This window comes from Rhinatrema bivittatum, chromosome 15 (assembly GCF_901001135.1).
Source record: "Rhinatrema bivittatum chromosome 15, aRhiBiv1.1, whole genome shotgun sequence".
Classification (NCBI taxonomy): Eukaryota; Metazoa; Chordata; class Amphibia; order Gymnophiona; family Rhinatrematidae; genus Rhinatrema; species Rhinatrema bivittatum.
This window is the reverse complement of record NC_042629.1, coordinates 55,653,283-56,229,998: the sequence shown is the minus strand read 5'-3', so window position 1 is coordinate 56,229,998 and position 576,716 is coordinate 55,653,283. Positions and strand designations below refer to the sequence as shown.

The following is a 576,716-nucleotide window of genomic DNA, read 5'->3' as shown; positions in this document are numbered from 1 at the left end:
ATTCCAGCAACAGAGAGAAGTACTATACAAAATCAGACATTAGATGATTCTTATTGTGTTTGTCCAAGACTCAAAACAGTGCCCACATAATTGAAAAGTTGAATTCATCTCCCTACTGTACATAATGCAGTCAAATACTCCATACAGTAAACATTCCTCCTTTTTCCAACAAAATGCAATTTCCCATGTAGCTGCAGTCAGCAGTTGAATTAACAACTTATTTAATTGGTCCATCAAATATTGGTAAATAGAAGACAGCTAGAATTATTTCTAATTTGGAACCAAAAATATCTATCACCACCCACAACTATTTGAGCCCTTGTCCAATAAAATGGAATCCCCTGGGGAATGCCCCCATGTATGGCTCATAGTGCCAAACCCTCCCCCATCAATACATGCATTTCCGCCACCACAAATCACTAACTTGGGGGGTAGGTTTTAAACAATCTGAGGGACTGAACGGCAAAATAGTGGGTGGAATGACTTTGCCAAAAACTCTCCCTGAATCCGTCAGACTCTTTTTCTAAAATATTAAGAGTCCATGCCTTTTCCCATGACAATCCATGTTTTACTTTCCCCTCCCTCAGGGGTAGCAAGGAGTTTATACATCTTTGAAATAAGCCCCATAGAAGGTTGCTTTTTATTTATTTATTTTTTTCAAAGCTACTCATCCCATTAAGCAAATTAAGCTTGTTTTTTGCTTTTGGTTTAAAAAAAAAACAACCAAACAAAACAAAGTCAAATCTGCAGCTAGCCATTCCCATAAGAGGGCAGCAGCTGGTATTTTGCACACAAATTGCTGAAAGGGAAATATCCTTCTCCCCTTGAAAGAGCAAGCCTAGTCTACACAGTCCCAACCTCTGAAACAGATGGGAGTCAGAGGAGAACAAATTGTACCAACTCCTAATTTTACTCTGTAAGCATCCCATATCTTCATAAACATACTCGTAAAAGGATTTAGCAGACACCCAAGTTCCCTAGCCGTGCAGCGGATCCCCATCCACGAATTCTTGTTCGAATCTTAGACACTGCTCACATGTAGAGGTCCCATGCTGCTCTACCAAACTTTCCAATTGAGTAGCCACAAAATAGTTTTTAAAAGCCACCTTCATCTTTAGGCTGGTAAAGTATGATGTTTGCTACCCTAGGTGGCCTCTCTTCACCAAATATAGTGAAATATCTTCCTTTGTACTTGTTTAAGCATCACATCAAGCATTATTGCTGGTAATGTTTGGAAAGGATAAAAACAAGGCAAGCCATTCATTCATGAAAGATTTAATTTAGCCCAGTTCCCTAAGTCACTGGACAAAGAATTTACTAGGGGGGTGCATAATTAGCCTGCAATAACTTATGTGTATCTGGCATTACTTTCACACCCAAATACTGTAGACTTTCCTTGGTCCCCTTAGTAAGTGGAAATTCCACAGCCCCTTTCTCACACACAAGACTCTCATTCATACCCCCTCTCTCTCGCACACATACACAGACAAGCTCTGTTTTATATACATATCCTCTCTCTTCCTCACTCAGAGGCTTCTGGCTCTCATATACATACAGGCGCTCTGGCTATCATATGTATACACACAAGCACATGCTCTCTGGCTCTCATCTACCCATCCACAGTAGTCTTGCTTAGCCCCTAGCAGTCTTGTTCCCTAGCCCTTGCTCCATTCCTAGAACCCCACTGGGTCCACCGATTCCTGATCAGTTCCTCTCATAGGATGTTTATATCCAATTCCTCCAAAGCGTAGGATATCGGGGGACTCTGCTCCTCCTTGTGGAACAGTCACACCATCTTTTGATCATCCCCCTTCATGGCCGGGGCCTTCCTCCGCATTTCTTCTGGATCCTGATCCACCATAGCCAGATCTGCCTCCTGCGGGTCCTGCGCTCGCGGATCCTCACCTGAACCCTCCGAGGAGCTACCCACGGCGTTCGTCGGTGCAGGTGCCCCTACAACTCTCCGAATCCTCGTAGCCACCGCAGCCCAAGAAGGCCTAACCCTCCTGGCCGGCTGCAGATGCACCAACTACCCCTGCTCAGCACTGTGCCGCCCCACAGCCTTTCTGGCCATCAGCAGGACAAAATCAGAAGAAAAATTAGATGAGTCATCCAACTCCTCCAGGAGGTCCTCCTCACTTCCTGACTGATCCCCCTTAGACTCCTGACCTCCCCCAGAGGAACTAACAGCTGGGGATAGAGGAGGGAAATCCCCCTCCCCCTCTGCGGCCTGCGCTTGTCGGGAAGGGGTTGTCCACAGTCTGCAATGCCAGTGAGGGCCTCCCAGGCTCGCACCGCCTGCCCGATGTGTTATGCCCGTCGGTCGCAGACTGCTGCAACCGCTGTTGCTCACCTCTTGCCTCACGGCTCTGACGCCACTAGGAAGACTCGCGGCATCCGCCAGCTATTGCCGGCCTCCCTGGATAGCGTGGATGCTGCCGACCGCCATCTTGCCCTTTGAGCACCTTAGGCGCACGCGCTTCCGAGCCAGTCTTATTCACGTCAGGGCGGGAACCGCAGAGGCGTCCCCCCCCCGATGATGTCATTCATCGTGGAGTCTTAAACCAGCTGGCCCTGCCTGCCTATGACTTGGCAACGAGTTCCCTCATTGCTGAATCTGCTTCGCTCACTACAGACTTCCATTCCAGCTCTTGCTTTCTCTGCATGATACATCCTGGGGGCTCCTTCCTTGTCCCTGGCTGTCTGCTCCTTGAAGGGCCTTTCACCTAGAACCGCTGCCCGTCCTGCTCCCCGGTGCTTTCTCTGGAACCATTTCTACTTCCACTGTGAGTACTTCGCTTGCGGACCTTTACCATAATCTCTGCTGAGGAACCCTCTTCGGTGTACCCCGCTCTGTGGGCCACTACCGTATCATCTCTACAGAGGGATCCTTCTTCTTGGGTATATTCCACTCCACAGACCCTGTGCCACCTCTGTGTCTGTGTGACTTTCTTGCCTGCACTTCCTGCTCTATGGGTAGTGCCTCTCTCTCTACTCTCTCCAGTACCTGCTGTCCTGTACACCTAGCAGCTGAGACTTCGCCTCCAGACGGTGAGGCTCACAGGGCTCCTCCTGGTGGGCGGTATCATCTCTCACCTCGGCCCAGGGCCCACAAACTCACAAATCCTAACACGATGTTCTTGTGACCATCGACGTACTCTCTCCACTAGAGAGGCACTGTGAGCATAGGCTCTTGAGGGAGAGACGGGAGCGCGACCCCACATACCTCACAGCTCAACCCATGTAGCATTGCACCGGGACGCCTGGCTGCGACAAACAGCTGCCGGAGGAATGGGAGAAAAATGGAAGAGCTGCCTGCACTTCTCTAAAGAGGATCCAGAAAAACCTTACAGTCAACAGTGATTCACTTTAGCGGCTTCTTTTCTTTTTTTTAAACTTTAATTAGATTGAAAACATAATGAAGGAAAAGTAAAGACCACTTCCCTGTGAAATAGAAGCTTGGCTGTAGGCTTTGCCTGTCCTCCGGAGGGCGAGGGAACTGGCACCATCGGCTTGCTGCCCCTATTGAGAATGAAGGATCAAGCAATAAACGGTCCCTAACCCCCTGCTTGTCCGCCTCAAAGACCAGGGGCGATGGCTCCACTAGCAACTCCCTGGGAGGCAATCTACAATAATAATCTTAATTTTTTTTTTAAGTAGCCTGACACTGCAAGTTTTGCACCTCTACCATCTGCTGGAGACAGAGAAATACTGAGGGACTGAAGGTAGCACCTTGAGTTATGTGGCAGTATCCAGGAAACTTTCTCTGTCTCCATCTATCTATCTATTTATTTACCGGTGTTCGATTTTACATATCACATCGGTTTACATTTAAACAAAATTTGCAGGAACTTATGCGTTACCTTTGTCAAATACATTAAACATTTAAATATGGGGATTGTTAACAAGGGATATGTAAAGGGATATGTTTTATGTAAATCCTGTTGCTAATATTAATGTTTACTGTAAACCGAGGTGATGTATATCTATACATACCACGGTATATAAGAATCTCTAAATAAATAAATAAATATAAAAGAACATGAGGAATGGCTAACACTACGGGATGCACAAAGGGGAGTGCCCCTTCAGTGCGCGACGCCTGGTGTTCTGGCGCCGTTTAACGTCTGTCACAGTCCTCAGTCATCTACTGAAAGGGAGGCAAAACCCAGGAGTCTGGACTGATCTGAGTACATATAGGGAAGGAACCCTTCTACCTCAAGCTTATCCTTTTGGTGCAGATAAAAGGGTTGGGGTTCTTCAAGATGAGATTTGGTTGCAATTCCTACATAATTCACAGGAATACAATTCCCCAATCACTCTAATGCAACTGCTGCTTTTGAGCATTCAGTAATTCTGGTAATCAGTAACAGGTTCAGATCACATACATATGTCCTGATGTAATAAAGCAAACCTCAGTATAAAAGTTAGACAAACATAAAAAAGTAGTAATAATTTCCACACCATATAAATTTAAAAAATAACTATTTTAATTGAGTACCTTAGATTTTTGCAACCCAAGGGCCTGATTCATCAAGGCTTTTTCGCATTGACACTGAATGGGAGAAATGCCTTAGTGAATCAGGTATTTAAAAAGCTGTCAATGGTGAATTTCATCAAGTGTAAGCATAATGCTTTAGATCTGGTTGCATGCAAGTATCTAGTAAGATCTGCCCCATACTTGAGCGTGTACAGAATCTGTTGTCTGTGAAATGTCATCATGTCTCCTTGACAATGTATTGTGAAGATCGTAGTGTTGCAAAATAAACATAGCAATTGGACCTTAGCCACGTTTATTTACTCCTGTGCATGGAGAAAGCCAACCCAACTTAGGGAACCGCGGCTGGAAAACTCCTCACCCCCGGTTTACGGGACGTTCTATATGCGTTTAAAGTGAGAGTCTGAAAACATGCGCTACAAAAAAAAAAAATCTCCACCGGCCAGGAATTTCCTTGGCCACGTGACGTACCAACAACGTTACGTCTTCGAACTTCGGCCGCCGCCTCTCGCGCTGGAACGTGGGAGGTCACGCCTGAAGGACACTTCCGCTTCCGTTGTGTCTACCGGAAGACAGCGAGCTGTGCTGCCTTCCGATTTTGTTTGAATTCTGCATTGGGAAGCGCTGCGCGTAGTGTAGTTTTGCCGAAATGAAGTAAGTAAATGTCCCTTGTCACAACAAAGCGGCCCAGACTAGTGCTTGTGGGAGGAGTCAAAAGTGTGACTGGGAGGGAACAGATAAAGGGGGAAAGAGCAAGCGCAGTGTTGGGGCAGGTGAAGATGTGCTGGGCAAAAGGCATATTTCTAGGCAGGCGGGGGGGGGGGGTTTGAAGCCGTGGTCAAGTGTTAAAGGAGTACTGTAAGGTCTCCTGATTAAAAGGGATTTTTAAAATACTGTATATTCTGTTTTCCTTTCAGCCCCCTAACGAAAGTAAAATTAATAAATGAGCTAAATAAAAGGGAAGCTGAATTGGGAATACAAGACAAAGTTTCCTGGCATGCTGAGTATCGAGACAGTGCTTGGATTTTTCTTGGTGAGTTTTCGTTTCAATTGTTAGTTATTTCAGAAGTGGTAAAGAAAAAAAGACTTTTATTGGTGTTGCCTTACTTGAAAGAAGCGCAAATACTTGGGGGTTTGATCAGATTAAATGTTTAGCTTTGTTTTGTTGTAGTTTTTTAAATAATTGAGTTGCAGCTTCTAGGCAGTTCTTCAGCAATCTGCCCCTGACCAGACCCAGAAGGAAAACCCCAATCTCATTACTGCTGCAGGTTGTCTTTGACCTCTGGTCTGTGAGAGAAGCTTGAAATTATGAATGCCGTCTCTCTCTCACTGGAAAACACAAACTGTTTGTCTTGGCACTTTGCTGAGCCCGGAGAGGATTTGCCTGCTTCCATGAGGGAAACAAAGCAAGTTCAGCTTTTGGCTACAAGGTATCATGGAAGGAGACTTTTCTTATGTGCCATGCTCTCCAGCGATAATGGATCTCATCTGTCAGCCAGAATGCAGGGAGGGACTGGGAGCCGTGTACTTAGTTTTATGGTGAGAGAAATCTTGGGGGCTGAGCCCCATTTACTCTTTCTCCCTGCTGTTTTTTTTTTTTAAATCATTTATTTAATATTTTCAATAACCTGTAACAGTAACAAACAGTAGCAAAGAGTCTACTCCCTGCTGTTTTAAGGACTTTGATATACATTATACAGTGAGCTAATGCATAATAAAGAAATGCTTTCCTGCTTCAGACAGCTTGGTGCCTCTTTCCCCCTCCCTGAACGGTCACTTGTCGAGCAGTGTGACATTGAGCAGATCTGGGTGTGATGACATCTTGACTGATAAATCCCCTGCTGCTGATTTGGGTGGCTTGGTTGCCATCTGTAAACTTAAGCACTTTTGCAGGCTTCAGAGGGGCTATTTAACACACACACACACACACACACATTTATATATACAGCTTGCATCGTCCTCTGTTTCTCTGTGTTTATGGAGAAAAGTGTTTATTTTACAGGAGGCCCCTGTCATAGGAGGCCCCTGTCATAGGAGGCCCCTGTCATAGGAGGCCCCTGTCATAGGAGTCCCGCAAGGTTCTTCATTATCTCCGACTCTTTTCAATATTTACCTTCTTCCTCTCTGCCAACTTCTCACCGACCTCAATCTAAAGTATTTCCTATACGCAGATGATATTCAAATCATCATCCCCATCAAAGACACATACTCTAAAACTCTTGACTTCTGGGAATCATGCCACCTGAAAATCAAACAACTACTCAACAGCCTTCACCTCATCTTAAACTCCTCCAAGACAGAAATCCTACTCATCTCTCCTGAGAACAATAGCTCTAACTCTTCTCTTCCTACCAACCTACCTACCTCACAAGTTAGAGACTTAGGAGTGATAATAGACAACCGGCTAAACTTCAAAGCACATATCAACAAAACAACCAAAGACTGTTTCTATAAACTCCATGTCCTGAAAAGGATAAGACCTCTCTTCCATGCTCAAGACTTCAGAACGATCATCCAAGCAGTCATCTTCTCAAAATTAGACTATTGCAATTCCCTATTGCTAGGTCTGCCCTCATCCTATTCCAAACCATTACAGATGGTTCAAAATTCAGCAGCCCGACTACTAACAGGCGCAAAAAAGAGAGACCACATAACTCCCATCCTGAAAGAGCTACATTGACTACCCGTATACTTCCGTATCATGTATAAAGCCATGTGTGTCATCTTCAAAACTATACATCAACGCATCTCCCTCGATCTTCAAATCCCCCTCCAAGCATACAATTCGACAAGACCTACCAGAGAAGTTTACAGAGGCGCCCTCCAAGTTCCTCCCACGAAAACGACCAGACACATTACCCTCAGAGATCGGGCCACCTCCACAGCTGGCCCTTCTCTATGGAATTCCATTCCTACAGATCTCAGACTAGAACCATGCCTCCTAACTTTTAGGAAAGGACTTAAGACTTGGTTATTCAAGCAAGCTTTCCCAGACACAATCTAATGACACAATCCAAGGACTCCCCAAAACATTCAACCATTAACAATACCATTTGTACATAGTATTTAATTAATTTAATTTGTATTTTGTCTAACCAGTTATTCTTTCCTATCTCTTCCTTCTTCTCCAAGTTCTGTGACCCTTGTTAATTGTAACTGTTTCCTTCGATCACCACAGTTTTAGTTTGATGTATTTAATGCACCCCGTTTCATGTAAACCAGCAAGATATGTCCTCATGATTGCCAGTATATAAAAACCTTAAATAAATAAATAAATAAATAAACAATGTGTCCTTCAGAGCAGATAAGCCAATCACATACACTGCCTTGTCAGAAAAGTTCATCATCCTTGCATCTGAAGGCCAAGTTTCCATTTTCTGATGTCAGAGAATCCAGTAGTTAAAATTCAAGGTTCACCCCTACAGGCCTGTAATTGGGAGGTGGCAATCTACTGCTCAGGAAAAGCCATATGATGTACAGCATAGCATTTGTAAAGATACACTTAGGGCACACATGTAGGGGAGAGTTTTCCCCAAAACGCCACTCCTATAGTAAAGCATGGTTGTGGTGTTAGCATTATGTTGTAGGATGTGAAGGCTTATGCAATCAAGACTTTGTGTTTTTTATTAATTATTTTTGGAATATTTCAATTGTTCTTTCATGCATTTCATGCATTTTGATTTTGTGGTTTCTAGACAGAATGGGAAAAATGTACAGCCGTGTACATTTACAAGGCACTGTATATAACATACTCATTTAATTCCAGGCTCCACTGCTAAGGCCATATCTTATCTGGCAGTCATGGACTGCTTGTACAATAATGCGCCTTATTCAGCTCATTCTATTTTTATTTTGTCTTCTTTGGTTCTCTAACTTATGGGTAAATGGACAGAAGGACCCCCTGGTGGATCTGGCCAAAAGAATAATATTTGCCAGTCTGGCTGGGACATAAAACATTTCTCTGGTGGCTTTGGTATTAGGGAGAACCACAGTAGCATAGCTTGATAGGGAGATGTTCAGTGGTAATGCTCTAGACACTATGGAAGCTTTACACTATCTGTGATCTACGCCCCAGTCTGCCTACAACCTGCTAATGACAACCATTTCACTATGTCAAAAATGCACAATTTTACAGAAATGTCTCATTACTTTTATCCTTATGTTTGCTGCTACTTTTGGATTAAGGTGTGTTGCCTTCATTTTGGGGCTTTACTGGCATCTTTGAATGCTGCCTTCTGTTTTCTCTCTTTATCTATTCAGATCTTCAGCCTGTCTTATGTACAGTATACCAGTATTGCCTAGGGATATGGAAGAGTTTACTTATATTTATTTTCTAATATTTCTTAGTTTCCCAATGGCAGAACATTCAGGGCAGGGTACAGTACTCCAGTAAAATACCTAAAAGTCAAAGGTAATAAAAATATTAAATAGCAGAAAATATCATAGCAAAGCCATAAGAAAAACAATAGGCATACTTTCTTAGCACATGCAGGTAACGGACATTTTACCTGACTTTCACCATGGTTCAGGTTAATTCTTACAGGGTCACAATGTACAAGAGTAAATTTTGTTCTTGATTATCCAAGATGCTTATGCATCCAGTAATTCAGGCAGAGATCTATATAGTATTGGATCATCTTTAACTTTAAAATGGGAGGGTGTAAGTCTTCATGTTTGATTTGGTAACTCTACTTTTCTGGAGAATCCAGTTTTGGCAGATCATGTTAGGGCAACTGTGAAATACTTTAACAATTCATATGAAATTTTGCCTGCTATTACATGGGATACTTTTAAAGTAACTCTTAAAGGAGTAATAATAAACTTTAATGCTGGAAAGAATAGGTTAGGGAAGCAGGAACAGCATACTTTGGGATGTGACATCACACTTATAAAGAACTAATTCATCAACAGGAAAGAACACCTTGTTGCAACTTGAGAAGCTGAAATACTTTTGAAATATAGAATGTGCATTGTTTAAGATGTTAACCCTCAAATTAAGCAGTCATGAAAAAGTTAAACTACACGGTGAATCACTGTTTTTTATTTACTCAGCAGTTTCCTCCTGCTTCCTTGGGCTTCCAGCTCAATCAGAACCAGGGATATTTTTCCCCTATTTCATATCCCTTCATCTTACTTTAATTCCAGTTGTTGTAACAACAATCTTTGATCTACAGCCATGCATCAGGACTCCATCTGGGAGCTGTGTACTCACGGCACCTAAATCTGACCACTGGGTGTCACTGATGAATAGTGATTATAATTTCCTTCCCCAAGGGCTGGGAACACTGCCTCTGCAGCATCCCCAGCCCTGGTTTATCTAGGGAAATCAAACCCATATCTCTCTGCATGGCCGTGCACAGCACTGCCACTGAGTCACCAGGCTAGTCTTGGGCAGTCAGTTTCTTTAGAGTCCTTATTCCACAGATAATTCCAGGGTATTTTGTAGTATCTAAGCACAGAATTACAAAAGATGAAGGTTTTTTGGCTGCGCTGATTTCATTAGATGCTGAAGAGACTTTAGAGTGGAGTGGGAATATTTATTTCAGATTTTAGTTTTTGGAAAATCCTTTGTGCAAATGATATGCACTACATTGGGCCTTGAGAGCAATATTTTTTGTGACTGTTCTTTCAGATTCTTTAATTCTGTGTAAAAGTACTAGATAGTTATGTCCTTAATATTTGTTTAATCTAGCCCTAGAACCTTTAGCAGTTGCTATTTCTCTCTCTTTCTCCCCCCACCCCCCTCTCCTTTCCATGGAGTGTTGCTTGCCTAGCACTTCCCCTCCAGAATACAGGCAAATATGGAGCAAGTAATACAGGTCTTGGCTACCGGGTAGCAACAGTTGCAAATGCTTTGCAGGTCCAGATCGACCAGCAGCACCCGCTATGGGATCAAGTGTCTCAGCAGAACACCATACTGACTCAAGTAGCACTGGCAGTGCAAACAGCGGTGACTAAAACCACCTTCCTTGGCTACGGCCTTACTGACGATGACTCCCAGAGAGGACTGTTAAGCTGCTTTCCAGACCACGAACCCCAATGGCACAGCCAAGGTACCTGGAAGTTAAAACCACCATTCTTTAGTGATCTGGGCTCACCCCAAGACCTATCAACAAAGCTTCTGGTCCAGCTTCTTTGCAGCCTGGGGAGAATCCAAGAAACATTTTCCATCGACTTTGATGTCGCCCGAAAGTGGCTCCACCCAGAGGGGAAAACTGGTGAGGAGGTCACCTAGACAATTCTCTTGCAGCAATTCCTAGGTGGCCTCAGAAGACCCATGAGGCAGTGGGTCTACCAACAACTGAATCTGACACTGGAAAAGGCCTTAGAAGTGACAGAGGCCTACTACCAGCCTCACTCTATGCCAGAAACAACCGGGAAGGGCCTAGAGGCCAGCAAGATCCTAAGACTCAAGAGGCTTCAGCTGCCAGAAGAGCCAGTCCAAACGCAAATTGTAATACCAGTGCCTAACTCGGGGAGTCATTCCCTCCCCCCCCCCCCCCAATGTTCCACTGGTGGAGAAAGCAGCCATTTTGCCCAGGACTGCCCACAACATGAAGAAGCTATGGAGATTAATGCAGTTACACCACACTATTGTCATTTTGCGGACATTCCCTAGCAAGAGACCAGCACTTTTCTTATTTCTGTAGAAATAGATGGCACTTCAATACAGGCCCTGAGAGATTCAGGAAGCATGAGGACCTTCAATTGACGTGAGTTAGTGAAACAGGTCCAAATTAATTATGAGCATGTGGTACTCTTGACAACCACAGGCAATATCCAGCTTGCCAAATGGAGTTAGACACCCGGAGGCCAAGATAAACTAGAAGTAGGAGTTCTGTCATGGATCCCCTATCCTAATTAGACAGACTGTCTGAACTTTAACAGACTCTGGACCCTGCTCACGATGGAGACACCCAACATCAATGATTAGCATTCCTCGAACTCTTCCCCATAGAGAGATGGACTTGTTTTCTAAAGTCCCAAAAATGCCAAAGTCCCGGAGACAATAGAGACAGGACAAGTATAGTTTTTGCAACTGAATAAGAGACCGAGGAGGCAGCTACTTCAGAGTCATAGGAAGGTTTGCCAGCCAGCTCAAATCTCATGCCTGACCCTTTAACTGGGTAACTGTGGGTAAACCAGGCCCAGAGGGAAGATGAGTCTTTTAAGTGGGCTAGGGAGCACCTATAGTCGGTAAGATGGTTCCAGGAGCTCCAGATACTGTGCCGGATTCTCTGTATTTCATAATGAAAAGAGACTTGCTATGGAGGGAGAACTGATAGAACGACTCTTAGTCCCCAAGGCCTGTTGCTGGAAATCCATGCAGTTAGTGCATAGTCACCTACTAAGGGGGTTATCTGGGCGAGGAAAAACACCAAGAGAATTTTGGCCCAATTCTGTTGGCCAGGGATATATAAACATGGTCAGTGGTATTGCCAGTGCTGCACCTCTCATTCTCATGCCCATAATTGAAACCCCTTTAGAAAGGGTGGGCTATGGACCTTGTGGGGCCATTAATAAGAACCACTAGAGGAAATGATTCTGGATTAGGTCTCGAGATACTCTGAGGCCCTAGCATTGAAAAATTGGCAACTGCCTTCATGGAAATTTTCTCTCGGGTAGGGCTACCCAAAGAGATCCTGACTAACCAAGGAACCCCGATTTTTGTCTCGTAAGTAATGAAGCAATTCTGCAGCCTGCTTAAGGAGAAACTTTAAGCACGTCCGTGTACAATCCACAGACTGATAGCCTGGTGGAACATTTCAATAGAACAATTAAGCAAATGTTGTGGACGTTCATAGATGAAGATGGCAAAAATGGGGACTTGCTACTACTCTGTGAATCTTTGTAGTTAATTTATAAAATGTATCTTCTGATATTAAGCATTGTTGTTCAAAGAACCATGACTAACCTAATTCGATTGAGATTGTTGTTGATCATAATCACTTTATAAGCATTACAACTTTTTTTTTTTTAGGAGGGTTACCATATGAATTAACAGAAGGAGATATTATTTGTGTGTTTTCACAGTAAGTTAAACATTATTATTGAATTTAATATACCATCTGTAAAGCAATGTATTCAAGCTACTTACAACAAATAAGAACATATAATCAGTCAAAATATGTAAAGATAAAATATTAATATACAATGGTGAAAGTGTCATGAGACACAAGGTCTGCCACAAAACTTGTTAGCACTCATAGATCTGAGTATACAGCTATGTTTTTACTTTTCTGAACTTCATAACATTCAGTTCTGTATATCGAAAGGTAAGGCGTTGCAGAGGAGTGGAGCTAGATATCTAGTGACATCTAGCCTGACTTTAAGGTAATTAACTGTAGTTGTTAAAACTCCAGTGTGTTTATTTTGTGTTAAGTTTACCTGCTCACAGGATGCCGCAATCATGCTGATGCTGGGCTTCCTCTAGGCACATGTCTAGCTTTAAAGGCTCCATGGCGAGAGCCTCTTCAGCCAGTGCCGGGAGATAACGTCGCACAGCTGGGTATTTAAACCCCAGCCTTGCAACAGACTGATGCCTTGGCAGCTGATCACCTGCAATCCCTGCAGAGTGAGTTACTGCTTCCTACATTCCTGATCCAGCCTGCATCTTCTCTCCTAGCCCAGCCTGCCTCATCCTTCCTGCCCTGTGGTCTTCATTCTTCCCAGTGTTTTCCACACCTGCCCTTGAACTGACTACCAGATTCAACCATAGCCTGAACTTTGACTATCCTTGCCAACTGCCTGCCATTGACCTTGGCCTGGACCTTGACCACCCATCAGCCTTTGGCCCTAGCCATGATAGGGACCTATGCTATTACCAACTCCCACGAGACTCACGCCTAAGTCCTGCTGGCCCCTGAAATCCGAGGGCTCAACCCAAGGGAAAAGGGGCTGCTATAGGTGAAGCTCCAGATCAGTCTCTGCCCAGCCTAGACCTGACAGCTGTCAGGGAGGACCTACAGGGCCTTCCCTGTAGGTTGAGCAAACCTCCTCATAGAAACAAGGGTCCACAAACCTTACACTTTATACACTGATTCCCAGCAGAAGTGTTTGACATTACTCTAATCTTCTCACCTAGGCACCTGTAGAATAAGCACCGCTCAAAGGACAGGCACACAAAAAATGCTTAACTTGGACGCACAAGGAAGTGTGAGCCTGGACGCACAGCTAGACGCACACGCCGAACCGACAGTCCTGTAAAGGGCAGCCTAAGAAGCGTGTGAAAAGCTGTTGAGGCCTACCTCCCCGTGGGGTTAAGAGAGAGCATGTGTGTGTGTGCAAGAGAGCTGGGTGTGATTAAGAGCAAGTGTGTAAGAGGAGAAAGTTTGCAAATACAATGTATCCTCCTCTCTGCCTGCTAATTCCTGACAATCTCAGGGCTCTTGAAAATCAAAAGTTGCAGGTAGGGAGAACAGAGGACTTATTAATCTTTATTAATTTAATGATTGGGTCTTTTTGTCTATTTTTGTTCTTAATTATTGGATGTTCTATACATCAGCTGTTTTGATGCAATTTGTTTTTATTTGTATGGCTTTACTACTATTGATCTTTTATTTATTTATTTTATTTATTTAATGAGTTTTATATACCGTCATTCGGAAACGTCAAAATAACACCATCATAATGGTTTACAGAATAAGGTTACAGGGATAAGGGGGGGTTAAACAAGGGTTGCAAAGTACAAACTGTTAAGCATAGGGGATAACGTGTGTAAGGAAATGCTTTTGTTTTTCTATTGTTGCACTGCATACAGAGTCTGGCTTTTTGCAGTTTCCGGTTCAGTTTTTGTGTGGCCGTGCTATTTATGGTCTCTCTATTCTGTGTTAGGTGAGGGTTTGTTATATTCTGCACATGTGACTAAGATGTAGGTTCTGTGTAGGGATTTTTAGCAGCCAGTCTTGTTCTGTTTTCCTAATAGGAGGTGTATTGGTGTGTTAGGGACTGATGTAATATTTGCAGTGTTGCATTTTCACAAGGGGGGTTGTTAACTGAGTGCTGGTGGTTAGTGCTTTTCTGGTATGGGAGATTAACTGCTTATGTAATTCCTGTTCAGAGAGAGTACTCATCTTTTGTATCACTCTTAATAAAATACCTAGGCTTTTTTTTTTTTCTTTGTAGCATGTGTGTTGCCTGTCAGCTGTCGTGCTAGGAAAAAGGTTGAGAACTACTATCTTAGAGAAATAACCATGAACTCTCCCTTTTGAAGGCTGCCTCCGCATCCCCAGCCAACCCAAGAAGCAGAAGACCCAGCTTTGAGATCAAACTGGGGACTTTCCTCCCGGCAGTGCATAGCACTGCCACTGAGCACTGGACTGGCTCAGCATAGCACTTACTGTCTTAAATGAATTTTGCAATTAGAAAAGTGGCTTGGAAATGCTGACTGAGTAGTCAGGAGAGTAAAGGTTTTGCATTTTGGGGCCCTAGAACTTGTTCACAAATTTCAAACCCTATGATTACAAAAGATGCTCAAGTTATAACTTCCTGATTTTTATAGAATTGCTTATGTTTATAATCTAATCTTTTGGTAATAGGTATGGAGAAATTGTGAACATTAACCTGGTGCGAGATAAGAAGTCAGGAAAATCCAAGGGATTCTGCTTTCTTTGTTATGAAGATCAGAGAAGCACTATTCTAGCTGTGGACAATTTCAATGGGATCAAGGTTGGTACCTATAAAAATAACTTTCCAGCTCTAGGCCTAAGACCCCTCAGAATATATCAAGCATTTGTTCTAACTATAGAAAAGTGTGTAAAATGTGTATCTGCCAAAGTCCACGAAAGAGTCCCGGAAGTGGAACCATATGTTAGTTCACCCTAATAATGGGAAAAAGTATTGCCTAAATAAATGGCCATCATATTTAAAATATTCATAGAATGTGCGATTCAGGGCACCTGAATCGCATGTTCAATTGATACAGGGCTAGAGAACCTTTCATTTTGACCAGCTTTATGTGGACCATTACACGCCGTCTCCTCTAGGCCACCAACTTGACCCTCACTTGCAGACTTCTCATTTTCTTCACAAGTCTCCCATGTGGAGAAATCCTGTGTGAAATCCAAGAAGATTGCATCAAGCATTCTTCCTCAATCCAATTCTCTAGTCACCCAATCAAAACAATCAGTCAGATTTGTCTGACAGGACTTTCCTCTGGTGAATCCATGCTGCCTTGGATCCAGCAAGCCACCTGATAATAGATGGGTCACTGTCCTTTCCTTCAGCAGCGTCTCCATTACTTTTCCCACCACTGAGGTGAGGCTAACAGGCCTGTAGTTTCCAGCCTCCTCTCCGCTACCATCCTTCTGAAGAGGGACCACACCTGCACGTCTCCAATTTCATGGCCCCGATCCCATTTCCAGGATCCTGGGGGCCAGTACTGAGGAATAAACTTCCAAAAGGCATTAGGAAGGAAAATGTATTAAAAACCTCTGGAAAGAAATTGAAGACCACCTTATTTAAGGAGGTTTTCAAAATGCTATTGTGATTGCAAATGATGGATTTTTATACCGTTTGATGGAGAAACTGCAATGATTTAAATGGAGCAGCCTTGGAGGGAATGGGGAAAGCCATCGGGGCTCCCCTAGGGCTAGGTGTGCACCCCCTTGCGCGCGCCGACCCTGGATTTAATAACATGCGCGCGGCAGTGCGCCGGGTAGCGCGCACAAATGTACCCCGTGCACGCTCGTTTAAAAATCTGCCCCATTATGTTCTCATGCTGATTTATTTCAATAATGAAGATCTATTTGCTATAAGGGTGATTTACCACCTGCTTGTTTTTATGCAGATAAAGGGAAGAACAATTCGTGTGGATCATGTAGCCAATTATCGGCCCCCTAAGGACTCTGAAGATATTGATGACATAACAAGGAGCTTACATGAAAGAGGCTGTGGTGTTAAAAGTCCCCCACCCTCTTCATCCGAATCCTCCGACGAAGAGAAGCTTGAGACACCAAGAAAGAAGCATAAGAAAGGTGATTGTGTCACTTGCATCTTGTATCCCACAGTAGAGCTAGGGCTCCAGTCTTTCTTTTAATTGGCTCTGAATTTGGTATAGTTTGTATTTGATTTCCTGGTTGCAGTAGCTTCTCAGGTACTGTAAAACAGTGGTTCTCAACCTTTTTTCTGTCAGGACACACCTGGGAGATGATGCTTACATGCGTGACACACTGAACATGTGACCATCATGAGACTTAATGTAAGCACATGCTCTGCATGCACAGGAGTCCCCCGCTCCCTAACAGTGGGTGCAGAGCAGAACTCAGACATTTCCCTGTACAACTCGCCATACAAAAAAAGATATTCTGATGTCCTCTCAATAACAGCATCACAAACTCCCTCTATAACCAGGTACACTGTAAAATAATACAAACCAACCCCACTCTGTACATGTCTATCAAACCCGCCAGATCTCAGCAGCACTAACTCCAAGAAATGGAACAGCAATAGCCCTCCCCATGAAAAGGCAGCAGTTCAGCACCAGTGCAATATCATATTGAGAAAATACACCAAACAAGGCTGATACAAACCTCTAGTAAAGTAGCTCATCTCAGTCACATACACACAGCACGGACGGACCTGCCTTCACCTAATATAGAATAAAAGACCACAAACTACAAATGTGGAATCAAAACTTGGAATGGAAACCCCAAGACCTCCTTCTGCATGCAGTGCAAAACTGGAGACTAGAAACAAAATTATATTTCCTCCTATACTAAACAAAGTTCAAAGAGAGAACTACTGCATATTCTCAAAACTGACATAGTATGGCCCTTGTATCCAGTCACTCCCCTCCATGCCCCCCATCACCCCTCATTTCTCCCAACTACTCAATCATCCCTTCACATGCTCATATCCCTGTCCAACATTCCCGACACCCCCACCCCACATCCTCTTCCCCGTGCTCCCTCTCTCCCCTGCTCAACTCTTTCTGCCTCTCTCCTTCCCTACCCAAAATACCTCTGGCCACCTCTTTCCTACCCCTTCCTGCTAAGCATCCCCCGCTCCCCTCTCCCTCAACCCAGCCACCCCACACCTCCATCTCTCTTCCCTGCCCAGCAGCCCCCAACCTCCTTTCCCCCTCCTCCTGGCTCCGAGCCTGCAGAAAAGACTTGTCCAATCCAGAGCTGTCTCCTTTATCAGCAGCAGATGAGGGCAAGAAGCATTGAGGAGAGGAAGATGAGGCAGCAGCAGCAGCTTTCACATCCAGGCCCCATGGGCATCAGCAGCCTCACTGCCAGGCCAGGCAGGGGAAGATCAAGTTGGTGTCCTGCCGGGCCCACATGAACAGGAGTTGGTGATATCGCACTCTAATCTGGGGGAAGGAGGAAGGGAACAGCCTCCCACTGGCCAGGAAGAGGAGAAGGAAGAAGGAAGCAAGAGCAGCTTCCTGTCCTATCCAATAAAAGAGAAATCAGCCAGCTCTTGCTCAGTCTTCTGCTGGCTCTGGGACTCATCTGTTGAGAATCATTGCTGTAAAACATAACAGGGGCTCCTTAACATGGTACTTTGATCCTCATTTTATTGCTCTTTTTGGCTAATTATTTGATGCTATATCTTTAATACCAAATCATTCTAATCTTTCCAACAGCACATGGTCCACCACATTGAGGGGCGGATTTTAAGAGCCCTGCTCGCCGGTGAGCCTATTTTACATAGGCCTACCGGCGCGCGCAGAGCCCCAGGACTTGCGTAAGTCCCGGGGTTTTCTGAGGGGGTGTGTCGGGGGCGGGCCCGAACTGCGGGGCGTGTTGGGAGCGTTCTGGGGGCGGGCACGGGGGCGTGGCTATGGTCCGGGGGCGTGGCCGCGCCCTCCGGACCCGCCCCCAGGTTGCGTCCCGGCGCGCTAGCGGCCCGCTGGCGCGCGGGGATTTACGTCTCCCTCCGGGAGGCGTAAATCCCCCGACAAAGGTAAGGGGGGGGGGTTTAGACAGGGCCGGGCGGGGGGGTTAGGTAGGGGAAGCGAGGGCAAAAGAAAGTTCCCTCCGAGGCCGTTCCGATTTCGGAGCGGCCTCGGAGGGAACGGGGGTAGGCTGCGTGGCTCGGCACGCGCCGGCTATACGGAATTGATAGCCTTGCACGCGCCGATCCAGGATTTTAGTAGATACGCGCGGCTACGCGCGTATCTACTAAAATCCCGCGTACTTTTGCTGGCGCCTGATGCAATCAATCAGAGCTCCCAATCCGTTTCTGACCCCTGCCATGCCCACCCTTCCCACCTTGGATATTTGCACTCAAGATGCACGAGACTGCACTTTTTTTGCACTGAACCTTAACTGTCAAGCGCTCAACTACCCCTTCCTAGATCACGTCTCATTCTGTCTTCTTCCTTAAGGGCATCCGGTGTGTTGCAGACTTGTTGTTGTCAGCAAACTTTGCAAAATGTTCTTTCTAATATATTACTACTTAATATTGCTTTCGAAAATATTGAACAGAACCTGCATTAGGACAGATCCCTGAGGCAAGCAACTGAAAACCTTTGTTCCCAGTAAATTTCATTTCTCACCATTCCTTGGTTATCACGCAACTAGTTTTTAATCTAACTCTCTGCTTTGGGGCCCACACTGAAGCTGCTCAGATCATTATTTATGAGCCTGCTATGTGTGAGTATCGACAGCTTTACTGAAATCAAAGTTAACCACTTCTAGCACGTATTGTTGATCAGGGCTGGTTTTACATCTGCAGCAGACTGACTCCTATAAAAGAGCTCATCTGAGCAATTGAAATTGTATTATTTTTCTCTATATAAAAGTATGGACACTGCCACTTTTCATTGGGTCTTAACTCTCCAAATCTGACATTTTTTTTTAGACTTTATGAAAGATTTTGATTTTGAAAGCATTTATCCCAAATCTTCATTTTTGGTTTTTTTTTAATTTGTGAATTTTTGCACCTATATATTTTTTCTTAAAGAAATCATTCAGATAGAGCAGAGTAAAATGAAATTTGGAAATAAGAACAGTAGAAGGATAATGAAGCATATTTACTCATAGGGAAATTCTGTTGCCAAAATATTTAAAATTCTGCGTATTTTGTATCTGAATAACTCAGTTATCTATTACTGTTTTTCAATACTGAAAATTTGAAATATAGTACGGAAAAAGTTATTCCGGCACACAGTATCCTTCGGAAATACAGCAGTGCTTCATAATAAGGTAGTGGAGCCCACACAAAGTTGCTGCCTCCCTCCCTGCATGGCCCAAAGCCATCTCCCACACAGACTGCTGCTGCTTCCTCAACCCACTGTCCTTGGGTTGTAACTCCAGCTTGGCAGTTGGCCCAATTCTACCTAGAAGGGGGCGTTCTGGGTCAAGCCTGCATTGTGCAGAATTCCCTTAGGAGTAGTATTTTAGGTTATATGTGTTTTGGTGTGCAGCGACAGTCATAAAAGCAAATGGGATGGTGGGTAGGAGGGAGGGGTTGATAATTCTGAGAAATTTGTGAATTTTTTTACAATTTCGGGACTTTTGAAACTTGCACATTAAGGTCAGCTACGTTTAGCTGTTTACTTGTCAAGGCACATGTTGCTCTTGTCCGTACACGGTTGTATCTCTTTTTCTACATTCACAATAAAATGTTATTTATAAAAAAAAAAAAGCAAATAGGATATTAGGAATTATTAGGATAGAAATGGAAAATAAAAACAGAAAATATCCTAATGCCTTTCTATTGGTTGATGGTGCGACAGCATCTTGAGTAATCTGTGCAGTTCTGGTCGCCTCATCCCAAACAAGATAGAGCAGATCTAGAAAAACGTACAGAGAAGTGCGACCAAAATCATAGAGGATGGCTTCCCTGTGAGGAAAGACTAGGGTAGGGTAGGGCTCTTCAGCTTGGAGAGGAGATTATGATAGAGGTCTATAAAATCATGAGTGGAGTGAAATGGTAAATGGGGAACAGTTGCCTGAGGGGATGGCCCATGAGGCTAATAATTAGGTCATTTAAAACAAATTGGAGAAAATGTTTTCACTTGGCACACAAACTCTGGGATTTGTTGCCAGAGAAGGTGGTGAAAGCTGTTAGTGTAACTGGGTTTAAAATGAGTTTAGACAAGTGCCTGGAGGAAAAGTCCTTAAACTATTAGCCACGTAGACGTGGGAAAGCCGCGGTTTATGAACAGGAAGGATCCTACAGGTTACTTGTGATCTAGAAGGGCCACTGTCTGAAACAAAATGGTGGCTTGATGGACCTTTTAGTCTGACCCAGGATGGAATTTGTTCTTAAGTAATGGGGATTGAATTTATATATTTTTAGCCTGCCTTTTCAAATAATGTGCAAGCATTATTGATTCAGATACAATAAATCTGTCCCAAAAATCTTACTATCTACGTGAGTACCTGCAGCAATGGGAGCTAAGGTGACTTGCTCAAGGTCAGTGTCAGTGGGAGGAGTAGGATTTGAATCCTGGATCTTAACACGTTTCGGTAATATAACACTGAACGTAAATAAATGTGGCATAACTATCATACAGACATCACAATAACAAACATGTCACAGTACAATTTATTTGTATTTTTATTAACAATCTTATATTTTTTGTGTGTGTGTGTATATGTATATGTATATATACACACACACGACCCAATTAAAATAAAGATTATTAAAAAAATCCAAAAACCACTGGAAGTAAACTGTTTGTTGTGGTGTCTTAAGACATTTGTCCAATCACAAGGGTGGAAAAGCAGGTTATAGGAGTGATGGAGCATCGCTGACTAACTAGTATCTTAACAGTCTAATTCAGGTACATAGATTGTTACTGGTACTGTCGCATGAATATATGGAATGTTATGGCATTGGCCAATAAGATTGGAAGATGCAATCCAGGAGTGTACTGCAATTGTAAGCTTCATTGAGCTGGGTCCTGTTTAGTATTTCAAATGTGCTCATGTTTTGTTTCAGATAAAAAGGAGAGAAAGAAGAAAAAGAAAGAAAAGAGAAAACTGAAACATGAGAAGCTGGCGCCTGCGGATCAGCTAATTTCAGATTCACAAGGGTGTGACTTAACACACAAGCCTAGGATTAAAGAGGAAAAAGATGATGGTGGTTACGATAAGTACGCCACGAGAAGTCAAGAGGCCCCGAGTGTGCCCAGCAACTTGCAGAAGGCAGGAGGAAACTGGAATGGAAATAAACACTCAGAAAGGAAAGATGTTCGAAGCTCTCATAGAGGAGACAGTACTGAAAGAGGATCCAGGAAAGAAAGTGAGAGAGACCTTCAGAGGGATGATAGGTGGAAGGACCAAAGAGAGCATCAAAAATACGACAGGTGGAAGGATCAGAGACATGACCAAGGGCCATCTGATGGCTGGATAGAGGAAGACCGAAAGAACATCAGCAGCGGCTACAGAGAGGATGAGAGGAGCAGAAAGTTGCAAAAAATCAAGGAGTCGCAGAGGGAGAAATATGAAAAATCCAATACACACTCTAGTAGACAAGGGGAACATTCCTTCTCATCAAAGAATCAGAGTTCCATTAATAATAGAGATAAATCTGAGCTAGATCGTAAAGATCGCCACTACTGAGACCATCATCGGTGAGGTTCTGAGTACATACGCTGCTACATGGGGAATTGTACAGTTCCTATGTAATAATGGTATGGTAGTGTTACAGTAACATGGCCATGGATAATCCCACATCTGTGCATGTACACAGTAGTCATAGGCCTGTGGATACTCCTATGCATTCTTACATATAAGAGCTAGACCACATGCAGATTTCTGTCAACAATAACACACGTGTGAGTACTGCTTGTACTAAATACTCCCAAAGTGTGTGGTGTGTTTGTTTTGCCTTTTTGAGAAGGATATTCAAATTATATAGAGTTGCTTTCTTTTCATTTTTTGCTGATTACTGAGCTTTTTACTTTTTTTCTGGTTTTTATTTTTTTTATTTAAGATTGTATTGTGGTTTTTCAAAAGCATTGAAATACATAAGTAAAATAACCTGGTACATACTGTCAACCTCCATGGTATCATTTTAATCCAATTATAAATGCAATAATAATAGTTACAATTACAAGGCTCTATGTCCCCCCCCCCCCCCCCCCATGGGGAGATGAGTTGATAACTTAATATAAGCGTGGAAGTACTTACAACACCTGAATAAGTGAGCATATTATTGCATAATAGAGCTTCCCACCAGCCCTTTATTCACATACCTAATAATGGTACCATCTAGAGCATAGTTCGTCCATTATATAATCCAAATAACCTCATTACGATGCTAGGGGTTTCCACATCCTGTGAAAGGAAGCCACCCGGTTATATTTGACCGCAGTGAGAGATTCTAATCTGCGATAACCCTTCAGGCGAGCCTCTACCTCAGGCAGTATGGGGATTGTGTCTGATTTCCAGCGCTGTGCTACCGCTGATCTAGAGGCGGAAAAGACATATCTACAGGGTTTCTGCTGAAAACGATCCAGCTCTTTCATGGGGACGTTCAGCAGGACAACTTGGATGTCCATGGGCACAGGGATATTCAAACATTTGCTCAGGCAATCTAATATCGACTGCCAGAAAGGAGTTATCTTTGGACACTGCCACCATATATGTATCTACGAGCCCACTTGCTGACACTCCTGCCAACACATGGGGGAGATTGATCGGTATATTTTGTGCAGCTTCTCGGGAGCTCGATGCCATCTGTGAATCATCTTAAAGCTATTTTCCTGCAGTCTGGCCGAGATGGAGCTTTGACTAGTGGCCCTATATATCTTCTCCCACACTTTTGGGGAAAGGGAGCATCCCAAGTCCTCTTCCCATTTGGTAACATGACTAGCAGGAAATGGCCCCGGTGAGTTAAGCAAATTGTATAGTTTAGTTCCCTGTACGTACCCGGATCAGTCTAGACCCTGGGTTATGCCTCCCTTCCAGCAGATGGAGACAGAGAAAAACTTGAAAGGCACCCTGCATAACCTGGTGTGCCACCTTTATCCCTTCAGTATTTCTCTGTCTCCAGCAGATGGAGGTGGTGCAAACCCTGCAGTCTTGCCCTGTTTCTGGGGTTGGGCTATCCCTTAAAATTTAACTAAAAGCGAGATAGCTTAGAGTTTGAATCAAGCAACTTAAAAAAAACAAACTGAAGAGGCTCTGCTACAGAAGGCAGTGTACTCCCCTATCCTCCCAGAGGGTTGTTAGATCCTGCGGGGTCATCTTCTCTGGTAGCAGGTGATAGGAGCTGGGGTTGGTGAGCCTGCGGCGCTCCTGCAAGGTGATCAAAATGATAAAGGGAATGGAAATGCTACAGATGTTAGCACTCTTCAACTTGCAGAAAAGTTGGATAAGAGAAGATAGAAGAGAAGTCTATTAAATCATAAGTGGAACAGAATGGGTAAAACCAAATGTGTTTACTCTCAAAAACTGCAAAGAGTAGGGGACACTTCATGAAGTTACTAAATAGCACCTTTAAAACATACTGAAGAAATATTTTTTCACTTAAGGCACAATTAAGCTCTGGAATTAATTGCTGGTAAAGGCAGTTAGTGTAGCTGGGTTTGAAAAATGTTTTGACATGTTCCTGGTGGCAAAGTCCATAAACTGTTATTAACCAGAGAGAATTTGAGTAAAATCACTGCTTATCCTGGTTCTTAAAATTCACCTTTATGCAGTAGAAACAGGATTTACGCACACAAAGCAGGGGATTTTAAAAAGAGTGCACATCCTCCGCCAGTGCCAGTTTATCCATTAGTTCACGGGCATATCTCTAGGCAATGCCCATGTCCCGCCCAGCCCATGTACACCACCCCTTTTTTGAAACCATTTGAGCCGTCCAGGTGCACACACCTGGACGGCTTTTAAAATGCGATCAGCGGCCCGGCATGCCTTGGGCGTGTGTCTCCCGCTTTTGGGGCACGACAGGCTTTTAACATCTACCACTTCATGCACTTCTTCTATGGTGCATGAAGTCTTGCCTGTGGCTTCTCATTCTTAACGCCTACAGTTCCAATCTCCCACTATATGTTCAAGCAAGCGTATATAGGCCACCCTGTATCGTGGGTCTGCCATTAGCAGTCACTTTAAAAAGTGTCACTCTCTCGCTAACCCTGCCATCTCTTACCACCACTCGCATCCCTTCCATCATGTTACCGGGTCCCAGCTCCCGATGCAGGCCTGAAGCCTGCATCGGGAGCAGTAGCGCTACGGGGGATGCTTTTTCCCGCATCACCCTTCAGCCCCTGTTTCCCTCTGGAACGCTAACGGTGCGACACTCTATTCTCCAGCAGGCGTCTATGGTTCCGGGAGCGCGCTCTGGGCAGCGTGGGCCCCCGTGGCTCCGGCAGCGCACGCCCTTTGTCCTCCCGTCCCCCCACAGCGGCGATGAGCTCAGGTGTGGCCTCTGCGCGGACACTGCAGCTTATTGCAGTGGCACGGCGGGGGCAGTCCGGTAGTATAATGCGGGGGGAGGATGGATACTGTCTCGCGCCCTCTTATCTTAGGTCCTTCCAGTTAAACTGGGGGATGCTGTCAGCAGCTCATGGCTGTTCAGCGTCTCCCCATTCGTAGTCTCTGCGCGGGGATTCCTTTGCTCCTTGCTGAAGGTTTGACGTCCTTGGAGACGAGTACCTTGTTCTTGCAGGAGATCAGCAGTCTTTGCTCTTTCGCTGCTTTCTGTGGTGCTCATGGGCTGCACCTTTTCAACCGGGGACGAGGAAATGTGTTGCCACAGATGGTGTAGTCTGCAAGTGTTTGGGGAAATTAAGTAAGGGGGTGACTCTTATGGCGCTGCAGCTGCTACTCTAAGCTTGCTGGGCAGACTGGATGGTCCGTTTGGTCCTTTTCTGCTGTTATTTTCCATGCTTCTGTGTCTTCTATTCATACTGGTAGTTACTCATTTACCTGCTGTAGCTTCAGAATCAGACACTTTTGTCTTGCTATGTTTTAGTTTTGTTTTTATGTAGAGCCTCGCAGTAACTTTTCTGTGGGGAAGCCACTCAGGGGAACAGTAATGGGGAGTTGGGATGAAAGGGCAAAATATAAATGAATCCACGAAGCGGTAATTATGTAAAATAAAATCAGCAAAGGAAGACCAGGAACCAGATAAGTGAATGTGTGCTTATCTGCCCACCGGATGAGCGCATGTGCGCTGTATAATGGTGGAGGCGCGGTTACAGAGGGATTAGTGAGTGGGTGTTGTCATGAGAAACGGGAAGTGGCCTGCAGCTTTCATCTAATCCCTGACCTGCGGGGCACCCTGTGACAGGTCCTAAATCTAATTCACAACCTTATGGAATGATTTGTCCCCAGAGAACTTGTGTCTGTGCTGGTTGGGTGCATCCTCTTCCTCTATCCCTCTGCTAGCTCGTGCTGCTTCTTGGGCGGGTCTTTTATACCTTCAGCCACGATCATGGTATTGCAGGAAATAAATGCACATGAAATGAACAGAACTGATGGATCCTGCTGAGCTCTAATGTAGTAAAACGTTATCAGCCGTACTGGTTGGGTACAGGAGCATCTGTCGGGGTTTGAAGGAGAGAATGCTTTCCACTTGTATAAGGGGAAATCATAAGCTCTCAGCACCCCCACTATAAAAATTGTTCAAGCCCCCCTTGTTACTGTGCGTCTCTTCCAGGAGCTAACCCTCTCAGATTTAGAGCCTCCGGTAGTGTGGTTGCTGTGTTTATTTCTGTGCATCCACGTGAACTAAGTCACCATCTGAATTGTAGGCGAGACCTTTTTATTCAACTAGCAATAGATTTGTGACCAGCTTTCCAAAGTTATGCTTTGACCTGATGAAGGGAGCACAGCTTTGGAAAGCTGGTCACAAATGTATTAAGTTCAGTAACAAATAAGTTTCACCAACATCTTAACGGCTGACCTTTACTTCTGTATAAATATAGAGCAAAAACTTAATAGAGCCTGCAAGAGCTGAAAAATACAAAGAATCACTAAAATAATATAAGCAAATATCAAGAGGAGGACCTTATGAGACTGGGGAACTGGGCATCTGAAAGGCAGCTTAAAATTTAATGTGGATAAGTGCAAAGTGATGCACGTAGGGAGGAATAATCCCAACTACAGGTACACAATGCTGGGTTCTTATTGGGAAAAGGACCTTGGAGCTGCTGTGGGCAATGCTCAGGGTGAAGCTGTCAAAGAAAACAGAATGGGAAGAAGTTGGAAAAGAATAAAATGGAAGGTGACATAATGCCTATGGTGCTACCATACCTTGAGTTTTGTATGCAGTTCTGGTCATCATATCTAAAGAAAGATGTAGAAGAAAAAAAAAAACAGGAAAGGGAATGGAGAAAGACCAAACAGCTTAGGGCTTTTCAGTTCGGAGAGTTATGTGGACTGGCCACTGTGGAAGGCAGAATGCTGGGCTCAGTGGACCTTAGGTCTGATCCAGCTTATGTTCCACAGAAACCAAAGATTCTTTCCTTAAAAATATTTTGTGTTGCACAAATCCATTCGCTGGAGTGACACCAATGTGTAAAAAAAAAAATAAAAAATTCCAAAACCTTAACTATATAAGAAACTTTAGAAAGTATTTATTCCCCCTGCAGCACAGTTTGGAAGACCTTTTTCAAAGTCGGTGGAAAGGGGTGCTCACAGGACTCTCATATCCTACACGATTAGAAATGTCAAAATTCAAATAGTCAGATTGCTTTGGCTGTGCACTGTAGTGTTGAACCCTTCCCTCTTCCGCACATCTGGCTGGGGAGTGGTTTGATTAATTCAAGCCCCCAGCAGAGCCATGCAGTGGTAGCAGCCATTCCCAAATCCAAAATGAAAGGCAGCGGACAGGCCAGAGTACTGCCCCTTCATTCACGCTTGCTATTATGCACAGGACTTTCCTTCAGCTGACTCCATTTTTCATGGAAGCAGCTGATCTGCTCTGTTCCAGGCCCTGGAGCTTGCTTCTGCACTTACTGCGGTAAACAAGCCCACGGAACAAGTTTGTTTGAAGACCTTGATTATTCTTCCAAGGGACATGAAAAATACTAAGATGGAGCTGGGCCACCAGGCAGTATTTTTTGCCCTCGTGCATCTTTCTTCAAAGAAATAAATAGGAGCAGTTTGCTATAATGGGCCAACCCCCAGGCATGGGCCTGGTGGTTAAAGCAGCAGGGAAACCAGAGTTCAAATCCCACTACTGCTCCTTGTGACCGTGGACAAGGCACGTCACCCTCCATTACCTCGGGTACAAAATACTGTGCTGAAGCACAACCCTATGTGGGGCAGAAAAGCAGGAATAAGCTGAAGAAACCCCCCCCCCCCCCCACTAGTTCTCGAGTCAGACACCAGGGGGCATATTTCAGTCCATGGCTTTACACCAGGAGGGAGGCTAACGGCCCCCCTCTGGACAAAAAAAAAAACCCCATGAAAAATTCCCATGCGGCTCCTGCATCCCGCTGGAGACGCAAAAAAGAAGACCGAACCTAAAGTCACAGATGGTGCTGTGACTGGTTGTCTGAAGGTGTTTGGGCTCACGAGCTCTGAGCATATGGGGGGGGGAAGGGAGTTACTCCTGGGACCACTCCGAAGAGGGGGCAGCCGACTTCAAGGCCTGGGAGGAGGGGATGGGGCTGTAACCCAGGCAGGGGGGCCGTGGGGTTGCTCCCAGCTGCCCACCTGGGACCCCAAGGCTCGTGACTGACTAAGGGCGGGAGCGCCTCACACTTCCCGTACACGCGCTCCTAAGGAGGGCGTTCGCCACTGCCCAAAAGAAATAAAACCCCTATATGACCTAGAGATGCAACTCCAGGGAAGGCTGAAGGCCAGGGGTTACAGTACCCAGTCTGTTGCCTATTGCCCATTTCCAAGTGAACTCCTCAGTGCTGTCTCTGGCCACTGCGTGTTCAAACTCTGCTGTAATTCGTGACCGCACAATGCTGCAAAACAAGAGCCCGCAATCCTCCGGGGTTACCGCCTTCCGTTGCCGCAATCCTGGCCCTGTGGATGACGTGTTTTGCAGTAGCAAGGATGAAATGGTGCGGTGCGGCCAAAAATAAGCAGATGTGGGCTAAAGTGCACCCAGAATTTCAGGAGGGAGGGTCTTCAATCTGCAAGGGAAGGCGTCATTCTTGGACAAGGCAGGAAGATGTGAGCTAGTGTGTTCCCCTCATCCCCCGCAGAATTCGCACCCATCGGGCACCAGGGGGTGCTAGAGAGGGCTAGAAGAACTACAACTCCCAAGCTCTTAGAGGCTCAGTTTGACCCCTGGGTAGGGGAAGAAACAAAAGCAAGCAGCTGAGCATAATGAGGAGGAATTAGACACCCGGGAACCCGATGGTAATCGAAGAGGAGGGGGGGTGCCAGAGTGGTGGAGCTGGCCTAATAAGCCTGGCTCTTCCGAGCAAGAGGAGAGTGACATGGACCTAGACAGCCTAAGAGAGAGGGGTCCTCTTTATCCAGCATGGAGATAGGGTAAGTGCGCTGGTTGGGGGGGGGATGGGATATTCCCAGCCTGATAAAGGAATGTTTTGTTGTATTAAGTTATTGAAACCTGTTTGATGGAACATGATTTTTGGTTTGGGAGGACCGCTGACTGAACCACAAGATTGGGGGAGGTGAGAGTTGTGCAATCCTCTAGCAGGGCGGCAGCGGCTGGCTAAAGGAGAGAAGCCCGAGCATTATGTTGGTGTTCTGAAGAGCAGGGGCTATTTTACAAGGCCCAGGTGCTGGACTGGGAGAAAGGCAGCAAAGGGGGAAAAAAAAAAAAAGACTTTTTTCTGGAACAATATAAAAGTGTTTTATATAACTTATGTTTGCATGTCATTTAGGGGGAAGCTTGGCTAACTTGGTTCATTAGCCCAGCTGAAGGAGTGGCCCTAGCCAGGCTAAGGCAGCGCAGGCCTAATTTGAAGCCCGGGACTTGGAAAAGGGCTGCAGAAGGGTGCACAAGGAGCTCAGAGGCCAGAGACAGAGGTGGCCTGGACCTGAAGGAGTGGTGGACAATGCTTACTGTGAGAGCCCTCTGGGGACAGGGAAATGTCCACAGCGCCTGCATGTAATCCGCTTTGAAGTGCTTGAAAAGCAGAATATAAATAACTAAGCCTTGCACGCTGCTTTGAAGGGTTCTGAGCACATTGATACAAAGTAAGTATGGAATATGTGATAATTCAGTGACACAACCTTCCTTTTCCTGCTTGTGCTCCATCTCAGTAATGGCCCATTCTGGTCCTCCAGATCCACAAACAGCTGCTGCTTTGAGGATTGCGAAGGTTTAGAAATGAAGCCAGTTCTTGAATTAAATCCATGCAATTATAGAACGCCAGACCTGTTTGCAGCTCTGTGTCATTCTCCCTTCAGGCTCTGCAGGGAACTTTCTCTGCTCCTGCCCTGCACAGGGTGCCTGGAGGTTTGTGGAGAAGGCAGCCGGCTGCCTGTCCTGGTTCTCGTGCTGCTCTCTGACCGGCTGCTGCCCTCGTTCCCCTCTCAGGATGTGCTGCTCGGAGGCTTTACCACAGCAGCGCTAGCATAATGTGATTGAGTAGGCAGGAAAAAGGACCAGCGCTTTATATTTATATTTCAGGGTACATTAAAATAAATTATAGTATAACAAAATAGGAAAAAACCAGTACAGCGTTCTGCCATAATGAACGGAGAAGATTACGGTTCAGAGTAAGCAAGATAGTGGTTTTCATCTCTGAGGGGGGTGGGACCCCTCAATTTATCATTGGACTTTGGGGGGCCGGGGAAGTCACCGCGCGTCTACGTGACTGGCTCAACCTCCTGCTGTGGCCGTGAGATTATAATTTTTTTCGGCTCTTTAAATATGAGGCAGGAGCCTCAGGGACCCGTATTAGGGTCCTGGGCCTCCCACCTCATTATCTAATTTTTGCCTTCCACTCTTTGGCACTTCAAAGTGGATTACGTTCAGGTACTGGAGTGGCTCACAATCTAAGTTTGTAGCTGAGGCAATGGAGGGTAAAGTGACTTGCCCAAGGTCACAAGGAGCAGCAGGGGCATTTGAACCCTGGTCTCCCTGGGTCATAGCCCGCTGCTCTAACCACTAGGTTTCACCTCCTACTTAACACTTTTGAAATAGGTGGTGTTTTATCGTGGCTGACCACCTTCTTGGTTGGGCCCTGATAAAATATTTACATAGGATTGTCTATGCATGATCTCTGTTGCATGTATTTGCATTATTCATTCACGCAAATCACATGCAAAGAAGGCCATTGTAATAGGGGAGGGTAAAAGGGCAGGGAGATGCACAATATTGCATGTATTGTGCGATATCATCACGATATTGCTCTACTGCATGATATACAGCCTATGCACCATGATGCAATGTAGTGCGCTCAGCTTTACAGACGTGCGTCCAAAACCCCTCGTGCAATAAGGGGATTAGTGCATCCAAAACACACATCCAAGCTAATCGCGCTCATCGCATGTAAATTCATGTTGATGAGGCTGTTAGTTATTACCCCAGTGTGCACGTTTTTACTCTCAAAAATTTAACACTTTCCCCGGAGCAGGCGTTAATTCTTGAGGAGCCCTAAAAGTTTACAGAAAAGCAGAAAATACTGCTTTTCTGTAGTTCCACCTGCTTAATACTGTGGCAATATTGAGTCAGAGGAACCCAAAAAAAAAAAATGTCACCGGGGGTCAAGTTCGGAAAATGGAACCTCAATTAACAAGCATCTATTTTCCTAACCCCTGGCTGTGCATTGTCCGTTTTCCTAACCCGCTGACGGCCACCTCTCCTGGGTGCCTGATGCCGAGGAGGCACTAGTGATGCAAATTTTTTCCTTGTGCCTCCTTTTTTTACTGTGGCAGCCCATTTAAATATTAAATCCGGCACCCGGGAGAGGTGGATCAACGTTGCTTTTAGGAGAGTGGGCACTCGATCATGAGCTCCCATTTAATGCGTGCCAATATTGCATTGGCCTGATATAGTGCAATATACACTGTCTTCAGCGCACGCTAGAGCAAGTTTGTTTTGAAGACCTTGGTTATTTTTTCAAGGGCCATGAAAAATATTGTGATGGTGCTAGGGACACCAAGCAGTACTTTTGCCCTGGTGCGTCTTTCTTCAAAGAAATAAATAGGAGCTGTCTGTCACTGTGAGGAACCCCCAGGAGTGGCCTGAAGGCTGAAGCAGCAGGCTACATACCTGGAAATTGTGCTGCCACTCCTTGTGACCTTGGACAAGTCACTTCACCCTCCATTGCCTCAGGTAAAAAAAACCAAACTTACTGTGAGCCCTCTGAGGATAGAGCAGTATTTGCATGTAACCACTTTGAAGTGCTTGAAAAGCAGAATATAAATAAATCAATCATACACACTGCTTTGAAGGACTCTTGGGTACTCAGTCTGAGAGCACTTCAAAGTGGATTACATGCAGGTACTGTAGGTATTTCTCTGTCCTCAGAGGGCCCACAGTAAGTTAACATTGTAATAATAATAATAATAGCACGACTTGATGTATCTCCCAGTTTATCTGGCATAATTTAAGGCAAAATTGTCATCTGTCGGTTTAACTGATTCCTTATTCACCAACACTTTAATGCAGAGCTCCCCACGCCAGACTGGTCTGTGGCCCTTAAGGAATGAATTTGGGGACCCATGCCTAGGTGACATCAGAACAAATTAAAGAGATGCTGCAGAGGCAGTGTCCATGAGGGTAGAAGGAGTCTCTGTCATCAAACAGTGGTGACACCTAGTGGCTCGATTTGGGATGTGTTGCCTTTAGGTTCCAAAGGGAGTCTCACTTTGTTGCCTGTGGCCAAGGGCTGTTGCTGTGATGTTTGGGTCACATTGGAGGGGCTTTATACTTTTATTTATTTTATTTATTTAAACGTGTTTTTATACTGCTTTTACAAATATAATATAATCAAAACGGTTTACAATAATTAATAAATCATAAAATAAAATAGAAAATTAAAATTACAAAAAACCATAGTAACATACAAAGTTAATAACAGTAAAAGTTTAATACATTAAAAATAATCAAATCAAGTGCTTTAGTTACTGCAAAGTATGTAACTGCAAGGGATGGTGGGGAAAAGGAACGGGATGTAATGTGGAGGGGAAGCGGGGAGGAATGGAAATGGGAATGAGGTTATAGCTGTTCTGTTGGAATTTTATATGCAATTTGGAATAAATGAGTTTTTAAGGTTTTCTTAAAGTGTGACAGATTGGATAATTGCTGGAGAAAATTTGGTAATGAGTTCCAGAGAAAGGGACCTGCAACTGAGAAAGCTCTCTTTCTAGTGATATCCAATCTTGCTAAATGAATTGATGGAATATCCAAAAGGTTTTATGTCCTAGATCTTAGATGTCTGGTGGGATTGTAAATGCGAAGAATAGTACAGAGCCAGGTTGAGGAGGAGTTATATATGAGTGAATGAATAATGGTCAGGATTTTATATTGAACTCTAAATTTTATCGGGAGCCAGTGAAGTGATTGGAGTTATGTGATTTCTGAAGGACACAGCAGACAGGATACGTGCTGCAGCATTCTGTACAAGTTGTAATGGATGAATAGTGGTGTCAGGCAAACCTAGATAGAAAGCGTTACAGTATTCAAGACCAGAAAACAGAAGAGTTTGAAGAGTACGAAAGTCATGATGAAAAAGTAAAAGACGAAGGCGTTTTAGAAGGTGCAATTTGTAAAAAGATCTTTTTGTGACTGCTGAGATTTGTTGCTTCATTGACAAATCGGAATTGATTATTATTCCTAGGTTAGTTGCGTGGTTTAAAATTTGGATTGATACTCCATTCGTAACAAAATGTGATGGGGGACCAATTGATGAACTTGAAATGGATGTGAGATGTACAATTTCTGGATTTAGTTTTAAACGGTTATGTGAAAGCCAGGTATTAATAGTGTTTAGATATATTGAGACCATAGAGTAGAAGACCAGGAAGTATTGTAAGGAACATCAGCGTATATTTTGAATTGAAGATTTAATGAAGAGAGAATGCAGGTAAATATTGAAGAGAATAGGAGATAGGGAGGAACCTTGATGAACACCAGAGGGAATTATGTATGGATCAGATGAATGATCTATATTAATTTGTTGTGTACGACCAGAGAGAAAGGAAGAAAACCATTGTAAAACTGTATCAGAAATACCTATGGATTCTAAACCGGAGATGAGTATCTGATGATCTACAGTATCGAATGCTGCGGCGATGTCTATATTAGAGTCGAACTCTCTGAGTAATGTATCAAAAGAGGCGAACAAATGTTTCTGTAGAATGTCCTTTATGGAATCCATGTTGATCCGCATGAAGAATGTCATGTTCTGATAAAAAAAAAAATCTGAAAGTTGATGTAACACCACTGATTCGAGTTTTCCTCCTCCTCGTCGTCGTGAAGTACATGTATTACAGAATAGTGATTAGGATTTAAAAGCAACCTCGAAAGGTTGAGTTTTTGGACATGGCCAGAGCCCAAACATGACGCATTGACTCAGGAAGCGTATTCAGGCACATGACACAGTGAGAGGAATCGGCAGTGGAGGAGAAGAGCACAGATAAGAGCGATGGCGATCAGGAGGGAGAATGAAGAGCTGCAGAAAGAAAGCATTGGTAGGCGAGTAAGAAAAGCTTGAACTGCATGCAGAGGCGGACAGGGAGCTGATGCAGTGCCTTGAGAAAGAGGTTACATGACCACATTTTGAATAGATTGTATTGAAGGAGAGGTGGGGCTGTTTTTTGATGGAAGTCCAAACAAGCAGAGAGAAACTGCCAGGCCACAAAAAAAAAAAAAATGTATGTTAACTAAGCCAGGAATGTGGGGAAAATATGCAACAAGATAAAAAAAAAAAGAGGAATAAGATCAAAAGAAGACAGCAGAACCAGAAAACCTTTAGGCGGTCTGCACGCCCTGGCTTGTGCGTGGAGTTAGTGCCCTGGTCTGTGCGATTGTGTTAGAAAGCTTGTAAACCAGGTATAAATGGATCAGCTGTGACTTTAGGCTGTTGGATTGTACCTGTGCAGGGTGATCTTGACTTTGGATGTGTAAAGTAAATGTATGCATCGATCATAGATAGAGGTCTGAACAGAGCCAATATCTGCAAGGTGTGAGGGTGTCGGGTCTTAGATCAATGGCTCCTGAACTTTCTTCTCAGGAACAGGCAGCTCCGGCTGCTGGGCACTAGATCCGGGGAGGAGGAAGAATTGTGCCAGCAATTAAGCGATACAGGCTGTGATGTCAGACATTATGGGGAACAGACAGAGATTAACCTGTATACGCTGAAGCAGTAGGAAATTGGAAGTGATTTAAATTAGTGAAAAGAAATTATTGTTGTCGCTGTGTTCTGCCACTTGAATATGTTGAAATAAGGGATCAACGAACACGTTGTAAGATAGACATATGAGAGCAGAAAAAGACCTTATGGACTCCAGTCTGCTCAGCTCTGCAGACCCTACCGCTTGCTTCAGAGATCCCCTGTGCTTGCTCTGTTTTCTTGGCTTCAGATATTGTCCTTGTCCCCATCACCTCCACCGGGTGGCTGTTCCATGCGTCAACCACCCTTTCTGGAAAGAAATATTTCCTAAGATTATGCCTCAGTCCACCCACTTTTACCCTCATCCCAGGACCCCCTCATTCCAGAGCCTTCTGTAAATTGATATCTTAGAAGTATTGAAATGTCTGTATCATATCTCACCTTTCCTCTACGGTGTACATGCTTTGATCTTTAAGCTATCCCCGTATGCTTTAGTATCACCTCCTTTCTTCTGCTGACCATTCCTCTCTCTCTCTACCCCCAAGCATCTTTCTGGCTTTTGCCATCTCCTTCTATGCCTGTTTCATCACCTTGAGATCACCAGATACAGTCGCACCCAGGTCCCGCTCTTGTTTTGTACTGTACTGCTCCGCATGGGCCACTCAGCCTGCCCGCGCCTAGGGTTGTAACTGCTGCTTCATTCAGGTTACCCCCCCTGTGATGTAGTGCCCCTGTTTTTCCCCCTCTTTTTGCCCGTTCGGGACCGGGTTAGACTCCTGGTCCACCTTAAATCCCACTGAGGGAGGGAGTCCTGATGGCGGGACCAGCTGGGGCAGGATAAGTTTGTGAGCCCAGCTGGGATGAGGAGGCCCTGACCCTCTCTGAGAGGGTATCTCCTGCCTTGATATTGTTGGCTGTGATAATAAATAAAAGTTTTAAGTTTGCATTTGAAAAAGCTGGGGTCAGTGGGGCTTTGTGCCTCCAGCCTGGGAAACGCTGCTCGGTCTCCCGCCTCCCCCTGCAGAAATGTTATACCTAAAGTTACCCCAGGTCACCCCATCCTCCGCCACTAGGCGCGCACTCTGTTTATCCATGCCCTTCTCAACTCCATTACCATTCCTGTCTTCACGACCTCTTCCAACAGGGCATTCCATGCATCCAGCACCCTTTTTGTGAACTAAAACTTCCTGTGTTGCTCCTGAGTCTACGCCCTTGGAGTTTCATATCACGATACCTCGTTCTACAGCTTTTTTTCCCCCATCGGAAGAGGTTAGGGTTCTGTGCTTTATTAATATCCTTCAGGTATTTAAGAGTATGTATCATATCTCCCCTTTCCTGCCTCTCCTCTAGGGTATGCATATTTCGGCCCACCAGTTTCATCTCATAAGTCATTCAATGCAGACCTCACAGCATTAGGGTTGCCTTTCTCTGGACCGCTTCTGCCGTCTCTATTCTTTTTGAGATACGGTTTCCAGGCCTCACCAATGATTTGTTCAGGGGCATTATTACTTCCTTTTTCCTGTTGGTTATGCCTCCCTCGATGCAGCCCAGCATCCACCTGGCCTTACTCACTGCCTTGTCACATTGCTTCACTACCTTTCGATCATGAGACACTATCATTCTCAGGTCTCGCTCCTGATCCGTGCACATTAGTCCTTCTCCCACCTACCTACCTACCTACACAGACACACCCCTTTTGGATTACTGCCTTTCGAATGCCTGATTCTGCATTTCTTCATATTTAATCCCAGCTGCCAAACCTTTGAGGACACCTCATCATTCTTAGATCACTTCTCATTCTTTCTATTCTTTCAAGTGTGCCCACTCTGTTGCAGATTTTGTCATCTGCAAAGAGATAAACCTTTCCTTCTAACCCTTCCACAATATTGCTGACAAAGATAGCGATCAGAACCAGCCCCAGAACTGTTCCTTGAGGCACTTCACTTATCGCCTTCTTTCCTTAGAATAAGTTCCATTTAACACAACTTAAGAACATAACATGCCATACTGGGTCAGACCAAGGGTCCATCAAGCCCAGCATCCTGTTTCCAGGCTATAAGTACCTGGCAAGTACCCAAAAACCAAGTCTATCCCATGCTACTGATGCCAGTAATAGCAGTGGCTATTCCCTAAGTCAACTTGAATAATAGCAGGTAATGGACTTCTCCTCCAAGAACATATCCAAACCTTTTTTGAACCCAGCTACACTAACTGCACTAACCACATCCTCTGGTAACAAATTCCAGAGCTTAATTGTGCACTGAGTGAAAAAGAATTTTCTCTGATTAGTCTTAAATGTGCTACTTGCTAACTTCATGGAATGCCCCCTAGTCCTTCTATTATTCGAAAGTGTAAATAACTGATTCACATCTACTCGTTCAAGACCTCTCATGATCTTAAAGACCTCTATCATATCCCCCCCTCAGCCGTCTCTTCTCCAAGCTGAACAGCCCTAACCTCTTTAGTCTTTGCTCATAGTGGAGCTGTTCCATCCCCATTATCATTTTGGTTGCAACTGACAGCTTGTCAGTCAACTAATTTGTGATCCATTCCATCAACTTGGGACCCCCTCCCAGGCTTCTCATTTTATTCATGAGCCTCCTGTGTGGGACCTGCCCTATGGAACAAGCTTCCACCCTTCCATTAGGATAATGCCCGAGCTTTGGTGGAGCCAAATTTAGATTGTTTAGGTGAGGGGATGAGTAGTGTTGCTCTGTGTTGCTGTCTTGTAGGTCTGTTAGTGTTGTGAAAAGCAAGGTGATCTGTGAACCAGTGCATGTTTTGGTTGTGGAGTGCTTTGTGGTTGAGAGTGACAGGTAACCAATGAAGGTGTTTTAGGACAGGTGTAATGTGGTTGCTTTTGTGTGTGTTAGTGAGGATCCGTGCAGTAGCATTTTGGAGTAATTGTAGTGGTTGCAACGTACTTTTGGGTAAACCTAGGAGCAGGGCGTTGCAGTAGTCCATTTTGGTTAAAATGAATGCTTGTAAGATGGTGCGAAAGTCGCTGAGGTGTAGTAGGGGTTTGAGTTTTTTGAGGGAGTGAAGTTTGAAGTAACTGGCTTTGAGAGTGTTGTTGATGAATTTTTTGAAGGTAAGATGGTTATCAATGGTGATGCCAAGACTGCGAACACGTTGGTCAATGAAAATGTTGGCCTGTAGTTTCCAGGCCTCCTCTCTGCTACCAGTTTGTGAAGCGAAATTACGGTCGCCCTTCTCCAGTCTTGCAGCACCGCTCCCCTTTCCAAAGATCCATCCGGTAGAGCCACCAGCACCTCTCGGAGCCCCCTTGGTATCCTGGGATCTCATCAGGCTCCGTGGCCTTGATAAGTTTCAGTTTTCCGAGTTCCACCCAAATGCTCTCGTCTACAAACGGGGGGTGGTATTTACCCCCTCCCCCCCCATATGTGTATTACAATACCACAGCCTCCTGAGTCCACCCCTCGTGGAACTCACACCGTGACCCTCGGGTTCTAGCACACTTTCCTTTGAAAAAGACGAGCTTTTTGTTCCTGACATACCTTTGAAGTATCTGAGTATCCCTTATCATAGCTGACAAAGTGGTCTCTGCCATGCAGAAGGGAAAGAAAAAAAAAAAGATACCAGTGATGCAAATACAGATGATTGCGGCGTGTTTTCGGAAAAGGGACTAACCATCTTTTCATGTGGACCAGAACATCTGGTTACTTTGCTGACCCAGATGAGCTGGTGGTCAGTAACCTTTTTCTCCATTGCTACTACCTATTAATTTTAATGTTTCTGCATGTTTTGTATACCCTGGAATTTCCCAGTGCCTGCACACATCCGTGTCCCCGAGTCGCCCTGCCGTTGGTGAGGAGAGGTCAATGTACACGAAAGCCAGTGTGGGAAACCAGATTAGAGCAGCATCCAGAGTCCGCAGCCTGAGAACCGTGCTGGCGTGCACAGGATGTCGTCTCTAAAAGCGGACCCACGGGCTGACTCATGAAAGTGAGAGCAGGCCGCAATTGAGAAACGGGATCAGAAGTTCACAGCTGCAGTTTTGGAAATTACGTGATGTCTTAGCACAAAAGATTTGAATTAGTTTAAAGAAAAGCAGCAGAATGGCGATTGCAGATGATGCTTTTGAAGATGGAAGGTTTCAGGACTGGTAGTGCATCATCCTTGAGGGGGTAGGGGGGAATATATAGCCTTTTGGGGTATCGCAAGCAAGTGAATAGTCTGAATCTTTTTTTGTGTGTAAATGTTTATTAATTTGCCATCACATAACAAACATACAAATACGAAATGGTTTGTATAGAAAATACAAAACAGTATTTTAACACAGCAATTGCCAAATTTTCAATAAGTAATCCCCAACCTCACCAAATTCCCCCCCCCCCCCCTAAATGTATGGTAATATTAATGTTCAGTTTGTCTCTGTCTAATTTAAAAAACATAATAAAATGGATGCAAAATCGCCTGGGCCTATTCAAGTCTTGGAATATTGGTTCGCAGTATCCAGCATGATGGCGTCTCGAGGATCTTTCGGTAGGGTCTCTGCATACAATTTCCACACATCATTGAAATACTTGGGTTGGAGCTGTTCTTTAACCCACGTTCTACAGTCCATCATCATGATTTCTATCATCTGGAATGTCCATTGTTCTAATGTTGGTACTGTCAGCTTCAGCCAGTGGGTCAAAATACATTTTTTTGCAATTGCTAAGGCATTGTAAAGAAAACAAGTATCATTAATATCCAATGGTATATTAGAATTGAACAATCCAAAAAGACAAAGCTGCACATCTTTAGATGGAAAGGTTATCGGGATCTTACTAATCGCATGCCACACTTTGTCCCAAAAAGACTGAATAATACTACATTCCCAAAAATGATGAAGGATGATAGCACGCGATTGGGAGCATTTCAAACATTGATGTGATTCAGTGATTCCCATTTTATTAGCTTGGGCCAGAGAGATAGTCAATCTATGGGGCTATACGTAAGCATTGATCTCTGAGATCCGCTGAGAACAAGATTTTATATTTATCTGCAAAGCTCTTTAGCAAATCAGTTAGCGATGATACGCTACTCCTCCTCCCTCCCATTTGCGACAGTATCCAGCAGTAGCTTAGAGTGCATTGTACTTTGCAAAAATGTATACATTGTATACATCAGAAGGGTTGAACTCTAAATATTAAGAACATAAGAAATTGCCATGCTGGGTCAGACCAAGGGTCCATCAAGCCCAGCATCCTGTTTCCAATAGAGGCCAAACCAGGCCACAAGAACCTGGCAAGTACCCAAACACTAAGAAGATCCCATGCTACTGATGCAATTAATAGCAGTGGCTATTCCCTAAGTATAATTGATTAATAGCCGTTAATGGACTTCTCCTCCAAGAACCTAGCCAAACATTTTTGAACCCAGCTACACTAACTGCACTAACCACATCCTCTGGCAACAAATTCCAGAGCTTTATTGTACGTTGAGTGAAAAAGAATTTTCTCTGATTAGTCCTAAATGTGCTACGTGCTAACTTGTTGGCAATGAGCTATGTGATACATTTATTTTAGATTTATATTCCTCCTGATACATGCACTTCGTCTGAGGGTTAGCAAAAAAATTGGATAGTATCCAACTTACTCTCTGCTAATTCCTGGATAATTAGGCTCCTTTGTTTTCAGTGTAAACTGATTTTTCACCCAAAGATGACAATCGATTTAAACCGATATTCACCCTAATTTTAGAATTATTATAAACATTGCTTCAGAGCTGCAGATGCAGTGATTCAAGGCCTCCAGCTACCGCCGGAAACCAGTGTGGTCCACAGCGCAGGCTGTATGTCACGTCCCACCCCCTACCGGTGAAAGTGCTCCCCCTCCAGTGCTGCCCCTGCTGTGTTTCAAGTCCCACCTCCTCACCCCCCCCCCCTCCCCAAAGCAGACAAAGCGCCTGCAGTCTGGTGCCAGGAACACGTTGGAGGCAAGCCCTGTCCAGCAGAGTCCCGTGCTCCTCGGCCCTGCACAAAAGCAGAAGTGCAGTGCTGCAGAGCACGAGAGGCTGGGGCCAGCACTGACGGGGTGTGTGGGGGCGGGGAGGGAGCTGGATATCCTAGGCAGGGGATGGGGGTAGAGAGAGGGGGGATGCTACTGAGTGGGCGGGTGGAAAAATATTTTATTGTCCTGGCTTCTGTCCACCAAAATAAACTCTGATATTTACCCAGAAAAATGAGACTTTTTTTTTTTCCCCCAACTGATTTTCTTCTGTTTTTGTTCTTGTCATAATAAACCCTGATACATTCTCAGGAAAAATAAAGAACAATAAAAAACAAACATGAAGGTCCCTATGGATAATTGAGAAGTCTGGATACTGTGGGGCTTGAAGGGGGTTGGCTTGGTTTGGATGCCTTGGCCATTCGATTCACTTGAAAAGCCCAAAGCCCCCGGGGAAATAGCTTTGATTGTCTGTCTTATTTTTTATTTATTTTACAAGTGATTATCTGCCTTTTGTCAAAAACATCAAGGCAGGCTACAAGCATAACGAAAGAAATCCATGAAACAATGAATATAATAAATGCATCAATAATACATTCAAAAGTACTAGATTGATAAATGTGGACACGGCCAGAGGGAGGAAGCAAAAGTGAGTTTGAAGAAATGTCTGAAGACGAGTTGAGAAGGGGAATTTTGGGTTTCTAAAGGGAGAGTATATGCCTTGCAGATGTTAAGCTTTTAAGCTGAAAGGCAAACCTGCTTGCCGTCAAATGTACAAGTTCAGGAAAGTAAAATCTTCTTTGTAAAGCTAGACTTCTTTTTCTTATTTTAAATTGGCAGATAACTTACTTATCACAGTTTTTTTTGGCTGAAACCACCACTGCGCTGACAAAAGTGTTAAACAGAAGACGCGCCAAGTAACGCCAGACGGGAACGGAAAGAAGGGAGACATGGAATCCGAACAAGGGACTCGGTGAAAGCCACCAAAGCCAAATATTTTCTCCCTCATGAGGGTGCTGGAATATTACTTAAGGTTAGTCAAAAGGACGTCCACACTGGTGAGTGGGCATGGGCGACAGCCTGTTTCTTTAACAAAATACATTTTGGAAAGTCATGGTCGGGTTGTCTCGATCCGTTCACATCACTGTGCTTGCAGCAGATTAGGGAGCGGCAAAATTTCAGAGAAGGTCTCCTCTTAGGGACTGATTTTCAAAACCATTTACACGTTTAAAGCTGTGTGTTACACGTGTAAGTGGGCTTTTGAAAATTGCTACAATATGTGCCTTTGAATTGTCAGTAGATTTTAAGGCGTTAAGTGCTCAAGGCGGGTAAATGGCTTCTGAAAATTGCTACATGCATAACTCCTCTGAAAATTCACATGGGTGTGTGTTAAGTGTTCTGAAAGGGGAAAAAAATGAAATTGTAAAAGATCTTGTCCCAGAAATGCATTTGGCGATTACGGGAGAGGAAGTAAATGTAAATATGAAACTGGATAGACCACACAGGCGTCTCTCTAAGGGGAGTTTACGTGAGCATTACACTAACTCCCAAGATATTCTGCGAATACAGATCGAGCATCTATTACGAAAGAAAGACTCACTGAACATGGGTGTTCTGTAGGGGTTATTCTACAGGTCTTTAACTTTGGGGTTTTTTTTTTTCCCTCAGTTTTCCTGTTCAGATTTGATATGCAGAATAAACATTCCTTTGGTTTATCAAAGTGTAATGTAATTGAAGTTTTTAACACTTGAATATAATTGGTTAAATATTACATATGTAGCGGGTGCTTTTGGTAATTCCAGACAGTTTTATGTGCAGTTATTTCATAGTTCTTCAGAGGCATAACTACTTTTTGGGATCTGCTGGGTACCTGTGACCTGGACTGGCCGCTGTCGGAGACAGGATCCCTGGGCTCGATGGACCTTGGCCTGATCTAGCAGGGCGCTTCTTATGTTGTCAAGAAGGTCTGCGTATTAACCCTAATTAATCTCCGTGTTAGCCTGCAGTGTCTGTCAGTTAATGAGCTGATCTTTCTTATTACTCGCTGCCACAGGCAATGCCGCCGTTCCCTAGCCTACCTGGCTGATAATGTGTTATGGATTTTTCCTCCAGGAACTTGTCCAAGCCTCTTTTTTTTTTTTTTTTTTTTTTTTTAAAACCCCGCTGTGCCAGTCGCCTTGACCTCATCCTCTGCCAAGATTTCACAGCTTGATTGTGAGCCGAGTGAAAAATTACTTTCTAGGATCTGTTTTTAATGTGCTGGTTTTGTCGGTTTCACGGTGTGTCCCCTTGCTTTAGTATTATGTGTGAGGGTAAATAACCGGCCTTTGTTTACCCGCTCCACCCCACTCGTGATTTTATAGCCGTCTATCATGCCACTTCTCAGCCGTCTCTCTTTCAAGCTGAAGAGCCCCGGCCTGCATGGCCTCTCATCGTGGGAGAGATGCTCCATCCCCGTCATGATTTTTGTCGTCCTCCTCTGCCCCCTTTTCTAGTTCCGCTACGTCTTCCTTGAGATGGGGCAGCCAGAACTGCACACACACACTGGCTCGATACAGAGGCAATGGGCTGCTTTCTGTTTTATTCTCCGTTCCACTTTTGGATCATTCCCAACATTCTATTTGTATTTTTAACCAGCGCCGCACACTGAGCCGAGCGGGGCCGATGGAAGCTTAGGCGGCTGCCTGGAGCATCATAGTTTTGGGACAGGTGTGGGCCCATGTGGGCAGGAAAGGGGGAAAAGACCGTGCCTTCCGCCGTCAGAAGGAGCAGCAGCAGTGTGGCCCCCCCGCCGCAGGAAGAAGTAGCGTGGGCCCTGCGCAGGCGGAGCAGTGTGGCCAGGGACTGGGCAGCCTTCAGGAGTGGGAAGAGGAGGAGCAGTATGAGCCACAGGCTGTCGGGCACAGAACTTAGATCGTGAGCCCACTAGGGGCGAGGAAATACCTGCAGTTACCAAAAAGCGGAATACAAGTAAATAAAGAAGCAGGAGGCAGAGCGGCATTCGTTCCTGTGGCTGGAAGAATGAGGAAGAGTTCCCATAAACCTTGGGGGAGGGGGGGGGGAGTGTGTGTGTGTGCGAGAGAGAGGAGAAGGGTTGTGAGCAACAACCACTTTGGCTCCTCTTGTTAATCCTTTATGACTTGACTGCTCTGGAGGGATATAAGTTTGCTGACTGGCAGTTTATCTCATTTACTACTCTGGTCACTATAATTTTGCCTTGTTTTCCTCAAATTATATTTTGCCTGCTTTTTGGTTCCAGAGCTCAAGAGAGCAATCTTGTGCGTGGCTTTCTTTTAGAGGCCCGATGTAATAAGATATGTTAGGTTTATGCACTCGTTAGTGCGTGGTTCTGAGCATATTTTTGTACGTAGAACTTTGCTCTTGATGTAGCAAGGAGTTTTTTTTGCACACAAAAATATGTGCGCTCTTCCCTGTACATCCCATGTTAATCAAGGCACGAGCTTAATGCTCCCGAGCGCAAGGAGGTGCGTGGGCTTAACGCCTGTCTTCATAACGCTGTAAATTTAGCTCCCAGTCAGAAGTGGGTCAAAGTTTCTGGGGCTGTGCCAGGGTCGGGTGCATTGGATATGATTTATGCGGCTTTTGTGTGCACAGTGTCTGAGCACAGATTTTATGCTCTTAACTCACGTTATGTGTGCGCACAACTCAAGGACTGGAGTTGATTACTCTTGCTCTATCCACTAGGGCCACTTCTCCATGGAAATCCTTGGAAATCACAAAAAAAAACAAACAAACCCCATACCCCAGCAAATGAATTCACATTTTGTTGAAAACATATTATTAAACGTATTATAAAAAAATGTTAGATGAAAATAAAATTATTCTTCACAGAGTTCTTGTGGCCAGTGTCCACCCCAGTGTTGGCGGGCATTGCTGGCAGATTGGCTCCCATCTTCATACGTGGTGGACTTGTCTTGAGGTGCACAGGTCTTGGGGAGAGATCAAAAGTAATATCTCACTGGCTGCTCCTGATCTTGTGCTCTCTGGGCTAGGGTAAGGATGTTAACATTTCCTCCAGGGACCAAAGGCTTGGGAACCAGTATATACCTGCCGTCAGCTTTGGAAAGAGACTTCTAGAATTGCACGTTACGGGAACAGCTCTGCGATACTGGATTCACTTACACACCCGCGGTAGCGAAGAAAGATGAGAATGATAAATGCTGGAGGAATACAAGCTGTAATCAATCAATGAATGCAGTTTATTCCCTGCATGACTGAATGTATTAGAATACCATGGTGTCTGTTGAGTTAAATAGTTAAAAAATTAACAGAATAAAAAGTAAATAGTGTGAAAAGGACCATCTGAGAGAATTAATCGTTAGAACTAGTAGAATTATTCCAGCAGAATGATAGGAATTCCTGTAGAACCTTACAGCTACATTTTCAAAGGAGTTTAGCTTATCCGGCTGAATGGCGCTGAACGCGCCTCGAATATCGGGCCCACAGCGTCTAAGAAGGTCTTGCTAGGTGAAACACTTTAAATGCATCTTTAGTTTGCACAGCATAGGGCCTTTTTCCAAACGTTTGCCCTCTGACCTTTCTTTGAAGTGTTCTCTCCATACTGGAACGCTGGCTGTCACCTTTTGGTCCTGCACCGTAGCTCCAAGGTGTTTTCTTTATGCGGAGGGGATGGTTTGTGAGCTTTAATGTTCTTCGCACCTCCTACACTGGCTCTGGTGGTTGATTTTTATTTTTCCCTCTCCTTTTCCTGGGAGTAAATATCTCCAGCTCTGGTTAAGGAAAGGACTTTTACTGTCTATTCTCCACTTTCGCATGTCCTCCCAATCCTTGGATGTTGCGTCTTGGAGGAATGCGCTTGGATTCTGAAGTGAAGAGGGCCTCTCCTAAGCAGAAATCCAGATTGTTGGTGTATTTGGTCCCCTTATTTGAACTCCCTGCCCCACGGGGCTAGAAATCAACGCTTGAGTGACTTGGGCTGATTACTTCTTTTTATGTATTTTTTGGTTTTCTCTTCTTTGTAAGGAGTGGTAAGGAATTGTACCTTGTTCAGATTGCTGATTATGGGTGGGCGGGGTGGGAGCTTTCACTGTCTCTGTTACTGAAAATTATATATCTTTAGGCTGACAGGGAATGTTCAGTAACATTTCTTGGTTTTGTCTTGCAATTCCGTAAAATATATTCAGACATTAAGATACACTTTTTTGCTATAGCCATTAAGTGAAAGTATTGAAAATGCTTTTGTTTTGCCCTGTGTGATTGATTTAAAAATATGTATGTGAGCTGCAAAGGAGCTTCCGAATGAGGTCGTCAACATAAACAGACCGATCCAGTCCTGCTTTTACTCTATTGCATGCATGGATTTGTAGCTCTGATTTTTCCTATTAAAAAAAAAAAAATAGGACGACATTTCCATGTATGCACCAGGTTTGGATCATCCCTGTTTTGGAGGGTGTCCTGAGTGAAAGGAGATCTCAAGAGCTGTGGCCCCCACGTTTCAATGTCGTTTTATATCTCTCTTATAAATTACAAGCCGTTAACCCTGTTAAAACGGGCTACATTAAATTTTTTTTTCAGTCCATTTTCGAACACAGCACCCTTCTACACTTTTTCTCACTCACCCCCTTCCCTCCACTCAGTCTTACTCACCCTCTGTCTCCCACTGCCTCCCTCCCCTCACACTCTCCTCCCTCCCCTTCCCTCAGTCACTCCCTACCCTCTCACCTCCCCCTCATTCTCCCTCTCCCCTCACTCCTCCCCACCTCTCCCACCCCCTACCTCCCTCCCATCCACTCTCTCCTTCCTCGCTACTGGCCGCCGCTCCTCGTCGCCGCCGCTACCGCTCGATGCTGCCCGACGCCGCCATGTTGATATCCAGCTGACGCGCTCTGAGAGCGACGTGCTTGCCCGCACATGCGCAGTAGAGCTGCTCTCTACTGTGCATTTGCAGCACGTCGGTCAAGCTTCGTTTATTAGGTTGATTGCTGTCTACTTTTACTCCAAGTTATATTGTTACATATGTTACGAAGTTTCAATGTAAAATAAGACACCTAATTTCTTACAGAATCCTCTGTTACTCTGTAAACCAGTGTGATATGTCTAATTGAACCTCGGTATAGAAAAATAAATAAATAAAATACACCTTTTGACCGACAGAAGGGCTGATGTTCCTGCTGAATCACTCACATCTATTAAGGTGTTTTATTCCAGTACTGAAAAATCGAACAAGGCATTTGTATTAATTACCAAAGATTTGCCATTAGCAGCCTGCCAGGTCTCTCTCTCTCCATCTTCCTTCCTCTCTGACTCATACTTCATTTGACCAGGGATAAGATCTGTAACTGACGGGTAGTGACTGGAGGCAGGAGAGAGCCTCTGGGGATCATCAGTATAGAAAATGTAATATCTGTATGAGGCACCAGCTACAGCGCAGTCACTAACGAGGGAAAAGTACGCACTCCTATACCGACACGATAACACACAGAGAAATGGTTGAATTAGTGCCAATTTGAAAACAGCACCGATTGTCAAGGCTTCAGCACCAGATCGCATGGGAGGGTAACCTGCACGGAACAGCAATTACTACCATAAGCAAAATTGTTGGATGAACCATTTGGTCTTTATCTGCTGTCATTTCTGTGTTACTGTGTTTGCAGCTGCTGTCCATTTGTGCAGCTTTCGTAAACATTTTTCATTCAGCTCCTTCCTTTGTTCATTTACCAGACTCCACGGAGAGGACGCATCTGTTGCCCCTGATCCTGTTAGACTTTGTGGTACGGTCTGATTCTTTCCGTATTTTTATGTTCCAGTCTCTCTCTCCAAGGCAGCCTCCTACCTATTGGAAAACAGGTGGTCTGCCCCCATATCCTCCCTTCCATCCCTTAGCATTATCACCTCAGTTCACTCTGGATATTCAGCCTCTCCCCTCCCCCGGTGCAGAATAAACAAGCGACAGCATCTCCTGAACTCTGTACTGGCCCCAGGGCCTGTTGCACTCCTGCGCTGAGTGGATACAGGAGCTTATCAGTACACCAAGGGGTTGAATTAGCACAAGGTAGACGCTTGTGAGCAGTAGAGCATTCAGTCATCTCAGGTAAGCATTCAAAGTTCAAATGTCTTACAAATAAATATCAAAAATAATTTGTCATTAAATCAACCCAAGCATGGGCTGAGGGAACAAGAAGGCTGGGCAAGCTGACTGAGTTTGTTTGGTTTTTAATTTAAATTTTATATATTTATTCAAATATATCCAAAATGAATGATTTGAAAAGTAAATTTATATGATAACCCCATTATCTTCTATCTTCTCTTATCTATTCTCTCTATATGTAAAAGGCTTGCATCAAATGGTTGATCAGTCACACTGTCGCGTCTGCCTGTAGCCACAAGGTAGCACCCAGAATAGAGGAAAGTACCCAGTACAAAGGCAATATGCTTTCTATGCAAATCCTTGGGGCACACGACAGGCAGAAACATACGTGCTCTTCCAAAATACACACATTCTCTACTTCTATAACACACACAGGCACATATACACAAAGGCTGTTATTGACCAGACAACCCAAACAATGCCTGTTAATGTTTGCTAATATGCTCTGTCTGCGAAGCCCTGTCTCTTACGCTCCCACACACAGGAACAGGCAATCGCACAAGCATGCATGAGCTCACATGAGTGCATAGAAGCATGCACAAGTGCACACAGGCGTACGTGTCCATACTCCTCAGAGATACATGTGCACACACAAGCACAGGCACCCACAGGTTCCCCAAATGTGCATGCACAGGCACACACACAGACCAGATCACCTGAGCATTGCTGAGAACTTTTCACTAGTGAAAAATATATAGGATAAAAAAAAAGAAAAAAACATTTCATACAAATGCTGTATAGTCCACAACTTGAGAAGAAGGGGCAAGATGGAAAAGATATTTCAACAGAGTTTGTTACAACAGGAACTCAATCCATCTTCCTCCCTTTACAACCCACCAGTAAGTTAACCCGCCTAAGACATCTTACCCCAAGAAACTCTTAGAAATAAACACGATCAGTAAAAATAAAGCAATTAGAAAGTGCCCCAGGGAGGAGGTAACATACCTGCAGAGATTAGGTGCTGCGGAAGTGGACCCTTGGGCTGAGGTGGAGTTGGTACAGTCCTCGGGAAGGAGCCCTGCAGGTCCCCACTGTCGGCAGGCGGCGCTGGCTGGAGCAAAGGCCCAGTTGGAGCTTCACCAATCCCAGCCCTCATTCCCCTTAGGCTGAGCGCTCAGCTGCCGGGGCCGGCTGGACCTAGGCGTGGGCCTCTTTGGAGATGAAGGTCAGTCTGGATAGCTTTTTGCTAGTAATAGACCCCCAAACCTCACTCCTGTAGAGCAGAATTGGTTGAATGATAAAATGTTAATAGTATTTTCTTTAGAGCTTTTACTTTTATCAACTTTATAGCTAACTTAAAGATCCCAGATGTCAGACCAAGGTATTCATACTCTAGGGTGTTCTGTACTGGGTTTTTAGGTAAAATCTGAATTTGTGTTGGTAAATTTCTCTCTTGAGGTAGTGTCTCCAATGGGTTAGGTTTGCACATACCATGACAGGCGCGAACCTCACTCAGTAAAGCAAGGTATGTGGTTTAGGATCTCAGTCTCGGATCTTTGCTGCTAATGTCCTTAATACTTGCGTTGTGCCAAAGAGACCCTTCCCTCTGGAGTTCATAGGCTGTAGTGAGAGGTCTCTGGGGCTCTGTGTGCAGGGATCCTATATCTGTAGCTACTCTCTTCCCTACGGCTTAGCAGTCATTTTCTTGCTGGATGTGATTTGCTGTGTGAACGTAAAAAAAAATGACTTAACTCTTCTGTATCTATGGAAAGAAATTGTTTTGAATAAAGCTCAGTTTCCTGCAAACACATTCTCCTGCTTTTAATTTCCGCCGGGGGATCTGACAACTTTGAAAGATGAGATGCGGTCATGAGCTCTACTGTGTCCAGTTTGGTGGCATTGTGATTTCTCTGCATTGCTAAAAGAAAATCCATATATAAAAGGTTATAAATTGGGCAGTTGGGTTTGCAGATGTCATGGAGAATGGGTGCCCCCCTGCTGGCACCCAAGAGCACTCCAGGGAGCTGCCTCGGGGGGGAGGGGAGCAGGCCACATCCAGGCTGATTCAGTAAAGTGCGCGGGAGAGCCTGCGCTCCGAGGCGAGCGCCCGCTCTCCCGACGCGCGCCCAGGCACCTTTCCTGGGCGCGCGATTCAGTATTCAAATGAGGGCCCGCGCTAATAAGGAGGCGCTAGGGACACTAGCGCGTCCCTAGCACCTCCTTATTGGCAGAAGCGGCGGCTGTCAGCGGGTTTGACAGCTGACGCTCAATTTTACCGGCGTCTGTTGTCGAACCCGCTGACAGCCACAGGTTCGGAAAATGGATGCCGGCAAAATTGAGCGTCCGTTTTCCATCCCGCGGGCAGATTTTTAATTTTTTTTTTTTTTTTTACTTTTGGGGCCCCCGACTTAATATCGCTATGATATTAAGTCGGAGGGTGTACAGAAAAGCAGTTTTTTCTGCTTTTCTGTACACTGGCCTGGTGCTGTCTGAAATTGACTGCCTTTGACAGGAGTTAATTTATCGAGGACTTAATGTATCGAGCGTGACTAACTAATAGGCTCATCAACAAGCATTTGCATGTGATGCGTGCTATTAGTTTCGGGGAGGGTTGGACACGCGTTTTCCACACGCTATTACCCCTTACTGTATAAGGTAATAATAGCGCGTCAAACGAGCGTCCAAACAGGGGCTAACGATGCGCTCAGTTCTGTATCGGCCTGATAGGAAATTAGGCTCATTCTGCAGATGCATCCCAGAAGCAAAATGTGAAATAACTGCACGTCTGCAAGGCTGATTTACACACAGTCACACACACTCACACAAACCCCCCCCCCCCCCCAGAGATTAGCAATCACATTACTAAGTGTTAAGTGTTTCCGATCTACTTGGTAAGAACTGTGCCAAAGTGTTCCCAGAACGCAAACCTCTGACAGAGAACTTGCAAAAGGTTATTGAAATCAGCTCGTGTGATGTTCCTAAAGGTGCAGGGCGAAATCAACACACACCAAAGAAATTTGGCGTCCGTGAGTGATGTCGTCAGACCAGCATGAATATTTCATAACCGGACATTCATAAAAAGGCTCGCAGATACACGGTGCCCACCTGTAGCGAAATAATCATAAAGCAGGTAAGGTGGCCAAAAACAACAGCCATTAAATGCAGGCGGCCCCCGCGATGGCTGCAGGAGGCTGAAGGCTGTACCTCCTGTCCTGTCAGTGACTCATGACCAGGGCATGTGCTGTCCACCATTCTGCAATACAAGCCACGAGTTAGCAGGTTATTAGGTAATTCAGCTGTTAAAGGAAACACATTAAGGTCCTCTTTTTGTGATCTGATATTAGCTTTCTTTTTTTTTTTTTTTTGTGGCAGGGCAGGCCTTGGTCCAGTAACTTTCCCCTGCTCAGCTGGATTCAAGGCTGGGATCCGGTGTCACGGGGATTTTTTCCTCCGCTTATTTTATACCCCTTTCAGACTTGCTTAGCCCAGGGCAGGAGCTTCCATTAGGCAAGCTGCGCCGTCTCCTAGAGTGCCAAAATTTTGGGGGGGGGGGGGGGGGCAAAATCCAGCCAGCAAGGTACCCAGAGCAGTGCTGTGCCAGAGCAAATCCTGCTAAGGGAAGAGTGACCTGTGCTGTGGCCACTGCCTCCAGTAGGAGGGAACACTGTGTTGGAGCAGCCACCAGTAGGTAAGCCCAGGAGGGGGATCCCCCAGTAGCTGCAGGCCTCCTGCATATGGGCCGTCGGGCGGGATGGGATCCCTCGGCAGCCTCGGGCCTCCTTCAGTTGGGCCGTCGGGCGGGATGGGATCCCTCGGCAGCCTCGGGCCTCCTCCAGTTGGGCCGTCGGGCGAGATGGGATCCCTCGGCAGCCTCGGGCCTCCTCCAGTTGGGCCGTCGGGCGAGATGGGATCCCTCGGCAGCCTCGGGCCTCCTCCAGTTGGGCCGTCGGGCGGGATGGGATCCCTCGGCAGCCTCGGGCCTCCTCCAGTTGGGCCGTCGGGCGGGATGGGATCCCTCGGCAGCCTCGGGCCTCCTCCAGTTGGGCCGTCGGGCGGGATGGGATCCCTCGGCAGCCTCGGGCCTCCTCCAGTTGGGCCGTCGGGCGGGATGGGATCCCTCGGCAGCCTCGGGCCTCCTCCAGTTGGGCCGTCGGGCGGGATGGGATCCCTCGGCAGCCTCGGGCCTCCTCCAGTTGGGCCGTCGGGCGGGATGGGATCCCTCGGCAGCCTCGGGCCTCCTTCAGTTGGGCCGTCGGGCGGGATGGGATCCCTCGGCAGCCTCGGGCCTCCTCCAGTTGGGCCGTCGGGCGGGATGGGATCCCTCGGCAGCCTCGGGCCTCCTCCAGTTGGGCCGGCGGGATGGGATCCCTCGGCAGCCTCGGGCCTCCTCCAGTTGGGCCGTCGGGCGGGATGGGATCCCTCGGCAGCCTCGGGCCTCCTCCAGTTGGGCCGTCGGGCGGGATGGGATCCCCCGGCAGCCTCGGGCCTCCTCCAGTTGGGCCGTCGGGCGGGATGGGATCCCCCGGCAGCCTCGGGCCTCCTCCAGTTGGGCCGTCGGGCGGGATGGGATCCCTCGGCAGCCTCGGGCCTCCTCCAGTTGGGCCGTCGGGCGGGATGGGATCCCTCGGCAGCCTCGGGCCTCCTCCAGTTGGGCGGGCGGGATGGGATCCCTCGGCAGCCTCGGGCCTCCTGCATATGGGCCGTCGGGCGGGATGGGATCCCTCGGCAGCCTCGGGCCTCCTCCCGTTGGGCGGGCGGGATGGGATCCCTCGGCAGCCTCGGGCCTCCTGCATATGGGCCGTCGGGCGGGATGGGATCCCTCGGCAGCCTCGGGCCTCCTCCAGTTGGGCGGGCGGGATGGGATCCCTCGGCAGCCTCGGGCCTCCTCCAGTTGGGCGGGCGGGATGGGATCCCTCGGCAGCCTCGGGCCTCCTTCAGTTGGGCCGTCGGGCGGGATGGGATCCCTCGGCAGCCTCGGGCCTCCTTCAGTTGGGCCGTCGGGCGGGATGGGATCCCTCGGCAGCCTCGGGCCTCCTCCAGTTGGGCGGGCGGGATGGGATCCCTCGCCAGCCTCGGGCCTCCTCCAGTTGGGCCGTCGGGCGGGATGGGATCCCTCGGCAGCCTCGGGCCTCCTTCAGTTGGGCCGTCGGGCGGGATGGGATCCCTCGGCAGCCTCGGGCCTCCTTCAGTTGGGCCGTCGGGCGGGATGGGATCCCTCGGCAGCCTCGGGCCTCCTCCAGTTGGGCCGTCGGGCGGGATGGGATCCCTCGGCAGCCTCGGGCCTCCTCCAGTTGGGCCGTCGGGCGAGATGGGATCCCTCGGCAGCCTCGGGCCTCCTCCAGTTGGGCCGTCGGGCGGGATGGGATCCCTCGGCAGCCTCGGGCCTCCTTCAGTTGGGCCGTCGGGCGGGATGGGATCCCTCGCCAGCCTCGGGCCTCCTTCAGTTGGGCCGTCGGGCGGGATGGGATCCCTCGGCAGCCTCGGGCCTCCTCCAGTTGGGCCGTCGGGCGGGATGGGATCCCTCGGCAGCCTCGGGCCTCCTCCAGTTGGGCCGTCGGGCGGGATGGGATCCCTCGGCAGCCTCGGGCCTCCTTCAGTTGGGCCGTCGGGCGGGATGGGATCCCTCGGCAGCCTCGGGCCTCCTCCAGTTGGGCCGTCGGGCGGGATGGGATCCCCCGGCAGCCTCGGCCCTCCTCCAGTTGGGCCGTCGGGCGGGATGGGATCCCCCGGCAGCCTCGGCCCTCCTCCAGTTGGGCCGTCGGGCGGGATGGGATCCCCCGGCAGCCTCGGCCCTCCTCCAGTTGGGCCGTCGGGCGGGATGGGATCCCCCGGCAGCCTCTGGCCTCCTCCAGTTGGGCGGGCGGGATGGGATCCCTCGGCAGCCTCTGGCCTCCTCCAGTTGGGCGGGCGGGATGGGATCCCTCGGCAGCCTCGGGCCTCCTCCAGTTGGGCCGTCGGGCGGGATGGGATCCCTCGGCAGCCTCGGGTCTCCTCCAGTTGGGCGGGCGGGATGGGATCCACCGGCAGCCTCGGGCCTCCTCCAGTTGGGCCGTCGGGCGGGATGGGATCCCCCGGCAGCCATGGGTTCTCTTGGATTGATTCCCTTCTGGTGTAATGGGGCTCAGGTAGTGGTCCCCAGGCTACCGCCCTGTGCAAGCACACAGCGTGCACAAGTGGGCCAGGCCAGGCCTGCCGTTATGCGGTGACTGGAATTGCCTCCCACCCAGGCGCTGTGAATGCTGTCTCTGCATCATTACCTGACCCAGGAACCCAATCCTAGTACTGGCCTCTTATGTTCCTTCATGATTAGTGGAGCTAGACCAGTAAATTGTAATTTGTAGAATCTTAATAATATGATTTACAAAGACAAAGTTCTCAGTGTAATTGAAGACACCATTTTCCCTTGGATTTTATAGACTTTTAGTAATCCAGCGTACAGTCGTGATCCCCTGAGCTGCTCCTGCTGGCAAACGCTGCACTGGATTAGTGCAAGCCGAATTTGAGATAACACATCATGATTTTTCAGCCCTTCTCTAATTTACATACAGGTGAATACAGTATGGTGGGCTAGGCCAAGCGCACCGTTAAGTCCCTGTTTGGCCGCGTGTTTTTGACGCACTATTATTACCCCTTATATAGTAAGGGGTAGTAGGGCGTGGAAAACGTGCGGCCAACCCCCCCCCCCCCCCCCCCCCGAAACTAATAGCGCTCATCACATGCAAATGCATGTTGATGAGCCTATTAACTATTCACCCGCAATACAGAAAGCAAAATATGCGGCTAAGCCGCACATTTTACTTTCAGAAATTAACTTCTGCCAAAGGCTGGAGTTAATTTTAGACAGCACTGGGCACGTGTACAGAAAAAACTGCTTTTCTGTATGCGCTCCGACTTAATATCAGGGCGATATTAAGTCCGAGGGCCCCCCCCAAAAAAAAAAATCTGCCCGTGGGTTGGAAAATGGACGCTTAATTTTGCCGGCGTCCGTTTTCTGAACCCATGGCTGTCGGCAGGTTGGACAACCAACGCCGGTAAAATTAAGCATCGGCTGTCAAACCCGCTGACGGCCGCCGCTTCTGCCACTAAGGAGGTGCCAGGGACCCTACTGCCTCCTTATTAGTGCGGACCCCAATTTGAATACAGAGTCGCGTACGTTCGCCTGGGAGTGCCGGGTCTCCTGTGCACTTTACTACTGTATGGGCCTGACCCTGCAGTGGCTTCCAAGCCTTTTCATTCAGGACTTGTTGGAGAGAGACATTAGAAGCAAGGGCGTTGACATGGTAAATAAATGTGTTTACTCTGGGTGCTGCAGAGGGAAAAGAACATCTATTTGCCTGGGACAGAAAGGGAGATTTGATTTTAAGAACGAGAAGGTTTTCTTCTCTAATGAAAGAGTTACTGAACTCAGCACTTTGGGAGGTTGTAGAAGGGCCTCTGGTTGCTATCTTGAAGAGAAAAGCCAGTCATTTTGTGACACTTTGCAAATGTGAACAGCTCGTTAATATACAGCAGCAGGGAGCAAGATCAGAAGTCCTTTTAGGATGCCAAAAGCAATCTGTTCAACCCTTCTAATGCCCTCTGAGTGTCCATTCCCTATTAAAAAAAAAAAAAAGTCCTCAGTTTTTAATCACATTTGAATAAAACAAAAGTGCGCTAAGGTTCGGTGCATGTGTTCCTTACTCCTGCACTAAAAAATTAGTTAACGCCAGATGCAGTAACCTAATGGCATGCTAATGCATCCAGAGTAAAAAAAAAAAAAAAAAGGCACACTAACAAAAATGCATTGTACAAAAATAAGCTTAGCGCACTCAGAACACGTTGTGTGAACATCTGCCTTAAGAGCATGGACCATGTTTCCATGGTTAAATCTCCAATGCTAAGAAACGATGAGACCCTAAAAGGGCATCCATGGCTTTCCTTCTATGAGATAAAAGGAAAGTCTTAAGGCTCGATCGGGTTTCTTTTCTCAGCTATGCTTCGGCTGTTTATCAGCATTGCCAACTCTTTAGATGGCTGCGTGAAGGGGTGACAGTGAATTGTAGGACGTGGGGGTTTAAAAAATGTTTGCAAATCCTGCTTGAGCCTAAATGGGAGTTTGTATTCACAACTGAGTCATCTATTGTCAGATTGTTTTGTTTAGTGTTATGGTAATCGTTTTCTTGGCTCAAAGCTAAAGATTTTTTAGAAAAAAAAAAAAGAAAAGATGAGTTAAGCTTACGCGCCTTACTACACTTGGGAACAACAGATAATGTTTGATTAATATGAGGTTTGCATGGAGCTGCACTAATTTGTACACAGTTTTTGGGGGTTTTTTTTGTACTAGTTAAATCCTAGGTAAAGTTAGTGGCAGAAGTGAACACTCAGCCGAATACACATCTGTTTGCATGGAAGTCTGGCAGCTGAGGGGCTGCTGATCCTTCCTCCCCTGCCCCCGATATCCATCCTCATTACTTATCCATGCCACCCCCCACTCTCTCCCTAAAATGTTTCCACCCTACTGGAGCCTCTCCACCTCATTGTCCTCCCTCGGCTGCTGCTCTTCCCATCCTCCAACCCCCAGTGAACCTCCTCAACCAGCTGATCGCCTCCTCCGTGTGCACACCCCCCCCCCCCCTCGGCAAGCTGCTTCCCCTTCCGCTGCCACCGCATTTTACTGCAGCTTTGCCACAGCGCATCCTTCGGCACGGGCCAGGAGGACCCGCGGTAAACAGAGGCAATCGGAGCAGAAGTGGGGGCAGCTGCTCCCTGCGCAGGCCCGGCGACCGGAAAGGGGCGGGCAGGCGCCTGGCGCTCCGTGCCGGGCGGGGTGCGGAGCATCTTCCCGTGCAGGAGCGGGGAGAGCTCGCCTAGCTGCAGCCGAGAGGCGCCATGCACTGGGACCAGAAAGGTGAGAGAGGGGGGGAGCCCGCGCGGCCGCCGGGGAACGGGCAGAACGCTCTGCGCCTGGGCAATCCGAGGGGGCGCGCGCCCGCCTGGCAGACGCCCTCGCGGGGAATGGGATTTCCGCCTTGCAGGCAAATGAGCCCCGGGGTGGGTGTGCGTGGAGAATTTGATTTTTGAAGAGGCGGCGGACTGGAGCAGTTAATGCAGGAAATAACGGGGCTGGTGGCCTTTCCTTACCAGGGGAGGGGGAGCTCCCAGACCGGTCAGTGCATTTCCCAAGGAATATGCAGAGGACACATTTTGCATGTACCGATTCGCCCATGGATCTCCTGCATATTCCTTGTGGAGATCGTGGAAACCTGACTGGGAAGCCCTGCCATGGAGACTAGGGATGTGGGACTTTTTTTTTTGGGGGGGGGGGGGGTTCTTGTCTTGTTCTGGATATTAGTGCATGCTATTTCCTGATATTTAAAACGATAGAAAAGGAAAAAAAAGTGATTAAAAAATGATATTATTATTGCTGGGGAAATAGCAGCCTTGAGGGGTGGGACAGGGGTCTCCGGAGATCCCCAGTTGGCACAGTTTGTCTGGGTTACCAGTGCACACTATTCGCAGATTGTGAGGGGAGAGGGACTGCTGGGGAACTATGAGGATCACTTGTTTAACACCAGCGCTAGTCAAATGTATTAATGTCTAGAGGTAGGTAACCTCCAGTTCTTGTAGACTTCAGTCTGCTTGGGTTTTCAGGCTGGTGAAGAGCTGATGGCAGATTTTATGATGTGCACCAACCATGAGACAGAGCTTGGAGCACTAGCATTAGATCTCAAAATAATAGAAAGATGTGATAAGGAGGTGGCCAGATACAGAGGGTTGCTGGGGTCATAGGGTGAGGCTTAATCCGTCTTCCAAGCCTCTTCTAGAGGCACACCTAGCCAATCGGATTTTCAGGATATCCACAATATGTATGTATGAAAGAGATTTGTATACCCTGGCTCTCTAATGCATGCAAATCTATCTCATGCATATTCATTGTGGAAATCCTGAAAACCCGACTGACTAGGTGTGCCTCCAGGAAAGGGTTGGAAAACACTGGCATAATCAATAGAGAGGCATTATTTATTTCCTCTAAGTTTTTTGTTGGCGAGGCCTCCTCTATACTGGGTTGAGTGCTGAAGGATGGGGAGAATTAACTGGCTGTTTGCTTCTGTTTTACCTTTGTGGTATAGTATTACAGACTTTTTTATATTTGATTCTGTACATCCTTTTGGATAATTTTTTTTAATTGAGAAAAGTCTAGAAGAATTTTAATAACAAAGACCCAACAAACTTGCATTATAGAACTGAACTGTGTGGTTTATACTGTTTTGAGCTCTGAGTAGTGCTGACCTTGCTTGGTGTCTGTGGGACTTCCCAGAGCTGCTTGCTGCACTGCTGGACTCCGGAGCCCGAGTCGGGGGTCCCGGGTGCCTGTGACTGTACTGCTGGACTCCGGAGCCCGAGTCAGGGGTCCCTGGGGCGCTGTGACTGTACTGCTGGACTCTGGAGCCCGAGTTGGGGGTCCCGGGGCGCTGTGACTGTACTGCTGGACTCCGGAGCCCGAGTCGGGGGTCCCGGGTGCCTGTGACTGTACTGCTGGACTCCGGAGCCCGAGTCGGGGGTCCCTGGGGCGCTGTGACTGTACTGCTGGACTCCGGAGCCCGAGTCGGGGGTCCCTGGGGCGCTGTGACTGTACTGCTGGACTCCGGAGCCCGAGTCGGGGGTCCCTGGGGCGCTGTGACTGTACTGCTGGACTCCGGAGCCCGAGTCGGGGGTCCCTGGGGCGCTGTGACTGTACTGCTGGGCTCCGGAGCCCGAGTCGGGGGTCCCTGGGGCGCTGTGACTGTACTGCTGGGCTCCGGAGCCCGAGTCGGGGGGTCCCGGGTGCCTGTGACTGTACTGCTGGACTCCGGAGCCCGAGTCGGGGGTCCCTGGGGCGCTGTGACTGTACTGCTGGACTCCGGAGCCCGAGTCGGGGGTCCCGGGTGCCTGTGACTGTACTGCTGGGCTCCGGAGCCCGAGTCGGGGGGTCCCGGGTGCCTGTGACTGTACTGCTGGACTCCGGAGCCCGAGTCGGGGGTCCCTGGGGCGCTGTGACTGTACTGCTGGGCTCCGGAGCCCGAGTCGGGGGGTCCCGGGGCGCTGTGACTGTACTGCTGGGCTCCGGAGCCCGAGTCGGGGGGTCCCGGGGCGCTGTGACTGTACTGCTGGACTCCGGAGCCCGAGTCGGGGGTCCCGGGTGCCTGTGACTGTACTGCTGGACTCCGGAGCCCGAGTCGGGGGTCCCGGGGCGCTGTGACTGCACTGCTGGACTCCGGAGCCCGAGTCGGGGGTCCCTGGGGCGCTGTGACTGTACTGCTGGACTCCGGAGCCCGAGTCGGGGGGGCCCCGGGGCGCTGTGACTGTACTGCTGGACTCCGGAGCCCGAGTCGGGGGGTCCCGGGTGCCTGTGACTGTACTGCTGGACTCCGGAGCCCGAGTCGGGGGGTCCCGGGTGCCTGTGACTGTACTGCTGGACTCCGGAGCCCGAGTCTGGGGTATGGGGCGCTGTGACTGTACTGCTGGACTCCGGAGCCTGAGTCGGGGGTCCCTGGGGCGCTGTGACTGTACTGCTGGACTCCGGAGCCCGAGTCGGGGGTCCCGGGGCGCTGTGACTGCACTGCTGGACTCCGGAGCCCGAGTCGGGGGTCCCTGGGGCGCTGTGACTGTACTGCTGGACTCCGGAGCCCGAGTCGGGGGGTCCCGGGGCGCTGTGACTGTACTGCTGGACTCCGGAGCCCGAGTCGGGGGGTCCCGGGTGCCTGTGACTGTACTGCTGGACTCCGGAGCCCGAGTCGGGGGGTCCCGGGTGCCTGTGACTGTACTGCTGGACTCCGGAGCCCGAGTCTGGGGTATGGGGCGCTGTGACTGTACTGCTGGACTCCGGAGCCTGAGTCGGGGGTCCCTGGGGCGCTGTGACTGTACTGCTGGACTCCGGAGCCCGAGTCGGGGGTCCCGGGTGCCTGTGACTGTACTGCTGGACTCTGGACTCCGGAGCCCGAGTCGGGGGTCCCGGGTGCCTGTGACTGTACTGCTGGGCTCCGGAGCCCGAGTCGGGGGTCCCGGGTGCCTGTGACTGTACTGCTGGACTCCGGAGCCCGAGTCGGGGGTCCCGGGTGCCTGTGACTGTACTGCTGGACTCCGGAGCCCGAGTCGGGGGTCCCGGGTGCCTGTGACTGTACTGCTGGAAGAAAAGAACAAAAGCCAGTTCCCTCGCTGATCTGTGCAAATAAAACGCCCAGTGATGTAATTCATGAGAGGAGAGGAATGGATGGTTTTAGAAGACTGGATAGTTAAAATGCACAGGAATATTTCAAAGCCTTTTGCTTGAGTCTTTTATTCACCCTGTTTAGGAGTGACTGGAAATCTTCCTTCTCTTAACTGTCTTTTGGTGGCCATCGCAGACCAGTTTCCAGTTGCGTGACCAACAATATTGCCTGTTCTGGCACTTAAACTCCACCCGGGGCCATCCTCAGATTTCCACAAAGTTTGGTTTGGATGGTTTTGGTTTTTCTTCTTGGGCTGTCCGGTCCGCTGAGGGACTGGAGATGCAGAGCTGGGGCTGATTCAGTCTGGAGCCGCTGGGATGATGCCTAATCTCATAATCTGTGCAGTAATGCATGTGTGCAGCAAAAAATGGGATTTAACCAGCGCACTGAGCCCACACAGTCCTCAAGTCAGAGCAGCAGCATACCAGGGGTCCGTTCTTGAAATGAGAATTTGTCCCTGGTGCTTGAGTAGAATCAGTGGTATCTGTGCGCCTCTGCTATCAGCTGGCTGGTTTTATTCACACCAGAGGGCTGGGTTATTAATGGAAATAAAAGGTGATCAAAAACACATGAAATGTAATGTCTCTTTTTTTTCTTGGCCTCGAGCATTATTAAAACCGGGCCCAGTGCTCAGATTCTCCACATCTTTGGCTGTTGCCGGAGTAGAAGAGGCTCTGCGGGGCTGGCCATGTTACCCCCTGTAGCCAGCGGTGTTTCTCAGGTAGCCTCCGGGACAGCCCGTTGAGTGTTAAAGAGAAGGGTGGGTGCCTGTGGGAAAGTGAGCATGTGTTAGAGAGAAGATAAGTGTGCGCGCTGCCCCTCTCCAAACCGACCAACTCAGGATAACTGGAAATGTAATGTTCCCAGGTACGGAGAGTGAGGGATTTTAATTTTTATTTATTTATTTAAAATCTTTTATATACCGTCGTTAAGATATTTACCATCACAACGGTTTACAGGAAGGCACTGCTTGTGTCTGCTACTTTATTAGTGTTTTGGTAAATTTTAAACTTTTATGTGTGTGTGTGTGTAATTCTGTTTATCAACTGATTTCAAATATTTAATTTTATTGGTATGGTTCAGTGGTGTAGCCAGAATTGATTTTTTGGGTGGGCTGTAGGCATGCAGGTCTGAGACCTACTAGGTGTTTTCTTATTGATAAATATTGCCAAATACTGCACCCTAGAATGGCTTTCTAAGTCATTTGCAACAGCCATTATGCATCATGTGTGAAACTTTAAAACATTTTACCTCAATTATTTCAAGCACTTACGAGCATTAAAAATTCCTTATTAATCAGAATTTATTTTATATTTATTGCAGTTTATAAATGCACAAGTATAGAAATCAGATCCAATCATGTAATAAAACAAAAATTAGTGTATTCTTTCATGAACCATCTTTGCTGAAAACCAGAAATCTTCATAAATACAATAAAATATAATTTATCATCAGAACAGGTGCAGCACAGAGCTAGGGCAATTCACATTACAACTAACATGAAAAAAAAATTTCAAATTCTGGTGTCACCTCAGCAAAAAATAACCCTTCACTGCTATTTTGTGAAGTAACACAAACTCTTGCAAAGAAAGAGGCATCTAGAACCTTTCCATACAGTCACAGCACTGACTCTCAGGATTCAAATAACAGCAACCTTATGAAAAAGCAGCAATGCAACTGCCACACCAGGCCCTAGAACATTAATACATCACTTATGGGAATAACAGAACAAGCTGGATTAATACTACAGAGAAACTACACACTAGCAGAAATACTGCATTTCAGTCACACACACACACAGGCAAAACAGAGACAGATCGTTACCTAACATACAAATAAGAGACCACAAATTAGAAACAAACATGCCGATAAAACCAAAATAGCCCGAGAAACTAAAGTTTCTGAACAGTGGAATACTGAAAGAGCAAAATACAAAAATATAAGAAATGCACATTCCCAATACATTTTTTTTTTTTTTTTACCTTTATTGTCTGATCTTTGTATTTTTCTAATCAGTTGGTCCTGGTCTCTTTTTCCTATTTTCCCCTTGTCGCTCATTTCCTAATTCCTTTTCAGTGTCTTTCTTTTACTATTGTCTTCTTCCCTTACGCACACACACACATCCAGGCACCCATTCTCACCCACACACTTAAACTCAGACTCCCATTCTTACCCACTCATACACACATTCAAGCTCCCATTCTCACCCACACATACACACATTCAAGCTCCCATTCTCACCCACACACAAACCCAGGCTTCTCTTCTCACCCACACATACACATTCAAGCCCGTGCACAGCTTCTGCTTCCTCCCCCTCCCAAGCAGGAAGATCAGTTGGCCTCTCCTGCTGCCACCAGCCTCCTGCTATCTCTGGGCTGTACTGCCCACCGATCTTCCTGCTTGGGGGGGAGGGGGCGGAAGCGGAAGCTGTGTGCAGCACTTCTGCTCCCTCCCCCCCCCCCCCCCCCAAATAGGAAGATCGGTGGGCCATACGGCCGCAGGATCATTTCCCCATGTGTGCTGTGCAAATGCATGAAATGGCGTGCCAGCCCTAGGTCCTCTTCTTCGCCACACAGAGATGGGATCCCGCGACAGCCTTGCAGGTCCGGTGCTCCACTTCTGGTTCCAGTTGGGTGGGCAAGAGCCCACCCGTGGCTACGCCACTGGTATGGTTGCTTTATATTTCTTGACTAAGATTGATTAACGAGGAACGGTGGTGATTGGTTTTTCCATTGTTGCACTGCATACAGAGTTTGGCTTGTTGCAGTTTCCATTTCAGTTTTTGTCTGTATGTTTCTGTTTCCACCTTCTGGTCTCTTCATTCTGTATTTCAGTGTCTTGTCTGTATTATGTATGTGTGACAGGTGCTGGAGTAGGGATTTACAGCAGCCTGACTTGTTCTGTTCTCCCAATAAGAGGTGTATTGGGTATGTTATGGCCCGGTGTAATATTTACAGTGTTGCCTTTTCGTAGATAGGGCTGTTGCTGTTTGAAACTGGCAGTCAGTGTGTTTATGGTATGATGGGTTTTGTATAGGTTCTGAGTACATTTTTCTTTTTTCAGGGTTTTGAATTGCACAAGATTACCGAGGTGTGCCAATGAATTGCTGTTACAGTGAGGTGTCAGCAGAATCTGAATAATTTCTCTGGTGAGTGGTAGAAAGTGTCCTAGCTCTGCACCCTTTGAGAGAACTTCTGTGAACGCAGGGTTTCTAGAACTTCACTCCCAAGAGAAGAACCTGATTTGATCTTTGCTCTTGTAAAACTATTGCTAAAATTATTCTAGATGGTTGAAACTGTCCAGGGGTTTCTTTGTGGCATGGAGGGGCCTTCTGTCTAGAGAGGCAACTGACGTGCATGCCCAGCACGTCTGAGGCAATGGGGCAAAATGTTCGTAGTGGTGCCTCCTGCTTTGAGCAAGGATTTCCTGTCTCTGCATGGAGAATTTTTTTTTTTTCTGGTAAGGGGTGGGACCTCTGCTGGGATTGAACTGGGTGGTTTTCCCTATCACAGGTCGGAGGATGACTCCCTGATGACTGCTGCCTGGGAACGGAGAATAGAGAATTTTATATTTTAATAGCGTGAATTCCAGTTGTGTGTGTGTTTACAGGATGGTTCTGGCTGGGGAAAGCTATTGGTCATGATTGAGCTGATTATCAAAATCTCTGGGGACAGGAAGGAGGCAGCTTATGGACCTGTGGCCTGATCTTTTAGGTACCCAGCAAACACCTCTGATTGGACTAATTTTATAATGTTTCTTGACTAGCTTTTGGGATCCTATTTTATTTATTTGTTAGCTTTTATATACCGACATTCGTGGGTACATCCACGCTTCCATTCCTCAGAATAGAATGAGCAGAAGATGACACAAGCAGAGCTTTAAGTGACTTGTAGAAGTGAAGGGGGGGGGGGTGATGGGTAACGGGAAGGGGACAGGCAGTATAATATTGTGGCTCATTGTGTGATGAGAAATCCAGGTCTTCCGTGTCCTTTCTTCTCCGTTCCGAAGCATTTTACTAGTTGTGGGTTGTTAATGTCAGATGAGTAAAAGTAAAGGGTTTGGTTCGTATTGGTTTCACCTTGGTGCCTATGGCTGCGTTCTGTTCCTCACGGAGACCACACGTGATGCAAGACTGGAAAGTAAAAATGTAATGTTCATTCAGGATACCTGCAAACCAGGCCTGTCTGCCTTGAAGCCACCGCTGGAGTCAATTTATTTATATTTGGTGGTGGTTTTTGTTTGTTATCCTGTCCCATGGGAAAATATTTTTCTTTACGTTTTTATAACATGCGCGCGCAGCCGCGTGCATGTTATAAAATCCGGGGTCGGCGCGCGCAAGGGGGTGCACACTTGTGCACTTTGCGTGCGCCGAGCCCTAGGGGAGCCCCAATGGCTTTCCTTGTTCCCTCTGAGGCCGCTCTCCTTCCGCCCCCCAGCCCTACCCTAAAACCTCCCCATACCTTTATTTTTCAAGTTGCGCCTGCCTCCGGGCAGGCGTAGGTTGCACGTGCCGGTGCGCGATCCCCCGGCCTAGAGGCCCTACGGAGGCCTCTGGCCACGCCCCGCCCCTTTTTTTCAATCCCCGGGACATATGCGCGTCCTGGGGCTTGCGCTCGTGTCGCTGGGCCTATGCAAAATAGGCTCTGCGTGTGTAAATCTTTTAAATCTGCCCCAAATGTTTTTAGTAGAACTGTTCTAAGGCTCCTCGGTGATTCTCGTTGTCTGGTATTTATGTAGGTTAAGCCTGTGTCAAGTTTCACCAAAAAAAAAAAAAAGTTACCTGTGTGACCGCCCTAACTAATGAAAATTTCTGACCTGTGTGGTGGATTGAGTTGCACATTTGTCCTTTGGTAAACAGGAACAGAACATTTGTGGTGAGAAGAAATACAATAGTGAAAAGTCGTCTGTCAGTGACTCACCTAAAAAATTTACTGATTGCTTCAAAGGAACATTAAGAGCCTGACTATTCGTGGTATTGCGTTTGCACATGTAAGTGGACGGCGAAGGTTTATCCCACTGTTTTATGAACTGTACGGCAGGAGCTGCTCCGTTTATAAAATACCATGCGGTTCTACTCTGAAAGTACACGCGTAGGTTTCAGTATGTGTGACTCTTCCGTTGCGATGAAAGCGCTTCATTTTCTCTACCTATTTTATAAACCTACGCACGTATTTTGGTTGTGAAAAAAGTGTACATATAACCATAAATTATGCGTCGAAGCAAGTATTTTATAAAGCAATGCGCGTATGCTTTTTTTTTTTTTTTAAATACTTATTTTGTGTGCATACATGAAACTGCCTGTTTGAGGATAACTCCATCAGTTCACCCAGTGCCTCCAGTTCTAGACCCTTCACTCAAGAACTGCAACCTGCTCAGCAGGCATAAAACTGTACAAATGAGTGATAGTTTTATATGTGCAAGTCTCTTATAAAATAGCCACTTCTGTACGTATTTCTTAACCCTACACCGGAGCGCCCTAGAACCGTCCCTTCTATGCACCAAAAAAAATGTACACTCAAAACCAAAAATAAGCACGCACTTCCGAAATGTATAAAATAGGATACATGCAAATGCCTGTGAAAGCATGGATAGGCTATTTTACTGTGCAGAACATATTTGAAAATGTACTCATAAGATTGAAATATAAAACAATTTTTATGCTAGTAGTACAGTTTTTATATCTTTGCTATGTAAGTAGTGCGAGTGCCTTGTTAGTCCACTTGGATATGTGGAAAATTAAGGTCAAAGACATGTTGTGATAGTAAGTGCATCTGTGATGAGGTTGGGTCCATCAGGCGGGTATAGAACGAGCTAAGGACGATCTTTGCTTTTATTTAAGAGATTTGGAAGGTGAAAGTGAAGACTGCTTTTGGTGGCCCCCAGGGCAGCCCGAATGTATAGGCTGGATTACAGTAGGGGTGTGGTGGTGGTGGCGGCTTTCAAAACTGTAAACAGAGGGCGCATTTTCTGATAGCCCATGCAGTTGCTAAGTGCACGGCCATTGTTAATGCCTGCACTTCAGGCGGATTGTCAAAGAGAAACGTACCTGAGTTTTGAAAGTGAGTACACGGTGTGCATGTTAAAGGCATCTGTGTGCTTTGTAGCTGCTACTGGAGCAGGAGGCAGGGGAAAAACCTCACGCAGAGGCTGTGGGGACTTCCTCCGGCCAGTCTGGGGCCCACCCATGCCAGGTGCCCCGAAACTCTGCAGTCCTGGGTGATGCTGGGATCCAGGCAGTCGCCCTGCTTGTTGTCTCACCCCTGCCCCCAGCACTGCTTCTCTTTAACCCTGTAAAGCCCGCCTGTACCTTTTTAGCTGTATTTCTGGAGGGCAGTTTGCAAGCAGACTGAGTAAACAGCTTTTTGAAAACTGCTCTCCTTTTTATAAAAAGTGAAAGGATGGTGATGTGGAGGAAGACTCTTCATATCTTTGGAAACAGGCTACCACTGACTAGGATTTCCAGTTGTTGATCTTGCATTTTCCAGAATGCGTACACGTAAGGTTAGCCTTAAAGACAGGGATAGTCGCTTCCAGCCCCGGAGGGCAGTCAGCCGGTCCACAATAAGTATTCCTAAAATATATTTGCGCAGATGAGCATTGGATTAACTTTTTTCATATATTGGGGTAGCCTGGAAAGCAGACCTGGTTATGTCCCCTTGTGGTAGATTCAGATGCAGTTCCTTGGCCTGCGAGCCTGGGTGGAAGGGCTGGACAGCATGCAGGGAGTGCCCGTGCAAAAGCCCGCTCCGCCGTGCTCGGGTGAGACGCGCACCAGAGGTGCCAGCATCGCCCGCCTCTGGGGCTGTCCTTACCTTATTGATGGCGGCCACTGGATGCGGCTCTGATCTTTCGTCCTCTTGTAACTGAAACCGGAATGGCAATGTTCTGCTCTCGGCTCTTTTTCAGGACTTTCTGACTATCTTTGGACAGTGGTTTTTTTTTATTTTATTTTATTTTTAAATGAAATTAAAATTTCAAAAGTAGTAATGCAATTCTTCCAAAACGCACCCGTCTTCTTGAAATGACCAGACTCTCTTTTACCAGTAACACTGTCTTTTTGAACTTGCCGAAATCGGCCCCCACAAAAAGCTGCTGTGGTACGAGGATCAACCTAAAATATAAACGTGAGAAGGGCAGGTAGGAAAGATAAAGCCTTTTTTTTTTTTTTTTAAAGATTTGCTTGTTAGGTTAGTGGGTGTGGTTAGCCCGTGTGGAATGCAACTGGTAGTACAGGCTTCGGAGGTTGAGCGTCGCCCAGTGCCGCCTGTCCCTCTGTGCGGCTCCCATGCTTCACCGGGCACTTGGACACCTTGACTGAACCGGCGCGAGCCTCCTGGGGAAAGGCAAGTGGCATTGTGCGTCAGACAGGTGTAGGTGTGTGTGTGTGTCGGGGGGGGGGTGACGGGTTTGTTTCTGGGCTGCTGGCAAGTGGCATTGTGTGTCAGACAGGTGTGTGTGTGTGTCGGGGGGGGGGGGGGGGGGGGGGGTGATGGGTTTATTTCTGGGCTGCTGTCGCCTTCTTGCAAAGCAGTCCTGGACAGGGACTGGACAGGACATGGGTTAGAATAACCTGCCTCTGTTCCCCTTTCTTTGGGCTTGTTTACTTCCTTCTTGAAATCATCAGCAGAGGGGAGAAGCTGCTGGCACCTCTCGTGCTCCGGCCAGCGGGTGTTTCCGTGAAGAGGCCTCCCTCTGGGCTTTCGGGGAAGCCGGCTTGAAATGTTGGGCTACTGTTGACCCCTTTTCTTTTGCTTCCATCCGCTGGATTGTGCACCTGGGGTGTGATGCGGGGTTTGGCTTTCTGTGCTCTGTGAAAGGAGCTGGATAATCCTGAGTCTGGGTGCGCAGTGAATGAGTTACCTGCCTCTGCAGTTTCTCAGCAGCGTTACCAGGAACTGGCGGGTGATTTTTTTTTTTTCCTGCCAGAGCACTTTTAACCAGGATGGGGAAATGAATTGTGGTCACGACTGTCAGCTGTCAGCAAACATTACACTTCAAGTGAAAGAATAAAATTATGATCCCCAGTTACATGCAGCATTTAATCTTCTTCTTTTTTTTTTTTCTTTTTGGCCCAATAGATCTGTGGCTCAATTCTTCCCCTGCTTTAATAGACCCTCCCTCCCTTCCACTGTCCCTAATCGGGTCCTGAGACCGGCTCCTTCCAAAACCCTGGATCATGAGCTCTAAAACCAGCCACCAGATGTAACCTTTGATGACCCGTTGTCTCCCTCTTCTGCGCCCCCACCCTCCTCCCAGGAGCTGTGAGCGCTGCCTCTGCAGCAGCCCCAGCTGGCCCCAGGGACTCTCCACGTAGCACTGGCGCCACCAGTCTGGCTCTTCCTGGCATTTTTAGCACAGCTTCCACCTTGGTTTTTGGAATATTACTGCTGGCAGTCACTTCTGCAAATGGCCCTCCACTGCTCATCCATGATGTCCGCCCACTCCCCCCCCCCCCCCCAGATCTTGTGTCCACTGAATTCTCCATATTTTTTTCGGAGCACTCATGTTGAGGTAGCCATATTTACTTTGTCCTGCCAAGCTGAGCCGGTCCTGGTTTTCATCTGTAGGAATGTGGTAGGCATAGGTGCATGACTGGCTCATCCTGTCCCTCATGAAACGTAGCTCGTCACTAACCCTGGCACACGCTGACATGGATGGAGCTAGCGTGTCCTTGCTCCAAGGTCCCTGTCTTCAGTGTGCAAAGCCAAAAAACAGCCGTGCTACGGTGAACCTTCAGACTAACCTGTAGCGTTCCACTTTCAGCATATCTCCTTAGGATGGAAATACATTCCAAATGATATGGTTTGCTTTAACTACCATTTTGATTAGCTCTTTTTTTTTGTGATTCAGTTATTTCTACTGCTTTAAAATAGAAATCCACTGTAATATATTTTTTTTTAATCTGAGAATTGGAGTGGAGGAATCGTGCTGTACCTGTTATGCAGAGACATTCCTGTACAGCTTTTGGCACTGGGATAGCCAGAGGGCTGTTCACACAAAGAAAATGGCCTTGACCTTCCTTTTAGCACCTGTAGTATATTCTAGTGATGCTGAAATCTTGGGTGCTGCCTCTGGCATGCAGTTGAACAAACTGTTTTAAAATAAAGACAACACGAATATTTCCATCAGATCACCTAAAACGAGACTATATGCAATCCATACGTAAAATCGGAGCCTGTGGCCACGGCCATAGGCGCCGCCACCAAAAGGCGCCAAGGAGAGCTGTGCGGCCGGCGTGTCCTCTGCAGAAGAAAACGCAGCGCAGGCCCCGCTGAAATCGGCACTGTCAGCGCAGCCTTAGTAAATGGGGGAAAAGCAGTGTGGGCCCCGCTGGCAACGCTCCTGATTCTGGCGGGGCCACGCTGCTGCTTCAGAGGAGGAGCGTGTACTGCCGCAAGTAGTCCAGTGCCCCATGGCCGGAAGTTGTTCCCTTAGCCTCGGGGGCTGAAGGAGACTGCTGCTGCCTGCTAAGTCAAGGAAAGTGAGTGAGAGAGTGCCTGTGTGTGCACCGGTGCCCCAGTTGCTCCCTGCCTGCTAATCCATGACAATTTCAGGGAATCTGGAAGTCAAAAGTTCCAAGGTATGGATAACGGGGAATTTTTTAAAAATCCTTGTTTTAATTGTTGGGTGGTGTTTGATGTGTGTTTGTTTTGAAATATTTTATTGTTGTTTGGAAGATTTTTATATGAGTTTTTCATTATCGAATGTTATCCTAGTCATTAAGAGGGTAACTTTAAAATCCGCATGCAGGCGTCCGTGTGCACTTGGTTGCCGGTGCGCACACATGGATGCGGTGATTTTATATCGGCGTGCGCGTAATGGGGAATTTTATAGTATGCACACGGCCCTAATCCCAGTTCCCTCCCAGTCTGCTCCCTGTAATGGAAATTGATAGTGAACTTCAGGCAAGAGTCCAGTGAGTTGAGCCAATTATGGAACTCTAACAGGGTAGATACAGATGATAAAAATGTCTATATAACGCTTCCAACATATCAAATATCGGGTATAAATACTGTGTTAGATATATAACCATTCAAACTCTGCTACAAAAATGTTGGCCACATCTGGTGCCATGGCTACCCCCCATGGCGGTACCACAAATCTGCAAGAAATACTTGCCTTCATAGGAAAAATAATGTTTACTTATGTATTTATTTATTTGTTGAGTTTTATATACCGTCATTCGGTAAAGCCATCATAACGGTTTACAAAGTTCAAATTGCAAGACTTTTAACAATTGAGCAAAAGGTATAACAAGAAGCATATTAAACAAAAGAGAGACATCTAATTGCAAATATATTAAATGGAACTTGCACTAAGGGGTGCACAAAGAGGAGGGCCCCTTTGTTGCACCCCTTCAGCGCATGACGCATGGCGCGCGGCACCTGGTGGCAAGGCGCCGTTCAATAGTCAGTGCTGCCCTTGATGACATCAGGGGGACGGGGCTCCCGATCGGGTCTCTCTCTCATTGCTGTTTCTTTTTCTTTTCTTGATGGTTTTTCTCTTTTTTTCTCATGGCGGTGGAGATGTACTGCAGGGTGCCCAGAGATGATGGGCAAGCCAAAGATAATAATTGAATTATATACTCTGTGGGGCATCTGTTGAGAATGTGTGCATTAGTGATGGCATTCACTGCTCGATCTTGAGGGATAACAGTGTACAAAGATTCAATGTCCATTGTGACTAATACGCAATCTGGATGGACAGTCACTGCATTCAAAATTTCCAGCATACCTGAAGTGTCTTTAATAAAAGACGGAGCTGATGGTACTAATGGTTGCAAGAGTTTGTCCAAAAAGATAGAAATTGGTTCTAAGACACTATAGTCCTGGCAGCAGATGTGGCCACCATTTTTTGTAGCAGAGTTTGAATCGCGTGGAAAAGAGTAAAGTGATATACATACCAGGGAAAAACAATCTCAGCTACAAATACACAGTGCTGGATTCTGTATCCAGGAAAGAGACCTTGGAGTACTGATGGAGAATGCATTTTGAAATCCACGGCTCGGTGTGGTGGCAATCGGGGGGAAAAGCAGCTAGAATGCCAGGAATCATCCTAAAGGAGTGGAGACTAAAACGGAAAATGAATATTGTGTGCCGTTCCGGTTGCCCCCAAGTCAAGACAGACGGCAGAACTAGAAAAGGTGCAGAAAGGAGGGAGCCTGGAGAGGCCGTGCAGGCAGCAGGCTAGGGCTCTTTAGCTTGGAAAAGACTGAGAAGGGGACATGAGAGAAGTTTATAAAATCCTGAGTGGGGTGGAACAGGTTATTTACCCTTTCAAATACCACTCAGGCAAGGCAAGGAGACATTACATGACACTTAGCAACCAGCAGACTTAACAGAAATAGTACTTTTCTCACTTGGCACACTATTGAACTATTGTAGAATATGTTGCCAGAGGCCATGGACAAGGGAGCAGTAAGGCAGGGGTTAAAAGAGGTTTGGACAAGCTCCTAACACATTATTAGCCAGGTAGACTTAAGGGAGTGAGTTATTGCAATACCTGGGAGTGAGGTGTTGTGTGTGTGTGTGTTGGGTGTTTTTTTTAATTAATTAATAGCATTTATCAAAGCGATGCACAGTTATAAAATAAAATATATAGTGCAACATAAAACAAACTACATGTCTGTATCAACTGCTGATGCCCACTTTCTCCAACTTGTGATGGTTATTTCTACCAATTCACTTCAATGCCATTTACAAAAATCGCACTTCAAACAGCTGCTAGAGTCTCCAGCAGCCCTTTATAGTTGCTCGTTACAAGAGCCATTAAATATTAAGGACATAAACCGTGTTTTCAGTTTCCTCCAGAATAGTTTCATATCAGTTCTGCTATTTTATATCAGACAGACTGTGCCGCAGAAGCTGAAAAAGATCTGTTATAAACAGTCTCAAAAGACAGAGAGCGTTTTTAGATGGTACCAGTTACACTAGGCCTTTCCCTACCAAATGCAAATTTCTTCTGCCTCATACCAGTTCAAACAGTTTTTCAAAGGTGGTTACAGGAGATGGGATCTGGCAGGCATTTATGAGCTGGACAGGCCGCGGTCTCGCTGGATCATGGTCTGACCCAGCATGGCGTTGATGCAAGCAGGGCTGTACAGATGAACAAGAGGAGTCACGGTAATCTGAAAGGCGGACAGACTCTGGAATGATAAATATTTCTTCACGGAAAAGGGTGGTGGATACATGGAACGACCTTTTCATGGAGATGTTGGAAGCAAAAACAGTAAAAAGAATTCAAAGTGTGGAACAAGAGCAGAAGATCCTTGGATGGCAGGGTAAAGCTGGAAACGGGGACTGTAGTATAACAGAAAGGGGAAAATGGGCTGACTAGATTGGCCTTATAGTCTTTATCCGTCGTCGGTTTTTTTTTTTTTTTTTGTGTATCTCGTGTATTTGTTTTGGTGCTTAAGATATTTTGTCCAAGGTGACTCTGCGGCAGTGCCACGTGGAAGGTCCCTGGTTGGATCCCCAGGTTGACTGCTTTGGAGGCAGGAGGGGAATTGTCTCTCAATGGTGACACCTACTGGCCAGATTCAGGATGCAGGATTGTAGGATTCTGGAAAGAGACCCTGGTACAAGGCCACTTGCCCTGGACTGTTGCAATCACCGAAGTATATTTTGGTGGGGGGTGGTGATCTCTGGGTAGTGGTGAATGAAGGCTCATGGTGCCATACCCCAGCCCTGGTTCTGATTGGAGCCGGAGAGCCCAAGGATCTGTAAATCTGTTTAGTCTGCCATTGTAGTAATGTCCTGAAATGGACCCCTCTGGGAAGGATTTAGTACATTGATCACTGTGGCATACCCTTTCCCTGCGGCTCACTTCAGAGATCAGGTTCTCTTTAGAGGTTATTCAAACATCAACTCGTCAGCACATACCACAACTAAGATCCAACCCCTCTCGCTCACTAGGGTTGCTATCTCCCCCAGGCCCACCTGCAGAGGCAGATCCAGTCCTGGTTTTGCCCCGTTGTGTGCTTGTAGATGTCTTAACCAAGGACATCAGAACTACAAGTATATGTGTGTGTGTGTGTGCTGGGGCAAAAGCACGAACGGATCGGTCGTTGATTTGAGCTGTCTCTCTCTCTCACCAGTGACATACACTTAACGGTGCATTCTGGAGATGGAAGGATGCAGAAGCAATCCTGTGTTCCAGAAATGCGGAGAGAACGCAGTGTGATCTCAGGGCAGAACTTAATTGGCAGTAAATCCATGTCATTAGGATCATCTTCTATTCCATGGCTCATTTCCTGTGGTACACTCTGTGAGTGTGTGGGGTTTTTTTTTTTTTTAAAGCCTCTACAAAGTGAATATTGTGTGTGAAATCCTTCTAAATAGTAAACAGAGAATAGATTTAGGAATCTGACCAGGACAGGAAGCCAGAGAGCTGAAAAATAAGCAAAGTGATATGCAGAAGAATCTAGCTACAGGCATTACTAGTTTGGAGCCAGGCACAGGGTTAATATGACAATAAATAAATACCCACTCAGATTAGTTTTTTCGAATGTGGGAGGAGTACTGGTGTTGAATTAAAGGTAAGCAGGTGGTGTGATAGAATCCATTGATACCTCACTAGAAGAGCAGTAATCTGACTCTAAAGGAGCTTTACTTATTCAGGGCACTTACAAGAACGCAGCACCCTCTGCGTGTGGTCCAGGATCTCAGTAATGACATGACAGGTAGTAAGACCCATCCTCCATTTTCAGTAGGGCGTCTGTGTGGTATGTGTTTGCTCGTCAGCCCACAGCAACCCAGCTGATCTTTCAAAACAGGCCACCTGTGTATTTTCTTTGACGATTTAGCTTGTCACGCGACTAAAGAGTGCATACTGCTTACGTGGTGGTAAAAGGATGTGTGTAATGTGCAGCCACACCTGAGTGATGCAGCTTAGAAGTGCATGCATATGATTTATATATTTCCCATGCTAGTGAGGCATGTGAACCCTGCTGCACACAAGACGTGAGTACTGTGTGTGTTGTATGGCACAGGGTGAAGGGCTGCAGTCCAGCCCTTCCATGAGCAATACTTCAGGAAGGGTAATGGGGTCTCTCATACCAAGGATAACTTTCTTTCTTTCTTTTTTTTTTTCTGTTGTGACATTTGATTTAATTCCTGGGGAGATCCTGGTGCCTAAATCTTTTATAAAGTTGTTCTGAATTGGCCTCCTTCTGCTGTTACCATTCCGACTGCTTTTTGGTCACAATCACAAAGCGAGGAGTAGCTGGCTTGTTACGGCGGTTACTACCCCAAACCAAATGTGCCTGATACTTCACTTCACTTTCAATGCATATCCAGCATGGCTCTCTGCTTCAACGACAGGGGAGAATAAAACTGATACTCCACGCATATCCAGCATAGCTCCCTGCTTCAACGGCAGGGGAGAAGAAAAAAAACAACCAACAAGGGCTGTACAACATAGTCTAGGTAAAACAAATAAGCATGGGTGTAGCTTGCTTATCGCGGCGGTTACTGACCCTACTACCCGTAACTAATCAAGCTTGATATTTCACTTGGATGCAGCTCCATCACTGCTCTCTACATTAATGGTGGGGGTGGAAAGGGAATAGAACAAAGAGCTAAGAGAAACAGATAAGTATGAGAGAAAAAATGTGTGAGGCTTGCTGGGCAGACTGGATGGGCCATTCGGTCTTCTTCTGCCGTCGTTTCTATGTTTCTATATGTTTCTATTTTCAATAGTCTGTGGCGCTTCTAGTTTCAGCAGACCCCCCTTCTGCCATTGTCTGGCAAGCCCTCTGTGCCTGGCATCGAATGAGTTTACTGCCGGGTAACCCCAAGGAGCAGTGCATGCCTGCATCGCACAATACCCTTTTGTCTGGGCATTGCCTACCAGATGTCCTGTCCTGACATTTGCGAGTGTGGCTGTGCTTGACTGGGCATGTCACTGTGATACGCCGATGTGACACTTCAGGTCTGGCTTCTGCAGCAGTGGTAACTGAGACGGACTGGTGAGCCGGCAGCCAGGAGGATGCTAACTTGTGTTTCCCAGTAGTTGGACCCCAGCAGGCTTTATTTATTTATGCAAACAGCTGGTGAACAAAACCGCACTGCCCTTCTGTCTGTGGCAGTCCCATCCAATGCAAACATCCCAGCCTTCTCTTGTTCTGCTTCCTTCTCTGGCTGCAAAACTGCTTTAAAACTGCTCCCCGTGCCCTTCCTGCTTAGATCTTCTGCCTGCTGCAGCAGGTGGACCCCGAGTAGGGCCATGCACCCAGAATAAATGCCCGTGATCCCTGTATAAAGTTCTGCATATTTCTTCTCCAGTTGTGCTGCTGCTGCTGGTCTCGGATACTGAAGAGACAGTTTGGATTGTGACTGGATGTTGGAGGTTGAACTTTTCTCCTTGTGAAAACTGGATCTGTTTTCTTGCAGTGAAACGCGAGGGTGCAGTTTGTGGACACACAAAGGGGCTGGAGTAGCACAAGTCTGAAAGGTTAGTAGTGCCAGTCAGGACTTCAGGCCCAGCTACTGAGCAGATAGAAAGATCAACCGTAGACCCCTTTTATTCTGTCACCTTCTGTTTGGATCTACAAGAAAAACTGGGGCTATAGGTTCTGGGCATCCTGAGGGCTCCTATGAGAAGATGTTTGCAGGAGGAAGTGACTGGAGGTCAGGGAGACAAGAGGAGAAATGTTACCCTCCCCCACACACACAAAATTGGGGAAACTGCCCTGGGGATTAAAGTTAACTCCACAAACATGGAGGAGCTGCCTTGCTCCTGGTTCTGCTTTATTATTTATCTGCTTTATTAACTGCTTTTCATACCCTTGCTTTTAATCAAGAGACTTAAGGACTCTGACCTGTACAGCGTAGTTCTTAGGTGGCTGGGAAAGTGCAGAGAAGGGCGACCAAAATGATAAAGGGGATGGAATGGCTTTCCCTATGAGGAAAGAAGATGGGGCTGTTCAGTTTGGAGAAGAGATGACTGATGGGGGGGATATGTTAGAGGTTTACAGAATCATGAAAGGACTTAAACAGGTTAATGTAAATCAGTTATTTACTCTCTTCAGACAATACAAGTACTAGGGGGACTCCAAGAAGTTAGCAAGTAGCTCATTTAAAACAAATTGAAGAAAATTATTTTTCACTCAGCGCATAGTTAAGCTCTGGAATTCATTGCCAGAGGATGTGGTTACAGCAGTTAGTGTAACTGGGTTTAAAAAAGGTTTGGATCAGTTCCTAGAGGAAAAATCCATAAACTGCTATTAATTAATAAGCAATAGTAGCTTGAGATTTATTTAATGTTTGGGTACTTGCCAGGATTGGCCACTGTTAGAAACAGGAATTCTGGGCTTGATAGACCCTTGGTTTGACTCATTTATTTTAAAATATCTTATGTTCATATGTAATGATTATCCTGATTTGTAGATCTGTTATGCTGGCTAGCGCAGGGGGGATCTGCGCTGTCTCCCCTTCTTTTCAGTATTTATCTTGGTCCTTGACTGAAGGTTTATATATATATTTTTTTTATATAATACAGAAATATTTTCTTTATGCTGACGACATTAAGCTGTGTGCTCCTGTGTGAGGGTCGCTCGGCTAAAGTAACAACCTGGCTCGCTTCGTTATAAGCTTAAATTTTAAAACTTACTCTGGATTGCCAGAGAGCAGGGATGTCGCACAGTTTCGTCCTTCCCTCCTGGATCTAGAATTAGAGCCTAAAGAACTAAAGTCAGTCCTGGGGAGGTTTGTGGGATGCCTCCCTTTGGAAGCGTAGATTTCCGAGATGAGTGGGATTTATGCGCCCGTGTCGACTTGGATAAATAAGGCCACTTTGAGATTAAACAAAAAAAAAAAAAATCTTGCCATGCCTTGATGACACAAGCCAAGTAGATTACCGGGATGCCCTAACATTATGGGGTGGTTACAGCTCACTTACCTACTAAAAAAATCTTCCTGCTGCTTTAGAGCTAGAGATCCTATTACATCAGGCTTGGGTGGAACTGTATTGGCTTCCAGCTGGTGGGAGAATAAAACTTAAAGCAGTGCAAAAGGAGATGCGCTTTTCTTAACCTTACAAAAGTCCAGACCAAGGTTTAGAGTCAGATTTTTCCAAAGGTATTTATTAAAGTGTATGTGGCTCCCTTGGTCCAGACTATGAATTGCCCCTATGCTTGGGATGGGGAGAACCACATGAGAAATTATATTTGCTAATATGATTTATCTTCGGGTTCGTAGCCTGAGTGGGGGATGAGGCAGGGTCCTGGTCATCCCGGTACCACAATTCTGTGCCCCTCCCAAATAACCTCTCACAATCAAGAAAATGAAGAAGTCCCTCTTGATGGTGGAGCTGGCTCGATGATAAAAACAGATAGATGAGCACTGCAGTATGTGAAATCTCTCTCTCTCTTCTCCCCCCTCCTCTCTCTCTCTCTCTCTCTCTGCTTCCCCAAATGGTTTACTTGGTACTAATCAGAAAGTGGGTTTGGTTTCAGTCTCTTACAGAAAGACCATGGTCCAAAAGCTTCTCTATCCCAGTCCTATCTTGTGTCTGTACCTGCCGGCAAGGGTTTATACTTGACTGCAGCTGAAAGGGTGAAACAGTTAAGATGTGATACTGAAATTATAGAAACATAGAAATGACGGCAGAAAAAGACCAAATGGCCCATCCAGTCCTCCCAGCAAGCTTTCACACTTATTTTTCTCATACTTATCAGTTACTCTGACTGCTGAGGTCAGGTCCCTTGTTGGTAACTTTTTGGTTCTAATTTCCTTCCACCCCCGCCATTGATGTAGAGAGCAGTGCTGGAGCTGCATCTAAGTGAAGGCAAAGGAATAAACCTTCTCCCTCGTCTTCTAAAATATTCTCTGCTCAACTTAGACTCTTAGGAGGGTGATCCATCCATGTAATCCTGGGCCTGGATAGGAAGTCTTTCAGTCTCTCAGTTCCTGGCTCCTCTGTCTCTTGTTGGGATTTTACAAGTAGTTCTCTGTTTTCTTAGAATGCAGATTTCTCCTCTTCTTGATGATTAGCTCTTCAGGAGAAGAACTGATTGCAGGGCTGCCAAATGCACTCCTTTCTTCCTGGCTCCAACTCCTGGCCATCCCTGCCCCTCACACACAGACATAACCAGCCAAATTGTGCTTTTTCTACCTTAAATGGTCTCCCAGCATTCCTTTGGCTTCCTCCTCTGCTGGCTAGGTAGTTCTGTTCTCTGGGTAGACTAAACAGTACAGCCCTTTTCCCACCTTATCACTGTGAGTGCTGGATGCTGGTTCTTGCAGAACATTTGTCATTCACAAAGAGCACACAGGGGTTTTGACATTTTTATATTCCTTCACCTTGGCTGCGGGGGCTTGCAGTCTCTGCAGGGCTGAAAACCCCTTTTTGACAGATCCAAAACACATTACCCAGGCCCAGATGCAGCTCGGCCCATACTGTAAGACTCCAACACATCAGCTCATGGGGGCATGAACCTAGTTTATAGTAGCTTGCTTGCATGTAATTTGAGAGCGCTGTTCACAGATAATAAATTTCAATCAAATCCTGGTCCCCCGACATGGAACAGCTTTTCTCAAAACAACGGCATCTGAGGACTTTACTATTACAGGAAATCTGGGCATAGAATCAAAAGTCAGCAGAAATAAAGGCAGCTTACTCTTAGCATAGCGGTTCAAAAAAAACAGAACAGGCTTTAAACAGCTGAGCACTGGTAAACAGACAAATAACTTCAAACTGCAAGCAGGTCAATCCAGGGAGAGAGACTCGATGAAACCACAAACCTGAACGGTAAGGCTAAGAGAACTAATACCATCTGAGGCAAAGACAATTGTGAGTAGAGAGGCATTAAGCAGTGAGATACCCCCTCTCCCCCAAGCAGGAACCTTTTAAAAGAGAGAGCTCAGACGTCAAAGTAAATAAAAACAAAGAAGAAACAGAATAGAAACATTTAAAAACCAGAAAAGAGGTGCATCAAAAGGAGAAACGGAAAAGTTATTACACAAAATCCAGGCAAGAACTAGAGAGGGCTTCTCCTTATCAGCGCCAAGCGCCTTTGCGTTGGCGCCAAAAAATAAAGGTCACATGACGGACAAGAGCCAGTCGGGAAGAACCGAGGCATCAAAAGATCTTTCTAAGCGGAACTGTCAAAGATACGTCAGAGACGAAGTGACAGTAACCATCAGGCAAGAGAGTTGCCAAACCGGGCGGCCCATAAGAACATAAGAAAATTGCCATACTGTGTCAGACCAAGGGTCCATCAAGCCCAGCATCCTGTTTCCAACAGTGGCCAATCCAGGCCATAAGAACCTGGCAGGTACCCAAAAACTAAGCCATATTTCAGTAGGCTCCAAAGATGCTAAAAATATTAGGTAGTGTATCGCAGAACCTGTCGGGAGATGATAAATGAGAAGAAACGCTGACAGAGAGAGAAAATCACACTGAGAACAAATCGCGTGTGTAAACGGGAAGGCTCAGATAAAGGTGGCGCAGAGAATAAAACGAGGAAATCAATAATTCACCTAAACTGGACTGAAAAAATGACCAGGAAGAGAAGAAAAAAACCCAGGTGTAAACAGTTAAACCAGGACTTTCCTCCTTTTTTCGGGCTACGCTGGTGTCCTCACTCACTAGACTTTTTGTCTAGAATAAAGTTTAAAGCCAGGGCTATGACTAGTTTGCTTTTAATGAAGTTTTCATGACTTGGGGCCCACTGTTTTTTTTTGTTTTTTTTTTACAATTGCGTTCTTAACTAGGCTTTTTGATTAGGCCAATGCTAAAAGGAAAAAAAAATGGGAAGGGTTGTGGATACTAAGGGAGAGGTTTTCAATTTCATTGACTCGACATTTTCAGCAAGATTCTGTTAGATATCAGAACCAAGTAACATTTTCTAGCTTTGGGTAGGCGCTAATTTTACTTTCTGTATCTTGCGGGAATAACTAATAGTGCCCGCAACATGCATTTGCATGTTGCGGGCGCTATTAGTTTCGGGGGTGGATTGGATGCGCGTTTTCAATGCGCTATTACCCCTTACTGAATAAGGGGTAAAGCTAGCGCATTGAAAACGCGCATCCAAAAGTGGGTTAAAGAGTAACTAAAGAAATGTCATTCCCCCCCCCACCACCCCCCGGTACCTCTTCAGTGTCCAGCCATCTGTCCAAAACATTTATAGAATTCAAAACTGCAACACTACCCCCATGGCCAAACTGAAAATAAAATGCTTTCTTGCTCTTTATCTGCAGATGGCTTCTTTTGCCTTGGTTTCCTCTTTCTCCCCCTTCTTCTCCTAACTTCTTTTCCAGGCTCTCCTTTCCATCTTAATGTTCCTCTCTCCCCTTCCCGGCCACATTTTTCATGTAATTTTCCGCCAAGTTTTTCCCCCTCTCTGCCTCGACATCTCTCCTTTACGTCACGATGGCTTCACTCTTTATCTTCTCGCACCTGGATGTCATCCCGCCTAGTCATCTCTCACCCTCCAGTTTTCCCTCCCCCATTCTCTCCTCGCTGGCCTGATCCCTGTCTCTGGCTCCCTTCTCCCTCAGCAGATACTTTTTCTCTGTCCCCCCCCTCCCCACAGGTTTCTCACCACCTCTGAAACGTGTCATTTCACTCCCCCTGCCCTTCACCTCATCCCCTGTAAGCATTACCTCCCTTGCCATCAATCACTTTCAGCTCCTCCCGGGTCATTCTGGTGGATGGCTCCTCTCTCTCCTCAGATAAGTCGGGAGTCTTTATTTATTTTTTATTTATTTAAAATCTTTTCTATACTGTCGTTAAGAGGGTGCCATCACATTGCCCAATCACATTTAAAAAGAGTCTCAAAACTTGGCTATTCGAACAAGCTTTTAATCTATACCAATAATCGCCGCCTTATCTATCCAATCAGGTGCTCCATGTACCGTGACTATTGAATCCAATTAGCACCTAGATATTTAGCCAGGTTAGTCTTATCTCCGCAGAAGAACTCGCGCTACATTATTTATTATTTGTAATTTATTCCCCAGTTCCTTGTTCCAAGTTTATTTCCCTGTTGGATGTAACCGCATTCTTACATGCATGTTAATGTTATAATGCAAACCGAAATGATATGTAACATTGCTACAAGAATTTCGGTATATAAAAATGTTAAATAAATCACAACAGTTCACAATAGGGCACAAAAACTATGTTGTATAAAGTGTCTGAAATTCTAACTCTTAAGCAGGTGCCATCAATATACTGTAACATAATTTCACAATAAATATTATTTGGTGGATGTTATGTCATGTCCAGTTTTTTCTTACTCCACTATAAGATATAGTGCTACTTAACTCTAGTTCTTTGTTGTTTAAAAATAAAAAGGAAGAATTTAGAATATAAAAAATGAGAAATACACGCTTTAAAAAAAAAAAAAAAAAAAGGTGTGTGTGTGTGGGAGTTTGACTGACTGACCGCTACCAACATTTCCCCGGGTTCTCCTCTCAATTCTCTTTGTGGTATGCTTGCTTAAATAGCCATGTTTTTAAACTTTTTCTGAAGGTTTTGATGTTTCTTTGCAGTCTGATTTCTAAAGGTTATTGTTCCATATTGGGGGTCCTGCTAGGGATAGGGCCCTATCCCTTACTTGGGTTGATCTGGCCGTCTTGACTGAGGGAATAGTTAGCAGTGCTTTGTTTGCTGATCTTGGGTTTCTGTGGGGGGTATGTACGCGGAGGGCTGTGTTCAGCCACTCTGCTTTTTCGTCGTGCATAAAGTCTTGTATTGTATTCTTTGTTCAATGGGTATCCAGTGTAATTCTATTAAGTTTTCGGTGATATGGTCTCTCTCTTACTTTTCCCAGTTAAAATTCTTGCAGCTGTGTTTTGTAGTATCTGTAGTGGTCTTATTGTGGTGTATGGTAGGCCCAGTAGGAGGGCATTACAGTAGTCAGTACTGGAAAAAATTAGGGCTTGTAAGACTGAGCGGAAGTTGGTGGGCGTTAGTAGTGGTTTTAGTCTTCTAAGAGTCATAAGTTTGGCGTATCCTTCTCTTACTTTTTGAGATATGTGTTGTTTCATATTTAGTTTTGAATCCATTATCACTCCCAGGTTTCGTACTTTCTCAGCTAGTTGTATTTTTTGGTTGTTGTTGAGTGTAATTGGGTTCTGAATGATTGCTATGTTTTTTCGTTGGCGTTGTAAGGGGATCACAGGCTGTGGCTGTGTCTGATCCAGCCTCTTTCTTCCTATTGAAACAAGAAGACAGGGGGAGGGGAAAATGAGACTAGAATGGACAAAACAAACCAAAAAACAAATTGCTCTCTTCCTGTTTCTACCCACGAATGGCCTGCACTGTCTGCTCCTGTCTCACCCCCTTCCCCCACCTGCCGCCATTTGACAAATGCAGAGGGGGAAGACTAGAGCAGAGACCCTACAGAGAAGTGAACAATTGCTCTGTTCCCTTTTCCAGCCCTTCCCTCCCTTCCTTCTTCCTGGTGCGGAGGGAGATGGAGATTAGGGTAAGAGCCTTGTATGCCCATAGCCTGGGAATCAAGCCAGCTCCTCCACATGGTAGTGCACAGCGCTGCCACTGGGCCGGCCTTGCTTTACCCCTGTTAGTGGTTGTGCATATAATGAGGTTTATCTCCTTGGGACTGGCCAAGCACTCTCTCCAATACTTGATGCTTTCCAGTTGCGGTTTTGTCTACAGACATAGGAGTTGGATCAGTTTCTTGGATTGTTCCGTCTCCCCTTCATGTGAATTGCATTTACATCCAAGTTCCATTTATAATTATGGGTTCTTGGATTGCACGGTTCTGTACAAAGTTTTACTTTTGTGTCCATTTAAAAATGCATAAATAAGAGTGTCAATTGAATAGTGCCAAACAGGCCGATGCAATACCATGCACTCAGGCTAGTGCACAACTTAACCCAGCGTTTTGGACACCCGTCCATAACCCCTAATGCAATAAGGGGATCAGCGCGTCCAAACCAGCGGGTAGCTAATAGCGCTCATCCCATGTAAATGCCACGTTGATGAGGCTATCCGCTAGTATCCCCGTTGCAAACAAAATAACCTTGTGCCTGACGCGCACATTTTAACCCTCAAAACTTTACGCCAGCTCCGGAGCTGGCATTAAGTCTCGAGGAGCCCCAAAACTTTAACAGAAAAGTAAAAAATATGGCTTTTCTGTGGTTCCTCTGACATAGTATCATGGCGATAGTAAGTCAGAGGAACCATAGAAAGCAGCAACATGAGAAACAAATTTAAGAAAAAAGGTGTTGATGGTGGTCAGCTTAGGAAAATGGATACTCTATTTACAAGCGTCCGTTTTTCCTAAACCCACTTCTCCTGGGCAGAGAGAATTTGTTTTTTAGCACTCAGTCAGGGAAAAGTTGGATCCCACGGTGTCAAGCATGCGTTGTGCGTTTTGTAGTCTCACTTTTCTCTGGGGGTTGTTGATCCATTGTTTGCGAAGGGCTTTCAGTGTACTAAGACCTGCATTTTCTGTTTCTGGCCTTGCTTATTTAAGAGTTCGCCACTTAGGGATGCCCCTTGAAGCATCAGATTGAGGTTGTTGGGATTATAGTAAAGAAAAGAAAGTTGTTTTAAAAAAAAAAAACCAAACAAAAAAAATGAGATTTGTGGACTTGATTTCTCCATTTTTCTCATAGAATGAAAGAGGATTAATCATAAATCTCTCTCTGTGTCTGCCTCTCAACATCCCCTTAGCTACTGGGCTGGTTTTGTGTTCACTTTGGCATTAGGTACGAAGGTGAAACGTTGCTCTGCATGATCGATAGGCGTGCCACACTAGCTGGTGTGCGTAATACTGATCCTTCCCCCAGGCACAGACCTACGTCTGCTGTTTCTGTGGACTACTTCCTGACTCTCTCCATTAGCTAAGGCCTCTGACTTGCAGGCTGATAACTCGCATTGTTATAATTGTTAGATTGCTGCTACTGCTTCCTGTATATATTACAAGAGCCTTAAAATGAATGTGGAAGAGACCGGACATCACATAGAGGTCCTGAGCTGGAAATGGAGGAGGTGTCTGTTTCGTGAATGTGAGGATAGAATAGAATGAGCTGTTACAGTGAGTTCTTTTGGGTTGAGAGAGCATTCTTAACCTCAGGTATGCTGTGACACAACTTCTCAAAGCTCAGCCTCTCCTAGATGTGCTAACAGGTGAGCAATTCGGGATAAAACAGTGTGTGTTTGGGTAAATTGGTAATTCCTGTGCCTTCTAATCTTTAAAAATGTAGGTAGTGTGGCTGGGGAATAAATACAAGCATATTCTTTGGATTTATAGACTCATCCTAATTAATAGGATAAGAGGGACTTTTTTTTTTATAGGTGTGAATTAGGGATTTATGTAAAACAAGGGCGCAACCTTACCCTAATAGATTAGTGTCCCCTTGCTTGTCACTGACAAAGTAATATATAATATACCAAATCAATTAAAGGGGCTTTACTTTTAGTATTTAATGTTGCTAAAAAGAATAGGATTGCCAACAGAACGTTACGATGCAGCGAGATGGGAGCTATCCAGTGGTTTGCACTGCGTGTTATGCGTATGATATGATCTACCAGTTGGCGAGATGTTCGGTGTGCATCTGGTGCAAAGAGCTCCTCTTGGTTGTCAGCAGCCTGATCTCTGGAGGCTTGAGTGACAGACTCGGAAGAGCTGGGGAAGGGTTAGGATGGCAGTTGTGATTGACGATGCAATCATTAGGAATCTGGGTGGCTGGTGGGCATGAGGATTGCTTGGTAACTTGCCTGCCTGTTGTGAAGTTGGAATACCTAGCACATCACCTAGATAAAGATTTTGCACTGTGCTGGTGCAGAGCCGGCTGTCATGGTAGACGTGGGCCCTAACAGGAGGGGGAGGGTCTGGAAGCCAAATTCCAGTTTTTAGGTAGAAAGCTGAAACCCAGAACCTCCAGGGAAGGATTCTCAGCTCCCTGTTCCATGCGCAGGATCCCGGAGACAGAGCTCAGTAGTCTCAACGCGTGGATGAGGCAATGGTTCGGGGAAGAGGACTCTAGATTTGTTAGGAGGCTGGCAACATTTCGGGGAAGGGACAGCCTATTCTTTCAGAATGGGCTCAACTTTAATCAGGCTGGATCCTGGCTGCTGGCATTTAACAATTTAAAAGGGGGAGAGAGCAGCTTTTAAGCAAGATCATAGGGGAAATCCTACAGTTGCTGAGAAGTTAGAACATCCCAGTTGGGATGGAAACAGAAGTAGCCCAGGTGCATTCAGAGCTAAATCAAATAAAGATAAACCAGGAAAATGTAACAAATTACTGGGACCAAACGGTATCCCCCCAGAGGTCGGAAAGAACTTAAAAACGAAATGGCAGATTCATTACTAGTAATCTGACCTCTCATTCAAATCTGCTACGGTACCTGAGGATTGGAGGCTGGCCTGTCAAAAGGACTCTTGATGTGATCTGGGAAAAATGACCCTTTGGCCTGCTATTCTGAAGTAATATGGGTAGACTAACGTGGATTTAACAAAGGGAAAGCCCATCTTGGAAATCTGGATTTTTTTTTTCAAGGGGTTAATAAATTGTGAAGAAGGGAGTATCTGTATTTTCAGAAGATGTTTGATTCCTATCACATGATTTCCTGATGAGCCTGTCATGAGGTACTTGGCCACTGTCCCATTGTGGATTGGGAATTGGTTAGAGGATGGGAGAAGGAGTAGGGTAGAACAGTCACTTTTCTCAGTGGAGAAAGCTTAAGTAGTGGTGTGCCCCCAGCAATCTGTACTGGGATTGGGGTTCTTTAATATACCTTTATAAAGGATCTGGAAAAGAATGACGAGTGAAGTGATAATGGCGCAGATGACATAAACTGAGATCGCTAGCAGATTAGTGAGACTGGAGGATTATGCATCTAAATGGCAGATGAAACTTTTAATGTACACAAGTGCAAAGTGATTCACAAAGGGAAGAAAAATCCAAGCTATAGGTACAAGATGCTGGGGTTCATTTTGGGAGCATCACCCAGGGTCTTGGAATTGTTGTGAGCGATACTTTAAAACATCCTCTGCCTACTACACAATGGCAGTGGTGAGGTATAAATAGATGATAATAGTACGTCTGCTTTGGAGTCTCGAAATGTTACCTGAAGGAATCCAAGAACTCTCTTGGCATGAGAACTGTTTACTTGTATTGCCAAGGTAGTAAAGTGATATAAAAGGAAAATCAAGAGAGAATATTAAATAGACCAGCTCAGGGCTCCAGTAATGCTTTCTTTAAAACTAATCGGAGAAAGCCCTTCTTCATCAACGCACAATTAAGCTCTGGAATTTATTAGCTCTGGAATTTGTTGCCAGAGGATGTGGTTAGTGCAGTTAGTGTAGCTGGGTTTAAAAAAGGATTGGAGAAGTCCATTACCTGCTATTAATTAAGTTGACTTAGAAAATAGCCACTGATATTATTAGCAGCAGTAACATGGGATTGACTTCGTTTTTGGGTACTTGCCAGGTTCTTATGGCCTGGATTGGCCACTGTTGGAAACAGGATGCTGGGCTTGACGGACCCTTGGACTGACCCAGTATGGCATGCTCTTATGTTCTCTCTAGTCCTATAGGTCAGATGTACTGAAGGGGTTTTATGAGGGAAAACCTGAGTTGTCTTAGAGGCAACATTTGGCCCCTCTATTAATACAATTCATAATGTGCTATATTGTCCTCCAGTAGAACCAAAAATCCACTTCCTTCGTCTCCTATCCAGTAATTTCCCTTTGAATCTGGGTAACATCTCTTTCCTTTCTTCCGGTCTCCAGTAAGAGCTTTTAGATGTTGGCAGGCTTACTGTGTTTGCTGTTGTACAGAAGTGGTGATAAAACCCTAATTACGTGGCACTTCTCTGTTAAGTACTTTACTGACCCCAGGCAAAACTACTGTTTCTCAGTGTATTTGCCTTGCAAGGGGCAGGGGTGGAATTGAGCCTGAAAGTTATGTGAAGGGGGCCCTACAGCTGCTGCATCTCCCCGGGTGTGGATTTCCTCATTACGTGAAGAACTCTGGCATTGCTTAATGGTGCAGAAAGCAGAAAAGTGGCCAATGGAGGGCTTTTCCCTATGTGCATCACTTTGCAGTTGTCCACATTAAATTTCATCTGCCATCTAAATGCCCTTGTGAGACGAGGAGACTGGGCATCTGTATAGCAGATAAAGTGACTATGGATAAGTGCTGGGTTCTGCATTAGGAGTCGCCACTCAGGAAAAGGACCTTGGAAACGTCAGTGTGCCACGACTGTCATCAAAAAAGCAAGCCATGTTAGGAATGCAGCAAGAAGCAATGGAGAATATCACGTTTGGGCACAAAAGGATAGAGAAGGAATAGAGTATTTTGTGTGCGCTTCTGGTTGCCATATTTCAGAAAAGACAGAGGAACTAGAAATGGTGCAGGGAAGGCCAACAAAAATAAGTGGTGAAACACTCCCTTAGGGTGAGAGGCTACGGGTCTGGGTAGAGATGGCTGAAAGGAGACGTGAGGTGGAGCAGATAAATAAAGAATGGTTATTTACTCTTGCGAAATGCTAAAATAAGGGGACATGCCATTAAATGACCAACCAGGGGATTTAGAACAAATCTTAAAAAATAATTTTTCCACTCTGTGCGCAATCAAGCTGTGGAATCTGTTGCCAGAGGGCATGGTCAAGGTGCCTAGTATAGCAGGATTTGAAAGGTTTGACCAAGTTCCTAGAGGAAAAGTCTGTAAAATGTAAACCAGGTACTAGGGAAAAGTCATTGCTATCCCTGGGAATGAGTAACAGGAAATGGATTGACTTTTTGTGACCTGGACTGTGTTCTGGGTCAATGAACCTTGGTCTGGCTCAACATGGCATATCTTATATCCTTATTTTTGTGTTTTATACTGCTTTCCTAGTCAAAAAGATCATCCAAAGTGGCATGCAAAGAATGCCAAAATGCAACACAAAACAACAAAAAACCACACATAACAGTAAGATAATATGAAAAGTGCCCATTGGTGCAACAAAATAGAACCAGTGAACAGGCAGCTAATACCCACTCAATATGTAAGTTAGGGACGCTGCGTTGCTGATATAAGTAAAGCATAAATCGACCATCTTTTTTTTTTCCCCTTTGAAATTTTCTTGCAAGGATCAGGTAATAAGGGCAGCAATGAAGGCAGTTGGAGGCAGTTTTCAGTCTGTTCGGTATCAAATCTGCCAGCGTGGTTTTTCCATCCTTGCCCGGGTGGGAGAGAGCAAGCATGCATACAATGTTTAATTTATTGCCCCAGGTCATTCGGATAAGTAAAATGAAATATTGATCTGCTTGCTCTTCTGCTTGTGTTTAACAGATAGCAGCAAACTGCTGCAGAACCTGCAGCCCGAGTACGGGACATACCGCCTGGCAGCCGCTACATCCTGCATGGTGAGTACCTGTAACCCGAGCACACTAAATCCTGCCCGACATGGTAAGCACGGAACCACATGCTAAGTTCCCATATATTAAGTGCTCGGGCCATACAAGTGAACTCCAGCACGTTGAGAGCTATCTGAAGGGAGAAACTGTTTGGGAAGGAGTGGCAAACGATAGTTGAGTTGGCAGAGATGTAAAACCTGTGAGCAGTTTTGCCATGTTCCCCTTTGCTCTTCTCACTTGCCCAGTACATGTGCATCTCTTAATCTGCCAGCAGGGTTTCCTCGTCTCGGAGGAGGTGAAGGGCCGTGAGTTCTCTCCCTGCAAGACTTGCAGAAATTCTTTGGTGATTTTTTTTCCCGCCAGTTGGTAAAGAGGTGTCCCTGAAAGCTGCATTAAAATCGGGGCTTTGATGGCCCTTGAGAAGAGGAAGCTACCGATGTGAGTGGCATGTTCTTGAGTGCTGTGCAGAGGGCATTAGGGATATTCTGTTCCACTTCCGTGCTCATGGCGTGTAACTGAGACCAGCAGATGCGAAGCTGCGCGCTCCTACCTACCTACCCCCTCCTGCACCTCTCCTGCCTGTCAGATGAGGAAGGCCCGGCACAGGTCCCATGGAGATCTGCCTCTGGGGTCCAAAGAGGCAACGAAGCAGTACGGCAGCAGCCTCGAAAGGCTGACTGGGCTGGTGCCTTGGTCAGACTGCTGACGTGCCCAGTGGGAAAGAGCATCCTAGCCATTTTGGAGCCAAGATTTGCAAAGTAAGGACTCCTAACGCCCGTGAATCTGTTTTTAAGATGGCAGGGCTGTGCCTTTTTAAAAAGTGAAATCCTTTTAAGGTTGAATATTTTTAAGGGGGAGACCCAGCAGCATTATACGCCTGCTCCTTTTGGGCTTCCGGCTCAGGTGGAACCAGGGTGGGGATGCAGCACCATATGCCTACATTCACCACGCTCGCTCCAGCTGGTCCAGCCTAGTCCTTGACCAGAGGCCATGCAGCTTCTGGAACCCTGCAATCGTCTGCCCTAATTCTGGCTCCAGGATGACCGGAGCTCGCTCCCTCCCAGGGGCTATGGACGTTACCTTCACAGCTTCCCGACTCCTGGAAGATAGAAGACCTGATCAGGAATTAAACCCAGGTGGTCCTCATGGCAGCACATGCCACTGTGCCACCAGGCTGGCCCTGAAAAATGGTTTTAGAAGTAACATGTTTTTTCTTAACAAAAGAAACCTTTATTTCTTGTTTTATCTTTTGCACCTTAAGCTATGCCTTTGACCAGGTTTATCCATGAGGTCTGTTCCATTGAACCTGGTCTGCTAAATAAAATGTTTTTTAAAATACCCAAAAGATTGAATGATCTGCACAAATGGACCAAGTTCTACGTTCTGGGCTGAGGGTGAGATGGCATGCAGAATAAATCTATTAAATATAAATATTTTGCCGCCCTGTTTTATTTTTCAGTCTGCCCTAGAAGAGGACTTTTTTTTTTTCCCCCAAAGACACCTGCTCAGGTGGCTGAATAGTTACCCGGATAAATTCACCAGGCTGAAAACTGCTGTCTTCTCAGCAGCTAAAAGCACATGGGGAAGGTATTTCACAGTGCGCCATGGGGAAAAGGAGACGTGGGTGGGGTTAGGCAAAGTACTCACAGATTTCCTTATGAAAAGTCTGCAGATACTATTTTTACCCATTTAATCTTGACAGGCCCATGGTTTCAAAGGAGAAACTCTGCAAGGAGTTTCCCTTGTAATATTAGCTGGGCCTCAAGCTCCCCGTAGTGTGTGAAGATTCCCTGCTAAGGTATTCTTGGAATAGCATGGCCTTAGCTCCATCTTTATATTTGCGAAAGAGTCTTCCAGGAATGATAGCAGATCAAGACCAGTTGGCTCAATGTGGCTGGCTAAGGATGGGAGCAGGATGGTTTTGCTGAATCTTCGCAATTATTTTTGGGTGGCTAGGCTGGTGTGCATCTGGGAATAGTTGGGTGAAAATTTCATCCTCCTCTACTTTATTCCAGCCTGTCAAATATCTCCATGTTTCTATCATGTTCTCCTATCCCTTCTCTCCCTCCACTGAATACATTTTCAATATCTTTGGCCTTTGTAGCATTTGTGTTGCTGGATAACCTTGGGGTGTGCTGTCTGCAGTTCTTACTGGCCATTTCTCAAGCCCTGCAAGTGAAGCGTTAATGTTAAGCCATATGCCTAAAGATCCCATGTCCCTTGACCTGTTGATCTGCTAAGTTAGCCCTTAATGGAGTTTTGATGTGGTTTTCCTCAACTTTGTCATTTCATTTTCATATTTAAATCGTCTCTAGACTATTCCTTTGATGGTGTCTTGTGCAAGTCTTAGGGTAAAACACAGTGCTGTGCTGAATTGCAGGGAATTTTGTACTGAATGTGAAGTTGGTGGCTTTGAAATGCTTTTGTGAAGGAATTGGATGGTAAAAGTAGAAGATATTTAATACGGGAATGATCCTTTATTCTGAACTTTCTATGTAAGATCATGTAAAGATCGTAGTTAGGTCTTTCTTTAAGCTCCAGATGCTATGTAGGCTAAAGACAGTTATTGCCAGCTGAACATTTTAGTTCTGTGCTGCAAGCATTCATTTTAACGGGCCTGAATTATTGCAGTGCACTGTTAACTGGTTTACCAAACCTCTACTGATAGTGTAGAATTCAGCGGCTAACATTTTGACCGGGACTTGCAATCAAGAGAAAATGATATATCCAGGCCAGTCAAAACTCTAGCCGCTGAACCAAGGCATTGCATTGGCTGCCTCTAACAATGCGTATTAGGTATAACATTTTAATGAGAGTTTTTAAATGAATGAATAATCAGATAACTCCTTGGGCCAATTCAGTGTTACAATTTTACATTCCAACGAGATTGTTGCAGTTGTCTAATGCTGGCCTCTAAGAATGTGCCTTTGTTGACCATTCTTTTGTGGTATGTGTGTATGTGTTTTCCATTGTATAAGCACAGACCCGCGTGCACTATGAAACAAATCACCGATGAATGCATATCCCTACCGGCCTCCTTGATATTAACATCTTTTTCAAGTAGTTAATTTATGTGGATCTCAGGATCTAGCCTTATCGGTGGCTGGGCCTGAACTGTCCTCTTCTGCATTCCATTAGGGACTGTCTTGTGCCACCCGGTTCAGGAAGGCAATAAAACCTATTTATTTTGCCAGGCATTTGGAGGAGAGCTAAGTCGTCATTTTCCATGACTATCAGTCTATTCGGTTCTTGATGTTTAAGGATTGTTCTGTATGTCTCAGGACACGATTCAGTCCTAGAGTATCACACTGCTGATGAATTGTTTTGACTCAGCTATGATGTCTCATTCATAGGCTTCTTGTTCAGGTTATAGTTGTATATTTGTTGGTATTTTTAGTTTTTGTGTTTAATAGTTTGTGTTTTATGTTGTTTTAGTCAACTATGTATTTATATACTGCTATTAATGGTTTATTAATTTTTATTTATTGCATTTAATAAAAATTCTAAGAGTAATCTTGTACAAAAATAGGAAAATGGAAATGTGTAACTTCTGATTTACGATGCTTAAGGAAAATGTTAACTCTTAACCCACAAAATGGGGGGGGGGGGGGGGGAGTACAGAATTACAGTGGGGAAAATGACCGAAATTAGCATGGCTCAGCAATTTAAACAAACTAGCTGAACTTATGGAGGAGACATCAAAGGGGGAGAGAACATTGGCAGAAGGGTTGATGTTTGCCTTTGAACTATGTTGGTTAGCTGTTGAGGGTCAAAAAAAACATATTTGACTACTTGCAGTTTAACCACACATATATTGCTATTAATGTTTTTATTATAATCACGCCTGGAACATTTAGACATGAGTGGGCTATAGATTTTAGAAACATAGCTAAGGACCTTCATTTTTATTATTTTTTCCCTGGATTATTATTTTTTCTATTTTCTTTCTTGTAAATCCAAATAATAAACAGTTCAACTCAAATATAACACCAACTCTGACCTACAGTATTTCCCATCCACCCCAGCCCTTTCCACTCGAATCCAGCACAGTGAGGTACAAAAATATATTCAAAACAAAAGTTATGAGTGAAAGGAAAAAAAGGGCAACCTTTCTCAAAGGAATCCATCCGCCCTGTAAGTCACGGCACTGTCTTGTACAGGAGGCAAACATTTTCAGTTCTTGACATACCATTACCCTTAAGCACAGTCAGCTTCTCAGAATAGTAACGAGTCCTCAAACTTTGATCTACAACAGGAAGAGTCTTCCATCAAACTGCCAGTGCACACCTAGCTGCAAGTATAATTGGTGTTACCTATATTTGTAAATTCCTAGGAACATTAACAGCCGAGAACTATCTTGGGGTCCTTGGGGGGCAACAGCATAACCAATATCCTGTATCCACTTAAAGATCAAATCCCAATACTTCTGATAGGCCTGCCAAATATGAAATAAGGTCCCCATAACTTTTCCCTGGAATTGGCAACGAGCAAAAATTATTTTTACCTAGAAAAATCAGTTCTTTCCACTTTTCTCCATTAAGGAGGAGGTGTGCAGTTTTCAAACTGATCATTTTGGGGCAAAGAGCACGGGAACTTTTTTTTACCTCCAGCCTAGCCCCAATTTTCAGAAGGAAGTTTGTGTGTGTGCTTTGAAAATTGCCATAGTTCCTGGACTTTTGTGCCTGCTTTTTGTGTGGTTAGAATTTCAATGAAACATAATCTGCATTGCTTTGAAAACAGTTTATACGTGTTTCCAATCCTGCCCAAAATGTCTCCTTCCAAATCGGCTAAAAGTACTTGTGCGTGTGAGAACGCCATGCATACTTTTAGCAGACTGAGGGGAAATAATTTTCAGACAAGCCAATTTACCGTTGCAAATCGCTATTTACCTGCATGAATGGCTTAAAAAATCCCTTTCAAAGGGAGTTAGTTTAATAAACCCAGTGCTAAAGGTCTGCGCTAATTTGTTTTTAGCATACATATTAAGTACTATGCCAAATTGTAATTTCTTATGTAATAAGTTGGCATGCAACAGTTAAAAAACAAAATACACAAAATACACCACCTCTTAACTATTGAAGTTTAAAACGATAGTAAAGTTTTTTAACTTGCATCTCTAACATTAAAGTTAAAATAAGAGATTTTATGGTCTAGAGCCCAGAGTTCAGATTCAAGGACCATGAGCCATTGTCCTCTGCACCAGAGCCTCAGGTTAGGGGCCCACAGACCTAAGATCTGTACCAAGTTCAGGAGCTCCAGACCAGAGACTTCTGTATCAAGGGCTCCTAGCCAAGAGCCTTGGCCCTCAGTCTAAAAGTTTAGGTGGTACGTTCGTGGGCTGAGTCAATCTAGGTGACCCTCCCCACTGAGCCCCCATCCCATTACCTTGCTGCTCTTCTCTGGCCATTTAAAAAAATGACCTTGAGCCAGCAGAGGTCACTGACCTCAGCATAAGGTATGAGCTACAACTGGCTTAAATAAACACAGTTGTTGCTCAGTTACTTAAATAATTGTATTAACTTGGGAGCAGCTGATTTATTTTTTTTCAAGTCTCAGACTAGACTAAACACAGCTGATACTGAAGGAATTAAAAAAAAAATGGCCCTCCAGATGGTGTATAGGGCCCCGCTGTTGGAAATACTATACAGCCTGGCAAGGTTGCCGAATATTGTATTTTTGTGTTCAGTTTTGTTTATGCTTGGTGCTTTATGACTTCCTTCTTACATCTTTGTCTTGTGCAACGTTTCTTGTCCAGAAATCAGCTGTATTAGTTTATGTACATTGACTCATTGGTATGTGACTGGTTAAGTAAAATAAATAAATAGCGAGTAAGAGGCTGGAGTAGGAGGTGTCTTCCTGGGTGGTGGGGGGACGTTAGTGGGAGGTTAGAGTGGAAGGTATGTTGGTAGGGGTGGGTGATGACTGGCTCTCTGGCCTGGGGTTTCTTAGTCAGAGGCTCTCTGGCCCGAGGGTGTTATTTCTACTTCTCCCAGACCCGGGAACCCTGTAACCCATGTTCCCAGGACCAGGGATCCCTAACTTATACTCTGGGGTCCCCAAGTTGGGACTCTTGCAGAACGTGTAAAACACGCACTGCGTGAAAGACTTCTGCCAACACAGAACTCGGATAACCAAACTGCAAGGTCATCCTTGGGGAGGGAAGGATTTTGTGCGTAAAGCAAGGTAGAAAAGAGAATTTGGATAGAGGCGTCCCAAGCATCATTCAGATGTACCCAGCAGTCCAGTCACTCGTGGATGGCAATACTGCGATCACGTGCACTCCATCCCCAGTCCTGGCTGCCATTTGCCTTCTGCTTTGACAGAGAATCGATGAACTGCCTTTAGTACTCCATTCCCCCTGCTTTTTAAGGTTCGTTCTTTAAGGTTCGTTCTGTAACGGAGCTTTCTTTCTCTGTCCTGGCACAGATGTTCAGGCTTGTTTTTGTAGCTAAGTGGAAGTGCCCTGGCGAGACTGCATCTTTGCGTTGTACATGAAAGCACTCTCCTCTCTCTAACCTAGATCTGCCTTTTTCACTCCAGATTTGGGTTCTTTGTTATAAAATTTATGTTTTTTTTGCTTGTTTGTTTTGCAGGAGGTTAGTGGTTACCGGAATGTAACATGGCGGATAGTCCTCTGCCACATGGGTGCAGTCCTGACGGCAGGAATTTTGCTGCTGATCTTTCACTGGAAGCCCCGGCTCGAGATTCTGGCCAAATGCAGTCCTTGTCCCCTGGCACAGGCGGACTGGGTGATCATCAGAGTGAGTGACGGGGAGGACGCAGGGACGCTGGGCAATGGGCTTTAGCTTAGGCACTGGATATATGCGCTTAGTTTAGATTTATCACTTAATATACCACAATTCCCTTCAGGTATCAAAATGCTGTTCATTAAAATAATAAAAGCAAACGTACGTATTTATTGGAGTGACTTACTGTGTATATTTCTCTGAGCCTGGGCATTCCCAGGGGCAAGAGAATATAACAGCCAGCACAGTTTTGATTCTTCAAAACTGTGTCTCTTTTTTTTTTTTTTTGTTTTCAGGCAAAAATAATTACCTGCAGAGAGAGGAGCTGCAAATCTATACAGGAAATGTTTTTGAGGGGGCAATAATCAAAGCAAAAGAGTTACAGTGGTAGTTTTGCTTTGATTAGTGCAAACTCCATGGGTTATTGTGTATCTGCGCATCCTTCCTCGAGTTTTTTTTCATTAGGAAAACCTTGCTGGCTCTTTAGATGCTCAGTAGAAATCGAAAGCTGATCAGTCTTGTCCAGCTCTTGTTTTGGTCAAGGCTGAATGTGGATGAGAACATAAACGCTCAGGCTGGGCCAGACCAAGGTCCATCCAGCATCCTGTCTCAGACTGTGGCCAGCCTGGGTCGCAATGCCTGGCAGATCCCATAACGCAGATCTAATTCCTGTTACTCACTCCCAGGGATAGCAAGAGCTTCCTTTATTTACCTGGCTAATAATGTGGTGTGGACTCTTCCTCCAGGAATTTGTCCGAACATCTTTTTTTTTTTTTTAAACCCTGCTATGCTCGTCGCCTTGACCACGTCCTCAGTAAAGATGAATTTGATTGTTCTTTTCCTCTTGCAATTGGTGTCTGAAGCAGTAAAACGTCGAATATGATGGCAGTTAAAGACCGCGATGGTAACTATAGAACATCCGCGTGGGCGTAAGTGAATGCGCTTATGCCGGCTCGCACCCGTGGGCGCAGCCGTTTTTATAACCTGTGCGTGTATATGCGCGCATCATATAAAATCGCCTGGACGCGCGTAAATGTGCGCGCCATTTTATATGGATGCGCGCGTATGCCGCTTCTACCCTGTAAGTGTGTGGGGGATTTTAATGTACACGCGTGCCGACGCAGTTACCAGTTAAACCAGTTCGTTCCCACTTTGCCCAGTTACAGGATAGGACTTGCTAACCTCCCCAACTAAGTAACCTCTCTCTTACCCTACCTGCCCCGACCCTTAAAACCCCACTGACCCGCCTAGTTTTGTTTTATAACTTACACGCCATCTATAGCAGAAGTAAAGTTTCACGATAGGGGACTCTGGCGAGCGCTTATCCAGCATAAATACTTACTTAGGGGCTGGTTTCTATTTAAATTCCTGGAATGCCCATGCCCCGCCCGTTTTTTGGACTTTCGTTTTTCTGTGCATGTACCAGGAGATATGCGCGTCCATGGACGCTTCTTAAAATGCGCGTGCTGCGCGCTGGCCCGAGAGAGATGCACACAGCTCCCCGATTTGGCGAGCGTAGGGCTTTTAAAATCTACCCCCATAAGTTTTATCTGGTCTTCTGGTGCAGTGCCGTAGACCCCAGCTGATCTCTGGCTTTTCCTTCTCCTCTTTGCAGCGTTGGGATCCTCTGTGCTTTTCTTGAATTTCATTACTACTTATCCCTCCACCATCTCAACTGGGGAGGCTCTTCCGTGTGTTGCCAGTTTTAGCAGAGTTAGAAGTAAGAAAGGTAACCATGGCAAAAAATAATTAGGAAACTAGGCAGTCACGTTAGACTAATATTTTATGATCTTACTGCTCACCGCAATTACAAATGATAGTGCCTCCTGCTTAGTACAGAGGATAGATTTAGGTAGTTGTTAGCTTTCACTTGAGATCTCCAAAAGTTACGTGTAACAGCGTGACTTGTAATATTGCTGGCAAAATGCTTAGAACCTGCTCTCCTAGAACCTTGTGGTTGGCAAACTGGGTTCCGTGAAGAGGCAGAGGATGGCTGGGCAGGGAGTTCTTACATAGATCTTCACCAACAAATTCTTGCAGGATGTTGCCACAGTTCGTTCCTGTCATTTTCAGCTTGTAAGTCTGTCAACCACAGATGACGTATATGCATGCTGGACTTCTCTGAAACTTTCCGCTCGGGATTGCCTTCACCAGCAAATGCGCCTCCAGTTGTTTAAGGAGACCAAGAGATTAATGAGAGGGGCTTTGTGAGCCCACTAGTAGTCTCACAGAGGTTGCTGATCTTTACTCTCTTTGACAAAGTCAGCACTTTGTAATCTCCTTTCCTTGTTTACAGTAGCAGTTAGAATGACTGCCCTTGCCTTTGGCTTGCATGTGCACTGGAGCCTTGGCCTAAGCATTGAGTGCAGTACATAATACAGGATAAACCAAACTCCTCACCAGGCCCGTGTCCACCATCCTCTCTGCAGGGTGCTCAGTGAATGAACTGCACCCCTGGACGCAGCACGTCTGGTCTGGTCAGGTCATGGCTGTTGAGGGTAAGGTGAGTGGACACAATGAGGCAGCTGTGAGTCGCATTCAGTAAATATTGTTGACTTTATTTCCCTAGGACCTTTGACTTCATTGTCTGTGATTATTAGAAGAACATAAGACCAAATATTCAAAACAATGGAAGGTGTGTGTGTATATGTATATGTGTGTGTATATATATATATATATATATATATACTCACGCCTCAGATTATTCTGAGCACTGGTGGGCAAAAGAAACATAAAAATCAAAGCAGTTTAAAATTGGCATACTCCCCTTTGTAGAAGAAGCCTGAGTCAGCATAAACAGGAGCTTCTAGTAGAAAGTCTTGTTCAGCTCTCGGGCTCCAACTGGTAGTGTTTCTCAACCGCTGCCCCATGGGCCAGCAGCGATTTTCCCCCCAGTAGGGTTTCTACCAGTGTGCAGCATGACCGGTGACTGCAGGCCGAGGAGGAGGAAGCTGCACATGCTGTACTGCCAGCAGAGACTTTTCCTAACCCTGCCCCTCCCCATCTTCATCTCTGGCAGGGGAGCAGCTAGAGCCAGCGTGAGACTTGGGAGTCTGCTCCTGCTCCGCTCTCAGACCCTACAGCAGCCCCATCCCCTCCTGGGGCCTGGGAGTGGAGCAGATGTTGACTCATGCCAGCTGCTTCCTTCCCAGAGAGCGGGCCTCTGGTCCCGGCTTGACCTGGTGGGGGAGGGGGAGGGATGGGGGGAGTCCATATAAAGGGATGGATTTCTTCCATCTCTGAGCTGGTAGCTGATTTGAGGTGAGGAGAACAATTTCCCCCTTTCCCTTTCTTTTTTAAATAACCAGCTTGAGGGTGGTTGGAAAGAGGGAGGGTATAGGAATAAGTATATCCTCTACCCCTGACCCGGACAGCTGCTAGAGAACAAGTCGCTGCTCATTGATTTTTTTTTTTTTTTTTTACGAGAGAGGGTAAGGTAACAGATTTCCAGGCCTGGTGTTCGAGGTACCTTGTTCCGGGTTTTAGGACCGGAGCGGCTGAACGTACGAAGCCTTGTGCATGGTTAAAGCCAGTGGACGGGAGGGTCAAAGCGGGCAGTAGGAGAGCTGAAATTGGGAAGGAGATTCAGGGTCCAGTTGATTCACAACTGGAGAAAGAGAACATTTTTGGAGAAAAGAAAAAGGCACTTTAACGTGTTCAAACAAATGCCATACATCAAAGCTTTTAAATATATAAAAACTATTTATTTATTTCAAATATAGTAAAACAATGTATTTCTTTCCAATTTGAATTGTCATAAAAACATTTATGTTCAATATTCCCCTCTAGAAATATTGTACTTATTCCCTCACTATAACTCATACACATGCATCAAATAAACATGTAAACCTGCATACAGCATTATTCATAACCCTTACCACTATTCATAACCCTTACCACTTACTAAACTCTGCTACTGCTAAACTCAATCTTACCCTCAGTTATAATACATTTTCTGTTTAAACATATAATATTAATCACTGTTGGTCACTAATGACAAAGGACACTAAACAGAGTACAAATTTCTTTTTACATTCATCCACATGGCAGTACTGTTATTAACATTTAACAATTCTTATTTGATATTTAAACCATTCTTTACAATCTGTACTGTAACATGTGGGTATTTAAGATGTAACATATTATAAATCCCTCATCTGTAGTGTTCCCGATTTATATTGTTTTCTTTCCCCGCCTTTCCGGCTTCTTCAGGGGAATAACTCAAAAGGATAAATCATCCCCACCTCTCGATTTGGCAAAACCACTCTGCAGCTGTTTCAACTTGCCACGGGGAGATTCCTGTTATCATAAAGATTTTTCCCCAAAGGCACGGACCTCACTTAGACATTCATTATAGAGGTTACCTCAATCTTAGGTAGAACACCTTCAAATAATTGATAAGTAATGGGGCTTAATGTTTGCAACTGACGCTATCTCCATCAGCCGTCCCAGTCAACTCAAGGTTAGCGTTTTGACACACACTCCGTTCCAAAGTGATCCTGGTTGACCATTGCCGTTCTTATTCCTCTATATATACCCTATATACCGTATATATATATAATTATATTTAATAGCAATTGCTGCCTAACTTCGCCTCCACTGAATGTGTATTCTAGAACATTGTGCATAGTTTTACCGATAGGTGGAAACTTCTTCAAATACCCATCTTACCCATGTAGATAAATGGCTTTGAAAATTGCCCTCAGGACTTGCCCTGCCTCAGCCCTGTTAGGCAGCTTGATCTGCTTGTGGCCTCGCCTGATTCCGAACCCTTGCCCAGTCGTTGTTCCCAGTCTGGCATCTCGGGAGAGCCGGTTCCTGAACTGCACTCTTGCCCCAGGACCTTTATTACTGCCCATGTTGCCCCATCATGTCTTTGCTAGCATTTCTCTCCTGAGAAAAAACCCCTTTGCTATTGGTCAGACTGTACTGAGGTAATTAGAGGATCATATGACTGATTCAGGGGAAAACGAAATATAAATAGACAGTAGCCTAATGTTTCATTCACCTTTCTGGTCTCATAAAGCATTTGAGCCACCACATCCTAGATGTAATGGATGAGTGTGGTAAGACAAAGTCAAATACCTTCCAGGCATAATAAATGTTGCATTTTCTCGTGGATGAAACTATTTAATGTGAGCCAGTGGGAGATAATTATAAATCAGGCTGAAAAAAATTTGAAAACTGAGCCAAAAAATCATAGAAGCTATAGACATTTTATTTTAGCAAGTATGGATTTTTTTTTTTTTGGTTTGCTTTCTTCTCTCCTTCCTTTTCCACTCTTCTCCCTTCACCCCCCCCCCTTTCCAGGTTCTTTCCCTTGGTCTATCCTCAGGACCTGCTATACCTTCTCTGGCCCACTAAGTGCCAGTCTCGAATTCTAGGTGACCTGATACTTTGGCTTTCACCAACCCTGAGTGTAAACATCCTCATTGTTTTAGGTAAGTTAACAAAAATGTTCTAGTCTAGCTACATTAATTGCCTTAACCACACCCTCTGGCAATGAATTCCAGAAGTTAATTGTGCGTAGAGTATGAAAATTTTATCTGATTTTGTTTTAAATGTGCTACTTGCTATCTTCATGGAGTGCCCTCTATTCCTTGTATTATCTGAAAGAGTGAATAAGATTTACATTTATCCATTCAAGTCCTTTCATGATCTTAAAGACCTCTATCATATCCCCCCTCAGCCATCTCTTCTCCAATCTGAACAGCCCTAACCTCTTTGGCCTTTCCTCATAGGAAAAGAGCTTTCTCGTGATTTCTGATAATTTTTACTTTTAGAGCAACCACCTTTCTGATCAAAGCTGTTTCTGAGTAAGGAATGAGAATTGCGGCCCTGGTGATGGTTTTTCTTTTGAGAGAAGCTGTGAAGGCAGTTCAAAAGACACTGCACTTTATTTTTTTAAAGAATGTGATTGATTGTAAATGGCACTGCAACAGGAAGTAAATTGGACAGGCTAGATGAGCCTTCGTATTCTATTTCTAAATGAAATATCTTTTTTTTTTTTCTTTTACCTGTTCATTCTGCTTTCATATGAGGGAGGGGAGTCTAGAAATGTATGAAGTCATTCCAGTAAAAAGGTATCGCCATATCTTTTCTTGTCCTCCATGGTGCGACTGCATCTAGAGCAGGGTTTCCTTAACCCTCTCCTGGAGGTACATCTAAGAGGTCGGGTTTTCAGGACATCTGTAACGAATATGGATGGAGAGAGGTTTGCATCCATTGGACACCCAGGGCATGCAAATCTATCTCATGCATATTCATTGGGGAAATCCAGAAATCCTGGCTGGCTAAGTTTGCCTTCGGGAGAGGGTTGGGCAGCACTGATCTAGAGGACTATGTGCAATTCTGATTGCCACAGCTCAAAGGTTCTGAGAAGGCTGAACTGTAAAAGGAATGGAATGGTTCCCCTGTGAAGAAAGGCTAACGAGGGTAAGGCTCTTCAGCTTGTAAAAGAAGTCTGAGGAGAGATATGATAGAGATGCATAAAACTGAGGGGCGTGAATCAGTTTACTTTTTCAAAACATAGACTAGGGGACATTTTCGAAGTTACTAAGTAGCACACTTAAAACAAATTGGAGAAAATATTTTTTCACTCAATGCACAAATTAAGGTCTGGAATTTGCCAGAGGATGTGGTAAAGGCAGTTAATCTAGCTATGCTTTTTTTTCTGGAGGAAAAGTCCATAAGCAGTTATTAAACAGGTAGACTTGAGGAAAGCCACCGCTTCTCCCTGGGCATAAGCAGCATGGATTGTATCTATTGTTTGGGATCCTGCCAGGTATTTGTGACCTGGATTAGCCGCTACTGGAAATGGGTTACTGGGCTTCATGGAACATTGGTCTGAACCAGTATGCAAGTTCTTATGTTCTTTATTTCCATACAAAGAGAACCTGTAGTCACTTACTATAGGTGGGGAGTTTAAAAAGTGTCTTTAAAAAGAAGTCCTGTCTTTTGTATTTTTATGTGGTGGTTGTAATCGCAATCATACTGCGAGAGAACTGGGTTTGTCGCTGAAGGAGCATGGGCTACATATGTGAGACGGCAAAGATGAGGTGGAAATTTCCTGCGGGCAGTAACACTGAACGATAATTTTTCATGATTGCAGTAGTACATAAAAAAAAAGAATTTAAAGGACCGCATGTTTTAAAAAATGACATGGGTTTCCAAAATCTCCGTTCCCTGTGGTGAGTGATCGCAGGATTCATTCATGGTTGTTTTCTTTAAAAGTTCTGCAGTATTATACTGTTGAAGTGATGTTTTCTGTTTGCATTATAATGAAAAACTTAATAAAGAAATGATAAAAAAAAAAAAAAGGTTCTGCAGTACTTGTCATGTGACTCATCCGTGTCTCTCTATGGAGGCTTGGGCTAAAAACGTATCAATTGATCCTATAAACGTGGAGATTATGGGCAGGAGGTCTGAATGCAGCGTGTGCAACTCCATGATGCATTTTTTTAAAAGAAGTTTTTTATTTTTTTTTATTTTCATGTTGCAGGACCAGTTTGGACAGCATTTCCCGGCTCGAGTTCAGACGGAACAAGTCAGTGAAAGCAGGTATGAGAGGTTTTAAATTCCAGGTTTAGCATAGGCTAAAAAGAAAGTGTGGTAGGATCCTGGGTCCTATACCGAGGGAGGGCGCAGTCACTCTGGATTAGAAGGTGATGTGGTATTAAATCACAGGTAAGCGTGTGTGCTGAACAAAGGAAAGTCACTTAGGGAAGAGAGAGAGAGAGGCCAGGGACAGGTCGAGTGGCTTTTATTGTAAAAGCTTTCAACCATGATTTAGATGTTGTACAAAAGCTGACATTGGGCACCTGCTGCCACTGTTGCCCACACAGTAATCCCTGTTTGAACTTGTAAAGCATCCAGAACACAGGTGTCAGGAAAAGAGTGGGCCTCAAGGGCCATGCCTCTTCCAAAATCTAGCCCAGCAGTGCCCTGATACTTCCGACTATCACCATGGGCACCAGTGGTCTGGAAGTGGTGGAGGGAGCTAGGCCGATGCCTCCACTCGCCTGTTGATGTCTCCTTCTGTTTATTTTATTTATTTATTTAAGACTTTTTTTTTTTTATACTGACATTCATGTGCATATCACATCGGTTAACTTAGGAAAAGGAATTAGAAAATGACATGAAGCAGGGAGAACTGAAACTTGGTTGTATAAGGAGCAGAAGCAAAAGACTAAAGACAGAACCAGTGTATTTACAACTGAAGTATAAACTTAAGGAATAAATAAGCTAGAGGATAATGGAACCAGAGGGTTAGGGGAGTGAAGAAGGGGAGTGTGCGGGAAGATTATGGGGATGACCATAATAAAGTGGCTTCGTTAGTTGGATGGGAGAAGGATAAGTGCCACGGCGAAAGCATGGGACACCCCCCCGGGGTGCGCTCGTGGTGACTGCTCAAGCAGTGCCATGACCCGGTTTCCACTTCGGAGACGGGGTCTGACCTACCCTAACTTTCTTATTAGGGAGTCACTGTGGTTAAAAAAAAAAAAAAAAAGCCAGGTAGCGCACTGTTCTCAGTATGTGGTATAGTCCTGTGAAGGGCCAGGTGATGCCTTATGTTGTCCACATTGATGATGTGTTTTATATTTACTGTGTGTGTTCTGTCTGTCTGATTATTATTTTGTGAACCGCTTTGATTAAAGCGGTATAGAAGCAATGTTGAAATAAAATCAAACTGAGGGAGGCTATATTGCATGAAATGAATAGTTTAACCTGGATTATTCAGTACGTGTGTGAGACATTAACGCCTCTCCTCCCATCGTCTCCAAGTCCAGTGTGTTCTGCAGCTGGGTGCCCCTAGGCACAAAAGAGAGAAACCATGGACCTTTGGAAATGCAAACGCAGAATCTGCTGTGGAATGGTTTTGCGTTTGTCTCTACACCCCCTGTGTGCATGGTGCATAGTAAAGGGAGGGCTATGAGTGGAAGAGAAGGCTTAATAAAGAAGTGAACTCAGAATTAGCTTCCAAATCTTTTCTTCCGCAAGCTTCAGGATACTCTGTTCCCTCTTTTTTTCTGATGCTTTAACCAAGGAGCATATATTAATAACAAGTCAGATATCAGGAAGACTTTCTCTGTTTTCCTATGGTTTGCTCAGTCTTATTTATTGTCATTTTGAAAGCCCACTTGAATACTATAGGCCTTATAGGGGAAACCAATACATTTTTTTTTAAATCTAATATTCGGAAAAATACACATACTTAAAGCAGTCTGTAAACATGCAGACTAACTTCAAAATTCAACTAACAAATTTATTTAAAAAACCACCCGTTGAATCTTATTCCCTTTTACCTCATCCATTCTCTATAAACCCACCTAACAAAAGTAACTCTAATCTCCAGCCACAAAGATCAGATATTGATTTCCCTCTGAGTCTGATCTGGCTCCAAAATGCAACAGTTTTAATTGAATTTTTGCGCCAAGAGCCATGCTGTCAGCTCGTCTAAATCCAAGGTAGGTTCGTCCTATCCTGAGATCGTGTGAAACCACGTTCCACATTTCTAGGGTGTGACAAGTGAAAGCGTGAATGCCTTGCACACGTTAAGTCTAACCACTTTCAGAAGTTGTGGCATTAAGCAGCAATTGCTGTGATGAAAGCAATGCCCCAGCTGGCTCATATCACCTGCAACGTATTTTGGTCTAGACTGGGTGGCATTCATAGACCACGTTGAAAACCTTAAAATGTGATTCTACTAGCACAAGGAAGCCAGTGAGAACACCTGAAGGATCCGGCTGATATGGTCCATTCTGATTTTGCCAGTCAATAACCCGGCTGCTGCAGTATTTTGCAAGAGCTGGGAGACGTTTAACCCATTAGGTCACAGTGTCCTATTTAGTGGACAGCCTCGTGAAAAATAAATAAATAAATAAAATTGGGACATAATAAGTTAAGACTAGAACAAGGAAGCATTTGATCTGAGTTACAATCTGTTTAACACATGGGGTGTCTGTTCCCTTTTTTAACCCTCCATAAAAGATCTAGGTTGTCTAAGGAACAAAAATAATCTCTGGTACTACAGATATCCGAGCTGACACAAACATCTGGCTCTTCAGCTTTACTCCCAAGCTAGGAAGGTAGCCAGGTCTTTTAAAGGGAAATCTTATTTTTCAATGTGCATATAGATGGCAATTCATGCCATACCTTTTGCAAACATGAGCTCAAGGTGAGTTAGTCCCAGGGGGCTCACAATCTTAGTTAGCACCTGAAGCAGTGGAGGGTGATGTGACTTTGGGCAAGCCACAGGGGCATGGTTGGCAGAAGCAGGCTTTAAAACCCTGGCCTCCCTGGTTCTTATTAAGCTATTCCACTCCAGTACCATGGATTCATGTATCCAGTAGGACTGTGCAGCTGGGAAAATATATATTTTTTTGTATTGTTTTTTTTCTCCCCCTCCCCTTAAGATTTTTCATTTTTGGGAAACTTTTGTTTCAATTTAATGCATGCTAAAAACAAAAAAAGTGTGCCAAAATCCAGGAACAAATCTACCGTGTCTCTAGTGTCCATGGTTTGGCTTTTTTTTTTTTTTTTTTTTTTTAATATTCACGCACATCTTGAACTTTGCATTCCACTTCACTGTGCAGTTACTCAGTTTATGTTACTGCTGCTTTTTAAAGAGTAAGCTGGCAGCCCAGAGGCCATTTATCAGAAGATGCTCTCTCCTTGTAGTGGCACAGAGCTGGGCACAGGGACCAGAGTCACGGATGGCAGTGTTGGTGCGGTGATCGCAGTGACGGAAGAGGAAGACTGGAGGGACACCATCCAGCTGCATAGGAAAGAGGAGGTAAACACACCCAATACGTTCTCCAGGAACCCTGACCGAAAGCTATGGATCAGAAAAAAAGTTTAGTGTTAAACTAGATCAGAAGGCTTGAAAAACACAGCTGCTTATGTAACGAGTGGGGTTCCTTAGTTGGCTCATCCTTGTCTTTTTTTTTTTTTGTTGGTTTTACAAAACCACTGCACGTGTCCATGTTTCGCAGCCTCCACTTTCTGTTGGAGGGGGGCCAGGGAATGTGTGGAGTAGTAGGGGATGCTGCAGGGCAGGAGAGAGGTGCAGTGTGACAGAGCTGGGCGTGGGGGGTTTCGTGGCTGGAATAGCAGAGGGTAATACAGCCACGTGTGGCATAGTTTGTACATTCCTGGCCCTTTGCTTGCAAACGTTCACTTTCATAAGCACTGGAAATTGCTGTAAATAGAAAATATAGAAATGTGAAGAATTTTTTTTTTTCTGTTTTCATTTTAAAATTTAAAAAACAAACAAACCACAATTGCTTTTGACACTCCTGCCTTGGTGCTCTAAGATCCTTTTTAGAGATGTAAGAACAGGACACACAATAGTTTTTTAGTCAAGTTTCAGATAGATAAAATGAAAGCATTTTCCATTAAGTGGGATGATGCTCACAAAGGAGTCATGTGAATGATCCAGCAGTGCCTTGACATTAAAAGGACATTTTTAGCAATCAGCCATGTAATTGGATTCCTCCGTGTTTTTTTTTTGTGCTGGTGGTTTTCTGCCTTTCTGATTGATTTTTTTTTTTTATAGTCTTTGTAGCATTTGCTACATCTCTAGTAACATAGCTTGGGCTCTGGCTGCTAAGAATTTTTGTGACCGGCGGCCAGGCTTGAATTAAAAAAGGAAAAAAAAAAAAATCAGAAAATACATGGAAATGCAAAGATGAAGCTAGCGGTGACGGCTGTTTTAACTGGCGGTCTGTTAGCTGGAAACCCGTTGAGCTGTGCGCATCGTGTACAGCACAACATGCAGGATGCTTGTCGGCGGGTTCTCGATCCGGAGAACCGGTGAATCTGCTGCACACGTTTGGTTTTTTTTTTTGCATCCAAAACCCCATCCGTAATCTGTGTGTTTAATTTTGGCTGGGGTTAAGGGGATTGCATAGGAGAGCAGCCTTATAAAACACGGCTAAACATTGCAGCGGTATTTTGTTTTGCTGTTGGCTTAGTTGGGGTTTCCTGCCCTTCCTTACTCTTGTCTGTTCTATGGACCGGCTCTTGACGCTGTTACACCTGGGTTTTTGTCCCCCCCCCCCCCCCCACTTAGAAAAACCTTCTCCGGTACTATGTCTTCGAGGGCGTGCGCCACATTTGGACCGAGGCACATCAGGATTTCCGCAAAGTCAGGTAGGAGTGCTCTGGCAAGGTTTTGTATGGCTGATCCTTCTCTGATGCCTGCCTGCTGACTCTGCTGGGGTGACAGAGCACAGCTTCCCAGCGATGGAGTAAGCTTGGATCTGCCCATGGTGTCAAGAATAAAATGTCCGCTTTCCTCTTACATTTTCCTGCCTCGCTTGGTGTGAGTTGGACCGAATGGTTCAAAGAGGATCTAGTTGGTCCGTTAACCTTCAAGACCACACAGGCCCTTAGGGACATCTTCCCTGACCTAATAAGCCATCTGCAGAAGGTCCCTGTGAAGTCCTGAAGGCCGGGGGTACAGCCTCACTTTGTGGCTGTTTCCACTGAACCTGCCTTCTTAACTAGAGGCACAGGCTGTACAAGAAACCTATTTCAAGGCTCCATCCCCTGCTGGATGTCCCTAATAAGAGAGAGAAAATTAATATCATGGGCAGGCAGGACACAATACAGGCCTTGTAAGTTATCTTCTCTCTGAAGCTGCTGAGGAGGTGAGCACTTTTATTTTTCTTTTTAAAATGAGCTATTTTATACTTGAAGTGGTAGATCAGCTGCACATGCACAACACCAGGGCCTTGTGAAGCAAAGGGGCGTCTTTTTTTTTTTTTTCTGTAGAAATTGTGTGCTCACTGGTGTTAAAAGAATGAGGGCCATTGCTGTGGACAGTCCTATCGGTGTCATCAGCAGTCATTGGTCACATGACAAGTGTTGAGCACTGCTGATTCATTTTGGATAACTGACTTGCTGGTAAATGAAACATTTTTGTCAGGACTCTGCCGCCGACACCTTAGCGCAGCGATTGACACGTGGGTTTTTTGGACGCTTAAGTGTTCTTTGGTTTGCGTGCAGCACGTTTGATGAAGGATGGACCTGTGCGGATCTCCATCGATACCGACTGGGGCTTAGCCAGCAAGACCAAAACGCCAAGTAAGTACCTCCTTACAGGTCGGGAGCCGAGGGTGCAGATCTCTGCCGGGGGCACCCGGAGGTCCCATGTCACAGAGAGAGGCACAGCCTCCGTGTGTCCGGGAGGCCTGCTGATCTGCAGGGGATTTCAAAGCTCAGGGGGATATCCCAATTGACCTCACTCTGCCCCAGCTAAGCGTGATGTGTGCGTGCACGCTGCCTCCACTGTGTGCAAACCTCTCTTGCATAATCCTTGCAGGCCCTTGAGGATCGGGGTTGCCCACGTCTGATCCTAAATTATTATCCAGATCTGGAGACTGAGTCTCCCGAGGGATGCAGGTGGAGTAGTGGTAGTTCAGAGGAGATCTACCAAAAGGGTGCCGAGCCTGGCCCTCAAAGCTTCTGAAGTGATATTTATGGACTTAAACTTGTACCCTGGAGAACAGGAGAGAAAAGGGAAGATGATGGTTCTGTTGCGGTAGATAAAATGGGCAGACGGGGTGGGCCTGGAGAACTTTGTGCTCAGAGCCGTGTTTAGGGTGGGGTCTGGTGTGAGACTGAAAGGTAAGAGCCCCCCCTCACTTCGTTTACTGTTTCTCTCACCCTCCCCCCCATTCTTGCTCATTATCTCTCCTCACCGCTCTCTCCTGCCTCTTCTTGCTTTCACCACTTTTTCCCTCCTCTGTCACCTCCTTCCAGCCCCCACTCGCATTAATCTCTAAGTGTCCCATCTTATTCCTCTCTCACCGGCCCACCCCTTGCTCTCGCCATTCTCTAACGGCTAAAGCGCGTATTTTTGAGCTGCTGCTGCTTTCCTGTCTCCCACTACTGATCCGCTTATCAGAAGAAATCCAGCCAGGGTAGTTCTGGAAGCATCAGAAGCCCAGCGGGGCTGCAGTCCTGCTGCCCCTGAGGGGCTCACGTTTCAGGATCCGCTTGCTGGCCCTGCATGGGTTTGGGCTCTCCCCCCCCCCCCCCCCCCGTCCCGTGTACTGTCCAGCTCTTGTCCACCCCCCTCTCCTCCTTTTTCTTATCTGGTTCTGACCCTTCTGCCAGTGTTGCAGCTGCTACTACCACCCTGGCCCATCTCTAGCCCCGTGCGATACCGTTTGCACGAGCCCAAAGCCAGTCCTTTATTTGCCTTGAGAGTCTCCAGGTTTGTGAACAAAAATGTCATTTACCCAAAGAGTCTGAGTGGCCTTGAGGGAAGATTTTTGTAAAAGCAGGGAATAGCCATAATAACACTAAAAAGATACTGACAAATATACGTGAAACTGAGAAATTATTTTATTTACATTTGTATATCGCCTCTATCCAGAATAGCATAAAGCAATTTACAAATATATCAAATACATCTGTATACAATTAAAAAACAAAACAAAAAAAACCCCTCACCTTAATTAAAATACGTGGGCATAATCGGAAAAGGAAAGCTAGGAACTAGGAAGAGCAGAGGAAGAACAGCGTAAGCAAGCTGTGATGCCATCCGCATTCGTGTTTTATATTACTGGCAAAAATATTTATCACTGGGGACAGGGGGAGTGTCGGAGAACCAGCAGCCAGGGCTGATCTCTCGGGGTAGTCCGAAGGCTCTTTTGGACCGCAGGTATGCGTGAGCCCCTGTGCCACAATGCAACTGACTCAACCCCAGGGCTGGCCGTGGTCCGCGTGGCTGGCAGGTCAGCGTATCCAGACACAGTCTAGGTGATGACAAGGATCCTCTGAAGACCAGAACTCAGATTGCAGCCACACCAAGCTGGAACTGAAGACTGAAATAGAGCCGAGCTGGAGATGCGGGACCAGGATCAAGGCTGAAGACCGTAGCAAGCTGAAAACAGAGGTTCAGGAGACGTCGAGGAACCAGAACAGGCGATGGCTGAAGACAAGCATCCAGGCAAGGATGGAGGAACCAGGCAAAGACTGAAGACAGGGATCTGGACAAGGAGCCAGGCGAAGACCGAAAACAAGGACCAGGTGGATGAAGAAGACCAGGATGGACCACAGGCTGGAGCAAGCTCTCTCTCTGAAGACCAGGAACAAGGAACACTAACTCGGAGCAAGACTCTAAAACCAGGAGGATTCCAAAGACTTGATCCAGCAAAGACAGACGCAGGACAGACAAGACCACAGAAGACTACAGGATACTAGGAACTGATGACCACAGAAGACCAGGACAAGAGACCAAGGAAAGACCTTGTGAAGGCTCCGATGCAGAGATTGTCTAGGACAACAGGAGATGACTTCATCCAAGGGCTCCGTGGGCTTTTCCTGCCACGGGCCCTTTAAATGTTGAAGAAACATGCACACGCCTAGTGGGAGGCCAGCAGCGATCACACCGCGATGAGACAGAGTCGGCAGTGCTCCCAGGCCGCAGGAGGGTGAGGTGGCAATGGCAGCGTCTCAGCACCACATGGAGTAATCAGCGTCGGCGTCTCTCCAGCCGCAGGATGCAGCAACCAAGCAAAGGTGGCATTGGGGAGGTCAGCGGTGCTCCAGGTCGCGTCGGAGAGCAGTGGGTGAACGAAGCTGCTCTCGGGACCCACACCTAAGCGGCAACCTAACAGGGAGAAGGCAATTTTCAAAACATGCTAGCCGTGTTAAAACAGTTTGTGGCTAGTTTTTGAGCCTGAAAATGATCCTCTTGTAACATGCCGTCGACCAAGGTGTATTGGTGTTCTAGGGCCTGGTGTAATATTTGCAGTGTTGCCTTTTCATAGATAAGGTTGCTGCTGTTTGACTGCTTGTAGTTGGGATTGTTTTGGTATGGGAGGTTTACTATTATTGTAATGGTGTTTACGATTATTCATGGCTTTCTGAGGTGCCATTATAAATTCCATAGGAGTTGCAAGTGTCTTTTTTTTTTTGCAGTTTTCTGGTTGGCACTACAGCAGTGCAGGTATATATATGTTGTAGGTGATATTTGAAATTCAAATTGGGAATATTGATTACTATGTTACTCTCTGCCTTACACACATTGTTAATTGTAAACCAGGTTGATGTGATTACCTCCGAAGGCGCTACTTGTGAATGTTCTTTTTCATGTAAAGTTTGTTATTTTGTGTGGCTATAGAGGGTGTGGGAGTGTGGGGGAGGGTGTGTGTGTGTGCAAGGCTGTAAGGTTTCCCTAGGGTACGTAATACCCTTCCCTTGAGCAGGGGTTCTGTGGAGGAGTGGCTGGGTGTCTGTTTTTACAAATACAGATTTCTGGAGGGAGCTGGGCTTTATTTGACCGGCCTGGGACAGAGACCGGGTGAATCGTGAGGGTGGGGGGCAGCCCAGTAATTGTTCACACAGGGCAGCAACAAAGCTAGCACTGGCCCTGGGTGGCAGTTGAGCTACAGGGAAGCCGTGTGGCGGGCAGTGTGCAAGTCTGTTGGAAATAGTTTCCATCTGCTGTCATCTCGTGAATGGCAGCGTTTCTTCTCACGGAGGCCTTGAGACTGCAAACGCATCAGTCTCGCACGCTGCCATGCTCCCCAGCTTTGCACACTAGCTGTCACAAACGGTGGAGAATAGTGCATCAGCTGCCTGGAGTTACCCACAATTAGTTTTCCCTGATAACATTAGTTGCTTTTATTTTATTTTTATTTTTTTGTAATTGTAGAACTTACTGCGTTCTGTTACTTCGGAAGGTGATAGACTAGGGTGAGTGTTCTTACGAGGGACTGCAAACGCGTCCCGTTTTCAGAATGTGCACAATTTAATATTCATCGGGTCTTGTCTGTCCTGGGTCTGTCTTTGCTGGATTAAGTCTTCGGAGTCGTCCTGGTTTTAGTCTACAAACGAGGATAAATTGTGTAGCCTGAGCAACAGTACTATTTGCAGTCCTCCTTGAGCTAACATCAATGGTGAGAGCTGTAACGCAGTATGGGCTTTTTTTTCCCAAGCTTTTCGTACACTTCTGTCAACGCCTCCTTTCTGCCGTTGGCCAACCTTGCTGCTCCAGTGCTGAGATCTCCCGCGCAGCTTTGCCAGCGTGCTTCTGTCATGCCCGGCGCCAGTCCCTGTTCCATCTAAGCGTGCCTTGCCTGGGGTTATAGGCTTTTCTATCCCTTTTGCTGTCTGTCCCTGTGTCTCACTGCATGGGCTGCACCGTGACAAGCTCGGCATCACCGCCTCGCCTCCTGGTCGTGTCTCTCCTCACCGGACTTCTCTGCTTCTCCTCAAGTCTGACTTAAACCTTTGGGGAGGACCTTGGCAGGGAACGTAACGTGTTTTAGGTAATAAGGAATGGGAAGTTTGGGGAACAGGAAACGTTTTGCTTCGGTACTGAGTGTCCTCTTGATTGCTTCCTTTTCTCCTCAGAAGGAAGATATATGGGCCAAACCTGATTGATGTGCCGGTGAAATCCTACTTGCGGTTGCTGGTGGATGAGGTGAGACTGCTCTCTGGGTCCTGAGTCAATGAGAAACCCGTCCTACCCAGAACTTGAGATGGCTCAAAGTAATTCCAGGTCAAGGTTCTGTCAGGAATCTTATTCTTTCTAAACTTTAATCAGTCCATCAACTGTTGCCCAGTGGTGAGTGCCCAGATGAAGGGCAGGGGAACGGAGGTGGTTGGATCACAGTTTCTCCTCTCTGTTAATTGGTATTGACCCTGTCTGACCTCTCCTGTGAAACACACTCAAGATGGCACCCAAAAACCGTAAATGCCCTCTCAAGGAGCAGCTTCTTATTTCCTGGCTAAGGTGCAAGATGTGTTTCGGCCTCTGCCTCCCACATGTGCAGTTAATGTAGCGCGGTTTCACTTCCCGCTCTTTGCCGTGGGCTCGCTTTCGCTACAGCTCTGTCTGCAGCAGGTAAAGTGGTGCCAAAAGTAGAGAAGGGGAAACGTTTTTTTAAATTTATGGCTTCTTCGTGGTTAACACTCTGCACCTCCTGGGAGTTTGTGTGGTGCCCTAGAAACACAGAAGGCAATTTTCAAAACAACCTGGGTCCTTGAACCTGTGGACATTGCGCCCGTTCTTGAAGAGAGAGTGCGTGTGCGCATCCCCTTTGAAAACTGCAGAGATGTGCAGTGGCTGCCTCTGCAAATACCCCCCCCCCCCCCTTTGGAACAGTGCGAGTAGTTTTTTTGAAAATGCAAGACCACACACGTTGTGGCATTTCCAGCCCTGGGAACGGCTCTGCTCGATGTGCCTTGCGGAACGGCGCGAGTACCTCTGCCTGCAGGGAGGCTGGATAGTTTGCTGTGTGTTTTGTGTGTCTGCATCTGAAATTCTGGATAGCCCTAGAGAGAGCTGTTACGCCACCGGAGGAAGGCTGGACTCAATAGATCACTCGGTCTAACCCACTATGACTGTCTAGCTGCGTGTGGATGTGATTTATTGGGGTTTTTGTTTTTTTTTCTAATTTTTAACATGCATATATATTTTTTTTTCCCCCTCTCCCTAGGTGTTGAATCCTTTCTACATTTTCCAGGTTTTCAGCATTGTGCTCTGGATGTGTGATGGATACTACTACTATGCTGGCTGCATCTTTCTTATTTCAGCGATATCCATAGGATTGTCTCTCTATGAGACTAGAAAGGTGAGCATGAGCAGAATGAGTGCTGATCCCACGGACTGTTTTTCCATAATAGGAACAGCAGAATTGAACACGTGCAATATATATTTCTGTTTGAGCTCCCATAAACCATCGAGGCTCCTGTCTCACAAGCTTGAGCCCATGTTCTGCTGAGCACTGGAGTTTGCAACTAAGAGGCCCACAGGGTTATCAGCTGTTGGGTGTACACAAAGTATGAAACAGTAATTTTTCCCATTTGCTTAGCATTAGCTGTTAGAAGCTTGGCAGCATTTCTGGCTATAGTGACTCAAGTGCTCTATCGCCTTGCCTTAAATCAGAAATGGAATGAGGGATATGGGGAGGGTTGGCGGTGGTGGTCTGTCTGCCTCTGTCCCATGCGTTGCCTACCCTGCACCTCGTGAGCAGAGTGAAGACGCCGGCCGCGTTACATCCAAGGCTCCCAGTTTGCCCTGGTTGCTTTTGGCAGAAAATGCCTCTGGCGGCAGAATTCCTAGCAAGCTTGCGTGTTCCCCTCCTCGGTGCCCCATGTCACGGGGGCCCTCCTCAGACTGCTGCCCTGGGGGAGGCTAAAGGAGAGCGCAGGGAATTTGGCAGATTTGCCACAGAATTGACCCTTGGACTGGCGCGGGGAAACCAGTCCATGGTTATAATTACTCTTTATCATTTTAAGGCCCTACCAGCACTGCTGTCTTCTAGCGTGTCCTAATGTTTGCATTTATTCCGGGTAAAATAAAAGGGAAGGGGAAAACAGGGGGGGGGGGGGGAAGAGAATCCATGAAATAGGGAGTGGTAGAAGGGGAGAAGCCTTGGCGGTTGATGGGGGAGGTACTGCAGGAAGTTGCTGCTGATCAGATGCGACGCCTGCGTGGAAATGTAAATCTGTGCTCCAGGCAGTGAAATAACGTCCTGGCTTACCTTCCTGCCGTGCAGTTGCTGATGCATGTGGAGTCTCTTTAGGATGTGAGGCCCTTTTTAAGGGGCAAGGGGGGGGGGGGGGGCACAAACAGCCACCGGCAGACAGTGCAGGCGCGAGCAGCGCAAAAACGTCCTAAGCCAGGGCAGGTTCCCAAGCAAAGAGTCTCGCGTCCTTCCGCTTTAAAAAGCCAGCACAAAGCCCGCAGGTGACAGAGAGTACGCATGGGCTTTGTCCCCTGAAGGATCAGGGCTGCTGAAAATGAAGTTGCAAGCCGTTTGTCCGGCTGAAAGTGATGCACAGGCTGTCGCAGGGGGAGGTGCTCCCGGGGAGGGGGGGGGGAGCGTTGAGATCAGGGGAGAATAAAATCCATAGGATTTTGATTTTTGAATGCCCGCAGGCTATTTTTGCTCCTGCTCGGCTTCCCACATACGTAAACAGTGGGGCACTAAGCATGTGGGCGATTTCCCCCGCCCATCTTTGCAGCTGCTAATTTTGAAAGGGAAATAGACTGAAAATGACTTGGAAAACTAGCCAGGTTATCTAGGCCTAAAGTGCCTGCGGACATTGCAAGCAATGTAGGCTATTCCAGACTGCCCCGGGTCGTTTTGCAGGTAAAAGTGTTTGTATTTTTTTTTTAACCCGCATAAATGGTTGTGTTTTTTGATAAAACTGTCCACCTGATTCGCAGGTAAACTTGCGTACAAGTCCTGTTTTTCCAGACAGAGTGGAGGTGCTTCTGATGCCGGGTTGAACTGAGGCACACATTTTTTGGATTTTGCAAAAGTATGCGCACAATTTTTTTTTCCCCGCCAGAATTTTCTGCACACGTAATCAGGGGTGAAATCGTGTGCGGGGATAAATGTTGGCAGGACTATATATTTGAAGCAAGCTTGCGTGCCTAAGTCTTCTTTTGAAAATTGATATAACTTGGGCACATTTTTTTTTTTTTTTGTTGCCTAATTTAGGGCAAGCTATTTGGAAATTGCCCCCCTAAATATACCGAGTTAAGAAGAGCGATACCCCAGGGCGCAGATATGGACAGGATGGTCTGATGGGCTTAGCCTGCACTGCTTTGAGCTGGGGTTCTTGCTTTCTTGCAGCAAAGCGTGACGCTACGAAACATGGTGAAGATGACGGTCAGCGTGAAAGTCCGCAGGGTCACGGGAGGTGAGTAGCAGGAATTGGGGGTCCCGGACGCTGGAAGTCACACGTATGCGAGCGCATGAGTGCGCACAGGGAAAAGTAAAGTGAATGGCGCTTCAGAGAACACCGTGCACGAGTTTTGTACACTGCATTGCACATGAAAACTTCTGTGCGGGCGCAGCCCACAAAAATTAGAGGGAATATTGGTCACAGCGTGTGGTGAAAAGAAGGGCCTGGGGACTAGAAATGGGATGGGGGTGGGGGAAGGGATTGAGTGCCATCCTTTCTCCAGCCACTTGGAAGCACTCTGCGTCCTGGCTCGCTGTGACCAACTGCACTTCACAGGCCAGTTTCTGCATGGGATCCGTTTTATGTACAGGCCTCTTCCCAGAAGGACTTCTCGCTGTTATGAACATCAGAAGAAAGAAAACCTTTAAAAAATAATAAATGAATTTGCATCAATGGTTAGAGGCTGTTCTAGTGATTTCCGTAGTAAGTGGTAATTTCCACTATAGCAGGCTGAAAATCTATCACAGAAAAACAGGTGCACATGGTCGGGTGTGTGAGCTTTGTACCCACAGCAAGTTGTTTAGCGGTGAGTCTGTCCTCCAGCATTTGCTGTTCCAGCTCAGGAGCCCTGCTGATTCCGGGAATCCCCGTGGAATTACGCTGTTCCTTCACTGACCTGCTGAAGGCAGGGAGCACAGCTGTCCACAGCTGGTCACAGATTCTGTTCAGCTAGTCCAAAGGAAGCGTGACTTTGTACCATGGCAGGTGACCTGTGCGGCAAACACGGGCATACGTTACACCAATTTTAAAAGGGAACTCGCACACACAAATTCATGGTTTGTTTTTTTTTTTAATTATCCCATCAGATCTATCTGTCCAAGTTTATGCCTACTAAAAGGAAAAAAAAAAGTTCACGCTCCTGTCTTCAAATTTATATTCGTGCTTTTGAAAATGAAAAAGTATGCATGCAAGTCCAAACCCCTCCCCACCCTGGAAATGCCTCCACACAATCCTAATAAACTCGTGCATGGACACGACCTCCGCCCGTAAGCTTAACAAGTTTATAACTATCCAAGGAGCTGTCTCTGGGGGGTCGCGTCCTCAACGTCAGAGCTTTCCTGCACTCCCTGCGGTTTGGGATTGAAGCAGAACCTGTTTGTCCTCCTCCTCCTCGACTCTCTGCCTCACTCTGTTCCTTTCACACACTGCTTATTGTTTGATTTATATGCCGTGTGCTCTCCTTTGAACGTGCATTATCTCTGCCTTATGCTGGTTTTGGAAATGTATAAACTGTGTTTAGCTAGAAAGTCAAAGAGCATCCCAGGTGCACAGAGCGCTGAAGCTCCCCCCCCCCCCCTCGGGCAGCTTTTTGAAGCTGACACCCAAGAATCTTCTCTACGCTTTGTCTTATGAGGCTTACGTGGGCTGAAAACCTAATATTAGTCTTCAGAATTTTTTTTTTTTGTTTGTTTTTAACTCGCGCCTTTTCATTGTTAGCTGAAGGCTGGTTACATTCGGGTACCGTATATATTTCCCTTTACAACCTAAGGGCCTATTTACTAAGCATTTTTCCCATAGACGCAGAATGGGAGAAAAGCCTTAGGCCCTAAGTTTGAGGCAATGGAGGCTGACGTGACTTGCCTAAGGTCACAGGGAGTGGCGGCGGGATTTGAATCGCGGCTTCCTTGGTTCTCAGCCTGCTGCTTTAACCACCGGGCTGCTACTCCGCTCCAATTAAACAAGTGGACCCGTTAGCCGTGTAAAATGTGTAGCCAGGCAGACGGAGCACTCCTGTTGCAAGATAAGCCATCGTTGGCTGGAAGGACCAGAGGTATGGGCAGGACACAGTGCTGCAGAGTCTCTTCCGTTCTGTACACCTCGCCTGGGCCAGTTCTTTCTGAGAAAACTACACAGACTTGACGCTTAAACAGCTTGTCTGAGCCTGGCACAATTCATGTCTTTGCATTACTTCACTGTCGGGCTGATACAGTAAAATCACACTCTCCTGTGCGCGCGATACAGTAAGTTAATTTATTTAAATTAGGCCTGGCGGTAAAAATAGGCGCTAGGGACACTAGCGCGTCCCTAGCGCCTCTTTTTTTTTTGACAGGAGCGGCGGTTGTCAGCAGGGTTTGACAGCCAATGCTCAATTTTGCCGGCGTCTGTTCTCGAGCTCGCTGACAGCCACGGGCTCTGAAACCGGACGCCGGCAAAATTGAGCGTCCGGTTTTCGATCCGCCAGCCACGGGCTCATTTTAAATTTTTTTTTTTTTACTTTTTTAAACTTTTGGGACCTCCGACTTAATATTGCTATGATATTAAGTCGGAGGCTGCACAGAAACGCAGTTTTTACTGCTTTTCTGTGCACTTTCCTGGTGCCCGGAAAAATTAGCGCCTAACTTTGGGTAGGCGCTAATTTCTGAAAGTAAAATGTGCGGCTTGGCTGCACATTTTGCTTTCTGAATCGCGCGGGAATACCCAGTAGGGCCATCAACATGCATTTGCATGTTGCAGGCGCTGTTAGGTTCGGGGGGGTTGGACGCGCGTTTTGGACTCGCTAGCTTTACCCCTTATTCAGTAAGGGGTAATAGCGTGTCCAAAACGCGCGTCCAGATGCCGGCTAACAGTGCGCTCCGTTGGAGCGCACTGTACTGTATCGGCCTGTGTACTGTATATCTAAGGTGGTGATTAGATGGCCTGGCAAGTCTCACCTGGACAGTTGCTGAGTAAATTTAATCTCTTACGCTCTGATCTATGAGCAAAGACCAGCTTGGTTCTTGAAAGGAAGAAAGGCAGTTTTGTCAAATTAAACTGTAAACTAACTTTTACCGATAGTTTGGAATCTTTTTTTTTTCCTTACTTCACTTCAACCTCTTCTCATTTTCCCCCTCTTCCCATGTTTACTTTTAGCCAGGCAGAGGGCGATTTCAGATCAGCCACTTCACTTGAGCAGATGACTTTGAAAATGACCCTCTTCCTGCTTTTGCAAAGATTAGTGGAATGCAGAGAGGAGGATCCTAATTCAGTGTCGATCCTGTGTGAGGCTGTGTTTAATACATGGATGCCTCGGGTGCAAACTCAGAGGTTCGTTTACTAAGCTGCGATCAGCAGTTACTGCGTGAAAAATGGCATTTATCATGCATCAAACGCTGTTTAGCATGTGATATTTTAACCTAAAACCTGCCCGCTGTTGACACTAACTGCTGTACGTACATAAAATGTACTAATGCATGCAAAGCAGCTAATGCATAGATAAACTAAGGGGAGCTGCATTTGTATCTCTTTATCTCTTTCTCAGGAGTTGTAGATATTTTTCTGTGGGAGTGTGGGGATACTAATGCAGGTCCCAATGTTCTCCTGCTGATATTTAAAGGACCCTGAGGCCTGAATCCCCCACCTTGGGGTCTGGGCAGACCCCTGCCTGTGTACCCACAGCCTTTGAGGCAGCCCATAATAATAAAACTTTAAAAATTGTTCAGTGTCGCCACACACATTAGAACTACCTAGTGTCTAGTGCCCCCCATTCCTGAACCCCCCCCTCTTAGGATAAAAGAAATCCCTGGTGTCTAGTGGGGTCCAGAGCGGCCCCTAGGCTCCAGGCAGGTTGACGCCATTTTCCTAAATTGGCACCAGCCAGCCTGTGCCCTTTCATATGTTTTTCTGGCCAAAACATTTTTGGAAATTCAAAACCATATACTGTGCTTGAAGACTGGAGAGTGGCCAATGTAACCCATATCTTTAAAAAACAAACAAACAAAAAACTGTGGAAACTATGATGTTGATCTTTAGAACAGAGCAATATGGAAAGACCTGGTTTAATGGGACGCAGCCAGCGTGGATTTACCCAAGGGAAGTCTTGCCTCACAAATCTACTACATCTTTTAAAGGAGTTAATAAACATGTGGAGCCGGTGTATGTGATGAATTTGGATTTTCAGAAGGTCTTTTGACAAAGTGCCCCGTGAGAGACTCCTGTGTATATTAAAAAATCATGGGCTAGGAGGTAGTCTCCTATCGTGGATTGCAAACTGATTTAAAAGATAGGAAGCAGAGAACAGGAAAGATCAATTTTCTCAATGGGGAAGGGTAAACACTGGAGTGCCCTCAAGCATCTGTACTAGGACCAGTGCTTTTTATTATATTTAGAAATGATCTGGGAAAGGGAACACTGAGTGAAGTGATCAGATTTGCAGACAAAACAAAATTATTCCAAGCTGTTAAATCACAAATGGATTGTGAAAATTGCAGGAGTTCAAAAAAAGCAAACAATGTTAGGAAGTGTTAGGAAAGGAATGGTGAATAAAACAGAAAATGTCTTACTGCCTCTGTATTGCTCCATGGTGAGGCCACACCTGGACTACTGTGTGCAGTTCTAGTCACTGCCTCTCAAAAGATATATAGTTGCATTGGAAAGAGAAGGGTGACCAAAATGATAAAGGGGATGCAATGGCTCCCCTTACGAGGAAAGGCTAAAGAGGTTGGATCTGTTCAGCTTTGAGATCTGACGAGATATGATAGAGGTCTATAGAATGGACAAATGTAAATCTGTATTTTTTAAAGAGTAAAATTGTCTAGTTGAAGTTGATCTACAGCACATTCAAAACAAATTGGAGAAAAGTCTTTTTCACTCAAAGCACAATTAAACTCTGGAATTCATTACCAGAGGATTTGGTTAAGTCAATTAGTGTAGCTGGGTTTAAAAAAAACATTTGGACAAGTTCTTGGAGGAAAAGTCCATAAAACTGTTATTAACCAAGTAGACTTAGAGAATAGCCACTACTTATCATTGCGCAAAATCCACAGGTAAAAAGTATGCATGGACTTTGTCCCAGAGCAGATATTTTGGGAAATTGGCCCCTAATAGTGAAGCAAAGGCCAGAAACGGTAAAATGCCTGCAAGATTTGCCCTGTGCGGTACTTGGGTGGGACAGAGCAGAGGCCCTGACCTTGCATGGCAACATAATACAGGTGCCCCCACGCCGTGTTGTGTTTTGTGCCTTCCCAGGCCAGGTTTAGCCATTTCAGCTTGAGGGCAGGGCCACTTAAGAAATCCCACCTGAGCAGGTGCGAAGCCCCGGGGAATATTGCTGCAGGTAAAGAACAGCCCGATTTTAGGATGCAATGGCCCGAACTGAGTTGCAGTGGGAGGAATAAGCTTCCCTGAACATCAGTAATGCAGCAAGGGGGATGGACCCTTTATGGTACGAGTTCTGGCATCCTCAACCAGGAAGTGAGAATTCTGCCATGGGATGCGTTGGAAATGGGGGGGAATGAAATGGAGAACGGGACAGCCTTGACGGCAGGGCTGCACTGCGCCTTCAGGCTCGGTGACTCCTGCACCTCCTGATGTCACCGAAGCCTGTTAGTGTTGCTACAGCCTTGTATTTCACTGCATGTGACGACACACGTCTGATTCTTTTGTATACATTTTATTTCATTTTTGATCGCGAGAGGATTATTGCTTTTTAAGAAGTGTATCATTAGCTATTAGAACTGTTTTCCTGCTTTTGTGCCCGCTGATTTCTAAACAGTTTTGAATGGCAGTCTGAATCTTTGCTTTATAGAATGCATTTAAAGCTGGACTGAAACTGGTGTTAAGTATTTAAATAATGATTCCCCCCCCCCCCCAATGTATATGTGAATAGGATAATATATTTCAGTATGATTGGAAACAGATCCTTATTGCCAATAAGGCAGCCCGTCTGTACCTCCTGGTCACCTTTTATAGGCCTTTCCACCCCCTCAGATTCTCGGTCTTGTCCTGTGCTTTCTCCAATTTTGATACTGTGCTCATCTCTACTTCCAGTGGGAAGCTGTTCCAGGCCCTTTCTGGAAAGAATTTATTTCCTTAGATTTACCCCTGAGTCTACCCCCTTTCATCCTCTTCCCATGTCCGCTCATTCTAGAGCCTCCTTTCCATCAAAAACCATGCTGCTTATGCATTTATTCCTTGAAGGTATCGAAATATGTCTCTCATCTCCCCCTTTCAGTTTTTAAGTCTGTCCCCAAATGCCTTATGATGAAGACACTTAAATCGTTTTAGTAAATGCCTTCAGCACCTGCAGGAACCCACAAAGAAACTGCATTTTTACCTTTCACATCCTACCTATTGCTTCTCCCAGCAATTCAGATGCACCGGTCAGCACCCTTCTGGTCATGGTTATTAAATCACTAAAAAGCCTGTCCTGAGGAGCAGTAATTTTCCCATTGGTATGTATAATGTTTGTCGTAACAGATACTGAGAAATATTATCCCCCCTTTTTAAAATAAATATTCTGGAGCAGAAAAACTAAATCAGTAACTGAATGGTGCTCTTCAAGCCAGCGAGTGTCCATCTTGTTATTAATACAGCTTCCATGTCCCATAGTTCTCATCCTCATCTGTCTTTTAGTGTAACCAATATAACTTTTTTGAGACAGACAAATGAGGATATATATTTACTTGTGCAGTATTGCAGTCAAAATAGTCCATAAACTGAAAATGCAGTGAAGGATGGTAAAAAAAAAAAAAAAAGACGTTGACAGGACAGGTTGAATGGGCAGCTTTCTATCCAGAATCTGAAATGTGCATGTGAGGGACTAGGCCCATTATGTATTAGTGTTACATAAAATATCTTTAGTTTTGATTATGTGGTTCTGCTGCTCTTGCCTGCTGCACAGTCTGACTTGTGGACAGTCTGCCTGGAAGTGGACATCACAGGGGCTGAATCCTGTAGGGCTTTGCGAGCTGACGTAACGGAGCCGTTTCCCTTCTTATTTGTTGCTGCGTTATGTTGGCCGTACGCCCGTACCTTCTTTTTGTACAATACACGAGTGAAAGGCTAGGGCGGTGCATGAGATGACATTCTCCGTGTTTCCACCTTTCAGAGGAGGACATGGTGAACTCTGTGGATCTGGTGCCTGGTGACTGCATCGTCCTGCCCCCGGATGGCTTTCTACTCGCCTGCGACGCAGCGCTGCTGACCGGAGAGTGTATGGTCAACGAAAGCATGTTAACCGGTGAGTAGACTCTGCGCCATCTTGAAGCCCGGAGGAGGGAGAAAGAAGGGCCAGATTCAAGGACGGGTCTGGAAAAACCCCTCAAGTCCGGGTGATTGCACAGTTCTAGAAGTGCACATCCCCTGCCTAAGGCTTTTCTTCTGAAAGGGAGAAAAACATTTTCCAGTGAGAACCAAGTACCTAAAGCACCATGGGACTTCTGTACTCAGTTTAAGAACCGGGACAATTCCACAGGGTATTTTGCATAAGATTAGGTTAGTGCAGTTAGTGTAGCTGGGTTCAAAAAAGGTTTGGATAAGTTCTTGGAGGAGAAGTCCATTAAATGCTAAAAATCAAGCTGACTTAAGGAATAGCCACTGCTATTAATTGCAGCAGTAGCATGGGATCTTCTTAGTGTTTGGGTACTTGCCAGGTTCTTGTCGGCTGGTTTGGCCTCTGTTGGAAACAGGATGCTGGGCTTGATGGACCCTTGGTCTGACCCAGTATGGCAAGTTCTTATGTTCTTATTTTTCCCGGTTTGAATTTTGTTTTCTGTGAAACGTTTTGATCCTAAAGCTCACACATCTAAATCCTAGTTCATAAGATGCCATGTTTCAAAACTGCACAAACTAACTAGCAGAATGTGGGCACTTTCTTTTTTTTTTTAAGCCTGCTTTTGCTAAGAACTGAACTCTGGTCTTTAGAGTCCTAAAGAGGGCGAGATCCTGTTTTCACTGAAACGAAAGAGAAGCTTAGCGGGGAAACTGGTCTGGTGCAACACTGGCTGTTGTCTGTAACCAGAACCGAACCCGCTTCAGTGACGCAGTCACGTCAAACTTCCATCGTGCTGCTCAGATCTGCGGGGAAAGGTGTTTATCTGACATGGCAGGAGAAAACCCTGGTCTGTTATCCATCATTTACTGGTCCGTATTATTTCTAACCCTGTGGCCTTGATTCTGCAGTGATTTACTGCCCTCACGCTATTCCTCCGTATTGCAGAGTTCCCAGTGGTAGGCAGGGGAAAGGGAACCTTAAGTTGTTGTCTGTCCTCTTGCCCTGCTGCTCTCCCCTTCACAAGCCAAATACTGCAAGGACCCAGCAAGACCAGGAGGGAGGGATGAAATGCCGTCAAAATTATCCCCAGACCACCCAGCAAGGGAGAAATGCTGGTCCCTTTCCTCTTGCGAGGGAAAATAGACTCCGTGCTTGCTAACATTTCAGAAGTTGCCCCTTCATCTCTCTGCTCTTACTGTACCAATGTGTGACCCCTTCGATTGAAGCAATGCCAGATTAAAAAAAAAAAAAATTGTCTTATTTTCTAGGAGAGAGTGTCCCTGAAATGAAGACACCTTTACCGGATGGGCCTCAGGCTGCCAGCACAGTTTACTCACCTGAGGAGCACAAGCGACACACCCTCTTCTGTGGCACACAGGTTATCCAGGCAAAGTCCTACATGGGAGGTGACGTTCATGCTGTGGTGACCCGCACAGGTAAACATCCCATAGCAGAAAGATTCTCTGTACCCGCAAATCCTTTCTTTATGGAGTATTTTTCTTAGATGCAAATACAAAAACCACAAACCTCGCTATTCTGCCCTACACAAGAGATGAAACATTGGGATCCAGATGGCTGGCTCCTATTTTGAGCCCTGAATTCCCTTTCGCCTTCCTCTGTTTCCGGCAGTTTTGTCTGCTTTATTAGACGCTCTATAGCCACATTCTCACTTCTTCTTATCCTTTTGGAAAGGGGAGAAAACGCTACTTCAGTTGCTTGCTATAGTCCATTCTCCGATTACCCATTCGCATTCTAGAGCAGTGCGGCAGGCTCCATGGCTTGGCAGTGAAGTTGCTCCTAAGGATACTTGGCTTTTAGTCTCCTGTCTAAGATCAGCAGTATCGGGGCACCAATGAGCAGGGCTGACCTTAGGGTGCAGGGCCCAGAGCAAATCAGCTGCAGTGGGTCCTGAAACGCTGAAGTGCGTAGGAAATCATAGTGGGGTTCCTGTGATGTGCAGAGTCCCCCCTTCCCCAGGAAAGCCCCGCGAAGGAGGAGGACTGCACTGCAGCAGACACCCCTTCTGGTAGAAAGGGGACACCCAAGGGTCCTGTCCTTGTCAGCCATTGACCAGGTGGTGGACTTGGGTTCATGTGGGAGTGGTGAAGGGTTAGTGAATGAAAGAAAAGTGTAATAATTCTGTATCCGCTTGCATTTTATGAGGGGTGCATAAGAGCCTGCCAGAAAACCCGTGGATGTAAAATGTAATCTGATTTAATGAATGATCTTCACCTGCAGGACACTTGAATGGTGACCTGCAGTTTAAAAGCTTCCGAAACGTAAACGGTTTGCTGGTTTTCACTCTCTAATTCTTTGGCAGGTTTTTGCACGGCTAAGGGCGACTTGATCAGTTCCATCCTTTACCCCAAGCCTGTGGGCTTCAAATTCTACAGGGACGCCTTAACCTTTGTCCTCTTCCTTGGTGTTCTCGGTAAGGCTATGGGATGTGTGCTGTTAGTTGATAGAGATAAAACAAAAAAAAAGTTTTCTGAGGCAGTGAGAAGGGTAGAATGTTAGAGCTTGGTTACGCAGCCTTGCAGGGGTGGTGCCTTGATTGGCTTAGGTTGGTTAACATAAAAGTGACTTTGGAGGGTTTTTCCTAGTATCCCTCCTCCATTTTGCTGCTCTGGTCGTTGCCTTCAAGCATGCTTGACGTGATTTGACTCCTTGCCGGGTAGCTCTCTTGTTGCCCTCAAGGTATTGAAGGTGACTGTAAGGCTATGACCTCAGTGGGTCTTGAACCAGGCTCTGTGCAGGGATACAGGTTGTTTAATTCATTTCCTATAGGCCAGAAAGATCCAACCAGAGAGATGTACACTTTGGGTAACATTGTCTATATCCAGTACGCCATACAAGTGACAGTATTAATGGTACAAAACAAGAGAGACAAACAAAACTACTTTAGATGGAATTCTAGCTAAAATGAAAACAAAAAGAAACCAAAAATGCCATGCAGTCTGTTTACTTGCTTATAGCAACCTTGATTTGTTTTCCTGCCTTATTATAACTAGTTGAGGCAGATTACAAATAAAAACAGCAAAAAGAAATATTTTGCTTGTAGATGCGTTGGATGTATTACGAAGAACCTCCATCTCCATAGCCCCGTCTTCCTCACTAACCGTTTTCTCTACCTGAACTCGTCTAGCGTAGTAAAGGGAACCCTTAAGGGCTTGTGCATGATGCACTTACAGGAGTGAATTTTCAAAGGGGTTTGGTGTGTAAAAATAGTGCATGTGTGCACCAGTAGCTTGCATGCACGTATATGCTATTTTATAAACCTTCGAGTGTACGTGCGGACTTGCAGCATGGTGTGAACTCTTTACCTCAGGGGGAAAAGGGGGCAGTCTAGAGGCATTGTGGGACGGAGTTCAGAAGTACACGTGTAAGGTGGTGTTTTTGCACGCATTGCTGAGCATTTTAACCCCTGCTGATGGTCTTGTGCAATGGCAATCAGACTTGCCTTTTGACTGCAGTTTTTGGTTGGGGGTCTGGGTGAACTGGTACAGGGTCAGGGCAAAGTACTAGAGGGTCTAGGTGACCCGGAGAAGGACTGTGTGAACTGGTGGAGGTATCGGCAAACTGGTGGGTCCAAGTATATGCACAAGTGTCTTCCAAATGGTATACGCACACAACTTTATAAAATTCCTGCCTGCATGTTTAAATCTGGCATAATTCCCACCAATAACGGGGCCTCTCCATACCGAGACACCTGAATACAATTTGTAGCATTTTTAAACTTGATCCTCCATTTACTTGGGAGCCAGAGCAGCTTCTCCAGCATAGGGGAGATGATCCAGTCCGGATCCTGGCGGCAGTACTCCTGAAGGAGCTGCAAGCGTGTTTATCAAAACCCAGTGACAACCCCTGATAAAGAGGTTTGCAAAAATCCAATCCACTGATCTCCAATGCATGGACCATTGCGACTGTATCCCTCTGTCACACTGTTGCCCCATTGTTACGCAGGCACCCAAATGTTGTTCTATGTGCATAAAAAGCTTAGCCTTCAGAAGGACACCCCAGACTACAGATTCTCTTTCTGCCTGAGCTCTGTGTCCTCAATAAGGGAATAAAAGTAAGAGATCCATTTTCAGAAAAGTGACAAGTGGACAACTTATGTGACTAAAGTTAGCTTGGTGGGGGGGAGAGGTGAGAGTTCAGACAGGGAGATGACTTGAAGACAGTCTTAATCCTTGTTTTTGCTTTATTTTTTTTTTTCCCCAGCTCTTGCCGGGGACATGTACAGCATTATAGTTTTGGTTAGAAACAAGGTAAGACATAGACGGTGCTGTCCTCTTGCCATCTTCTTGTGATTGTTTCTAGTTTCTCCGGATGATTTGTGCTTTACATTCGGAGATCGATTCCCTTATTTACTTAACATGTGAAAAAAGTTTATGCAACGTCTGCAAGTTACGTGGGGTAAAAAAAAAAAAAATCTCCGCGATGGCTGCTGTGGGATTTTCAAAGGGAAATTGTATGGGAAGTTTCCCTTTTTTTGAAAATCCACTAGCCCCGCGGGGTTTGAAATTCTACCCTCCCCCTCTCTCTATGCCAGAAGCACTAACCCTCCAGGGGACCACAGGCAAGTTAGTTGGAAGCCACTTTTCAGCCTTCCCCGCAGAGCTCGCAGGTAACTTTTTTTTAATCCCCAGGTCTGCAAGCTGAGTTTCCCTTTTGAAAACTGCACCCCCAGCAGGACCTTTGGGGTACATTTGTGCTGGCCTGGTGGGTAACTCGCTGGTCCTGCTCTACCCTGGCCTTCTCTGCTGGTAGGGGGATCTTTGGGAGGCAGTCTTCAGAGGTCTTTGCTGCGCGTAAAACCCCCACTGTTTACTCGTGGAGAAGTCTTTTGAAAATTGCCTTTATCGTCCTAGGCCCCCATTTACCCAAATGTAACTGGGGTGGGAATGGTAATGGCCTCCTTCCTCCTTTTCTCCTCTTTGGAAGTTGTCCTGCAGTCTGCTGCCGGGTCGCCCGTCCCAGATGCTGCTTCAGTGCACGGGTCTGGGCTCAGTCGTACAGCTTGATTGGGATCTTGTTTGGACGGCCAGTACCGCGTACGCATCCTGAAAGAGGAAACCTTGGATTTTTAATGGACTCTTTTTTTTTTTTCCTCTCTCTCTCTCTCTCTCCTTTCTTGGGCTCTGTGCTGTGCGCCGCTAGGTTCCTGTGCCACAGATAGTGATCCGAGCCCTGGATCTGATCACAATCATCGTCCCCCCTGCGCTCCCGGCCGCCATGACCGTGGGCACCATCTACGCCCAGAGCCGGCTGAAGAAGCACGGCGTCTTCTGCATCAGCCCCCCCCGCATCAACGTCGGCGGCAAGATCAAGCTGGTGTGCTTCGACAAGGTGAGCGCTGGAAGCGCAGCCGCGCAGAGGAGGAAGCGATGGGAGGTGGCATCTAGCACCCACCGCATGAAAGGGGGAAGAGAGGAGAGGGAAAGACAGTGAAGGGGCCCCATCACTAACCAAGGCAGGTCAGCAGCACCAGCAGCTATTAAACCCTCTCCTGTCTGGGGTTTTTTTTTTTTTTTTTTTAGCTTTACCTGGCTAACCCTGGAAGCTGCCCCCCCGCTGACCGGCCAAATTCATCCACCCACATTCACAAATGTAACCAGTCAAAAAAAAAAAAAATAGGGGGTATTGGGTTCAGGCAGCCATTCTGGATTTTCAGCACTAACCAGCTAAGCTTAGCCAAGCGGCTCCGGTCGCACAAGCAGCTGGCCTAAATCTGGCCAGACAAATTTTGTGCAGCTAGATTTAGGTGAATATTCAGCTGCAAATCTAGCGGGTTAGGTGCGGCTGACAATTCAGCCAGAGATCAGATAGCCAGGTGACATTTCCTGGTGGTTCTGGCCGCTCAGCACTTTTTGAAATTGGTCCCTATTTTGCTGGATGTCCCACTACAAAACTCCTTCTTGGTTTCCAGAGGTGCAGCTGCTGTAAACTTGGCTTGTGCCGTCTGAGCATACAGTGACATTTAATTAAAAGTGTTGGCAAGTAGACCGTGCCACTAAACTGAGCAAGGAGACAGAGGGAGACTTGTTTACCCATTTAGTTAATATTTTTGAAAGCCTAATCGGCAATAAATCTCGACAGAGATAGATCTTGCTGTTCAAGTTTAGGGAGGTGCAACTACATTTCCCAGCTCACTCATGGCCCTTGGATCCATCACCCATGATATAGCACTCGTATGCAAGAGAAATGAGTGTATAAATGAAGTTTAAGGATTCATTTATGTAAATGTTTTTCTATACAGAAGTTTTAATTTGTATATTTATATACATATATGTTATATACATATATATGTTAGATTGTGTATCTTTTTATTTGTAACCCACAATGGACAGCATAATTGGATTTAGGGGGATATAAGACACTTTTTTAAATAAATAAATAAAGTAAAGCAGAGGTCTCCAAAGTCAGTCCTTGAGGGCCACAGCCTAGTCAAGGTTTCAGGATTGTCACCATGAATATGCATGAGATCTATTTGCATGCACTGCCACTAATGCATGCAAGTAGAGCTCATGCAGATTCATTTTGGAAATCCTGAAAACCAGATGGTTGTGGCCCTCGAGCCCCCAGTTTGGGGATACCTTGCTTTTAAGCGCTGCCATGTATAAGGAGCTTCAGAATCTGTTTTACAGAATTAGCAAAATATTGTAAATACTTTAAATGGAAATCCTGCATGGAGATATTAGGAAGGCAAGAAGCATCCAGAAATTCAGCGAACATGGAAGCCGACTTCTAACATGGGGAAGGACATAGTTGCCAGCTCCATGATTAGCTTGGCTTGGTGGGGTGGCATGAGAAATACCTGCTTTTGTCATGCATTCTGATAAACGAGCAGTATTGAAAGCACTTTTATAGAGCTGCAGTGCCGAGCCTTCGCAGAACGCGGTCGGCGTTTGAGGTACAGGTCCCCTGGAGGGGCACTGGAAGCAGAGGTGAATAGAAACATAACGCGGTGGCAGGTAATGATCACAGGGCCCATCTCCCTTCCCGCTAATCTCTGGTTTCAGCATCATGTCCGCAACACTAAGGATCCTCCTGTGCTTATCCCTTGCTTTCTTGAATTTAAATATTGTTTTTGCCCCTCTGCATCCCTGTGGGAGGTGATAGCGAATGAATAGAGCGATCGTAACGGCTTTTACCGTCTGCTGTCTCCTCTCGTTTTAGACTGGAACCCTGACTGAAGAAGGGCTGGACGTCTGGGGTGTGGTTCCCCTGGATAAAAACTATTTTCTGCCTATAGTCCACGAGGCTCGCTACCTGCCCGACGGCCCCCTGCTGTACTCCTTGGCCACCTGTCATTCCGTGTCTCTGCTGAAGCAGCAGCTCATCGGAGACCCTATGGACTTGAAAATGATGGAATCCACGGGCTGGGTAAGAGGAGGAAGAAACAGAGAGAGAGAGAACGCTTGATCCCAGTGTAACCCGGGCGGTGAGGATTGTAAGGGGATGAACTGATCTGGCCCGGATGGGGGAGCTAGCGGGTCAGGCCATGTAAGATTGACATTTATTCCCTGCAGAAAACATACATTTTCTACAGTACAGGAGCGATTTTGAATAGCCCGCCTAAGTGCAGTGTATGTGGGGACTTTCGCATGCGTGCACCTTTTGTAACTAATTTTCAAAGGAAAAAGTGCCGAATAGATTCGCCCTGGATGAATGTTGTCTCTCTCATGGCGGATGCAAACACCCGAAGAGTTTCCCTTTTTTAAAAATCAGCTACAAGGAAACGGGTGAGCAAAAGTCCCACATACGCCTTCCCCTTGCTATTTGTGCAGGTGGCCGATCAGTCCGAGAATGAGGCGTGTACGTCTAACCCCACACCCCCGCCAGTTCTCATTTCCTGCCCCATCCCTCCTCTCTCCTGCACACTTCCCTCACCCACATCCTCTTCTTCCCATCCCCCCTCCCCCCTCCCCTGCACTGCCATGGTGCCACCCATCAGTCTCGCCCACCTAGCCACCACCTAATAAATTGTGGCCTTGCAAGGCCTGGGGGTCTCTTCTGCTCTGCAGTTGGGGGGCGCCTGATGACGACAGGCACAGACAGTGCAGTGCAGGAAGAGGGGCCAAGGCGTTTCCATACCAGCGCTTAGTGAGTGACTGGGATGGGGACAGAGCTAACAGCAGCAATGGCAGTGGCCGCCAGGGGAGGGAGGGTAGCACTGGGCCAAAGCCTTGATTATTGCTGTACCTATTGCCATGGCCTCTCGGGGGCCCCCTGCATTTCCACCTTTGTAAAAATCTGGGTCTTTGGGGGTGAAAACTGGTTTAAAACGAAAATGATTTGTAGACCTTCAATTTTATCAAAAGCCGAGTAGACATATTGGTCACCTTGTCTTTTTTTTTTTTGAACTGATTAAACCTTAAGCATTCTTGGGACAAAGCGAATCAAAGAATTGATTATGAGAAGTGTATGTAAGGATAATCCCTGACGCAGCCTTTTGGGCGAAACGCTGGCTGCCATCATTGAGTTACACATTCAGCTTCACTCTATTGACAGTCTTCAGCGTTTCATACAAGTTAGGTTTTCACTATGATTAATTGTCATGTATTTTAAAGACACAGGTGGTCATAAGAGTTGGAGGTTTATTGACTGATGATTAAGCAACCCCCAACCATAGCAGTAAGTTCCCTGTACTTACCCAGATCAGTCCAGACAGTGGGTTGAGCCTCCTTTCCAGCAGGTGGAGACAGAGAAAAACTCAAAGGGGTATCCTGTATCAGGACAGTGCTCCCCCTGCGTCCCTTCAGTATTTCTCTGTCTCCAGCAGATGAAGGTGTCAGAACCTGCGGTTCCCAGTTTTTTAGGCAGTTTCATTCTTTGAGAAAGTTCTTTCCTTCCCTCATCCTATATTCCTTACGGGTTTCTGAAGTCTTTTTTTTTTCCTCCACAAAACAAAAAATGTAAGTATGGATGCCAAATTAAAACGTACAGATATTTCACTAGCATGCACCTTGCGGGGTTTACATTTGTAAAGTGCGGGCGGGTACTCACTCTCTCACTATTTCTGCTACATCTTCAAAGAACCATATTGGTCTCTTCTTCCTCTGCACCCTCATTACTTGCCTTACACTGAGGTTTCTTGCCTTCCTCGACATCCTTGCTCCCTGATAGGGCTTCCTGTGTGTGTAATCACTCAACAGCCCTTTCCCTATTATGGCTCTGCTTGAATCCGCGCCGTACAATGATCACTAGACCCTAACTTGACTCCTACCATGATGCTGGTGATTCTATTTCCATTTCTCTCTCCCAAACGTAGTGTCTATTCTTCAGATCGTCGATGAGAGACTGCCCCTTGTAGGATCTACGGAATTTCTCTTCTCTGATATAGCACCCCTTGAGCTGTGGGGAGGAATTTACCTGGGAAAATACAATATTTACCTACAGAAAGTATTTTTGACCATTGCGCGCACACAAATACTGAAAGCAAAAATACATATGTACTTCTGCTTTTATTATTCCAGCAAACCCTGCAGATTAAAATTTCCCATGGGGTTTGCAAACACCCATGGGTTGTCTGATTAATAAACCCCAGTATAACTGGATACACAGTCCCCTTGTGCCATAGCCAGGTACAGCACACCCTTGTGCAGAGGCCTTGTACTGTAATTGTAACTTTCTGTTTCAGACTCTGGACGATAATGCAACAGATGTGCAAGCTGCAGAGCAAATTGGGATGAAAGTTATAGCAGTCATGAAGCCCCCTCCCTTGGATGAGCAGCCTCATGGGACAGTGAGTGGATTTTAAGATCCTGCTTATTGGTTTCCTGGTCTCAGTGCGTGCGCTGTTTTCAGGCTGGTAACCTTGGATGGAGAGGAAGAGGGGCTGTGGATCCTAGGATTAGGTAATGGGGATTGTGAAAGTCAGACAGAGGCCAGTAATTCCAACCTCTCTTCATGTCATGGCACGCCATCACCTTCCCCCCCACTACCACTCTGCTGACATCCTCGCCTTCCATTTGCCCCCATCCTCCTAGTGGCATCACATTCTCTCTCCTCTCATCACTTCCCTGCCCTTTGCTCTGTAACTCATCATCCCTTTCCCATTCATCCCATCCCCCACCACTTTGGCATTAAGAATTCCCTGCCCCCCACCCCCTTTTTGGGATTGCTTCTGGCAAGCAGGGTGTCTTACCTGCTACCTTTTCCTCAGATGCAGCTTCCCTGCTAAGTCAGAACTGTGCAGGGCCCCCTCCCCCCCCTCCATAGTCTGAGACCCTCTGTGGTTCAGGCTTCAGAAGAAAGGAGGAGGCAGCGGGTAAGACACGGGAGGGATATAGTGCAGGGAGAGGAGAGGGGAGACAGCAGCAGTGTTCCTCTGCCTTGCTCCTCAGCTGGGCGGCTTAAGTTTCACGGAGAACCAGAGGTTGCCACGTGGCGCGCTGGTGGGGGACCTCGGCATTAGACACCGATTCAGGAGCAGTGCCGTGACCTGGGGCGATCATTTTCCTCTATTTCTAGTCATCCTCAAGAGTAGGAGCTTAGCGCCACTGCTTTTCATTTCTATAGTGCTTCTGGGCCAGCCTTTACAGATACTGCGCTCTCCGCTCCCCTCCCACCACTAACCTCACTCTGTTTCTGGGAGGCACTGGTCTGAGGCTCTCCAACCCCCAGTACTAATGTCTCCTGTAAACGGACAACCAAAAGCTGCAGGGTGGGAGGCATTTTGCGCTACCATTTCAAAGCTTATGAAGCCGTCCCAGCTTTTACTTGGCGCTAATCGGGCCTATCTGTGGTTTCTTCCGTCAGCATTGGTAAAGCAGAGGGCTCATCTGTTGACCTGTGGCTAATTTAAATGGTAAAAGCAAGAGAGGTTCCGGTTGTGGGATCCTTCTTCCCTGCAGCCATGTGAATGCAGAGACGGGTCTGCAGCTGGACGTGATAGGTTTCTCTTTCTCCCCCCCCCCCCCCCCCCCCCCCCACTCGCAGAAGCACCAGACGCCAGTTGGGATCCTGCTCCGGTTTCCCTTCTCCTCGTCCCTGCAGAGAATGAGCGTCGTCGCAAAGCCGGCCGGTGACGCGCTGCCAGAGGTGTACATGAAAGGGGCCCCGGAGATGGTAGCCAGCCTCTGTAAACCGGAAACAGGTAAAGCAGGGATGGGAAGATGCTGCTTTTTTTTTTTTTTTAAATCTATATTTGTAAACCGTTTTGACAAAACTCTATTTGAAAAGCGGTATATAAATACTTTTAAATAAATAAATAAAATAGTAAAGTACAGGCACTGGACGCTCGGTAAGGTGGATTCTGAGTGCTGCGCAGCATTTTATTGTTCTGGTTTTGAGGTGTTTGAGTGGATTCTTGGGTACTGTGGAAGATGACGACGCCCACGGGGAGGAGCCCCGTGGGGAGCCACAGAACTGGGCTAGGCTCAGGACGCGCAAACGCTGAATTGTCTTTTATTATACAGCAGAAGTTAAGCCATCAGAGGTGGCAGTAGTGAGCAGGTTCTGAAGTAGCAGTCCAGGGACCCTCGGCAGAGGGGACCCGTCTCACCAAGTTGATATAGGGAGGTTCCGGTGTAGAGTTCCCAGCACGGCAAAGCTGTAGATGAGAGAAACTGAGAATTAGGTTACTCACTAGATGGTAGCTGTAATGTAGAAGGTTTCCACCAGGCAGAAGTAGATGGCCCAGGCACCGAGGCAGGGAGAGCAGGCCCTCGAGGAGAGAGTACCTGATCCCAGTAAGGCACCTGAAAGAAGAGGAAGGGCCCCCGAGGAGCGGGTACCCAGGTTAGTAGTTACCCCGAAGGGCAGAGTAAAAGCTTCCAGCGGCAGCACGGAAGCGGCAGAGCAGCGTAGACTGAACGAATCCAATCCTTTGCTAACTCGACGAGCTAGCAAACCAGCGAAGGCTAAATACCCGGATGTTGTGTCGTCACTCGAGGGGGACGCCCCCCGAGGTTCGCACCATAGCTGGAATAAAGACGCGGGTAGTGCGGGCGCACCCTAGGGGAGGCCCTTTGAGGAACATGGCAGTAGGCAACGCCATAGCCGTTCCGGGGATGCCGGAGAGAGCGGCTTGCAGACGCGGCGGAGGCCATCTTTCCAAGGCTAGCGGGGAGAGCAGAGTAAAAGGTGAGGCCCAAGGGTCGAAGCCGTCTGAGACCGACCGATGCAACGTTTTATAAGGAGAGGAATTTTAAAGGCTTGCAGTGTGGGAGCTGGAGGAAGCACCAGGAGAGCAGTACTCCTGATTTGATGAGATGATTGCCCTCTGTGAAAAGGAAGGCGTGCACTTAGCCCAAGGTTCCTGCAGTCCTGCCCCCTGCCTGACCCTATAGATTCCTTTCTCCTCAAGCGGAAAGCAGAGGCTTTTAGTGGAGGGGGATTGGTGGGACTGTCGGGCTCCCTGGACACTGAACAATCTTTGTCACCGGAGCAGCGTGATCCTTCCCAGCAGTGAGGTAGCCAACGACTGAAGATGACGGCTGGACTGGCGCGGGCTGATAGTGCTGGGGAGGTGCTCGCGAGCTCTTGATTACAGGGAACAAACGAGGCAAGAGGGGAGGACTAGAGCAGGAAGCAGCTGGAGGTATGGAAGAGCCCATTCAGAGTTGTAGAGTCTGCAGGCAAAAAGGAACCTGCAGATGGCATTTCTGTGGACAGTTTGAAAAACTCTCTCTAAACACTGTTGGAAATATGCCCCCCAAATCAAGGTTTTACTGTAGGATCCATGGTGCTGGGAATAAAGGCACATTAGCTTTCTTGCCTGGCCTTGTGAGTGTTTGGGGTGGGGGTGGGAGAGAGATTAGGTCTTCCCCCCCCCCCCCCCCCCCCCCATCAGGTGCATCAGCGATGACGTAGGAAACGCTTTTTTTTTTTGTGCTCTTTCATGCAGTGCCTACCTGGGTGCGCGCCCTGATCCCGCAACGGGCGCGCTCTGCTTCTGCCGGAAGCTTCCACGCTGTGTGTGTGTCGGGACAGAGGGGCGTGCAGGCTGCGTGCTGCTTCCTTATCCTGCTTATCACCACTGCTGCTCCTCTTCCTGGCACAGAGTGGAGGCTCCCAACAACGGAGAGCTTTTCTAGATGAGGAACCTCGGCTTGTCTGAAACTCCTCTTCTGTTTAGGAGGACAGACACACAGCAGTAAATATCTCAACCTTGCTGGGTTTTTTTTGTTTTTGTTTTTGTTTTTTTTACACAGTTCCTGCCGATTTCTCTGAAATGTTGCGATTCTACACCACTGATGGATACAGAGTCCTGGGGTTTGCGTTTAAAACATTGAACGCTATCGGGAGCTTTGAGGATGCCCAGCAGCTAACCAGGTACTGTATGTGAGCCCAGCCCTCTTATGGTCTTCCTGCACACTTGGTACCAGAGCTGGGATCTCTTGCCATTAGTCTTCATTTGCAGGTCCCCAGGGGGATTTCCCACCTATCTTTATATCCCTTCCCGACTCGCCTAACTCAGTCATCGCCATGACATTGGCCCTGCGTGTCCCCTGGTTTGCTGCGATATGCCCCCCTGTCTGTTCTATCAAAGCCAGTGGCCTCTCTAGACTCGCAGATATCTCCAGCTCTCGCATTCCTCCTGTTTAAAACCAGTAATCGCAGCTGGGTGTTACAGGAAGGAAGAGGATATAAAATCTGTGCGCACGGCAGGCACTACTACTGTAGAAAAGCATCCATTCTCGCCCCCTTGACCGTGAGCTGCGTGCGCACAGGGCTAACAGCCAGCCCCAGAAGCAGGGACCTGGGCTGGGGGTTTGCCTCTATCAGGAAAGCATCAAGCAATGCCTCTTGCGCTCGCTGCTTGGCATGAATTTACAGGGGCAGGTAGCAGGCCTAAAAAGTACCTGTGGCTTTTCTCTTGTTCAGAGATTCTGCAGAAAGTGGGATGACCTTTCTGGGATTCCTGGTGATGAGGAACGTTCTGAAGCTGGAGACCACACCAGTCATCCACCTCTTGCGCAATGCCAACATCCGAACCGTCATGGTGACAGGTAACGGAGGGGAGAGGGAGAAGGATTTGTGAGTGTGAAATTCATCCAAAGTTGTTTTCAGCATAGTAGAATAGCAGCATATAAACAGAGGTCATTGCAGCTTCTCCACAAGAAAGGTGTATTAAAAACTTAGAATAGCAGCAAAATTCATGGTACAACTTGACAATAAAAAGGTGCACCTTAGGACTAAATTTAAATAGATCAACACTGACTAAGCTTTACCAGCAACTCAGCAGAGATGCTGGTGACTTAACTCATAACATCGTAACCAAGCATTAGTTTGTAGCAGCACATTTAAGGTATTTCAGATAATGATGGTAGATTCTTGTAGTTAGTTTAGCATCTTAAAAGTTCTGGGTTGGGCTTGGCAGAAGAGCCAGGCTTTTAATTGCTTCCTGAAATGGAAGGCTTCGTGTGTTGAGCTCTTCCGGGAGGGAGTTCAGATGCAATGGATCCGTTGCAGGTGTTTGTTCTTTTGAAGATGGAGTTTTGTTCAGTGTGGTGTAGATAATCGGCACTTATGTAGGACGGGGGGGGGGGGGGGGTGTGTGTGTGTGATATGTCTGTGCCATTTGCATCCATCTGTCTGTTATGCAGTGGAGTTTTATATTACCTGAAGTTTGTGGAGGGCCTTAATTGTTAGACCCTTGTATAGTATTGCTGTGGTTTAGGTGCATGGTTAAAGTCTGTCTTCTCAGTGAGTGGGTGCAGTCTTTGTAAGTGGAACGTAGCGGCTCTTTACCGCTCCTTGAACTTACTGGAGCATGGTGAGTTATTTAGCGGCCAAGCTCCATAGCATGGCACTGCATCCAGGTAAATATGGGAGACGCAACTCTTGAGTTCTCAAGTCATCGAGCACAGCTTGCGTGGACAAGACCCAGTCTGTTATGGTTTGCGGTCTTGCCTGTTTTCTCTCTTGGCTTCCAGAGGCTTTGCAATCATGATGGTGCCTTAAGAGGAAGAGAGTGGTGGGAGAGCCACAGCCTACCAAGAGAGCATCTTTGTTGGGTGTTTTTGTGATCTGGAAACACACAGAAAACACTTTTCTTTTTGACTAGATCTAACTTCTAGGAAGTAGCAGGCACAAATTCCATGTCCTCCAAATTGAATCAATCTAAGATCAATAGGAAGAGCCAGGAATGGGAATCACAGCAGTGCCTGATTCTGTATCTTTGACATGTCATTGTCTCATGTGGCTACTAGCCACATGGGCTGCTCAGAGATGAATGGGAGGCGCTTTTAGAGAACGGTGCTATAATGTCCCCTTGATTCACATCTCACATTTGGACCATTTGCCTGGCCTCCTAGTCTTGCAGCTGGTTCTTTTTTATGTTTAAAAAAAAAAAAATTTTTTTTCAGTGAGCGTCAGCAAAAATGTGATAATTTTTCCCCTTTTCTTTTAAGGAGACAATATGCTGACAGCGGTCAACGTCGCCAGAGGTTGTCGGATGGTGGAGCAGAGCGAGCGTGTCATCTTTGTCAGTGCCTCTCCGCCAATGTACAACAAGCCCGCTACACTGAAATTCATACTGTCTGAGCCCACCCTGGGGCAGGGCAGAATAGGAGAGGTGAGGCCTGACTGTTCTGCAGAGATGAGAGCAAATTCAGTACTATTACTATTTGCACAGATCTAATTTTAATCTATATTAGTCTGTAACTCCAGGACTTGTCTTAAAATTATGCAAACAGGCCTAGGAAGTTGCCTTTAAGTTCCACATTTAGGAGCCACCATTCATGAAAAGGATCGAGGTGTCATAGTTGAAAATACGTTGAAATCTTCTGCTCAGTGTGCACAGCAGCCAAGAAAGTAAATCGAATGCTCGGGATTATTAGGAAAGGAATGGAGAACAAACCAGAGAGCCTCTGTATCGCTCCATGGGGCAACCTCATCTTGAGTATTGTGTGCAGTTCTGGTCATTACATCTTATGACAGATATAGCAAAATCAGAAAAGGTACAAAGAAGGGCAACCAAAATGATAAAGTGGGTGGAATGATTCCCCTATGAGGAAAGGCTTAAATTGTTATGACTGTTCAGTGTGGAGAAGAGTCGGTTGAGGGGATATGATACAGGTCTATATAATATTGAGTGGACTGGAACAAGTAAACAATCAGTTTACTCTTTTTCAAAAAGTACAAAGACTACGGGACACAAAACAAAATTACTAGGCGATATATTTAAACTAATAAGCTGTGGAATTCGTTGCTAGAGTATGTGGTGAAAGATGTTAGTATAGTTGCGCTTGGACAAGTTACTGGAAGAAAAGTCCATAAACCATTATTAAGGTGCAGTTGCAGAAATCCACTGCTTATTCCTGGGATAAGCAGCTTGGAATCTCTCTACCCCTTGGGATCCTGCCAGGTACTTGTGACTTGGATTGGCCACTGTTGGAAACAGAATGCTGGGCTTGATGGACCCTTGGCCTGACCCAGTATGGCAAGCCTTATGTTCTTATATGAGGCAAACTTGTGGATAATATATACTTGACTTTGTCGGTTTATGCAGCAGGCTAGTCTTTTGCTCACAGGCGTAGAGAATGGAGAGCCTCGGGTGGTGGTGGCATAAGCCCATGGGTTGCACTGTGGACACTGCATCTCAGACCCAGAAGACACAGTGAATGAGTCTCACTGAGACTCTGGAGTATCGCAGCGAGACACCCTCGTTTGGAGGGAGCTGCAGCATCTCCAGTGGGGTGGGGGGGTGGGGGGGCACGGTGTTGTCTTACCACTTTCAGTAGCCATACCAGCAATAGCACAAGTTAATGTTCAATCATGCCTCAACCCAGGGACCTTGACCCATGGCAGGGACAGCCTTCTGCTGACGTGTATGGTAGACCAGGCCTGCCTCTCCCTTCACTTCAAAATTAAAGTAGAAACTATCTGTGACTAGCAGAGACCACCAAAAAATGAGGGAGGATGACTTTCTCATGTGCAGCCTATCGTGACTACCCTATGTCCCCACCTACAACCCAGATCAGAGCCTCCAGATACCTGGATATCTTTGGATACTGAGCCTTGTAGGTTTTTGTATCTTCCTAGAAGTCCATAAGTGAATAGGTGGTTTTATAAATATGAAAAACAAGGAACTAGGTGCCTATCTCAAAGGTGTAAATAGTCTAAGCAAATCCATCCCAAGGTGTAACCAGCAAAACGGTTGAAAACTCTGACTGCTGCATCCCTTCACTGACGTTGAGAAGTCCACAACAGGCTTGACCAGTGTAAGTCCACAGCTGGAATAGATGGGTACCCCAAAATTCAGTTTAACTCTGACATGGCCCTGGTGTTTTGCTGAAAACAGCTCCATCAGGGAGAAAGTGGAAACCTTATAACAAGCCATCCATCAACTAAACATGTAGCTGCAAACACACAGAGGAAAATCGCCCATTAAAAAGATTTCAAAAACAGAATGTCCAAAAATACATTCAAGTTTCCACTAGAGAGAAACTGTGTTATCTAAATAAACTTTTGATTTCATAAATATATCAACCTTGCTGTGATCTTCAAAAAATAATTGTACTAAACGGTTTCTTTGGCTGATGAGACGAACGCATCATTGAAGGATACTTTCATTTTACGAGCCACCATCGGGATCAGCTTAAAAGAAAAATGCTCATCATGTCCCAGTGTGTGATCTAAGTGCTGCATATTCGCATACAAGAGAATGTGCAATGACCGTAACCCCTTATTGAAGAAGAAAAGTTTACAAACAGGGACTGGGAAGGGAGAAAGAACAAGAGCCAATCAAATGAAATGAATCATTTGTAATCAAAGGTCAGCTTATCCAAAGATGAAAATTATAAGAACTTTCACGAGTATGTATCAGAAAAATATTAGTCCTCTGGTTGATCCCCTCAGGAAACGTATTTTTAGAAATAAAACTCCCAGATCGTTCTGTCTTCCGTATAAGATAGAAACAGCCCCTCCCCTTTCTTAAGGCTGAATCTTCTCTGACGTGAAATGGCTGCTCTCCCAACTGCTACGATTTCTCCATCCAAAGATTTACAAAAGGGGCTTCCAAAACAATAAGCAGGAGTGCAGATTGCCATGTCTTGATCACGCATCCTGTTTTGCAAACCCTGAAAGGAAGTTGTTGGCTGTGCTTCTTCTGTAGGGATTGTACCAGCAGGAGGGTCGGCTCTCTGATCCAGGCCTCTACCATTTTGCACTGAATGGGAAATCCTTTGCTGTCGTCTACGATTATTTTCCCGACTTGATGCCAAAGGTGAGCTCGCCTCGGTATGCCCGCGCGCCTCTCTGATTCCGTGCTGTTTTCCCCCTTCCTTTCCACAGTAGGTATTTGGGGGTGGGATAGAATGGTCTTGATGGGGGGACTCCCAAACTGAGGGCCCAGAATAATATGCATCTATGTCTGCCGTCTGCTCACTCAAAACAGAAGTGCAAATCCGGGGACGGTGAAATGACTCTTCTTAAAGTAGTTTAAAAATGCAAACCTTGCAGCTGTGAAAAGCACCACCCCTGGACATGGAGTTCAGTCGCTGTGGCTGATCACAGCTCAGACGTGGGTCCTAGATGGGAAAGATTCTGGGAGCAGTTGCACTGAGGTAACCTTTGTGGCCTGACATTCTGGTTGTGTTGAAAGCGAACCTCGTCGCCTTCAGTCGTGTCTGAGGTGTACCAAGGTTACTGCACTGCCAAACAGATCCATGTAAGAGTTCTGGTGAGCTGTCATGGTTCAGTGGTAACCCCGCGCACCCTTCTTTTCCCATCCTCATCCACCACAGTGTGCTGTGCGTTTTGGGGCATCTCCATCTTGTGTTTTGACCAGTGAACTCATGCTTGATTTCTGAGGACAATGATAACCATGTTTCTTGCACAAAAAAAAAACCCTATGGCTTTTTGCAGGTGCTGGTGCGGGGGACGATCTTCGCCCGCATGTCTCCTGACCAAAAAACGCAGCTGGTGCACAGTCTGCAGGACCTGAAGTAAGTTTTGGAAAAGTGCACGCCATTGCCTCGGGTACGAACTTAAGCTTGTGAGCCCTCTGGGGACAGAGAAATAATTACAGTATCCAAACGTAATCCGCTTTGATATGACGAAAAGCGGAATATAAAGATTAGATGGAAAATACAAAAGAAGCACGTTTCATAGTCCTCTTGCGTTTCACGTTTTTTGTTGATTCTCCAGTAGGATCAGACAGTACTGGGGCAGATTTTTAAGCAGGTTGGCCTGCTAATTTCAGATGTTAGCCAGTTGATCCCGACAATCATGTTTCTCCCATGCCAAGCGTCTAACATCGATCTGCTGTCAGAAAGTTATGTGAATGGGAAGTCTGCACTTGTGATGTTATATGGTTTGATGGATTATCTTTAAACTAATCTTTCACAAATTGTAAAACGTTCCTGTGTGACTTGGGATTTTTATTTTCCCCTGGCTGTCTTCGCAGAGGTTTTGAACTGCAAGATAACATGATAAAATATGACTTTTAGATAGGATCAGCCCAAAGGTGTAGTGACCAGTATGTGGTTGATCACTGCTTTGTTTCTGCTTGTGTTGTGGTTTGGATAGTTGTGTTGAGTGCAGGAAGCCGAGCATGGCGGTGAGATCCAAAGTCCTCTCCTTCCGCAGCTGGAGTGCGTCTCTGTACTCCGTCGTTAAGCACTGAGCCCAGGTAACTTAAAAAAAAAAAAAAAAAAAGAGAGAGAGAGAGATTTACCTCCCGATTCAGAGGCATTTGGAGGGGTTTCGAAGACTTCCTCCTATCTCCTTGCTCGGCGCCTACCAACATTGCTTCTGTTGGGGTAAGGGGAAGTGGGCTTCAGAGTGGATTGAGCAGCTGCTAGGCCCCACTTTAGGCTTGGTCGGCACACCGCGATGTAGGCTGCGCCATCTTGCGTGCGTCTTTGCGCATGCCGAGTTACCATCCATAGAAAGTTGATACGTGCTGTGCGTCTGCTCTGCGCATGTGCTGTGCACATAACGTCCCACGCATACATACACACACAACCCACTAAGCGCAGAGTACAGGTAAAGCCGGGCGCACGGGCTGTTTGTGCAACTCTCCGCGTCCCTCCAAGGCACCCGAAATCTGTGTGCATAGAATTTTAAGCGCGAGCCACAGAACACACAGTTACCGCCGCTAATGGCTTTGGCATATTAGGGTTGTACAGTCTGACCGGGATTCTTGCTTATGTCAGCACTGTGAGGAAGCTCAGGGAGAAATGGCCTCCCCGGACTTTGCTAAGCCCGGCTCCTTCCATCCAGAGGATAGGTTAGCCACAGACTTAACTGGAAGTATGCCGTATCCGAGTACCCCCGGAACTGGGTCATCCATGAGAGAGGGAAATTCAGCCTCCTGGGCTAGGCATGGACCCAGCTGCCTTCTCTTGGGTGGAATTTTTTCAGGGCTTTCAAGCCTTCGTACAGGCGCAGTCTGCTACCTCACTTGCCCCTGTCCAGACGGAGGCTCAGCCAGTAAGTCCTCTCTCTTCCAGTCCCATCGGCAGACCTTGAGGCATGCGTCACCTCACCAAGGGTACCCCTGGCAGGGACCCGGACGGCACAGACGAAGGGGAGGATACAGATTCCTTGGAAAATGGGGAAATTCCCCCTGGTTTAGAACTGTATTGGACCATATTTTGGTTTTTCCGTAGAGACTTTCCTTTATTGCATTGTTGTGACACCACAATGAAAAAGCTCTGATTGAGAGGTTAAGACATTAACATTTAACTCTAATTAGCTATTCCCACCACGAAAGAGCTTCTACAAATTTAGGGGCCGCTGCAATATAGTGCGCTCAGCCCAGTACACAGCCTGATGCGCATTTTGGATACGCTAGAATAACTCCCGATGCAGTAATGGGATTAGCACATCCAAACCACTATGTAGTTGATAGCGCTCATCGCAGGCTATTAGCCCTGATGCAAAAAAATCACCGCCAACCTGGCGTGCACGTTTTAACATACAAAAATTAATGCCAGCCCCTGAGCTGGTGTTAAGTATTGAAGTACCCCAAAGCGCCACAGAAAAGCAAAAAATACTGCTTTTCTAAGGTTCCTCCTACTTAATCTCGTTACGATACTAAGTAGGAGGAACCACAGGAAGCCCGCGAATAGCTACATCTCCTGGGTGTCCGATGCCATGGATGCTCTAGGGACACACAATTTATCCCTAGCGCGTTCCTTTTAGCGCAGCAGCTCATTTGCATATTGCACTGGGCGCCCAGGAGAGGGGGATGTGCAAGCATTGAAAAAAAACGTGCGACCAGTTTGGATTCATGTTTTTACGTGCTGGATTTTGCATCGGGCCCTTAATGGGGGACAAGATAAGGGCCTTTTTTTCAGCCCTATTAATTTTCTGTGCTCTCTGGACTCTTCTTGCTTTATGCCAAAATGTGCATACTGTTAGCCCCTGTAAGAGGAGGTGTTCCCAAGGGCTTGTTTAGGTCGGGGGAGGGGAGGAGGGAAACAGTGCATGTAGACCATGTTTACATATCCTTGCACAGAACTTTGCCCCTCCCCCAAAAAACAGGAAAAGCAGGTGTAAGTTACTGTGCAAATATTAAATCAACAGCAGAGACTCACTGGAGGATCACGGGAAGGAAAAAGCTTTCTAGGGAAAACGTATGTTCCAGTGCAAAATTTGCTGCAATGTTTGGTGACATTATGCCGGTATTTGCGGTGGGGGTTAAAAAAACACCAGGGGTAAAACTGGTGCACTTCTTCTGCGGGAGCAAAACTTCTGACAACTTTGCCCTGTCGCCTTGCATCCTGGGACACGCGCGGTCGTTGAGCTGCTGTTCTTTGCTCTGGCCGGTTGCAGGTATTGCGTTGGAATGTGCGGAGATGGTGCCAACGACTGTGGGGCGCTGAAAGCTGCCGACGTGGGGATTTCCCTCTCTGAGGCTGAAGCCTCCGTAGCCTCGCCGTTCACCTCCAAAACGGATAACATCGAGTGTGTTCCCCTGGTTATCCGGTGAGTTGCAGCCCACCTTTTTCTTTCCTGCGTTCTCCGCAGCAGACTGGGAGGGATGGAGAGGTGAGGCCGCTGCGGAACTCCTGGGGTGGTTCTCCAAGCTCCACGGCTGAGCGCAGCTTCCCAGCCGCGTGCGCAGCATCTGGGCAACCCGAAAAGCCACTTTGCATGGGTGTTAGTCTTTGGCACTGTAGAACAGTGCCAAAGACTTTTTTTTTTTTTTTTTTTTACTAGTTCTAAGATTAGATGTCCATTCTGCAGATTCCCGTTGAATAATGGGAATTGCCTCGATTGTGTAAGGAAGATGAATCCTATAGTGGACTATGAGAGACAATTGGTTAACAGAGATTCTGCTGTGCTGTTAATTGTATTTGCAGGGGAAGGTATGTGGTAATTTAAGTTTATTCCATGCAGACTGTATGAAACATTCGAGATCCAGATGTTGTGACTCCTGGTGGTGGTAAAGGGGTAGTTTTCGCTAATGTGTGTTTTTTCTTCCCCCGCTCCCCACCCCGGGTTCCATGATGGAGTTTAAATACAGTCCAAACCTTGTACGCAGGGATAAATAACTGCTGCTGTCCAAGTTCACACTGTGAGGGGCAGTTTGGTCCCCAGAGAATATAATGAGCAGCCCCAGCAGCAGGGCTGCAGCGTCTCTGCCCGGCTCCCTCTAATCGCTGCTTCTCTCTCCTCTTTCTGCAGTGAAGGTCGATGCTCTCTGATCACGTCATTTGGGGTTTTCAAATACATGGCGCTGTACAGCTTCACCCAGTTTGTGTCTGTGCTGATCCTCTATACTGTAAGTGTTTGCCGCGTGCAGGAACGGGCTGCACACTGAAATGTGTATTCTGGCTCTGCTTTCCCCCCTCGGTATTTTATAATACTTTTTGTGCTGGCAACAAGATAGGATTTGCCTACGCATATCTCATGTGTATTCACTGGGACAATCCTGAAAGCTCGGCTGTTCTGTGCTGATGGTCAAATAGAATCTACCTAGGTGGTTTGGCTTCTAAAACTCTTCAGCCTGAAGTGCATACTTGTACTTGCTATTTGTGTGAATAACCGAGCAGGGACAAAATTAGTTCTAACCCTGCCTCACCGTAATTCCTCCTTTCATTGTGGCTAAAAGTGTGCACGCTGCAGAAACCCTGGTGCACTTCCAGCTGCTCTGAGGAGGAGGGGCGGCTTTCAGCCAGAGCAGTTGAGCTGTATAAATAACTTTGGAAATTGACGCCTTTTGTGGTGCATTAACCTCTTGCTCTGCAAAATCTCGCATTAGCCTTTCAGTGTAACTTCCAGAAAGCCTCTTTTTTTTTTAAATTTATTTTTTGTTCTAGCTGGCAGTAAAGCGAGATTCCCTTTTCCTGAGCATGTGGGGTGTGTTTCTCTAGTTGGTCATAGTCTCCGGTGGGTGTAGATTTTAAATTTGGACAGGTTCTGGAATATAACATGTCAAACAGAACCAGCTGCTTTGTGCGCAGCCATTACAGCCCATACAACCTAGGCACCTGGTTTATAAAAGGATTTCTCTGAAAAACAGAGGCAAAATCTCTTCTAATTCAGGCCTTTTAAAATGCTGGAAATGGTTCTTGTCCTTGTATGTATTTCTTAAAAAAAAAACCAAAAAAAACCAACCTACATTTCCATGTATTGCAATTATTGATAAATAAAATATATGGTGTCACTGACTGACGTACATAATTGGGTAATTAACAGTTCCCTCACTGGGCGCAGTGCGAGACGGTGTGTGCATTGGTTCTGCCTATCTGTTCACCAGGGAGTCTCCCCTGTCATCTGCCTGGGACCTCATCGGTGTAGTGCGTTTCCTTGTCCGCCCTTTGCCTTACAGCACTGCTCTCGTCCTTTTCGCAGGTGAATACGAACCTCAGCGACTTTCAGTTTCTCTTCTTTGACCTGATCATCACCACCACGGTGGCCGTGTTGATGGGCAAGACGGGGCCAGCGAAGGAGCTGGGCCCGCAGCGGCCCCAGGGCACTCTGATCAGCATAGCTGTGCTGGGCAGTCTCCTCCTCCAGACGCTCCTGCTGGTCATCATACAAGTGCTGTCTTACTTCATCACCGTCTCGCAGACCTGGTGAGTGCGGGCTTGCTTCGTAGCTGGTGAGCTTGAGGGGCCGGCCCGGTGGCGGGGCCTGCATGTTGCTGCAGGAGACCTAGATTGGATTTCCAAATCCAGCTGTTGCTTCTCGGGGGGGCTACAGAGGCCGTGTTCAGCGCCGCGGAGGGGGGGTGTAGTCTCGGCCGTCGCGCAGCAGTGACCCCTAGTGATCAGACTCTTGTGCGCATGCATGCCAGGCTTCAGAAGGCACCCCCCCCGGGCCGGGAACTGCCGCTGGTACGGCTGCCTGGATTAAGGAGGGGAGCTGGTTTATAAAATGCGGCGCTGAACCCAGATAGTTAGGAATGAAGGCTCATGGAGCTGCACCCCGGTGGAGCAGGAGGAAACTGCAGGGGCCTAAAATGAGACCTGATGAGTACTAACTTTAATTTCTTTGTCTGTAACAATGAGCCTGGCTGCCCTTCTTTCTTTCTTCTGCCGGACCTGTGTGAGACATGCCGCATGATGAGTGGGATCTGAGACGAAGTTGCTCTGTAAAAGAATCCTGTGCAGTCGCCACCCCCCCCCCAAAAAAAAATTGCCCTGTCCCCCCGGAGGGGGGGAGAGAGACTAAGGGAGAGTTAGAGGCTAGAAGTTGGGGGGAGGTGAAAGGATAAGAAAAAGGTGATGAGGGTGGGAGTGATTTTGTGAAACAGGCCGGGGGATGGGGGCGATCGTGTGTGAAACAGCGAGTGGGGATAAGAGGGGGGATGGGATAAGTGAATCAGGGACAAGCTGGGGGGGGGGGGGAAATGGGGTTGTTATAGATTGGAAGGGTTATGGGAAAAGAGCTAGGGGAGATGGAGGGTATGTGTCCTAGTAAATCAGGGTTTGTGTGTGTGTGTTATCTCAATAAAAGATGGGGGCAGTGTAAATTTTAGAGGTGGCGAGAGAGAGATTATTGTCTGGTCTTCCATGTATCAGGTAGTGCGCTAGAATAGGGCATCAGAAACCTGTCCAGATGGACCCCCACAGCCGGTAGGCTTTTCTGGATCTCCCCAATAATAACTACACATGAGAAATTTGCAAGTACTGGGTCTCCAGTGCCTGCTCGTTGTGGAGATCCTGAAATCCCTGCTGGCTGCAGGGTCACCAGGACAGGTTTTGGAAGCCCTGGACTTAGAAGTAAAGCATGCAATGAAACCCAATGGTGAGTGGAGGATAATCCTGAGGTAATCACTCCCTTCCCTGTTCTCTTCTGTCTCAGGTTCATACCTTTAAATGATACTGTGATAGCGCCTCTGAATCTGCCAAATTATGAGAATACGGTCATCTTCTCCGTGTCGGGTTACCAGTATTTAATCCTTGCTGTCGTCATGTCCAAAGGATACCCCTTCCGGAAACCACTGTACACCAATGGTAAGGGTCCCTTCGGGTTTAGACCTGCAAGGGTTAAAAGCCATATGGAATCCTCACTCATTCATTAGCCAGCCATCCTGCAGATATTCAGGGTGCATTAGTGAGGCCTCAGTCCAACCAGCTGGACACACATTGACATTTGAGTAAAATCTGGCACATGAAAAACCCTTTGAAGACTATCCAGTGCTGTCTTTCAGGTGGTACAAGAGAAGAACTTCAGCAAGATCACAGTTTGGAAACTGGATAACCAGTGTAGCTGTTGTCTACAGACTTTTGGCTTTACGCACACTGGCATCTAGTTGTTGGTCTGAATCCTTCAGTGGTCTTGTGTGTTTAGTACATGTTGGGAAAATCTAATTTGTGTACTACTACTATTCCTGCTGCTTATTTCTGTAGCACTACCAGGCATACATAGCTCTGTGCAAATGCACATAAGATACAATCCATCAAAACAAGTCTGCTTACTTGCTTGGGAATGAGCACTTCATTCATAAATAAATAAATAAAAGGAACACATAATTAGCCTGCTCTAGTGGGGAGAGGAAAAGGGGGAAAAAACCAGATAATTTTCTGCTCTGTTTCATTGTCCAGTAAGAGCTGCTCTGCTTTTGCTCATCAATAATGCTGCTGTCTCTGGACCAGTGTTTCCCAAATCCTGTTTTCAAGAATCCCCAATAGATCTGGTTTGTAGGATATATGCAAATCAACTTGTTTGGATCAAATATAAGCAAACCTGAATGTTCTTTGGGGATATCCTGAAAATGGGGAGGAAAATAAGTCTTCCCACAGAGCTTCCAAATTTGTGTATACAAGCTGCAAACTCATTTTCTAAGGGAAACACCCAATGGAGTTTCCCTTTGAAAATGGGGCCAACGTGCACAACACAAGTAAGAACATAAGATATGCCATGCGGGATCAAACCAAGGTCTGTTGAGCCCAGAATCCTGTCTGTCAGTGTTTAGTTAGGGTCACATGAACCTGGCAGACCCCAAAAAGTAGATCTGTTTCATGTGGTTTACTCCCAAGGATAAGCAGTGATTTTTCCAAGTTCACTAAGCTAATGATCATATATGGACTTTTCTGTAGGAACTTGTGCAAATCTTTATTAAACCCTACTATGCTAGCCCTCTTGACTATATCCTCTGGCAACAGGTTCCACAGCTTGACACTTTATCTGGGCTTCCACAGATTGTCCACGCCTCATGCAAACTTTAAAACCCTAGCAACTGTTTTAGGGTTTTTTTCTAACTTTCCCTTTTTTAAAATTAAATGCTGCTACAGTAGTTTTACTTAATATCCGCCTACCAGTGGATTTATTTGTATTATGATTCCGCCAACTTTACCACTTGTACCTGTGTTCCCTTGAGAATTGGATCTAAATTAGTTCTCCCCCCCCCCCCCCCCCCCCACCTTGGCTTCATGAGCAGCTGGTGCATGACACAGTCATTTATGGCATCTTGGAACTTTTACCTCTCCACCATGCCTTGATGTGACATTTGCCCAATCAATACTGGGGTAATATTGCCTGTTTTTGTGTGACCAGCTTTATTAGCCCATTTTCTGTTAATATTTTACAATCTGTTTCCTTATCCTGACCAGGTAAGAAGTAGTGTACCCCCCACTACTATACACTTTTCCCATCACACTTGGAATTTCAATCCATTTAGATTCCAGACTATTTCTTTCCAGCAGAACTCTTGTCTTAGTTTGCTATGGTTAACACATAGTGCCACCTCCCCACCAATTTGATCTGCCCTGTCTTGATATAATTTGTAGTCTGATATCAGTGGCCCATTAATTATCCTCCTTCCTCTAGGTCTCTTGACATGTCTATTATGTTTTTATCTTTATTGCCATATATTATAATTCTCCAGTCTTATTTTTCAGACTTCTGGCATTTTACACAGGCATTTTAAAGTGTGTATTTGTATGCAGAACCTGCTTATCAGTAGATGATAAAGGCAGTTGTGAATCATTCATATCTGTATGTTCTTTATTTAAATTCATCTCTACTGTTTCACCCTCTACTACAGCCTCTCTGCTGCAATATTTTAACTTTGTCATCTGGATTGGCCACTCTTCGAAACAGGATACTGAGCTTGATGGACCCTTGGCATGATCCAGTATGGCAGTTCTGTTTTTTGTTTTTTTTTCTTAATGTCCACGCTATCCCAGTATCTTTTGAAGATCCCTCCCTCTGAACCACGTGCTTGTGTATGACTGTCCGTATTCCCCCATGATCTAGTTTAAAAGCTGCTCTCTTCTCTCCTTCTCTAATGCCAGCAGCCAAATTAAATCCTAATTAGGCTGCAGCTCCCAATTCTCCAGAATGTTCTCCAGTTCCTATTAATTCTAAAGACGCTTGTCCACGCATTGAGACTCGAGCTTAGCCTGCATGGGGAGCAGGTGCCAAGCATATGCCAGAAAGTACACCCAAAGAATTTAAAAAATATTGTGTCTGCACATACTTTCACACCCCTGACCTGACCCCACCCCCTTTTTCATAAAAGTACACACAGATATTTCCACTGGCATTGAGGAGGAGAAATATTTTTTTTTACATAGGTTTATCCAAGTACAAATGTTTGATTATTGCACTCCCTTAGGATGACAATTCCCATTGCTTTGCCCATGTAAACTGGCAGTCTGAAAATGATACTCCCTTATTTAGATTGTGGGAGGAAAAGTGTGCATATGGATGGCTTTTCTAATCTACATGTGTACTTCTGCAGCAAAACTCTACTCACAGATAAAGCAGTTGCAATAAACTGTCCATACTGGGTACCCATAGCAAGTTTGAAAACAAAAGAACACACACACTTTTTGTTTTTAAAAATGGAGTCAAGTCCACGGTTAAAAATGCAGTTAGAAAATTGCTCCCTAGATCTGATGGGTATATGTGGAAGCCATTGCTGTACTCTAGACCAACAGCTATTGGTTCCAGTCCTGGCTGAGGCCTGTAGCCTCACAGCTCCCAAGAACATTTTTATTGGTTCTGGCAGTAGCTAATTTATTTCTCATAGGGGACCATGTGTTTGGATTTCTCAGACCTTATTCATCAGGGAATCATTGCATCAGGCCCCACGAGTCTGTGTGCATGTAAAGTGTCACTGGATCTAAATGAATGGGCTATCCACCCAATGTGATGTTACCGTGACTTGTTTTAATTTTGACTTTCTCTTGTCCCTTCCTCTGCAGTCCTCTTCCTCCTTGTCCTCATCATCCTCTTTGCCCTGATGATCTGGCTGACCCTGTACCCTTTGTGGTTCATGAGGTTCCTCCTGATGCTGAAAGAGATCAACGACATGAACTTCAAGCTGATGCTGCTTGGATTTGCTGTGCTCAATTTCTTCACCGCTTTTCTGCTAGAGGTGGGAACAGAAGACTTAATGCGAGTTTTTTCGCTCTGTGGTCTCCCGTCTGCCCCTTTCCTCCTCTTACCCCCTTCCCTGGAAATTCCCTGCTTTGTTGGAAAGTATAGACCCAGCCCCCATCCTCATTTCTTGAGCTCTTGCTCTGTTTAGGTGCCATCTGGGGGAGGATGGTCTTCCTGGTACCGAAGCCGAGCAGTCAGGAACCTTAACTCAGCTCGCTGGAGCTGGGCACTGTTGTGGGAGGGCGCATATCCGTGTCCAAGCATGGTCGTTGGTACCTGTGCTTTTCTGGCAGCTCTGCCTTTGAAGTCTCTTGCTGACACTGGATGTTTTTCAAGGGAGCTCCCATTACTGACACAGCAAACTAGTTGCTCGAGCTGTGAACTTTTTTTTTTAAAATAGACATTTTATTTTTTTGTACTGGAAATATACAGACAGTAAATTTGAATCAAGATTTGTGCATTGCTTGTGATTCAGCTTGTATTCAGGAGAGAAACCATGCATTGTTTTTGTTTCCTCTTCTAGACTGCATTGGACCATGGAGTGTTAAATTGTTTACGTTACTTGCGTAGGAAGCGGGAAAGCAAAAAACTCTACAAGAGACTAGAGAAGGAGCTGTGCGCGCAGCCCTCATGGCCGCCTTTGAATGAGATCATCTTTGCCAGTCCAAAAATGTCAATGAATTTCAGATAGCAACAACTGGATGGCTTCTATTCCATAGATGCCCGGGCTGGAACCACCGGAGGTTCCTGGCTTCTCAAGGAGTAACACATGTTGGGATCACTCATGACATTTACGATTAAAGCCCAAGAACCTGAGCACTCCAGATGTGTGCTGGACTGAAAGTTTGCAGAATCATGTTGTGCAGCTGGGATCTTCCTTGATGAGAATATCCAGTGCTCTACACGGTTAACCTCCAAGAAAGCTCAGTGCTTGGGAAAACAAAGACGTAAATACCATGCCTGTACTTGAATTCTCCTGGTGTAAAGTTGATTTTTCATACAGATATAGCAGCATCTCACGTCCAGTCGTTGAAGAGACTCCTCCAGAAGACATGATGGAGGAAAGGAGACGCCTTAATTAGATCTGGAGCCATCCGCTGCTTTTCCTTTCCCGGAGTACACATCTGAATTTTTTTTATTTTTTTTTTAACTTCCCATGGACGGTAGCTTTACAGCCACATAGCAGGTCCCTTCCCCCTTCACTTGGATCTTCTGTGGTAAGATACCAGTCCTGGGAGCACAACCCAACCAGTGATGCTGAGACACTGAAATTTGTCCAGTATTTGAATTTAGTGCAATTTCCCACTCAGAAGGCAATATCTGCCTGATAGTGTTTCATGTTCTTGTCTCCTTTTAATACCGAGAGAGTAGCAGACAGGATCTGTAGCATACTCAGGAAAAATAAGTGTATCATTTTACTGGAGCCCTTTCTGACTTCTTTTCTAGCAGAGAGATGTGTGTGCAATAGAAGCTTTCTGAAATTAGTTGCCTCTCCCTCCGAGTCCTTCAGTGAGATCAAAGCTTGCTGTGGTCCTGGGGTCCAATCTTTAAAGATAATTAGATCCTGACAGCAAAGAGCCCTGGGAACGCTTGCTATCCAGCATTATGGTTTCAGCTCATTGTGCCTTTGATTCTCACAAGGTCTCATTCTCCCTCCCGACCCCTATAGAACTTCCATGTCCTTCCATTATCCTTACCTGAGTGCTGCTTTAACCTCAAGACCCAGCGCAGAGCAGCACATGTTATCTTAACCGCAAGTTTTAAATTTCTGAGCTTTTCCCAATCTGGTGGTATCTGTGGCATAGTTTTTAGTATCATGGAAATAAAATTTGTGATGTGTCAAAAGTTGCAGCACCACTTATGGAATCCAAAACTAAATGCTGCCGTCTTTGTAGATGCAAGAAGAGAATTTGGGTTTGTTTTTCACAGGGAACAAGTTATTGCTGAGGGTGATTGGGTTATATAATATTTGATGCAGTGAGGTTGTGTATGCATGGCAATACTTAATGAAGAAAGAACCTTATAGCGTGAAAAAAACTCTGAGACTGAACATCTATTCACTCTTAATTATGTTTGGATTGAATGCTTTAGTCAGTTGTAAAAATAGCCATCATACAGATGGTCATTACCTGTATCATAGACAATGGTTACTCTGTTCCAGTGTCTGATGTAGTATAATCATTGGTCATGTGCTGGGTTTTTTTATATATGCAAATAAAATCGAAAGCACTTATCCCTCTGTTTCTTTTGTGCTCTTGATCACGAGCACAAAAGAAACTCAACCGAGATAAGTGCTTTTGACATTTTTTATTTGCATATATATTTAAAAATCCGGTACATGACCATCAGACGCTGGATCAGGGAGTAACCATTCCTTGTGATACAGGAAGCATCCATCTGTATGACGGTCATGTTTAGCTTGAATGTTTTATTCAGACGTAAACCTAATTGAGATTGAATAGATGTTCAGTCTCTGAGGTTGTGTACGCAAGTTTGGAAGGGAAAAAATGATCTTTAAAGATATAAATGTGGGATATAAATCAATGTGGCTGTGTGGCATGGCACTGAGCAGGCTATGTTCAGAAGATGGAAGTCTTTCCCTCCATTCATTCAGGGTATAGCCCTGCTGACACTGCATTTTCATGACAAGAATCCAGCTCCAGTATTGAAAACGTCCTTCAGCTGCCCCTGTTGATGCTGTCCGTGTATTTGTGTGACCTCTGATCATTTCAGCAGCCTGCTGATTTTCCTCAGTCAGTAGGAAGAGCTTTCGGAAACATTTAACGCCTGTGTTCAGGAATGAAAAGCTTCCCAATAAAAAGGGGGGGGACCTTGACGGATGATTTTGTTTAACTTCCACCTGTGTGCTCTAAAATAAATATTTTAAGGGATATTGATGACCAGACTTCCTGGAGGGCTCTTGTGCCATATCTCACAGTGAAACTCCTGGTCTCTCTGTTGTCCCTTCCCTAGGCTTTTTCTGCTGCATGCATGGTGTACTGCCTTCTTAGTGCATTAACTTAATTGAACCTAAGTACTCTTATCTCGCACAGAAAATATCCATGAAGCTCCTGTTATCACCCGGCCTGTGCACGCGTACATGTGTGCATGAACCTGCTACAGTGTTTCATGGAAGGGGCAATAAGCAAACTGGTTTTTTTTATGCCAGTAAAACACATTTTGATTATTCCCTCCTTATGGTACAGGGGGGGGGAGGGGGGATGTGCTTTTACCTGCTTAAAATAAGTGCAGGGACAGACTGGGGGCGGTGTAAAGGAATGGGTAGCTATTGCATTTTCAGATCAACGCATGCACTTTTCTGGCACGCACACTAGTCCCGCTTCAGTGGGGGTGAAATTACTTTGTCCTCATGTTGTGTGCCTTGGCGGAAGTATCATTATTGGCCTCCCCGACTTGCCTAGCTGCTTTTGTTTTACATAATTTTAATGTTAATTTTGAAAATAGAGTAAGCCATGGTAAAAAGACATTTTCCATGGACAAGCAGGACAATAAAAAGCCACACAAGCGTGACATCTGAGGGTGCCCAGAGGGAAAAGCTCGCTGAGCTCAGAGACGCTGAAGGCTTTTCCGAGCATGCATGGGGGTGTCCTGCACAGTCTCCCCCGCTTGGGTTTCTTCAGCCTTTCGCTCATGCGAAAAGATGTTTTGGCTCTCCTTAGCTCATTCTTTTCATTTTTCTCTCTTCGTTTGTCGAAGTATGCTTTCATTTTTTCTTTTGCAAGTATCAAAAAAAGTAAACTTTATTAGGTTTCTCGGAGAGAGAGTGTCTTACCTCTAGTTCTCTTCATGAGAGATTGCAAGCTCGACATCAAAAGATGTCCTCGCTGGTCCTACAAGATATCTTTAGTGGATCAGCATGATTGCTGCGTTCACTGCTTAGGACGAACCATCCCATGATCTTAACTGCATTGCTTGTGCTCGAATATCTTCATGAGTGACATTGCAGAGGGGTTAGGAGGAAAGGTTTGCCTTTTTACAGATGATACTGAGGTCTGCAACAAAGCGGACACGCCTGAAGGACTAGAGAGAATGAAAAGTGTTTTAAGAACTCTTTAAGTGTGATCAAAGGTTTGGCAGCTGTGATTCAGTGCCAAGAAGTGCACAGCCATGCACCTGGGGTGCGTTAATCCAAAAGAGCAGTATGTGATTGGGGGGGGCGTAAAATTAATGTGCATGCACCAGGAGAGGCACCTTAGGGAAATGTCTGGTAATCTGAGGGGCAGCAAAGCAATGTGATAAGATGGTAACTAAAGCCAAAAGAATGCTAGGCGGCATAGAGAGAAGAAGAACCAGCAGGAAAAAGGAGATCATGCCCTCGTGGAGGAGTGTTGTTTTTTTTAAGGCCTCACCTGGCGTACTGTGTTTACTTCTGGAGGCCATATCCCAAAAGGATAAAGACAGGATGAAACAGAAGGTGACCAAAATGGAGTGGGGATCTGTTTCAGAAGAACTGTGAGGAAAAGCTGAAGGATCTAAATATGCATATCCGGAAAAGAGAGAGTGCAGGAGAGATTTGATATAGACCTTAAGATACTTGACAGGTATCAAAGATGCACAGATTTCAAACCTTTTCTGCTGGAAAGGAAATTGTAGAACTCTAGGGGTCATGATATGAAGCTCCAAGGGGAACGACTCGGAACCAATAGCAGGAAATACTACTTCACAGAGAGGATGGAGAGGTGCCTGGCATTCCTTCCCAGAAGCGCTGGTGAAGGTGAGAACAGTAAACGAATTCAAAAGGGCATGGGACAAATACTGAGGATCCCTAAAGGCTTGAAGTTGAAAACAAAGAAAGGGGTGGAGTAACATTTCTGCATGAGGGGTAACCTGCACACAGCAGCATTTCCTACCCTTAACAGAAAGTATGGATGTAAGCTGCACGGAGCGGTAATTACTACCCTTACATGGAGGTGGCACAGCAGTTACTCCCATAAGCAAATTGCTGGGCAGACTGGATGGACCATTTGGTAAGATGGCCTGGGGTAATACTCCAGAAGCCTGGACTTTGGGGGTTCAATATGATAAATTAACCTTTCAACCTCCTATTTCTTTAATGAGGATTTTCTTAAAATGAAGGCAACTAAGACAGATAAGGGGAAGAATGCATTTTGGTGTATTTAGATCAATTGTACAGGCATTGGTAATGCCAATTTTTGATTACTGCAGTGAGGCTCTGTTGGGGGTAACTATGAAGAACATACATTGTCTCAAGGAGATGCAGAATATTGCGGCCAGGCTGGTGTTTGGCTGCCCAAGAAGATCTAGTGCACTGGTTGCCTGTTAAGGAAAGGATTACATTTAAGATCATGACCCTGATGTTCAAGGTCAATCAGGCTAAGGGTTCAAGTTATTTAATAAGCAAAGTCCAGAGGCGTATCAAAGTGAATATTGCATTCATCAGAAGCTGCGTTGTTTATGGTTCCTGGAGTAAGAAAGGTGAAAAAGGTGGGTTCAAGGAAAAGGATGTTTTCGGTGTTTGGGCCCAGAGTATTGAAACTCAGTGCAGGAGTTAAATTATTTAACTTTTAGAAAGAATGTCAAGGCATTTCCATACCTTGCTTAGTTTTATATATTATATTTTTATATACTTACTGTATTTTATATTTGATTATTGTAAACCACCTTGATCAGCTTGCTGTTTGTGCGGTATAAAAGATTTGAAAAATATAAATAAATAGATTTGATATACTAAAATGTATTCAAGCCCCAAAACAAACTGTGGCTGTTCAGCTCACAGAGTACTACATGAACTCTAAGCCAGAATGTGGCAAATGCCTTTGTCTACATGACCAGGAGCTAGAAGGCTGGAGGAAAGGTATAAATAGTGCAATACAGCTAGGAGTCTCGAGCAGGTTGTGCCTTTGGGTGAAGCAAAAAGCTGTTTAAAAGAGCAAGGTTTTCACCAGTTTCCTGAAGGATTTGAGATCTGGGACCAGTTTGATGGGAGGTTCCAAAAAGTGAAACCGTCTTAGAGATACTACTGAAGTTATGCTGTGAAAGGCAGCACATTAAGGACATCAGAAATAATCCCTTGATGCAGGAAATAGCTTCCAAAATGTGGACCGTGTTGGGATAGATCAAGATCGGAAAATTTGAAAGATTGGAACTCTCATGGCAGTTTTTTCATTGGAGCTAAGTATTTTATATAAGCTCACCTTTTTCACGACTCGCATAAAATTTTTTTTACAAAATGGTGATACGGGACAGATAAAAGTTTTTTTAGCAGTGAAATTCTTAAAAAAAAAAAAAAATAAAAAAAAAAAATTAGAAACAAGTGAATTGAATATCTGTCGCTTCTATGCCGCTGTGTTGAAGGTCCTCACATTTCTAAGATATTGAATTATTGTGGTGGGTTCTGTTTGGCTTTTGGGAAGTATTGCATTAAGATAATGTTTAAATTTTTTGAGCAAGATATTTACTTTGATATTTTTAATTAATACATCACCTAGCCCCTTCGTAGAAGGTGATTCATAAATCAACAATAAGGATGGACAGGGGACAATCTGGTGTCAAAGCAAAAGAAACAGATCTTATTAAAGATCACTGCTCCAGTCTGCTTAACTTGTAAGCAGCTACCACTAAGCAGCCATCTACAGGTCAGTCTTGATACTGCAGAAGGCAGCACTACTATTCAAGAAGCTACCAAGCCTGGTCTATTCAACGACCTTGCCTGCAACAGGGCAGGCTGTAATGGAAGAGCAGAGTATTTGTTTTCCCATATTTGGACAACTGACTCAGAGTTTTGTGGATCAGCGGAATATAAATTGTTTAAATAAATGTCTAGCCATGCCTTTAAGAAGCTCATTCTTCTACACTTTGTATAATTTCATACTCTCCAAAGCCTAGGATTCATCCATTTCCCCCAAATTCAATTTAGAACCTACTTACGTAAGACTTCATAGGAGCCCGCTTGGACACTATGCAATTTCTGGCATGGTGGCTTGAATCTTCAAATCTCCTGAGAGGTCAATCTTTTCACCAACCTCTGTTTCAAATCGCAATAATCAGATGCCTCCAATCGAGGATAGGGAGCTCATGTGAACAACCTCAAGAAGCTTTGGCCTCAACAAGGTCTATGCCGTACGAATCACCTAAAGCCGAGTGCAATCTTCAGTGCTTTGAAAGTATTAATTATTTGGCTGAAGGGGAAAGTAATGGTGATCCAAACCGACAACCAGGTAGCAATGCAATTCTACATCAACAAGCAAGGAGGAACAGGCTCTTTCAAGCTGTGTTAAGAGGTATGCAAGACATGGAAATGTGCAGTTTCCCAAAGAATGTACCAAATAGCTGTCTGTTTCCTGGAAGGCAACACCAGACATACTAAGTTGTCAGTTGTAACCGCATGAATGACCATTGGACCATCCGGTAGCATGAGAGCTGTTTCGGCGATTGGGGCAATCCACAGATACTCCGCTTTGCAACACCATTCAACAGATTTCCTACCTGTTGCTCCTAAAGACCAGCAAAGGGCAGTCTAGCAACAGAGGCTTTTTCAAGCACATGGAATCATGGTTTTTGTCTTCTCCTGCCCTCTTGCAGTTCCATTTATAGCCAAAACAATTCAAAAAGATGAGAGAGGTCTGATTTTTTTTTTTTTTTTTTTTTTTTAAAGCCATGATTTGGCCATATCAACTTGGTTTCTGTGGCTTCATTACCTCGCTCTTCAACAGCTATTACAATTGAGGCTATTCCTAACCCTGATCACTCAATGCAACAAGAATCTGCTCCATCCCAATCCTCAGTTTTTGGCTTTGACTGCATGGATGTTGTCACCTAGGCTTTTCTAAGTAATTGCTTACTAAATTGAGTAAAGTAATTCTAGCATCTAGAAAACTAGGAGATCTAACAACTTTATGTGGGAAATTTTCTACCTGGTGTTTAAGAATCATTGGGTCCCTTTTTAAATTCCCTGCTTCTCTTTTACTTCAATACATCTTAAGCCTGTTTGACTCAGGTTTAAAAATTAAGTCAAAGTGCATCGTAGCACTATAGCAGCAGACCACAAAAAAACAATGGAGGAATCCCTACCTCCTAGTAACCCACAGTTCCATGAAAAGCCTAACTTTTATATAAAACTCCCTATTAAAGATCCTTCAACTCATTGAGAGCTAAACATAGTTCTCCCTTGGTTTATGAAATACCCTTTTGAGCTTTTAGCAAAAGCAGATTTAAAATTCCTTTCTTAGAAGGTTTTGTTTTTGATAGCTGTAATTTCTGCCCAAAAAGTAAACAAATTGGAAGCATTCCTCTCAATTATTCTCCTGTTTTGTTTTGTTTTATTTAAAGCAAAAATGGTCTCTCGGTCTCATTTAAATCACTATATAACATTGCTGATTTTTTTCACAAGACCACACACAGGCTCTTTATATGCTGGTTTGCAAAAGCGCCTTAAAGGTAGATGTGGCTATTTTATAACATGCGCACGTCTGTGCGTGCATGTTATAAAATAAGATTCCCGTGCGGGCGGGTGGCCCGTGTGTGTATGGGGGGGGGGGTTTTTAAAGAATCGTGTGGCAACGGGATTGAGCTTTTCCCAATTCCCTAAACCTGTCCTTCCTCTTCCCCTCTCCTCCCCAACCCCTAAATCTACCCTAACTAGCGTGTTGGGTTTTTTTTTGTTTGTTGAAGAACTTACCCGCTCCTCTGAAAAGCTTGCTGGGCAGACTGGACAGACCATTTGATCCTTTTCTGCTGTCATCACTAGGTTACTAAGGGTTTCCACTTAGATTTCTGATTGCATCTCTTATTGCTATACTCAATTGGACAACATCAGTGAGATGAAAGTGCATCAAGTCAAGCTAAGGTGGCTGTGGTAGCTCTTTCTTTGCTCTGCTTCCTTAGAAGATATTTGCAAGGCTACCACCTGCTCTTCTGCTCATTACTGCCTAGAAAATACTTAGTTTGCTTAAGCGATTCTCAAGTCTATTCCTTCAACATTCTCTTCATCATACAGGTTGCATGGCTTTTTCACTATGGATGTGAAAGCATAACGGAAATTTTCGTGTAACCCTCAAATTAGGAGTCTGGGTATTGTCCTGCTTTTCCACAAAGAAATCAGTTGCTTACTTGTACCAGGTATTGTTCATTAAACAGCAGGACAAACCAGCCACATAATCCCATCAACATTCCCTTTGAGCTGAAGGTTAGCGACCTACAACGACTGAGAGAGCTTTTTTGTCTTGGCTCTGTTTGGTTGATGTCACCCCCACTTGTGGGGATGATTTTCTTTTGTTCTGCTGTCTGTGGAGAACACCTGTTACAAGTAAGTACTTTTGCTATCCGGGTACGTGCTTTTAAGTTTTTCACATCCATAGTGATTTTATAACTTCCTGAGCAGGAGACATATTTTTACACATTCCCCCCTTCCCCCTTCTAAAATGGACCACCATCCTGTCCAACAGTTGGCTTGTTGGGGGACCTGCTCACAATACATTGGAAGGGAAGAAAGAGGGCTTCAAACTTCTTTCTGTGCATTCTGGGCCTCTCGTCTGACTTCAAAAAGGTGCTGAGATTAAATGTTAATCTTTCCCGGCGAAAGAGGGTAAATAATGGTGTCCCACAAGGGATGGTGAATCAATTAATAATCTAGAAAAGGGAGCAAGCAAGTGAGGTGGCCAAGTTTTCAGATGATAAACTTATTCTGGATAACAACTTAAAATCAAAATGTAGAGTGACATGTTCTTAAAGAAATCTCTCATTGTTGAGTGAATGAGCAATAGTTTTGCAGATGAGTGTTTAATGCTGACAAATATAAAGTAATGCAGCTGAGGGGGAAAAATAGCCAACGTACACAATAGTTTGGCCATTACTGCTCAGGAAATTAATCGAGTTAGTGGGAGATAGTTCGCTAAAATCATTGAAAACATTGAGTAGTGGCCGAAAAGACTATACGAATGATAGAAATTTAGAAAAAAAAATTTCAAAACAAAATGTATTTTATGCCATTATAAAAAAAAAAAAAAAAGGAATTCCCCACCCCCACCCACCTCCCATAGTTTTGGGCATCCTGTCTTAAAAAGATTATAGCACACCTTGAAGAGGTAAGGCAAAAGATGCTTAGAAGTAGAGAACAGCTTCCATACAAAGAGAAACTCTAAGATCCAGCTTGGAAAAGGGGTGACTGAGGGAAGAAGCTGCGATAGGGGTATAAAACCCCAAGAGATGCATGGAAAATAAAGAAGGAGCGTTTGGCACACTGGGACGCATAGTAAAACACTAGGGGTACCTGACAAAATTATCAAGGTGGCAGACTTAAAACCAAGAAGAGGAAATTACCTATTGGCTCAGCACAGAGTGTCTGGGTGAAACTTGCTGCTGCAGGGATAGTGTGGAGGCAAATGGTACCACTGGGCTCAAGAAGGGACAGAGGAAGGTATGGAAGAGAAGTCATAAGAGTCCGGGGATGGTGCCTTGGGTTCAATGCACCCCTGATCCATGACTGCTGGGAACAGACAGGGTGTGACGGGATGAACACTTCTACACATGCTCTCTTGTATGTACGCTCCCCTAATGCTTTCCCCTTGCTATGGTGGGGAGGCAAGACATTGGATGAGGTAGACCTGAGGTCCGGACCCAAGGTGTAATAGAGGGTCTCTTAAAGTTAAAAGTACCCAGCTGGAATGATTACTGTCCAAGGATTGCTCTGGCTTCTTTTAAATCTTAACCCCAGATTCTCCTGCTCAGCTTTATTGATTTTAAACATTTTCTTATCCTTTGCCCAGGATACTTTGATTATCTAGTAAGCTGTAAAGAGCACAGACTTTCTCTTATGTGTGTTTTGTACAGCACTGTGTAGGTCAAGGCGTGCTACAGAAGGGACGCGCGGCAGTAATGTGGGGAGGCAGAGAGTGCAGGGCCGGATTTCTGCCTGTTACAAACTGGGACCACTTTCCCTGACCTCCCCCTGTGTTTGTACAGCATTTTAATCCGGCGATGCTTCATACATTTTACACACAGGGGCGCATAATGCCCAACAAATACTTGATGATTTTTTTTTCTTTCAGATTTTTAAAAATGTATTAATGGTATAAGACACTCAAAGTTTTAAGAGCGGTCCCATGGTTTTAGGGTGACTGGAACATTCAGATGACCACCTTCTCTTGCACTAAATTAAAAAAAAAAAAAAAAAAGTGAAGTTGTGTCTTTATCACCTAAGTATCAGAAATTTGCTTGGTAAAGCCCTGTCCACCTTACAAGCCCGGCTTAGCTTGAAAATGTTTCTTCTCCTACAGGGCTCTATTTATTTATTTATTTAGATTTGTATATTCTGCTTTTCTGCACTCCAAAGCGGATTATATTCAGGTACTATAGGTATTTCCCTATCCCCACAGGGCTTACAATCTAAGTTTGTTCCTGAGGCAACGGAGGGTAAAGCGATTTGCCCAAGATCACAAGGAGCGACAGTGGGATTTGAACCCTGTTCTCCTGGTTTGTAGCTATTAGGCTACTCCTCCACTTTCTATTTGCACTTTAGAAAAACACAAGGGGACGGTAATAAAGGGGGAAAGAGTTCTATGTTTTTCTTTTTATAATTGATCCCTGGTACTAGCTGACCAAGGGGTTAGTGGTAGTAAAAAAGTTGAGTTTTACTGTGTACCCAAAATTATTACGCATTTAAAAACAAACAAATCAAGTGCTAGGAATATGTGTAAATAATCATTTGAGTATCTCTAGGAATTGGTTCCATTATTGAATAAATTGTAAGGTGTTGGAATGGGATGATAGAGGCCAGGGCCCAACCAAAATCTGGCCCTGTAGAATTGCTGCAGGAGATCCAGAGCCAGTTGATGCATCAACCGTGACCTCAGTCTCTGCAGCTCTGGGCTCGACTGCTTTGGACTGCCCCAGACCCTGTACAGCGCAGCCATGCAGTTCAAGTTGGGCCAAATGGCAGAGGAGAATGAAGTGGCCCCTCTGCTGCTCCATTCCTGCTGTTGATCAGCATGGGGGGGACCATAGAAAAAAGGGCAGGTAGAGAGAGATGCTGGGGAGTGGAGGGGCTAGGGCTTGGCTGGTTGACTCCTGGACTGTATCCTTAGCAGTGTAGACCAGAATAACAGGGCATACTGGATGGTCTTTATCTGTATCCTCCCTTGTGTTACACTTAAAATATGGAAGTTTTTTTATTTTCTGCTTCATGTCATGACTGTTTCCTAGTGAAACACTTACACTCATAAGTGTGCCTCATGCACAGAAGGCAAACAGTGACCTGAAAGGCAGATGGATTCTGTTGAATTTATAAAGGACTTCTCAGTGCCTGCAATATTAAAAATACATATTTTTGAAACAGCCTGACCAAAATTATGTGATACCCATAATGTGATTTTTTTTGTTTTTACAAGATTTTAGGGGGTTCCATTTTTTTTCTTTTAAAACGTTATTTGTGAACCTGTAGCTGAAACACTGTTGTAATTTATACTCTTGCCAGCCAAATGTCTGATTGTATGCCACAAGCACCATGCTTATGTGTAACGTGAAAAAGATTTTTGATATTGTAATTTAAACGAGATCTAGATGGAAAGGTTTATTTTATTCTTTAAAATTTATATAAATGTAATGCAGTTTGTGAAGTATATTTTGCGCGCAGCGTCTTCTTGCATCTCTTTGATTTATCATCCAGCAGGGCTATTCCTAGGTAATTCAAAGACCTGGGACACAGGCCCATGGGCAGACTGGCAAACTTTTCATGAATTAGTAACAGGACACCCCACCAAAAGCATTGCTAGGTTCTTAAGACTTCCCACCCTGAGGTTTTGATAATTAAGACTCCCCTCCCCTAAAGGATCATATTTAAACCCCCCCCCCCCCCATATACACACATATAAACCACAGACAGAGTGGGACGGAGTTCCTGCTGGCCTTATAATATTTGTGCATCAACCACACTGCAAGCACCAAGGGTTTCACCATTCTGCTTGACTCTCAGGAAGGTGTTCCAAGTTTCGAGTCGAGGGACTCTCACTAGCTCCATTCCAGTTGGTGGCATTGGCCTTTCTTCATTTTTGCTAAATTATTTAACTCTCCACCATCTCTCTCCAGATAAAACAAATTTTACGTAGAACATAACTTAATACTAAAAATTACATTCCAGTCATGGGATTCTAAAAACTTTTACTGATTGAGCTTAAGAATTACCTATCTGAGGAGCGGATAGCCAGAGACGAGGAGGGGGCCCTGAGGAGCGGGTACCTGGGACGTCTCGTACCGAGGCAGCAAGAGCTGGAACAGAAGTCCGTAGTGAGCGAAGCAGATTCAGCAATGAGGGAACTCTTTGCCAAGTCGTAGGCAGGCAGAGCCAGCCGGCTTAAGAGTCCACGATGAATGACATCATCTGGGGGGGACGCCCCCGATGTTCCCGCCATGACGTGGATAAGACTGGCCTAGAAGCGAGCACGTGCCTAAGGTGCTCAGAGGCAAGATGGCGGTCGGCAGCGTCCAGGGAGGCCCAGGAACGGGAGGAGAGGCCGGTGATAGCTGGCGAATGCTGCGAGTCTTCCAAGCAGAGTCAGAGCCGTGAGGCAAGAGGTGAGCAACAGCGGTCGCAGCCATCTGCAACCGGGTGTAACACATTGGGCAGACTATAGACAACCCTTTCCTGACAAGCGTGGGAATGGCAGCCATTTTGTCCACATTCATGGCTGCTTCGCAGGCTGCAGAGGGGGAGGGGAATTTCCCTCCTCTATCCCCAGCTGTTAGTACCTCTGGTGGAGGGCAGGAGGCTGTTGCGACTGTCGCTGCCCGACGTCTTCACTCCGCCCTCTTTCCCTCTGTGGTGACTCCCTCCAGGTCTGAAGGATGGCTGGCTGCTGGGAGAGCGGATGAACGCCCGCTCTCCCAGCGCGCGCACCGGCCCTTCGCCGATGCACGCGATTCTGTATTTAAATTAGGTGACGCGGTAAAAACGGGGAAAAGGAGGCGCTAGGGACACTAGCGCGTCCCTAGCGCCTCCTTTTGACAGGAGTGGCGGCTGTCAGCGGGTTTGACAGCCAACGCTCAATTTTGCCTGCGTCTGTTCTTGAGCCTGCTGACAGCCACGGGCTCAGAAACTGGATGCAGGCAAAATGGAGCATCCGGTTTTCGGCCCGACAGCCGTGGGCTGAATTCAAATTTTTTTTTTTTTTCTACTTTTGTTATTTTTCGGGACCTCCGACTTAATATCGCTATGATATTAAGTTGGAGGGTGCACAGAAAAGCAGTTTTTACTGCTTTTCTGTGCACTTTCCCGACGCCGGAAGAAATTAGCGCCGACCTTTGGGTTGGCGCTAATTTCTGAAAGTAAAATGTGCGGCTGGGCTGCACCTTTTACTTTCTGTATCCCACGTGCATACCTAATAGGTCATCAATATGCATTTGCATGTTGAGGGCGCTATTAGGTGCCGCGGGTTGGATGTGCGTTTTCCTCCCCTTAATGAAGAAGGGGTAAGGGAAAACGCGCGTCCAAGAGCAGGCTAACAGTGTGCTCCATCGGCCTGACAGTGAGTTACCATCGCTCTCTCAGAGCTTTCCCTGGAATCAGGTACTCTCTCCTAGAGGGCCTATCCCTTCCAGCTCCTGTGCTCCCTGAGATCAATATGTGAGTGTTGTCATCTAGTTCTGTTCATGAACTTTGTCTACTCTGCCTACTCATTGTCTACAGTTTCTCAACAGCTCAGCCTTCCAGGGATCGCTGTTACAGTATCTGAGGGACTTCAGCTCTACCGGGCACTCCAGCTCACTACTGCCACCGGTGGTGTCTTCAAGACCTGTTTAATAAAATAATAAGTGTGTGGCTGTCTCCATACTCTAAGCCTAGCTGGTGGTTCCTCTTGTGATCTTCCCCCTGGGGCTATGGTCATCTGCCACCGGCCCAAGGATCCACTTACTACTATCTCCGGCAGTCTATATAACAACAGCTTGCTAAGTCCGCCTATGCAATATATCAGATTGACACTCCTATCTGATTGCTCCTCCTCTTAACATAGCAGATCATGATGGAGGTAAGGGGGATCAGTCAGGAACTGAGGAGGACCTCCTGGAGGAGTTGGATGACTCATCTAATTTTTCTTCTGATTTTGTCCTGCTAATGCACAGGCCTTACATGGCCAGAAAAGCTGTGGGATGGCGCAGGGGTAGTCTATGCATCCACAGCCGGCCCAGAGAGTTAGGCCGCCTTGGGCTGCGATGGCTATGAGGATTCGGAGAGTCCCAGGGGCACCTTAACCGACGAACGCCGTGGGTAGCTCCGCTGAGGGTTCAGAAGGTGAGGATCTGTGAGCGCAGGCCCGGCCGGAGGCAGATATGGCTATGGTGGATCAGGATCCAGAAGAAACGCGGAGGAAGGCCCTGGCGGTGGAGGGGGGATGATCAAAGATGGTGCGACTGTTCCACAAGAAGGCGCAGAGTGTGAGAGAGAGGGGGGTTATGAATGAGAGTCTTGTGTGTGAGAAAGGGACTGTAGAATTTCCACTTACTAAGGCCCTGCTGACCATGCTGTTGATTTTGGCTATGCTGCTTTGGAGGAGGATGAGATGTGTGCCTGCCCTGCCTTGCCCGAAGGAGCCCAAAGTCAGAGCTAGATTGGCCCCCGTGGTTGGAAGTGTGCGAAATGAAACTTAAATGTTGCTATTACATAGAACATGACAGATATAAGTTGTTCTAAATTGCTTTATATGTTTGATATTGAAAAGGCCTACTCTATGCTACTATTAAGTCAGAATGCTGCTAGGGATAAAGTGGAAGAACTGACCCTAGGTATATCTTTGTAGCGTTGCTAGACACAGTAGCTAGAGCTAAAGAGCTTATTTAAATTGTAGCTTTTGCTTAAAGTGAAGAGAGAGAGAATAATCCTTGCTTTTAGAAATCATTTATCAAGTCTGACCCCACTTCTGCATAAAGGAGGAAACTGACAAGATGTGCAGATCTATGCTGGCTAACCCAGAAGCCCTCATCCTACCAGAAACCAAAGCCAGAAAACCTTTCCCTAAAACCATTCTTAGAAACACAAAACCTGAATAAATCCCTCCAGATCATAAAGGCCATACTATGGGCCTGTGTGCCAAACAGACCTCTGCATAAGCTACAGCACCAAAAAGTTACATATTTGCTTGCACAGTTCTTGTGACCTCACCTCCTTCTGCAGAGACAGTTAGTCATATTAAGCAACTCCCCTTAAGTTTCTAGTGAAGAGAAGCAATGATGAGAGCAGCCCCTCTGTACAGCCCCCCCCCCCCCCACACACACCTTTTTCCTTGTTCCAAGGAAACAGCTGGAGATCTGTCAACATCCCTATGTTCAGGCAGAAGATAGGTGAATACAGAGAAGGCAGCCATAAACCCCCTTTGCCCACACATACCCCTTTACACAAGCTTCTAGCAGAAACAGAAAAGCCAGCCCTACCACAGGTGGTAAGAGAAGATAAGTTAGGCATGCTAACCGCAATGCTGAAAAAGATGAACTAAGGGGGTATAAAAGGTCCTGACTGTCCACAGAAAAATGTGCTTGCTTGTTTGCTTACATTTGCTGTCAGCTCAGCCAGCATCCATTTGCAAATGATAAAGAATTGTTTTGCTGTAGTCTTTCTGTTCACAGTCATCATTCCCGATAGCGAATAGCATTTTTATTTCCCGCAGAAGTTGTCCCTTGGCAGTGGGAGCTGAAGAAGGAAAAGGATTCCTGCTGCTTCAGTGGAGAGTGAGAGAGAAAGCATGTGTGTGAGAGTGAGAGAGAGCATCTGTGTATGTGGAGAGAGAGACCATGTGTGTGGAAGACAGCATGTGCATATGTGTGGGAGACAGAGGGGATGTGTGTGGGAGAGGGCATGTATATAGGTGTGTGAATGAGAGCATGAGTGTGGGAGAATGAGAGAGAGTGTATGTGTGTGAGAGACAGAACATGAGGGCATTTGTGTGTGTGATACTGAGCGAGACCATGTGTGTGGGAGACTGACCCCTAGCACCTCCTTTTTACCACAGCAGCCTATTTAAATATAACATCTGGCAGCCCAGCGAGGTGCATGGTCGCGCAGCAGCTCAATCATGGGTGCTCATTTTCCACGTGCCGATATTGCATCAGCCTAAGTGTGCGCTAAAACTACTTGCATACCTTGTACTTGCTGTTTTTATGGGCAGCTGGGGCGAGGGGGAGCAAAAGAGTATGTATACAGTCCAAAATCACAGGAAAGCGCCTTCCAATGAATTCTTGCTAAACCCGCTCTCTTTTCCAATCCCAATATGGCGGCCACTCTCGGGCGCTGGAAACGACTGATGACGCAATTCCCCCTAAAACGTCACTTCCTAGAGCAGCCGCAGTTGTGCGGCCTACGAACGGAGGAAGATGGCGTCGAGCGGGGGGAGCAGCGAACCGGGCTGGGAAGTGGCAGTACGGCCGCTGCTTTCCGCGTCCTATTCGGCCTTCGAGATGAAGGAGCTGCCTCAGCTGGTGTCCTCGGTTATTGAGAGGTGAGAGGGTGCCGGCAGACAGCTCCGGGGCCCCGCTTTGGTTTATGCTGCATCACTGCAGGCCGTCCAGGGCTCCCGTGATGCCGGTTTGGCCTCTGCTTATCGGGGAAAGGCATGGACGACTGCTGCTGGCTGGCACTGTCATTCTCCTTGCCGTACGATGACCACGCATAGAGGATACGAGCTCCTTTACCGGGGAGAATTCTGTCTCGCTCCGGAAGCCTGAAGCTGCCCCATTGTGGGACATGCTCTTGTCTCCTGCAGCTTTAAATGGGTGTCTGTTGGATTTCACTAACAAGGAAGCGATTTAAGAGAATAATGGAGGAAGGCTTTGCGACTGCATCAGACGTGATAATGAGATGAATTCTGCACGGTGCTAGTTCATTTTTGTTCTGGGATCTTGGTGGAGTAGAAATTATTATAGAGACAGCTGTCAGTGAAAAACGAAACACATTTGTGTGCTGCGGTATCCACAAGTTGAGTAAATTTACAAATATGTTTGCTGGAATGCACAGAGTTGGCATTTGCCTCATGAGAAATTTATAATAATGGCTCCAGTTGGAGTGAGCTTTGAGCAAGTGCTCACATTTTAAAATATTCCGTATTTGAAGGATCTAATTTGTGATTGGGATTCTAGAATAACTGAAACCATGCTAGAGTTTTTTTTTTCTTTTTTCTGTAGTTTGATGCCCCAGTTATGTAAGTTAACAGGTGTAGTACTGACATGTTTTCAGAGGCTTATATTGTGCTAATTATTTTTTAAAAAGAAACAAGAGAAAAGAATGCAGAAAGTAAAATAGTAATGTTTAAATGACAAATATATTTTTCAGATTATTTAGCCACATACAGTACTTTGTAGAAGTCTTCACATCTCCATTTTTAACATTCTGCTGTCTAAAAAATGCAAATCAAAATGTATTAAAATTGTATTATTTCTCTTTCTTCGTGAAAGCCTAGCATATGTTATGTAGAACAATTGTAGAAATATTTAGAAAGTAAGAGAATAATAGGTCTTGATTGCATAGGTCTTCACACCCCTGTCTTAGTACTTGGGGGAAGCACCTTTTCAGCAATAACCTAAATGATTCATGGCTATTAAGTGTCTGTCAACTTTACACAGTGGGATGATGTGTTTTGCCCATTCTTCATGGCAGAAGACCTAAAGCTCTTTCAAGTTGGTTGGGGATCATTTGTGGACTGCAGTCTTTAACTTTTGCTTCATATTTTTTGTTGGATTTGGGCCTAGGCTTTGACTGGGCCATTTGAGGGCATTTACTTCCTGAGTCACTCCATTATTGCTTTTGCTTTATGAGTAGAATAACTGTCTTGCTGAAAGGTGAATCTTCTCCCCAGTTCCAGTCTGTGGCAGACTGGAACAAGCTTTCCTCCAGGATCTGACTGTATTTGTACCATCCATCTTTTCCTTGATCTTCACAAATCTCTCTATTGCCATAGTTGCAAAGCATACCCACAAGATACTGTTGCCACTACCATGCTTTACTGTAGAGATGGTGTTAGCAGAATGATGTATGTGTGATGTAAAACAAACACAGCACTGTGTGTATGTAAGAATGAAAATGGAGCAGGATCTCCAATATTGCTGTAGGAAGGGAGAATGGGAAGATTAAATGGGCTTGCGGCTTTTATCTGCCATTATATTGACCTTCAAAAGAATATAAACAGGATGATCTCTGTCCAGAGGGTGACTGCTAAAATGGTCAGTGGTCTTTGTGCTAAAGCATATGGGAATGGGCTTAATCTAAACGTATACCCTAGAGGAAAGATGAGATGGGGAGATATAGTACTGACATACAAGTATCTCAAAGGTTTCCATGTACAGGATGTGAGCCTTTTTCAATGGAAGGGAGGTTCTAGAACGAGTGCAATGAGGTTGAAGGGAGTAGACTCAGGAGTAATCCTAGGAAATATGTATTTACAGAGAGGGTGGTGGATGCTTGGAGGTGGTGGATGCTTGGAAGTGGTGGATACAAAAACAGTATCTAAATTAAAGAAAGTATGGGATAATTACTGGTGATATCTAAGGAAGTGATGAAAATTATAATGCTTAATTGGACGTACGGGCAGACTAGATGGGCTATACGGTCTTTCTGCTGTTATGAGCTGCTGTATGCTGTTATCAGCTATGAGGAAGTAGTGCTTGAGGAAGTTTTTAAAGAGAGAATTTGAAGAGATTGAAGATATCACAAGGAAGCACAGTGTGTGTATTGAGACGGACTTGTATGATTAATTTCCCTTATGAAGCCCCAGATTGCGGGGTGAAACGAGGCTCTTGTCGGGAGTGCAGGCAGTCGAGTATACAGAAAATACAAATAAGTGCAGATAATTATTATTAAGCACATAATGATTTTTCAACATATTTGGGAATAAGATTTTAATATAATCGGGGGATGTTTTTTATGAAGGTGTGGTGTGGATGGTATGTGTGACATAAGATATGTATAGTATGAATGGGAGGGTAAGGTATGAATGCATATGAAGGTTTAAAGCAACATGTATGCATGGTTTCGGGAACAATGTTAAAAGTATGTAGATAATGTACACAGATTGTTAGTGGTCCGCTTGTTAAAAAAATACCTTTTTAAGAAGTTGTTTTGTATAATAAAGTATGTTGTTTACAGTATGCTTATTTTGGATCTCTGATTGTATTGATGCCATAAGAGATTTTCAGAGGCACTGCATGGTGTATTTGCCTGATTAGGTTATCAGGAGCTAGCCATTTGGATCATATTCATGGCCTAACACTATGGAACTCCTTCCTGAGTAACATACGGTTAAACTTTTTAAGCAAAAAACATACTTTGAAATATCTGTATGCCAGAAGTCTAAGAAGTATTTACAAAGTCCATACTTTCAACAACACAACATAAAACATTACAGAGAAACAGGCCAAATGTAAAAAATGTAATGTATGGAACAGAAGCATTTTTTTTGTTTTATAGTCCATGCAGGTCACTTTATCTCCTGTTGCTGCTGGTATCCATTTGATTTGTAAGCTGTTTGGAGGGTAGGGCTTTATTGTACCTGAATTCTAAGAATGCTGTTAAGTTGCCTTGAGCATTATTTGGAAAGGTAGACTCAAAATCCAAAACTAATTAAAAAAAAAAAAAAAGTGTTGTAGAATAGGCAATATTTTGAAATGCAAGAGCCAGACTAGATGTTTAGGCCACATGTTACACATTCACAGCTGAGAACATCTACTCTGCTGTTTGTTGCAATTCTTAGTTAGACTGCTGAAAATGTTTTGCCATGTGTGTTGGTGTTTCAAGTGCGCATTGGAACTCCATTTTGTATACATTTTTTTTTTTTAATTAATTGTTTGGTGGTTTGACTGTAATTTTCTTTTTTTTTTTTCTGTGAAAGAAGTAAAATATTTTTTGCTTTAATAATCCAGGATCCTGTTGAATGTAATCTTGGAAGGCACCAGATCAGTTTTGTGTTTTCTTCTTCTTCTGCAGTGAGTCAGAGATTCTGCACCATGATAAACAGTATGAACCCTTCTACTCATCGTTTGTTGCGCTTTCTACGCATTACATCAGCACAGTATGTGGACAAAGTAAGTGTGGTGTATTTGTATTCTGTTTCTTGGACACATTTCTTGTTATAGAGCCTCCCAAGTTTTATAATCCGGCAAAAAGTCTGTATCCTATGCAGATCACATGAGAGAACCACCGGTCACAACCTCTAGATTTCATTTTAGGGTTTTGAAGGCAAAGCTTTGCACCTGTGAGCTTGCTTCTAAAGTACCTCAAAATTAGGTACTAGAAAGAAAAAATAGGAAAATAGGGCAGAGAGAATCTCAAATATTCTTCAAATTTAGGTTCAAAGGAGATTTATATTATAGTCCAGATGTATCAATAGATATTCCAAATTCAGAAAGGGTTACTACACGGTCCCCAGACAAGAATGTAGAACCAACAAACTCCCAGGGTTCAATCTATGCAAATTGGTTGAAGTGATATATCATTCTTGACTGGATGCCTTAAAGCTTTGTTCATTGCCTCATGAGACAGAGTGAATACACCCTGTGCAGAGGTTTATGAATGCCCCAAGGAGAATTTAGCCTCTCGTTATGCTAAGGCCAGCCTGCATATAAATGTTTCTAGGATTCATTCAATGCCTGTCCTGGGCCCAGCTCCGTCCTGCAACCTATATTTTTAAAATCTGACACACGCCGCCCCCCCCCACCAACCCCAGAACCCTTGGATAGAGAAGGGTATTAGGTACCTTAGGCAAACCTTACAGCCTTGCACACAAGCCACCCCATGCACCCCCACATCCTTCACAGACACACAATTAAATTATTCATTTATAAAAAATTTTACATGAAAAAACATTCAAGTATAGTCTGCTGAGGCAAAAACACAACATGCATAATATATTTACATGCACTGCTGTGATGCCAACCAGAAATCTCTGCAAAAATGTCACTGTGAACTCCTGTAGAATTAGACTTTTGTAATGCATATTGGGTGTGATCTTGGCTCTCAGAAAGGCCCTCTCCCAGTTGAGAAATCCTGAGGCGATTTCCGAGATCTCTCAGAGATGTGCTTCGGGTTGATAGATGGTTCCCGGCGTGGCCTTTGCTGCCGAAGCAGCTGAAAGGCAGCAGGTGCAGGAAGCTGAGCATGGAGGTGACAGCCTAAGCCCTCTCCCCCCACAGCCGGAGACTGTCTCTCTACTCAGCCGGTAAGTGCTGAGCCCAGGTAAGAAGAGAAGAACTCCTCCGATTCAGAGATGTGGAAGGGCTTCGGTAAGTCTTTTCTCCGGTCTCCTTGCTCGGCGCGCCTTACCAACGATGTTCCCAATCCTGTAAAGGAAAGGGATTTCTGAGTGGGTTGAGCGGCCCTCCCCCGATGGGCTAGGCCCCGCTTCAGGCTCGGTGAGCATTCCATGTGGCAGGCCGTGGCAGTGCCATCTTATGCACGGTTTGGTGTGGCGCCATTTTCCCCCTTTGACCATCAGTACGCGTGGTGTGGGCTGGCCCTTTGTGTGCCTAACGGGTGCATAACTGCGCGCGTACTCACGAGGGCGCTTATGTGTACACGCATTGAGGCAGATCTATGTGCACTCGAATCCAAGCGCTAGCTGGCTGAAGGCACAAGACAGCTATGACTAAAGAAGCGACAGTCTTTGTGCTGTCTGCCATATTAGGGCTGCATAGTCTGACCTAAAATCCTTCCTGTGTCGGTACTGTGAGGAAACCCAGGGAGGGCTAGACCCTTAGAACTTCTCCTAGCCTGGCTTCTCCCAGTTGGAGGATGGGTCAGCATGACCCTTATCCGTATCGACGACATTCCTGCTCCCACAGAGAGGGTAAGGGGAATTGAACCTCCCAGAGGGTGGAGCAGCCCTCTGTGGGTTATGCCCTGCATTAAGCACATTACATGGTCGCGTCTCTGTATGTGTCGTATGGCCCTGTGCAGAACGCCGATACGCGCAGTATTTCGACTGTGCGCGTAACGTCAGTGTGTACTTATACACACAATTCTGGGAGCACTTGCGCTGAGCGCGTGACAATATGTACTTACGCGCACAACCGCGCCCCATCTAGGCGCTCTAAATTTGTGTGCAGATAACTTTTTAATCGCAAGCTGATTGGAATGTACAGCTACCACTGCCAATGGCGCCGGCAACCAAGAATCTTAAGCGCCTTGCTTTTGGTGCTGCTTGTGGTATTAAGACTCCTCAGCCTGACCTAAATTTCAACCTGTGTCAGCACTATGTGGAAGTCCAAGGAGAGTTGGCTTCCTCAGACTTTAAGCCCGGCTCTTCTCATTCAGAGGAGGGGTTAGCCACAACCTTAGCTGGAAGCACCCATGACTGAGCCATCTGTGGGAGAGGGAAATTCAGCGGCACCTACTCCAGTACTCCTGGGCAAGGCAGGGGCACTGCCATCTTCTCTAGGATGGAATTATTTCTCCAGGGCCATGAAAACCATCATACAAGTGCAACCTGCTTCCTCACTGGCCCTGCCTGGATGGGACCTCTACCAGTTTAACAAACAAACAAAAAACCCTCTCCCACCGCTGTCGACAGACCTTGAGGCATGCCTCTCCTCGCCAACGGTATCCTTGGCAGGGACTCAGATGACACTGAGGAGGTGCTAGATTCCTTCATCCAGTCTGATCTCCCTATGGAAAGCCTCTTGCTACTTTCCAGTACTGGAGCAGACTATCCCTCTTCTATTGGCGGTGGGTCAAGATCACATCTGACAAATGGGTAGTGGACATAATACGAGAAGGATTCGCTCTACAATTTCACAGCATCCCTCGGGACATGTTCATGATGTCACTCTTGCACTCCCAGCACAAGAAACTGGCAGTGGAATCTACATTAAGGCTCCTCATTCTGAGGGCTATAACTCCGGTACTGATGTCCCCCAGGAAAATACAGGGTGTTGTTCCATCTATTTCATTGTACCCAGGAAGGAGGGTTGTTTCGCCCCATCCTGGATCTCAAAAGCATCAGTCGTTATCTGGATATTCCACTTTCGCATGGAAACGCTCCACTCTGTCATAATGACCGTACAACCAGGAGAGTTCCTGACCTCTCGGAGGCCAACCTTCAAATTACTGGCAACCTCCCCAGAATATTCTCCAAAGTTGTGGTTGTGGTGGCGGCGGCACTGAGGAAAGAAGGGATCCTGGTGCACCCTTACTTAGATATGATGGGTGATCCGGGTGAAGTCACTGGAAGAGAGCCTCCAGGCGACCAGCAGGGTCAGGTCCCTGCTTCAGGAAATTGGTTAGGCTGTGAACGTGGACAAGAGCTGCCTCAAGCCCTCCCAGTCCTTAAGAGTACCTGGGAGTCCAGTTCAACACTAAGCAGGACAAAGTCCTGCTCCCTTCTTCAAGGATAAAAAAGCTGATGGGCCAAGTGCATTGGTTGATGAGCACAGTGCACTCCAGGGTATGAAGCTGTCTTCAGGTCCTTGGGCTGATGGCGTCAACCCTGGAGGGAGGTAGTACCATGGGCGAGCGCTCATATGCGGCCACTCCAACGCTTCCTTCTGTCACTGTCTCAAAGCTACTCGATTCGCTTCCACCTTCCATTAGAAGTAGGTTCTCTGCTCCAGTGGTGGCCACAGGAATTTCACCTAAGCAAGGGTGTAAGCCTGTCCTCACCAAACTGGCTACTACTCACGACGGATGCCAGCCTCCAAAGGTGGGGAGCTCACTGTCAGGAACTGACAACCCATTGGGGGATGGACCAAGGAAGAAACGAGCTGGTGCATAAACCGCCTGGAAGCTCGGGCTGTCAGATTAGCATGCCTACAATTCAGCCACAGACTCCAGGGCCAGGTTGTATGTGTGATGCAGGATAACTCAACGGTAGCCTACATCAATTGCTAGGGAAGAACCAAAAGACACCGTGTCTCTGGGAGTAGACCTCTTTATGGAATGGGCAGAGTTAAATCTACAAGGGATCTCGGCCTCCCACATTGTGGGAAAAGACAATGTCAATGCAGACCTTCTCATTAGGGACAGTCTGAGTCCAGGAGAATGGGTGTTGTCAACCAGAGCCTTCCAGTTCTTGGTAGATTGCTGGGGCCTCCCATCCATCGACCTACTGGCCACATCTCACATTGCTAAGGTCCCCCGATTCTTCAGTTGCAGAAGAGATCAGCAATTCCAAGGGATCGACACTTTTGTCTAGGCCTGGTCAGAGGAGGATTGACTGTACACCTCCCTCTGTGGCCTCTGATGGGCAAGGTCATTCACAAGATCGAATACCACAGAGGATTAGTCCTTCTGGTGGCCCCGGATTGGTATGCAGACATGTGAAGGCTTCTGGTGGAGAGCCCCCTATGCTTCCCTCTGCATAGGGACCTTCTCCAACAAGGTCCGATCCTTCACAAGGACCCAACTCAGTTTTGCCTTATGGTCTGGCCCTTGAGAGGGCTCACCTAACGAAGCGTGTATATTCGACAGCAATAATTGCTATCTTGCTCTGCATGCGGAAGTTCTTGACGTCCTTGGCGTATGTGTGGATCTGGAGAATATTTGAGGCCTGATGCGAGGAGCACAGGGTACCCTCTCACACAACCAAAGATCCCCATGATTCTGGAATTTTTACAGGATGACCTGATCAAACAGTTGCCCCTTAACTCCTTGAAATCCAGGTGATGCCTCTCTACTGTTTCAAAGGTGAATGGAGCCCGCCTGTTGACACATCTGGACTTGGCCCATTTCCAAAAAGGGATTAAACAACTCCGACCACCGTTAGTGACCGGTCCCACCTATGGAACCTCAATCTAGTATTGGACCCTTTAGCAGGGCATTCTTCTCAGCCGCTGAGCAAACTGTTTCTACACCTGTTAGCAATGAAGACTGTATTCTTGGTGGCGATATACTCAGCTCGTCGCATCTCTGAAATACAGGCGCTGTCATGTCTGGAACTGTTCCTTTGGTTGAATCCAGGAACGTTACAGCTTCGCACCGTTCCTTCCTTCCTTGCCAAAGGTAGTCTCTGAGTTTCACCTGAACCAGTCCATCTCCTTACTGTCCCTAGATAGACGCAAAAACACAGAAGACTACTGCCTCCTACGCCACTTAAACGTCAGTAGGCTTTAGTACAGTATCTAGAACGTTCAGAACTGGTGCGCAAGATGGACCGCTTGATTGTTCTTCTCGGTGGAAAGAAACAAGGCAAAGCAGCTTAGATCAAGGAAATGATCACGGGAGCTTATGTAGAGGCAGGGAAGCCTTTAACCCTTCAGGTTAAAGCTCATTCCACTAGGGCCCAGGCAGTATCCTGGGCAGAAGCTAAGCCACTGTCACCCATTGACATCTGCTGAGCAGCGACTGGGTCCTCCTTACACACCTTCTCCAGGTTCTATTGCCTGGACGTACAGGCTCGAGAGGACGCAGCCTTTGTGAGGGTGGTGCTATCCGGACCGCGTGCAGCCTCCCACCTCGCTCGGGAGTAGTTTTTATACATCCCATTGGTCCTGAGTCCATCTGACTACACGCTAGGAAATGGAGAAATTACTTATCTGATAAATTTCATTTTCCTTAGTGTAGACAGATGGACTCAGCATCCCGCCCATGGCTGCCCATGGATGATGTCAAGGAATCGCCCATGAGGTGAATCGTGATTCAAAGAGGTTACGGCTAAGCCATTGCCCTATCCCTAGATCAGGGCATCCATAATTTAGCTGGGATTCAGCACTTATGGTTGGTTGAGTACACTTATGGTTACCAGTTTTTAATCAAGTTAAGTGGTATTCAAGTTTTTCAATTCTATGTCCACAAGGGCTTTTGAAGAGAATACTGAATGGCTGAGGTCACTGCAGGAGTATATCTAAGGTGACATCAGCTTTGAAACCTGACTTCGTCCATCTGCTAGCAGGGGAGCACATAACCCATTGGTCCTGAGTCTATCTGTCTACACTAAGGAAAATGAAATTATCAGGTAAGTAATTTCTCCATTTTGAGTTTCTTCAGAATCCTGGGGTGCATACCATCTGGTCCAGGTGATTTGTTACTCTTTAGTTTGTCAATCTGCCTACTACATCTTCTAGTGATTTGGTTCAGTTCATCTGAATCATCACACTTGAAAACCATCTCCAGAATCGGTATCTCACCAACATTGTAATTAGTAAACACAGAAGCAAAGAATTCATTTAGTCTTTCTGCAATGGCCTTATCTTCCCCAAGTGCCCCTTTATCCCCTCTGTCATCTAACAGTCTTTCAGATATATTTTAAAAAGTTTTTATTATGAGATTTTGCCTCTATGGCTAACTTCATTTCAAATTCTCTTCTTAGTCTGCCTGATCAGTGTTCTATGCTTAATCTGACAATGCTTTTGCTTTTTCCTAATTTCCTATGCCTCAGTATTATAACTTTTAGAACCCTAAAACGTGCTACATCTATAGTGAGCACATTTTTACTACTTGTTTTCTTTTTATCTCCTTTAACATAAACACATTTAGTTGCAGCAAAACTTTGCAGATTCTGCTACATAAATTCTGAGTAAGCGAATAACTGCTAGCTTCCTATACGGCATTTTTTTTTTTTTTTTTTTTGCTGACTTTATATTACTAAATTTAAAAACATTTTAAATTCTCAGCTTTCTGAACACTTGGTGCATAATTCAGATGGAACTCATTATATGGAAGTTTATCATTAATCCACTTTCCAGACTGACTATTGTAGCAGGTCTAAATTCATTGTGAATTCAACTTTTAATTTTATATTCTGCTTTTTGTGACTGGTCATCCACGAAGTGGATTACATTCAGGTACCGTTGGTATTCCCCTGTCTCCCGAGGACTTGAAATCTGTTCGTACCCAAGGCAAAGGAGGGTGATGTCTTGGAAAGCGTTCCCTGGGCAGATATTGGCACTGCTGCTGTAGAACTCTCTTGAAAGTGGCTGACAATAAACTTCATCTTTTGGCTCAGCAATAAATGATTTTCTTAAATCATTCTAGACATTTGAAAAGATGCTCGAGAGTGAGTTTATTCATTTTTCTGCATGAATAGAGTGACTCTTATGTGTGTGTTCTTCCTCCAGTTCCTAGGAACCAGTTACAGTCCGTGGCAGCTGCCTGCAAGGTCCTGATTGAGTTCTCACTGCTGCGACTTGAGAATCCAGATGAGGCGTGCGCGGTTTCTCAGGTGAGACAGGATAGCTCTTTGCACTGGTGCTGACGTTTACTTTAAAGTGACTGTTTGCCTTCGGTAGGAATCATTTCACAAAGGTTGCGACGGAAGGAAATGGTAATGACTTCTTACCCCCTGGGAGTATCTGTTGCTGGGATGATACCTCAGTTGAGCATGTTAATGAGATTTTGTTGATTTCTTTCTATATTTGTTTGAAGTGGCTCTTCCTAAAATAACATAGTAGATGTTGCCAGATACAGACCATTTGGCCGCACTTGCATTTCTTGTTCAAGCTCCGAGTATCCGAACTGCCAGTCCTACAAACTTGACTGCCTTCCTTATTCTAGCTGTAGCCATTCTATCTCAGCTCGCTGGGCTAAAGATCTTTCCCAGCTGTTAGCTCTACCCAGTGGACCCATTCTGCTTCCTAGATATTAAAGGTGCTTTTCCCCAATCTCCCATCCTTTTTCCCCATCCTCTCCCTGGACTACTAGCTCTCCCTTCAAACTCCCTTTTTACTTCTGGTTCTTGAATTTCCTCGTGTAGCCCATAAAACAACCAGAACTAGCATTCCCCAATCTTGTATTAGGCCTAGCACGGTGAGTGAATGAAAGATTTATTTATTTTTTTGTGATAACTCTATTGAGTTTTATTGTATAGACAATTTGTCATATAATAAAATACCACGATAAACTTAACTGCGAGGAATGAACATATTTATCAAAAAAGAGCAGAATAGTAGAATGCCACCTAGAACATAACAGTTCAGTTGAACTCTGTGGTTTGTAAGCACTTATGAGAGATTATTTATAATAGATTTCTAGAATATTTGTATCTTACAGCATTTCTTTATATGTTCAAATGTTTCTTGTTGAGTTTTACATCAGTTGCGTAAGCCTTTGGATAATTGTAATGGAGCATTTTAGAGACCCCAGTGGCTATTGATTAAGTTGGGTACTACATTCCCAAGGATGCGGAAAAGAGCAAACCAATAAAGTTGGCAGGAATTTAAAAAAACAGAAAAAGTCAAAATTCCAGAAGCAGAGTAGAAACTTAGTATTTTATCTTCTTTCTTTTAGAAGCACCTTATCCTGTTAATTAAGGGCCTATGTACAGGCTGCAGCTGCTTGGACAGAACTGAAATTATCACTTTTACAGCTATGATGAAGTCTGCCAAACTTCCACAAACTGTCAAAACTCTCTCTGATGGTGAGTTCCAAATGTTCATGTAAAAGAAACTTACTGCGATGCACTATAAGCTTCTTTGCTTGGACATGTATTGAGGCCTATGACTTCTCATGTCCTTTGTATAATACTATGCCCCCCCTCCCCCAACTGTTTTTTTTTTTGCCTTTATAGTGGAAGATCAGAAGGAATTGACTTCTCCAGTGAGCCCAGAGCTCCGACAAAAGGAAGTGCAGATGAACTTTCTGAACCAGTTGACATCTGTCTTTAATCCTAGAGTTGCAACATCCCCTGTCCTTCCTCCTCAGCCAGAGGTGAGTAGGCGTTGGACAGATGGCTTTGCTCTATAAAGTGCTTTAGTGAAAAGCAAAGGAATTGTAAAGGAAATAATTAGAATCAGTATATACAATACGTTTTACCAATCTGCTCCAGAGCTGGAGGATGATTTAATTTGTTGTAGCAGATTATGGAATTGTGGAGAAAGTGAACCATTATAATAGAAATAGCGTTACGTAGAATGCCTTTTGTAAAGAGATGCCATTGTATGTATCTGTTCACCTTGGTAAATGGTGGTTAAAAAAAAGGGAGAAGGGAAGGAAAAAGTAAATATGGTGGCTGTACCAGGATGGGGAGTTCATTCCATGTTTGATTTCTTTGTGAGGATTAAGAATATGGAAAGTCATCTGAAGTTTAGGTGCTTAGAAAATGAGGTATGATTTTATGGTTAGATGTCATACCTCCAACAATCAGATGGGTTGTGCAATTGCTTTTTTTTTTTTTGCATATATTCAATGCATGATACTGTGTTATCAGGTGGAAGCAGAAGGTGACGAACAAAATTCTGCAGATCAAGCATCAGCTGCTAAGACAAAGTGTGTCTTCATTGCTCAGAATGTGGCCAGTTTGCAGGAGCTAGGTAGGAGGCTTTTCTTAATTGAGCAGCAAAATGTCAAAACGTAAACAATTTTAGTGTGCTGGAAAATGATTTTCTTTTTTTTTTTTTTAACTCCTCCAGGAGGCTCTGAAAAGCTGCTTCGAGTTTGCTTGAACCTTCCATACTTCCTACGCTATATAAATCGGTTTCAGGACGCTGTGATAGCCAACTCTTCTTTATTATGCCAGCTACAGTGGCAGATGCTACTGCTGTTCGGAATGGGTATGCTTCCTGTTGCCTTCTGCAATTTGTAAAATGTTTTACCTTCAGATGTGTTAATGTTCTCACTCCTGTCTTTCTGCTGTAATCTTGTGTTATACTCTGTCTGATGCTCCACATGCCCATCGAGTTGCCTTTCAATTTTGTGCTTTTTCTTTTCCTACCCGGCTTCTTGCTTCTGAATTGGTGTTCACAGATGCTTCTATGTTTCTTCCCTGCCTTCTTCCTTTCTCCCCCGGGGCTCAAACAGTGGCAGATGCCAGTTTGGAGTGATTTCCCATGGGAGTTAAATAAAAATATCAGGGCAGCATTTTCATTCCTAAAGACACCAGGGTCCTCCATCTGATCAAGGGTATGCAAGTCCTGCAACTCTGAGCCACCAGCCCCAAGAGAAACTGTTCCCAGCATGAGAGTGAGAAGAGAAATTTATTTTCTGCAAATTTATATTTTCCTATTGTGTAGCCAAATGGACTCTGGACTAATAGGTTATGCTCCCCTGCCAGCAGATGGAAACAGAGTCAGATTTCAAAGCTGACATCATCCTATATACACCCTTCAGTGATCTCAGCCCTTCAGGATCTCTTTGTCTCCAGCAGAAGTGGACATGCTTTCCCTATGGGGATCGCTGTACCTTTTGGAAGAAAAAATTCTACTTTTAAATTGGAGAAAAGATTGAGCTCCACTCTCTTGCGGTGATACCTAAAGGTCCCTCCCCCAGTGGAGAATTCTTGAGGTGATTTCCAAGATCCCTCAGAGGTGTGCCATGGTCCGGTAGCCTGTTCCCAGTGTGGTCTTTGCTGTTGAAGCAGCTGAAAAGCAGTGGGTACAGGAAACCTCATCTGGGCAGGGGAGACAGATGCGAGCCTCCAGGGCTGGGGAGCTCACTGTCAGGAACTGACTGCCCAGGGGCATTGGACCAAGGAAGAGGTTCTCTGGAACATAAACGGCCTGGAAGCCCACCGGGCAGTCATATTGGCGTGTCTACAATTCAGCCACATACTGTAGGGTCAGGTGGTCTGCATAATGTCTGACAATGCAACAACAGTAGGCTACATCAGTCGCCAGGGTGGAACTAAGAGCCAGCAAGTATCACAGGAGATGTATTTCTGCCCATTCTATAAGGAGATCTATATACAGATGATCTCGGCCTCCCACGTCGCAGGAAAAGACATCGTCGGAACAGACTTTCTAAGCAGGGAGAGTCTGGATCCTGGAAAGTGGGCGTTGTTGGCCAAAGAGTTTCAGCTGGCAGTAGATAGATGGAGTCTCCTGTCCATCGACCTACTGGCCGCATCTCACAATGCGAAGGTTCCCAGATTCTTCAGTTGCAGAAGAGACCCTGGGGATCAATGCTCTCGTTCAGACCTGGCCGGAAGAGGAGCTGCTATATGCCTTGAAATCTGCTGGGCAGGGTCATTCTCAGAATCGAGGGCCACAGGGGATTAGTTCTACCAGCATTCACCATTACACCATGTTAAGCGCCACGCCATTTTTTATGATGCTTATGACCAGGGATATAAGAACACTTAGATTTTGGTAGAAATCATAATTTTTTTATTGAACAATATAAGTATTGTTGGGAGATGCTGATGCCATGTCTCTGACACACTGACTACCAGCATCTCATCGTATACAGGAAGTGATCCTCCTTTTATCGATAACATTCAAGATTGAACACAAGTAGAAGGTTCTAGAGATTTGCGTGACTGCCCAAAGGATCAATTACATAGTCTCATGTATGAGACTATGTAATTGCCCTGATTACTTACCCCCAGGTGTGGCTCATTTGTTCTGTTAAAATCTTACTGGTCAAGGTAATTACATCTGTGGCTGTGTTTATAAAAACTCCTGAGAATAGTGCCTGAAGCTCCTGCCCTTGGTTTCTTCTTTGTGACCCTATGAATAGGCCTCACCTTTCTTGTGCCAGCTTGCCTGTCCAGCTGAATTCTGCAAGTCATTCTCAGCAAGTCCCTTAGAGTTCATTCATCCAAAGCAGGCTAAGAAAACCCGAGGATTCTGGGGGTTTTCGTTTCTCCATGTTGGTTTTCTGTTCAGGCTTATATCAACCATGAACTAGGATAGTTTACAAATTTAAATGAAAACAGTTCTCCTGATGTCGATGTCAAAGTTCCTTGGACTCATTTACATACAAACCAAAAGAACTGCTTAAGTGCTTTCTTTCTTCCTCGTCAGTGAGAGTACATCTTGGAGTCATTAAGGTAGACTAATCTCCACTCCACTCGTACTCTGGTTCATGAAAGGCTTATGGCATACCAAACCTCCAGTTCTCAAGACCCCTCTGTTCCATGGGACCTGAATGAGGTTATAACACAACTTATGAAGCTACCCTTTAAGCCACTAGAGTCTGCTTCTCTCAAATTTCTCACAAGAAAATTATTTCTTGTTGCAATTGCATCAGCCGAAGAGTCAGTGAGCTCCAAGCTTTAGTTCATTACTTTCCTTATATGCAGTTCTTCCATAATAATAATGGTGTTTGGTACTTGACAGAGTTTCACCTTTCCATATTAATCAAGTCGTCATGTATGTTATTTCTGAAGCCACATGCACATGAAGACTTGGACTGTAAAAGAGCCTTGGGTTACTGCAGGAAAATAACAAACAGGCCGATACAGTACAGTGTGCTCCGGTGGAGCACACTGTTAACCCGCATTTTGGACGCGCGTTTTTGCCGCTAAGTTTACCCCTTATTCAGTAAGGGGGGGTAATAGTGAGTCAAATGCGCGTCCAACCCCCCCCCCCCTGAAACTAATAGCACCCGCAACATGCAAATGCATGTTGATGGCCCTATTAGTTATTCCCGCGCAATACAGAAAGTAAAATGTGCAGCCAAGCACAAAGGTAGGCGTTAATTTCTGCCTGCACCGGGAAAGTGCACAGAGGTAGGCGTTAATTTCTGCCTGCACTGGGAAAGTGCACAGAAAAGCAGTCACTGCTTTTCTGTACACCTTCCGACTTAATATCATGGCGATATTAAGTCGAAGGTCACAAAAGTTAAAAATAATAAAAAAAATTTTAAATCGGCCCGCAGTTTGAAAACCGGATGCTCAATTTTGCCGGCGTCTAATTTCCAAACCCGTGGCTGTCAGCGGGTTTGAGAACTGGTGTAGGCTGCCGCTCCTGTCAAAAAAGAGGCACTAGGGATGCGCTAGTGTCCGTAGCACCTCTTTTTACCGCAGGCCCTAATTTGAATATTTATTTATTTATTTTTTTACTGAATCGCGCGCACAGGAGAGCGAATTTTATTGTATCTGCCTATTAGTTATACTGTCAGGCCTTGCAACTATTTGTCTCTTACAATCCTAACCGACTGGGCATAGCAGTTGCTAAATAAACATTATTGAGTTGGCTTGCAGACTGTACCTTATATTGTTATGCAGCTTAGAGATTATAGATTCAATAAAGGCTCATCAAGTTAAATCCATGGCTGCGTCCGTGGCTCATCTGTGAGCTGAACCTCTTGAAGAAATTTGTAAAGCCGCAACTTGGTTGTCCGTGCACACCTTTATGTCCCATTACTGTCTGGATAATTTTTCAAAGAGTGACAATAAATTGACCAGCTGTTTTGAGTAGCATGTTTTGCTCTCCATGGTGGGGTCTAGGTTGCTCATTTAGTAAATGCTCCACTGCAGCCCTCAGCTTGGGCCTCCCTGTGTGCTATGGCTAATTCAACCCTTATTGCTTACTGTAAACTGTTATCCATAAACAGGATGAATAAGCTATGCTAAATACCCATTCGCCTCCCTGGAGAGTCAGCTGCCTAGCTAGACTTAGCTGTATAATCAACTGAGAGGGCTCATGAGGTGCAGGAATTGCCACATATGCTCAGTAGAGCAAAAACCTTTTGAGCTTAGAGAGAAGGGTCTGTTTGGCGCCATCTGATAACATCACCCACGTGTGATGGCTAGTTCATCATGCTGTCTACAGACATTTTTTATGGTAAGCAGACTTGCTATATCTATGCTTTTATATTTCTGCTCTGTGCTTTTAAAGCTGTATTTCCCTGTACGTACCTGGATCAGTCCAGACAGTGGGTTATGTCCCCAATCCAGCAGATGGAGTCAGCACAAGCTTTGAGGGGGCGTATCCATATATACTACTACCCCCCTCTGCAGGAGTTCAGTATCTTCTGACTCCAGCAGATGCGAGTAGGGGAATCAGGCTTCCCCTCCTTTTCCTTTTTCTTCACTTTCTAGCTTGATTATGGCTTGTTGTTGTCTTTTTCTGTGGATCAAGTTTGTATCAAGCTTGTATTAAGTTTAAAAAAAAAAAAAAGGCAGAGTTTCTTTCAACTTCTGGGGAGTGGCTTATCTTCCTTGTCTCTTCTCTGCGGCCTTGCTGTTTATTTCTCGTTGCAGCCAGGGGTAAGTTTGTTTTTTCCTTTGTAGTTTTTTCCTTCACAGCTCAGCCCCCGGTGCCCGCGAAAGCCGGTGGAGCCGGCCTCTTCGCTCTTTACCTCCCTCACCCGCGGCCATTTTACAGCTCCTCATGGGCTGCTGAGCCATTTAGGGAAAGATGTCTGGGGCGGGTCGTGTGGCCGGGAAGGCCCCCCCCGCGGCACCCTCCTCTATTTTCGGACAGCGGGCAGTGCGGGCCGACCAGGCCCCCCCCGCAGCGGCGCTTTTCTGCGCGTGGCCCCCCCCCCGTGGCTTTTTCTTTTCTCCTACAGCGATCCCGATGCCGCGGCCGTCCCGCTGTGCGGCCTGCCGGAGACCCGGGGTCCCGGATTTCCCGGGAGGGCATCTGTGCACGATGCCTCCCCGGGGGGGAAGGTACCTCACAGTCCCTGACTGATTTCTCTTTTTTGCCCGGGCGGTGCGGGCCGGCCACTCCGCCATTTTTGGCGGGAACGGCGGCCATTTTACATTCTGAGCGCCCTGAGGCGCAGGCCACGAGGGGGAACGGATCCCTGGAGGCCACGAGGGAGAACGGATCCCTGGAGGACTCTACCAGCGGGGGTGTTCCCCCGATTTTGGTGCAGGAACCAAGCACCCAGAGCCAGGGAGCAGGAACCACGCCGCCCCCGAAGCGCACCCGAGCAGGCCGGGGTTCTCTCCGGAGTTTATCCTGCTCATGCATACCGCTTATCTGCAGGGGCTGGAAGCACCTGTGGGACCCCTCCCTCCTAAGATCCCTCGGATGTCGCCCTCGACGCCGGCCCCCCCCCAACCCTCCGGGAGTGGGGGCCTCCCGCCTTCCTACCCGGGTCCGATCCACGCCCGCGGCAGTGGGGGCGGTGCCAGACCCAGCGGGACATGGACTTGACCTCTCGGACGAGGGACAAGGGGACGGCACGCAGGAGGGGGATGATCCGCGTACCCTACGCCTCTTCCAGAGGGAAGAGCTGGACGACCTCATCCCGCAGATCATCCAAGAATTAGATTTGGACCCCGCCACCAGACCCGCCTGCCCCAGTAGCTCCCGCTGTCGTCACTTCTTCAAGGAAGGGAGATCCTGTCCTGGCGGCCACTCCGGCTGAGGGCTCGGGCTTTTCCCATTCATGACTCGTTTTTACAACTTCTCACCAGGGAATGGGACACCCCGGAGGCCTCCCTGAAGAGCAGCCGGGCTATGGAAAAGCCGTACCCGCTCCCCGAAGATTTTCTGGACCTCATCAAGGTCCCAAAGGTGGACTCCGCAGTGTCGGCGGTCCACGAAGAGGACGACTATCCCAGTGACGGGAGGTGCGGTGTTGCGGACACACAGGATCGTAAGTTGGAAGTTTTCCTTAAGCGGGTTTTCGAGGTCTCCGCTCTGGGTATGCGGGCGGTGATGTGCAGTTCGCTTGCCCAGCGGGCTAGTCTCCTTGGGTGCAACAACTCCTCACGTCTCAGAACCTGCCGTCCGATGAGGCTGCCCAGGCAGATCGGCTAGAAGCCGCAGTGACGTATGGGGCGGACGCCTCGTACGACCTTTTTCGGGTCCTCGCAAGATCCATGGTTTCGGTAGTGGCAGCACGACGACTACTGTGGCTACGCAATTCGGCGGCTGATACGTCCTCTAAGTCGAGTCTGGGCTCTCTTCCCTTCAGGGCAAGTTCCTCTTCGGGGAGGATTTGGACCAGATCATCAAGTCCCTGGGGGAGAACGCTGTTCATCGGCTGCCGGAGGATAGGTTCGACCATCCAGAGCATTTTCTTCTTCTCAGAACCAGAGCCAGAGCGCAACGGCGCTACAGGGGATACAGACAGGCGGGCTCCCGGTCATCCACCCCCAGGTCTCAGCCCTGGTCGCGCTCCTTTCGCGGGCGTCTGCCCGCACGCACTACTCCCGGAACCGGGAACCCCTATACCAAGTCTTCACAATGATGCCAGTCTCGCCCACTCCCCTGTCCCAAGATTGGGGGACCCGACTAACGTATTTCTACGCGGAGTGGGCACGGATCACCTCGGACCAGTGGGTCCTGGATACAATAGAACACGGCTACGCATTGGAATTTGTCCGCCCCCCGCAGGGAGGTTCATCTTTCCCCCTGTTGGCTTGGACCTCAAGAGAGGAGCAGTGCAGCTGACTCTGGACAGACTCCGGGAGATAGGCGCTATTGCGCTCGTGCCTTCGGAGAGGTGGGCTCGGGCCACTATTCCATCTATTTCGTCGTTCCAAAGAAGGACGGTTCCTTTCCGGCCTATCCTAGACTTCAAGGAAGTCAACAAATCCCTTCGAGTCGTTCGGTTCCGCATGGAAACGCTCCGGTCAGTGATTGCGGTGGTGCATCGGGGGGAGTTCCTCGCCTCCCTGGACTTAACAGAGGCCTACCTGCACATTCCCATCCGCCCGGACCACCACCGTTTCCTTCGTTTCAAAATTCTGGACCAGCATTTCAGTCACGGCTCTCCCGTTCGGATTGGCGACGGCGCCGCGCACCTCACCAAGATCATGGTAGTCGTGGCAGCAGCTCTCCGGAAGGAGGGCATCCTGGTTCATCCTTATCTGGACGATTGGCTCCTCCGGGCGAAGTCATTCGATCATGGACGCTCAGCGGTGACTCGAGTAGTACGGTTTCTACATTCCCTGGGATGGGTAGTGAACTTCTCCAAGGAGCTCCCTCATGCCCTCGCAACGCTTGGGTTTTTTTGGGGGGCGACCTTCGACACCCTACTGGCAAAGTTTTTCTGCGCCAGAACAAAGCTCAATCCTTGCGGGATCACACACGACGGTTCTCTGCGTTACCAGAGCCCACCTCCTGGGACTACCTGCAACTCCTGGGAGTGATGGGGTCCCACCATCGACCTTGTACCTTGGGCTTTCGCGCACCTCAGGACCTTACAGTGGGCGCTCCTCTCCCGTTGGAAACCAGTATCGCAGGACTACCAGATGATTCTCCCACTCCCGCAGAATGCCAGGGACAGTCTGGGCTGGTGGTTGGATCCGCCGAACCTGGCCCGTGGCGTGTCCCTCGATCTGCCAAATTGGGTGGTGGTGACCACCGATGCCAGTCTAGCAGGCTTGGGTGCAGTCTGCGATCGAAGCGCCACGCAGGGGACGTGGTCCACGGTGGAGGCGAAGTGGGTCAATCAACCGTCTGGAAACCAGAGCGGTCCGGCTAGCTCTGCGACATTTCCTCCCGCTTCTTCGGAACCGGGAAGTCAGAATCCTATCGGACAACGCTACCACCGTGGCCTACATCAACCGATAAGGAGGCATGCGCAGCCCGCGCTCGAGGCGGCGCTGCTGATGCAAATGGGCGGAGCGTCATCTCGTCCGGCTAGCGGCCCTCGCACATCGCCGGTGTGGACAACGTCCAGGCGGACTTCCTCAGTCGTCAACTGCTGGACCCCGGAGAGTGGTCTCTCTCCGACAAAGCGATGCAACTTCTCGTCCATCGGTGGGGGGGCCCCCCACTTGGATCTGATGGCGTCCGCTCTCAACGCCAAGGCTCACGCTTCTTCAGTCGCCGGAGAGAGCGCAGCGCGGAGGGAGTGGATGCCCTGGTCCTCCCGTGACCGCCACATCTTCTGCTCTACGCTTTTCCACCATGGCCCCTGGTGGGCAGGATGCTCCGCAGAATAGAAAGCCATCAGGGGACCGTGGTTTTCATCGCCCCAGAATGGCCCAGGCGACCCAGGTTTGCGGACCTGCTACAGCTGGTGATCGACGGGCCAATCAGGCTGGGGCACCTCCCCCAGCTCCTACATCAGGGCCCGGTAGTTTTCGAGCAGGCAGAACTCTTCTGTCTTGCAGCCTGGCTTTTGAGAGGCGCCGCCTCCGGCGTCGGGGCTACCCGGAGGCCAAGTAGTATCCACGCTATTGCGGGCACGAAAGACATCGACATCGGCGGCCTATGTTCGAGTCTGGAAGGTGTTCGAGCTGTGGTGTACTAGCCAGGCCACGAGACCCCGCTAAGGCTTCTGTACCTCAGATCCTTCAGTTTTCTACAGGCGGGGTGGAAAAAGGGCTCGCCTATAATTCACTACGGGTTCAGGTGGCCGCCCTTGGTTCGCTGTTGAGCGATGGGGGCTCTCTTCTACAGTATCCTGACATTGCTCGTTTTCTCAAGGGTGGCAAGCATATGCGTCCTCCGTTACGGAACCCTTGTCCCTCCTGGAGTCTTAACCTTGTGCTTCGCTCCCTGTCGGGACCACCGTTTGAGCCGCTGCGCAGCGCAAACGATAAAGGATCTCACTCTCAAGACTGTATTTCTTGTGGCCATCTGTTCCGCTCGACGCATCTCGGAGCTGCAGGCTCTGTCGTGTAGAGAGGCCCTATCTCCGTTTCTCCGACTCTGGAGTTTCGCTTCGCCACCGTTCCCTCCTTCCTTCCGAAGGTGGTTTCTGCATTCCATGTGAACCAGACGGTGGAGTTGCCATCCTTCTCTTCCTCAGAGCCGAAGTCTCTCCGTCTCTTGAATGTCAGCGCACTCTGCGCCTCTATCTGGAGGCTACAAATGAGTTCCGGACCTCTGACCATCTCTTCGTACTCTGGGGCCGGTCCTAAGAAGGGGTCTCAGGCCTCGAAGACTACCATTGCCAGATGGCTGAAGGCCGGCATTGCTGCTTCCTACATTGGGGCGGGTCGGACTCCCCCACCCGGAATCGTAGCGCATTCTACACGTTCTCAGGCGGCACCTCGCCTCTTCAGTCTCTGAACACTTTGGCGAGCAGGTTCTCCGAGCAGGCCTCGCAGGACCCCACCCCGATTTAGGGAAGCTTGGGTACATCCCACTGTCTGGACTGATCCAGGTACGTACAGGGAAAAGAAAATTATTACTTACCTGCTAATTTTCGTTCCTGTAGTACCATGGATCAGTCCAGACGCCCACCGCGTTTGGGTTCTTGATCCTGCTCAGCTCTGCGCTACTTCTTGCTCGCAGTGTTCTGTGTCTTCACAGTCGTTTCTTTTCGCTGTTTTTCACAGCTCCCTACAGTTGGTAGGATGTTTGCAGTTACTTGTTGCGGTTACAATTGTTTCATTATCTGTTTCCACAAACTTGATCCTTCGGGGGTTTCTACTCTGGCTTTGATATACTCGATACTGAACTCCTGCAGAGGGGGTAGTAGTATATATGGATACGCCCCCTCAAAGCTTGTGCTGACTCCATCTGCTGGATTGGGGACATAACCCACTGTCTGGACTGATCCATGGTACTACAGGAACGAAAATTAGCAGGTAAAGTAATAATTTTCTTTTATTCCTGGACTACTTGAGTGTTGCCAGCTTGCGTTTTTGCGACCCTCTGGTATCTGTCATATTGTGTGGCTTTGTGTTACTTGATATTGTGCTGTATCAAATTTATTATATGCTTCACTTAGGGCCCCCGTCATAGTAATATTTTAGAATCACTATCGGAATCTCTTCTCCAAAACATTTTTACTTTTTGCAGTTTTCATTCACTGGTGATTGATGTGACTATGGCACTGGACACCTCCTCTCTCCCTGTTCTTGAACCTCTGACAACCATCTCGGCTACAGGATGGGACTGTTCTTGCTCTCAGCTGCTTGTATGCAGGTTAGTGGTTACTTGGTCTTGATCATGATTCCCCCCACCAGAATAGTTTTGGGTGAGGAATACATATTTTGTTATTCTTGGGATCTGATTTTAAAGGGCTTTTCAGATAAGGCTGGAAAATGCTAATGGGCAGGTTAAATTGGCTCATCTGTTTATGAGACATGATGATTTTTTTGCTGGTAGACAAATAAGGCTGCAATTTGAATGGAACGTGGACCCATGTCCCTGGGAAATATAACCCGATCAGATGTCATTTTCACTAGGGTCAACATTGAAAAACGCTTCAAATCCATGCATATGTATGGTTTATCATTAAGGTTCTGCATGGAGCTGCTTGTTTCTGACCTGAAAGATTGAATTGATTGACAACAGGAATCCTAAATGGTCGGTCTTAGCTATATGTATATTTTACCAAATTTTTTTTGTATTTTTTCGTGCTGATTTATGCAGATCCTTTCCTTCATAAACTGTTTTTCTATTGAAGCCAGAATTGCCAACTTGAGGGCATTTCCTGACAGTTGTTAACTGATTGGATGGAAACTGAAGGGATGAATTATAATGTAGGGCAGGGTTTCCAAAACCTAGCTTGGGGGCCCAATAGCCAGTCTGGTTTTCAGGATTTCCACAATGAATATGCATGGAAATGCATGCATGTAAACTTCTCTTGCATATTCATTGTAGGTATTCCGAAAACCCAGCTGGCTGTGGGATCCCAGGACAGGTTTGTGGGGAGTCAGTAGGACGGAATTGCTCGTGGGAAGAATTCATGAAGAAATTCATTGAAAAAAACTTTTGTTTTCCTTAAAGGATGGGTCAGAACAATCCATTTCTATCAAGAAATCCATTTATACATAATTCTGAGAACAGTTATATTGTGATCATTAAAAATGCAAGATGGTTATCCCAGCTGCTATTTGTGTTAAGTGTTTCTGAAAATGTTTTAAAGTAGATTTAGAAAATTGTATGAAGGAGATATGGTAAAATGAGTGCTTGTGACAGAATACAAATTTTTTTCCATAGATAAGCAGGCCGAATTAGCCATGCTTTATGGGGTGTCCTTCCGGGCAGTCCAGTGTAGAAACCTCTCAACGAACACAGAGCTGTGTCTCTGTGTGCCTGTGTGTGTTCGCGCAATTCCCCCCCCCCCCCAAGTTCAGTTTCTGTTTTTCCACGGTAGCTCTGTTGTGCTCCTCTCACACATGCCTAAAATCTTTTTCCCTGTACGTACCTGGATCAGTCCAGACAGTGGGTTATGTCCCCAATCCAGCAGATGGAGTCAGCATAAACTTTGAGGGGGCGTTACCATATATACTACTACCCCCTCTGCAGGAGTTCAGTATCTTCTGACTCCAGCAGATGCGAGTAGGAATCAGGGTTTCTCCCAGTTCTGCTAGGATACTCTCTTTACCTTTGCTTACTGTTTTTCTGGGTCTCCTGGCAATTCTTTTGCTTGTGGATCAAGTTTGTCTATTTTAACAAAAAAAAAAAAAGTTCCAATTTTTGGGGAGGCGTGGCTTCCCTCCTGTGTTCTCTCTCTCTCTGTGCTGTGTCCTTCTGCCTTGCGACGGGGTAAGTTGTATTTTTCTTTGTATTTTTCGTTTCACAGCTTTCCTCCTCTGGTGCCTCGCGGATGCCGGTGGCGCCGGCCTCTCCGCGCGTTTTCACTTCTCAGCGGCCATTTTTGCAGCTCCTCAGGGGCTGCTAGGGCACACAGCACAGGATTTCTCGGCAGGTTGTGAGGCCAGGAGGGCCCCCCCGCGGCGCTTTCTCTCGGCGGGCAGTGCAGGCCGTCCGGGCCCCCCCGCAGTGGCGATCTCTCTCACGCCCCCTCCCGAGGCTTATTTTCGTCATTTTTTGCCGGTTTTTTACGTTTTTTGCGCCGATCCCCATGCCGCGGCCGTCGAGGTGTTTGGCCTGCGGCGAACCGGGGTCTAGGATTTCCCGCGAGGGCATCTGCGCTCGGTGCCTTCCCGGGGGGGAAGGCACCTCGCAGTCCCTCGCCGAATTTTCCTTCCTGCCTAGTATGCCCGGGAGGCGCGGGCCGGCCCCTCCCCCATTCCTGGCGGGAACGGCGGCCATTTTCAATTCCCAGCGCCCGGAGGGGACTCAGGCAGCGCTGGATGACAGGGAGACTGAGGCTGTCTCTCCACCGATTCTGCTGGCGGAACACGGCCCGCAGGTGCAGGGGCCTCCAGGGGCTCCTCCCCCCCCCCGCCCAGTCCGGGGTTTTCCCCGGAATTTATTCTTCTAATGCACACAGCGTACTTGCAGGGGTTAGACGTGCCTACGGGTCCTCCTCCTGCTAAGGTACCGCGGACAGCTTCTGCTCCTTCATCTGCGCAGGCCCCCCCCGCCTCGGCGGCAGCCGGGGCGCCTCTCCCTCACCCTCCAGCTCGGGCCCGCATCTCGTCCGGGGCTGTGGGAGCGGTGTCTGGCTCAGCGGATACTGGACCGGATCTTACGGACTTGGGCCAAGGGGACCCCACGCCGGAGGGAGACGACCCGCGCACGCTCCGCCTCTTCCAGAGGGACGAGCTGGATGACCTTATCCCGCTCATAATTCAGGAATTGGATCTGGACCCGCCGCCGGATCCGCCCGCGCCAGTAGCGCCTGCAGTCGTCACATCTTCGAAGAAGGGGGATCCGGTCTTGGCAGCCCTGCGGCCGAGAGCTCGTGCTTTTCCCATTCACGATTCATTCCTGCAGCTCCTCACTAGGGAATGGGATGCCCCGGAGGCTTCCCTGAAGGTCAGCCGTGCTATGGAAAAGCTATATCCACTACCGGAGGATTTCCTGGACCTCATCAAAGTTCCAAAGGTGGACTCCGCGGTGTCGGCGGTCACGAAGAGGACGACGATACCGGTGACGGGAGGAGCGGCCTTACGGGATACGCAAGATCGCAAGTTGGAAGTTTTCCTTAAGAGGGTCTTCGAGGTCTCCGCGCTGGGTATGCGGGCAGTGATGTGCAGTTCGCTTGCCCAGAGGGCAAGCCTTCTCTGGGTGCAACAACTCCTCACGTCTCAGGATCTGCCTGCCTCCGAAGCCGCCCAGGCGGATAGGCTCGAAGCCGCGGTGGCGTACGGTGCGGATGCCTCGTACGACCTGTTTCGGGTCCTGGCAAGATCCATGGTATCGGCAGTAGCTGCACGGCGTCTGCTGTGGCTCCGCAACTGGGCGGCGGATACATCTTCTAAGTCGAGTCTGGGCTCCCTGCCCTTCAGGGGTAAGTTCCTCTTCGGGGAAGACCTGGATCAAATCATCAAGTCGCTGGGGGAGAATGCTGTTCATCGTCTCCCGGAGGATAGATATCGTCCTTCCAGAGCGTATTCATCCTCCCGGACCAGATCCAGGGCGCAATGGAGCTACAGGCCGTCGGGCTCCAGGCCCGCCGCTACCAGGTCACAGCCCTGGTCGCGTCCCTTTCGCGGGCGCAGACCCGCGCGCACCGCCCCCGGAGCAGGTAATCCCTCTCCCAAGGCCTCACAATGATGTCAGGCTCGCCCACTCCGCCGTCCCCAGGATTGGGGGTCGGCTGGCACTTTTCTACAAGGAGTGGGCGCAGATCACTTCGGACAGATGGGTCCTGGACACCATAGAACACGGCTACGCATTGGAATTTGTCAGTCCAAAGGACAGGTTCATTTTCTCCCCCTGTGGCTCCGCCAAGAGAGGAGCGGTGCAGCTGACGCTAGACAGGCTTCGGGACATCGGAGCTATAGTGCCCGTGCCCTTCGGAGAGGTGGGCTTGGGCCATTATTCCATCTACTTCGTAATGCCAAAGAAAGACGGATCCTTCCGCCCCATCTTGGATCTGAAAGAAATCAACAGGTCTCTCCGGGTTGTCCGGTTTCGCATGGAAACGCTGCGTTCTGTGATCGCGGCGGTGCATTGGGGGGAATTTCTCGCCTCTCTGGATCTTACAGAGGCCTATCTGCACATCCCCATCCGCCCGGATCATCACCGTCTCCTCCGGTTCACTTCCAGTTCATCGCTCTCCCGTTTGGATTGGCGACGGCGCCGCGCACCTTCACCAAGATCATGGTAGTAGTAGCGGCCGCCCTCTGGAAGGAGGGGGTTCTGGTCCATCCTTACCTGGACGATTGGCTCATCCGAGCGAAGTCTTTTTCCCACGGTCAGGCAGCGACCTTCGACACCCGGCTGGGCAAGGTTTTCTTGCGTCAGGACAAGGCGCACGCCTTGCGGGCTCACATACTGCGATTCTCTGCGTTGCCAGATCCCACCTCCTGGGACTACCTACAGCTCCTGGGCGTGATGGGTTCCACCATCGACATGGTTCCTTGGGCGTTTGCGCATCTCCGGCCCCTGCAGAGGGCGCTCCTCTCCCGTTGGAAACCGATTTCACAGGACTACCAGGTGATCCTCCCGCTCCCGCAGAATGCCAGGGACAGTCTGGGCTGGTGGTTGGATCCGGCGAACTTGGCCCACGGCGTGTCCCTCGATCTGCCAAGTTGGGTGGTGGTAACCACCGACGCCAGTCTAGTGGGCTGGGGGGCAGTCTGCGATCGAAGCACCACGCAAGGGACATGGTCCGCGGTGGAGGCGAAGTGGTCAATCAATCGTCTGGAAACCCGAGCGGTGAGGCTGGCTCTGCGGCATTTCCTGCCGCTCCTTCGGAACCAGGCGGTCAGGATCCTATCGGACAACGCTACCACCGTAGCTTACATCAACCGACAAGGAGGTACGCGCAGCCCACAGGTCGTGCTCGAGGCGGCGCTACTAATGCAATGGGCGGAGCGCCATCTCGCCCGACTAGCGGCTTCACACATCGCCGGGGTGGACAACGTGCAGGCGGACTTCCTCAGCCGTCAACTGCTGGACCCCGGAGAGTGGTCACTCGCCGACGAAGCGATGCAGATTCTCGTACATCGGTGGGGAGTCCCCCACTTGGATCGGATGGCGTCCGCTCGCAATGCCAAGGCTCCACGCTTCTTCAGTCGTCGGAGAGAGCGCGGCGCGGAGGGAGTGGATGCTCTGGTCCTTCCGTGGCCGCCGCATCTTCTACTCTACGCTTTCCCACCGTGGCCCCTAGTGGGCAGGATGATCCGAAGAATAGAAGACCATCAGGGGTCCGTGATCTTCGTCGCCCCGGAATGGCCCAGGCGACCATGGTTCGCGGATCTGCAACAGCTGGTGATCGACGGCCCAGTCAGACTAGGACACCTCCCCCGTCTCTTGCATCAGGGCCCGGTATTTTTCGATCAGGCAGAACTCTTCTGTCTTGCGGCCTGGCTTTTGAGAGGCACCGTCTCCGGCGCAGAGGCTACCCGGAGGCGGTAGTATCCACGCTGCTGCGGTCGCGAAAGACGTCGACGTCGGTGGCCTATGTTCGAGTCTGGAAGGTGTTCGAGTTGTGGTGTTCCAGCAGGACACGAGACCTACACTGGCTTCCGTCCCTCAGATCCTCCAGTTTCTACAGGCGGGAGTGGACAAGGGTCTCGCCTATCATTCACTGCGGGTTCAGGTGGCCGCCCTTGTTGCGTTAGTGCGCGATGGGGGCTCGCTCCTACAACACCCGGACATTGCTCGTTTCCTCAAGGGGGTCAAGCATTTGCGGCCTCCGTTGCGGGACCCTTGTCCCTCCTGGAGTCTCAACCTTGTACTTCGCTCCCTGTCGGGACCTCCCTTCGAGCCGCTACGCAGTGCAACGCTCAAGGATCTCACCCTCAAGACTGTCTTCCTGGTGGCCATTTGTTCAGCTCGCCGCATTTCGGAGCTGCAGGCACTGTCGTGCAGGGAGCCTTATCTCCGTTTCTCCGACTCCGGAGTCTCGCTCCGCACCGTTCCCTCCTTTCTTCCGAAGGTAGTGTCCGCATTCCATGTGAATCAAACGGTGGATTTGCCGTCCTTTGCGGCCTCGGAGCCGAGGTCTCTCCGACTCTTGGATGTCAAGCGTACTCTGCGCCTCTATCTGGAGGCTACCAATGAATGGCGGACTTCGGACCACCTGTTTGTTCTTTGGTCCGGGCCCAAGAAGGGCTCTCAGGCCTCGAAGGCGACCATTGCCAGATGGCTGAAGGCCGGCATTGCCGCCTCCTACATTGGGGCGGGGCGAATTCCCCCGCCCGGCATCATTGCGCATTCTACGCGGGCTCAGGCGGCTTCCTGGGCGGAGGCTCGCTCGGTCTCCTCTCAAGAGATCTGCAGAGCAGCTACCTGGAAGTCGCTACACACGTTCTCGAGGCACTATCGCCTACACCTCGCCTCTCCCGTTGAGGGACACTTTGGCGAGCAGGTTCTCCGAGCAGGCCTCGCAGGACCCCACCCGGTTTAGGGACGCTTGGGTACATCCCACTGTCTGGACTGATCCAGGTACGTACAGGGAAAAGAAAATTATTCCTTACCTGCTAATTTTCGTTCCTGTAGTACCATGGATCAGTCCAGACGCCCTCCGCGTTTTACCTGCTCGGCCACTTCGGTCCTGTTGTGTTTTACTCCTTTCCAGAGTTCTCAGTTTTCACTGTTTTTCACAGCTCCCTACACTTTGGCATGCTGTTTTCGCGGCTTCCTCCCGTTGGTAGGAAGTTCTGCAGTTTGTTACTTGACTTTCTAGGCTTATTGCCGATTCCTTAAACTTGATCCACTGAGGGGTTTTGGTTTTTCCCATTGGGCTTTGATATACTCGATACTGAACTCCTGCAGAGGGGGTAGTAATATATATGGATACGCCCCCTCAAAGTTTATGCTGACTCCATCTGCTGGATTGGGGACATAACCCACTGTCTGGACTGATCCATGGTACTACAGGAACGAAAATTAGCAGGTAAGGAATAATTTTCTTATTTTGAACAACTTTCCACACTGTGTGTACCCAAAAAAAGTACTTTTAAGTGCTTAATATGCCTCAGAGACAACCAGGGTTCAAATTCTGCCAATGTGGCAAAATTATGTCAGTCACAGGCAGACATAATTATTGCTACATTTGCTTAGGCCCTGATCATGATCAGACATCCTGCTGCGATTGTGGCAGGATGTCACCACGGGCCCAAAGGCAGAGAGTAGAGAAAATGAAGCAGTTAAGAAGTGATCTATCTGGATCATATGCCCCGACCCACTGTTCAACGCAGTTGCTACTGACATAAAAAAGAAAAGACTTAGGCCGACTAAAAGATCCTCTTCGCTGGAGCCTAGACCAAAAAGTAAGTGGTTCGGTGAATCGATGAAAGAATTGAAGGATTCGGGTGATAAAAGCCCAAAAATGCAAGACATCTCCATAAAACCCTCAAAAATAGAGTTGGAGACAGCGACTCAGGACAAAGACTACAAGCGCACGACTCTAGAGTCGATCAACGCATCATACTTGCCCGATGCATGAAGTATATAATTGGTTTAAGCAGCCCAGTACTATGTCGCACGACTCATCTTTCCACTTGGTGCATGACAAGTCAATTCGGCTGACACAAGAATCTTCGCTTTCGACGCATATAGTGTCGCCTCGGTCCACGCACGAAAAAGACAAGAATCGCACGACACGAGCATAGTCCCTCAAATAGAGATGAAGTGCATCGCATGACGCACCATCAAGAAAGGGATCCTCTTTGCATTCGAAGCACCGAATTCCAAGACCAGATCCATCAATTGTGCTTACTCAAGTTTCAAGGCAATTCTGACATAGACTCACTAACAGTTGTTCCTCATCGAGAGGAACAGTACACACTAGCCTCTCACAAGTTTCAAAACATAATAAACAACCACAGTTGCAAGAACCTCTTGCAAAAAGGTACAAATCCCACCGAGAACCCAAGGGCTGATAGGAACCGCAAAGAGAACTGGATTTAGCCATCCTGCAGGCGGCCATCCTGAGAAGGGTTACACCTAAGAGAACGTCTACAGCTTCACAAGCAACCAGTTCAGAGGCAGGCTCCAACTGACCTGGTTCGTTCCCTCTTTAGTATACTCCTCTGATTTGACTGATCAACTTTTGCCATCTTTTGCTCTTTTTCAGGACATATACAAGAAGAATCACTGGTATTTATTTTAAAACATTTATTACCTGTCCTTCCTACATTCAAGGCGGGGTACAATAAAACATACATATTTAATACATAAAGCATGAAGTAAAGTTCACTAAATTCATTCCTTAGCCAATATGCCAGTTACAGATTCTGAAGAGCCCTGGCACGAGTTACACCATCAGAAATTTCCATCTGAAGGGGAGTAATCCACTGGTATCCTTTCAGATCCCCTTGCCTGCCCAAGCAAAGAGCACCTCTACTCCAAAGGACCTCACCTACCCTAAGTTTGTCCAATAGAACCCAAGAGGACTTCTTTGGGCTTCTAAAGTTCATTGATGCTCCAAATGAAATTGTGGCAGTCCATAGATTGCTGCAGGATTTGCTGACCAGAATATGGCAGATACCTCTTTCTGTGTTTCCAGTGGCAAGAAAATTGGACATTAAATACAGGATGTAAAAAGTTCCTGGCTTATTGCACCAGAATTAAAGAAAGCTAAATGCTCTAAGAAACTTTTCAATGCACTGCCTGGAAAAGACTTCACAGGGAAGAAGGTCTTTCCGAGTGCAGTGTTAAGCTCTCATATTTCTGGCCACCACTTATATTTGCAAAATATGCATACCTATCTGCAGAAAATGCATCTGTTCTCCGATTTCCTTCTGTAGGAGACTAAAGATCAGTTCCTATTGCATATGCATCAAGTTGAAAAGTATGATAAGTCTAATAAGATCAGCCTGTGATGCTTTATTTTTTTTTTATTATTTTTCATCAATGTTTACACATCATGAAACAGGAAAAATAAATGATATCATACAATAAATAAAAGGGAAATACAACTCCACTTTGTCACATAAAGGAAATATATTTATTTTATTTATTTATTTATTTAAATGCTTTTAAAATATACCGACATTCATAGGACATATCATGCCGGTTCACAATCAACATTGTAAAGGAGGAAGAGGAAATTACAAATAACAGGGAGGGGGGAGGTGGAGCAGTGAAGGAAAAAGGAGAGGATGGGGGTCAGGTGACAGTAAGCGCAGAAGTTGCGGGAAGGAGAAAGGTAGTGAAGTGCTAGGGGAGAGAGAAATTGATAGGAACTGTGTTAAAAAAAAAACTGAGAATAAAAATTAACAAATTTACAAACTATATACTACTATTACAAACTATTACAAACTATTACCAAACAAATTTACAAACTATATACTACTATTCATTTATTTGTATGTCTCTTTATAACCCATAAAGGGGGGGAGAACACTAGAAACATAAAGAATTATCCAGATATTAACATTCTGAATATAATATAGGAGGAGGAGTTATTATCTTTTAGGCTTCAGTCTCTGATCTTGATACTTGATTTTTATCTAAAAGAAAAGTTTCTAACTGTAAAGGATCTATAAAACCAAATTTTTTTCTCTTGGTAATTAATCAAACAGAGACATGGAAACTTCAAGAAAAAAGTTGCACCCAATGCTAAAACTTTACTTTTCAGGGACAAAAAGCTTCTCCTCCTGACCTGAGTGGACCTAGCCACATCAGGGAAGATTTGTACTTTATGTCCACAAAATAGCAGGTCTTTAACTGCAAAAAATTTCTTAAATAATTTCTCTTTATCCTGTTCTGAAATACCAGAAATAATTAAAGTTGCTCTATTATTAATCTGGTCCATCGAATCTTCTAAGAAGGTCGATATATCCAGGAGAGGAAGAATTTCCTGAGCATTTAGATTACCAACAGTTCTAGAAGATTTTCTAGGTAGATAATATAACTTAGAAAGGTTAGGTATATCTTCCTCTTCATATGATAAATTTTCTTTCAAAAATTTCTTAAATAACTCCCAGGATGAGAGAAGTCGAGTTTGAGGAAAATTTATAATTCTCAAATTCTTTGCCCTAAATAAATTCTCAAGATATTCCATATCTTTATGTGTGCCCAAACTATCTCGAATAAATGCATTTTGTGAATTTTGTACTAATTGTACTCTATTAGTCACGGCAATTAAATCTTTTTCGCATTTTTCTATTTTTTTTCCTTGCTCTTCAATCATATTTCTATTTGACTTAATAACTGTTAACAGTGATTCATTCATTTTTAATATATTGCTATCAAGTTTCAAAATCATTTTCCCAAGATCACTTAAGGTGAAGTCAGATTGTATTACTACAGAACTGCATACACCTTTGTCCCCTGGTGGTTGTATATCCTCCAAAATTGAAATATAAGATTTCCCAGTCCATTGAGATTCAGTCTGTTTTTGCAGATCTAAGTCTCCATGGACTTCTCCTACCAGGTTCCTTGCCGCATCTGGCGTTTGTAAATCCAGTCGGCTGTTGGGGAGGCTTCGGGCCATTGCCAGGACTGATGGAGGCAAAGATGTAGCCCCCAGATTGTCCTCCTTTGGCTCTTCCATCACTCTTATCACGTGATGGTCCATCGGTCCTTGTTGTTGTTGCGAGGGTGATGATGTATATATCCTCGCCTTCCTTTTCTGCCCATAGGAAACTTTACCAATACAAAACTCAAAATTTCCTGCCGGCCAACGGCCTAACCGGTCTAAGCCAGTCCAAGCCGTGCACCCCTTCGGCGTGCACGGCTTAGGCGTGGCGCCGGCGGCCAGCGGGGCGCCACCCCACCGCGGTTTTTATAGTCAGTGGGGAGGGGTGTCCGGTGACGTCACAGCTCTGCGACAGAGCTACTCACGAGTCCCAGGTGTTCCTCGAGCCGGCAAGCAGCGAAACGGCAGGGTGAGTGAACCTCCTCCTCTCTCCTTCCTCACTCCCCGTTCTGCTTCAGTCCCACCGCGGTTTTTATAGTCAGTGGGGAGGGGTGTCGGTGACGTCACAGCTCTGCGACAGAGCTACTCACGAGTCCCAGGTGTTCCTCGAGCCGGCAAGCAGCGAAACGGCAGGGTGAGTGAACCTCCTCCTCTCTCCTTCCTCACTCCCCGTTCTGCTTCAGTCCCACCGCGGTTTTTATAGGTCAGTGGGGGAGGGGTGTCGGTGACGTCACAGCTCTGCGACAGAGCTACTCACAAGTCCCAGGTGTTCCTCGAGCCGGCAAGCAGCGAAACGGCAGGGTGAGGTGAACCTCCTCCTCTCTCCTTCCTCACTCCCCGTTCTGCTTCAGTCCCACCGCGGTTTTTATAGTCAGTGGGGGAGGGGTGTCGGTGACGTCACAGCTCTGCGACAGAGGCTACTCACGAGTCCCAGGTTGTTCCTCGAGCCGGCAAGCAGCGAAACGCAGGGTGAGTGACCTCCTCCTCTCTCCTTCCTCACTCCCCCAGCCTGTGATGCTTTTGACACATCATAAGAACATGCCAAAGTGGGTCAGACCAAGGGTCCATCAAGCCCAGCATCCTGTCTGCAACAGTGGCCAATCCAGGATATAAGAACCTGGCAAGTACCCAAAACTAAGACTATTCACGTTACTGTTGCTAGTAATAGCAGTGGCTATTTTCCAAGTCAACTTAATTAATAGCAGGTAATGGACTTCTCCTCCAAGAACTTATCCAATCCTTTTTTAAACCCAGCTACACTAACTGCACTAACCACATCCTCTGGCAAACAAATTCCAGAGTTTAATTGTGCGTTGAGTGAAAAAGAACTTCTTCTCCGATTTAGTTTTAAATGCCACATAGTGCCCCCTAGTCTTTCTACTATCCGAAAGAGTAAATAACCGATTCAACATCTACCCATTCTAGACCTCTCATGATTTTAAACACCTCTATCATATCCCCCCTCAGCCATCTCTTCTCCAAGCTGAAAAGATAGATGGTATTTTAAAATTGTGGTTTAACAGAGTAGATCACTCTTGTTACAATAGTCTGAAAATATATCTCAAGTTTAGCCCATAGTTAAGTTGCATAACTCAAGCACTTTGCCAATTGACTCAACCTAGATAGTAGTAATTTGGTCAATTGATCTTTCGCTGATCAAGAGTGCATGAAGGATATATCACGGCAGTCACTTTGCTCTCTGCTGCAATTGGCTCGTCTTTCTGGAGAATCGGAGTCCCTGTCAGCATGGAGGGAAACCAGTTGGACCACCTGTGGGCAAATGACAGGTTAACACTTTCATCTTAGGGCAGCAGACACGAAACCTCTGTAAATTACATAGGCAGGGGACAGAAGTGTGAAGATAGGCTTGATCTGCAAAGGCCAAGTACTCCAAAGTTAATAGAACAGGGAATGTGCTGAGCAGTCCTCAGTCCTGAAGCTTAGGCTTCAGCTTTATTAAAAGTGCTGTGTGAAGTGTGTGGAGGTAGAGACCGAATCTATAAGTCCAATGTCTTTTTTCTTCATCAGGACTTTATGGTATAGGATGCAAAAATCGATATTGCTTGGTGATTTCCACAGTCTGCTAGCATAGGATTGGTGGGCTTCCGATATAACTTCTTAGCTGGTACACATATGCATATTTTTTCATGGGGTTTGATGGCATGATGTTAGAAGACATCTGGCAAACAATACTGGGCCTCATAACTAGATTATGAAGTTTTTGTCAATGCCACAAGCTTCCTAACTAGCTGCTCCCCGGTGGAGAGGGAAACAGATGCTAACACTTGCAACTGCCCAGCCCAGCATCTGGAACCACAAGTATTGTGTGAGTCGGACCCGAGGTGTGTTAGGGAAGACCAGAGAAGCAACAAAACAGTGATGATGGTGAGCAGGAAAGCTGCTGTCAACTTGATCAGCTGTTTGCTGTTCGAGGAGAAGACCCTTTGCACCACGGAGGAGTGGCAGTTGGGGGGGGCGGACCCCCATGGGAAATAGCAGCACCAACATGGAGGACCATCATCTTCCCTTCTAGCTGGCATGCACTGCCTCTATTGTATGCAAATCTATCTCATGCATAGTCATTGTGGATATCCTGAAAACTAGGCCTGTTTGTGGCCCTCAAGCGTGGCGATTGCCCGTTTCGAGGGGACCTGCTCCAGTGTCGGAAGTGAAGGTGAGCACGGTGGGTACAGGCTCTGGTTTTAGAGCCAGATGGTTGCAAGTTCAAATCTCAAGTTCCCCAGCTGTAAATATAGGCTCCAGTACAGTGATTGATGGAAGTGTTTAAAACTTATATCTGTTACTGTAGCTTTTTCCTGTTACTTTTTTTTCAGGTGTGAGTGTAGCATCATGTATGGCAATCCTGCATATTTGGCAGTATTCAGCAGGTTCGATCAGGATCCACTAGCTCTAAGGAGGGAAGATTATGAAAATGATGCTGCTACTATTGTACAGAAATGTGTAAGTAATAGAATGGGTTACATTAAAATGGGGGCTTAACACAATTTTTATATCCCTGCTATAAGAAATATTCTCCTGAGGTTTGAGGAAGAAGTGTATATTTAGTTACCCGCATACCTTTTTCTTATCCCATGTAATCTTCATATCATTCATGTACCTATGGGACTGTATAGAAAACTGGCACAAAAAATGCTGACTTACCCCTGATCTTGCGTATCTGTCTCCTTTCCTAGAAATGCAAATATTCCTCCTTGCAGATGTTGCCACTTACTCTCAACTGGGGAGCTAAATTTGTATTTTGGGCCTGATGTTGAAAGTGACCCATGCCCAGAAACTCAGTTCTGTGTTCTTAAGTGATGCTTTGGTAAATTCAGCCAGGGCCCAGTTGTATGTAAACTATGCACGTAACCTGGTTTTGCACACATCTTTTGTGTTTTATATATAATGATTTTTCCTTGTAACTTTTTTTGGGAAAATTATAATAAGAGATGCATTGAATGAGAATATTTTTTTTGTCTTCTGAAATAGGAATTTTTGTCTTTTCTTACAGTTAGAAATCTATGAAAATGATTGGACAGGCAATCAGCAGTTCCCGCAGAGCAGGAGGAGAGGTAAAAATCCATGAAAGCATACTTATTTATTTATTTATTTAACAGTTTATATACCGAAATTCTTGTAAGGGTTTACAAATCAGTTCGGTTTACATTGAACAGAAAACAGTGCTTCGGTAAATGAAAGCAATTACACAGAACATTAACAGAGCTTCAAATGTGAACAATTACAAAGAACTAATAATAAATATCTTATTAACCAACAAACAAGCAGAACAACATTTAACATTTGTACAGAAAACAGTGTCCCAGAGAGAGTAAATATAATACATCCGTGGTCGCAGAGGCTTAGGCTTAGGTCTTGAACTAAGAACAGAAAACTAGGGGTTGACGCTAAGGTATTGCACCAAATTGAAATCATGGAACAGAGGGGCATATAAGGTGTGTCACTGTACAATATAATAAACGGCTAGTGGGGTGAGGAATAGGTATGTGAACCGTAGTGAAGGCAACAGGAGCTAAGTAGAGGGGCAAAATCTGGACATGAAATTTTTTTGACTAAGGAGATATAAATGAATAGGAAGGGTGTAATACTGCTGGGGAACGGGAGGAATTTAATTCAGAGGATTATCTGAATGGGAAAAGGCCTGATTGAACAACCAGGTTTTGAGTCTTCTACTTCCCCATTTCAAAAAAAAAAAAAAAAAGTGAAGGCCGACATAAATTTGATGTTTGCTATGCTGACCAAACTCTTGCTGTACCTTATGCATGCAGAATATTTGGGGTGCTGATCCTAGAAACATATTCCTGCTGCTGAGGGATAGCTAGGCCTGGGGAGGATGTGTGCAATTCCCATGGATAATATATGTTGATGCTGAGGCTGTGTTACCACAGGCTGTTTGCTTGGGAGGCTGTTTATACAGGATACTAGAAGTTCATCTGAAATGCTGGTTAACATGTAATCTTTCTTGTTATGACAAAGTTAATGTGAATGCTTCAGTTTTACTTATTTCTCCTTTCCTCTTTTGAACTTCATAGCACTATCAGAATTTCCAGCTCCTAGGGGCTTGGTGTTTTGCTGAACAGTCTTTTCCTCATCTTGAACCTGAGCCCTACTGCGCTGTCTGACAAAGGGAAGGAAAAGGACCCATTGGCAGCTCTTAGAGTACGAGACATCATTGCACGTACAAAGGAGGGTGTGGGCTCTCCCAAACTTGGACCTGGAAAAGGGTATGTGGCGATATTCTAAAATCTGTTCTGAAAACTGTAGATGTGTAGGAAATCCCACAGTTCCCTGTACATACCCAGATCAGTCCAGACAGCTGGATTTTGCCTCCCCTCCAGCAGATGGAGACAGAGACGTCTTGACTGACTACCCTATACCTTGAGTTGCCACCTGCAGTCATATGCAGATAGGATAGTATTCCATTTGTTTACTAATCCCTTGACATCTAATCCGGACCAAACTTCACCAGATGATTCTTTTCTCCATTGACTGTGCAAATCTTCATTCTCTATCAGTGGATGAATAAGTTTCTTTATAGATTTTATATATTCTTTAGGCCTAATTTCAATACCTAAGTCTCACATTATTAAACTATGGTCAGACCACCAAGTTTGCAGTACATGAAGATTGGTCACTACACTAACCCATTCTTCTAGGCAGAACAATAGGTCAAGAATGTGTGCTCGATGAGTTGGAGACTTCACCAATTGGATACGATTTACTGCCTTCATCACTGATAAACACCTCTATATGTGGAGAAGCACTATCCTCAGCGTGAATATTAAAGTCCCCAGTAAAGAAGGTCTTAGAGCATATAAAGCACTCGGAAATTAGGTAGTCAGACATTTGATTCATTTGGCTAATGTGTTTCCTGGTGGGGGCGATACAAAACACACATCACCCAGTCAATCTTAAAAATGACTTATTTGGAGATGGCGATCTACAACAAATCCTTGTGTATATAAAATCGATATACCAGCCCCCTTTCCTGTTGGTCAAGCATATTGCACATATTTAAAAATCTCAAGGACACTACTTGGTTCAAAAAGAAAGTATATGCTCTTTAAGCCAAAATTCTGTAATTACATCAAGATGAAGTTGATCAACTATATTCAATATGTAACACTTCCTTTGTATAGACCTAGCATTAATATATCAAGCTTTAACTCCCTATCCTCCACTTTCCTATGGACTTTGAACTTCCCTCCAGGACCTTTACAACTTTAAAGATCTAGGTTGTACTTCAGCTGTATATTGGTTTTGGACTTTAGAATTAATTACCATTCCAAACCCATGCTGAAGGTGCATTAACAATACAGTGACAGTAGCTATGTCCCTGTTCAAGAGGGCTTATAATCTCAAACAGGCCGATGACAGTAGTGCACAGTTTAGCACGTGATTGGCCACGCAATTCTTGCCGCGGGCAACCCCCCCCCACCCCCCCCCCCCCCCCCCCCCCCCCCCCCCCGAAAATTAATAACGCTCATCACATGCAAATGCATGTTGATGAGCTAATTAGACAGTTCCCCGGGATACTGAAAGTAAAATATTTGGCCAAGCTGCACATTTTACTCTCAGAAATTAGTCTGAGGAACCAGAAATTAAAAAAAAAATAAAATAAATCTGCCTGCTGGTCCAGCAGGTTAGAAAAACAGATGCTCTATTTTACTGGCGTCAGCGGGTTTGAAAACAGACGCTACTAAAATAGAGCGTTGGTTGGCGGGGACCCCACTGACAGCCACTTCTATTCGAATAAGGAGGCACTAGGGACTTACTATTGTCTCTAGCGCCTCCTTATTAGCGCGACCCCTCATTTACATCAGAATCATGCACCCAGGAGAGGTGGGTGGGCACGTGTTGGGAGAGTAGGTGCTTAACACGGAGCGCCCTCTCTCCTGCGATTTTTACTGTATCGGACTGAAAGTTTGTAGATGAGGCAGTGGAGGGTGGAATGGCTTGGCTAAGGCACAAAGGTGAGTGTCAGTGGGAGAACTGTGGGATTTGAGAACTGACTTCCTTGGTCTTGAGCCTGTTGCTCTATCCACTAAGCTACTCATCCGGTCTAACCACGAAGCTGCTTGTCCCACTTCAGTGCTTCAGAAAGTAGAAAAAGTGTTAACTTGTCAATAACATTTTGTTATAAGAAAACTTACAAAGCTTGGAAGGAGGATATTTCATAAAACCAGATGCAAGTTTTTAAGAACTGGTAAAGTTTCTTTCTTAAAATCTGTTTAAGTGACTTGCCTGAAATAGAAAGTAAGATTTTTTCTCTAAAAGAGCATGAGTAGCTTTCACTTAGCTGTAGCATTTTGGTATACTAAAGACCTAATTTATTAATTAAAAAAAATGTAAATCTAAAATGTTTTTTCTAAAACAAATGGTTTTTCTGTTGGGATAGTCTTTTTCTGACTAGAATCCCCTCATAACAGCTGTGGAGAACAATAGTAATACAAACTGGTATTCCATGTAATTCATAATAAGTGTTTGTTTTATAAAATTAGAAACAAATCTTTAATATTGCTACAGTGGTGTTGGTCATTTCTCTTGCCAGTCACGTTTTCCTTTTTTTTCCCATGATGATCTAGCATAATGGAAAGTGGTACTGTGGCAGTTTGCCCAGTACGGGCCCATGTACTAGTTTGCTATGTGCAGGACAACCATTAGCAGTGTTTGAGTGGTAGGATGTCTGCAGAGAGGGTAATAACACTGTTAAATGATAATCTTCAACCTGTCAAAATTTTTTGGAGCGTGTTGCCAGATTCCCAGACGTTCTGTGATTTAATTTGCTGTTTCTGTTTAGACATCAGGGATTTGGAGTCCTCTCGGTGGTTTTAGCAAATCATGCCATCAAACTGCTCACCTCTCTCTTTCAAGACTACAGGTGGAGGCCCTCCACAAGGTGAGTGGCTGCAGTGAGTGGTCTTATCTTAAAGTGACTTTTTTTTTCTCTTGTTCCAAATGGTTGGACTTTTACAATTCTGTTTCTGAAATACTGTTGTGTAGGGCTGGGAGACAGATGGGCCTCCAGCTGAGTTGAGTATTATGGCTCAGAGCACATCCATACAGAGAATTCAGCGACTTATTGACTCGGTTCCGCTCACAAATCTCCTTTTGACTTTGCTTTCCACTTCATACAGAAAGGTAAGGCTGCCTGTGGCCAGTAGTTCCGAGTTCAAACCTTCTCGTCACTTTTCTCCTCAGTAATGAGAATTCAGTGTATGTTTGGTATATAGCAGAGGTGGGATTTTGTTGCATTATCTGCCGAATTAAATAAAACCAAATAAAAAAAAAAAGGCCAATCCAGAAAAACTTATAGTACTTCAGATTGCTTTATTTATTGATTATTTCTAGAAGTCCACTGACCCAATATACGTATGTATGCATTCAAGGATGAGGCACAAAGGGACCATTAGAATTAAACAGGAGTCATTGGTGCCATGAAGATTTATTCATGTAGAAAATACACTTGTCATTACTGAAGCATTTAGCATACAGTTGACCACAGATGAGTAGAGTACAAAAAATGTAAAAACAGTGGATAAACAGGTTTCTCAATTACAAAGCCTTTTGAGCTCAAAATGGCTGCAGATTCAGTGCCATCAGAACAAGGGCCTAATAGAAGGGTATTTACATCAATATAAACTTTCAAAAGTGAAAACTGGCGCTGCATAAATTTATTGATTTTTTATATTCTGCTTTTTTGCTCTTTTTTTCAACACTTCAAAGTGGATTACATTCAGGTACTGTAGGTATTTCCCTATCCCCAGAGGGCTCACAATGTAAATTTTGTACCTGCGGCAACGGAGTGTAAAGTGACTTGCCCAAGGTCACAAGGAGTGACAACGGGACTCGAACTCTGGTCTCCCTGCTCTCTCGCTGCTCTGACCACCAGTCCACATGACTCCTGATCAGCGAATAATGTTAGAAATAACAAAGTACCCGTGGGGTGCTATGATGGTCTCGTTATAGAATGTTTTACATTTATTTGTGAGGAAATTGAATGGGAAAGATGCCAATGTCATAAAGACTGTGTAATTGAGGAGAAATTAATTTATCAGATGTTTTTACATATTTTGCCCTTAATATAACCCGTAGGAAATAGACCTGTAACTTGTCATTCTACCTTCCTGTCAGTGCAGCGGATGGCAGTTGCCAGGTCGTGGGTCAAGTTTACATACTTGATATCTCACACAGGACCTTGTGGAAGCAATTTTTGGCAGCTTATGGCAGTTGTTGAGACAGCCGGGCAGAAAGAAAGAAGGCTATGATGTGTACAGGAATGACAACTCAGAGAAAATGGAAGAGGTGGCCCTTCAGGAGCTTGCAGAAAGGGTGGTAATTTCTAACAGAGAGAGGTAGAATGTTTGCTCATTTGACAACACAAGTTATTTTCATAGGCACAGGACATTGTGGTTAATGGTTCTTTTTCATTGGCAAAGCAAACTACACTGAACAGCAACTGTACATGTTGGTACATAAACTCCACTGCTTCTGCTTTACATACTAATAATATACTGAGGTGATTGCTTTGCTGTTTCAGTAGAACACTATTCATTCTCCATGGAAAAGCAAGATGCACAGTCCCACCTATGGGTGATCTCGTCGCATGGCATTATATACAGAGAGTGACAGCTTATTAGCTAGAAGAGCAAAGAGTGTTCTGAATGCATGCAGTAGGCATTGCACCAGGCAGTCCTCAACAAAATTGCCTCAGCCCTTTTTCGTTTGCAATGTAGCTGGAATTGAACAGCAGCACTTCCTTACTTCAGAGTAAGTCCCCTCAAGTTTCTTGTTCCTTATGTGTCTTCATCTCATTTTTTTCTAATCCTAGTTCTCACTAGTTTATTTCCAAAGAAAAAGGATTCTAAATTTCTTTGATCTAGTAAGTCTTTTTTCCAGCCATGGCTGAAAAGAGGGTTTCTGGATTTGAGGGGCTCACAGTGTAATTCTAAAATGCCACTGATGGACAGTTTTGCGCTAAGTGCATCCACTATCTGAGAGTGAGCCATGATGTGATAAGTTGTACAGTTCATGGATGCTCCTGAGGACAGCTGAGCTATGCAGAGTTGCCTGAGAACAGTGCCTGCTGCACATGCGCAAAATATTCTAGGCTATTCTAGCTAATAAGCTGCCACTCTCCGTATATAGTGCCATGTGGGACAATGGAGAACACCAGTTGCAAGTGAGCAGCTTTGTTTAGCCCTTGCTCTGCTTTTGTTGGACAGGGAACTCTGCACAGTAATTACCGAGTTACTCCTCTTTTTTGTTGCCAGGCTTGTGTCTTACAGCGTCAGAGAAAGGGTTCCATGAGCAGTGATGCCAGTGCCTCTACTGACTCCAATACATACTATGAAGATGACTTCAGCAGTACTGAGGAAGACAGCAGCCAAGGTAAGGCTCCTCTTCTGTCACTCGAGCAATGGGTGGGCTGTGCAGAACTTAATGCACTAGATCTGAGTGTATGCCTAGTAGAATAACTCCAGGGCAAGCCCAGTGGAACGATGCAGAAATCAGTCTTACAGTAGGACTCTATCCCTGGAATTTTAATTTTGTAGAGCTGTTTTTAGTTCACTTAAGCTTATCCTGAGTCCAGATAATTTTCTAGATCTCATATAGGGAGATGTAAAATTTCAGAAGTTTTTGAAGTTATGGAAAACCTCTTTTGGAATTCCTTCCCCTCCATCCCTTTGAATTTTTGAAAATAAAATCTCTGCAATACATCTTTATCCCTTCCCCCTCCCCCATATTTTTCTGCCTTTTCCCCCCCTTAATGCTTGCAGATTTCCCAGATTACATCTTTGAGAAGATTCCTGTCTTAATTTTTCTACATTTCTTGCAGATGATGATAGTGAACCAATCCTTGGGCAATGGGTTTGAAGAGACTATATCTCCAAGTAAAGAAAAGTTACATCTCCACCACCACCACCTCCGCCTCCTCTAGAGAGTTCCCCAAGAATGAAGAGCCCCAGCAAACAAAACGCAGGGGAGAATGGGAACATACTTGCCAGCCGCAAAGACCCAGAGCTGGTATGAAATCATTTGCATCTTACTAGAGGAGGTTTATGATGCATGGGATCGATTTAGACTCCTCCCCAGAGCAAGTCTGATTTCACAGAATCCAGTCTCACTAGAGTGGGGAGGAAAAGTGAAGGAGTACTGGCAAAGTTTCTGGAGTTATTTTATCTGGAACAATTACTCGATGTATTGCCCATTACTATAGCAATTGCATTTTGAATGGCAGCACCTTCTGATTAGAATGAAGGGAATGTCAGATTCTAGGTGCAGTCAGGATTTTGTTTTGGGGAACTGGATCCCTAAGTCTTGTTTAACTTAGAATGAGCAAATGGAATGATTAAGCACTCATGTTTTTAATGTGGAGCTAAGGAATCTCTAGTGGAATGTCTCATGAAAGTGCTTGTCCAGTTCATTTTCACTCTCCTGGTTTTCCTTACTGCATTCTTCCTGATCCCTTTCCCCTCTCATTATTTCTCCTCCATCTTACCTCTTCCCTGTTTGCTTCCTCTCCCTCAGTTTTTCACTGCTACTCCCTCTTTATCTTCATTCCTCATGTCTTACTCTCCAGCTGTCTTTCACCTATTCAAATGCTTCCATTTGTTCTTTGTGGTACATAGCTCCTTTTTCTTTCATGGACCCTTTTGCAGTTCACTGGAAGGTAGAAGGCATGAGGAAGTAGAAATATGAGACACAGGAGAAATTCTTCTGTTCAAATGCCACAAGGACACATTAAGTTATCAGACCATACCTCTGGTGATAAACTCTGCCTCCCAGAGAGATCCTGCCATGCTGGTGTTTAGAGGTCCAGTTTAGGGATCTTTGAGATGAGGGTTTAAAGGCTATGGAAGATATCCATTTCCCTATGATGACAACCCCAGGGCAGTCAAAAACATGTTTTGATATGGAATTGGGTAAGAGAGTTGCTAATGTTCCAGAATAGTGTTCCTTAGGGAACTGTTTCCACTGGCCTGCTGCTGTGAAAATCCTGTCTGCCCAGGCAAGGAATGTTTTCACATGAAGATTTTGTCAAGAGGATGGCTAAGGATGTCCTGTTAAATTTTCAGGAGGCAGGTGCATCCAGGACACCTCTTCTTGGCCTTCTCAAATCACTGTATGCCCCTAAAGAGTTGCGTCAATCCACTCTGTTTTCTAGAATTACACAAGAAGATGTGGGAGATTCCAGGTGGAAAGGAAGTATCCAGGCAGCTAAGGGATTTAACAAGCTCCAGTTTTGACACCATAGTGTGGTTGTTGATACTTCTCTGAAAAGGACTAGAGTCCTTGCTACCTGTTAGACATAAATCCTAAATGATGAACTTTTTGGGAAGAAGCATTCTCTGAATGCTGTGCTTGAGTTCTTCACAGCTTATTACCAGATTTCTAGCATGCATTCCCTGTACGTTCCCAGATTAGTCCAGACTCCTGGTTTTTGCCTCACTGCCAGCAGACATACTTGGAATATAATCCTCATATGGGTCATGGACTTTGCTGACTTTTTCCTTTAACCTTTAATTTATAAGATTTTCCAATATAAACATCAGAACAGCAAAGAAAAGTAGTACATAGAAATACAATTCAGTTAAGAGCATGGCTCAATCCTCTTTCGTTCACAGTATGGGTGTAGAATCACCACATATCAAAGAAATAAACCAAAGGATATTAAGGAATGACAAACTCTTTGTAGCTTTTGATTCCTAACATGCAGATCACGCTAAGGAGGAGTCAACCTCAGATGAAAATGTTATTTCATCTCTGGGTAAAGCTTGTCTGTCACTAATAAGCTGAGTCAAATGAGTAGGACCATAAAACGTATTTTATTCCAGCCAGCTTAACAATACATTTGCAAGGATAATTTAACCAGAAAAAAATCCGGTAATTGCTGAAATCCAGACCTAAGTTGCGACAACTTGGCAGCATCAGGAAACATGGCCACCTTCAAATTAAAAAAAAAACAAACAAAATTTATCTTAAGAAAATATAACGTCAACAAGTAGTCCCTATCCGCGTCATCAATAAATTTACTATCAATATAGAGGGAATGATTTCTTTGTCACCGGATATATCTAATAGCAGTCAAATTAAAAAATAATAAAGGACTTTTAAACAGTGGCATATAATAAATGCTGGAGACAGGAAGAATTACTTCTTAGGAACTTTCAAAACCTCAAGGAGATATTTCTTGAGTATTTTCATAGGTGTCCTGCTAAGAGCTAACATCAAGCATCAAGGACTAGGACTGAGAAATAAAATGAATGGACACCCCAGAAGCAAGATTAAAAGGGGGATGAACACTAGAGGCTCTACCCGCTGGATCCAGTGGTGAGAGAGCATTTGCGTTTCCCCTAAAGTGGATACACTAGACTGTGCCGTCTCTAAGTGAACAACTATTCCAATGGAGGGAGGAGCAGTTTGAAAGGATGCACACTATAGATGGAGTCCATCATTAAACAAGCCTTTGACACAGTAGCAATGGCCTTACAGATTGCTTCTTCTTATGCCCTGGTAGCTCGTTCATGCCTACTTCTCTTGCAGGCGGTGGATGATGCTGATGTGAATCCCAGAGCTGCTGTGGAACCTGCCACCGCCTTTTTTAGCAGACACTGGCTCTGATTTAGTCCATACTTCAACCAGAGGAGTGGTCTCAGTGGTAGCAGCCAACTTTGGAGGTTACAGAATTGGTCAGCTAACGCAACCTCCAAGGGCCAGCCTTACAAAGTTACCCTTTAAAGGATGACTCCTATTTGGAAATGAATTGGAAAAGCTAGGCAGTAAATGGGGCGAGCCTCCCGGCTACCGGAAGATAAGAGGAAGCAGCTGCACTGCCCCGCGTCTGAGGGGTCGGTCCAGGGGCTCCCAACGTTTCCACCTCTGCAGAAACTCAACATTTCAGAGGTCTCGGCCCTTTGGGAGAACTCAGTCCTTTCGTAGTTCACAATCCAAAAGTGTCAGGTTTGGGTTCAGGGTCATCCTGAATTTTCCAGTGAAAGTTGGCCAACCCATCTTCAGAACGAGGCGATAGGGGTTGACTGTCTCTCTTACTAAAGGTGGGTCGTGATCATTTCAGACAAATGGGTACTGGAAGTCATATGAGAAGGATATGCGCTGGAATTTCACAGCACTCCTTGGGACCTATTCATGTTGTCTTCTTGCCACTCCCAGCACAAAAAGTAGGCAGTGGAGATTACTCTTCTAAGTCTCCTCAGGATGAGGGCTGTAATCCCAGTACATACGCCCCAAGAAAATATGGGGTGTTGTTCCATCTATTTCATTGTACCCAAGAAAGAAGGTTCTTTTCACTCCATCCTGGACCTCAAGAATGTCAACAGTCACCTATGAGTGAGTCCTTTCTGCATGGAAACCTTTCGCGATTCAACCGCAGAGTTCCTAACCTCTCTGGATCTATCTGAGGACTACCTATGTATTCCAATCTGTCAAAAACACAAATGCTTCCTACACTTTGCAGTACTGGGGCGTCGTTATCACTTAGCCACCGCCCCCAGAACATTTTCCAAGATTACAGTGGTCGTAGTGGCAGCATTAAGAAGAAAAAAAAAAAAATCCTGGAATACCCGTATTTGGACATCTGGTTGATCCGGGCAAATTCCATGGAAGAGTGTCTCCGGGTGACCAACAAGGTGACCCTCCTTGCTTCAGGAACTCGGTTGCTTCGTAAACCTTGACAAAAACAGTCTCAAACCCTCCCAGTCCTTGGAATATCTGGGAATCCGGTTCAAACACCAAGCAGGGCAAGGTCTTCCTCATCCAGATATGGCCTGTTTTCTGAAAGGGGTGAAACACCATCCAGCCCTCCTACGGTAGCTGGTTCCCTTGTGGAATCTTAATCTAGTATTGGAGGTTTTGGTAGGGCCCTCCTTTCAGCCACTGCGCAGTCTTTCCTTGCGTTTATTACCCCTGAAAAATGTTGTTCCTGGTGGCTATATGCTCGGCACCGGCACCCGCATCTCTGAACTACAGGCCTTGTGTCGAACTGTTCCTCTGGATAACTCCAGGAACGTTACAGCTTTGTACCGTTCCATCCGTCTTGCCAAGGTAGTCTCCGTGTTTCCTATTGAATCGGTCCATTTCATTGCCATCCCTAGATAAGCAGAAGGAAATGGAAGAATACTCCCCTCAGTCATTTGATTGCCAGTAGGCTTTTGGTGCTGTATCTGGAAGATTCAGAACTGGTCTGAAAGATGGACTGACTGTCCTTCACGGTGGAAGGAAGAAGGACGAACCAGCTTCGCAGGTTACCATAGCTCAGGGATTAAGGAGGTGGTCACAGGAGCCTATGTGGAGACAGGAAAGCCATTACCCCTTCAGGTTAAAGCTCATTCCACTAGGGCTCAGGCAGTCTCATGGGAAGAAGCTAGACTGCTGTCTCCCGTTGACATCTGCTGAGCGACGACGTGGTGGTCCTTGCACACCTTCTCCAAGTTCTATCGGCTGGACGATCACGCCCGGGAGGATGCGGTCTTTGCAAGGGCAGTGATAACCAGACCGTGGGCAGTCTCCCTCCCTGATCGGGATTAGCTTTTGTACATCCCATTGGTCTGGAGTCCATCTGACCTCATGCAAGGAAATGGAGAAATTACTTACCTGATAATTTTGTTTTCCTTAGTGTAGACAAATGGACTTTCATCCCACCCACGGCTGCCCAAGAACTGTGCCAAGGATTTGCCCGTGGAGTGGATATTGATTCCAAGAGTTTACGGGTAAGCCGTTATCCAATCCTAAAATCAGGGCATTTATAATCTTCCTGGGGTTCAGTGTTTGAGTACAGTTACGATTATCTGTTTTTAATCAAGTTTTTTCGATGGTAGGTCCACAATGGCTTTTAAAGAGAATACTGGAGGGCTGAGGTCCCTGAGGGGGGGGGGGGGGGGTGTATGTAGGGTGGAGTCAGGTAGCTTTGAAACCTGACTCCGTCTCTATCTGCTGGCAGAGAAGCATAAACCCATTGATTCTGAGTCCATCTGTCTATACTAAGGAAAACGAAATTATCAGGTAAATAATTTTGCCATTTTCAATATTGACCCTTTAAGGTCTGATAATTGAAAACACCTAATTTTCCCCATGCATAATGGTAAGGTCTTAACTCAGCCAGGTTTTTGGGTATGAACTATTTGCTTATACGATGCCAGATGTTCTAAAACTGTTAAATATTGGAAATTAACTATAGCTATGTTAGTCTTGGGAAATTTCCTGATTTTTTTTGGCCTTCAGTTTCCTCTCTTTCTGCTTTTTCTTCCAGCTTGATTAGAACCAGTGATGAATTTCATTCACAAATACATGGGGTTGTTTCTCCTACTTTAAGAGGCCATTCCACTTTTCTAGTCTAGTCATTGAAGTAACAGTCCTGTGGCATGGAGCCATGCACCAGAGCTTCTTCCAGAATGCTGCATCATGGACTCTAAATCCGGCCACCAGGTGTTAACCTTATTGATGACAGCTCTTCTCTGCCCCCTGAGGATGTGGACACTGTCTCTGCCACCCTCATTGGCCGACACAGGGTGCGGAAGACCCTATCTTTGAACTAAATCAGGGGCCTTGTGCATGGAAGTGCAGAGCACCTTGCTACAGGGCTGGCCCTAAGCTTCTTTCTGGTTATTATGGGTGTGTTGTCATAGCAAGTGAAGGTTTGCAAGCGAGGCTAATCTGTAAAAATATTCCTGTACATTCAAGCAATGACGGGGTTCAAGCTTGTGTAAACTATGATATGAGAACATTTAAAAGCATTTTTTTCTAATATCTCTCCAGTTTTTAGGTCTTGCTTCTAGTATTCTGAATTTCATCACTTCATCTATGCTGAATGCAAGAAATAACTTCATCCGCACTACCTGAGTGTGTCCCTGACGGAACAGCACATGGCCACACTGGCTAGCATCATCAAAGATGTGGATAAAGATGGATTAAAGGGTCAGTATTGAGGGTCATTTACACTGGAAGATGGAGTGGAAGAATGTAACAGAAATGAGAATTTTGTAATAAATTTTGTTGGCCATCTTTTTTATAATAATACAATTTTTATGAGCCATCCTACACAGAGAAGGAAAGAGTACAATATACCAAAGCTATATGGTGCTTATTTTTCATACAGTATCAACCCCATCCCATCCCTCTCCCACCACCTCCACCCCCTCTAACTTATAAAATTCAGTGACATGAATTTACTTAGTGGATATTTAAATAAGTGCCATTTCAAGAGCTTCTGTTGGCCGTCTGATTAGAAACAGATACAGTGAGTTTTGCAGAGGAGTTAATAAACATGTAGATAAAGGTGAACCGATAGATTAGTGTATTTGGCTTTTCAGAAGGTGTTTGACAAGTTCCTCATGAGAGGCTTCTAGGAAAAGTAAAAGTCATGGGATAGGTGGCGATGTCCTTTCGTGATTCAAACTGGCTAAAAGACAGGAAACAGAGTAGGATTAGATGGAACAATTTTCTCAGTGGAAGGGAGTGGGCAGGTGGAGTGCATCAGGGATCTGTATTGGACCTGTATTTTTCAATATATTTATAAATGATTTCAAAAGAAATACGATGAGTGAGGTAATCAAATTTGCAGATGATACAAAATTATTCAGAGTAGTTAAATCACAAGCAGATTGTGATAAATTGCAGGAAGACCTTGTGAGACTGGAAAATTGGGCATCCAAATGGCAGATGAAATTTAATGTGGACAAGTGCAAGGCGTTGCATATAGGGAAAAATAACCCATGCTATAGTTACAACAATGTTAGGTTCCATATTAGGTTGTTAATCACCCAAGAAAGAGATCTAGGCGTCATAGTGGATAACACATTGAAATCGTCTGTTCATTGTGGGCTGCGGCAGTCAAAAAAGCAACAATGTGGGGAATTATTAAAAAGGGAATGGTGAATAAAACGGAAAATGCTATAATGCCTCTGTATCTCTCCATGGTGAGACCCCCACCTTGAATACTGTGTACAATTCTGGTTGCCACATCTCAAAAAAGATATAGTTGCGATGGAGATGGTACAGAGAAGGGCGACCAAAATGATAAAGGGGATGAAACAGCTCCCCTATGAGGAAAGACTAAAGAGTTTAGGACTTTTCAGCTTGGAGAAGAGACAGCTGAGGGGGGGATATGATAGAGGTGTTTATTATGAGAGGACCAGAACAGGTAAATGTGAATCTGTTATTTATTCTTTCAGATAATAGAAGGACTAGGGGGCATGCCATGAAAATAGCAAGTAGCACATTTAAAACAAATCGGAGAGAAATTTTTTTTTTTACTCAATGCACAATTAAGCTCGGAATTTGTTGCTGGAGAATGTATTTAGGGGTGGCCATTTGTGTAGCTGGTTTTAAAAAGGTTTGGATAGTTCTTGAAGGAGAAGTCCATTAACTGCTATTAATCAGGCTGACTTAGGGAATAGCTACTTCTATTACTGGCATTAGTAACATGGGATCTATTTAATGTTGTGTACTTGCCAGGTTCTTGTAACCTGGATTGGTCAGTGTTGGAAACAGGATGCTGGACTTGATGGACCCTGGGTCTGACCCAGTAAATGCAATGTGTTATGTTCTATTTGGTCATCTTTTCACACCTTCATGCCCTACTGCATGTCTCAAGGAGACAGTAACTTGGAAAAGCATTTCTGCATAGCCTATTCATCTAATAGTCCACTCGTTATATCCATTAGTCCACTCTCCACTTGGTGGGATATGGGGTGTCTGTCGGTAGTTGTTCCATAATGCACCCCTCAGATTGAGACTTCCCACGTGTTATCTATAAATAAGGGTTTCATAGACAACAGGGGAAATCAGTGACACAGAATATTCGCCCTCCTTCTTGGAGAGTTGACTTACTTCATTGAAAACTCTGGAGGAGAACAGAGGGCTCACAAAGGAGCGCCTGCATGCACTAACTCCCATGCAATGCTTAGGCTTTCTGAGAGCTGGGTCCATGTTGGAGCCGTCAGATGATGTCACGCTTGCGTTATGGCTGACTCATCCTGCTGTCCTGTGGAGAACCCCTGTCTACAGGAAAGTAAATGATTTCCCAGTCTTTCTGTCCATCTCTGGGGTTTGACCTGACTTACAGCTTCATGGTGAATGGTATTGCCATCTTGCATTTACAGCTTTTTTAAAATGGTCAATTTCATTATATTCTGAAATTTTACTTCAGTCTCATGTAATGCTTGTGGTACTCATCTTTTGTTTCCTTTCTTAAAATGCAGGTTCTTCAGATGAAGATTTTGCCGCTGCTCTGTACCATTTTAATCATTCTTTGGTGACTTCAGACCTTCAGTCTCCTACGTTACAGGTTAGTCTGTTGGATTATGACATGTTCAGAGTATCGGGGCTGCCGATACACCACCTGACACTGAATAATAGATGGTTGAAACTTGCTGTGAATATGAATTTGTCATGCAAAAAAATGATGGCAGTTTAACTTTCTTACTTGATTTTTAACACAGAATTTTATTTGTATTTCTTTTGCTGAGTAGCAGCAGGATGGCAGACTTTATACATGGGTGACATCATCTGATGGAGCCCGTCATGGACCTTTGATCTCACAGATTCTAGAGCTTTCAGTGTGCTCTCCTGAGCATGTGCAGCTGTAGTTGTTTCCCTGTCCTCTAGGCAGAGCCATGTGGTCGCAGTATTCAGTTTTGGTTTCTGCCTCACAGCTACTTCTATGATTTTTTTTCTCGAGCTGCAGCTGTTTTTTCTAAGAGAGCCTTTTTCATTCCCTTATCTTATGGTATTTTTTGTTTTTTTTGTTTTTCTTTTTTTCCCTCTTATTTAAGCTTCTACCAGCTGCATGGCAGGCTTTATGCTATGCAGCCTGGAAGAGTCTGCTTTCTTTTCTTAATAAATAATGCTGCATCTGCAGCATATATTTCTGTGTCCTCTCCTTAATCTGTTTGTGCCTTTGTCAGGTGCTGGTGGGACTGGCACTGGCACTATGCAGTTCGTGTGTGGATCATGTAGGCCTCTGGGCTTGAGGACTCACTTGAGTTCTCATCCAGGCAGGAGCTCCATGTTATGTCATCCAACCGCTGAGCACTGACTGAGATCCAGGCAGTGAAAGAATCAAGGAGTGGATTGTTCCTGTGGGGAGGAGAGCTCATCCTTCCAACACTCCTAGGAACTAGTCTCAAAGGGCCTCTGGTGCCCTAGACTACATAGACGACTCTCCTGCTTGTCAGCTTTGGCAATGCAGTCCCCTTGAGAAAGAGGGTGAACATGAGTCCAGGCCATCAGTATTGCTGCTGCACCATCAGTACCATGCCTGAGATCAGTTGCCCGTGCATGTCCCATACCTGAACACGGATGGTCTGACACATTGGTGTAGGGGATGAATCGAGCACCATGGCAGTCCTTGATGCCATTGGGACTGCCCTCGATGACAGACGTGATGGACACCATGAACGTACATGATACTGTCTGGCACCATGGATGCCACAGAGTGCCATGGCTGCCATCGATGTGGTCGAGGCATTTTCAGAGCCATGGAGCGCCTTGGGCATAGCTGGGCGGCTATGGATTTCAAGCGCCACAGATGTCTTTAGTGATGGATGCCATTGAGCACCAGGGCCCTTGAGTGTCGGGAATGAGTATTCTGGGTGCACCATGAGCAGCAGCATGCGCCAAGAACACTTGTCTGGGCGGCACCTTTGGTGTAGGTAACAAGTGCCATCACAGTGCCCAGATGTGCATTGTGTGCACCATTGATGCTGTGGAGCGCCATGGATGTCAAAGCAGTCAAGCACCATGTGGGAGCCAAAGCTGTTGAATGTCTTGTGTGCCATCGTGATCTGTGGGCATCATTGACACTGCAATGCGCCATCGACGCCTTCAAGAACCATAGGTACCGTCAAGCACCGGGGGCACTGTTGAGGCCATCGATCTCCATGGTGCCATTGACACTATGGGCATCAACAAGGAATCCTAAACTCTTGAGTGCTCCGGGCCCTGCTGAATGCTTCGATGCCTTCAGAACCGTGGGTGCCATCGATGCCTTGGTACCAATGTTGCCTTCATGTGAGGTGGAGAAATGGGTGCCATTAGTTGTCTGCCATCAAGGCCTTTAAGCTCTGTGGTGCCATTGAGCGCTATGGGTGCTATTGAGTGTCTTCAGTGCTGTTGCATACCGTTGATGCCCTGGACATGACATTGTTCAGTGCCATAGGTGCAGTTGGTCACTGGCGACTATGGGTGCTGTCAAAGCTGTGGGCACTGGCAGGCATGGTTGGATACCGCAGGGTGCTGTCAGTGCCACAGCTTACCATGGATACTGTTGGGAACCATGGGTTTCCTTGACACCATAGAGTTCCTGGGGGGGAGGGGTGCCATTGATCACAGATGCCACGATTACGAACATAAGAACATAAGAAAATGCCATACTGGGTCAGACCAAGGGTCCATCAAGCCCAGCATCCTGTTTCCAAAAGTGGCCAATCCAGGCCATAAGAACCTGGCAAGTACCCAAAAACTAAGTCTATTCCATGTAACCATTACTAATGGCAGTGGCTATTCTCTAAGTGAACTTAATAGCAGGTAATGGACTTCTCCTCCAAGAACTTATCCAATCCTTTTTTAAACGAAGCGATGCTGTTAAGCGCTGCGCAGCAACAGACGTCACAACAGGTCCCACAGAATCGATGTGCAAGATCATCTATGTGTTGGTTACTAAAATCATCTCAATGGGAGTTTATCAGAGCTTTGCTAGACAGGACTATATCCATAACCTTCCTTCCACAATAGAGGGCTATCAACTTTATATCTGCAGTGGATAGGAATCAGAAGAGCCAGCAGACATCAGCATAGGCATGTTCAGGATGCTGGGTCTTATGGTGTCCACCGTATATGTCACTTCCTTGGCATGTCTCCACATGAGCAGAGCCCAATGAACCCTCAGATCTCAGGGGCTGCAGGCTAGGAAGGATCTACTGGATTGCATCCATGTCACACAACCACATAGGGACTCTCTCAGCCTTGGTGGCAGGACGATTCCTGTTTGGTCAGGTGTCTATCTTTCCAGAATTCTCACCATGGATGCATTCTACCTAGGATGGGGAGCTTATGTAGAGGAGTTCTGCACCTAGGGTCTTTTGGTCTCCTCAGGAAAAGCATCATCAGATAAACTTTCTGGAGCTAATCCAGTACATGCTAAAAGCTTTCAGAGATTGGTTGGCCAACAAATTAGTTCTAGTTTAAACAGACAACCAGATTGTGATATAGTAAATCTACAAGCAGGGGAGGTATGGGATCATACCTCCTGTGTCAGGAGAATGTCCAGCTGTGGGACTGGGCCATATCTCAGGGGATGGCTTTCAGGACCACATATCTGGCAGTTATGGAGAATATCCTGGCAGACAGATTGAGTCAGAATTTAGTTTGGTTCCCTGATGGACATCTTTCCGAGAAGTGGTAACCAATCAGGCTGGGGTGTTCCTCAAACCTCATTCAGGATCAGGGCAGATTGCCCTATCCCAGCCTCAGGTCTCTGACTCTCATTGCCTGCATGTTGGAGGTTTGACCTTGCAACTCCTTAATCTGTCTGACAGTTATCTTGGATTCTGTTAACTACACGAAAGGATTCTTCCAGAAAGTCTGATGGACTTAAATGTGGTGTGAGTGGAAGGCTCTAGATCTTTTCTCTCTACACCTAAATTGCTTGTGTACCTTCTATATTTGTCCAAGTCTGGTGTCAGGACCACCTTAGTAATTATTCATCTTAGTGTAATTGGTCTTATCCTCTATGCAGTGCAAAATGCCGCACAGTTTCGCAGGCTGAGTAACAGTAAATGTCGGCAGAAAAAGACCCAATTCTGCAAGGTGTGTAGTTTTTGTTTTTTTTTTTTTTAAATTACATTTTTTGGGGGGTAATAACTGCTACTCCATGCAGGTTACCACAACGTCTTCTGCCAACCCATGCAGGTTCTTAAAGGAAATAAAAATAATAATAATTCCCAATATTGTATTAAAAATATTAGTGGCTGCTAGGAGCAATTTAAAAAAAAATAAATTTGATTCCAAATGAGTGTTAGCTGTGTTTGTGTGTTAAATATTGCAGCATGAATAGTGAATACAATTTATTTTTCACGTTGTTAATGCTACACTGTCTTGTGGTGGAGTTAAAAAAAAAAATAAATAAAAAAATCCACAAAATTAAATTCCAAACCTGGAATAGCGCACCAGGGACAGTGGTTTTAATTATGGGTGTGAAGTACTTCTGTGGCAATCTGGATGAGAAAGAAAAGTAAGATGCACACTGTCATACAGTGTTGCTAACTCTGGGTGCCTTAAATGGCTACTGGTCTCATGCACAATACATGTATAGTTAAGGGTGCTTAATGTGGAAATAAAGGTAATGAATATCCACTGTATCTCTTCCCTGGGGTAGGCATGCCATCTTATTTCAGAGCAATGTACAGCATTTAGAGCAGTCAGAATTTAATTGACTGAATATCTACTAACCCCTGTACAATACTTGTACTCTGTTTACTGAGGAGCAGTTTGAAACTGGCAGATGCACTTTGGCCTCAGCCAAAGGCAAACCCAGGCATTCAACAATAAAATGCAGAATCCCATTCTGTATCATTTCTACCTTCTCCCTGCCTTATATATACATACTACACTGCTACCCCCTTCCCTCGCATATATTTCCACCCTACCCCATACATACACATAGGTTGTATAATTTTGTACTACCAAGTTCTCTTTTCTTCAGGCCACCCAGCAGTCTGATCGTTTTTTTCATGTTTGATTCTAATGATATGCTGATGCTCTTTTCTAACAGAACACCTTGCTACAGCAGCTTGGAGTAGCGCCTTTCTCTGAAGGGCCGTGGCCTCTATACATTTATCCCCAGAGCCTTTCTGTTCTTTCCCGACTTCTCCTCATCTGGCAGCACAAAGCTAGCTCACAGGGAGAACCTGATGTCCCAGAGTGCCTTAAAATCTGGGAAAGGTAAGGAAAAGAGCAATGATCGCGGCCATATTTTGTTTTTCTAATGATTGTCCCTCTTGGATGGGAGTGAAGGCTATAATGCGAATGGGGTATGTGAAATTGTTGGGAGTAGTGGAGATTTAAGTAAAGTTGAAGAGAATAGACTGGTTTGGTAAATCAGGACCCAGCTGAGATTGGGGAGAGGAAACTGGTTTGGGTGGAATCAGGGTCTATCTGTAAACAGGAAATTGAGGTCTTGATACTTGTCATTTGTTTTATCAGTGAAGTATAAGGAGATTAAAACATTTTTCTTGGTCACTTGTAAGCTCATTAATCATAGACATCCTTGTTAATCTGCTTAATATTTATCCTGTACTTGATAGGTTTTTGGGGACACTGAAGCAGAACGCCCTGCAGGGATTGCTCCCGAGTGACACAGAAGATCTAAATGTTGACCACCTGCAACTGCTTTTGCTTATTTTCCATAATTTCTCTGAGAAAGGACGCAAATCCATCTTGATCCTCTGCATTCAGACTCTTCTGGAGCTAGCAGCCAATATGGAGTCTCAGCTGCAGGCTGTACCACTCATCCTGGCTCGTCTGCTCCTCATATTTGATTATCTTTTACATCAGTACACCAAGGTTCCAGTGTATCTTTTTGAGCAGGTAAGAACAGCAATTGTGTGCTATAACACTTAAAATACTAATTATGCAGATAGCAAAACCAATTCTTTGTTTATATTTTGTTGACCACATCTTCCAACACACTTGCCATCATATATTTATGTTCCTGACTCAAGTATTCTGCCTTCAACTAGTCTGTTTTACATATGTTTCATTCCTGTTCATCCAGTCAGATCAGACCAATGGGTTATGCACATGGAGAGCAGATGGAGACAGAGATAAACAGACTTGCTGATGTTACTCCTTATATATTTGTGCTAACCTCAGCATGCCTGTATTCTTTCTCCAGCACATGGTAGGCAAGCAGGCCTGGTAGGCTGAACATGAAGTGAAAGGCTAGTTCTCACTCCCACAGTTGAGTGGGGTCCCTAGATACTCCAGAGGTGAAAGCCTTACACCCTATCCCTCTGAGCAGTCAGAGGCAGGGGGCTTCCATTGGGTTTTTGGAGTAATCCCTCCACTCCTATTCTCCCCTCCCCTCCTTGCTGCTGCTTTTCTTATTGACTATTCTGACAGAAGGGGCTGTTTCTTTAAAGATTTTTTCCCAGCTTCTATAACCGGTTTAGTAAAGCAATGTGTCTTAGCGTCTAGACAGTTGAATCCAGAACCAGTAGGTTATGCACCTTTACCAGCAGATGGAGATGGAGCAAAGCTAACGTCACAGGATATATATACGCCTGCGGTGACATCAGCCCACCAGTGATCTCCGATTCTAGCAGATGGTGGATGTGCATCTCCCTACTGAGGTGGCTATTAAAACAGTCTGGTCTTCATTCTAAAGCACGTGGGGATAGACTTAGATGTAAACATGTATACTCTAGAGCAGTGGTTCTCAACCGGTGTGTCGCGACACACCAGTGTGTCGCCAAGCACCGGCAGGTGTGTCGCGGCTCCTGGTGTTCCACTGCCCCGCTTGTGCTTCCCTTCTCCCCAGGCGCGGGGCTGAAGAATGGAGAGACGCTGCACGCCACCGCTGGAGGCCAGGCCGGCGGGGCTGAAGAAAGAAGAGACGCTGCGCACCGCTGCGCGCCGCTGCGCGCCGCTGCTGGCGGCTGAAGAGCGGAGAGACGTGTGCCCCAAAGCCAGCGGGGCCGAAAAATGAAGAGACCTGCGCGCCACCGGCAGCGGCTGAAGAGCGGAGAGACCTGCGCGTTGACAACAGTGGGGCCGAAGAATGAAGAGACCTGCGCGCCGCCGGCGGTGGCTGAAGAGCGGAGAGACCTGCGCGCTGATGCCAGCGGGGCCGAAGAATGAAGGGACCTGCGCGCCGCTGGTGGCTGAAGAGTGGAGAGACCTGCGCGCCGACGCCAGCGGGGCCGAAGAACGTAGAGACGCTGTGCGCCGCTGCCGACAGCTGAAGAGCTGAGAGACCCTGCGCACCACAGGAGGTGGCTGGAGAGACGTTGTGCATGCGGGAAGTCAAGCCAGAGGCAGCTGAGAAGTGGAGGCCAGGCTTATTGGGCCAAACAATGAGAAGACGCTCCATGTGAGCTTGTGTGCCTGTGGTAGAATGGGTGCATGAGTGAGAGCTTGTGTGTCTGTGGTAGAATGGGTGCTTGGGTGCATGAGTGAGAGCTTGTGTGTGTGTGTGTGTGGTGGAATGGGTGCGTGAGTGAGAGCTTGTGTGCCTATGGTAGAATGGGTGCCTGGGTGCATGAGTGAGAGCTTGTGTGCCTGTGGTAGAATGGGTGCCTGGGTGCATGAGTGAGAGCTTGTGTGTGTGTGGTGGAATGGGTGCGTAAGTGAGAGCTTGTGTGCCTGTGGTAGAATGGGTGCCTGGGTGCATGAGTGAGAGCTTGTGTGTGTGTGGTGGAATGGGTGCGTGAGTGAGAGCTTGTGTGCCTGTGGTAGAATGGGTGCCTGGGTGCATGAGTGAGAGCTTGTGTGTGTGTGGTGGAATGGGTGCGTGAGTGAGAGCTTGTGTGCCTGTGGTAGAATGAGTGCGTGAGTGAGAGCTTGTGTGCCTGTGGTAGAATGAGTGCGTGAGTGAGAGCTGGTGTGTGTGTGTGGTAGAATGGGTGTCTGGGTGCGTGAGTGGGAGCTTTGTGTGTGTGTGCGTGTGTTAGAATGGGTGCCTGGGTGCATGAGTGAGAGCTTGTGTGTGTGGTACAATGGGTGCATGAGTGGCAGTGTGTGTGGTTGTAAGTGACAGAGTATGTGTGAGATTGTATGTAAGTGAGAGAGCATGTGTGTGATTGAGAGAGACTGGTCAGGGAGGTGACTGGTGTGTGTATGTGTGTGTGTGTGTGTGTGTGAGAGAGAGAGACTGGTCAGGGAGGTGACTGGTGTGTGTGTGTGTGTGTGAGGAAGAGATACTAGTCTGTATGAGACAGAGGCTGGTTGTGGGCCTTAAGGAAGAGGACTGTGAGGACATAGCTTTAGCAGCCACTGCTGCTTCTGGTGAGTGCTATTGGTCTGCAAGGGAAAGGAGTAGGAGAGTTGCTGGAGAGGGTAAGTAAAGGCAGCTTTTTAAGTTTATTTTTCTTGATTGACTGCCATTTTAATTATTGGGTATTATGTGATGTGTCTGCTGTTTTGAAATATTTTGATATTTAGTCAATTTTTATTAATTTTTATAAGTTTTTAATTGTTGGATGTTATTCTGTTCATCAGCTGTTTTGTAACATTTATTAGTATAGTTTTACAATTATTTCTAAGTGGGTATCTATAAAAGCTTGGCTTGCTCTGTTTTCCCATTAGGAGGTGTATTAGTGTTTAGGGCCTGGTTAAATATTTGTAGTGGTAAATTACTGTCTTTTCATAAGGAGGGGTATTGTGCCTGCCAGTATAAAGAGTTTGTTTTGCTTTTACTGAGATGTCATCAGATCCAGAATATCTTTTTTTGTATGGTGAGCTGCACGGATAATGCCCTAGTTCTGCTCTGTACCCATTTTTGGGGGTCGACGTGGTTCCTGAGGATGCAGAATGTATATTTACATTTTGTCCCGTGATGGTCACATGTTCAGTGTGTCACGCACTTGAGAACCATCTGTCAGGTGTGTCCCGGCCGAAAAAAGGTTGAGAACCACTGCTCTAGAGTAAAGGCAAGATAGGGGAGATATGATAGACACATTCAAATATCTCAAAGGTTTCCATGCATAGGAGGTGAGCCTTATTTAATGGAAAGGAGGGTCTAGAATAAGGGGTCATGCGATGAGGTTGAAAGGTGGTAGATTCAGGAGTAATCTTTGGAAATATTTATTTATAGCGGGGATGGTAGATGCATTGAACAGCCTCCCAGTGGAAGTGGTGAGGAAAAAACTGTATCTGAATTCAAGAAAGCATGGGATAAATAAAGGGGATCTTTAAGTAAGTGATGAAAATTATAATTCAAAATTAATTAGATGGATGGGCATGTTTCTATATATGTCTTAGGTCATTAGACAGGGCTAATATTTTTTAGTCTCATAGACCAGTCTGAAACTGGACTGGAAGGGATCATAATGGCCATCCTCTTACATGAAATCAAGGAATTGAATATTTGTGACTTTTCATGCAGCTTACCTAGAAAAGAATTATTGCCGATTTGGTGTATAGTTCAATTTATCTGATTTAAGGCTGGTTTCTTTCAATAAAGGTTGCAATGGAATCATACCCTCTGCCAAAGAACTATTGACCAGTTTGGTTGCAACTCTGTTCCACTGGTTTTTGGCAGCCTCTTCTAAAATGGAAGGGTAGGGATTAACAATACTAGTAGTAAGTGTCTTTAGCTTCCTTCTGGCTCAGCTGATGAAATTGATCCACTTCTGGGAAGCTGAGATAAGGGTTAGAACAAGATGAAATAGTGTCTAACACACTACTCTCCATATTGAGATTTGAGAACACTGCATAAAAAAAATTAGCCTTAGAGTCTGAGTTAAATAATACTTTTCTAACGTGTTGACAGACTCAGGACCAGTGGGTTATGCACCCCTGCCAGCAGATGGAGATAGAGGAAACTGACATCACAGTATATATATTCCTGCAGTGACATCAGCCTGCCAGTATTCTCCGTCTCCAGTAGTTGGTGGACATGTATCTCCTTACTGAGAATTACTTCAAATTTTAGGAGTATTTTATTAAGCAAAGAAGGAAAGCCCCACTCTCCTGCAGTGATACCAAATGGTCACTCCCCCAGCTGAGAATTCCTGAGGAGATTTCAATGGTCCCTCAGATGTGTGAGAGAGCATCTGCATTTTCCGAAAATGGATGCAGCTTGTCTGTGCCGTCTCTTAAGTGGACGACTATCCCCTAGGAGGGAAGAGATGTCTTGAAGGACGTCCATGATAGGAGGATTGAGGCCATCAATGTAAGTTATCAGATTCTTTCAGAAATTCCACTGTCATTAATAACAAAATCAGAATTTTCTAAGAATCCTGTTACATCAAAAGATTAATCATTCTGAACTCCCTCTTTTGATTTAGAGGGAGAAAACAAAAAGCTTTAATAATGGAAGGAAAAGATTGTTTGGAGAGACCAAGGAGTTCCTGAAAGAATCTCCCTAGCATCTCTGTAAGAAGTTTAATAGAACACCTGGGAAAATTCAAAAATCTCAAATTACATCATCTAAGAAAATTACCTAAATTTTCCAATCTTCTAAGTAAAATAAGATTATCACTCATTATATTGCTCAGCAAACCCATGTGGGTAAGGCTCCTAATTTTTGGTGGGTCAGGTCCATTGGGACTAAGGGAGGTCAACACCTCCGAAGGAACGGAACCATTGGGTCCAAGTTCATTGGCTGAAACATCCTGAGGGAGAGGGTCCTAACAGAACCTTTCCTCGTCTTACCCATTAGTGGAAGAAATCAATGAAAAACTTGCGTTGGAGATCAAACTGTAAAAGCGAGATAAAGAGTGCGCCCCCTTTGGCGCATGGCTTCGGCGTGCCTCTGCGCGCCTTGTTTCAAGTCCTAGGGAGATGTTGTCATGAAGGGGAATGCCCTCTCTTGGCAACTTGATGGTAATTGACGTGAAGGAGGAGCCAGGTGAACACAGGCGCTTGCTCTTGTGGTGCGCCGCTGCGTTCCTTGCTTTAAGTCCCATGGAGATGAGGTCACAAAGGAGAACTCCCTCTCCCTGTGACTTGATGGTAATTGAAGCAAAGGAGGCTCCAGATGAAAGGACGCCTCACAGGTGAACACAGACACTTTCTCCTGCCCAGTTCAAGATATTTTAAAGTTGCAGCTGGGAAGTTTATCCATTTTACAAAGCATTTCAGAATTGACAAGCAGGTGTCATCAAAAGCAGCTTTTGGAAACTAGAATAATGCAGGCAGTGGTTAATTTCAATATTGGTGAAATGAAGGTGGCATAACTTTTGAAAGCTTGTCCCAAGTATGTCGGGCTGAATCAAAAGGCATTGCCTATAACTTGCCTGACCTTTACTTCTAGTAAACTCCTATTGTCAAGGCAAGTCCTTTTTTGATAAGTTCACACATTAAAGTGTGATCTTTGTTTTATCTTGCACAGGTGCAGTATAACCTGTTAACTCCTCCTATGGTTGGTATGAGTGGGGCTCAAGAAAATGGAAGGCGAACCTCAGCACCTCTGTATGACGGCTTTAAGGAGGTGGAAGAGAATTGGACAAAACACTCTTCAGCAGGTGAGTGGGGGAAACATGATTTGGGAGAGATACAATTGTGTTTAGGGGACAAGCTGGCAGTACTGTTCTGGTCTAGAGTAGGGGGAAAGAGAATGGCTGCAGGAGTGTATTTATGCAGGGGTCTTGATAGTTGACGCTACTCATCTCAGTCTTGTAGCTCAGAGGCTTGCTGTCTTGTCATCTTACTTAGGAGCTTCCTACCTCTTGCCCCCACCTCTGCATACACTTTTCAGTTGGCCTGTTATGTACCCCTTTTCCACCATCTTTTGCATGTCCCTCTTGGCTACCTGCTACTATTTAGTTAGGCCTTATAGATTCCAAGGGCAATGGGGGGTAGAAGTGTAGTGTTGGCTCTTAGACCTTGAATCTGCCTTCTATTTTCAGCATGGATGACGACGAAGTAATTTGAGTTGGGGAAGGAAAGGGAGTGGTGGTAGAGGAGGTGATGTTTTGCTCTTGTGCAGCCTGTATTTTTTTTTTTACATCTGAAGATCCTGGAGGATTAATATACAAGAATTTTGAACATGTGCAGAAATAATGGACATGTGAATTTGTATTTATTTATAAGGACAAATGTTTGAGTAATAAGTATATTTTCACTGTATAAAACAGGCGAGAACAAACTTATTTATTTTTTTTGCGCAAGGCCACATTAATGGCTCTTGCTTGCACCTTTGCCTGGCATGGATGCCATTGCCTGGCATGGATGTCCCTTTTACAGAGCTGTGGTTGAGTAGTGAAAAGAGGTCCTCTTGTTGGGGCAAGGGTTGGAGACCAAAGCGAGTCTTCTGGAAAAAGAGAACCAAAAGAAACACTAAATACACAACTGCTTCCTCATCCAGTCAGACCAATCCACACCAACGCGTTATGCATGCCAGCCAGTAGATGGAAACAGATCAACAGGCTTGTTGATGTCACTTCTTATATACTACAAAAACAGAATCTCTAAGAAAATTACATGCCAGGTGGTAGTCAATCGATACACAACCTACTACCATGTAACTATCACACCTCAAAGTTCACAAAAGTGATATTTAAATAGTGATAACCTCATACTGGGCGTGATCGTAAGTGCTGTCGCATATTTAACTCAGTCATTCTTTATAATCACTGGTCATTCGTTTCTTTTTTTTCTTTTTCTTGTGTGTGCAATTCATACTAATAAAACGTAATTTTTGTGTGCAAAAACCTTTATGCTGCCATTTCTCTAGAGCAATGTTTATCAATTTCGAGAGAAAACCTTCAAAGTGATTCTCAAACATTAATAAAGTTCATGAACTTACTTTCACGACATTTGTAAGTTATTGAAAATCCACTTAGCTGTATTGTAAGATCGAAAAATAATTCATTCCCTGCGTGTTCTTTCAAAGGAAAGTGCAAATGTAGTCTATCGCCCAGATTCCATCGAAGCTTCATGAACTGAATGCCCGACATGGTCCGTGTTTCAGATAAATACTTTCTTCATGGGGCAAGTCAATTATTAATACATGTCTGTTTGGCTCTTTTCTTCTGTTTTCCGGTTACATACTGCCATGTTGACACCAGCCTGCCAGGATTCTATGTCTAAGCAGATGGTGGACACCTATTCTGTGCTGTGGACTCAGGTCTGACAGGAAAAGATTATTGGAGCTTCTGAGGTGACAGACTAGATCTTCCCTCTCTTAGTTGAACAAGGTCCTTGGGCTTTCCAAATGTAATTGCCAATGCAACTCCAGAGATGACAGCCCGTTGCTCACTCCCTCTATTGTCTTGGATCAGGAGGATTTGGTCCAAGTTCTCTCCTCCCCACCTCCCTGACTTCTCCTCCCAACCCCTCATGAAGCTACTCTGGCTGCCACCTCCTCTCTACTTCCTTATACTGCAGCTGTGCCTTTAATTTTCCTGCTGTGTCTGGAACAATTACTTTTTTTTTTTTTTCAGTTAAGCCACAGGAGTTGTTTCAGGGGATGCCCTGCTTCAGTGGTGGCTGACCACAGCAGGGTGGGGGACTGTTTTTATGGATTTCAAGGAAGCTGGTTGGATGTCTTTCGGGCGGTCCGTCTCCAGATTTGGGAATCTTTGGGGTGGGGGACCGTATTTGCAGCATCGTAGGTAGCAAAGACAAAATGTTGCCACCTGGAGAATGCAGATGCCTGCCATATAAGGAGAGTACAGGCCAGAGGTGCTTTAAAGATTCACCAGGAATGTTCAGTGGCCCACAGGGATATGAAGACTTGTGATTTTTTTGGTAGCAGGGGTTCCGGCTCAGCTAGTCCTGTGGACATAGGTGGAAGCAATTCCTTGGTGTCCCTGGAGGCATTGTCGGCCATGTCGCTGTCACATGGCATGGAGCAGGAGGATGGGCCTCTTCTGTCCTGAGTACCTGCAGAGTTTTGCACCTTTGCCCCACAGTTGAATGCAGCAGCTCCTATCTCCTCGTCGATGGACATGGCCTCCTTGCCCTGGATATTTTTTTTTTTTTTTTTAAGGGCCTGTAGGTGTTTCGCATGAGTCAGGCAGGACACATTGGACTAGTTCTTCCTCTTCTTTTCACATCTTCAGGGAGGAAGCATGCCAAGGATTCCTTGGATGGATTTAAGGACTTTCCTCCAGGAAATGGTGAGGACTTAGAAGAAGTTGAAATTCCTCCTGAGAGTGAGGGCCGTATATCTGTTCTGTGTTTTCCATAGGGATGAGTTACCGTTCCTCATTTCCTAGTCCCCATGCCCAACATTCATGGTCCCCCATGGTAGAAAGATTGTCTCCCTTCCCAGGCAACTATGTGCAATGGTGGTATGACTCAAGTCCTCCTAGATTGGATTCAGCATCCTTCGGAGGCAGCCATGGTTCTCACAGGACAAGCAGGATGGTAGTCCTCACAAATGGGTGACATCGAGGATGGAGCCCTGTACGGAAAACTTTTCTGTCAAAGTTTCAACAAGCTTTGACTGACACTGGCACACTGGGTGCACTGAGCATGCCCAGCCTGCAATTATCCCTGTGAGCCACAGGTGTCTCCCTCAGTCTTCTTTTTTCCGCTCTGCAGTCAGCATAGCGGTTGGAGCTCTGTGAGGATTTTTTAACTAATTACCTCATGGAAACACTTAACTTTTCACTTCAAAAAACACTTTTCCCTGCACAGGTCTCCCTCCGCGTACGTTTTTACGACGCTCGGTGAGTACTAATTCTTATTTTTCGGTCGGTTCCTGTCACTATCTTAAGGCTGTTAACTGACTGAAGCCTTCCCTTCCCCCATTTTTCAGTTAGCTTTAAACAGCTTGCGAGTATCTCTGTGACACTCTGCTTGCTTATGCTAGTGGGGTAGGGATTTTTTCCTTAACTTAGGACCTCTGTAGCTTCAAGTCCTTCGTTCCCTGGTACCCTCACGCAGTCGATACCCTATCGCTACACCGGGACCCGCCTAAACCGCCCTGGGCTTTTATATGTCATCAGCGCCCCTCCCCCCACGGTGCCCTGATGCCTTTATCCATGTTTTTTGCTTTTCAGTGCTACCAGGCTTTTTCCTCCTACGCACTGTTTTTTTCCTTGGGCTTCCTCGGTGCCGTCCCTACCCGGATGCATGCCATTGACGCACACGCTGTTAGTCACTGCCATGCATACTCGGGTCGCCGCCACCGCTGCCCGAGACACTTTTTAACGATCCCAGGGTCACTTCATCGATGCCACCCCCCCCTTTTGGGGATGCCATCGATGCCCCATCCTCCCCACCGATGTCCAGCCCTTTCCATCGGGGGGCATCGGTGCCACATCGATTCGTCGGTGGGCATCGATGCCGGATGGTCCCCATCGGTGGACATCGGTGCCGGATGGTCCCCATCGATGGACATCGGTGCCGGATGGCTTGTCCGTCGATGGCATTGGTGCCGGATGGCCGTCCGTCGATGGCATCGGTGCCGGGTCCTTTTGCATCGATGGACACCGATGCCCAGGTGTTTCATCCATGGGCATCTATGTTAGAATGCATCCATCGAGGGCAGTCGATGCCAGGCTGCTCCCATCGGTGAAATTCGATGCCCAGGTGGATCCCATCGGTGGATATCCATGCCGGCTCGATTCCGTGGATGGGCGTTGATGCCAATGCCAGCCTTATGGCTGGCATCGATGCCCATGCCGATTCCAGGACTGGCGTTGATGCCGGGATGGAATTCATCGACTGGGAGATCCATGCCATCGATTCCATACGTGTCCATATCGATGCCACCGACACACGTGTCTGGGGCACCGATGCCATGTACACTTGGAAATCTGAGTCTGTCCAAATCGATACCGTCAACGTCTGTGGCCCTATAGTTGATGCCCGTGGCCATGCCACAAACGGCATAAATGCCCGCCTCCATGCATCGATGCCCTCGACACCTCCGTTTTCCTTCGGTGTCCTTGACGCCCTATTGATTCGACTCAGTCGATGCCGGTATCTTTTTCAATAACGGCAATGTTTTTCGATTATTCGATTCCACATCGTTTCAAAGATACCTATGCCACTGCTGTCAGTGCCCGTCACTGTCATCATTCTCCTGGCCAGTCATCGACGATTTTTCATACCCATTTTGATGATATCCTCGAAGCCCCTTAGGTTGCCTTCAATATCGTCAATACCGACATAGCACCGCCACATAATACCCTCGCCTCCTCACATTGCTCCACGCTTTGGGTTCTTTTTTAAGCCCCGTATTAGCTTAAGACACTCCATTGTGTCAGGAGCAGAGCAGGCGTGCTGACAGTTCGTCATCGATCGCCTTCCAGGACAACGAGGGCTTCCATCTCGGCGCTGGGGAAAGACCGGGCCAAGCACCGTGGCACCCATCATCGCCGACATCGTGATCGTCCGCCGCTGACGCCATCCAGCACATCGGTGCCATCCTTCTCCAGGCTGGACAACGCTCGGGCAGAGCGACATCACCACTGCCATCAGCACTGTTCCTACAGTTTTGGCAGTCCTTGGTGATCCAGAACTTCCGGATCCAGGTCCGACAGCTTCTGCATTGGCGTCACGACACATCGAGCCGCTGTGACGAGGGAGGGAACATGAGTTCCGTTAGGGCTCCTCTGTTCCTGGCGTGCCCCACCGTCAAGTGGTGTGGGACTATGGCCATCTGTTACACTTAGCAGTCTAAACGCCACTCACGCCTGGCCTGTCTCCTCTGTACCTGTGTCACCATACCGGGTTTCAGAGCGAGATGGACGTTTACGTCCCCGGCCTTACCCTCGAGGACTCCGGAGACCGTCGGGGTCAACAATCTTCACCGGCTCGTCTTGCGGCGATCCACGTCGGATGGTAAGTACCCGCTGCGGCGGCATTCCCATAGAGTTGTGTTCTCCCATTCGGACCGTGGTTCGAAAAGTTCTGGGTCATGTGCCTTTTAGAACTGTATTAGTGTCACATATCACTATGTTAGCTATGTTAGCCACAATATCAGGAGAACCCCTCTATCTTCTTGGGATTGCAGCAGGGCTTCTTCTCTTGTCAGTAACAAGTCCCTGTGCCGACCAATGCTCTGACTCTTGGTTCCCTCCCAACCAAGGTCCAGCTGCATTGGCTGATCTGCTAAACATGAGATTCAGCAACCATTGCCCCATGTACAAGTCCACCTTGAGGCCTGGCCACAGGTCTCAGTGTCTCCTTGTACAGCATACAGAAATGCGGGTACCACTTACCGCTCACACACCTGCAGGAGCCTACATGATATCCTCCATTGGGACACCTCCTGGTCTCCCATCTGGTCAGATATCAGAGCGGCCACCCCACCTTGTACCAAAGTCCCGGTACACTCCCCCAGGCGCTACGAAGTGCAGAGGGGAGAAGGGAGGGGGGTTGGGGAGTTTTAATTGCACTATTCTTTCTTTTAACAGAAAATAGTTACTCTCCGCACATCCTGGACCTAAGAAAATCCAACTTTCTTTAGACGTCACAGGTACAATGGTATCTTTGGTTACCATCACTCCATACTGCAGTAAGTACATTATTTTAATGTTTCTATGTGCTTTATGGTGAGTCAACATTACAACCCCAAGCTCTGCCGCCGGCACCAGCTTCGGTAAGTGAACTGTCTCTTGCATCACTGTTGGTGAATGCTGTTTTCTCTGCGGAGTGTAACATCATTCACTTTCCTTTCAGTACATGCAAAGAGCTCTCACTTTTTTCAGGACTCACTATACATTTACTAACTGGGATTACTGTCACTGCCATAAATCCCTTCTGTAACACTTCTGGACACCACAGTCTTAAGACCCTCTTGTCCAGCATGCGCACAGACATTCTGATACATTGTTATATGTCCCTGCGCATATTTTCCATAACCTCAGCCTTTCAACTTTTCATGGTTGGGCTATGGGGTTTCTTCCCACTATGCATTTTTTCTCATAATTCAAAACTGCTATGGGTTATATTCAGTGACATTCTATACTCAATGGACCTAAGTGGTTTCATTGCTTTCGTCCCTGATTCTTATCCCAGTTCGAACTAGGACCTAGTCTCCTTCGACTCATGCTCGCAATTCCTTAGGGTTATAAAGTTTCTCCTGAAAGCTGTCAACCCATTATGCATCTATTGCACTCCAGCATAGTTTCTCATAAACTTCCTGGACGTTGCACCCATGAGTTATGCCCTTATGCCTTCCAATACTGCTTTTGCAACAATTCTTTGTGCATACAGACAGACAGCATAGGGACAATGTGCTTTCCAACTCATAAGCACGCACAACCTCTTAGCTGCTCTGCTAGACAGCTGCGCAGCTCTACCCTTGGCCCTTGTTCACTTCATGCGTCTTTGGGCCACATATCTAAGAGATTTAATGAACGCTCTATCTGACCTTCTCCACGTAGGTTCTATCCTCTCGAATGGTCTCAATTACATGTGTACAGGGCAAATCTTTTAACGCTGAGTTTAACTAAACTTTCCTCTGCGTCTGCATCATTCCATACGATGCACAGGTTCTGCTCCCTACACATGTTTCCTATGCGTTCCCTTAGATGCCTTTTCTTCCATCAAAGGCCTCTTCAATATATCTCTTCTGCTGCCTCTCGTAGCCAGCATTCTTCTAATGTTGAACTGGGATGGGGTTCAGTATTCTTTTCCCCACTCCCTGACTGAGATCAGTATGCTTCCCATACTTCTCAATCCATCATATCAGTAACCTTTTATTCCCTCACCAGTCAGTCCCAAATCATAGACTTACTGATGTTCTTAGGTTCTGGTAGCGTCACAAAACCTTCTAAACATAAATCTTGCCGTTTAATATGGCAGGCTTTACCTCCTGACGCTAAAAAAAAAAAAAAAAAAAAAAAAAAAAAGAGGTATTACCCCTTTTACTTTTCCACCATTTTTTCTTACTCCCTCGGATTCTGTTCTCCAGACATCCTCCACATAGATACACCTTTCTCTTAGGAGGTGTATCGTTTTGGGAGTTGGGTTCCCGTTTTCGGTAATCCTCTCTGAGTCGGCTTACCATGGATTATCCACTGATCAAGCCGCCTCTATTTCTCTAATCACGGAATGAACATATATATTCTCCTTATAAGTCTCATACATTCTACGTTTGAGCCTTTCCATTCCTCTCTTCCACAGTTTGGCAAGGGAACTTCTTTCCCTCTTAATGTCATTCCTGCCAGCAGGGTCCGTGAGTTATGCACTCTTTCCATACTCACCTGACTCCGTTCCTCTGCCACTGAGTAGTTCTACGCATTCAACTTTCTATCCTTTTCAGGTAGATGTTGTATCTCCGTTCCTCAGGAAATACTCTATTAATTTTTCCTAACCTCTCTCTCTCGCCCTAGGGAGAGACTGGGTTTTCCACATTCATGGACAGTAATGCTGCGCTTACATTCTATCTACATTGCACTGCATTCCATGTGAATTCCACTTGACTCTTTCCTTCATGCAAGGGTCAAGCTGCTACTTCCAGTGGCCACACAGACCTAATCCTTCTGATTAAGTGGTCTATATTTCCTTTCCTACCAACAAGCAGACATTTCACTACAACACTGTGGGTATCCACATACTGTTGTGTCCGTCTTAGCCTTAACAGCTTCCCTTTGGTTACTGCTGCTTGTACTTTTTTATCAGGTTGCAGCCTGGAGTCCTCTCCATACCTTCGCAGCCTATTATTGCTTACATTTGACTAGCCGGCATGCTCCATGTTTGGCCAGTCCGCCTACTCTTACTTTTTTCAATTCACTACCCAACATCCTTCCACGAACCCATTATGGTGTTGCGGATGCCCTCCGTTCCCATTTCCACCTCAGTTGTTACGCCTTTGCGCATCTGCGGTGTATCTGGTGCATTCCCGGGCATCCTCAGCTCGGTACTCACCCATTTGTGAGGACTACCATCCTGCTTGTCCTGTGAGAAAGCAAATGTTGCTTACCTGATGTAACAGGTGTTCTCACAGGACAGCAGGATGTTAGTCCTCACGAAACCCGCCCGCCACCCCGCGGAGTTGGGTCTGTATACTTTTATTTTAGTTTCGCTTGCGCTTTTTAGCTATAAGACGAGACTGAGGGAGACACCTGTGGCTCACAGGGATAATTGCAGGCTGGGCATGCTCAGTGCACCCAGTGTGCCAGTGTCAGTCAAAGCTTGTTGAAACTTTGACAGAAAAGTTTTCCGTACAGGGCTCCATCCTCGATGTCACCCATTTGTGAGGACTAACATCCTGCTGTCCTGTGAGAACACCTGTTACATCAGGTAAGCAACATTTGCTTTATCTTCCCCATGGGTAACAGTGTTCTGAGGGGGGAGATCTTCAATCTATAGCTCCTAGATAAATTCACAGATGGTGAGTCTCACATGGGTGGAAGCTTAAGCTACTGTCTCCCACCGACATCTGTTGAGCAGTGACGCGGTCCTCCTTGCACATCACCTCCAGGTTCCACCACCTGGATGTCCAGGCCTGAGAGGATGCAGCTTTTGCGAGGGTGGTGCTAACCGGACCGCGGGCAGCTTCTGTCCCATTTGGGAGTAGCTTTTGTACATCCCATTGGTCCTGAGTCTAGCTGGCTACACGCCAGGAAATGGAGAAATTACTTGCCTGATAATTTTGTTTTTCTTAGTGTAGACGGATGAACTCAGCATCTCGCCCACGGTTGCCCAGGAGAGGCGCCAAGCAATCTCCTATGAGGTGGACCTTGATTCCATGTGATTACGGGTAAGCTGTTGCCCTACCCCTAGTTCAGGGTATCTATAGTATTACTTGGATTCAGTGCTTATGATGTTTGGGTACAGTTACAGTCTCCATTTTTTAATCAAGTTGTATCCAGATTCTTATCAAGTTCTCCAATAATATGTCTTCAGTCTCTTTTTGAAGAGAATACTGAATGGCTGAGGTCACTGCAGGGGCTTATCTAAGGTGACGTCAGCTTTGAAACCTGACTCCGTCTCCATCTGCTAGCAGGGGAACACAACCCATTTGGTCCTGAGTCCATCCGTCTACACTAAGGAAAAGAAAATTATCAGGTAAGTAATTTCTCCAATTTTCTCAGTGGAAAAGGGTAAACGGTGGAGTGCCTCAGGGATCTGTACTTGTACCGGTGCTTTTCGATATATTTATAAATGATCTGGAAAGGAATATGACAAGTGAGGTGATATAAAATTATTCAGTAGTTAAATCACAAGCAGATTGTGATAAATTGCAGGAGACCCCTGTGAGACTGGAAGATTGGGCATCCAAATGGCAGACAAGTGTAAAGTGATGCATATAGGGAAAAATAATCCATGCTGTAGTTGTTAAACAATGTTAGATTCCATATTAGGAACTACCATCCAGGAAAAAGATCTAGGCGTCATAGTGGATAACACATTGAAATCGTTGGCTCAGTGTGCTGCAGCAGTCAAAAAAGCAAACAATGTTAGGAATTATTAGGAAGGAAATTTTGAATAGTGGAAAATGTCATAATGCCTCTGTATCGCTCCACGGTAAGACCACACCTTGAATACTGTGTACAATTCTGGTCGTTGCATCTCAAAAAAGATATAGTTGCGATCGAGAAGGTACAGAGAAGGGAGACCAAAATGATAAAGGGGATGGAACAGCTCCCCTATGAGGAAAGGCTAAAGAGGTTAGGGCTGTTCAGCTTGGAGAAGAGATGGCTAAGGGTGGGATATGGTAGAGGTCTAGAAAATTGGATAATAGAAAGACTTGGAGGGACTCTGTGAAGTTAGCAAGTAGCACTTCGAATTTTTTTTTTTCACTGAATGCACAATAAAGCTCTGGAATTTGTTGTTAGAGGATGTGGTTGGTGCAGTTAGGGTAGCTGGGTTCAAAAAGGTTTGGATAAGTTCATGGAGGAGAAGTTCGTTAACTGCTATTAATCAAGTTGTCTTAGAGAATAGCCACTGCTATTACTGGCATTAGTAGCATGGGATCCACTTAGTGTTTGGGTACTTGGCAGGTTTTTATGGCCTGGATTGGACATTGTTGGAAACAGGATGCTGGGCTTGATGGACCCATGGTCTGACCCAGTATGGCAACTTCTTATGTTCTTATACTTGGCATGCTGCGTCACAGCAAATCTTGGAATCGTTTTCTCTGGGTGGTTGAACACCACTCAGGAAGACTTCCCTGTTGCCCTCAGTATGGGCTTTGGGGATAATAGTATTGTTGTTTCGATGAGCCACAAGTTTTGAGGCTCTGTCTCTCCCTTGAAAAAAGGTTAGAAGCATAATGCTATTTATTTTAGGTCTTCCAGAAAGGGCTGTGAGTTTTCCTATTCTTCAGGTCTTTGTGTAAAATGGCAGATTTCTATAGCATTCTCCAGGGATTAGTATCAGATATTTCTCACATATGTTATCTTGGATCCATTTCTGATAGGTACCTGCTTTTCAAGGAGTAGGAAAGGCCACCTTAGCCAGGGATGCACTCTGGTTCCTTTGTAGTCAGACGATGGACTACTTAAGGCGAATCTGAGCAGGAAAGCCATTCAGCCACAGCTAGTATTGTGAAGTTTTGGATCTCCCAGGGGCTGAATGCTGATTATTCTGAATAGTAATTAATCCTTTTTGGTCTCTGGTGTATGTTGAAGCTCTCTGGTATCCAAAGAAGAAAGTGGACTTATGTCTTTGAACTTCAAGGAATGAAGGCCTTATTCTCAGTTTCCAGACTTCTGTTTCCATGTCCACCTTCTGCAGGTCCTAGGCAAGGGATCTAATTGTATACCTTGGGCGTAGACCCACGTGCATCTTTTCAGTTCATACTCCTGAAGGATATCCAGTAGTCCCTGTGGCTGCAAGGCTACTTTTGATCTCTTGAAAGGTTAGAAGGAGCCTAAATAGGTAGCTTTTTATCGTTGTCTCCTGCCAGGAATGGATTTGCAGTCTTCATGTTTCACATGATAGGCATAAGCTTTATAGGTTAGGAGGGAGTTATAATCTGAGGCAGCTAAAGCGGGGACAGGAGTCCTAGTGGAAAGCCAACAGATCCAGATCTCGTGGAAGGCTAGAGACAGTCTAGTGCTGCAGAAATCTGGCCTCTAACTCAGGGAAAAAGACAGCTTGGGTGTTGGTGATCAAGGTAATGCCATTAGCTGAATTGAACAAACAGAAGGAGTCTAGTAGCCTTCAGGTACCCTGGTAAGTGGTTCACATTTGGTGTGGGATGGAGTTCCTCTCTTGTACCTGTAGCAACTCATACGGCCAACACCATCGTCATACAGAAAAATATTTTGAGCCGAAACTCTTGAGAGCCTGAAGTGTAAGGACTGACAGAACTGGCCTCTGCCCTGCTAGCTGTCAGGTGGGACACTAGAGCGATTGGATTTCAGCTCAGCCCAGCAAAGCTCCAGTCTCCTGCATGTGTTCCCACCAAAAGCCTGGATTTTCCCTAGACTGAGTTCTGAAAGTGAAAGCAGGTGTGTTCCTTCACCCATCACCAGAGAGTTCTTCCCTAGATGATCCCATCCATTCTCTTTTACAACTTTGGCTGTTGACAGGACCAGGTTACATAGTGAGGATACTTAGTGTCAGGGGTTAAAGTTGTGTGAAAGATGCCAGTTTAGGGTGGAGAGACAGTATTTCCCTTTGAGGAATCCATTCCATCAATCTTGCCTTTCTGTCGAAGATGTAATTCCAAGTCTCATAGAAGATAGACAGGCTGTGGCTTTCTGCAAGGGAAACAATTCAAGAAACTTTCTGCTCTCTCAAATGGGATTCTTGCTTCAAAGAAGATCTATTTGAATTGGAATCTGAACTTAATTTTGAAGGGATCTAGCCTCACTTCCTCTCAAGCCCCATAGGGCATGTTTGCATCTTGTTGAAGTTAGTCTGTAATTTTAAAGGAAAGGGTATCTCTGTGCCCAATACTCTCTCACTTCTGTCGGCGTTGGGCGTTTCTCACTTATGACTGTGAGAAAATTCAGTGATGTAGGCCAGAACAGGGACTGCCTTTCTCAATCTGTTTTTTCGTGGATCAAAGAAATCAAGGAAATAAGTGCTTTGGCCTTCAAGCAAGAGTTTGCAGGGGTGTGAAGCCCATTCAACAAGGATGTAGGACTCCTAGTAAGCAAATTCAGAACCTGTCTTTCTAGACAATATTGGCAGGGCAGTGCCCTCATTTTCATGGTATCTCTGCTGTAAGCACCTCATGGGTGTGCAGGCCAGGAAAGGCTGTGTCTTTGCAGGAGTCCTTAGAGCCATTGTGGCTTCCTCCTGCCTGGTCTGGATGGAGCTTGGGTATGTCCCACTTATTTGGATTGTTTGGCATAGACAATAAGGAAGGTGATGTTTTAAACTTACCTATTAAATTCATTTTCCTTTAGATCTGCCAGATCAGTCCAGATGCCACCCAGAGAAACTGCACCAATCAAGGACTCTAAGCCTGATAGGTTCAGAAAACTTAGTGAGTTTACTGTTGCCCTCTCTGAAGGTAATTGGCCTAATCATGTCTGGACTGGTCTGGCAGAACTAAAGCAAATTAACAGGTAAATATAAATTTCACTTTTGAGCATAAATGCAGGCTACAGGACCCTCCTCTCTGCATCACGAACTCCAGCTTCGTGATGCAGAGATGAACATTGGTCAATAGGACCAATAGATGAACATTGGTCAATAGGAGCTTCGTCATCTCTGACTAGGAGTCGATTTTGGGTTAAGCATAACTTGGGATTTGCATGGAATAGTGCTAATGTGTATGCATGTATTTTGTGCACAAAATAATTGAGAATAAAGTTCTGCACAAAAAATGTTTGCACAACAGCTCTCATGTTGTGCATACAGCCCAGTGCACCTTTACTATTTTGGAGCTCAAAAGAAGCATAGCTCTCAAAAACTAGTCTTATGTATTAAGTTAGTTCAGTTAAAAGGTATCATTTACCTCAGGTCAAAAGCGTTTAGCCAGCTAAGTTGGGGGCATTCCAGGGTCATTACTGGGAGGATTTGAGTTAGCTGGCTAAGCTGTCCGGCTAACTCCCGTATTCAAAGTTAGCTGATTAAGTTAACCAGCTAAGGGGGTTGTTTTCTAACCCTATCGCACACGAAAAGGGACTTTTCGCACTCGATAGCTAGATCGGGGTGGAGTCAGGGCGGCGTTGGCACCGGAAGAGGAGGAGTATGGGCGTCGTCGGGGCAGACGCTGCAGAAACTTCGCTGCCAGCAATAAGGTAAGACTCCTTATCGCTGCCAGTAGCGCGCCCAATAGCACCACCTTTCATGATGGCGCTATTGGGTGCGAAAGCCGGCAGTGATAACACCACGGTGGTGCGATCGCTGCCGGCTTTCGCAGGCCTGCCCCCCAGTTCGCCCCCCCCTCCCCCGTTACCGTGCGATTCACAAAGTCCTGCGATTTTTAGAAAATCCAGGCCTAAGTTTGGTCGGGCCAAAGAACTACCCTAAAGTTATCCAGCAGTGTTCAGTAGTGCAGTACATATTCAAGTGTTCGAACATGACAATCACAAAAATTTACTTATAGTTCATGTAATTCAGCATCTCAAAATACAGAAACTCTTGTGTTTATTATTTGAAAAAATTAAGAAAAAAATCAATACACATACCTTAAATTCTCTTGATTCTATTTCCAGAACTCTTTATTTCTGCATATGTTGCAATATTGCATGTAGCTCTCTGTACCAGAGAGCTTTACAACAAATTATACGTACAGCAACGCTCTGTCTCAAAAAGCTTACATTTCTGTGGGTACCTGTGGTAATGGGAAATAAAGTGGCTTGCTTAAGGTTACATAGAATGTCTGTGAGAGAACCAGGAATTGAACCCAGGTCCAACCTAATCACTAGCGCTGTCCTCACTCTCTAAAAGTGTATTCATATTGATAACCGTTGCCAAGCATGAAAATATGATCACATCTATTCTGTATGTTTATACTAATTTTAATGCTTGTGTCACAGACAGTGTGCTGCAGCCACGCTTCTATAGCATCTTATCCCTAGAAGCATCTGAAGACGATATGAACCGCCTGGACAACACGGTACCTTCTATGTTTATTTATTTGTTTAAAAATGTTTGTATACTGCTTTTACAATTGGAAATTAATCAAAACGGTTAACAAAATTAAAAACATACATAATCTAATTTTAAGACAAATTATAATAGCTAAAAAACTTATAAAACAAATGCAAAGGCTCAAACAATCAAAATACAAACATCATGCCTTCAAAAAAATGCAAAATGAAGAGATATTGAGAGAAGATATAAATGAGTAAGCATAGAGGAGCTAAAGAATGATGGTTTAAGATTGCTTTCTGGAACAGGTAGGTTTTTAACGTTTTCTTGAATTGTGTTGATGATATGAGACATAAGGAGTCAGGCAATGAATTCCACAAAATGGGGCCTGCTACCGAGAAAGCTCTTTTTCGAGTTAGTTCTAATCTAGCAAGTTTGACCGTGGGTATTTCTAGATAGTTTTTAGAGAAGGATCTTAGTTGTCTAGTTGGTTTGTTGTATATACGAAGAGTTTATATATGAATTTCATTCTCCTTTGTATATTGAATTTTGTTGCAAATTACTGAAGTTTCTGAGAATTGTGTTAAATGCTGATATCACTGGTTAGTCTGAATAATAACGCATGACATTTTTAAGAAAATTAATATTTCCTAGCATGTAGACAGATGGACTGAAGACCATTGGGAATGCTCCCCTGCCAGCAGATGGAGGCGGAGTCAGATTTCAAAGCTGACGACACCCTAGATCAGTGATGGCGAACTCCAGTCCTTGAGTGCCACAAACAGGCCAGCTTTTCAGGATATCCACAATGAATATGCATGTTATAGATTTGCATACAACGGAAGCAGTGCGCGCAAATTTTTCTCATTCATATTCATTGTAGAAAACCTGAAAACCTGGCCTGTTTGTGGCACTATGTCCCTCCACTCCTCAACAGAAGACCACATACTGGGTAAATTATTCTGTTAAAGGTTCAGCTTCTGCATGCATTTGTGCAAATACTACACAATGTACAGCTGATGAACCGCAACCAGAGTGCTAAGCATGGGTCCCTGGAAGACCTTTTATCCAAATATATCTAACACTTTAGGGTCCTTCCCAGCAGGCATGTTAGAGTGATCATGAGTGCGCTTTACATGCTTCACCACAGATTCCACCAAGCGGTGCATTAGCTGAACAACCCTAATCCCTGGGAAGGCCTGCACCCTCCACTATATGTGAAGCTTTCGTATCACCAAAAGGAATATCAGCATCTGCCACTTCATCTCTAAATCCTTGAGAAATCTATATACCGGAAAGGATGTAAAGTCTGCTGAGGGGTTGAAGAAACTGAAAATGCCCAAAGATGTGTGCACTCAGATCTTCCTCCATCCTGATATCAATGGACAGAATATCACAAGGTTTTCCAGAATGGAAGTATTATGGGGTAATTCTAGTAAGGGGTCTGAGTGGATCCCTGCTTTATCTTCTTCCTCCCAACCATAGGGCACGCTGAACCGTTACTGTAAACCATTGTGATCTTCTTTTGGAATGATGGTATATAAAACATCAAAATAAAATAAAAAATAAGACAAGGCCATCGCGGAAAGATTAAACGATTTCTTTGCTCTGGTGTTTACTGAAGAGGATGTTGGCGAGATACCTGTTCCAGAGAAGGTTTTCATGGGTGATGATTCAGATCAATTGTACCAAATCACGATGAACCTGGAAGATGTGGTAGGCCTGATTGACAAACTGAAGAGTAGTAAATCACCTGGACCAGATAGTACAAACCCCATGGTTCTGAAAGAACTAAAAAATGAAATTTGAGACCTGTTTCAATTAATTTGTAACCTATCATTAAAATCATCTGATGTACCTGAAGATTGGAAGATGGCCAATGGTAACCCCTTATATTTAAAAAGGGATCCAGGGGTGATCCGGGAAACTATAGACCGGTGAGCCTGACTTCGGTGCTGGGAAAATCGTGGAAACTGTTATAAAGAATAAAATCGCAAAACATTCAGATAGACATGGTTTGATGGGACATAGCCAACATAGATTACCCAAGGAAAGTCTTGCCTCAGAAATCTCCTATATTTTTTTGAAGGGGTGAATAAACATGGACAAAGGTGAATCAGTAGATGTTGTATATTTGGATTGGTGGGGTCTAAATTGCCTGTTTCAGTAGTTGCTCTTCGATGCAGCTTTCAGCTTGGGACTCCACATGCTTTATGGCTAATTCATCCTTGCTTGTTGACAGAGAAGGCATGTTTTCTTATATGCAAATTGTTCTCCATAGACCGCAGGATACATTAGCCATACTTAATACCTTCCTGCCTCCTGGAGAGTCCATTACCTTGAAAAAGTTTAAACTCTGGAAGAGTATTGGCTTGCAAGACTTTAACTGAGCTCTGAGAGCTGGGTCCAGGTCAACCCTGTCAGATGGTCACCCATGTGTTATGGCTATTTTATCCTACTGTTTTTGGAGAATCCTGTTTACAAGTAATCAAATTTGCTCTCCATGCAGGTTACCTTATTACTGCCTTAGAAACACAATGCAGTCACACTAGTATTGTTTTGGGCTAAAACTGTTGCTCTGTTTGTTACTCCAGTGCTTTATTACTATGCTCCTGCCACTAGGGATTGTCCATGTTAATTGAATATTTTTTCCTACTTAGGTTTGTGAAGTTCTTTTCTCAAGGGCTGTGAAGTATGATGACCTTTATGCTGCTCTGACTTCTCTCCTCTCTGCTGGATCTCAGTTTGATGCACTCAGAAGAAAGGAAAACAAAAGCATCACACCACTGGTAATTCTGAATGCTGTTTGCATCTATTGGCAATGATTTTCCTCTTCCTCCAACTAGACCAGTTCAGACGTATGGGTTCTTCTAGGACAAGCAGGATGATAGTCCTCACACATGGGTTTACATAATCGGATGGAGCCCGGCATGGAACTTTGATCTCACAGATTCTAGAGCTTTCAGCCTGCCCTTCTGAGCATGTGCAGCTGTAGTGATAACCCTGCTCCTTAGGCAGAGTCCCTTAGTGCATGATACAGCTAATTCACCAGGGGAGGCGGGAAGGTTTCGTGAAGACTAACATCAAGTGTCATACAGAGGAGTATATCATATATAACAAAATCATAATATGCAAATTCAGGGTTGTTTTTACTTAAACCAATTAATATACAGTTCCCATTTTATTACATTTCTCCAGCCTATCCATGTCTCAAAGCTATAAGGTGACCGAAAAAATAAATATCATGCAATCTCTTACTGACTACCTCCAGGGATAGACAAAAAATTTTCCTTCAGTAAGTTGCCAAGGATAACCTATCTGCTAGCACGATTTGAAGTAGTAAACCTTGACTCAATCCTGGTAATTCAAGAACTGGAATACTCAGTAAAATGTATCTGGGATATTTGGGAATGTCTTGATAAGATTCATTAAGAGAATAACTAATTATATTTTCCCCAAAATTTGTCACTTTAGAACATTCCCACCAAATATGAAACGTTGACCCCAAGGCACCACATGGCCTCCAACAATCTGGGGCAACAGTATACATTTTGTGAAGTCTTTCTGGAGTCAAATACCAGCAGGTCAAAACTTTTTATCCATTTTGTAGAAGAAGCGATGAAATGGAATTTTTACCTACTGAAATAAAGCAAAGATCCCAGATTTTCTTTTCCATTGTTATTCCAAGATCAGCTTCCCAAGAAATTGTGCTTAGGTTAGTTAGGTTTTGTTTTAAGCATTATCCCCTTAATTTTTCCATTACTATCGCACAACCCTTCCATAAAAGATTTACCTTTAGAAAGCCCGGAACAAACTTGCTTAGATTTCATATAATGACATACCTGCATGTAAGGATATAGATTTTTATGAATAAGATTATATTTGTCTCTAAGCACTGCAAAATCAACAGATGAATTGTTAACCTAGAGATGCTCCAAGGACCTTAAACCTAAATTTTCCCATGTTAGTAAATTGATGGAGTTAAGTCCATGCGGGAGTCTCTATTAAAAGTACAAAGGGGGTCTTAATGAAAGCTTCTCTTTGCCTCACCATAGACTCTTTCCATCTATCCTAAATCTTAATTGTAAGTTGAGTGTATGGAGAAATATGTGCTGGTAATTCTCTGGATTTCCTGGGCAACCAAAATTGTGATTTAATTGGAGCATTCCCCACAATAGCCTGCTCCACATCCAACCAGGGTTTAGAGTTACTTCTCAAAATGCTAGTCTACAGTGACCCTCATTTGAGCCGCCACATATTTTGAAATTGGGCACCTCTAGGATCCTTACAAATTTAGACAAATATAGGTCCTTTTAAGCCATTCTCAGAGGTCGTCTTTTCCAGATAAAGCTAAAGACCCATTTCTGCAATTTTTTAAGAAAAGCGTTGGAGATAAAAACAGGTAATGTTTGGAAGAGATAGGATAGCCTAGGAAGAACATTCATTTTAATGTTAGCTATCCTTCCAAGCCAAGAAAGATTATATTGTTCCCATATATAGAGATCTTGGAAAATATTGGCGACCACTGAAGGATAATTCAGCAGAAACAAATTCTCCGGATCAGAGCAAAGTTGTACTCCCAAATATTTCAAGTTCTCGTGCCCATTTAAATGAGATGTTTCCTAGTGTGTAGACAGGAGGACTCAGGACCAGTGGGTTTATGCTCACCTGCCAGCAAGCTGATGTGACGCTTTGCCGGTGTTGGGGCGCCATTATGAGTTCGGGTGCTGCATTTTTGGTCTAGCCACCACTCCCAGAACATTCTCCAAGATTATGGAGGTCATAGCGGCAGCCTTGTGAAAAGAAGGAATCTTGGTGCACCAGTATTCGGACGACTGGCTGATGTGAGTCAGGTCTTGGGAAGAGAGCTGCCTGGTGACACGAGGTGATCTCCTTAATGCAAGACTCGAATGGGTGGTGAACCTCATCAAACCATCCCAGTCATTGGAGTATCTGGGGGTCCGGTTTGACACAGGACAGGACAGAGTTTTCCTACCGGAAGTTTGGATCCATGTCTCACGTGCGTCTGTTGATGAACACCATTCGCCCGATGGTATGGTCCTACCTACACGTTCTCGGCTTGATGGCAGCTTCCTTGGAAGTGGTGCCATGGGCCAAGGGCACATATGCATCCTCTTCAGCACTCTCCTCTATCTCGTTGGAACCCGCAGTCTCAGGATTATGCGGTTCGGCTCTACTTGCTAATGGAAATCTGCTCCCACCGCCAGTGGTGGTTGCAGGAGAATCATCTGAGAAAAGGGAGTTCCCTTGTCCTCTCCGGCCTGGTTGGTACTCACGACAGATGCGAGTGTCCATGGTTGGAGTGCTCACTGGAGTTAACGGCCTAGGGGTGCTGGAATGCCGAAGAGTCCCGCTGGAACATCAATCGTCTGGAGTCCCGAGCGGAATGGCTGGCATGCTTGCAGTTCAGTCGCTGGCTGCAGAATCAAGCAGTTTGCGTGATGTCAGACAATGCGACGACGGTGGCCTATATCAATCGCCAGGGAGGAACCAAGAGCCAGCAAGGGTCGCAGGAAATAGACCAGCTGAAGGAATGGGAGGAGGGGTTATCTGCAGATGATCTCGGCCTCTCGCATTGCAGGAAAAGACAACAGCTGACTTTTCTCAGCAGGAAGAGTCTGGACCCCAGGAGAGTGTGTGGTGTCAGCCGAGTCATTTCTGTGGATCGCTAGGGCCTTCCGTTCCTAGACCTGCTGGCGACTTCTCGAAATGTGAAGGTTCCTTGATTCTACAGTTGCAGGAGAGATCCGTGGTCCCTGGGAATAGATGTTCTCGTACAGGTCTGGCCGGAAGACAGATTGCTTTATGCCTTTACTCCATGGCCCTTGCTGGGCAGGATAATTCGCAAGATCGAAGGGCATAGGGGGCTAGTTCTCTTGGTGGCGCCGGACCGGCCCAGGTGTCTGTGGTATGTGGATTTGTGACATTTTCCATCGCATATGGATCTGCTACAGCAGGGACTGGTTCTTCACAAGGTCAGACTCTGTTCTGTCTTACGGTTTGGCCCTTGAGAGGGCTCACCTGGTAAAGCGTGTTTGTTTCTCTGTGGTGATTGCCACTTTACTCTGTGCTCGCAAGTTCTCCACTTCTTGGCTTATGTGTGGGTTTGGAGAGTTTTTGAGGCCTGGTGTGAGGAGCCAGGATGGTCTTCCTTGTTCAGTTAAGATCCTCTCATTCTGGATTTTTTACAGGATGGATTGAATAAGGGCTTGGCCTTCAATTCATTGAAGGTGCAGATCGCGGCTCTTGCCTGTATCAGAGGCTTGGTGAATGGTGTTTCTTTGTCTCATCCTGATGTGGCCCATTTTTTTTGAAAGGAGTGAAGCACTGATTGTTCCCTCCTGGTTAAGATTTGCTTGGGCATATCCCATGTGAACCGACTGGTGGGGTAAGGAAGGAAAAATGTGGTTCTTACCTGTTAATTTTCTTTCCTCGAGTCCAGCCATGCCAGGGACCCACTTAGAATTATATTTAGCCTTTTCATTGGAAGAATTGTTTTTGTTTTTGTTCCCTATAACTTTTGGGGATTTAATAGTGGTTATTTGACTCTTAGTTGAGAGGGTCCATCGTCAGTCGGTGACAATTCTGAAATTGATCCCCCTACTCACAGGGGAAAGATGTTTTTGCGTTGTTACAGAACTACCTGAGAATTGCAATCTGCCTGGCATCCTATATAAGACAGGTCAGCAATCTAGTTCTGTCAGTTTCCTAGAAGTGAATTTTCCCTTTTTTACTTTGCTGTAAGCTGCTTTTGGTTCATATTTTATGAAGAAGAGAGGTCTAAGTGTAAGTATAATGTTAAAGTGAACTAACACAGCAGCCACGGTACTTTGTTTGTTTGATAAGGAGAAATTGACATCTATGTCTTGTGTGTAAGTATTGATCTTTGTTTTGTTTTTTTTTCTTCAGGAAGCCTGTGCTCTTCAATACTACTTCTTAATACTCTGGAGGATTTTGGGCATTTTGCCTCCATCCAAGAATTACATGAATCAGCTGGAAATGAATACACCTGATATGAATGAGTGTGAAATCCTGCATACTCTGCGCTGGTCTTCTCGCTTACGAATTAACTCCTATGTCCAGTGGATAAAGGTATGAGCTAAGAAGGAGGTTGATGTCCTAGCTTATTAATTTAATGTAAAATAGATGATTTCTTAAAGTAGGCAACACCTTTTATAAGAGAAATAAATTGACATGTCACATAAGTAAGGCTAGGATATTGATATCTGAGGAGTGTACAGTTCTGTCTTTGAGGGCCACAAAGTGTCAGTTTTCAGGATACCCTAATAAATGTTTGTTTGCATTTCTATACAATGGAGACAGCGCATACAAATAACAGCTGCATATTTAGTAGGGCTATCCTGAAAATCAGATTGCTTCCCTTGAGGTCTGGAGCCGGACACTGCAGTGATATAGTCCTCTCTGAATGCATTGAAATCCATAGGAAAGGCAAGAAAAATGTTGCTTATTGAAGGTACTCCAAGGAATTAAGGTTATTTGTACTATAAATACATTGCTTTTTGTATTGCAATCATTGAAAGAAATGGATTAATGTTCTGGGGATTAAATTTCCTGTGGATCAGTACTGGGCATTTTTTTTTTCCTTCCTTCCTTATGCGAAAGGAGCAGCAACTTGTTTGATTTCCCATCTTTTGAACTATAAGTTCCCTGTACGTAGCAGGATCAGTCCAGACCGCTGGGTTGTGTCTCCCTTCCAGCAGATGGAGTCAGAGAAAAAAGCTGAAAGGCACCCCTCTTACACTGGTATGCCACCTGCGTTCCTTCAGTATTTCTCTGACTCCAGTGGAGCATCAACTTGTTTGATTTCCCATCTTGTGAACTATAAGATTTGTTGAACAATCTCCTTAATCCTTTCTGAATGCTTACTCTCCCCCCCCCCCCAGTCTATTTAATTCACTGGTTTACAGTTTTGCCCATGCAGTGAGTCAGATTCATAGTGAGCTGGACCTCTGAGAACCACATTTGAGTATTTTCTTGTAATACTCATCTAAATATTTTTACTTTGTTTTTAATGCATTCTTGCATGAAATATAGCAAGAACACCTTATGGGGAAATTGTGTCCCTCTGTCTGGAATTTGAGAGTGGAATGGTAATTGCAGTGATCAGGTTTTGTTTTTGTTTTTGGTTTTTTTTTTTGCTGATTAGGCAGACGCTGCCAGGTCTATAAGAATGTCACTGCCACACGTGAATGCTCTTAGTAGGAGTATACTTTTTATGCTTGTAAAATAAAAATTTCCTGGCTTAAAAGAAACCCTGAAGAGGAATATATTTATTATATCTATTTTTATCTATATCTGTATATTTTTATCTATCTCTCTCTATATATATAATTTTTTTTTTCTAGACCGCTTATCAGCAGTTTTAAGTGTCTTACAAAGACTTGAGCTGAATAACTTTAATTACTGACTTTGTCTGTTGCAGGAGCACCTTGTGAAGCAAGGATTGAAGTCTGAGCATGCAAATTCCCTTGCTGAGCTTGCTTCCTCTAAGTGCAGATCGGTCAAGTATGATGTGGAAATAGCAGAGGAGTACATTGCCAGACAGGTAATATTGGCAATATACAAATCTTTTTAGGTGGGTAAGCATGTTGGGGGTTTTTTTTTTTTTAAATGTAAAGCATGGCTTGAAAATTGCCACCCCTCCCTCTTACTGTGCATACTTCTGCCTGCGTTGAAAAACATCATGGGGTTAGGTCAGGGGAGGGATTTAGTTTTGAAATCCCCTGCACGTTCTTTAATGTGTATACTATGCACTTACAAAAGTATCCACATTCCCTTGCTGGCCTTCTTTTATAAAGGGCATTTCTAGTAGGAGTTTCCCTTTGCAAATCGGTTTGAAAGCCTGCAGATACAGTGTCTGAAAAGCACCCTTAATATTTTCTTGTTTGCTTCTGCAGTATTCCTAACAATGTTGGGTTTTGTTTTTTTTGGCAGATTTCTTCTTTCTGTGGAATTGATTTCTACACCTTTCTGCAGCTGCACCAAGTACCTAACTTGAAGTCTATTTATACACTGGATGCTGTGATCTCCAAAGTTCAGGTGTCACTGGATGAGCACTTTTCTAAACTGGCTGCAGAGACAGATCCACACGTGTCATCAGAGATCACCAAAAACCTGCTGCCGGCAGCTCTGCAGCTTATTGATAGCTATGCTGCGTTCACCAGGTACGGTGAGAAGTTCCTCTGCCAGTTATTACATACAGGTAGAGTGCTTGGCTGGGTTGTGAAGGCCAATTTCCAAGCACCGAGCTTGGAATGTTTGGCGTTCCATGGGATATGCATGCCATGCTGGATGTGATTTCACTTTCTGGAAGCCTCAAAATGAAGAGGTGCTATTCTTAGAATTACAGGTAGTATTTCCTTTGGATCTTTTAAATTTGCAGTGGTGTGAAGTGTGACTTTGCTTTTCTGTGTCTCCCTCCTTTTTTTTTTTTTTTTTTTGTCTCTGCTTGAGAGTTGCTAGTTAAAAAAAACAAACAACCCAGTTTATATATAATACTATCTTTTTGCCCACAGATCTTACTTGTTGCAAAACCTTTCTGAAGAGGGGTCCACTGAGAACAGACCACCAGAACAGAAACTGCAAGGATATGCTGCTGTGCTCGCCATTGGATCCAGCCGCTGCAAGGCAAACTCATTAGGTAAGAAGGGTAACATGGGGGTAAACTGCACTGAGCAGCAGGTACAACCCTAAACAGAAGGCAGGAGGGTAATCTGCACAGAGCGGCAAGTTTAACCTTAAACACCTTGCTGGGCAGACTGGATTACACCTGGAGGAAATCTGTACTATTCCCGGCGCAGAGTTTCCATTTTTTGCCCAGAATATGGAGCAGGCCCAGCATGCCGCGAGCAGAGCCCATCCTGCTCATGGGGAAGATGGTGCAGGCCCCAGCAGCCACAAGCAGAGCTCATGAGAGAGAGCTTGAGCCTGTGTGGATGTGTGTGCCGGAGAGGGAGCCTGTGTGAAGGGGGTGTGTGCATGAGAGAGAGGGGAGCGTGTGGGAGGGGCAGTATTGAGAGAGGGGTCAAACTCTGGAAGTGGAGATAGAGTAGAAGCGGTTGAGCCTAGAGAGGGTGGAGGTGTTGGGGCCTGAGAGGGCAAAGTGAAAGGGGTCGGCCAGGGGAGTAGGGAGAGAGGGTGTAAGGGGCACTCTTACAGTGTATTTCCAGGGAAATTCTGCTTAAATTATTTTAAAATCTGCATTAAGTAATAACATTTTTCTGTATTACATTTTAACTTAAATTACTCAGACTGTGATGTATATTGTATTATTTTGACCAGAATAAATATGCAGAATTTGAAGAATTTTAAATTTGGGTGTAGAGAATTCCCCCCAGGAGTACTGGATAGACCATTTTGTTCTTTATCTGCCTTCATTTACTATGTTAATGTCTCTTTAAAGCTGCAAAATCATGAATTCACGTCATTGGTATATTTATTTAGATCTTTCTTCCAGAATGTTGTTGGCACAATTCTTGTATTTGAAGCACAGGCTCATAACATAGGTTGTTAATAAATAAATAAATATTGGTGGCATTAATAAAGAACTGAATGGCTTACAGTACTGCATTTCTATCAAGGTAATTATATGAAATTGTAAGATGGTGAACACAGTGTGCAAGTATGTAAGTATGTAAGCTTAAACTATGAAGGGGAAGGGGGGTGTAGGGTAATCTTAGTTAGTACCAAGTGGGAATAGCACCGCCACCTGGAGGTAGCGACCAGCAACCTTTGTGAGCTCCTGAATTTTTCTCCCTTACCTAGTGATGTCACTTTTCTTTCCCTTAAAATGACTTTTAAGTTCCTATGGTTCAGCATACTATATGAAGAAATGGGAAGAAATAGTTTAGTACCATTTAATTATTGCTCTGTAAGTCATCTTACATCATTCTGGTCTGACCTGGCCACTTTAATATGGAAATATAAAAGTGGACAGGTGTGGGGGGGTTTTTTTTTTTATTTAGATGTACATAACTTTGAGAGGTTTCCTGTAATCTGTAAGGCAATTCATAAATATTCTTAAATAACTAGTGGCAAAAAGCTGCTTCTGGAAGTTTGAGGGAAATAAAATTTTCTTCCTCTATAAGAAGTTGCATGTGGTACTACTGTCATTCCTTATCTAGTGAGTGTAGAAAAGCTAAGTGGTCCATTATGATGTGACCGTAATTTATAAATAGTTAATTATTTTGTTGCTTACTTATTAAAGTGTCACTTTAATCATTTGATTTCACAACTGTATTCTTTCTGTGGGGCATGTTTTCTTAATGGAAATCTCCCATCAAAATGCCACTCTGTGCCTTTTCCTAGTGAAACATATATTCTGTATCAGTGAGGCACCTCTACATACTCTGTCATGGTGTTGGGGCTATCAGGCGCATCCCGACACACCTGAAAAGGCTAGGCCCGAGTTGTGATGGTGGAGTCCGGGGGCTGGACAGAAGCCAGGAAAGAGGCATAGAGCAGGGACCTTAGAACAGGGTCAGGATCAGAGGCCAAATGAACAGAGTTTCTGCAGGGCAATTGCTGAGAATTTTGTTGGACCAACAACTGAGTGCCTTGTATGTTCTCAGTTTAGGGCATACCAGGTGCTGGTCCAATAGAAATGCTACAGAGGTGTGGGGAGCACATTTTAGTATACTGGGTAAACATGCTAAGATTTCCCTGGAGATCAGCTGCAGGTTCTTAGTCTGCAAATCCCAGTGCTCTGGGTTCAAACCCTATCGACCTTGACACATTGTAGAGATGTATGTTCTGATCTGGGAAGGTACTCTGCTCTATCATAATGAAAATATGTTCTCTTATTACAGTCATCATTATTCTTTGCCCCCTCGGTGTAAACATGGTTTTCAGATTCTTTAGTATTTTATTTACAGGTCCAACCCTAGTGCAAAATTTGCCATCGACATTGCAGACCTTGTGTGAATCATGGAACAATATCCACACCAATGAGTTCCCCAACATTGGATCCTGGGTACGTCTCTATGCAATCCTTTTATCCTCAATATCTCTTATAGCCATTTAATCAGAACTTGGTTATCATTACTTTATGCCGGTATGATTTGCATTTTAATGTAAGAATGTCGGTATATAAAAATTATAAATAAATAAATAAAATAAATTACTGCTGCTTTCTGGAAGGGTGGATACATTTCCACAGCCTTACAACTTAGGAGGCAAGAAAGGGTTAAGAAGTGAAAGAACTGATAATATTTACTCTTTAGTTGCTGCTAACATAGAAAGAACGGCAGAATGGGACCACTGGTCCATCCAGTCTGCCCAGCAAGCTTATCTGCTGTGCAGGCTACCCCCATGCTTATCAGTTTCCCAGACTGTAAAAGTCAGGGTCCTTGTTGGTTGCTGTTCAAATCCAATTACCCTTTTCCTTCTGCTTTTTAGTTTTCATCAGAGCTCTGTTGAATGGATTTGCAGTGTGTACTCTGTGAGAATGGGTCTATTTAAATTGTTTTGCTCTGTACTGTAGAAGGCAGAGTATTAGTCAGCTCTGGGACTGGGAAGAAGAATACTTTGTAATTTAATTTATTTCCTGGGAAGGTTAAATGAAGCCAAGTGCCTGTTTTTCATCTGAATCCCAAAGGCATAGTGCAATGAAGGGACTTGCCCAAGGTTAGAGAGCAAGTCTTTGTCAGAGGGAAGACGTTTTAAATTCATATCCCAGAGCTACTTCTGTGTCTTTGTACTACTAAGTCACTCTTTCTCTTTTTAAGAAACAGGTAAAAACATGGTTGTCTGAGCAGGTTTTTATTAACACAGATTAACATCTATAGTGACTCCCCCCTGGGAATTTTATAGCTCTAGTTTAGGAATATTTAGTTTTTTATTTTGAGAGATTATTATCAGGTAGGGTTTTATTTGTTGTTTATTATTTTGTAATGTTTTTTAGTCAAGATTTTCTAGTCTAGATTAAGAGCTATATATTTATTGGATAAATGGGGTTTATTTTAATTGTTTCATTTTTAATCTCATTTTATTATGAGTTTTTGGGATAAAGTGTTAATGACTTATCTAACTTTTATGTAAACCGACGTGAAGTGCATATGATATGTTCGGTATATAAAATGCCTAAATAATTTGGATTGCTGTTGTAAGAAAATCTATGTATTATTCTGTGAGCTCCATTTTCTTGTAGGTGATAAATCTTTATGCTGAAATGTTGTTTTAATTTTAATTTTTTATTTAGCGCAACGCCTTTGCCAATGACACCATCCCTTCAGAAAGCTACATCAGTGCAGTGCAGGCAGCTCACTTGGGCACCTTGTGTAGTCAGAATCTCCCTCTTGCTGCTTCTCTGAAACACATTCTTCTCTCACTGGTCCGACTCACAGGGGATCTCATTGTGTAAGTATACCGGCCTTTCCACAAGGTTTGCAGATCTAGCTAGGTATGTCTTGCAGTTGCTCCTTGTTGGCCACGGATCAGTCCAGACAACTGTTTGTCTCCCCTTCCAGGATTTTTCTCCCCTACTAGCAGATGGAAACAGAGAAGGAAAGGGTTGCTGTACTGTTGTACTTAAGGCAGTGTGCCACCTCTAGTCGCTCAATATTCTCTATCTCAGCAGGTGGTAGAGGGGCAGAACCTGCAGTTGGCTTTGAAAATCCAAATTGCTCCCCAGGGATGTTAGGTCCTGGAGTGGGACCAAACTTGTGGTAGAGTAGGGGCGAGCAAAGGGTGTTGGTGACGCTTGGATTCCTGTAACCTGGTTCTAGAAAGGGACTTGAAAGCGGTCTGGATCCCTCTTTCCCTTCACTCTCCTCTCTCCCTCTGGTGGCACTCTGCTCTTGCCGTAGGAATGTACTTGTCATTTCTGTTTTGGGGGGAACTTTCATAGAGGACCACAGGCTCCTTTAATTGTAAAACTGAAAAGAAAAAAGGAGCAGGACTGCAGCGCGGTCAGTGATGGTGGGGTCTGTTTCAGGATCATTGAGTTGTTCTAGGGTGGACTCCTGAATGGAAGACCTGGGCCACTGGGGCGAATTTAAGAGAGAATGCTTGTTGGCACAGATTCAGTGGGAGGTACCTCCCTGTCAATACTGTTCTCCAGAACTGTTTTTTGGCACACAGGCAGATGTCATGGTGGCCTCTGCTGAGCACGAGAAATGCTGCCCTGCATGTAAAGGGATCGGGCTGACATTGAGGCTGTATTCTGGGTGTGTGACCAACAGTGAAGGAGGCTCAGGAGCATCAAGTTCAGCCACAGATGGGAGATAGATGGCCCAAAGAAAAAAGTTAGTTTGCAGCACAGAGGCAGACAGGGTCGGGGAGATACTAGGTGTGGGAACTGGCACCATTTTGCCTGCTGATCTGGCAGAGCAGGCCAATATGGCTGACTCATGAGATGTTCCTGGAGATGGAGAAAACAGAAGCGCTCGGGTTGATATGAGGGGTTCAGAGCCCTTAAGCAGATTAGGAGGAGTCATTTTCCACAGAGTTTGTTTTATTGCTGCATAAAGCCTATTTGGCTAAAAGAGTGCTGGGCTTAAACATCCACCCTCAAGGATCTGGGAAACAGGGTATTTCCTCTATCACAGTTCCCCGAGAGGGATCTTATGTACAGTAGGCCCGCCTACCAAGAGGAGATGTGGGCAGATGGAGCCAGATTTGTATCTGGAATCTGGTAAATCAGGCTGGTATGGGAGAGTATCCCTTGCGGGATCTGTCTGGGATCATGGATGAGGAACTGGACCCCTTGGAGGAAGGGGGGAGATACCCATTAGTGAAGGGGATGATCTGAAGGTAATCTGACTTTTTCACAGAGAGGAGTTGCCCAAGTGATCTTCTCAGGTCCTTAAGGAGCTTAGGGATCAAGGAATCTGTGATTCAGACACAGCAGGAAAGTAGAGGATCCTATATTAGAGGGGCTTGGGGACCCTGCAAAGATCTGGTGCTTGTGGAGTGGGGAACTCCAGAATCTGGTGTGTGGATTTTATGTGCAGAATTCAAATACCTCACCTACTTAATTAGTAGATTGACTTCTGAAATATTTCCTTTGCAGCACGTTTGTTTTCTAAAAATCTCAAATCTCTAGATATTTGAAGGTTTCTCTTTTTGGTTTGTTAGCGTCTTGTTTCACCAATATCCTGAAAAAATATGCTAAAAATCTCCTGTGATCAGATTGAAAAGCAAGGAGAAATTTCTTTAGTCTCTGTTTTTTGTCCATTTCTTATGAAAGTTACAATTCCATTTGGTTGTGATCTGTTTATATGTTTTGAGCAGTCTTTCCTTGTGATTTATCTCTGAGGGCCCTTATTCTACAGTGCAGAAGCTAATGTTGTCCTTTCTTCTAGGTGGTGTCCTGATGAGCTGAATCCGCCCCAAATAATCCGTTCCCTTATGCCTCTCCTTTTGGAAACCAGCACTGAAAGTGTGGCTGAGATTAGTAGCACATCCTTGGAAAGAATCCTTGGTCCTGCGGAGTCGGATGAGTTCTTGTCCCATGTCTATGAAAAGCTCATCACAGGATGTTACAACATACTGTCTAATCATTCTGACCCCAACAGGTAATGTAGTCCATGGAAGGCATGGATTCAACCGTCAAATATGTCCTAGTATGTAGCCAAATGGACTCAGGAGCAATGGGTTTATGCTCCCCTGCCAGCAGATGGAGATGGAGTCAGGTTTCAAAGCTGACATCACCCTAGATGGTGTAACCTGCAGTGACCTCAGCCCTTCAGTATTTCTCAGTTTCCAGCAGATGCAGACATGCTTTCCCTATGGGGGATCGCTAGGCCTTTTGGAAGAACATATTCTAGCACACTGAGTAGTGCACTGTTACATGCTGGCTTAGATTACAGACCATGTCAAGGCCCTTACAATGAGAGCCATGGAGCCATCTGCAGAGCTGCTACTTTGTCATTGTTTCACACCACATCCCACTATTGTCTGGACAACATGCCTCGAGGTGGCAGTAACTTTGGGCAAGCAGTTTTGCATAACTTGTTCTCCCTGTAGTCCACTCTCCATTTGGTGAGGCCTGTCTAAGGGACCAGCAGTTGGAATAGACCTTGGCACCACATATTCCTGTGTGGGTGTATTTCAACATGGCAAAGTTGAAATAATTGCTAATGACCAAGGTAACAGGACCACACCGAGTTATGTTGCTTTTACGGACACAGAAAGATTGATTGGTGATGCTGCTAAAAACCAGGTTGCAATGAACCCAACAAACACAGTATTTGATGCAAAACGCTTGATTGGTCGTAGGTTTGATGATAACGTTGAACAGTCTGATTATGAAACATTGGCCTTTCACTGTTGTGAATGATGGAGGAAGACCAAAAGACCAAGTAGACTACAAAGGAGACCGTAAAAGCTTTTATCCAGAGGAGATATCTTCCATGGTTTTAACAAAAATGAAAGAAATTGCAGAAGCATAGTTGTCTTTAAGTGCTTCTGCTATGCAATCCTCAGTTTGGCACGTCCATGGCTAATTTATGCTTGTTTGACAGAAAAAGCAAGCTTGCTTACCTGTAGACAGGATGAATTAGTTGCAGACTTTCTCACCTATTTCCCCGAAGAGTTAACACCTCACTAAAGCTTAAGCTCTGGTAGAGTCTTAGGGGTTGATGAATCAGAAAGTGCAGGAACTTGCACACGAGCTTAGTAAAGTTTTACTGCGATCTGAGAGCGTGGATACATGTCAGCACCATCAGATGACATTTCCCATGCTAATTCATGGCTAATTAATCCTGCTATATATGGAGAACCCTGTTCAAAGGTTAGCAAACTTGCTTTCTCTGTTAACAGCAGAATAATCAACACAGATCCATCTGCCTTTCTTCTTGAAGTTGGCTTCTCTAAGCTTTTATACAAGATTGAGTGAGCCTGTTTGGCGGTGGCGTTATGGGACATCCTGCATTAGTCTAGAAGAGTTTCTAGACTTTTTGAGCTTTGCAGGAAATGTTCTGCATTGGCACTGTCGGAAGTCGTCACCTTGTGGCTGATAACCTTGCCAGGTAAGCAATTTAGTTAAACCAGGAACTGCATCTTTGTATATGTAAGTGTCTTCTGTACTTTATTTTCTTTTTAGTGGACTTGATGAGTTTATCCTGGAGGAATGTTTACAATATTTGGAGAAACAACTGGAAAGCAGTCAGGCTCGTAAGGCTATGGAATTATTCTCGGACAGGTAAGTTGGGATTCAAATAATATAAAGATGGTGACACTTTATTTTTATTTATTTTTATTTTTTTAAGATATAACCAGAGAACTATGGACGTTAGTGATACTTTATGGGAGTTCTTTGGTTTTGAGTTGTTACTTTAGATACATTGGCACTTAATGTTCTTTCTTGCACCTTCTCTGGTTGTGCTTATAAAGACCCACCTCTGACCTTGACTCCTCCTAATCCTAACCCTCTCATGTTAAATGTTTTCTCTGAGGACAAGCAGGTGGTAGTCCTCACACATGGGTGACATCATCAGATGGAGCCCTGATGTGGGAAAACTTGTTATGACATGGCCATCATGTGGTAGCAGAGCCCTCAGCTGCAGATGTATAAAATCTGAATCTTTTCCTGTGCCAAAAATGCACAACCTGAATCTCTTGATGTAAAATAACATTGAATATTAGAGGGACGAAGGTTTAAAAAAAAAAAAAAAAAAAAAAAAGTTTTGGTTGTGTTAGTTTCATCAATCATTTAGAATCAGAAGCTTGTACATTTGATTTGTTTCCATTAAAGTTAATGGGGGAAGCAGTGCACCCTATTTTGGACCCTAATATTGCGGCTTTTCATCCAAGTTTGATAAAACTTGCTGGTAGGCATCAGCAGCAGAGACAACAACACCCCACAGAGTTCCAAGAGTGACATGAACATCCCATGGTATCAAGAGCGGCAAAGGACATACACGGAGGCATGATTGCCCAGAGCCACAATGAGCAGAGCATAGTGGGATAAATAGTGGCATGAATAACCCGAAACATCATAAACAGTGGCATAAACATCCCAAGATGTAACATGAAAGGTTAGGCAGAAAACACAGTTGCATCAACATAGAAAGGTGCTGAACTAAGTGAGAGGCAAGGTAGGGCAGCATCAGTAAGCCAAAAATGTTGCGAAGCAAGAAGTTCAGGAGCTGGCAGCAGCTGCAAGATTTTAAGACACCCCCCCTCCCCCCCCAAAAGGCATCCAGAGAGGGGGTAGAAGTGGTTCTTTTTTTTTTGTTTTTTTAAGGTTTTCTTGTTGAGGTCAAACACCCCATTTAATCGGCATAGAGGCAGGGCAGGAGAAGCAGGCTGGGCAGTGGCAACAAGAGTAGCAATGGATAAATCAGTAAATCACTGAGGCTAAGAACTGTGGGCATTGGTTCTGTGGAGCTGTGTACTTATTTCTCCTGCCACTTGCATAGAAATTCATGAAAAAACAACAGAGGGCAGTTTATTTTAAAGCAAAGCAAAATAAGTGGAAAGGCCAACATTTGATTGCTCTAAATATGTCATCTAAAGATTTGTTTGCTGATTGACTCCTCCAGAGTCGACACAACTGGGGAAAACCACAGATTGTCATCATTTCCCAGTCCTAGTCAAATTTAAGAAGCTTTAAATTGAGAAACGTAACTACAAAATGTTTCCAACGCAATAAAATTAAGATGCGGACAAACTGGATAGTCCCCAGCAGCAAGTTAGGGGCTGTCCAGTTATGTGCACAGAGTGCCATGTATGAGATGTTTGTGAGATATTGTATGTGTGCACTAAATAGCTCCTAGTTCTCAGAGAATAAGTCCAATCTCTGGAGGCCAGAGTGGTAGATCTGGAGAAGCTGACCTAGATAAAGGTATCTAGAGAATACTTTCGGGGACATAGAACGGTCTTAACTTCAGTAAAGCTGTCCCTGTGCTGCTTTGGAGGAGCAAAGTAATCTGGCAAGAGACATCACCTTGATGTAGCAGGAAGTGATCCTGTAGCTAGAACCTGCCCTCCAGGTGATGCGTTATCTTATCGCACAAATGTGGGTAACTGGGTGACTGGTTGGCATGAGGATCACTTGGTAATGTACCTGTCTGGTGTGAAAGTAGCGGACCTCACGCACCACCAATTTATTTAAAATTATTTATAGCCCACACCCTCCAAAGTTCAGGGTGGGCTACGAAAGAACGGTACACTATTTCTAATCACCTAGATAAGATTTTAGAGAGTATTAGGGAGAAACCAACCTTTGTGATACTTATGGGTACCAAAGACATGAGAGTGCAGGAGGGAGGTTCTGGAGGCTAAATTTAGGCTCTTAGGCAGGAAACTGAAATCCAGAACCTGCAGGGGAGCAGTGCAGGACCCCAGAGGCAGGCTGGAGTCCTGGATGAGCTGATGGTAGAGGAAAGAGGGTTTTAGATTTGTTAGGAACAGGGAAAGCAGAGCCTATTCTGCCGGGATAGGTTTCATCTTTTCCATAGTGGATCCAGGCTTCTTTCATTAACCTTTAAAAAGGAGATAGAGCAGCTTTATACTAGATGATGTAGGAAAGCAAACGGTCACTCAAAAGCGCATAGTTTGGAAATATTTATCTTTGAAGGATACTAACAAAACGATGTTATGGCATCCCGATAGAAAGATTGCAATAAATTCTAAAATAGCCCAGGTGTCTTTTAAGTAAAGGGCAGACAAAGCAAAAAGATTCCAAATGACCCATGTCAACTGGTAAGCAGGTTATTAATATAAATAAAATACATACTTTGAAATGTTTACAAATGCTAAAAGTTTAAAAATTAAGATGGGAGAGTTAAAATGTATAGCACTGAATGAAGTGGGAGATATAATTGGCAGGATAACCAATGGGACACTGATACCAGGGTATAAATTATATCGAAATGATATAATGGATCAAATTTGGTGGAGGGGTGGTGCTATATGTTAAAGAGCATTGAGTCAAAAAGATAAAAGTTCTGCAGGAAACAAAATTCACTGTAGAATCTCTATGGATATAAATTCCATGTGAAAAGGGGACTAGAATAACAGTGAGGGTGCACTACCATTCACCTGGCCAGAATGAACAGACAGACGAGGAAATGCTAATAAAATTAGCAACACAGTAAGAATGGGTGATTGTAATTACTCCAGTATTGACTGGATAAATGTCACATCAGGACTTGCTAAGGAATTAAAGTTTCTAGATGAAATGACTGTTTCATTGAGCAGATGGTACAAGAACCAACAAGCGGGCTAGCTATTTTAGAATCCTTAATGGAACACTTGATTTGGTAAAAGAGGTAATAGTGTTAGAGCCACTTGATCAAATTTGACTTGATAACTGCGATAGCACTTGATACTGCGATAGCATTTAGCTTTCAACGAGAGGTTATGATAAAATGAGAAAAATTGTTACAAAATAAAAACTGAAAGGAGCAGTTCCAAAGGTCAAGAGTTTACATTAGGCATGGACATTGTTTAAAAATAGCATCTTGGAAGTCAACACCAGATTTATTCCCTGCATTAAAGGTGGAAAGAAGGCCAAACTACTGCCAGCATGGTTAAAAGATGAGGTGAGAGAGGCTGTTCTAGCCAAAAGAAAATCTTTCAAAAAATGGCAAAGTGATCCGAATGCAGAAAACGGGAAACAGCATAAGCACTGGCAAGTTAGATGAAAAGCTTTGATAAGGAAGGCAAAGAATTTGAAAACAAAGTTGCTGTGGAAGCAAAAACTCATAAAACATTTTTCAGGTATATTTCATGTAGAAAGCCTGCAAGGGAGTTAGACCATTAAATGATTGAGTAAAAGGGTTGCTGTCATGAAGTTAGGGTAGTAAGCCCTTGGAAAACTAATAAGTTGGTACTGCCTATCTTGTGTGAGCATGAGAATAGGCCTCAATCGGCAGCAGCTGATAAGCCTTGAGACAAGAGCTTCTGCCTGACCAGTCTCCACCCCTTTGGGTTGAGCCTGCAGGTTCTGGCAGAGAGCAGGGCTTTCCAGGCCTTGTAGAAGTGAAGTCTGTGGTCGGGCTGAGGTTGAGCATGCAGAGAGCAGAACAAAGTCAATTTCCAAACTGGGGTCAAGGCAGGCGGAGAGAAAAGCGAAGTTAAAGTGCAGGCTGGGGTCAAGGCAGGCGGAGAGAAAAGCGAAGTTAAAGTGCAGGCTAAGATCAAGGTAACACGAAATTAGGCCAGGGGGAGAAACACAACAGGACAGAGAGGAGAGGACAAGCATGGAACAAGGCAGGAAACAACTGTAGCAATTAGCACTGCAGAACGAGCAGAAGAGCTGTTGCGAAGACACTGGAAGGTTGCTCTGAGCTTGCTTTTATATGAGGCAGGATGTGATGACACTTAGGCATGTCACAGGAAGTCCAGCTGGCAGGCCCTATAAAAGGTGCTCAAAACTGAAGGAAGGTTCAGCCTTGTTCCTGGGATGCAGCACAGTGCTGCGGGCACTTCATACTAGAGGTGAGGAGTGTCCGAGGCACTAAAGGAGGACAAGGCTATAGCAGAGAGATTAAATTAATTCTTTGATTTGGTCTTTATTCAGGAAGATGTAAGGCAGATACTATGCTAGAAGTTTGTTGCAGTTCCTCTCAATCATCACCGACCAATGGCACCGGTAGCCCCTGTGACATAGCAAGGGCAAAGGGCCATCGGCGCCATTTTGATTACTGGCAGCCGATGGCCCAAGTCCAGGAGATCGTTCCCGGACCGCTCCTGGACCCCCGCTGGACCACCAGGGACTTTTGGCAGGTCTTGGGGGGGGGGGGTCAGGGGGGTTGTTAATGAATTTAAAGGGTTGAGATGGAGGTTTTTTTGGGAGGGGGGTTCCCACAGAAAGAGAAAGATAAATGTTTTCTGATCTGGGGAGTGGACCAAAATGGCCCTCCCCAGACCCGAAAACAAAATGTGGAGAAAAAAAAAGTTATGCACTCCCCTACTTTGCTCCATAAGACGCACAGTCGCCCGGGGACAGAGCCGGTTTAGTACAAAACTTTTTTTTTAATTTTCCCCCTCTGAATCCTGGGTAAGTTATGGAGCGAAAAATATGGTATATACCACTACGTCAAAAGAGATTGCAGCAATTTACAACTATAACATAAAATAAAAAATGAAATTTATACATTTACAAATAAAAACCGACCTGTAGACGAACAATATAATGCGGCTGGGCTGAGATCTGAGCCAGGTTTTGGACCCTTTTCAAAAACCTTTCCTTTTACTCACTCAAATCTGACCTGAAGAAAAGAATATTAATTCTTGAAAGCTAGTCAATAAATGTTTTAGCTTTTACATTGTGTTTTCTCATTCAGAAGCAAATGCACAACCCTATAGAATTCCTTTTTAAAGGAAATATTTGTAAATCACGTATGTTATACATAACAGTAGGCTTCTGTTTGGAAAATAAATACCAGTGGACTGGAATCCTCTGAGCTCCTCTGCCAGAGTATAGGCATGTCCATGTAACGGGGACTATGGATCAATAAGGTCAGAAACGAAGATTTTAGGAAAAGTTTGAAAATAGCAGAGATAGGAAAGAGGAAGAAGAAAAAGATGGTGGTGTTCAAGCAGTTAGAAAGTAAAGATGAAAATAATGTGAGTAGGATGAAACTGGAAATGTAGATGGAGAGGAATAGGCCCCGGGGAAGATGTAAGGAAATTTGAACTAATACTGTATATCAAGAGTTTGATGCCTACGGTACAAGCAAGAGACCTGAACCTGACTGGATAGTATTGGGAAGGAATGTGGACTCCATATGAGTGGCAAATGCGTTTGTGAGGAGCGGAAGATAACTATGGACTTCTGTGCCCACTCCAGTTCGACTTCTAGTTGTAGAGTCCATTTTTGGGTAATAGATATTGAAGTTTTCAGAAATGGCAAGGCCAGAAATGTTATTGCTGGAGTCTTTGACATTGATGAAGTTTGATTGTTTCAAAATGCGCTGAGAGACAGACGAGCTGGTTATGTTTTATTCAGCTTCTCAATAGCAGTGTGGCTGTGAGACATGACTAATGCTTCAGAGGTGAATGGATGCACCAGTTTGATCCATCTTCTCCTTGCAGTGGAGAGCTGGTCCAGATTATGATGGCCACCGCCAATGAGAGCCTCTCTGCCAAGTTCTGCAACAGAGTGCTGAAGTTCTTCACCAAGCTCTTCCAGCTGAGTGAGTGACAGCCCATTTCCTCTCTTGCTCCACGTTCTTTTTAGTTGATGTGCAAGTGTTGTAGCCTGCTTTTTATTATTTCTTACAATGACAGAGCAACTCACTGAAATACATATTTTTATGCACCGCTTTGGCTGTTTGCTTTCTGAAAACATCCTAAGTGAATACCCAGTGGATTAGTTATAAACATAGAGGAAAGCAATTCTCCTGATACATTGTTACCCCATTGGAGAATTGTATCCATGAGCTAATTATGAAATGTATTATGCTGAACTTGTCTAAATCCTTTGTTTGCTCTTCCTTTCTTCATTGTTCTCATCACATTGTTCTTCTTTAATATTGTTTTTTGGCTTGCAGGAGTGATCTTTAGCAGCTCCTGATTCTGGAGTGAGGGTGGGGGGATTTCTCTGTGTGTTTTGAGAATAGAGTGATGCAGATCTCATTTTGAGTGTTTAACCAGCAAGTAGAGAGCTGCCCAGCCCTAAACCTTATCACCTGAGAAAATGCCTTGTGGGAGACATTGAAAGTTGAGTAAGTGGTAAGGGTACAGACTCGTTTATTGACGTGGTCTAGCTTAAATAAATTTTATGTTGACTGTACATGAGCCTCCTACAATGAAGACATTATAGCAAAATCAACTGGTAGCATAAAATCACACCAACTAGTTAATAGGTCATGTAACATCATCCTCGAATCAAATGTTAATTTTGGTATGTGCTTTTCTCTGAAGACAAAGCTGTTCACGGAGTTTGATTTTTACTACATTTGATAAACATTCTTTCAGAGTTTGTTTATTCTTACATTTCTGAATTGCTTCTCCAAAACCTGCTTAGTGATTTATACCTTTATAAAACACAATATTGATACCTAAACAGTAAAACATTAGATGTAATAAATAATAAAATCAGCAATAAAAATGTCATTAAAAAAATCACATAAAACAGCATAAGGACAAACTAATCGATAAAACTATATAGGGCAGAGATGGTGAATTCCAGTCCTTGAGTGCCATAAACAAGCCAGGGTTTCAAGATAACCACAATGAATATGCATGAGATAGATTTGCATATAATGGAGGCAGTGCAAGCAAACCTTTCTCATGCATATGCATTGTAGATATCCTGAAAACCCTGCTTGTTTGTGGCACTCGAGGACTGGAGTTCGCCAACAGTGATATAAGGCGTACTGTCGCCTAATTACTCCCCAGTTTCATCTCATCCCTCCAGATGTGATGCTAAAATAGCAATATAAAGCAATGTGCTATTAGAATGACCAGATGAGGTCCCTTAAGCTTGTTGGAAGAGCCATGTTTTTATTTCTTTTCTAAATTTCAAATCATCTTGCTAAAAGCAAACCTCCCTAGGTGAATGGGTCAATAAACTAGGGGAACAAAAGGAAAGGACCTCTTCTGGTTACTTTGACAGGCATCAGTCTTAGAATGGATAAAAGCTCTTCTCGGGGTGACGGGGTGATTGTAAACAGTGGCCTGGAATATAACAGACAATCTGCAAGTAAGTCTCATCCTCACCCAGCCATATCTAGCTTTAAACATCAACATTAGCATTTTGAACATGACTTGAAATTTAATAGGGAGCCAATGGGGACTTTTTAATATTAGGGAGATGAGATCTTTAGCATTTAATCCCCTCATGATCCTTGTGCCATATAGTGAATGAGTTTTAACCTCTTCAAAGATTGCTGTGGCACTATAAACATTCCAATAGTCCAGTATAGATGAAACTGACTCCTGGAGCACTCTCTCCAGGTACAAATGGCACTGGCAAATGTACATGTAGTGGACTGAATGGTGCCTTCATTACAGTGGAGATGATAAAATCTGTTACAAAACTTGGGCTCTGTTCTGGTTTGCTATCGGCTATTGTATAGTACTAAGATACTATATAAGATGATTCATAAGACTGAATGAAGCTCAAATTTTCTTGTTTAAAAAGCTTGCATTCTGCTGGTCCAAAAAATTTGGTCTCCCTACATAACTTCTGATCTATCTGTGTTTAAGTCTGTGATCTCTGAGCCATTAGTCTATAGCAGTTCACAAAGGGATTATCCATAAAATGAAAACATAAAAACCACAATATTAAAGACACAAGAAATAACAGTAGTATCTAGACAGAAATCATATCCTAAGCTATGCTGCTGTATACCCAGAAAACGCTAGTTCTGAATCCAACTCAAACAACCAAATCAGGAAATGCTTCAGTAAAAAGATGTACAAATTAGAAAAACCCGTGATGCCAGCTGAAAACCAGAATCAATTCACAACACAAATATTCAGCCGAAAAGGAACTCTAGTTGAAGAGCGTTGAGCAACCTTCATAAATGGCCTCAGTACATTTGTGGCTTATTAGGTGAAGCCTGTAATATTCTGGGCTAGTATAATCATGGGTTGCATAAACGCTTCTATGGCACCAATAAGTGCTGAAAAAGTGACACAACCACTGTGTGACTTTAAAAACACTAGTTTGTGTTCACTTATCTTGTTTGAACGCAGGAGAAGGGCAAAGAAGTCCTGAAGTGTTCAGGACTTCTTTGCCCTTCTCTTCAACTAGAGTTCCTTTTCGGCTCAGTAAAAAGATGAGCATTCAGTTGGCTTCATCAAAGTCAAGCAGAAATTCTCGTCTAAGAGCATCTGGTAAAACATTCCACATAAAATGTCGAGCATCCGAAAATAATCATTCCCAAGATACTGCAGGACAAACTTGCCTCATGGAAGGTACATCCTAAAGAGAATTAAGACTGTAAAACCCAATGTATGCAAGTGTATTTCATGCATCTTCATTAAATGTATCTTGAAAACCAGACCGGTTAAGTGTACTTTCAGGAGAACGTTGAGAACACTGGTCTGATTCGTGCAGGGCTTGCTTCAATTGAAGCATAAAAACATGATGGCAGAGAGAGACCATATGGCGGTCTAGTCTGCCCATCCACACTAACTATTCGGCTTTACAGTTCTTACTGCTCCCTCGAAACCTTCCATCCAACTGCTTTTGGTGTCATGAGACAACAGTAGTGTTCTCGTGCAGTTGTTGAAATTCATCTTCAAGCCTGTAGATGCTTGTGAGCTGAAGCATCTGATCTGGAAAATTGCATTTTTGGTGATGGACCCTTTAGTCTGCAGAGTTGTTGAGCTGCAGGCTCTGGTGGCTTAACCATTTTATACCAGATTTCTACCTAATAGTTTGTGCACACATCTCAAGTTTTCACCTTAAGAGATTTCAGATTTCCACATTAACCCATTATGACCTAGTGTCCTATTTAGAGAACAGCTGCTTGAAAATTTGGGACATAATGGGTTTATTAGTCCGTTGTCCTTCCAGCATTTTCATATCTTCATGAAAGTGAGGGAGCTGTTCATATCTGGAATTCCAAGAGAGCTGGAGTGGATTAAAGCTATAGGAAATCTTCCCAACTTTGTTTCTTTTGATCCTAATAGACCTGGGAGTACAGAGATCAAATGCTTCATTTCCAAGTAGATAGCAGATTGCTCTTCTTTCTGTTGTTCTCTGACAAATTTGAATTTAGGGGGCATGTTGAGGCACACAATGGTAAGAGCAAGAGTGGCATTGCTCTCCCACTTCAGGTGTGTCTCTGTTAAGAAGATTTGCAATGCAGTGAACTGGAATTCACATCTCATTACTGTCTAGACTTAGCCTCCTGAGAGGGATTGACTGTTTTCCGTGGTCTATCTAAGCAGCAGAATTAAACTCCCTTCTTTCTGTTGCTTCGTTTATAACTTAAGGTTAGTTTCCCTGTTTAACATATTTTTCCAAATAAAAGAATTTCTCGCCCTGTGACTGTTCTTGTTGGTTCCCTTTTGTTGAAGACCATCCTTAGCCATGGAGCCTCTTGTGAGAGGTTATATTCAGAGAAAGTAAAGTTGCTAATCTCTAATGGGTCTTCTCTGAAGGCAGCAGGTCACTTGTTATACCATTTCTCCCTCCTCCCCTTCTGGGGACGTTCTCCAGACAAAAGCTTTGTAGTGAACTGAGGAGAACCATGGGGACCATACCAGCACAGGAGAATTGGTCATGTGCGGTGAAAAGCCTTTAGATGTTTTCCGAAAAGCTCTTGGGAAATCCATCCTTTTGGTGCCAAGCACGGTCACACAACCCATGCGCGACTGGAGAGCGTCTGATTTCAGAGAACTCCAATTACAGATTAGCAACTCTAATATGTGCTCTTGACACAAATCAATAAATTAACCGTAAACATGTATTTATTTATTTTTGCTTTAGCTGAAAAGAGCCCCAACCCAAGCTTGTTGCGCCTCTGTGGCTCTTTGGCACAGCTGGCTTGCGTGGAAACTTTGCGCCTTGAGGCCTGGCTCACCAGGATGACTATCTCTCCTCCCAAAGATTCTGATCAGCTGGAAGTTGTTCAGGAGAACAGGCAGTTGCTACAGCTGCTTACAGCTTACATTGTGCGGGAAAACAGGTAGAGTATATGCTGGATTGATTTACACTGAAAGCAGTTTTGCCCCCCCTGTGAGTAATTCACTTCACTAGACCTTGGTACGGGATATGAGCAATTGAAGAGAGCCTTGTAGAGCATCTAAGGTATGTAGCACTTCTGAGATTAAGCTGCTTATGTTGTAAACCACATGGGGATCACTTTTTTGAGGAAGGTGATATGCAAATAGATTAGAGAATAGAATTGATTATGTAGCGTAGTCCAGGGTGAAATTGGGAAAATAGAAAGTGGGTTACTCTCTCCTGCCTCTTGCGTTTTTTGCCTCGCCTTCCTTTTACTCTCTGCATGAATCTTTACATGTTTTAACTTCCCAACCCAGTCTCTTTCTGTTTCACATTTACATTACATTACATTTATTCAAATGTATAGCCCGCACGTCTCAAATTTAGGGGGGGAACATAAAAGCCACCCATAGTAAAATAAAGAAATTTAAAAAAAATAAAGAAATAAAAAATGTCGATAAATTTCAAAAGATAAATGTAACTCTGCCCTGCATCCTTTACAACACACCTGAAGAAACTCATGGAAATTACCCCCCTCCTCCTCTATGCCTTCCTTGTTCCTCTCTGCCCCCTTCAGAGCCATGCTGCTGATCCATGATATTCCCTGTGAATCCCTGGCTTTGCACTTGAAAATGAACTATATATGAAGTCCTCCCGTGAACATCCCTCCTCCTTTACAAAATTCAAAAAGTACCTACTTGGGCTCCATTCCTTGCACTTCTGTTTGTTTGGGTGGTGGATGAGATGCTGCTGCTGCTGCTGCTTTGTGAAACTGCACCTATGTGCTCCTTGTAAGGCCTTCACGACTTCTTGACAGCATGCTGGGTGGTCATGATTATCACCCTTGGAATCTGCAGATATGGTGGAGACTTAACTCATGGAGCTAGCTGTTTCAGTGTCGGGCAGATGTTCTCCCCTCTCCTGTTAGGTCCTGTAATGTTTTATCTTTTGCTTCCCTTGGTCTTACCTATTCTTTCTTTTTCAGCTAGTAAATCTTTATTCCCTCTCCCTTAACCTTCTCTCATACCATTCCTTTTCACTCTTTTCTCATCTTTCTTCCTTTATCTCTCTTCCCTCTCTTCTATTATTTTTCCTATGGTCTGTGCCACTTCCTTTCCGGCAGCAGGGATGAAGTGCTGCATTAATGTGAAGCTCTTCACTACCTTGTGGTTCACTTTGAATCATTTATTTAGTGGATTTAGTTCACGCCTTTTCTTGGTATCTCAATGTGAGTTACGTTCAGGTACAGTAGGCATTTTCCCGGATCACAACCCTAAGTTGGTACCTGAGGTGAAGTGACCTGCCCAAGGTCACAAAGTGTGCCAGTGGGATTTGAACTGTGGTTTCCCTGGGTTGGCCGCTCAAATCGCTAGGCTACTCCTCCACTCCAGACAGAACAAGCTGAACTACTACAGATCCTTGCACAGAAATTAGTAGCCTAGCAGAATATCTCACCTTAGTGTCAGCTATTCTATGTCTATATATCTATATATAGTCTGTATGCATTTCTAATTGTTAATATTCCCTATTTTGTTTTGATTTTTTGTGAATGATAGGTATCTTGCTTGATTGTTTTATGTTGGTTTCCGTAATTGGTTTTAAGAAGTTTTGATCCTCCCCACTGTTGCCAGACCTAAATTCTAGTGTACACTTTTTTTGTTTTGTTTTTTGCATTACTCTGTTTTCTGCTGCTTGACCTCTGTGGGGTATCCCTTTGTTTCTCCCTCCTTGTCTTGTGATCTTCAGCAGTTTAGTATAAACTGACTTAGAACCAAAACTCTAATGTGTAAACAACATATGGTGTAATTCTCATTTCTGTGCAGGAAGGCGCTTCCTATTTGACATTGTTGGGATTTTAGGCAACACTATTAGTAGTTTAAAGACTGATCCATGTTTTTAGAGCAAATAGAAGAGTGACACTATTAATACGAAGCTCTTTAATCCTCTATCAATACTGGATATGCTGGATGGCTGCCATTGTAGTCCCCGGTCTTCAACAAATGAAGCTCTGTGACATTTTTTCAGACATGAAATAGATAATAAAATAAGCAGCAAATCACTGATTACTTTAAAAAGCCTGAGCGCATTCCTCCCCTGTTGAAGTACTTTGTTAAATGGCCATTACAGCAAGGTCTGTGCATTTTATTTTGTTTGGAGCTTGTCTTAAATCTTCTTCTTTTTTTTTTTTGTTAATGCAAGACTAACATAAAACGTAAGGTCTGTGTGGGCTAAGTTGTTTGATATCTTGCTCAAATATATTTATCAGCCAAGTTGGAGAAGGTGTATGCACTGTCTTGCTGAACACGTTGATTCCAATGGCAACAGAGATGCTGTCGAATGGTGATGGAGCAGGCTTTCCAGAACTCATGGTTGTCATGGCAACACTAGCCAGTGCTGGACAGGGAGCTGGTCATCTCCAGTTGCACAGAGCTGCTTTGGATTGGCTAGGAAGATGGTAAGAAAAACATATTTCAGATATCAATAAATGTTAAAAAGGTCTCACACAGCATCCTGGGAATTTGAATATTTGTATTGCTCCTAGTAACCGAATTTAGATTATGTAGCAGTCCGTATTCGGCTGCTTTGCAGCTCTGCTAGCTACTCAGATGGACGGTTGCACCATCTGGGTATCTAGCTGGCTCTCTTAAAGTTATAAATAATATAACAACCTGTGTGCACATTTTTTCTATGAGAATTTATTTAAACAAATTGTATCCAAAAATCATTTAAAATTGTATAATACATACAAGAATAGTATATATTATTCATATAAAATCATACACTCTCCACATTCATACCAATACAAGTTTATCACATATAAATATAACATCACAAATATCAAAATTTGTATTAAACACTCCCCCCTTCAATTATTTATTTTAATGTATATATGCATCATCCACAGTGGTACCCTCCTTTCAACTTCTCTTCATTTCTTCATGTTCTATTTCATTGTAAATACTTCATCACATTTTCCTCTTCCTGACAAGACTCCTGTTTCATCCAAGGTTTCATCAGGGGATGTAACAACTATTTCACACAGGATCACCACTAATGTAACAGGGAGTCATGTATCTAAAATCTTCCCATTGTTCAAAATTCTATATCGATCAACAGATAATTGATAATTCAATCCATCCAATCTTAAAAGTACAATTTGACTCAAAATGTTTATTTCATCAACTATGTTAATATTACCGTAATTACCTCAATCAAAAAACCTCTCAAAATGAATTATGTGAAGTGGAAACAGTTCTCAATATTGAATACAAGACAAACTGTATAGCCACACAAATTTGCAACTGTATATCAACACCAAAGGTGAAATGGAGTTTTTTTTTTTTACTCATTTAAATGACCTCATACATAGGCATGTAATTACCTGTCACAAATTAACAATCATACAAAACACAAACAATATACTCACCTAAACCAATGACTTTAACCCTTCTTACTTATAGTCACAAATTATCTGATCAATATATGTTCCATGATCAAACACTATAAAAAAAGATTATGAATCTAACAGACACCCCCTATATACTCCTATATAGCCCACATCTTCATTTACCCAAGGCATTTCCTACCAGCATTTCAATATTTCTTCAATACGACACCTTTATAGTAGTCTCTCTTGTGTCAACTGTCAAAACATCGAAGAACATGTCGTACATACTAGGTAAAAATACAACCCATTTATCCACTCCTAAACCATCACCGATAAATAACCAAGTCTTAGCCAGAAAACTTACCCAATATTAATCATCACCACGGACTATTCCAATGGTTCTTTAAATACAGCAGTCTCCATGTATTTGCCTTCTCACTCACAGAAACCATTTCTGTACTCAGCTGGCTAAGACTTGCACAGTCCTGTCACCTTGCGTGGTGTGAAGGCCAGGGGCTCCTGGTTGACTCACATCTGAAGCTGCTTCCTCAACTCCCTGCACTTGGGCCTTTATAAAGTTCGTGTACAAAAAAAAAAAATAGATATTTGCTTTTAGCCTCTGCAGCACTGGCATCTTCCTTCTGAGATGAGGAGATGGTGCTGGGGGGGGGATCCGCTTTCAGCCCGGGGCTCTGGCTGGCTTAAGGAAGCTGGGGGTGAGTTTTTGGCGCCCAGCACTTTTGCCGTGGCTAGTTGGGGATTCTGGCACGGCTGTCTCAGATCGGGCCTCTCGGATCGGGTTTCCCGCGCTTCGGCTGTGCGCGCGTTTGCTGAGCCTTGCCGACCTTCCCCCCCCGGCCTATAACCGCGTGGCTGCGCAATTGATTTATGGCTCCTAGGACCAAGGCTGCGGCCTGCCGCACGGGCAGGTTCTGGATTCAGATGATTTATGTCCGTACATATGTACACAACTTACTAGGTGCAGAATACAAGTAAAGCCAGGTGCACGTGCACCTTGTTGTGGCCCGCGTGGGCACCTGAAATCTGTGCGCATAAAATTTTAAGCGCAGGCCATCTGAACACGCAGTTATCACCAGTGGCTCCGGCAGCAAAGAAACATAAGCGTCTTTCTCTCTGTGCTGCTTGTCATATTTAGGGCAGCACAGTCTGACCGGGATTCTTGCTTATGTCAGCACTGTGAGGAAGCCCAGGGAGAGTTGGCCTCCCCGGACTTTGCTAAGCTCAGCTCCTCCCATTCAGAGGATGGGTCAGCCACAGTCTTAATGGGAAGTACCCCGGATCTGAGTAACCTTGGGACTGGGTCATCCATGGGAGAGGGAAATTTAGCAGCACCCACCCCAGTAGCTCCTGGGCTAGGCATGGACCTGGCCACTTTCTCTTGGGTGGAATTCTTTCAAGGCTTTCAAGCCTTCGTACAAGTGCAGTCTGCTACCTCACTTGCCCCTATCTGGATGGAACCTCAGCTGGTAAGCCCTCCCTCTCCCAGTTCTATCGGCAAACCTCAAGGCATGCCTTAACTCACCAAGGGTACCCCTGCCAGGGACCTGGATGGCACAGACGAAGAAGAGGATCCAGATTCCTTGGAAGATGAGGAAATTTCACTTTGTTTAGAACCGTATTGGACCATGTTACGGTTTTTCCATAGAAACGAATTGCCAGTCCTGGTTTCCAAGACCCTGAAGATGCTGGGAGTTCCTGGGGCGGACTCGATGACGGAACCAAAGAAGAATCCCATTCTAATTTCCCTACGGAAAGCCTCTTGATAATTTCCAGTACTGGAAGCCATCCTGGAGTCGATTGACCTGGAATGGGATGCCCCAGAAGAAAGTTTTAAAGGTGGTTGAGCGTTAGAAGCTCTATACCCACTGGATCCGGTAGCGAGAGAATGTTTGCGTTTCCCTAAGTGGATGTGCTGGTCTATGCAGTCTCTAAGCAAATACCTATCCCAGTGGAGGGAGGAACGGCCTTAAAGTATGTGCAAGATAAGCGGATGGAGTCCATCCTTAAACAGGCCTTTGATGCAGTAGCAATGACCTTACAGATTGCTTCTTCTTGTACCCTGGTAGCTCGTTCGTGCCTGCTCCTCTCTTGGGAAGTGGATGACTCTGGGGCGAATTTCAGAATAGTTATGGAACCTGCCACCGCTTTTATAGCTGATGCGGGCTCTGACATAGCCCTTACCTCGGCCAGAGGAGTGGCCTCAGTGGTGGCAGCAAGAAGATAGCTGTGACTGTGAAATTGATCAGCAGATGCAACTTCCAAAGCAAATCTCACAAAGATGCTCTTTAAAGGATCACTCATCTTCGGAAGCAAATTGGAAAAGGTGGCCAGTAAATGGGGCAAATTTCCAGTACTCCGGCTACCGGAAGCTAAGAGAGAGCAGGTACAGCGCCCCTCGCCCATGAGGGGTCGATTCAGGGTTCCCAACACTGTCACACCCACAGAGACTCGACATTTCATAGGTCTCAGTTCTTTCGGATTCGGCAGCCTAAAAGAGGGTTAGGCTCGGGTTCAGGTTCATCCTGAACCTCCAAATGAGATTTTGCTGATCCACCCTCGGAATGAGGAGATAAGGGGTCAACTGTCCCTTTTCTACCAGTGATGGGTTGAGATCATTTTAGACAAATGGATACTGGAGGTCATACGAGAAAGATATGCACTGGAATTTCGCAGCACTCCTCGGGACATATTCGTATTTTTTTTATTTTATTTTTTTTTATTTAAAGATTTTATATACCGACAACCGTTTGCACATCGTATCTGTTTACAGATAACTTAGAACAATAAATATCGAATAGGCATGGCCTTTACAAGGAACAAAAAAACAAAGAACAACAAATGTATAACAGGAAACCTACGAATTTAGTTAATACATTCAACTATATACAACAAGGTGATAAGAGGAAGGCTATGTACAAAGATTCACAAATACATTCGATGAAATTAAAAGGCCTAATAAGGGCACTGCTTAGATTAGGGGGGATGTCAAAAGGAATAGACTATCAACAAAGATTATCTCTTTTCCACTCCCAGCACAAGAAGCAGGCAGTGGAGACTACCCTATTAAGGCTCCTCAGGATGAGGGCTATAATACCAGTACCTGCGCCCCAGGAAAATACAGGGCATTATTCCATCTATTTCATTGTACCCAAGAAGGAAGGTTCCTTTTGCCCTATCCTGGACCTCAAGAGCATGAACGGACATCTACAAGTGATTCATTTCCGCATGGAAAACCCTACACTTCGTGATAATGGCCGTACAATCAGGAGAGTTTTTAACCTCCCTAGACCTATCCGAGGCCTACCTACATATTCCAGTCCGACAAGAACACAGTTTCCTATGCTTTGTGGTACTGGGTCGCCATTATCAGTTCTGGGCACTTCCCTTTGCCCTGGCCACCACTCCCAGAACATTTTCCAAGATTATAGTAGTCGTAGTGGCAGCGTTTAGAAAAGAGGGAATCCTGGTGCACGACTGGTTGATCCAGGCAAAGTCCGTGGAAGAGAGTCTCAGGATGACCAACAGGGTGACCTCCTTGCTTCAGGAACTCAGTTGGATTGTAAACCTGGACAAAAGCAGTCTCAAGTTTGTAAAATCCTGACTGAAATGGTTTATGGATGTGAGGTTTATAGGTTAAATGAGAATCTAAATAGAAACCTAAGTTTAGAACTCTCTGTGAATTATACTTAAACACCATCGATTGTTAATCCTAAATGTGTTTCAGAAGGGATTTTTTTTTTTTTTTTTGGATGTTCAAAAAGAATTGGTTGGATGACATTCAGCAACTTATCCAATACAGTTGGAAATCAATTGTATGGTATTTAAGATGTTCTCCTGTATTGGGAAAAATAGCTGGATGTCATCCAAATATATTTTATAGAATGGAACATGACTGTTCAGAATCACTGTTAAAGGATTAATATACAGGTTGAACAATATGGCGGAAAGTACGGATCCCTATGGGACCCCAGAATTTAAATCATACCGTAAGGAATGATAATGTTTTCCTATTACCTGGAATTTGCGAGCAGTTAGATAAGCAAACAATGAAAGTTTGTGGCCGCTTAGACCAATTTTCTGTAACCTTTCCAACAGTTGTGTGTGGTTAACTGTATCAAGTACAGCGCTAACGTCAAACACAGCAATAACAGCCTTAGAGTCCAATATTGTCTGCCATGCAGAGTGAATGGTGTAAATTCCATTGGATATTTTTTTTCAATAACATGCTCATGTTTTAGAAATATTTGGAGTGAAATAACCCATATTTTTTCTATTGTAGTAAGAAGTACTTGTCTCAGAAGAATGTTATAGAAAAGATGAATGGCAATGTAATGGTGGGGAAGGTAAGCCATCTTGGATTAGTGTAATGGAGAATTAGATAAGGCCTCTTGGGCCTGAATTCAGTGTAACGATTGGAAAAAAGGAAAGAGTGATGAGGCCTGGGGTTCAGCGTAATGGAGGAGAAGGGGACGAGCTTAGATGTGGGATTAGGATAAAACAAGCTTCAATAGATCAGGCAAGCCAGACTTTAGACTTGTTTTCACTCTAGTTCAGGTACACTAGGCACCTAAATGTGGAGGACTTTGAAATGAATTTAGAGTAATAATGGACCTTTCTAGAGATAAAATTGCTAGAAGTTTTGAAGCTAAATATATTTTTTCCTTGTTTTTGAGTGAATAAAAGGAAATTTGCGGGCAGTTTAAATATATGCAATACTTATTATCAGATCTAAATTTACTACTTTGAGAACATTTATGTATATCTTAAAAGCATAAAATTGGAATACTTGGTATATTTATGAAATATAAAAGTATAACATAATTTGAATAAAGCTAAGGCATTTAAAAATATTTGTAATTATTGCTAAGATGGAGCCACAGTTTGTTGCATCCTTCCTAATCTATCCTGATTTTTTTTGCCAATTCATGAAGTAGGAGAAAAATAAAGCATGAGAACAGAAAAGTCAACTTTAATGTAAAAACAACAAAAAAATGTTTGTATTGTTTGGACTTAGGTGATTTCCTCCTTACAATCAGCATTCTCCAGAAACAGGAAAGAGACTCCCTTTCTAGAAGAAGAGAGGTTAGAAAACAGTCTCTAAGACTAGAGACAGTATTTGAGTCTCTTCTCACGTCTCACTGATGTAGCTGGTCAACAGGTTTTGAAGGTTTTAAAAATAATATAGAACCTGTAAAATCTGTATAGTGGTGGTAAAAGTGAGATGGAAGTTACAGGCACCACATGTTCATGTGGTACCTATAACTTTGTCTTCAACTCTCTACAAACAAACCAAAAAAACCTCAAGCAACCCCTCTTCCCCCTTACTGTTTGCAGCCTGACACATCATATGATGACTAGTAGTCCTTATTCTGGATCATGCACTGGGCAGAATTTGTCACACAAAACCAATATATCATTTAAACAATCAAATATATCCTTGCAGTTTTTCTCTTCTGAGGTTTTGCTTCCTCTGACAGGCCTTGCAGTTTTTGCCTCTCGACTTTTTTTTTTTTTTTTTTTTACACTCCATGCAGGTAAGTAGGGCAACAAGCAGCTTATTGCCCTGTAATAACATGCAATTATTGTCCACTATGGCCTTTGAGAGAGAGGTGAACAGATTGACGGGCCGAGTCAGGAGGACAGCAAATTCAGGCTGTTTGCTTCTAGTTCTTTCAGTAAATGCTAGTTCAGAGGTCACCAGAAGAAGACAGGCAGGGCAGAAAACTAGGTCCTGTATCTTCCTCGTGTGAAGATGGCCGCACCCTCTAAGGCAGAGCTTTCTAAACTGTGTGTCGGGACACGTTAGTGTGTCGCCTGCAGTGTGCAGGTGTGTCGCGCAAGCCCGGGCCACATAGCCGCTCCCCTCCAGCGAGTCACTTTTTTTTTTCAGTTCGTGAGTTGCTTATTATTGGGCGATTTTTTGCTGTCAATCGTGTTTTTTTGGGGCTTTGTGGGTGGGACTTGAGCCCAGCTGTCCCTGTCATTGGCTGCTGCTGCTGATGAGGCCTGGCCACGCGGAGAATAGACTGTAAGCAACAGTGTTTGGTGATCATGGAAGGTGTTTTGCACCCCAGCAGGCTTGAACCCTGAAGGGAGTGAAGCACTTAACTGGCAACAATCAAAAAGAAAGGGTACATGAGTGTGGGGGGCCAGGCATGTGGTTGGGGGTAGAGAAAGATGAGTGTGTGGGGGACAGACATCTGCTTGGGCTTGTTTTTTTGGAAAATAGTGCTTGTTTTTTCATGAAACTCTGGCAACAATAAAAAAGAAGAGGTACATGAGTGTGGGGGCCAGACGTGCTGAGGGAGGGGGGGAGATATAAATGTATGGGGGCCAGACGTGCTTGGGGGGGGGGGGAGAGAGATGAGTGTGTGGGGGCCAGACGTTCTTGGGGGGGGAGAGAGATGAGTGTGTGGGTGAGATATGTGCTTGGGGGGGGGGAGAAATGAGTGTGTGGGGGACTGTGTGCTTGGGGAGAGAGATGAGTGTGTGGGGGCCAGACGTGCTTGGGGGGGGGGGGGGAGAAATGAGTGTGTGGGGGACTGTGTGCTTGAGGAGAGAGATGAGTGTGTGGGGGACAGACGTGCTTGGGGGGGGGAGAAATGAGTGTGGGGGGGACTGTGTGCTTGAGGAGAGAGATGAGTGTGTGGGGGACAGACGTGCTTGGGGGGGGGGGGAAATGAGTGTGTGGGGGACTGTGTGCTTGAGGAGAGAGATGAATGTGTGGGGGACAGACAATTTGTTTTATTATTGTTACTCAAATTATAACTAACATTAATCTTGGAATATTATTTATTTTTAATATAAATGAAAGGTTTTCATGAGATAGGTTGTGTCATAAAACATTTTATTTATGTATATATTTAAGGAAACATACATAAATTGTCAAAATACATTTCATTCATTTAACCTTTACCCTCTGGTTTTCTAGTAGATTGAATTACTGTGTCGTGAAATTATGTTTGTCTAAAAAGTGTGTCACCAACATGAAAAGTTTGGAAAGCTCTGCTCTAAGGGCACAAGTGTGTGTTGGATTTGATAGTTATACATTTTGTACTATACACAAAATTCTCTGAGCACAGGCAGATTCAAGTCATACAACTGGGTGATGCGAGTGCACTCGATGACAAATGGATATTCAATCCAGAGCCTTTCAGGAAAGCCTGAAGTCCTTTGCTGGCGCGTGTGTGGAAACTCCTGCTCTGCTGCTGCCTCATTATGCCCCTCAGCTGCCTTCTGTCTGCTAGGACATTAGTCGTTTTCACAAGATTTCTTCAGTAGTCTTGTTGGTTTTGTGGCTGCTGTTGCCTTTTCAAGCTTTTCTCTAAAATCTCCTTTAACTTTCACTAGTTAGATTTTTTTGGCACCTTCCACATTTTCTTTCTTTGTCTGCTGAGCTGGAATGCAGTTTTCTTCTCCTTTACAGATGCTTCAAGTAGCCAATTTTGGAACTCTTTTTCGCTGTTTGTTCAAACGAAAAAAAAAAAGTCTTGTGATTTCTTATGTTATAGAAACGTGATGGCATAAAAGACCATACGTCCTATCTAGTCTGCCCATCCACACCAGGTATTCAGCTTTACAATCCCTGCCACTTACTCAGGAATCTTCAGGAATTCCTTGCTTTCTGTAATTCAGATACTGTCCTCGCCATCACCTCTGTGGGGAAGTTGTTCCTACTCTGCATCCTCGATCTTCTCCATAAAGAAATATTTCCTAAGATTGCTCCCAACTCTGCCCACTTTCACTCTCATCCCAGGACCCTTGGTTTTAGAGCCTCCTTTTCTTTCAAAGAGGCCTGCCTCCTTTGCATATAAACCTTGGAGGTATTTAAACGCCTCTGTCATATCTCCCCTTCCCACCATTCCTCTTGGGTATACTTGTTTAGATCTGAGTCTGTCCCCATATGCTTTAGAATAAAGACCATTGACCATTTTAGTAGCCATTCTCTAAACAGATTCCATCCTGTTTATATTCTTTTGAAGATGTGGTCTCCAGAATGGTAAACTATTTCCAATGAGGTCTCGCTAGAGATTTGTACAGTGGCAATACCACCTCCCTTTTCTGCTGGCCATTCCTCTCCCTATGCAGCCAAGCATCCTTCCGGCTTTTCCTGTTGCCTTTTCCACCTATTTGACCACCTTGACATCATCTGATACACTCACTTGCAGAACAAAACTTAGAAATCAGGTTTGGTTTTCGTTTTCCTCATAATGTCAGAGAAGCAGGCTAGCAACTTCAGGGTAGATATTTAAAAGCAAAATGATTTAGTAGGATAATGCCAAATATCCGTGCATAAAACACTACTTAGCCGGATAAGTGTTATCCAATTAAGCCTAGACTTAGCTGGTTACTTATCCAGCTAAGTATCAATATCGCTACTTAGCTGTTTAGGTTATCTGGCTAAATAGGGCCACCCTGATCTGCCCATTGCCCGCCTACTTTTTCTCTGGCTAAAAGATAGCGGGATAAGTGACTTATCTGGCTAACTAGCAGCCACTGACTTTACCTGGATATTCAGCAGTCGCTAGATAGCCAGATAAGTACTATTTATCCAGCTGTCTGCTGTTTGAATATCGGGCTCCTTATGTTTTACCCCTTGTTTTATCCCTGTTTAATGTAACTTTACTTTCTACCTTGATGTTAATTGGTTTCCCCTCAGTTACATTGTAAACCGGTACGATAAGACCTAGTCTTGAGCATCGGTATAGGAAAAGAAATTAAATAAATAAATAAATAAATTGTGCAAACAGAATATGTCCATCACAGATCATCCAAAAGTTTATGAATGTTTGGAGCAAACTTTATTCAAGCCACAATGCCTCAGATTGCAGCATCTAGGCAAGGATGTCCAGTTCCTTGAAGCTTGTGCCAAAGGTTCAATGTGAAACCTAGGAAGCTATACTGAGTGCTAGTGATTAAGCCATACTGAAGAGAGGCCCTCAACCTCTTTGGCCCCCCTCATATGTAGGATAGCCTCAGAAACTAACTCACAGACACTCTAGAATGGAGCTGAGGAGGGCTAGCATTGAGTACTGGTTTACATCTCTGAGACGCAGCTTTGAAAGCATGGAGGTACAGGACAGGAGCACTGTCCAAAATGGCCTCACGTGGAGGTGATGTCAGCCTTTGAGTCTAAGAAAACAACACGGAAGCTGATCCAACGTAGCAGCAATGCAACCAGAACAAAATTAGATCTGTGTCAGGAAATACTTTAATTAAAAGGTAAAAACCAATGCCCAATTCGGGCCGAGTTTCACCCATACAACATGGGCTGCTTCAGGGGCTATACAAACAAACGAATAAATATATTGATACATGAGCTCATAAATATATACATTTATAACATTGGAAAAAAAAAATGCACACATATTAATGTCTCTCTGGACCAGCTAGTACTCTGGAACAGAAAACAGCTGCCAACAGTAGAATTGTGGCAGGGAGTGAGAGTCTGGCTGCAGGAGTGTGACACAAAAGGGTTAAAACAGTGAGGGAAAAATCAGGTGACGTGGCAGCAGTGAACTGGAAGGCTGTCTGATCAGGTATTTTGGTGCCAGAGGGAGGAGGCATCTGCACTGCAGAAGAGAAAGAAGCAGAGTTTAAAAAACACACAAAAACCCTCCCAGCAGTTTGAATGCCTCCTTTCTTTATTGGCCTGTGCTGTACTCACTTTGCACCACCATCTTCCAGCCATGTGGGATGCTGATCTTCTGGCTGTCTCCCTGTCCCCCATCAGTTCTGCGTGTAAATCCAGAAAATTCTGCGTGGTAGGAAATGCAGTGCAAATTCTGCACGGCGTAGAATTTCCCCAGGATTATTCAATGATAACGAGACTGAAATTTGTGCAATTTACTAGTGAAAGTGTCTCATTTTAATTTCTAGCATGTCACTGTCCTGGAGTGCACCTGTCACATTGTATCTTACCTGGCTGATGTCACAAATGCACTGAGTCAAAGTGGAGGGCAGGGGCTTAGTCACCCACCTGTTGATGGAGAGGAACGAGCTATTGAAGTGGATTCAGACTGGGTGGATGAGCTGGCAGTAGAAGAGGACGACTCCCAAGCTGAAGACTCGGTAGGTTCTTCACTATTTATTTTAAAATATTTATAGCCTGCTTATAAGGAACCAGTCATGCTAAGTGGGTTACAACAGACAAAACGACCATAGAAAAAAAAGACTTTCTTCAAATAAAAATACAATCAGAAAATAAACATTCACAAAAGCCAGCACTTTACCCTACCAATAAATCAGACCTTCCCAAACGCTTCTTCAAATAAGGTTTCAATTGCTTCTGAAAGAGTTTTATATCATTAATCACTTGCAAAGCACCGAGCAGTTGAAAGGGAGTTAAAGACAAGGTTACAACCTGGGATTGCACATGTGGAGCATCCATAATATATCGGGCTTGGTAGTGTGTCCGTCAGCGTGAGAGAGAGCATGGGAGGTAGGAGAGGGTGGGTGGGGGGGATGCTTGAGTATGGGTTTCAGAGAGAGGGAGCCTATATGAGGGGAGGGGATGCCGGTGAGAGAGAATGTGTGTGGGGGAGTTGAGAGACAGCTTGGTAAATAAACTTTGCCAGCCCTGGCTTTAGCAAATGTGTCTCTGCGTCCCTTGCCCTGGGTGAAAACAATTTAGTTTTTCCTTTTCAGCTAACGCTTCCATACAAGAGCAGATGTGCCAATAAAAAGGCTCGCCGCCCGGGCATAGAACGGGTACAGTTGCTAGTTCTATTATATTCCTCCAACAGGTGTGCTATGCTCTCTTCCAGCAGTCTGTACTTTCTGGAAGCTGTCCCTAGAGTATTCCTCATCCTCTTATCTTCAGCATAGGCTTGCTTCCTTTCAGCTTTTGTTCTGAACTCAGTGGGAAAGGGTTAATCTACTGATAATGCGGCAGTAGACAATTTGGAAAAAAAAAAATTAGACTATTTTTTCAACGATAGCTAAAGCAGGTTATGACATTCCCTGTACGTACCCGGATCAGTCCAGACTGCTGGGTTTTGCCTCCCTTCCAGCAGATGGAGATAGAGAAAAACTTTGAGAGTGCCTCCTCTTAAGTCGGCCCGGTTAACACCGCCCTTGCAAAGGTTGAATCCTCTCAGGCCTATACACCCAGGTGATAGAACCTGGAGAAGTGTTCAAGGAAGACCACGTCACCGCTCGGCAGATATCGACAGGAGACAGCAGTTTAGCTTCCGTCCATGAAACCGCCTGAGCCCTGATGAAATGAGCTTAAACCTGAGCAGGTAGTGACTTGCCTGCCTCCACATAGGCTCCCGTGACCACCTCCTTAATCCAGCGAGCTATGGTAGCCTGCAAAGCTGGTTCACCCCAAAGTGCAGGAGATAACCTTTGGCAATGACACCTTAATAGCAATGACAGTCTGTATAAAGCAGTCTGAAATTTTCAGATTTGTTCAAGAAAGTATCACCTGTTCACTGACTCTGCTACACATTTGTGATTAAAAACGCTTCTCATGGTATTTCATATTGTTGCACATGTAACCAATAAGCATTATATTAAGAGTTGAAATGTAAATCCTGGCTTTTTTAGTCCTTGGCAAACATAAGCGTGTTTTTTATATTTGTACTTTCTCAGTGGGAATGTTAACAAACAAACCTACCTGTACCACATTGGTTGAATACTCATTTCTTTTGTTCGGTTTTCCAATTCCAGGATGAAGATTCCCTTTGCAATAAGTTGTGCACGTTCACCGTCACACAGAAAGAGTTCATGAACCAGCACTGGTAAGATAAGGTCCACTGTGCACTGGGGGGGAGGTGGTTATAAAACTAGCAGGTGGAACTTTTGAGCCTTATAAATTTGCTAAACCAAATAGTTTTTTTTTTAATTAATTTTTTTTTCCTTTAGGTACCACTGTCACACATGCAAGATGGTAGATGGAGTTGGCGTATGTACGGTGTGCGCTAAAGTTTGTCACAAGGATCATGAAATTTCTTATGCAAAATATGGCTCATTCTTCTGTGATTGTGGAGCAAAGGAGGACGGCAGTTGCATGGTAGTGTTTGTTTTTTATTTGCAACATTCATGTATTTTTAAAAAGTATTTCTAGCTTTTCCCAACATGTGACACAAAGTAGGTGAACAAATGAAATGATAAAAAACAAAAAAAAACTTAAGTCCACATTTACGAGTGGAGAAAAATTAAGTTGTAGTTCTTTCCAATATAGAGGTGAAATTCTCCCAAACATTTAATCCTAAAATACATTAAAGAGAGCACTAAGGGAAAAAAACCAACTAAAAACAGGTTGTACAGCAAGCACACTGAAGAGAAAAGGCCGAGGATGAAGACTTTATGGTGGTAATTCTAACAGTGATGAATCTACCGAGGATAAAAGTACTCTTCAATTGCAGATAGCTCAGCAGAGTTTAGAAGCACTTTGTTTTCTAAAAAGGCTAGCAAATACTCAGGGTAAAAAAGCAAACAGGTTCTCAATGAGCTTAGTGACACGTTTAGCTAGATACTGCAAAATAACGTTACCTCTAACATTAGGGCCTGCTGTCTTAATTAGGAAAACTACGCGGAATGTCTTAATTTAAAAACCAGAAATTGAAACATTTGTCTTCAGGAAATATATACTTTTTTAAAATTTAATATTTATTAAAGACAGGTTTGTAAAACATACAGCTTCCTTATCCACCAGACTAGTCCAGATAAGTGGGATTTTCAGCAGACGGAGACAGATTGAAAGCTGTACTGGAAACCCACATAAACAGTGCCTCCTGCAGCCTCTCAGTGTTCATCTGACTCCATGAGATGCCGTCAGAAGGTTCTGGTCTCCAGAAGACGGCAGTCCTCCTGTCAAGTAGGGGCGAGAGGGGGGTGGTTGTAGCCCTTTTTATGCTTGATCCTGGTTAATGACGGTGGTGCTGGTTCCCTCTTCCCCCACCTCTTCTCTTCACCTTTCTCTCCCTGGGAAAGAATGAGGTCAAGCAGAAGATTTGTAACAGAGAAGAGCTCTTTGATTTATTTTCTTCTTTGTTGCCCTTGTTCTCTGGTAAAGTTTTCCTTGTTTAAAAATGAATGGGGGAGGAAGTTGGAAAGAGGGGGAAGCAGTTTGTCACGGTGTGGGACAGAAAGAAGCTCAGGGCGGGCAGCCAGGCGAGGAGAAGGTAAACAGTGCGCTTGTCTTTTTACAGCCATGTGTCTTGGACAAGATGGAACGCAGGAAGACGTGCCCAGCTTGTGGGAGAAGGCACAGGAGTATTTTTCTCTTGGGTCTTTGCTGTGGGTGTACTGAGGGAGGGATGGTTTGCCAATCTAATAAAGCTCAGCATAAGAGACTCTGAGTCTTAGCCAGCATTTGCTGCATCAGAGTCTCATTGGCTGGGGGGGGGGGGGGGGGGGTGGGGGGACGTTAACTTTTATCTCAGGGCTTGGCTTTTGAGCGGAGAAGACCGAGAGTCAAGGGTTATTCAGAGGAGGTGATTTCCACCTTGCTACAAGCCAAGAGGTCGACTTCCTTAGCAGATGTTTGAGGCATGGCTTGTAGAGATAGGCGTTTCCCCATTTAAAGCATCAATTCCAGCAGATCTCTCCTTTTTTTTGCAAAGATGTTTTCAGAGGGATCTAGCACTGAATTCACTCAAGGTGCAAGTGGCAGTGCTTTTATGTTATAGAAGAGTAGTGCAAAGGTGGTCCTTAGCTTGACATCTGGATATAGTATGATTCTTGAAGGGGTGAAGCATTTGCATCGTCCTGAGGAGATTGAGGCAGGGGTGTACCCCTGTCCCCTCTGAACTGGTTGGTCCTCATGACAGATGCTAGCCTCCGGGGCTGGGGAGCTCACTGTCAGGAACTGACGGCTCAGGGGCGTTGGACCAAGGAAGAGGCCCTCTGGAACATAAACCGCCTGGAAGCCCTGGCAGATAAATTGACGTGTCTACAATTCAGCCACATACTCCAGGGTCAAGCGGTCTGCATAATGTTGGACAATGCAACAAAAAAGTGGAATATAAATCAAATAAAAAAATTTAGGGTCTAGAAAAATCTGGGTAATATGCATCTTCTATTGGGGCATTAAGCAAGAAGAATTTAGGATTCCATTCCACTGTAACCTTAATCATCTTGCACAATTTTCTGAATATTCTTCCAAAAGGAAGAAATAATTACCGAACCCAACTAAATGTGACCCATTGTAAAATTTGAGTAAATTATGTCCAAACTCGAAGACTAGACCAAGAGTTGCAGTCACAGTAGTTCTAAAGTAATTAGTCTTAAGAGTTCATTTTATGAGCTTGATCAACTTTACTGGTCTCCTGTTGTTTTTTTCACTGGTAAATAATGTGCCATGTTATAATGGGCTTTGTAGCTGGATAACTTTGGGCCAGCCAAAGACTAGTCCTAAAGTTAGCTTGGGTATATTCAGCAGCAGGCTCACGATGCTAAATTAGCCTGATAAGTTGGCTAACTTTGCCATCTGGCCAGCGTTTGTATACAGATCTCATGCTTGCTTTGCATTAAATATTAGTTTCAGATTGGTGAATCATTCTTTAATGTTGGAAACCTTTTTTTTTTTTCTTAGATGAGGTACATAGATCTATGAAATAGTTGGTTGGATTTGTTCATTTTAATGCTTTTTTTCCCTTTAAAAATATAATTTGCTTTGTGGCCTGTCTACATTCTCCAGAACTGTTCAGCCTATAGAAACATTTTCAGGATAGGTATTTCTAATTAAAAGCTAGAAAATGGATTAGGTTTCCCAGGAGACTTATAAATCCTAGCCCTAAACTGAAAAATTTAAACTCATCAATCTGTGCATCCAATAGTTGTTCAACTGACTTTGACATTGGTGGATTTCCTCCTCCTAAATGAGTCCTTAAAATTGAAATCTGTGTATATGGAGACCAGTGTTCCCTCTAATTATTGAAAAGCTGTGTGCACAAAAATGTTCTTTGGTGCAACTATTTATAATGGAGCTCAAATTTGTGCGCCATGAACCAGTATAATGAAAATATCTGGATTTCTTGTGCGTGGCATTCACAACCTTTGTGCGTGTGCACAGCTTAGAAGAAACTGTGTTCCCTGTACGTACCTGGATCAGTCCAGACAGTGGGTTATGTCCCCAATCCAGCAGATGGAGTCAGCACAAGCTTTGAGGGGGGCGTATCCATATATACTACTACCCCCTCTGCAGGAGTTCAGTATCTTCTGACTCCAGCAGATGCGAGTAGGGGAATCAGGCTTCCCCTCCTTTTCCTTCACTTTCTTGCTTGATTACGGCTAGCTCTGCGACATTTCCTCCCGCTTCTTCGGAACCGGGAAGTCAGAATCCTATCGGACAAAGCTACCACCGTGGCCTACATCAACCGACAAGGAGGCACGCGCAGCCCGCAGGTCGCGCTCGAGGCGGCGCTGCTGATGCAATGGGCGGAGCGTCATCTCGTCCAGCTAGCGGCCTCGCACATCGCCGGTGTGGACAACGTCCAGGTGGACTTCCTCAGTCGTCAACTGCTGGACCCCGGAGAGTGGTCTCTCTCCGACAAAGCTATGCAACTTCTCGTCCATCGGTGGGGGGCCCCCCACTTGGATCTGATGGCGTCCGCTCTCAACGCCAAGGCTCCACGCTTCTTCAGTCGCCAGAGAGAGCGCGGCGCGGAGGGAGTGGATGCCCTGGTCCTCCCGTGGCCGCCACATCTTCTGCTCTACACTTTTCCACCATGGCCCCTGGTGGGCAGGATGCTCCGCAGAATAGAAAGCCATCAGGGGACCGTGGTTTTCGTCGCCCCAGAATGGCCCAGGCGACCCTGGTTTGCGGACCTGCTACAGCTGGTGATCGACGGGCCAATCAGGCTGGGGCACCTCCCCCAGCTCCTACATCAGGGCCCGATATTTTTCGAGCAGGCAGAACTCTTCTGTCTTGCGGCCTGGCTTTTGTGAGGTGCCGCCTCCGGCGTAGGGGCTACCCGGAGGCGGTAGTATCCATGCTATTGCGGGCACGAAAGACATCGACATCGGCGGCCTATGTTCGAGTCTGGAAGGTGTTCAAGCTGTGGTGTACCAGCCAGGCCACGAGACCCGCTAAGGCTTCTGTACCTCAGATCCTTCAGTTTCTACAGGCGGGGGTGGAAAAAGGGCTCGCCTATAATTCACTACGGGTTCAGGTGGCCGCCCTTGGTTCGCTGTTGAGCGATGGGGGCTCTCTTCTACAGTATCCTGACATTGCTCGTTTTCTCAAGGGTGTCAAGCATATGCGTCCTCCGTTACGGGACCCTTGTCCCTCCTGGAGTCTTAACCTTGTGCTTCGCTCCCTGTCGGGACCACCGTTCGAGCCACTGCGCAGTGCAACGATAAAGGATCTCACTCTCAAGACTGTATTTCTTGTGGCCATCTGTCCGCTCGACGCATCTCGGAGCTGCAGGCTCTGTCGTGTAGAGAGCCCTATCTCCGTTTCTCCGACTCTGGAGTTTCGCTTCGCACTGTTCCCTCCTTCCTTCCGAAGGTGGTTTCTGCATTCCATGTGCACCAGACGGTGGAGTTGCCATCCTTCTCTTCCTCAGAGCCGAAGTCTCTCCGTCTCTTGAATGTCAAGCGCACTCTGCGCCTCTATCTGGAGGCTACAAATGAGTTCCGGACCTCTGACCATCTCTTCGTACTCTGGGCCGGTCCTAAGAAGGGGTCTCAGGCCTCGAAGACGACCATTGCCAGATGGCTGAAGGCCGGCATTGCTGCTTCCTACATTGGGGCGGGTCGGACTCCCCCCACCCGGAATCGTAGCGCATTCTACACGTTCTCAGGCGGCTTCCTGGGCGGAGGTTCGCTCGGTATCCTCGCAGGAAATTTGTAGGGCAGCCACCTGGAAATCGTTACACACGTTCTCGAGGCACTATCGTCTGCACCTCGCCTCTTCGGTCTCTGGACACTTTGGCGAGCAGGTTCTCCGAGCAGGCCTCGCAGGACCCCACCCGATTTAGGGAAGCTTGGGTACATCCCACTGTCTGGACTGATCCAGGTACGTACAGGGAAAAGAAAATTATTACTTACCTGCTAATTTTCGTTCCTGTAGTACCATGGATCAGTCCAGACGCCCACCGCGTTTGGGTTCTTGATCCTGCTCAGCTCTGCGCTACTTCTTGCTCGCAGTGTTCTGTGTCTTCACAGTCGTTTCTTTTCGCTGTTATTCACAGCTCCCTACAAGTTGGTAGGATGTTTGCAGTTACTTGTTGCGGTTACAATTGTTTTCATTATCTTGTTTCCACAAACTTGATCCTTCGGGGGTTTCTACTCTGGCTTTGATATACTCGATACTGAACTCCTGCAGAGGGGGTAGTAGTATATATGGATACGCCCCCCTCAAAGCTTGTGCTGACTCCATCTGCTGGATTGGGGACATAACCCACTGTCTGGACTGATCCATGGTACTACAGGAACGAAAATTAGCAGGTAAGTAATAATTTTCTTATTGAGACCAAGAACATAATATACATGAAAGCTCTTATTTAATCTGTCATTTTAGTTCCAGGGTACAGAACTGACCCTACGGGGGGGGGGGGGGGAGAGTAGTGTCCAAGGAGATTCACCCATAGTCCTCTACCCACTGAAATATTGAAAGAAGGGGAGGGTAGAACTATACTTTCTGTCCCAGCGTAGATGTTTCTGCAGTTCTTGCCTCACTGGTGATCCCAAGGAACAGGAAGTGATGTTAGAGGGGAATGCAGGTTCTGAAGCAGCACATTTCCCCTGCTCCTTGCTCCAAGGGAAGGCTCTGCCCAGAGCTGTGTTGGGACAATATAAACCAATGTAAAACAGGTTTTATAATCATTTTTTTTAACGTGCTCATACTAGTTGCTCTGCAATTCTTTTCTTCATTATTTATTTATTTATTTATTTATTATAGACAATCCCATGACACATTTATGGGTGATAACCATGTCACTTTATTTACAGGCTCTGGTAAAGAGAACACCCAGCAGTGGCATGAGCTCTACATTGAAGGAATCTGCCTTCCAGAGTGAGCTTAGGGTAACTGAAAGTGCCATACGCCATTCTAGCACTACTTCTGCAGAAAAAATCAAGGTCACCATCAGTGATGGCAAGGTTTCAGAAGATGAAAAACCAAAGAAAAGCAGTCTGTGCAGGAGCATTGAGGGCTGCAGAGAAGAGCTCCAGAGCCAGGTGAGGATGGTATCTGAAGAAAGTAGTAGGTATGCAGAGAGGTGCTAGAGACCATTAAAGATGGGAGGCTATATAGACACGTGAGGAGCAGCAGTGGAGTGATGCTCCATAGCCAACTATGGTGAGGTCTCTTTAGGTACCTTAAGGACTACAGACCAGTTAGAAGCTGGAGCTTCTGCTTTTGTACATTGCTTGTCACTTGGATCTGGGTTCTAGATTTCTCAGTTTAAATTATCATTTGATATCATTTATCATTTGATTATCATTTAAAGACTAATTCCTATGCTTAAACCGACATCTCCCTCTACCATGTTTTTTTCCCCATCCTCTCAACCCTGTTCCTACTGATGCCCTCTATTATCTTTCCAAAGCCTGTTTAAATTCCCTTTCATTGCTGGCTTCCACCACTTCTGCTCGTAGGCTGTTCCAACTATTAGTATCTTCCTCTTTGGTTCTTACAGGTCCCATGCCCCATTCAATGTTATAATCCAAAACTGGTGGGCTGTTGGGAAATATGACTTGTTGCCATTACGATTTTAACTATGGCTGCTGTGTGCCTGCGGTAGTCGTGTCACCACCCTTTCCCATTTAGTTTGCGTTCACTTCTCTTTAGCACTCTTAACGTTCCATATGATTGCACGAACCTCAAGCTACTCCACTCATTTCTTTTATCTGTTACTTTCTACCTGCTAAAATGCTGTAAGAAAACAAATAACTATGCAGTTTCTCTATATACTAAAATACCATGTAACATAAGATATACCTTACTGGGTCAGACCAAGAGCCTGTTCCAACAGTGGCCAGTCCAAGTCATGTTGCCTGAGAAGTACTCAAACATTAAATAGATCCCAGGGTACTAATGCTGGCACCAAGCAGTGGCTATTCCCTATTGATTAATAACAGTTTATAGACTTCTCCTCCAGGAAATTATCCAAACCTTTTTTAAACCCAGCTACACTAACCGGTTGTTATAGTTTGGTTTCAGATCCCAGTAGTAATGGGTAGGGGGAGATATTGCCCTGTCTGATCATAGGTCAGTCACTCCTGCCAGGCTGTGTAATCTTATTAACATTTCTCGCGTTTCTGTTCCCCATGCCCGATGTTTTTGTAATACAAGTGTATTATCATACCACAGAAGCCTACATTCTGCACTTCTCCCCTTTTTTAAGTTTAAAGGAGCGATTTTCTCTAACACAGACCAACAATTGAGTTAACGAAGTAGCCAGACTTTCTGTAGAGTCAGTACTAACTGATTTTTAGTCATTAACCATTCTTGGCCTGTTCCAACTGTAAAGGCAGCTAGATTGAAGGAAAGGTGATCAAAAACATTTTTTGTGATGGAACATAAGAAATTGCCATGCTGGGTCAGACCAAGGGTCCAACAAGCCCAGCATCCTGTTTCCAATAGAGGCCAAAACCAGGCCACAAGAACCTGGCAATTACCCAAACACTAAGAAGATCCCATGCTAATTTTGCATTGAGTGAAAAATTGTTTTTTCTGATTTGTTAAATGCAGTCCTTAGCTTCAGAGTCCCACCTGGGTGACTCTGTGAAGTTGCTTGCCCATAAACAGGTATTCTCTGAAGACCACACTTTGCTAGTCACACAAAAACCCACCTTTGTATACGTTCTCCTCCCCAGCCAAAAATAAATGGATTTGAGGGGATCTGTGGGCTGCTTCCTGTCTTGAACTGCTGTGCTTGGCCTTTTGCCTTTTATAGAAAACTGTGAGGGAATTTGGTGCAGTGCGGTCATGCGACCCAGTCTTGTGACTGGGGAACTGCTGTCTTCAGCGAACATGTTACGGCTAAACAATTTCACTATTAGGTAACTGCATTGTATTGTATTGCATTCTATATATGCTTGATGTACTTATAATATCTGTTTCTGTCCATGATGGTTCCACATGTAATGCACTTCAGCTTTCTGTGTATTACAGGCTAATTTCTCATTCGCTCCTCTGCTACTGGACTTGCTAAACTTCCTAATGGAAGCCATTCAGAGTAACTTCCAGCAAGCTTCAGCTGTGGGCAGTAGTAGCAGAGCCCAGCAAGCCCTCAGTGACCTTCACACGCTTGACAAAACTGTGGAAATGACAGACCAACTTATGGTAAGTGAAGTTTTATGAGTTAAACTCTATAATCTAGATGTTCTTTGCTCAGGCATCTAGTAATTTACATTTTCCTTGACTTTCAACAAAACAGGTCCCAACTCTTGGATCTCAGGAAGGAGCCTTTGAGAATGTTCGAATGAATTACAGTGGGGACCAAGGCCAGACCATCCGCCAGCTGATTAGTGCCCATGTGCTGAGGCGGGTTGCAATGTGCGTTCTGTCTTCCCCACATGGCCGCCGACAGCACCTGGCTGTCAGTCATGAAAAGGGGAAGGTAAGTTTCCGTGGAGCTACATGCAATAGTATCGGAGCCTTAATTACCTGTAGAATTTAAAGATCGTTATGAAACATAGTTAATGAAGCCCTGATGGAAAGAAAAGGAATCATTTGTTGAAGTGCCCGAGATCAATAAATAAGGGAAAAGCCTTACCTAGTTCTTTCTTCTAGATTACGGTGTTGCAGCTGTCCGCTCTCCTCAAGCAAGCAGATTCCAGCAAGAGGAAGCTGACCTTGACACGGTTGGCATCAGCTCCAGTACCCTTCACAGTGCTGAGTCTGACTGGAAACCCTTGCAAAGAAGACTACCTGGCAGTGTGTGGCCTCAAGGTAAGGATCCAAGACCTCTCTTCCAGGTTCTTCAGAAATACTTATTTCTGTTTTAAGCATTTCATAGGATTATTCCAGGTTTTATATGTAGCTTTTCATTATGTGCCTTATTTATTCTATCTGATGAAGAAACTGCTGATTTTTAGGAGCAACCATTTACAAAAATTAATGCAAGTAAGTTTCTAAAGTTTTGTTTTGTTTTTTTTTAGCCTTCTCTTACTACTTGAATTGTCTTCATGCGAAGCTTGGTTCAGCTTCCATTCTTCCCCTTTATGACTTGGTAGTTTGAAACAGTTTTCGTGAAGGATACTGTTCCCCCTTGAACAAGCCTCCCCTTCACCTGTTTGTCCTTAGCTCCAGTGGCACACATCAGTGTTGGTACCATTCACCACACAGCTGTATCATGCTGTGAGCTCTGGAAAATACCGCTGGGCATGCAAGCATTATAACAATATGAAGAATTATACCACAAACCTTCTGCAAAATGCTATGCAAATATTTTACACTTTTCTGCTTTAATATTTTATTGGCTGTGTATTTCTAGATACATTTCTCTTATATGTACATGAGATCAATCCATTGACCCTGCTATCAGCTGAAGGTTTAATATTCCTGTCTTGTGAACATTCTTGGCCCCATTCCTTCCTTGTTATGTTGTTGATTTTTAAATATTGATTGCCCAGAGTGTAAGTATCATGTTTGCTAGTAAAGGTCTAGTACTTGAAGTTCAGTTGTACTCCTTTTATGTCTTTTGATGTATGTGCAGGACTGCCACGTTCTGACTTTCAGCAGTTCAGGGTCTGTTTCTGATCACCTGGTGCTGCATCCTCAGCTTGCAACTGGAAACTTCATCATCAAAGCAGTATGGCTGCCAGGCTCTCAGACTGAACTGGCTATTGTCACTGCAGATTTTGTTAAGGTATGCAGCTGAAAATAAGTTCTTGGGAGTTTCCCGCATGTCATGTTAAGCAGTGTTCTTAGCAGCCTGTGATATTGAAGGTTGTGTACGGCAACAGTGTTACCTTTGGCACTTAATATTTTCATTTAGCTAGTTTTACAGAAAAGCATGAGTCGCTAAAGGCAGTCACATCCATAGTTGTATGCACCAAAGATCCTAGAGGAAGGCCTGGAAACTTGGCAGTAGCAATGCAATTCTGGAGTCTCAGGTTTGGGAGCAGGTGGTTTTACACTGGGCCAGGGGAAGCTCCAGAAACAGAGCGATCCACATATGTGCATGTAAAGCAGCTTTTCTTAAATGTGGCCACCAGCTGCTGCTGATTTTTTTTTTTTTTTGCTACTACCATAGATGAAGTTGGCTAAGTTAAGGGAGTATTTTTGGAAAAAATTGTTAATGTGGCCACCAAAAATTTGAGAACTCCTTATATATCTGACTCCTCCTAGCTTAAGGAATCTTTGTGAACATCAGAGAGGGATTAAAGCATGGGTGTCTAACTGCAGTCCTCGAGGGCCGCAAACCGATCTGACTTTCAGAGTAACCCTAATGAATATGCATGAGATACATGAGACAGATCTGCATGTAAATTTATGTTCATTAGAGAGATCCTAAAAATCAGACCGGTTTGTGACCCTCGAGGACCGGAGTTGGACAACCCTGGATTAAAGGAAGATGGCTGTAAGGGTCACTAAGATCTACACTGAGCTGGAGGGCCAAAATAGGCCGGTCTCAGATCATGATATTGTTATGAGATCTGATAGGGTTTAGAAGTTGCAGAATATTTAAAACTTTGTGTTAAAAAAAAAAATGTACCCCTTTCCTTCCTTCCTTGAATATTAACACTTTCCCCATATCTTGCACTGTAGGTTTATGACTTGTCTTCTGATGCCTTAAGCCCAACCTTCTATTTTCTGCTGCCAAGCTCCAAGATCAGAGATGTTACATTCCTGTTTGGTGAAGAAGGGAAGAATATTATTGTCATTATGTCCTCTGCAGGTTATGTTTACACACAGGTCATGGAGGAAACTAGCAGTGCACAGCATGGACCATTTTATGTTACCAATGTTCTTGAAGTGAACCATGAGGACCTGAAGGTGAGACCGGCTCCTTTAATCTCAAAGGTTAGGCTACTGCAGGGGGAGTTGATGGAAGCAAAATACAGTATGTAGTTGCTTTATTTCTGGGATTCTATAGCATTGAGAGACATGAATATGTGGCATGAATAAGGTCACTTACATGCTGCTGTTTCCTGCTTAGCATCCTATCAGAGAAAGCAGTTCACAAGATAGCATTTATAATTTAATGAAAAAGAAAATTAGGGAGGTGGGGTGGTTTGTTTTTTTTAATTTCTTTTCATATCCTTTTGCTGTTTTGATGAATTTTGGAACAGTATGGAAGGAATTTTCAAATGTTTAAAAAGACCATCACAGATGTAATATCAAACCATGCCTTTCTAAAGGTGGTTGTCGCAGTGTGTCTCTCATTGCTATGCAGTCAAAGGTTTAGAAATGATGCACACAATAAAGGCGCATCAGGTATGAGGAATGGCCATGTTAATGGCACATTGAAACTCAAGCATCAATCCAGGATATCTGAAAGGTTGCCACATGGTCAGTTCTACATAGTTTTACAAAGCATTACTGTCTTGATAAGGACTCATGTAATGCCAGTTTATTTGGGCAGGCAGTGCGCAAGAACATATTTAAATAAACCAGACTTCCTACAAGATACAGGAAGGGTTGCGAGAAAACAGTTGACTGTCGGTACAATGCAATCCTCAGCTGGGGAGTCCCATCTTGTGTGGCGATTTGTTGGATTTGTCCATGGAGAAATAGAAGTTGGTGTTCTTCATGGACAGCAGAACAAACAGCCACACAGTCTCCCTCCTCTCTGGTAAGTTTACCCGGGTAGGAGAATGACTGAGGGACGGTAATACTAACATGGGAAAACTCATGTGTGATCAGAAAGCAGAGTCAAAACTTTCTGGGCTTTGAGAGAAAAACGGCTTAACTCTGTGCCATCGGATAACATTGCCTATTCCGTATGGCTGTTCTTTTTCCTTCCCCAGAGCACACCTTTTGCAGTAACTTCTCTCTTCCTTCTGTCAATTCCAGTTGTTAGTTCAGCACCCCAATCTGGGTGAACCTGCAGTTTAATCTGTGCTGTTCAATGTTTGCAAAGTTAATTTGTTATATACAATTTACTTCCTCTTGCTTAAGCATATATGATAATGAGGTCAGAGGTGGAGTATCAGATCTTGGGAAATGTGTGAACTTGCTGCTGTTCTTATCCTAAAGAGGGAGAGCCTACCACATTGTAACCGTTGGTGTGGTGAACTAGTATAACAGAAATTGACAGAAGTATGTCAAACTCTAACAAAAACATGCTTCTGTTTCCTGCCTGTTGATATTGTTCATGCCTTGCCTTCTCTCCTTAAGGCAACCCTTTAGCGAGGTGATGATAATGCTTATCATTTTTATAGTGCTTTTGGATATATGCAGTGCACTACAATGGTGATAAGTATTCAGGGACAATAAGTCCTTGCCCTAAAGAGTGTCAGTGGGAAACATGAATTTTACATTTTGGTTCCCAGCCAGTCTAAAGCCTAGATGGTCCTTTCTCTGTGTCTCCTTATATCTACCTGGCGTCAAACAAACAATTGAGGATATCCATATAGTATCTTGCCTCCCCTTTTGGAGTTCTCATTTTGATTTAACCAGTTTAGTTATAAATCTAAATTATACAATTTACTGAATAATTCCAGACACACAAACAACAAACCTCCCATGGATGCTCAGAAGCATTCCTAGAAAGTCTTGAATGGCCTTCAAAGTTGTCATGTGACCCCCGATGATGACATTCATCTTTGTAGTTCGTTGTTTTGTCCTAGGATAGTAATTGCAAATAGCGGTATGTTTCCCTGCAATAGCTATAATCTGCCAAAGGTCTCTGTTTTGGTGTCTGCTGAGGAAGTACCAGAGTGAAATGAAACTGATGTATGTTTAAGTTCCAATGACTGATATATTTGTTCTTTTGTTTACCACAATAGGACAGTAATGGTCAAGTGGCTGGAGGTGGCGTGTCTATATATTACTCTCATGTACTGCAAATGCTGTTCTTTAGTTATTGTCAAGGCAAATCCTTTGCAGCCACGATAAACAGATCTGTGTTGGAGTTGCTACTCCTTTTCCCTATCAGTATAAAAAGGTGAGTTTTCACACCTTTAAGGATCCAGTATTTCTTATGTATCAGGTGGTTGATTCAAGAAAAATATCCTTTTAGAATGGCTGTAACTGCAGCTATTTTTAGAGGGGGTGTTGTTACACAGTTAAGTTGATAGAAGATCAGAGATTCATTTAATCTGCACTGCATATGGAAAACAAGATCGAGGTTTGAGGTTTTCAGAATAAAAAGTGGGCAATCAAATGAGACTAATTGAGATGCAATGGGAGACCACGAAAATGTGGCAGATAGATATAGAAATAGTCCAGCTGTATTGGGCTCCACCAGCTTGATTAATGACCACCTGAGCATATTTTGATATGTTATTTATACGTATTACACCCTATGAGCTCAGTAGGCAAGCTTTTGTTGGTACAATGCAAGTATTAAGACAAGTATTATCAGTAAATTTGATAGATTCATACCATATCCAACATATCCTGCCTTATGAGTGAAATTCATTCCTGTCAAGGTATGTGCAAAATTAACCCATTTGAAGACCACTACCCCATCAGAAGATTTTAATTTCAAAGAAGAATATTCACCTGACCTTCCCTTGGAGCCCTTTCATACACAGCAAGGAGCAAGTCCATTTCTGAGGATCTGTTCTTTTCAGATTTTGTGCAGGATATGGTTAAGGCTTTACCAATTGATTTGAAGGTTGAAAGAGAACACAGGGCACCCCTGTTCGGTCTCCTAAAATATAGAAAAATTGGTCTTACCTGCTAATTTTCATTCCTGTAATACCACAGATCAGACCAGTGGATTGTGCATCCCTACCAGCAGATGGAGTCGGAGAACAAAAACTTTGGGCACTGCTACATAACCAAGAGTGCTACCTGCAGTCCCTCAGTATTGGCCTGTACCCAAGCCCAAACAACTAACCTTACTAAAGGGCAAAGAAGGTTGGAACCCAAAATCCAACAGCCAACCCCTCGCCCGTAACAGAGAAAAGAACCACTAGGCCACCTCGGAACCTGCTCCCTCAAGCATCTGTGATAGAACCAAATTGTTTCTTCTTGAAAATATCACTTCTCAAGGTAGTCTTTCGGAATCTGAAAAGGGGGGTGGGCCTTTGGACTGATCTGTGGTATTACAGGAACGAAAATGAATAGGTAAGAACCAATTTTCTTTCCTGAACATATCCAGATCAGTCCAGACCGGTGGGATGTACCCAAGCCATACTACACTGGGCGGGAACCCGAAAGACCCATGCACAGAAGGACGATTCATTGTGTACCCTAACATCCAAACGATAATGCTTGGTGAAAGTGTGAAGAGAGGACCAAACCGCCGCTCTGCAGATTTCCTGTGGTGACAGAAGCTGACACTCAGCCCAGGAGGTAGCCTGGACCCTAGTGGCATGAGCTCTGACCCACGGGCATTTGACACCCTCGGCTAACATAGGCCGAAGAGAGAGCCTCCTTAATCCAGCGTGAAATCATCTCCTTGGAAGCCTTGTCCTCCTCCTTAGGACCCCCGAAAAAGACAAACAGGTGGTCTGACCGCTGGAAGTCATTGGTAACCTCCAAATAGCGCAAAAGAGAGCAGGGCTCAATTTATTTCTCCAATTTAAATGTAGAATTTCTCCTTCCAGAAAGTACAGCAATCCCCATAGGGAGTGGTATGTCCACCCTCTGCTGGAGATGGAGAAGTACCGAAGGGCTGAGGTCGGTCTAGGGTGACATCAGCTTTGAAATCTGACTCAGTCTCTATCTGCTGGCAGGGGAGCATAACCCACTGGTCCTGAGTCCATCTGGCTACAGGCTGGGAAATAAGGCATTTAAGGCGGCGCTTAAGACATTTTTCTTTAGAGATGCTTGTGGAATAGCAAATTTGAATGACTTGGAAGATGTTTTTCAGGAATATATTTAATCAGCAGCACTGTTTTTTTCTTAAGTATATTTCATAAAGATGCCCTGTGTATTTCAAGATCATCTATTGTTATGTAAGTGTCTCTGGTTCTGTTATCTGTTGCAGTTCAAATGGTGGAGGCAAAACCTCACCAGCTCTCTGTCAGTGGTCTGAAGTAATGAACCACCCTGGCCTGGTATGCTGTGTGCAGCAAACCACAGGAATTCCTCTTGTGGTGATGGTGAAACCAGATAGTTTTCTGATCCAAGAGATAAAAACCCTTCCTGCAAAAGCCAAAGTAAGTGACAGATTGCAAGTAATGTATGACTAATTTATGTTTTAGGCAAAAAAAAAAATACTGTACGAAACCTGCAAGTCACTTCAGTTGCACGGGTTTGAAACACATCTTTTGCCCAAACATATAGATTTTCTTCAACTTGTGAAATGTAAAGAAATGACACAGAACTAGTTGCTGAAGCCCTAACGCCTGCAAAAAGGTTCTGTAGTTCTTCTCTACAAAAGTTCTAAAGAATGGACCCAAAAAAATCCAGTGGCGCTTTTTGTAAAAGTTGTAACTTCCATGATTTATTTCTGCCATTTTCCTTTCCAAAAACTGTAGGAAATTAAAACTTTAGGCCAGAAATGTACTATATAAAAATGTACGGAAATGGCTTGCATGGCTTTTGCCCAAGTTTTCACTATGTCTGGTCCTTCATAAGGGTATGTAGGATGCATTTTTTTCCTTTCGTTTTCTTGTGGATGTTATTTTTCCGGCTTTTGTTTGTTTAGTATGCGCTCTGTTACAGTAACAAACACTAAAATGTTTTGGTGCACAATATTGGCAGTGCACACTAAAAGCTGGCACAGCCACAGATCCACCCCTGCTGGTCCCCCTGGGCCTTTTTTTTTTTTTTTTTTTAACATCCCTTCCATCCAAGGGTCCAAATGGAGCTCCTTTCCTGCTGGTGCCGTACGTCAAAATATCAAGGGCCAACTCCTGTCCATTTGAACCCTGTGATGGGGGATTTCAAGGGGGTGGGAGGGGTGTAAGAGAAACTCAAGGAGGTTTAAGAAAAATGTTTTGTGTGGTTTTAATTGGCGAGGGGGAAGGGCAGGAGGAAAGGGAAATGGAAATTAAAGTTGTTTGGTTTAGAAAACAAAATAAAAACACATCTCTTCATATGTCTCTCTTCAGTTTATTCTGTTCGATTTATATTGTGATTTTCAGCTGCTTCAAAGCGGAATATGTTCAAGTACTGCAGCTTGTTTGGTAGCTATAGAGGATCTTCTCTGAACCTGTTTTAGATTTATGGAGTCCACTTGTAATTTCTCGTATGTTAAAACATTTCTCTAGTTGCCAAATTTTTCCAGTTGAAGGCTTTCATTTGCTGAAAAAATAATTGGCAACTAGAGAAATGTTTTAATTTAGAAATTGCAAGTGTTAAATTGAATTCTGTATTAAGAAAGTCCACTAAATTGTGTGTATGACACTGTTCATACTCATTCTTGCTCATTGCATGTGATTTGTATTTATCTGGACAGGACTATTATTAGCTGAAACATGGCCATATCAGGGCTTTTATCATTTATAATTTACTGTTGGTTTCTTTTTGAAAGTTATCTTTTTTTTTTTTTTTTTTTTTCCCTGCTTTTGTGTTTCCTGGTCTTATGATTCTACCACTGGGCAATAATTATCTCTACATTGTGGTAACCCTTACTTGTTTGCACTTTTAGATTCAGGACATGGTGGCCATCCGTCACACGGCTAGTAACGAACAGCAGAGGACTACCATGATCCTGCTGTGTGAGGATGGCAGTCTGAGAATCTATATGGCCAATGTGGAGAATACATCATACTGGCTGCAGCCCTCGTTACAGCCCAGCAGTGTCATCAGCATCATGAAACCTGTCCGTAAACGCAAAGCAGCAGCAGTCAGTAAGTATGGCCAGAGTTGCCTTAAGGGGGTGGGCGAGACAAGCGTCCACCTGGAAAGGCACTAACATGCCTTAGGGGTGCCAGTGCTCCATGCCACTGCTGCAGATGCAGTGGTCAAAGAAGGCCGCTAGCATGCAGCTTCATCAATAAAGTTGGACTTCCTATTAGCCGCCAGTTGTCATGTGACAGGTTGGAACTATTGGGGGAGGGAGGAAGAGAGGAAGGACTCTCTGGGATGCTGGTTAGCCCCAGTGATGGGCCTGAGTATGACTCATTTCTTTTAAAATAATAATAACGTGTAACTATGGGCATTCTGGGGTTGAATCATAGTAGGGAATGTGCAAGTTATTGATTTTGTGAATGACCCCTTAAATCTGTGTTTGCCACACACAAGTGTTCAGAAAAGATACATTGTGGAATACCACAAACCACTGTAGACGGAATAGCTGCTATTAAGCCATTCAAAAATAATGTCTCGTATCAGTGGTGATCACGTAGGTTTTGGTGATGTTTCTATCAGTGGAGATTGCATGAGATGATGAGGTATCTTTTATGCACTTTCAGTGTGAGGTTCTTGATTTAGGAAGGCTTCTGTACACATTGGTAGTCATCACATGTTGGAGTTTACATATATTTGTATTTATTTTTCTAGGAAAGGCACAAGGGGGGGATCACCAAGAAAGATGAGAAATTGTAGTACCTGTGGTGGGAGGGGACATAAAGAACTGGGAATTGAACCATGCAAAACTCCATAGATGACAGTACACGGAGTATACAGATTTCATAGTACAGGGCAAGCATGGCACAGGAAAGTAGAACACTGTATTCATAGTTAAGAGAGAATACCCAACAGTAAGATGGCTGGAAATGCAGAGTTCAAGGAAAGACTTGGCTGAATAGCCAGGTTGTTTCTTAGGTTTTTTTTTAAAGCCGTAACAGGTTTCCTTGCATAAGTCCTGTGGGATATTTTTTTATAAGATAGCTATGAAGCAGCTTAATGCAGAAAGCCTCGTGCAGGTTAGCCTTGCTCTGGTTACTGAAGGGGGTGAATAAAAGGACTTGTTGAGAGGACCTAACTTCCCTTGTGATGGATTGTTGTACGAGTGTAGACAAATATTGAGAGAGAATGTATGAAACTGCTTGCAATTATTGAAGTCAAAGCAGCCTGCCCTCGCCTAGCTAAAGGCTTTTGTTTGATCGTTTCTCCTTCTGCAGCAACTCGCACTTCCAGTCAGATGACCTTTCCCATCGATTTCTTTGAACATAACCAGCAGCTCACAGATGTGGAGTTTGGTGGCAGTGACTTGCTGCAGGTGTACAATGCACAACAAATAAAACACAGGCTGAACTCCACGGGGATGTATGTGGCAAACACCAAGGTAAGGAAGAGCAGGAGACTGGAGAGGCATAATTTAATAAAAAGCCATTTATCACAGAGATGAATAAACTAGTGTGATTGCCATTTTCATCAACTTAGACTTTTAGTTTTAGTCATCATAGGGTTGAAACCTTTTAAAACATATTCTAATCAGTAAGTTATTTTCACTCACAGTTAAATGCTTTTGTTTTCAACACTGTGCTTGGGATTATATAGCATGTTCTGTCACATGTTATAAAATAGCAAGTTTATTTCATTTTTGAGCCTGGTATGTCCTCCATTCTTCTTTTAATTCCAGCTCATTCTGAGCCAGTGCTGGGATTGTGGTGCTATGCGCCTTCATTCACAACTACCCAGGGATTTTGCCCCTATTTTAAGACTCGCCCTCCCATTGTTCCTAGATTGGTCATTTCATTAACAGTCCTGAGGCTGAGAGCCATGCACCAGAGCTCCTTTCAGATCTTTGTAGTATTGGTTCCACATCTGCCCAACAGGTGTCGCCCTTAATGATGACCATGACGCTCTGCTTACTTCTGCCCCAAGGCTGTAAAAGCTGTCTTTGTAGCATTCCTAGCCCCAGCCAATCCAGGTGCAGAAAACCCGATTCAGGGATTGAATTGATGCCCTTTTGCATGACAGTGCACAGCACTATCACTGAACAGACCAAGTATGCAAGTTCTGTTTATGTACATTTGTAAAACTACAAAGAATTACAGGCAGGAAATGATATGGTCTCTGCTGTCCCTGCCTTACTGATCAATCTGCCTGTCTCTCACCCACCTCACAGCCTGGTGGATTTACCATTGAGGTTTCCAACAACAATAATTCCATGGTTATGACGGGTTTGCGCCTTCAGATTGGCACACAAGCGATCGAGCGAGCGCCTTCCTATGTAGAGATGTTTGGCCGCACCATGCAGCTGAATCTGACCAGGGCGCGCTGGTTTGATTTTCCCTTCACTCGAGAGGAAGCTCTGCAGGCTGACAAGAAGCTCACCATCTTCAGTAAGATAATTTATTAATCTGGTTTGTATTTCTGCTAGGTAAGGATACTCATAGGCATTTGGTGTGTTTAACATTTCATAGTACCCACTTTTCTATTCATTCTAGCAGCCCCAACATTCACTGAATCGTTTAAGTAGCTTACTTTAAATATGTGCCACTGGACCTCTTCATGTTTTGAAATTAAGCATTATTTTGTGCTTAGTCCATACCTACTTGGAGTCCATTACTGTTTTAGTCTCTGATTTGGGACGGCATTCCTTGCGCGCACATATTTTCTGACATTGCTTCTGAGATCATATAGCTGGGTCTGTTTGGCAAGGTCACACCTTCCTCGTGTTGACTGGGCTGGTGTGGCAGAATAGTGGCTGCAGGTTATTGTCTGGAAAGGCCGCAGGAACCCAGGAAGCTGATGGTTTATAGTGATTGGTGGTGGTTGTGAGTCCTTGTGGTTAGACATGAGAGAGAAGGGATGCTGTGTTTAAACTAAATTGGGGGGGGGTCTTATATGCTCATCTATCTAGGAGACTGGAGTACGACTGAGGAAAATAGAAATTGTCTTGGGTAAGGAATGATCTGCAGTCAGCCATGTTTTGTGCCTGGCAGCTAAGATATATTCTTGGCAGTGTGAGCAGAAATTGCTGAGCAGACTGGATGGGTCAGTTTGTGATTTTCTGCCATCGACTAACATGTTACTATAGTGGCAATTTTCAAACTGTCTGCCTAGGTGTCAGATCTCTAGCTACTTTGTACCTTTCAAACTTGCACCTAAGTTTCAAAGGGAAAGTACGCATTTAGTATATTTTAGAAAATTGATTCTCGGCAGCGGTCCCCAGCAGCATTTCTGCAGGAGGATGAAGAGGAATCGAGAGATGTTCTGCAGCTGCTCAGGCTGCACTGCACCTTGCACCACAGCCTGCCCAGACTTTTCCTAACCCTCCCTCTTCCCTGCAGATCTGTTTTTTTTTTACCAGTTTGGGGCCAAGCTGCAGCTGAAGGTTCATGAGCCAGTATGAGACTGACTTGGGGTCTGCCCCACAGAAACCAGGAGGATGTGGGGGCCTTGAAAGCACGTGAAAGAGCTTAACATTTAACTGCAGTTGCTCCCTTCCCAGAGGGGGGTTTTTGGGACTGACCCCAAATCAAAAAAAGGCCAATGGGTAGAGGAGTATTAGCTGTAGCAGTGTTGCTGGCTGGCAGGGTAAGGGAAGGATTTCTAATCTTTTTTTTTTTTTAATGAGCTGGTGTCTATGGTGGAGGGAAAGGGAAGGGTTTTTATTTATTTTTTTTTAATGATTGCATGGGAGAAGGAAAAAGGATTTTTTTTTCTCGTGATTAGTGGCTTTTTGGGAGGGAAAGGAAGGTATTTTTTGGTTCTTAGGACAGTACTGTTGGCTGGCAGGAGGAGGTAAGTTGAAGAGAAAGGACTTTTAAAATTTTAATAAGAGTAACATTTTCTTATTTAGAAAAGTTTTTTCTTTAAACTGGCAAGTTACCGTCTTAAAATGATACAGGCCCAGCTGCAAGGTTGACTCATGAAATCAAAAAACCGAGTGGGCGAAGGAGTGTGTCCTGCTCTTTAATTTTCTGGCGGACATCTCCTTCCATCCTGCTCCTCCATGCTACAACTGGTTCATGTAACTTGAAGGTAGTTAGCTGGTCCCGGCATTCAAAAGGTTGAGAAACCCTGATAAAGGTTTATACAATCATACATGGGGTGAACAAGTGAATAAAGGACAGCTATTTAACTTTACAAATATTAAAACAATGAGACACTCTATGAAACGAATAACCATCAGATTTAAAACAAATTGTAGAAACAACTTTTTCACTTGACGCACAATCAAGCTGTGGAATCTGTTGGCATAGTCAGGATTAAGAGGTTTAGGCAAGTTATTGAAGGAAAAAAAACATAAAACATTATTAGCCAGTTAGACTAAAGAAAGCTATTCTTGGGAATAAGTAACCAGAAATAAATCTATATTTTGGTATCTGCTGGCTACTGGCAGTTGTCAGAGACAGGATGTTTAGCTCAATATAACTTGGTCTAATCCAGCAAGGCATTTTTTATGTTCATGTGGTACATATCAGCATTATGCAGGGTTTGCTTTATTTGCAACATCTTCTAAAGCTGCTCAGTGCCAGGTAATGTGATTTTAATCCAGTGGATTATCCCCTCCTAGCTTTACAACTGTTCTATCAACTACATGACCTTGAAGGTTACATTGTTGGTGATCATCACTTCAACCTGTGGACCTGTTAATAAACCTCAGGTCTTTAATGACTTATGCACTTAAAATGTCTTCAGAATAGGATGGTATTACGCAATCCTTCAAAGTTCCTGCCTAAGGTAGTGTCCAGTTTTCAGTCAGTCAGTGATCCTTAGAATATTCTTCTCATTCCTATAGACGCGGGAGAGGCACCTTTTCACATACTGAATTGCAATGGGAGTTATCTGGAAGTCTGCTCCACCTTGTTTTTCCTTTTGATCCTCTCAGTAATGTAGAATACCAGTGACATTTCTAAGGGAGTATCAGATTGTATCTCTCTGTTATGCCCTGGTAATTTGACCTTCGTATGGGTGCTGACATACCCTTCCATCTGGGCAGTGCTGGCATTGGTTGCAGATATTAGCAAGGCTGCAGTGTAAAGCTCTTGTCCACACATTCATCATTCATGATTTCCTTGATACAACCTCTATTTGGCTTGCTCATTTTACAAAACCTGATACAGAGTAGACCCAGCTGTCACCTTTTTTTTTTTTTTTATACCCATTTCTTCTGGTTCCAGGGTGGTTCTGTCTTTATGCTTCATGTTTATGGTTAAAATGATAAAAAGTATAACTAGAGACTTGCCCTGTAAAAATAAAAATAAAAACATGCTGCTTCTGCCCATTTGCATTTTTCATTTCCCATCTTATTACTTTGATTTGTTTGAAGAAAACTCATAGCTACTGTAGGAGTCCCATTTGTGTGGCTTATTTGTAGCTATTTGTCATCAGATAAATGTTTACCTGTAGTAACTGGTCTCTGATGTCAGCATTACAATGAGCTTCACAGCCCATTTTTCTCTTTTTTTTGGAATTTTTTTCACAGTACTTTAACAGGTTGGTTGAAAAGGCATCGACAGGTGCACCTCATTGTGGATGAAAAACTTTTTATTGTGTAATAAAACTTAGAGAATAAGGGGGTATTGATATGTTGGAGTACTTAGTGCACAGCTCCTCCTCTATAATTCCCCCTACTGCAAGCTTTATTTTTTATAGGTAGAATAAAGGGGTTTTAAAAAATCTAATCTTGATTGCTACCCAGATTCTTTCCCCCTCCCCTTCCCACTTCCTCCTCCTCCACAGCATACGATTTTCTGGTTCTCCATCCACTGTGATACAAAAGAGGGCCTTGGTGCCACTCCTATCCTCCTTCCCCTAGACCCAGGGGTCTGCAACCTTTCAAACAAGAGGACCATTTTTTGATTTCTTTGACCAAAATATTTTGAGGGCCACACCAAATACTTAAATATTAATGCATCCCCCTCTCCCGCACACAAGCATGCATGCATATAGTGAGTAATTTTCAAAGCTATTTACAAACATTAAACAGTTTTCTTCCTCATCCAGTCAAAACAGTCCAGACACATGGCTTATGCCCACTGATCAGCAGATGGAGACAGATAATAACAGGTTCCCAAATATCACCCCCTTATATTCAACTATGTTGACCTTAGCCTGCCAGTATTCTCTCTCTCCAGAAGATGGTAGGAGCATCCCGTGCTATGCACGAAGGCCTGGTAGGCTGATCAGGAAAATTGGTGGTCTGCTCCTGAGGTGAAATACTGGCTCTCTCTCCTTCAGTTGAGCAGAGCCTTGGGAGAAGGAGTTTAAAAAAAAATGTTAAAAGTAAGGGCAGCTCCTGAGATGAAAGTTGTGTGCTGTCTTCCTTAGTGGAACAGGGCCAGGGGGCTTCCAAAATTGGCTGGTTCTGGGTTGAGCTAGATTGCCTCTCTACTTCCTCTTTATTTTCTGTCTTTTTAGATTTTATCCTGTGCAGCCTGGATCACAAAGAGAGCTTAAAAAAAAAGGGTAGAAGGAGCCGAGTGGAGGCTCTGGACAGCGGCAGTGGTGTTTGGAGTGGCAGGATAGTTCGGGGCTTGATTGGAACAATAGTGATGAGTTGGGGCAGTGTTTTTCCATGGGGCTCATGCCAGGAGAGGAGGTCATGGCTGCTGCAGCAGAAAAAAGCCTGTGCTCTGCCCTGCCTGCTTCATAAGGAAGCTGCCAGCAGGGGGTTTATCTAAAGTTTGCCACAAATGTGGCAAGGACAGAAGGGAGCTTTGGTATCTGCAATGGAGACCTCTGTCCATAGGCTGGCCTTTGCAACAGATTTCTGCGGTGACTCTGATGCCAGAGTTAGGAGCGATGGCCATCTTGGAGCTGAGGAGTAGTGAAGGGAGAGCTTGGGCCTCCTTCACTCAGTCCTGAGAGGTGCTGTGGGGGTGGGGTTTTGGACAGATCCTGTTGTGGCTGCAGCCTTCAGAGGCTTGATTGCTTCCTCCTTAGCCTGAGCTTCGATTTCCAGGGAATTTTTTTAAGTGCTTGCAGCAGGCCTTTTCAGTGGGACAAAGTTTGGTCCCAGGATCCAGTTAAGTCCTTCTGGATCCTCTGCAAAGCAGGACAGAAAAAGATCCAGAGGAGAAGAAAAGGTTGTGGAGGAAGAGGGATTCTCTGGTTCGGAAGATTCTTTGGAGGAGTTTAGAGCTTTGCCTGGGGTTGGTAGCAAGGATGAATTAGAGGAAGGTGAGTTTCTGCTGGAGGTGGAGGATGGTGCGGCTCTTCCATAAGGAAGAACTGACAGCCTTGAAATCTCAATCTCTGTGTACTTTAAATATTGCAGAGTAACTTGGACTGGCACTTACTTTTGCTATTTAGGCATCTATATTACCCGCCCTCTGGAGGATCTCTATTCACTTAATATTGATGCTTGTATGCAAAAGCTTAACTGTTTGCATCACTGGAGGAACCTTCCTCTTTCCATTATGGGCTGTTGTGCCCTGGTGAAGATGGTGATTCTTCCCAAGCCCCTCTTCCCTTTACAAATGCTTCCTCTTTGGTTCAAGGTGCGAAGTATTCTACCAACCACGTGCCATGGTTGGTAGTTTTATCTGGCACAGTCGGAGAGTGAGGGTGAGCTATGATGTGTTGAGGCTGGATGGGGTGGCTCTCCCTGATCTGCGCTTGTACAACGTGGCCAGTCTTCTATGTTACGTTCAAGAGTGGGCATTTTACCAGTTGCAGACTATGGCGTATCTAGAAGATCTATTTGACACGGAAATGGGCCAAGTACGTCTGACACAGCAGAGAATTCTGAAATTGCAGCATCACTCCTTCCTTGCTCTCAATCAGGTATCTGATGGTATAGAGTTATCTTCAGCTTCTGGGCTCCATGGCAGCAGCTCTGGATTTAGTGCCTTGGATGAGGATGCACACGAGGTCCCTTCAGAGAACATTACTTTAAAGAGGGAATTCTCAGTCTCAAAATTATACCACAAGATTGCCGGTATCAGAGACAGAAGGAATTGGCGCTGATGGCTAAATTTCAGCAGCCTGGTGATAGGAGTAGATCTTGTGCCTGGGTGATTGTGTTGGGCTAGGGAACGCATTGTCTTCGCCAAGTAGTTGAAGGTCAGTGGTCTGTCAAGTGGTTTGGAGACCGGAGCGATTTGGTTGGCACTTTATTTTGTGCCATTAGTTGCTGTTAGGATATTGTCCTACAGTGCCATGGCGGTGGCTTACATGAACCATCAAAGAGGGATCAGGAGTCCCCAAGTGTCCCTGGAGATGATTTTGGCTACTCCCAACAGCAGGGTGGAGAATATTTCAAGTGGATTTTTTTAGTTGGAATATCTTCAACCCCGGAGAGTGGTCACTATCTCAGACAGCCGGAGAGGGAGGGAGTCCGTGTGGACCTGATGTTGACATTTCAAAATACAAGTGTGAATTTTTTCAGCAGGAAAAGATTCATTTGGTTAGAATTGGATGGCTGACAGTGGTGGTTCTGAGTGTGTTTCCTCCTGGGCCCCTTCAAAAGATCTCAAGTTACCCGGGCTTGGAAATTCAGGTCTGTGCCTTAGAACTTCTGCTGCCTGCTATGTGAACCTATGGGTGGGCAGGAGGGGCACAACCGCACCAGCAGTGCCTTAGGAGTGACAAAACCAGAAATCCGTGACTGCATATGGATATCGACTTGCAACATAGAACCACAGGCAGTATGTTTTACGGTGCAGCTGTTAATATAAGATAATGGTCTCCTCTTCTGCAAGGGTTAGAAGGGAAGGGGTATTAATGAACCACATGCATGTATTCAAAGGGCCGCATGCGGCTCGAGAGCCTCAGGTTGCAGGCTCCTGCTCTAGATGTTGCCCTTCCTCGCTGCTGGAAATCTGACTACTGTTACAGGTAGAAATTCCCACAATATCCTCTGAATATAAGAGCTTCCTTCTTGCAGCATTGCAGCCACTCCTGCGAAAAGGATCTAGGTGATCTTGAAAATTTATGTAGTTCAAATGTTTTTTTTCTGGATTTTTTTCAAAAGGTATCACAGCCACTAAGATGCCTTGTGTTGGTGGGAGGGGTGGGTTTTGATATACAGTTCTCTTTGTAAACTTAAACAAACTTCATCTTGTATATTGCAGTTGGGGCTTCTATTGATCCAGCTGGAGTTACTATGATGGATGCCATTAAAATTTATGGTAAGACTAAGGAGCAGTTTGGCTGGCCCGATGAAGCCCCGGAAGATTTTCCAACGGCTTCGGTTAGCAGTGTGTGCCCGCAGAATGTTAATCAAGGAAATGGTACTGGAGAAACAGATACAGCTGTACCTGCTGCTGCCAGTGGTACTGTATTGGAGAGGTATGTGCGTGAAGTATATTTTATAAGTTCCTTGAAAATGCTGACAAATGTTGAGCTGTCATGATTGGAAAAAGTTCATGCAGAGTTGAGGATGCCATAACTTTTTTGTGTTTTAACTTATCAAACATATAATGAAATCAAATGTTTTTAAAGTTGGAATTTGGTGGCAGAATGTTGTTAATGTTTTTTAAGAATAAAAATATAGAGGTCACTTTTCATTCTGGTTTAAACTACCTGGATAACTTTAACTAAATATTCAGTGTACTTATACTTGGCCAGAGTTACCCGGATAAAGTTATATTGGTAATTTTGCCACTCATTGGCTTACTAAATATTTGAGGGAAAAAAAATAATGGGCAATCCTTTCCTGCTCCCGATATCTTTAAAAATTGTAGAGTGCCAAGTGGTTTCCATCTCCTAATATCTTAAACTGTCAAGGCTGAGCCGTTTTCATTCTTCTTACCCCCTCACCTCCCTCAACCAGCCTTCAAAAAATTGTGATCAAAAATCCCCACCACAACCCCCCTCCCCCCCTCCCCCAAAGCGGAGAGATGTTCTTGCCTCTTGCTGCTCCTCTAAATACCGAGTGCCGCCATCACTTAGCATTAATTTATTCTCCTCACTCCCAGGTGAAGCAGCTAATCCCTGTTCAGAACTCAGCAGCGAGGTAGGGGATTGGCTGTTTCTCCGTTGGTGCTGAATGGGGATTGGTTTCTTTACTGGTAGGGAGTGGGAGTGGGGATCTGTACTGTTTGACCTTGACAAATTACAAGATATTAGGGGTTAATTGTTTGGGCCTTGCTATGATTTTTTAAGATATTGAGGAGAAGAGGGGTTTGGAGGAATCAGCATGACACATTTGAGTGTAGACCTCATAGTTCTAATACTGTATGGAGCATAAGTAGTCAAGGAGATATTTAGAGAATCAGTGTGGATTTTTTTTTCTTTGAGTGTTGACAGATTAGTAGCTAACATAATGAAATGAATGCATATGCCTTTTGGTGCATCAAACACATTTGGATGCAGTAGAGATTCCAGTAGAGGATCTTTTGTTGTACACTTTCTATTTTTTTTGGCTTATTCATTCAGGTTCAAACATATTGTCCCATTATATCCTGTGCCCATTCCTCAAGAAGGCTGAGTCAGGTCCTGGCACAGTTGCGGTCCTCGCCAGTCTTTTTTGTTTCCATTATGTAGCCAACTGTAGCAGCATGAAATTCACCAGAAGATGGTCTGTCAAACCAGTCAGTTTGATTTTGATTTTTTTGTGTGCCAGGGAAAGCAGTGAATGCTGCTTACTTACAATTCAGTAAGCCTTTTGCCAATTCCTCGCAGGAACCTTATAAAACAAGCTGGGAAGCCTATGGATACATCTAAAGGGTAACCCTGGTTAGAAATTGGTTGAGTGATAGGCCAGTGGAGGGTGGTAATATATAAAGTTCAGTCTGAGGAGCAGTGGCAGCAGAGTGTTGGGGGGATAATTTCCGGGGCAAGTCTATTTAATGTGTGCTCATAAGTGGTGATACAGGGAACCTGGAAGGGAAAAATACTCATGGTCTATGGCATTAAGATCTAAAACCAGGCTGACACCCTAGAAGGAGTGGAAAAATGAGAAGGAATCTAAAAAAAAGAATACAAAGAGGTTGAGTGTGGCAGATAAGATTTCATGTAGATGCTGATAATTGTGCATTTTGGGATCAGTGTATGGTGGGAGGGGTGTGGGGGGTTGAGATAACTACCAAGTGAAAGAGGTATCTGGATTGATTTTAACTGGTAACCTCAAGGTTGTCAAGCAATATGACAAGGCAACGAGAAGAGCCATTAGAATGCTAGAGTGCACAGAGGTATAACCAGTAGACAAAATGTGGTTATATCCAGGGTTCTTAGCTTGCCATGTTTCATAGCCACAACAGCTGATGCAGATTTTGCTTCTTGCTACAGAATTGCTCATGAGCTTATACATTTGCCATTAGTCTGCTTCTCCCAATTTCTCATTAGTGTCTGCTAGCTCGCCTCTCTTCTGCAGCCCTTGCTAGATCGACTGTCCCTTTCACCTGCCAGTGTTTGAGAGTTGGGCTCTGCTGGCCTTTGCAGCTGTTTGTACTGTTTTCATCCCCACTTGTGCTCACAGATGCATGGTTCATGGTAAGCACTCTTACTGCCGTAGTAGTGAGTGGAGGTTCTCTGTTGCCCAAACTAGCATAATGATTGAGTAAAAGCACTAGATATAGGCAGCACTGTATACATACATAGCTCTACTTTATGGAGTTTACAGTCTAGCCAGGATACACAGACAAGATGAGGCTTCAGGTAATTTATTACAATAAATATGCTTAACATTTACAAAGCTATGATCAAGAAAAGCCAGGCTTTAAGATGTATTTACTTTAAAAAAAATATATATGCATGAGAATAAAATTTGAATCATCATCATAAAAACAAAATTAACCCTGAATGAATCTATGCAGTATTGATATTAAAGAAAAATCCAAGCCCATCACAATTAGGGAGAGGATCCATTGCAGAAAACCATGGAAGCCAGTAATTCATCAGAGGAACATAATTGAGAGGGCTTTTAAAAATAACTAGCATTAGACATTTTTAAAAACATTTCTGAGGACATTTAATCAGAAATTGAATGCTCAGATCATTAACTTCTTGTTGCTTTGCTGTAAATCTTTTCCTCCAGTCCTGTGTAACTTCGTATAAGTCTAGAAATATCCACGTCTTCTGCCGGCGAAATATAGATTGATGGTTGCAAAAAAAGAGACAGGACAGAATCCTAATCTTGATGGAATACAAAGTGACTAGCAGCATAGATCTATTGGTTTTATACACTGAGGGCCCCTCAGTAGCTTTGTTAAATCCAAACAATCAATGGATATGTTAATACCCTCTGGCCCTTCTCCTCTATTTTCTTCTTCTTCCCAGATGGCAAAAAAGATCTTACTGAAAGGGTAGTAATGGCCTTATTGGCCAGATTATTAGACAGATAGACTTGGGAAAGCCATTGTTAATCCCTGGGAATGAAAGAGAAGTGACTTTGTGATCTGTCAGGTACTATGTTCTTGTTGTTCTGGATAGACTAAATGTTTTGTTTGTTCGTAACCATGTTTGTTTTACTTGATTATGCATGTTTTATGGTACTTTGCCATGAACTTTGGAGTGTTGCGAGTTATGAATTTTTTAAAATAAGTACTTGGGACCAGGACTGGCCACTATCTAAGCCAAAATTCTGGGCTCAGTGGACATTGTTCTGACCCAGCATGGTACTTATGTTCTTATAGAGATGAGTATATGAGGAATCCAGAGAACTTTGGGAATATTCAACATATACAGATTCAAAGCCCTTGCAGAATTTTGCAAATTTTCCGTATTAGTGTGTAAGACAGTTTTGTCTTTAGTTCTACTTGTATTGAAGAGACTTTAAATGCTGCTTTATACTTTGTCTTCCTCATATGGGCTACTGAATTGGTTTCCTTGGCCTGAGATGTTATATACATATCGGACATAACTGCTATAATGAAATAGACTTCTCTAAAGAAACCAGGTTGATCCAGATAGAGTCCATAGTGATGTCAAGAGGGTTTGACTGGGAGGCAGGGAAAGTGTATTCTATGCAACAGTCCAGGCATTGAATCAGAATGGCAAATGTATGAAAACCAACTCCAAGACCAGGTGACAGCCTTGATGATCCAGTGGTTATGAGGACAGATCCATTCCGCCTCTTCTGAACACTCTGCAACAATCTGACTCTATCGACATCTCTGCATTAAATCATATGAGAGGTACAACAAAAGCTCTCCCAATGGGTATCTTGGTTTCACCTTCTGGCGGGGCTCACAAAGTCTTCATCTTTTTGGTCTTAGCCTTTCAATCCAGCACCAGAATGGTGATAGGCTCACCCACATTTAGTGACACCTCCAACCAACTGGCCACTTCCATACCAGAGGGTTCATGGTTTAAAACCAACCTCAAAAAGTGTGTTCCTAGGTAGAACGTGATTATGGCCAAAGAGAGATCATGATGCACTAACTCAGGAAGACTGTTCCAGACAACCAGTGCAACCAGGTAAAAAGCACATAATTTGGAGCTGATGGATGGAGGACAGTGGCACAAAGAACAGCTTGCCTGATAAAGAGAAGTTACAAATAGAGGGGTAGGAGGGTATAAAAAAAGAGGAATGAGGAGCCACAGAGTGAAGGCACCTTTAAGTAGAAGCCTGAAATGTGGGCAGAAGCAGATGGGAAACCAATATAGCGACTTGAGAAAAGAGATTTACAGAAGATAAGCCACGCACCTGAATTTTTGAATGGGAAGATTTATGAGAAGGTGATGAGCAAGTAGATAATGTTATGGGTAAAGTGTTCAGAAAGGGAGGAATGGAGTGTGATATATTTATCTAATTATTTTATCCCTGTTCGATGTAAACCGTCCTGATATGGTATTTAACCATGAAGGTCGGTATAGAAAAATGTTAAATAAATAAATAAATATATTTAGTGAAAGAAATGTTACCTGTTAGCACTATTTTAAATGTGTACAGAGAAGGAAACAGGAGTCCAAGATGACCCCAGGGTTGTAGACAAGGGATGGTGAGGGTGATTGTTTTCTATGGAGATAGAGGGTGAAAGGTGAGAGTGGTTTTGGGGAGAAAAGTTTTGAAGAAGAATAGTGGGGTAAAAGAGGAAATTTAAAGCCAAAGGAGAATGAAAAGCAGATATAAATGAATAAAATAGGGAAGAGCATAAGCACTTGACAAGTTAGATGTGAAAAGGTAGTTAAACAGGCTAAGAGAATTTGAATAGAAGCTTGCCATAGAGTAAAAACAAGTAGTAAAACCTTTTGTACATTCAAAGCAAAAAGCCTGTGAAGGAGTCAGTTGGGCCTCTAGAGGACTTCTAATTTACAAGGGGAATGAAAATCAATAGGGATAAACCTTTCCTTCTCACTTACATACACTCTTGAACACACTCACATGCTCACTCTTAATTTCTCTCAAATGCACTCTCACTCTCACATGCATACATTCTCCCTCATTGTGGGCATAGACCCTTGGACCGAAGTGGAGTTGGCGCACCCTGCAAGGTGGAGCCCTGCAGGACCCCATCATCGGCTGGTGGAATCGGAGAAGGCAGAGGCCCAACTGGAGCTTGCCTATACCAGCCCACATTCCCCCTTAGTTTGAGCCCTCTGGTGCCAGAGCCAGCAGGTCTTAGGTGGCAGCCTCTGATGACAAAGAGAAGATCCATGGGTGATGTCAGGCGTGTAGAAAAAGTCGAAGGCAGAGTTGGTTCAGGGCGGGAGGCATTCAAGAGAAGTTCAGTAGTCCGGCAGTGATTGGTGGCAGACGACATTCAGGAGAAGTCCAGTAAGCAAGTCAAGGTTGATACCGAGTATCCTTTCAAGGGAAGGTGAGGTTGATAGGCAGAGCAGGAAGATGAGTAGCAACACAGGAGATGAGGCACACAAAAGAACTGGAGACTGACTACAAGCACTGATGGACGAAATGAAGACCACAAGAACCGAAGACCAAGACCAGGATGAAGACAGGAAAGACTAAGACCAGGAACTTGGGAATGCTGAGGCAACTCCCTTTACACAGCTGTTGGGAGATGTGTTGCTGAGGCACTAGAGGAGCATCTATAGAGGTCTTTTATAGGCCTGAAGAGTGATGTCGTCGAAGGGTGTCTCTCGGGATTTCCCACTGTTGGCTCTTTAAGACTGGGCAATTCAACACGCACGCACCCCAAGGGAAGCAGGGCCTGACAGCTTCCTGCCATGCTGGTTGATAGCGACATCCCGCCGTGCTTGGAGGACGAGCAGCCTGGTGGCGTCTGTGTGTGGTTGGTGTGGTCCGGCCTGAGAGGTAAGTGAGGTGGTTCACAGGAGGAGCCCGCACACAGCCAAACGTACCAGTCATTCTTTAATGCACACACTAATTTTTCTACCTCCTCCTCTCTTCCCCCTCCCCCAAAGTGGCAGCAGTCACCTCTTTCGGGCCTACATGAAAAGACTCCTTCTATAGTTGCACAAGTCGATGCTACTGCTACTACTACTTGTTCTTGAGCCTTGCTGGCAGACTCAGGTATGACAATGACTATTCCAGGCTGTGCTAGCAGACTCTGCAATTGTTCCTCCTTCTGGCTCACAGCTTCCCCTTCTAGCGCTATGTTAGATCACTTCAGCTGCAGTACCCAGAAAGTCCAATGTTTGGCTGGCTATCCAGCAATTTATTTAGAATCCCGGAATCTCCAAGTCAAATCTGTAGAGTTCCCAAGTATGCCTGCGATATGTGCTTGCATAGTTACAGCATGGTATGTTGCACTGATTTATGCAATTTTCTTCTTTTTGGGTTCTGTTAGAAATTAGCTTCTTACTGTTTTGGTGCTGTTTAATATTTATATAAATGATCTAGAAAAGGGAGTTATGAGTAAGTTGGCCAAATTTGCAGATGACACACAATTATTCAAAATTGTTAAAACATGACTGTACTTGAACTGCAGAAGGGCCTTGCCTTGACTGGGGGACTGGACATGTAAGCGGCAGATGAAATTTCATGTGGCAAGTGCAATGTGATATACATAGGGAAAAATGATCCTGTCTATATGTACATGTAAGGAATCAGGTAGTCGAGAATAAGGTAAAAGTAGCTTCTTTACAATATCTACAGGCTCACCACCTACATCTCATGCCTCTGCCAATCCCATATTCATTGCCCATTCCTGGGCCGGGATTTTAACATCCACGGGGGTAACAGGTTCGGATGGCTGCTTTGTTTTTTCTTCTAAATAAAGCCATCCCATCCTCGTCGCCAAATGTAAGGAATGAGGTAGGCGAGAATAAGGTAAAAGTAAAATAATATGTTTATTGATATACAACCTTAACAGTTCTAAGTATTAAAAGGTACAGTTCTAAGCATTAAAAACAATTCTAAGCATATTCATCTGTATTCGTGCACAATATTTCGGCCAATACTCACAACACCCTTTTCATCAGCCTGCCTCAGAGAGAGAGCCCACCACAGGCAAAAGGGACCCAGTCACTTCGTACGACTACAAAGTGACACACAGCACTCTGCATGCCAGCAAAGTGAAAGTATGTTTCTCGCTCTCCCCGTTTTGCAGCCATAACTGCTTGCCCTTTATGCCAAAATAATCTGTGTTTACCTAGTAGGACATGATTACTCAGTTTCCTAGAATCGGACCTCGGCCAGCAGTCCCAGTCTAAACAATGCACTCCAGACTCAAGGATGACTGATCAGGTCAGCCTTTCTCTGTACTTGCATGTCAGCACTGAAAACATGCTGAGCTTGGCCGATTCTGCAGTTTCCCTTTCAGTACACAATGCTAGATTCCACATAAGATATTACCACCCAGGAAAAGGATCTTGGAGTCATTGTGGGCAGTATGTTGAAATCCTCAGGGAGGTGCACAGTGGCAGTCAGCAAAGCAAATAGAATGTTAGGAATGATTCAGAAAGGAATACTGAAAATATGACACAGTCTCTGTATCAATCAGTGGTGCTACCGCACCTTGAGTCTTGTGTGCAGTTCTCGTTGCCTCATCTCAAAAAAGATACCGCAGAACTAGAAAAGGTAAAGAGAGGGTAACAGAAATAAAGGTCAAGGAATGACTCCCTATGAAGGAGCGTCCCTGAAAACCCTCCTTATAGCCTGGTCCGAGACACAGGTAGCATGGTGGGTGGATCCTCAAAGAGCAGGGATAAGAGTTTGGGCCCAACTGGGAACAGACAGGTCCCAGGTCTCCAGGAGAAGGGCAGTTCATGGCTAGGTTAATATGTTAACCTGTGCAACTTTTCATTCACAGAGAGCAAACTGTTTATGGTAACGAAATGGCGAGGTGGAAGGGAAATAGATCGATGGGGTGGAAGGGAAATAGAACAAAAAAGTCACGTGTGACAAGAGTAACAGATAAGTATGGGGGGGGGGGGGGAGTGAAAGCTTGCTGGGCAGACTGGTTGCACCGTTTGGTCTTCTTCTGCCGTCATTTCTATGTTTCTATGTAACTGGCTGTTCTTTGTGTGCATTGCATACCAGATTTCAGTGATGGTGTCCTAACCTTCGCATTACTGTAGAAGATGTGCATCTGAGGACTTTTTTTTTTTTTTAAATCTTATATTCTGCTACTTTCCAATAATTTTATTCAGTGTGGAGCATAAATACACATTCATAATATAACTACACAATCAAATTTTTTTTTTAAAACAGGCAGTTCAGTCAATTGCATTGTACCTGTAAGACTAATTTGTATTTTTTTGGGGGGGGGAAATGCTGTATAGTATTAAGTATTCTTTTTGCCACATTTTCTTGGTCTCTGATTGCTTCTCCTGGTACTTAAGGTTGTTTGCTTTCTCCATATGATCCACAAAATAGTGACTTAGTACTATCTCCATTGTGGATTCTTTCATGTTTTCTTAAGTCATATTTTTGTCAGCAACAGTGGATGAAGATTATGGGCATTGAACAGTTCTAGTGGTTATGTTTCCAGAGAAAATCTAATCTCTATAAGTTATGATGCCTTTTTTTCCATCGACAAGCAGGCTGAATTAGCCATTACATGTGGATGATGTCATGCGGCACCTAATGGACTCATCTTTCTCATCATTAAGCTCTACTGAGCATGTGTGGGAGTTCCCATTCAGGTGTTGCCTAGTGAACTGCCTCAGTAATTTTTTTTGACTGAGCACAAGCACAGACATGTACTCACTCTCCTCATATCTTTTTCTGTACACTTTTAAATTCAATATTTTCCACACTATTCTTGTTTTCTAGTTGCCGCATTGCCTCTGCAGAACCTCTCTCTCTCTCTCTCTCTCTCTCTCTCTCTCTCTCTCTCTATATATATATATATATATATATATATATATATATATAGAGAGAGAGAGAGAGAGAGAGAGAGAGAGAGAGAGAGAGAGAGAGAGAGAGAGAGAGAGAGAGAGAGAGAGAGAGAGAGAGAGAGAGAGAGAGAGAGAAATAAAAAGTAAGAGGAAGAACATGTCAAAGGTGAAAATCTATGGTGAGCGGATTCAAAAACTGCACAAGGAGCCAAGGGTTCAGAAATCTTCGGGATTTGGCGTATTTCAGTTTCCATACCAGTCTGTTTCCATACCAGTCTGTGTGATTGAATCTGTTATGCAAAAAGTGAAAATGAGAAGGATTTACTCCAACTCTCCTCCAGGAAAAGATCATAGGCTACCTGATGACTTTGGCAAGAAAAGTTTTCCATGTGTCATGCTTACCACTTGTATTGCTATCCACTAAAATTCTTAACATGGAAAATAGTGTTTCTTGTGGTTACTTCAGCTTGAAGAGTCAGCACACTCCAAGCTCTTGTTCTCTACCCTCTGTATATACAGTTCTTCCCACACCAGGATGGTTCTCCGTACTCGTCCAAAGTTTCAACCGAAGATTAGTATCTGCTTGTCATATCAATCAATTGATTGTATTGCCTACCTTTTTTCCAAGACCTCATGCACATGAAGGAAAAAACCTTCATACCATAGACTAAAAAGAGCATCAGCTTATTAATAAAATAAACTCCCTAACAGATTAGGTGTACCAGTTGTCAAATATACTTTGTCCAACTGGATAGCTGAGTGCATTCAACACTTGGTAGGATTGCAGGTCACTGACTCTGTAAAAGCCCATCAAGTGAGAGCTGTGGAACCCTAAAGGCTAGTGGATGGGAATGAATGAAAAGGCTTGGGGGTAACCTGTACGGAGCGGCATTTACTACCCTTAACAGAAACATGGAGTACCTGCTCAGACTGGCATTTACTACCATGGGAAGCTTGCTGGGCACACTGGATGGACCATTTTGGTCTCTTTCTGCTGTTATTACTATGTTAGCTATGGCTTCTTCTATTACTCATTGTGAAGAAATGCCTCTCGAAGACATCTGAAAAGCTACCTCCTGATCATCAGTTCACAGCTTTACATTCCATTGTTGTCTGGACAACCTCTCAAAGACTGACAGTAAATTTGTTCTTGCAGTAGTCCACTCTGCATGGTGGACTTATCTTTCTGGGCTGGTGGAGTTTTCATCTCTGTGGGCGTGTGTGGAGGTTCTTGCACAGGTGTTGCCTTGGGGAACCTCTTCAGTCTGATTTTGTCCAAGCACAGCCTGGACATGCACTCAGTCTCTCCAGATTCCCCCCCCCCCCCCCCCCCCCCCGAGAATCCTTTAAAAATATTTTGTTGTTGTTTCCTCACTTTTAGTTGACTTGCTGCTCTGTAGCACACCCCCCCCCCCCCAAAAAAAAAAACCAAAAACTTGTGCCTCCTCAGAATTGCCATAGAACTGCATCCTTAAGATGAAGTCCCTCATGGCATGTTATCCCTTGATATACCTGTGGGCCTGTCTCATCATTCTAGGGTGCCACACATAAAGGAACTATGTAAGACTGTGAGAAGCAGCAATAGATCTTCCTCCTGCAGTGCAGGGTCATCTGCCTCGTCAGGAAGTAGGTCAGCAGGAGCTTCTCGTTACCTCCCCCCATCGGTTTAAATCAAAGCCACGATGTCAAGTGTTACATCAAACTGTCGAATTAAAGAAATTAAAGTTACCATTATTGGCACTGTCTGTGCAAGGCTTCGCAGCGCACTCAACGCACAGTGTGCCAGTAGTATGCATGGAGTGCTAATGGATACATATGGTGCACCGCGTGTTCTTGACACAAGCTGGCACCAATGGTTCTGCTCGATGCAAGCTGTACCAGTAAGATGCGCATAATGCACTGAGGCACTCGATGCAAAGGGAGGCAGTGGGAGCAGCTGTATTACAGGTCATTCTAGCTCAGCTACTGAAGATCTTGTCTACATCTTCCAGTTACCACAGCCCTCATTCATTCTAGGCTGATAGTGGTGGGCTTCTGATTAGAGACTCAGGTTCCAGTATACTTAATACTGTCACTTGTCTCCAAGTTGCTAACTCAGTAAACATTCCGTTGCAACCCTCAGTTTGTGACTTCCTACATAATAATGGCTAATTCAGCGTACTTATCGAAGGAAAAAAGCAAGTTTGCTTACTGTAAACTGTGTTTTCTGTAGATAGGATGATTAGCCTTGGAAAGCCCACCTGCCTCCCTGGAGGGATAATTACCTAGCTGTTATAGACTGAGGAGGCATACAAGGCAACACCCACCTGGGAACTACCGCACATGCTCACTAGAGCTCAAAGCTCTACTAGCTTGGAGTGACAAGTCCAGTGCTACTGGATGATATTGGCTACTATGATTAATTCTTCGTGCTATCTATGGAAAACAGTTTATGGTAAGAAAACTTGTTTTATTGGACCAACAAACAGATGTATACATTCACAATTTTTTATGGGCCAATTAAATGGTTTTGCAATATATAAGAGCATTAAATGGATGGAAACAGTTCATAGGGCAACTGGTACAAGGCCTGCAACAAACATTTCATAAAAGCACTTCAGATGTACTCTTTAAAATAAAGTGAAGGAGAGATAATATACAAATTCAAATATTTTGTCAGTCTTCCATAGTGCTCAAGATCTTTTTCATAGATGTGAGCTCTAAAGGAAATAAATATTTTTTATATAGCCACTGGTACTTTCAGGCCTTTAGCAAGTGTGGTGGATGCCGAGTCTTGTCTATCAGCAGAGGTGGTAGCAGCCAAAGCTGACAGAATTTTAGGAAAGCTGCAAAGGGATATGCTTTGGGCAGTGTAGAGAGACTACTAGAAAGTCGTTCCATGAGCTCAAATATGAGATCAGACATTTGCATTTTTAATGGTGTTGCTACAGCCTTTAGTATCTGTGAGTTCCAGGCTTTGCTGACTTTTCTGCCTTACACTGAATTTCCATAATAAAGTGCTGGTTCACACCATACATGTACTGTTTCAGGTGGTGTTGGACTTCTTTCCCTTGTGCAGGTGCCCAAAATGGAGTATCTACTTCACCCTCTTAATTGCAAGAGTTAATTGCCGTATATCTAGAGCAGACCAAAGCTACTAGAAATTCCTTCCAATATACTTGGTATTCCCATGGGAAAATGGACTATTGGTTGTCTAGCCAATGGCATTTCTCATTTTTTTTTATTACCTAGCAGGACTAATCTTGGAAGGGCATGTCAGAGCCTTTGCTCTTCAGTCTCCTAAGGAAACATGTGCAAGTTTGCAATATGGTATTCAGATCATGCATTCATAAGACATTATTACCATAATGCTGTCTGTTTGGCAGCAACATTTTCCTGTTGCTCAGCCTTTGGTGTCTTTTATGTTTGACCTCCTTTTTATTTGAAGATGACCCTGAGCTGTCTAGTCCCCTGTATGTGAGTCCATTAAAACTGCTGCTTGTTTTCAGAAAGTAAAATGACTGGTGTTCATTCTGTGAAGACAGCATCTCTAGAACTGCACAGTGCACCCTCATCTTATGTTTTTGGAAAAAACATTTTTCCACTGTCTTTGTAATCATTAAAACTAAGTAGAAGTTGGTCCAGTATTGTGTGCATCTCTTATCTTGTATGCTGCAAAGTTTCACTAGAAGTTATTGTTGTTTGATGCACATAGCAAGGTCCTATGACTCTCGTCTTCAGAGAATGAGTACTACAGGAAAATAATTTTGCTTTCTCTGAATGTTCCTTGCCAAATTTCCTCCTTCCCGGTGTGCTCTTCTTTTTTTTTTTTTCCTGCAAAAGCTGCTGTTCTATGCTTGATACATGAGGGGGGTAGTGGGAGGGCAGCTGAACCGTGTGGTATAGTTTAGACTTCATGCAAAGGGTGGATGCCGGACCTCTCTGTGACAGACAAGATGGCCATAGCAAATTTTCTCTTTGTTTTTGCTTCTTTGAGCCGTACGTGTGTGACAAGCCCACTGTGCTTGTAATTTGTTTCTCTACTCTTTCTCCCACCCCCCTCTCCCCCCAGTTTCATTTGTGTTTTGCTTATAGTGTGTTCCAGATGGTTTTTGTTGGCTTCACATGTTTTTCCTTTTTCTTTGCTCCCCAAAAGTTCAGAAACTGAGTCCCTAACAACCCTGGACCGGTTAGTATGCCTCCTTTTCTTTGCACGAATGTGTGTGTGTTTAGCAGAGGTAGCACTGTTGCTTTTCTTAATTTTTTTTTTTTTAATGGCATTCTCTGCTTTACCTGCAGATGATTTTACAGAATATCAGGGTAGTATGGATATTTTCAGCTGTGTTCTGTGTTCTGATATTACAAAAGCAGGGAAGGAGAGTAGCATCTTTGAAACCTGATCTATGCAGACATCGTGATGGAGCATCTATAACTTAACTGATTCATTTGCGCCATATCAGTTCTGCTACTGCCATGCCAATCTCCTTAAAAACAAACAAAAAAAAACAAAACCTAACACATGGTATTGCATGTGTGTCTTTGTGGTTTAGGTACCATTTTAAAGAACAAGGTTGTTGTGATGTGAGGACAGTAGCTCAAACTTTATAGAAAATGCACAGGGACATTTTGGCCAAATTGGAGATTAATCTTTTCATAGACCTTGAATCCAAATTTGAAAGTCTGAGCATTTTGGTTTTGTTAAATGGATTTTTTTCTCCCTCTTTCTTCTATATATATTTTCTTTTCTTCATTTCTTCATTTCTTTGTCTTCTATATAAAGGATGAGAGACCATATCACATTTGAAATTAATAAGAACATTTTTCATCTATAGTAGAAAGATCTTCTATGGCTAAAATTTGAGTTTGGCGCAGAGAGTGAGGGGGAAGGGCTTAGAGTACTCTTTAAATCGTAGATCATATCAAGTGTATGACCCAGATGAAATGTTTTAGATTTGAGTTCACATCCTTAAACCACTATACAGCTTGCAGTCTTTGCACAGAAGATATCAAGAATTGTAAGAAGATAATGAAGGTTCATATTAAGTTGCTTAAGCAACATTTTAGTACATTGTGGAAGAACTTCAATAATAAAATGATGGAGAGATTGCAAGTCAGGATAGAGGAGCAATGGGAGAATTGTTCGCATGCATGCACGTGTGTGACTTGTATCACCCCTACTTGTGAAATACCCGTTTTCAGGCAGTGCTGTTAAATCCCTGCTTTCATAAATACTTAGCGTTCACCAAATGTGAAAGGCCTCAAATTCGGTTAGACTATAAGACAAGGGAGCTTGTTCACATAGAGAAGTATTTCAGCTTGGCCAATAATACTGCAGTGACAGTATGTCTAGTATAGACTTTCTCCTGCTTCAGTATGTTTAGCGTGAATCACTACTGTGTTGCCTGTGTCTGTAGTTTGTATTTAATAACTTGGAAGTGAGGCTTGATGCTTTTCTACAAAGTGTGTATCTTTATCCATTTAGGCTTGTGGCGAGTTCCTTAGAAGCCCTGGAAAACTGCTTTGCTCTTGGATCAGTAACAGAAAAGGTAAACAACTTCCTCTATACAGTTTGACTTTGAATTGGAAAATGGTAAGCTTAAAATTGTCTTTTAGTTGTGATTTTGCTGACATGCTCGTTCTCTTGGAGCAGGAAAAGAATAAAGCTTCAGCTCTGGAACTTGCTACTATGTTGTTATCAATGCCGACTCCATCCAGTGTACAACATCAAACCAAAAGTTTGCTGGCCAGTTTACACACCAGCCGTTTGGCATACCACAACCATAAGGTAGGTCTTCTACTGCAAACTTTCTTAACATCCCAGACCTGGTAGAAAGTAAACACAATTCACCAAATATTTTCCAAACACAATTTATTTTCCTAGTGTGTAGCCAGATGGACTCAGGACCAGTGGGTTTTGTGCTATTCTGCTAGCAGATTGGAGACTGAGTCAAATTTCAAAGCTGACGTAACCCTAGATATACCCCTGCAGTGACCTCAGCTCCTCAGTATCTCTCCATCTCCTAGCAGATGCGGACACTAACCCACAGACTAGCACGGTGTTAGGAAATTTACAGCAAGAAGACAAAATTTACCTCAAAGAAGATCGAGCCCCGCTCTGCTGCGGTGATACCTAAGGGTCCCTCCCCCAGTTGAGAATTCCTGAGGTGATTTTTGATATCCCTCAGAGGCGTCCCTTGGTCCTGTAGCTGGTAACCCCGGTGTGGACTTAGCCCCTGGAGCAGCTGAAAGGCAGTGGGTGCACATCTGAGCGCAGCGGATGAAGGTAAAGCTCTCTCCCCCCCCCCCCACAGCTGGAGACCGTCCCGGCACGCAATCGGTAAGCGCCGAGATCAGGTAAGCTGAAAATGTTAAACTAAGGTCTCCGGGGTTCGGAGTGCCGTACCGATTTTGAATTTCACCTGGCAAGGTAAAAGGGAGCACTGATCGGGTTGAGCAGCCCTGGTTGGGCTAGGCCCCAGTCCGGTGCAGGGGGTCCGGACGCGTGGAGACCCTCGGGAGACGCCATCTTACGCGCGGAGGCGCCATCTTCCCCTCTCGACCGGCGGTACGCGCGTGGCAGGCTGGACGGTCAATGTGCCCAACTTGTGCGCAATGTAGATACGTGCACAGCTGCATGCATAACTACACGCACAGCCACGCTTAAAACTACACGTGCGCATTATGCTCATGCGCATAACTATGTGCACATTGAAGTACATTACCTGTGCGCCTAGACACAGAGGCAATGGCACTGGTGTCCAAGAAGCCCAGAAGGCACTCTCTTTGCACAACTTGCCACATCAGAACCGCACAGCCTGAACTGGAGTCCTGCCTGTGTCATCATTGCGAAGAAGCCCAGGGGGGGACCAAAGCCCGGTCCCTCACTGTCTGAGGATGGTTCTGGAGCTACTACATACAATAGCACCCCAGATCTATGCAACTCCGAAATGGCATCTCCACAAGAGGGCACCTCAGGGGTCTTGCTTCTCAACCTTCTCTCCACTTCCAGACCCCCCCAGTTCATGGAAGGTTTGTTCCCTAGTCCCCTCTTTCTTGCTATACTCTTATCACTATCACTGCTCATGCTCACTGAACTTTTTCTGTTCAACTCAAATGCTACTCCATTTCCATGATCCTAAAAAGAAATGGCTGCATATACATCACACTTGCTCCTCCTGCCTGCTCTTGGATCTGATTGGGTGCAGACACTAGCTTCAAAGAGGTCCCTTCCTGGTCCCACATGCCCAAATCTCCTGCTTTTCGCACTGGGATAGGGTACAAGGTGTGACCTGGCTTCCACCCAAAGTAAGGTCCCCCCCATGCTGTGCTGTTGCTGGTCAATGATCATGCTAATGCACCTGAGCTGCTGCTCGCCTGTCTCCACAATTGGCCCCATCACAGAGGCTCTTTACCTGCTCCATGTACCGCAAGTCTCCTTTTTATTGGCTCCCTTCTCTGTCGTGTTGCTATAATCGATTCCAGCAGTCATAGGCTGCTGTTTCCTGTTTGGTCACAGAAACACGTGTCTGAAAGCAAAAAGAAATTGAGGGCCATATTTCAACCCTCCCGATAGCACACCCCCTGGATGTCAATTGAGGTGAACCGCCATCCTTGCACTCCCTTAGCACACGACTGTTTTTAACTACATAAGTAGACTTATTAGAAATTCTTGCTCCCTCTCAGGGATTAGTCTTTTAAAGAGGAATGGAAGGGGAAGATCTAGCAAGCGATCGTCAGAGGCAAGCAGAGCTAAGATGCATACGGAATTCTAAGCTAGTGGATCCCTATAGCCAGTTGGGTTTTCAGTGTATTTAAACGTGTCACGCATTTTCAGTGTGATCATCCTGAAAATTTGACTGGACTAAGGTTCCGGGGGATAAGTTTGAGAACCAGAAATTGGAGCTCAGTTTATCTCACAGAAAGCTGAAAATGACTGGATGAAAACTGGATAATTATATAATGTAATGTTCATGAACAGATCTATTGTCTACCATGCTTTTTTACTGTGAATTATTTTTGTGGATATAGTCATGAAAAATGCTATGCAGATGTGTTCTGGTGAAATAATTACTTTTGCTTGATCTTGATTGCTGGAGTTCTGCAACTCAGAATATTACAAATTGGATTTACTGACTTTATTGTAATTTGTGCCCTTTGTATAATTCCTGCTCTGGACCTGTTTCCCTGGGGTTTGATCTCCTACATTTTGGAGGCCATTCCTCTTTGCTTTTCTTCTCATTCTCTTCAGATGTTGTCTTCTTTGCAGGATCAGGCATTGTTGAGTAATGCCACTCAGTGCTTGAGTAACTGCAGTAAAGAAGGGAAGGACCTCGATCCGGAAGTGTTTCAGAGACTAGTGATCACAGCACGTTCTATTGCCATCATGAGGCCCAGTAACCTGGTCCACTTCATGGAGTCCAAGTTTCCTCAAGCGGAGGCAGGTAAGAGAACCAAGAATGGTACTATTTGAATTAATCTGTGAATTTTTGTACATTAACTCCAGAGATGATGAATCTTTGGAAATTTCTAACTGATGAAATTCTATTTCTCAGATTTATTTTTCTCTGTAATAAAATTCTTCTGTGACCCAACAACTTTCCACTGGGAATGAGTATGGCAAGCAGGACACGCCTTATTCACAGTTTACATTTATCAGCGTCTGGGGTTCTATAGCAATGCTGCTTGACAGGGTCTGAAGTTAAGCATATAGGCGCTAGTTATACTGTTATCAATAGACCCTACCCTCAACCCCCACATTCTCTCTCCTTGCCCTTTCTCCCCATGATGAGAAAGCGAGAGACACTGGTGGCAAGGAAAGAGGGGATTAAGAAAGAGGTTGTCCTCAGCAGTCTCTCAAGTCTGCCTCCCCCCCCCCCCCCCCCCCCCCCCCATCTCTAGCAGTCTTCTGCTTTTTTTCTCAAGTTTCAACCTCCTTGTCCCAAGTAGTCCCTCTCCTTTTCTGCCTCTCTTAACTGAATTTGCCACTAAGTCCCCCCAGAGGTACTTAAGACTGGGGCTTTGACCCACAGGCCCCTACCAAAATGTTGATAACAGAACCAGTCATGATCCCCTAAATCTCCCATCACGAGAATGATGTTATGAAAACATATATTTCCCTGTACGTACCAGGATCAGTCCAGACTCCTGGGTTTGGCCCCCCCCACTTTAGCAGATGGAGACAGAAGTTTACCAAACAAACTCCGTCTCATATAGGCTGGTGCCACCTACAGTCTGGCAGTATTACTTCAGTTGTTGAGATCGCTGGGCTGGGTAGTCAACGAGGCCATCTGGGTGCCCTCTCAGTCACTGGAATTTTTGGGAGCTTTATTCAACACGCGCCAAGGCATGGTATCTCTCCCGGTGGAGTGTATGCTCAAACTTTAAGGCCAAGTACGAGACTTGTTATCCCAACGTGTACCGACGGTCTGGGATTACCTTCAGGTCCTGGGCTCCATGACCTCAACGCTGGAATTGGTTCCGTGGGCTTTCGCTCATATGCGACCTTTACAGTCAGCATTGCTGTCCTGATGGAATCCAGTTTCGGAACAGTTCCATCTCGAGCTACCTCTGATGGAGCATGCTCGGTCCAGCCCGAATTGGTGGTTATCCCCGGTCAACTTGAGGCGGGGAGACCCATTGGTGATTCCGGTCTGGACGGTGATCACGACGGATGCCAGCTTGTCCGGTTGGGGAGCAGTGTGTTTGAGAAAGTCAGTACAGGGGCTGTGGTCTCCTGAGGAAGCACGCTGGTCCATCAATCGTCTGGAGACCAGAACAGTCCTTTTGGCGCTGCAGGATTTCCTGCCGCTTCTCCAGGGCAAGGCGGTCAGAGTCCTCTCCGACAATGCAACCACGGTGGCTTACATCAACCGTCAAGGAGGAACCAGAAATTGGCTGGTAGTGTTGGAAGCCCATCTCTTGATCCAATGGGCGGAACAAAACTTGGCCTGCATAGCGACTTCTCACATCGCCGGGGTAGAGAATGTTCAGGCGGACTTCCTCAGTCACCATATTCTTGACCAAGGATATTGGCGGACGATGTCTTTCAGGTCATTTGTGCACAATGGGGCACTCCCCGGATGGATCTTATGGCGATGTTCAAGAATGCTCGTCGAAGGGACACGGGGGCAGAGGGCGTGGACGCACTGGTACTGCCCTGGCCGACAGATGTTCTGCTTTACGTGTTCCTGCCTTGGCCTCTCATAGGCAGAGTCCTTCGCAGAATAGAGTTACATCCATCTGAGGTGGTGCTAATAGCTCACGAGTGGCCACGGCATCCATGGTTTGCGGATCTGGTGAATCTGGCAGTAGCGCCTCCATTGCGCTTCCCGGACCGACTGAATCTACTTCATCAGGGACCCATCTGTTTCAACCAGGTCGAATGCTTCTGTCTAGCGGCATGGCTTTTGAGAGGAAGCGGCTGAAGTCTCAAGGATACTCGGATGCTATGGTAACTACTCTGTTGCGTTCTCGTAAGGTCTCTACTTCCATGTCCTATGTCAGGGTCTGGAAGATCTTTGAGAATTTGTGTCTCATCAGAGCTATTGTTCCTACTTGAGCGACCGTGCCGGAGATTTTGAACTTTCTTCAGGCTGGGTTAGCGAAGGGATTATCGTGTAGTTTCTTGCGTGTACAGGTAGCAGCACTCAGTTCCTTGTGCGGTGACATTCAGGGTGCATCTTTGGCGACTCATCCTGATGTTTCTCATTTCCTTCAGGGGGCGAAACATTTGCGACCTCCAGTGCTCCGCCCTGTCCCTCTTGGAATTTGAACATGGTTCTTAAGGCTTTGTGTCGGGCACCGTTTGAACCGTTGAGTAGGGCAACCTTGAAGGATCTTACTTTGAAGGTAGTGTTTTTGTGGCTATTGCGACGGCACGTCAGGCTTTCTGAGCTTCAGGCTCTCTCTTGTAGGGAGCCCTTCTTGCGCATCACTGTCTTTGGCGTTTCTCTGCGTACGGTTCCCTCATTCCTTTCTAAGGTGGTGTCTTCCTTCCATTTAAATCAGTCGGTAGAACTACTGTCATTTTCGGATCTGGATAGGTCGGACCCCTTCTCCAAGGATCTTCGGAAGCTCGATGTTCATCGAGCATTGATGCGATACCTGGAGATGACCAATGCATTTCGAGTTTCGGATCACCTTTTTGTTCTTTGGCGTGATCCCCCGAAGGGGCAATATGGCTTCCAAAGCTACCATCGCTCTGTGGCTTAAGGAATCCATCACTTCTGCCTATTTGTTGGATGGTAGATCTTCACCCGAAGGTCTGTGGGCTCATTCCACTCGTTCTCAGGCCTCATACTGGGCAGAAAGTCGACAGGTTTTCCCAGAGGAGATTTGCTGGATGGCTACGTGGAAGTCTTTGCATACTTACCCAAGACATTATCGCTTGGATGTTCGGGCACCTGGTGCCGGTGGCTTTGGAGAGGGAGTGCTTAGAGCGGGCCTCTCAGGATCCCATCCCAATTAAGGTAAGCTCTGGTACATCCCAGGAGCTTGGACTGATCCTGGTACGTACAGGGTAAGGAAAATTGGTTCTTACCTGATTCTTTTCATTCCTGTAGTACCACGGATCAGTCCAGAGTCCCACCCATTTTTTTCCTTGGAAGGGAATGGAGAGTCCGCTCTCTTTACTGATTTTTCTCGACAGCTTGGTTCAACATTGTTTTTCTTTTCTTCTCATGGGTTCTGTATCCCTTTGGTGGGTTGTTATGCCATTTTGCGTTGTTGGGTTACTGTATATAGTTAGTTTGATCCATTCTGCTTTGACATTCGTAATAGTGCCAGACTGTAGGTGGCACCAGCCTATATGAAGCGGAGTTTGTTTGGTAAACTTCTGTCTCCATCTGCTGGGGGGCAAACACTGGAGTCTGGACTGATCCGTGGTACTACAGGAATGAAAATTATCAGGTAAGAACCAATTTTCCTTTGGACATCTTACTTATAAATATTGAACTTTAAATGAATGTTTACATTCTGATGTCACCTCAGTAACAGCAACTCAGACTCCCTCCACTGCCATTTTTCTCTTCTCTGCTTCTCTGTCAGCTTATAGCTTGATCTTATCTTTCCAGTCCTCGGTCTCCTTTTCATCTTTCATTAACTTAACAGCATTCATCTCCCTCACATCCACTCACCCCCTACCCAGCCCTTCTATTCCCCTGGGCCTCTTATTCTCCCTCTGTACTTCCACCCTTCCCCAGCTCTGATCTACTCTTCTTTCTCTCATCCTCTACCCAGCCTCCCTTATCACTTTTTAACTTTCTGTTCAGCTCTATTTCCGCTGTCTCTCCTTTCACAGACCCATACCTTTCAACTGTCTCTCACTGCTCTCCCAGCCCTCAGACATCCCCACTTCTCTTTACACTCTTCTCGTACCCTTGCAGTCCATCTAACCCCCCTGCTCATGCTACCATCTAATCACCAAGCCTCCATTATCCCCCAGTCTTTCCTCTTCACTCAATCTGAGTTCCCAAGTTCCTGCACTTCTCCTCAATCCCTGTGCAACGTTAGTCCTCGCTTTCACCCCAGTCTATACTCAGTCACTGAGTTTTCACTAAATCCAGAGTCCCTGCTTCCCCCAAATTTATTTTTATTTATTTCTTAATACTTGTATACCACATTCCCAGAAATCTGACCAGCATGGTTTTCAATAATAATAAAACAGTAAAAGCATAAAATACAATAAAACAACAATCCATCTGAATAATGCCTGACACCACTAACTCATAAACCTGGAAAAAGTGCAAAGATGAAAGAGACTGTGCATCTTTAGGCTGTGCTCCGTCGGCTGGCTTCAGGTTTCATTCCGGGAGGCAGCTCAAGGTGAGAGGAGCTGAATAGCTGGGTGTGTCGGGGCCGGTGGGGCTGGTTCAGCACCCGGACAGTGCCCCCTGCAGTGCTTCCAGGCAGGGTTTATTTTTAGGCTGCTTTTGTCGGCATGCTGTCTCCTGCGCGGGAAAGTTTGCCAGGGCTGCGGCGTAAGGTGCCCTCACCTCGATTTGGCCGTGTTTTGTGGATAATATGCCTCCGGAGGGGCGGGGACCTACGCAGACACCCCAGAGGACGGCAGGAACCCGAATTTGGTGGGGCAGGTTTTTGGAGGCTCAGGGGGAGGGGGGGTTCTGAGGAACTGGCAGCCATTTTATGCACACGTTTTTCAGGGCCTTGGAACTCCCCTCCAATCCTTTTTCCTGCAGAACAAGACCCTGCTGGTGGCAGGGCGGGGGAGCAGCTGCAGGGGGACGCGGATCTGGACCCTTCTTCAGATCCAGAAACGTTTTCTCTGGATTTTGTCCTTTTGATGCATAAGGCTAGGAGCTGGGACCAAGAGGCCTTTGCCTAGGAAGTCCCGGGTGGTAAAGAAGCCTAAGCAGGCGGAGTTTGGAGGTTTCCTGAGGCTCTTGCATCTCAAGAGGTCCACTGTGGAGGAAGATACATCTGGGCCCAATCAGGTACAGGGAGGTCTGTGGATTTGATTAAGGACCCTATAGGATCCATCGCTGGATTCGGGTCAGGATCCTAGTACTCATATAGGGGATTCTATGTAGAATCCAGATGAGATTTCGGCTGCGGTTGGGGGCCAATCCTTGGGTGGTCCGTTTACTCCGCAGGGAGGAGTTGAGCCCGTTGATTAAGGTCACTCAGGAGGAGCTGGACAATGAGGGGGTGAAACCGGTACTGGAGGGATTGCAGGGGCCCCCAAAGGCTTTGCTATTATCTAAGAAGGTGAAGAAGTTGGTGGATTGGGATTGGGAATCTTTCGAAGCCGACTTGAAGGTAGCCAGAGGTATGGCCAAATTATATCCCTTGCTGGAAGGTGAATGCGGCGGTATCCAGGGTTACCAAGACTACCATTCCAGTGGCAGGTGTAGCAGTGTTGAAGGATATTCAGGATCAAAACTGGAAATCCTCTTTACAAGGTTGTTTGAAGTTTCGACTCTGAGCCTGCGTGCAGCGGTTTGCAGCAGTCTGATGCAGAGAGCCTGTTTGTACTGGGTACAGAAGGAGCACAATAAGAGGTCGGGATCAACTGTGGAGGTGGCACAAACAGCCTGCTTGGAAGCAGGAGCAGTCTATGTGGCGGATGCCCTGTACAACATGATTCAGACTTCTGTCAGAAGCATGGTCTCGGTCGTGGCTGCAAGGAGACTACTGTGGCTACGAAACTGGTTGGCAGATATGTGGTCTAAGGCCTAGTTGTCTAACCTGCCCTTTAAGGGGGAAGCTGATATTTGGAGAGGATCTGGAGCAGCTCATGAAGCAATTGGGGGAGTCTAGGGGTAACAAGTTGCCCGAGGACCAGAAGAACCCCAAGAAGGTTTTTCTTCCGTGGTCTCGATTTTGGGAGGCAAGGAGGTTTTGTGCTGGCAGGAGTTAACGTGCCATCTGCCCCAAACCAGATTTCTGGCAGACAGCACTCCTTTTGAGTCCAGCACAGGCCCCCGAGGGACAGTAGGTCCCAGGGTGGGGGCGGTAACAAGATCGGGCAATGAAGGTGTGTGGGTCCATTCCTCACCAGAGGCCATTGGAGGGAGGCTGGCCCTATTTTATGAGTGGACCAAAATCACATCGGACCAGTGGGTCCTGTAGGTGGTGAGAGAAGGCTATGCTTTAGAATTTTTTGGCTGCTCAGGGATGCCTTTGTAATCTCCTGCTGCGTCTCTTGGAGCAAGCAGGAGGCAGTGTGGGAGACATTGCAACATCTGCAGCTTCTGCGAGCCATTGTTCCAGTGCCTCCCCTGGAGAGAGGACAGGGTCGTTACTCTGTGTACTTCATGGTGACCAAAAAGGAAGGCACTTTTTTGGCCCATTCTTGATCTGCAGGTGGTCAATGCAGCCCTCCGCATGCCACACTTTTGGATGGAGATGTTGTGCATGGTGATAGCGGTTCGCAAAGTGAAGTTTCTTGCGTCGTTGGACTTGTCAAAAGCCTACCTGCACATCCCCATTCGGATCAACCACCAGTACTGGGGGAACGCTTCCAGTTTTGAGCTCTTCCTTTTGGCTTGGTGACGGCACCTCACACTTTCACAAAGATGATGGAAGTAGTGGCGGCGGCTCCCAGGAAGGAAGGTATCATTGTGCACCCATACCTGGACAAATGGCTGATAAGGGCAAAGTTGGAGGTGGAGTGTGTTCACTTGGTTCAGTGAGTACTGCAGGGTCTGAAGTCGCTGGGCTGGTGATAAACCTCGCGAAGAATCACCTGAAGCTGACCCAATCCCTGGACTATCTGGGAGCTTGCTTTGATACCCAGCTGGGGAAGGTGTTTGACTACGGAAAGAGTCCTCAAATTGCAGAGTCAGGTCCTTCGGTTACTGGACTTGTCGGTGCCCAGGGTCTGGGATTGCAGCAGGTGCAATTCCATTGCATCTATGCTAGAGTTAGTGCCATGAGCCTTTGCTCACATACATCATCTGCAGGGGGCTCTGTTATCCCTGCACTGTCGGAAGAATTTCAGCTTCCTTGACTGTTGCTGGAGGATTCCAGGTCCAGCCTTTCATGGTGGCTGTGTCTGCACAATCTGGAGAAAGGTATGGATTTGGAAGTGTCCGACTGGGTGTTAGTGACCACGGATGCCAGCCTCTTGGGCTGGGGAGATTTGCCAGGGGAAATCAGCCCAAGGCAGTGGTCACCAGAAGAGGCAACTTGGTCGATCAATCGGCTGGAAACCAGGACAGTGCGCAAGGCCTTTTTAGTGTCTCTTCCGCTCGTCTGGGAGAAGTTGGTGCGAGTGTTCTCTGTCAATGCAATGACAGTGGCATACATCAATCGGCAGGGTGGTACAAAGTCATCTGGTGGCGCTGGAGGTGCAAGAATTCGAATGAGCGGAGAAAACATCTGTGGCAGATTGCTGTTTCGCATGTGACCGGAGTGGACAATGTACAGGCAGACTTCCTCAGCAGGCAGTGTCCGGATCTGGCGGAGTGGGAGTTGTTGGCAGAGGCCTTCGTCTTGCTGCAGGCAAAGTGGGGCAAACCAGTGGTGGACTTCATGGCGACTCCAACAAATGCCAAAGCAGCTCGATTTTCAGTCGCAGAAGGAAGGTCTGATCAGAGGGCATCAACGCTCTCATTCAACCGTGGCCTGCGCACCTGTTGCTGTACTTGTTTCCCCCTGGCCTCTCATAGGTCGGTGCTGTGGTGCATCGAACTGCATCTAGGCAGGGTGATTCTGGTAGCGCCCGAGTGGCCATGGTGGCTGTGGTTTGTGGATCTTCTGCAGCTGGTGGTAGATGGTCTCGTTCGCTTGTCTCACCTTTCGGGTTGATGTGGCAGGGTCCCGTATTTTTAGACCGGGAGGATAGCTTCTGCCTAGCGTCTTGACTTTTGAGATGTAGCGGCTTCATTTGAATGGCTATTCTGAGCCGGTGATTGCAACTTTGCTGCAGCCAAGAAGACTTTCCACTTCATTGGTTTATGTAAGAGTATGTAGAGTCTTCGAATCTTGGTGTTTGCAGAACAGGGTGCAGCCTTTAAAGGTGGACTTTCCTTGAGTCCTGTCCTTGCAGAGCGGTTTAGCGAAGGGTTTGGCCTATAATTCCCTTCAGGTCCAGGTAGCAGCCTTAGGTTCCCTTCATGGCAGGATGCAGGGTAGGCCATTAGCGTTGCATCAGGATGTGGTTTGTTTTCTGAAAGGAGCAAAACATCTGTGTCCTCCGGTACGGAAGATATGGCTGGATTAGAATCTGAATTTTGTTCTTCGTGTGCTGTGTGGTCCTCCCTTTGAACCAATGTGGAAGGTGTCATTGAAGGATTTAACCCTGAAGACTGTTTTCCTGGTGGCCATCTGCTTGGCTCGGCGAATATCAGAGCTACAAACGTTATCGTGCAGGGATCCCTTCTTCTGCTTTTCAGGGGTTGGAGTTTCCTTATGTATGGTTCCTTCTTTCTTGCCAAAGATGGTATCCTCCTTTCACCTCAATCAGGTTGTCGACCTTCCAGCCTTTCCGAACTTGACGGCTGTTGCTCTGATGGGCTAGGGAGCTTCTCTTTTTGGATATGCGTCAAATTCTTTTGCGATATTTCAAAGTGACCAATGACTTTCGGAGATCGGATCATCTGTTTGTTCTGTTCAGTGGAACAAAGAAGGGAAATAAGGCTTCCAAGGGCACTATTGCTCATTGGTTAAAAGAGATGATAGCGTCGGCTTAAATTTATAAGAGCCGGTTAGTGCCAGAAAGCTTAATAGCGCAATCCACCAGGGCGCAGGCAACCCCGGGGGCAGAGAGTCAGCTGCTCTCTCCGCAGGAGATCTGTCTTGCAGCGACATGGTCTTCTCTTCACACTTTTACCAAACATTACCACTTGGATGTGCGAGCCCCAGAGGAGGCGACGTTTGGAGAAAGTGTTTTGAGCGTGGGTCTTTTGGGTTCCCGCTCAGAATAAAGGGGCTTGGGTACATCCCACTAGTCTGGTCTGATCCAGGGTACGAACAGGAAAGGAAAGTTGGTTCTTACCTGCTAAGTTTCATTCCTGAAGTACCACAGATCAGTCCAGAGACCAGTTCCCATCTGTCGAAAGACTTCCTCACTTCCGGATATGGCTGATCTGACTGAGCTGGCATATGATATACTGAGATTATTAAGCAGGGTACATAGTTTGGTATAGTTCTTCTGTTAAATCAAAGGGGCATAGTTTGCAGGGGGGCTCCAACTTACGTCTCTGTTCGCCCAAAGTTTATTGGGGTTTGTTATGGTAGACCTATTGGCTTGGGTACAGGTAAATACTGAGAGACTGCAGGTGGCACTCTCATTATGTAGCGGAGCCTCAAAGTTTTGTTCTCTGACCCCATCTGCTGGTAGGGATGAACAACCCACTCGTCTGAACTGATCCATGGTACTCCAGGAAGGAAAATTAGCAGGTAAGAACCAATTTTCCTTTTTCTTTCTCATTGGTTCCCTACCATCCTGGGTAGATGAGCATAAAAAAATTCTATATTTAATCCAATCTCACCTGACACTTGGATCATCTGTACAAATGAGGTTAGAAACTTAAGGATGATCCCAGGTTCCAGTTTTTCCCTGGGAGCTCATACAAGGGGTGGCGAAGAGATCTTTTCAGTGTTTGTGTCTAGTCCATCAGTTATGTCTATTTTTTTTTTTTTTTACAAGGACTGATAATTGATGGTTGTAGTGTCCTTTATTTGTTCAGTTGATTCAGAATTTGAGAGCGAAAGTCGTGTTACAGAAATCATGGTGAGAGAGCATTAGACTGTCTCCCACTAACAGCTAGAATAAAGTTTAATGTACTAACTTTAAGGTTTTGTGTGTTAAGACAGGCTATTTTGATGAGGTGCTTAAGTGATAGTTACCAAAAAGGGAATTACTTTCTTCCCAGGAAGTGCTGTTGGAGATATGCTTAGCAAAGATTATGCGAGGGACATGTACCAGAGCACAGGTTTTCTTGAGGGTAGCCCCACTTGGTGGAACAATCTCCTGTGGGATATCTGGCAGAAACTCACAGCTTGGTTGTCTCTCACTATTAGGTAGTCGTGGAATAGACTTAGTTTTTGGGTAATTGCCAGGTTCTTATGGCCTGGATTGGCCACTGTTGGAAACAGGATGCTGGGCTTGATGGACCCTTGGTCTGACCCAGTATGGCATTTTCTTATGTTCTTATGTTCTTATTTGGTAGGCAAAGTTTTCTGTGTAAATTTGTTTACTGATTCAGAGAAAAGAAAATCTATAGTGAAAACTTTGGAATGTTTGTTTTGGCTATTATGGGTAGGTATGAAGTGGGATTGTTTTATTTTGTTTTGTATTTGTATGCTTGTCAAACTTCCATTTGATGGAATTGTTTTGCTGTATTGTTTTTCTGGTCTAAATTAAATCAAATCCAGGTGCTTCTCCTACATCCTATTCTCCCTGCTCATCCCCCGGTCCCCTCTAATATATACAAATATTAAAATATTATTACTTTACAAAATAAGTAAAATAATGGAACTGAGAACTCAGGTTCTGTCTGGCCCAGTAACGCTGCAGCATGGTGTAACCCAAAATGCTTGTGTTAACGTTTGTTATTGATTGTAAGCAGAATGATGAGTGCGGATGGGATGAGTAGTTTTGGCTTCTTGTGTTATTACAGCTTTGTAACTGCTTTTAATATAAATTGAAAACTTTAAAAAAAAAAAAAAAGATTGCCCCTCTGGGCAGTTAGTGCACTTCACATTTCAAGATGTTGCTCTAATTCTGAAACTTGTAAATAGTCCCTATAAAGCTGGCAGATAAAAGGGTGTCTTAGCTAATACCTGGGTTTTCTGCTCTCTAGATGACAATTTATACTTAGAATTCTGACTTGCTTACCATACTGGTACTTATATTGGTCCTTGCCTTCATGATGTGCTGTCTTTTTTTTTTTTTTCAGGAGGAAGTGAAGAAGGGAAAGAAACCCTGAAAGCTACAGAAGCAGAGGGATTTAGCTTTATTACCCAGCTGGTTAGCCACTTCTGGAAACTGCATGCCTCAAAACCCAAGAATGCTTTTCTGGCTCCAGCATGCCTGCCAGGTACAATACAAAATATACTTTATGCATGCTTTAAAAATTGTTTTCCTAGCGTGTAACCAAATTTATTTATTTATTTTAAACGGACTCAGGATCAATGTTATATGCTACTCTGCTAGCAGATGGAGATGGATGGAGTCAGGTATCAAAGCTGACGTCACCCTAGATATATCCTTGCAGAGACCGTAGCCCTTCAGGATCTCTTTGTCTCCAGCAGAAGTGGACATGCTTTCCCTATGGGGATCGCTGTACCCTTTAGAAGAAGAAATTCTACTTTTAAATTGGAAAAAGATTGAGCCCTGCTCTCCTGCAGTGATACCTTAAGGTCCCTCCCCCAGTTGAGAATTCCTGAGGTGATTTCCGAGAACCCTCAGAGGTGAGCCTTGGTCCGGTAGCAGGTTCCTGGCATGGACTCAGCTGCTGAAGTAGCTGAAAGTCATGGAAGTCATGCGCGGCGGTAACTGCCAAAGACCTCTCTCCCCGCAGTTGGAGACAGTCTCTGTACTCAGCCGGTAAGCACTGAGCCCCAGGTAAGTGTTAAAAAAAAAAAAAAAAAAGAAGAGTATTCCTCCTGATTCAGAGACGTTGGAGGGGTTTCGGTAAGTCTTCTTTTGGTCTCCTTGCTCAGAGCGCCGTATCGACGTCGTTCCAGTTCCCATTGCGGCAAGGGGAAGTGGGCTTCCAAGCGGGTTGAACAGCCCCCCAGTGGGCTAGGCCTCGCTTAGGCTTAGTAGGCACACTGCGTGGTAGGCCGCAGCAGCGCCATCTTGCACGTGTTTTTGTGAGTCTTCTATTGCCCACCATAGAGTGTCGGTATGTATGGTGCGTGCTGGCTCTGCGCATGAGCTGTGCATGTAACGTCAGCACAACGTCATGTGCATATATACATGCACAATGTAGCGTGCATCCGTGCATGCTTATCTCCCTAGGCGCAGAATTTAGGTAAAGCTGAGGGCATGGCCTGTGCACTTGGCCCATGTAGGTGCCAGAAATCTGTGTGCACCAAATTTTAAGTGCAAGCCGGCTGAACACACTTACCGTCCCTAATGGCTCTGGCAGCAAAGAAACATAAGCACCATTCTCTCTGTGCTGCCTGTCATATTAGGGCTACACAGTCTGACCTTGATTCTTACTTATGTCAGCATTGTGAGGAGGCCTAGGCACAGTTGGCCTCCCCAGGCTTTACTAAGCCCGGATCCTCCCACTCTGAGGATGGGACAGTTCCCTGTACGTACCCGGATCAGTCCAGACCATGGGTAGAGCCCCCGTTCCAGCAGGTAGAGACAGACCAGAGTTCTAAGGGTAACCTATATAAGGACGGAACCCTTCCTGGAACCCTCAGTATAACCATTGTCAAAGCAGAAAATACAAGATCAAGCAGTAACAGGATAACTAGAAAATGTAATTTAAACCAACAAAATCCCACCGGGTTTGGAGCCATATCGTACCATGTTACTTTTTTCCATAGAGATGAATTGCCGGCCCTGGTTTCCCAGACCCTGAAGACACTGGGAGTTCCTGGGGTGGACTCTGACAGAACCAAAGAAGAATTTCATTCTGGTGTCTCTCTACAGAAAGCCTCTTGCTATTTTCCGGTGCTGGAAGTCATCCAGGAGTTAATTGACCTGAAATGGGATGCCCCTGAAGCAAGTTTCAAAGGTGGACGAGCATTAGAAGCTCTATACCCTCTGGATCCAGCGGTAAGAGAATGCCTGCGGTTTCCTTAAGCGGATGCGCTGGTCTGCGCAGTTTCAAAGTGAACAACAATCCCAGTGGAGGGAGGAGCGGCCTTAAAGGATGCGCATGATAGGTGGATGGAATCCACCCTTAAGCAAGCCTTTGATGCGAGAGCAATGATTTTACAGATTGCTTCCTGTTGTGCCTTGGTAGCTCACTCATGCCTGCTCCTCTCTAGAGAGGTAGCAGACACAACCTCTAAAGCAAACCTCACAGAGATGCCCTTTAAGGGATCACTCTTCTTCGGAAGTGAATTGGAAAAGCTGGCCAGTAAATGGGGTGAATCTCCAGTGCCCCGGCTACTTGAAGATAAGAGAAAGCAGTTACAGTGCCTCTTGCTTATGAGAGGTTAATCCAGGGGCTTCCATGTCCTTGGGAAGGTCTCAGTCCTTTCAGAGTCGACATCCCGAGAAAGGTGCAGGTTCGGGTTCAGGTTCAGCCCCCGAACTCACCAATGAGGTTTTGCCAAACCACCCACAGAATGAGGAGATAGGGGGTTGACTATCCCTCTTCTACCAGCAGTGGGTCGAGATCCCATCGGACAAATGGGTACTGGATGTCATATGAGAAGGAACCATGCTGGAGTTTCGCAGCACTTCTCAGGACATGTTTGATGTCTCCTTGCCACTCCCAGCACAAGAAACAGGCAGTGGAGTCTACCTTGATAAGGATCCTCAGGTTGAGAGTTATAATTCCAATACCTGCGCCCCAGGAAAATATGGTGCATTATTCCATTGTATCCAAGAAGGGTTCCTTTTGCCCCATCCTGCACCTCAAAAGTGTCAACACACACCTACAAGCAATTAATTTCCGCATGCAAACTCTGCACTCCGTGATAATGCCCATAGAGCCGGGAGAGTTCTTAATCTCCCTGGACTTTTCCGAGGCCTACCTTCATATTCCAATTTGGCAAGAACATCAGCGTTTCCTATGCTTTGTGGTACTGGGCTGCCATTATCAGTTCCGGGCACTGTCCTTCGGCCTAGCCACCGCCCCCAGAACATTTTCCAAGATTGTTGATTGTAGTGGCGGCACCGAGGAAAGAGGGAATCCTGATGCACCCATGCTTGTTTGTCTGGTTGATCCGGGCGAAGTCAGTGGAAAAGAGTCTCTGGGTGACCAGCAGTGATATCCCTGCTTCAGGAGCTTGGTTGGGTCGTAAACATGGACAAAAGCAGTCTCAAGCCCTCCCAGTCCTTGTAATATCTGGGAGTCCGGTTCAACACCAAGCAGGTCAAGGTCTTCCTCCTGACCTCACGGATAAGGAAGTTTGTCTCAAGTGCCTCGGTTGACGCATGCAATATGCCCGAAGGTGTGGAACTATCTTCAGGTCCTCTGTTTTATGGCTTCGACCCTAGAGGAAGTATCATGGGCAAGGGCACACATGCGACCACTTCAGTGCTCCCTTAATGCTCCCTGATGTCACGTTGGAACCCATTGTCTGAAAACTATTCGATTCGCCTCCACCAACCAATGGAAGTATGTTCTCGGCCCCAGTGGTGGCTACGGGAAGCTCACCTGGGCAAGGGTGTAACCCTGTCTCTGATGAATTGGCTGGTCCTTTTGACAGATGTGAGCCTAGATCAGGGCATCTATGATTTGCTGGGATTCAGCATTTATGTTTGGTTGAGTGCTGTTACGTTATCTGTTTTTAATCAGGTTGGCTTTAATCAAGTTTTTTCAGTAGTATGTCCACAGTGACTTTTGAAGAGAATACTGAAGGGCAGAGGTCACTGCAGGGGTATATCTAGGGTGATGTCGTCTTTGAAGCCTGACTCCTTCTCCATCTGCTGGCAGGGGAGCATATAACCCATTGGTCCTGAATCCATCTGTCTGCACTAAGTAATTTCTCCAGTTTGTGGCTGCCCAGATTGAGGCACATATCCTTGCAAAGGTGTATAGGAGATGAATACTCCATGAACTCCTGTTCCACTGTTGATTTTCTGCTGCTCTGGAAGGTGGAAATCGCTGCTGGACCTGACCTGGTCCATTTTTATTTCAAAAAATACAACTGTTCTGTTCCCAAAGAGGTAAGCTTAAGAGGGGAACATGATCCTCTGTTCCCAGAGAGTTGACCTTGAACCTGTGTTCCCACAGAGGTGAGTTTAAAACACTATTCCTGTGCAATGCTAGAATGAAGGTACTCTTTGAATTCCTGTCTTCCTCTGCTGACTAAAGGAGTGTGTTACTGCTGAAGTGAAACTAAGACTTTTGTTTTGGTTTCTGTTTGCTACCTAAGTCTGATGTAACAAAATATTGCTGAATCTATAGGTTGGTGTGGCTGGCCAGAGATATGCTCACCAGCCATTCTCCCTTAGTGTGCTAACTTAAGGCCAGCAGCTATCCCCACTTCAGTTGAATGGGGGAGGGGAGGAAGGAGTTGCGTTTAACCAGGAAGTGTGTGAAGGTCCATGCTGCCTGAGAATCACCATCATCTTTGGAACTTTTGTTAGGATTTTCACTAATTGGCTGGGTTGGTATTTAAAAACCAGGATTGTCCTGGCCAGAATACAATGTATTATCACTCTATCTAATAAGCTTACATCTCATAGGTCTGATTTTCCTCATTGCCAGTTTTTTCCATGTTTTTCCATGTTTTATGTTTCTTTTTCCCTGTTAGGACTAACTCATGTTGAAGCTACTGTGAATGCCCTTGTGGATATTATTCATGGCTACTGCACATGTGACCTGGACTGTATCAATATGGCTTCTAAGATCTATGTACAAATGCTGCTGTGCTTGGTATGTACTATTTTTATTTTATTTAATTTATACATTCTTATATTCCTCTACTTCCAATCAGTTGTTCAGAGTGGATGTTCATAATATACACCAAACATTAAAAATAGATGCAATTAATACAGAATAAAACCAAAATAAAATCAGACAATACAATAGAAACCATTCAGTTTGCACCTATGACACATATACTAGTGGAAATCTCTGTATTCTATTATACATAAATAGAGCATTTTGGGTATGGATAGCCCCCTGGTACTGTCTTCAGAAAGAGTTCAGACACATGTGGATATGTGGGTAATCCTTTTGCTGCTCCCTGCAGAATTAGACCTTTTGGACCTTTATGGCAGAGAGGGAGCAAACTATTTAAAGGTGTTTGACTGCACTTCAATCTCCATTGGATAATAGGTACTATCCTGAATATTATGTTTGTTGTCACTGAGTGCTGAAGCAGTCCTAGACTACAACTTGGGCACTACCATTAATTCTGTGAGTAACACTGGAAAATGTAATTGTAGTGTGGAAACAGTATAACAGCAGCTACATTTTTTATATATATCAAACTTAGTCCACTTTCCTTTAAAAATAAAAGGGCTCAGTGAATTACACATTTTAAAAACCTTATTATAAAATGTAATTAGCAAATATGAACAAAATAAAATAGCAAAGAATACATAAAACTAAAATCCACAATTAAAATAATAACATAAAATCTTAATAAAAATTAGCCAGGCAATGAATAAAATGTTATTCCACTTAAGCCTGCTCAGAAAGCCAAGGGAGCACCGAAGAGGGAGCATTCACCACAGCGCCTGGGATATGCTGAGAGTGATCCCCTCTCCCCCCGGAAGGAAGAGGGAGAGGAGGGAATCGCTAACGCTGTCTCGGCTCTCCCGCCCACCTCCCCCATCAAAATCAATGCGGCGGCAACGCCACAGGCTCTTGTGCTGTGAGGCACATGCCTGTGGCGCACCCATAGAGGAACACAACAAAAGAGCTTACCCCTTCATGTACCCCTTTGTGCGTGCCCTCGTGCACACTCTTAAGTGCACTAATTCATAAGAACATGCCATACTGGGTCAGTCCAAGGGTCCATCAAGCCCAGCATCCTCTTTCCAACAGTGGCCAATCCAGGCCACAAGAACCTGGCAAGTGCCCAAAAACTAAGTCTATTCCATGCTACTGTTGCTAATAATAGCAGTGGCTATTTTGTAAGTCAACTTAATTAATAGCAGGTAATGGACTTCTCCTCCAAGAACTTATCCAATTCATTGATATCTGGATTGAATTCTACAAACATGGACCAGATGTGCTTCACTGAGCCCATACTAGGATGGGGCCTGAATGGAAATCTGAGTACCCCAAGTAAGAAGCAAAGAAGGATCCAAAACTTGATGCCAACGATAAGTGCTAACACTTCCACTATCTCTTCCTGTCTGTTTACTCTGCTCCCATTAAATGTTCAGTTTGTGGGAAAAAAAATCCTCTTGATTAATGATCTGCTAGAAGATTTACTGCCCACTATTTTTTGCATCTCTGAAACATGGCTGACTGACAAAGATAACATACTCCTAAACCATATTTTCCCCCCTAACTATGAGGTATTTCACTTTTCTAGACCTAAACGAAAAGGTGGTGTTTTATTAATAATTTGTTAAAAAGATCTTAAGCTAGTACCTTGCAAAGTAGAGATTAACCCACCCTGTGAAGTGCGAATTCCAAAATCTCACAAACTAAACATAGGTCTGGTCTACTGTCCTCCAGATTTACTCCAAAAAGACTGCTCACTACTGATTGAACTATTTGCTAAAGTATTTCCATCACCAATCCTCGCTGAACACTAATCTCAAAATAAAGGACTACTGACTATTCCCACAATACAGAGCATACGTCTGATGCAAATAAGAGAGCGATTATTTTCCATAGTGGGTCCAAAGCTCTGGAATTCTATGCCTGAGACGTTAAGTATTTTACCAGATAGAAAGAGATTTAAATGTGAATTAGAAACATGACTATTCAAAAAAGCATATACTTTAACTTTAAAACATCAGAATATACAAAACCACAAAGACAAGAAGGACAAAAGTTAATTGAATCTTGAAGAATAAATCAAACTAGAGAATGCGAGATTTCCAAAACAACCCACTGACTAAGATGTTAAAGCCATCATTTCGTACTAATTACCTATACTCTTTGCCATATGTACTAAATCAGTTAATATGTACTAGAAAATTTCACTTGATAGATATCAATGCCTGTCTGTGAATACCACCTCCGTTACCAATCTTTGTTTGTTGAGTCAAGTTATGACTGTCACTTTGTAAACCCCTGTCATCTATACATGGAACAAGGGTATATAAAATATCTAAAAACATTTAAAGCTGAGGATCCTCACATTAGCGGATTTCTCTAGGCAGACTACAGATCTATTAAATAAGGACTGTTAACTTTGAGTTTTCAAAGCTAAAATTAAAACTTTAAATTGTGCTCTAAAATGAACAGGGAGCCATCTAGTTTGCTGAATTTGCTTCCTTTTACAGTGTCATAGACAACTGTTTCTACGAGGATAAGCAGGATTGCAGTCCTCACACGGGTGACATTGTATGGCACCAGGCACGGAAAACTAGAACTTTGACTGAGCCTCATTGAGCATGCTCAGCATGAATTGTACCATGTTTCCATGCGGGGGTCCCTTTCAGTCTCTTCTTTTCTGTGGAGCCTGTCATTTTGCCTAATTTTCAATTTCTAGGGTTTTCTTTCGTGAGTCTTTTTCACTGCCTTGCATGGTTGACGTGGGATCCCCCAAGTTCTCCTGTTAGCGTCCTAGATAGGTTTTTCAACGTTTATTGGTAAGTTTACTTTCATTGTCGATGCCCCCAGATGACTGTGCGCTCAGTGCCTGCCACCACAGATTTTGATCTCATGTCCCTTTTATTTCGTGATGACATGTCCACGTCGGGTTTTATGTGGTGCCCCAGGTGTGCGAGCATCATGTCTATCATGGACCCCATGATAGGCGAGTCCTCTGCCTTGGAGCAGCACATGACATCGGGGGTTGCAGCAAGAGCACCAAGATGACTCCGAAGGGATGTAAGGTACGACCCAATAAGATGGAGTGCCTCTTTGGGCCAGCAAAGACTGATCCAAGGGCATTGGAGGCATCAGAATGAAGGGACCTCGGAGCCACAGCAAGCCTTAGATATCAGCGAGGCTGTAGGCACTGATGTCACACTGGAAGGGATGCTGGAGACTGGCCATTGTCTGGTTCCTTAGAGGGCGTCAGGTTCATCATCTTGGCACCAGAGAAGGACCGTGTCGAGCATAGATGGAAGCCAAAGAAACATTGGCATTGGTCCCCATTGATGCATAGTGCCTGGGATGCACCAGCTCATGATGTGATGCCCCTACAATGACCCTGCAGCAAGGAGCACCAGTTCTCCATCGATGCCAGGAGTGTGCCATTGACTCATTCGGTCCCGATGCCAGCCACAGATTCTCCTCAAGTTCCAATCTAGTTATGTCTCCTGAGTCCCTGCCTGCTTTGGCATTGATGATCAAGGAGGAATGAGCAGCTGGCCGTCAAAGGTGATGGGCGGCCTCAGCATCGCAGCACTGACGGCACCAGCACTGTCACTCCTCGAGCCACTGCTGGAATCCCTGCATGCTCTTATTGATGTTACCGACCCAGCTGGTGTCTGTTCTCAGGGTGGCATCAATGCCCTGTGGGGCAGAGCAGCTGCCTCCTTCCAGTCTGGTCGTCGTTGCCTGGTCCTCGGAAGAGGCAACTCCCCCTAGACTGGCAAAAGCATTGAGGAAGATGTAAGAGAGATACCCATGTCAGAAATGATATTCAAAAGTGATGATTCAGAGGAACCGAAACAAATCTCAAAGAATTATAAAGATGTACTAGGCAAACTGACAAACTAAAGAGTAGCAAATCACTTGGACAGATGAAAGAACTATGAAATTAAATTGCGGATCAATTGGAAATTTGTAAAATATCTTTGACATCGTCTGTGGTACCTGAAGACTGGAGAGTTGCCAATGTAATGCCAGTTTTTAAAAAGGGATCAAGGGGTGATCCAGGAAACCATAGACCAGTGAGTCTTCACATCGTTACTATGCAAAACTTTAGAAACTATCATAAAGGACAAAATTGCTTAACATGTACATTGGCATAGTTTAATGGGACAAAGCCAACATGGATTTAGCCAAGGGAAGTGTTGCCTCACTTGTTTGCTACATTTTTTTTTAAGGGAGTAGGCAAACGTGGGCAAAGGTGAGCCAATTGATAGTGTATCTGGATTTCTAGAAATTATTTAGCAAAGTCCCTCATGAGAAACGTCTTAGGAAATTAAAAAGTCATTGGAATGGGGGCAGTGTCCTATTGTGGATTGGGAACTGGTTAAAAGATAGAAAACAGAGAGTAAGGCTAAATGTTAAATTTTTCCAATGGAAAAAGGTGAATAGAGGAGTGCTCCAGAGATCTGTTCTGGGACCACTGCTTTTTAATATACTTATAAATGACCTGGAAATGGGAACAAGTGAGGTGATCAGATTTGCTAATGACACAAAATTATTCAAAGTAGTTAAATCACAAGAGGATTGTGAGAAATTGCAAGAGGATATTGCAAAACTTGGAGTCTGGGCATGCAAATGGAAAATGAAACTTAATGTGGACAAGTACAAAGTGATGCACTTAGGGAAGAGTAACCCACATTTGGAGTCACCATTCAGGAAAAGGATCTAGGTATCGTCATTGATAATGTTGACATCTTCTGCTCAGTGTGCAGCAGCAGCCAAGAAAGTTAATAGAATGCTAGGGATTATTAGGAAAGGAATGGAGAATAAAACAGAGAATATCATAATGCCTCTGTATCGCTCCATGGTGTGACCTCATCTTGATTATTATGTGCAGTTCTGATCACCACATCTCAAATATGTAACAGAATTAGAAAAAGTACAGAGAAGGGCAACCGAAATGATAAAGGGGATGGAACAATTCCTCTATGAGGAAAGGCTAAAGGGTTTAAGACTCTTTAACTTGGAGATGGCTGAAGGGAAATATGATAGAGGTTTATAAAATGAGTGGAATGGAATGAGTAAACGTTAATCAGTTGTTTACTCTTTCAAAAAGTACAAAGACCAGGGGGACCCAATGAAGTTACTGGGTAATACATTTAAAGCTAAAGGTGTAGTTATTTCCGGCGCTAAAACTGTGAGATATGGCTTCGCAAATTGCGAAGCCAGCCCACTTTGACAGAAATCCCGCCCCAAACTCCTCCCCTTTTTCCAAATTAACATTGCACCATGTGTTATGGTGCTTTTTGCATGCGTTGAGGCGTTTTTCACGTGCGAAAAGGCCATAATGCGAATTGGAAAATAACCCCCTAAGGATCCGACCTTTTTGTCTTCTTCCAAGTCATTTCTACAATGATGGCGATCCCACAGAAGGAGTTTGATCCTCTTCTGAAATTCTTTAAAAGTATTTTTGGGTTCTTTTTATGGTGGGACTATTCCTACAAATTTGTTTTTCAATCAGATGACGTTGTGGAACTGTTTTCTGTTAGGGCACTGAAAGTATTTTGAAGTTATCGCTTCAGGCATGTGTGACAGACTCTCAAGTTGTATCCTACCAGAATCCATTGTAATCCATCTACATGTCTTTCAGACACTGTGCTAGTGTGAGACAAATTTTTAGGATTATAAATATCAGAACAAGAATCTTTAAATCTGGTCAGTTTTACTCTGAGCTGAGCCATCTTTCTTTTCAGTCCCAGAGAGCTGGCAACAAATAGATTTATTTATTTTATTAAGAGGTTTATATACTGCTTTTAAGACTGTCAGCCAAAATGGTTTACATTTGTTAATATACACAATTAAAATAACATAAAAACGCATACAATAAAACATTAAATAAAAAATAAAGGAAACATAATCAGATAAACAGCAAAATCTCTAAGGTTTTTCTAGGAGCTGTAGTCCCACAGTTATTACCCTAGATAGGTTCCAGAATATCTACTATTTTATTTCTGTTTAAAGTTGTCTTAATTTTAAAATTCCTTTGCTATGTGCCTTTTGCAGTATGCTTAATTGGAGAAGAGGGACTACTTCAAATGAGTAATATTAGATAAAAGCCTCATTTCCTCGTAAGAAAAACAGGAAGTGGGGTGGATGGGACTATAAACTAGAAAGCTAAATTATAAACCAGATAAAGTTAATTTAAACTTTGAAAGCAAAAATGTCTAATTGTAAAATAAATTGAACTATTATTTGCCTCTGTGGAGCATAGTAAGTTCAAATAACTATGTATTTACTTGCTAGGATCCAGCGGTGAGTTTCTCCTGTAAACAAGCTCTGATTCGAGTGTTGAGACCTAGGAATAAGCGACGTCATGTGACACTTCCATCCTCTCCTCGCAGCAATACACCAATGGGTAAGGAGACACACAATTTCATGATTATGAAAAGACTGCAGAGCCACACAAATTCCTGTGGACATATATTTGGGGCAGGATCTTAAAGTTGTTTTGGACTGTGCTCTGCAAGAATGACCTGTACACCTCTTGAGAATTACAATCTTTGCCTTTTCTGGGTTGTGGGGTTTTTTTTTTTTGTTATAACCAAATTTATAAAGCAGAGTGGATGGATCATTTGACTATCTTGTGTTGAACTGAAGCAGCCACCCCCCAGTTGACAGTTGTGGAAACTTTAATACTTTAAACAACTTGCCAAGCAACAAGGCAGGCATACTGCCCGCAGCCTGCTCAGACCTCCTGTTTCTTTTGTTTTGTAGAGTCATCTGGTTTAAAGGTTTCTCATTGTCTTTTTAGAAACCTGAAACTCTTCAGTATCTGGCACAGTGGTTCCCACACCTGTTCTGGGGGGGATCCCCAGCCAGTCTGGTTTTCAGGGCATCCATAATGAATATGCATTAGAGAGAGCTATGTGCACTGCCTCCATTGCATACAAATTTATCTTATGCATATTTATTGCAGATATCCTGAAAATGTGATTGGCTGGGGGGTCCCCAGGGACAGATTTAGGGACCACAAATCTAGGAAATGTCTACCCACGTCTTAGGTGTGCTGTCTTCTTCCCTGGACTTGCCCAGCACACTGCAGCTGGCTCGTCCCCCTTAAGAGTCTCCTTTTGGAGCAGACTGCCTTCATGCGGTAGGAGAGCATTTTCTCTACGTTTGGAAATCCTGCCATTCCAAGGTTATCTCAGTCTTGTTGGCATGAACCCTTCAGGAGAACAAGTTCTGTTTCATCTCTCCCTGCACTTGGTGGTCAGACCTAAATAAGTTTTGTTTTTTTTCTCACCGGTCTTTGGAATGCATGAACGTCTGGCTTACACATACTGATCACCGCCAGTCTCAACCCTTGCCTGTATTCCAGCGTCTGACTGCTGCTTGCCCCGACCCTTGGACCGCTCCCCTGTTGTGGACATTTAAGTCCTGCCAGTCTCAGAACTCAAGGGGGAAGAGGCTGGTATAGGTGAAGCCGCAGCCGCCTCAATCCCTGACCAAGAGTGTCTGCTTGCTGTCGACATAGGCCCAGCCGTGTCCACGTGCTAGGCAGTACCAACTGTACCACAGTCCAGGGACTCTCACACGTGACACCCATCTCTCAAAATCAACAAGGCACTGGAGTACAATGTTTGATATCTTATACATTTAAGATCATTTGTAGGTCATTAAAATATTGAATTATATCAATTGTTGAACAGCATCTAGATGAGACCTCTAAAATTTAGAGGTGAAACCAGAAATGGTATTTACTTATTATGAATGAGAGGCGTGAGAAATATTTGAAAGAAGAAAAGTATATCTTTGCTTTAACAGTGCCAAGGGGTTTGATAGAGTAAATAATTGCCAACTGGTAGAAATAGTGAGGTCCATATTCAGCCACTGTGCAGCTTGGCTAGTTAGATGGATAAACTTATCCAACTAACTTAGCTCATATAGTCAGCAGTATGGCTGCACTGCTGGATATATCCAGCTATTTTAGTTAGCCAGATAAGCCCTATGGGCCAACCAGAGTTAGCTTGATAAGCTATTCTGCTAACTCAGCTCCTCTCAATTATGCCCCCAGAATGTCCCTACCTTATTTGGTTAAATTCTAGCTGACTAATTTATCATCTGGCTAGAGTAAGTACCCAGATCTCCATTTATCTGGATAACGTCTGAGTTATCTGACTAAATGCTTTTGAATATGGACGTCAGTGTGTAGAAGTGGTATAAGTAAATGTGAAATCAGGTTAGTCATGAATTTACATAGAAACATAGACATGGTGGCAGAAGAAGACCAAACGGCCCATCCAGTCTACCCAGCAAGCTTTCACACTTATTTTTTTTCTCATACTTATCTGATACTCTTGGCCTTTATTAGTAACTTTTTGGTTCTATTTCCCTTCCACCCCTGCCATTGATGTAGAGAGCAATGCTGGAGCTGCATCTAAGTGAAGTATCAAGCTTAATTGGTTAGGGGTAGTAACTGCCGCAATAAGCAAGCTACTCCCACACTTATTTGTTTACCCTGCCTGTGCAATTCAGTCCTTGTTGGTTGTTGCCTGAATGTAAATCCTATTTTCTTCATCCCCCCCTGCCGTTGAAGCAGTGAACTGCGCTGGATATGTATTCCAAGTGAAGTATCAGGCTTAATTGATTCGGGGTAGTAACCGCCGCAACAAGCAAGCTACTCCCCCACTTTTTTGTGAATGCAAATCCTTTTTTCCACATTTCCTTTTGCCGTTGAAGCATAGAGCAATATTGGAGTCGCATTAACCATGTGTATGTTTATTGAATAAGGGTATTAATCTCCAGGTAGTAGCTGTCATTCCCGCAAGCCACCCCATGCCTCTTCTCTTCATTCACATTCTCTAGACTTTATGGATCCACAGTATTTATCCCACGTCCCTTTGAAATCCTTCACAGTTTTGGTCTTGACCATTTACATTGGAATCAAATAGCTGCAGTATGAATATCAGCAGAAAATGTAAAAAATATGGAAGTATAGAGAAATAAGACAGTGATATATTATCTCCAATTTTTAATCAATTTATATGGTGAATATTTAATCCTTGGTAGAATGGAAAGGTATAAACATGCTAAACATTTGATATTTTGATACATTATGCCTAAGAAAGAAGACCAATAATAGATTATAAATAAATTGTGTAACCTATGAGATGTTATAGCATGATCTTGCACATCAAAAAGATGAAAATTTTGATTAGCCAAAAAAATACAGTCACTATAGAAATAATTGCTCAATGGAACATATTTTGGACACAGTAAAGAACCTGATGTTGGATCACAGAATATGGAAAATGTCTAACAGAAGTTATAAGCATTGGGAATACAAAAAATGAATACTGGGAAAATTGGAGCTATGTGAACATTTTTAGATTACGATAGATGGAACTCAGATTCACTTCAAAAGTCAGTTTGTAATCTAGGGATCAGAATTGAGCAGGAACTGTCATTGGACAAGCATATTTCAACAGTGGTGCAATCCTCTCTTGTCTTTTTCTAACCCGTCAGATGTGACTATTTGTCTACAACTAATTTGGCCCTAGTGTCGCAGGCACTAATGATATCATGATTGGACTATTGTAACTCTGTTGGCCTTTCTCATAAAAGAATTACAGATGGTTTGGAATACCGCAGGTTACTAGGAATGTTGAACATGAGGGCTCATATCTCTTCTACTTTGAACAAGCGGTTGCCTATAGGGCACGTTGTAAATTTAAAATTTTAATATTGGTTTTTAAGCTGATTCATGTTCTTCGTCCCAGATATCTTGATAAAATTTTGTTGTATGTATGCCCCTCAATGAATTTTGTGGTCTTTATAAGATCGACTACTGGTGCCTCCTTCTAGACAGATGGTCCAGTTGAAGAGCACTAGGGATCAAGCTTTCTGAGCTTTGGCTCTTATGTTATGGAAAAGCTTTCCTAATGCTGTCTGCTTGCAAGGGGTAATTCTATGTTCCCTGTATGTATCCGGATCAGTCTAAACAGTGGGTTATGTCCCCCCTTCCAGCAGATTAGCAGGTAAGGAATAATTTTCTTATCCATAAAGCTGTAAAGTCAGGGCTATTCCGGCAAATATATAATTGAGGTTTTTGGAGCTTTCAGGATTTTGGGAATTGCATTGTTGTGAATCTCTAAGGGGATTGGGGCTATGAGATGTACGACTGTGGGTTAGGGGTTGTTGGTTCTTAATTGAGAGCGGGTGGATGTATTTTAAAATTTTTATACTTTTTAATTGTACATTTATAGGTTTTTAGGTTACCCCCTTTCTCAATTCACATTCCCTGTACGTACCTGGATCAGTCCAGACAGTGAGTTGAGCCTCCTGTCCAATAGATGGAGACAGAGAAAAACGCCAAAGGGTATCCTATATCAGGAAAGGGCTCCCTCTGTGTCCCTTCAGTATTTCTCTGTCACCAGCAGATGCAGATAGTAGAACCTGTGACTACTAGTGGTCTTTTTTTATATTGGGATCTAATGTGTTGACAATGAAATTTTATAAATCTTGACTCTTTCTAGTGTCAGTCTGGTATGGCTTGCTGGGCCTTACAGATGTTCTATTTGAAGGAATGCCCTTAACCTTTGGCTGAAGCAAGGCCAGGTCCTCTAGTCATGTGTAATTTGTCTTAGTCATATTCAACCTGTTTGGTGCGTTGCACTGAAGTTATTATATGTTATATATAATAAAGGCAAACTTCAAACAGCTTGACATGCAGACGTTACTGAGTATCAAAGTTTGCTTTGATGATACTTGGATAATTTGCAGTGTAAGTGTACACATTCACTTGTATTAAATTCCATCTCTTCTTTGAAGGGCACAATTTGTGAGTACACTTATGCTCATACTTTTTAAATTCAAAAAGTTTGCACGTAATTTACTCTGCCCTTGGAATGCCTGTCCTTATTTTTTGGCATAGCAAGCTCAGGTCAATTTTACAACATGCTATTTACATGGATAAAAACAGGTTTTGTTTTGAGTTTCCTAGCATGTAGCCAGATGGGTTATGTGCTCCTTTGCCAGCAGATGGAGACAGGTTTCAAAGTTGACGTCACCCTAGATATACCCCTGCAGTGACTTCAGCCCTTCAGTATTTCTCTGTCTCCTAGCAGATGTGGATGTGCTATCCCCACACCAACATTGGTGCTTAGCGGGATTGCAGTACCAGTTTGAAGAAGAAAATTTACTTTTAAACTGGAGAAAGATCGAGCCCCATTCTCCTGCTGTGATACCTAATGGTCCCTTCCCCAGTTGAGAATTCTTGAGGCGATTTCTAAGATCCCTCAGAGGTGCGCCTTGGTCCGATAGCCAGTTCCCGGCATGGACTTTGCTGCTGAAGCAGCTGAAAGGCAGAGGGTGCAGGAAGCAGAGCGCGGCGGTGACAGCCTAAGCCTTCTCCCCCGCAGTCTGAGACAGTCTCTGCACTCAGCCAGTAAGCACTGAGCCCAGTTAACTAAAGAACTCTTCTGATTAGAAACGTGGAAGGGCTTCGGTAAGTCTTTCCTCTGGTCTCCTTGCTCAGTGTACCGTACTGATGACGTTCCCAATCCTGTTAGGACAAGGGGAGGGGGTCTCATCTCTTTCCCTCCTGACTCTCTTCTGATTTGCAGATGTTTATATTTGCACTCTGACAAACGTCCTTGGGTTTGACAGTCCACATCTCTGAATCTGTTAAGACTGCTTGTTAATGAAGGTGAAATTGCTTATCTGTAATTAGATTTCTCTAATATCAGTATCTCAGTGGAGTCCCATATAACTCACCTCCTTTTGTGGCGTTAACTAATCACTTCTGTCTTTAGATTCTCTGGAAAAGGAAACCGGGGGCCTTCTGGTAATTTGGCAGCCTCTTTGTAAGTATCACTTTCCAAAACTGTCAGCTTGGAAGACTCTTAAGTTCAGCATGAGATAGTTATGTGACCTATGTGTGAGAATCCATTTTACTGCTCTTACTGGAGAGCACTAACTACTGGTAAACAATTTCACTTGCTCTATTTTTGCTATTATGAAATACAATAATTGCATCTCTGTAAAATTCTTATCACTGTTTGACTTACTCAAAACTGTGCCCATTTAGTCATTTCTACAGAATGGCTAAATGGGCACTGGTAAAATGTCCTTGTGATTTTGTCTTTTGGTTCAGGGGACAAAGATGACGACGATGATGACGATGCTGATGATAAAATGCAGAGTTGTGGGATTCCAAATGGTGAGCACGTGCGACAGGAAAGTCAGGAGCAAAACGAGGTGGATCATGGAGACTTTGAGATGGTGGTGAGTCTGGTGAGGAGAAAGATTGTTGGCTTCTTAAAAACATCCACTTTTAATACTGATTCCTTCATAGTCTATTCAGTGTTAGAGACCCTGCAAATGATCTCATTGTATATACTTTCCCCCTCAGTCCGAGTCCATGGTGCTGGAAACAGCTGAGAGTGTGAACAATGGTAACCCTTCCCCTTTGGAAGCGCTGCTGGCTGGAGCTGAAGGCTTTCCACCCATGCTTGATATACCTCCTGATGCAGATGATGAAACTATGGTAGAGCTAGCTATTGCCCTCAGTCTTCAACAAGATCAGCAAGGTACCAATTTGCACCAAAAATATTGCATTTAATACTAACATAGATGTGAAGCTGGCACTCACTAGGTCTAATCAAGAATCAAGTCAATAGCAATGGATACTGGCACTCAAATAGTGTAATAACCTAGCTGTCTAAAATGGAAAATCAAATGACTTCCTTTCTAGAATTATCATCCTTTTGGGGTTTGTCTGCATATTTCAACTTATCTAACTTGAAGAAGGTTTTAACATGCTGTGTCATTTACCCTCACTGTGTGACTAACTGGGATGATGTTGCTGCTGCTTAATGTGGCAGTCAGTTTTCAAAGGGATCTAGCCAGCTAGCTAAGGAATTAGCTGGCTAGTTCTCCTGAGAAGAAAGTTGCCCACTGCTGAGTGACTAAAAAAATCAAATCTGCTCAGAACTTAAAATAAACTGGCTGATCCTGGAATCTGGGTTAGGTCGGAGTGTGGGAGATTTAGATGACAACATCCTGTGTTTAGAGAGAGAGGAGCAATCTGCTGGTTGCCTCTCCATGGTTTAGCAAAAATGGTCTCCATATTATCTGTGCAAGAATCAATATTGTGGCTTACGGAGTGCAATCATTAACAAGGAGATAGAGCAGCTTTTAAACTAGAGCATGGTTCGGAAGGAGGTATCTTTGAAAGATAATAACAAAACAGGGAAGTCAGAACATCCCGTTCCTGTGCATACTCCAGATCAGTCCAGACAATTTGTGCCGACCGCCGGGCCTGGTGCCTCCACAGTGTCAGAGCTTGGAAATCATGCAGACGTCAGGTTTTTTTTTTTGGGGGGGGGGGGGGGGTTACAGTACAGGCTTTTAGGGACTGATCGCAGCTAAATGGCACCTCCCGTCTGTCATGGCTATGGCTCGAAGTGGGTGCTTCTCAATGCGTTTTATGCAGATTGTGTTCTCCAGAGGGGTTAGGATCTCCGCAGGACTTGCTGGGGGTGGTCGTTGGTCAAGCCACAAGGTGGACTGGGCCGGTAAAGGAGGCCTGGTGGGGGGGGGGGGTGTCTGAGGAGATGGTGACCATTTTAGCTCCGTATTGCAGGAGCAAGGCTACTACAAGGGAGCCTCGAGACTCCTCTCTCCACTCCTTCCTGGGAGATGAGGAATGATAGGAGGTCCAGGGGGACACAGATTAGGATTAGTTTTCCACTGATTCTGAGGAATTTTCCACAGATTTTGTCCTGCTCCTCCATAACTTATTTGATCAAGAATCAGGCAGGATACAAGTGTCTTCTCCCCCAAAAGACCCGAGTGACTAAGAAGCCTAGCGCTGAAAAGAAATCAAGATCGGGGGGGGAGGGGGGGGGGGATTGTGCAACATCTCGGTCTCGGCCAGTCCACTGGTGAAGATGGGGACACGTTGGACGAGACAGATGACCCCAGTCAGCTATAGGGCAGTCCGGAGAGGGATCCAGGCAAGGACTCTGTGAGTGCTTTGGTAGATCTGATGCAGGATATGGAGGACGTCTCAGTCACAGCGGGAGATTATCCTAGAGTGATGAGGCTGTTCCGTAAGGAGGAACTGTATCTGCTGATTCCTGAGGTTTTGGTTGAGTTGGGGATTAAGGTCACATAGGAAGATTCTGACAATGAGGTAGTGAACCCGCGGGAACCACCAAAGGCCTTTCCTTTACCCAAGAAGGTGAAGAAATTGGTGGATCGGAAGTGGGAGTCTCCCAAAGCAAGCCTGAATGTCGCCATAGCTATGGCTGTTATATCCCTTGCCAGAGCAAACTTTGGAATCGTGGAAGGGTCCCAAGGTGGATGCGGCTGTATCAGTGGTGACCAAGAAGATAACCATCCCTGTGGCAGGTTTGGCCACTCTCAAGGATGTCCAGGATAGGAAACTGGAAGTTCTGTTAGAGGCTGTTTGAGGTTTCGGCTTTAAGCCTTCAATTGGCGGTCTGCGGGAGCTTGATGCGAGAGCCTGATTGTGCTGGGCCAGAAGGCACATGTGAAGGTGTCAGGGGCAATGAATGAGGGAGCTCATGCTGCCCACTTGGAAGTGCGAGTGGCCTATGTGGCCGATGCCCTATTCGACATGGTTCAGACTTCCACCAGGCATATGATCTCCGCTGTGGCAGCACGGAGGCTGTTGTGGTTGCGAAACTGTTTAGCGGTTGTGTGGTCTAAAGCCCAGCTGTGTAACCTCCCCTTTAAAGGGAAGTTGCTGTTCGAAGAGGATCTGGAGCAACTGATGAAGCAGTTGGAGGAGTCAAAGGGAAATAAATTACCTGAGGATAAGATGACTGCCAGGAAGACCTCTCCGCCATGTTCCTGTTTGAGACGCGAGAAGATTTAGGTCAAGCAGGAGTTCCTTGTCTACAGCGCAGAAGCAGGGCTCAGGCAGGTAGTAGTCCTTTCGAGTGCAGCATAGACCTCTCCAGGGCAGTGTCACCCAGGGGTTTGGCGGAAATAAGATTGGCTGATGAAGGCAAGCTGGTCTGCTCCTCTCCGGAGGCTATCAAAGGGAGACTGTCCCTCTTTTTCGAGGAGTGGACCAGGATCATGTCAGACCAGTGGGTTCTGGAGGTGGTAAAAGTTGGCTATGCCTTAGAATTTTTTCTTCCACTCAGGGACGCCTTTGTGGTCTCCCTGTCCAAGCAGGAGGCAGTGCGGGACACCTTGCAAAGGTTGCAGCACCTGCATGCAATTGTCCCAATTCCCCCTCAGGAGCTGGAACAGGGAAGGTACTCTGTGTATTTTGTGGTTCCCAAGAAGGAGAGGACCTTTCGGCCCATTCTCGATCTTCAAAAGTTTAATGCAGCACTCCCGGTGCCATGTTTTCGGATGGTGACATCGCGGACGTGATAGCAGCAGTGCACAAAGAGGAGTTTTTGGCGTCATTGGATTTGATGGAGGCCGATCACCAGAGATTCCTGAGTTTAATGGTCCTAGGTGAGCATTTCTAATTTCGGGCCCTTCCCTTTGGTTGGCGACAGCACCGCAAACATTCACAAAGGTGATGGTGGTAGTGACTGCAGCACTCAGAAGGGAAGGAATCCTGGAGCACCCATACCTGGACAATTGGCTCATTGGAGCAAAGTCGGAAATGGAGTGTCATTGTCCAATGTGATGGGTCATGCAGCTCTTGGGATCCTTGGGCTGGGTGACAAATCTGGCAAAGAGTCACCTGGAGGATTCCCATTCATTGGAATATCTGGGAGCTCAGTTCAATCCCCAGATCGAGAGTTTTCTTGCCTTCATGGACAAAACTCTTCTATCTCATTTTGCTCCCATGGAAAAGTGTTACGCGCCCCGCCCACGGCTGTCCCGTGCATGGGCCTGCTCACCTTCATGGTTCCGGGACGACCTCCCTCACGGTAGTTGCAAGCCCTGCCAGGCCCCGGCGTCCCACGATGGTCGCCGGGCCTTCCACTGCGCGCCAGGCCTCACGCCAAGGCTCGGCGTCCTCTGTTAGCCACGCCCCTGCGCGCGTGGACCACCCGGACTCATGTAAGGCCAAAGGCGGGTCTTAGCTCCGCAGCGCACCCTGATTGATCCATCGATATAAGGAAGTTCCTGTCTATGCTTCCTTGCCTTGGCAATCGGGTCGGTTTGTTCTAAGATTGCCTCTGCGTTTGTTCCTGTTCTTGACTGTTCCTAGTCTTGTTCTAGGATCCTTCTGTTCCAGTTCTATTCCTGACTTGTTCCTGCATCCTAGTTCCTGCGTCCTGCATGTTCCTGTGTTCGTCTGTCTGTCTACCCAGGTAGAACCCTCAGACTGTCTTATTGGTACTGACCTCAGCTTTCTCCTGACCTGCCTGCCGCCTACATCAAGACCTCAGCCTGCCTTTGACCTCGTCTGACCTCCGGTACCTGACCCCTGCTTTACTGACCATTCCTCGGACTGACCTCTGGATCTCGACCTTTGCCTGCCTGACCTTGTCTCCAGATTCTGGCTCTGTTCCTCGCCTTATCATCACCAACTCTGTTCTGGTTCTCCTTGTTCCAACCAGCCTCCAACTTTGAACCCGATCGCGCTCCCCCTGTGTCCGTGGGCACGCTGGACTTTCATTCTCTCAGGAAACCCTGTGAGGCCCACCTAAGTCCAAGCAGCCCAGATCCCTACAGGCTCCGCCCAGGGGGACCTCGGGCTTCCAGTGGTGAAGCTCTTCACAGCCTCTGTCTCCTCCAGTGCTCCGCCCCCTGGGGGCAGTTACCTCCTGTTCCCGTTCAGGAGGCGTTCCTTCACTGTCCCAGGACAAAGGTCCACCCCCCGAGCGCAACAAAAGGATTTTAACTGAAAACAGACTGGGCACTTCTGAGGTGGGGAGAAGTGGAAGAAAGAAAACAAAATTCTAGCACTTTCAGACTCTACCAAGATGGAAATTTTGAAGAAGAGTAGTTTCTGTGGAAAAATCAAGCCCAGAGGAAAATTATTTTGGTGTGTTATCCCCAAACAGGTGGAAATACAATTCCTAGTCATGAAGTCATGTAACTTCTAGTCTTATTATACTGGTCCATTATGCTCTTTGAGTACCAATATCTAATGGTCCTGACTGTGGAGAGTTGAGAAAATCCTTATTACATTTATTTCCTAGACCTGTAATGAATTTTCTTGCTGGTATGTATCTTCCTGATTGAACTTCATTATCTTGGTGAATGCTGACATCACACCCATGGATAGTACCAGTTAAAATTACACAGGGGAAAAAAACAGATAAGGGTCTGAGGCCCACAGCAAATTGCACACTACTAAGTAAACTATCTTCAGGATTTGGAGTAACAGTCTGTGTGACTGGTATCTGTCATATATGGATCATTTATTTTAATTATTTATAAACTGTTATTATGCTGTTATAAACTTGGCTTGCTGTGTCTTTTATATAATGTTTTATTAATTTTATTGTACATGGCTTTGATTTTTTTACATAAGGAAGACAAACTCAATAAACTACATAAACTAAACAAATCATGTCACATGTAACAGGGTTTCCACTCACCTTTTTAATGTATTCATTTTTACTTGATCTCTTGTTTTTCTCTGTATATCTCAAAGGTGGTTACATTTAAAAGCAGCAGACCATATAATACAATACAAATAAAATAAAGCAATACTCCTACTCACCAAAATACAAAAAAGTCAGCCAACATGCAAATCAGTATCTAGTGTTTTGTTATTTATTTGTTATACGTGTCTGCTTGGGACATGTCACGAAAGCTCAACCCCTGATGTGAAAGTGTGCTTATGAATGTATATACAGAAATCAACTTGCTTATGCCACAATGCACGTAATTGGGAAGGATTTGCATACAGATCTTGTTAAGAGATCTGATTATGTATCTACCTTTACATCTTTTCCTCATAGGTAGCAGCAGCAGTGCATTGGGATTGCAGAGCCTGGGACTCTCAGGTCAGGCCCCCAGTTCATCATCTCTTGATGCAGGAACTTTATCTGACACCACAGCGTCAGGTAACTGAAACCAACAAGGAGTAAATCTAATGATGTCTGAGACCTTATGTGTGTTCTGTCTGATATGTCGCCAAAATGTTAAATCAGGGGTTTGTCTTTCAAAGTTTTTTGAAAAAAACATGAAGGAAAAAATGTCAATGTGTTCATAGATATTGAAATCAAAATCTGTTTCCATGTGTTTTTCAGTTAGCTGCATATACTTCAGGATTTCCTAGCATGTAGCCAGATGGACTCAGGACCAGTGGGTTATGCTCCCCTGCCAACAGATGGAGACTGAATCAGATTTCAAAGCTGATGTCACCCTACATACCCCCTGCAGTGACCTCAGCTCTCCAGTATTCTCCATCTCCAGCAGATGATGGGCGTACTTTTTGGAAGGAGAAATTGTACTTTCGAAATTGAAGGAAAATTGAGCCCAGTTCTCCTGCGGTGATACCTAAAGGTCCCCCCCCCCCAGTTGAGAATTCCTGAGGTGATTTCAGAGACTTTGCTGCTGATATAATCCATTGGCCCTGAGTCCATCTATCTACAGTAAGGAAAATGAAATTATCAGGTAAGTAATTTCTCAATTTATACTACTAAGGATGTTTACCTATTTATCTTTGCAAACTGTCAGGCAGTTTCACTTCTGGGTCTCTGTGCCATATTTTGCATATAAAGGAAAATTGGTTCTTACCTGCTAATTTTCGTTCCTGTAGTTCCACGGATCAGTATAAAAGTTTACAAGGACAGGACAGTAGAAAACCAATTTTTGGTTTCAGTGTGAGAATTACAGAGATAATAGCATTGGTAAGCTTTGGAAGGAAGATTAGGTTAGTGGTTAAAGCAGTTGGGTGGGAAACAGGGTTCAAATCTACTATTACTTAACATTTCTATAGCACTACATGACATACACAGCTCTGTACAAACCCCAAAAAAGACAGTCCCTGCTCAGTAGAGCTTATAGTCTAATAAAACAATCAATACAGGACAAGAGACTGATTCTTCTGCTTCTTCCACTGGCTCTTCTTGTGACATTAGTCAAGTCACTTTATCGCCCATTGCTTCATGTGCAAACTTAAAACTGAAACTCTTTTGGGTAGGGACTTAGCGCTGTACAATGCTAAGTATTCAGCTAAATATGTACTTCCATTAGTGCTATAAAAAGTAGTAGTAGTAGTAATGGGTATTGTTATGATGTGAGAAAAATGAAGTTGAAGGTGAATAAGTCATCGGCGTGAAAGACAAGTTGGCAGATGACTCATTTAGATCTGGATAATGACAGTGTTTTTACCTGTAACAGCCCTCGTTACTTTCTTAGCTCCAGCATCTGATGATGAGGGGAGCACAGCGGCAACAGATGGCTCCACGCTCAGAACATCTCCAGCAGATCATGGAGGCAGTGTGGGCTCAGAAAGTGGAGGCAGTGCTGTGGATTCAGTGGCTGGGGAACACAATGGTAATATATTTATAGTTTAATGTCTTGTATAGTAGCAAAAGTATTTGCACTTTGTAGGTTGTAATAGCTTTTATTGGACCAGCAAAATATGTTGTGCATGAGCTTTTATCAGGACACTCTATTAAAAATACAAATAGCACACTCGTATATTTATCCAGTCCCATGTGTTTTACAGGTCCCTATGCTGTGCGCAATTAGCTACTCTTTAAAGAACATTGCAGACATCCAGTTATAACTGCTGTCATAGAAACAACATTACAGTTTCTGATTCTTTTGAGCATTTACATCCTGCCAATCTGCAATGTCATTCAGTCCTATAACATCTGTCATTTCTGTCTTTATAGCTATGTGTCAGAAGTAGCCCAGTTGTTCAGTGATTACAAGCTTAAAACCCCAACCCATCCAAATCTGAATGTCTGAGTAAGCTGGTTCAGATAACCCGTTTCTCACTCCCTCCAACCCTCAGACTCAGTACACAGTTTGGGGGTCCATCTTGACCATTAACTCTCAGTGGAAACCCAAATTTCAACTGTAGTGGAGCTCACATTCTTCTATTAACTTTGATAAATATATAATTTCTTTGAAAAACACAATTTCTGTGTATGTACCTGCATCAGTCCAGACTGCTGGGTTTTGCCTCCCTTCCAGCAGATGGAGACAGAGAAAAATTTTGAGGGCACCTCACAGCCTTATCACCAAAGACATTGACTACTGAAATTCCCTTTATCCTAATCTACCACAGTACAGCCTCAAGTGCCTCTGGCTGTTGGAAAATACAGCATCAAGGTGTTTGGCAAGGGCCCAGTCCAGCAACTATATATAGCCTATCCTGTATAAGCTCCACTGGCTCCCCATTGAGAGCAGGATGCACTGCCTCCCTTATATGCAAATCTATCTCATGCTTATTCATTGTGAATATCCTGAAAACCTGGCCTGTTTGTGGCATTCAAGGGATTGGCGTTAGCCATCACTGCCCTAAGGTATGACTGTGATGTCTCACAGGAAAACAATATTGTCTGCCTTCATCTGATAGTAGAGAGAAATAGCCAACTTGTCAAGGGCTGGACTGGTGTAGCAGGACTAATGGAAAGGAAATAAACAGGTAAGGGAAATTTCTCCTTACCCTTTCAAATAGTACTAGAACTAGAGGGCATTCTGTGAAACTAACTAATAGCAGACTGACATCATTAAGACAGTATCTTTTTCAGTCTGTGCTCAATTAAGCTGTGAAAAGATTTTACCAGAGAATTTGGTCATGATTGGGTTTAGAATAGGTTAGGACAAGCTTCTGGAGGACGGGCCTTTGGCGGGGGGGGGGGGGGGGGGGGGCGCAATTCACAAAACTGCCTGCATGGTTGTAAAGTTTGTGGGTACTTTTATCTGTGGACTTTGCATTATTTCTCTAAGGGAAAGTAAGAGCCTACTTTTTCCTGGGGCAGTTTTCAAAAGGAAAGCATCTGCAGAAATGTGCACCTACTTTTTCTGTGGGTACTTTTTCCCTTCAAAATAATGTGCATAGTTTTGAAAATGCACAACTGCGTGTGGTGTCCCCTCCCCTGACCTAACCACACCTCTGAGCTTGTATATGCATTGTTGATTCCTGAGTTGGATCAAGGGAGAACGCTAGACATGGTGTACTTGGATTTCAGCAAGGCTTTTGACACGGTTCCACATAGACTTATAAATTGCACATCCTTGGTATGGATCTTCATGACTGATTGGGTTAGAAACTGGCGGAGTGGGGGGCAACAAAGGGGAGGGGATAAATGGAATTTTCTCTGAGGGGAGGGGGTTGTTACTAGCAGTGTGCCACAGGATTCGGTCCTTGGGCTGGTTCTTTTCAACATTTTTGTAAGCGAATTAACAGGTTGTCGGGAAAGGTTTGTCTTTTTGCCAACAATACCAAAATCTGTAACAGGATGGACAGCCAGGAAGGAGCAGAAAACAATAAAGCTCTGGAATTTGTCGCCAGAGGATGTGGTTAGTGCAGTTAGTGTAGCTGGGTTCAAAAAAGGTTTGGATAAGTTCTTTGTGGAGAAGTCCATTAACGGCTATTAATCAAATTTACTTAGGGAATAGCCACTGCTATTAATTGCATCAGTAGCATGGGATCTTCTTAGTGTTTGGGTAATTGCCAGGTACTTGTGGCCTGGTTTTGGCCTCTGTTGGAAACAGGATGCTGGGCTTGATGGACCCTTGGTCTGACCCAGCATGGCAATTTCTTATGTTCTTATGAGGAGGGATCTAGCAAAGCTCGAGGAATGGTCTCTGAGGTCTGGCAGCTAAGATTTAATGCTAAAATATGCAGCGTAATGCATTTAGGATGTAAAAACCCAAGGGAAAGGTACAGTATTGGAGGTGAAAGTCTAACTACAAAGAGTGGGATCTAGGGGTGATTGTATCTGATGATCTTGAGGTGGTCAAACAGGTGGATAAAGCAACGGTAAAAGCCAGCAAAGTGCTTGGCTGCATAGGGAGAGGAATGGTCAGCAGAAAAAAAAGATACTGCCCCTCTATAGGTCCCTGGTGAAACCTTACTTGGAATTCTGTGTGCAATTCTGGAATCCGCACCTCCAAAAGGATATAACCAGGATGGAGTCTGTCCAGAGGGAGGCTACTGAAATGGTCAGTGGTCTTCGTTCTAAAGCATAAGGGGATAGACTTAAAAATCTAAATATGTATACACTAGAGGAAAGGCGAGATAGGGGAGATATGTACGAGATATTCAAATATCTCAAAGGTTTCCATGCGCAGGAGCTGAACCTTTTAAAGGGAAAGGAGGCTCTAGAATGAGGGGTTGTGAGATGAGGTTGAAAGGGGGTAGACTGAGGAGTAATCATAGGAAATATTTCTTTACAGAGGAGGAGGGGGATGTGGAAGTGGTAGAAATAAAAACAGTATCTGAATTCAGGAAAGCATGGGATAAATATATAGGGGGTCTGTAAAGAAGTGATGAGAATTATAATGTTAAATTAATTGGACAGATGGGCAGACTTGATGGGCCCTACGGTCTTTTTGTCGTCATGTTTCTATGCTTCTATGCGTAGACTTTTACTCCTAGAAATGAATGGATAATTTTCAGGGAGTCAATTTACCCAGGTAAATGGCTTTTCAAAATTGACATCTTCACAAATTAGTCAAGAATACTTGGGGATTTCCAACTCTCTTTCTTCTTCTGGATCTCCTCATTAGTGTCTGCTGGATCCTTCCAGGCCACTATCTGAGAAGAGATGCTGCACTCTGTGCTCTATTGGTCTGATGCAGCATGGTACTTTGTGATGCTTTATGTTTATCTATTTACCTTAGTGTCTGGCCGCAGCAGTGCCTACGGCGATACTACTGTAGAGGGTCATCCTGCTGGACCAGGCAGCATCAGTTCTAGTACTGGAGCCATTAGTACTACTACTGGACAGCAAGAAGGAGATGGCTCAGAAGGAGAAGGTGAAACCGAGGGCGATATTCATACCAGCAATAGGTCAGTATAACCTGTACAGACACCCACGTGCGCGCGCCCCCTTCTTCACATACCAATTCTGCCGGAGGGGGTCACCACTCTGTCCACATAAAATGCCAGGAATGGCTGGGTGGGGCGACTGATGGATAACGCACTACTTGGCGACCTAACGAAAGGAAGAGTAGGGCAAAAGCTATCAAATTCCTGACCCCGCTTCTTTTTTTTTCCACTCTGAGTGCCTCTCTTTCTGCTGGTAGGGCCTGAGAAACCCACCGGCCTTTCCACTGCAAACCCCACTGTGCTGATACTGCTGGCCCCAGCCCTGCTGATCCCTCCGGTATGGCCTCTTATTGGTTCACTGGCATCCCGGCCTGTCCCTCTGCTTTGGGTGATTATTGCTTTGCATGCGCAGATGTGCAACAATGCTCAAAGGGGGAACCCCTTACCCAAGTGTGTATGTGTGTGTGTGTGTGTGCGTGTGCGCAAACAGAAATAGCAAAACAGAAAACCCTAATGCATGAAGAAATGGTCAGACTTATCCCAGTCTGTGTTTAGTCTTTTGGAAAACAACTTATAGAAACCCCCCAAATGTCAGCAAACCAGTTTTGATGTTAGAAATGTGAAATTAGTAAAAGATTTTCTTATGATTTGTGCAGGAAACAAGTGAGGTTCCTCGTGTAAACTACCTCTGCTTTTGTAATATCCTCACACATCTTTTTTATTTTTTGAGGTTGTTTTGTCATCCCTTCTGTCTTCTACCCATTCAAGATGGCGTGCTTGCACAGTTCTGGCATTCCTGTCCTGCCTGAGGGCTGCTTGAGTGCCACCTCCGAAGTGTACCCTCAGCACTGCACATCTGCTGTGATGTAGGCCAACAACATGTCAGCAACTGCCTTCTTTCCCTGGGTCTGTGCTCTGTGACTAGCAAGCGATTTCCACTTAAGACAAAGGGATCTTTGCTGCAGATTATCCCTACTTGTTTATTATTTTTATGCAGCAGCTGTTTCAGCTGCAGCAACATGATTGGTTGAGTCTCATTTGAATATCATTTTTGAACCTCCATTTGCAAATTATACCGTGCCGGTTGTCATATGCCTCCTCGTTACTCTCAAACTTTCAAATATTTATAGGAGAGGTTAATACCAGTAACTAAAATGCTAAAAGAAATGCTAATTATAATGAAGCAAGTGGCAACATGTACTGGTAACAGCATCCTTTGTTTGAAGACGGTGCAAAATCCAAAAAACAGTAGTTGGAGTGAGCAACCACACTCAATATAGTATCAGAGAAACAGGAGGAGTGTGAAGAAAGTAAAAGGTTCTTGAACGCTTTGAGTATTTTTCAATTCCTTTATTATATAGGCAACTCCTCTTGTAAAACACAATCCAGTTAACAGTATTTTGCCAATGTCCCCCGACACGGACCCCGTGTTTTGCACGAAGGCTGCGTCAGGAGGGACAGCAACATGAATTTTAAACACTAAAAAGCAAACGGTGACATTGTTTTAGAAATAAGAACCTCAAAACATGGGAAAATGCTACTTAATAAAACAGTAACATACCTCTTCAGTTATAACGAATCTAGAAATATGGAGTGTAGGCATATCACTACATTTTCTAAATTTTTAAATGATGCCGAAAAAGGCACCAAAAAATGAGCCAATCAGTTGACCTAAGCAAATGCAATGAGTAACCAATCAGGTTAAGAGTAGCGTCTAACTGAGTTGGACCTGAGCGGAACTATCATGTAAATCGCAATTTAGATAAAGTGGTGCGGACCTGGCAGAAACCTATAACAATGTCGATCTCGGCCTACAGTGTAAATACTGAAGAAAACAAAACCTCAGAATATTATAAATGATCTACCGTATCAATGCACAATGCTCCCGTGATAAGCTAAATTATAAACAAGATATTGAGGATACACATTGTATGAAAATAGCACAGAAGTAGTGCTGGAAAATATTTGTGCAAACATTTATGGTAAAACAAAATTGCTACCTCTCACAGTCAGCCTTCAACATCTGGTTCCTGCCCACATCCCCTTCCAATTTATTAATCCCCCTTACCTTCTTGCTACCATTGCCAACCTCCAGAACAGCCGCTCTGTTTCCTTCTGGCATGGTGAGGATGAGGAGACAATGTGTCCTTGTATTACATTCCATACTGTGACCAGACAAGCAGTATTATTATAATGGAATCTCACATACTCTTCCCAAGCCTCACTGAGTTTTTCCGTGGAAAATGGATCACTTAACAAATGTCTGTGGCTAGGCCTTTCCCTTTCCTGAAGCATGATCAGATCACAGAATGGCACCTATGATACAGGTTTCGACATGCACACTGTCCACTAGATAGAAACCAAAAAATTAAGCGACTATTCCAAGCCAAGCAAGGTCACGAGGAAGGAGGGCATCACTTTGGAACTGCAGAAAGTGATGCCGTAGTTGGGACCTGCCTCCTAAGTGCTGCATTATCTTCTTGCAGTGAGGATGCATCTCCAGAGATGTGTGCCCAGAAGGGCAGAGGTAAGACGACGATTACTGATGATTTGATCGTCAGGAGTATAGATAGCTGGCTGCTGTTGGCCATGAGGATAGTGTTTGGGGTTTTTTGCCTGCCTGATGTAGAGGTAGCAGATCTCACGTTTGAGAGTACTAACTGGCTAAATTTATGTGGACAATGCCAACCGCACAAATGGCTGTCCTAAATCTAACTGCACAAAGTGTGGCTGAATATACAGGCACATTTAATTGGTTAAATTTATCCACCCTGCCATTGCTGATGTTAACCCCTTAGTAACAAGTTTCACTATTGTGTCCAGCATCCCTCTACAACCCTGTGGTGTGTGTTCAGAAATTCGATTACAAAATTTATTAAGAAGCTTCTATACCAAATCATATCACAAGTCCATTAGTGTAGCTTATTGTACTGCTTTCATCCAAGAAGATTTATTACAGGTAAGCAATTGCCTTTTATCTCTTACAAATCTTCATACACTTATTTTACCAACCCTCAGTATATCCTTTTATTATTTTTGTAAGTGTGATTTTGTGGCAGAATCTATTTAGCAATACAGTAATTCTCCCATTTTTATACCGAATCCTTTGTCTGCTTGTTCACAGACTGCATATGGTACGCTTGATGCTCTTGGAAAGGCTTCTGCAAACTTTACCTCAGCTGCGAGGTGTGGGAGGAGTCCGTGCTATACCCTACATGCAGGTATTGCAGTTCAGCCTATTATGCAGTGATGCATTTCCAAAACCCACCTTATAACTATTGATGCATTGCGATTTGCAACTCTGGGCCCCAGATGTATCCTTAAATCTGAAAGTTGCAAATTCTGAGCACTTTTTCAATCCTGCTTTGGAGCTGGTTAGTGAAGTCCATCCGTTAATTTAGTTCTCTACAGAAAACTCATTTGTGAACTATTTTTGAAAATCCTAAACATGAATCTGGATCTCACAGTTTTAGAAACCCCACTTTTGATTGTTTATGTTCCTTGGTGTACATCTTGGTGATTTTTTTTTTTTTCCAATAAATAATGGTGGGTCAGAGAGCCCGTTGTGTTTCACTAATGCAAATTCCATGTTTCAGGTGGTTCTGATGCTGACAACAGACCTAGATGGTGACGATGAAAAGGATAAGGGTGCCCTGGATAACATGTTGTCACAGCTCATTGCAGAGCTGGGAATGGACAAAAAGGTAAATTACAGAAAGTGCCAGGAAAACTGGGATGAGAGAAGAGCGAGCAACAGAAATATGCTTGAAAATAGCAAAGGAGAAATTGAATGTGAATGGCAGTACAACCAGGAACTGGCAGTAGATATGAATGAAAAAGAAGGGACACAGTTACTGCTGGTTTCTTTGTGTCTAAGAGAAGATGAATTTGCTTTGTGTGGATAGAGCACTCATTGACTTCTGTGTTAAGAATATAAAAAGTTTCACGCTGGCTTAGACCATTGAGCCTGGCATCCCGTCCCCAGCAGTGACCAAGCCAGGTGGTTTAAAAATTCCCAGAAGATCCTAATGGGGAGATCCATTCTCTGCTCGTTCAGACATCCCCACCCCCTGAATCTAATTGGACCTGTCTTCCAAAAGCTCGTCTAAAGCTTTTTTTTCTTAGCTTTTTAAATCCAGCTGTAGAATTAACTTTGACCACATTCTCTGGCAATAAATTGGGCGTCGACTGAAAAAAAAAACTTTTAAAATTGTTTTAAATCTGCTGCCTGTTAGTGTCCCCTAATCCAGTTAACCCATTCCACTCCACTCATGATTTCAAAAATCATCTTATATCCCCTTTCAATCGTCACCAATATATCCAAAACCATCTTTCCTGCACCAGTTTTTCCTCCATGAATACAAGTTCTTTATGATGATTAATTTATTTCCCTTATTGTAGGCAGGTGTAGTACACCTGAGAAGGTCATGGATGAGGATGTAAAAATTTAAAAAGTTAACTGTTTAAACTACTGAAGTTTAAATGGTTTAATGTTTAAGCAATATATACCTGAAAGAGCTACGTGATAGGAGGGCAGAGGAGAGGGGGGCAAAATTGTGCTCCCTGTCCCCCTCCCCCAACCCCCGATACATTCTCACTATGGAGCCTTCTATCAGAATCCATTTGATTTTTCTGTTGGATGCCTTTGCTTTCTCCCTCATTTACTTTAATCTTGGTTTCAGATGCTCTCAGAGGTTGCTTCTGCACCAGAATTGTGTGGTTTATTTGTTGTAAAGGAGTCAGGTATAGAGGTAGTCTGCAATCCATAGTTCTAACCAAAAGGAAAGAGAAATATATACATATAACTATTTCCCTGTACATATGTGGATCAGTCCAGACTCTTGGGTTTTGCCTCCCCTCCAGTAGATGGAGCCAGAGAAAGTTTTACTGACACTGCCATATAAGCCGAGGTGCCACATGCAGTCCCTCAGTATTTCTCTGCCTCCAGCAGATGGTGGAGGTGCAAAGTCTGCTTCAGTCTGTCGTATAAAATAATAAGGCAGACAGGGAACCTATTGCAGCTAGCCTCCCAGAGGGTCGTTAGGTCCTGGTGGTACCATCCTCTCCAGTCTGTGAGGCAGTCAAGCAGGGGGTCGGGGACCCCTTTTGGCCAGACAGGGCTGAAACCCAGGGGATCTGGGTCACTCACCCTGAGGGACCAGCGGAGCCTCCAGGCAGTCTCAGGGAAATGTTTCTTGTTTGTGGCTAAAGTTTTCTTTGGGGGGGGGAGAGACTGTTGCTCGAACAGTTTTGGAGAGAAGAACTGCCTTGTCCAGCACTGGCTCAGTAGTGGGACAGCAGGTATACTTTATTTTAGGCTGGTAATTGCAGGACAGAAGAAGGGAGAGGGGCGTTATTGGGCTCTTTGACACGTAGGAAGCAAGTTTCTCTTTGTGCCATGTGTAGTGCGCAGAAAGCTTCAGTGGTGGGAGGAAGCCTTTGTCAGTGTCATGGGAGAAGTGGTCGGCAGGAAGGAGAGGGAAAGCAACCAATGGCTGCAGCGTGAGGTGGGATGGTCTGCTTTTATGGGACTGGCCATGTCAGTTGCCGCTGCTGGGCTCACTGCCATGGAACAGTGGCCATTTTGGAATCAGGGGAAGGAACCGGTAGGTGAATTATATGAATTATGGTGAGGGCCTTGTGTAATATTCTGTATCTTATTGGCAGCCAGTGAAGGTTCCGAAGTATGGGGGTGATGTGTGCTCCTCTGTTGGTATTGGTCAGGATTCTAGCCGCAGCGTTTTGAAGCATCTGTAATGGTTTGATGGATGAGCTGGGGAGCCCGATATGGAGAGAGTTGCAGTAATCTGTTTTGGAGAAGAGCGTGGTTTGGAGCACGGTCCTGAAATCCTGGAAGTGAAGGAGGGGTTTGAGCCTTTTCATGACTTGTAATTTATAAAAGCAATCCTTGGTAGTGTTATTGATGGATTTCTTGAGATTCAGATGGTTATCGATGATTACTCCTAGGTCCCTTACTTGCGTGATCTGGGTGTTGTAAGTTGGTGCATTGATTAAGGCCGAGTGGTTGGGGGAGATGAGTAGGAGTTCTGTTTTGGTTGCATTGAGAACTAGATTCAAGCTGGTGAGCAGGCGGTTAATAGATTGGAGGCAGCTTTCCCAAAAGGCGAGGGACTTAGGGAGGGATTCTGTTATGGGAATCAGAATCTGCACGTCGTCTGCATAGAGGTAGTGTATTAATTTTAGGTTAGTGAGCAATTGACAGAGGGGCAGGAGGTATATATTGAAAAGGGTGGGTGACAAGGAAGAGCCTTGTGGTACGCCTAATGTTGATTTGACGTCTGGGGATTCATTGTTATTGATTTTTACTTTGAAGCTTCTGTTACTGAGAAAGGAGTTAAACCAACTGTGGGCAGATCCTGTTAATCCGATTTCTGAAAGGCGATTTAGTAGGATGGAGTGGTTCACGGTGTCAAAGGCTGATGAAATGTCAAGGAGGACTAGGATGAAAGAGCGTCCTTTGTCAAGGCCCATGAGGATGTGGTCGGAAAGGGAGATGAGTAGGGTTTCTGTACTTGATGATTTACGAAAGCCATATTGGGATGGGTAGAGGATATTGTGTTCTTCGAGGTAAACCGAGAGTTTTGTATTTACCACTTTCTCCATGATTTTTGCCAGAAAAAGGAGGTTGGATATGGGGCGGAAATTTGAGGGTTCTCTTGTGTCCAGATTGGGTTTCTTCAGGAGGGGTTTGAGTGACGCCGTTTTTAGCCTGTCCGGGTAGATTCCTTGGCCGAGTGAGAAATTTATGATATTGGCCAAAGGTCTAGAGATAGCATCCGGGATGAAAAGCAGTAGTTTAGTTGGGATGTGGTCTGCTGGGTGGTTAGATGGTTTCAGCCTCTTAAGTATAGATTCGATCTCCAGTGGGGTTGTGGGTTCGAAGGAGTCGAGGATGGCACCGGTATGAGGAATGGAATTGGAGAATAGGGAGGGGGAGGTTGCATTAGTGGGGAGGCGTGCTAATGTGTCTACAGTTTTTTTTCTGAAAGAGTGCTAGGTCGTTTGCTTTGGATTGAGCTTGATCGTCTGGTATGGTGGGGGTAGAGGATTTTGTGAGTTGGGAGACCATATGATCAAATCTGTCTTGAACAGCCCCTGAAGCAGCCCTTAATTGGGCAAAACTCAGGCCTTGAGTCGGGCGCATACTGTTTTATCAAATAAAGAATTTTGAGGACTACTGGAAGATAAGTAACTTAAAGATGCTGTTTTTAGCCCAATGAGGAGCTGCTTTGTTCCTTTGTATGTACATGGGGAGGGAGAAACCATACAGAATGGGTATTTTGGCTTACTTTTCTCAATTCCTGTATTTTTTCCCACCATCTGTGTCAACTCTCGCCCTGTTTGAGTTCAGAGTTCATGCAACTTGGTTTGCTATGGAAATATCTTGGCTCTAGGGATCAAGGGAAAGCTCATGTTCATATAGTGAAGTCAGCCTGAAACACTTCAAGATTTAGTTTTGATTCTGTTGTGCAGCTTTATGGATCAAGGGAGTGTATCCTGTGGTCCAGACTGGCAAGAAAACTAATAGAACAGGAATTGAGAGAGCTAAACCAAACTTCCCATTCATTCTTAACAACATTGCTTTCTATTCATCTCTTTTACTGTAGGATGTTTCTAAGAAAAATGAGCGCACTGCTCTGAATGAAGTGCATCTGGTGGTCATGAGGCTGCTCAGTGTGTTCATGTCCAGAACCAAATCCGGATCCAAATCATCCATTTGTGAGGTATGTATTCTAGCTGCCTCATATGACAACTATTAAGGAGATAGAAGACCTTGACTAAAGATTTTGGTTATAGGTGCACCTTGTATCTGAAAATTATCATAGAGCACAGAAACTGGATTACATCAAATCCAAGCGTATTTCTCTATTAATGGTTTTACAGAAGTGCCCATTCCTGGGAAAAGTCATCCATATCGTAAACAATACTTACTGTATGTGTGTATATTAAATATACCTTTCCTTTAGTCTGGGTTCACTGTCTACAGTACATGACCAAATGAGAAATCCTAAAGACTATTCTAAAAGAGATTGGCGAGTACCTGCTAAGCTTGCAGTGCTGCATGCCCCAGCATGTTTTGCTGTTCCATTCTCAGGACTCTCTCCTCTAAATCAGAAGTAGTTGGGGGAGAGAGAGTGTGTGAGAAGGATTAAGTAAAACTGAAGATTTTGAAATCCAGCAACTTGACAGAATCCCTAATTAATAGGTTGTGTTTTTTTTGGGGGGGGGGGGGGGGCAATCAAAGTTTTTTATGCAAGTACATGTGTGTCTGGGATATCACCCTTCCCCTCTGCCCCTCCGGGCTGGGTAAAAGCAGACCTCTCAAAGTCTCCTGCAATTGCCAGGATATTCCCGCTTTACCAAGTCATCTCTTGCCCTCCTGCTGGGGCAACCTAAACTGCTGCCCAGTGGCCCGGTCAGCTGGGCAATGGCAAAGAGGGCTGGTGTGGTATAAGAGCAAAGGCAATTCAACTCTGGCAGCAGCGTTTCCCAGCTGAGTCTGTCTTAAAGGCGCAGGGGTTCAGGGACTAGTGGTCAGGCTGCTGTTAGCCTATGAGCCCCAACGCCTTTAAGGGGGTGGACTCAGTTGGGCTATGTTGCTGCCATTAGTATTTGGGGAGAGGAGGGGACAGCCCAAGAGCCAAAAGCCTAGCTGAGTAAGGTAGGGCAGAAGAGAAGATGGTAGATCAATTATTCTGGGGCACAACGGGAGTGAGGTGTATGTTGGATTGGGTGTGGGGGAGGCCTGGAGAGGAAGGAGTTGTTTCTGTTTGGGGGGGGGGGGGAGAGGATATGAAGGAGGAATTGCTTTAGTGGAGGAGGTGCATGGTAAGAGATAAGTTGCTCCAGGATATATATAAATGTATAGCTGAGGAGTGTGGAGTGGAGTCGGGGGCAGTTGCTGAAGGGGGTGTGTGAGTTGCTTACAAAGAGGAGAGCGATTTGTTGCTCCATGGGTGATGGTTTATCTGAAAAGACCAGGGGAGGGGAGGGAGTCTGGCGTTCCCTCCCACCCTGTTCATTGTTGTGTACATTTACCCTCATAAAGGATGAGGACAGGTCAGGGGGGGGGGGGGGTGTGGAAGTACAATCAGTGATTTCATTTTCCGCAAATTGGGAGTGCATATGTTCCCAACTTGGATGACTGCCTGGTCAAGAGAATATCTCAGGGAGGATGTGGGCAGAGGAATGTTGAGGTTGAGGGAGGAAAGGTACATGTGTAGATGGAGTTTTCAAATCTGCTTGTTTTATTTATTTAATTTATGTTCCACCTTTCAGACACTTCAAAGTTGATTACATTCAGGTACTATAGGTATTTCCTTATCACCAAAAGGCTTTACAGTCTGTCTATACCTGAGATATTGGAGGGTGTAGTGTCTTCCCAAGGTCACAAGGAGCATCAACAAACAAAAAAAGCAGGTGCAAGTGACTGAGCATACTTTGTCCCGTGGGGAGCGTGCACCTGTGAGTTCCCTTAGAAAATTGGTGCAAAACCCATGGGTAAAATGTATGCATGGACTTTGTCCTAAATGGGACAGTTTGAAAATTGGCCCCATAATGGCTTTCAGTACAAGCATTTTATTTTCCATTTTAACCATACAGATTCTTTATAAGTATTTGTTTTCCTACAATTTTTAATACAGAAAATAAAACAGTTGAGCATTCTAAATATCTATGGGGCAAGTTTTGTGTTTCAGGATAATATAATTGAAAAATGACTTTAATTTTTAAGTTTTAATTTAATAACGAAGGTCAGGAATAGAACAGACATACGGACAGATCACTATTTCACTCTCAAAGGTGGCATCTCCAGAACAGAGCATAATTTGAAGTCTAATAAAATTAAGCTGTTGTGTACTGGTAAGCTGAGATGACTTTGAGAGCTGTCGTTTTGTTGATTTGCTTTTTTTAAAACCATTTTTTATATATTTGTTTTCCTTGCAAGTCCTCTTCACTAATCTCCAGTACAACTGCAACTGCACTGCTGAACTCTGGTGCAGTGGACTATTGCCTACATGTCCTCAAGTCCCTTCTGGATTACTGGAAGAGTCAGCAAAGTGATGAGGAGCCAGTCACCGCTAGCCAGCTCCTGAAACCCCACACCACCACCTCTCCACCAGATATGAGTCCTTTTTTCCTCCGCCAGTATGTGAAGGTAGGTCTGAGACTGACCAACCAGCCAGATTGTTTTATTTTCTGGAGCAAGACTGTGTACATGTTGTACTTTTTCTAGCTCTGCCATATCACATAACTGCCCATTCCCGGGATTTAACCCCCTTCTGTGCTAGAGATTAAGCATTGCCTGCAGGAGCCTTTACCTCAGGTATGCAGTACCAGCCATTAGGAGTGTACCTATTCTCTTTTAATCTTAACGCTGCACTGTGCCAGTGTGTGTGTGCAACATATCACTCAAGAGTCTTAAAATATTATTTTGGTCTGCCAGCATTTAATACATTTGTATTTCCAGTAGATTCTACATATTTGTCAGAGTGGATATTCAGTAGCTGTTCCTGACTTTATCTAAGAGTTCTTCCTAGGATATACCAACTTATTTTATCTGAAAGACAGGTTAGTTTAGAAAATCTCGATCCATGGAATGTTAACACTTAATTTACATTTGAACTATGCCAATTTAGATAACTAATGCCAGGTTTTCAACATGGGATGGCTTGCTGCCTGCACGCTTTTCCCCAAGATGGAACTCTGTGCCATAAGACTTCCAAATAGAGGCAAAGATCACTTACCAGAGTTTCATAAATACTTACCTTGCTGTGTTCTGAATGTGAGATTTTAGATCGAAACATTTAGGTTACCCCAAAATTCTTTTTCTATCCCTGGTACACATGAGAACTTAAGATTTGCCATACTGGGTCAGACCAAAGGTCCATCAAGCCCAGTGTCCTGTTTCCAACTGTGGCCAAGCCAGGTCACAAGTACCTGGCAGGATCCCGAGGGGTAGAGAGATTCCAAGCTGCTTTATCCCATAGATAAGTAGTGGATTTCTGCAATTCCACCTTAAATAATGGTTTATGGACTTTTCCTCCAGGAACTTGTCCAAACCTTTTTTAAACACAGCTACACTAATAGATTTCACCACATCATTTGACAACGAATTTCAGAGCTTAATTGTGCATTGACTAAAAACACTAATATATTCTCTTATTAGTAACTTCATTGTGTGTCCCCTAGTCTTTGTAGTTTTTGAACAAGTAAAGTAAACTAATGTTTATTCCACTCCACTCATTATTTTATTAGACCTCTATCATATCTCCCCTCAGCCGTCTCTTCTCCAAGCTGAAGAGTCCTAACATCTTTAGCCTTTCCTCAAGGAATCATTCCATCCACTTTATGATATTGGTTGCCCTTCTCTGTACCTTTTCTAATTCGGCTACATCTCTTTTGAGATGGGGGTGACCAGAACTGCCCGCAGTACTTAAGATGAGGTTGCACCATGGAGCACCTCATCTTGAATTATTGGACAAAGGGCGGGGGCTAATGGGTCAGCAATTCCCAAATGCAGGAGCTGTTTTATTAGTGTTTTAATTTTAATTTACCAATCACTAACCAATCTGAGGTTACTGAGAGGCATGATTGTAGAAAAGTAATTGCTCTCTCGGGGTCATTCCCAATGACATTACAAACTTTGTATCATTTGCATATAAATGGCCCATTAACCTGAATCTCCTGATAATTGTGCCCAGTGGTTGTAGATTAATATTAGAGGAAAAAGGATAGTGAGGATCCTTGGGTTATCCCCCCCTTGGAAATATCTCTGAGAGGATGTACTTTTTCACCTCCATTCTCTAGGAAGGACATTATCCATGCCAGGATAATGTTTCCTAAAAGAAGTGGACTTATCTGGATAGGAAGGGAGCCAATTCCAGGTGCTTGTCTAAGGTAATAGGTCTGCCTAAGGAAAATGGAGTTATGAAGTTTAGTTTGAAGGTGGATAGCTCTTTCTCCAGTTTATCCAGATATACAGCATTTCCAGTGGTGGATGTGTTAGCCTTGAAGAAAAGTAGAAACTGAAAAATGGAGATGACTCTCAAGAGCCTTTAACTGGAGTGGAGCTTTGTTTTATATAGCTGTGTCTTCAACCCCAGTATCCTGTCGCCAGCAGAGTCCAGTTTGGGTCACAAGTATCCAGTAGGTCCCAAAAAATAGATCTATTTCTTATTACTCACCCCCTAGGATAAGTAATGGCTTTCCCAAGTCTTCCTTGCTAATAACTGTTTCTGGACTTTTCCTCTAGGAACTTGCCCAAACCTCTGTTAAAATCCTGTAATGCGCTGTATGTAGAGGGCACTGCAGCGTTTGCAAGTAGTCCAAAATGCAGCTCCTCACTATAAGGTAGTGGACTGTGAGACCATATTACCACGGTTAGGAAAGCACGCCATTGACTCGCTATTTCTCATAGAGTCCAGTTTAAAAGCCATTTGTATAGCTGCTTGGGCTATGTAAGACCCTGGTCCTATTTATCGCTATGAATGCCTCCACCGCTATTTCCCTAGCTGATCTCTAGAGGCCTGCTTACTTTCTTTTCTAGCTGTTAGGGAGACTTGATTGGTCTGGACTTGAATTAGAGCCTTTTCTTGTTTTGTACTCATTATAGAGCAGACTTTCATTAGTAATTTGGCAGCTGAATGTGTATTTGGCTGTTTGCTGAGCAGCTTATGGGTGGTTAGTCTGCTTTCACTCGCTGAACATTATGCCTCATATAGTTTCATGGGGCTTTGTTTTGTTATGATTGATTGTATGGACTAGTTTATCTTATATTTTTGTTTTACAGATATGATTATAGCATGCTTTCTGCATTGCCAGCATAGCATTCTACTCCACTGCAGGCCATTCATATTCAGTAAGCCACACAGACCCCAACAAACAGGAAGCACAAAACCAACTGCTTTTTATTAAATAAGATTTTATAAATATACTAAACAGTTTTACAAGTATATATATAGTTCTAGAGATTGACCAATAAGCTAGTCACGGATTCATTGTGTTAGTCCACTAAAAAGGTATCACCCTTATTTCTACATAGAAAAGATTGGAATTAGAATTAGCTGATATTTTTCATTGCCCTCTATCTTCATATCACACCGGAAAATATGTGCACATATATTGGACACACAACAAACAGAGATGTCCTGTTTGAGGAATGGCTGCAGAGAGAAATGTATGTTTCTCCTCCTCTACATATGATAGGCAGAGTAATTCAGTGGACTGCAGGGCGTTCAGGACTTGTCCTTGCGGCTCTGGTCTGGCCTCGGAAGCTGTAGTTTGCAGATCTGTCTCTTCTGTTGTGCCACAGTCCTCTCTGATTCCTGTCTCTGGGGAACTTGTTGTATCAGGGAGCAGAGGCTCATGGAAATCCAGCACAATTCTCTTGAAAGGGCATGATTAATGTTCCCATGCTTCTGTTAGTTTTTGTTTTGCTTCCTTGTTCTTCTGGAAGTTATAAAAGATAAATTATAATTAAAAAAAATATAAATGAGAAAGAAAAGTTGTTAATGATTCTTAAGTTTGTCCACTGTTAACTTTTGCAGAATTTACTGGCAGTCTGATGTAAATACAGAGGTATTTTGAGGGTGATATCAGCAAGCTTTTGATCTGTCTCCATCTGCTGGTTGACCTGCATAGCCCAAGTATAATGGACTGACCTGACTGCTCTAAAGAAGGGGTGCTCAAACGGATCCTATGGCCCCCCTCTTCCCAGCCAGCCGGGTTTTTGGGATATCCCTAATGAATATGCATGAGATTTATTTGCATGCACTACTTCCTGTGTATGCAAATATTTCTCATGCATATTCATTAGGGGTATCCTGAAAATCTGACTGGCTGGAGGGGCCCATGACAGGTTTGAGCATCCCTTCTCTAGAGGAAGGGAAATGACCAGGTAAGTAGTATTTTCACTATTCTCAATACCAATGCTTCCGTAGAGAGGCAATACTTTCCAGGTCTCAGCTTTGGTGTATGGGCTAGATTGAGCCATGTTGCTGTAAATGTTCTGTAAAGTCTTGAATTTCTGTGCAGTAGATTAACTGTATTTAACAAGAAAAAGCATTAAATTGAAGGATAAAGTGTGAAAGCTGTATTAATGAGCAAGGTTTCATTGTATGCTTCCCATTTTATTGAATTCTCAATATGCCAAGGGCTCTTGAGCGTTTTAGTTAAGCTCAGTCAGTTCCATTCTTGGAAAGTCATCTTTCAGATGGCTGATATAGAAACAACAACTAGAATTGTACATTTAGGTGGCTGAGCCACACAGTTGTATTGATTGTTAGGATGTCTCCTTTGAAAGGCCAAAAAAAATGAAAGAAGCATATCTTGAGACTGATGCTGATCTATTTGTAGTTTGCTTCTATAACAGCCTGACTGTAGTACAGAATTGTGAATTATCTGTTGATTAACCGTTAGGTCTGTGCTATTCTGCTTCCTTCAGGGTCATGCTGCAGATGTTTTTGAGGCATATACTCAGCTGCTGACAGAGATGGTGCTGCGCCTGCCGTACCAAATCAAGAAAATTGCAGATACTAATTCTCGAATTCCTCCACCTGTCTTTGACCATTCCTGGTTCTACTTCCTATCTGAGGTAGGTGCATGAGTGGCACTGTAACGTTTTCCATCCAGCAGTTAATCATTAAAACCCACCTAATGATACGAATAGTCTTGCTTATACCCAGAAATATCTTTGAGCTGCTGTTCATGTTATTACATGAATAGTTGTGGATCACGACAGAGAATTCAGTCATCTCTGTGAAATTACATGCATTGAAATCTGGTTGCTTTACCAACATCTCATTTCAAGACATGCATACGGCTTCTTGCCATTTTATTATCACAGGTAAGCTTGTTGCCTCGGTCAGTGACCTGGATCCTGTGTCACGTCTGACAATGTCACTAAAGTCCCCACATTTTATTGACCTGAGGATTGGTGTTTGGATTTCTACACCCAAAGAACATACTCTTTAGGTTCTAAACTGACACAACCAAAAAAGTAGACTAAAAAAAACCTTTTAGTTATCTGGAGTAGTTTTTTGTTCTGTTGATCTGGTAATGAGCCTTCACTCGTGACTTTGTGTTGCAGGCTTTACTTTTGGTGTGCTAGCAAGAGTTAAACACATCTCACCCTGGGGATATCTTGTAAACTTTCAATACCATAAGCTCATGGCTGCCACTTGCTTCTTTCAGTATTTGATGATCCAGCAGACTCCATTTGTACGCCGCCAAGTCCGCAAGCTCCTACTCTTCATCTGTGGCTCAAAAGAGAAGTACCGCCAACTCCGAGACCTCCACACGTTGGATTCTCATGTCCGGGGCATCAAAAAACTCCTGGAAGAGCAAGGCATTTTCCTGCGAGCAAGCGTGGTGACAGCCAGCTCAGGCTCTGCCCTGCAGTACGATACCCTCATCAGCCTGGTAAGCGGTGTGGACTGGTTCTTCACAAACTAAAGGGGCCGTTGAATGATTTGCGTTTGAAAAGCATACACTGGTTCGCCAGTGTAAAAGAAAATCGCATTTCTGAGTTTGGTTTTATTTTTATTAAAGTGGTAATGCCGTCCCCAGAAGGGAAAGCCCTTACTAGTGGAGACTCCCTGTAGCTCGTCTTCCTCCCCAAACCGTCGTTCATTCTCACTGGCTGTGATGGCTCCATGCTCTTCCCTCCCCTCTGTTTTCAGCAGCTCACGTGCATGCACTGCCTTCCACGCTTGCATTCGCATGGAGCCAGGAAACCTGCCTGGAATTCCTTATGGTAAGGCAGCTGGTGGGCCTTCTTGCACTGGGTTGCTGCTCATGTGTGTTTGAATGGGTGGCTGTGGAGCTGTGCACTCTGCTCCGTGCTTTGGTCCCAGCTCTTTTCCGGTGGTAGACCAGCAAGCCCCATCCTATCAGTCAGTGCGCCGAGAAAGCCACCATTTAGATCAGAGCTTCGCGTCCGAGCCACGTGAAACTTTTTGTCTCCTTTGAGGGGGAAGGAGGAGGGACTTAAATGCCAGCAGGATTTTCTGCCTGCACTGGCTTCTGGCTGTGAAGGAAGGTGTTCAACACATCCGCAGCTCTTCAATTCACATAAAATTAGGATGAAAATTAGAAAAAATCATAATTAAGTGTGAAAATCAGTTTAAAGCGAAAATGACGGATTTTAAGTAAGCTATTTATGTAGATGACATACCATTAGTAACAAGTGATAGATTTCTGCAAGGAGTAAAGACAGGGGTGGATTGCAGGCAAATAGCCCAGGTGATTTTTCCAAAACTGGCTTACTAGGGTATCTGACTCACTGGTGCACTTTCTGTGTGGCACATACTTTACAAGCTCCTAAGAGCACACTGAACAAATCATTGAATGTACATCATGTGACCTGTGCCAGGCAGAATTTAGAAAAAATCTCCAACATAAATTTCACTTTCCTAGCGTGTAGCCAGGTAGACTCGGGACCAATGGGTTATGCTCCCCTGCCAGCAGATGTAGACAATCAGATTTCAAAGCAGATGTCATTCTAGATGCACCCCTGCATCTGCAGTGACCTCAGCCCTTTGGTATTTCTCAGTCTCCAGCAGATGGTGGGCATTCCTCTCCCTATGGAGATTGCTGTACTTTTTGGAAGGAGAAATTCTACATTTAAATTGGAGAAAAAAAAATTGAGCCCCTCTCTCCTGTGGTGATACCTAAAAGTCCCTCCCCCAGTTGAAATTGCAGAGGTGATTTCTGAGATCCCTTAGAGGTGTGCCTTGGTCCGGTAGCGGGTTCCCGACGTGGACTTTGCTGCTTAAGCAGCTTAAAGGCAGCTGGTGCAGGATGCCAAGCATGGCGGTAAAGGCCAAAATCCTCTCCCCCTGCAGCCAGAGAGGTTTCGGTAAGAATTCCTCCGATCTACTTGCTCGTTGCGCCATACTGACGTTATTTCCAATCTTGTTGGGGTAAGGTGAAGTGGGCTTCTGAACGCCTTGCATGGCCCCCTACTGGGCTAGGCCCCGCTTTAGGCTTGCTTGGCACACCATGTGGTAGGCCGCGGCAGCGCCATCTTGCGCACATCCTCCATAGAACATCAGAACATGCAGTGTGCATAACATTGTGCGCATACATACGCGCACGACCTACTAAGCACAGAATACAGGTAAAGCTGGGCACATGGGTTGTGCATGTGCCTCAGCGTCTGAAATCTGTGCACACAAAATTTTAAGTGTGAGCTAACGGAATACACAATTACCGCCACCAATGGCTCCGGCAGCAAAGAAACATAAGCGCCTTTCTCTCTGCACTGCTTGTAATATTAGGGCTGCACAGTCTGACCTGGATTCTTGCTTATGTCAGCTCTGTGAGGAAGCTCAGGGAGAGTTGGCCTCCCCGGACTTTGCTAAGCCCGGCTCCTCCCATTCAGAGGATGGGTCAGCCACAGCCTTAATCGGAAGTACCCCTAGTACTGGGTCATCCGTTGGAGAGGGAAAATTAGCAGCACCTGCCCCAGTACCTCCTGGGCTAGGCATGGACCCAGCTGCCTTCTCTTGGGTAGAATTCTTTCAAGGCCTTCAAGCCTTCGTACAGGCGCTGTTTGCTACCTCACTTACCTCTGTCCGGGCAGAACCTCAGCCGGCAAACCCCCCTCTCCCAGTCCTAGCAGCAGACTTCGAGGCATGCCTCAACACACCAAGGGGTATCCCTGTCAGTGACCCGGATGGCATGGATGAAGAAGAGGATCCAGATTCCTTGGAAGATGGGAAGATCCCCCCCCAGTTTAGAACCGTATCAGACTATGTTATGGTTTTTCCATAGAGACTAATTCTAGCCCTGGTTTCCCAGACTCTGAAGAAGCTGGGAGTTCCTGGGGCGGACTCTGACGGAACCAAAGAAGAATCCCATTCTGATCTCCCTATGGAAAGCTGCTTGCTACTTTCCAGTACTGAAAGCCATCCAGGAGTTGATTGATCTAGAATGGGATGCCTCAGAAGCAAGTTTTAAAGCTGGACGATCGTTAGAAGTTCTATACCCACTGGATCCGGCAGCGAGAAAACGTTTGCCTTTCCCTAAATTTTGGGTGCGCTGGTCTGTGCCGTCCAAGCAAACAACTGTCCCAGTGAAGGGAGGACTGGCGTTAAAGGATGCGCACGATAGGCAGATGGAGTCCATCTTTAAACAGGCCTTTGACGCAATAGCAATGAGGTTACAGATTGCTTCTTGTTGTGCCCTTGTAGCTCATTTGTGCCTGCTCCTCTCTCAGGAGGTGGATGACTTGGGGGTGGTTATGGAACCCGCTGCTGCCTTTCTAGCTGATGCGGGCCCTGACCTAGTCTGTACCTCGGCCAGAGGAGTGGCCTCAGTAGTGGCGGCCAGAAGACAGCTGCGGCTGTGGAATTGGTCAGCAGCCCCTCTGCTGGTTCCTAGGAGAGTGTCAGCTTTGAAATTTGATTCCGTCTCTGTCTACTGGCACGGGAGCATAACCCATTGGTCATGAGTTCATTTGTCTGCACTAAGGAAAACGAAATTATCAGGTAAGTAATTTCTCCAATTTTTTCTAATAAACTAGACTGGCGCTAACCAGAAAACCCTGAAAAAGTAAAAAAATAAAATAAAATTTTATATATACTGGAAATCATATGGTGGTAGGGCTATTGTAATATGCATCAGGTTTGAGCTTAGATCTCAAAGTCATGAGCAAACTAAATAATTACAATATACTAAACTCATACCAAAAAAGCATTAACTGCAACACTCAAACAGTAACAACTCTACTCATGAAAAGGCAGCCCTGCAAATATTACACAAAGCCTTAAAACATCATCTGCAATCTGATATTTCGGTGTCTATAGAAGAGTCATCAAGGAATCATCCAATTGGAAATACAACTATTTCTATACACACCCCAAATGAAACAAAAATGCCTGCCAAAACTATGATTCTATTTCATCATGAAACAGTAAAGAACATCGCTATATAACAGCTTAAAATACAAACTCACATGAGCAAAAAGCCAAACCAAAAAGAACCTTTACATGAAAAAAATAAAATTGCATTCAAAGTTGATGGGAAGGCTTTTTCCTCATATGTTTATATTTTAAGCTCTTATATAGAGTTGTTCTTTACTGTTTCATGTTGTATCTGTATTGAAGTCCTATAATTTTAATTAAACATCAGTATTTATTGGTTTTACTTCCAATGAAGACATTGCTTGTGTAAGTATAAATATTCTTTACTGTATCTTGATATTAGACATATGTGATGACTTTCATAATTCAGATGGAGTGCAGTATACCATAATTTCATGAGGAAATTGATGCACTCTATCCAACCTGGGTATATTTTATTCATTTCAAAGCAGTTTATGATCCAAGAGGGTAGGATGCTATCTAAACCTCTAGTCAAAGTATCTAATTTCCTGCAGCAAGAGAAAATTCTAAAGCATAGTTCCTTAAATTCTGTAGCATATCTGCATAACATTTGAATTATTTTGTATACTGTTGTATATTTATTTTGTAAATTAAAAAGAGTTGGAGGTCCACAGTCAGTAAACCGTTCAGTGGACAAGATATCTAGCTAAAGTTAGCCAGACAACTTGTTCCGTGTATTCAGCGGGGTGAACATCCCACTGAATATACTTGCCTAAAGTTATCCGGCTACATATAGCTGGATAACTTAAAAAAAGAAAACCCAAAAAAAAACCAAACCCCAACCCACTATATTTGAATATAACCAGTTAAATAGCAAGTTATCCAGCCACACAAGGCAGCCTACTTGTGTGGTGTGGGATGGGTGTGTGTGAGAAAAAGAGGAAGGAGAAAATCTGTGCATCCCCATCTCTCCAGCTAATCCATGACAATCTTAGGATGACTGGAAGTCAAACATTCCCAGGTATGCAAAGCAGGGGATTTTTATAACATCCTTTCTAGGTTTAATTGGGTGTTTTTCGATTAATCTCCCAAACACCACAATTTTCAAAACAAAAAAAATATATGAATTTTTACTTATTGAATATTCATCTGCTATATCTAAGCATTTGTTCTTTTGTTTAGTATGCTTTTACTATTATGTATTATATTTCTTGGTTTTATTTGATGTTTATGAAGAATGTTTGTTTTTTACATACAGTATCTGGCTTGTTGCAGTTTCCAGTTCAGTTTTGTGTATATGTTTCTATTGATAATTTTACAGTCTACTTATTCTATATTTGTCTGCATTCTGCCTGTGTCAGACCAAGGTGTGGTTTACTGTTGGGCTATAGTTTTTGTGCAGGGTCATACAGAGAGCGGCTTGGCTTTTTGTGTTTTCCTAATAACAGTGTGATTATGTTAAATAACTTATCTTTTTAATTACAATTTTTGGTGTGTGGCTTTTAAACATTCTCTTCCTGAAGAAAAGAAGTCTCTTACCAAGTATTCAATATAAGCTGTAAATTATTTGATTTTCAGATGGAGCACTTGAAGGCCTGTGCAGAGATTGCATCCCAGCGCACTGTGAACTGGCAGAAGTTCTGCATTAAAGATGACTGTAAGATTCACTTCTGTGTGTTGGAGGAGTGTTCTTTTTGTTTGACATGGCCAGGGAAGAATTAAATGTATTCACATAGACTAGGTTGATTCATTACAAGACCTTGCTTTGATCAAAGGGCTCGTGTTGGTTTAACCTGTTCTCTACCCACTTTGAATAGAGAAGATTATTGGATGTCGGGGTAGAAAAAGCTAAAATATATAGATTCAATTAATTCTTTGTATTTGTCATACTATACAGTACCTTTTCTTGACATCCATGCCCATAAACATATAATTTGTAACTGCAAACTAGAGCCATGCACTTACTATATAAGTGTCATGAGCATTGTGAAGTAGGATGAGGGTAGGACTACATTGCAGATAAGGAAAAAAATTCTTTATTTCACTTGTGCATTGGGTGACCCCTTTGTATGATGTTTGCTCTGTGTGTTTTTTTTTTTTGCTTTCCCCCTTTTCTTGCTGTACAGCTGTGCTGTACTTCCTTCTGCAGGTCAGTTTCTTGGTAGATGAGGGGGTCTCGCCGGTCTTGCTGCAGCTTCTCTCTTGTGCCCTGTGCGGCAGTAAAGTCCTGTCTGCAACTTCATCCTCCGGCTCTTCGGGCACATCGTCCTTTGCTTCAGCCACGTCCAGCACTGGGCAGGCAGGGGCTCTGAGCAAGGCATCCACAAAGAAAAGTAAAAAAGAAGAGAAAGAGAAGGACAAAGATGGTATGCAGAGGGAAATAGCTTGAAAAATACATTCTGAAACCTGTCACCAAAAACTTAATTCATGCTGGCATTCTTTGATCTTTACTTTCTAAGGGGGATATGAGATTATTGGCTTTGATAACTATAGTTACATGGACTTTTTATGCAAAAGAAATAAAATAAACAAATACTCTGTATTTCTAGCACTAAAACTTTTCATGATAGAAAACGTTTTACAAGAGGGCTTTTTCCTAGCCCTATTGTATTTACTAAAAATGTAGAATGTGATAAGGACAAAAACCACCCATCTAATCTGCCCAGTTTATTTCCTGGCACAATGCCACAGATCGTTGACGTCCCCTCACTTCTTTGCAACTAGGCTTTCTCTGTGCTTACCCCATACTTTTTTTTAATTCTGTTCCTGTTTTTGTCATCACCTTCTTAACTGGGAGGCCATTCCATGCAGCCACCGCCCTTTCTGTGAAGAGGGGGTTTATGATGATGCCTCCTGAGTGTATCCATTAGATCCTCATACTAAAATGTTTGTTCTTGTGTATTCTTTCCTCTCAAAAACATTTCTCTTGTGCATTCATACCTCTGAAATGTTTGAATGTCTGCATCATTTCCTTCTCTCTATCCAAATAAAAAACATGATGGCAGAAAAACAATCTAGCTCATCCACACCAACTACTCTGTTCTACACTCCCTGCCACTCCTTCAAAGCTCCCCTGTGCTTGACCCATCTCCACCTTCTCTGCTGGAAGGCTGCTGCATGCATCCAGCATCCTCTCTGTAAAGAAATATTTCCTGAGCTCACTCCTGAGTCTACCTCCCTTTCGTTCTCATCCTGTGATCCCTTGTTGTAGAACCTCTCTTTCTGTTGAAAGAAGCCCACCTCCTGTGCATTGCTACAGGTGGACTGAGGCAGACACCCAGCTCTCCCAGCGAGGTGCAGCTCAGAGGAAAGCCAGTATTCTCTGCCTCCAGCAGATGGTGGGACAGCAGGACCTTGTTAGGTTCACCTTCTGAAACAGGTGCAGTGCAAGCCCACTCTTGTCCATTCCCAGGCCCAGAGGGAGTTAGGTAGAGCTTGGGGGGGGAGGGGGAGCTTCTCATATATTAAAAAAAATATATAGAGAGATTTTTTTTGTTCAGTTGAGAAGTTGCTGAAGAGAGAATCCTCTTCTCCACACCCTTCTCAGTCCATCCTGTCCCTTCCCCCCCCCTGCTTTTTTTCTGCTTGGAGAGAGTCAGTTACATCCAAGTAGTCACCATTTACTGGTAACATTTGTCATTGTTAATAGCGATAGAAAAGCAGGAGTGCTCTCTTTCATCATGATGTGGTACCAGAGGTTGCCAACAAATTGACTGAAGCACATCACAACAAAAGACCCGTTTCCTCACAGTATAAAAGATCACTTGATTTTAGAAGAAAGGTATCTAGCTACTGGTCTAGCAGTAGTTGCTATTTGAAAATTTCAACCACTGGCCTCAGTCTAATTTCTAAGTAGATTCTGCTTGGTTAACAGAACAATTTACAGGTGGCATTAGATATTGGGGGAGAATCCTCAAAATGCTCCTCTTGACTTCTCCCATCTGCTGTATTGTAGGTGAGAGCTCCAACAGCCAAGAAGACCAGTTATGCACCGCATTGGTGAATCAGCTGAATAAATTTGCAGACAAAGAGACCCTGATACAGTTCTTGCGCTGCTTCCTTCTGGAGTCTAATGCCTCTTCAGTACGCTGGCAGGCCCACTGCCTGGCATTGCATATCTACAGGTAAGGTGCCTGTCTCCCAGATGCACCAGTAGACAAAGTGGCCGGCATTGCATACTTGCATTAAGAGGTCCCACCATTGGATGATGAATATATTGAAACCATTTCCATCATATAGACTTTCTATAGAGAATCTGCATGTATTGAACTGAGAGTGGGAACAAGTCATCCTTCTGACGAGTTGACAGGCATAATCAGGATGTTGTCACCTGTTTTGACCTATAACTCTTCCTATTGGTCATCTCCGACACCTTTGTTCTTTGTAGGAGGGGGAGAGCCCCTGTCCTAATGAAAAACAAGATGCCTCAAATATTCAAGAACTCACTGAAAATGAGAGCAAAAACTCCAAGTAACTTAATTGTTTTTGAAGTTGCATAGAAGAGACTACACAAGTTGTCAGGCTTTATTATCTAGACGAGTTATCAAAGTACTTAAAACTGTAACTATTCTTCATTCCGTTTCTTTCCAAAATAGATTTTGGCAGAATTAATAGCATTCATTAGTTTGTTTGTCTGCCATATTCATTTGTAATTTGTTTTTACTTTTACTTTTCTATTAAGTTTCTGGATCATATAGGGTGATTAATATAAGTTGACATTCAGGCTCGACCCTGTTCTGCATGAAGGTGCTGGGTTTGATACTGCAAACTGCACAACTTTTATCTAACAGTTTCCTTAAACTTAGGTCCATCAGTAGGGGAAGTGGTAAATTTGATTCTTCAGCATGAACTCCAGTTTAATCAAATTCCACTTATAATAATGGCTGCAAACAAATTGACACACCAGTATAATCAGTGAAAATAGCAAAAAGGTTTTTATAGGTAAAGTTAGTTTCTACAGTTTCTAGCCAGTGATGTTGGACTGTATCTTTCAATATACTTAGATGAATTACCCTCATGCTTTTATAGATGCCATGCCAGCAAACTAGCATTGCTTTTCTATAACTTGTTCTGCCAGTTTGAGCTAACTGTTCTCTAGCTACATTTATTTCTTTTCTGTTTTGTGTAGTTCCGAGTTAACACGATTTTGCCATTTTTGTGTCTCAGGAATTCCAACAAATCCCAGCAGGAATTACTGCTAGATCTCATGTGGTCCATTTGGCCTGAGCTCCCAGCCTATGGGCGCAAGGCTGCCCAGTTTGTAGACCTTCTCGGATACTTTTCACTGAAAACACCACAGACAGAAAAAAAGGTAAATGCTTAGCTCTGGATAATATTCTCTACTAAGAATACAGATTTTTCAGCAGAATTAAATAGATTTCTGCTCTATTATATTCCTTCAGTAGTCAATATTGTTGAGATGTGTGTCCTTTCCAGGAATATAATAGATCATGGCTACCACTGTAGAGCAGGGAACGTCCTTCTCTATCAAAACAGCACAGTTTCAGTTCTAGTTCTGGTCTCAGTAGAGAAGGGTCATGCTGCTGGAAAATTCATCTTAAATATAAAATGTTTTCATATTTGACATCCTTTACATATTATGGAATGCCTTGTGTACCTGGTCACATCCATCTGTGTGTTACGTCTGCACGTGTGGAGACTTAGCATGTCAAGTTTCCTAGCAAAGGGAAGGATTTGTGATGGAGGTCCCTTAGGACCTGCACTGATTAGGAGCGTCCCATTATATGCACCTGGAATAGGTATTTGGAATTCAGGTCACTGAAGGTCCCTTCCAGAACTTGAGGTTCTGTGAGTCTTTCTGAAGAGCTCCAGGAGGAGTGCATTTCCCTTCCCTTCCAGACCATGAGGCATGAAATGGGGATCTTCATGTCTGTTGAGATTTCTTATTTTGTGTTGAGACTTCTATTTTCTCTAGTAAGATCTCCTTTTCCATGCAGTCCTTGACCTGACAGGCAAGTAGTAGCCTGCTGTAGTTTGCAGTTTCTGGCAGCTAGAAATAAACAGGTTTACTTGCTGTATACCCCAAAGTGAGACTTAGAACACATACTCTTCCAGACTCACAAGAAGGTATAATGGTATAAAATTCAGCAGTGTCATTGGCCAGAATGTGCCCTGATGGGTCCTTCTAACACTGCCCACAGAGAACTAGCCCTTTAGTTGCTAGAACTCTCTAGGTTTGGCTGGCAGTACAGAAGAATCAGATCTGTGCCAAGACCCTCTCCCAGCTTTATACATCCTTGTGATGACTTTCTGTCCTGAATCTCCCCAGGCACTGCCTAAGTATAGTGAAACTTATCTAGTTAGTGTTAACTATATGAACCTCTCTTTTTTTTAACCCATTGGCTATTTATTTGTAAATTAAATCTTTTTTATGTTCATTGTTCCCTAGTATTTATTATGTTTTAGTTTGTTAGCTCAGTCCCTGTGAAGGATTGACAATACCAGTTTTTTTTTTTGTCTTGTAGGTGCATTTATAGCAACTGTGTAACCCTTGAGCTTTGTGGGGTCTGAGTGTCCTTAGAAACCATCAGGAGATAGCTTGTAGACAGCTGTCTTGCCCAGAGGGAGCTCAGTGAGCAGGAGGTTGCCAATATATGTGCATTTGCGGTTGGAACCTGGGCAATGCTTGGCATGACTTCCAGGTGTCCATAAGGTTAATCCTGAGTGGTTGTGAGGGGGTAACGCTAAGGTTTTACATAACACTATGCCTCTCAGCTGCTTCCATTTGATATGCCTCCTGTTTTTCCCTTGGGTAAGACAGACTTTTCTGAGTGTCTGTATGCTATGGAGCTGCAATGTTTTCTTTCAAGAGAAACACTACCCTGAATGTGGCAACACCTTGTTTGATTCTGTATCTTTCTCTCCATCCTGTGAGATGCATTGCCTTATCTCTGTGCTGGTAGTTATGTCTGAGCCACCTTTATTTCCATTGTAGTCTTTTGTTCTTTTGGGAGATATGCTAGATCCTGCATGCATTTGCTGATTAAATCTGTGTTTGTGGGAACATAACCTGAATGTTTAATATAGAACCTGCATCACAGCTTCAGCCAACAGAAATCCTCCAATCTTTATTTTTTATGTATTTGATTTATTTGATTTATATTCTGCCTTTCAAAACACTTCAAAGCAGATTACAGTTAGCTACTGTCTTGAGTATAGCTTGAACTTCAATTGAAAACTGGAAGAGTGAGCAGCTTCGTTCCAGATAATCATTTCAAATTTTTTGGTAAGGCTAGTTGCCTTGGGTAATAGTTTTTCAGGAGGAAGAAGCAAAAAAGATTCATACTTAAAGGCATCAGTGTTTTTACTCAGCTTTGGCAGTAGTAGAGCTTATTTCAATTGAATGGGCTTCCATACTTAGATTTGTTTTGTGACTGTTTCAGCCAGGATGCTCAGTGCTTAGCAGGGCTTTTGTGTTTAGCAATTCTTGGTGATGCAGAGATTGTAATCTGAAAAACAATCAGAAGATCTGATTTGAAATCAGGTTAGAAGAGGCCAAGAATTTTGGCAATAAACTGGAAAATGTCATCATGGGTTTGGAGCAAGTAAATGAAGGAATAGGCATTTTGTATATAATTAAGGATAGTTATGTGATAAGTACAGGAAGTCCATGATGTAAGACATTTTGAGTTACAATGATTCTGAGTAACTTTTCTAAACTGACACCAGTTATCAAACTTACAACTCTTGTTTTGACTTTAAAACACTTGATTGAGTCTCAACAGGGACAAATTGGTGTGCTGACCATGAGCATCCTATAGGACATTGCACCGACAGTTTCCTGGCCAGTAAAAGGTTTAGAGAGTGGTTTCCTGATGTATGATTTTATAAATTGTAATATTTTATTACACTGCTTTGATTAATGGCCAATATTAAATTTAGGAAAGTGGTTTTTTGATGATTTATTTGATTTTATTACTATTTTGATTATTGTATGTATTTTATGGCTTATTATATATATTTTATATACTGTTTTGAAGTTCTGAAAATTGGTATATCAAAATTATTACCGTTACCAAGCCTGCCCTGCAAATCGATGAGCCCCCTTCTTCAATTCCAACTCAAAATTAAGCCCCTCTCCACTCCCACTCTTCAACCCAAGGACTCCCTCCAAAATCATGGTAGACAGACAGGAGGACATAAAATCTCCTCCTATCCGCTTACATTCAGCATTGCTGTGACCGAAGGAAAGATTAAGTTCTTCTGCCCACTCACCTTGTCATGACTTTAGGAGCACCCTTGGGTTTTGAAGGGTGGGAGTAGAGTGGTTTATTTTTTCAGTTGGGTAGAAGGAGACTCCGTGATTGACAGGAATCTGTATTCCAATGGGAGCAGGAGGAGGGGCTTGTGACTTAAGGGAGCTTTAGCTTTATTTCAGTGGGAATAAGGAAGGAGGGAGGTTGGGGATGAGCGCTGGTAGAAAAATGGGGCTTTTTGTTATGTTTTTTTATTGGAAGTAAGAGGAAGGGAGATGATTTTCTTTTTTTATATTAAGGATTTGGGAAGGGTTGGACAGCCAGATTTAGGCTTGCTATTGCATCACCTTGATTTGGCTGGCTAAGTTAGGTGGCTGGTGCTGAAAGCACCAGCAGCCTAACTTTATCCTTGTAATCTACCCCACCCCCAAGACCCATTCCATATATGGCCTTCTAAAGTGAGGTACGTAGTAAAACTTATGCGGATAATGTTAATTGCTCAGTAGGGGAAGATTTTAAAAGGCTTTGATCTAACTGGCTAAGTCTTTTCTCGGCCAGCTAGTTCCCTTTGAATATTGGCCTCAAGGCTAATTTTTCATAACTTGGTTACCTTGAAACCAGACCTATATGTGGTTCTGAAGGACAGGAATTGAGAACCCTTGAATAAAACTGTCAGAACTGCTAGATTCTTTGTTCTAACATGTTTCCCTTTTGGTTATAGTTAAAGGAGTATTCCCAAAAGGCTGTTGAAATCCTGCGAACTCAGAACCACATTCTTACTAACCATCCCAATTCCAACATTTACACGTAAGTTTTTTTACTTACTAGAAAGCAAATCAGAAGTCAGTGTTCGCATGGTTCTTTCCTAATAGAATGGTCTGTTACTCTCAACAGCACATTGTCTGGATTGGTGGAGTTTGATGGTTATTATTTAGAAAGTGATCCTTGCCTTGTTTGCAACAACCCAGAAATACCACTCTGTGTAAGTAATTATTTATGCCAAGTTTTACATGTTGTACTTCATCAAGATTGGCACTGCTTTGCTGTTAGAATTCATTGTATAATTTTTGTCTTTTCTCATTCTTATATTTCTTATATATTAACTGAACCATCAGGTTTTTTCATCAATTAGTCATTATATTAGAGTTCTTTGTAACCGGATCATTATTGGCACTTCTATAACGTAAACTTTTTTTTTTTTTTTAAACTATTTGTGCCTATTTTGTAAACCATTGTGATGGTAAATAACTTGACGGTATGGAAAAGATTTTAAATAATAAATAAATATGTATCAACAGAAAAAGACAGACATTTCACCATTTAGTATATAAAAAGAAATATTTATGGTTTACAATTGAGATTGCAGTTCTTCAGTTTACCTATTTACTGTATGTCTCTTCTATTTCTTCAGAGAAGAAAGCAGTTGCTTACCTATAATAGGTGTTCTGCAAGGAAAGCACACATGGGTGACATCTAATGAAGCCTGTCATGGAAGCTTGATCTCAAAGATTCTAGAGCTTTTAGCGTACTCTACTGAGCATGTGCAGCTGTAGTCTTCTCTCTGCCCCCTAAGCAGAGCCCTGCAGTCCATGATATAAGCTAATACATGGAAAAACCAACTCATAGGGAGGCAGGAAGGAAATCATGAGGACTGACATCCTGCTGTCTTTGGAGACCATCTGTTACAAATAAGCAACTCTGCTTTCTCCAAGGACAAACAGGATGGCAGTTCTCGTGCATGGGTAAATCCCTAGCTAGAGGCTGCCCAAAACAGTGCAAAGTGGGGAAGCCCCATACTGCTTAAGGCACCACCTTTCTTCCTTTTGTTTGTGAGACAGCTGAACCAAAATGGGGTCTGGGAGGGAAAAGTTAGGTTCTACATCAGAGGCTCATAGGACAGAGGGAGAAAACCCTGATGTGCAGTATAGGCGCCTAAGGGGTGTGATGTGAACCCACGGTGAAGAGTGCGCTTTGCCTAAAAAAATAATCCGTTTCTGACCAATGATCCCTGACAAGCACTAGTAGGCCTAGATCCTTTTGGGTACAGGAAAGGGCACAAAGAACCAACCAAGAAAAGAGCTCTTGGATGAAGACTGCAGTTTCCTTTGGTGTCACAAAACACTCAAAAGCCAGTCTGAGGCTAGAAAGCACTAGAAAGTAAACAGTGGTTCATTAGTATCTGAAGAGGAAGAATAGAATGCATTTGCATAATTATGCCTGATGATTAGCTGATAGGAACAATGGACATAGAAACCAAGCAAGTTCTTAGAAGAAGAAGTGGCAGAAAGCATCAGGGTCTGTGGAAGACCCCACCTGATAAACAACTTTAAGAAAAGATCTGACCCCCCCCCCCCCCCAGGTCAGATGGCATGGAACCAAGAGTACCAAGGAATGTAAGGGCTACCTTTCTAACAGGGTCACCACTCCAAGACTCTGAGCATGGATTGTGAGCTACCAATAAAACACACAGTCTCCACACTTCCATTGACAGGCATATCCTCCTACCCGGCAGGATAAAGCTTATGTGAAAAGGAAAGCACCTTGGCCAACCAAGGAAAGCATTAAAAGCCAAAGAAACAGGGAAAGGATGGTACACAAAAAGGTGGACAATAAGACATTTCAATTCACACCACAGCAAAGAATACAAGGAGGCATACAAGGAGGGCTGTGGGAAAAGAAGCTATTAGGCTATAGAAATCAACTTTGGGCAACAGCAGGGAGTTGCCATCGAGGCTGACCTCTCTGTAGACAGGAACAACATAAACTGAGGGCAGACCTCTCTACTGAGATACAAAAACAGAGATCTTGCAAGAACCAGCCCATGTATAAATAGGACTTCCTCACCACCCTGGAAACTCAGAGGGTACCAGATCAGGATTATTCTGATAAACAGAACAGACTGTTCACCAGTCTGGCATGGGTGTTAAAAACCTATTGCTATGAGAACATAAGAAATTGCCATGCTGGGTCAGACCAAGGGTCCATCAAGCCCAGCATCCTGTTTCCAACAGAGGCCAAACCAGGCCACAAGAACCTGGCAATTACCCAAACACTAAGAAGATCCCATGCCACTGATGCAATTAATAGCAGTGGTTATTCCCTAAGTAAACTTGATTAATAGCCATTAATGGTCATCTCTGGCTGCAACCAAAGAGGGGGACCCCCTAGACACTACAAGGAATCAGAATAGCCCCCTCACGAAGCAGCCCTGCTTTACAGTAGTACAACAGTGGAATAAGTGCTCCTGCCCAATGGGCTCTTGGATCCAGCAGGGAACAGAGAGAGGCTGCCAGTTAGAAAAACCTTCCCAAGGTAGAAAAGAAGGCACCAATGGTACCCACTGTGTCTAAAGGAATCAGCGGCACTCAGCACCCGTGCCGCTCAAAGGAGTCTGCTCACTCGACAGCATCCATGGTACTCAAAGGCATCAATGGCACATAGAGCCATAGACCCACAGTGCACAATAGCACACATGGCACTGGATGGCACTTCTGGTGCTTGTTGGCACTCATGACATCACTGGCGCTTCAGGTACCTAAAGCACTCAGTGGCACCATCGGCACCCATCTGAATAGCCTTTATAGCTCTCAATGGCATCAAAGGAGCTGCCCACACGTGACAGTGTTAAATGGCTACCATGGTGCACCCGGGATACTCGTTCCCCCGATGCTTGAGGGCACCCCTGGCACTTGATAGTATCCATGGTGCTTAGCGGTGTCAAGGGCTTCCATGGCGCTCAATGGCATCCGTGTCAGCCTACAATGCCAAGGGCATCCATGGTGCTCAATGGCATAGAGAGTGGCCATGGCATAGATGGCGACTGCCAGAGCTGACAAGCAGGAGGGGAGGCTATTTTATCCAGGTCTCTAGAGGCCCGTGGAGACTAGTTCCTAGGAGTGTGGAGAGGACAAGCTCTCCCTCCCCACAGGAGCAGTCCAGTCCTTGATTCTTTTAATGCCTGATCCTCCCAGCTGTTGACAAAATGATATGGAACTCCTGCCTGAATAAGAACTCGGGCTAGGCCCCAAACCCAGAGGCCTACACAGACCACACACATGCTGCCAGTCACACCAGCAGTTGATAAAGGGACAAAAACAAACAGATTGAGAGGATGCAGAAAAAAAGCTACAGATGCAGCATTATTTATTAGGAAAAGAGATCAGACTCTGCCAAGCTGCATAGTGCACAAGGCTCACCATGTGGCTGGCAGAGATCTTAAATAGGAGAAAAAAGGGAGAAGAAAATAAATACTGTAAGGTGAAGGTATGAAAAAGGAAAAATAGGCTCTGTAAGAAAATACAGCTGCAGCTCCAGAAAAATCACAGCAGTAAGTGTGAGGGAGAGAGCAAAGCTAAATGCCGTGACCCCAGGTTGCATGATCCAAAATAACATGGTTAATGTCAGTGACAGCATGTGATTTTTACCAGAGGAAGATCATGCCAGACAAGTCTGATTGACTTTTTTGATTGACTAGCTAATTAAATCAAGGAAGAACACTTGATGTGATTTATCTGGATTTCAGCAAAGCTTTTGATGCTGTCCCATATAGAAGGCTCATGAACAAATTGAAAATCCTGAGAATGGGTCCCAGGTGGTGGAATAGATTACAAATCTGTTGCCTTACAGATAAAGGCAGATTGTCGTAAATGGAACCTACTTTGAGGAGGGAAATGCTTCAGGGATCAGTTCTGGGACTACTTCAATTCAATATCTTTGCGAGTGAGGTTGCAGAAGGGTTAGAAGGAAAAGTTTGTCTTTTTGCAGAGTGGACATAACATGAAGGAGTAGAAAATGAAAAGCAATCTAAGAAGAACTGAGTGGTTGAAAGTTTGATAGTTGCGATTCAGTTCAAAAAATTGCAGTCATGCATTTGGGGTGCAGAAATCCAAAGGATTTGTGCATATTTGGGGCCGAAAGTCTGATACATAGACTGGGAGAGAGATCTTAGGGTGATAGTGTCTGACAGTCCAATGCCAAGGAAGCAATGTGACAAAGCCGGTGGTTAAGACCAGAGATGCATAACTAACAGGAAAAAGGACTTGATAATATTGGTGAGGCGTCATCTGGAGTACTGGGTTTAGTTCTTGAGACCGTATCTCAAAAAGGATACAGACAGGATGGAAGTGCTCCAGAGAGGGGCAACGAAAATGGTGTGAGGTCTGTACCAAAAAAAATGAGATGATTGAAGCCCCTAAATATGTACACACTGGAGGAGAGACAGGGATGATATGAAGCAGCCTTTTACATACCTGAAAGGTATTAATGCACAGGAATCAAACCTTTTTTGATGGAAAGAAAACTAGAACCAAAGGGTCATAATACGAAGCTCCAAGGGGTTCAAAGACCAATGTCAGAAAAGGGTGGTGGATGCATGGAATGCCTTCCCAGAAGAGATAGTGAGCATAAGAATGGTATAAACAGAGGATTACTAGTGGCCAAATCATGGAGACAAAAGAGTAACCTTTGACTGGGGTTACCTGCACAGAGCCACAATTACCTTAAGAAAATATAACCTCACAGAGACACATCTGCATTTTACCACTCAGACAGTCTCAATCTAGAAAAGAGATAATCCAGTAATTCAAAGCCAATTGCCATATTGTAGGTTGGAAAAATGTTCGTTAAAGATGAATTGACCACAGATGCAGTGTGGGTTGTTTTTTTCCTTCCCCTGGATTATTATAGAGAGAAAGCTGCTAGACACTTAAGAAGTCTGGACTTGATGGTTTTATGATGGTCTTTCAATCTAAACCAGCTTGTAAATAAGTGGTTTTCTCATAGCCTATAGAATAGGAGATATCCCTTAATAAAATAGCCCTTGTATTTCACCTCTTTGCAGAATATCAAGTTGTCGTCTATTAAAGTAGATACACGCTATACCACCACCCAGCAAGTTGTGAAATTAATTGGCAGCCACACCATCAGCAAGGTGACGGTGAAGATCGGGGACTTAAAGCGTACTAAAATGGTGCGCACTATTAACCTCTACTACAACAACAGGACTGTACAGGCCATTGTGGAGCTAAAGAACAAGTAGGTGCATTTTATTTAATATATATATATATATATATATTTTGTGGAAGGTGAATTGGAGAAAAAGCTGTTACAGTGGGGATATGGTTTATTCAATTGGTAGATGTGTGATTTTGGGGGGAGAGGAAGTGTGTGAATTTTCAGTCAGGTGAGACATAAATATCTTTTCAATAAATCTTTGAAGAGATTCTCATTTACTGTAAGCAGTACCCAGAATGGTATTGTCTGGGAAAGAGATCTTGGAACATCCATTCCAATCACATTTTGCCTTATAATTGCAGAAATTGAAAATACACTGTCTATTTTGTCCTTTGTGTCCTTGGTAAACTCTTTTATTGCAAAGCCATGCTAGTGTTTGTATTAAATGGTATTTATTGTAGGTACTCCACAGCCCAATGCCAGTATGCAGTACGCCATTGTTTTTTTGCCATGCTCTGAATTTCCTATGGATCTACTGTATAGCAGGACAGTTCTTCCATTTTTGCTCATTTCTGGAGACTCACCTTAATATTTTGTGTGTTATTTTTCGGATACCCTCTCTTATAGACCTGCTCGCTGGCACAAAGCTAAGAAGGTGCAGCTGACCCCAGGACAGACGGAGGTGAAGATAGACTTGCCTTTGCCCATTGTTGCTTCAAACTTAATGATTGAATTTGCTGACTTCTATGAGAATTACCAGGCATCCACAGAGACCTTGCAGTGTCCACGTTGCAGTGCATCAGTCCCAGCCAATCCAGGCGTGTGTGGGAACTGCGGGGAGAATGTGTACCAGTGCCACAAGTGCAGGTCAGTTTGAAATGCTCTATGTTTTGGGATCACAGATGACATGAGAAAAAGCAAATCATGACCAAGCACATCAATTTTTATACTTAAAAAATTTAGCAGGCTTGTTTAATATTAATTTTGGAAAGTAACTACAGATTACTTATAACTTGGTTACAAAAAAAAATCATTGCATATTAGGGATGTGCATTTGTTAGTTTTTGGACGTCCATTCGTTTCATGCTTAAGTGTGTATATAATGAATGGACGAATGTACTCACACAAAGAATGGTATGCGCATCTATCTAAAGTGCATCTATTAGGTGCATACCATTCATTGTGTGTACATTTGTTCATAGTATCCTGAATTGGCCATTGCTGGAAACAGGATGTTGAGCTTGATGGACCCTTGGTCTGATCCAGTATGGCAATTTCTTATGTTCTTACGTTCTTACGCGATAGGTATCCAAACGAATGAACGCACGAATGCATATCTCTGTTGCAGACTGATAAATTCATCTTCCTGAAAAGTAATCGTTTAGATTGTTTTAGTTCTCAAAGAGGACAATTTTCAAAGTAATTGCTGCAAGTAAAAAGTATTTTACTTGTCTGGAAATTGTCTACCCTGAGTACAGCTAAAACTCCATGCCCATTCCACTACCCATATATTTTTACGCCTCATCTGGGGGCAGAATCCTGGGGGCAATTGAAACAACACATGCACTTTTGTATTTTCAAAACTATGCATGTTGTTTTTTGACCAAGAAACAATACTTGCACCAAGCAGAAGTACAAGTGTGAGCAGTTACTTTTTTCTTAGGAAATTTACTTTGAAAATTAGGGCTTCTGGTAATACCCACTTCATAGCTATATGGGCAGAATGAAAATTGCTCCCAGAAGGATTAAATCTTCCTGAGGTGGAAACAGAAAAGCATTATCTCATTAAATTGCTATTCACACTGCTCTACGTTTTTAATATATTTACCATGTCAACAGAATAAAAAATCATTTGGATAGTAAAATCTTATGAGTAGTTATTATGGAATTTGACAAAAAAAAAACCTCCTACAAAATGAGAAGACATAACAGTGTAATTCATATTTTACTTTCCTCTGGAAAACAATCCACTAACTTTTCCAAGACGTTTCTTATTCAATTTGTTCATTAGAGGTATCTAGATTATAATTTTTTTTTTTGTTTTATTGAGGAAGGCAGGGGTCACACTGAGTCCCAGGTCTAAGTCCCCGTACATAGTCACAAAATATGTTCAGCTGTGGGGCATAGATTCTCCAACAAGTGTTGAGGATAAACCTCCAGTGCTAAGTTGCAGGGGAGGGACTCTTTCCCTGTATACTGTATCAGAGGGGATAACCTGGATAGGTCTAGGTATCCATAATAAAAGGCTGGACACTGGTTGGGTGTTACAAACTTACCATAGTACTGCAGATTACCCAAGAGAATTAATTGATACCAGAGACACTTGATTCTGGTTACACATATGTCCACAAATTATTCTCAAAGTGCTCCTCTATTTGTTGAATGTACCTGTCAGTACTGGGTCCTGAGATCATCTTACTCTCCAGGGATTGAAATATTAAGTTTCCCATTGGGCAGGGGGGATATCCTGGTTGTGGTGGAATTGCTTCCTGAACAATATGCAAAGTACAGGCGTACTTCATGTTCTCCTAAATCCCAGTTGTCGTCCTCCTCTCTCTCAGTGTGGAGAGATTGGAGAGGGTTTCCAGTTGACACAAAACATCTTCCGATTCTCCTGTCCGGATGATAAATTTAGGTCTTTCAGAGTGAAAGGTCCAAGCAGCAAGGAAAAGATTAGCGCTTCTCCTTTCTTCAGCTACTGGGCAGGAAGGGTGAGTGCAAAAACATCCTTCCAAAACCCAAATGAAAAAATCTTCCCCAAAAGGCAAAAATGAGGCTCCCCTGCAGGGAGTCTCCACTGTCCTCTGGGGGCGAGACGGTATCAGCAGGTCTCGTCTACTCCTCCTATCCTTCCCGAGGCAGAACTGGGAATTCAGGTGAAAATTCCAAAAAGAAAGTCCCAAGAATCTCTTATTTAAAACTTGAGATAATCCCTACCAGGCATGTTGTCCCTGTCTGCCGCCTCCTTATTCTGTGTTACCAGGAGAGCGAGGCCTCGCAGCCAGGAATGGGAGGGAAAGCACGAGAACAAACTCTTAACTCGAAATGCCACACTGACGGCTCTCTCTCCCTGCCTTTGTGCAGACTGGCACTCAGGAGATGCTGCTGTGAAATGGTACACTTTGCCCCTAAATCCTAATTCCACGTCTTAGGCTAGAGCCATCTAGTGGTAATCCCAGGGGATCACCACGGCTGTTTCACATTTCAGGTTCCATGTCCATTGAACAAGAAATATTGAAAGCAAATCCTATGGTAATGATCAAGAAGCAGAAAAAAAGTAAAAGAAAAAGGCAAGATTTGCGTTCCATTTATATAGCACAAAATAACATTTGAGGGAAGGGGGCTGTCCCAATCAAATGTAAAGAGGAAAACATTGAAACCTTCTTAATTGCTTCAGGTCAAAAAAGATAATTATTATCCAAATTATAAATTATTATAGTAATTGGTTATTTGAACATCCTGAATTGCTGTTGTATAGAACATTAATTCTTTTCAATAGTTTTAACTTTGTTGAAAAAGAAGCCAGGGATTTTAGAAATGAGCTGTCTGATCTAGTAGGATAAAAGTGGAAATGCGGTAGGTATGGTGTCAACCACATGCTGCAGTGTACTTCAGAAGAATACCAAAATCAATAATTTCCAAAGGAATTCATACAACTGAATTGGCCATTCAATTAAGAGGGCAGTCTTCAGACTGCTCGCGTTTATGCAACAACATCCGTGGGTATTCCTTGTCCTCAGGCTTTCCACCAATTCTCAGGGAAATTACGCAATATTTTTCCTTTGAAAATTAACACTGTTACAAAATACCTGCACCTGCTACTCGCGCTCATAAAACTTTCATGGAAAAGTGCCTGCGTGGATTAGAAAATGCCTACGATTCGTCTCCTAACCTCACCTCCAGGAGCATCGCCTCTCAATCTGGATAAGAGTACACGTAATGTTCCACAATGCGCATACTTTTAGGTGGGGTTTTAATCATTTATTTATATCTCTTCGTTTCCACAGGAGTGTCTAAGGTGGGAATGGAAGAGTAATGCAATGAGTTCATTTGATAGGAAACAGCATAAAACAACAATAAATATAATTGATGTTAAAAAATATAAATCATAAAACACAAAACTCGCAAAAATGACAGCAAGATAAAATACCAAAGCCATATCTAAAATAAAATACCAACTGTAAAACTCGGCCAAATACAGTAAAATATATTTTAAAAAAGCAATAAATGAGATGACCTAGATCAATTATGTGAAGACCATCTATTTCACAGACCAGTGATTCTCAGTGCAGTCCTCAGGACATACCTAGCCATTCAGTTTTCAGGATATCCACAGTAAATATGCATGTGATAGGTTTGGGTGCAACATCTTCTTTGTATGCAGATGTGTCTCATGCATTCTCTTTGTGGATATCCTAAAAACTAGACTGGCTGGGTGTGTCCAGAGGACTAGGTTGAGAACCTCTGGCTTAGACCATTATAGCCTTTGTACAGAGGAATGTAGGGTGCTGGGACATACATGTTCCAGTGACACATTTAACTTTTAGTAAGGCCATGGGGGTCCTTACAATTAAGAGCTGGAATTAAAAGAAAACAAAATACACAGTAACATAGTAAATAATTGCATTCAAAGACCTGCTCAATGGCTTTTGAAAATTACCCAGTCCATTATATACAGGGACCTTACAATCAAGAAGGGAAATAATTCCTTTTTATTTTACTTCTGTGTCACTTTGAAATCAAACTGGACATAGAGTTGAACTTGTCAAGCATCATAAAAACTGGAGAGAGATGAACACGTTGCATCCTAATTGAATCCTTGTTTAAGCTCTTTGTTGTGTTTCCACATTTGGTTATCATCCTCTGTCCTTTACAATTGTCTGTTTTTCAGATCTATTAACTACGATGAAAAGGATCCTTTCCTATGTAATGCTTGTGGCTTCTGTAAATATGCTCGCTTCGATTTCATGCTGTATGCCAAACCGTGTTGTGCTGTTGATCCGATCGAGAATGAAGAAGACAGAAAGAAGGTAAGTCCATGTGTAATGCTTGTGGCTTCTGTAAATATGCTCGCTTTGATTTCATGCTTTATGCCAAACCATGCTGGGCTGCACTGTTCCAATCGAGAATGAAGAAGGTAAGTCCATATTGGCTTTTTTTTTTTTTTTTTTTATATCCCCAGCAAGAAGGGGAACACAAGCTTTGGTAAAGCACAGAATATCACAGAGCCCTGCAAGTCTGCTGTCACTCACCTGCAGATTCACTTGCAGCATTTCTGTGGTTGTGAAGGAGGATATAAAAATCCCATAAAATATAGTTTCTCATGCTTCCCCCCCCCCCTCCCCCCCACTCTTTTCTCACAGGCGGTTACAAATATCAACACTCTCCTGGATAAGGCAGACCGTGTCTATCACCAGCTAATGGGACACAGGCCACAACTGGAGAATCTGCTGTGTAAAGTGAATGAGGCAGCTCCTGAAAAGCCTCAGGTAATATCAAAAACACCCCAGTATTGTCGCCGTGTCACAGTACCAACAAGTGAATAACAGCAGCAACTTGTTGCTCCAAGAACTATCCTTTTATATTTAATTGCAAATTATCAAACAGTAGATAATTCTGAAACAAGTATCAGAATGTGCCAGAGTGTAACATTGTGGCTTTCAAGTGGATTAACCCGCCTAGTGACACAGACTTTGTGGACACCCTAGCTAAACCAATTTTTCTAGTAGGAGCCTTGCATGTTTAAATACTGGCTCTGTGAAAAGAATCAAAAATAAACTGCTAACATAACACCCAGAAACGCCAAACCGATTATAAACCAATTTTTGTAAGACCCTCTATTCACGAGAAGACATATTATGTGTTCAACTCGTTTCTCATAGGGGTCACTATTACTTTTAATCATTCAAAAAAATCAATTTTTGTTATCTTTTTCAAAAAAAATTTTTTTAAAAGTTACTCAACCAAATTTTGGTAATCAAAATGCAACGGATACTTATCCGCACTGAAAAGGTCCCAGGTAACCCGACATGGCCATGTTTCGGACCGCTGTCCTGCTTCAGGGGAAGAAAAGGAAACCAATTCAGATCCTTGTAACCTTGTAGAAATCTTCTTCTTGCGGCGTCTTTATTCTGTGCCGGTCAATTTTTTCGCGCAGGCTGCATTTCAGCCCGCTGTATTTCCTATGAGAAACGAGTTGAACACATAATATGTCTTCTCGTGAAGAGAGGGTCTTACAAAAATTGGTTTATAATCGGTTTGGCGTTTCTGGGTGTTATGTTAGCTCTCTAACTAGTACTCAGTTTATTTTTGGTTGTTGACATTGGTGTGGACTAGAATACACCAGTTGGTGTGAGTGGGTTTTGTTGTGTGATTGATATCTGTGAAAAGAATGCCAGGAAGTGATGTGGTTTGTACGCTCTGGTTTTTAGGACGACGTAAGCGGTGCTGGAGGAATCGCCTCCACATCAGCTAGCGTGAACAGATATATCCTGCAGTTGGCTCAGGAATACTGTGGAGATTGCAAGAACTCTTTTGATGAGCTCTCAAAGATAATACAGGTAAAATAGATCAATAATTATTATTGCTAAGCATTATACAAAGGCAAAGTTTTCTTGCACCAAAATTGCAAATCTGAATTCATTCATACATCTTTCAGAGTCTGGCTTAAAAGACTGCTCTGTTAGGATTCACTTTAGTGCACTTTGTACTTATTGCCAGCATGTAAATGGAAACTCTATTGCTGTAAAGCTTCTAGTAGCCCTAGACTATTGTAAGCTTAAGTACCTGACTGGGAAAGTCACATTATTGGTGATAGTTACTTTAGATTGCAGAATTGGTGAGCTCTAGTGACTTTCCAGGTAACAGTGATTTCATCATAATAGGGTGGGTGCAGCACACAAATCCTAAATTCCTCCCTGATGTGTCAAACTTCCACTTTAATTAGTCAGTTGTTTTGCCATCATTGTTTCCTAGGCCACATGTTCATAAAGGTGAAAAAACCTTTCTTTCCCTGAATTACAAAAGAGCTATTTCATCTACATGGAGCAGACTCAAGCCCACCCACATTTTTGTTTGTAATCTTAGTAGACATGAAATTGGGGTGACAGAATGAATGATTTCCACTTGGGTAGCAGATTGCATCTTCTCTTATGCCAGGGAGGACATGACATTAGAGGGGCATTTCAAATAGTGTAATCTAAGAGTAATGGCAGCCTTTGCAACCTATCAAGGATCTGAAGATGGCGAAACAATGTGACAAGGCGATAGCTAAAGCCAGAAGAATGCTGGGCTGCATAGAGAGAGGAATATCGAGTAAGAAAAGGGAAGTAATTATCCCCTTGTACAGGTCCTTGGTGAGGCCTCACCTGGAGTACTGTGTTCAGTTCTGGAGACCATATTTCCAAAGAGCCAGAGACAAGATGGAGGCGGTCCAGAGAAAGGCGACCAGAAAAGCGGAGGGTCTTCATCAAATGACTTATGAGGAGAGATTGAAGAATCTAAATATGTACACCCTGGAGGAAAGGAGGAGCAGAGGTGAAACTTGAAAGGTTTTAATGATCCAAAGACAACAACAAACCTTTTCCGTCAGAAAAAAATCAGCAGAACCAGGGGTCACGATTTGAAGCTCCAGGGAGGAAGACTCAGAACCAATGTCAGGAAGTATTTCTTCACAGAGAGGGTGGTGGATGCCTGGAATGCCCTTCCGGAGGAAGTGGTGAAGACCAGAACTGTGAAGGACTTCAAAAGGGCGTGGGATAAACACTGTGGATCCATAAAGTCTAGAGGACATTTATTTATTTATTTATCTTTAGTTTTTATAAACCGATGATCCTGTCCACACCGGTGTACAAGGAAGTAAAACTGTCGCCTCGGGGGCGGCTTACATTGAAACAATTAACAGAGAAACATAAAGGAGCTTAATGGAGCATAAATGAACTTAGAGGAGTTTACAGTAAAAACAATTATGACTAATTAAGTTTAAATACAAACTCTTCAGGAACTTATAATGAATGAAGAGTGAGTGGCTCGCGGGAATGACGGCTACTACCTGGAGATAATACCCTTATTCAATAAACATACACACGGTTAATGCGACTCCAACATTGCTCTAAGACTCCAACATTGCTCTAAGCTTCAACGGCAAGGGGAAATGTGGAAAAAAGGATTTGCATTCACAAAAAAGCAGGGAGTAGTTTGCTTGTTACGGCAGTTACTTCCCCAAACCAAATAAGCCTGATACTTCACTTTCAATGCATATCCAGCATAGCTCTCTGCTTCAACGGCTGGGGAGAAAGTCTGATACTTCACTTTCAATGCATATCCAGCATAACTCTCTGCTTCAGCAGCAGGGGGAATGAAGAAAAGTGGATCTATATACAGACAACAACCAACAAGGACTGAATTACATAGTCTGGGTAAACAAATAAGCATGGGTGTAGCTTGCTTATTGCGGTGGTTACTACCCCTAACTAACTAAGCTAGATATTTCACTTAGATGCAGTTCCAACACTGCTTTCTACATTAATGGTGGGGGTGGAAGGGAAATAGAACAAAAAGGTTACTAAGAGCCAAGAGGAACAGATAAGTATGAGGGAAAAAAAAGTGCGAAACTTGCTGAACAGACTGGATGGGCCGTTTGGTCGTCTTCTGCTGTCATTTCTATGTTTCTATTGAGCCTTATGCTTAGCTCCATTTGAACCTAGTAGGAAGGCATCTATTAAGGATTTGACTCTGAAGACAGTTTTTCTTGTGACAATCTTGTTCAGCGAGCAGAACGTCCTAATTATCACCCCTTTCATGCAGAGATCCATTCTTGAAGATTTTGGAAACTGGAGTGTCCATTTAGATACTACCTTCATGTTTACCAAAGGTGGTATCTGCATTTCATTTGAACCAATTGATAGATTTTCCAGCCTTCAAACAGTGTGATTCTGTGGGAAAGTCTAGGAGTCTGCATTTTTTAATGTGAAAAGAATCTTACCTAGGTACTTGAAAGTGACCAGTTCCTTCAGGAAAAGAGATTTGTTTGTGTTTATTGCTGGAAGGAGGCAAGGAGATGGTGCCTCTAAGGTGACTATCGCCAGATGGATTAAGGAGGTTCCAAGGGTTTGTTGGTTCCTGAGAGGTTAAATACTCATTTGACAAGAAGACTGGCAGCTTTGTGGGCAGAGAAACAGTGCCACCTGAGATCTGCAGGGCAGCCAGTTGGGTTTCTTTGCATTATAGATTGGATGTGCAGGCTGGATTCTGAGTCTCCTTTGGGCTGGAGGCCCTGAGGGCAGGTTTATCCAGTTCTCTCCTTGATGGACGTTGGCTTGGATACATCCCATGCATACTGGACTGATGTGGTAGGACTCAAGGAAAGAAAAGTAGCAGCTAAAAAACCTAATTTCTCCTTAGCCAGGAAGACTTGGGGGTCCCCTCACCTCTTGCTTATGGGAGTGAGCAACAGAGAATGGCTCTCTTTGCTAGGTTGTTTCAAAGTGAAACAAGTTCTCCACTGTTAGAGACAGCCGAGCTTGATGGACAATTGATCTGACTTTCCTGTGCTCTTATGTTCCCCGTTAAGAAAAAATAAATAAATAAAATAGAGGATTTTCCCAACAAATATATTTCTTCCCATTGACAACTCCCCCCCATCACCTTTTTTGTTGATGACAACCCTTAGCTAGGGAGTCCAACTTGTGTGACTCAGCAATCCTTCTTCTCTGTAACAAGTGCTCTCTGAAGACAGCAACTTTCACTAGTCATGCAAACCTATCCTACTTCCCTCCAGAACTGTTCTTGCCTCCAGTTCTAGTTATGTAAAACTGAGGAGAGTCATGGGAATACTACAGCGTGTGCACCATGAGAGGCCTTTGCCTTCTCCAGAAAGCTCTGTAAGATTCCAGCTATTTGGCACCAAGCACAGTCATGGGATTCATCTGTATGACTGGTGAGCTGCTGTTTTCAGAACATCTGTTGCAGTAAGCTTTCTGGGTACATGTTCTTCTCGTTTTCTGATTTTTCTTTAAGTGATTTATGTGAGATTTTATTGAAATTTGTACAAAAATGTTGATTTTATGCATAATAAAATTTTATACCAGTTTACTGAGATCTGATTTTCATGTTTTTCTCTATACTGATAGAAAGTGTTTGCTTCTCGGAAAGAGTTATTGGAATATGATCTGCAGCAGAGAGAAGCTGCTACGAAGTCATCGCGCACAACTGTGCAGCCAACATTTACGGCCAGCCAGTACCGAGCACTCTCTGTTTTAAGTTGTGGTCATACCTCTTCGACCAAATGCTATGGTTGTGCTTCAGCTGTTACAGAGCACTGTATAACCTTGCTCCGTGCCCTGGCTACCAACTGCACCATCAGACACATACTTGTGTCCCAGGGACTAATTCGGGAGCTTTTTGACTACAATCTTCGGCGGGGTTCAGCAGCCATGCGAGAGGAAGTTCGTCAACTTATGTGCCTTCTGACAAGGTAAGAACAATCTCTACAGTTACATTGTATAATGTGTGCACAACCTCTGTTTCCAGTGATGTCATGGCAAGTGACGTAAACAGACTCTGAAGTGGAATCTAGCTCTGGCTGCAGAGTCGATAGGACATGTTGGGTTACCTAAGGGCCATGCCTTTCTCTTTCCCTCACCCACTTCCCCCTGCAAACAGACTGGCTCAGGTCTTCCCCCCCCTTTATTCCTGCTGACTTGAGACAAGGCCCAGTCAATCCCACCTCCCTCTTTCCTGCCTTCTCACTGCCTCCCTTCCACTGCCAAAGTAGCCTGGGAGAGAGAGAGGAGGGCAGGAAGAAAAGATGGAGGGCACGAGAGGAATAAAGATGGAGAGAGAGAAATAGATGAAGACAGGAGGGGAGAGATTGTGCACCTCTTATCCTGAATGGTTCAGAGAAAAGAACATACAAAGCTCACCACTTTTCAAATAAAAAGCTTTTCAAGGTAATGGAACGTGGCCTTCAGCCCATGTTTTTTATTTTGGATAATGGGATTTTTCAGGTAAAGGAACTTAAGATTTAAGGTACTCTACTGTAAATAAGCTGTGTCGCTTTCAGCAAGGAATGGAATTAAATACATACATTTCTCAACAAAGATGGAATAACATGAAGCCTGCAATTTTTCTTCATTTAAACTGAAATTATCTGTTTTTAAGAGCTTCAGCAATAATGTATTTATTTTATTTTAAAGTATTTATTGCCCACTTATAGCAAGCCGGTAGAGCTACGTGGGTTACAACACATTAAAATGTCAGTTTATACATACAACTTCAGGGGCGGATTGGCCTATCGGGGGATCGGGCATCCCCCGGTGGGCCGGTCGCTCCAGTCACGTGGTCTGCCGTGCGCTGCCGTGACAGAGCCGCGCTCGGCAGACCACGTGATGTGTCCTGGGCCAGCCTGGGCGGTGAATACCCGGGCCGGTCGTCCTCGGGAATCCGCCGCTGTACAACTTTAAAAACATAGTAATGCATTCAGTATGTCAGTTTTTCATTCTTAGAACAGTTTTGCAATTGAGATGTTTTTTCTTATTAGTTTTCACCTGCAAAGTTCTCTTGTAAATATAAATTTTGTCTATTTAAAAAAAAGTGTATAATCTTATCTACAATCCTAAGTGGCTAACAAAGTAACATTCATAAATAGAACAAAACATATAACAGATATAAGTTAATAGTAATGTCCATGGTATCAGTGCAAGGGCTAAAAAGCAGAGCCAGGGTTTTTTTGGGGGGGTGGGGGAGGAGAAAAGCAAGGGTTTTCCCTGGCAGTTTCTGCCTGCCCCTTTGAGCTTCCAGCTCAGTCAGAGCTGGGCCTGGGGTCTGACGCCATAAGCCTTTATTTGCAACCTTTTAGACATTTTATCCTCTTTTATATTCCCTCCCAACTTATTCAGCTCATTCATTGTAGTGACCGAGGGCCATGCACCAGGGCTCCTTCCACAACCCTACAGTCATGAGTCCTAAATCCAGCCCTTATGCAGTGACTGAAGCTACCTCCTTCCAGCTTGCATGGGAAACAGAATCGATCCAGGTCCTTTCTTTGGTCCTGAACAGCACATTGCACTGAGCTACTGGAAATTGTGGACGTTTTATTGGAAACCGCCTAGAAATGTTGATAAGCGGTTTATGAATTTTCAAATAAGTAGAGCAGTTTTGATATGAGCAAAAGACCATTCTAGAAATTAGAGGCTTCCAAGGTTTTTATGATTTTGAAAATGAAAAGGGAAACATCTAGGAATATTCCACTGTTAGACTGCATGATAAAACACTGTTAGAAAGACCACCTGGCCAATCTAGTCTACTTATCCACACCAATAATCCCTACCACTTCCTCACAGATCCACTGTGTTTATTCCGTGCTTTTCTAATTCATACATAATCCTCATCTCAACCACCTCCACTGGAAGGCTGTACTGAGCACCCACCACTTTTTCTGCAAAGAAATATTTCCTTAGATTATTCCTGTATCCTACCCCCTTTCACTCATCCCATGACCCCCTTGTTCTTAGATCCTCCTTTACTTTGAAAGAGGCTTGCCTCCTGTGCATAGAAACCTCTTGAGATATTTAAATGTTTATCATATCTCCCCTCTCCGGCCTTTCCTCTAGGGCATTGGTTCTCAACCTTTTTCTATTGGGACACCCCTAGCAGTTAATGCTTACAAGCATGACACACTGAACACTTGACCATCATGGGGATAAATGGAAACATATACCCTGCATCCATAGGAACCTGCCCCCCCCCCCTCTCCCCTGGTCCCCAAACAGTGGATGCAGAAAATATTTCCCCATACAATTCACCATATAAAAAACATAATCTGATTCTGGTACTATCTCAGTAACAGAAACACAAACTCCCTTACTACCAGGCACATTGTAAAATACAAAACCTGAAAAAAAGCACTCAGCACATGTGTAGCATACCTGCCATAGCATAGCAATACTAACTCCAAGAACTCAGACAGCAATATCCCTACCTATGAAAAGGCAGCAGTGCACGTCCTATTGAGAATGAGAAAATGCAACAAAGAAGATTGATACAAATCCCTACACACTAATAAAATATCTCACCTCACTCACTCATACGGATCCAACCTTCACCAAATGCAGAATAAAAGAACACAAATTACAAATGTGGAGACAAAAACTGGAATGGAAACCTCAAAAAGCCTTTCTGCACGCAGTACAAACTTGGAGAACTAGAAATAGAAATACATTTCTTCCTGCACTAAATAAAGTACTAAGAGAGAAGAGATGCACATTCCCCAGACTGACATATTGTGGCTCTTGCACCCCTTGTCACTCTCCCTCCATGTCTCCATCATCCTTTACTTCTCCCAATTACTCCCTTTCAATCATCCGCTCACACTCACATCCCTACCCAGCATTCCCAACCTCTCCCCCCCCCCCATTCCTCTTCCCAGTGCTCACTCTCTCTACCTCCTCCCTACCCAGTTACCCTGACCCCGTTTCCCATCCCTTCAGCAGCCCCCACACTCCCTCTCACTTCCACTTCTGTCTGCCCAGCATCTTCAACCTCCTTTTTCCCCAGCATCACTCCCAGACTCAACAGGGGAAGACAGTGTGTCCCCCATTGGGGCCCAGAACAGTAGGAGTTGGCAATGTCTAGGTCTGATCTGCATGAAAGAGGAAACAGCCTCCCACTGGACCAGAAAGAGGAGAAGGAAGTGAGAGTAGCCTCTCATCAGGCCCAGTTCAAGAGAAGTCAACCAACTCCCACCTGGGCTGGCCCTGCGACCCTCCTCCCAGCACCTCGCGACACAGCAGCGTGGCCCGACACACCTGTTGAGAACCTCTGCTCTAGGGTATATATGTTTTAGATCTTTAAGCCCCATATGCTTTAGAACGAAGACCACTGACCATTTTAATAGCCTCCCTCTGGACCGACTCCAACTGGTTTAAATCCTTTTGAAGATGCACTAGGGACTTACACAGAGGCAATATCACTTCCTTTTTTTCTGCTGACCATTCCTCTTCCTATGTAGTCAAGCATCTTTTTGGCTTTTGCCGTTTACTTATCCACTGGTTTGGCCACCTTAAGTTGAAGGTATTTGCTTAGCAAGGAAAAAAAGAGCAGCGTGCCCTGTTTTTCTCAAAGTTAATTTCATGCAAGATGGGCAAAGATACCACTTTTTTTTGTGCAGAAATGCTTCTGTTGAGGCTTGCAGAGAACATTTAGTGTGAAACACACCTGAGTTTATGATTTTCTGATACTTGATTGAAGCAGTTGAGCTGGAGACATGACCATCATTTCTAAACACTGTGCTTTGGTTTCTGTTCTGGATCAGAGACAATCAAGAAGCTACACAACAAATGAATGATTTAATCATTGGGAAGGTGTCTGCCGCCCTCAAAGGACATTGGGCCAACCCAGACCTGGTAAGAGCCTTTCTGTTCTCTTTCTTTTACCTTACTTGTTAGTTTTTTCCTTCACTATTTCATTTCTGTAAAATATTTTAAGCATACTTATAAATATTGCCTTTTTTCACTTGAAACATTGGGTGAAATTGCTACTCATTTAAGTGAAAGATTTGTTATAAGGATAGAGTGCCAGTGCTTTATCATGACTCTACTATTGGCATTCATTCACAGCCTACACTGCACCTTTTTTGTTCAAGTCCTGGAAATCTCTCAGCTGCCTTAACTAGTTTTGTTTTATTTTTAAACTTTGATCTGATTTTGTGTCATTTCTAGACCTGAAAAGCTGAAGTGCTAATCTTCTGAATATAATTCTTGTTAGCGCATTTCAAAAGTTGAAAAAGTGCTATAAATTTTGACCGTGTTTCTTTGTATCTGTCTCTCTAGTTCATTTTTAGTTGTTATATTGTGTGCTTTTATTGTTCTCCCGCCTTGGGTAATAGATAAGATGGGTTTCCCTGTACGTACCCGGATCAGTCCAGACTGTGGGTTACACCTCCCTTCCAGCAGATGGAGACAGAGAAAAAACTTGAAGGGCACCCTCTCTTAACCCAGTGTGCCACCTGCATCCCCTCAGTATTTCTCTGTCTCCAGCAGATGGAGGTGGTGCAAACCCTGCAGTCTTACCCTGATTTTAGGGTTGGGACTATATCCCTTTAAAAAAAAAAAAAGGAAAGAAGAGATTGTAACTTCTTGCATTTTGCAACGAATCAAGCTTTAAAAAAACAAAAAAAAACCAAAGGGAATTTGAAAAATCCTCCCAGGGGGCTCTAGTGAGCCATCCCCCCCTGGTAGAAGGCTGAGGAGCTGGGGTTGGTTGCCCCGCGGGCTCCTTTAAGGTAAGGCTCAGGGGAAGATTACCGGTAAATCTTTTAAAATATATAATGCAGATGAACCCAGCAGAAAATGAAGGAAGGGAAGGATAGGAGAGGTTGAATGGATGCGGATCAGGCTGACTGGAGGAAGGGACAGGAGTAGAAGGGTACACAAAATACACTTTAATAAACCACACTTCTGTTTTTCAGGCCAGCAGCCTCCAGTATGAAATGCTGCTGTTGACAGACTCCATCTCAAAGGAAGATGGTTGCTGGGAATTGCGTCTGCGTTGTGGTGAGTATAAATCTTATTTGATTTGAAAAGGAGGTGTCTAGTTCAAGTTTAAATATTGAGGAGAGAATATTGATGAGGAGGAATGGTATCAACAGATGCATTTGTGGTCAGTGGGCATAGATCAGACTAGAAAGGAGACGAGCCAACTGCTAATCTTGCTTTCAGAGGTAATGTGCAAGTACAGATGGGTGAGCCAAACTGAGGAGCCTAATTTAGCTCAAATAGGCAAAGCAAGCCAAATTAAGATGGCAAAAGCTCTCACAGTCCCAACCAAATATAAAAGGTTTGTTTTCCAACATTTCTGTTTCTGGAATAGAACCTGTTTTCTTTTGTCCTCAGCCCTTGTTTTTGTCCAGTTTCTCTTTCCTTCATATGTGTGTGCGCACTCTCATTCCATATCTCTTCCTTTCATTTTCTTTATCCTAATGTTTTCCCTCTCTTCTTCTTCCTACCGTGGCAAAGAAAGTGGGTATGTTTCTACTATGCCCAATCACATTGTTATTTCTTCTGTTTCTGTAGCTCTTAGCCTTTTCCTCATGGCAGTGAATATTAAGACTCCAGTTGTTGTGGAAAACATTACCCTCATGTGCCTAAGAATTCTTCAGAAACTGATCAAACCACCCTCTCCTACCAGCAAGAAAAACAAGGTACTGTCCTTCCCAACCTACCTTGCTCGTGATACAAAGCAAAACACGGGGTTCAACTCATCCTTACAAAGCAGCGCAGAATGAGGCTATGTGAGGGTAGGGCAGGGGTTGCTGATACTGAGGTCTGTTTTCAAAGGAATCGAGGAGCCTAACAGTGGAGCCTAGGTTTCGAAATATAGAGGCATGAAGACTGCTTCATGCAGAGCTGCTAGAGGTGTAACTGCTTTACAAGCAGGCCTTGTTGGGGAAGCAAACTACAGTATGGTGTCAACTACAGTTTGGAAGAACGTCCACAGTTATGTGAGGGAAGAAGTAAATGTAACTGTTTACTCAGCTTTTGAACAATAGGAGGTTTCCAAATCTTATTTTCCTTGCAAGGTTATGGTATTGGGAAGCAGAAGGGAATTTGTGCTCTGTAACAATTATACATGAAGAATTATACACTTAAGTCCTTTTAAGAACTGAGAGAAAAGTTTGATATCCTCAGTAGATATTTCTTTAGGTATCTGCAGCTGCAGCACGCACTGGGTGTAATTTTGGATGATAGGGATAAGGCATCATCAGTATTTTCACTGGAGAGCCTAATGCTATTCAGGCAACCTTAGTCTTCTGTAATCTGAGAGGTGTCATTAGCAAATGTGGCTGCTGAAACAGAAATGGGGTGGCGACGGTATTATATTTTCAGATGAGTGTTAGAATGAAGTGTTGACACAGCAACATTAGTTTCAGTTATTTTTTTTTTAATTTTATTTAGATTTATATTCCACTTTTCACAGAGCTTCAAAGTGGATTACATTCAGGTACTGTAGGTATTTCCCTGACCCCAGAGGGCTTACAATCTAAGTTTGTACCTGAGGCAATGGAGGGAAAAGTTAATGTCATTTAAGGCATATTCACAGCAATCTTATTTGTAGAGTTTATTCAGAATGGGTTGGTGAGATGCTCTGGCATGATCCAGATGTGCTAGGGAGGCGGACTTATTTTTATATGTAGTGTGATAGTGTGTTGATATTTGCAGATATTGGGAGGATATTAAATTAAATTTAAACAGGATTTACAACATTACAGTACCACCTGCGCCCTTAGTTCTTTTGTTGGGATATACTAAAGAAATTAGAGGTCTGGGAATTGTTCATAAAAACCTAGGGGCAGCATTCGCCTTAACATGAAGGAGAATGGCTTTGCAGTGGAAACACACAGAACTATCCAATGGATTACAGCTTCCAATGCAGCATGGTTTTACCAGAAATAGGTCTTGTCAGAATAATCTAATCAATTTCTTTGTGTTAGATTAGGAAAAGCATTAGATGCAGTAACTGGATTAGTAACCGGTTAAATGGGAGGTGGCAAAGGGTAGGGGCAAGTGCAGTTCACTTCATGGAAAAGTGGTAGACCACCTGGGGTCAGTCCTTAGTCTGGTTCTCTTCAACATTTTTGTTAGGATGGAACCTTAGAAGGTTTAGAAAACAGGAGGTGTAATCTAGAGTCTGACTGCTAAGATTTAATGCTAAAAAATGCAGGGTCATGCATTTAGGTTTCAAAAACACAAAGGGAGTAGTACAGTAAACACGGTGATGGTTGTCTGTGCTCAGAACAGGAACAGGATCTGGAGGTGATTGTATCCGATGACCTTAAGGTAGCCAAACAGGTTGAAAAGGCAACAGCAAACCCCAGAAAGATGCTTAGATATATAGGGAGAGGAAGGAGCAGAAAAAGGTGATATTGCCTCTGATAAGTCTCTGGTTAGGCCTCATTTGGAGTTCTGTGTACAGTTCTGGAGGCTGCAACTTCAAAAGGAGATAAACCAAATAGTCAATCCAGAGGGCAGCTACTAAAATTGACAGTCTTGGTCATAAAGAATATGGGGACAGATTTTAAAGATGTAAATATGTATTTCCTGGAGGAAGAGAGAGAGATGACAGAGACTGAGGAATAAATGCACAGGAGGCAGGCCTCTTTCAACAGAAAGGATGCTCTGGAAGGAGGGTAAAAGGTGGTAGAAAATATTTCTGTACAGGAAGGGTGGTGAACACATTGAAGAAACCTCCCTTGGAGGTGGTAGAGATAAGGACAGTATCGGAATTCAAGAAAGCATGGGGGCAAGCACAGAAAATTTCTAAGGAAGAGGAAGAAACTATAAAGCTGCTGTCGTGTTCTACGTTTTTATGCATTTCCCAAAAAAATCCCTTGAATTTCTTTCTTCCATCTAACATACATATGAATTGCGACCTGGCTTATTCAGAATTCACATTTAACAAACTGGTTCTATGTTAAAAACTTGCAGTTGCTGATACCTTACTGAGGTGTTCTGATATAAATTTCTAAATATATTAATTGTTTGAAGCTACAAAAAAAGCTTAGATTAATAATTACATCAAAAGGTTATTGATTGCATTGTTTTATTACTTTGGAAAAATGTATAGTACTGCTGCTCATTCATGTTTGCTAAGTGGAATAAAATAGATCTGTCATATTCTCATTGCATGCATTTTCTCTAGTATTTCTAAATTAACTTGTATATCACTGTCTAAGTGTCCTAGCCAAATCTCTCACAGGTTTTTCTGTATTTCCTAGGATGCTCCAGTTGAGGCACTCACCACTGTCAAACCTTACAGCAATGAGATCCACGCCCAGGCTCAGCAGTGGCTCAAGAGAGACCCCAAAGCGTCATACGAGGCTTGGAAAAAGTGCCTGCCAGTCCGAGGTAGAAGAATTTAAGAATGTTACACTTTGTTGGTAGTTATGTATTCCTTATCCTGATACAGCAAGCAAAAACCCTCTAACACGTGATAAAGAAGCTTGTAATTAGCAGACCTTCATAATAGGCACTACTGGCTTAAATGTAAATAGCCTTCACTTGCCTTATGTTTAAGCATTGCTCCAGTCCTTAAACTCCATTATTTGTTTACCAAGCTTATCTTTCAAGATGTTAGCAAGATTGGGTTTCAGATGGCATTTCCTTTTTTATATAATCCTGGCAAGCCTGACCTTTGAAGGGCAGTGTCAAGCCCCATGATATAAGATTTGTGTTGCCCATCTAGGATCTACTGTACCTCCCTTGAGGTGGTTTGCAAGGCTGTGATGGGGAGTTCAGTTTACACATTTACATTTCATTATGGTTTGTACAGAGTCTCCAAACGGAGCAGTATATGTGGACTGTCAATCCAACGTCATATTTCCTAGGGCCCATTCTAATGATTTTGGGTCGTCTTCCCTGTTGTAAAAAAGTCACAGTTGAAAAGGGGAATTTTCCAGCAAAATATTTCTTTCCTTGGTTTTTTTTCATTCTCCTCCTTTGTTGAAGACAACTCTTAGCTAGGAAATTCCATTTCAGGGAAAAGTGAAATTGCTTACCTGTACCAGGTGTTCTCTGAGGACAGCCAGTTCACTAGTCACACAACCCCTGCCCCCTCCTCTCCTTTGAAGTTGTTCTATCCCCAGTCGAAGCTATGTTAATAGGACTGAGGGACTCGTCCTGGCCACTCCAGCACAGGAGCAGAGAATGTTTGTATGATGTTTCTTCCTCCTCATGTTTAAGTGTTTAAGCTAATGGCTTGCTTTTTTTTTTTTTATACAAGGTGATTATAATGTAGGTATACGTTGAGATAGATCATGACAGCTCTTGTTGGCACACACTGTGTTTAAAGGTAAAACAAGTGAATGTGTTTATGTATTGAAGCACAGTTCTTGCTTTTGCTGTGTGGCAGGTATAGATGCCAACGGGAAATCTCCCAGTCGATCTGAGCTGCGCCAGATGTACTTACTGGAGAAGTATGTTTGGAAATGGAAGCAGTTCATGAGTCGACAGGGGAAAAGAACATCCCCATTAGATCTGAAGCTGGGACACAATAATTGGTTGCGACAGGTGAGTGCCGAGATGTCGACTACATCAGGGGCCCCCAAAGGTTTTTGAGCAAAGAGCCACATGCGACATTTCAGATCACCAAGAGGACCAGGATGAGGCGGGTGTAAGCCATTCCCTCATGAAGTTTTGCACTTTTAGTGGTTTTAAATGCTGAGAGAGGGAGGGGCAGAGGGCAAGATGGCAACTCAGCCACACTCTGTGGAACTCTTATCACTTGCCTACCCTTTCCTCTTCATCTCCGTGGGGGAGGGGGTGAATGGCAAGGTGGTGCATTCTCCCCAACTCGTACACTCCCCCTCCTATACACTCTTGCTTGCTGCTCTTCCCATGCCTTTCCTCCACCTGCTCTTTTCCTCTCATCCCCTCCACTCTCTCACATTACTCAAATTCTCTCCCTCTCCCACTTTCCTTTCCCTTCCACACCCCTCACGTCACTGGGGCTACCTCACAGGTGGCCCTCGTTCTGCTGGCAGGGACCCTCACCGCACCGTCTGCAGCTGTCCTCCTGCTGGGGTGGGGGTTGGGGACTCTGCCAGCACTGCAGCCTTCGCTGCACGAGACTTGTTGTGCTGATGGGGGTTGGGAACCCTGCCAGCATTCAAGACTTCACCACCCGCCACGCATGAACCAAAAGGGGGAAAAAAATGGTAATCCTTGCACCAATGGCCAATTCATCCATGGGCACAGAAAGTTTGACAAACTAAGAAAAGTTCTCCTGCAGGCTGGATGAAGCCCACAGGCCAGAGGTTGGGGTTCCCTGGTCTACATTGTCGACCAATAACAATAGTACATTGTGTTACCAGCAATACTAAGCACAACTAGGAAGCATATGAAAACGTTTTGTATTTGCTGTGAGCTGATATTATATAGACAGCTATTGTCTGGAGAGCTATGACAATCTTTCTTTTCTTATATACAATGAATTACAAATGCATTAATATGTACCAATGCTTTGAAAATTTGCAGGTACTTGGCCTGGTATGTGCACACAATTACTCACACAAACTTACACTTATTGTTCGGAGGTGTAGCTTGTATTACTCAACTTATGTGCGTACTTGTTAAAATCAAAAAGTATGCAGTAAGTTCCAACTCCGCTCCCTGGAACATATCCTCCAGTTCAAAACTGGGTTGCATGCATCCTTTTATATGCGTAGAGTCCCGGAATATTTTAGAGCAGCCATTTACACACACAAAACTGTTTTTTGCTCTGAAAATTCAGCACTATAATAATATCCTAACTAGAAATAAATCGGCCAACATGTTGCAACTCATATTTTTTTATTGAACTTCAGAAGGATGACAAAAAATGATAAAGGGGATGCAATGACTCCCTTATAAGTAAAGGCTAAACAAGTTAGGACTCTTCAGCGAGGAGAAGAGGTCATGGGCCCATAGGTCCTTTCCTCACCTCTACCACCTCCTGCTCCTGTCTCTCCGAGGATCGCCAATTTTTCTGTATACCAGGACTGAACATTTGAGGTCTAGGAAGGGACCTCATAAATTTGCAACCACTGCTATTTTAAAAAAACACTTACCGGTACCTTTGTACTTTTTCCAACTTGCATATTATCTGATGTGGTGATAAACGTGTTTATTGTCTAGTACTGGCTGGGTAGGAGGTCTGGGTGAACTGGGAGGAGTTCAGGTTGGAGAACCAGATGGGTCTGGATAACCTGGAGAAGGAGTGGGCAAACTGGTACTAATTAGTTAAACAGGTAATTTCATGCACGTGTGTGTGAATGCATGATTTAAAATACTATGGTAAAACTACATGCAACCACATAAACGAGTATTTAAAATCAATAAGACAACATATAAATATTCAAGTGGGCTAACACAGCAGCCACAATACTATCCTAACTAGAGAAAACTATATTTGCACTAATCTTTGGGATCTCTGGTTAGCTTCATGAACATTAGAAATTCCTGCCAATGGGAAGGAGGGTAGAATAGTAGCACAATGAAATTCAAATGGTTTGAAGTCACGTTGGGTGGACTTGCACACCCCATTTCATTTAGTTGAATTGAATGACTTGTAGTTTTTCTGTCTGTGTACAGCAGGCACGTCGAGCACACTTCTTGTTGAATTCTATATTTTCTTTTCCAGGTCTTGTTTACCCCAGCCACCCAGGCAGCACGTCAGGCTGCATGTACGATCGTTGAGGCCCTAGCAACAATCCCCAGCCGTAGGCAGCAGGTTCTTGATCTTCTTACCAGGTACAGTGCAGCACAGAATCTCATCTACTTGCTTATGACCACTCTTTCCTTTCCGAAGGGACACTGGTATCTTCAGAGATGGGAAAAAGGTTGCATAGCCTCTTATTTTGTACGTTTTGCTTTCAATTTCCATTTGAGGAAATAATCTGCCTGTTAGGAGTATTTGTGTTTAAAATGGTTTAGATAAATGGGACAATGCGTTGCTCATTAATATTCTTTTACACTCAACAGTAGTCAGTAATGAGTATTTTTTTGGGGGGGGGGAAGAGAAAGCGAGGTGAGTGTCTAGAGCCACCATAAACATCATGAAAGTGAAACTACTTGTCTCCTCTTCCTCCACTTCTCTTTACTATATTGGTTTATTTCCTGCCATTTTTAGCATTGACCTCAACAAGAAATGACTGAGACATGCACTTATGGTATTATATCAAAGAAAATAGTTTTAAAGTGGGATTTTCTTGTGCACGACAAAAGCCACAGAAGCGCCATGAGCAGTAATGTGTGTTAGTTTAGTGTAGTTTAGTGTATTGACTTAAATGCATTTGTTATATCAGTGCAGTTTACAATAAAATAATCAGATGTAAACCTAGGGCCAGATTTTTCTGCCATTCTATGTCTATGGGAAAAATGCTTAGAAAATGAGGCTTTTCGATTGTGAGCCCTCTGGGGACAGGAAAATATCTAGAGTATCTGGATTGGCCACTGTTGGAAACAGGATACCGGGCTTGATGGACTCTTGGTCTGACCCAGAATAGCATATCTTTTGTTCTTATGAATGTAATCCACTTTGAAGTGCCTGAAAAATGAAATATAAATCAAATAAAAAAAAAGAGAAAATAATGAAACACATACAATAAAAAATGTATAAAATACAACCAAAAAAAAAAAAGAGAAAATTACATGAAATCAGATAAAAGTATAAAAATAATTATAAAATACTTGTAACAAACTGGAGTGGACATATAAAACATGACCTTATAAATAAGCTTTGGAAAATAGTCAAGATTTAAGATGTTTTCTAAATTTCTGATGATCTTTCTCTTGTCACAAGGACAGAGGCTGAGAGTTCCATAGAAAAGAAGCTCAAAAAGTAAATGCCATCTCATGAGAATGTTCCAAAACAATTTCCTTTGGTGAGGGAAGTTTTAGTAGCTAAAGTTGAGAGGACTGGAGGGATCTGGAAGGTTGGTTATGAAATGATTAAGCTGAAAAGATAAGATAAAGCCTGACCTCATAAAACTCTAAAAACTAAACAGAGGATCTTAAACTGAAAACGAGAGAAAATGGGAAGCCAATGAAACTCTTGAAGGAGGAGGGTGTTGTGTGATCATAATAACGTTTGCCAAAGATGAGCTTGGCTTCAGTGTTTTGCACTAATTGAAGACGCATCAAATGACAGGTGAGACCATGAAAAAGAGCATTACAATAATTGATGTGACTGAGAGCAAGCACAGGAGTCAGGATTTTTAAATCAGATGTCATAAAAAAGGATGGAGTTGGCATATGAAACAAAAAACACATTACTAAATAGGAAATATGCGGGGAAAATCTTAAAAGTAAATCAAACTTATTGAATAATGAGGTAGCTACCTTTTAGTTCAGTGGTTCTACCAGCTATGACTGGGGAAGGATATCCATTAGGGTTTTTACCTCTATGGAACTGCACAGCCTCTAATGAAGTAGGATTGATCTTAAGTATATGAGAAGTAAGCCAACTATAGCCCTCAAACAAGTCATTAAAATTAGAGAATGTCTTTGGATTCTTTGAATCAAAGGAAGCTAACATTTGAACATTGTCAACATAAAAATAACATCTGAAAGCAAAGCTTTGGATCAGAGTGGCCTGAGGAGCAATGTATACATTTTGGTCATCAATGTTACAACGTTATTGTTAAATTTTGAACTTATGTACTCTGTTCCAAGTTTCATAACCTTGTTCTATATAATGCCTTTTGGCAATTTTCATGTTCTGTTTCAATGTAAACCGATGTGATCTTTATTTCATATAGGAACACCGGTATATAAAAATCTAAAAATAAATAAATAAATAAAATAAAGAGTGGGCAATAAATTCACCCCTTGTGGAACACGGGTCAGTTGCCAGGTTGAGAGGATTTAGAGTCCCATTCATCATGATAGATCATGTCTCTAAGAAAGGGGTTAAACCAGTTCAATGCTTTGCCTTGGAAACCAATATCCTGATACTTGTTGAAGCAAGAGATGATGTCTGACAGTGTCAAAGCTCAAGGCATGACAAGAAAACATCTTTGTGTTGAGGTTTAGGCTAATTTCATTAAAAAAAAAAAGCAATAAGTGCTATATTTACTCAGACATTGGACATACTAGGAGAATCCCCTAAAGTTGCTTTCTTTCTCTGATTCAGTTATTTAGATGAGCTGAGCATTGCCGGAGAATGTGCTGCAGAGTACTTAGCACTCTACCAAAAACTCATCAAACCTGCCTATTGGAAAGTTTACTTAGCAGCAAGAGGAGTCTTACCCTATGTTGGCAACCTCATCACCAAGGTAATCATTCAGAACAAACTTAAGTCAATCATTTTTCCCTTTAATGCTTAGAATGTGAAGATGGTAGTGAGGCTGCTTCTTCCATGGAAATGATTATTAATCATGCCACTAATGGCCCATCAAGAGATGCAAGTTTACTTCCCAAATCTGACTCTTGATCCTTGGGCTGGGAATGCTGCCTAGACAATACTCTCAGCCCCCTGGAAGGAGGGATTCAAAGCAAGAACTAGTGATTGACTTGAGAGCACTTGCACTAGATTCCAAAGTGAGTAGCAGTCTGTGCTGCTCAGCCAGAGGACTTGCTATAACTACTGGACTAGATTGGTCAGGGAAAAGGATTAAAAATGGGGAGAAATGAGGAAAGCCCAAGCTTTATAAATGCAAAATGACCACTAGGACAGTTTCCTATTGGCAGGAAGACTAAAAGGGAAGAAAGAGGCTATCTATCCCATATGATTTTATTTCAGTAGAAGAGGGGCAGTAATTTGTATAGTAATTTGGTTACATGCATTCTTAATTTCTTTGTTTCTTTGTAACTGGAGTAAATCTGTAGAACTACAGCATTTTTCAGATGAAAGGCTATTATAGGTAGCATAACATTGCAGGGAAAATATGTTTTTATACTCCATTCCATCCCTTGATTCTGGATATTTGCTAGAAGGCCTTTCTAAGGGATTGGCTTTGAAGGTGCTCTTAATGCATGGGGGTGGCCCTCCATTGCTACGAAGAGGGATATGCAAGACAGGCTACTGTCTTCTCATCTGGATTTCTCTGGGGTTTTTAACGGTGCATCTGGGTACAGATTTTGTCTCTTGGAAAGTCCACTAAATTACCCTTCCCCCAAGTTTTGCTATATCTATAGGCAGAACTAAGGGGGTGAGCCCCCTGCAAACACAGTGATGCGAGAAGTCCTGTGCATATTCAGCAGAGCATGCAATGAGAGCAAATATTTAATTTTTTAAATCCCCCCCTTCCAAGTTTATACTAAGAACAAGGTACAACATTAATGCATAAAAGCATTTGTTTTACGAAACAATTTGTATTATAACAAACCATCAGGAAAGGGTAAAATCAGACAAGGAATAAAAAACAGTAACAAAACACATCAGTGGATGATATGATATGGAAATTAAAATATAATATAAAATATAATCAAGATAGAAGCATTAATAGATATCATTTGTCCCAATCAAGACTCTCTAAAATACAAAACTAAAATCAGAGCCAGAGTATAATCACTGATTGCCCATTAAGTCAATCCTAGATTCTACAATGTATCTATTCCCCAAAATAGGTTAGCTATTAAATAGTAAAATTTTCTGTTTACCCAGTAAAACAGTTCCACAATCTAAAATCTGAGTGGAATTAAAGCTGCTGCTACCATTACTGAGAGGCAAACCTTCTCCTGTTCTTCCCAACCACAGCCCTTCCATCAAGTATAAAAGAGCCACACAACTGCTGTGAGGGTGAGCAGAACAGGCCTACTGGCTATCAAGGGATTAACACACAGCTCAGTGGTTGTCCAATGAATTGCCATTTAGGACATCTGGGTTTGTTTCCCCAGGCCTGGTGTCTTTTCCCTGGGATTGCTGTGAAGACACAGTTCACAGTCCCCTGAGGTAGGGAGGGAATCTGTTGTCACTCAACGGTGACAACTAGTGGCCAGATGTAGGGGCCGATGTTAGTTGAGTTTCAAAGGGAGCTGCAGTTTGTAGCCCTTTGCTGAGGACTTTCACTGCAATGACTAGGCTGTGTTGGGAAGGGGTTAAACAAATAAGGAGGAAAAGCCTTGGGTATTTGCAAATTAAGGCTCATAGTGCCATTTCCAATCAAGCTGGAAGCCCAAAGGAACAGGTAGAAACTGCAGGTTCCCTTCATCCCTGCCCCCCCCTCGAAAAAAAAATTCTCAACTTAGTTGAGGGGTTGGTACATGTTTTCTGTGTGATTGGGGTTTGACTTAAAAATAATGCAACTTAAATTCTTCTGGTTTTTAACACTATTGTTGCATCTATGCTTGCAGTTGTGTGCTGGAAAACAGTTTCATTTGGCCTTTTACAGAGCAGTTTTCAAAGGGATTCTTAGTAGGTAAACCTGCAGAGAAAGCACCTGCCTCCCTCAGCACATGATAAAGGGGAGCTGCTGTGGCTGTCCCAGCAAAGTACACACAAGGAGTTTCATTTGTTCATTCCCAGTGCAGACTTCCTGGCAGAGAGTTTCCAGCTGGGAGTTTAAAAATTGGTCTCTCCTAATTAGAAGCCCTAGGAGCTTGTAGTTTCATCCAGCTCCTGAGTTTTGCATTACCTTATATCCTTGCTGATTGATCCTTTAAGAATTACAGTGGATGTTTTGTAGTAAGACTTTGGCTTCTGCAAATACTAAACATGACAAAAATGTTTTCTTCTTCCCATTTTCCATGATTTTGCTTTTTCTTTTGTTGATTTGCATTTCTTCTGTGTTTAGGAAATAGCCCGTTTACTTGCTTTAGAGGAAGCAACTCTCAGCACTGACCTGCAGCAGGGTTATGCCTTAAAGAGCTTGACAGGTATGGAATGGCAATGATAAAGCTATAATTGATGGCACAGTACCATGTGGGAAAAGTTTCTGCATGTATTGTAGATGTCTTCCAGTTTATGAAATCTATTTTCCTGCATATTATTTTCATTTCTCACGCAATAACAAAAGTTGGGAGGCATCTTGATGAACATCAGATATTTGTAACCTGTGCTCACCCTGAAACTGTGTTGTAAATTAACTGATGGATGCCAGTCGTTAGAGTCCAATTTCTGTTTGCTCGCTTTAATTCTACATAAAGTCAGACCCCTCCATGTAACATTCTGAGACAGCAGATATGATTGTAAAATAGCTAGAACTGTATTCTAGATAGTACGATGAGCAGTGAAATTCCAAGGATCAATAATCTCTTCATGTACATGTCAGTACGATGAGCAGTGAAATTCCAAGGATCAATAATCTCTTCATGTACATGTCAGTTACAAAGCAGTGGTGAATTAAGAAATTTTATCAAATAAAAGTTGACTAGTCTGCTTATTTCTTAGTATTTTCTGAAAGTCTAGTAGCTTTAAAGGAGCAATTTGATAGTTGGTAAGATTACAGCTCAATTTATTATTTTCCATAGAGTCAAGCATAGTTCTAGTTTCTAGCTGAAATTTGACAGTTTTAATTTGTGAATTTAAATTAACTTTTAAACCAAAGCAAGGTCAGATGTTTAGCCTAATTTTAAATTTTTATAAACAGAAATAAAACATTGAATATCATTGGAATTGTCCAGTGTAGAAATTGTGGGTTTAGAGGCACCACCTGGAAGGGATTACTATTGCCCTATCTGTATGCACGTTTCTGAACTGAAGGAGGAGATGATTTGGCTCAGGATAGAACTAGCCAGATCTAAAACTGCTTGCTTTCATAATGTGCATTGGACCCTAAATAAATATTTATTAAAAAGAAATTTCATGCTAAAGACACGTCATGCACCCTCCTGTTGGAAGCATCAAAATAGAGAGGAATGAAAGTGTCATCCGCTGGTTTCTGATTTTACAGATGTTAAAGTTTAAAAGAATACACCTAATTGGGACCGGACATGACCAGACAGATGGGGTGTCTAGGAAGCACTGCCTATTGGCCTGCTAAGGCCTATTGGCCTTAGGCCAGAAAACCTTTTTTTTCTAAAATTAAGGGGCATGAAGAACCAGCAATTAAATACAAAGTTTAAATGGACAATCGAATAGTCATATTCTACTTTTACAAGCAGGATGAGGTTCCTGTGTCAGAGAAATTGTCAAGTTGTGGAATTGGGTAGCTCTTGGGGAATTACCCTAAGAGCCATTTAATTGGTAGGCAGAGACAACAGATTCTCTGACAGAATCAGTCGTCATCTTAACCTCCCACAAGTGATCCTTGGATAGGAAGTAGCCAACAGGATATTCCACAAATGGAGTACTCCCAGGACTGCTGCAGTAGAAGATCCAGGAGCCTATAGGTCATCTCTACCTGTTGGCCAAAACTATAGTGTAGCTTAGAAAGAGACAGGGAACCATGATCTCGTAACTCCTCTTTGGCTGAGACAGATCTGGTAATTGTCTAAAAGGCAGGAAACAGAATACAACTAGATGATCAGTTTTCCCAGTGGCAAGAGGTAAAGAGTGGAGTGTCCTAGTGGTGGACTGTTACCAGTGTTGTCTAATTTATTCATTAACGTTTTGGAAAAGAAAGCAAAGAGTGAGATGATCAGACCATACAAAATTATTCAAAGTAGTTAAAATACATGCAGACCGAGGAGTTGCAGGAGCACCTAGAAATTCAAATGACACATGACATTTAATGTGGGCAAGTGTAAAATGGTAAATGTAGAAAAATAATCCTAACTATGGGGGTAATTTTTGAAGCGTGTAAAGTCAGTAATAACCGTGGTTAGTTTTCCGAATGAAATTTGTGCATATTCTTTTTGAAATCAAAAGCTATGCATTTAAATCGGAACTCCTCCCCCGCCCCCAGGAATGGTAAAAATCTGCACGTGCAGCCTTTATGCTTATATTTTTACCTGCAGATTGGACGGACTTTTATAAAAGCCCATACTGTGGGTAAAGCAATGCTTTTAGAATTGTTCTTCCTATGTACATAATCTAACTTTCAAATTTTATCCGCAGTACAGCATTTACGCACGTAATTGGATGCACAGAAATTATTTTATAGGGATGTGCAATCGTTTTTCCCGAATTAGGAAATTTCAACAAAATTGCCTAATTCGGAATGGTTCAGGAGAACAGAAAAAAGATCAAATGTTTTCCAAAATTTCGGAAAAAATTCATTTTTGGGTTCGTGCGCACTAACCTGAAAATCGGGGGACCCTGGGAAGAAAAAAAACAAACCCGAACCGTGGGAAAAACGAAATTCCCAAGGGGGTCCCCAAAATAGTGTTGTACGCTAACTGAAAACAAAGTCTCTTTAGGTTTTTAAACTTCAGCCATATTCTCCTTTTGCATTCCTGAAGTCTCTTGTTTGGTTTTTGTAGGCCTTCTCTCCTCCTTTGTGGAAGTGGAATCTATAAAGCGTCACTTTAAAAGCCGTCTTGTGGGCACAGTCCTAAATGGCTACCTATGCCTGAGGAAACTGGTGGTCCAGAGAACGAAACTGATAGATGAGACCCAAGACATGCTGCTGGAGATGCTGGAGGATATGACCACAGGTAGAGCTTTCCAGCTGCCTGCAACGTCCTGCACTCTTAGGGCAATTTTCTAAACTATTTACCGCTTAAATAGGCCTGGCTGAAAATTGCCCTTCTCAACAGCAAGAAAAAGTGTGCAGGATTCATAACGCTTGTACTTTTAGCCGCATTAAAAAGGGGCCCCTCCCAGGGCCATGGTTAAGTCAGGGGATTACACACAGAACTGAATTTTCAAATTTGCATACATTATTTTCTCCTCTTGCCCAAAAGGGAGGAGGGGCTGCAAAGTAACTCCCAGCAGCCACATAAGGGAATTTTCAAAGAAAATCTAACAGGTAAATTCTCTTTGAAAATTGCCTACCAACTTTGGGGTAAGGAAAAGTTTTAGTGTATTAAAAATACTTATCTTAACTAGTTACATAGAGATCAGCACGGGAGTCTATAAGGAGTGATGTCGGCAAACATGTTTGTCTCCATCTGCTGATTGGGATGCATAATCCATGTGTGTGGACTGGTGTGGCTGGACTCAAGTAGAGGAAATGATCAGGTACAAACTCATTTCTCTGTGCATAAATACCTCTGCTTGGAGACAGCAGATTGTGGGTCATCGGTTGCAGCAGGTGTACAATACAAACATTGCAGCCAGCCTTCTTAATCATTCTCTTCACTGACAGCATTTGTTGTTGTGGCTCTAAACACTGAGACTGTGAATTATTAGAGCAGGTACTGAACTGATCACCTTTTTATACCTAGGCACAGAATCTGAAACAAAGGCTTTCATGGCAGTCTGCATTGAAACTGCAAAGCGATATAGCCTAGATGATTACAGAACGCCAGTGTTCATATTTGAGAGACTCTGCAGTATCATCTATCCTGTAAGTGATCAAGGAGCAATAAGTCTCACTTCTTTTGGGTTACTAGCAGTGGTGACATGGAATAGACTTAGTTTTTGGGTACTTGCCAGGTTCTTGTGGCCTGGATTGGCCACTGTTGGAAACAGGATGCTGGGCTTGATGGACCCTTGGTCTGACCCAGTATGGCATGTTGCTATGGTATTTCCAAACTGCATAAAATAGCCTCAGCCCTGGAGTGTCTCAGACAAAAACACAATTGAGAATCCCTCCAGTGGTTGGTAGTTTGCTAAGACTGAATTGTTTTCTATAAATATAAATTAAACCCTTTGAGGACAATTTTCAAAGGATCCAGGCACTTTTAGAGTTGGGTGTCTGAATGGGCCCCTTTTTAAAAAATTAACAGGGGTTGAGCAACTATTGTCACCAGGTGCCTAAAATGTAGGTGAGGTCAGCGGAAGGAAGTGAGGTGTCTAGCACCGATTTTTTTGTTGTTGTTGTTGTTGTTGTTGCTGGGTGGCCAAATTTAGGAGCTGCCAGAGCAATTTCCTTCCTTGCTGTAGCATATAAAAGTAAAGCCTGGAGCATTGGGATGCCTCCAATCCATGTCCCACCCCTCCACTGCTTGAAACATTTGGGTGGGGGAGGGGTACTGCCCCTTCCCCTGCCACTGCCTTAAAAAGTTGTCCTCAAAATAATGCTGGGCGCAGGCTGGCACCCTAGGATGATGAGTTGTGGGTTTTAAGGGGGTGGGCAATAGGGAGGTTTCTTTTGCTGATGCAGGAAGAGAAGGAGAATCAAAGGGTGGGGGGGATTATCCGGCAGCACCCCCTGCCCAACGTTTTCAAGCAGCAGAGGGGGAGGGATGAAGGATCCTTATTTTTTTTTTTGTCTTTTTTGTGACCAGTGAGAGAGGACGTAACCAACCAGAGCTGATTTTCAGCACTAAGCAGCAAAGTTTAGGCACCCAAAGGCTGAGCTACCTAATTCTAGGGGCTAACTGTTAGCCACTTGGATGTAAAATAATTTTCAGCTGAAAATCTGCTTACCCTTCAGCTGTCAGAAGTTGGTTGGAAAAGTTCGGCATTCAGCATTTTTTTTTAAATTTAGCCCGTTTATATTATAGTTTTTCTGACATGTATTAGAGAAATGTCACGCTTTGTTTTCCCTATAAAGGAGAAGAAAGTTTGTAATATATATTTTTTTTATCCCTGTGTTGCTTGCAGACCTTGCTGGTATTTTGTAGCTTTGGGCTTGCAAACGAATTTTCCTGCTTTGGGGACTTAGCTGGTGCCCCACAAGTACATTACAGCAGGTGCAAAGTTTGCCCCATAGAGCCAAGTGCAGGCTTTTGCCAGCACCAGTTGCCCCTTTGGAGCTCAGATAAACATTTTAAAATTATGCTGCCTGTGTTTGCAAGTAAAGCCAGTGCTTCGTACCCCATCTTCTGCAGGAGGAGAACGAGGTGACGGAGTTCTTTGTGACACTGGAGAAGGATCCGCAGCAGGAGGATTTTTTGCAAGGGCGGATGCCGGGGAACCCTTACAGCAGCAATGAGCCAGGCATTGGGCCCCTCATGAGGGACATCAAGAACAAAATATGTCAGGACTGTGACCTGGTGGCACTGTTAGAGGATGATAGTGGAATGGAGGTAAGAAAACACTGGTGGAGGAGGTAGATAAAAGGTCAAGAAGCAGAGGATACAACTAAGAGCTGAAGAAGAAAGCGATGACTATGTCCATCACTGAACCCACGGGGTTAATTTAACAAGAAGGTGCAGCTTCACCTATAGCCTGCATTTAAAAGTCAAAATAAAAGTTCATCCATGTTCTACTACTTCAGGAAACAAAACCAAAAGAAACTTGATGAAGCGAGTGGGTGTGTGTGTTTCTCTTTCAATATAGTCGTTAGTACCTAGGTATCAGAGATTGTATCTCACCTTCTACACCTATCAAATATATATATATAGCTAGGGAGCTTTTTTTTTCTTGCATGGGCATGCCTCAGAATTTTATATCTGTCTTATTGTAGGGCCTGTGCTCGCCTTCATATAGTTTGCTCTTGAAGATGATAAAATATTTGGAGTGGCAGTAATATGTCACTTTTCCATCTAATTTTATATTCCTTTCTTCCATCCTTATTTTATGCCATCTCTTTGTAATTTTGCTGCTTAGAAACAAGACAAAGACTATCTAGTCTGCCCATCTACCCAACTAACTTAGCTTTACACTCCTTCAGTGATCCCCTGGATGTATCCCAAGCTTTCTTGAAATCAGATGCTGTTTTTATCTCCACCACCCACACTGGGAGGCTGTTCCATGTATCCACTACCCTCTCCAAAAAGAAATATTTCCTAAGATTACTCCTGAATCTACTCCCTTTCACTGTCATCTAGAGTCCGCTTTCCATTGAAAGAGGTTCTCTTCTTGTGCATGGAAACCTTTGAGATATTTAAATGTCTGTGTCATATCTCCCCTATATTGCCTTTCCCCTAGGGCAGGGGTCGGGAACCTTTATGGCTGAGAGAGCCATGAACGCCACATATTTTAAAATGTAATTCCGTGAGAGCCATACCAGACCTACCAAATTAATTTACTACAACCCCCTACTCTCCTGACGCCCCCCAAGACCTGCCAAATTAATTTACTACAAACCCCCCACCCCCACCCCCAAGACCTGCCAAAAGTCCCTGGTGGTCCAGCAGGGGTCCAGGGCTCACAGACAAATCTTTAATAGAAAAGTAAAAATCTAACAAAAACCCCCACCCTCCTGACACCCCCCCAAGATCTCAAATTAATTTACTACAATCCCCCCCCCCCACAAGACCTGCCAAAAGTCCCTGGTGGTCCAGGAGCGGTCCGGGAGCGATCTCCTGGACTTGGGCTGTCGGCTGCCAGTAGTCAAATTGGCTCCGACGACCCTTTGCCCTCACTATGTCACTGGGGTTGACCAATGGTGGCAGTAGCCCCTGTGACGTAGTGAGGGCAAAGGGCCGTCGACGCCATTTTGACTACTGGCAGCCGACAGCCCAAGTCCAGGAGATCGCTCCTGGACCCCCGCTGGAACTCCAGGGACTTTTGGCAGGTCTTGGGGGGGGGGGGAGTCAGGAGGGTGGGGGGTTGTAGTAAATTAATTTTGGAGGTCTTGGGGGGCGTCAGGAGGGTTTTGTTAAGATTTTTACTTTTTTATTAAAGATTTGTCTGCGAGCCAGATGCAGCCATCAAAAGAGCCATATCTGGCTCCCGAGCCATAGGTTCCCTACCCCTGCTCTAGGGTATGCATGTTAAGTCTATCCCAATATGTTTTAGATCGAAGATCATCGACCATTTTAGTACCCACCCTCTTGACCAGCTCTAACTGGTTGATATCTTTTTGAAGGTGCGGTCTCCAGAATTGTTCACTGTTTCAAATACGGTCTCACCAGGGGTCTGTAAGGAGCAATATCACCTCCCTTTTTCTCCGCCATGCATTCTTCTGCCTTTTGCTGTTGCTTTACCCACCTGTTTGGCCACCTTAATACCATCAGATATAATCGCCCTCAGATCCTGCTCTTCTTTATTGCTTAGAAGAATTTCACCTCCAATACTATATTTCTCCCTTGCAGCCTAAATGCATAACACTGCATTTTTTTAGTATTCAGTTTTAACTGCCAGACTCTAGACCATTTCTTGAGCTTCACTAGATCCCTCCTCATGTTTTCCACTCCTTCCTGGCTATCCACCCTGTTGCGGATTTTGGTATCAGCAAAAAGACAAACCTTTCCTGTCAATCCTTCTGCTATATCGTTTGCAAAATGTTGAAAATAACTGGTCCAAGGAGCAATCCCTGAGGCACAACACTGGTAGCTTTTTCCTCCTCAGAGTTAAACTCCCTTTACCACTAACGTTTGTTGCCTCTCACTCAGCCAGTTTCTAACCCAGTCTGTCATTCTAGGTCCCATACCAAGGGCGTCAATTTGGTTGTAAGTCACCTATGTGAAACCGTTTCAAAGGCTATACTGAAATCCAAGTAAGGTTTATTTAAAGGTGAGGGTCCTAGACTTACGGAAACTAACGTTGGTAAAATGGGGGAGTAGCTTGATGTAGTGGTATCAAGTGCTCTCCCTTGATCCAATTCTGTTTATCCAAACAAAGAAATTGATAAGATTTGTGTGGCAAGATCCTTTCTGTGTTAAAACCATGATGCCTCAGATCTTGTATCCATTGGATTCCAGAAACTATGCTATCCTCTGTTTTAGTAGCGATACCATTAATTTGTTCATCACAGAGGTCAGACTAACCAGCCTGTAGTTTCCAGCCTCTTCCTTACTTCCACTTTTATGAACAGGAACTGCAATTGCCCATCTCCAGTCCGCTGGAACTACTTCAGACTGTAAAGAAACATTGAAAAGGTCAGCCAGCGGAGCTGTCAGAACTTCTCTAAGTTCCCTTGGTACTCTCGGATGTTTCCTATTCGGCCCCATCACCTTATCTACTTTAAGTTTAGTTAGCTCCTCACGAACACATGTTTCTGAAAATCGATTGAGGTTTACCTCACAATCTTTTATATGATCCTGCACCTGGTTCTACAGTGAACACTGAACAGACATATTAAGAATTTTGCTTTTTTCTTAGCCTCTACGTATTCCTCTCCACCTCTGAGTTTCATAATATCACTTTTGCACTTCCTTCTATCACCAACACATCTTCAAAAAAAAAAAAAAAAGTGAGGTCCCCATGTTTTACTGTATTTGCTATTTTTTCTTCCATTTGAATTTGTGCATTCCTATTTTTCCAGCTCATCACTCGGCAGATAGTACTCTTCCTGGATATAAACTCTCTTAATTCAAACCTCTTTAAAGGAGGAAGTACTGTCAGTTTTTTAAAAAAGATCTATGTACCTTGTTGGCTTACCTAGAATCTGTCTTTGCTTTATTTTATTTTTTGTTTGCTAGTGTCTGGCCAGTAGATGTATTTTTGGAGACATGTTTTCCATTGAATCAAGAACTGCATTTCTCTCTTGTAGCAAGTGTTATTGGGTAAAATGATGCTGAGTGCTTGCTGTAGGAGTTCGTGCATCTCTTAGATAACTGTTTATATGCTATGCGTGTTCATTAAATTCTAAAGCTGAGGTACAACATAGGGTAGAAACAGAGGAGGGGGAAAAATAAGATGGGGATGCGTTGATAAAAGGCATAGGGAGATGGCGAGGAGAGGGAAGTCAAGAAATTGTGTTGAAAAGAAGACAAGGATAGTCGGAAAAGATGGAGGAAAGTGACACTTTATTCAAGGGACAGATGGGAGTGAGAGGTGTGAGGATAAGACAGATGAAAGAAATGTAGAATGAGAAAAAGGAATCAGAAGACAGGATGAAAGCAGAAAAGTTCAATGAGAAAAAGAGGAAGGAAATAGTTCAAAAATTGTAAAATTATTTTATGTTCAATCATTTTTAGTATTTAAATATAAAATCAACTGTTACAAATTGCAATAAGCAGGTGATAAGTATAACATACAGTACCAATATTTACTCCAATAAAATTAGAAAAAGAAAATGAATGTTATACAACTAATCCTAACTACAATATAATTCCCTCCCTCCTTTTTTAAGTTTTATTTAAAAAAATAGTAAAAGTAAGTATTAATATAAGAACTGTAAAAACGAAGAAATTCCCTTCCCTTCCCCTCCCATACCCCACCCCATCATTCTCCATAAAGAAATAAAAGGGTAACATATCTCATATTTCTTTTCTTTTTTTTTTTGTAGTGGGGGGGGGGGGGGTTTCAATTCTTAATGTAAATGCTAATCATTACCATAAATAAGAATTTAGACTGTTCAGTCTATTTAAATATAAACTCACTATTAATGATTTAAATTTAAAAATTAATTGTATTTTTCATTGGATAACTATTAAAGATCATATTGCGAACTTTATTTGCTATATTGTAAAATTATTTTCATTTATGTTAAGCATTTAAATTGTTATACATGTTGAGGTCAATATTCACAACCATTTAGATTAATAATTCACAATTTATCCATCTAGCTCCAGGTTATCCCAAGTGATCCATTTAAATGTTTAATTTTGAATATTGACCTCAAGATATAGATTTTCTTTAGTTTTTAAATGCATTTAATAACTAACCTGATCTCCTGTCCTCTGGCAATTTTATTCGTAGGGAGCTCACGTCTTGTAACTTCTTATGTTTGCACACAATTATCCCCTCCACCCTGGCATGAAATTAATAGTCAGAACCTGGGCTGTGTTGTGTGTATCAGTAGTGGGATGAGGTTAGAGGAGAGGCTGGAAGAAGGTGGCAGGGGAAGAGTTTGACAGTATATGTGTAGGTGGTGGTGGTAGTTATAGGCAATTATTAGTGTGACCATCTAATAAATACAGCTATTAAGGGGTTATATTAAATAGAGTGATGGAAACTCAGTACCGGTCAAAAGAATTTAGGTTCATGGGGGTGGGATGGTGACACAAACCTACAGATAAGCACATTAATATCAGGGGAATGGATTGGTGTACAAGAGTCTTCAGTAAGGATATATGGGAGAAGAAAGTGAAGCACATGTGAGACTGTATGATTGCACAATGCTAGTCCACAGTTTTTCAGTAACATTGGCTTCTGTAGAGCTCTTGTTATGTCAGGGATCAAGAATAAGTGTTGACCTATTTCTTTTCAGCTTCTTGTGAACAATAAGATTATCAGTTTGGACCTTCCTGTGGCTGAAGTATACAAAAAGGTTTGGTGTCCAACTAATGAGGTATGTGTCCCTGAATCTTCTGTTCTGATCAGTGTTAGGAGAAATTACTTTTACCTCCCTAATAGTTGTCAAAACTCTCACAAACATTTATGCACTTCATCTGTTAGAAATTTAATTCTGAATAGTTGCTAATTCTTGATTCATATCAGTCAAGTTCTAAGATTCTTCTTAATGCTTTTTGCATAAAACATTTTATTTGTATAAAAGTCTGGTGGTGGAAGCAAGAAAGCCATGTTCGTTGCGGTATCTCAGTGCAAAAGAAAGCTTTTCCTGTATTCTCTTCCTTCCTTGTGTGCAGCCCTTCCTATCAATTTTCTGATTTTTGCCTGTGCAGGGTGAACCTATGAGGATTATTTATCGTATGCGGGGACTATTGGGAGATGCAACCGAGGAGTTCATAGAGTCCCTGGACTCCACTACAGGTAAATGGCTTTTGACTAGGACTGAACAAGCAAAATTAGCAGGCAGAATGGATTTATGTTTTATACCAAAGAACATTGTTTTCTGTAATAGCAAAGCAGCCTCATGTGCTTCCCAAGCGGACTATTGCACTGCGGTGCCTGTAGCTTTTCAGCTGCATTGTGGCAGCTGTGGCCCTCCAGAGTTGTTGTGAAGGACTCAAAAATAGGAAAAGATAAAAAGAAGAAAAAAAGTTGCAATCAATGTTCAGCTTAACCAGCAAAACTTTATAGGCTCTTGAGTGGATGCAGAATGTACTACAAACTTAGTCTAACGATGCCTTTAAACCTGAAGGTTCTAAAATGTTTAATCAAACATTTAGAAGGATATCACAGGAAAAATCCCCCTCCCAGAGTGACAGAAACCTACAGATAAGGGCATTCTTAAATTGAAGAAACTCCGCTCTCCTATTCTGTTTGCTTAGATACGTCAGGAAGTATCTGAATTTTATGGATCATAAAGAGAGCATCTTTGGTTAAAAAAAAAAACAAAACAAACCTCATTATCAAGTTTCTCTCAGAGGAATGGGTAATTAATAAAGTAGCTTTTTCATTAATCACATCAACAGATTGTTCCAAAAGATTAGTCAGATTAAGCAAACCTAAGGAAACTTGTGACAAGTCAAGGTTTACAGTAACAGTCCTTGACCATAGGCCACAAATTCAACTCCCTCCGAAATACAGCTGTGAATACTGCCTGAGCAGCATCCATAGTGTGCCAAGGGAACAGAAAACCTTACTTGGGAATCAACTCCAAGTCTTCCGCATGGCAGTAAGTAGTACTACCACTTTGCTGCCGGTCCAGGAGACCTGAACATTTGAGTTGCCGAAGCCTAGGTGCTTTGAAGTTAGAATCTTACTGTTTCCTACAACTACACATTGAGCAATAGCAAAGCTCCATAGATGGCCAGTCTTTTCTTTATCGGCTGCCAGTGAGGCTTCAGCAGCCATCGTACCAGGCTTTTGCTAGGGTAGTTTGACTTTTGGTATAACAGTTCTTATTCTTGCAGCTAGAGTGGGCCCTTTAGAAGTTGTGGACTTTGTCTACAACTGAGCCTAGTTTCTTGGTTCTCCTAGTTTAATTTTAGTTTAGTTATTCTTGATTAACCACAAAGTCAAGTCAAATATATCAGTGCGCTCAGCTGTGAACATCTCTACCTACACAGACATCCATTGGAGTAGGGTGTGCTTAGTTGTGAATATTTCAACCTATACAGACTCCCATTGGCGTAGCTAACCTAAGGAACCATTTCACTTAACTTTCCTCTAAGCAACCGTCTTCTCAGTAGCCTGAAGCAGATTTCTACGTTTTATAGGATTCTTATAAGGATTTTGAATTATTGATGATCTCTTAACATAGACACTGTGGCATTTTCTGCTCTTTATTACACAGCACCAGCTAGTCTTTTTTTACATTGTGATTTTATAAAATATTGAGTATGCTTGTGCAAAATTAATAAATCTATACATTTAATTTCTCTGTGATTTTACAGTGTACCTGTTTGTTTTTTTTATTTACAGGATGTACATTTATTAGGAACCTGCCAAACTACTTGTTAAACCATCACCATTTAATTAATGGTGTTCCTAATACGTGCAAACAACCAAAAAGAGCCAAAAATGATCCTGCATGCAAAATGCTAATATCACAAAAGGAACCTGCTAAACTACTTGTTAAACCATCACTACTCACTTCGTGATTATATGAACTTTTTTTCTTTTTCTACTGTATTAATTTAAACGTTTTTTACCGCACCAGCAAGCCTGACAACGTGCTTTGTCACAACCAAAGCCGTTTGGACTGATCAATCATCTGCGGTTATATTGATCACATAGAGCTTCCAATTTTTCATCAAAGTAGTATTTTAAGGAAAGCGTGTCTGTTCCCGTGGATGGTTCTTCTCAACTATGTTGCTTCATCAGGAGCCATTAAAGAGAAGGGAAACATTGTGCCCAAAGCTGTTGCAACAATGTATTAAATCATTCTCTTCTAGGACGCCATGTTCTATGTATTTTTCCTCTCTGTCCCGAAGGTAAAATACATAGAACATGGCGTCCTAGAAGAGAATGATTTAATACATTGTTGCAACAGCTTTGGGCACAATGTTTCCCTTCTCTTTAATGGCTCCTGATGAAGCAACATAGTTGAGAAGAACCATCCACGGGAACAGACACGCTTTCCTTAAAATACTACTTAATGAAAAATTGGAAGCTCTATGTGATCAATTTAACCGCAGATGATTGATCAGTCCGAACGGCTTTGGTTGTGACAAAGCACGTTGTCAGGCTTGCTGGTGCGGTAAAAAAACGTTTAAATTAATACAGTAGAAAAAGAAAAAAAGTTCATATAATCACGAAGTGAGTAGTGATGGTTTAACAAGTAGTTTAGCAGGTTCCTTTTGTGATATTAGCATTTTGCATGCAGGATCATTTTTGGCTCTTTTTGGTTGTTTGCACGTATTAGGAACACCATTAATTAAATTTACTGCCTTAGGTATATTTTCTTCCTATATATATATATCTATCTATCTATCTATCTATCGATAGATAGATAGATAGAGATAGATATATACACTAAAACTATTCTTCATAATTTGTTTTAAATTCTACTAGATTCACCTAAAATATATCATATACAAATTAAACCAAAACAATGAGTAAAGAAAAATTTAAACACCACAATAAATAACATAAGATGGCAATGTGAGAGTTGTGGGTCAGTCCTCTGCCTTACTATCCTTAAATTTGACAAAATGGTTCCAAAAAGGAAGGGATGCATGAGCATTTCCTTGTGTCCACCCTCTTGCATAACATATAACAGATACATTACCCAAATGATTGGTTCCATGGAGGAAACGTCTCCTGCAGTGAGCCCCAGCAGGGGGGAGCCCCAGAGCGCCAAGGAAGTTTGGTTTATTGATCTCTCCTGATCAGCGCTCCCGCTGGCAGAGAGATGAGAGGGCGGCCTGACAGAGGATCATCCCCGAATAACACGTGATGAGCAACCCGGAAGAAGAGTCTTTTCTTCCTTCTGTTCCACGGCCGTTTTGAAAAGCATTGGTGGTGAAAAAGTCCAGTTGGCTGCACATTTAGAGGTATATCACATCACAGAGAGACCTTATATTCATATAAAGTGCAACCATTTATTTAAAGTTCACAACACATACCTACATAGACACATTAAAAACGGAACTAGCCCATTCATTCCACACATACATTCATACCATCATATTAAAAAACATTTCTTCACCAAAAAGCACTCTGTATAAATTACAAATATTTCAATGTATGTATAACAAGTTAATATTAATACAAAATTTGAATATATCCCCTCTCATTGGATTAAACCTCCTATTTTATATCTATGCCCACATATATCAATGTCAGCCCCAATAAATATTTCATTCTTGTTATCCTCACTTCTCATATTCCATTAAATGAAAAAATCTTCACATGTTGTGCTTCCCAATTTCCTATTCAAAAAGAATAAAAAATCTTTACAAAAGCAACCTCATAAATCCAAAAACTTACCCGTTTTTCTCCAATACTCCATACGGAAACCGACGAGAATATAAGGTCTCTCTGTGATGTGATATATCTATAAGCATAATCAGAGAGTGAGATTAATAGTTGACCCTCTGTGTTAATTTACCGTGCACATTTAGAGGAGCATTTGGGAGCAAAGAAGGGCCATGTTTCCTATACGGGTGGTGAGAAACTCTACTCTTAGTAGTGAAAGGTGACATGTATCACCCAAAGTATCATTGGCCCCTGCTATTATTTGATCTGTTTCACCCTGTCTAAAGAAGGGGATAAATCTATATCTCTGCTTTCTGTCTCTCTTGCTCTCTGGTAAATCATTTTTTTCTTAGAGAAATTAAACAGAAAAGTCTGCCATAATCTCTCTTTAACTTCTTATCTTAATACATAAGTCCGTTTAAACTCCTTCATTCCCTCGGGCTGAGTCACAAATGATAGCAGAAAAGCTTCAAGACTAAGAAGAGAAGGAACAAAAAAGAAAGAGAAACAAGGTTTTTTTTCTCTTCAAACAGAACCAAACTACAAAAAAACAAAACAGACACCACTAAAGACAATGAATATTACTTCCCATCTTCTCCTCCTGGAGCAAAAAAAACTTTCGGCTATAGCAAAATTTACAAACAACTTCCATACTGTAACTTTCAGAGAGAGGATTCTGACCGACATAAAACTACTACAGTTGGTCAACTTAAAGCCATAGGTAGTTTCAAGACAAAGAATGGGGGCTCAGCTCGCAGAACAAATTAACAAGGAATTTCAAAGTTAAGTGACACCAGGAAAAAGGAATGATGATTAAGAAGAAAATCTGGCTCATAACATTAATAACGATATTGAAATCCTGGCATCCTGCCACTGTACCAAATCTGTTGCAGATTCACACTGTGGGTGTGGTTAAAAAAAACAAACAAATGCAGACACATAATCCGGTATCCCCCTGGCTTCCCTTCTTGACAAGATCCACCATTTCAAGACACAAAGTGGTATCCCTCAGGCATAATACCCCTCCTGACAAATCCCATTGCACAAGAAACACAAAAGCTACACCTCACACTCACTCTGAGTCAGCACACAATAGTCGGCTGATCCAGATTCCCTGTTCGTACATGGATCAGACCAGACTGTGGGTTATGCCTCCCTTCCAGCAGATGGAGACCGAGGAAAAACAAATTCAAAAAGAACTTAGCATTAATAATAAACATTGTTAATTCCGGTATTTATTTTATTTATTTAAACAATTTTTATATACTGGTTTGGTTTTTTTTGGGGGGTTTTTTTTTACTAGGAGGTAGTCAAAAAGGTTTACATGATGAACATACATATTAGAAACAAATTAAGGGGGTCATTTATCAAAATGCGATAAGGTGTTTTCGCATGCGTTAAGGGCTTATCGCATGTGAAAAGCCCCGTTAACGCATGTGATAGGCCCTTACCGCATGCGAAAACGTGTTTAACGCATGCGATCGCACCATATCGTATGGTGTGATGCAAATTCAGAAAAGAGGAGGAGTTAGGGGCGGAGAGTGGGCTGGGTTAGCCTGACTGCGAAGAGCTATCGCACAGCCGTAATGCCGATTTTAACTACACCTCTTTGAATTGCGTTAGGCTGTGCGATAGCTGCCGTGACCCTGCGGTAAGGTTTTATCGCCATTTGCGATGTCTTCCGTAAGGCCGATTTCAGGTGAATTGAAGGGTCCGGAGCGAGAGAGAGAGAGAGACTGGCCATAATGTCATGGCCCATAGGTAGGTATTTGTATCCCTATGGTAGGCCCACCTAGTAACTCGAGGTGGGGATTAGGTAAGAGTATAGGGGGTTAGGGGCCACTTTGACATTCTATGTGACACCTACGAACAGAACAGTGGTCTCATGAAGATTTGATGACCTTTGGAGTGAGGAAACTCACTCCAAGATGAGATTTGGGCAATGTTCTCTCAACCTAGCTTGATGGACTCTCTACCTGGGTAACATCAAACTAGGTTGAGAGAACATTGCCCAAATCTCATCTTGGAGTGAGTTTCCTCACTCCGAAGGCCATCAAATCTTCACAAGAGACCACTGTTCTGTTCGTAAGTGGCCCCTAACCCCCTACACTCTTACCTAATCCCCACCTCGAGTTACTAGGTGGGCCTACCATAGGTATACAAATACCTACCTATGGGCCATGACATTATGGCCACTCTCTCTCGCTCTCTCACTCTCTCTCTCCTGTGTGTCTAGGACCATTAACAATGGTTCCCTGGTGGTTGAATGAAGGAAATACAACAGATCTGGCACTTATCGCAGAATCTGAAAATGGTATCGCAATTTGCGCTAACTTAGCTCTTCGCACAGGTAATTAGCGCAAATTGCGATAAATGCTATATTAGCATAAAACACGCCCCTTTTACTATCGCATGCGGTACTTACCGCATTTTGATAAATCCACCCCTAAAATAGTAAATACAGACAACAGTAACAAAAAATAAATTAGAAAGTGAGTTAACATGAAAACATAAGAACAGGCAACATAATTAAAATTGAAGGAGAGGAAAATATAGAAACATAGAAATGATGGCAGAAGAGGATCAAACAGCCCATCCAGTCTGCCCAGCAAACTTTCACACTTATTTTTCTCATACTTATCTGTTACTCTGACCGCTGAGTTCAGGGCCCTTATTTGGTAACTTTATGGTTCTAATTTCCTTCCACCCCCTGCCATTGATGTAGAGAGCGGTGCTGGGTCTGCATCAAAGTGAAGTATCAAGTTCAATTGGTTAGGGGTAGTAACCGCCGCAATAAGCAAGCTACTTCGCTTATTTGTTTACCCAGCCCGTACAATTCAGTCCTTGTTGGTTGTCTGAATATAAATCCTCTTTTCTTCATTCCCCCTGCCGTTGAAGCAGTGAGCTGTGCTAGATATGTATTCAAAGTGAAGTATCAGGCTTAATTGATTTGGGGTAGTAACCGCCGCAACAAGCAAGCTACTCCCACGCTTATTTGTTTAACCAGACTATGGTTGTTGTCTGAATGCAAATCCTCTTATCTTCATTCCTCCCTGCTGTTGAAGCAGAGAGGTACACTAATTCCAACTAGGTGTAAGAAGGCTTGTAATAAGGATATTAAAGCAGGTCTATGGCCTAATGAGCTATCAAGGTGGGCGTTGAGTTGTCATTTATTACTGGGGAATGCTTTTTCGAAAAGATAGGTTTTCAAGTTGCATTCCAGAAAGCAAGGAAGAATACACAGATACAGAGCAAAGTTATGTGGGTAGTAATGGAGAAAAGGCTGCATGTGGGTAAACTGCTCGGAGCGGCAGTTAGTACCCTTAACAGAAGGCATGGGGGATTTCTATCCTTAACCAATTAGCCTTGATGCTTTTGACACAACTGCAGCATCGCTTTCCGCTTTGACGGGTGGGAAGGATATTGAGTTCTGAAGACAGCGATGCTGGGCCCCAGCCTTTACAGGCTGGGGTACTGATTTGCTGAACTTTAGGGATACGTTGATATAAATTCTGCTATTGTGTGAAGCTCTTACCCAGTCTCTTAATAGAGGTATAATGCGACCATCATATAATGTCACAATGTGCTTGCGGCTTATATGTGAAGTCTGTATAGCACTAGGACTATCTAATCATAGGTATAAACGACCTATGATTAGATAGTCCCAGTGTTCCTCCTCGACCTATGATTAGATAGTCCCAGTGCTTCTCCACTCCTCTTCCCCAGGTAGGTGGTTTAATTCTCTTCCAGGATATGGCGATTTCCATATTAGTGGTGGTGCAGACCATTTGAATAAAAGTTTGAATGTGGGTAGATAAATTGTCATCAGAGAAATGGAGAAGAGTCCGCTCCTTAGTGAGCTGGATAGGGCTATTGAGAATCTTGGAAAGAGTTGCGGAAATGTATTGCCAGACAGGTTGGATGTAGGCGCAATCCCACCACATGTGGAGATATGTGCCCAACTGGTAGCACTTTCGCTATCCGGCTCACTTTAGACCAGCCCTACTGTGATTAACCTAACCAGCTAACTCCGCTTCTCCCAGGAATGCCTATTGCCTGCCCCAGAACACCCCCAATAAGTTTTCCAACTATAGAATATAGCCAGTTACGCTTTTTAAAATAGCCTAGCCGTTTAGATGAATAACTTTTCAGTTATCCTTCTAAATGGCTTTTGAATATGTACCCCCTGGTGTTTAGTTCTGTTCTCACGCTTGCTACAATCATGTGAAGTGTATCAGTTTGAGAACCCAAGTCCACTAGAGGCCTATCTTCTAAATACATCATTTGTCAGACTTACACTTAGTAATTCCATTACAGTAGTGCACAGTTTGTGCTGGGGTGGGATGATGGTGTCAAAACTGATGCTGAAAGCTGAGACAGAACAGATATAAAATATAATTTCTATTATACCAAATTTTTTTGGAGTTTGTTACTCAGTTTACTAGCAGACACCTGGTGAAATTCAGCTGAGGATGGTTTTACTCCCTCTCCAGTACTTCTCCCCAGCTCGACACCCCACTCCCCCTTCATCTCCGTCCTGTGCCATGCCGATCAAACAGTTTCTGCCTCCCCCTCCAGGTAGTGTAGCCTCTGCCTTCCCTTCCATCCACCAGGGTTCCCTTACGTTTGGCCACTAGTCCTGCTTACCTCCTGGGCAGCCCATTCTTCTCTGGATATGCCCGCAATTATAGAGTCTTCTGGCTGTACAGGCTGGAGTCCAGTGCCAGCCTGTGTAGCCTCCAGAGCGACGCTGGGTCACACTTCAGCTGGGTGTGCACATGCACACTCTGCTAGTAATTGGCAGAAAGACACTCTGCCTAAACACACATGTATACATCTAGAACCTTTTTTTTTTATTTTCTCCTATTTTTCTGTTTCCTGTAGATGAGGAGGAAGATGAGGAAGAGGTATACAAAATGGCTGGTGTTATGGCCCAGTGTGGAGGTCTGGAATGTATGCTGAACCGTCTTACTGGAATAAAGGACTTTAAACAGGGGCGACATCTTCTGACGGTGAGTTCAAGCCCAGCTGAGGTATTGATGAGGGACACTGGTAAAACTTAATGAAGTATTAGAAGCATTATTTGACTTTGTCAAGAACAGTGCAATAAAAATACAAATAGTTTTAATTGTATAGTTTTATTTGTAGTTTCTGGTTACAGAATTAGTAATGTTTCAGAATTTTCAAAGAGCCTTGGTCATCAAAAACATAAATATTCTAAATATTATTTCCATTTGTATATTTCAAATTGTAGTAGAATTGGATGTTATTATTGAGCTTAGAAATAAAAGTAATTTTTTTGTTGCTTAGAACATAATTGCCATACTGGGTCAGACCAAGAGTCTATCAAGCCCAGCATCCTGTTTCCTACAGTGGCCAATCCAAGTCACAAGTACTTGGCAGGATCTCAAACAGTAGATAGATTCCATTCTGCTAATGCTCAGGAGGAATAAGTAGTGGCTTTTCCTAAGTATATCTGGTTAATAACAGTTTATGAATTTCTCCAAGAACTTGTTCAAATATTTTTTAAACCCAACTTCACTAGCTGCCTTTACCACATCCTTTGGCAATGAATTCCAGAGTTTGTGTGTTGAGTGAAAACAAATTTTCTCTGATTTTGTTTTAAATGTGCTACTTGCTAACTTCATGGCATGTCCTCTAGGTTTTTGTATTATTTGAAAGAGTAAATTACTCATTCTGTTCCATTCATGCTTTTATAGACTATCATCATATTCCTCCTTAGCCATCTCTTTGCCAAGCTGAAGAGCCCTAACTTCTTTAGCCTTTCCTCATATGGGTTCCATCCCCTTTATCATTTTGGTCGTCCTTCTCTGTACCTTTCCAGATCAGCTATATCTTTTTTGAGATGCGGCGATCGGAATTACACAGTGTCTAGCTGTGGTCTGAACATGGGACAATACAGAAGTGATATGACACACTCTGTTTATTCTCCATTCCTTTACTAATTATTCTTAACATTGTTTGCTTTTTTGACTGCTACCACATACTGAGCTGAGGATTTCATAGTATTGTCCACAATGACACTCAGATCCTTTTCCTGTGTTGTAACTCCTCATATGGAACCTGACATCGTGTAACTACAGTGCAAGTTACTTATCTCCATGTGCATCATGTCAGCGAGGAGTTTTCATTTAATACTTTTGGGGAGTACATATCCTGTATTACTGGGGGGGGGGGGGCTAAGAGTGTTCAGGTAGCTTTTACTGTTTTATCAAGTATTTCTGAGTAATTGGAGAATATTTTCTGTCTCTGCAGGTGCTGTTAAAACTGTTCAGTTACTGTGTAAAAGTCAAGGTCAACCGCCAACAACTAGTCAAACCTGAGATGAATACATTAAATGTTATGCTAGGCACCCTGAACTTGGTAAGGAAGAGATTCAGACCAGAGTTATGTTAAACCTTGGTAATAAGATAAATCTTGTAGGGGAAGTCGTGTACAGATCAAGGTAGGTTACTGCTTTGGAAAGAGGTTTATTCCAGGAGTGGGGATCTTTGAAGGAGCGGGCATTTGATATCACTGGTAGAGACATACTACTACTAAACACTGCTGTTGCACTATTAGGTATACACAGCGCTGTACAGATGCAGAAAAGAAGTTATGCATCTAATTGAGGCACCCACAGATATGACGCTTAGTCTGGTTGGGAGATGCAAATAAGACCTGTCTGCTATCATTCTGAAAGATGGAAATTTGTAAATACTGTATAAAGTCTTCAGGACCGAAGTATTTGTCTCTTTAATAAACACCAAAGCATTACAGAGCTTAGTGGTAAGACATAGGAGGGGCTTGAGTGTTGGTTTTAGTATGGGACTTGTAAGAACAAAAAAAGGAAGACAATGTCTGGATTGACTTGCCAGGACGATAACAGGATTTAAACGTGCTTGGTACTAATATTGAAGGCAGTGTTAGTTACAGGGTGAGGAAAAAGATATGGGATCAGGTTACTGATATTGGTTTAAGTAGGGTAATTTTTATGCTCTTGTACCCAAAGTGGTAGAGAAACAGAAGAGGATGACACTTGGACCTTATCTGCTGTTATCCACTATGCCACATTGTCACACCGGTCATCGGCTGTAGAATGTAGATGGTTGCTTGCTATGTCATTATCCACTATGCCACATTGTCACACCGGTCATCGGCTGTAGAATGTAGATGGTTGCTTGCTATGTCATTATCCACTATGCCACATTGTCACACCGGTCATTGGCTGTAGAATGTAGATGGTTGCTTGCTATGTCATTATCCACTATGCCACATTGTCACACCCGTCATCGGCTGTAGAATGTAGATGGTTGCTTGCTATGTCATTATCCACTATGCCACATTGTCACACCGGTCATCGGCTGTAGAATGTAGATGGTTGCTTGCTATGTCATTATCCACTATGCCACATTGTCACACTGGTCATCGGCTGTAGAACGTAGATGGTTGCTTGCTATGTCATTATCCACTATGCCACATTGTCACACCGGTCATCGGCTGTAGAACGTAGATGGTTGCTTGCTATGTCATCCACTATGCCACATTGTCACAACGGTCATCGGCTGTAGAATGTAGATGGTTGCTTGCTATGTCATTATCCACTATGCCACATTGTCACACTGGTCATCGGCTGTAGAATGTAGATGGTTGCTTGCTATGTCATTATCCACTATGCCACATTGTCACACCGGTCATAGGCTGTAGAATGTAGATGGTTGCTTGCTATGTCATTATCCACTATGCCACATTGTCACACCGGTCATCGGCTGTAGAATGTAGATGGTTGCTTGCTATGTTATTGTTGTTTTCTCTTTCCAATAGGCTCTAGTGGCTGAGCAAGAAAGCAAAGACAGTGGGGGAGCAGCAGTAGCAGAGCAGGTGCTCAGTATCATGGAGATCATACTGGATGAGTCCAACGCTGAGCCTTTGAGTGAGGATAAGGTGAGTGGAAATACCAGCTTGAAAGGAAGAGCAATACTTTGTAAATCTGGCTTTCATTAGCTATCCAGCATTGTCACTTTCTTGACTCTAGTTCTTCTGAGCTCCTCATACTTCTATTTCTTCACACATTGATTACTGCAGTTCTTTCTTCTGTGGTTCCCCCAAGTTCCAGATTAGTCTTCATTATGTCCATATTGTTGCTTCTCACCTCCTTAAGTGTTCTCAAAAATCAGGGCCATCTCACCCAATCCTCAGAGCTTTAATGAAATTTAATGTAGACAAGGGCAAAGTGATGCACGTAGGCAAAAATAATCCTAACCCAGGGAGGTCAGTGTGGAAAGAATGTCTATGAAAATGCACATAAGTTACAACAAATTTCAAGTGACTGGCGCACACACCCCTCCCCCCTCTTTTTTACACACGCATGCTTACTCATGGTCCCCGATTTATGCACGTATTTTTCAGTTTTGAACACATGATATACTCGCGTATGCACTTTTACATGTGCGCACATGCTATTTTTCAGTGCCCATCTTTTGAAAATTCACCTCCAAGTGCATAATAAATTGAAATCCTCATCTCACTGTTAGGAATTATTTGGAAAAGAATGGCGAATTAAACACTGAATATCATAATGCCTCTGGAGGAACCAGAGCTGCAACCTATTGTTTGCAGTTCTGGTTATTCCATCTCAAAAAAGATATAGCAGAAGTAGAAAAGGTACAGAAAAGCGCAGCATATTTCTAGTAGCGCTTTATAAATAAGTAGAAGGGCAAAAAAAAAAAAATAAAGGAAATGGAAACTCTCCCTTTATGCAGAAAGACTAAGGGGCTGATGCAATAAGACGTGCGTCAAAATGGATGCTTGTATTGAGCGTCTGTTTTCCTTCTGCACGCATAGCCACATTCCCTGGGCACCGGATGCAGTATGTAAATGAGGAGCTGTGTAAAAAAGGATGTGCTAGGGAAGAATTGTGCATCCCTAGTGCTCAAATGCATCGGGCGCCCTCGAGTGCCCGCTTCTGCTGAGGCTATTGGGCGCCCATAGCTAAGTGCCGCTTGCTATTATGCATGTACAATTGTGCCACTAGAATTGTGTTTTGTTTTTGGTTCTTTTTTTAAATCAAGCCCATATACCTTTATTATTAAACACCGCAAACAGTACATTTAAGTATCACAACGATACTAACTAGGAAAAACCACAGAGGAAGGTATTTTTAAATTTCTCATGAGCTCTTGACTCGCGGATTGACTTAACGCCACCTCCGGGAGTGGTGTAAAATTTGCCGCATTAAAAGTGTGCATTGGGCACCCAGCGATTTCGTGCATCGGGGGTAATAGCTAATAGTCTCATCTTCATGGAACTTAGTGTAACGAGCACTATTAGCTCTGCATTTGTTTGGGTGCGCATTTTGGACGCGCTTATCTCCTTGTTGCATCAGGTGCTTATTAAGCATGTCCAAAACACGTGTAAATCTGTGCGCTGGGATGGGTGCACTTCATTGCATTGGCCCCTAAATAGGTTAGGGCTGTTCAGCTTGTAATAGACAACTGGGGGGGGGGGGGGTATGATAAAGGTGTACAAAATCATGAGTCATATAGAACAGATAAATAGGAATGGGAAAATGTCATGAAACTAGGATGTAAAACAAATCTGAAGAGTGTAAATTACACTGTAGAATTTGATGACGGAGAACTTAGTCAAAGTTAACAGCATATCTTGGTTTAAAAAAGGGTTTGGCCAAGTTTCTGAAGTCCAGATCCATTAACGCTTAGCTAGACAGTAATAGGAATTGCCACTACCTACGTTTGGGAATGAGCAACAGGTGATCTAGCTACTTCCATGAGGCCCAGATTGACCACTGTCAGAGACAAGATGCTTGGTTCAATAGACCATTGGTCTGACCTAGTATGTTGTTACTTATGTTCTTAACTCTACCTGCTGCTTCTCTGTTTTGGATGTAGTCCTCCGCATGCTCCCAATAACCAGTCACCACTGTCTCCTTTGTCCTTACTAGAAGGGGGAATCAGATGGATTCTTTCCTAACAGGAAGAAGATAAACTGCTGGACTGTACTCTTGTCTCCCTCACGCTGTCAATATTCAAGCGATTCATGTCACACAACATTGCCTTCCTCTTCATCCAGTCAGACCAGTGTTCTCTGTCTCCAGTAGAATAGATGCACTTGAAACTGGTAATGACCATCTACATCACAAAACGAAGACATTTCTGATGACCACCTCTTATGGGAATATGGAGATATGTCTCCGTTAGATCCAAGGATGTCAGGAATTCCCCCATGTCGATTTTAGGATCATAAACTTCAATTTTCCCATTCTGCAATGAGGCACTCTCAGGGACTTGTTGACCTGCTTCAGATTAGGAGATAAGGATACTTCCTTTTTGAGATTATAACGTGAACTGAATACTAACCCTGACCCCACTGAGTTCATAGGACTGGCACTACTGCCTCTAAACTTAGATGATAGAATCTTTTGCACAGATTGACAAGGGGAAACCATAAAAGCATCTGCTAGAGGACAGGAAAACTCTAAGATAAATCTATCACAAATGATCTCCAACACGCAATTGTCTGAAGTGATCTGGACCCTCTGGTATACAGGGCATTGGGAGGGTGGGTGTAGAGGGCTCTGGGAGGGCAGCGGTAGCTCCTAGTTCTGTGCCTTGCCCCATTTAAAAAGCTTGCAGGGAGGAAATATCCAGTGCAAAGGAAGCAGGCAGTACTGCACCAGAAGCAGCACCTGGCCTTCGGCCCACTGCCACCGTAAACCACTGCTTAGAGTTGAGGAGAAGAGGCCTGACCACCATTTCACTGCCTCGCAGCTGTGACATGGCTACTGGGATAGCCACAAAGGGACTCGCAGCAACCTCTCCAAAAGTTGCTTCTCTCAATCTGGATCCCTTGCTTCCAAAAATCCTAATTTAACAGCTTCCTCTGGGCTGATGATCATGCTCTGCAAACTTTTAAGGTGCTGCCCACTTGCACTTTCTGTATATGGTAGCAGGCTGCGGTTTTTCTCTTGTGCTCTGCCACCAGTGCCATTTTGCTCATCTAAGCCACTGCACTAAGGAACATATTGGTAGCATGAATCTCCCCCAGATTTCTCAGATTCACTGACAGAGATGAGAATCTGTCCTCCGAATTGTAAAACCAGCGCTCCTGTACTGCCGCAGCCTGTCTCTGCTGAGCAGCTTCTCTGAGTTTTTTGTTTTTGTTTTTTTTAACTTTACTGAAACCAGCAGAGCAACCTTAACCCTAAACCTTTTTGTTTAGGGAGGCAAGAAAGAGGAGAAGTACCACCAAGAGGGAGAAAAGAGGAGGTGTGAGTGGGGGAGGGGAAGCACCTCTCATTTCTGTAACAAGAATTCTTGTTATATTGTAAATGCATGAAAAAAGAAAAGTAAATTCAAGAACAAGGGGTCTTAATATGAATTTGGAGGAAGAAATATAGAGTAAATATGAGGACATGTTTGGCAGATGTCTTGAATAACCTACCAGCAGAGGAATGGAAATCAAAATAGTGTCAGAATTTAAGTAAGATTGATACAGATATAGAGCGCAATGATAGGAATAGGGTTAAAGGGTTAGGGTTTTAGTATTAATTTAAGTGTCAGGATCTGTATGTAGAGACCTAAGAGGGAAGAGAACAAACCTAACCAACCTGTCTTAGGAGAAATGTCCTACAGAAAGTCAAGCTTGGATGACTGACTTCCAGGGCATTTTTTTTTTTTTTACAAAGGAAGTTTAATCCCCCTGCTTTGGCAATAGTCATAACATAACTGCGATCCAATGGTGGCAAAGCATCCCCCCCCCTCACTATGTTGTAGAGGTTCTGAATCTCAACCAAGAGGGGCCATTCTCAGCTCACATCTCAAACCCTATACTTTAATCTTATTCAAAAGGCAAACTGTTGGAACCTATCTTTAGCTACCTCAGTGGAGAAGGGAACAACCAGACCATTAATCCTTATCTGTTGTGATGTGCTCCTGTTATGTTACTTTCATCTCCTTGTGTGCACATTTAGAAATCTTTCACTTCCCTGGGCCAAGTAGATTAGGTAATGATATGCTTTAAAAAAAAAAAGGTTCCTGTTCCATAGTTTGTGGTTAATGATTATCTCTTCAATTTCAGGGGAACCTGCTCCTGACAGGTGACAAGGATCAGCTGGTGATGCTCCTGGACCAGATAAATAGTACATTTGTGCGATCCAATCTCAGTGTTCTCCAGGGTCTGCTACGAATCATACCATACCTGTCCTTTGGCGAAATGGAAAAAATGCAAATCTTAGTGGATCGGTTCAAGCCATACTGCAACTTTGATAAGTATGTGTTGACGTCTAGACATTAAAATGATTCCCAGTGGATTCTCACCTCAGGGAACCTATATCTCAGGTCCCTCTACACAGTATATGTTTACCTGGTTCATTTAATGTTGCTGAAACTTAAAAAACAAAACTAAAAAAACATATACAATAGAATAGAGATTCATTATACTTATGTGCTGCTTCTGGACTATTAGCAACTAACAAGAAAATATGACAATATCTAACTTTCTCCATGGACAAGCAGAATGAATCAATCACACAAGTGGGTAATATTCGACTGTGCCAACATGGGAGTATTTCTCAGGAAGATGTTTTAAAAAAATAAAATACTAGAAAGCTTTACTTGACCTGCCCAGTTGTTCCCTTCCTACTGCCTCTGTATTGAGCCCTTCTCACTTTGGGGTCTCCAGACCTAAATGGACAGGTTTCACCTCTGTTTGCAAAGAAATTTTACTGCATTTTTTGGCCGCCTCAATCATCTTCCTCCTTATTATCTCCTTTAGAATGTTTATTTTTTTTCATTTTCATACAGATAAAACCATTTGAATATTGACCCCCTTAATTGTATTTTGCATACAGTAAACAAAATATTTCTCAAGTGAGAACATCCAAGATAAATAATCTTAGCAACTTCTCTGAATAGGGAGGGTCCAGAAGAGGATTGAAGGGCAAACTTAGCATCATATGTTTTCTTTCCTCATTAGTGGACATGTCTTTCGTATGCGTTATCCTCCAGTATCCAGGGTTGAGAAGACTTATAAAACATCTAATAAATGATCTCATATCTCATTTTTGGCCAGTATAGATTTGTTTTCTGCTCTTTTGGGCATTATCCATCAGAAAACCAGTGCAACTGGGGAATATTCCAACTCTAGTCCTGCAGAATCCGAGAATTCTGTTCATCCCAATATCCAGTCTCTGGCTGACTCAGCCTGGACATAGAGAGCAAGATGATTAATTAATTTGGTTTCTCCAGTGAGATGCCATACGTCTTTTTGGCTTCTAGGAAGAGTCATCAGTGGATCTTCTGGGTTTAAATGGAAGAGGTTTACCATCTACTGTGCAAGCAAGGCTATATGTCCCTTCTCTTGCCCCAAGCAAAAATTGTTTGAGTGCCTTCTATATCTGTCAGATTCCTGTCTTGAAACTAAAAGTTCACCTTAATGTGACAGGTGCTTATCACCACCATGTAACAGGGAACCCTATTGCAGTACAATCTTTGTATGTGGCTTGCTTCAGTTGAAGACTTCCATTAAGTCACCTGCATTTTCATGGGGCCTCGGTTGGTGCTTTACAGATGATAAAAGCCCTTGTGAATTCAGATACTTGATCTTGAAGGTCATATTTTAGTGGCAGTCACTTCAGTCTACAGTCAGTGAACTTCAGGACCTAAAGGTAATAATAATAAGGTGCCACTTTGCACTCATCCCAATTTCATGCCTAAGATGGCATCAGATTTCCAATATTTTCTCCCAGACCTCATAAACAGGCCTCGAAAAGTTTAGATTGTAAAAAAGGTTGTTGCCATCTAAGTGATGCAGACAAAAGCCTTTAGAAGGTCCATCCAAGTTTGACTTAAACAATCCTGGGCTGCTTGTAACCAAGCAAACCATTTCTAATTGGATAGCAGATTGCATCTCCTTTTATTTTGCACAAGCAGATCTGACTCGAGAAAGGCATGTCAAGGCTTAGAATGTCTGAATCATAGTTGCAACAGCTGCCTATCTAATATCAGCCTCTCTTTTTAGAGATTTTCCAGGCTACAATATGGCTTCTGTCCACACATTTATTTCCAATTATTGTTTAGACATAGACTCCTGATGCAACAGGTTTATGGTAAGTCTGTTTCCAGAGTCTCTTTGATTTGTAAGATCCAACTCCAACCCTGCTAAGAGACTCTTTTTTTTTTTTAATTTGAATTGTCTGCTTCTGTTTAAAAAAAAAAAAAAAAAGAAAAGATAAATAAATAAAATAAAAGGCACAAAAATGTAAAGATCTTACCCTATTAAAAATATTGTCGTGCCCATTGGTGGTCCCTTATTCCACTCCCCCACCAACACACACACACACTGTTTATTTTTTGGAAGGCATCCCTTAGCTACAGATTCACACTTAAGTGGTTGATTCATTTTGTTTTTCTAAAGGGAAAACTAGTTGCTTATTTGTAGTAGGGGTTGTTTACTGATAATAGGATAATGAGCCACACATTCCCACCTCCTCTTTTGGTGATGATGGCTTCTTAAGCTTTTATATAGTCCCGAGGGTCCCTGTGCAGTAGAAGTAGGTCAGGATTGCCAGTCGGGCCTTCTAAGTTTTTCTACAACTTCCTAAGAAACACTCTGCATTGGTTCTGTTGGATAGTATCACCCATTTTCATGGCTGATGATCTTGCAGTCCACAGAGATTGCCCATTACAAGTATGCAACTTAAATTTAAAAAAAAAAAAATCTTTTGTAGCATAACTCAGAAGTTTAAGAAACTGAAAGCTTATCTGAAGGCATCTGGTATTGTAAAAATTATTACAGGTCTTGATATAAATATTAAGATATTTAATCAAATTCCCTCAAATGTGTCCATTTCTTCAGTCTGAATTGGACTGATTTTTGAATTGCAGGGATCCTGATTTGAAGAGACTGGGCCCAGTTTGGATATTTTGCTGGGGCAGGGCTTTTGTGGATTTTAATCCCGAACCTATTATCAATCCTGAAAATTCTGAAATTTAGTTAGTATCAATTCATAAAAATCACAATATTAAAAATATCTAGTTTGGGACTATGATACACAAAAAGCATGTCCCCTCTTCACCTGAAATAATCATTCATTTCGCCTGTCTAAAGGGAAAACATTTCTTTTTTTTTTTGTTCATAATAGAAAAGTTGGGCCATATGGTTTTTTTTGTTGAATGGCACAGTTCCAGTCAGTTATTGGATGTTTACAGCTTTTAAGAGGGGAGGTGCTGATGAATTATCTGTTGTCTTTAATATTAGTACCATAAGGCAAGGCTTCCCAAACTGAAGGGTTAAGACCTTAAATGGGGTCACACGTGCCTCAAATGTCAGCATTCTCCAGGCGCCAGCAGCATTAGTAGTGGAAGTCAGCAGTGGGCCTGTGAGCCGGCACACGCTCATAGGCCCTGCAGAGGCACCGCCCATATGTGAATTTCCACAGTAGCAGGAAACTCTATGCCAGGACAGATAGGTGCCACTGCAGGGCCTGTCAACTTTCACTAGCTTACAGGACCCATGTTGATTTTCATTGCTAATGCTACGCCACTTTCTGACCACCAGTTGGCTTGGGACCAGCCAGGTGGGCAGAGTGTGCATGGGCCTGTGGTAATTGCCATTGTTCCTCTCTCCTCACCCACCACTGAACCTACCAAAGAAAAAAATGTTGCCATAAGCCTGCCCTTTTTTCCTACCAGTTGTCATCCAGCTTTGGCCCAAGGCCCAAAAGAAAATGTTGTTGACCCTTGACCAGGTAGTTGTTTGGAAGAGAGGCTGTTTTAAAGGAGGTATCTGATGCAGGAGGGGGTTGAGGTTTGGATTAAATGTAGATTGATTGGCTGTGGAGGATGAGAGAGGGGAAATGACTGAAGATTGACTGAGGGATGTAAAAGAGCTAGGGGTGAGAGTGGATTATCTGTGGGAGATGTAAGAGAAGGGTTAGAGGGCAGGAAGTGTGAGGGAGAGGTTGACAGGATCATAAGAAGGGCTTGGGGGTAATAAAGGATCAGCTGGGGAGGATGAGAAAAGGGCTGGACTTGGGTGTGAAAGAATGGGCTGAGGAGATGAGCTGGGGGGGGATGTAAGAGGGCATCAGCTGATGGGGCAGCAGTTGAGAAAGGGGGTCTGCTGGAGAGAAGGCCCTCTGGAGGGGTAGGCTGGAGTTTGAGAGAGGGGATCAATTGGAGTGAGGGAAGGGTAAGAGTGGAATGAGTTTTGGAATAGAAGAATAGAACCACACCCTTGCTAATTTGCTTTGAGTCATGTGAATTTTCAAGTGGTAAAATAGGGACATATTGGCTAAACGTTTGGGAAGCCCTGCAATAAAGTGTTGGTTATTTTGTGCCAATTTAATGGTCTACATTCCTCTTTTTTCTCTTTTTTTCCTCTCTTCTTTCTCCTCCTCCCAGGTATGATGATGAACACAGTGCAGATGATAAAGTATTCCTTGATTGTTTCTGTAAAATAGCAGCTGGCATAAAAAACAATAGCAATGGCCACCAATTGAAAGACCTCATCCTGCAGAAAGGAATCACTCAGAATGCTCTGGACTATATGAAGAAGCATATCCCCAGTGCTAAAAAGTATGTTTGCCTTCTCATAAAATGGTGTATCTTCCCTTCTGCTCAAACATTCAGAAGGACAATTCTCTTTTTACAACTGCAGTATACCCATCCCTTGCCTTCTATCCCTGTACTAAAAAGGAGTTTCTTCTCAGTAACATTCCCTCCCTCCCATATACCATGTTGTCCTCAATCCAACTACTCTAGGTCCTAATGCTGCAAGCTATTATTTCCTGCTGTATCAGAAGGGTTCAGGACCACCTGGTGGGGTGAGAGCAGTAACATTTTAATTTTTGAAGTTTCTCCTACCTTTCTCTCTTCCCAAATCACTTCCTCCCCTGCACTAGTCTAATTGCTTGTCTGCTGGGATGTATGCTCTTCCCTGTGTTCCTATAGGAACAGGTGTTTTTGAAAATGGTGTTCTTTGTTTTTTGTTTTTTTGGTTAGCTCTTCAACCACCAATATTATTTTCCCTCCTTCTCTGAAAGTTGGAAGTTTCCCAGGCCAAAAAGTCAAGAGATTGTGCCCTACTATTCTTGTTTGGAGCACAGATGAGTATGAGAAGTTGGTTGCCAGCTTCACTGCTGTTCTGGCAACCATTTTGGATTTTCCACATACTACATGTTCTCAGCGCCTTAGACCCTGAGGTCTTCTTCCAGTGTAGTGTGTGTTTTCCCATTAGATAAACAGGATGTATTGGCCACATAGAAGGGTGGCATCATCCAGTGGCACTAACAAAGGATGGTTTTTTTGTTTGTTTGTTTTTTAGAGGCTATAGAAAAGCCTAGAAGGTGGTGTTTGACCTGAGCAGGATTTTAACACCCTGTTACCCTTAGTTCTTTTTTGTCCATAGACTTAATAGGATGGATTTCATCACTCTCTCTGATATATATATATTTGTTATAGTTTTCAGCATCTTCATTCATCTTCCTTGTTATAGCCATAGAGCAGGTTATTGCAGCATTTTCTTTGTTTTATTATTTTTCAGTGATTTGTACTGAACCTCAGAACCCTTCCATTTTATCCTGATGAGGCCAATACAGCAGCTTGGTTGGCTTTTTTATTTTCTGCACAATTTCATTTTTTGGTTTTGACGGTTATCCTCAAATGACAGAAAAAAGCAAGCAGCTTCAAGTGGTGCTCGACATACAGTCAGAAGATGTCAGTTATTGACCATTATAGGGACTGTATAAGATGTCTAGGCCTTGAACAAGATGTCCCTAATTGTGTCATCTCCCCAAAGATGTTGCCTAGAGCCATGAAGTTTTGAGGATTTAAGCTTGTTAACATCTTTGGTGTGGCTTCAAAGTTCAATGTGCTTTCAACAGCGCAAAGATATTGATATTGAAGGACTCAAGGTGCACTGTCTGCTGGTGATTCATCAGTATCAAAGGGCCAGTCGACATTCTCGAAGCTAAGACTTGAGAACAGATCCAGGAGCAAGGCATTCTTTCCACCCTACCCACTCTATGCACAAAAAGGATTCCTTGTCATTGAGTTTGACCTCAGATATGACACCAAGCATCTTATGAAGGCATCAGAGCATAAATGTTGTTCAGTGCACAATTAAGCTGTAGAACTTGTTGGAGGGTAATAGCTGGGTTTAATAAAGGTTTGGAAAAGTTTCTGGAGGATGTCTCTATTCATAACACACTATCCTCATTCCTTGTACCCCATCACTCTCCTCTCCCTCTCTTTAAACTTTGTATGATTCTTACTATGTTTCTTCTGTCCCTGACCCCTTCATCCCTTGTCTGCCCCTTCTGTTCCTCTCCCTTCTTTTTTTTCCATCGTTTTTTTTTTTTTTCATGTTTTCTCCCTTTGGTCTGTTCATTCATTTCCTTCCATCTGCTTCATTCTTCTCCCTGCTCCACATTTCCTGGTGTGTGCTGGACCTGTGCGGAACACTGAAGCTTGACCTGCTTACTGGCAGACAACTTGACCCTGTGTAGTAAAGAGAATGGAAGAGTATACTGTTCAAACTGCCTGAGGCTGCCAGCAGCTATAGATATCCTGCCACACCACCTCACTTCCTAGATCTGCCCCACTGGCATCCATGGTTGGGGGATGTCACATGGGTAACACACTCTGTGCTTAAAGAGGAGGCTGCTGAAAGGACAAAGCAGGGCTGCGAGAAGAGAAGCCATGGCTGGGGTTGCAGGCAGCTCTTCCCACAGAAAAGAAAATGAGGGAAGTGGGACATAAAAGGCTGGAGCTAATTACCCAAAGTCTGCAGAAGAAGCTGGAGCCACAGTTTGCTGCTGAGCTGTGCTGTGTCTATGGGTCTATCTCCTTTCTCCAGGGATTCATGTAACAGCACAAGAAAAGATGATGATGCAAAGTAGACGATCCCAGTTTTAGTCAGCGTGCTGCTACTGGACCACCAGCTCAGTCTGTAACTAGGAGACTGCACCATAGAGGCAACAGGGAGGACTGAAGGCTCTGGAAGATCAGGAGTTTCAGGCTGTCTGACTTTGTAACCCATTGCCATCTTTAGGAGTATTGCAGTGTTCTTTATAGCTTGGAGCAATGTAGGCAGCACATTGGTGAGCAGCAGGAATTCTGCTTTTGTCATTTTGAATTCTTCTCCTGTAGATGATAACCTACGTTTTCTGCCTTCATTTTCTTTTTAGTTTGGATGCTGATATTTGGAAGAAGTTCTTATCTCGCCCTGCTCTTCCTTTTATCCTAAGATTGCTTCGAGGTCTGGCCATACAGCACCCTCCAACACAGGTGAATAAGTTTCTTGGTTTATGAATAATGAAATGTCTGACATGTGTCCATTACATTACTTACAGCAGCAAGAGCTAGAAATCTTTCTTTGTAATTTCTATGGGATAGAAATATAATTATTGTGCATTACTAATACTAAGACAAAGTTTGAAAGAAATAGTCATCATTTCTGGATAACTTTTGGCCAACATCTGTTTTATTCTCCCTGTTATACAATCTCTACCAGTACGTGACTGTTGTATGTATTTAGTTAATCATGTACTGATTTATACCAAGGCTGCCTCAAAATTGATAATATACAGTTATAGCAGTACAAAGCCAAACATAAAGTGAGTTAAAGGAAAACAGGCTTTAAATAAGACAATTTGAAGAAATGTGTTCTGAACTATTTTTACAACTTTTTCATTTGCAAATGAAGGGAAATTGTGAGGTAAGTTGTTTTTTTTTTCTAGTTCAGGTGTGAGTCATATTTCAGCTGCAGTCTAAATATTAAAATATTATATACTTCAGATAGACTGTACCATCAAATTAGACTGCGGTTTTCAGAGGTGCAAGGGCACACAGAGTTCTTGGGGCCATTCTCCCCGTTTCACCACTCTCATACAGGTGTCTTGGACCTCAGGTTCTTTTCTGACGGGGTAAGGGAGAATCTTTCATCCAAGGCTCAGAGTGGCAGGTGTGACACTCCATACTGTAACTTGAGAGAAGTACAAGTTCCTTTCAGTTTTAGGACAGGTGAGTTCCAAAACAAATGTCCAAAATTAAATCTTTACTTTAATTGTTCCTGAAAGGCAAGTTGACACTGTTCATATCAGTTCTTGGCGTAAAGATGGAATTTACAGTTCTCAGTTTTCTCTGTCTGTGCAAGGGTTTCTTAGTACCAGCACTATGGTAAATACTCACCCTCCTGGACTAGGGAAAGTGAGAACCCTAAGAGGAACAGGGGTATCCTTGGTTGGGTGGAAAAATCCCTTCCAAACTGTTAATGTTTAACTTTTTTTTTTTATTTGCACAGTCTCCCCACAATCTCTTTCACATTTTTGTGGGGATCACTTCGGCTCACAGAGTCTGTGAGCTGAAGTCAAGTTAAAGCAGATTTCATCATAATAGAATGGTACTTGCACGCCAAGTTGCTACCTAAGGTGGTTTTGGATTTTCACCTTAATCCATCAATCTGCCAACATTTTTCCGTAGTTCACAACTCCATAAAGGTGAAAAGGCCCTTCATTATATCTAAAGTGGGCTACAGCCTACAGCAATTACACCCATATTTTTTGTTTCTTTTGATGTTAATTGGCCTTAGAGCATGGTGTCAAAATGTACCATTTTTCATTGGATAGCAGATTATGTCGTCTTTTGTTATGTCCAGGCTGCTCTGACCTTGGATGGCCAGGTCAATGCCCATAATGTTAGGGCTGTGATAATATTGGTCGCCCCCTAATTCCCGTTGGGCATACTTGCAAAGCTCTAACATGGAATTCAGTTCACACATTCATATCTCGTTACTGGTTGCACACAGCTCCCAGTGAGATGATAGGCTGAGACTGTATTCCACAGCTTTTTGGAGTAAAACCTGATTCCATCCTACCAAGGGCCCACTAAATTATTTTTGGTAGTCTTCTATGTTATAAAGACAGTCAAAGGATTCCTCCCTTCTCCCCCCACCATCACAAAAAAATTGTTCCCTGCTCATTGGCAGTTTTTGTTCTTACCAGATTTCGTTGAAGATATATCCAAACTAGGGAACGTATCTAACTCTGTGAACTTGTTTGTCTTCCAAGAAAGTAAAGTTGGTATCTTATGAAGACAGAGGTATACCAATTGCTTGAACCCTCCCATCACCCCTTTGTTCCCCCAGTCAAAGCTTTATTAATATAACTAAAGGGGAGCTGCAAGGTCACACAAGAACCTCCCATGCATGACCAATAAAGGCCTTTAGGGTTTTCCAGAAAGGATCTTCCATTAGATGTTAAGCATGTTCATCTTCATTGAAGCTGTGTATCATCTGTGCCGACTCCATTTGGCCGCTCTCTTGCCATTTGAGCGCATCCCCTGGAACAGACTATTGTCTTCCGGTAGCCACTGATCCTGGAAAGATGTCGAAGGTGTGCATGCTAAGGCGTGTGTGCACAAAGGAACGCAGAAAGGAGCTCCTTTGTGTGTTCTTTCATCTGCAGTTCAAGTGATTTAAGGATCTACATGGCTTAAATATTCTGGGCAATTTGCTTCTGAGCCTCGTGGACCTTCAGGTTGGACTCTTATATTTTGTTAGATTGGCAATTTCTTCTATCATTGTTTTTTGACGGGCGATGCCATGATTGATACAAGTGGCCTATCTACGATTCATGTTATCATGGATAATGGAAGGTATGATGGTTTGAATTATGCTACACGTAACTATCGGAGAATTTCCAGTCTAATCCCGATTAATGCTACCTCTTTACTGCTGTTTGACTTTTATCTGTGAAACCGTTATTGGTGAATTCTCAATGTCTTTAAAAAAAAAAAAAAAAAAGGGACCTGTGATATTTAATCTTTTACATGAATCCTCTCCAGAATGTGTGTATAACTCAAACATGATTAGCTAATTGATAGTGTTATAGTGCATCAGTTATGTCACCCTGGCTATTATTTAATTTCACAGCCAAGGTCAGAGAAGAAACATGGGGGAGGCTTTATGATGATTTATAAATAGCAGTTGAAATTTCTGCAAATTCCGTGTGAAATAGTCTCTCTGTTTGAAGTTCTAATTTCTTTCTCATTATGCAACTTCTGCCTAGTATTTTGCCTTCCTGACAATTCTCCTTTAACTGAAGTCCTTGCTAATGCTATTATTGATTTTTTTCTACTTTTGTAGTCAGGGAATTCAACTTACATATTGATGACTTATTGAAGGCCTCTGCATGTACCGTTTTCTTGGACTCCATGTCAGCCTTAGGTTGGGAGCAATTAGTGCAACAGCCCACTCATGAAAAAAGACCCTACTTTAGATTCGATTTTTTATAACCCAGTTTTTTCTGGTTATAATTTCCATATTTAGATGTACAGACAATCCCTTGGTATAATTATTATTTATTCAATGCTAAATTAGCTGTTACAACTTTATAAAAATTTGGACTCCACTGGCTCTGAAAGTCCCCATGTTGTCAAGAGAGGGGAGACACATTGAGGCTGAGCAGTTTTGAGATTTTTGTTGTACGGATTTGCAAGATGAACTTGACTATGGGAGTACATTATTGCAGACTACTGTTGAGTCAGTTGCCCCTTAAAAATTTATTTGGGTTCATCATACTAAATTTATACCTTGGTTTAATTCCCAGTTGATTACTGCCAAAAGGAGTCTTCAGAGATTGGAAAGAGCATGGAGGCATCATCTATTTTTCCCTCCAAACATGAGGGCCTTGAGAGCCTACTTGAATATATATCACTCTTTGGTTAATGCAACATGGAAGATCTATTTTTCTGCCCATATGCAGGCTCCTTAAATAACTCACGTGAGTTATTTTTCACTGTGAGGCAGCTAACCAATTGCATTCCTTCATTAGGTACTAGGGCCGATATGGAACCCAGTTCTAATACGTATGAAAAGTTTGCAAACTTTTTTGTTGATTTCCACATTCTGTTGTTCATTCCAGTGTTAGGCTTTCACTCTCTTCTGAACCAGTTAAATGGAAAGAATTTTTGCCTGTTCATCTGTAGAAATTATCCAGGTTATTGGAGGTATGAATTCCTCATCTTGTTAATTAAATCCATGCTCTACCTCTTTGCTAAAAGTTATTAAAGATATCAGCTCTTTTATCACAAACATGGTGAATTTGTCTCTTCAATCTGGTTTTCTTCCATCATCTTTGAAATAGGCATCTATTTGCCCTTTGTTTAAAAAAAAAAATATCAAATTTAGATTCATCTGTGTTGACCAACTATTGACCTCTCTCATCACTTTCATTTGTTGCAAAAGTGATAGATACTGTAGTTTTTCAATAACTTTCTAATTTTATAGAGGATCATTCATCCTTCATTCTCAACAATTTGGTTTTCGTAAAAGCTACTGTAACCCCTCTTGGTTTGGATGTCCCTAATATAGGAGCTACATTAATGTCCAGAGCCACAATTTCTCTTCCGGATCTCTCAACTGCATACAAACAGCAGACTTCAGCTCTGGGTGCCGGAGGTTCCACTTCTGGACCTATGGTGCAGTGGTGGAGATTCAGAATACAGTTGCCCAAATTCAAGCACCCTCTCGCTTACAGTTCAATAGGTATTCACAGAAGAAAGGATCTTATTGAGTTGAGGACACCAAGAAAGAACACAGCCCCCAGTCCAGTAGTGGTGTTCAACAAAAGTAGGTTTACTTTAACTTAAAAAAACAAAATCCTGTTTGAGATTGAAAAATCATTAACATAAGCAAAATCACTACTCCAAGGGCTGCAGTTTTTCTGTCTACAGTGCACCTCCTCTTAACTCTTTTCTGATCTGAATCAATATCCTGTATGCCTTCCTCTTGAAAGGCGACAAAATTCTCCTCTTTCAAAAGCAAAAGAGGTAAAAATAGAACAAACCTTCCTTGCTTCAAAACAGAATACAAAACTCCTTCAAATCAGCAATCCCTGTCCTCACTGTTAACTGGTGGCAGGGGCAAAATTGCTGAAAATCCAATCCTTCTAGCAAGCTTGTATTGGCCTCACTGTTTGGAAAGTGGTCAAAAATCAGCGGATACAAAACTCTTCTTATCCAATAGTTTCTTGCAGGTTTAAACCACTGTGAAATCCAGTTCTTCTAGGGATGGTGTAACTGTCTCTCCTGTCAAAATCACAAAAATCCACAAACTCTTAGCTGCTTCAGTTTTTTTTCACTTGGCAAGCTGTGAAGACTATAAAAAACACCTCTTTACTTGGTGAGCCGTGAAATCTACCATGAACACCTCCAAAACTTCTGAATCAAGATGGTCTCAACTCTAGATGTTCTCTCTTCAAAGGCTTCTCCACCAAGGCTCTATGCAAGAGCTTGCATCAAGCATGCTCATCTCTTATTTATAAGGAAAGACCCAACCCAATAAAAGAGGCAGGGCTAACCATGGGAAGGAGCCGAAGAGCTGTAGCTAGAGAAAAGTTAGTGAGGGTTGTGAAGCTACCATCACGCGACAGTATAGAAACTCTATTATTGTCTTGCACAGACACAATTTGGTGTAGCTTTGATTCTGCCACTTTCGATATGGTAAAACCATGGTATTTTGAGATCTTGTCTCATGGAAATAGGAATCAGTGGAACTGTGCTATTTTGGTTTGTCTTATCTGACTGATCGATCATAGCAGGTACAAATTGGCCGTTGTATGTCAGAATGGTACATAATTTCAACTGTCATTTTGCGAGGATCTGTGCTCTAGTTAATGTTTGTTTCTCTGTTTGTTTATCTCACTCCATTATGTTAGCTTCTTACAACTCATGGAGTTAACTATAAATTATATACTGATGACCTTTTGATTTTTATTCCTGTGAAGTCATCGTGGGAATCCACATTTGGCTTTATTTCTGATTGTCTATTGGCAGTTAAATGTTGGTAATTCATAAAGTTATTGCGCAACATTAATAAAACTGAGTTACTTGTATTTTCTAGGTAGTCTGTTGCAGTTATTCCCATTTGGACAGTTTTCACGTTTGGTAGTCATTCTCTAACTATTAAATCGGCAGTTTGTGACTTAGATATTATCTTAGGTGCATCCTTGTCAATGCATGATCATATCAGAACTGTAGTGAAGTCTGCTTTTTTAAATTACGAATATTTTTCAGATTTGAGCCACTATTGGAGCCAAATGCCTTTAGTATCACATTGCAACATCTGGTATTTTCTGTTAGATTACGTAATTTTATTTTCATTAGATTACCCAGTAACTCACTTAAGGTGTTAAAAATCATTCAGAGTTCTGCTGCCTGTGTCTTGACTGGAGTGAGATCATATTACGACTGTTCTTCAGTTTTTATACTGATTCCTAGTCTATTGGCATGTGAGATACAGTGTAGGGTGGCCTTTTTTGATTTACAAGGTAGTTAATACTTATGGAGACCCCTGGATTAACTCAGTACTGCATATTTATCAACCTTCGTGGACATTGCACATTCAGCTAATCGTAGTTTGCTAGAGACATCCTCTGTGAGGCCTGTTCACTTAATGGAGACAAGAGGACGTGCCATTTCAGTTGTGGGGCTCCTTTTATGGAACTCTCTTCCAGAATACTTTAGACATAACTGATAAAATTAGTTTTAAGAAAGTCTTAAAGACACAAATATTTAAGGAAGCATTTAGTATACAGAGTTGAGTCTGGTTTTTACAGCAGTAGATTTTCTAATTTAGTTTAAGTGGGTTTTTTGTATATTTCATGGTAATGATCATACAGCTCTCTCATTTTCTGTATTTCTGTTTATGTATATGTATTTATTTTTTTGGGTGCTTTTATGGCTACCCGTTTCGAGCATTGTAGAATGTGGGGTATAAATATTTTTAAATAAATTAACATGACCCACTTGTGTAACTGGTGTGTCTTTTGCAAATACCCTTTACAGGTAAGCATCATCACTTTCTATGTTTTCTTTGACAAACAGTTGCTTAATTAGTTTCTAGCATGAGTTAAGTGTAACTTTGCCCAGACTGTACTCCCAGGATCCAGAGAGACATCCCAGGGCCTGCACTGGTGGTTCTTTTTCTGCCTGGGCAAGAGGATGCCCAATTCCACATGGAATGTCTTTGATCTCAGGGCAGGGAGTTCCAAGCCAATATTTTGACTCATTCTCTTTCTCTCACACTCATCCTGGAGAGCAGATCCCCTGGTCCATTCTGATTCTCTTACCCATCTGGGACCCAAAGAAAGGTATTCCTTGGGCAACGCTGATTGCTCTTTCCTCCCAGGGAGGGGATTCCCCAGCCCACATTGATTTCTCCCCTCTTACAGGACTTAGCGAGGTGACCTCCACACCTGCCTGCACTAACCACATGACACAGGAGCCACGCACTCTTTTTAGCGGCGGGTTTTACCATAATTACTGTTTCAGGCATTTTTTGGTTTCCTTTTTCATCTGTTTCTTGCACCTATTTTTCAACACTTCTTTTAAAAGCTACCTTAGCTTGCAACTGAAAGTTTCCGAACAGTGTCCAAATAACATGGTATGTTTGCTATTCATATATAGTTGTTTAAATGACTTTATTAAGTACAGCTTTTTCCCATTGCTTTCAAATTGTTTTATGATTGTACTTGATGTGAGAAACCTAGAATCATGTAGAGGTGGCATATAAATTTTCAAAATGAAGAAAGAGAAAAGTCTTGAAACAATTTTTTTTCACTTACATACTATAAATTTGCTGCTCTTTATCAGTGGGACTTCTTACCATTGGGAAAAATTATTTGCCAGTAATTGTTTTCTAGAGTTAGTATATTTATGAATTTACGCAATCCATGTGCCTTGTGTGCCATTGAAACTAGATATTCCATTCCTTCAAGCATAACCCAAAATGGTAGATTGTCAAAGCACACAATTTGCCTGATTGCTTGATGCTTCTTATAACACTTTACGCATGTGAAAATCTGTCACGAAAATTCATGCTGATGAATTGGTATTATGTCTACTGTACAGATTTTAGTCCTTTTTTTCTGCAGATTTTTTTTGTACTTGTAAATTTGGGTCCAACTTTAGCTTAAATACACCCTTAAGAATTACATGCATGTTGTACTTGTTTAAGTAGTTGAGTATTTGTCAGTAGGAGTTACTGTACATGTTCTTGTGTCACAGGTACTTATCGGTACAGATTCAATTACAAACTTGCACAAACTGGAACAAGTATCAAGCGATGAAGGGATTGGGACACTAGCAGAGAATCTGCTTGAGGCTCTTAGAGAACACTTAGAGGTCAACAGGAAGATTGATGCAGCACGAAGAGAGACCAGAGCTGAGAAGAAACGCATGGCCATGGCGATGAGGCAGAAAGCCCTAGGCACACTAGGAATGACGGTAAGTGTTACCTGTGTCAGCTGAAAGAGAGTATTGGGAGGGGCTCTATGATGGTACACAACGATATTCTTTAGTACTGAGGTCTGTTTTTGAGATCAGTATCGTGATCTCAATAAAATGGGTTTCGTCATCATCCTTGCAATAGGAGATCTGAAGTCAAGGAGAAGCACGTTTTGGGAATTTGCAGCACCCATAAGAGGGTTCTTTCTGTCCATCAGTGTTTTCAATAGGTCTCTTAAGCAGGGCCATCAGAAGAGGCGTGCGAGATGGGTGGCCACCTGAGATGCCAGGCCAGGGAGAGGCGCAATGCTGCTGTTGCTGCCACTATGGCAGCAGTAGGAGTAAACTCCCTCATAGATCCCCCCCCCCCCCCCCCCCGTCCATTGACCATCCAAAGCCTCACTTACCTGGCAACTGTCCTGCTGTTAAGGCTATACGAAGCAAATGTTTAGTAAGAAGTTTTAGAGAGCAGAGTCCAAGTTTTTATGTTTACAAATTTTGTAGTAAAAATATCAAGAATAATCTTAATAGAAAAAAAAGATATGGGCAACTCATTAAAAACTTAGTAAACACAAATGCAAAGAAGAAAAATAAAGGGGGAAAAAACACTCATCCAGCAGATGTTTTAAATAAAATAAATACATCATCCTATAATATATAAGGAAATCCAGGAAAATAAGGAAGCAGCCTCAAGAAAAACATAAACAGAGAACTAAGTAGCAAAAGCATTTGCTAAGCTAGTACAAAACATGCCTCCATCTACCAGGATATCTATAACCACAACGCAAGATACTACCTCCTTCCAAAGGGGACCCATGGAAATAAGGAAAGCCCTTAACGGACTTGTAGGGTCGTTCTTTATTGTGCGATGTGCCTGAATCGAGTGCGGTGTTATTAAAAATTAGGGGAAGGGAGAGTGTGGGCGGGGTTTGGGCGGAGTTATCTCCCAGCAGTGCTGCGGGCGATAATATTTTTCACATTATCGCCGGCAGCACCGTGGGAAATGGCTATACCTTTTCCCATGGCGTTATGGGGGCGAAAGTGTGCAGGGGGTGAAACCACACTGCCGCAATGCGGCCAGCTACCCACTATCGCTCCCCGTCCCTTTTTTTTTCCCGCAAAACATTCTACTATAAATATAGCAGAATGATGAATCTAATATATAATCTATTAAATTTTTACAAAACACTTGAACATAAATCACAAAAGAAACCTTTCGCCAAGAGAGTGTTTCTTGGCACATAACTAAGAACTTTTTTCTCTTTTCTTGCATGGCTTTGAGAAAAAACTGGAAAAATCCATATTCTGTGCCCATAGAGGTTAACCTCTTAATGTCCAATAAAACAAACACAATACCCAGTTAGTGTCATGCTAAGATGCAAATGTGACCAGCAAAAACCTGGGTTAAATCAAAGGAGTGCGTCTCCCTTGTGGACCTCTCCATGTTCCCGAAAGGAGATACTAACTTTTTAAGAGGAAAAGTTTCCGGCGGTATCTTGAGAATTTTCTAAAAGTATTTTTTTTTAAGTAAATCAATAGGTGCAGAAGTTGAAATCATGGGGAAATTCATGGAACTCAAGTTCAAACGTCTTGCTTGATTCTCTAAGTTCTCCAATTTGCAGTGTTTAACCATTTTGTCCTGATTCAGAGTCAAACTGGTATCCTGCTGTCAGCATAACATGGCCAACTCCTGAATATGTTACCCCACCATAAAATCCTGCTGTTGCATCTGTGCCTGCACAGTTGTAAAAAAAAAAAAGAAGCATCATCAATACATTAAGACCCCTCCAATATGGTCCATGCATTCCAGAGTGAATAGCGAATTATATTAGCCAGAGTAACAAAGCACCTTTGTACCTGACCAAAAGAAGGTGAAACATCTCAATCACAGCTCCCAACAGGGACAGATCCTCCTCCTGATTTACTCAATTTCTTAGTCCAGATCTCAAGGACCCTGAGACTGGTACAGAAATGCTGCAACTTCAGGATACTCCCTTGAGCCTCACAGTAGTCAGTTCATCAGGGAGCAACATCCCCGTACTCCCTCCAAACTATGGATCAAAACCAACAACTTCCATAAAAGTTGGTATGCCCAGTGATTCATCCTTCAAGCCAGGCAGGTGAGATGTCATTTCCATATCCGGGCTCAAGGATATATCTCCAGTATCCTCCTTGACAATGGGGGAAGCCACCAACTCAATATCTGATCTACAAACGACTCCCCAGTTGACTGGAGGGGGTAAACCCGCATCCATCCCTTGTACGTCCTAACAGAAAAATGCCATGTGGAGCTCAGCAATCTTGCTGCACACAGGTAATCGCCATGTTCTTAAAGGAATTCCCAGGTCCCCAATTTTTAAGTTTTAATTTATAGAACTTGTCCTCAGTGCATTTACGGACCAGAGGTTGATCCAGAATAGTTTCCTTACCTTGTTCTTTATTTCTTTTCTGTTCTTATTTGATAACATTCCATATGTCCTGTCTGGAGTCATTAAAATGAATGGTGACCTGAAAGGGCAGTTTAACTTATGCCCTGCACATTGGCCTACCAAGAGTGTTCAGAAAGCATGGTCACTGATTCTATATAACGTCTTTGGGCAGTGAGCTTGTATACGATTTTGGGTGTGTTAAACAAAATATTGAAGATTCTTCTCCCGACATAGGAAAGGCAAGCATTATCTCTGTGAATTTTCCCTTTTAATTCTTATCATGCTTTTGGTTTGTGTCCCAGACCAATGAGAAGGGCCAAGTGGTGACAAAAACAGCACTTTTAAAACAGATGGAGGAGCTGATTGAGGAGCCAGGACTCACCTGCTGTATCTGTAGGGAAGGGTACAAATTCCAGGTAAGCTGGCTCCACCCTGAAATCATATGGCTTTGGGAAGGAGGGATAGCATTTCTACGCAGTATCGGCATGTAAAACAGCTATGCTAGCATTCTGCAATGGCTATGATCATATAAGTATTTTGTATGATTGTCTTGATTTAGAAAATTATTTTTATGGCATAGTAAATAATAGGTGATGGCAAAAGAAGACTAATTTGCCTATACTGTTCTGCCCAGTTTTTCCTGTCTACACGGCAAGGATATATCCTAACGATAAGGTGAAATTTAAAGATACAAACATGTATGCAATATAGGAGAGAGATGACAGACGTACTCCAATACCTTAAAGATGTCAATGGCCAAAAAGTAAACTTTTTTTTTTTTTAGTAAATGGGAAGTTCCAGAGCAGTATGAGGCTGGAGGGTGGGTAGAACTGGGAATCAGATAAGAGTATTTTTCTTCCTTAGGCCCACAGAAGAAGGGAAGACTGCTGCCGCTACAGTGGCAGCCTGTGCAGGCTAATCGGTGTCCTTGAGGAGATACCTTTCCAGTCCTGTGGCCAGCAAGGGTCATTTGAGCTGCCCCAGGGCAAGACCATCTGGAGAAGGATGGAGGTGGAAGCGCAAGAGAGATTTCTTTAATAATAAAGGAACATGTATATTTCTTACCAGGCTGGTGGGTGCATGGTAAGGTTTCCAGTGCAGGTGGTGAGGACAATTCAGATAGACACAGAGGTTCCTTAGTGGTGAGAGAGGAGGGTAAAATTGGAGATGCTGACTTATGAAAGTTTTACTATGTAAGACGTGTCATTCCTACACTGTAATTGTCTTGCTATATGGTTGACTGAAATCATGATTTATATACCCAAATACAGATATAAATATGGTTTTTGACACACAATAAACTTGTTTCAGCCCACAAAGGTCCTGGGTATTTACACCTTCACCAAACGTGTTGCACTGGAGGAATCTGAGAACAAACCTCGAAAGCAACAAGGCTACAGCACGGTGTCCCACTTCAATATCGTCCATTACGACTGCCACCTGGCAGCAGTCAGGTACCAATATCTTATAACTACAGACGTTGTATTGGTTTAAGCGGTTACTGTATATCCCAGTTCAATTAGAGTTAACACAGTCTGTGCCTGATAGGAGGACAGCCCTGGGGATTTAACCTCAAACTAGACAAGCAAGGCAAATAAAGCAGCAGGATTCCATTAATGTGGGAATCTGATGATGAAACTACTGTGATCATGCCAGAGCGCACAGGATGGGCTAGAATTCCAGAACTCTAAACCAGGTCAGGGAGGCCTCTGGCACTAGGGAAATACTCACAGTACCTGAATATAATCTGTTTGAAGTGCCTGAAAGGCAGAATGTAAATCAGATGAATTAAAATATGCTAGAAGTGAAACCAAATAGCTTAAATTATAGTTTATTTGTCATTTGTAGGCTAGTTATCTGTAGGTTTTCTTTCCTTATCAAGACATTCTGGTAGTTGTGTATGTGCTTTTCTGTTAATAAAGCAGGATTACAAGCCCTGAAATCCTTCATTTGATATACAGTCAGATTATAAGCATTGTAATGAGTCTTTCTCCTCCTTGGTTTGACTCTTTCATTTCAAAGCTGATCTGAAAAACACAGTATTTTGATTTTGTAAGCATTGTTAAGAAATATAATTAAAGAAAATTGAATTAAATACGGTAGGTTGTTTTGTGTGAAGTTTGTCTTTCTGCCTTGAGTGCTAAATGGAAAAACTGTGTAACATTATAGTTACTTTACAGCAGAGAAATCTTTCACACACAATGTTTTAAACACCTTTCCCACTGAAAACATACAAAACCTTGAACCCCCCCTTGTGCAGAATAAACATTTTTTAATACAGAGTTAGTCCATGGCAAATTCTGTGCATGTCAATGCAGAAGATCCCCAGTTTGATTCCAGGATCTGGTCTTCTGGACCCTCGATTGGCTGGGGGTGGGGATGATGCAAATACTCCTTAGGAAGAGTAACGTTTGCTAATAAGGACCAAAACCTGGTGGCTAGATCTAGAACCGATAATACAGGCTCTGGAAGGGTCTATTAAAATAGGGGGGGAAAAATCCCTGTGTGGCTGTGAATGAGGCTCATGGTGCCAGGATCCCAGCCCTGATCCTGATTAAACCGGAAGAAAAAAAGAGAGGACAAAAGACTGAGCCAAAAAAACATAAACAAAATGTTAGATCACTTTTAAAAATGGTGTTTCATTGTAGAAACTGTGCAATAGTTTGTCTTTTTGTGCACTTGATTTTCAAAACTTCAATAACTAATGAAATTCTGAATTATTGTTTTTATCTGTGCATTAACAGAGGGCTTGATAATTATTTCCTTTCAGCTTGTCACTGTATGTTACAATCAGATGTGCTGAAAGGGTGGAACAAATGATGAGGTCAACAAGGCTTTAAAATATACAAGTTGTGCTCATAAGTTTACATACCCCTGGCAGAATATGTAAGATGTGTAGCATTTTAAGATAAAACACATCCGTTATTTTTAATATGTTTCAAATTAAACCATTATGCATTACAAATAGCACATTTATTAAACCATAGCAATAAAGGAAATAAAATTGCCCTGTTCAAAAGTTTGAATAGGCTTAGTTCTTAAAATCGTGCATTGCCCCCTTTTGCATCAATGACGGTTTGCAGTCTGTTGTGATAGTTGTGAATGAGGCCCTTTATTTTCTCATGGGGTAAAGCTGCCCATTCCTCTTGGCAAAAAGCCTCCAGATCTTGTACATTCTTTGTCTGTCCAGCATGAACTGCAGGTCTGAGTTCTCCCCAAAGTGGCTCAGTGATGTTGAGGTCAGGACACTCTGATGGCCACTTCAGAACCTTCACTTTCTTCTGCTGCAGCCACTGAAGGGTCAGCTTGGCCTTATGTTTCAGATCCTTGTCGTGTTGGAAAGTCCAAGTGCGCCCTATGCGCAGCTTCCTGGCTGATGAATGCAAATTCTCCTCCTATATTTTCTGGTAAGATGCTGCATTCATCTTGCTAATAATTCTGACTACATTCCCTGTGCCGCTGTAGCTCACACCCCCAAAACAGCAGAGATCCTCCTCCATGCTTTATGGCAGGGAAGGTGCGCTTCTCTTCATAGCATTTATGGTTGTGACCATAAAGTTCAATTTTGGTCTCATCACTCCAAATTATTTTGTTCTAGATGTTTTGAGGCTTCTTAAGGTGCTGTTTGACATATTAAAAGCGAGCTGTTTTATGGCATTGGTGCAGCAATGGCTTTTCTGGCAACTCTACCATGCAGCCCATTTTTGGTCAAGCATCTCCTTACTGTGCATGCTGAAACACCCACACCACTTTGTTTCAGAGAAGCCTGTATTTCAGTGCATGCTGAAACACCCACACCACTTTGTTTCAGAGAAGCCTGTATTTCAGTGCATGCTGAAACACCCACACCACTTTGTTTCAGAGAAGCCTGTATTTCAGTGCATGCTGAAACACCCACACCACTTTGTTTCAGAGAAGCCTGTATTTCAGTGCATGCTGAAACACCCACACCACTTTGTTTCAGAGAAGCCTGTATTTCAGTGCATGCTGAAACACCCACACCACTTTGTTTCAGAGAAGCCTGTATTTCAGTGCATGCTGAAACACCCACACCACTTTGTTTCAGAGAAGCCTGTATTTCAGTGCATGCTGAAACACCCACACCACTTTGTTTCAGAGAAGCCTGTATTTCAGTGCATGCTGAAACACCCACACCACTTTGTTTCAGAGAAGCCTGTATTTCAGTGCATGCTGAAACACCCACACCACTTTGTTTCAGAGAAGCCTGTATTTCAGTGCATGCTGAAACACCCACACCACTTTGTTTCAGAGAAGCCTGTATTTCAGTGCATGCTGAAACACCCACACCACTTTGTTTCAGAGAAGCCTGTATTTCAGTGCATGCTGAAACACCCACACCACTTTGTTTCAGAGAAGCCTGTATTTCAGTGCATGCTGAAACACCCACACCACTTTGTTTCAGAGAAGCCTGTATTTCAGTAGAAGTTGCTTGTGAGTTTTTCTTTGCATCCCAACCAATTTTCTTGGCAGTTGTTTCTGAAATGTTTCTTGGTGTTCCTGACCCATAATTTTCCACTTCTTGATCAGAGTTTTAGCAGTAGTGATTGGCATTTTAAAATCTTTGGATATCTCTTTATATCCTTTTCCTGATTTATAAAGTTGAACTATTTTTGCTCCTAGATCCTTTGACAGTTCTTTTGCTTTCCCCATGCTTCACCAAAGTCATTGCAGCCCTGGATGAAATGCACAAGGGTTTCTTAAGAGCTAAGAAACTCATTGACAATTTATACATAGACACTAATTACATCAGCCAAGGCACAGGTGTGGATCGTTGCCATCTCAACCTGTGTATGTCAGCTTGAGTGTAAATTATCAGCTCAAACATTCAAGGGAATGTAAAATTTGAACAGGACCATTTTATTATTTCCCTTATTGCTATGGTTTGTTTAATGATTGTGCTATTCTGTGATGCATAATAGTTTTAATTTGAAACACATTAAAAATAACAGGCATGTTTTGTCTGATCACTCATGTTTTCTTAAAATGCTACACATCTTACAAATTCTGCCAGAGGTATGTAAACTTATGAGCACAACTGTATTTTAATGGTGATAATATGAACAGTTACTTGGAGCCAAGATATACTCAGTTATGCATTTAGAAGTTGTCATGTATATGTCTGCTATGCTCTAGTTTTGATGGTGATGGTTCCTACTGCTTCACTGTCACGTGAGCCCTCAGCCCATTTAGAGTTAATGCCTATGGCTATTTGGAGAGTCCTAATGAGCGTGCCCAAGCCTGCCTGCCACTATACACATGCCCCTACACTGGCAACCTCCACCTACCAACTGGGTTTCCTCTTGCCTCTGGGCAAGTGCTCTGCCAACTATCTACTCTGATGCTTTTCTAGGTTCAAGGCAACTGTACAAACCTGGCGATTCACAATTCCTAGAAAAATACTCTCAGACCACACGTCTTAAACACTGAGATCACCCAGCCTCGCTCACCAGGGATAATAATCAGCTACAAACACAGCGTTAATAAAATAGTGTTTAATAATAAACAGAATAGTGAATATTACTGTTTGCAGTTTTGTTTTGTTTTGTTTTTAATTAAAACTGCATTACAACAGGCAGGGACAAGAAAAAGGATTTCACAATAGCATTAACTAGTAAACCGAGTCTCTGCAGGCTAAATGCAGCACCTATCTAAGTCCTTAACTCTCCAACTGCCACTTCCAACAAAGACTAGAGATTTTAGCAACTGTGTGAACTGTGTCTGAAATGCCATTCGAGGTACAGAGTACTAACAATAGCTTTCTGGCCAGTGGCACTGCAGGAAATTAGTCTTGTAGTTTCCTCAAGATACTGGAAGATTAAGGTGTCTAAGCCTCACTTTGAATAGAGAAGCATCCCAAGCCTCTGTTTGAATTGTGAGGTAAAGATCAAACACCTCCTGCTGGGCAGCTCAGGAGAAATGAGCTCTCTGGGGAGAAAACAGTTACAGGGCAAAAAAAAGAAATTGCAGTGCGCACAAACCCCCTGTTTCTGCACACTGACATATTGGTAAACCAACTTGCCTGGTTCTTGTTTCATCCCTTGGGGTCAGATTGGGTTTGAAATGCTGCATTATTTCAGCAGATCATTGGTTTCTCGTGTCCAGTTGCATGAAACCAGGTGCACTTATAGTTTCTTCTTCTCTGAACAGGCTGGCGCGGGGTCGTGAAGAGTGGGAGAGTGCTGCTCTACAAAATGCTAACACCAAGTGTAATGGGCTTCTGCCTGTCTGGGGTCCTCATGTGCCAGAGTCAGCCTTTGCCACATGCTTAGCAAGGTAAGAATGGGATCTAAAAATATGTATTAGAAAAAAATCAAAGTGTAAAGTTGGTGCCATAAACTGACGGCAGTCTCTGTTTAGTGCTGAGACGGAAAAGCTGAATATTGTCTTTCAATTCATTAAAGCTTATTGGGGAAACTATTTAAAGCATGGCCAAAGCAGGAAGATTAAACGTGTTAAAAAAATTAATCTAGAAATGTATATTAGATAACAGGAACAGTAGAAATGTGACTTGTTTTCTAGTATAGTTAATATTTTCTTGCTGGATCTCGGAGGTTCCTTATCAAAATAATTGATCATTTCACTAGTAGTTCTAACTTTTCAAATTTGAGCAAACTATAAATAAAATGCTGTTGTCATAATCTGTACTGGCCTTCCCATTGTAAGGAACTTCAGCTTCACTTTCAGTACTTTGCCTGATGAATGGTTGTCCCAAATCCTCCCATTTTAAATCATTTGTGAACCAAATAGCATTCTGTATGCTGAACTCCACCCAGCTATTTTTTATTATTTTTCTTTCGATTCATTTTTGGAAGGTTATTTTGATAGCCTTTTTTTATGAAGAAAGCAGTTATCCAAAGTGTTAGACATGGGCGATGACATTGCCACTCTGTGCCAATGGAGACATTTCCAGAGCTTTCCAATAAAATCTTCATAACCTCTTCAGGCATATGCAGCTGTTTTCATGTTCCTCTGATCACACAGCATCCCTCAGTTCATTTTCTGCCGACAGCAATGGAACATTCCTTATCCTTCCGGACAAATGGGTTTTTCTTGCCTACCAGCACATGGAGACAGAAGAAAAGCTTTGCTGTACCAGTAGTACATAAGACAGTGTACCACCTGCAGTTGCTCAGTATTCTGTCTCCAAGCGGATAGTGGAGGTTCAAACCCTACAGCTGTGCTTTACAAGAGGCCAAATTGCTTTGTCTTGCAGCCATCCCTCTGGTGGAGTAGGGGCAAGCCAGGGGATCATTGGCCCTTGGAATGGCTTTACCCTGGTTATGTGGGGGGAATTTGATAGCCAGTGGTCTGGTTCCCTCATTTCCTGCTTTTCTCCCTCTCCCTTGGGATCCCCTGCTAGACAGAGACACCAATTTCACAAAAGTATTCCTTTAACTTCCCCTTTTTGGTAGTGGGAACTGTTCCATTAATAAAAAAAAAAAGATGGTCAAGCAGAACCAGCATTTTTATACTTTGCAGGGAACCTCAGCTTGCAGCACCATTGCTTGGGAAGGAAAGCTGATGCAAATCAGCAATGGGACAGCGTTTTGTTTCACATCTGTTTTTGTGTGTTTTGGGACCGTGGTGAGTGGCTGGGCCAATGGTGAGCTTTGATTGTGTGGGACAAAACGCTGGCAGCTTCTGCTGAGCACAGGAAATGCTGCCGAGCCTGTGAAGACAAGCGAGCAAAGCTGTAGTCTTTGGGCCTGTGGAAGGCCCTGTGGTGGGGAGGGGCAACTCAGGGGCTGCAGATACCACGCAGATGGAAGGAAGGCAGCAGGAAACAAGCAAGTATTGTGAGCTCCTGAGCAAACAGTACTAATCTGCTCTGCAGCATGGGAACCGCAACCATCTTGGCCTGTGTTCACATGGTGCAGGGGATGTTGGGGGAGGGAGCTGCTTCTCCTCTGGTGCTGACCCCTGTGGTCGAAGCCTCAGAAGGTGCCTGGGAGTTTGTAGACTCTCTAGATGGGGAGTCTGATTCAAGAGGGGTCTTCTCTACTGAGTTTGTGCTTCTAATGCACAAAGTATAACAGGCTAGAAAAGGAACGGCGGGGATTCAGCAGTCTTCCAAGTGGCCTTTTGTTTGAGGGTCCAGAATCCTGACTCGCCTCTCTAAGAGGAAGCGACTTCCTGATACAGACTCGGATGAGAAGTCGGAAGTTTCAGAGAAGAAGAGGGGTGAAGATTTCATGCTAGAACTCGCCAGGGATAGGGATGAGGGTAGGGGATCCCTTGGAGTAGGTGGAAATCCCAGTGGTGGAAGATGATGACCCTAAAGTGATCCAGCTATTCCATAAGGATGAATTGCACTCTGATATATCAGGTCTTGAGGGTCCTTACGATTAATGAAGTTGTAGCAGAATTAGAGTACAAAGGTGAAGACCCCCATCATGGAGGGACTTGAGGGTCCCGCTGGGGCATTCCCCTTCCACTGTACTGTAAAGAAGTATTTAGGTAATGGGTCACTCCTGAGGCAGGTTGGAAGGGCCATGGCGAAGTTTAACAAGTTACAGAGCAGGCTATGAAACTTTTAAAACTGCCTAAGGTAGATGCCTTAGTCTCAGTGATAACTAAGAAGACCACCATTTCAATTGTGGGCGGTCCAGCCCTAAAGGATTCTCAAGGTCAGAAAATGGAGCCATCCGTTCATTCCAGGGTGGATTCAACCACCACAGACTAATGTGGAAAAAGGGGTAGGTGGAATACCTCATCTGCCTGGGCATGGTACTTTGTGCCTGCCTTTTCTCCAACCAGGAGTACTGTGTGGGATTTTCCATATCTTCTTACATACTTCCCAGTAGAAGGTGGATGAGCATTACCACCAATTCTTTAGGGGCATTCAGGTGCATCAGGAGGACAAACAAGGGTGCCCTGGGCTTTCCTTCATACTGAAACTCAACTGGAATGGACCTTACCTAAACAAAATTTGAAAGGAAAGGTCTTCAGGTATTTGAGCGGAAAAAGGGTCCAAGGGGAAGTTAGGTGAATATTCCTTTTCAGCACCTGTCTTCTCTGATCTGTAAAGGGATCCTCATGACTGCTCAGAGTTACTCTCAGCTTAAACAGGAAGTGACATCTGAGTTTGTGCCAGTCCTAGAATCAACTGCTTTTCGGCACTGAAGGTGAACTCTTGAGTCCTTGAACTAATTGTTGAGGGTCTGAAAAGGTTTTCTTCTCCAAGGCTGATGGGCTCTGATTTGGTGTACTCTTTACTGACATGACCCTTGACCTTGAAAGCTCAATATCTGTGCTAAGACACTTAGTGCCATAGGGGCGACACTAGTAGGTAGATTGCACTGTCGTCTGGGTGTAGTTGAGCTAGTCATTGACAGTTGCTCAGCACTCTTCATGTGCTTAATGACGGTCTCTATGTTTTGCTTCTGAAGTTCCTCCTTGAAGATTGCCAAGCTGTGAAAAATCGATGGGCCTCAGCCAATAAGAACTTGACATACTGGGTCAGACCAAGGGTCCATTGAGCCCAATATCCTGTTTCCAACAGTGGCCAATCCAAGTCACAAGTACCTGTCAAGATCACAAACAGTAAATAGATCCCATGCTGCTATTGCACAGTGATAGGTCTATTTGGTTAATAAGAGTTTATTGGCTTCTTCTACAGGAATTTGTCCAAACCTTTTTTAAACCCAGCTACTCTAACTCTAACCACATCTTCCAGTAATGAATTCCAGAGCTTCGTTGTGCGTTGAGTGAAAGAATTTTTTTCCAATTTGTTTTGAATGTACTACTTAATAACTTCATAGAGTACCCCTAGTCTTTATATTTTTGAAAGAGAAAATAAATGATTTATGTTTACCCGTTCTATTCCACTGATGATTGTTTAGACCTCTATCATCTCCTCTCTTGTCACCTCTTCTCCAAGCTGATCAGATGCAACCTCTTTAGCCTTTCCTCATAGGAGAGCCATTCTGTCCCCTTAAGCATTTTGGTCACCCTTCTCTATACCTTTTCCAGTACAACTATATCTTTTTTTAGGTGCGGTGATCAGAACTGCACACAGTACTCCAGGTGCGACCTCACCATGGAACGATAGAGCCATTCTGATACTCACAGTTTTATTGTCCATTCCTTTCCTAATATTCTGTTTGTTTTGTTGACCGCCGCTGCACACTGAACCGAGGATTTCAAAGTATTGTCTACTATGATGCCCAGATCCTTTTCCTGGGCAGTAACCCCTAATAAGGAGTCTAAAATCATGTAACTACAGTGTAGGTTACTTTTCCCCATGTGCATCACTTTGCACTTATCCACATTAAATTTCCTCTGCCATTTAAATGCCCGGACTTCCAGTCTCGCAAGATCCACAATTTTTCACAATCTGCTTGTTAAAGAAAGGCTAGTAAATGATATAAAGCCTTCAACACAAACCTTACAAAATGTACTCACTGAAGGAAAAAAGGGATATAAGGGACCTAATATAAATTTTCTAATATTTGAGAGACTTTAATAAAGCATGGTAGAGATCCTAGGCTAGCCTATTGGCATAGGTGATGGCAACCCAAACCATAACCCATTTCAAACATGCCTAGTGCTTAACCTCATTAAAATATCTTGTCATCTCGGCATGAGAAGCTGTTCTCTTTAAACTTTCTTCCTTTACTAAGTAAAATTAAAAAGGATTTAGGAATTTGGTCCCCAGTAGTAGCTTTAAGAATGAATATTCTCCCTCTGGTTCTCTTTGTTTAAAATGCTCCCCATAACACATGTCAGATTTTTTTGTAAAATGTTAACAAAGCAGCAATAAGGTTTATTTGGTGGCAGGAAAGGCCTAGGGTTTCTAAAAAGAAATTGTGCAATAATAAAAATAAATAAATAAAAATTGGTCTTCCTTGGTATCACTGATTTTAAATTTAGTTTAATTTCAGATTTCTGTTCTACCTTTCCTGGCAATTAACCATTCTAAAACAGATTACAAAAAGTTATATTATTGGGCCATTTTTCTGTAAAGGATGCCACTTATAAGTATTGGATGGACTTTGAAAAACTGGTGGTACTCTAGTGTCAGATTTATTTTACCTTTCTCCGCTGGTCTGTTAAAAGGAGGAGAGGGTTGCAGGTCCATCATCCTATCATATCAGTGGTTCTTTGTTTTGTAAGAATTATCACTTAAATATTGATTAACTATATTAGTATTCTCCTTATACTTGCTTTGAGATAGCTTAGGGTACCCTAAAACTTTTAGTAAGGCCAGCTTTGCTCTTTGAATTAACATAATATGAGAGCAGGGCGACTTTTTGCTAGAGGAAGGCTCGTCTGCTCTCTCTGGGCTTCAGCTCAGTTAGAATCAGCTTTTATCGGGGTATAGCCCCATGATCCTGGGGATTTTATTCCTCCTAACTGATATCTTCCACCCCTCCCAACTCACTTAGCCCAGGCACTGCGATGACTGACCTCGTCCGGGGCCATGTACCAGGACTACTTCCAGAACCCTGGAATCGCGGGCCCCAAGTCTGGCCAGTAGGTGTGACCATTGCGCAATGACTAAATAGTAATATTATTTGTGGACCTATGCCTGAATCATTAGGAGAAATGGGAAGTGTGTGGCAAAATGAAAATCCTGATATGTAAAGTAGGATGAAGTTACACGGCATGGTGTAAGGGGCAGGAAGTATTAATGGACCTATTTTTGTGACAGCATTGCTCAGAGAGATAAATGCCTTGTTTTGAATCTTTCACTTTATTTTCCTATAGCTTGTTTAATGTTAAATTGATAGCTAAGTGAATGCAATGTATTATATATGGGAAGTGTGGCATGCAAATATTTTAAATAAATCAAATGTGTTTGGAAAGCAATAATTTTTAAATGTCTTGCATTTTTATTTTCTTTCCATCGGTTTCATTTTATGTATTCTGTTTCATTCCTTTCAGGCATAACACCTATCTACAAGAATGCACGGGCCAGCGGGAACCAACCTATCAGCTCAATGTGCATGACATGAAGCTGCTGTTCTTGCGCTTTGCTATGGAGCAGTCCTTCAGCGCGGATACTGGTGGAGGTGGCAGAGAAAGCAACATACACCTCATTCCATACATCATTCATACTGTGCTTTACGTCCTTAACACGTCAGTATTTTCTTGGCCTTTTTCTCCTTTTTAGCCAGGAGAAGTACTTATAGCAAATACCCACATGTCATTTGGTAGAATAATGAATGAACATGGAATTATGGTATATTGAGATTGATGGGTTTAGTGAAGGATGACAGCAGTTGAACTAAAAGTAAAACTTGCGCTGTTTAGTGGTTTCTTTTCTGGAGCTTGAGAGTCTAAATATGGGATGTACTTAAGCCCAGAATGGTTTTCATCTGACAGAGGAAAATCATCAGTGTCTGTGTGCAGACATGTACTGGCCACTTAGAATTCTGTTTGAGGATTAAATGCATGAGAATGGAACAAGTGAAAAATGGTATTTATAAAAAAAAAGTCTCCTTGGACAAGCAGGATGGCAGTCCTCACACATGGATGACTTCACCTCATGCAGCCCGGCACAAAAACGTATGTCAGAGTTTCTAGACCTTTGACTGTGCCTCACTGGGCTTGCCCAGCATACCCTTATACCGTGTGTCTGCGCAGGGTCCCATTAGTCTTATGTTTTTCCATGAAGCCTTCGGTCTCTGTCTGTTGCCTTATTCTCCTGCTTCTGGGCCTATTTGAGAGTATTTTTTTTTCCAGAGAGCAGGATTGTTTGTCATGGGGACTCGTGGTTTAGTCCTCATAGTTTACCCTAGGTAAGGTTTTTTTGGTCATTTCCTCTGTTTCCTTTCGTGTCATTCTTCCCTCAGTGGCAGTGTGTTGTCGGTGCTCGCTGGCCATTAACCAGCCCCCACCATCAAGTCTGATTTTGCATCCCTTTAGTTTCAGCCAGACTAGTCTAGTGGACTCCTGGGTTCAGACTGAGCATACTGACATTCTGCCTGGGGGCTCTAACCTGGGAGCTGATCTCACTGGGGTCTACACTGGGAGTTACCTGAGGGGCTTGTCACCTGCATGCACATGGGACTGCCTCAGAGGCGTATCCAATGTAAACACACACAATTACTGGGATATACCTGGGGACTTGAACCCAGGAGTTTACTCCCCATACATATAATCACACACACACACTGAGTACATCACTGGTCCAGATATTTAGGAAAGTAGTTTTATTTAAGCAATAACAGGATAGACAGATAATACAGAAGAATTCGTTTTCAAGGGATCAGTCTGTGCTATTATGTTGAGGAAGCGCCCTCTCTCTAGCTTTTATTTCTCCTTACACACTAAATACTTGGGAGAGCAGCAGTGCTCCCTCCCTCTGTGTTCTTGTCGATTTCAAGAGCAGTTGTGTGGCCTTCATGCTCTCAAACTTTAGTATCAGTTAATTTCCTGCTTTCTCACTAAAGAACTAATAACATAACTACAGTTCATAGATTCTTGCCTGTTCATAAGCATTTCTTAGCATTTCACAGTACAAAACAGTAAATATTGTTTCACTCAGAGGTTGGCTTGTGGCCTACATATTAGTCTGCGTCTGTGTGACAACTCTGAATCCGTTATATCCTAAACTCTAAATAAATCCTCAACCAGAGTGATCAGAAATAATATTATTCTCCGAGGTTAAGCAGGATGGTAGTTCTCGCACATCAGATGGAGCCCCAATGCGGAAAACTTATATCAAAGTTTCTAGAACTTTGACTAGGCACACCAAGCATGCCCTATACCATGCGTCCACACAGGGTCCCTCTCCAGTTTCTCTTTTTTCAAGGAGCTGTAAGCATCGCAGTGTGAGCGAGCTCACTTCGGCTGTTTTTTGGCCTTGTGGAAAACTTCATTTTTCTCGGGTTTTTCATGGGTTTTTCTCATTGCCTATTGACAGGTCCCTCTCTGTGCCTTCCCAAAATGTCTCCTAGTCAGGGTTTTTGGTGATTCGGGTAAGCTTCCTTTAGCAGTCGATTCCCCCATGGCGGCGGTGCACCAGTATCTGCCGGCCATCGAAGCCCCACAGCCATCATCTTCCATTAGTGCCCTTTAGTTTTGGCCGTCATGGCCAAATCTGGATTTTGGTGATGCCCCTGTTACCCGAGGACCATGTTCATTATGGCTCTGTCTGAGTATGTCTCCTCTGCCTAGATGCATCGCATGATGTCTGGGGCTGCTGCTTATGCATCCAGATGACTCTGAAGGGACTTCAACTTCCACTCGACAAGATGGAGCAACTCTTCGGGTTGAAGAAGTCAGAGCCATCTGCATCAGAGAACCAAGGAGCTGCACCAATGGACACTGAGCTACTGACATTGGTGGATCCATTGGTTCCATTGATGTTGCCAGCGGACAGGGGACTGAAGACCGACTATCATCTATCTCCTCCAGGCTGAGGACAACGGGTTCCTTGTCATTGGCCTCTGCACTGGGGAAGGACCAGGCCGACCATCGAGGGAAGCTGAAGAAGCATCGGCACCGGTCCCTGTCAATGTACAGTGTCGGGCATGGGGATGCATTGGCTTTTGACACGATGCTCTGAAGTGGCTCAGCGGCAAGGAGTACCAATCCTCCATCGGTGTTGGGGGTTTGTGACTGTCTCCACCAGTCCCGATGCCAATCATTGATCCACCTCGAGGGTCTGAGGAAGATTTGGCTACCTCTCCTTCTCAGTCGGTCTTGGCATTGGCAGCACTCGAGGAGAAGTTGAAACGGCAAGTTCAGCTAGTGGTGGACCGGGCGCTGCAGGGTTTTGGTCCTGTGACACCAATGGCACCAGACCCAGTGCCACCCGTCCTTTTTCTGCTTCTGGAGAAGCTCAATGTGCTCATCGGTGTGTTACTGACCCAGTTGGCGTTGGTTCCCGTGACAGCATCAGTGCCCGGTGGAACACAGAGACCTCCCCCTACTGATATGGTGGTCATCGCTGGTTCCTCCGAGGAGGAAGCTCCACAGAGGCCAGCAGAGACACCGAGACCTGCCGCCCCCCCATCCAGTTCTACTGGTGCCTGCATCTCTGGTCGTAGGCTGAGCACTTACAGACCCATCCCCTGTCGCTTTCAGTGAGGGTGAGGAACCCTATGATCCCTGGGGGGATGATGTTTCAGAGTCTTCAAACGAGGGTTCCGAGGTTCTCCCTTCAGACCTTTCTCCAGAGGAGTGAAGGAAGTCTCCACCTGAGGACTTGACCTTTGCAGGGCTTGTGAGGGCGATTGCGGAAGCCATCCCTTTTCAGTTATTGACAGAGGAGGATGCCAGGCACAAAATGCTTGAGATCCTCCAGTTCATGGAACCTCCTAAGGAGATCATGGCAGTCCTGGTACACGAGATCCTTAAGTTGCTACTGAGGATATGAGAGCACCCCCTCACAGTGCCTCCCATCAATAAGAAGGCAGATGGGGTTTACCTAATTCAAAAGGTGGCCGAATATGATATGCTTCAGCTGCCCCACAAGTCAGTGATGGTCGAATCTGCCCTCAAGAGGGCCAAGCACGCTCTGACTCATTCCTCAATGCACCTGGGGAAGGACCATAGCAATGGATGCTCTTGGGAGGAAAGTATTTCAAGGTGCATGCTTATTGCATGCATTGCCGCCTATCAGCTCTACATGAACCAGTACTCATGGGACTAGAAGCAGGTGCAGAACATGGCCGAGTAGCTGCTTCAACTGCAGCAGGACACCCTCATGTCGCTGGTGCATAAGGGCCTGGAGCACAGAAAACACTAGCTTCGTGCGACCTACAATGTTTTCAAGACTGCATTGAATTTCTCTGCAGCGGGAATAGGCGCCTGCAGAATGGCATGGCTACAGGCCTCAGATCTCCGACCAGAGGTACAGGAAGGACTCGCTGACATGCCGTGTACTAGAAAGAATCTCTTCAGAGATAGGGTGAGGGATGCTGTGGCCCAACTTTGGGACCACCACAAGACCTTCCAACAACTCTCCGCCAGTACTCCGGACCCATCTTCCTCATCCAGGAGGCCGGCAGGACCAGGGCCAAGGAAGTCTTTTGCCAAAGGAAATACTATCCTCACCTCCTCACTCGCATCAACACAATCAGGGCTGCTACGGCCAGCACAGGCAGCAGAGAGCTCCCAAGCCCCAACCATCTCCTCTGTGAACTCCGGGGCAAGGTTTAGACTAAACCGTAAGGAGCGTAAGCCAGTTGCCCGTACCCGGGCTGATGGACCCTCTGGTCGGGGGAAGGCTGTGGTTCTTTGCAAACCAGTGGCCCTGTATAACCTTGACCAGTAGGTTCTGTCCTTCGTCCATCAGGTGTACCAGTTGAACCTATTGGGTGTCCTGACAAATTGCCCTCCCTGCCTGTTTTTGGGGGCTGGTAGCACATCAGGAAGTACTACTAGTGGACCTCTCCTCACTCTTAACGGCCAGAGTGGTTAAGCCCTTAGCACTAGGGCAAAAGAAGTCAGGGATTCTGCTCCAGGAACTTCCTGATTACAAAGAGAACAGGACTTCATCCCATCCTAGACCTAAGGGCCTTGTACAAATTTCTAAAAAAAAAAAAAAAAGTTCTAGATGGTTTCCCTGGACACCTTGAATCCCCTTTTGCAAAAATCAGACTGGCTATGCTCCTTTCGAACTAAAGGACGCATTCACGCATATGAAGATGTTCCCCAGTCGCAGGAAGTATCTCCAATTTGTGGTGGGAAAACAGCACTTCTAGTACTAGGTGTTGCCATTCAAGCTCATGTCAGCCCTACAGGTCTTCACAAAATGCCTGACTCTGATGGCAATGCACCTTCATAGGCTGGGAATGCATGTTTACCTGTATCTGGATGATTGGTTGGTCAAGAGCACGACTCAGGCAGGGGCCACCAGGTCCATGCGTTTGACCATTTGGATGTTGGAGTCACTAGGATTTGTTCTCAACTACCCAAAGTCCCATCTCAGCCCATCACTTCAATTGGACTTCATAGGAGCCCTGCTAGACACAACTCAGGCCAAGGCCTTTCTGCCTTGCCAGAGTGCCATCACCTTGACCACTGAGGCAGAGATCCAGCAGGTATCAGCCTGGCAGGTTTTGAGGTTGTTGGATCACATGGCCGCAACCGTCCTTGTCACTTCCTTGGCACATTTACACATGCGCAGATCCCACTAGACCCTGAGGTTGCAGTGCCACCAGGCCGCTCGGAGCCTCCAGGATTGCATCCGAGTTACCCTGTCTCTGTTAGCCAAAGCTTTAATGGACAGCAGAATAAATCAGTCCCATAAAATAAAAAAAATTAAAAAAAAAGAATTTTCTCTTAAGCTCCGATATGACTGAGGGGGCTTCACAGCACGTGGTTATAAAATACCTACTGTGCATGAGCAAAAAGACTGCCTAGGCATTACTAGCTTTAGCTATATTTGTGAAGCTGTAATCCATCAAGGTTTCCAGATTGGCGGAATTGAATTTGGCCAAATAAACAAATAAACATTTAAGTTCTTAGTGCCATCTGATGAAATCAGCCACGTGCATGGCTGATATATCTTACTCTCCACAAAGAATGCCAATTATAGGTAAGCAACTATGCTTTATTATGTTGCACTCACTTCATTTTCAGATATTCATTTTCATCTCTATTTGCTGATTACTGTCACATTTATATAGAAACATGATGGCAGATAAATACCATATGGCCTATCTAGTCCGCCCCCAACCGCTCAGCTGCACAGTTCCCACCACTACCTCAGAGATCCTCTGTGCTTAAGCCATGCCTTCTTGGATTCAGATACTGTCCTTGTCTCATCTGTCTCCATTCATCCCTTACCCTCTGCTAGAGTAATATAGTAAAGGTTGTAACTACAGCCACGCCATGCAGTGTAGCCCCTCACTGCCCTATTCAGGATTGTAATTGTTGCTCCATGCGGGTTTCCCCCCTCACATTTTTGTTTCCTTAGATTACTCCTGAGTTTAACTCCTTTCAGCCTCATGCAATGACCCCATGTTCCAGAGCCTCCTGGGCATTGATACCTTGGAGGTATTTAAATGTCTGTCATGTCTTCCCCTTTTCTCTAGGCTATACAGGTTTAGATCTTTGAAGTCTGCCTACGTATGTTTTCCACATACGGACATCTGTGCCATTTTACCATATGGACATGAATTTCAGAGCATGTTTAAACATGGATTCTTCATTTTGTGCCAAAAACACCCCTGAAGAAAAACCAAAACACCTTACGTGTCTGGCACGCAGTCCAATATTTCCTTCATTTAAGAAGGGACCTCTTATACCGGTTTCGGCAAAAAGAAAAGTCCTTGTTTTCTCCTTATATTTTATTTGGAACGTCAACAAAATGAAAAGAAAAAAAAAAAAAGATAATGTGAGACCAATGATTGAATTTCAATTTAGCGGATATTAAAACTCTTTTTAGGTTCCAGGAAAATAAAAGTAAATAGTATTGGAACATTGATAAGCAAATTTATACCGCTTAGTCTATGAATGACTCTTAATTATTTTGTTGTCAACTGTGGTTATACAGTGGGTTTTTGTTTACTTTGTGTTTCACATTTACTGCTGTCACATTTTTTAATTTTTCATTTTGAGCAAAACTGTGGTGTCCGCCAAAAACAGCTGCTGCCTCATGCATACTGGGTTAGACTGATGCCACGATGACCAGCTTGTTTACATGTAGCACACAACTTTAAGTTTTAGTCTGCAGTAGTGTAGAATTTGGAGGGGAGAGACTGGAGAGTTTTGAACAGTGTTAGAAGAGGAGAAAATGATTCTGAAGGAAGGTGTCGATCCCATCATTCTGACTTCCGTAGAACACGAGCAACGTCCAGAGAAGAGAAGAACCTGCAGAGTTTTATGGAACAGCCCAAGGAAAAATGGGTGGAAAGTGCCTGCGAGGTGGATGGTCCATACTACTATACAGTTTTGGCACTTCACATCTTGTCCCCAGAGAAATGGAAGGCTGTACGAATTGACATCCTAAGGAGATTGCTTGTTACTGCACATGCACGAGTGGCGTCACCAGGGGGAGCCAGCAGGTTAGTAAAAAAAAAAAAAATTCTTCAGGAACTGTAACTTGTTGTCATGATTATACAGTTGGATTTATTAGTGTTTATAGTACTCAACCATATAGCAACATGTCTGCTGCCAACCTGATGTCTACATTTGTTTTTGTTATCCTTTTACTTTAATTAGATAAAGTAAAGATCAACTATCATTAGTGTTCTCTGCCTCATTATCTGGATTGACAGTTTTTCTTACGTAAAGAAGCAGAGAAACTAGGAAGGTAATAGTGATAATATGAATAGATCTTAAACTCCTTGTTTAAAGGCGTTTGCAAAGGCTTTTAACTAGGTTGACCACTTGTCTGCAAGGTAAACAAACAAGTTAGTCCTTGTTTTCAGCTCCTGTCTCAGCATTCTGGAACGGTCTAGGTAAGAAAGATCAGCATTAATGTTTCTTATGACACGGAGCCTAATTTTTAACCCAGAAGCAACATTAGTAGCTAAGTTCTAAATATCAGCTTTGATTTGCTGATTCTCCTGCTTCCTCCATTGGTCCTGTTCCTAGATCTCCTTTCTGTTTTATTCTGATGCAGAACATTTTTTTACCCCATTTTGGAATGAAAAAAGCCACCTGAGTTATTTCCTGGTCTCAGGCTATAGTATTGTAGTACAGGAGACTTGCATTTGAGTCGGGGTTAGCTGGAGTCCATTTCTCCATAGCAGTGACCCCCCCCCCCCCCCTCTCTGTCTTATAGAGGGAAGAGAAATGGCTGTTACTCTTATTATGGCATCCTCTGCCAGCAGTAGGGAGCACGAGTGAGGAAGGAGAGGTCCCTTCAGTCCTCGAGCCCAGTAAGAGTTCTCTGTGCTGCCCTGGCACGCCATGTGAGGCGACAAGACTGAAGGGAGGGGTGAAACATGTACGCTTATTATGGTAACACCCAGTTTTTATAAAATTGCTCACAGTCTCTTCCGTGTTTGTACTTGGCATAGTGATGTGATGCCTGCACATGCTCTGCTAAGAGTCTACAGTATATAGGACCCTGATTTATTTAGCCACTGCTACTTTAACTGAAAAGAATATTGCTAACGCAGTCAAAAAATTTGTTTTTATCTTTTTTTTTTTTTTAAAGTAATTGGTGCAAACATTCAAAACAATGAAGAGAAACTAACATCCTCTCTTCCAGTCATTCTGATTGCTTAAAGTCATACTCCACATTATATTTAGTTTATCAATAGTGCCCATGATAGTGGGTGCCTTAACTATCAGTACCAAAAGTGAAACATGTATCTGAACATTCGAAAACTCCCAAGAGGGGAAAGTGTCTGAAAAGGAGATTTGGCCCTCCTTCACAAGGCTAGGAAGGGAGGAGGAACTGGAAAACTGCAAACCTGTTAGTTTCTCATCAGTGGTGGGCAAAATAATGAATGTACGACTGAAGAACAGATCTACTGCCTAGCCTTGAAGCCAGTGGCTTCCAGCATTAAAGGCTATGTGGCTTCACAAATGGAAAATCTTGCCAAACAAATTGATTTTTTTCTTTGATGATGTGACCAGAAACTCCTGGGGGAATTGTGCACAAAAATTCTGCGCACAATATTTTAAAATTCCACAGACTTTATTTGTTTAGACAACACACTATATTTGCTGACTTTGAGTAATAATTTATAATACTATACAGAAAAACATTTACTTAAAGATGGAGAATACTTTTTTTTTTTTTGTGCTGAATTTTCCCATCATAAGCCTGGCCATCCCTCAGGTTCAATGACTCTTCCCAGCTCTCTCCTGCTTATGGCTTGAACCCCTTTCCCCATGCTGGATCTCTCCTTCCTCATGGCTCAGTCTCCCAGTTTGCTTGTTATCTCTGCCATTCCCCTGGGGTTAACCCCTCTCTCTCATCCTTTTCCCCTAATTCTTTTACCCCACCCCACAGCTCATTCTCCTTGCTCCTCCAGGCTCAGAGCCCTCTGCCCTGTGTTCTCTTTGCCTATCCTCCAGCAAGACCCTAAGCTTTCTCTCCCCCCTCTCCCCATCTACCAGACTTGACGCCCTCCCCAGATCTGCTTCAGTGATTTCCCCCCCCCCCCAGCCTTTTCTCTGTGCCCCCAACAAGGCTTGAACCTCTCAGCTTTTTCTCTCTGCTTCCCCTCAGTTCTCTCCCCTCATCCCAGCAACTGTCTTCTGGTCCACGTAGGCTCGCCCACCTCGGCTGCTTTCTTGCTTTTAGCTGATCTCTCGTCTTTGCCTGTGCAGGCCTCCATTGCTGCTACTGCTTCCTGGTACTCGTGCCTAATTCTGTCTCGGAGGGATATTTTGCACAAATTATTCATAATTCCCCCAGAGTAATAGATTTAGGGGGTAAATTAAATGTGTCCTATCGGGATTTCCATGAAACCTTTTGACAGTGTCCAAACAATAGTGGTGAATCAGCTGGCCAGTCTGGGAGCTGGAGGAAAAATTGTAAACTAGGTAAGAAGTTGGTTGTGCAACAGGACCAAGGAGAATGGTAGTCAGCAGAGTCCATACAGGTGAAGGAAAAGTGATCAGCTTGTGCTACAAGAATCTGTGCTCAACCCAGTCCCCTTCAGTTGTTTGTATGATTGACATGTTGGAAGGGAAGATGTGCCTGTTTGCAGATTATATCCAAATTTGCAAGAGTAGACATGCCATAAGGTGCAGATATAATGAAAGATTTTAAAAACTTGAAAAAATGCTCAAAGGTATGCTAACTAAGCTTTAATAAAAAATAACTAAAACATGCCGTTTAGAAGTGAAGAACTAGCAGTCTCCAAAATAGTTCATGGACCTGTGCTATAAACCATACACAGAGATTGAAGGAGCCAAAGATTTACTTGAAGAAAGAAGGAAAAGGGGAAATATGATACAGACTTTCAAATGTCTATCAGGTTTCAATACAGTATCAGAAGATAGTGTTTTCCATAGGCTGATTATTCAAGAAAGCCGAAGAGAGGGCATCTCAAAAGGAATGTAAGAAAATATTTCCACCGAGTGGGTAGCAGACACCTGAAACAAAGATTATAGGAGCCAGAATAATAGCAGAATTCAAACATGCATGTGATAAACACAAAGGAACTGAGTGGCAGAAGGAGTTACAGGGCTGCAGATCAAGTAAGACCAGTGACAGCACCTTGGGCAGGTACAAATCTGCAGTCTCTCTGGACCCGTTTGTTCTTTTCTGCCAACATCTCTGTTTCTGTGCAAGTCCCATTGCATGTTTCCACATGACACAAGTTCAGTGACTCTTGAAGTCTCATTGGATCTGGCCATGCAGAGACTAAAGGACAGCATCCAGTTACAGAAGAACTAAGAGACTGTGTTGGTGACATCGCCAAACTTGTGCTATCTTCAGATTTTATGAGTTCACTCATTGCACCCTTTTCTAGATCATTAATGAATAAGTTAGACACTGGTCCCATTCTAATACTTACCTTTCTCCATTGGGAAAATGGACCATGTAGTCCTAACTTCAGACCATTTACAAATCCACAATAAGACAGTGCGTCCTGTTCCGCGACTTTTGAGGAATAATTTTCAAAAGGATGTATGCTTGTACACCCCTGATTTATGTGGGTTGATAGAGGAAAAAGTTGTTTATTGGCCAAACAACTTCTGCCATTCTCACATCAAAATAAGTCTTCAATTCCAGACACCTCACATTATACATTATAGATACAATTATAATACCCGTGTTGTCCTCCCACTCATTTTTTACCTCTTCCTCCCACAATAACACACAAGAATCGTGGATGATAGACTATACAATATTTAAAGAATTAACAATCAAACTGTGGAGCATAGGAGGTAATGAAGTAAAAACTGGGCACCATAATTCCAGAAATGCTTCCGCCTCTTACTAGACTTCTTTAAAACAGATAATTTTTGCATAAGTCATTGTTCCAAAGTAGGGGAGTCCATGCTTATCCACTGCAACTATATACATTTTTTGATCATACAACATGCTTTCCATACAAATTTTAAAAAATTATCTGGGGAGTATGAGCAGGAAAAAGTACATGCATACTTTTCTCTGCGCTTAGGTCGGTGCTTCGAGGAAGCCCAAGGAGAATTGACCTCCTCAGACTTTGCTAAGCCAGTCTCCTCCCATTCCAAAGATGGGTTAGCCACTGCCTTAACTGGACATACGCCAGACCTTAGTGTCCCCTTGACTGGTTCATCCGTGGGAGAGGGAAATTCAACTGGGCCCACCCCAGAACCTCCTGGATTAGGCATGGACCCGGCTGCCTTTTCCTGGATGGAGTTTTTCCAGGGGCTTCAAGCCTTTTGCAGGCACAGTCTATTTGCCTCTCTTGCCCTTGTCCGGACCGGCACCTCAACTGGTGGCCCATCACATTCCTACAGGCAGACTCCAAGGTATGCTTCGCCTTATCAAGGATAACCCTGGCAGGGACCTGGATGTGATGGACGAAGAGGAGGATACAGATTCCTTAGAAGATGGGGAAATTCCTCCTGGGTTAGAACTTTATCGGACCATGTTATAGTTTTTCCATAGAAACGAATTGCCGGTCCTGGTTTCCCAGACCCTGAAATTGCCGGAACCAAAAAAGAATCCCATTCTGATTTCCCTGCCGAAGGCCTCCTGCTACTTTCCAGTGATGGATGCCATCCAGGAGTTGATTGATCTGGAATGGGATGCCCCAGAAGCAAATTTTAAAGGGGGCAGAACATTGGAAGCTCTATACTCTCTGGACCCAGCGGTAAGGGAACATTTGCATTTTCCTAAAGTGGATGTACTGGTCTATGCCATCTCTAAATGAGCAACTATATCCCAGTGGAAGGAGGAGCAGCCTTAAAAGATCGCATGATAGATGGATTGAGTGTGTCCTTAAACAAGCCTTTGACGCTTGACCTTACAGATCTTGTTGTGCTCTGGCGTCTCGTTTGTGTCTGCTTTTCTCTCAGGAGATTGACTCCGGGGTGAATTCCAGAGCAGTTATGGAACCCGCTGCCACCTTTTTAGCAGACACAGTCTCTGATTTAGTCCCTACTTTGGCCAGGGGAGTGGCCTCAATGATGTGGCCAGATATCAGCTGTGGCTGACGCAACCTTCAAAGCAAATCTTACAAAGATGCCCTTTATAGGATCACTCCTATTTGGGAATGAGTTGGAAAATCTGGCCAGTAAATGGGGTGAGTCTCCAGTTCCCCGGTTACCAGAGAATAAGAGGAAGTAGCTACCTCGCCCCTCGCCTGTGAAGGGTCGTTCCAGGGATTCCTAGTGTTTTTGCCCCTACAGAAATTCGACATTTCAGAGGTCGCGACCCCTTGGGAGGTCCCAGTCCTTTCGTCCCCAACAGCCCAGGAGAGGGGCAGATTTGGGTTCAATCTCATCCCGAAACCCACAAAGAGATTTTACCAACCCACCTTCGGGACGAGGAAATAGGGGGTCACCTGTCTCTCTTACCAATGGTGGGTCTAGATTACTTAGGACAAATGGGTACTGGAAGTCATTCAAGAAGGCTATGCACTGGAATTTCACAGCACTCCTCGGAATGTATTCATGTTGTCTCCTTGCCTCTCCCAGCACAAGAAGCAGGCAGTGGAGATTACAATTCTAAGGCTCCTCAGGTTAAGGACCGTAGTCCAGTACCTACGCCCCTGGAAAATATGGGGCATTATTCCATTTGTGTCATACACAAGAAGGAAGGTTTATTTTGCCCCTTCCTGGACCTCAAGAGCATCAACCATCACTTGCAAATAACTCATTTTCGTATGGAGATCTTACGCTCTATAATAATGGCCATACAATTGGACAGTTCCTTATCTATCTGAGGCCTACCTACATATTCCAATCTGACAGGAACACCATTTTCTACACTTTGCGATGTTGAGTTGTAATTATCAATTCCGGGTGCTACCCTTTGGCTTAGCCACCGCCTCCAGTACCTTCTCCAAGATCATGGTGGTCGTGGCAGCAGTGTTAAGAAAATAATGGATCCTGGTGCACCCATACTTGGATGATTGGCTGATCCGGGCCAAGTCTGTGGAAGAGAGCCTCCTTGTAACCAACAGGGTAATCTCCTTGTTACAGGAACTTGGTTGGGTAGTAAACCTGGCCAAGAGCAGCCTCAAGCCCTCCCAGTCCTTGGAGTATCTGGGAGTCCAGTTCGACACCAGACGGGACAAAGTCTTTCTTCCATCCACATGGACACAAGTTGATGTACCAGGTGCGTCAGTTGGTGAACATGGTATGCCTGACGGTGTGGTGCTATCTCCAAGTTGTTGGCAGCAACCCTGGAAGTAGTGCTGTGGACAAGAATACACACGCGTCCTCTTCAACGCTCTCTGCTATCGCGTTGGAACCCACAATCTCAGAACTATTTGATTCATCTCCACCTACCGACGGGAGTCTGCTGTCTCCTACAGTGGTGGTTACAGGAAGCTCATCTGAACAAGGGTGTGTCCCTGACCTTCCTGGACTGGCTGGTTCTCACAACAGATGCGAGTTTCTGGGGCTGGGGAGCACACTGTCAGGAGCAGATGGCCCAAGGACGGTACACAGAAGAAGAGGTCCTCTGGAACATCAATCGCCTGGAAGCCTGGGCAATCAGATTGGCATGTTTACAGTTCAGCCTGACTACAGAGCCAGACGGTCCGCATGATGTCTGACAACGAGATGACTGTAGCCTAGATCAACCGCCAGGGAGGAACCAAGAGCCCACAAGTGTTACAGGAGATAGATCTCCTGATGGAGTTAGCGGAGGTACATCTATAGATGATCTCAGCCTCCCACATCGCAGGAAAAGACAATGTCAGAGCAGACTTTCTAAGCAGGGAGAGTCTGGAATCCAGGAGAATGGGGATTGCATTCCAAAACATTTCAACTGATGATAGATCGTTGGGGCCTCCCATCAATTGATCTGCTGGCCACATCCCATAATTCGAAGGTTCCTCAATTCCTCAGTCACAGAAGAGATCCATGGGCCCTGGGAATCGACGCCCTCGACAGATCTGGCCAGAAGACGAGTTGCTTACATGCCTTTCCTCCATGGCCCCTGCTGGGCAGGGTCATTCACAGAATCGAACGCCACAGGAGACTAATCCTACTGGTAGCTCCGGATTGGCCCAGGCATCGGTGGTATGTGGACATGCAGAGACTACTGGTGGAGAATCCCCTGCTCCTCCCACCGCACAGGGACCTGTTACAGCAGGGACCAGTCCTTTACAAGGATCTGACTCTATTATGTCTTACAGTCTGGTCCTTGAGAGAGGGCTCACCTGATGAAGTGAGGATATTCTGCAGCTGTAATTGTCCTCTTACTCCGCGCTCAGAAGTTCTCCATGTCCTTAGCGTACGTGCAGGTCTGGAGGGTATTTGAGGTCTGGTGCGAGGAACTCTGTGTCAACCCTCAAGTGATCAAAGTCCCATGTATTCTGGAATTTTTGCGGGATGGCTTGAATAAAGGTTTGGCCCTTAACTGCCCCTGTCGACCAATCCTGACGTGGCCTGATTTCTGAAGGGAGTGAAGCACCTTCGACCTCACGGTTACCAGCCCCCTTGTGGAATCTCAATTTTGTACTGGAATTCTTGGCAGGTCCTTTATTTTGCCTGCTGCAAAGTCTTTTCTTATGCTTATTGACCTTGAAGACTGTGTTCCTGATGGCTGTATGCTCTGCACGTTGCATCTCTGAACTACAGGCGTTGTCGTGCCAGGAGCCATTCCTCCAGCTGACTCCAAGGGCATTACAGCTATGTACTGTCCCATCCTTCTTGCCTAAAGTAGTCTCGGAGTTGCATTTGAAACAGTCCATTTCATTGCCATCCCTAGATAAACTCGAGGATGCAGAGAAATATCGTCTCCACCGTCATTTGGATTTCAAGATACTTTTAGTGCGGTATCTGGAAATCTCAGAACCGGTCCAAAAGACCTGTTTGTCCTTCACTGCAGAAAGAAGCAGGGCGAACCAGCTTCGTGAGTTACCGTAGCTCGCTGGATTAAGGAGGTGGTCACGGGAGCCTGTGTGGAGGCTGAAAAGCCATTAACTTCTCAGATGAGAGCTCATTCCACTAGGGCTCAGGCAATCTCATGGGTGGAAGTTAGACTGCTGTCTCCCATTGAAATCTGTTGAGTGGCAACTTGGTCCTCCTTGCACACCTTTTCCAGGTTTTATCCCCTGAACATACAGGCCCGAGAGGATGCAGCCTTTGCACGGGCGGTCTCCCGCCCGATTGGAAGTAGCTTTTGTACATCCGATTGGTCCTGAGTCCATCTGGCTACACGCTAGGAAATGGAGAAATTACTTACCTGATAATTTTGTTTTCCTTAGTGTAGACAGATGGACTCAGCATCCCATCCTCGGCTGCCCAAGAACTGCGCCAAGGGTCCTCCCGTGGAGTGGGCCTCAAAACCAAGAGATCACTAGTAAGTGTTCATCCAGTCCCTAGATTAGGATACCTATATTCTTACTGAAGTTCAATGTTTACGGTTGGTTGAGTACAGTTACGGTTATCCGCTTTTAATCATATTTTTAGTCGAGTCTCTTCACTACTATGTCCACAGTGGCTTTTGAAGAGAATATTGGAGAGCTGAGGTCACTTTAGAGCTTTGCAGTCAGCTTTGCAGCCTAATTGAGCCTCCATCTGCTGGCATGGGAGCATTGGTTCTGAGGCCATCTGTCTACTCTAAGGAAAATGAAATTATCAGGTAAGTAATTTTTCCAGTTGAGATGGAGGGAGAGACAGGAGGAGAGATGAATTCATGGGAAAATGATAGCGTTGGGGAAGAGATACACAAGAAGAGCAAGATGAAGGACAAATAACAGTGGAGAGGTAAAGAACAACAAAGGGGTGAAAGGCAGAAATGGAGGTGGAGTTATAAACATCTCACTTGTGCAACACCATGAGAGCTATGAGAAAATTGGGCTGAGAAGATGGAGAAATTAGAGAGACATTCAGGTCAGGGATGACGACAAAATATACTGTTACAGCTGCTGATTATTCATCCTAATTACAGCTTATCAGGGAAGAGCCTGCTTCTGTGTTTATATTTAAGATAATTTTCAGTCTAGAGCCTAGCTGCTTATTATCTTAATGTGATTTCTTCATCTTGAAACTATAGGGATGATGGAAAATGAATCACAATGTAGCTTGGTGTATCTCTTTGTAACACATTACAGGGGAGTGACACTTCAAACAAACTCATTATTATAAATATGTATTGGATATGAAGCCATGTGATGGTTGAATTTACCACAGCATGATAGATGCATAGAGTTTAGCTTTCTGCAGATGTTATGTAAACTCAGGTCATAACAAAATCATTCTCTCTCTCTCTCTCTCTCTCTCTGCTGATAGTATACTGGATGCCTTTGTAATGTGTCATATTTTTAATTTTGTATTTGTGCCACCTTTTGTGACTGGTCAGCCACTTCAGAGCAGATTACATTCAGGTACTAAAGATATTTCACTGTCTCCAGACAGTTCACACTCTAAGGGGCCAATGTAAAAAGTTGAGCATTAAAACTGTGTGCTGAAATTTAGCACACAGTTGAACAGTTACTTAATTTCTTTTTTTATAACTACCGATGCAGTAAGCTGTGGTATGCTAATACATTGGGAGTTAGCGCACAGCAAACCATGATTTATGTGCATAAATCATATTTAAGCACAGGAAATACAGTTTATGTGCACAAATCATTTTCCATATGTAAAATCTGATTTATGAGCACAAAAAATGCTTTCTGCACAGAAAGCATTTTTAAGCATGAATCCTGTTTTATGAGCAGAAAACATGATTTGTGCACATAACTGACATTTTATGCAAGAAAACATGGTTATTGCACACTATTTTGAACGCAGAAATCATATTTTATATACAGAAAGCATGCTTTTTGTACACAAAGCATGTTTTCTGCATGTAAAATACTGACTGCAGGTCCCAGCACTGGAACTCCAGCTTCTGCCAGTAAACTAACATTGGCCCTGGAAACTTTACTCTGCCTCAAACTAGCAGTTAATTTTCCAGCACTAGAAAAACAGGAGGTAAGCCTGTGCATCTCTCTCCTTGGGGAATAATAGCTAGTGCCATTATTAGCATGGAATTTCCATGCAAGGGCTCTAACTTAAATGCACATTGTGCGCAAAACTCTTTGCAGCATGGGCAGTCACGTTTGTTCACAAAAATGTACACACACGAAGGGGTAAACTGCACGCTTTGCCGCGCACATGGTATTGCATCGGCCTTTATTTGTACATGAAGCAACTAAGGGTGAAGGGATTTATACAATGTCACAAGGTTGGATTTGAACCCGAGCTTCCCTGGTTCACAGCCTGCTGCTCTAACTCCACATAATATGCTTTGCTTTCTAAGGGGTAGAATTTAAAAAATGCGCATGTGCGTCCATGTGCATGCGATTCCTGTTGCGTGCACATGGACGCAGCGATTTTATAACATGCGCGGGTCCCATGCACATATTATAAAATACTATTCTCGCATGCACGTGCGCAGCCGATTTTAATATCTGCGTGCACATGTGTGGGCGGGTGTCGTGTCACGTGTGCAACGGGGGGGATTTTCAACCCAAGAAAATCTGCCCCTGTGCGTGCCGAGTGCAAGCCCCGGGACACGTGTAGACCTCCCCGGGTTTGCAAAAAGGGGTGGTCTGGGGGCGTGGCCGGGGGTGTGGCGGCGGTTTGGGCTGGTGGTCCAGGGGCGGGGTCGAGTGCTCCGGCAGCCCACCGGCACGCTCAAGTTATGCCTGCCTTGGGCAAGCATAGAGAGAGGAATATCGAGTAAGAAAAGGGAAGTGATTATCCCCTTGTACAGGTCCTTGGTGAGGCTTCACCTGGAGTACTATGCTCAGTTCTGGAGACCGTATCTCCGAAGAGACAGAGACAGGATGGAGGCGGTACAGAGAAGGGCGACCAAAAAGGTGAGTGGTATTCATCAAATGACTTATGAGGAGAGATTGAAGAATCTAAATATGTACACCCTGGAGGAAAGGAGGAGCAGGGGTGATATGATATAGACTTTCAGGTACTTGAAAGGTTTTAATGACCCAAAGATAACGACAAACCTTTTCCGTCGGAAAAAAATCAGCTGAACCATGGATCACGATTTAAAGCTCCAGGGAGGAAGATTCAGAACCGATGTCAGGAAGTATTTCTTCACAGAGAGGGTGGTGGATGCCTGGAATGCCCTTCCGAAGGAAGTGGTGAAGACCAGAACTGTGAAGGACTTCAAAGGGGTGTGGGATAAACACTGTGGATCTATAAAGTCTAGAGGATGTGTATGAAGAGTGGGTGGCTCGCGGGAATGACGGCTACTACCTGGAGATAATACCCTTATTCAATAAACATACGCACAGTTAATGCGACTCCAACATTGCTCTAAGCTTCAACGGCAAGAGGTAATGGTGAGTGGGGGGGAGGATTTCCATTCACAAAAAATGCGGGGAGTAGCTTGCTGGTTATGGCAGTTACTACTCCTAACCAAATAAGCCTGATGCTTCACTTTCAATGCCTATCCAGCATAGCTCTCTGCTTCAATGGCAGGGGAGAATGAAGAAAAGTGGATCTATATGCAGACCACAACCAACAAGGACTGAATTACATAGACTGGGTAAACAAGCATGGGTGTAGCTTGCTTATTGCGTCGGTTACTATCCCTAACTAATTAAGCTAGATATTCACTTAGATGCAGTTCCAACACTGCTCTCTGCATTATGGCGGGGGTGGAAGGGAAATAGAACCAAAAGGTTACTAAGGGCCAAGAGTAACAGATAAGTATGAGAGAGGAGAAAAAAAAAAGAGTGCGAAGGCTTGCTGGGCAGACTGAATGGGCCGTTTGGTCTTCTGCCATCATTTCTATGTTTATATGAATTGGGCAATTTTAGCAAGGAGGTCAATGATAAAAACCATGGTATTGTCCTGGAAGAGTGAAAAGTCTATGATGTATTCAAAACTTATTGAGGCTTACAGCCTAGAAGGTGTTATTTGTTATAGCAGGCCCACCATTTGAGCCTTCTGTACCTTATTTCGGATGTGAATTTTGCAAGAGTAAATATTTGGATTCTCTCTGGCCACCAAAAAGTTTGAGAAAGCAAGCAAGTGGTCTTGGCTTGGCTAGGGTGACCTGCCAAACTGGAATCGTGGCAGAGTTGGAGGGTCTCTAGCCTAGTGGAGCCAGATGTTATATACAGGTACTGGAGGTGCTAAAAGAGCTCCCCCTCACCCTGCAGTCCTGGAGCAACAAACCTGAGGGATTAATATTTCCCTTTGGATTCAGGGGGGTTTGCATTTATGTAGTATGGATTAGCACAAGCAAGTCGGCAGCACGGGTAGCTCTAGCAATCCTGCAAGAATTAATGATGTTGGGAAGGGGCTTCTTTTTTTAGCTGATGGATCGAGATAGTGGTGTTCTTCATGGGACAGGGCATCTGCCTTTCCGTTTTGAGCTTCCGTGTGTTAGGAGATTTGGAAGTCAAACTTTGAAGAATAGTGCCCACTACATTTCCTGCAGGTTCAGGGCTTTAACTGATCAAAGGTACTTAATATTTTGCTGGTCAGTAAGCATCCCAGGATGGGATTCTCTCAAGGTAATATTTTGTAATTCTGCTTTTATGACTATGAGCTCCTATTCAGGGTGGCATCATAATGCTCTACAAGTAAAGGTTTTGTGAAGAGAAATGTACATGGGTGCAGCTCCAGTCTAGGGCTCTGCTGCTTGGAAGACACTTCTCTCGGCCCCAAGTCCAATGCATCAGGGTCTGGGTGAATCGAAAAAGGGGTGAAGTCCAATGCAGAAGGTCTGGGTGAATCAAAGGGGTGAAGGTGAAGACCACGTTCAGGATCAATGTGTTTCTGAGGACAAGGAAAACTTTTGGGGATCCGTTTGCCATTGAAAGACAAAATACAGCCCAGAAACTCCATTCAAACCTGGATGAACAAGCACTTTACTGATTTTTTTTTCCTTCTAGCCTCTCTGCAATGTCGCTCATTAAGATATTAAACAGAACTGGTCCCAAAATTGATCCTTGAACACTCCACTTAATACTGTTCTCTCTTCAGAGCAAGTTCCATTAACCATTACACATTGTCTCCTGTCAATCAACTAGTTTGTAATTCACTTCCAAGCTTATTTTATTTATGAGCTGCCTATGTGGGACTGTATCAAAAGTTTTGCTGAAATCCAATTAAATCACATTGAGTGCTCTTCCTTGATCAAATTCTCTAGTCATCCAATCAAACAAAATCAAGTAGATTTGTCTAACAGGACCTTCCTTTGATGAATCCATGCTGCCTCAGATCTAGCAACCCACTGATATGTAGATAGTTCACTATTGTTTCCTTCAACGGATTCTCCATTCATTTTCCCACCATCAAGGTGGGGCTAACCAGGAAAATTAATGTGCCTTTTGCTGTAGATTTTGCATACTGGTGCAGATTCTTCCCTATTCAGCATTTCCTAATAAGCACATGCTTTCTTCTTCACTGGCTACTCCTCAATACTCTGTTCTCACTTGAATGTCAAGACTCTTCTGTCTTGGTTCTCTTCTTAATTCTCCCATCACAATTTGTGTATCCCTGGTGGATCATCCTCCACTGGTATCCTGCTATCAATTGGTGTGCCTCTGTCCTGGGCGCTATTCTTTCTCTTTCTCCGCATTCTCTTCCTCCCATGATTTCAGTACCATCTGTATGCTAATGACTCCCAAAACAGCCTCTCTACACCAGAAATTTTACCAGGAATCTAGTCCCAAATCTCAAGCTGCTTATCTACATTGCCATCTGGCTAACCCAATGCCACCTTTCACTTAACATGGCCAAGACAGAACTTCTTATTTTCCCATCCCCTCAGCCCATAACTTTGGGACCATCTTTGATTCCTCTCTTCTAAACATATCCAAAGCACTACTAAAATATTTTTCACCTAGATCTACTCCTTCCTCTCTGAACACATTACGAAAACCCTTATTCACTCTCCCACATAGACCACTGCCACCTGCTTTTCACAGGTCTCCCTCTGAACCATCTCTCTCCATTACAATCTATTAGAAAGTCAGCTGTGCAACTTATCTTCTGCCAGTGTCACTATAACCAATCCCTCTTCTCAAGGTTACTCACAAAATGCATTCATTCTATAGTTACCTCTTACTACTACTACTACTACTGCTGCTGCTGCTGCTGCTATCACTACTGCTTATCATTTTTATAGCACTACTAGGCATACACAGTGTTACATAAGTACATGAGAGATTGTTCCCATTCCATGGAACTTACAATCTAGTTAAGCTGTATAGTCAAGACAAAAAATGTTTTAGTAATCACTTAACTATTATAAAGCAGGTTTAACATGAGAGGGCAAGGTCAGGAAGAGTCAATTTTTTGATTTATAGGCAGTCTCACAGAGGTGAGTCTTTAAGCAGGATTTGAATACGACCAGAGATAGAGGACACTGTGCTAACTCTGGAAGGCTGTTCCAAAAGACAAAATGTGGAGTTAGCAGTGGGGGATAAAGGCACAGATCAGAGCAGATTGTCCAACAAACTAAGGTCATGAGGAGGACATGTAAAGAAGAGATGTAGTGTGGAACTGCAGAGTAAATAACCTTGTAAAGGAGTAGTAGTAGTTTGAACTGAATGCAGAATTAGATAGGAAGCCAGTGTACCGACATGAAAAGAGGTAACATGGTTGTAATGACACACTTCTCTGTTTTCTCCTTGTAAACTCAGTTCTTCAAGCAAGTCACTGATATCTATGCCCTTGCCATCACTGATTCTGTGATTTCCTCCTTGCTATGCCATATGCATCATGCTCTCTCTGGCCTTATTCAAATTCAGCCTAAAAAACCCATCTTTTTGAGGCTGCTTTTAAATCTTAATCCATGATTCTCCTGGTCACAGCCTTTTTGGTTTTAACCATTTTCCATAATAAATGGAATTGACTAGATTATAAGCTCTACGAAGGGACTGTCTCTTATATGTATTTGTACAGTGCTTTGTAGGTCTGGTAGTGCGCTAGAAATGCTAAGCAGCAGTAATAGAAACAATCTCCACATACTCCTTCCATATGAATGATTTATATACTGCACAGGTGGCAATATATTGCAATATTTTACTTTGATGGGCATAACCAAAGAGAGAAAATGTCTGGGAAAATTTGAAATGATTGGAAAAAGTGCGAGTTCCTGTTTTTTCCCTGAATAAAAATGGAAATTTGGTGAAAATTTGTTTTCAAGATAAAAATGAATTATGTAAAGCTTAGCATATAAGATTTTCCTTTTTCTTAATGTAAAACTGAGGCATTTGTACTTCAGTCTCATAAGTATACCTAACAGTTATTACAGATATATCCCGTCCTAGAGAGAGACTTTCAAGCTGCTGCAGCCCAAGTATTTGAACAATCCTCTCAAAGGAGCTTGTTGGGCATTCCTTCAGTACACCAAGCCAGACTTTTTGATACGAGGGAACGTGCGTGTTCTGTCACCGCCCCAACCCTCTGGAACTCTTTACTGCAAAAGAATTATAGCAAACTGAATGTCATCAGACTTTCAGAGGAAATGACCAAAACATTTTTCCGACTGGCATTTCTGTAGCCCAGTTGTTTTTGAGTTGGGCCTGTATATCTGGTTTCTTCTAGACTGTAAAAGTAAGTGCCTTAAATTTAATTTCTATCCACCAGGCCGAGGGAGTTTGTCTTATCTGTTTTCTTTGTATGTTTTAATACTGGTTATGTATGTTATTCTTGTGCGCCGCCTAGCTCCTTTGGGTTAGGCAGCAAAGAAATGTCTGAGATTTTGCCAGTTGAAAATTAAGGAGTGGTATTAAAATAAGAACCTTCAATACTGTAATAAATGGTAACTTTGTATTATGTAAAATTAGCAACTGTTCCTGCAGATTACAAAAAGAAAGATGCTCCTTGGTTTCTTTCTCTTTAGTGTCATAGTAATTCTACCTTCAGTTTGTGGGAAAAAACTGTCAGCCTAACAAATCACAGTATAAATTAGCAGTAAATGTGAGAATAATACTTTAGCATCTTATAACTCAATTAGCATATACATCTAATTAGCAAAAATAAACAATAAAATGCAATAAATAGTTCTGAGATAAAATTCAAATAATGTAATCAAATCATAGAGGAAAATGTAAGAGCAATAGTGTTTTTCACAGTTATCAAAATTTCAACACATTTGGCTCTTTCTTCAAAGCTAGGAGTAGAGCATTCCATAAACTGGGGGCAAATGCAGAGAACGCTCTTACGCTTAACTACTCTGATGGGATAGGCTTTACCTTAATCAGAGTAGTACCAGGCTGCAGGCAATAACCTTTAAAATAACTGCATGATGGGGGAAAGCTGACAGTCTCTCCGAAGTGCATGATTCAAATGGATGTATCCTTGAAGGACACTAACAAAATGGGGAAGTTGGGCAATCAGAAAGAGAGGTTGCAATAAATGTTATGAAACTGGAAGATGTAGTAGGCCAGATTGACAAACTGAAGAGTAACAAATCACCTGGACCAGATTGTATACACCCCAGGGTTCTGAAAGAATTCAAAAATGAAATTTCAGACCTATTACAAGTAATTTCTAACCTATCATTAAATCATCTGTTGTACCTGAAGACGCCAATATTTTAAAAGGGCTCCAGAGATAATCCACGAAACTATATACTGGTGAGCCTGACTTCAGTGCTGGGAAAAATCATGGAAGCTATTATAAAGAATAAAATCGCAAAACATATAGATAGTCATGACTTAATGGACACAGCTAGTATGGATTTACCCAAGGGAAGTCTTGCTTCACAAATCTGTTAAATGTTTTTTGAAGGGGTGAATAAATGTGGGTAAAAGTGAACCTATAGATATGGTGTATTTGGATTTGCAGAAGGCATTTGACAGTCCCTCATAAGAGGCTTCTAAGAAAACTAAAAAGTCATGGGATAGGAGGTGCTGGCCTATTGTGGATTGCAAACCTCTTAAAAGACAGGGAATAGGATTAAATTATCTGTTTTTACAGTGGAAAAAGATAAACTATGGAGTGCCTCAGGGATCTGTACTTGGACCAGTGCTTTTTAATACATTTATAAATGATTTGGAAAGGATATGAGGTATCAAATTTGCAGATGACACAAAATTATTCAGAGGAGTAAAATCACAAGTGAATTGTGATAAAATGCAGGAGGACTTTCTGAGACTGGAAGATTGGGCATCCAAATGGCAGGTGAAATATAATGTGGACAAGTGCAAGGTGATGCATATAGGGGAAAATAACCCTTGCTGTAGTTACACGATGTTAGGTTCCTTATTAGGAGTTACCACCCAGGAAAAAGATTTGGGCATCGTAGTTATTACATTGAAATTGTCTGCTCAGTGTGCTGTGGTAGTCAAAAAAGCAAATGTTTATGAATTATTAGGAAAGGAATGGCAAATAAAACCAAGGATGTCATAATGCCTCTGTATCGCTCCATGGTGAGACCACACCTTGAATACTATGTGCATTTCTGGTCTCCACATCTCAGTTTGGCGAAGAGATGACTGGGGGGGGGGGAATATGATAGAAGTCTATAAAATCATGAAAGGACTTGAACAAGTTAATGTAAATCGGTTATTTACTCTCTCAAATAATAGAAGGACTAGGGGCCACTCCATGAATTTAGCAAGTAGCTCATTTAAAACAAATCAAAGAAAATTATTTTTCACTCAGCGCATAGTTAAGCTCTGGAATTCATTGCCAGAGGATGTGGTTACCTCAGTTAGTGTAACTGGGTTGAAAAAAGGTTTGGTCAAGTTCTTAGAGGAAAAATGCATAAACTGCTATTAATTCATAAGCAATAGTAGCTTGAGATTTATTTAATGTTTGGGTACTTGTGACTTGGATTGGCCACTGTTGGAAACAGGATACTGGGCTTGATGGACTCCTGGTCTGACGCAGTATGGCATTTCTTATGGGAAAATACTAGAAGTCAGAATACAAGAGGTTTTGAATGCATTTCGGGGTTGACTTTTAATTAATGGTCTCTTTTTAAATGTGGGAAATCTTGTGGGTAGGTAAACAATTACCTTTAAATAATAATTTAAACATGCAGTATGTTAGTGAGGTGTTACCAGTACAATCTCAGTTTAGAATCTTGGGTTTATGTAGGTTCGCAGCTATTTAGAGTGCATGTACAGCATTTGGTAAAGGTCGCATTTTTTATGTTAGGAATGTTATGACCTTTACGTTTCATATTAAAAGCAAACTTATCTAGAACTGCCGCTCAAGCCTTCGTACTAAACCATTTAGATTATTGTAGTAATATTCTGGTTGGCTTACCTGGCACTTCATTACAGGCCCTACAGCTAATACAGCACGCAGCAGCAAAATTGATTATGGGAATAAAATATGGTGAGCATATCTCTCTGGTTATGAAATCTTTACATTGGCTTCCAGTGAAATGGAAGTCTCAATTTAGAATATTAATGGTTATTCATAAATTGTTATACTCAATCGTATGGTGGCCAAGACCTTTGCTTGGTATACTCCATCATATATGCTGCATTTTCAGGAGAATTTTAGGCTGCAGAAATCATGGGAGAAGGCACTATCTTATGTAGAGCCTGAATTATGGAATACACTTCCACTGAGGAAGAGAGAAATAGGAAACTTTTTAGGAAAGCATATATGTGACTTTAAGATGCTGTTTTTGTATGAAATGTTTGATTTATGAATGTGTGCTTATTGGAATCTGCACTGAACTTTTGTTGTGGAAGCAGCGGAGTAGAAGTAAAGCAGAAATAAATTATCAATAGACTTGCTGAGATTCAAGCTCAGTGAACCAGCATACATCTATAATATCACACACAGGGGCATGCCCTTTGGCACGGGCCCACCTGTCAGGCAAGCATTTTAGTGGTGGAAAGCGTCTTGCTGTAGTCAAATGACCCAAGATGTGGGTTTGAGCCAAAATCTGATGGCAGGTATCAGACAAGTGGAGAGCTAACCGCCCCTTTCAGCAGCGAGTAAGTAAAGTGCAGAGCGGATGATTTTTGACACAGAGCCACTGTCAGGCAGCTGTTTTGGTGCTGGAGTGCCTTTGCTGTGGTCACATGACCCAGGAAGTGGGCAACCATAAGGGTAAGGGATGTCAGTGGAGAGACCGGCATGGTGTTCAGTCTTGTAATAGTCGCTCCATGCATGCTGCCCCCATGCAGAAATATTACACCAGAGGTTACCACAGATCACTTATTTCCATCCTCTAGCCATTTAGGGATGCGCTGTACTTCGCCCACTCCCATTTGGATGTTCTTACTGTTCTTGTCTTCATCTTTTCTGGGAGGGCATTCACCTCTCTTTCCATGAAAATATATTTCCTGATGATGTTCCTGAGTTTGATCCTTGTGCATTATTAAAGTCTGTATCATGTCTCCCTTTCCCATCCCATCTCCTCTAGGGTGTTACACGTTTAGAGCCTCTTTCAGTAGCAGGCCTTGCACCATTTTGGTTGCTTTTCTCTGGACAACTTCTATCTTATCTCTTTCCTTTCGTATTTCACTCACAATTTTAAGAGAAAATATTTCAAAAGAAGTTTTTTTGGGGTTTTTTTTCCCTAAAATGTTCTTCTGGGCTTGCTAAAAAAAAAATTCCCAGATTCTTCCTTTTTTCCCAAGCCTTGTGTCTAGACATAACACACAATTGCTACATTTTTGCATACAGAATTCCGTAAGTCTTGCCACAGAAACTACTCTCAAATTGCCAGAGAGAATTAGGGTCCCTGGTTGTAAGTCAGCTTGTATATAAAAGCTAAGCTATTAAAAATAAAGCTCTTGTTTAGGCATTACCAGTGGTCAGGGTAGCAACAGACATGTTTGCTTTACAAAATGTACTCCTGGCATCATGGTAAGGTCAAGATGGTGGTTCTGTGGATTAATCTCTGGTGGTAGGGAAGGACTTGTCAGGCTTTACCCTTTCAGTATAGAGTCAAAGTGTTGACATCTTTCACTAGAAACAATAGGAAAACTTTTTTTTTTTTCTTGTGATAAATTATAGCAAGTCTAAATATTGATACCCAAGCTATTAGTGTCTTAGACTTAATCCTGCTCTCTTCTCTCCATAGACTGATGGACAAAGCGATAAAGGAATATTCTGTGTATCGCTCTAGCCTGCTCTTCTGGGCTCTGGTAGACCTTATTTACAACATGTTTAAGGTAAGGCGCATTTGACCAGAACAGTTTCTTGAACTTGCTGAGCCTTGATATCCAAGTGGGATAGGACTCCATTTTGTTTTGTGTGTTCAAATGACCAGCATAAAATACAAGTACACATTGTGCAGCAGTGGCATCTTGTCCCGGAGACACAGCTAACTGGAAGAGAGGAGAGGTGCAGGGGGAGATACGATACAGACCTTCAGATTCCTGAAAGGTTTTAATGATGCACGAACTTTAAAACTTTTCCGTCAGAAAGGGGGTCACAAAATGAAACTCCGGGGGGTGGGGGGGACTCTGAACCAACATTAGGAAATATTTCTTCACGGAGAGGTTGTTGGATGCCTGAAAAGCCCTTCCGGAGGAGGTGGAGAGGGGGAAAACAGTCAACAAGTTCAAAGGGGCATGGGATAAACACTGGATCCTAAAAGAAAGAGAATGGAAATGAAAAAGAGAGTGCATGGGGGTAGCCTGCAGAGAAAGTTGCACAAAAAGTTCTGTGGTCAAAATTTATGTGGTTGGCAAGGGTAAAATTTTAAAACTTGACTATTGTGTGCATATCTTGAAAAGTTAAGTACACAAAGGCTTTTGCATATCAACACTGTTGGTTATCATTCTTTTAAATTGATGGCCTAGGTTTGTTAGCTCGAACCTTGTACTGTCCAAGTAGCTTCTGAAGCAGTAGCTTAGTCCTCTTGGTGATTAAGGACTGAGCAACTCATGGCAACAATTAATGACTAACCAAAGAGCAACACTGCAATTAGTTCCTGAAGAAGTTATCACATAAAGCCAGGTTGAAGTCCTTAACATCTAGAGTGTCTGAAGTGAGGGTATGTGGATGAATACCCTGGAGGTCTTGTATATTGTCTCTTTAATGATTAGTTCAACAATGAGAAGCCATGCAGCTCAGCAGGAACTTCTTCTGGCTTGTATAGCAAATGTGCACGAATGAAATGCTCAGGGTTAAATCTGTAAGCCATTGAATAGCTTCAACAGAAGCATAATTGATAGAGTCTAGTCCACTTTTGAGTGAGAGTAGGCTCTAATTGTCTGATCTGGGTGGCCACAGTCGTGTTAGAATTTTTACTTGTGTAGGAGATGAGTAGGTGCTGAGGAAATGGTTCATACTTTAGGTCAGAATTATCCTGCAGTTTTTCCCCAGCTAGAAAGGATTACTAGAACATAGCTTAATATTTTGTTTGGTATGTTTTACATTTAAAATATTTACTTTACGTTTAGTACTGTTATTGTCTACTTTCTTAAAGCAAATCGGTAGACTTTAGTAATTCTTGTTTTTTCTGTCTTTATAGAAGGTGCCGAGTAGTAACACAGAGGGAGGCTGGTCCTACTCTCTGGCTGACTTCATCCGACATAATGATATGCCAATCTATGAAGCTGCAGACAAGGCGCTGAAAACTTTCCAGGATGAATACATGCCTGTTGAAACCTTTTCTGAATTCCTGGATGTAGCTGGTGGGTATTAAATTTCATAGAGGAGTTTTTAAGAGAGCCCTTTTGTCCCCCAGATCAGGCCTAGATGTGACGTAATGATTCAGGATAGCAGGAGTCGCTGCTCCCTGCATATAACCCCTAGGGGCATGAGAGATTCCATCTGGCTCTCCCACTTCAGGCTCTCATGCAGCAGGCATCTGATTTCTCATAGCTTTACCCAATTTGACAGAGGGACTTTCATTTTCAGTTTTTATTTTACTTTTCCTGGAAATTTATCAGTGTTTATAACAAACAAAGAGGTCGATGCACACTGAAAATCAGTGCACAGTTTAATGCACAAACTAATATTTTCTAATGGTATGCTAATGCATTGCTGAGCTAAGCTTAAGCAGGCAACCTCAGCCACATACAGGCACAAAAGGCCACATTTTTGGTGAAAATTTGTCTGAAAGATAACTGGCTAAAATTAGCCACTTATTTGAAAATCGACCCCAATCTGTCTTATAGCTTCATCTTTTGTTGTATTTTTTTCTCTGATATTTAGGGTCAAAGTTCACGGGTACATTTAACCCACAGACTGCAGCAAGTTTCAAAAAGAAAGTAAGCTTGTACTTTCGCATTGAAATTTGCCACTGGTACTTTGAACCTACTTTTTAGTGCAGATACCTCTTCTGCAGAAAATAACGTGTAGGCTTGAAAATACAATATCCACATGTTGTTTTCCAGTCCCACACAAAACACGCCTTCTGGAACAATTCCTCTAAATGCGGTTAAAAGTATTGCAGGCTCACCGACTTTTAGCCTTATTAAAGGAGGGCAGTTTTCAGTCAATTTACGTGCCTACATCACCATTCATCTGCGTAAATGGCTTTGAAAATGATCTTCCCTGTGTCATGGAGCGATAAGCTGGTGCCTGGGTCATGCTTGTGCTGGAACCATTCCTTGACTTGAAAATTCAGAATTTCTCCCCACCCCCAAGAGCAGCAAGCTCTGTCCATCAATCTTCCTTTAAATTTCCACAGTCACATTTACTATAGCTGCTGTTTGACTGATGTACCTCTGCATCCCTTCATACCCATGCTTCTGAATTTTAGTTCCTTGCATCTCATGATCTATTTGTTGGCATTTCTTACAGACTGCTGCTTTCCACGCAGTGTACAAAATACACATTCAGATTGATTACAAATAAGTCATAAAACAGAAGCATTATTAAACACAATAAATAATAGTATAAAACTAAGTATACAAATTAAAATACTACACACAAGGTTGTACATAGCTTCTGGCCTTCATTTTCAGTTTTTATTTTATTTTTCCCAAGAATTTATCAGTGTTTATTATGATAAAACTGGGAGAAAATCAGTGGAAAGAAATGAGTCCTTTCTTTCCACTGATTTTGTTTGTTATAATACACAGATAGGTTCTTAGAAAAAAATAAAATAAAAACTGAAAATGGAGGTGCTCTTCACATAACTGGAACTGTAATGTCTGTGTTGTTTCTGTGAAATTGTAGGCGTTGTCCAAGACATGTCGGAAGAAGATCTATAAGGACCACAAAGCGAATATAAAACTACATCCACTTATTTTATTTTTTTTATTAAGTTCAATAAAATATATCAACCTCCACAGTATCATATTTTGCCTAAAGACAATACCACCACAAACATTTTATTCTATATATTTGAAGTTATACACAGATGTTGGATACCTCAGTTATCCGTTAACAGCAAAGAAATACATTAGTACCTGGCTGTGAAGATGATTACTAGTACAGGACTTTAAAATAATAGTAACAATGCAGATATTTTTTTAACTCATCAAAAGTTATTTATATATATATATAGAGAGAGAGTCTTAAATTTGCCTAGTTTTTTTTTATTTGTCTACTTTTCCCATAGTTTGAAAGAGGAGCACAATAATCAAAAACAAAAAATACAATCACCATCAAAAAAACAAGTATAAAACTGTAATAAAATTTAATTAAATTAATAAAATTCAAAACCGTTCAAAACCAACAAAATTAACAATTGAATAATATCAAATACAGGCAAGGATTACTTCTATTTATTTATTTATTTGACATTTTTTATATACCAAAGTTTGTTAATAACATCACATTGGTTTCCATAAAACAGGAATACAGCAACAGGCTTTACAATTAAACTGATTTTGAACAGGGGGAAATTGGGGGAAGGGGGACACTATATAATAGAAGCTATGAAGGGAGGGGGAAAGAAAGAGAAAAAAGGGGATATTTCGGTAGATATAGTAAATATACTCTATTTATTGTTTATTTCAGTAAATAGACTTCTAATTAACAATATCCTTGTTACTTTAAATTCTAAAAAATTTCCTGGTGATGGTACATATAGGGCCTGATTTTCAAATGTTTATTATTTGATATACCGCCTTTCAACATAAAGCGGTTTACATTACTAAAATCCATCAATGTAATCAAATATGCACATTACCTAAAACATCATAGGAAAAGTTAACAATATAAAAAAAAATAGAATTAAGTTAAACAAGTAAGATATATACAGCTAGTAAAAAAATATGTATCATAATCCAGGCTAAATACTTAAATTACCACCGCCTAATAAGATCAAGCAGTTTATTTCATAAATGAATTTCTAAAAGATTCAAAGCTATTTTTGTGAATAAGTCACAGTTATATGCAAGTGAATAGTTATTATAAAATACCCTGGAGTTTGAACAAACGTATGTGCATAAGTTTGCTTTAATAATTTGGGGTAAAGTGTGTTTGTAAAAAGTTTGTCCAAACTTTAACCAACTGCATACAGTGTTAACATTCTCCTCATTGAGAGTAATTTTAAAGGCATTTATGTGGGTAAAATAGGGGATTAACTGCATAAATGGCTTCTTATAAACTTGCCTGCTGGATATGTGGGTAAAAATATGTGCATTTTTACTCACATATAAAAGAGGCATTCTGGGAGTGGAGTTAACACCCACATTTCCTTGAGGAAACCTCACACACATGGCAGATATAAAGGTTTGTGCGTGCCCTTCCCAGCATCATTTTCCAAGTGAAAGTATACCCATTTTTACTTGGAAGCCTTGTGTAAAGTTCGCCCACAGACTCTACACCCGTATGAAAATTATCCCCAGAGTGACACGGTTCATTCTGTCGGAAAAAAGGTCTGATGCTTTGGACAAGACAAGAGCATTCATGCAGCCCCTGACTGATTCTTTTGTCTGTTGTTTTTTCCAGGCCTTTTATCAGAAATCAACGACCCTGACAACTTCCTGAAGGATCTTTTCAACTCAATTCCCTGAGCATTCAGCATAGAGAAGCAGCTTTTAAAGACTTGACTGAGCTTTGCCTTTAATCTCTCCATGCTTATCTTCAACCTTTTGCAGTATATTTTTTTTTCTTAAAGGTTTTTGGAGTGATTTGGGGTTTTTAGGTTTCTTGTTTTATCCTTATGTTGTGGTTTAAATATATACAGGCATTGTGTAATCCAACTAGTTCAGGTTCAGAAATAACTGTCCTCAGTTAATAATTTAGTGTGCACATAATTAAAATTAATAATAAAAAAAAACACTGGAAAGGAAGATTTGAGTATTAATTTAACGAGTCAAGCAATCCATCAGAGGTTCTATCTCTACGGATTTCTAGAATCCTGATGGGCAATATGCACTCTGTCAGAGCCGAGGCCGTAAAGATTGCTGCTGCATTTGGCCCATAATGTAAGTAATACAATCTTTTATTCTTTTTGGTGTGTTGATACGTAAGTAAAGGAAATCTGGTATCTCCTTTCATGACACTGATGGTTAAAATTAATGGGTCCCTAAGTTGTATGAAGTTAGCTAAGGAGTTCTCCCCCTCCCCCCCCAAATGGTTTGCAAAATGTAGTAGAACTATGTTTTTGAATACAGGATTGATTCATCACAATGTGTCCTCTTCTATCATCTTCTCTGATGTCCTGGACTTGCTGCTGAGGTGTAATCGGCTATTGTCTAGCTAAGCTAGAATTGAATAAAAGCATTCATTACTTGGTTCCTAGTGCCTGTTTGTTTGAATTTAGAACATTTCCAATTTACCCAATTCAGGTACTGCATGGATAAGCAAACAAATCATACGGTGTCATTGATAACCCTGGGAATATAATCATTTAGATGAAACAGCTTGGAGACGGAAGAACTTGTTTTAGACTCGGTCATAATACATAAAGCTCTGAAAGAAAACTGTAATATCTACCGTTTGACCTTTCTAATTTAACCCCTGGCGGTTCACATCAATAGACTTATTTCATCTTTGCTATTCATTTTACCATTTATTTAGTACCCTAAACCAGAAAGCTGTACAACAAATTATATGTAAGTATAATGAGCCTCTGCCACAAAGAAGTTGCAGAGTATACCTTCTACTGGAAAAACAGAACAAGCTAGACACTACATGCCAGCAGAATACCTCACTTCTCTCTCTCTCTCACACACACACACAGAACATGTACTGACACTTATCTAATACAAAATAAGAAACCACAAAATAAGAAGAGGAAAATGCAGACAAAAACTGAAATGGAAGCCCGACTCTGCTTGCGGTACAACACCAGAGAGAAAGAAACATGGATTTCCTCCTAAACTGAGCAAAATGCAAAGACGTAAGAAATGCACATTCTCAAAGCTGACACATTCTATTCTCTAAAAACTGAAAATAAAATGTTTTCTGTGTTTGTCTGGGCATTTTATTTTTTGTGGTTGAGTTGGTCCTAGCCTCTCACTTCTCCTTTCCATTTCTTCTCTCCTCCTGTCTTTCTCATCCTTATCTAAATCTTTCTCAGACATTGATCCTTCCCATTCATTTGTTTCTCCATTTCTCTCTTCTTTGCCTCTCTCTACACTCATAATTACATTTTACCCCACTTCTCTCCTCTCTAACCCTTCAATCCCCAGTCTCCCTCTTTTCACCACTACCAGCTTTCCATCTTCTGCCTCTAATTCCCCCTGCCTCTCGCACCTTTTCCAGTGTCCTATTCCTCTGTTTTTCACCCATTCTCTAATCCCCCCCCATTTCCACCACTCTGTACTCGCCCTATTTCATCTACCTTCCTATGTCTCTCATTGCCTCACCAGCCCTGCTCCTTCCCTGTAACGTAGTCCCTCCCTAGCCTCCAAGCCATTCTTCTGTCTCTTACTTCTACCGGCTTCCTATTACCCCACTTTCACTACATCCCCAGCCCATTCTCTCCTTTTATCACACCTTCGCAGACCTTTCCGTTTCCTTACTCTCCACCCCATTACCTGCTCTCCCTGATTCCCCAAACCAGTTTCTTCCCAAGCTCTCCTAATCCCGTTCTTCCCTTAATCTACTCCTCGGTCCCTGCTTCCCTTTTTCCCTTCCTCCCCTGCCCCAACCGGCACCTCTTTAAGTTGTCGCTCTGCAGCCTAAGTGCAGGTAACCTTTTCCCTCCTACAGTCCCATGGTGAAAAATCCTCTGTTTGAAACGCAGGGTTCAAGGTGTGATCTTTAATACATCTAAGTAAGGAGATGGCCCAGAGGCCTTGATTTTTAAAGAGGCTTTCCTCAGATGGTGCCTTGAAATCCTTTTCTCTGGACAACTGGATTCTATGCCACTCCATTTCTCCTTTGCAGTAAGTATTCCTGCTTGTTTATCCCACTATTTTCATTTTTGGGGGGTGTTTTTCTCTCCTTTGATTCTCTCATCCTTTTGGTTCTGTGGCGTTCTTTTCCCGCCATTCCAATAGATGGATGTTTGATTAGTATTTTTGTTAGCATTATATTATTTTCTGGGCAGAGTTATTTGGTCTTGGTTATGGTGCACCTATTTTTGTTTCTCCCTATGTATACTGATTGGAGTCCAGTTTTTAGTCATACCCTGGTTAAAGTCCCGTAGCTGGTTAGAGTCCAGTTTTTGGTCAAGCTTAAGGCTGCTTTTATGACTACGGAGTTGGTTAAAGTCTTGCTCCTTGAAGTAGGGTGTGTGTTTAGAGGTTAGAGGCACTCTTTGGAATTTCAGTCATCATTTAGCAGAAGACTGAAATTGCTATTTTAGTTCTTTATTTTTTATATTTACCTCTGTGGTTTATTTAATAGTTCTTTTCTATGTGATAGGAGAGTGTGAAGTAGAGGAGAAAAAGGACATCATCCCTTGGCAAAAATCTTAGTAATGTGTGAAAGGTTTGTGAGTGTGTAAAGATAAGTTGACTTAGGGAATAGCCACTGCTATTAATTGCATCAGTAGCATGGGATCTTCTTAGAGTTTGGGTAATTGCCAGGTTCTTGTGGCCTGGTTTGGCCTCTGTTGGAAACAGGATGCTGGGCTTGATGGACCCTTGGTCTGACCCAGTATGGCATGTTCTTATGATTACAAGACATGTTTTGTTGATTTAGATTTTTTACATGAAAGGAGATTCTTCGTTGCTCCTTCCGCTGTCCAATACGCCTGCTCAATATGTGTGAGAGAAATACAAGCCTATTGATGTGAAATATTTAAAGAAATGGCATTTTAAAACTAGGGATGATCCTAAATTGCAGTTTCGTAAAGGAGGAATATTTTGAATAAGATTAAACTCAAAGCTCCCTTCAAATGTTCAAAGTCACAAGATGAAGTAGATATATTTTAAGATTGGTGGCAGGAAGCATACCTGCGCAAACAAAAATCTATTAATGCTGAGTTGAAAGATACTTTAGATAAAACTAAAAAGACTTTAGTTTCTACTAAGGTTCATTTAAATGAGTTAAGGACTAAAATTTAGAAACCTACAGTGTATCCAGTAAAATAAGAAGAAACCTTGTCAAAACCTGTGGATTTTATTATGATTACACCTGAAATAGATTTGTTAGAGGACCCAACTTACCAAGGAGGCTGCTATGAGCCACCGTCTGCCCGAGGGATAGATCAAGAACATTCTCCATCTGCTATGTCAGAAGGCCCTGATCATACTTCCGTGAGCCACGGGGCTTATATCATTCTCCTGTCCACAGTAGTTCTGAATCACAAGCGACAAATCCACATTTGGAGGCAACTAGTTTAGATAAGCTCAAATGAGAAGGCATGTCTAAGTCCAGAAGTTGAAATGCTAAATAAATTTTTGAATAGTTTGAACTTCTCATTAAATGAGATATCTACCCACACATTGGACTTAAAAGGTGTTTCCAGATTGTAATCATGATTCTCTTAGAGACAACATATTTAGACAAAGACAAAAACAGTTAAAAGAAAAGCAGGAAGGCATATATCCTTTACGAGAAGTGCTACTTGCAACCTTAGCTGCTAGTAATGGGGTTCAAATGGTTTATGTCCCATAGTCATAGACAGATTTACTAGCTATTAAAAGTTCATTATCAAATTTTAAAAAGGAGACACATGTTGAAGAAATTGAGGCATATAACCCAACCTTGACATTGGTTTTGTCCCATGATGTGTGTGACTGATTGAAAAAGCAAAATGACCTTCACCTGCAAATCTCCCATTCAATTTGGCACACTGTATTGATCAGCAAGTTGAGGATTTGCTTAAAGCAGTCTTAGTTTTTTCCCCAGACTAATTGGTCTAAGATTACTATGTGCAAAATTTCAGTTAGAGGAGCTGGCTGAGTATTTGAGTAGGTTGATAGAAGTATTTGTGGCATATTCCAGGGATTGAAGATCCTGGAAAAGAAGCGAATCGAGCAGGCTTGACAAATCATTTGTATATGAGACTTATTCCTAAATTGAGAGAGTGACAATTGCTTGCATTACCTGGGCTACAGAAACACCATCCAAAGTGTGCGCAGTGACGCAGGCTTGCTTGTAAGCACATGGCTGCAGCAAAAACAGTACAAATGGATAAATTATTAGCTTTACAAATCAGTTTCAAAATGTAAAAGGGACAAGGAGGTAGTAGAGGACAGGGTAGAGAAAAAACCCAGGGTTCTGCCCCTTGTAATTATTGTCATGAAATTGGCCATTGGAAAAGAGACTTCCCTCTTTTGGCACCTCCTCTGCCTCCAATGGAACGGAAGTGTTTCGGGCTCTCACCTACAGCCAAACCATACAGACCTGATAGGAAGAAAATGCCATATGCATACTAGAAGTGTGCGACACTGCCAGGAGTTTTCCTGCTCTTACTGTATCTTCCCTTCACTCTGAACCTATGATCATCCTCACAGTTTCGTGAAAAACCCAGGGTTCTGCCTTATAGATACAGGGACTTCTTGTTCAGCTTTAAGAATGGAATCTGCACCACCACTTCCACTGTCAGCCAAAAAGCTTAAGGTTGTGGGTGTGACTAATCACATGGAGACTCCCCCTTTGTCCAGTCCAGTACCTGTACAGGTAAGACCTTTTCATACATCACATACCTTTTTATTGTCGTTGTCTTCTCCTTTGAATTTGTTAGGAAGGGATTTGTTGTGTAAATGAAATTGTATCATCTCTTATTCTCCTGCTGGGATTTTTCTTACTTTTCCTAAGGAAAATGACTGCATGGTACAATCTGTTTCAATTCTCCCCCTCCATCTATTTAGGGTTAACCTCCTCTAATTGTGTGTGTCCTCTAGAATTAGATTTTTCACAAGTGCCCAAAGGGGAGTAATGATGTGGGGAAATCCCAGTCCGTCCCCCCTTGTTGGACAGATAATGCAAGAAGTGGGTAAAGTGTTGGGGATTAAATTGCATTTTCATTGTCCGTACAGCCCGGAAGCCTCCAGCTTTAATAGAACGTTTGAATCATACTTTTAAAGCTTGCCAAGATTTGTGATGAAACGTCACTCAAATGGCCAGATGTTTTGCCTTTGGCATTAATGAGCATGAGAAATATATGCCAAATCACAAGCATGTACTAACACCACACGAAATTTTATTTGGCAGACCAATGCCAGTGCCCATCATGCCTAAACTGCTAATCAACTTGAACTTTGCACAAGATGAATTAATCTTACACTTTATTTCACAGTTACATCATAAAACTAAGAAGATTCATCAGCAAATTACACCTGTTTTATAAGAGCCACCAAATAGAGGTATCAGATGTCCAGCCTGGAGATTCTGTTTCAAAGTGTTCAAGCATAAGCTTGTTGGAAGTGCCCTTATCAAGTACTGTTGATAGCCATTCTGCACTAAAACTACAAAGATTGGATCATTGTGTCCACACCAGTCATTGTAAGAAAGCCTATGAAGCAATACAGGCTATTATGGATGAGACAGAACTGATAAGTCCTGTGAGAACAGTGTTTGAGTTGAGCAAGGGTCAGGAGGAGTACTAGAAAGGGGTGGCCCAGAGGGTTCCCTCGATATCTAAGTGCGTCAGTTAAAGTATTCTTGCAGAAATGTGAAGAAAGGCCAAAAGGTATCATGTGTGGCTGTGTTTCCTAACACAGTGGCCCATGATCATGCCATTCATGCTGTCAGAAAAAAAAAATGGCTTTGTATGGATCACCAACACCCTCCAGAACAACTTAAATCTTACAGACTGTTGAATTTGTTCTAAGCTACCACTGTCAACTGGTTCTTTTCTGGCTTCAGCTTTCCAGACAGTGCCACTGAACCTTACTGATCCTAGCATAACTCAAGTGCTTATATGTACAAGTAAAAGTGCTCCACCAAAAGGGATGGACTCAATTGAACTAATGGCTCCTGAAATGTCTGCTGAATGGTGTCATCAACACATACCAGAAAATCAGTCTATGCCTTGTACTACAGATAATGATTTTTCCCATTGCCATGAAACAATAATGACTTTTGCTAATGACAGATATCTTGTTCCTCCTGGATGGCAATCAGATGGGTCATGCATATTAGTAACTGAAGGTAATAGTTTGTTTTTACCAGTGAATATATATTAAAATACTATGTTTTTCACATAACCAGTCTTATATTCAATATGGGCCTTTTGGAAATTTAGCTTTACCCAATACAACAATGCCAGCACGAAACTATACACTTGCTGAGCGTTTACATTTAACGCCTCTTTCAAGTCTGTTGCATCTCCTTATTTGTTTACAGTATTATAAGGTGATTAAACTCCCCTCACATAAATTTAAGTGGACCATATATACCACTTAATGTCCAAATAAAGCAGGTGGTCATGCTGGTATTCATGCTCCAGAGGTATTTTATATAAATGGAAAAGGGCATTCAAAATATATTATGGGAGTAATAGCGGAAGGATAACTTTGTACTATCCCCGATTTTTCTGTTCATCTCCTCAATGCTACTAAACACATCTCTGACCATTTTCACCCAAATATTCAATCTTATAGATGAATATGACATTCTTTAGATCTGTTACAGGAGTAATCTTTCCATCGGTTGGAGTTTATAATCTGCAAACTGCACTCCAGAGTTTAGTAGAACAGATAGTACATGAAAATAGTGCAGTATTGTCTGGAGTACAGGTAGAGAGAACTTCATTGGCTGGAGTTGTAATAATTGAATGGCATTGGATATTTTGTTGGCAGAAAATGGAGAGGGTATATCAAGTAATAAATGTCTTGCTGTGCATATGTTCATCAATCAGGTCAAATTGATCAGTCACACTACATGAACGACCTGGCTCATCGAACTAATGTATTGCAGATTGATTTAAATGGGTAGAATTGGGATGTATTAGGAATTGGTTCATGGTTTGAGGGACTAGGAAAAAAGATTGCATTTTGATTAATGCTGTTGCGTTGGTAAATTGTTTGTTTTTTTGTGTTTGTGGACAGTTCATTTTTACTATAACAAGAAAAAACTTATCTACTGCTTCTACTGTTATATGGCACTAAAGACTTTTGCCAAATGCTCCATCTGCAACCTTTAGACCTACATAAGAAGAATTTTATTTGCTTAATATTGAAACCTCTAAAGTATAATTGACCCTCTCTGTTATCTAAACTAGGGAGGAATTGTGGTAATTAGAAAAAGTTTTGTTTAAGCTTAAACAGTTTAGAGATCATAATAGGCCAAAAATATTTGATTGCACAAGTAAACACCATGTATAGATTATAATGAAAAAAAAGATCTGTAATAGCTGTTGCAAAACTTGCTCAAGACTGTACTGTCAGATGTTTTTGGCTCCATGGACAAGGTATAAGATGTAACTATAGGTCAAAGACAGGAGGAAGGATGCTGAATTCTAAACATTGCTTAGCTATACATACTTCAACTACATCAAGGTTGAAGCATTAATAGATATAATGATGTATGATCCTTTATCAGTATCAAAATGTGTTATTGTAGATAATTATAGATAATTATGATCAGAACTTAGGGCATACTGACCTGGTGACTAATCATGACCTAAGACATGTTGGAATGAAAAAATAAGACTATGATTGGTCAAGCTAAGATAAAATGCTAAGACACATGCTATCTTTGTAATACATGCTTTGTTGCTGCTAACATCAGAACTGTGCCATGACTTGTTCCCGTCATTTACTTACTGCAGAAGACTTGGGTGTGATCGTTAATACATCTAAGTAAGGAGATGGACCAAAGCCCTTGATTTATAAAGGAGGATTTCCTCAAATTCAGTCCAGTATAGTGAAAATTAGAAACCGCATCAAAATTATATGAATCAGGAAAATAATGGTTTCCTTACCCATGTTGTTACTTCTAGTTGATCACATCCTTGCTGCTGCACCACCATCCTTCCCACTGGAGAGCAGGCTAAGTGAAATGCAATTCCAGCATGAACTAGGCAGAGAATGGGAAAAAAAAATACCCAAATACAAACATAAACTCCGGTATCCACACTGGTCTAAGAAAAATCCCAAATTACTATCCAAACTTCCAAAGTCTCCCAAATTTTCTTCGTCCTTGCCTCTGATTTGCATTGTGGGCAAATAGATCAATGACATAAGGGGAGGGGGGGGGGGAGCTTTCCAGACTAGTCAAATCTATAAAACTCTCTAGCAATCCACAGCAACTCCTCTTCCTTCCGTTAAAAAAAAAAAAAAAAAAGGTGAGGCTATGACCATCATCAAAAAATCCCATGCCAACTTCTTTCTCACCACCCCAGAAGCAGAAGCTACTCCTCTTCGGGTAGGCATAGGGCAAGCAATGCACACAGGCTCATTTTCCCTCAGGAAGGGAGGGTCCCTGCTGAAACTGGGATCAAGTCTTAAAAACTAGAAAAGCTTCTCTTTACCAAAATCACACTCTGGAGCACCTCCATCCCTCTCTTCTCCAGGCCAGAGGAGCCTAGGCAGGGACGTCTACCAAAAAAATCTGTCTTCACACCACCAGCTCCAAACCCTCTCCAGCACCCTCCTCATATCTCTCCTTCCTTCTGAATTCTGAGCAGGCTCCAGCGGGATTTATAACCCACTGAAGTCTCCCACAACAAAGGGGAGGATTTCAGAAAGCAAAATCCTACTCCCATTGCCTGTGCTGGAAAAATATCTATTTGGAGACTCTTTTTTGGAAGAAAAACAGGCCAGGGTCACAATTAAAATAAATTGTTTAGGGCTGGCCTGAGAGTTTAGTAGCAGTGCTGGGCTCTGCCATGCAGGAGACATGGATTTGATTTCTGAGCTTAACTTGTATTGTTTGGGCAAGGCAACATGAATGCCGTGGAGGCAGTGTCCATAGCGTCTAGTGAAAGGGAGTATCAGCCATCGCATAATGGTGACACCTAGTGGCCAGACTCTGGTACATGTGTACTGATGGAAAGAGCCACAGTGTGTCTGCTTGGCAAGGCTGAGGGAGGTTGTAAAATGGGGATTATCCGGGTAGTTGCAATTGAAGGGTCATGGTGTCAAAGCCCACTTGAAGTTGATTCCAACAAAGAAGAAAGCCCAATAGAGCAGAAAAACTGCAGGGTCAAAAATGAAAATAAAAAATGCATTCAGTCTTTGCAGCTTTTTTTCACTTTCTGAAAATACCCTTTGTATTCATACTCTGTAACAGGGCTAGGCAACTCCAGTCCTCACAAGCTTGAGGTTCGTACACTGTTTTGTTTCTTGTTTTTCTGGAAATTTTTGTTGCATAATGTTCCGCAGGTATGGCAGAAACCCCGTGTGCTGTTCAAAAAGAAATCCGTCTGCTTCATTTGATTTAGCAAAGCTTGGGAAACATTTTTCAGCATAAATACGGTATCTTTCCTTTGAGATGTTTTCACACAGCTTTGTTGGAGGGAACAGCATGTTTAAGTGCTTGCCTATTTCATGTTAGCCCTGCAGGCAACTGCTTTTGAGCTGTTTAATGTAAACACGCTCGAAAAAGATCAGCAAGCCAGTGTTGACTTTTAAATAATAGCATTTGCAAATAGGAAAAATTAGTTTTCAGGGTTGCGTTACTTAACTCAGGGCTTCATAAACTTGTCCTGTCATAGCTGGCGGGTTTTATCTCATGAATGTTCATTACATTAATATCCTATAAACCTGCCTGGTTGTTGGAATTGCTGGTATACGTTTGAGAGTTAACCAGTCAATGCTTTGCTTTCAAAAAAAATTCCCCCATTGGCCAGCTAATTTTAAGTACTTGAATTCATCAGATTGCCAGATTTATCCAGTGAAGAAAGGGGTAGCTCCCAGTGTGGGGGGTACTTTTAATTCCTTAAGAAGGGAAGAGAATCACTTTCAGGTTTTCCTTCTTAAAAGGCCCTCTTGTAGGGTAGACTAGAAAAGCTATCCAGAAGCCACTCTACCACTAGGTAACTTGGCCAGAATAGGAGTAAACGGTTGTCTTTTAAGGGTCATTCTCAGTGATGCTCACTGGCCAGCAGGGGTTGCCACCATAGCAGTAGCCATCTTCCCTTCTTCAGTCTGAGTGCACTACCTCTGTTACATCCAAATCTAAAAATCCCAAATGGATGGGGGATTCGAATCCAGTTCCCTCATACCAAAGCACTGCAGCCCGTAATCACTTGGATTATCTCCTATAGTGTGTTGTTGTTTTTTAATCCTTCATTTCCTATAGGGAATACCTCCATTTTCTCATTAGATAAGTTAGAAAGGTAGTCATAGCCTAAGAACAAATAAATTTGATGGTGCTGAGGAGGTTACAGTTTATCTGCCTGGCCAGCTTTTGGGGATGTGCAACCTAAGTGATTTCACAGGGTGCCCTCCACCAGGGGGCGCTACAGTTCCTTCACATACTTTGTTGGGTAAAGCTGCCTCTCTCTTCCCCCATACAGTCTTCTTCAGGGCTGAGGAGCTGCTGCAGCTGGTCCTGCAGCACCCCAGCCACCCATGGTACCAAAGAACACGTGAATGCCTCCCCATGACCTGATAAGCAGGAGACCAGAAGCACTACCCAGCAGATCTGTTTAAGCGCTTCCTCTTGCTGTCATCTCTTCTCCTTTCCTTACAGATCAAACAGCTAATCTGTGTGAGTGGGAGAGGAGCCAGCAGCAAGAGAAAATGCTGGGATGCAGATCTGATCTCCTGCCTATTGGTCTGTGGTGATGTGAAGGACAGAAAGTAAGGAGGGAGGTTAGGAAGCAGAAGGGGAAAATGGAACGTGAAGGGGGAGCTTTGTTACACAGGAGGAGAGGAGAGTGTTGCAACCGTCACTTCCCGACGGCTTCACTCCGCCTACCTTTCCTTTTTTGCGGCTCCTCCTGCTCTTCACAGACGCCTGGCTGCCGCGGCGTCCCCAGACCGGCTTGGGCGCTGCCTCCCGCCATGTTCTACAGGTACCTTAGGATGCAAGCGCCGTGCGGCCTTCATTCTTATTTCCTCATTGGCGCGTTCATCAGGGGCGTCCCCCTGTGATAACGTCATGCTGCCCGGATATTTAAGCCTACAGTTTGCTAGCTGTTGAGTTAGCAAGGGGGATAAGAACATAAGAAAATGCAATACTGGGTCAGACCAAGGGTCCATCAAGCCCAGCATCCTGTTTCCAACAGTGGCCAATCCAGGCCATAAGAACCTGGCAAGTACTGATGGGATTCACTCTCCATACCCAGCTACTCTGCCTTTCCAACTTCTATTGGACTATTTCTGCTAACGGGGTACCCGCTCCTCGGGGGCCTCTCTGGCTTCTTTCAGGTCGCTATCAGGTAACCGGTACTCGCTTCTCGAGGGCCCATGCTCCCTGACCCGCTGCCTGCATCTATCTCCTCTTCTATTTGGAAGAATTCGCCACAGACACCATCAGTGAGTACTATCATCCACTCCTCAGAGCTGTCTCCCTGGAACCAGGTACTGGCTCCAGCGTCAGTGCCATCTCCTATGTGGAACCGCTGTGTGAGTACTTTGCCAACGAGTCTCTCTGCTTCCAGGGATCTGGTACTCGCTCCTCGAGGGCCAGCTCTCCCTATCTCGGGGCATCTCCATATTTGGAACTCTGAATGTTCTATTGTACTCATTTTCTCAGTTCTCTCCACTACAGCACTGTTACAGGAGGAACCACTGTTCCAGCACCCTGGGGAATATTAGCCCAGCTGGGCTACATCTTCTACTCACTACTGCCACCTCTGGTGGCTTCTCAAACTGTCTAAATAAAGAAATATCTGTGTTTGTGTGTCTAGAGCTGAGCCTGACCTGTGGCCTCTCACGGGACTTCGCCCCGTGGGCGTGGTCAGCTGCCACAGGGTCCAAGGGTCCACCCAAACCTCACTAATTATAACAGAGAGATAGAAAGTGAGGAGGGGACTTTTACTTCTGGGGGAATTCTGCGCAACTGCACAGCACAGAAATTGCACAGAATGACCCTGTTGCACAGAATTTTCTTATTTTGCATAGAGTTGGAGAAAGCCAAATTTATGCTATTCTCACAGGACGAGCAGGATGTTAGTCCTCACATGTGGGTGACATCACAGGATGGAGCCCAATCACGGAACACTTTTGTCGTTTCTAGAACTTTGACTGGCACCTACTGGGCATGTCCAGCATGGCACTAAACTTGCAGCCAGCAGGGGTCCCCCTTCAGTCTTCTTTTTTCCGCGCAGCAGTAGCCATGTGGGTTAAGGAGCTCCACAGAGATTCCTGACAGGAATTTTCCTCACAGAATTACTAAAAACTTTCATACCCCACAAGGGTCCCTCCTTCGAATTTTTTACTCCGCAGTACTTTGGTAAGTTTTGACCCGTTTTAGGTCGATTTCCATCGAGTTTGGCCCTCTCAGCCTACTGGCCGTTGACCGTACCACGGCTCAATTTTTCCAGAGGCCATGGCGTCGGGGTTCTTTCGGTGCCCGGACTGTTCTCGCACCATGTCCATAACAGACCCTCATAAAGACTGTGTAATGTGTCTTGGGTGCGAGCATGATGTCTTGACCTGCACCAAATGTGCCTTAATGACACCTAAAGGTCGCAAGGCCAGAATAGAGAAGATGGAACTTCTCTTCTGTTCTCAAACCCAGACACCGTCTATTGCATCGACATCGTCTGAACTGGCACTGTCCACTTCATGCCAGTATCGGCCACCGACTACCTCTACCCCCCCTCAGGACCGAGGGGATTGTTGAGAGAAACATTGTCATCAACACCGGAAGTCTCTGATCATCGATGAAGTAAAATCATCGACCTCACAGGACAGAGACAAATATCTTTAAACAAGCCCGACTCAGGCCGAGTTTCACCCTCTTACAATGGGGCTGCATCAGGGGCTACAACATACAAACAAATAGACATACTGGTAAATAAATAGAAATCATAAAAAAAATTTAAAATAGACATATAAAATGGTAACATATATATGTGTGGTGTAACATATAAACTTGAAATGTGATACATGAAACTGTGTATCTGGGAAAATATAAATGTATTGCCTTTATCTCAGCTTTATCATTTTGGCATTTCTGAGTGTCTGGGTTGGAAATTATGATTATGCATCAAATGGTCTGAAATATGTTGTTAAAAACAAGATTTAAAAACTATTAAAAACTGTTAAAAAATTTTTGTTTGTTATTTAATCTTATAAAAAGAATATATACTCTGACAGATTGTAATATCCTGTGCCGCAGTATTATTTGAAAAACAACGCTCTCCTATGCTGTAAAAAATATTGAGAAAATGAAAAAAATTGAAAAATAAAAAATGATGCGTGGTTATCCATTTCTAAACTGTGCATAGTCACTCAGAAAACTATGCTGGACCAATACTGTTAAAAACCAAACACTTTACTAAAATGGAAAATACACATAAGATGCTGCTTTCTTGAACCTAACACATTTTCTGAGTGACTTTGCACAGTTTAGAAATGGATAACCACGCATACAAGAATAGTGATCCCATTTCATCATTTTTCCTCTGTGTAATTCAGCCTGGGCTAGTGTTTGTCACCAACAGGTACAGCACTGTGTCTGAAACCTCCGTACAAGGTGTGGCTCCCACAGACAACCCAGATTCTAGAAAGCTGTTGTTCAGAGACAAGAAACCAAGTTGTCTAACATTTGTTGACCTTTGGCTATTCTGATTTTAACAGGATAATTTTGTATACGGCTAGGAAAATGGGCTTTTGACGTGCTCCCCACTTCACATACTTATGGTGCTGCCTGGCTGGACCTGAGTAACTTGTGAACGTTGGGGCTGCTTACCAGATCATCTTCCAATCGGTTCCAGACGGCATTCACCAGGTCGACATAGACTCCCAGTCTGATGAGACAGTCTGAGCCCAAATACTTTGGTGAACCTGAACCCCTGATTATGGAGAAGTCATGTGTGAAGTTTTTATCACCGAGCTTCAGCATTAAGGTACATATTCCCACTTGCAACATAGCTTCTTGTCCAGGTATCTCTACCAGGATATTATGGTGCTTTACTGCATCCAATTCTATCTTCTTACTTTTCACCTTGCAAGAGAGAGACTCACTAAAGGAGTCTTCATTTCTGAGAATCAGTATGTTTTGTGTGGACATACACTGAAATGGACATCTCCACTCCAGTTGGTCAGCTTCCTGGAGAGTACCAGGTGTTTGTTTTTGGTTACAGGTGGAGTTACTTCCTGAGCTGGTCAGTTGGAGGTGGAGCTTGGTTGAGACAAATCTCCATTCGGTCGGTAATTAGGACAGTGCTGAGTATGGTCTACTTTTTCAAGAGGATAACATTGTCATTGTCTCCCCTTCTTCTGCCTGTCTGTACTGAAGTACTAGTAGAGAGTGATCTGCCGACCTCTGGAAATGTATTCTGAGTGTAGTATCTGCTCTATGGAGCAAGAACTACGGGTCCGTCCCCCCCGAACCACTCTTCTGAATTAGAGAGGGTGTCTAACCTGAGTTCACATGACCTCATTTACATAATCAAGAACTGGTGACAGCCTCATGAGGAGTCATTTCTAATTAGGAATTACTCTCCAGAACTCGTACTGGTCAGAACTGGGTGCTTCACTGGCATTTCTGTATCGGTGGCAAGCCAGGCATTATCTCTGACCTCCATAGGCTCCTGCGCCTAGGGTCACAATGCACAGGACTACTATCGGAGTGGACCTACTCTCTCTAAGGAAGCTTTTTAAACAAGTTCTAAGTGACTAGAGTCACCTCGTAACCAGTATCTAGAAGACCCTCACAACTGAATACTTCTCGTATTTGGATGGCCATCATGTAGCAGGGATCCCTGAGGCTTCAGTTTCCCTAAGAAATACTCTTGCTTTCTGACAGATGTCCTCTGGACATTTCCCCTTAGTGACTCAAGCAGCCACCTTTATAGATTTTTTTTTTTTTTTTTTTGTAATACAATTTTTATTGAGTGATCCTCAGACACAATATGAAACTTTGCCGATAACAGACAAGCAAACATAATACAGCAAACGATATTGATGACACAAATCACAGAACCATGAGGAAACACTCCTCAATTTTCCCCCTTCCAGATATCTATAACTGTGTCTAAGACATCTCTAGAGCCACCCTAGAGAATACTCATGTCGCCAACAAACTAGGAGAGGCTGCACTCTGATACCTCCCCCAGTCTGACCTTTATAGATTTTTGACAAATGACCCATCCTGTATGGTATGGACCCTGACTATCATTAAAAAAAAAAAAAAAAAGTCAGTACCCTTGGGAACCTGCCATTGCTTGAGATTTCACATTAAACACGTGGTGAGGCCTAGTCAGACTTAGACCAGCTTGGGCTCCTTGGTCTGCACTTTACCATACTCCCATATGTTCCTGTCATTGGAGTAGCTCCGTTTGCAGTGCTAGAATAAGGTTGGGAGGAAATGGGGCAGAGGATGACATCATCAGCTGTTCTGCAGGGTTTAGAGGACATGCAGTATATGTAGCATCATATTGCTGCCAATCACGGCTTCACACAGCTATCGAGAATTTGGGGTGAGCAGTACCTATATTTCACTGCTCTGATGATCTCTGAGAAGCACAGGAAGGTGTGAGCACTGTGGCTTTCTCCATTTTTTCTTTTGGGGGAGTCAGGGATAACAAGTGTTGGACAGTATGCAAATGAGGCTATCTGGGAGACGGAAGTGTTTAAAGGCATTTTGGGTTTTTTGCCCTTAGTTCATGCTGACCTTAGGGCCCACAATAGCTCAGTTTGGTTTCCCTGCTTTTTTTCCTATAGGGGACTAACATCACCCAAGCAATTTTGCATTTTAGAAGAGAGAATGAGAGTCATGCATATTGTAATGGGATGGAGATGCAAGGGGAGCATTGTAGAAATCATACAGAGCTATGGTTAGACAATCCTGAAAGTTATTTTTAATCTTGTGATGTGACATTGAGTTCCCTGTGTTTGAGTCTTTTGTGATTTGATATGGAATTTCTCCATAAGCACATCTCTATTCTTGCTTTATCCTTCACATTTTGTGGCATTCTGTTGTTCATAATGGACTTGACCGCTTTGACCACCTATTGGAAAATTGCAGAATGTAAGCAATTCTTAAGATTATCCTTTAATCTGTTTTCTATATACTTGAGAAGTAGGTTGGCTGACAATGTCAGGTCAGTGTATGTATAGTGTAATTTTCCAGAAGAATTAAATGGAAAAAAAATTGAATTATAATTATTTTGCAAACGATTTTAGTTTTTTCATGGTAAAGGAGGCCTGAAAATGTTACCTTCCGGCCAATGTGTAGTGTGTTTCCCTCCAAGTTCTGCACATTGTATTAACTCATCCACAATTTAGATAATGATTGCTTGTACCATGTTCTAATGAGGGTTGGCTTCAGATCAGAAAGGTACAGCAGTTCAAGCCAACTTTACCACGTGGGCTTTAATTTCATGCTTATACAGCAAACATGAAAGATTTTGGAAATGTTTACATAGTCACATTCTGAGGCACGTTCTTTTCCTTGTGACAAAGAATGGAAATCTGTCTGAGAATACATACATGTAGAAAGCACATGCAGAGGAAAAGTCTTACCGTTTCTGCGGGATTTGCAAGCGCTTGGATACTTGTATCCATGAGCCTCCAAGCGAATTTTCATAGGAGATCTCCTAGGAATTTCTCTTTGAAAATTTGGAAGCCAGCAGCACCACCAGTTACTGGTTTACCTGCAGATTCAGGTAAAAATACCAGGTATGTTTGACAGCACAGATGTTTTTATTTTCAGCAGAAGGGCAATCTTCAGCCCCTGATGACTATACCCAGATGACTGAATATCGTTCTCTAGGAGACCAATTTTCAAAGGAATTTGCCTGGGTAACTATGCTCTCCCTTTCACACCCTTTTAGCTGAGGGCGATTTATTAATATATTTAAAAGTCTTATATACCGCATCCTACAAAGATATTATCCGGGACAGGTTGCAAAGTAACATTCACTATTTAAAACATTAAATAGAATTGTTGTGACAAATAGTTGTAATAAGAAAAATGAAAGGACAATAAAATTAACTAAAATAATATCGTGTATTGAGTAGAATAGAGAAGGGAAAGTATGACACTTACACCATTTTGAAATCCCTGCATGTATTTTGCATGGGAAGTTTTTCTTTGAAAAGTAGCATGTAAGTCTGCAGGTACAAAATACCATGGATCTGCAAGCTACCAGGCACTTTAAAATTTAAAGTTTACATCGAAGTGGTTTACAAATGCTAAGCAACTAACATCAGTACACAAAAATACAATAATAAATAGAACAGTAAAATAACCAGTATCCTGTATCAAAAATACTGAAATTATAGTAAAAGTATAAAAGGCATTCAATCTAAATTATTAAAAGCCTGATTTAAAAAATGTAGTTTTTTCTTTTTATTGATATTGTACAATAAATCACAATGGTTAAAAAAATCAAATGCAAGGCAATACATACTAAATTTGCAGAGCATAATAAAAGCAGATTAAGCAATATATAAAAACAAAAATGATCTAAAAATAGTAATTAACAAAAGTACATAATAAAATACAAAGAGCAGCACAAATAGAACTCAGACATTTTTACTATCAAAGATACCTCCAGATGGAGCAAACAAGAAGGCGGAAGCAAAGGGGTTAAACAGGAAAGATGCGAGGAAAAAGCTTTAACTCCTTTTCTAAATTTAAAATATTTGTTTTCATATCTAAAATCCAGAGGAAGAACATTCCAAAGAGAGGATGCCATGTAGCTAAAAACTCCGTATTTAATTTCCAGTCAGATTACAGAACCTTAAATCCATGGAACAAAATAAAAGAACCCCAGTAATATTAAAATACATAGAATTGTAATTAATTTGAATTGTAAAATGGAGCATGAGAGTCTGCTGGCTAAACAATAGTCTCAAATCAGAAAGGATGGGGACTATTGTATATGATGCCTCTACAAAATGTTTGGCTAATAGCATTTGTTCATGATACCATTAGTCAAAGAACTGTCAATACCTCTGGTTAGAAATGAATCACTTTACCCTCCATTGCCTCAAGTACAAACTTAGGGCCTGATTTACTAAAGCTGTTCTCCCATTCTGTCTATGGGAAAAATGCTTAGTAAATGAGGCCCTTAGATTGTTGGTCATCTAGGGACAAGCAAATGCCTACTGTACCTGAATGTAGCTCACCTTCATTGCCCTATAAAAACTAATACCCGTATGCACCAGTGCTAAGAGTACCATGGATTTCTCACCATGGATTTTTTTCAGCACTGAGTAAGGTTGTCACTGAAAAATCCACACTAAAAACTAAAAACCTGTGGTAGACTCAGTGAGCTTATTACATCGGCCCCAGAGAGAGGTATAATTAGCAGATTTAAAAAAAAAAAAAAAGTGATATTGCCCCTTGTTCAGGACACTGGTGAGGTCTCACTGTAGTACTGTATTTCAAAAAGCAGAGAGAGAGGGGATAAAAGCATACAGGGAGAGGCAACCAAAATGGTGCAGGGCCTACACTGGGAAACTTATGATAGAGAACTTGAGGACCTAAATTCGTATATCCTAGAGGAGAGGAAAGATAGGGGGGATATAATACAGATTTGTACATATCTGAAAGGTATTAAAAATACACAAGACAAACCTTTTCTAATAGAAAGGATACTCTTAGAACTACGGGTCATGACACAGAACCCCCCAGAGTGGTAGACTCAGGAGCCAACATCAGGGAATATTTTTTCATGGAAAAGAATGCCCTCCCGGAAGAGATGGTGAAGGCCAAAACCGCTGAAGGAATTCAAAAGAGTGTGGGATAAACACAGAGGATCTCAAGTGAGAATTGAGGCAGTGGGGTAATGTGGTAACTTTTCTGAGTAAGGGTAACCTGCACAGAATGGCAGCTACAACCCTGAATGCCTTGCTGGGCAGACTGAATGGGTCATGTGATCTTTATCTGCCATCAATGACTGTTGTGATGTATGTAAAATACCTTATTAAGCTTAGTATAACTGTACCTAAGAGGGTCATTGTCTAAAGCATTTCCATGGGGAAAATATTTTATCTGCTGAAATGGACTTTTTTTTTTTTAATTGTCCACCCAATATGCAGCTAAATTTACATGCAAGAGTTTATCTGAGCTGAGCCAATGTGCTCCTGGGGTGGAAATGGGGGGAGGAGTTTTCATTTGCATGCATACGTTTGGATTTTAAACACTTCTGCATTCATTTTAACAGGTGATAGTGTAGATTTCATGGGATGGTTTTCAAAGCGGGCTTAATTGTGCAAGTCTGCTTTGAAAATGGGTGAATTTGCTGGTTAATTTATGTGCAGCATTAAATAACCCCATGCGCATGTCTTTCAGATGGTAATGACCTTTGGTTATTGCTGACCAAAGCTGAATTTGAACAAGTGACCTAGATGACAAGACTCCATATTAATGTGCCAGTTGCCTTGAGACATCCAATTCCACAAAACTGAAAGGTAAATACACCTTCGTCTACTCTAGGAGAATCATGCTGGAAGGTAATTTTCGACTCAAGATTTTAAATAGGTAACATTGTTTTTATGTATGGTCATCAATAAAAATGAAACAGAAAAAGTATGACAAATGGGCTAAATATTTGTCATTAATATTGTTCTCGTGAAAGAGGACGTTTGTGGCAGTTGTTTAGTGTAGTAACTTAGTATTGTTGGCAGAAGACCAAATGGGTCCGTCTGGTCTGCCCAGCAAGTTTTTTATGGCAGTGTCTGCGGCACCATGCAGGCTAGCCCCGTGTTTCTCTTAAGGGTAGTAACTGACGCTCCGCTCAGGTTACCCCCCAAGCCTTATGTTAAGGGTGGTAATATATGCAATCAAAACCAAGAAATTGTCAAACCCCACTGCTAGCAACATTTTTATAGGGCGAGTAGCTTCCTGATAATTCAGACAATGCTGTTTGAACGTGCTTTGCCTTTGAACTTGGCCGTATTACCATTTATGAAAATAATGCTTTAACAGTTAACTAAAAATATTGATTTTTGTATTAATGAGTGTCTTGGAGAGTATTGAATATGAGCACAGAAAAACAATCTGTTAGTAACTTAGATCTAGTCAGCTAGGCATGATCTTACTCAAAATATTTTCATACATGAGCATCATCGGAGACTCAGGTGTTGAGATGTAATTTTTGGACCTCCAAAAGGGGGGGTGTGGGAGTATCAATATAATTAAAGCAGAGTTGGGGGAGCGAGGGGCTGTCGCTGAGCATGGCACTACATGCATTTTTATACTTTTGGGGCTTGGGGGCCACCTCAAGTGGTAGCCCAGGGTTGAGACGGGTGTCTGCCCTGACCCCTGCTCAACTTCCTTTTTTTTTTTTTTTGACAGTAGCCCTTTAAGACAATGACTCTCCCTTGAGGTTGGGGCCGCCGCCATACCTAAAGGGCCACAGCCATATTTTGTCCAGCAGTGGTTTGCCGTGAGACAAAAGAATGCGCCATCAAGCTGTGATACTTTTTCAGGGGAGGAGCTCACTATCATGGTGCCACTGCCCCTCTCCCCACGATAAAGGGACCTCTCCCACGAAAACAACATTGTGGCTTGATGAATTCTGGTGTAAGTTCAGAATGGGAATTGGCCTATTCACCCAGAGTGAAGTGAATGAATGCCAGGGGCTGTCAGCTGCTTCTGCCTCTAATAATCAGCCCAGTGGGATGAAGTCAAGAGCCTCTCCTCCCACTGGGCTTCAAGGATACTTTTGGGGGTTTGGGAATGAGAATTAAGATTGCTAGTTAGTTCCAGATTTTCAGAACAGGTTGTCTCAGTCCTGATATTTGCAGGAACCTGTAGTTCTGATTTCCCTATTGCATTCTCTTAATTTTAGACATGCAGTGCAGTAAAACCAGGATTGGATCACCTGTTCCTGAAAATTTGGAGTCAGTTGGCAGCCCTAGTCACAACTGTTTTGGAAGGTAAAGGATGGGGTAGGGAACCTGAGAATTACTGGTCCACATGATCATCCTATTTTCATCCTGGGAGGCAGGAGGAATAATGAAAGTACAAATAAAAAGCATACATAAAATGTCTGCATATGAATGCCAGAAGTCTGAAGAGAAAAACTGGCAAGTTGGAATGTATGGCATTATACAAGGATAGAGACATTATAGGCATTTCAGAGACATGGTGGAAGGAGGATAACCAATGGGACCCTGGGATACCAGGGTATAAATAATATCAGTGATAGGGCATATTGAATTGGTAGAGGGGTGGCACTATATGTAAAAATGGCATCGAGTCAAGAGTGATAAAAATCCTGTAGAAAACAAAATGCAGTGTGGAATCCCTATAGATAGAAATTCTATGTCTGTCAGCTAAGAGTATAGCAGTAGGGGGTATACTATCTACCATCTGGTAAAATGAAGAGAGAGACTGTGAAATGCTAGCTGAAATTTACAAAACAAATACATTTGGCATTGTAATAATAGGAGATTTCAATCACCCTGCATTGACTGAATCAATGTCTTATCGGGACATGCTAGAGAGGTTAAGTTTTTTTATGCCATATATAACTGCTTCATGGATCAGCTGGTCCTAGAATTAATGAGGGGCAACTACTTTAGATCCAGTCTTCAGTGGAATGCATGACCTGGCTTGAGGGGAATTATGGTGAGGCCGATAAGCAATAACGGTCATAATGAAATCAATTTGATATAATTACTAGAGGACATTAACTTTAAAAAGGGAGACTGTAATAGAATGAGGGAATTAGAAAAAAATTAAAAGGAATTTCAAGGGTTACAAGTTTGAATGAGGTGTGGAAATTTGTTTAAAAATCACACAAAATACCCAACATCCCAAAATATACTTTGGGGGGGGGGGGGCGTTCTGTAAATACAGAGCCCTTTGGTTCAAAAAATATGTTCTTGAAGAGCATCAAACAATAGCAAAGGAAAGGCGCCAGCATTAGCAACTGCAGCAGCATCGCTCAGAAGCAGCTATATTACCAGCACCAGACAGGGACTGAACAGTAAGGTGAGGGGAAGAATAAAAAAAGTCAGGGGAGGCCACAAAAATAATAGTTTAAAATTCCAGAGTGGGAAGCAGGCTGTAGGGAAATACTGACTCGGGGGAAGGCAGGGAGTATCAGATTGGGTGGAGGGGATAGTGGACACTCATGGATGAGGGACTCTGAGATTGTAGGGAGTAGGGGGGGAGGGGGGGAGGGGAATCTGAGATTTTGTATGTGGGTAAGTAGGTAGTGGGGACTCGCAGATTTGATGGGCATGTAGGGAGAGTGGCACACCCAGATTTAGAACTTGAAAATAAAACTTGCAGATTGGATGAGTGGGGAATGGGGATTGAGTGGAGAAGGAGAGTGCAGACTCAGGGATGAGAGGGAGAAGAATATGGAATTCCCAGATCTGGTAGGTTAGGGGAGAGGAAGAGAGGGGAAATGGAGGTGGGGTGAGGAGGAGAAAAGAATATATTGAATGATATCAGAGTTGTTTATCAAAATCTCAGTGGGAGTTCGGAAGGCTTGTCGGTCAGTGCCTTGGGTCTTTTACATACCTAGCAACTCCTCTGTTATGGAGGATGATGTTGGGAACATCCATCCCTGAAACATACTTATCTATTGCAGCTCCCAGTGGCTAAAGCTTTTTGGCACTTGAAGCTGCAAAATAGATCCTTCTCTTCAAATATCCCTAGCCTTTGGAATGGCCTTAATCTGCTTCTGAGGGGAGAGGAGGACCTATTGATTTTTTGGAAACAGCTGAAAATGTGGTGAATGACACCTGTCCCAGATTATTAATTAATGAGTGGACAACTTTTCAAAATTGATTAATGTGAGGGTACAGAGGAAGAAGAGTGTTAAGAGATTTGAAGAAGAGGTATGAGCTGCTGTTGTACTATATTCTTGAATACAATCTATTGTTGTATCGTACCTTTGAATGTGATTTATTGTTTTACTTGTGTTGTACATCACTTAGGGAGATTCTTTTTATCAATGAAATAATTAAATTATTTTTAAATAAATAAATGTTGGAGATTATGAGCAACTAAAACAAATCTCTGACAATGGAGGATGTAATAGATCGGCTTAACAAACTAAAGAGTAACACATCACTGGGACCAGATGGCATACATCCCAAAGTTCTAAAACAACTAAAACATGAAATTTCTAACATGTTACTAGTAATCTGTAAACTTTCATTTCAAACAACCCTGATTCCTGAAGACTGGAAGGTGGCCAATAGGATGCCAATTTTTTAAAAGGGCTCCAGGGGTAATCTGGGAAATTATAGTCCAATGAACCTGATGTTAGTACTGGGCAAAATGGTAGAAGCCATTCTTAAAAACAAAATCACTGACCATATAGATAGACATGATGTAATGCGAGAGAGTCAACATGGTTTTAGCAAGAGGAAGTCTTGTTTGACCAAAATTCTAGAATTTTTGGAAGGTATAAACAAGCATGTAGATAAAGGTGAGCTAGTTCATATAGTGTATTTGGACTTTCAGAAGGTATTTGACAGATTGCCCCATGATAGACTCCTCAGGAAATTGCAAAGTAGTGGGACAGAAGGCAGTATTCTATTGTAGCTTGGTAACTGGTTAAAAGACTGGAATCGGAGTAGGACTAAATGGTCAGTTCTACAAATAGAGAGAGGTTCTTAATGGAGTACCATAGGGACTGATACTGGAACATGTGCTGTTCAACATATTTATAAATGATCTGGAAAAGGGAATGAGTGAGATGATCAGTTATGTAGATGACACAGAATTATTCAAATATTATAAAACGGCAGTGGATTGTGAGGAACTGCAGAAGACCTTGTGAGACTAGGTGACTGGGCAACTGAATTGCAGGTGAATTTTAATGTGGAAAAGTGCAAAGCGATGCACGTAGGGAAAAATAATCCTAACTGCAGATATACAATGCTGGGATCTGTATTTGGCGTCACTACTCTGGAAAAGTACCTGGGAGCCCTCGTGGACAGTACATTGAAATCCTTGGTTCAGTACACGGCAATGATCAAGAAAGCAAATAGAATGTTAGTAATGATCTGAAAAGGAATAGAGAATAAAATGGAAAATCTGATGTGTTGCCTCCTGTATCAATCCATGATGCGACCGTACGTTGAGTACTGTGTGCGGTTCTGGTCTTCTCCCACCTTAAGAAAGACATAGCGGAACTAGAAAAGGTGCAGAGGAGGGCGACAAAATGATAAAGGGAATGCAACATCTCTCCTATGATGAGAGGCTATGCAGGCCAGGGCTCTTCAGCTTGGAAAGGAGACAGCTGAGAGGGTCATAACAGAAGTGGGATGGCAGAGGTAAATAAAGGACGGTTATTTACCCTTTCAAATAACAATAAAATGAAGGAACACTCCATGTAACTAAAAATCAGAAGATTCAAATCATAGAAAGTACTTTTTCACTCGGCGCACTGACAAGCTGTGGAATCTGTAGCCAGAGGGACATGATCAAGGCGACGAGCATAGTGGGGTTTGAAAAAAGTTTGGACAAGTTCCTGGAGGAAAAGTCCACAACAAATTATTAACCAGGTAGACTAAAGAAAGCTACTGCTACCCCTGGGCGTGAGTAATAGAAATCAGATGTGGTTTATGTGAGCTGCCATGTACATGCAACCTGGGTTGGCCACTGTCTTGACCCAGCATGGCAAGTCTTATGTTTTTTATGAGGACGGGGAATCAAGTGCCACTCAGCCAGCTACCTTTTATAGATCTTCGTTTTCCAGTTACCTATAGGACAGTTATTTGACTGACCGGAGTTAGGGGGGTAAATTTGTTTGGCTACTGCTGGTTATGAGCACTAGCCAAAGTGAAAAGATGCCCCGGGAACGCCTACAGTGCTCGCTCTCTTTATCCAGTAAAATTTGTGCGGGCACAGATTTGGCTGATTAAAATTTAGCTGGTAAGCAAGGGAGATTCCAAAACCTGGGATTTGTCCAGCTAACTCCGAAAGCTACTCGGCAAACTCTCTTAATATTGACACCTCTGTGCTTAGAATTCATGATCCGTTGGTTACTCATGTGGATGGTACCACTACTTAGGTAATGATAGTAGGGATAGGATCGTAGTACTGGGTAGACCCCCCCACTTCATTTTTATGTTCACTTCTCAGAAATACGATGCTTATTGCCTAAATCTTAACCTGCAATTTTAACTCAACATTGTATTACAACAGCAAGGTCTGAATAGGTGCTAGCGACCCTTTTTTGTCTCATGGTTTGCTACCTATGCCTTCCGTTAATCAATGTAATTGTTTTTCTGCCTTAGCTTGTGGCGTCTTTCTTTCTCATCATCTTGTTTACAACGTTTCAACAGCAGGTCTATAACTCTTGAAAAAGAAAGACCTGTCTGCCTGAGCGCAGAGGCCAGGCTGGGAGCAAGTCTTTTTTCCTTCTCACGTTTTCAAAACACATTTTTCCACCATCTCCACCCTTGGTGTGGTTCTGAGAACTGCATACAGGCGCCAGCTTTTTACAAACGAGCAGAGTTAGAAGTGCACAGAACAGAGAATTATGCACTTTCCTGGGGCACTGAAGCACTTTGCTTTTAAAAAGTTGTGCTTCCTGTTCCTTATTTGCCTTTGAAGCAAGGGTGGAGAAGCAGACAGCAGTAGCTTCAGCTTGTAAGTCAATCATGTTCCCGGTTAATTAGTTTTTTTGGTGTTTTTTTTTTTTTTTTCAAAGTCTTGTGTATCTATGCACATGGGTAGTCTTGTGTGTCAGAATCATATCAGCAAACTCCTAAACAGTCTCCTTGCAGTGCTGGGGACTTAGTTTACGGTCCTTGGGAATCCATACATTAATGATCATTGACTATCAAGTACTAGCTTTCCAATGACAGATATATTGGGAGGGTAATCTTCAAACAGCCTGCATAAGAAAGTCCGGAAAAACGCATGAAGTTAAACCAAAGCTTTGAAATTTAGTCTGCCAAAACTATCCTGCACAAGTTACACTGGTTATTTTGTGCGCACAAATATTTCCTGAAAAGTAGCGCCCGGATTGCTGGGTTTTTTTTGTTTTTTTTTTATAAAGCATGCAGGTAAATTCGAATCCCTCCCCAACTCCGCTCCCAGGAATACCTCCACTCAATGCGGGCAAACGTACATACAGACATGACATATCTATGTAAGTTTACTCACCCAGAAATTGCATGGGTAATTTGTTATAGAAGGCCACGTCTGCATGTAAGACCTGCATTATGCTTTGTGCTGATCCACAAGAATATAGACACAAGGGAGGGCAGCTGTGAATTGGCTTTCTGAAAAGTGGAAGCACACGCGCTGTTCCACAATGTTCAACACATTGGCAAGAAAATTGCAATCGTGGTATCGGGGAACGTTCACTGAGCGACAGTAGCGGCCCAAGGCAGCAGTGCCGTGGCTGCATTGTGCTGCCTGGAAGGCAAGGGGAAACATGCACAGAGTGGCAACTGCAGCCCTGAAGGGGACCCAATGGGACTTGGGGGGTTGGGTTTCCTGTGGAAATATGATCTCATTTGGGTAGATGTGCATAAGATCGCTGCTGGGCAGACCAGATGCCCTTCTTGGTCTTTATCTGCTGTCATGTACTGTGTCATGCGCATGAGTTTTAGGCCCTCTGAGAGAAGGTATTCCATGGGGCATGTTTAGGTTGGGGAGGAAAGGTGTAAACTTAGGGGTAATTTTCTAAGCTATTTAAATGCATGTGAATGGCTGTGATAAAATAGGCTGGAGCTCTGCGCACATTCTTATGCGCATAACTGTGTTACATACTACATAAATACTACATAATACTACATAAATACTACATACTACATAAATTCTACACACGTAGCCCCCAACACGCACACAATGTGAGAGGGTCTGGCACCTAAGTGAGCCGAGTGCCAGTCTCTTGGGAAGGTTTCCCCTACAAAATCTGCCTGTATACTGGGTGAAACCTTCCTCCTACAGGACCTTTGTCCCCCATCTTCTTAAAGGAAACCTTCCCATATAGATCACCAACCCCTCTTCCACCTTAATCATGGTGCGGGTACCCCCTTGCGTAACCTCACCAGAATCCTGCCTTCTATTTATTTATTTTATTTAAATTCTTTTAATGTAACTGATACTCAAGACAAGGTCTTATCGTACCGATTTACAATAAACTAGGGGGAACCAGTTAACAAAGAAAGCAAGAAGTTACATTATAACAGGGAAGTGGAACTAGGCTGTTAGAAGAGGATAGGTTAAAACAATTTCTAACTGGAGAGAAGGGCATATACGCAGGAAAAAGTGTTTACAAGGTGGGAATTATATACAAATTTACATTGTGTCTACGATTAGGCAAATTTTATCAAAGTGCAATAAGGCGAAAAACAGTTCCTTTGAGTTGCGGAAAGGGACGCAACCGTTGGGTATGTGACTGTGTGGGTGACCCTGAGGCTGAGGCTTCTTCAGGGGTATGCTTGGGCATACCCTTGTGGCCATTCCCTAATTCCACACCTTTCACGTTCACGGCAGCAGCAGTTTCTGCCCTCATAGTACTTCCACGCTTTCCATGAGTTTCCACAGTAAATCTGCTTCCAAAATGGAGCCAGGTAGCTTTCCCCACAAGGGGGTACCTTTGTGACAGAAAAGGGCTCCTTGCTGGGAGGCCCATCACACACAGGCAGCCTGGGGGACCGAATGGGAACTTACCCGCATACTTTTTGATATTAAAAAGTATGCTCTTAAGCTACCCCCCCCCCCCCACCCCCCGAGAGCAAATGTAACTTCCTGCGCGCTGGGACTTCCAGGGAATTTCCAAAGCAGACTTGTGCGCATCAATGTATTTTTAATATTTGGGCTAATGTCTGGCTTGGCTGCTTGAAACTTATCTCTCCCCCCCCCCCCCCCTCAAGATGTAAAAGCTATGAGGGATTTCTCTAGGTATCCATGAAAACCCTTCCCATATCTTGTTGGTGTCATAGAGATGCGTGCTAGGCCCAGTCCTCTTCAATGTCTTTATAATTGGATCCAGGGAAGATTTTGCAGATTATGTAAATACTGCCACAGAGTAGATATGCCAGAAGAGTTTTATATAACCAGAACTAAACACGCTCAGTTCCCCAAAGACAACAGAACATGAACACCTAACAGCAACAACTAAGAACTTAACTATTCCCATTGCTTGTTAACTGCCTCCTTTTTGTAACCTCACTATGGTCCCTTACCTTTCTGTACTTTGCCCAGACTGCTCCTTTACCTGTTACCACATGTACTTCTGCATGACTATATTGCTGTTCTTTCTACCTCCCTTCTATTTCACCCCTCCCTTTGAAATTTGTAAACCGTTTGTGATGGCAAATCCCGAACGACGGTATATAAAACTCGATAAATAAATAAGATTAAAGGTTATTGTTAAACCTTGGAAAAACCGGTCAAAACTTTGGCAACTAAACTTAATCCAAAAAAAGTGTAAAATCCTGCATTTCGTGTGCTGAAATACAAAAGCCGAATAGAATTTTGGAGGGGAAGACTAGGCAGTTACTGAACAAGAGAAAAACCCCCAGAGGCAGTCCCTGTGACAGAGCAGTTGGAAAAGCTAATCATATATTTGGATGCATAAAGGGTCAAATTTTTAAAGCCATTTCTGCACGTACAACAGCTTAATGTGTATGAAGGGCTTGTTAAAGAATTTGCCAGTCTTTGCTTGTAAGAAGTATGCACGTGGCTCGATTTCATGCATTACCTGTATGCACGCATAAAAAGAGGCATTTCCAGGGGGCAGCGTTGGAATATACATTGCATACTCTTGATGTTAAAAAGTGTATGCATAAATCCACACGAGTTATGTCATGCCAGGAGCAGGTGTAACTTTGTGCACAGGAGTTTGTCTGTTTCAAAGCAAATGTATGGCCCTCCCTCCCTGTCACCCCCATCCTCCCTGGATCCGCTTACCCCAGGTCATCTTTCTTCACAGAGGCAGGAGTGATCTCTGGGTCACCTCTGCCCCACTGATGTTATAATTGTAAATAGCGGTGGCAGACCGAGGCCAGCGCCATTATCAATTTCCTATGTCCAGGAAAATGCTGCCACAGCAGCGGGAGCGGCCTGACAGTGTTTTTTTTAAAACAAAGCTGAGAAAAATGAACAAAATGTAGTGTGGCGTATGAAAAGAAACAGGGGCTTTCGTTTATCCTGGAATGACGAGGTCAAGGATAAGGGCGTCGTTTGGAGATGAAGGGGAGTTCCAACGCGACGACGTGGATCACTGAGAGGATAGTGGACGTCTGGCAGGGGCTTCCTGTGAAGGTGGGAGAAGCAAAGCGGTGGCAGAATTCAGGCTGTCCTTGGAAGACACGGAAGGAACTCGGTGTTGGCGGGAGGGGAGGGAGAAGGCCTGTGACACAATCCTAATTAGAGGCAACTGGCAACAGAACTAAACTCCAATCCATCACTGTTTGGCTTTATTTGAAGACAAAAGCAAAGAGATGCGTGTAAATCCTGTCCCTTTTAATTAGCACTATCTTCTGTGCTTCTGAGTAGCTGGAGTACTTAACTGAAATATAAAAGCGCCTTTGAACTCGCGCTGCATTATGTAATAATAAGCTGCACGTGCCGTGGCATGCTAGAAAGAAAGGTGTCGGCCAAACGTTAGCGTGGGCTTCAGCTACCAGCAAAACTGGGTGTGCTTTCTGCAATAAACTCCACCTAGCGCACCCACCCCGTGAAGAACTAAACCGGGAATAAACCAGCAGGTGCAGCTCAGTTTTGATGGTTCCAAAGTTTTATGACTTCCTCGTGTGGAAGCCTTTCAAACAGGAAACGTTGTCAGCCACGTGACAGAGGTTTATTTAGGAGCTCAGATGGTCAAGGTTGTGGGATGACCTGTTGGCTGGAAAAAAAAAAATGCCTCGGATCTGATCCTTGCTTTGCAAAAAATAAGGCCTATAGTGCAGAGACACCTAGACCGGCTTTAGAGGAGAGCATCCTGCACTAGGAAAACTCTCGACCAGCTTAAGTGAATATAATTCCCTGGTGGAGCTGCACCTTTCTGAGCCAAGCAGGCTGCATTGCAGTTTTGGGGGATATTCTGATTGTAACACCTTAATTCATTAGTAAACAAAATGTTGTAGGTATGTTGAACAGAAATCGCAGAACGTAAATTCCAATTTCATTTCATCTGTTACCATTTCACATGTTTCTGTTCATGCATTTATTTAATCCAGTTTATTTCCCATGACGATGCATGTTGCACTCAGGGCAAACTAACCTTAAATAAAATCCAAATAAGCAACACAAAAAATGTGTACTGTTTAAATAAACATTTTAGAAATTTTTCCATCTCCGTAAGATGATTAGAGATGGTCACTTAGAGCTGAAGTCTGGGCTCTCCCTTTCTCCCCCAGCTAGGCTTTCACCACCTCTTGTTTGTAATCTGTTTTTATTGTCAAACAAGTATACAATGCAATATGCAAAACTGCTGGAGAGGTAAATGGTAGGCCGCAACCAGGTTAAATCAGCAATATCGGTAACATAAGATCTTAATAATGCAGTAACGGTAGTAATCAAGAAAAGGCAGCTGTGTATAAGTTACATGGCAAAATAATATCAAAATAAATTATAACCTACAACAAAACTGAACAGCCATATCATTCAGCATGTTGACATATGAAACACCTCCGCCCACCCCCACCTTCCATCCCTGCCCTGCTGGAGACTTGGTCTAAGTAGGCAAGTGTAGAGTACATTATATGTAAGCGAGAACAATGACATGTTAGGTGTTTGATTCCCCAGGAATGAGAGCCCAGGCCAAAAGCCTGAAAAAGAAGTTACATCATTGAGGCTTCTAGAGTGGGTTTATAAAGAGACATCCTGCCTGTAATATGGCTTCCTCCACCACACGCTCTCTCCCCATTCATACTGCCATAAATCTCTCTCTTCCTTTCCCCCGTTCGACCATATGTTTCTCGCTCCGTCTCCTATCATTTCACCTTTCTCCCTTCATCCTGCAGCTGCACCCTCTCTTCCACTTATCCATGCCACCGCCATTCTCTCTCTTCTTCCCCCCCCCCATGCTTTCATCCACTGCACGCTCTCGTCCTCGGCCGTGCCACTGTCGCCGTCTTTCTCTCTCCCGCCGTCCCACTCGTGCTGCTGCCTTATTCTCCCTTCCACAGCACCGCATTGGCTCAGCTGAGCACATCTGATCTCCACAGTGCTGGTGGGTTCTGCACTGTTCTCTTGGTGATTTGGGAAGATGGCTTGTATCACAAGAATAGCATCGACAACTGGAGCTGGGAGCGGCAGGCTGCAGGGGGGAAGAACAGAAAGGAAGGGATGCAGAGGGTGCGAGGAGAGGAGCAGAAGGCATAAGGGGAGGGAGAGAGATGAGAAGAAAAATGGAGAAGAGAATGCAAGGGAAAAGGCAATCAGCAGGCCAGGGGGCTGAAAGGAAAGACATAGTGCGGTGAGGAAGGGGTGGGAAAGACAGACCAAACTTGGGGAGAAGGCTGACTGTGCTGGAACGGTCTGAGCTTGGGAGAGAGGAAGGAAGGTAAAGGGGATGGGCTGGGCTGCAGGAGAGGAGAAAGGTATGGGAGCCAGGAACAGAGCTGCTGGACGTGCAGAATTCTCCCAGGTTGCCACTGGCTTTTCTATCCGCAAGAATTAATAGCACAGGGCATGGTACACGTGTATCGGTGAAGAGAACTGGAGGGCAAGGAGGGCCAGTGACAGCAGCACTCACCCTGCCACTTAGTGGTGCCTGGCATAGGTGCAGCCCATGCTGGCTTAATGAAGGGGGAAGAACCACGTGCAAAAGAGCAGGTGCGCCCAAGGCGTCAGAAGTGCAACCCAGGCAATCGGTAAATTCGCATGTGCTTACATTTAATAGAGAGGCCTGTCGATTTAATATTTTTTGTTTAATTTTATATTTATAAGTATCAAAAGGATGTAATACAAAACATTGAATCCTTACAGGACACACAGACTGGTACACGGGAGAATTGAAATAGAGGATAAGGAAAAAATTGAAAAGCCAGCCTCTCCAAAGCCCCACCACACCCCGGGAGACTGACCCAAACTAAAATAATACAAAAGAAATCCATGAAAGGGAAACTGGCATGTAACTAAATAAAGACGTTTATTTATGTGAGCAGAATTACCTAACACTTTGTACCAAAACCTCCTAATATTCCTGGTTTTAAGAAGATGTCTAATAATGCCACTCGGGAAATCCAATGAAGTAGGGCAGAGGCCTAGTGTTTAGTCCAGAGTCCTCCCTTCACGATTCTCTGGTCAAGAACAAGAGGCGGCCAGTGGAGCAGAATTAGCTGCAAGAAGCAACCAAACTTTGTGGATCTAAAAGTACAAATAACTTCACAAGATGTTTGAAGGAAATTGTAACAGGAATTGGCCTCCAAGGGAAATAATATGCAGGTGCTAGAGTAAAATCATTTGGCGCCTTTTTTGAGTGACCCTGCAAATAATGGGGAAAATACGTATTTTAAGCCCCAGAAATAAGCTATCTTTCTTTCTGGGGGGGACGGACGGACGGACTTAGAGGGATTCAAAAGCAGCACAGATTATTAGGGTACCTTTCCCTAAAGTTTCCAGGAATTAGAAGAGGTCCAAGCTATCCCGTCCCCATCCTGTCTCTGCTGATTTTTTTTCATCTTTCTTTTTATGTATTAAAAAAAAAAGTTACAAATAAGAGGGCAATTTTCTGACCGTCTCACAGACTTTATACCAATTATCAAAGCAAAAGTCTGCACATTGGTCCACAGACAGTCAATTAACCCAGGTAAAATGCTTTGAAAATTGTCCTCAAACAATTTTAAGTGTAATTATTAAATGCCTGTGTGCAGGTATGCAGTGTTCATCGGCGTAACTAAACAGTCGCATCCTGATTGCGAAAAATATCCCGGCTCAGGCGGGATGAAGGGATCAATCAAGGAGAAGCAAAATTAGCAGCTGCTTTGCACTCTTAATTACATGTGCAGACGGGAGAAGAGCGAGTCTGGCTGACTGGCTGGGCTAGGTGTTCCCTCAGCAAGAAATGCCCTGGAACAGCACTCTCTTCAAGAAGGTGAATTCAGACACTTCCACTTCAAAGCCGCTGCCAATCTGGCAGCCAGCAAATAATTTAATAGATGTGAAATCAAAGCTTAAGACTGGAAGCGAATGTTCTAGAGAGAGCTTTAAATCCTGTGATATTGAACATGAAGGGCACCCCCTCTTCCAGCCCTGGATTTGTTAATAGGCACATTAGGCAAAAATATCTAGGGGACAGAAGGCCCTGCTGAACGTTTGCCGCCTCCCAGCTGATCTGAATCTGGTGGAGCCTGATGGAAAGGCTCCTCTCTCTCTTTCCTATTCCAGGCCCGAGGGTAATGTGCATGCCTGGGAGCTCTCCTGATCCGACCCGGAAACTCTGGAATTATAACAGAATTGCTGGGTCTCCAGGCCAACAACCGAAATCCACAGGTGTCTCGCTGTTGCTGCTAGCGAAGCGGCTTGTGCAGACTAGAATTATTTTAACGGCGGACCCTGGGAAGGGAGGCCGCCTCAGCAAAAAAAAAAAATAAATAAATAGTGAAAATCGGGTAGCGCGATGGCCCCGCATCCCTCGGATATCCAGTGTTGTCAACAAATGCTTTGCAGTCTTCTGCAGTGGTATTACGAGATCAAGAAAGTATCTTGGGCGTCAGTGTAAATAAAAAGTGAAATCTAGAAATGACGGCAGAAAAGGACCAAACGATCCACCCAGTCTGCCCAGCAAGCCTATGCCAGCATCTGCTGCACTGTGCAGGTTACCTTCAGGCTCACGGGCGGCTCAAGGCAATCCCTGAGGCGAGGGATGAGATGGCGTGCCCCCCCCCCCCAATCGTTCTGTCCCCTCCCTCCTCCAGCTGCCGCTGGTCTCTCTCCTCCCTTCAGCCGCCGCCGGCCCTCTCTTCAGCTGCTGCCAGCCCGCAGCACTGACCCTTCTCTCTTTTGCCACCGCCGGCCTGGGTCGGCAGCCGCAGCAGGGGCAAGCAGGGTGAGGCAGACACCACAGCGGTGTTCTGAGAGGGGCAATTTTTTTTTTTGCCTCCTCAAAATTCTGCCGCCTGAAGCGGCCGCTTCACCCTGCCTTATTATAAAACTGCCCCTGCTCAAGCTTGATCAGTTTCCCAGACCGTAAAAGTCAGGGCCCTCGAATGCTGTTTGAATCCAATGTCCCTTAACCCTTGCCGTGGAATCAGAGAGCATTGTTGGAGCTGCGTCAAAAGTATCAGGCTTAGTGATTAAGGGCAGTAAAAGCCGCATCAGCAAGTTACCCCCATGTTTGTTCCCCAAACCGCAAAAGTCGGGGCCCTCGGTTGCTGTCCTAATCCAGGTCCCCTTTTCCCACTGCCGTTGAAGCAGAGAGCAATGATGGAGTTGCATTAACAGTATCAAGGTTTATTTGTTAAGGGTAGTAACTGCCACACCAGCAAGTTACCTTCGTGCACTCTTTTCTTTATTTCCATCTTCTAGCCTTTAGGGATCCACAGTATTTATCCCTTGCCCCTTTGAATTCCTTAACTGTTTTCGTCTTCTCCTTCTCCGAAAGGGCATTTTAGGCATTCACCACCTTCTCCGTGAAGAAATATTTCCTGACATTGATTCTGAGTTGTCCTCCCTGGAGTTTCATTTTGTGACCCCTAGTTCTCTTGATTTCTTTCCAAAGGAAAAGGTTTGACGATTGTGCATCATTAAAACCTTTCAGGTACCTGAAGGTCTGTATAATGTTTCCCCTGCACCTCCTTTCTTCCAGGGTACACACATTCTGATCTTTTAGCCTCTCCTCTTAAGTCTTCCAATGCTGACTCCTCACCATTTTGGTCACTTTTCTTTGGACCGCCTCTGTCCTGTCTTTATCCTTTTTGAGATATGGGCGCCAGTATTGAACGCAGTCCTCCAAGTGAGGCCTCACCAATGACCTGCACAAGGGGATTATCACCTCTTTTTTTCTTACTGGTTATTCCTCTCTCTATGCAGCCCAGCATTCTTCTGGTTTTAGCTATCGCCTGATCTCATTGCTTTGCAGCCTTCAGATCATCAGACACTATTACCCTTCTCACAGTCCATGCGCATTAGTCTTTCTCTGCATATCACATACAGCTCTTTTGAACTCAGCAGCCCAGATGCAGGACTCTGCACTTCTTAGTATCGAATCTCAGCTCCAAATCTTCAACCACTCTTCAAGCTTTCTTAAATCACTTTTCATTCTCGCTACTCCTTCAAGCATGTCCACTCTGTTTCAGATCGTAGTATCATCCACAAAGAAACTTTACCTTCTATATATTCCACCAAGTCGCTCACAAAGATATTGAACAGAACCTGTCCCAAACCAATCCCTGTGGCACTCCACTTAACACCATTCTTTCTTCAGAATAGGTTCCATTTACCATTAACGCTGTCTCCTGTGAGTCAACCAGTTTGCTATCCACGTTACTACCTTGGCACCTACTCCCAAGCTTCTCATTTTGTTCGAGTCTCCTATGTGGGACCATATCAAAAGCTTTACTAAAATCCAAGTAAATCACATCGAGCTTTCTTTCCTGATCCAGTTCTCTGGTCACCCAATCAAAAACAATCAATCAGATTTGTCTGACAAGACCTTCCCCTGATGAATATATGCTGCCTCGAGTTGAGTAACTCCACCAGATTGTAGATGGCTCACTATCCTTTCCTTCAGCAGAGTCTCCATTAATTTTTCCACCACCGAGGTGAGGCTAACCGGCCTGAAGTTTCCAGCCTCCTCTCTGCTCCCACTCTTGTGATGTGGGACCACCACAGCTCTTCTCCAATCACTCGGCACCACTCTGTTTCCAGGGATCTATTGAACAGTCCTTCAGCGGACCTGCCAACACATCTCAGTATCCTGGGATGTACCTCATCCAGCCCCCATCTTCCCGTACATTCTCTTCTGTAAACAAAGTTTCATCTACTCCACCCCATCCACAGTCTTGTCAACTAGTGACAGTCCTTCTCCAGGGTCTTTAGTGAACCCTGAACTGAAGAATTAGTTTAATATTTCGGCCATTTCTTCGTCTCTCTCCACACATTGATCTTTTCACCTTTCAATTTCACTATACCACGTTCGACTTTCTCTGACGTATCTGAAAAATGTTTTGTCACCTCGCTTTACCTCTTTGGCAAACCTTTCTTACGCCTGACTTTTTGCTTTCTTGATTTCTTTGCCTCCCTCAGTTTTACCAAATATTCTTCCCTGTGTTCCTCTTTTTTGGGATGCTTTATATTTCCTGAACACTGTTCTTTTTGCCTTTATTTTATCAGCCACCTCCTTTGAGAACCAGATTGGTTTCTTATTTCTCTTACTTTAGTTTACTTTTCTAACATATAAATTTGTTGCCTTTGTAATTGCTCCTTTTAGTTTATCCCACTGTTGTTCCACCTCTCTCATTTTCTCCCAGTCTTCTAGTTCTATCTCCAGATATGTCCCCATTTTGACAAAGTCTGTTTATGTGACCTCTCTGTATTGTATTTGCGATATCAAACCATACCGTTTGATGGGCACCCACCCGGATATTGGGGACATTATCCCCTTTAGTGAGCACTAGGTTGAGTATAACTCCCTCCCTCGTGGTTTCCATTACCATTGGTTAGAACAGAGCAGTGAACTTTGTGTATTGGTTTCTGGTGATTATTTTTGTCAAACAAAGGCATCCGGTGGAAATATTGGCCTTAATATAACCATAAGATAATATGCAACAAATAAAGTAAATGGCAATTCAGCTGTTGATTAACAGTTGTACATTTAGAGTTCTGTCAGCTCTAGGAAATATTTCAAAACCTGCCGATCTCTTCTCTTCAGGTATTTTCTGTGTGAGAAAAGGAGCCACTGGAATGCTAACCCCCTTTACCCACACGTTGGCGTCTTGGTAAGCCTTCTTTAGGTGCAGCAGCCTGGCGAAGCGGTTGTGCTTCTGGGGCCGATGGTGAAGCCCATGTGATTTGTTACATGCTCTCCTCGGGTGATTTTGCTTTAGTTGAAATTCCATTGTGTGAAAATAACAGTCCGAACGGATGCAGCCGGCGGTATTTTATAACTTTCTTTCCCCAGAAAGAGTTTCATCTCTTTCAGATCTTGACTGTTTCTGAGCTGCCACAGGAAAATGTGGGGGCTGAGTCTCAGACCACCTACGCTCTGTTGTCTGACCTTATTTGAGGGGTACTGGGCAAGCTCCCAATAGTGCTTGATAAGGAAGCCTGGTTCCGGACTTTTAAAAGCCTTTCCTGTTTAGGAACGTTTTCAGTCTGCTCTCTGAGTAATCTTTTTTTTTTGGCATAGATTATGAATTCACCATCTCTTACACATTTTGCAGTACTGCAGACTCTGCTCATCTATTGTGTCAGTTTGTCTCAAGTTTGTTCTTAGAGACAAACTGTTTTAACTGTGTGGTTTTTATGAATGTCTGACTATTAAAATTAAGTTATCCTTTGAAAATTTGGTCTGGCAAGTGTAGGTGCAAAATCTGTGTCCTTTATCTGCCCATTCTCTCCCCCCCCCCCTCAAACCTAACCCTGCCCACTTTTACCCTCAGAAAGAAGGGGGGGCAGTAGTGCCTTCAGAAATGCTATGTGCGTTATTCCAGATTGCAGCCCATTGTGATTCTATGATAGGAATCTGCAAGCCTAATTCCCATTTTCATTGGGAAAGGAATTTCCTCTTGCTATTGTTAATTGCAAATGGAAGCTTGAAATGAGATCCTGCGCTTTAGTAAAGCAAAGTTCTAACTCGCTTCAGGGTTTGAGAAATTCGGCCCAATTTGTGAGCAGGAAGTGCTCCACTTAAAAGCAAAGAGAATGCTGGGAAGATGGAGGTCCACACCCTGTTTATTAAAGCCTCTCTGGAAATAAAAAAAATCCTTCGTCAATTAAGTTCGTAACTTGGTCAGCCCAGCCTTCGCTAGCCAATGGCGTCTTTTTGGAATCTTTGTCCCAGGTTCAAATAAAGAATTTTAACAAGCCCGAGATGAGGGAGAAACAGGCGGGGAAAAACTGATTAATCTCGCAATTTTGTTTCAGATATGGAACGCTGCACCAAATTTTTTTTTTTAACCCGATTCAAGGGAGAGAAAGGCAAACGAACCTACGTTACATGAAGCCATATAATGATTTTCAATATCTATCCAGCGCTGATTTGCACTCGGAGCAAACAAAAAACTGCCACCTGCATTTGGGCTGCTCAGAAGTATTGTTTTGAAATTTAGCAAAGAAAGTTCACCCTTAGTTTTAGAAGCTTAAATGGGACTCGAGGATGCTTGACATTCCAAATGTAATGTGATATCGTTCTTATAAATTCTTCAAAGAAGAATAAATGTGGGACTATACCAGGCACCACTGTAAAGAAAAGAAAATCCTAGGATCAGTATTCATTTTATGACATTCATCCTAGTTAGAAGGGAAGCTGCTTTACATTTCCACTGACCTATGTCTTTTCTGAATTTATCTACAAGAGTTGGGGAATTAAATCTGTACAGACCTTTTATACGGCCCAGTATAGCCCCCCTCCCCCCAGATACAATATTGAATTCCATTTTCACCGTGTTTTAAAGCAAGAGATTCAAACAAGCAGATGCATCCCAGAGACACACACAATGCAAGGTCAGGCTAATCACAGAGGAAGTACTGCTGGGCTGCTAGGAATCAGAGTGCAAGGAAGTTATGTTAAAAGAAAGGAAATAGCTGCTGATGTGGCTTTAAGAGAGGGATATCTGAGAACCGCAGTCACGCTTGTATTTGAAGGCCAGATGTGATCTGAGCAGGGAAGAAAAGTCTTCTGCAGAGACAGCCAGGGCAGACCAGTTTGAGAGCCAGGAAACTGCAAGAGGAAAGCCGGGGCTAATGTATATTAAAAACAAACATAAATAAATAAATATAGGGCTGCGTAACGCCCCTCACCTCTAGTCTGAAGTGCTTCCGGCATCGTGCTGCGTCCCAGGAACGTGGCGGAACTTCCTGCACTTCCTGAGCCCCTTTCAATAGGGCCTGCTGGCTGGAATTCCTGTGACGCGCACAGGTGACATCACATCCTGCCTCGTGTAAAAAGAAGTTCAGAGCCGCCTTCCTGTGCCTTCACGATGGGTCTCCTGCTTGTTCTGCAGTGCTGGTTGCCACAGCACGGTCCTGCCTTATTCCTGGCTTGTGTTCCTGCGCGCTCGTGCCTTGTTCTTTGTTCCTGGCATGTCCTTAGTTTGTTTCTGTGTGTTTCTGCCCTGCCCTCTCCTGTCTGTCCTATTGTGTTCCCCTGGCCGGATTTCTCCTTACCTTGATCTCAGCCTGGGCCTAGGCTTTGTTTCGCTCTCTGCCTGCCTTGACCTCAGCTCGGCCACTGATGTTGCTTCACCCACCCAACTCTGGAAAGCCATGCTGGCCGCCCAGAACCTGTGGGTGACTCAGAATCACCTAAAATAAAGGAAACCTGAATTCGGCTTCACCTGTCAGCCCCATATTAATTTATGCACAGAATGGCTTTTCTTTTGTTCTCCGTAGAGAAGACCCCCATGAGGAGGGTCTCCACTGGAATCTGGCCCTAATGGTAGGGCCTGTAAGGCTGTTGCAGAGGTAGGCTCCTGCCTGCTGGAGAGCGTGTGACGCATGAGAACGATGCGGGATTTTTGTTTTGAAGAGAGAGAATCATTTTCTTTGTTCCCTTATTCCTGTGTTGGCTGGGGCACACACTCCTGGCTACGCAGGATAGGAAGTGAGAGAGCCTATTAGTGGTCCACTCACCCTGCGCTGGCGGAATGTGACTCCGTGTTTGTGGTTTTTAAGAATGGTTTGGGATTTATCCTGGTTTTTCTCCTAGTTCTGCTTTGAGAGGGAACCCCCCCCCCCTCCTTCTCTGGGAATAACCAGGAAGAGAAACAACTAAGTTTTCCGATGCATAATCCAGTGGCTGGAATGTGGTATCTCTGCCTTTTGTGAAGTATTTGGAGATTTATTTTTTTTTAATTTCCTGTGCCCCCCGCCCTTCCTGCCCAGGAAGAGGGGAAAAGAAAGGAGGTTGTCTTTCCTTGCTGTGTTAGATTTTTTGAGGAATTTCTTTCAGTCTGAAAGATCCAGTGTAACATCTGAGAGGACGATTGAGTGCAAAGATTTCATTTGAAGAAACACTGGAGACCCCCTCACAGGAGAATTATGAAGATGGACAATACGTTATCCCTGATGTCAAAATCCGGCAAGGAATATTGCATGGAGACTCCCTTTCACCACTCTGGTTTTGCCTGGCACTCAACCTAATGAGTAACTCTTTGAACTATGGATTTTGCCTTAATTCCAGAGACACTAATGATCCACAGATATCACACCTACTGGCTTGAAGATTTATAGCTCCCATGATGATCACTTAGCAGAACAGCTCAGAGTAGGGAAGAGTTTCTCAGATGATATCAGGATGACGTATGGCCTGGATAAATGTACTAAGGCGACGTTCCACAAAGGAAAACTAAGTAAAACCGAAAATGTCTGACTGTGGGCTGAAGCATAAAATAACTTGAGCAGGAAGGCGGGTGCAAGTATGTAGGGGGTGGAGAGTGGATGAAGGAGAACAAATTCAGCACAGGCTACTGAGAGAAAAGACCAGTAGAGAATGCTAGAGGAGACTGATTTTCAACAGCATAAAATAAGATACAAGCTATTATTCAACTTGCAATTCCTTCACTCTTCTATTATTTTGGAAGAGTAGAGTGGCCTGATAGAGAACTTAAACAAGTGTATGTAAGAACAAGAAAACGTCTTCATGCACATCAGGCAATCTATAGGAATCTGTCTATGCCACGATTGTATATTTCAAGAGTTGAAGGAAGTGTGGGCTTTATAGAAATAAAACACATTATACATATAAATCTGTACTTAACTGCATTAACAGTGCTGAAGTATGAAAGGGAGGCAGACAAAATCGGTCTCCATCCCTTAAGCTCAGATGATCGTTTCAGCAAATGGAAGAACTGAGTGAGAATTTACCAGCACATGATAGGAAAGAGGCAAAGGACTTTTCAAAACAAGAGCAAAAACTTTTTAAAGAATCTGAACAGCAGACAAGGAAAGTCAATTGGCAAAAGCATAAATATAGTGGGGAATAGAGAGAGTTGCTTCAGAAACCTCATCTGAATCAAGATTGGACTCGGGAATGGTTAAGGAGAAGTGAGTTTAGACCTCAAGAGGAGAACTTGATCATTGCAGCACAGGATAGTTATGGATTACCGACAAAGATGGTTCATTGCCAGCATAGAAAAAAACGGTAAAACAGAGAAATGCAGATTCTGTAAAACAGAAGTGGAAATGAACATAAGTTGCTATACTGGGTCAGACCGAGCATCCAACAAAAGCCCAGCATCCTGATTCCAATAGTGGCCAATCCAGGTTACAAGTACCTGGCAAGTACCCAAACATTAAGTAGATCCCATGCTACTGATGCCAGTAGTAGCAGTGGCTATTCTCTATAACAACTTGATAGCAGTATATTGACTTCTCCTCCAAGAATTTATCCAAACCTTTTTTAAACCCAGCTACACTAAATGCACTAACTGCATCCTCTGGCAACAAATTCCAGAGGTTCCACACATTGTTGCTGGATGTTGTGTTGATGTCAGAAGGCCTGCATACAGAAAAGTATAATAAAATAGCAGGGCTCTTGCCCTGGAAATTGTGTAAACGTTATATTGTCGCTGCCCCAGAAAAGTGCTGGGATCACGACCCTTAGAGAACTGTAGAGAATGAAGAAGTTATGATCACCTGAGACATATCCATCCCAACAAATGCAAGAAAACCAGACATGTAATGGAGAAAAGCACAAGAACAGCATTGCTGATAGAAGTGCCAGTAACAAGTGACTATTCTGTGCATCGTATGGAGAGAGAGATCTTCAAGTATCAGACGATGTAATCAGAGACCAAAAAATGTGGCAGAAAGGTGCAGAAATTGTACTGGGTGGCACTGGAATGATTAGAAAGAGCTTTGAGGCGCATCTAGACATGTGGCCTGTGTATATAACACCTTATGAACTTCAGGAGGAGGCTCTCTTTGGCATAATGCAAGCACTGAGAAGGGCATTGACAGAGAATTTGAGAGATTGAGATCATACTCAACAATACCCGGAGGTTCGCTCCTGCCACAGTATGCACAAACCTCACCCAGTTTGGAGACGTTACCCAGAATCTCTGTCTTGGGAGAGCAAGGAGTTTTTGGAGACCAGCAGTGGGCCACAACTATTTTGGAAAATGGAGAACCACTTAAACTAGAAGACCTCATTACACTCTTGGGCGCCTTATTTTCTGTCCCCTGGGAGTAAGAATACCCTGGGGCCAAATACTCAAGGACACTTCGATCAAGCTGAAGTGGATTTTTCCATTGAACATGGATGTTACAGTGAGGGAAATGTATTTGGTGCCTTACTACTGACGAACTTTACAGTTAACCTTTTTTCCCCTTTGGAACACCCACCTAAGTGTTATATCTGATTTGCTGGCTCTTACATTTTCCCCGACTAGCACCGTAGAAAGGCTCACATCCTGCGCCTTGGACCCTGAAGGTATTACCTCCCCCACCCCCACTCAGAGAATCCATACTAGAGTTTGGTGAGACTTGGTAGGGATTCAGCCCCGGGACTGAATGTGTCATCTACCTTCCTATCAACCATTAGGAAAGGGACTGTGTTCTCTCTTGAGAGAGTAGCTCTGCCTGTGAGATGGACCCTTCCATAGTTTTTTTTTTCTTTCTTTTTAGCACACTATTCAATGGTTCGCTTCCGTGTCTCAGCCTTCATGGCATCTCAGATGATACCAAGACGGAATTTGGAATTGTCATTAATGTCCATGAGGAGGGTAATTTAAAAAATGATTTATACAGGTTAAAAAAAAGATTCATTTGTGTTGACTGGTTGGCTGAAAAATGCCCACACTCAATGTGGCTTGAATGTTCAGGTGTAGTTTTCCACGACGCATGGACTTCTTTAGTTGCATTGAGAAGAACTGTTCCCCGGTGGGGGTTGGGGGGGTACGTTTAGGTTGTGGCAAATTTGCAAAATCTGTTTGCACTTTCCCAGCAAAATTCTACCTGCAGAAAAAGCAAATGCAAGTGACCGCACGCTCTTCGTTGCCATGGTTAAGTTTTTCAAAACAAAAGTACACACAGGCTTTCACTTTGAGGACTGGAGCAAAGCCTGCAGGAGAGACGTACACGGGGAAATTGTCAAACTGTCCATGCACTGGGACTGTTCCCCCCCCCCCCCCCCCCCCCCCCCAAATCTTGTAATACCTGGCCTATTTCCTTGCAGAAACTGGGTTCCTTTAAAGGAGAGTTATTCAGAGATCGGTTTCTGAGGCCCAAAAGTAACCAGTGGCACAGAGCATAATCGGATCTATAACACACTGTAGTACTTTCAGGCAAATTCCCCAGCTGATTGAAAAAGCCTCTTTGAGAGTAGGAGTTATGAAGCTGAGAATAATGTGTAATTCCTCTCCTTTGGATGCTGGAACCTACTACTGAAAAATGAGAGATCCACTCTCATAGCTGCCCCCTGAATAGCAATGCTCACTCTGACCATAGGAAGGGGTAATCTTCAGACAGCGTTCATAAAGGAGGCCAATTTAAGAGCGCAAGTCCCACCAAAACTACCTCACAAAAGCTATTTGGTGCGCACACATTTTTTCCTGGATTGTTACGTGCATACTGCTCCAAATCCCTCCCCAACTCTACCCCCCAAGAATGCCCCCGCTCAGAGCAGGTAAACGTAGCACGTGAACGTGACTTACGCATGTAGGGTTCCTCGCATATCAATTGGGCAATTTTACGAAAGGCCCCTTCTGCTCATAAAACAGTTTGACACACAGAAATCCCTTTGAACGTTAGGCCCTCAATCGTTATACGGAGGATTCAAGCTGCTCCCTATAATGACTGGGAAGTTGGAACATTTCCCCACCCGCTTGGCAATTTTTAAATTCATGCAGGGCTTTTGCAGGGCCTGCAAACGAATTGTCAAAGGGGAAATTCCTCCCTCTTTTCTTTTGAAAATTCAGTGGTTGGTCGGCACCGTGGGTGCTTCACTATGCCCCACTTTGGTGCCACAAAGCACGCTTTAAGGACTGAAATCCTTGCATGTTTCTTGCTAGCTCCCAGCCCATCACAGCAGGGGTAGGTTTGCCTGCAGAAGAGGGGCACGGTTTTCAGCCCCTCGTTTCACCAGGGCCACCACTTAATTACCAGGATATAATCATTTCAAAATTGCCATCCTCATCCACAAACTATATTTGACTCTTGTTAGGAATATGCAAGTTAACAAAGCAGAAGGTTTCTCTTCTTATTTCCGGTTCAGAAAAATAGTTCTGCCCTGCTTATCTCGCCAGCTCTTTATCACTTCGCCTGGGAAATATTTTCTATTATGACAACCCCAGAGCAATAGGAGAGGCCCAGAAAGCGGAGCACCTCTCCAAGACACAGATTTCAGTTTATTCTGATGATTGGCTCCCAAATGTCTGTCTTGAATGAAGGAAATGTCTAACCCCGGCTTTCTTCTTTGTTACCTGTCATTATATATTCACGTAAAACTACAATCCACTGAAGTTAACTCCTGCAAATAAAGTTGAACTAACTCTGGACAGCTTAGCTCTTTCCTTGAGTTCAGATGTTTAGGTGTGAATGTGTATGCACCTTTAACTTGGATAAATCATATTGTGGCTGTGGCCAAACTGCTTTCTGGAAATTCGTCTCAGTGCATCAAATTCATCTTACATTGTTTGTGCTAATTTGAAAAGAGTAATGCGCACCTTGGTATTGTCCAAAATAGATTGCTGCAATGCGTTATTGGTTGAATTTCCTGGCAAGAGTTTACTCATAAGTTGAAACTGGTCAAAAGCTCTGCGGTCAGAGTTTTAACTGGTGCTAGGTGCAGAGAAATAATAGCATGGAGGAAAGGAATGGAAGTGTAGCCGGGCCAGCAGGAGACTGGGCAGCACGTGACACGCCTGCCGGTGCTCGGCCACACACTGGTCGAGAATCACTGCTCTAGGGCAAACTTTACTAGATCCCTGCTCTACCCTGTTTGCAGGTTTTCGAATTATTTGCAAAATGGAAAACCTTTCCTGATCGTACTTTCACAATATCGCTTATGAAAATGTTGGATGTTGGAAGTCCCGCAGTGGTCAGTGCTGCAGGGATTCTTTACCCCATGTGCTGTACTCAGCAGGTGTAAGTGCATGGGGTAAATCATGTGCGGGGGATTTCAAAATGAAATCCCCAAGCATAAGTCACCTGGGCTGCTCTTACCCCATTCCCAGTGTTGCCTCTTTTGCCCCAAGGGGAAAAGTACATGCTCTGTGGACAGTGAAAACACACTTTTCTGCACGGTGTGGTGTTTTTTTTTCCCATGGGTAAAACACCTGTTTATTTATGGAGCTTCCTTAGTAACCAGTCTGGAACAAGGTTAGTGACCAAACATGTTCTCTTTCATTTTTCTCTAATTGCATTATAAATAATAGTTTGTGAAGTTTCTGGAAGCCTTTTTACAGAGGCAATATGATCTATGATGAAGATCACAACAGTTAAAACAGCATACCATATAAGGGAACGAGCGATCATCTTTATGATTAATCCAGCATAGTTTTATAATCACGAAAGAATGCCTTGTTTCCTACAATACACTGTAAAGCATAGGTGGAGTCAATTTGTTGACCTTATGGAAAAAATGCATTCATATTTCTGAGTCTGAATCACAATATAGGTAATTTTGTGTCTTGTAAAACATGAAGACACTTGTCTTCCCTTGCATGTCCCAATTCATGTGGCTCTTGGTTTACAAGGACAAGGAAAAGTACTGTACATCATGGTCTCTGTTTTCTCTTAGGTCTTTTGTTACTGAAACCTGTGGGTTACTTCAAAGAAAGTTAGGAAATCAATGCTTACAGTTGGCAGCCTTCTTTCCTTATGAGTTGCAGTTTTATTTTTGGATGTTTTTCACGCCTGTTTTTGATGGCCATAGTGGGTGATACCTGCTGATAACTGAGGATGGGAAGGGAAATGAAGGGAACAAAAGAAGATGGTGTTTCCATTTTTACTGGTGTGATCTACAGGCCGCCTCCAACTCAAAGGGAAGAACTGGACAGAGCCCTGATCAAGGACATCCAAAAGGTGGGAAAGAAAGGAGACGTTTTGCTCTTTGGAGATTTTAATCTGCCGGATGTGGATTGGAGCATCCCTTCTGCACAATCTGTGAGAAGTAGAGAGGTAGTGGATGCTCAAACAAATGGTGCTGGAACCCACGAGAGGGTGTGATCCTTGATCTAGTGCTCACAAGTGGGGAGAAGGTCTCCGATGTGCAGGTAGGGGCTCACCTGAGCACCCGTGATCATCAGACGGTATGGTTCAATATCGCGAATAGGATACAGAGAAGTCACACAAAGACCCGAGTTTTGAATTTCACATATAGGGACTTTATCAAAATGGGAATGTACCTGGAGGACGAACTGGAAGACGGGGAGATAATGGGCGAGGTGGACAACAGTGGGCCAAATGAAAAGGAGCTACTACAAAGGCAACAACCTTTGAGAACAACCTTTGAGAACCAGAAACTGATCTGGTTCTCAAAGGAGGTGGTTAAAAAAATAAAAAGCATAAAGAACAGTATTCAAGAAGTACAAAGGATCCCAAAAAAACAAAGGAGCACAAGGAAGAATATCTGTTAAAACTGAGACAGACAAAGAAAGAAATCAGGAAAGCAAAGGGGCAAGAGGAAGAAAGGATTGCCAAACAAGTAAAGCGAAGTGACAATACATTTTTCAGATACAGCAGAGAAAGAAAGGCCAAAGTAGTAAGTGAAATTGAAAGGTGATGAGCACTGTGTGAAGAGAGATGATGAAATGGTGGAAATATTAAACAAAGACTGGAGTAGGGCCGTTGCTGTTTCACAAAACCATAGATGAGGGATGGATTAGGCGAAACTCAGTTTTCAGAAGAGAATGTATGGGAAGAGCTAGGAAAACTAAGTGGACAAGGCCATGGGGCCGGATGAGGTTCATCCCAGGATACTGAGGGAGCTCAGATGTGCTGGTGTATCTGCCAAATGACTTATTCAATAGATCCCTGGAAACGGGAGTGGTGCCGCATGATTGGAGAAGAGCGGGGTGGTCCTGCTTCACAAGAGCGGGAGCAGAGAGGATGCTGGAAACTACAGGCTGGTTAGCCTTACATCAGTGGTGGGAAAATGAATAGAGATGCTGCTGAAGGAAAGGATAATGAACTATCTACAATCAGGAGGATTGCTGGAACCCAGGCAGCATGGAATCACCAGGGGAAGGTCCTGTCAGATACATCTGATTTTTTTTTAATGGGTGACTAAAGAATTGGATCGAGGAAGAGCACTCGATGTGATCTACTTGGATTTTATCGAACTTTTGATATGGTCCCCCATAGGAGGCTTGTGAATAAAATGAGAAGCTTGGGAGTGAGCACAAAGGTACTGGCGTGGATTATAAACTGGTTGATGGATAGAAGACAGCGTGTGATGGTAAATGGAACCTACTCTGAAGAGAGAGCAGTGTTGCCACAAGGATCATTTAGGACCAGTTCTGTTCAATATCTTTGTTGTGGAAGGGGATAGAAGGTAAAGTTTATCTGTTTGTGGATGATACTACGATCTGCAATCAAATGGACACAACAGAAGGAGTAGAAAGAATGAAACATGATTTAAGAAAGCTTGAATAGTAGTCAAAGATATAGCAGCTGGGAACATAAGAACATAAGAAAATGCCATACTGGGTCAGACCAAGGGTCCATCAAGCCCAGCATCCTGTTTCCAACAGTGGCCAATCCAGGCCATTAGAACCTGGCAAGTACCCAAAAACTAAGTCTATTCCATGTTACCGTTGCTAGTAATAGTCCCATCCACTCTCTCTCCCTACTCCTCTGGCCACTTTTCCCTCTCAGGCCCCAACTCCTCCACCTGCCGTTATCTCCCCCCTCCACCTCTAAGCTCAACCCCTTCCACTCTATTGCCAGTCCCAGAGTTTGACCCCGTTCTCAGTACTGCCCCTCACACAGGCTCCCTCTGTCCCTCCCACTCTCACACACATGCTCCCTCTAGTGCACATACACACACCCTCATACAGGCTCCCTCACACTCTCGTGCACACACATCCCCTCATACAGGGCCCTCTCTCTTGCATACACACCCACACAAGCTCCCTTTCTCTCTCACACATACATCCTCACACAGGCTCCCTATGTCTCTCTCCCATGCACTCCTTCACACAGGCTCTGTCTCACACATACACAATCCCTTCACACAGGCTAGCACCCTCACAAACACAGGATTCCTTTTTCATACAACTCGAGCTCCCAATCTCACACACACACACACACACCTTCACAATCTCCTCATATAGGCTCCCTCTCTCTGAAACCCACACTCAAGTACTCCCCCTGCTCTCTCACCCCCCTCCCGTCTCTCTCACGCAGACTCTGCTCTCACACTCTCCTGATCACACCCCTGCTCCCTCTCTCACACCACCTCCCCCCTCCTCCCCTCTCTCACACTACCTCCCTCCCCCTTCCCCACACACTCACTCTCACCGGGGCCTTCATCTTCAATGCCAAGAAGTACAGAGACATGCATTTGGGGTGGGGTAATCCAAAAGAGCTGAATGTGACAGGGGGTGAAAAAATGTTGTGCACGGACCAAGAGAGAGACCTTGGGATGATAGTATCTAGCGATCTGAAGAAGGCAAAGCAATATGAGAAGGTGATAGCTAAAGCCAGAAGAATGCTGAACTGCATAGAGAGAGTAATAACCAGTAAGAAAAAGGTGATAATTCCCTTATACAGGTCCTTGGTGAGGCTTCACCTGCAGTATTGTGTTCAGTTCTGGAGACCCTATCTTAAACGGGATAGAGACAGGATGGAGGTGGTCCAGAGAAGGGTGACCAAAATGATGGAGAGCCTCCATCAAATGATATGAGGAGAGGCTGAAGGACCTAAATATGTATACCCTAGAAGAGAGGAGGTGCAGAGGATATACGATACCTCAGATATCTGAAAGGTTTTAATGATGCACAAACTTCAAACCTTTTCCATTGGAAAGGAAAATGTAGAAATAGGGGTAACGAAATGAAACTCCAGGAAGGATGACTCAGAACCAACATAAGGAAATATTTCTTCATGCAAAGAGTGGTGATACATGGGATGCCTTTCTGGAGGAGGTGGTGAAGACAAAAACAGTCAAAGAATTAAAAGGGGTATGAGAATAAATATTGTGGATCCCTAAAGGCTAGAGAATATAAATGAAGAAAAGAATGCACGGGTGAAAACCACTCAATGCAACCATTATTACCCTTATCAGAAGCATGGGGATTACTACCCTCAACAAATAAGCTTTGATACTTTTGACACAACTTTATCATCATTCTCCACTTGGACAGCTTGTGGGGGGGGGGGGGGGAATTGGATTCAGATGGCAACCAACACTGGCCCCGACTTTTACAGTATGGAGGTACTGATATGCATACATAAGAGAAAAATCACAGGACTGCTTCTATGGCCAAGTCCAAAAGCAAAGCAAGTCAGCATTGCTGGAATTTTCAGAAAGGCACCTCACCCAGTAATGTTGCTAGCAGTAATTTTTTATGGGTTTCACAGTTGCTTGTTTTTTGATTGTAAATATTACTACCCTTATCATAAGGATTGGGGGTAACTACTTGGGCAACCCTTAAGAGAAACCTAGGGGTAACCTACACGGCACAGTAGATATTATCATAAGAAGCTTGCTGGGCAGACTGGATGAACCATTTGGTCCTTTTCTGCAATCATTACTATACGTTACTATACCCTCCAAGACTGATCCCTTCATTGCCACTTTTGATCAATATGAGTTGTCTACCAATGATTAGCATCTCTTCCTTGGGATCTACCCACACTATGATCATGATGAGCCCTGGCTACACTGGTCCCATCAAATAAGAAAACTGACTAAATAGGCTGGGGTAGGCAACTCTGGTACTCGAATGCCACCAACAAGTCTGGTTTTCAGGAAATCCATCCTGAATATGCATGAGATATATTTGCATGCAACAACTTTACAGTAGGCAAATATGTCTCATGCATATTCATTGTGTATATCCGGAAAACCAGATCTGTATCTGACACTCCAGGAAAAGAATTGCCTATCCTTGTACAAGACTCTTGCTACACAGCACTGCCACTAAGATATGAGCTAGTTTGTCATTCAATATTTCCAGAGTAAGTTTCTGTTCTCTGAGTTTGTATTCTGTTTAGTTTCTTGACACCTGAATAATTGAAATGCATATGTGCTACTAATATTACATATCCAGACTTTACTCTCAAGAAAAGTATGACAACCACAGATGGAAACATTTTGAGGAAAAATCCTCCCTCAGTAAAACTATTACCAAACAGATAAGTTTAAAATTGCATACTCATAAAACTGTGTAATCAAAGTAAAAAGAAAAGTGTAATCAATCATTAAAAGAATTGAATTAGATCAGCTAAAATGTTCTTCTAAATCTAGTCCATAGGGACCATCTGATCAATCCGATTTTCAAGATATCCACAATGAATATGTATGAGATACTTGCAAGCACTTGCCACATTGTATGCAAATATCTTTCACACACATTCATTGTGGTTATCCTGAAAATCAGATTGACCAGCTGCTCCCTGAGAATCACTGAGCTTTACCAGTGATGGCAAACTTCAGGCCTCAAATGTCACAAACAGGTCTTGTTTCTCTTCAGAATAGCCAAACTATGTACATTAAATTCATTCGTAGATCAAATGTGTGCAGATATATATCATTAATGTTCATTGTTGCAAGTCTGAAAGTGAGACCTGTTTGTGGCACTTGAGGAACAGAGTTCACCATTCCTGAGTTAGAGCAAACCTAAAGGGGAATTACTAGGAATTCGTTTGCAGAGAATCCTAAGAAAAATAAAAAGTCACGGGATAGGACACAATGTCTTTCTCTCTCTCACGGGAGTATGTGCATCAGTCCTGGCCCAGTCTCTGCAGTGCCCATGCCCTGCCCCTTTTCTGCCTAGTTTTTCTGGGTACGTACACCTCAAGCGCACCCTTCTCATCTATTTAAAATTTGCATAGCTCCCACTCGGGCCACTGACGTGGGAGTGTGGCCGGTTTTGAGCATGCAAGCTTTTAAAAATCTACCTTTATAGTCTCTTATCAGCCAAAATGTAAACTCTAAACACACTGCTGGGTTATATAAACAGACCCCTAAAAATCACAAAATTGTTGCATTAGGGGGTAATTTTCAGAAAGAATTACAAGCTAAAATCTGGGTTTTATGTGCGTCGGTGGGTTTTTCAAAATTGCTATAATGTTGTTTTCCCACACATGTAAATCTTTTTGAAAATTACCCCATTACTTCCCCACTCTCAAATCATCTGTAACATATGCATTGAAATGAGCTATATCGCATGCAAAGTAGCTCATTACCAGGCCAGAGAGTAGAGTAGTTTGCAGAAATGCGTAACGAAAAGTGTATTGCTCCTCCTCCCCTCTCTTCACACAATAATATTGAAAAAGATGCTTGCGTTAACTAAATGACGTTCATAATAGGCATCATCGATCTGTGTTGCCACTTATTCCTCTGCCTTATGTATAATCATCTGTCATTTTTATATTCTCTATTGTCTAAATTTTTTGAACTGCAGAAGCAAATTTTTAAATACTTTTTCTTTCAAATAAAATACACAGTCTATTACTAGACCTTCTCTTTCATTGCATTATGCAAAGACTTATCTTAATCACGTGCAACTGCTGATTTGTCACGCATCACGCCGTAGGATGTACAATAAGGTGCCCGCTGCTGGTAAATCATCAAGCCCAATATCGGTTCCAAATCATGATCTTCTAGCCCGACATGGGATCACATTTCAAACTTCACGAGTTCTTCTTCAAGGGGGCTGATAAAGTGTACGTAAGTGCTCGTTCTCTGTACTTAACGGAGTTCTTTTCGTGAAGTTCGAAATGTTTCCCCTGCCAAAGAATGTTACAGCTAGAACTGTTGGTATAGTACCAACATATAATTATATTCATTAAATATGGATAAACAGTTAGTACAGTAGATTACTTGTGGTTAAATAACATTGCCCAAATAAGGTACATTGTATAATTAGTGCAATACATTTAAGGAGACATGTAGTCTTTAGTAGGGTTTGTGTCATTGATCGACATAGTGAATGTTCTGGAGAAAATAACAGGGGATCCAAGATAGCCAATGCATCCAGACACTGAAGGACCATGCTCCTGGAGTGGGCTTTTTCATTTATTTCTAAATCATTTCATCTTTTTCCCTGTGAAATGAAGATGAGGAAGAGTAGGTCTGTGCCTTACAGTGGAGTTCCTTTTTTTAATTTTAAATTTTCAAATTTTTAATGCTTTACAGACATCAAATGCCTTGGCAATATAGGTCTATATCAATAAACATCAATACGAAATCTTAATTTTAAACTTCTTATAAAAGAAAATATCACTCATTTGGATTCTTTTAACATTGTCAAAACAAACATATTCTCTACCTATATCTTTACTCATATACAAATAAGGAGATCCAAGATTCATTTAGAGCAATATCACATAAACACATTTCTACAAAAAAGGAAAAGGAGAGTAGGCAGATATTCATTTGAACCGCTGTTTTGTTGATCTTGTCCTGTGTCAGGAGTCCACTGATGTGACTGAACAAAATTTTCCAACTGTTCAGGAACAAAAAAAAGATGTATCTGTTTCCTCTGGTTCTCAACACGCATTTACACGGAAATCTCAATGTTATCTGTGCTCCATGTTGTCTGACTTGGGGTATCAGACTAAGAAATCTCTTCCTTTTTCTTTGCGTTTCTTTTGAGACATCCGGATATATCCAGACTTTCTGATTTAAATAGGGAGATGAACGTTTTTGAAGAAACTTTTTAATGAAGCGTTCCTCTCCCCTCCACCTGTTCTTCTTGTGGGGTTTCTAGAAAGTCTGTGATATTCAGGGTGCTTTCAAGATGGCGCCGATGTGAGAGGACATAGCGTTTGGAGCTCCTGCATCGAGATTTAAAACTTTTTTTTTCCTCGCTGCGAAAGCAAGTTAATCAGACGTGCCTCATACAAAAGAAAAGGCAGGGTAAGAGAACCTACCTCGGGAACCTCTACCCCTGCCCTGGTGCAGACCACGATAGCAGAGTTCTCTCCGCTGGCAGGGAGACCTCCTGAGAGTCCCGTGCATGTGGTGGCCGGAGAGCAGACGGCATCATCACCAACGGGCGAAACAACTCTAAGCCCTGGAGCGCCGCTAACATCCTCCCTCCCCCCAGCAAAGGCAATTGCTGCAGGAAGCCTGGAGCTAACTCTTCAACGGATGTCGGATGGAAGGGGGATTGAGAGCTTCTACCCCGGTGGGGGGGGGGGTGCCCTCAGAGAGTGTTGGAGCCGAAGGAGGGGGAAGGTCTGATCTCGGTACTGTGCCAGTGATTCCACAAATCTCTGAGGAATGAAATATAGAAGTTCAACCGATTTCTTATTCTGTATTGAAGCCTCTGGGAAAAAACCTAACAATATAACACTTGAATCTTTATGGTGTGCCATTTCTACATTGCAAAATTCGGTAATGACTATAACAGATATTCTAAAAAAAAATACACAAGGCTCCTTTGAAAATTTAAATTCAGTAATGAATGGTCAGAAGGATAAAATGATAGAAATGGAAGGAAAGTTGGCAAATTTGAATTCTGTTCAGAATGTGATTATAAAAGGTGAAACAGCGATGAACAGAAGAGTTGAAATATTGGAAAACGAACTTAGAAGCAAGAACATTAGAATATTGAATTTTCCAAAAAGAACAGTTTGAATGTTATTTAAAGGATGTCTTGATGATACCAGAAGAGGAACAGCCAAAGATCATTAAAGCCTACTTTGTGTCAGGATTAAAAGAGGGAAATGGTAACCAGAAGAGAAACGGTGGAGTTTCTGGTGCTGACCCAAATATTTATGGATGAGTTTGTTCCTTTATATGCAGCAGTAGTCCAGAACCGGAGTGGAAGTTCAGCAAGAGGGCTCAACACTGAACACCAGTGAGTGTAATATCGCCTTCAGCTCTGGCAACAGGTCGCCCCCTCTACAGCCTAACACTCCCCCACCTCTTTGGCCAGGGTTACTTACATTTAGCCTGGCACTGATCAATGGGCGACGTGGCATAGAGTTGGATGCCACGGGAGGTGGGATGACAGGCCAGTGTCTGTGTTGCTGCCTTGTTCAGTCGTTAATCCTAGGAGTGCTCCAGAGGATGCCCTGCAAGTCAGCAATTGAATAGCCCCTAGAGTTTGGGGTGTTTCCGGGCCAGCACTCGTTGTCCAGCTTCTTGAAGTGTCACCAGAAGCACGTAAGGGACACTTCAGAATGTCACCTTAGAGCAGATTTGGTGAATAGTGAGAGAGGCAGAAGGTGTGCGTTCTAATTTCATTTCTCAGTTGTGTGTATTTGAAATAAAACAGCACACACATTTGAAAATCAGTATCAGATGGCTTGGCTGAGCATGAGAACTTATTGGTAGCGTTTCGAAACCAAATCTCTGTCTTACAATTTACTAATGTGGCTGTTATAAAGGACGATTTGACACTCCATAATGAAAGCTTTGGCTTACGAACCTGACACAAACTTGATATTTGAAATAGAGATTTGACTTCCTTGGACAAAAAGTAAGAATTTCCCCTGCTTTGTGTGAGGTTACACATTTTAACAGGAGGGTTTTTCTTTAGATGAAACATCGAGTCTGACATCACTACAGATTTCTTTTTTAAATTTCCATGTAAATGTTTGATAAAATGTAAGGAAAGCATGTTCTGTATGTTGGTTTTTTAATCTAGTTCAGTTGGGAACTTTTTATAAGATATTTAAGGGAATAAGTAAATGGCTGGCATACTCACTGATATGAATGAGGTTTTTGACTCATCAGTATATAGAGCTTGCATATATATTTATATTTCGTTATTTTAGGATAATTTTTCAAAAGCTTTATGTGCATAAAATCAGCATATACAGATGTAACTAGTGCGTACCACATGTATATGCTATTTTGGAAACATTGGGGTAGATTTAAAAAAAAAAAAAAAAAAAGCACGTGCGCACGGTCCCCAGCATGCACCCATGGACGCGGCTATTTTATAACTTGTGCATGTTGGCGCGTGCATGTTATAAAATAGGATTCCCACACACACGTGTTAGATTTTAATATCCGCGTGCTCATGTGCAGGTGGGTGGCCTCTTACGCACGCGCGGGGGTATTTTTTAATTTACGCTTGGCAACGCGATTTCCGTTTTTCTCCAGTTTCCTCCAAGTCCGCACCAATAAAAGTGCGGACTGGGAGGGAAATTCCCCAACCCTATCCTTCCTCCCTCTTCCCCTACCTAACCCCAAGTTTTTAATTTTTCTAATTACTGCTCCTCCGAAGCAGAAGTATCTTCTGTGCGCCGGCCAGCTGCCGGTGCGCGCTGTCCCAGCTTTTCCCCCCCCCCTGCCCAGACCATGCCCCCAGTCCGCCCCTTTCCGAGGGCGTGGCCCTTTGGCACATATTGGGGGTTACACGCATGGCTGGGCCCTTTAGAAAATGTGCACAGGGCCCGGCCCTGCGCATAACCACCGAATTTTACACGCACAGGCCTTTTAAAACTGGCTCGAATGTGAGTATACATGTACTTGTGTCCCGTGCATAAATGTTAACAGGAAAAAGGGGTGGTATTTATTTATTTATTTATTTAAGGATTTTTATATACCGGGGTCCGTAAGAAACATCACCTCGGTTTACATTCAAACATTAATTCAGCAAAGAGCTTTACAATATAACATAATAACTGTATGAATATAAGACTAATTATAACTTTGTAAAAAAAAATAAATAAATAAATAAAGAAAATTAATATAAGAGTGTCTGTAGAAATATTCTGAAAGGTATATACTAGATATAGGGGTATTCTATTATGGGGGAGGGGGAAAGAAGTACATGCACAGACTGTTATTTTGTAAGAGATAGTGGCGCATATGTTCTTTTATATCCCTTGTTAACAATCCCCATATTTAAATGTTTAATGTATTTGACAAAGGTAACGCATAAGTTCCTGCAAATTTTGTTTAAATGTAAACCGATGAGATATGTAAAATCGAACACCGGTATATAAAAATAAATAAATATGTTACCAAACATGTTTGTATCTTTTACACTTGCTAATTAAGGCACGCAAGTGAAATTGCACTTGTCTTTGCAGTTTTTGGGTGGTGGGGGGGTCAGGAGGATGAAGTGCTAAAGGGTCAGGTTAAACTGGTGGAGGTGTCAGCAAACTGATGACTCCAAGTACACGCACAAGTAATTTAAGTGGAGTGTACACAATTTTCTATAAAATACCTGCCACCATGTTTAACTTTGAGTCATTACACACACACGTTACAGCTATTGGAGGAGCTAAACTACAACAGGTAAGTTTTTCTGGCTGAATTCAATTGCAGAGACCTTACTTTGAAGGGGGATCACTTTTAACTTTTTGTTCTTTTAATTTTTGGAAAAAGGATTTTTTGCATTATTGTTTTTGTTTCTTAGGCATTTTTTCTATTTAGTTTTAGAAAGGAAGAGTGGAAGGAAGGAGCACCCCCCCACCACCACAACACACACACACACACCTTCACTTCTAACTTTATAGACTAACCCACTAGTTAGGGGGGTGGACGTGGTTTGGCAGAGAATCACAGGGAAGTCATTTAGATATTGTGGAGTCAAGTAAAGTTTCAGGAGGAGATTAATTAGTAACACCATAGTAGATATTTCAGGTAATTAATTTTCAGGATAAGAGAAAAATACTGGTTGGAACCAGAAAAAGGAGTGAGAGCAAGTGAATTAGCTCATTTTGTGTATTCTGCAAATAGAACAAATTAAGTACATTTCTTGAGAGCTGATTGGTACCATCATATTAGATCTTGTGGAGCACTGAGTGGAGAGGTTCACCTTGCTGGTGGCTGAAGAAAATCAGTAAGTACTGCTATGGGAAATTTTAGAACTTAAAAAGTTTTGGAGAGAACTAAACTAATGGGGCATATTCTTTAGTGTATTTGTGTGTATTAAATAGCTAGTCAGAAGGCAGGCAGAAGCCAGGAGTTTGTGTTACGGTCCCGGGCCGTGCCCCGGGACCTGCAC

The 576,716-nt window shown here is 43.8% G+C and overlaps 3 protein-coding genes and 2 long non-coding RNA genes across 14 annotated transcripts; 4 read left to right on the top strand and 1 right to left on the bottom strand.

Annotated features, from left to right (window-relative positions):
* Nucleotides 1-4,998: 4,998 nt before the first annotated feature.
* RBMX2 (RNA binding motif protein X-linked 2) lies at nt 4,999-22,458 on the top strand. Its single transcript, XM_029578810.1, has 6 exons — nt 4,999-5,152; nt 5,416-5,531; nt 12,480-12,531; nt 15,037-15,166; nt 16,287-16,473; nt 21,398-22,458. The coding sequence occupies exons 1-6, from the start codon at nt 5,148-5,150 to the stop codon at nt 22,018-22,020; spliced, it is 1,113 nt and encodes a 370-aa protein (XP_029434670.1). The 5' UTR covers nt 4,999-5,147; the 3' UTR covers nt 22,021-22,458.
* A 6,230-nt stretch (nt 22,459-28,688) lies between these two features.
* ATP13A2 (ATPase cation transporting 13A2) lies at nt 28,689-163,976 on the top strand. Of its 10 annotated transcripts, XM_029577863.1 has the most exons (31): nt 28,689-28,863; nt 29,220-29,535; nt 41,417-41,609; nt 88,136-88,209; nt 94,794-94,961; nt 102,448-102,506; nt 105,627-105,741; nt 107,020-107,099; nt 107,958-108,035; nt 112,320-112,389; nt 113,408-113,542; nt 115,556-115,622; nt 122,473-122,604; nt 123,906-124,073; nt 124,958-125,068; nt 126,859-126,905; nt 127,798-127,986; nt 129,817-130,023; nt 132,281-132,385; nt 133,582-133,738; nt 135,798-135,918; nt 136,471-136,595; nt 138,000-138,163; nt 140,705-140,815; nt 141,457-141,536; nt 144,373-144,525; nt 145,228-145,324; nt 146,398-146,621; nt 147,853-148,004; nt 151,203-151,375; nt 151,904-163,976. In XM_029577863.1, exons 4-31 carry the CDS (start codon nt 88,207-88,209, stop codon nt 152,069-152,071), a joined length of 3,459 nt encoding a protein of 1,152 aa, XP_029433723.1. In that variant the 5' UTR covers nt 28,689-28,863; nt 29,220-29,535; nt 41,417-41,609; nt 88,136-88,206; the 3' UTR covers nt 152,072-163,976. The 10 variants fall into 10 exon arrangements, with proteins under 10 accessions (XP_029433723.1, XP_029433727.1, XP_029433725.1 ...); XM_029577867.1 differs by lacking the exon at nt 29,220-29,535; XM_029577865.1 differs by lacking the exons at nt 28,689-28,863; nt 29,220-29,535 and adding an exon at nt 33,902-33,981.
* Nucleotides 163,977-168,688: 4,712 nt separating this feature from the next.
* UBR4 (ubiquitin protein ligase E3 component n-recognin 4) lies at nt 168,689-519,915 on the top strand. Its single transcript, XM_029579045.1, is given in 116 exon segments — nt 168,689-168,839; nt 172,316-172,413; nt 179,377-179,480; nt 180,545-180,674; nt 180,825-180,964; nt 181,464-181,566; nt 181,666-181,752; nt 181,755-181,806; nt 191,641-191,710; nt 191,712-191,766; nt 204,853-204,890; nt 204,892-204,936; nt 204,938-204,979; nt 205,530-205,544; nt 205,546-205,590; nt 206,569-206,604; nt 206,606-206,760; nt 209,337-209,410; nt 209,413-209,435; nt 209,540-209,677; nt 211,810-211,927; nt 212,376-212,407; nt 212,409-212,439; nt 212,442-212,563; nt 218,312-218,384; nt 218,387-218,470; nt 220,756-220,841; nt 225,327-225,496; nt 225,859-226,141; nt 231,609-231,741; nt 246,070-246,149; nt 248,785-248,913; nt 253,055-253,237; nt 254,589-254,711; nt 255,101-255,330; nt 255,682-255,806; nt 258,040-258,137; nt 259,365-259,522; nt 261,469-261,681; nt 263,211-263,309; nt 269,153-269,253; nt 273,507-273,705; nt 276,010-276,198; nt 281,432-281,495; nt 287,032-287,223; nt 288,826-288,896; nt 289,021-289,168; nt 295,057-295,284; nt 297,224-297,394; nt 297,489-297,671; nt 297,845-298,003; nt 298,770-298,922; nt 299,825-300,052; nt 302,008-302,165; nt 304,161-304,332; nt 305,769-305,970; nt 307,186-307,349; nt 308,136-308,352; nt 315,037-315,253; nt 329,574-329,637; nt 329,742-329,876; nt 332,358-332,532; nt 343,456-343,596; nt 347,951-348,072; nt 354,394-354,505; nt 360,245-360,375; nt 360,503-360,680; nt 366,006-366,110; nt 367,411-367,548; nt 370,855-371,023; nt 374,127-374,223; nt 374,599-374,706; nt 378,631-378,747; nt 380,970-381,179; nt 385,467-385,616; nt 386,216-386,443; nt 391,429-391,507; nt 391,977-392,216; nt 393,806-393,974; nt 395,017-395,161; nt 398,788-398,873; nt 398,961-399,048; nt 403,906-404,099; nt 404,646-404,885; nt 408,910-409,048; nt 409,382-409,507; nt 410,450-410,578; nt 414,149-414,492; nt 418,330-418,420; nt 419,485-419,569; nt 420,089-420,216; nt 422,791-422,920; nt 423,924-424,081; nt 426,192-426,301; nt 428,685-428,826; nt 431,287-431,368; nt 433,856-434,029; nt 434,762-434,883; nt 436,313-436,510; nt 441,526-441,606; nt 441,941-442,028; nt 450,468-450,595; nt 451,860-451,967; nt 453,408-453,527; nt 457,680-457,870; nt 462,005-462,178; nt 464,791-464,890; nt 472,670-472,888; nt 475,620-475,733; nt 476,629-476,771; nt 481,486-481,611; nt 487,225-487,419; nt 494,079-494,303; nt 514,346-514,436; nt 515,744-515,906; nt 519,121-519,915. Coding segments are annotated over 116 exon segments (15,471 nt in total). The 5' UTR covers nt 168,689-168,714; the 3' UTR covers nt 519,186-519,915.
* A 13,311-nt stretch (nt 519,916-533,226) lies between these two features.
* On the top strand, nt 533,227-540,502 carry LOC115076987. Its single transcript, XR_003852926.1, has 3 exons — nt 533,227-533,482; nt 538,882-539,000; nt 540,383-540,502. It is a non-coding gene; the product is annotated as an uncharacterized LOC115076987 (long non-coding RNA).
* On the bottom strand, nt 535,290-558,485 carry LOC115076986. Its single transcript, XR_003852925.1, has 3 exons — nt 558,433-558,485; nt 536,103-536,233; nt 535,290-535,588 (listed from the first exon to the last, which is right to left on the bottom strand). It is a non-coding gene; the product is annotated as an uncharacterized LOC115076986 (long non-coding RNA).
* Nucleotides 558,486-576,716: the final 18,231 nt, after the last annotated feature.

Bases quoted from the DNA above. Each gene is read 5' to 3' on its own strand.
- RBMX2 (XM_029578810.1), top strand. The intron at 5,532-12,479 runs GTGAGTTTTCGT...TTTTTTTTTTAG, and splicing joins CAGTGCTTGGATTTTTCTTG to GAGGGTTACCATATGAATTA. The intron at 16,474-21,397 runs GTGATTGTGTCA...GTTTTGTTTCAG, and splicing joins AAGAAAGAAGCATAAGAAAG to ATAAAAAGGAGAGAAAGAAG.
- ATP13A2 (XM_029577862.1), top strand. The intron at 125,069-126,858 runs GTAAGGCTATGG...TTTTTTCCCCAG, and splicing joins CCTCTTCCTTGGTGTTCTCG to CTCTTGCCGGGGACATGTAC. The intron at 144,526-145,227 runs GTGAGTTGCAGC...CTCTTTCTGCAG, and splicing joins TGTGTTCCCCTGGTTATCCG to TGAAGGTCGATGCTCTCTGA.